The following is a 576,716-nucleotide window of genomic DNA, read 5'->3' as shown; positions in this document are numbered from 1 at the left end:
CTTGAAATCAGTGCAGAAAGTGCATAGGCACTAATGATGTTCTCTGGATGGCAGTATGTTGCTCCAAATCCTGTATGTAACATTTAGCATTAATGGTGCCTTCAGAGAAGTGCAATTAATCCATGTCATGTTCACTAATGCACCCACATACCTTCACGGAAACTGTCGTTAGTAACAAGCTGATTGTATTTGTGGATGCAGGAGTAATTATGTTCACAGAGAATGGTTTTCAGAAGTATTACTAAGCCCATGAAGCGATTTCCACTAGAGAGCCATGTCTGTTTTTTAATGTAGTGAAATTTTTTAAATTAAATTCATTTGAAAAATATTTTACTTGAAGAATTTAATTGTTGTGCTATTTGCTCAAAAAGACTTTCACAAATTTTTGAACCTCCTCCTCATTTTTACTTCTAAAAGACTCAGCCTCTCTAAAATGCTCTGAAATGTTGCTACCTCTTACCAATTATCATAATTTAAATTTTTGTCATATTAAGCAAATTCTCCAGTCTTTTGTTGCCTCATGCCAACTTTTTTCTGGAATGTGTTAATGGGCTCAAATTTAAAATGGGCATATGTCTTTTAAGAAACATTTCACCACTTGCAATATTGCATGTTTTGTTGTACTAAGTCCTAACTAGGAAATGCGGTTTGTGCATCAACTTCACTGCATTAAATTCAGAAAGTGTACGTCATTAATTCCATCACTTACCTTTATGACACAACCTGCCATGAGGCATCTGCATTCAAGAGCATGTGAGCTCTTAAAAATGAATACTCTCACTTCCGCTATCCATTTGATGATTACTGGGTGGCAACATGAGCTGAAGTAGTGAAAGTGGCTGAAAGTGGTGAATAAATCACAGGGCTCTGTGAGGAAGTAGAGTGGCACTGGTGCCCGAAGTGTGTCCCCCTCAGTAGGCGGTTAGCTGCTCAGTGGAAGGGCGTCCCCCCTATCCAAACTGTCCCATCTGTCTCCCCCTGCTCATGTCTCCATCACCATTTCAATGCAGTATAAATAGCCCAAGTTTACCCCCTCCACTTCTTGTGCAAGTTCAGGACGGATGGCTTATTGATAACATCTGTCATGAATTTTAATGGCGGCCGCAGCGCTAGAGCTTGTTTCATTCCCTGCTCTTTCTCATCCTCCCCAGCCTCCGTCTCTTACACCAGATTGATAGTGGGGTGGGTATGATGCCATCTCATGTTGCACAGTTGGGATCAGAAAGGGGGAACTTTGAGACGGCTGAGGATATGGAACATGGATTGATTAAGTACAAGCATACTGCTAATTTCTGCTTCCACTTCTCACTCTCTCTCTCTCTCTCTGTGTCTTTCTTTCTCTTTCTCTCTCTCTCTCTCTCTCTCTCTCTCTCTCTCTATCTCTGTCTTTCTCTCTCTCTCTCTCTCTCTCTTTCTCTCTCTCTCTCTTCCTCCATCTGCTTCCGAAACAGACAGACGTTTGCCTCTCCCATTTTGCCTCCTCTCCACTCCACAAGGCTCTCCATCCATCACTTTCAGCATACATTGCATATGGGCTTTCATTTTTTTAAGTGTGTTTAGTGACAAATATTCATGACAAGGTGTTTTTTGTGTGTGTGTGTGTGTCTCTCTCTCTGGGTGTATATTTGTGTTTTATTTTATTTATTTATTTATTTAATTCCATGGGAAGCAAATCATCACAGACATATCAAAACCTTAAATTCTTGACACTACATTGAATAGAAAAAGTATTATATTTAGAACAAAATGGTTCATCTATGATACAGCACTTATTATTGTCTGCATTCTCTTATTTCTTGCTTTTATTCTCCACATAGATGGATAATGGGTGAGTGGGTGGACAGATGGATGAATGCATGGATTGGCTTGATTTTACCCTGAGGGGAAGTTTGGGTGCTGTACTAGCAGATAATATATTATGTGGACCAATAATTTTATGAACACATAAGTAGACACTTAATAAAATACAAAGACATCAGTGCAGCAGCATGACATGGTACAGACGACAGAATTAATTAGACACACTTGCAATTAGAAATGTCTTTTAAGAAAACAACCAGAGCTAAGCATAAGTCAAGTAATGCACAACGTGGAGTTAAATTGGTAAATTGGTCTTACAACATGGGCTCGAGTGATTGTGGGGCAATGTGAGTTATTGTGTGTAAACCCAAGTATGCTATTTCTCCTCTTCAGTTGTGAACTGCACAGAGCCAGGTCATGTGGAAAACAGTGTGAGACAGGTCCTGGCCATTGGACCACACCGCTACAGCTTCCAGACCACAGTCTCTTACACCTGTAACACAGGCTTCTACTTGCTGGGCACCAGCATTCTCACATGCCAAGGGGACGGCACCTGGGACCGCGCCCTCCCCAAATGTCTCTGTAAGATTTTCCAGAAATGCCTTACTACTTTCTGTAAAAAATGCCTTACTACTTTCTGTAAAAAATTGTAATAGTCTGCTTGTCAAAAGCTCTTATTTTTCATTCTTTAAACATTTTCAGTTACTTTTTAGAGTTTTTATTTTTATTTATTTTATAAATACCACTTACAATTCTAATCATGTTACATAAGAGTCTTGCTCAAGGACTCTTATTGCTGATCACACTACAGCACTGGGCTTCATTTTCATTAGTGTATTGAATGCTTGGAAGGATTAAGTGTGAATACATTTATTTGAAAGTTTTCCATTCCAAACAAAAAAAAAATAAACCTAAAAATGTCCTTTCTGACTTTTCCGTTTGGTCTAAACCAAAATAATGGTGCCTCAGACCATGGTCTGGACCAAAGGACTAAATCTGTCCTGATCAAAAGACTTGGTCTTCATACAGATCAGTCTAAACCAAGGTTCAGTTTATGTGCAGTGTATATGTACTTAATTGGATGATTTGGACTTCCAGACTGATTCTAAGAAACTGAGCCAATATAAAAAGACAGAAATGGACATGACCATTACCCCCTGCCTTCACTCCAAATATTAAAGTAAAGAAAAAAAAAGTAAAAAAGAAAGTGCAATGCTGCAATTTAGCTATAAGTTCACATTACCATAATCAGACCATGCTGCCTCAGATGAAAACAGTGCATCATAGTCAGTAGTACATTGTAGAAATGGACCTGTTAATTTATATATATGCCCTCCCATGAACATAAAAATAAATGTCAAGAATGGGGGAAACCAAAACTTACCAGATCAAATGTAAAAGAAAAAAAAAACCCTTGAAAAATTGAAACCTTATAAAAATGAAGATACGTAGGTTCATCATTCTTCAGGTTTTAAAATGATTAATTAAGAATTAAGAGATAATATTAATTATCTATCTCTCTCTCTCTCTCTCTCTCTCTCTCTCTGTGCCTCTCCCTTTTTTTCTTTGCAGTGGTGCTGTGTGATCATCCCAGCATGCCTCCGTATGCTCAGATCTCAGGGGAGAAGCGCACTGTGGGCTCAGTGATCCGCTACAGCTGCATGGGCCAGCGCACCATCGTGGGCAACACCACCCGCATGTGCCAGCTGGATGGCCAGTGGAGCGGCTCCCCACCACACTGCACTGGTACCGGACCCACTAACCCCGTTGACACAACTTGTACCCACACACACACAGTGAATTTAACAGATAAGAGACACAGATAAGTACACTTAACGCTTCACATACATTAGCAACCTTTATTTGTGTTACATCAAAAATGGCTGTAATATTCAAGTCAAAGGTTTAATCTTGCTTAAGGAGAGGTTTGGTATAGTAGAAGGCCTCTTCAAGGCTAGTGATGAAACAGCAGATGTGGGCCTTCAGCAGAGATCAGTGACTAGTGATATAGCTGTGTGAGCTTGGGCCTGAAGGGCGAGCGCTCTGTCCCTCTATAAACTGCTTTAATCTCCCCATATCAGCCCCTGCTACATGAACTCCCACACGCCTGCTAGGTTATGAGCTGCCCTACTTCACTATAAAGCCATCAGCCCTTACAGCCCTCAGATATGCCAGAACACAGCCTCATCCCTGGCAGTAAAACCACACTGACAGTTTAATGTCACAATTCATGACATTCATATTTCTCAAAAATTGCAGCTTTCTCCCAAGGACCACATTGGACGCTTTACTACAGAGTGTACTGATCTCACTGGGGTAAATATCAGCTCCTAACTATGAGCTCTGGACCAAGGAAGTGGAAATTACTGCCATCCCTAAATATTTACCTCGTTTTAAAAAGGCATCAAGGATTTGTGTCTGTTTGCATCGTGGTGCCTGGTGGCCAGATGAAGCATTGAAGAGATCATTTGTAAATTCATCAGCAGAGAGCAGCAGATGAGTTAATATTATGAACAGATGAAAGGAAGGAAATGTGCTGTCCCCATCACATTCTTTTCCAGAGTCTATTATCACCTGACTCTAGTCTCCCAGATCTGTCTTAATTCTCACCTCATCAGCATATGAGGATATCCACCTCAGAGAGATGCAGTGTAATGTGAATCTAATGATTCTCTTGTTTCATTGTTGTTTACGTAGCTTTAGATGAACTGATTCCTAGCTTTTTTGCTTTAGTTAATAGCATGCTATTAGTATGTGTGTGTGATAATAATAATAATAAAAAGTTGGTTTAAAATATAATAGAAAAACTTCTGATCCTATCAGAAGCAATCTGTAAAGGTCAGTTTATTTTTGAAGAGAAATTAATGTTTGTACATTTTGAACTCCATAGCAACTTCATTGGGTGATGACAGTTGTTCTTTAGTATTAGTCTCTACTCTATTATTCTCTACTTATTATTCAGTTATTACTCTCCATGGCTCTCATTTTTATGTGAAAACAGAGACTTCCTCTGCAGTAGAATAAAAAAATAAATGATTCATGTAGCATTGCATATAACCTCATGTTTAGATGCAAAGCACCTCATGAATCTGAATTATACGTCTTTTTTCATTCACTTACTCACTAACTCATTCATCCACTCAGATTTATCTAAATGTTCCACAACAGGCCCTGGTCATCATTTTACATCCCTAACACAGCATGTCCTGATGTACTACAAAATAGACTTCAAAATATTCTTTAAACTCTAACCAGTTGGAGCAGCTTTCCTAAATCTTGTTTTTCTAACATAGTGGGATTGTGCACTGGGATGATCATAAAAAGAGCGGGAAAAAAATAAAAACATCCATCTTTTCAGTTAAAAGATTTTGGTGTCGGGAATCATATGCTTTCTACGAGCCGTTCCTCACAATAAGGAAATTTGCATAGAACCATCCTGACACCACTCCTCACCTGTGTAAACATGGGATGTGTGGGGCGTGGCCAGCAACAGCCTATTTGTATAAAAGTGACAGAGCTCTTAAATGGCTCATTCTGAAAGGGACTGAAACTGGCAACAATAGAGCTGATGAGATCTCTTTATGTGAGAGATTTTGTGCAAAGAAACTCATGAACATGTTTTGTCGAAGCCCATAGACCTATTCTAACTTGTTTAAAAAGAATTATAATATGTCCCCTTTAATTTTAATGGATTTACAATGTAAAATACATCACTGTACATAATTTATCTATTAAACACTTATGAGTGTATGTATGTGTGTGTGTGTGTGTGTTTGGTTTATATGTTTCAGGTGATTCTGCTGGGAGGTGTGGAGACCCTGGTATTCCGGTGCATGGAATCCGTCTGGGAGAGGAGTTCTCCTCTGGCAGTGTGGTGCGGTTTAGCTGTGAGCCAGGCTACATGCTGCGGGGCTCCTCAGAGCGCTCCTGCCTAACCAATGGCACCTGGCTGGGCACACAGCCCGAATGCCAGGGTAAGTGTAGACCCGAGCAGCAGCAGCGCTGCAGGGAAGAGGCCATAGTGACCACGTGATTCATCACAGCTTCACCGGAAACACCTGGCCTCCACCGAGATTAAATACACACTATGCTAATGTCTCGGCGAGGGACTTATTCACTCTCCAAATTTCACACAGACAGAAAGAGAGAGGACTTTTTTCCTCTCTTCCCTCCTGTGTTATCCACTCAGCCACAGAAGCCTTGCAGTAGTTTTTATAGTGATTTGGTATTACCTGGGGTTGTACACATGTTTCACTCTCCCTCTGCTTGTTTTCCATTCCTTACTGCTCACAAACTTAACCCATTGCAGCATGAATGAATCCCAAAAGCACCAGACCCCCCGAATCTCTCCTTTTACCTCTCATGCACTCTCAAATACTGTCTCACTCTTTCTCCTTTCTCTTTCCTATTTTTTTATTCTCTGACACTCTGCATTCCTCTTTTTCTTTTATTTCTTTCATTCTTCTCTTGTGTCATCTTTTTCTGTCTCTTCTTTGCTCTCTATTTTCTGTCTATCCTCTCTGTCTGTCTTTCTCTCTTATTCATTTTCTATCCTACTCTCGCTTTCTGTTTCTTCTCTCTTACTGTTCTTTCTTTCTTTCTGTCTCTTATCTTCCATTCCTGATTTCCTTTCTACCATCTCTCTCTCTTTCTCTCTCTCTCTCTCTCTCTCTCTCTGTCTCTCTCTGCTTTGAGATTCCACTCATGTCACTTTGGGTAAAGCATCTGCAGAGAAAAGGTTGTCAGAGGAGCAGAAATACCCAGGTTAATTACCCATGGGGACATGGCTGCCATTTCTCTCTTCTCTCCTACTCTTTCCTTTATTTAAAGGAATGGCCAAGAGCTTCTCTCTTGAAAATTCATATTTGTTGAATATGTAACAAACAGTGTTCCTTTACTCTGTGCTCACACATTTACAGTATGCTGTATAATGTACACAGCAAGTACCTCAACATGGGCATTGCTATATATATTGCTATATTCATGTTTATGTTCCTTGATAAACATTTAAGGTCATTGTAATCTGCGTCTGTGCACCCAATTCAAACAACTGTGGCATTTTAGTAGTGGACTCTTGTGTAATGTTTAAAAAGAACAACTTAATAACAACCTAAGCTTCCATCCATACATTTATTAACAAGTATTACAAGCAAGTATGTTTTCTCAAGGACCTCACTGAGATCAAGGAGGGACCAATGCTTTTTTCATGACTTTGGAAATGTGCATATGTAGAAGAAAAGTGTCAGGGGTCTAAAGCTAGTTTTTGATATAATGCCTTTATTTACAGCTGGAAAAAATTGAGAAATGGCAGATACTCAAAGGTTCTTTAGCTTTGAAAATACATTTCACATGTAATTAAAATGGAGAGCTCTCAATGAGACCTCCAATCATTCCTTTATCTTTAGAGATACACTTATTTGGAAAGAAATAATGCTAATCTAAACCTGCTACACTTATAAATGGGAGAAATAAGAAAACTGAGAGGTTGTTTTGCTCTGAAAATGCATTTCAGGCCTTGTTTAAATGTGAACCTGTCATGCTGTGTGTCCATGGTAACTGTAGTAAAACTGTGGCCACATGCTCTGCATTGAAGTAGATCCCAGTGTAATCCTGCACTGCTCTTCAGTTGGGCAAGAGGGAGCCTTGTTATCCCATTAGCCAGTATCCATAATTCGAGTCCATTTTATCTTTGCGTACCCTTGTTTGTGGAAGGGCTTGAGCTGTTTTATCTTCATTGCTTACTGGCAGTTCAGAACTATCTCACAGAATCTCTGTCTAAAATGTCTGTTAGCCTGAGAAGAGAGTTTAGAAAAAAATACAATTATATCAGTTTAAACTGCATAGCATTCTGTGTAGTAACTCTCCTATGTAGTAGCTCTTATGTTCAGCATGACAACAGTATGGATTAAACAGTGGATTAAAAGTCATATTCTGCATTGGCATGAAAGAGTTAATAACACAAAAGGTTATAATAACACAATTAAAAGAACAGCCATTGGAGCTGGTTAAATTGCTGTTATATGATTCATGGGTTAAGGGCCCACGGTGGAGTTATTGGCTTTAATCACACTTGGAGCACCAGGGACGTTGACTGGATATCAGAGGATTGGTGAAGTCCCTGCCCTTTTTCTGACTGCACTCTTTGTGCCCCTGAGCTGGGCTCTCAACCCTCAGCTGCTCTAGGAGCATGCTCCATCGCTCCATGGCCGTCTTTCTGCCCTTCCTCTACCTCCAGCACCGTAGCCTTGGGAAAAGAGCAGGCTTTGCTCAGTGGCACTGCTGTGATTAAATAAAGGTTAAAGTGAGGTTCCTATCCCATTAGTCATTTACATTCCTGCTACATTTGTGCCCCTGATCTTCCAAAGACCTCTGAGGCTCAGTGTGTTATTCTGTGTGGTTTTAAAGTAGGATCTCTGTCACACACAAATGCACAGATGCACCTGCTGAAGTGCATGTAAGATCAACTAGCACCTTTACTCTGGGGATTTGCACTGTAAACATTCTGTCTCCTTACTCAAATATACTCAAATATAGCTCTCTCGCTCTCTCTCTCTCTCGCTCTCTCTCTCTCTCTCTCTGAGTCATGGTTTTAATATACGTTTGGCAGCTTGCTGTCTCAGAAAGACCTTAATGTTTTTTTAAAATAAGTTCATTCCTGCTAAAATCTTTCATTGTTTAACAGGTGTTTCTCATACGTGGTTCAGTTAACTTGCAGAAATTGTTTTAGAAGGAATCCACTTGAAAGCAGGGAGCTGATTATGGCTTTGATATTAATAGATCATTTATACTGGCATTACAAATACTATACATACTATATAGTTGTGTTTGTGCGTGTAATGGACAGGTGCCTTGTCTTGGACGTGTTCCTGTCTTGCATTTAATGATTCTTCGTAGGCTCAGAACCCACTCTGACCCTGTACAGGACGATGCAGTTTAGCAAATGAATGAAGAATAATTGTGTTGGTCGCTGTTTATGTAATCATTAACTGATCATCGATTGTAGTCAAAGGGGCGATTTGCCCAAAATAAATAACTCAGAGAGCAACATATTTGTTAAGAGTTATCTGTAGTTATCTGTTACAGTAGAGTCAGCTTCTCCAGTTTAAAGACAAGAAAAATAGTGAATTTTTAAAAGTTGCTTTGGCAAATATTTTAAAGCAGGCTGTTTTGGTTTTTCAGTTTGTCCATGCAGAAAGAAGACAGACTGGTAATAATGTTGTTGGGAGTTTGAACCTCTTATTGCAGTTATGCCACTGTAATAAATTCTACTTGTCATCAGTATGATGGAATAGTTTACTCAGACATGCTTATTGACGCATGGGTTGTAGAATGGAAGGCTTTAGGAAGAGTTGAATCTTTAAAGTCCTTTTCTCAAGCTGAAAGGTAATAAAAAAATAAAAAAATAATCAGATTTATTAATATTTTGCTTTATGATTGAAACCAGAGATACATTAATGCAAGCTTGTTTATGTTTAAAAGCATATCAATCAGGGGGTTATAATGGCAGTGCTGTCATTCCCAGTGATAGTGTGATATTTCTACACAATGCAACAGAGAACACCAGTGATTGTAAATATGTCAGCAGTATAATTCTCTCAGAACCCTGGCTGAAGGATATAATGCTTAAGTGGAGAATATAGCATAAAATGGCATATCACATATTAAAGGGAACTGTCTTTTTCTCTCTTTCAGTGGTGTCCTGTGGCAATCCTGGAACTCCTCGTAATGCTCAGATCCAATTCCATGATGGCCTGGTGTTCTCCCGCTCCATTACATACGCCTGCAGAGAGGGCTACTATTCCACAGGCCTGCTGACTCGCCACTGCACTGTCAATGGAACATGGACTGGAGACATGCCTGAGTGCACAGGTAACATATAACCATCTCCAAGCTCTGTGCAGGGCTGAGTAGGTCCTTAACTTCTTTATAAAGGCACATTTTCATAGCTCGTTCTCTTCATACATTATGCATTCACAAGGCTCCCAGTGGCCATGCTTTCAAAGAATGTATAGGCCAAGGATGTTTCAGGCTTTGTCCAGATGAAGCCTTGGATGATCTTGTGAGACTAAGCTGGGACATTGTTCTGCATTTTTACTAGCCCTGAGCACAGGCTGATCAGAGACACCTACATTGCCTGTGTTGAAGTGATAGAGATTAGCCCTGTGCTTCCTCTTAGCACCAACTGCGCCTAACCTCACTCACAAAACACAATGGAAAAGCTCACGCTTTGAGCTAATGGAGGTCATAGCCAGATATTATGGCTCCAGGCTCTCGAGTTGGTTTCTCTTGTTCAGAGCAGGATCCCGTGGCACTGACTGGGAAAAGTGACTAGTGTCTAAATCGCTGACACTTAATGAATGATGAAATTTGCCTTTGTTGGAGTTCAATTGGGATGAAATGTGCAATGAGTGGAAAAGAGGCCACTAAAAAGGATTCCTAAAACAGTTCATTAATTTAGTATCAATGGTGCAATTCAGTGAGGTTTAGAGTCATAAAATATCTTTTTCCCATTTTTCAGACTGACTCATACTGTTTGAAATGCTTTCTCTATTGATTTTTTTCAGCGTCTGGACAGAAAATGTCACATAAACTTGAAAACAGTACTAACATTTGATTTTATGGTGGTCTGGCAATTTCCACACCTAGATTAATATCTGATATTTGAGTGATCTGAGGTGGACAGCACAGCCTATAACCTGGATGCTTTAACATTCATATGTCTGAAGTCAAATGGTCATATACACTGTATGGCCAAGTTTGAAATTCTCCTGAACTTAAGTGTATTTTTCTCCTGTTGATGCAGTAACCACTTCAATGCTTTACTCTAGACTTTGGACGTTTACTTTAAGGAATTGTTGCCATTTACCCACAAGAATATTACTGCTGATATTGCAGAAATATTTCTGGATCACAATTTTTGACTGGGTTCCTTTACTGTCTTTCAGTTCTCTCAGTTCCACTGTCCAATGGTAGGAAGGGTTCATTTCCCTCTAGACGTAAATCTTGGCATTGGGCCACATTTTATTGTGTGATGTTCTCAGAGGTTAACGATGATAACCACTACAAATCTGTGTTGACATTAGGTGCAAACATCAAAGTGAATTAAATCATTATGATAAGGTCTGTCTAAAAAGTTTTGGGCATTGCATACATCTTTGACCTTCTGAAATGAGTCTGAGTGACAGGATAACAATACGCCTGGACCTTGTTTACACCTATGCTTACCGATGTCCATTTGTGATTGGATAAAGCACAACATATTTTATTGCCAGGAATGAATATATCTTCTAGGGCTGTGCCATTTGCGATAATATCATCATAATTTTTTAAATGATATAAAAACTCTATTTTGTGATAATACTGATATTCTGACTTAATTATGTAATGACACTTTTCAGTTACCCATAATATGGCATACGTTCTTTACATAAATTCTTTAAGCTCAGTGAAGTACAGGCGATAAGGGGCTCTGAGGCTGAGGAATTTGCTCCAAAATAAAGGGGAGTGACTTCAGTCATATAGAGGTGGTTTGATTACAAAATATCATGTACAATGAACTATGGTATTGTGTAAAAATATATTTTATTTAATATAATTAATAGTAATGTAAGGTTTATTTTATTGGAGTAGTGTGTTTTTGAAATACTTAAGTTTTTTCAGTGTTTTGTTCATATCGCCAATCCCTCTCACATCGCTTACCCCTAATTCCTTCTATATTTCTTATTTCCTTGTCTAGTTATTAACTGTGGAGACCCAGGAGTGCCTGGTAATGGTCTCAGACTAGGCAATGACTTCACTTATGGCCGAACAGTCAGCTTCCAGTGTTCTCCAGGCTTCACCATGGATGCTGACCGTGCCTCCACACTAATCTGCACAAAGGACCGCACCTGGAATGGCACCAAGCCTGTGTGCAAAGGTACTCTTTAGCTCCAAGGCAAAAGAGCCCCTCTAAGCCCCTGTTGTATCAATGATTAGCTGATTTTGGTTTGTCATCAATGGTGGATTATGGTGGGACCATATATAGATGAGCCAGCAGATACAGATCAGTCTCTACATATATACTTAAGTGGCCTCTGATTGATTGCAGACTGAATGATCACCTGATTAATGTTGATCGACTTACGCTAAAGTATTTACCATGCTCATTTAATTTTTAACTGATGCTCAAACCTTTCAGATTAAATTAATATACTGTTAGTCAACATATTGTAGGCACAGTATTGCTCATATTTAAAATTGCTAATCATAATAATTCCATAAAGTCACAGAATATATATTTTGCTGATTTTTTTATATAGATAAAAGTGCAATAATCTGAATAATCCAGTGTTTACCTATTGGCTAATTTTAACTGTAGTTAATAAAAAGTCCCTGAGGTTTGAGATTTTATTCACAAAAGATTTAATTGAACAAAATAAGAAGCTGTTAAAATACAGACAAATTAATATTGTATCACAGTATGAATTACAAGCAGCATAATGCATACATGCAAGAAGGTCAGCAATACAGAAATTGGGAAAAGGAAAAATAGGTTAAAAGTGTTCAAATGGTCAGGGTTTTTTGTTTGCATCTTTGTTTGTTTGTTTATGAAAGTGAAAGTTTTCTTGCAGCTATTGTGTGTGGAGCTCCACCCAGTATCCCTAATGGCCAGGTGGTGGGGACAGACTATCAGTGGGGCTCCAGTATTAGCTACACCTGTAATCAGGGCTATCAGCTGTCTCTGCCCACCATCCTCACCTGCCAGGGCTCTGGCAACTGGAGTGGAGAAAAGCCTCAATGCTTCCGTAAGTCCCAGCAAAACATTCAGAACATTGCCTCTGCATTTATTCCTTATGATCTGTTTACATTGCACAAAGCTTGTCCCGTGAAACTGGTCCGTCCTTCTTTCGCAGCTGTGTTCTGTGGAGATCCAGGGATTCCAGCCCAGGGCAGAAGAGAGGACAGAGGCTTCACTTACCTCTCCTCTGTCTCTTTCTCCTGCTTTCCACCACTCATTCTGGTTGGCTCCACACGAAGATACTGCCAGTATGATGGAACCTGGAGTGGGACCCAGCCTTCCTGTATAGGTGAGGGCTTGGTTTCTAAGCATACAGAAGTGGATCATGACACAACAGGTAGTGTGGCTGGTACACAGCTCCAGGTTGTGTTTGAGGTTGTGGCTTAGAATACCGCCCTGGGTCAATGACTGAGGAAGGTGTTCTCCCTGTGTCTGAGTGACTGCAATTCCAGTTTGCCCAACACTCCAACAATGCATGTTGGTAGGTGGATTGGCTATTAAAACATGTCCTTGGGTGTGAGTGAATGTGTGAGTGTTTGTCACCCTGCAAAGGACTGGCACCCCTCCAGGGTGTGTTACCGCCTCACTCCCAGTGATTCCGGGTAGGCTCCGGACCCACCACGACCCTAAACTGGATAAATTGGTTACTGATAATAAATGATTGAATATTGTAATTGGTTACTACTGTGTGATTAGGTCCTCTTGTCACACATCTGAATACCAAAGTAATCAAATCAGTATCTGTAATGATGAACCTCACAGTTAAATAACACCTTTTGCTGTCAAATCTGAAACTAGTAGTGAAGTTGCTCTCTAAACCTACTGTAATGGCTTTCTAAACTTACTGTAAATTAAGCCTAGTCTTCAGTTAACATATATAGTCAGTAGAGATTGTTTTTACAAGTTTATATTAGTCCTGGACGTAATTAATGAAATGTTTTTGAGTCTTTACAAACTAGAAACAGTTTCTTGTATGTGGTTATAAATTTGAGTAATGCAGACTCTTTGGACAGCTGCAGGTTTAAATGTGGCAGGGTACAAGTGAGTGTGATTAAGTACTTGGGGGAATTTTGTTCTAGATCCCAGTCACACCAGCTGTGTGGACCCTGGCACGCCTCTGTTTGGATATCAGAATAACACACAAGGCTACCAGGTATACTTACAAAAACACATTTGATATCTATTCAGAATTAGACACTAACTGTTCTTTGTAATGTTTTAAAGTTGCAATTTTGTTTCTGAATAGATTGGTTCTACGGTGTTCTATAGCTGTAGAAAAGGCTACCTGCTCCTTGGCTCAATCTCTCGGACCTGCCTGCCCAACCTCACCTGGAGTGGCATGCAGCCAGAGTGCATTGGTAAGTGATCTCTTCTCTGACATAAAGCCACCTTAATTTAATGTGGCCTACTTTGCTTTGTTTTGTGATTTCTCTGGCTCTCTTGGCTTCATGCAAGTATTTCCCACATGGTTGATGAATAATGCAGAACAACTATTTTTGTATTCAAGATATGTCACTCTAATAGAACTTTGCCTGAACTCTGCAGAGTGTTATTTTTCTTTTCTCCTCTCCACTTCTCCCCTATTTCCTCTACTGTCCTCTCTACTTCTCTCCCCTCTACTCCTCTGTTCTTCTCTCCTCTTCTCCCTCTTTATTTCTTCTGCTCTTTTTTCCTCTCCCTCAGCTCATCACTGTAATCAGCCAGAGCTCCCAGCGCAGGCAGATGCCAGAGCCATAGAGCTGCCGTCTCTGGGCTACACACTCATCTACACCTGTCAGCCTGGCTTCTATCTGGCAGGAGGCTCTGAACACCGCACCTGCAGAGCGGATGGCAGCTGGACTGGCAAGCCTCCACTATGTGCAGGTACAGTTGTTTGCAAAAGTTTGGACAAATCGGTCAAATATGGTCACATTTTGTTTTTAGATTTTATAAGTGAAAAAAAAACCTATAATTCGATCATTTATGACTGTAAATATGTTCAGGATTGTTTTCTTGAGATGAAGTGTACTTTTTTTGCAAAATATCTACTTATACACTTATTGATTCATTTGTAAACCCTTCTTCCCATTGTTTCCATCTTTCATTTTTTAATAATATTTTTCCATGCCTATAATTTGCATAAGCACAGCAGTTGTACATCTGCCTTAATATCAAACATTTTCTGCTTCTATCGCCATGCTAATGTTGATGAATTGCTGCATGCACCTGCTTCATCTCAAAAGGCTGGCGCAATTGGGGGGCTCAATTCATCATGCTATCATTGGAATTTCATACCAGTACAGCTCTGATTAGACCAGCCATTTGGTTAGGAGCAAATGGGCTTTTGGAACGCACAGATCCCACTAAATGTCCTCAGACATATGAATGGATCCCATTCAACAGACGTGGCAGTTAGCATGAAGAAAAGAGTCAAAATATCGCACTAACAACTGTCGTTCTTGCTATACCTAGAGGAAAGTGGCACTTGCAAATTATGACTTTGATGGATCTTGAGCTGGAAGTGGGTGAAATATGTCACTGATAGTTTTTAAAGCTGAAGCTATAAAGATGGAGGTGCGGACTGTGCTGCTGGCCTTTCGCATTGAAGGGATATTAACAGCACCTGTGGGAAAGCTGAGTGAGAGTGAGTTCAGGCTTCTGACAGCTAATAAAAGCTCTGTCTTCACTCACAGTGTACAGTACCTTACACTGCAGTGAGAGAAAAGCTGTGCTACAGAAGAGCTGCGCTACTTTCTGACAAATGCAGTTTACAAACGTCCACACTTCTCCTTACGCTGAAGCTCATTCGTGAAGTGTCATGAGCAGCAACTAAGCACATTCTAGGGAGAAATGTTATTATGACTCTGTTGTCAGTTTAGTGATAATTAGCAACTTGGGGAGGGGAGGACACATTTTCTAATGTAAATTGATTGCAGACCTTTAGCATCTTACACCCAGAACAAGTGATAAACTAGTTCTTAGAAAGTTTCTCCTGTGACCACCTATACACCTACACATGCTTGTTGCAGAATGGAACTGCTTAAATGCAGTGTTTTGACTGTGGTCATCAACCTAATGATTTTTGTTAATAGCACATTCTTAATGAATAAGGAAGCTAATGGAAGTGTTCTGAAACTCCATAGATACAACATTACATCCTGATTCCACAGAAAAATACTTGTTATATACTCTCTCTATCTCTCTCTCTCTGCTCATGGCAGTATTTTTAGACAACAGAGAGAACTCCAATCACGAACTGAAATGAGGATTGTTCATTCATATCATATCATTCACAATAATATTGTCATTAATTTTGAAAGCATTTGTTTGTCTGGTAGATATTTTATGCTACATTTTTTAACAAATAAAAATTTTGTTTTTAACAAATTTACTGTCTTTGTAAGTTACTGTTGTTTACAATAAGCAAATGTTTACTTTTTATTGCTTATTATGAGTGTTTGAAACATTTGTACATTTGCATTTTATTTGTAATAAAATGAAACTTTTTAATAATTAATTAATTAATTAATAACAGTTAATATTATGAATGTATATTAAAATATTTAATTTAGTATAATTAATATTAATAAAAATGTTGTGTTCTTGAAATTAAAATTAAATGCTATTGAAAATAGTCTCTTTCTAATACTCTCACACGATTTTTCTCTTTCACAGCTGATAACAGACCAAGTGGAAAAACAGTTGGAACCGTGCAAGAGCCTCCCAACACCAAACTCCAGGGTTAGTACAGGCCTTCCGAAATAAAGTGGAAAATAATCAAACAAAATCAAACAAAATAATAAGATTTATCCCCTTCCTTCTATGTCTTTTTTTGCTAGTGCCTAGTGGAGTGTTTGCTAAGAACTCTCTGTGGAGGGGGTCTTACGAGTACCTGGGGAAGAAGCAGCCAGCCATGCTGAGCATAACTGCTTTTGAACCGTTCAGCAACCGGGTCAATGGCACCCTCATGGACCACAGTGGAGTGCAGCTCAATCTGGCTGGTGAGTGTTTTCTCCTCTCAAACATTAACCTTCCAACACATACACTATTACCTGGCCCTTGCATGTGATGCCACAGCAGGAAGCTAATGTGTACAGGCCTCGCTCACAATTCAGGCTTGTGTCACACCAACCACTCTGCTCTCTGTTCTCTTAACATCCTTCAAAATGGTGCTAAAGCTAGACTTAGTGCACTCACTGATGTTATTTGTCTCCATGCAGGTACCTACAAGAGAGAAGAGGCCCATCTGTTGCTGCAGGTTCATCAGATTCGAGGACCAGTCGAGATCTTTGTGAACAAGTTTAAAATCGACAACTGGGCCCTAGACGGACACGTATGTATACACACATATGGAAATTAAGAACATTGAAAAAGCAGAAATCAGTTCAAGACATACACTGATTAACCATCATTATGACCATACAGGAGCACTTCTGGTTATAGTAATATGGTTATATAATTATAGACAATGGTCCATATATGCTCTGTATACTTTATTTTCCCCCTTTCAACCTGTTCTTCAACGGTTAGGACCCACATAGGACCATCGCAAAGCTGGCATGATTTGGGTGGTGGATCATTCTCAGCGCTGCTGTGACACATGTTGTGTTGGTGTTGTGTTAGTGTGTGTTGTGCTGGCATGAGGGGATCAGACACAGTAGTGCTGCTGGAGTTTTTAAACACTGTGTCCATTCACTGTCCACTCTGTTGGACACACCCACCTCATTGGTCCACCCTGTAGATGTAAAGTCAGAGTGTCACTGCAGTGCTGAGAATGATCCACCACCCAAATCATGCCAGCTCTGTGGGGGTCTGGACCATTGAAGAACAGGGTGAAAAGGGCAAATAGTATGTACAGAGCAACAAATAGACTCCATTCTGTAACTAGAAACAAGCAGGTGGTCATAATGTTATGATTGGTTAGTGCATATATGTAATGTCTTGAATTGAATTCTGTATTTCCAAACTTTTACTTTTATTTATTTAAATATTTCGTACTCCAGTACTACAATACCCTATTGTACACGGTTTGGCAGAGGCTGTGAAGTGAGACAGCTTTTATAATGAGACTAAAAATACTGTAACACTTTACATTTAAAGAATGTTTATGTGTGACATTTTATGGGAAAGGAAAAAATGTTCTCATCTTGTAAAGGGGATGTATTATACTCCTTTTACACAAGTTAACACAGTTCCCTGGGGTCTTAATGAAACATTTGTGACATGCTTAGACTACAACACCAGAAGGCTCAAACAACACTGTATCATTCTTATCCTGTTCAAACAGCCCTGTTCAGAATGACCGGTTTCATTGCCTCTTCCTTTAAATGACAGTGATCCACAGCTCCATTCAACACGAGAGCTATGATTTCTTAGCTATTTTTCCTTCGTTCAGCCTTTTCTCTGATTCTGATTTTTGCCATAATTATTCAGTACTACTTTTTCTCTGTGCTCATTGGGTTTACTCTATTATTCCATTTAACCAAGTATTTGCACACTCACTAAATGCAGCACTGTGATAAGAGAGACTGTGGCAAGTAAGCACAACAATTTTAGTCTCTGCATTCTATGTAAGGTGCAAAATTAGAACAGCTTGTTCTATACCATGTTTACTGACTTAGGCAAACCACACAGAGCTCCAATATAATGTAATACGCACCCAATTGTGCCCCCACGTATAATGTCCCACTTCATTCATTAATGTTTAAATTAAAAAAATTATATTTTAAGATTTTTTGTAGCATTTATAAAAGAAGTTTCACAAAATGTAAAGGGCACTGGAATTTTCGGTTACTGTCATTAAAATGTAAAAAAGGGGAAAAAAGTTACATGAGAAGGATTGTTTGTTTCATCACATTGACCGTTGTATGTATAGATATTTCACTGTACAAACAATGCTACTAGCTTGCGTCTAAGCTTTTTGACTCTGCAAAACAGTAGCAGTGAGATGTCCCACTTGAGGGTGGGAAAATCAACAGAAGGAACAATGAACAAATGATTCTGCTTGTTATATCACTATAGTAAGGAATATGGCATACACAGCATTTTATAAAATGCTTTAAAATGAACTCCTTGACCTTCTAAATCATCTCAGTCTTGACCTTATGTTGATTAAGGCACTCAACTCTTCCTAATTACTCTCTGATTAGATTGAAAAAAAGAATCTAAATGACAAGTCAATTTCAGATCTCCAACATACCATCAAAAACAGTGTGAACTGAGATTCTTCAAAATACATGATTAATGTACTCTAGATGTATGAACTGTTTGGGTTAGAAAGTTTTCACTTGTCTTTGACTTAATTCATTCCATTGTGACTATAATAACTTTTATACTTAAGGAGATTTTTAACCAAAAAGCCACAAAGCCATATGCTCAGTCATTCATTCATATTGTCCAGCACCATGTGAACAGCAGCTGAACTCTATGAAAGGGAAGAAGGCTGCTTTTTAAGTTCAGCCTTGATTATGCTTACGCATCCTGACTGCAAATTGACTCTACTCTTCTGAACTTGAAGATTAAAACCTTAACAGAAGCAGAATAGTGGGGGTTGTGGAGGCAAAGAAACTGAAGCATTGGTAGTAAGTAGTAGTCTTTTTATAGATGAACACTATGAGCCATCACAGTATACAGCTTAATTTTTCATACTAGATTCAACTAATTATTTATCAGTACAAAAAAATAATTAAAGAACTTAGGAATAATACAAGAGAAGGATTTCTATAATGTGTATATATGATCAGTACACCAGTGCCACTATCTAATGTTTTAGATCAAACATCAAAAGTATCGTTATTTTGTAACTCTTTAGTCTCTGTGCACTTTTTTGAGCTTTAGCTTGACACGCCCACAAACATGATCAAGGTTCATGCTGAAGTTCTACTTGAAGAGTTTCAGTCTAAGTGCCATTTTTGTTGAATGTTTATAGTGCAATATTCACACTATTGTCTCTCAGCCAATCAGGGAGGGGGGTCAGAATTAACTCTGGTATAATTAATAATGATGTGGAAAAAAGTGTTTGCCCTGTTTATGACTTATTTTTTTGCATGTTTGTCACTCAGATTTTTCAATTCATCAAACAAATTTAAATATTAGTCAATGACAACACAATTAGTTATTAAATGTAGGCTTTTATTAAGGAAGAAAAAAAAAATCCAAATCTACATGGCCCTGTATGAAAAAGCGTTTGCCCCTAAACCTAATAACTGGTTGGGCCACGCATAGTAGCAACAACTGCAATCAAGTGTTTGTGGTAACTTGCAATGAGTCTTTCACAGTGCTGTGGAGGAATTTTGGGTCACTCATCTTTGCAGAATTGTTCTAATTCAGCCACATCGGAGGGTTTTTGAGCATGAACCGACTTTTTAAGGTCATGCCACAGCATCTCAATAGGACTCAGGTCAGGACTTTGACTTTGCAGAACCCAAGTTCATTTCTGCTTGAGGTCACGAACAGATGGCCGGACATTCTCCTTCAGGAATTCATGGATCCATTTATTACAGCAAGTCTTCCAGGTCCTAAAGCAGCAAAGCAGCCCCAGACCATCACACTACCACCACCATATTTTACTATAAGTATAATGTTCTTTTTTTCTGAAATGCAGTGTCACTTTTACACCAGATGTAATGGGACACACTCCTTCCAGGAAAGTTCAACTTTTGTCTCGTCAGTCCACAGAGTATTTTCTCAAAAGTCTTGGGGATCAGGATCATGAAGATATTTTCTGGCAAAATTGAGATGAGCCTTAATGTTCTTTGCTCAGCAGTGGTTTTTTTTATTATGGAGTCATGAATGCTGACCTTAACTGAGGCAGGTGAGGTCTGCAGTTCTTTGGATGTTGCTGTGGGGTCTTTTGTGACCCCTTGGATGAGTCGTTGCTGTGCTCTTGGGGTAATTTTGGTTGGCCGGACACTCCTGGGAAGGTTCATCACTGTTCCACATTTTCGCCATTTGTGGATAATGGCTCTCACTGTGGTTCGCTGAAGTCCCAAACTTTAGAAATGGCTTTATAACCTTTTCCAGACTGATAGATCTCAATTACTTTCTTTCTCAATTGTTCCTGCATTTCTTTGGATCTTGACATGAAGTCTAGCTGAGGATCTTTTTGTCAGGCAGGTCCTATTTAAGTGATTTCTTGATTGAGAACAGGGGTGGCAGTAATCAGGCCTGGGTGTGGCTAGAGAAATTGAACTCTGGTGTGATAAACCACAGTTAAGTTATGTTTTAACTTGGGGAGCAAACACTTTTTTACACAGGGCCATGTAGATTTGGATTTTTTTTTCTCTCTTAATGAAAAAAATCTTAATTTAAAAACTGCATTTTGTGTTTACTTGTGTTATGTTTGACTAATATTTAAATTTGTTTGATGATCTGAGACATTTAAGAGTGACAAACATGCAAAAAAAAAAAGAACTCATGAAGGGGGCAATCACTTTTTCACACCCCTATGTATTCATATTCATTCATTCATCCATCCATCCATCCATTATCTGTAACCGCTTATCCAATTTTAGGGTCGCGGGGGGTCCAGAGTCTACTTGGAATCATTGGGACGCAAGGCGGGAATACACCCTGGAGGGGACGCCAGTCCTTCACAGGGCAACACAGACACACACACATTCACTCACACACACACACACAGCTACGGACACTTTTGAGTCGCCAATCCACCTTATTCATATACATATATTCACAAACTTAACCATCCATGCATTGAGCCTACAACTGTTTATCCCTGATCATTTCACATTAAAGATATGTGTTTTTTTTTCAGCCTGGATTTCTGTTTGAATGAGTTAATGAAGCCTGTCAGAAAGTCTTAACGGTATAATAATTTAAAAAGCTTTGAAAAAGATGCTCATAAAATTGCACTGAAAAATAAAATATGGCTAAAACCACATAAATGGACTCCATTGCCCAAGAAGGGCAAAAAAATTTAAAAAGCAAATAAAAATGCAATGATGTGGAAATCATTTAAAACTTTATCAAAATACCTTTTTTTTAATAGTACAACATTTAAACTTTCAACTGCTCAACAGCTCTGGGTCTCTTTTACAGTGTTGTTTGATTCATGAGGGCCCGATTGTTTTCAGTGGGTGAGAAGTCTGGACTAGTTTAGCACCCAGATCTTTTACTAAGCCATGCTGTTTTAATCAATGTAGAGTGTGGGCTGAGCTTGTCTTGCTGAAATAAGCAAGGCTTTGCCAGATAAAGACATCTGGATGGCAGCATGTTGTTGAGCTGTGTGTTTGTAACAATCCTGGTGGCCCCATTCCTCATTAGCCTGGAGGATGCAGCATCCATGATTTCCAGAATAGAATTTCAAACTTTGATACATCAGACCACAGGACACTTTTTCTTCAGTCCATCTTAAATGAGCTTGGGCCCAGAGAAGGTGGTGGCAGTACTGGATCATATTAATATATATGTTGTTGTTTTTTTGTTTGTCTGTTTGTTTGTTTGTTGTGTTTACTTCAATATCACAGACAGAAAATATAAAAGTTCTCTGAAACCTTTAATAATTATTTATTGATGATAACTCTATATGAAATGCTTTACTATTTGAATTGTTGCATTATTTACCCATGCAGTCCTTCACAGAGGGGTGAACCCCTCCCCATCTTCTAAAAGACAGCCTCTGTCAGATGATTTTTATATCCAGACATGTCACTGACATTTTACCCATGAATCATTTATCATGTATATATATATATATATCACAACATGCATACACAGTGCAGCAGGAGCTTTTGTCTATCTAAGGCCAGACCTTGGACTTCATGCACAAACACATACACACACTCTCTCTCTCTCCCTCACTCTTACTCACACACACACACACACACACACACACACACACACACACGCTATCACTCCTGGGAATTGGAGAGCTCAGAAAGTTTCTCTTTTAATTAAAACGTCAGTTAAATCATTGCCGAGTAATCGGGGCCAGACGTCCCCCCCTCCACCAATGCACCGGAGACAAGCAGCTGGGAAAATGTAATTAAAAGTGTGGGTCATGAGGACTGCGTGTGTGTGTGTGTGTGTGTGTGTTGTACCTGTGTGTGTATATATAGTTAGACTGTGAGCATGTGTTTTTGCATATGAGCAGGTTTTGGATGAGGAATGAGTTAGTTTTTAAATTAAATGTCAGCAGTAAGAGGTACACTGCATTGCTGACACGTTTTACCTTTCACCAGCTCATTCTTGACATTTTGAAAATGTGTTGACTTTATAATATGAGGTCTTTAATCGTTTGTTCTCTTTTCTTTATAGGTGTCATATATGCCTTCATCAAACTCTTTTGTGTATCAAGGATTTGTTCGAGGAAAAGGATTTGGCCAGTTTGGGCTACAGAGGCTAGGTATGTGTTCACCTTACATGAATTAAAGTCTTGTTTTCCCATGTGCTGTGTTATTTCTACAGCATCATTTCAGCATGACTGGAGTGAGCCTGAGCAGATATATGTGTTTTTCAGTCTTCACTGCAGTGCAGTTTTGGGTATAACCTGCATGGGGTTAACACCACTCTGCTGTAAATGAGTCATGTCTCAGTTTAAGGGAATTATCTTGTTGGGAATGATTGGAAATAATCCTCAGTAAATCAGAACGAAGTGCTGAGCTTGGTATATCTCCAGCTTGCACTCCAGGTAGTAAGATTTAATTAAATATTTCTAGCACATATACACTTATACACATATCTGTGTTATAAATGACTGAAAGTGATTTCAATCTAGGTGTGTGTTTAGGGTGTAGGGAAGTCAAAATGACTGTGTCTACTGTATGACCTATTTGTCAGTGAGAAAGAGAATGTGGTACATGGCTTGTGGGGACAAATAAGAGAGTGTTGTGTGAAATCCTATCATAATGAAACAGCTATGCTTCATCTTTAATCGACAGCTGTACGCACTGCTATTCCAAACATCGAAGCTTGAGCAAACACTAGATTTATTAATGAATAGGGGCTGTGGAATGCTGAGCATGGCTACATATGTGAAGGGGTGTATGATTTTGAATTTGTGTGTGTGTGTTAAAGCATTGCCTCATTTGTTGTGGTTTGATAGGCTGGCTTTATTGAGTAAGTTAATTGAATCCCCCACTCTTTCTTGGAGGATGTTTTTGGCATTGTCTGGTGAACAGGTGCATTGTCACGCTCTTGTTGTTTAGGGAGTCATTGTGGTCTAAATTGAAAAATGAATGGCAAATGACTTCATCTTTGTAGTGTCTTCACAGCAATAATTAAAAAGCCCTGTTTGGATAATGGAGTTTGACATCTCAAAAAAAAAATAAATAAATAAAATAAAAAGCATGCCTGTATACTGAGTTTATTACAAAACGAGACTAAATATCTAGATCTCACTTTTCTTCTTTTTTTTGTTTGTTTTTTTCCATTTGTCATTTGATTAGAATGCATTTGAATATAAGCTTTGTCACAGAGTTTTCCACTAGTCTGCGAAGTGTGAAATATTATCTTCTAGAAATAATGGATTCTCAAATGAGCTGTTGAGTAAAATTGGACATGCCTCAGTGTGGCTGACGACTTGCCAGAAAAGAAAGAAAGGGTTTTGTTCGGAGTCTTTTCATTCTTCTTCATGCTTTATAACAAGTTACCCATTTTGTGTGTCTTCTACAGAGGGCCTGGACCCAAATGGGGAAAATCCAGGCTACAACTTTGCCTCTAACAGCAGTTCTGTGGCAGCAGCCATTTTAGTGCCTTTTATAGCCATGATTATAGCAGGATTTGCTCTGTATCTCTACAAACACAGGTAAAAACACTGCTATAGTGCACAATTACCAGTCTGTCATTGACTAGTGCTTGTAAGATAAACTAAAGCTGGATATTGTGACCTAGACTCACACAGTATGTTTCACTTCACTATCAATAATGTTTCAGTAGCACTTCAATATCTGTAATGGCTCAGTAGAAAATCAATTTGACTGATGAGTATATGTCTTGCCTCACTATTAGGAAAAGACCCAAAGTACCCTTCAATGGCTACGCAGGTCATGAGAACACCAATGGAAGAGCTACTTTTGAAAACCCTATGTATGACCGTAATATCCAGCCCACAGACATCATGGCCAACGAATCAGAATTCACCGTCAGCACAGTCTGCACAGCCGTATAGCCACCGCTTTCTCCACAGGTAAAACCAACAGCACTCAACACATCTTAATACATCCAAGATCAATTCAAGTGCAAACGGGTCTTTTACATTTACCATGGAGAAATAATGATTTCTTTGTTCTCTTTAAAAGTTTTAATAGACATTTTGTTGACTGGCTATTCCATACAAACTAAGTGTATTGTTTTGTTTCCTGTTTAGTTGTGATGTCATAAACATGAACTATTTACTTGACTTGATCAGAGTAGTTTTTTTAAATGGATAAATAGAAATAATTTACAGTTGTTTTTGAGCCTTATAAACCACACCCGAATGTGTAAATTAGCAAAGATTAAAGAAATGCTATATACTGTCACTTTAAAAAAAAAATTAATTAATAAAAAAAATAAAGTAAACCAACCTAATGTACCCCAAACTGAAGTGCTGATTATACACATAATCCTAGTATTCAACACTGGACACGTGACCACTGTAAGAGTCAGTTTAGCACTGTGGATTATCCTTTGTGCTAAGGCCCCAGTGCACACATGCAGTCACATTTTAATACATTAATTTATGTCATTCAGCAAAGGCACAAAGTTGCATAGCACCAAAGACAAAAAAGGTCACAGACAAATAGATGAAACTCTGCTCTGCAGTGAGCTGGATGAGGATAGAGGCCTCAGGGCAAGACGCACAGCCATTTCTTTTCGCATTTGGCATGATTCAGGGGTATCGGGATTTCAGCCATCATTGCCCAAACTGCCTTTTCAGCATGCAGTTTGTTGGAGTGGAGGCTCAGAGGAAAAAAATGAAAACCAGTTGAAAATGTGATGTAAGGCTGACTTTGTCCATCTTGCTTTGATTTCAGCGAAAATAGGGAACTAACTATGAGGCAAGTGGATGGGGACAGTCAAAATATTAATTTGTTAGTAGCGAGACTAAACCACAAGTATGTGGATTGCAAAGCTGGACATGAATTTGTTCATTATCAGATTCATACATTTTGTCATGAATCTAGACTGTGACAAAAGTGCGCAATGGATTTTAGCAGGATGTGTTTATTGGTTCCACATAAATACAATTAGCAGTGCCGTTAAGTGACAGAGGTATTTAGAGGTAAGTATGTAGAGGTAAGAGGTGTGCAGCTAAGTGACAAAGCAAGTAAAATGCAATACACTGTTACTGTAGTGAGCCACTGTTATTACACTTATGTTATTTATGCGGAACCAATGTACATAATGTGCAAAGTGAGTTTACATAATTATTTCTTATTATTATTACTGTTACATAGTTGATGTGTGGACTAGCTGCTAAACCTGAATATGCCCTAATGATATTGTGGCTCCTTCACAAATGGAGTCCTTTTATTCTAAGAGTATTTTGAAACATAATTGATATGATACATCTTGGAATCTGTTCTTCAGTTGGGTTATATCTAGCTTGTCTCTTTATTTCCTTACTAACCATGTATCTTTTCTTCTGCCTTCTCTCCCCGTCTGATCTGTCATGCACATTCATCTTTTCTCTCTTACTTTTGTCCTCCTCTGTTTCCTCTCTTCTTTTCTCATGCGTTCATCACTGTTTTCACAGGTTGAGGACAAGTTTGTTCCCCTGCCCACTCGAGTGGCCCCCCAGGCGGGAGCGGGCAGCGTGGGTGGGCTGGAAGAGAATGGAAGCTTATTTTCATTTTTAACCAATTCTAACTATAGCGAAAAAAGATCGCTTCCTGATGATGGGGCAGGAAACAAATGAAAAAAAAAAATCAAGACAGAAGAACACACAAACTTGTTCTTCTGAGTTGACCACAGCAGCGTGTTATCCCAAATACTACCTGGTCTTGTATGCGTCTGCTGTTTCTTTGTTTTTTTTTTTTTGTTTTTTTTTTTTCCCCCTGGCGGGAGCTTCCTGTAGGGCATTGCCATGGCAGAGGGGAAGATTCTGACACTCGATTCTGTCACATGCCAGGAAGAAAAAAAGGAAACGTGAAAAAGAAGAGGAAATGGGGAGTGGGCTGTTTTCATATTGAGCTTTCAGTAGCAAAGGCCTGCTGGTGCTGTATTTTTTTTTTTTTTCTTCTCTGGAAGAACAGGGATTTGTGGAGGGTCTTGCTATGAGTGCAACACCCTGGACAGTTGGAGCTCTGTTTCACTTTTCTGCCTATTTTGTCTTTCCATGAAGTGTATTTTTCTTTATTTTTTCTCCCCCTTCCACATCGAAGTTGCAAGATTACAGATAAATGCAGACTTTGTTCATATTACTGGGCCTCTTTGGTTGGCAGTTTCTCTGTCAATCCCTCAAAATTTTCACCTGAAGCCACAAAGCGTGAATTGAAGTAGAATGAGATTCTGAGGCTTATTAGAAGACAAGGGTTCTGTCATTAGCACCTCTCTCGTTCTCTCTCTGCGGTTCCAGCCTGGAGCGCGGAGTGTTCTCTCTGCAGCATTTAGCCACCCCAGCTGCCTGAGATTGGAGAGCCAGTACATGCCCCTGAGGAGAACGCTGGAAAAGAATATGAAAGGAAACGGGGAAGGTTATTTGTGTGAGAGGGAAGAGTTGGCAAGGCTGACTTCAGGCGATTTATCTTCTTTGAATTCTGTTAGTTTTCCATTTCTCTGTTTTTCCTGCTGGTCCCGCATTTACAGGAAGAAATGTAATGCACATTCAGGACTTGGATGGCATCTGCATTTCTCTGAGTGTGCCATGTGAGTGGTGCCATCTCCCCCCACCCTTCGTTGGTCTGCAGTGGATGTCCTGAGTGCCGTTCACTGATATTTAAAAAAGCAGCCAGCAGTAATTTAGTGTTCTGAGTGCTGTGGCCTGCGGGCCTGCAGAGATGGAGCGCAGAAGTCCTTAGCTGTGAATCCTCCAGGGGCCGTGGGGGAGCTGCTGATGTCTCTTGTTTTAATCAGTTTACCTTTCATTATGCAAAGGTCATCAAAAGATCTTTTTTCACTAATCAAACAAAATAACGGCAACCAAACAACCAAACACACACACACGCAAAAATACAAAGCACGTAGCCTGTTGCCCCCTGGTCATATCACTGAGACTTGCATTTTAGCTGGAGCGCAAGATCAAGGCCAAGCCTAATCAACAAGGTGAAAATCCAGTCTGCCTTTGAGTTACTTCTAGTTTTATTTAAGATCAAAGTAAGGGAATATAAACCTGCTATGAAAAGTTGTTAGTCCTGACATATCCCCCCTTATTTAAATGACATTTTGTATTTTCACTGATATTGTTTGGGTTCCCAAATAAACCTGTCAGTTTGTCTATAGAAAGTTTACATTTAATTTGTTACGACTTAAAGGAATCTTTGCAGATGGCACAAGGCACATTGTTGACACATCAGTCACTCAAGAATTGTAGATATAATGTTGGCTCTGTTTTTTCATTTACTTACCCTCACTCTCATTTTGAATTTTAAGGGCCGTGACTAAGTGATAAAAAGAGTGATCAGGTATGACACCTTTAAATATAGAACATGCAAAGGAATTACAAAATACTAGTGAAGTTTTGATGATTTTAGAAGATTTTTTATCAATTAAATGAATTGCTAGGGGACTACTGTATGTAGTGGTATTAACTGTGTGCTTGGTCTTACTTGGTCATGTCCATGATTGTGTGCATGTAAGGCAGATTATACTTGAGGTCCATGTGAGCAACATATGTCCCACGGACAGTGTGCCTCCATTTTATTGTGATGCTTTCATTAAGCTCATCTAGTGTTCATATCAGGAGCACTCAGTCTTTGTTGCCTACAGAAGATGAGCGGACTCTGTTTGTACGTTCTTTTTCCTTTTCATATTGTCTGGTGGTAAAGCTTGGAAAATCAATCCTACATGGTGTAGTCATTCAGTATACTCATGTGGTATTTCCCCTTCTGTCACTTGGATTTGCCTGTTTATGTCTTTGTGTAGCATTCTTACTTCCAAGCCCTCTATTATCTAGTGCCTACTATCATTGGCGTGCATTTCCAATGAGTGTTTAAAATCCCTGACATTATTTATACTAAGAGGAAAAAAATGGGTTCTAAGCAGAATTGCCATGTTGTTTCTTCAGTCGGTTTCACCTCTTGTCTGGTAATTGCTTTTACAATTTTATTACTTTTTAAATCTGTAGCTTATCGCAGCTATGTGAATATAATATTGCCCAGTGCTTGTTTCAATCGTGAGCTGATGGGGAAAAGCAAAGATTGGATTTCCCCAGTGATTTCACAGGCAAAATGGTTGGTGGGCACATTATCTTAAACCTATTGGCATTCACTTCACATAGCAGCATTTTTTTTTTCTTCTTATTTTCCCCTCACATAATTTCATTTCAAATTGCTTTATCACAGTGGATGGCATCTGCACTCATTTTATACACTGTTTCCCACACATCATATGTCAGTTATAACTCTGTATGCCCAACATTTTTTTCTAGTGCTGAAAAGCATTATCCTTTCTAAAAATAGTTAACAATTCAGACAGCCTCTGGATTTTCTTGAGGTCTTGCCCAACCATTGCACCAGTGTTTTGGTACCTCTCTCTCTCTCTATCATAAGGTATCTGGCTCACAGAAGGTTTGGTCTTTCCCCAGCTCCCTATTTATCATTGTGATACTGTACATTGGTGCATTTCAAAAAAAAAAAAAAACTGTCAACTGCCAGGGGAGAATTTCAAAGCCACTGGTTCTTGCTCTGCTGTGTTTGGCTGAGAGTTAAGCCTTTGTGTTATTCTTAGCCCAGGAGAAAAACACAAGACTGTGGCAAGGAGGCAGAGAAAGAGGGAGAGAGACATAGAGAGAGAAAAAGAGTAAGTAAACAGAGCCTAGCTTTTTCAAAACCTCTAAATTCACTTACAGTAGATCTGTGTCCTGGCGAGGATCCAGGCAATCTGTTGCTTATTAGATTTCTTCCAAAAGTAAACATCTGCTTTACTTCTCTGGACTTCATCTATGATGGGGCTGAAATCAGTATTTGGTTCCTTATTACTAATATCAGCCTCTGGTTTACACTGTCCAGCCTTTTTCATAGAATATCTGTGGTATCCCTTTGCCAAAGCAGAAGATATGTGCTGCCTTCATTGTATAGCTTTGACTTATTAATAATGAAATATAAGATGCTTAGTCATTTTGCTGAGAGAAAGGTTTGAAAGCTTCACTGTTACTAGCAACCAACTTTCCCTAGATGATCTTCTAGTGTGTATGATGTCATATAGCTCTTCCTCACTGTGCAGACAGAGGTGATGTAAGAGATTCAGGGGCAGGCCAGAGAGTCTCATATTTTTCAGCAGCAATGAAAGCTGACTCTTTGAGCCCATATTTATCACCCCCATCCTAGCTTCTTTGTCTCTCCTGGGGAGCTGTGAACAGTCTGATTACCCTCTATAATCCAACCATTGAGTTAAGGTGTCAGACTCCCACTGCTTCTGTTGGTGACATCTCTCCATTAATCTTGCTTTTGTATTAATGGGAAGGAAATAAGATTGCGTTTACTCCCACCCCACCTTTGCTAATCCTATGTCTACATTTCAGCCCCAAGTGTCTAGACTGGCAATGCACTCATTTGTTGGAAAAACACCTCTCTCGTGAAGGTCATAGAAAGCTCAAGCCTTATGTGGATGAAGTCAGACAAGGTATAGCACTCAGATGGAAATGCCCACATTACATTGAATGTATCTCAGCTCTCTGAATTGCCTGTACAGAAGCTAAATATATTTACCTTCATATTTCCCACACAAATAATGAGCATCAGTGGCTTGTAAAAGGAAACCAAACCAATAGTCATCTTGAGGGTGAGGAAATCACAGAATGTCCCCAGAGAAAATAGGTTTATCCATATTATGAAATCTATTTTTAATTGTACATAATCTATATTGATATAGTTTTTATCCCCAGAGTATGTATTCTAATAATTCCATTCAAACACCTTGGACTAAAAAAAAATCTATGTTGAAATGTTCAGTATGCACTTTTCAGAATCCTGCTTTTCCTTCTTTTCCTTTTGAGAAAAAAAGCCCAAAAAATCCCTGCATTCCTCTCCGCTCAGCAAGAGAGAAGTGCCCAACCTTGAGTGACTTTTCCAGGACTGCTCTGCTGAGCCAAAGCCTCAAGGAACACAGTCAGACTGCAGTTATATGCTCTTTGACCAAAAGGGTTTTTCTTTTATGTTATTGTTGAAAAGCAAGTGTAAAAATGTGAGAGGACCTGAATGGACTGGCCTGGTGTGAATTATACAAGGAGAAAAGAGAACCAACAAAATTAAAATAATGAAAAAAAATACATTTTGTACAGAGATATATTTTTATGGAAATACATTTGTAATATAAAAAAGAGAAAACTGATTGACAGATCTGTAAATGTTTTTCATTATTGTAGTACAAATGCTAGTGGGAAATATAAAAAACTATGTCTCTCTCTAAACATATATATATATATATATCTATATATATCTATATATATATATATATATATATACAAAGAGAAATAGAAAAGGTTTTTTTGTTGTTTTTCTTTTGTTTGTTTTTTTTTTGTTTGTTTGTTTTTTTGTTTGTTTTTTTGAAAATGTAAAAATGATTGTATATACAAGTTTACATATTGTAAATATGTAATACCCGACATGGCTTGTCTGCAGTATATAAAATGTATTTTATCCGTCTGTATATGATGCTTTGCATTGTGTTTAAGCTTATTCTACTTTCTTGAACTTGAAACCTATTTTGAAAGTTTTGGAATAAAAAATAAAAACATAAATAAGGCTGTTTTTTTTCTGTACTTTACCACAATTCTTAAATGTATTAAGTTATTTGAATGTTCTGCAGGCAGAAATGTACCTGTTCAAGTAGAAAAGAGTAAAATAGTTATCTTTTATTTGCTTATTTTAAACCTAATTTAGTTGTCATTGTTTATGTTGCTTCTCCCTGTGTCTGTGTGGGTTTCCTCCGGGTGCTCTGGTTTCCTCCCATGCTCCAAAAACACACGTTGGTAGGTGGATTAGTGACGCAAAAGTGTCCGTAGGTGTGAGTGTGCGAGTGAGTGTGTTTCACCCTGTGAAGGGTGTGTTCCTGCCTTGCGCCCAGTGATTCCAGGTAGGCTCTGGACCCACTGCGACCCTGAACTGGATAAGGGTTACAGATAATGAATGAATGAATGAATGCATGTTTATGTTGCACTATAGTTCTCATTGGAAATGTAGGTCATTGCTTATAAAACTGCATGAGACCTACAAAATCTACTCATAAACTTTGGCAGAAACCAACATATATATGTATAAAGGCTTGATGGGCAACGTCTTTATACATTTTTTAATAACTGCATCAATGTTTGCCGTTTTCATATATTTGGCATAGTTTGGAAATTTCATGACAAATAGATAAAAACAGACCTGAATTGCTTAAAGATAAAACCTTGTTACATTGATTTTTGTTGAAATGAAGATGTTTTCTTTCTCCTGTGAAGTGGTTAGGAGATGGAATGCTGTTGTCTGACGGTGACAGTGATATTCTCCCGGTAGCAAAATAAAATCTCATAGTGGGTAGAACTGTTGCCATTCACTGCCAATAAGTTTTTAAATCTCTGTCATTAGCCTCTGATTCCACTCGGCTCTATCAGCTGGACAGATAATATCAGTGTCGTGGAGTCAGATATGGATCAGCGGGGAGAAAATATAGAGATTTGACTGGACTGAATTTACTACTTTGTACTTGTCATGCGTTTCATGCCACAAAATCCATCTGCTTTGTCCTGCTCAGTTCCACAAGGAAGTCTACTACACCTAATACAAACAGCCTTATGATACCTACATTCATCAAAACTAATATTTGTTTTAAAATCCAAAGCTCTGTCTGCACTATCCAAAATTAGACAGCTTCTTGTCTGAGTTTAAGGGTTTTAAGATTTTGTGTCCAGTTTCTGTACTAACAGCCTCTGCGTTTCAAAGAAGGCTTTACACTATATATGAACCAACCCCACTTAAAAAAAAACCTGGGGTACTGTGCAAAAATGTAAATTAAAATCCATGCTCTGATGACAAATCCATCCATTATCTGTAACCGCTTATCCAATTTAGGGTCGCGGGGGGTCCAGAGCCTACATGGAATCATTGGGCGCAAGGCGGGAATATACCCTGGAGGGGACGCCAGTCCTTCACAGGGCAACACACACACACATTCACTCACACACTCACACCTACGGACACTTTCGAGTCGCCAATCCACCTGCAACGTGTGTTTTTGGACTGTGGGAGGAAACCAGAGCACCCGGAGGAAACCCACACAGACACGGGGAGAACACACCAACTCCTCACAGACAGTCACCCGGAGCGGGAATCGAACCCACAACCTCCAGGTCCCTGGAGCTGTGTGACTGCGACACTACCTGCTGCGCCACCGTGCCGCCCTTGATGACAAATCATTTAAACCGTATGTTAAGTGAAAACAGTAGACATTTTATATATTGAAAATAAAAGTTCATTTTACCTCCAGGTCCCTGGAGCTGTGTGACTGACACTACCTGCTGCCGCCCACATCTGAAATACTTTGGAGTATTTTCAATTAAATATACAGTTGAAGAGAGTTGAAAGGATTTTCACATCATTGCATTTGTTTTTTTTATGTTTTTTCTTTACATCTCGCCCAGTGTCCCAACGTTTCTGAAAATGGGATTTGTGTTGTTGTGAGGATTTGACATTAGTGATGTCAGACAATGATGTTAGATCATGAGATTTGGATCTAACTTGCCACTCCAGCCTATCTCAGATGCTCCATAGTCCTGTAGTCAACACCAGACATTGAGCATTTTGATATTAGGCCAATGTATGGCAGCTCATGAGCATCCCATTTGTCTGTTAAAGTATTTAACATCATAGGGATAATACGTTCTTCCATAAAGAAGAGGCATTCTAAATTCACACATTAATAGTGTCTAGACACATTTAGACATGTAAATAAACACAGATACGGTGGAGGATTTCATGATTAGAATAAATATAGCTTTTTAAACAGTCTTTTCAGGACCAGGTGAAACTAAATTGTTCCCCAACTTTCTCACAATCAGTTCTGTGCTTCTGTCCATGTGCACAGTGTACTTTTAACTGAGCTTTGAAAACAGCACATGCCAGCGAGTTTAAAGCTTTGTGCAACATATGCTTGGATAGTCTGGATGCATAATTAGAGGTTAAAAAATTGTTTGGAGTTCCATTCACTTCCCACACAGAAGATACATTGACATCAACACAAAGGTTTCTAAAGTCAGCACTGTGTGTGTGTGTGTGTGTGTGAGAGAGAGAGAGAGGTTTGTGAGTGAGGTTTTTAACCCCTTCAGCACATCACCAAGCAGTCATTGTTTCAGGTGTCTATAATCAGTGGCCAGTGTAACAGCTGTACAGCATGTTCACAAAGAACGTCTTTGTGTCTGGTGATATCACAGTAGGTCAGGTTCACGCTAGAATGATTATTGAAATCCACAAGAGCTAATTAGAAGTGAATAGCTGCAGTGATGCTCTCGAGGAAGTGTCCTTGCTTGGTCAGAGTTCCATGAACAACTTGACCTCAAGTACATCCATTATTTCCCCAGAATCCTCATTGGGACTGATGTAGGATCCAGCAGCTCTGAAAGAGACACTGCACTAATGGGCTGCATTTTATCCCTCCAGGTCAGAGTTAAGCTCTTCCATTATGGAACCAACCCTAAAGATACCGAACTAAGCATGAGCTGTGAGGGAGAATGAGGCGGGTTATATTACACTACAGGGGTCGCGTCACCATGTGTGAAACAAAGGGAGGGATAAAGCTCCAATCTGCTGCGGAATAACCTTCATAATATTCGTAAGTGTTATAGTACTTTATAAATATGTATCTGTAATAGACCACAGTAGGTTATTTTCACTCCACGTTTAAGTGACGAGTGGCTGGTTATGAAAGGCTGAGAGGTGTTTAACCTGTACTTCTCCAATTTATGCCCAATTAAAGTTAAGCCTGTCATCAGTTTCTCCAGTTATATTTGAACGTCACTGTTGGTGGAGGACAGTTAAAGTAGTCCTGTGTAAACTATAGAAATATGTAAACGGATGCACGTTGGCCAGTGAAGCTGGTGTTGTGGAGTCATCATTAATAGGGAGTCTGTCCCTAACCAACAGGCTCCACTCTTTTGGGAATGTTTTAGAATACATGTTGGAATATTTCTGTGAGCATTTTAATGGCAGTCAGCAACAAGATCATTAGGGAGGTGAAGTACCAACGTTTGCTGACTAAAATACCACTTTAGCTCCCCACAGCCCGTATAAATTTGGCATGTTAAATAAAACATAAAAGACAAGGTTCCTGTGTGACAGAGAAAACACACAAATGTTTTCATTTGTGAAATGATTAAATGTCAGTGCATTGTGGCAATCGAGAATAGGCTTCCTGCAAACATACATCACATCTTCCAGTGAATTAACCTATGGTAAAGATAAACAGAAATTACATGGGTATAAGAGCTTAATTCTACATTGAAATATGAGTATAATGTAATATTTCAAAGACATAAAGCCATTGACATCCCTTGTGCATTGTTGTCATGAACAAAATAAAACAGACTCTAAACTGATTATACATTTATCTTTTTTTTTTTTTTTTAAATACAGCTCTTCTTTGGTCATGCTTGGCTTTGTGTTTCACTGGGGTAAATATATAAAGTGACACACAGGAATACATCCTTAGTCTTCCATCAGCACAGAGCAGGGCATAGAATCTACAAATGCAAGGAGACAAAATGCCTTCTACCTTCATAAATCAGACACTGAATCTTATAATAGCTTCATGCTTTAAGCTGAATCTCCACTGCTGGGGCAGTCATTAAAGAACTTCCAAACAACTGAAACTGAGAGGTCTGAAATTGTTTTTCTTCCCATGCACAGTTTGGAGGATGGTATACGCAGGTTAAAAGATTCCATTTATTTTTTGACAGTGTGTGGGATACCAAGTCTAAAATACACTTTATGACCAAATCTTTCTCCATCCTACTCATCCGTCAGTCTGTACCCTTCAGGGAAAGCATTACACTTTACCTTTCTGTGAGGATTTGATGGCATTCTAAATGTTTAGCCATGAGTACATTTAAAAAATCAGTTACAAGCGTTGGATATTAATTCTGGATCACAAACACCACTTCAGTAAATCCTAAGGCAGTGGTTCTCAATCCTTTTATCCAGTGACCCCCCAGACCCTCCCTTTCTGTGGATGCGAATATCTTTGAGCCCCCCACAACCGACACACATGTACACGTCTTTTGTTTCCAAACTCCACAAGATCGATTATAAATCAGTAAATTACTTCTAGAGTGGAATTATTACAAATGACAAACATATTGTGTTTTTCTTTTGCTTTGCTGAGCCCCCTACTTTGGGTACAACTGCTCCACAGCCCCACTTTTTATAGCCCTTAACTGACGCATGGCATTTAGGAAATTGAACTTGCTCATGTGCATCTGCTTCAGTGAATCCTGTTCCTATTCTTAGTGTATTTTCTCCTGTATAATTTTACCTCAGTCTAAGAATCAACTTCATTCATCTTTCCATTATAAAATGTATTAGTGTGATATGCTGATAAACCACAAAGACATGTAGGACGTCAATAATTCCGCAGGGCAGTGTATATAGAGCATCTATTCTGATTGCCAGTTTTTTGTTTTTTATTTATATATTTTAACATTTGTATGAAACCAACTCGTCATTTTGTGATTGATTTCATTTGCCTTCAAAATGAAGGCTATTAATTTGTTCTGGGTGATGCCTCAGTGGTGTGTCCTCTGTGTGTAGCTGTGAGTAGCCTGGGCTTCAATTTGCAAATCTCTTAGTTTGGCTGCACAGACTCAAGGCGACTTGGGGAAGGATTGATGGCTGAAAGTCTATTTTCATTCCCCGTCTGTGAGGTCAGCAGGACCTCTGCTTACTCTTCCATGAGCCTCTGTCCAGCTGTAGCAGAGGAAACAAACCAGTCCTGTATTATCTGTCATTACCACTAGATCTCACAGGATGACCCCAACCATCCGGCACGCAGAACTTAATCTCAGCAGTCCAGTAGGAGTCAAGCACTCATATTTACTTCTGAGGTATTGAACAGCGCCACACAATATTTGATTTTACTACAGCAACAGAGACTGAATAAGAACTTGTGTTTTTTTTTCCCCAGGACTAAGAAAAGCCTAGTGGATTCCAGCATTCACTCACAGTTTATTTAAACTGTGTTGAATGTTCAGGCTCGAAACATCCAGCTAATAGCTTTGTGTGAGTAAGAACAAGAGAGTTTAGTGCTATAACAAAGCTCTCATCTGAGTTTGTAAGTTTATAAGGCAAACTGTGGACATATTATATGTTTTTTCTTAAATGAAGGAGATTGAAAAGCAGTCCCCAGCCCCTGCTCTTCAGGGATGGCTTTATACTCGGTGTTGGAACGTCCCTGTGAGCATCTGAAGGCATTCATCCATTAGTGAGGTCAGGTATTGATGTTGGATTATTAGTTCTGGATCAGAAACTCCACTCCAACTTATCTCAAACATAACATATGAGCTCCGTCATCCCACAGAACACAGTTCTATTGCTCTGTTGCGTCTGGGAGGTCTTTTCCCCCTCTAGTCCAGAATCAACTCTGTGTAAACTAAATTGAATGTGATTGTAATTAATTTAGCATTTCACTGTTTGATTAAAGGTGTAATTACATTTTAATTTTATAACAAAATCATCATAACTCTTGACCTCCAAAAGTTAGAGCCAAGCCACATTAAACGTGAATGGTTTCTTTTCAAGAAGCAGACGTTCAGTTTTTCTGCTCTGAGCCACAACGAGTGTAAAACAGAGGTGTCTAATTAGTTGTAGGATTATGTATGCATTAGAAGGACCAACTCAAATTCAAAATCTCTCAGTAACATTGTCTGAACGGCAGTGATATGGCAATTAGTGGTGCGTCAGATAAACAATCTCTTGTAAGGAAGGAGAAAGAATGGCTTCCCTTTGTACAGAATCACCACTGAATCTTTAATTACAAGTCTGCAGCTTCATAGGGAGACAGTAACGCGGAGCTTTCAGTGAGATATCAATGTAGAGGATTCATTCTCTGAGAAGTGATGCTAAAAAACTTTCCCCCTCTCTCCCTCCTTCATATTCTAAATTTAGTCAGGCCTGACTACAAATATACACCATTTAATCCACCATTCCTAATCATTTGCTGATTAAAGCACAGTGATGACTACAGCATTCGGAACCAAATTTCTTCATTTGTGTCACATTTGTACTTGTTTTTTAATCCGAACATTAAAATAATCAATCAATCAATCATTCTCTCAAACAAGAGTATCTTCAGTATCTTGTAATATTATCTTGCAATGCAATTTAAGCACGTTTCCTCTATAATGTTTAACGATAATAATCTCATCATTTAATAATAAAATCAACTATTGTTAGGTGCAGGTCACTGTGGATACAGGTGCTATACTGGGCCAGCACATTGAATAATCAGAAAAGCATTTAATTAAACAGGATGCTCTGCAGCAACTGTCCATGCACTTAATTTCACCATTCCCACTGCCAAAGGCAGGTTAGCATATGTTTCTGTGGAACAATGGAACAGTGTTCTCTGGTGTGATATTCAAATATCCAATACTTTTGGGATGAGATTAAAGGCGAGATATGTAGAGCACTGTTTCCAGAACTGTTTGAGTATAATATGCTTAATAATACACTCCAAATGGAAGTGAAGAAAAGTCACAAACAAAAACTAAAGATCCAAGCTGTTCCACATCATCCTTCAAACACGAAAGAGGTGTCGTGCTTTGGATAGAACAGATGTTTTTTTATTAATAGTTGTGTTAATTCTGTTGAAGGGAGCTGTGTGCAAATTATTGTCCAAATTATTCAGCAGCCTTCACATTTCTTTAAACTCGTATCCTGAAAACATGCATGGTTAGGAACATGTGTTCAATTCCACTCTTTTTCCCCCTCTGTTCCTGTTCATTTCCTTCAATCTGAATGTTTCTCATTAAGGCTGAGGGCTGAATAGTGCTGGGCTGAACTGGCACACTCTTTGGCCCTTTCTAATCATAGAGGTCTATTCAGTCCAAAAGGAATCTGATAGACTGGCAGGGCACTGATCTGCTTCACTTGCTTGTCAAATTGAATATTTCTACAGAACATGCAGCTAGAACCTAATGCCATGGCAACCAGTCCAGCACCGCCTGGCGCCACTAAAACCAGACACTGCCTACTTCAACATTACTCTTTTATTTATTACTTACTGCTTTTTAATGTGGTTTATTTTTGCACTGTCAGTGCTGTCAGAATACTGACCATGTCTAGAATCATCAAAGAAACACAAATAAGCTACTGAAAATATCTATAAAGCGGCATATAATAAAAGCACCTTAGTGTTCCTGGGTCATCTACTTCACAAGGGCGCAGAATGAGCGATTGATTATTGATCTCTGGTTTCTCTCAGTCGGTTTAATGCATCAGCAGAGGGGTGAATGTGATAAATTATGATCAAAGAAAAACTAAAATATACTTATTTATCAGGGTCAAAGACATTAAAGATTTACATGCAGCATCTCAACCAGTGTTAATGTAGAAAGAGTCATGTAATGTGTGACTGAGAGTTCTTGCCGTGAACTGCATTTTCCTTTGAGTGGAGAATCTCCATTCAGTACGGGTTGTGGTCCTGTATGAGGCTTTATATACATAGCTGTGTGTTTGTGTGTTCTACTGAACAACTACTGTTTCTCCATTAGCTTAATGCTTGACGTGCTGACCCTGAAAGAACATTGTACTTTGTGGTAGTACACAGTTAATGTTTCCTCACTGATTATGGTGTTTCTCCTGTGGGCCCTGGATGTTTGTATTAGCCGTTTTTATCCGTTTTATTATAAGTTTTTTTAAATACATTCTTGTTTCTATGTTACCTTATAAATGTATGACTTTTTGACTTAATTTAGTCTTTCTACTGAAATGACATCACTTGTATGTATGTATAAGTGGGAATGTAGTTTTATGACTTATGTAATATACTATATAGGGAGTGAAGGGCTGTCTGAATTTCAGCCAGTGACAGGCGTGCCGTGTGACGTCCACATGGTAACAATGACAATGTTGTGTCAAAAATCTCCACCTCGGAGAGTGTTTTTTCAAAAACCTCCATTTTCAGTATCTTAAAGGCAGTTTTCCTGAGGCACAAGAGGCCGAAAAGCAGACAAAAATCTATATTTTTAAAGATATCCATATCTGAGTATCAAGACATTTGTAATACACAACAGCATGTTAAAGGAATGTGCTAATAAGAGTGATATCAATGCAGAGGTATAATGCCTTCTGAACTCAAGAGTTAGAGATTTTCGTAATTATATGAATTACTGTGACATTTCTGTCAAACAGCAGACAGGAGACCATGTGGCTGTGGGAAGAGAAACTTTATGAAATGCAGGCTTAGCTGTCAGCTTTCACTGGGTTTCCACTTAAAAAAAAAAAAAAGGAAAAACAAGAATCCCCCATGAGGCTTAGCTCACTGCTGAGGGAGCATGGTGCTTTGTTTCATTTTCAGTGGCTTTTGCTAAATCAATCTTTCAATCAAACTTACTTCAATCAAACCAAAGTCCATTCACCCTCCAGCTGGAGACCTTTCTGCCTTTATTGCCCCTTCACAACCTGAGGTCCAGCCCCATCATCATTACTGTTTGCCACTGTTGCTGAGGATTGGTGACAATTGCATCAACATCTTCACACACACACACACACACACACACACCTACCTACAGACGTACACACTGAGGCAGCAATCTCTCCCAGGCTCTGAGAGTAAGATCCTGACACATCTCACAGTGCTGTCCTCATAAGCTCCCACACTCTGTCGTCCCGTCGAGGAGACAGACACAATTTAAACTGCAAGCTGCTGTGGAACTTTCCAATAATGGCCGTATTACAGAAGTGATAGACTGGTGAGAGCTACAGCCGTGCTATTTTTTCCTCAAAGAGGACAGGAGAGGCTGAAGAGAGTCAGCAGAAGCCAGGGATGCACCCTCAGACTCATCCATCCAGCGCAGACATATATATGAATATTTCTCTATTAAAATCTGATCGGCTGACTCAGATGATTTGTGCTGTGACCTCCAGCTGCTCTGTCTTCATGGGGACGGCAAGCTTAGGCTGAGGCATCGAATCTCACATCTGCACTTCCCTCCCTGTCTCCCTCGCATCCTCTCAGGGATTTCATTTAAAATTGAAAAAGAGGATGAGTGCTTAAAGGAGCCAAATGACAGGAATCATTGGCTCTGAGGCTGGAGCAAACTATGAGCAGGGCACCAGGGTATATCACACACACCTGTGGGCATTTTCGCATTGGTAATCCACCTACCACCATCAGTTCCTTACATGGGTATGTTCAGTCAGCCTACATCAGATTAACTTCCGTTTTGCACTAAAAAGAATTGTTATTAATGCAGACAGTCTGACACAGAAGAATGAAATGGTGCAGAACATAGTTAAATGAAATACTGTTTCAGGAAGCACTCTTTTGTTCTATTTATCACAATATCATAATGTAAATTATCACAAAGTTTTGATCTGACAGTGATAAAGTGTACTTGGTTGTATAAGAAAACTGTAGCATATGGCCTCCTTAATGCAGACAGGCAGCAAGGTAAACCTTATTCCTTTCTTGCTGATTCCTTCCAAACTCTGTGTGAACTGTGCTCTCGATCTGCTAATCTATAGACCAGAAAAAAGAAAAACGTTGGCCACACAGTGGAGTCGAAGCCGTAAGTCTTTCGGTGAGGTTCATGTCATCTATCTGAGCCTACTTTAGCACTCTGCTTTGAGTTTTTTTTTATTTCAGCGTGTCAGATGATCTTTGAACTAGCTGCTACACTGGCAGTCATGAAGCGTCTATGAAGGCGAGCACTGCTCTCCTGTGACGGCTCAGAAATCAAACTTTTTAATCATTGACACAGTGATTGTTGCCTAGCAACAGGCCTGACTAGAGCGAGGCGCATGGAGGTGCGACTTTCTCTGGAGCAGATAGAGAGTTTTCTCCTCAAGACGTGTGAAATGAAATGGCCATGCTTTTTATCTCTTACTTAATGAGTTTGCTGTCTGATTCATTTTGGTGTTGACATCTGCACCCCAGGCCTTTTTCTCAGCATGATTTGGACTAGAATTGCCCTCTGTGGGCTCCCCTTCACTGGGAGGGCTTGAGACATCAGTTGTATGAGGAGTTCTTTATCTGACCTATTGACTGGATGGGGTGGAAGAGGCAGTGGTTACTGCTGACACAGGGAGAACACAACTGTTTCAATCCAAATCATCCCTCTGTACTTTCCACAGAAGCTTTCATGAAGAACGGCATGAATCTCCTTTGTGTATTCTGAGACATTCTGGGTCATGTTACCTTGGCCACACCGATATTCAGAATACTCTTGAAACCTTGACCGTCCATGGCCAAGCAGCTGTATCCAAGGCTTACATTACACAGCAAAATGTAAAATGTCAGCTGCAGTGGTGTATAGCACACCGCCACTGGACTCTACAGCAGTGGAGATGTGTTTTCTACAATGACGAATCACGCATCTCTGTCTGGCGATCCAATGGATGAGTCTGGGTTCGGCAGTTGCCAGGAGAACATTACTTGTCTGACTACACTGTGCCAAGTGTAAGTTTGATGGAGTGGGGAATATGGCGTGGGGTTGTTTTCCAGGGGTTGGCTTGGCTCCTTAGTTCCGGGGAAGGGAACACTTTGGACAATTTCATGCTCCCAACACTGGGGGTACAGTTTGGCGGTGGCCACTTACTGTTCCAACATGTCTGTGCACCAGTGCACAAAGCAAGGTCCATAAAGATATGCATGACTGGGTTTGATGTGGAAGAACTTGACTGGCCTGTACAGAGGGCAGAGATCAGGAATAACCTCTACCTGACAGAACACATTTGGGATGAATTATAGTGGAGTCTGTGAGCCAGGCCTTCTCATCCACACAAGTGTCTGACCTCACAAATGCGGTTCTGGAAGAATATTTAAAATTCCCATGAACACTCTTCTAAACCTTGTGTAAAGCCTTCCCAGAAGATTTGAAGCTGTTATAGCTGCAGTGGTTGGGCTGATATTACAGCCTATGGATTAAGAATGGGAAATCACCCAAGTTCATATGCGTTCAAAGGCAGCAGAGTAATTACTTTTGGCAATAAAGTGTATGTATGTATATACAGATATATATGAATACTATATTTTGTCCAGTGATTCTGGGTGTGGCCTGGATCCACCATGGTGTGGCTACAGAACATAAAAGAATGGATCTACATTTACTCAACTTTAAAGGGGGACATGTTGGACCCTCTTTTCCACAGTTCCTTTGGGTTCTAGTGGACTGTCTGTGAACTGGACTGTTCATAATTTGAGTATCTACTGAGAATGAGCCTATGTTTACTTCAACAGGGAGAGCCCAGGTGTGCAGATGAGGATCAGAAATGTGCTAATGCATTTAATAATATATCTCCTTTATTTTTACCATATTAAATCTCCTGTTTAAGTCACATGAAGCTACTGATTTTTATCAAAACAATGGAAATGTCAGTGTAAACTTTGTCTTGGCACTGTCCTGCCTGTCTCTCTTTAAACCAAATCTTTAACAGACCTCTGAAATATAATCTACCTATAATCAGACAGCATCAATAATTTTGAGTTGTTTGACTTCTTCAGACAGGTTACAAAATAACTCCTACATTTTTACAAATATAATCTGCCATATTCTGATTTTGACAAAGGTTACAACAAATGAATTGTGAAGCATTTTAGGGATATTATCCTCATTCAAATACTGTTGTTTGTCTCCTCTGTATCTCTTCATAAATAACTCCATCCCTTCATCAGTGGATCAGTTTTTTCACAGTAAAATGATTTTGTTTATTGAAAGGGCATGGTGATTAGAGCTGCTCCACTCATCAGGAATATTCGTCCACAGAGTGTATGAACACCTGCTCCTCTAATGCCTCCCACTGCTCTAGAACTGTGACTGGGGGGAGCAGCGTCCAAAAAGTGGAACTGAGAGCCTTGTTTGGTTTATTTTCCTCCCAGCCTGCAGTCTGAGTGATTACATGTACGTACATCTTCATTCCATGTTCACAATTTCCATTCAAAAGAGTTTGGACTCTTGGAGAGAGAGAGAGAGAGAGAGAGAGAAAGGGGGAGTTCAGGGTGAAGTGCCTCATACCGCTCCAAGACTGCTGTACACTATGTAAAGAGGTGGAGTAAAAAACTGACCATAGCTGAACATCCCGTCTGGACCACAGTGCCTCTGTAACCGCTCGCAGCAGTCTGTGAAAAATGAATTCAGACAGGTACAGCTTGTGCCTGTGTGCAGAGATGTCCATTAACTGCTCTAAATGCTGACAAAGACAGAGCTGATCTGGCTGTCTGTTAAACACAAAGACACGAGCCAAACGCATAAATACCCTCACTGAAGGTTTAAATGGTTTAAAACCTATTTACAGATCAATAAAAATTGGAGATATATAAACACAGTCATATCAGAAAATGATGTCCACTTCTTTGTTTGTATATTCACAGTCCATACCGGAGCACTTTATAGTTCTATGGTAACAGGCTGTAGTCCATCTGTAGCTCTGCATACTTTGTTTCCCTTTATTCATTCTGTTCTTCAGTTGTCAGGACCCCCACAGAGCAGGTATGAGGTGGCGGATCCTTCTCAGAGCTGTAGTGGTGGTGTGTGTGCAGCAACAAACGAGCAACTGTCTCTGACTTTACATCTCCAAGGTGGATGAACAATGTTGCTGTGTCTAATAGAGCGCACAGTGTGGACACTGCTGGGTCTGACTTGAGCTAAAAGGCTAAGGTAACTGCTTAAAGGTGTAGTTCACAATTGCCATCAATTATGGTGATATTTCCTCACCATTTGCTAGTTCTCCAGTCTGTTTGCATGCTCAAAAACGGTCTGATGTGTTTACGAAGCCTTACGAAGTGTCTGTAGATGAGTGAAATAACAAACTGTCTTGGCCCGGTATGCTAGGCTTTCTCTCTCTGCTCATGGCTGATGCATTTAGAGTATTTTTAGACAACGGTAAAAACTCCAAACCTTCAAAAGCACGAACCAAAATGAGGGTATTGCTGTATCCCTGCTCCATAGGTGGGTAATGTTGACTTCTTTTGCTGTTTGGGTCATTTAAGTTTGAAATGTGTCCAAACTAGACAGCTTGCTGCATTAGCTAAAGTGCTGCCAAACTAAACAACTTTGAGTTACAAATGAGTTTCTGTGGTAATTCAAACAGTGAAGGCTTACAGACAAGTTAAACATCAACCACTTACAAACGACAGTCTGTTTTGTCTCCTCAAACTAGGGTGACCAGTTAAATACTGAGAGCATTTACCAGACTGAATTCAAAGTAAATAACACTGTGATTTTACAGTCGTGAGCTCAAATGCAGGTGGATTCTTGAATTTCAGATTTTTGAAAATATTTCACGTGTAATGATGAGATGAAGACAGAACCACACGACCCGACTACTAAATCAATCAAATGGAGTTTATTTTTTTTCGTTGGCAACACTTTACTGCAGAAATGGTGCCAAATTGAAATCTGTATGTGAGTTTTGGGACACTCTGTACAAGCATGTACAACAATGAAAAATTGTGTACATCTTTTTTTGCTCTTCATGTCCTGGTACGTCAGGTCGCTCCCATCATAAATTGGCAGCAGAGCAGAGGGAAGGGGAGATGGCATTTGTCAGTGTAATTAGAGTGCTGTACACACGGCATGTTTAATGGCTGCAGCATGGAGATGGATCTACTTTGTGACAGCTGATGTTGGTCCAGCCCTCTCATGAGGATCTGGGCCAGGGTGTGTGTGTGTGTGTGTGTTTGTTTGTGCGCACTGTATGTCAGTGACTTGCCTGGCGGCAGATTGCTTTGCTGAACTGAAGAGTTTCAGAGGTTCTGTATGGCACATTATCGAATCATACATTGATCCTTTCAAGAGGAGTACTCTAGTAATTATGAGGCATGCCGCTTATTGCCATGAGGATGCAAAATAAGTACTTTAGTGTGAGCCACTAATCAGTGAGGAAGAAAAGGAGAGGTCAGAAGGGTCTAAACTGCAGCGGCTTGTAGAGATGAGGGCCTTGCGAAAGAGGGGAATGCAGAGCATCGCACATGTCACCGCGGCTAGTTAATTTTAATGACTGCGACAGGTTTGGAGGATGACTCAAGATATGACTCAAGACTATAAATACACACAGTGGAGGTTAGCCTTCCTCTTGTCACCTGTACCTACACTTTATCTCTCATCTATCTGTTCCACCATTAAAAGACGAACGGTTAATGAAGCTAGCATTTCCCCACTCTAAAGTTAGTCTTGTTTTCTAGGAAAACACAAAATGCCAGAGAATGTTACCGAAGCTGCGGGAGCTATTTAGTCATTAATTCTGGAGAAATTGCCCACAAAAAAGCAGTAGTCTATAAGAGGAAAATTAAAAAGAGGGTAGAGTGCTCCAGTGCTGACAGAATCTTCCCTATAATGAGAATAATGTCTCCAGTCATGCCTGGATAACTGATGCTGACCTTCATTCCCTGAAGCACCGCATCCTGCTTTCCCCCTCTCGAGCTGACATGGTGATTATGTTCAATCTGAGCCTTGTGCATAATTACACCTGTTAACTGTGAAGAAAAGGCTTGTTCCCAGCCTCTGATTGGTTAAACTGGCTTGTTGACTCAGTGTCACGCCTGGCAGGGAGTGAACTACAGCAAAGGCATTCATTTGTCATCTCTCCATCATCTCCTTAATGATCCCCTTAGCTGATGTGACTGACCTTTCCTCTTCAACACATACTGTATGGTCACTGTCCACAAGGACACTCCTACTGCCCTCTGCACTCAGACCATATGTTATAATGCCTGCTTCTATCATACAACATTCTGGCCAATACTGGCATATAAACAACATCCATCATAGTACCTTCCCATATGTGCACATCAATAAATGGATAATCATAGATAATACAATAAAATATATGTTTCTAATCCCAGATAAACTAATGTTGTTTCTTGTTACAAAAATCCACATAAATAGGGAGCTCATAGACAAAACGTTAAATAGACATTCACTCAGAATAAGCTGTTAAAATGATGTTCTCTGGATCAATGCCATAGACAAATCATTTTTGGTTCTTTAAGAATCTGTGTAATGAATTTTTGTTTACAGATATGTATCTTATGAGATGTACGAATGTGCAGAACATTTCTGAAGTTTAAACACAGCATACAATGGTTCTATGTCTCTTTGGTCAGGCTATGACATTAAAAGGGGAATCACATAATGTTCCAGTTTTTTTAGTACTATTTTCCATTGTTTTCTAAGAGTGTATCTTACATAAGCAAAGTCTTCTTTTTAATTTTTAAAGTTCCCCTCAGGTGAAAATCAAATTCCCATCTTGTTAACAGGTCCGTGTTGTTTATTTGCTAGAAGATGTATTATGGGTGAAACAAGCAGTCAATGCAACGCAATGCAGCAGCCTTTCTCATTTAAATTTGCAGGGTTTCACATGGGCAAATTCAGGCAGCCAGGGTTTCTTACATCATAAACCTAAGAAATCAATCAAGTCAATTTGTGTCACGGGGCTTTCAAGCTGTAGGAAAGTGGCAGAAATGTGGGTAGAGATATAAGCAGGGATTAATTGCATATTCCACGTGTACTGAATGAAGGTGATCGTGTTAAGCTACGTCTAAACCACTGATGAGTTGTAGGATGTTTTTCTTGGAATAACTTCTAAGCATGTAATCTTGATTAAGAGACATGGGTTTTAAGGGATTTAATCAGTGACGGGAGGGGGATGGTGATCAATTACTTGTTTAAACTTATATTTGCCTCTTATTTATTTTCTTTAAGCCATTTAAAGTCATGTAATTTCTTCTGTAGAAAATTATTAGAGCGCTTTAGGTGTGCAAAACTCATACCGCTAGATAAACGGGAAACACATTTTTAAGCACCAGCTTTTCAGTTTTGATTTAGTTAATACTTTTTTCCACTGACTGCCAGAGCAGATTTCTTTGGCTCTCTCAGTGCGTTTCGATGTCTAGCCCTATTAGCCAGTAGCCATGCCACAGGTGTTTTCGCAGTATGGTAGACAGCTAACAGGGTATTAAGTGTTTTTTTTTTTCCCTGCAGTTATCATCCACTGGCTACAGACTGCCAAAGCCCTATTTATCAGACAGACTAATACTGCAAGGTGTCTGCTGTGTCATGCTACAGGACTATGCTGCAACATGACATAAGAAGACAACAGCACTCAGGCTCTGATTGTTGGCAAAAACCTGAATATGATGTGTAGCTTAACACTTTAAATAGCGAAGGGAGAAGCAGGGCTCCCTGACACTGTCTTCCACACATTATGTTAACCTTTATGATGATTGTGTTGAATCCCAAATGTCAGACTAATAAATGTGTCTTTCATGCTGATCCCTGATGTAACAGAGCTGCAAAATCAAGGTCAACTTCATCTCAGAACAGAGATACGATGAAGTGAGGATAATAAGTAGAACAACAGGAGAAAAATAAGGCACAGTACTGAATTATTCTGACTGACTGCTTACACTGAGTAACTATACTATAGTACTGATGGGATATGCATATATTCAGATTCAGTATAATTTGTGGTTGAGATTCAAAACTGTCTTGAATCTGCAAAACTTATTTGGTTTAGATCAAACAATACAGACTTTTAAGCTTCAGATTCTGAGGAAAGAGAGAATGTGCTCCTGAATGACATGGGGTAAGTTCAACAGTACATTAGTTGCAATCACACCATGGAAGAGAGGGATGTGTTGAGTTTGAAAGATCACAGTAGATATTGCCCCTTTCTTGTTAAGTTTGCCTGAGGTGTGTTAGAACTTTCTGCAGTAGCAGCAGTAGCGTTGTGACAGTTGATCAAAAGAGGGGGGGTTTAATTTGCAAATCCGCAAACGTGTAAAATACCCATCATATCCCAGCATGACATTTTCTTTTGTTCAACTCAAGCACATCGTTCCAAAGCAGAGCTCTATAAACCTATGAGCCAACTCTGTGTATGTGAGAAATTTCTGCGTTGGTTTATGTTTCAAATCTAGCAGCTGCAGTATTTGGGTAGACCTTCAAATCTAGAAATATTTTTAAAAATCCCTTATTTGCAGTTCATTGAATTAACATACCTTCCTTAACATACCTTCCTAAGCGTACACAACTTGAGAATTGCTCAGGCCTATAAGAAAATAAACTTTGCTGTGTATGCAAAATATTTCCTATGCAATATAGTGTCATGTGCCAAATCCTATCCCTTGTAAGACATTGGAAACAGAGTTTGGGATTAAAAGGGCAAGTTGAGTTGTTGAGGATTAATGAAGATTTCCTGGGATTAAGTCTGTACACGGCTGTTCCGCAGACATTTGATTAGTGATTATCCCAATGTTACCGGGCATTGTAATGTTATTAGAGGCAGACAGACTGTTGAGAAATGGTACTTGTGCAAATGCGTTGCTCTGCTGATAGAAAGTTATTAAACATGTAATTGAGTGTTTGTCTTCATGGACGTGCTCTTGATAATGCACTTTATTATTTGTTTATTTTGTTGCTTTGTTGTTTCATATTCATGCCGCCTAAGTGGCTCTGTTGTGTGGGTGAGTTCTGTATAATCTCGCACTGTATTGCTGTTTTGTACACGCCCAAGATGTCAGTGCAAATTAGTATTTCAATGAATGAATGTTTAACAATACATTGCTCGTCTGAATTCAACATGTTAGAGTAAAACCTTCTCTAGACGTCTCAGAAAGGCGACCTGTCGGATTTCCTTTTTTATTTAAAAATGTTATTCTTCAGTTTGAAAGGATAATTCAACACATAAAAAAATAATGAGTCGGATTATAGACATTACACATTAAAACCTGAAATAACATATTTACAACTTCGTTCCAGAACTTAATTATTTCTCCAGTATTAAATCTGTAAATATTTTAAACCACTGATAGTTATTGTTAGAAATAAATACATTGGCTTGATTGTTTTTTCTCTCTCTCTGTTTCCTGTAAAAAAAAAATGTAAAAAGCCTCTAAAAGTACAAGTAACTTATATCCTTAAAAATGATAACAGACAAAGTAAGTAAATGTTACTTTTATAGCACATTCAAAACCAAAGGAGCTTACAAGAACAAACAATTCCGACGTACATTAACACATCAATCCATCAGTCCACCTCTCAACAGAAAGCTAGGCTATAGATATAAGTTTTGATCTTGGATTTAAAACCAGTTACAGATGAGGCAAGTCTAATGTCACTTGGATGTCCGTTCTGGAACTTTGAAGCGGTTTCATCTTTTCTTTGTACAGTTAATAATCTGGCAGCCCTGGTTTGAACTAGTTGCAGGATGATTTTTTACATATAGATCTGATGCTTGGCTACAGCAGTTAGAGTGAATACTACCACCATAAAATGACCTGTCGGACTCCTTGGCCAGTGTTTGTTTTGTCAAATGTGATTCATATATTTTATGTATATCTTTACACTTTACTTGTGTTTTAGTTTGGTCCCTGAGGTCCACTTCTAATATTTATTGGGCTTTTAGCCAAAAATCTTTCATTTCCCATAACTATTTTCCAAAATCTACTTGCCGCTTAGAATGAATTATACTATTGCTTTCAGAATGTTTTATATTTATGTATGTATATTCTTATTGGCTGCTTTTGAAGCCAAGGTACCATATATAAACCCTTCAAAGTGGGGAAACTGGAACAATGTTGACCTACATCATACTCTCATTTTGGGCTTTTGATAATAGTACCCATGCCAATGTAAAACCCTTATGTTCTTCATTAAGCAGTATCTATCTATCTATCTATCTATCTATCTATCTATCTATCTATCTATCTATCTATGTATGTATGCAATTGTTTATCGTATAGGATCCTGACCAAATGAACGCATTGTTGAATCACTTCTCATTTCAAATCAAAGTTTTGAACTGTTGCACATTCTCCTCAAGACTAGATGTAAAATGGTGGAGGGTCAGCTCTGTCTAGCACAGACAGGCACACATGCTCTGGACAGCCTTGTCTCAGTGACCAGTCCAGCTTCTGAGCATTGTTCACAGCCTCGGGTCACTCAGCAACAGCCGCTAATAACTCTGAGTGTCTCAGCTCATCTCTCACGGAGGAAGAGCAGGCTGACAGAATGACTGAGATGCTCAGGAGAGGATACACACAGCAGAGAGAATAGATGAGGCAGCCAAGGGGAACCTTAGGGCACTGAGTGTACACATACATTGTAGAACAAAGATGAAAAGCAGCTATAAAGCCCCCTTTTCTTAAATCTATGACAATCTTTCAAAGCAAGAAAAAAAAATATTTGTATTTTATTTCAGTTGCATCTCAGAAAGCTTTGCCAGAGCAAGTACTGAACATAAATAATGAAATCATTAAACTAATTGCTTTGAATGCTTCAAAATATCATTCAGAGGTTGTTTTTCTTACTCCCTGTAGGCCTCTGATGTGAAATTGAAATGAAATCAACATCACATTTTGCTCTCTAGAAATGTTCCCAAATGTAACAGAATATCAAACCTAAAATATGTTTTTAATGTAACTCAAGATCAGACAAAAGCCTAGAAACAGCTCAGTCACTTAGCTTAACTTGTAACTTGACTCACACTGACAGGGACACAAGAATTTACCACAGGATATTAGGCTGGCAGGATATTACACTACTTGAGAGAAAATTTCAGGCCTCAGCAACCTTGTCATCAGAGAGGAATGAAAATGGAAGCTGAAATACAGAGGGCCAATAAAGCTTGCAAAGGCTAAACAGTGAAGCAGTGTGCAGCAAAGAGTTTTCTGTCCAGTAAAGGATTCTGCTTTCACTTCAATTATAAAAGTTAGGAGCATTCATACCGGGCATGCTCATTTAGCATTTAGCTAAATATATTCCAATATTCATTCATTCATTCATTCATCCTCTATTAGCACTGTTCAGGCTCATGGTGGGTTTAGGGCCTACCCCCGAATTATTGGGTGCAAGGCTGGAACACAACTCAGAGAGAGAGCCAGTCCATCACTGGGCATTACACTCTCACCCAGCCACTCACAAATTCACACCTGTGAACAGTTTCACACAGCCAATACACCTATCAAAATGTGCTTTTGGAACGTGTGAGAAAGCCGAGCGTCTGGAGGAAACCCACACAGACACACAGAGAATTTCTCTCAGACTATAAACATATGATCAAACCCATAGACCCTAGAGATGTGTGGCAGCAACATTACCTGCAGCACCACCGTGGTGCCCCCATGTTCAACTATGAAACTGACAACTGATTGTGGATTTATATTGTGTTGAAAATAGACCAACAGCACCAGCAACATCATGAAAGAAAATCTAAGCAACTCATACTGAGCTGTTGGTAATAGTATATATAGCTTTTCTGAATAATCTTTTTCCAGTATCATACAGTAAATTCTAGGAGAACGCTCAAGAGCCTTTTAATTATTGCTTTCAACGGGAGGCAACGATTTCCAGACAGGTTTTATTCATCACGAACTGTGATTAATAAATGTAAATGATGTTAAACCAACAACAATCTCTCTCCATCAAACACTAGACTCCTCTAAAGCAACTGTCATTTCATTTCTGTGGTCTACAATAGTGTGTTTAGTGTATTATCGTAATATATGAATTTTCTATGAAAGTAGGCTGGTTTGAATGGAGCTCTTGGCTGTGGTGCCAGCTGAGAAAGTGAGATGTGCATATTAATCTTGCAGAGAGTTGCTTGTGAACAGTTGGCTGGCTCTCTGGCCTCAAGCTGCACTGCACTGTTGCTCTATGAATAATGTGTCTTCGGCTATCCTGCCAACTTCTGTCCTAGCCTGGAATAACACACATATATACAGCACATACTTTACACAGAGACAAACATCTTGGAGTTAGTTTGAGAACTTCACAGCTTTCAAAGGTTTGTTTTAAGCTCTGCTCATGTTGGATTAGTGTTACCAGGGGAGGTGACACCTGAGGGATTACAGACAAGATCCTTGATTTTAATTAATTAATGGAGCAAAATTTGCAGCACCTTTAGTTATTATGTTTATACAAGACTGTGAGTCAAAGAGAGCACAATTTACATAACTGTTGCCACACCCCTCCACCTCACACGCAAACAGAATACAGATTTATGTTTTTTCGTGGTAGTCATTTTTTTTAATAATCTTTTTCATCCTGAAAAAAAGAACAACCTCACTGTATTGTAATATCAAATCCTGATAATGGACCTATTTTTGGTGATGAGGAGGCATCAGTGAAGCTTAGCTTGTCAGTGGTTAAGTTATACTAAATTTGAACATAGGACTGCTGGAATTTAGCAAAAATATTTTAAAAAGAAGGACTTTCTATTGTGAGGGGGCCATCTCCTGGGATGTAAGAGTTTGTTTGACTGTATAATTGAATTTTTTCTTCACTTTGAAGTCGTGTCTGCTGGCTTATCGACACTGAAATCACCACAATATACACAGTGATGTGCAATTTCTGTTTAGCTGGACCGTAGTCCGTTGGGAAGTTGAATGAGCCCACTTTTCTAGACAGTTCTAGCTCTGCTGGTTCAATGCCAGAACAAAACCCTGAACCTCCATCTCTCATTGTTGATGTTTTCACATAACTCAAATTTACCAGCTGCACTTGTGTCAGAATATGGCAAAACGTCCTGCTGAATAGACCAACACAACTATTCCAAAATTGCTTGGCATTAAATGTGTTATTTTCACTTGCATTCAAAGCTAAGTTTTTATATATCTCCTAAAATTGACTGTTTTAGAGGTCTCTGATCTTTTATTCCTGTAGTGATGATTTACAATATAATTGTTTAGCCTTTAACCTTAACACATTAAAGCAACGTGTTTCAGTTGAATGGTTCATTGGTAGCACTTTAAAATAAAACTACAAATATAAAGGTTTATAAATGATTTAAAAAACATGTTTATTACATGGTTATTAACTAGGTTGTAAACACACTAAATGTCATTATTATTCATTTGTAAAACAGAGATAAAAAGGAATGCAGTGACTAATATTTTGTCTAATACTGAAAGTGTCAGGTAACTTACTGAAAATGTCTCTGTAATTTCACATGTTAAGATACACAACATTGTCATTGGTGGTTGGTGTTGCTGGTTAATTCATTAAACATTTGAACTTATTAACAAATATGCGATAAGGCCAACATGCTTAATGCAGACTAATGGAGAAGATAAAATGAGGTCAGTATCGGGCAAGATCTGAGGTTTAACAGTGTAGATGAATGTGGGTTCACTATTTGGCAAACAACAGGTCACTGTTGCCTGTTCAATCTATGTTATAACTGATTATTAGTGACTATTAATTTTGCAACAATACAACAACACAAATAACTATTAATAAAGAGGTTTTAAACCATTTTTAAACATCAATAAGTGTAGTCTAAGTCTAAAGTGGTACCAGTGCATTTACACTGCTCCGGTGCGGCAACAGATGTGAACACATACCTCAACTTCAGCTGTATGTGGGCATCATGAAATTGTTTCCTGTGTCATCCAATAGAATCATATCCTGCTAAATCCATTTTGCATATGGAAAGTCTGTTTTACATATTGAGTTGTGGACACGACACTCAAACATAAGCTTTCTATCTATCTTCTGATTGGATAGAAGCATTGGGCTTCATGGACTCATTGCATTAAGGTTATCCTTTTGCTCAACATTTTACATCACAGCACCCCTTGCCCATTTAAACGTACTGGACCCATTATGCACAGTGCAAGCAAAGTTGATGGAGCCTTTGGCTCCCATTGAAAATGAATGGGTTCTGTTGCGGTGTGATGCCAGGATAAAACATAAAAGTAACAAAGCTCAAATAGTTTTACCAACAGAGATTTGTTTTTTTCTTTATAATAAACATCAACTAAAACTCCATCAGAAGGTGTTCTTCCCCGAAACTTTGGGAAGTCTGTTTACCTAAGACGTCCCGGGCTGCCCTGTATTGGCTCTGCAGTTAATGATGTGTGTTGCCATGTACCACGCCTCATGGAAGTGGCCCAAACAACAGCTGGAGAGTGTCCCTCCAGTGGCCTGCTATCTGATGGCGTGCTACATTAGTTTCTTAAAATGGCTTTGAGCCATGGCACATCATCAGACCACCTTGCCCAATAAGACCCTGGCTTGAAAGACTAAACGATTATAACCTGACAGATCCATTCAGTTCTACCCCTCTCTAAGGAGGCCTGGGCTCAGTGTGAGCTAAATAGATGCAGGAGATCCCTGGATTAAGACATCAGAGAAAGCACAGCATTCTGTGGCTCAGCCTGTTGACCATATGGACACAGTGCTCTGGACTGAAGTGCCTCTAGAGTCCTCTGGCTCTAACTAGGCTCTGTCTGTGTTATGAGACACAGCAAATATTTCTGGAAGTCTGTATGTTGCAAAATATGAAAATGAGAAATTATTTATGCCCAAAGATTTGTAGACAACTTAAAAATGAGTGAATTCGGCTACTTTAGTGCACTCGTGGATACATATATTTAGATGCTCGAGTTGTATATGGCCCCCAGCATTGGGCTGTGGAGCAGTGGAACTACGTTCTGTTGAGTAGTGCAGTGCAATTCAATACTTTAGGAATGAGCTGGAGTGGCATTTGTGAGCGAGATGTAATCATCCAACATCATTACCTGAACTCACTAAAGTTCTTGTTTTTTTAAAGGTATCATATCTGAAATGTTACATAGTAACTGCTACTGCAAAGACGAGTGAAAGCTGTGAATGAAGGCAATACATGTTAAAATCTTACCATTTACATCTAAATACATAATACCTTGACCACATGATGGAGCCCACAGCCTTATATATAATGTGGCTAAACGCATTGTAGATTTCATGACTAGATTTGCTTTAAATTGGAGCCAGAGAGTGCCTCTATTTAAAAATTAAGTCAGTGGTGTGCCACTGCTGCTGTTGTATTACATGGATAGCTAAATTACTATAAAACCGCAATAGTGTCCCAAAGCGTTGTACTGAATCATTTTCCGCTTTCACATTCTGTGATTAGCTTCATTTAGATATAGGGAATGGTAAATATGTAAATGGGTGAGCGATTTTGAACACAGCATGTGCTGTGCAGTTAAGCTTTAAAGCTGGGAAATGTCTGGGTTTTGTGTTGAATGATGATAATTATGTAATATGGGCATAAAGAAAGGAAATGGAGGAATACTATTGCAGAAAAGTATATGTTGGATAACTTGCCAGGAATCTAACTTCACTGACAAGTTGTTTAATGTTTTAGACTGCAATTACAGCCCAGAGGCAGTCTGAGTGATTGACTCAATCTCTCCAAATAGCTGGAGCAGAATTCTCATGACACTTTATTGAATTCAACATATGCCCTTTTCCTGTTGTGATCAGATAGTTTCCTGGAATTCTGTTCTCTCTCCTGGACAGGTTTAAGGGTAGCCATTCAAGTAAGCATGTCTCGGGGGAAAGGGGCTTAGGGGATCATTTCAGAAACTAGACACTAGGGTTGTCACACTTTTTTTCAGAGTGATTGACAGTTATTGTGCCCTATGCTCCTACAGTTACAAGAAGAAAAGCCAGAGTGTGTTGTAAAGAATGACTCAGATAAAATGTGTGTAGAACCTGTGTAGTCATGTACTCCTGAGAATCTTTGTCTCTTGGTGTGGAATTCATTTTCCTCCAGAATGGTGTAAGTTAAGCCTTTAGAGTAAAGTGGAATTCTCTAACATTTCATAATATTTTACTGAAGGGCAGGGTTCATAACACTATATGACACTTACATAAGTTCACAGTGACAACTACATAAACATTTTTAAAGGGTTAATTCAATATTCATATTCAGATCTACCATACTCTTTAACTGGGTCCCATTCAGTCAAATGAAAAACCCCAAGCTGGGAATGTAAACAAGAGAACATACTTCCTCATTTCTTTACAGACTCCCAGCAATGCAGCCTGAATTTGCAATGTTGGTGAGGAACCTCGCATGCCCAGTAGTGTTACAGGACTTATGCCCATATTGACTGCCATAACACAGAATAATGGGGGAGTACAAGGGCCATTTATCCACAAGCCACTGATGATGGTGGCTTCACCAAAAATCAGTATCCCAGAGACAACAGAGGAAAAATAATGCTAGTAGGCATCATCTGTGATTAAGGCTGCTTTTGTCAACTTTAATTGTCAACACGTCTGTCAGGTGACTCAGTTTATTTATTTATTTAGTCTTTTCTTCCTGACACTGCTCATGACAATTTTATGTAAAATGATATAGTATGTTTTAACCCCTGAGTTGTAGATAAGTGTATATCTCAGTGACATAAAGTTTATAAAGTATAAATGGTAAAATGATGTTTCCTTTTACATAAATGATGTGAATGAGAAAACTGTGACATTTGTTCTGCCAGTATGTCTCATCAAGCTCACATTATCAGACTTATGTCACTGTGAAATAGGCTGAATATGAAGGCTGTCATTGCATCCCAGAAAGTGTCATGACCAGCTAATGTCAGAAACAAACAAACAAAATAAATAAATAAATAATAACTGTGATAAAGATGATACGTTGGCTAGACCCCAAGGTTAGCAAATGTCTCCTTAATGAACAGCTGTGTTTTTATAAATGTGAAGTAAGTCTGTGTCAGTGAAATGCATATATAGACGTAATGTTACTCTAAGGTCTTTTCATTCACTTTTTAAAATCCAATACGTTAATGAACTAACCAAAGAATGTTGTGTACCCAGCTGTAAATAAAGCAGGTATGGACAGTATTATCTCTCTGAGAAGTGATGAAAGTCGCCACTAAAACATGAATATATGCACAGCTCATTTAGATATTTAAACTGGCTGATTAGGAGAGTTTTGTTATAGCTGTGCTACAGAAGACATTGTGGTAAACTGCTTCACTCTCAGGTCTCGGCTAACTTTCCCTTTGAGAAAAATACAGCCTAATGGTTCTGCCACGGGCAAAATAAAACAAAGTAGCATTTGTATTAGCATTGTATTAAATATTCATCTATTGAGCTTTATGGTCTTGCCTCTCCTCTGAGAATGGGTCAGCACTAAATGTGTGGGATTGGCTGCCTGGGGCTCGTAAAAAAATCCTAGTATAAAATGCATTTGCATGCACATATAACACATAATGGTCTTTTACTTTACAAGGCCGAAATTGATCTCAGCATTAACATTTAAACATGGTTTGCACTGGAGTTCAATTGAACGTGTCCATTTCCCAACAATATCAATCTGTTTCCCAAGACTGTTTTATAACTAAACCAGATACAAAATTATACTGTATAACTGTGCTTTTTTCAGTGAGTTAAGTGAGTATTTCTCCTATTCTGCTTCTTTCTTTTATATTTCTGGATTTTACAGAGTCATACTGATACTGGCACTAATGTTTATACATATACAACAGCGTATTTTGCCTTTTTTCTTCAGCAGGAAAGCAGAAATATTAATTGTTATAATGTATAATCATAGATGGTGCTTGGTAAAGGATTAAATTGTCTGTTCTAGTGACTCCTGACTCAGAGTGACTGGGATTTATAACAGTGTGTTTTGATTGCCCTTAAAGGAATAATACACATGTGAATAATAACATTGTTTAACCACATCATATAAATATAGCAATCAGCCTTAACATTAAAAACATGTCCTCGTTTCTACTCTCACTGTCCATTCTCCCATCTTCTCTGACCCTAGAGAAACCCTTTGTAGTTTTACAATTACAGTTGGTAGTCCACCTGTTTCTCTGCATACTTAGTTTTCCCCCTTTCATCCTGTTCTTCAGTGGTCAGAACCACAATAGTGCAGACACTCTTTTTTTGGTAGCTAATTCTCAGCACGGCACTGATGCTGATATCCATGGGTAAGACACAGCAGTGCTGCATGAGTTTGTAAACCCAGCAGGTCACTGTTGCCCTGAGAATAAACCACCACCCAAAAACATCCACTACCCAAGTAGTATCTGCTCTGTGGGGATCTTGAGCATTTGAAAAACTGGAGGAGAGCAAGAGAGAGACTACAGTCTGTCATTTTAGAACTAAGTGCATATATAAAAAGGCTAAATTGAAAAATGTATTATTACATGAAAATTCTCTGATCACATGTGAAAAGCATGATTATATAATCCACCTGATATTCCATGTGTTTATATTTTACAGTGTAGTGTTAAGAAACTTCAGATTTGAATATATTTTGAGCTCGCAAAGCAAACTGTCTAGGGAAATGTAAAGGTTGGCTAGTGAGGGTACGCAGTTTAATAACTATGTGCTGCAATTATTCAGCATGTAAGTGTGTGAGAGCAGAGGAGGCTCCATCTATGTCCAATGATGATCACTTGAGAATCCAAGCTCTGGTTCAGTAGCCAGACAGCCCAAACATATATAAAAACCTAGCAATGGCACACGACATTTCATATGATATCTCAGGTAACACAGAGAGCCCAGGCCCTATAGTGGATGGTGTGTGGGTAATAAGCAATTTAGTGTCTATCTGTCCACCAGACCTGGCCCTAACATTAATGTATCAGATTTTTGTAGCCTACGTCTAATCTAAATGTGTAGTATACAGCAATATTGGTGGTATGAGCAGATACTTCACCAGCCCAAAAACATAAATAAATGCTATGCCACTGAATTTGATGAATTCTGACATGAAAATGCATCACGTCTAAAAAGAAAATTGTATAAGTTTCAGTAGATTGACACTAAGCCTGTTGTTGCATTGCCAAGAATATGTTTGTTCTGTTACTCTGTCTTCCAGTGTATGCGCTCAGCAATTTGGTCCTTTGGTGTATGACCACAGGATTGTCAAATCCCAGTTGTTATTAACAGTTCAGTTACTGTGCTGTGGCAGTCCAAATGACAAAGTCAAGATAAACAAAGAACAAGATGTGAGCTAAGAAAGAGAGAACCTGAGGGCTTCCCATTTCCAGAAAGAAAATGGCTTTTGAAAATGATCTGCTGCCTCTTGAAAGAACAAAACTAACATGTGTCAGGCAAGAGTGCTTTTCAAAAAACACTGTCAAACAGTACTTGGTCAATATTGTTTCCTTTACTAACATCATTATAATTCTGTGCATTACCTTAGACATTTTTTAATGCTGACACAAACTGCTGGTGTCACTACGTCCTTTTTAATCCATTTCACATTTAGGCACTGAGTGTGATTAAAACAAAATGAAAACAGAGACCTACATTTCAATTATCATAATCTGTGTAATATACGCTTAGGAGCTGAACGACAAAGCAGTGCAATAGTCAGCAAAGCTGTTAAATAAAATGGCTTGCATCCATGATTTTAGTTTTAAATTGTGCCACTGCAGATATTTTAGTTTGGAAATAGAAATGACTAAGTATCACAAGAGCCTTTACAGTCCAGGAGTTTCCAACTTTAATATTCCATTTGGTTTTTTTTTTTCACCTCAGTGCATTAGAGTGGCTAAAGTTTGGTCATCCGTCTTGTTTTGTTGCAATATTCTATTTACTCTCCCCCCTCTCTTACTTATTATTTTAATGATGACAGACTTATGCATTGGTCAGGCTCATGTACTGCAATTAAGGGAAATGAACCTGCGGGATCCATGGGCCATTGACTAGCATATTGACTTTGACTGCCACCACAAGCAATTAAACTTAAGCAGCTCAGCATTTATTGCCCAAACCTTTCTCCCTCACTTCCATTTCAACCACAAAATCCTGAAATGAACAGTGTTTGTAGAAGAGCTGTACACAACAGAGGCTTCTACACATCATGGTTCACCACAGAACAATGGAAAGAATTAATATAATGCAGTCTAAACATTTTTAGTAATAACACCCACTAGTAATGCATACTACAACATTTCCGTGCATTTTGTCAAGTTCTTTAGCAAAATATAAAGTACCAAAGCAGGTTTTCATGTGGCGCATGTGGGTTTGATTTCTGACCCGAGTATATTACATAACACTGCAACAGGGAGTCCTTGGGCAATACCCTTAATGAATTTGCCATTGCGAGTAACATGTATCTGAAGACATTATGGATAAAAATATCTGCAAAATGCTGTAAACGTAAAGATGGATGGATAGATTTACTGATGGATTTATATATTTCACCTCAGTCTTGAGGTTTGGATAGGCTTTTTTCTTATATTCTATTCTAATCCTTGTCCTCTATATCCTCTATATTTATTTTCTGCCCTCTGCATAAAAGCAAACAAGCAAATGAACAAAGAATTTTTAGTTATTTTGATAATTGACCATTAAATTGTGCACTTATTTAGAAAAAACATATTTAACCGTGTCGATACAAAATCAGTTCTGTTACAAAATGAGGTCTTGAGGAAAATCTTGATGGGTTTTTACACATAGGACTGATACTTTATTATTCTCAAAATGAGAAATGTTGCATATCAGCATAAAAGCTGCATGTCAGATATGCTTTCACAACTCTCAGTTTGACAGTGAGTGAATTTAATACTCTTTGATGTAGTAAATCAGACCATCACCTGTGGCCAAACTGTATATTGCAATGAAAGTCAACTTACTGCTCTAATGCTCAGCTGTGTATGTTTGATTATTGATTTCTGAATTTAATATGCATATATTATGCATACATGTATACATACATCATATTTGACACAGGCTCATATGGCACATATTTATTTACCTGGCAGGTCATGGTACTGCACCTGGTAGGTCTACAGTTTTACACTTATACACTTAAGTTCTACATTTATAGAATGAAGTCCACACCAGTGTAATTGTAGTGCTGGGAATGATCCACCAACCAAATTATGCCTGGTGGTCTTTTAGGGGATCCTGACCACTTAAGAATAGGGTGAAATGCCAAGCAAATTATGCAAACAACTGATGAACTACAATATGTAATAGAGATGCAAAGTGCACCACTATGCTAAGGCTAATTAAAAAATGGACAGTGAGTATAAAAAAAGGAGGTGTCTTTAATGTTATTGGGTAGGTTTTTGAGCAAAATGAGTTGGCTGTAATGTCAGTAATGCTGGCTGTAAATAGCATTACAGTCCATCAGTACTGGACTCATTGTGAAATATTCCAGTGTGTCTGTTTTTAAATTCTGACATTTATCTTTTAACTTTGTGTGACTTGGCCTTTGGACAGAGAGTTGGAATCTTTCCAGTTCATCTTAGATCCTTGCAGGCTTTTGTCAGTTCCTCTTAGATTCTTGGTCTGATTTGAGAGCAGTAGACAGGAGAGTGTAGAGGTTAGTGGTCAAGCTGCTGTAAGACAGAGGACACATAGAGAAAAGAGATGCTAAAAAAGGGTTTAGAGATTTTAGTGGAAGCGTCAGTATCACATTGTTGGTTGGAGCAGGTATTGATTGGTGGGAAATAGAACACGGCCAAAATAGGGGTGAAGTTTCCCATCAAGGTTGGGGTTTCACTGGTGTGAACAAATGACAGAAGGAAGTGGATGGACAGGTGTGAAGGAGATATTTCAGCAGGAATTACTGTAGATAACCCTAATGGCTTCTGTTAACGTATCAACATGCTTATTAGCAACAGCATCTCACAAGCAAATGGCTTTGGTCATAGGTTACATCTACATTTGTAAAAACAGGGTTTATTATTATGTTGTTATTGGTTTTCACTGACCATTAGTGGATTCACAGCAGAAGTGAATTCACCTGTGAATTCATGGCTATTTGCTGTTTGGGGTGCTGTTTATTTGTTAATATCAAGAAATACTAAAAATATAGTTCTACAAACTCAGGATTCCTTTTCCAGCTTGGGTTGGATCACTCCACTACATCAATAAGAGTCTTTTTGCAACACTCCTAACAGTGTATCTGCTTATATCTGTTACATGGTGAAAATTATGAGTTTCTCCAGACATGTCTATGATCGTGTCAGGCTTTTTATATTTTATGTTTATGGCATGCTGAGTCATCAGTGGAACAGACAGATATCTGTTATTGTTTAACACTCAAATGGCTAAAGCTACAAATTTTTTCACCCTCTCAACCCTCTTAAATTCTCCACTGCTGTGAAGCATTTAGTGCCTATTGTCTTGGCAGTATGTTTTAGTCCCACATCCAAAAAAAGTTTGTACAACCCTGAAAATAGCTGTTTTAAATGAAAATTGTTGATATATATATGGTTGGCTGATGGTTGGCAATAAGGAGGGGGCAGATCCTTAGGATTGAAAAGTTTGAGTCATGCCAGTGTTAACAACGTTGAAGCAGAAGTGTATTCACACGTTGTTGAAAGGTGGGTAGTGAGGTTGACTGGTCCTGATAAGAGCACTTTTTGCCCTTTAGGAGAGATTCTTGGTGTGTGTCTTAAGCAGTGGATTAGCTGTTGCCATAAGCCAAAGATCAAATCAGGGAACACTCTGACGTACATTAATCCACTTCAATACCTAGTGGCCTATTGTCAGTGCATTTTTATATAGGGGCAATTTTTATGAACTATGTTAGGTTTGAGACTAAGATGAAATATTTTGTTTGATATTGCTTGTTACTCAGCAAATAAACCCAGTGTAAGAGGCTCTCTTTTGGCAGTCTTTTTTGGTTCTAGGACTAGGGGGACTTTTATAGGTAGCACAATTACCATAATTTATTTAAAGTATGTTTTGTCTGTTGGAGTCAATGGAAGCCTTTCTAGTTCATTACCCAAAATGGTAATCTTAAGAAACTGGAATGCAGCCCAAAATAGAAGCTGATCAATTAAAGTGGGTTAAATGCTTGTCTAAAATTAGTGCCATTACTTCCCGAAACTATTTTGTGCTTGCTGTCTCATCATTGCTGGCTTTTATTATCTGAGTGAAATGGTGGTGATTTAAGGCTACATATCTCCTATGGGCTTCTTCACTCATCTCAGTCCAATTTCCTTCATTACAACTACTCTTACACAGAACTTGCATAAATAGAGCTTTTTTTTTGTTATAAAAGTTTAGATTCTGTTTGGTCAATCTCACAAAAGGCACAGTAGCTGGGCCCTCTACTTTATTTTTCCCAGATCTTCCAACAATTTTTAAAATAATATTTGTGTGAGTATTGTACTGAAAATATATGTGATTAGATTTTATTTGGTAGTTTCCCTACCACTTAACCCCTCAGAAGGTTTTGTTACACTTCCAGAAGGACTGATAGAGGCCAGTAACCCCAGTTCTGAGTGGTGATGGACTGCTGTATTGAATGGATGCTGCTGTGTTCCAAAATACCAGTCCAGACTGAAATGCTGCTTATAACTTCGGTGTTGGAGCTAATCTACTGTAGGCAACTTGTCATCCAGTATTTGTGAATATCAATGATATCAATAGGGAATAAGTCCCTCTTCAATAACTTCCACTTTTCTAGGAAGGCTACACACTAGATGTTTTACTGCATTCAGACAGAAGAGTGTCCACAAGTGTTTGAACATCCAGTGCATATGATGGATTTTGGCACATCACAAAAATAATTAATTCAAATTATACTGACCACACAGAGAAAAAACACAGAGCTTAAATGCATAAAGACAATGGAAAAAACTTGTGAGCTCTGGCACATGACAAACTAATAGGTGTGAAGTGTGGTAGATGACACACAAAGGACCCAAAGCACATAATAACATAAAAAAATGAAGCATGTGACAGAAACAGAAAAAAGGCAGGAAAACAATGAGGAACAGGGACAGATCATGACAGCACCTGAAGATAAAAAAAAACAAAACAAAACAAACAAAAAATGTGAAGTAGAATATGGTTTCTCTGAAGAGATTCCATTTCTGAGTTTAATCATAGTTAAAACACTCAATTCTAAGGACAGTTTAACAACATTGTCCTTGCTCACAGGCCACTCTTTTACCACAGGCTTTTAGATGTAGTAATAGTACTTATTAAGCATGAATAATTTTCTTAAAATTTTGTCAGGCTCACAATGGACCTTTAAATAAAGGAGTTCCTGAATCCTTGAAGTTGAAAATCTATTTTAGCGAGAGAGAGAGAGAGAGAGAGAGAGAGAGAGAGAGAGAGAGTCACTAGTCTGTGGTACATATAAAAAATGCAGTAACTATATTGAGAAAATCTTTCATAACAAACAGGCGAAGCGCCATCAATCCTTAGCTGGAAAGCATACATGGGCAAAAATGTTTAGAATTTCAGGGGGTCATGTAGGCATCAGCTTTCAATTTGCCACCGGTAGCACTTTTCCCAGTTACTGCCCTCATTGCTGAATTCCCATTCATCATAATAAACTGAGTTGACTGTCCATTTATCAAGCACTGAGGACAATTGCCATAGTGTGCTGTGTTAAGGCTGTGAGGGAGGGAGTGTGCAGTCATGTTGAACAGACACACTGAGCCTAAATTACAATCAGTAGAATGAATACAAAGATGACTGTGCTTATCTGTTTGCACTCTGTGTACTGTAATTCTGCATTCTCCTGATTGTTGTATGCACTATGAATTCAGTGGTCTTTGTATCATAAATAAAATCATTCTGTTTTTATTCACTGAAACAATTTTCTGCTGTTGCCCTATTAGATCAAAAAAGTGTTATCTTAATTGTCACATGAATGACAGTAAACTGATATAGACTGAACAGATGGATATACTCCAATGAGTCACAACATTACAACCACTGGCAGGTGAATGGAATAACATTATCTCATTACACTGCACCTGTGAAAGGTGGGATATTTCAGGCAGCAAGTGAACAAGCAGTTCATTTGTAAATTGAAAGCATGAAAAATGTACAGATACAAAGATCTGAGCCATTTTATAAAGGGACCAATTGTGACCCCTTGCTTGATCAGGTTTTTTGGCAGGTCTTGAAGGGCTAGAACTTACCAAAAGTGATCCAGAAAAGGACAACTGGTGAACTTACCATAGGGTCCAGGGCACCCAAATGTCAATGATTTTCAAGGGAGCGAAGAGGACAACATGGTTATACAAAGCCCCAAACATTACTATAACTATTATAAGCTATTATTCTGTGTTCTGACAACTTTCTCTAATACCCAGCATTCATTTCTTTAGCTATTTTTGTTACTGTAGCTCTTCTGTGGGTTCAGAACAGACATTCAGATCAAACCTTCACTCTCCTTATGTATCAGTGAGCCTTGGGTACCCTGTTGACACCGTCTGATCCACTGGGCTTTTGGTAGGCACAAAACAGTGCCTACTAGGTACACCCATCAAAACCTGCAAGATGCTTCAGGACCACCATCACAATTTGGCCCTTGTCAAAAGCATTCAGATTCTTACATTTACTCATCAATCCTTCCACCACCAAATCAACTTCAAGAACTGAATGTTCACTTGCTGCCCAATATATCCCCCACCTTGACAATGTAGTGAGATTTTGATTCCCTTCTGAGTGGTTCTAATCTTGTGGCTGATGTGTTTCAAAATATTTACATAAATGGGAAGAAATCCCATACACGCCCATATATTTAAAAACTAAATGATTAATTGATGTCTGTATATCTTCTGATTCTGGTTCATGAGTAACATACTACAATGTCAGGTTTTATTTTTACATTTTCTGCAAGTCTGTGAAGCCAATGGGAGATTAAACTGAACAAAGTTTACAAATCAGCAGCTCTCCCAATTTGTTCGGTTCAGCAATTGCTTTTGGGAAATGACTTATATTTAAGACCCACAGAAGCGATAGTTGTCTATTTGCATGTACTGCATTTACCACGGTTTCATTTTCTGCTTGTCAGTGTGTATATCTCTGAATATTGCTCACTCTTTCTCCTGACTTGGCTGGATGTGTGCATCTGTGTGATCAACTTGTACAAACTGAGCTTTACTCTCTCTGCTGGGCGGCTAATCTCTGTGTTTGAGACACAGAGTCAAACTCACAAACTTGATGTATTTTTTCTCTGTAGCCTTGCATCTAATATATTGATAAATTGTCAAATCAGGTGTGCTTGAGTCCCACTTAATCACACAGAGAGATGCGATGCCAGACCCTTGCTGGGTTATGCAGTCTTTCAGAGCAAATCCATTCAGTCTAAATTGCATCTTAGCTAATATCTTGTGTAGTCATCTCCATTTCTACTTGTATTATCTGAAAACAAAGGTTTGTCCAAAGAAAGTGCAGGTCATTGTGGCTACAATTAATGCATATCTGTGCGTCTACAAAAAATAGGCTGAACACATAGATATCATTAGTCTTATAAATACTTAAAGAGCATTGTCTTTAATATATGGCTTCTGTGTGGTGCACCTGTCTAAGTGTTGGCTTTTTTGTCCAGAGTTTGCAAGTTCAGTCCCTGGTCACAGACTTCTTCCATCACTCAGTGTAACATAACTGGCCATTAGTGTTCTCCTCCAAGCTCACTGAGCTGTCCAGCTGAAAAGATGCAGTAGTTTGTCTTAATCCTGCCAGATTGAAAACTTCTTGTAATAAGAGAAAAAGTTAGCTATACAGATACCTAATGGTCTGGATACATCAGAGAGTCTGCTGAACTAGACCTATTTTAAACAAGGCTGCTCTAATTTGAGTGACCCACCCTGTAGAGAATTAACCAGTTAATTCAGTGAATACAAAGCAATTTGATTCTTCCTGTTTTGTGAATTACACTTAATTATTCACTTTTATGAATACTGTTTGCTAAATTGTGTAGTGAAAATGATTGATTGCTCCTTTAAAATCTAAAGAGGAATGCATGGAGAATGTATGAGTTATGTCCTCTCTGTTGGTTCTGGGCTACTTGTCCTCCTCCTAAATTAATTATTCATGAGGCCCTGAATTGAGCGGTAGCCCAGCTTTCCTGATGTCTTTTTAATGTGCGCGAGGAAATGCACATAAGGTGCTGTGACTGACTTTGAAAGTTTTTGATTAAGGGATACTGAGCTTTTAGACCGGCTGCTCCTCTGTGTGGCCATTTCCCAACTTTCTGTGCCATAGCAACTGGATGAATACACACTTCATCTCATCTTATGCATTCCAATGAGCCTCCATAACTGTTTGATCTCATAGTGTATGAGATAGAGCGTATGGGCTTCAGAATGACACACCGAAGAGCCGGGGTGGAGCGGGTATGCTTATGGGATCTGGTAATGGCAGGAGTGAGACAGCAGAGGCTCTGCACTAGTCAAAGTAAATGGCATGCTTGGATATTACCATTCGGACTAATGCTGATCAAAGTGATGATGCCAGAATGAGACAAATTGAGTGGAAGCTATATAGCTGGGAAGAAGAGACACAGAGGGTTTGTTAGACAGGGGTCTGTAATTTGACTTATTGCAAAATGTCTATAAGAATTTATGAGCACTTTCCAGATAATGCATTCATCTGAAGCTTGGCTAGCAGTGAAAGAGGGTCATAATACAGCCTACAAACTCAAATCCGCCACATTTTTAGCAAAATATCACAAACAGAACAAGTGATCAAGAATGCAGATTTAAGTTTAAACTAGTCCTGAGAACAGTAACATGCTAATTCAAGATCTTCATGTTTTATACAACACAATGTCATAGCTTTCTGTTGTATGCCTATTTTTGTTGTTTTTCATTTTCTGAGTTGTGTTGATATTTAATAATGAATGACGAATTAGAAAAAGTCCAACCTGTTTACAGTGTATTATGAATGTGTTCCTTACAGACAAGATCTTCATAAAAGTGTTATGCTTCCTTAGAACTTAAGAATGCTTTTGCAAAGTTTTCTGTAGTTTTTTTTTTTTTTTAATAAACCTGGAGAGCTTAAAATGATTGTTGACCATGTAGTTGTTTGACAGTTTAAATGGAGCGAGAAAATCCCCCTGTATCCTCTTGATTTGTATACGTTGTGAAATTCATTTGGGCATTAATCAGCCTCCCCACCCCCTCCATCTATATCAAGTTTGGGTGTATCATTAACACAATTAGGATCTGATCTCCCTGCAGTGGCAGTTTGAGGCCAATCATAATAGCTTAATCACTGGGAAATGTAATTTCCAGGGCCCAGCCTGAATTATGCATTTTCTTTGAACTCATTTTCTGTTTCTCTCTCTCTCTCTCTCTCTCTCTCTCTCTCTCTCTCTCTCTCTCTCTCTCTCTCTCTCTCTCACACACACACACACACACACTCTCACTCACTTTTGCTCTTTTCTCTTTTCCTCTTTCTAAACCTGCTAAATTATACTATGGTAAAAAAGTCATTGTGGAAAATGAAGTAAAGTGGTAAACAAAGAAAAAATTATTCCATACAAATTATCCAAGATGTCTGTAGATGGCTCTGCTCCTAGATGTGGTTTATTTCAGGTCCGTTCCCCTGAAGTGTCAAGCACACCTTGCTAGATTAACCTAGAGTCAAGGTCGTTTGCATTTGGAGATAGTTTTGCTTTAACACAGATACTATGTAAAAGATGTTGGCTTTTCTGTGCTTAATATGGTCTATGACATGCCTTCAGTTTTATGTAATGTTTTATTGGCCCAATGAAATTCTGCCACTGGCAGTAAAATGGAGGTGGTGGTGGGGGGGTGTTTTGGGGTTGGTAGATAGGTGTGACATGGTTTTACGTCCCATAGCATCTATTTACTTTGTTTCTCAATTAGTCTTTGCATGAGTCTAATCACTGCTGGTTTTAATAGAAGACTGCTGGGTAATTTCAGACATCAAGTACTTGATGCAGGAAGAATTTATGTTTAATAACTCTAGCTGTAGTAATCATCATGGCAAGCAATAAATTCCTGGAAGTAATGTCCTATTTATAAAATCGTTTACCTTTTGAATGTAATCTTGATCACGAAAGGGCAGAGACCAAATTTACTACAGATCTTTTCTCAGGACGTTGCATGCAATGACACATTGGCCAATCAGTTCTATTAACTGTTCAATTAAATCCACTCTAAAGATAGAAACTAATTTGTTTCTATCTTGTTTTTGGCTTAGATGTATGGTTCTAGGAAGACCTTTAATAGATGTGAAATTGCTTTTTAAATGATGGGCCAAGTCATTCTTACATGGAAACCAAGCCCCCTAGAGATATGACTGCTCAAAGGGAAAATAAAAATAATTATGATATAGTTACAAATGTTATTAGACTATTAGACCTTTCCTCTTATAACACTGGACAAATGCAGATGTGCTTTGTTCATGCTTTTTTCACACCCAACCTAGGAACACTGTAGTATTTTTACCTTAGACAGTGTGTAACCATAATTACAGCTTAATTTGTAAATACTGGACTGACTTTACTCAGTGGAGTGAGCTGAGAGAGACATGAGGACACAAGACAGATGCTTTCTTCTTGTTGGACTGGTAATTAATAACATTTTGTTACACATTCTTCACGTGTTGCTGTGTTAGTGATAAGTTTTGTTAATGAATGTTGCTGTGTGGTTGTAATGACTAGAGTTATACTTTGTGCCTGTGGAACACTAATCTTTGTTGATGACAGTGTAATAATCAGGTTATTGAGAGTTACTGATGAACGGGGTCCAGTGGTAGCACCTGCTAACTTTTGCCAGATTAGCACACTTCATGGAATTGGACACTGATTATTGTAATAAGTGTTTGTCTAATGGCTAGAGTACCACCAACATTACACTTTATGCTTGTAATACGGTCCAGCGTATATTATGAGCAGTATATAGCTTTTACAATGAAGTCGTCATCATATTTTTGGATTACACACATTCCACAGGCTCAACACTCAAGCGCTTAGTGAACTCTAATAATCTAAATAAGTTGGAAATGCTAGCAGTATTTTAGCATATGGAAAGCATTTGTCATTATGTTATATTAATTTATTCCATCAGGTTATTGTGTGTGGGGGTGAAAGAAAGAGAGTGGGTGTGTTTTTCACTAAAAGCCCCAAGAGTCGGTTGTGACCGATGTGAATATCACTTGGCTCACAAGCTATGTGAGAGTGTGAGAGTGAGAGTGAGAGAGGGAGAGAGAGAGAGAGAGAGAGAGAGAGTGATGCACATGTGCCCTGAGAGCTTTTTGTGACTGCTGTGAATATCCTTTGGCTCAGAAGCTGTGTGTGCGTGTGGATAAGAGAGAGAGAGAGAGAGAGAGAGAGAGATATGAGTGTATCCCTTTTGTGGCCCCATCTACACAGATTTGTTTACATTTAAAAACTGTGATTTTCCTCTCTCTGTTTTTGAAAATGTCCCCATCCATATGAATCTGAAAAATGCATTATTATGCCAATCCAGTATGGGGCCATAGTACCTCTTAAAGAGAGGCATTAAAACACAACATCTTATGAGGAAAAACAGAGGTGTAAATCCCAAATCACTCCATACTCCCTATGTAGTGCATTATGTTAGCCATTAAAACACTACAACAGCATCATTTTATATTTATTCATATGTAGGAATCTGAAATCTAGTGCTTGTTGAATGTACATTTTAGTTTAATGACTTATGTACTTCACTATATAGGGAATGAGGAGGAATTTGCATTTCAGCCAGAGACTGACATGCTGTGACATCAGTTTTTCTGAAAATATTAATGTTTTTTAGTCCACACAAAAACAGTGACAATGGCATTTTACACATTTTCATCTGGAGTTTTTCAAAAACCTCCATTTTGGCAAACTAACTTGATGTTTTCTTGTGGTGGGATGCCAAAACTCTTTTTAAAAATAAATATATCCATGTGAACAGGGCCAGAGAGAGTGCTGATTTCACGACAGTAGTGTAAACATGAATTACACTCAGCAACAGGTAGGCGGAGCCTGCTTTTAATTATATCCCGAACTATGTTTTGTTTTCTTTAAAAAATGTTTAAATTCAGAGCTTGTAAACTGGCAGTATAGCACAATATCATACCATGACTCCAAGTCCCAAGACTGAAACCATAGATAGGCTGAACATCTTAAGGAAAAGCAAAAAACAACCAGAAGCTGATTTAATAGAAATAAGCCTATTTCAATTTCAGTTTCAGTTGCCCCCATTAGCTACAAGAAAGTAGGCTAGTTGGCCATTCCGCTTGGTTTATTCTGGTTTGTACTGTGTGTACTTTAGTAATGCTCTAGCCAATGAACACAATATACTATTTCCCTTATATGCCACACAACAGAGGGCATGCTCTTAATTTATTGTGTTGATTTTGGAGTATTGTTGAATATTAGTTTATTGATTTAAAATCACCTATTATGCTATCCCCATACAGATTTGAACTGTACTGATTTAAATTATTAGTGTTTAGGGTTATCTTTAGGACAACTTACAGGCTTATTTAAGGACACATATCTTCTATTGTAGAGGTTACTGTCTGTAACCTACAGCTGAATATCACAGTTGCACAGTTGAATATAGCAGTTGTTTTTCTTTGTTTCTCAGTCCCTCTCTTTTCTGCAAACTCAAAAGAGCTTCTCTACTTTAAGAAAGGATCCTGCAAGCACTTTTACTCTTTTCTTTTATATATGGCTGTTATATAAATGTACTGAAACATATATTTACTCAAATGGGCTTTTATTCACAGTTTTTGCTGTGGCTCATGAACACAGAAACAAACACCCTGCCACCACTGTGGGTGATAAACTGCCTATGTCCATGAAAAAAGGAAAGAAGTAAACCAAAAAAGAAAAAAAGGGTTTTAATACAGCAATGAAAAATATGTTTTTGTACAAGAAGCTATATCAGACCCAGTTTAGTCTTTTGGTTTGTACAAAAGCATGTTAATATTCTGGGTATATAGACAGATAATGTTATGCTTGTTTTTATCAGCTGTACATGCAATATTGGCGAGTAGCCCCACATGTCAAACTCTTAGTGAGTACCGACTTGTCACTTTACTCCCTGACCAGAAACAGCATCACATCTCTTAATTAGCTCACTGATACTCTGACTTTAAAAGCAAAATCCTGTTGCATGCCACATAATAAGTCTTCTAATACTTATAGTGCCAGGGATTTAGCCAGTGTCCAAATTCCTTTTCACAATGTCCTGATTCAGTAAAACCAGAAGCTGTGAGCAAACTGAGGCACACTCACATTGTTTTTTTTGTTTTTTTTTTTGGTTTTTTTTTAAATTGGGGTCAGTGTTCACAAGGTCAACACAAAACACACTGAAGACAAACTAGAAAAGGTGATTCCTATGAATGGGCAAAGCTACCAGTAAACATCCATGTGCAAGGCTTGAACACATGCACAAAGACATGCAGAATCACATGACATATTCACATCAGAAGGCTTCTCTCTGTCTGACATGAACAAAATTGACCAGGCACTTATTTAAGTCTGACTTTTATGAAAGCAGAAAGAGATTTTTTTTTTCATGACCAGGTCAGTAGATGTAAATTCCATCTAGAATGTTCTCATGACTAATGAAGGAACTTTCTACAGAGAAGAAACATTCATTACTTTATGCTTGGATGTATGCTCTCACATAAACTTAATGACCTGCCCCTTCCTTCAGTGATGTTTAAACTCTGACCATTCTCCAGCTTCACACCAACACAGTGAAAACTAAGTACAAGTTCACTACACAATTTTAGTCCAGTTGATATCATTCTCAATGGACCTACTGAATTAAACCACAATATCTTTCAGTAATGTTTTTCCACAGGTTCTAAATGTCTAAATTATATACACTACTGTGCAAAATTCAGTGACCATGTCAGTAAATTTAATAAGAATAATGTGTATCAGTTTTACAGATGATCTTTCAAGGAACATTATCCACAACTATATCTGTATGTTGCAGATCTGGCACCGGGCTGCTGGATGTGTTCTCTCTGTGTGTGGAAGTTGGAAGTTCACATGAACTTCATGGGAGGAGCTCTGGGCTACATAACGTGCAGTCACAATCAAGATGGAGGAGCTCACACAGGAAGTGGGGTTGGTTCTGTGGGTGCCTCTGGGGTCCCTCGCTGCTACTACCATTGCCATGTCAGTTAGTAATTCTTTTGCACATAGTCTTAAGTTAATAGATATTTCTAGATATCTAAACCTACACTAACAAGCAAGCTCAAGGCACCTTATACATGCCAACATGTAGCTATCTATGTGTATACATACACCAGGTAAGCAGGAAGGTGGCCTATTTATATTTCTGCTTCTTAGGTGAAGTAGTGAAGTGGTATTTTCATTGTTTTTGTTTAGACTGGACTGGAGCTTAGATTAATGTTTTTTTTATGTTTCTTTCTTTTTTTGGCACCATCACCGTTGGCTCCTCTTTGGACTAAATTACATCTAGGCCTTGTTTGTGTTTTGTTTGGATGTTTTCTTTGTGTTGCAACAATATTTTAAAGATATCCACTCTAGGTTGTAACACTGTACATGGATTAAAAAAAAAAAAGTAAAGCATGTAAGAAACTGTTGGTATTCTCAATCAACTGATCGCCTCAAAGCCCAGGGCTCAATATCATTAAATCTGTTTGCAATTAGTTGTAATGAAATTCACAGACTGCAACAAATTCTAACACAGGACACAATTTTTAGATTTCCAATTGAATTATATATCCAATATTAAAAACTGCATTTATTCCTTACATTTATACTTATGTGTACCTTCAGGGTATTTGTTACAGACCTAAAAGATCCTTCAAGGAGAGAACTCTTGACCTGTCTCTCTGGGTGGGCTGGATAACCCTCTAGCTTTCACATTGACCATTAGCACTTAGTTCTGCACGTTTTAAACATACCTTAACTAAATTATGTAACTAAATTTATGACATAACTTTATATGCATGAAATTATTCTGCTCGCAAGAATGCTAATTTATCGCTAATTAACGTACCTTCCAATTTATTGATTTATGTTTTATGTACTTAAGTGAAAATATTTTATTGACTTTCACTCAATTAGTCCATTTTTAACTGAGCACCAGTTTACATTGTTTATAACTTTCCTCTGTTTTTCCAAGGCATGCTCAGAAAGTAGTAAACTCTAATAGTTACAGAGCTCATGAAGTCTACGAATTGCATGCTGTAATAATCAGATAAAAGTGTCATGGTTTTGTGCCACTGCATGTCATAACATAAATAAATATTGCTAGTGGCATCAAAAAGCTAAGCTAATCTAACTATAGTGGTTGTCTACTGCTTTTCTATACATCACACATTATGTACAAAAACACACAGAAGTGTTCTATTGTGTTGTTGTCTTTGTGTGAAGCAGGAGACAGTGTTGTGTGCCTGGTGGATGTTTTGGCATTATGTTAGCATGTGAAGAGGAGAAATGGAATTAGCAACCCTCTCAGTGGACAGTTTTGGCTCAGTCCATCTAGACAGCTATTCTGCATAATAAAACATCCAGTTACTACTAAATGAGCAGAGGCGTTCTAGCTGTGGAGGAAGAAAAGCCAGCAATCCATACTGTTCTCTGCCAAGTTTAAGCCATAGTCTCTGTGCATTAATTTAAAATTTTAAGTTTAATGTATCCTGTAACTTACACTATTTCACACACACCTTATGCTGAGAACACGCTTTTCCACCTTAAATGCAAGGTCATCTTTTTACAGGGAGAATTTAGCACTGCATGTATTTTAAGCCACCGTTTAAAACCCAGAAATGCTAATTCCCACCCATCAGTTCAGGAGACAAAGTGCTTACTGGCTCTTTTAATCCCATTACAATGTATTTTTAGATAAAGCACCAAGATAAAAGTTTAGCAGTTTTTTTTCCTTGTGTTTGTACAACTTGTCAAGCACACAAGAAAATGAAATTTCTTTTTTGGCCCATTAATATCTGTCATGTTATTTCAGACTGAATTCTGATGTGACTGCCATGGCTATTAAAGGGATTTTTTTAGCCTTGTCTTGATTCTTATGTTGATAATTGTGGTATACACTTTAATGTCAGCTCGGTGACCTTGAAAATGGAACCTGTAAACTATTTAAATTCAGCCTGAATAGCTATAGCACTGACTAAATAAGCCAATAATAAGTACTTTATAATGACTTCAGCTTATTAAGCATTAATATGGTATTGATGGCTCCTTTTTACAGGCCTAAGAGATCAACAGTAATAAGTTTAAAGGTGAAAACACCAGTGTCCACATATTGTTCCAGTTGCCATCCATTTTTATGACGAATCAGTCTAAGCTGAAAGTGACTGGGTCATCCAATCTTTCAGAAGACGATCAATGATTGTTTTTCAGCAATAAGATACAATTTCTTAAGTCTCATTGAGGAAATCTTCAGGTGTCCCATAAGAGAAACTTATTCTAAAAGTATTTGTCCACAGTACTTTTCAGTGTGGTACTGAAATTCAGAAATTCTGCATTAACTGAATATCCATGCTGAATTTGCTTGCCTTTCTTGCCAATGTAAGATATTTGCTAATAATGTTTGACTGATCGAATAAAACAGACTGTCATAGAATTGTCAAAGGGTTCAGATGTCAACCCAGTATTAAATACGTACAAACACGTTTCCAATAATGTGCAAATAATTTAAAACCTGTATTTGATATAAAATAATACAATATATTAAATGTTTTAAAATTATAATTTAAAATTATTTGCCCATTTTTAATTTGATGCCAGCAAAATGTTCCAAAAAAAAACAAAAAAAAAACAAGCTTGGGACAAGTGAAGGACTATTTTAGCTTATTATCGTGCTGATCCATAGATCCTGATGGGAAATCAAACAATCTTAGGTACCAGCTTAATCAGTTCAGTTTTTCTTCATCCTAAGAAGCCATGCCAGCAAAATTTTAATTATCATAACAGTAATTGGCAGTCGTCTCCCATTGTAACATGGCTTAGATCTACTGCACGCTTAAACGGGCTGTTTCCAAGATGTTTTCTATAAAAATGATGTTTGTATTGTTGTTCATTTGTGAGTCATATAATATGGGGAAATAGGGTGACATAGACAATGGGCAAAATTAAAAGAAAAAAATGTGGCAGGGAAAAAATACCAAAACTGATGGATACCATCAGCTTTCCCAACAGGGAAGTATGAGTAGTTGGAGTAAGGGAAAGAAATTGGACAAGTTGGAGAGTGTGAAAAGAAAGACGGTTTTGTTCCTGAACTCTTTCAGCCTAGTTTTTAATAGATGGGTGAAGTCCTTTTGGTTTTTTCGATTCCTCTGAATGGCTTTGAAGCCCCAGTGAAGGTTGTTACATTCTTAAAAAGAATGGAAAATGGCTCAGACTGTATGCAACAGAGCTTAAGGGGCAATTTTTGAATGTAACATCTAAAGGCGCTAGAAATATTTGTCTTTTACCACACTAAAGAAAAGTCCTCATTTTTGTGGTGAAACTAGCACCCATAGAGACATCTTAGAGATCATACATGAGAATGCATCAGCTAGAACAGTTTCCAAACACTTCTTACACTTTGCAGCTAGTTTGTATTCTAGGAGTATCAAAGACAGGCTCATAAAACATTGGTTGAATTATACATGCATGATAAAACCAGAGGATTATACTTAACATAAACCGTGACTGGCAATACACAAGAACCAACGTAAGGCTGCTTTCTCAGCTGTGAAGTAACACACAATTGTTAAACTTACGTGAGAAATAATATATGGATGATCCTCGCTGAATCGTGTTCCTAAAGTAGTACATCTTCAGCTCTCACAGTGCTAGCATCAATCTCTAGTTTATCTTGTTCTGCACAAAGACTTTAGGATTCTCTGCTGGACACAGGGATACAGAAAGTGAGGGTGAGTTGTCCTTGGCTAAAAATGAGTCAGACAGGTCAACCACATCCTCCAACCATAGTGCATGAGTAACAACACAGGCAGAGATAACCATAGGATGGTCACCTGAAACATCCGAGGCTGCTGACAAGTGACTGGGAAGCACCAGTATCACAAAGTATACTTACTGAGTACTGGTTTTCCTCTTTCCTTGCAAATGAAACATAGCCTTGAGAATTTGGAAAATGATTTGCAATTTCAGGCTGAACTGAGGAATGGCTGTCTACTAGTGCTACACTTTGATTCTGAATAATGTTGGAAGTTTGCTTTTCATGCTTGTGTTTTAGGTTTAGGCAAGTGGCTATGAAGTGTCCAGGCTTATGACAGTAAAAGCACTCATCAGAGGTTCGAGCAGATTAGATCGTCATTGGCCATCTGTCCATCAACACTGGAAAGTCTGCCTTAGCTGACTTGTAGATGGTTGTGTGTGTCAAAACAACTCATCAGCAAATACTTCTGCTTCTGACAAAGATGAGACTTCATGCCCTTTAGGGTAAATAACTACAAGCTACAATACTGTGTAGTTCAGGACTAGACTTAATTCCTGTCTAGGAAACCACCGCTATATGTTCAGATAATTCTCAGATTCAGCAGGATTTTTTTTCTTTAGCCAATTCTACAAAAAATTAAACTTGGATTTTATGTAGGCAAAATTTTGTCTACATGCTGCAGGCATGTGTTTGTATACCTGTTGTATAGAAGCCTTAACAACATCACATTGCAGGTGAGTGCATCTATGCCCAACAGCATAGATGAACATACCTCTTGAGTCTTACCTATCAACATATAGACTGATAGATGTTATTCTTACCAAAGGATGCCACAAAACTTTGACCCACTTACAGACATAAGATTTTACAGGGATCAGTTTGATGGTTGCACTTATGTTCTGAGTTCACTGTATCTTCAAGATGACAATTAGATATCACCTTCACAGTAACTTTAAGCCTTCTTTACTAAAAAGGATCATTGTAGTTTTCACATCATGATTGTAAGTTCCTGCTATTGGTTAATCCTCACTAGAACTAGAAACCTGATTCTGGGTGATGTTATGAAGGAATTGACTACTTGGCCACAAACACTTGAGGATTGTTTGAGATAAAAAAAAATAAGAATGCAAATGAAACCTATATCCTGTAACCTATATAAACCTATATCCAATGTGAAGTATGGAGATGAATCCATGACTGTTGCCCCAGCAGCTTTGCTACTCCTACAACAACGTATGGGGCGTCACGGTGGTGCAGCAGGTAATGTCTCAGTCACACAGCTCCACACTCCAGGTGACTGTCTGTTAGGAGTTTGCAGTGTTCTCCCCGTGTCCGCATGGGTTTCCTCCGGGTGCTCCGGTTTCCTCCCACGGTCCAAAAACACACGTTGGTAGGTGGATTGGTGACTCAAAAGTGTCCATAAGTGTGAGTGCGTGAGTGAATGTGTCGCCCTGTGAAGGACTAGTACCCCCTCCAGGGTGTGATCTCACCTTGCGCTCAGTGATTCCGGGAAGACTCCAGACCCCTGAAACGGATAAGTGTTTACAGACAATGAATGAATGAATGAATGATGTATGGCATCAGGGACAAAATCTGGCAGCGTTTGTCACTTAGCTTAGACAGGCTAGATTTCCTCATGTAAGAAGAACTAAATCTACCAGGGAGGCAACAGATTCTAAAGTCTCTGGAGCGATTTTGTGTGTATTAACACTTTTAGCCCCTTTTACATTTTGTGTTCTCTCATCTAATTGAGCATCACAGGAGAAGATTCACTATTGATATCTTCTGAGAACAGGGATACCAACAATCACATTTACAATATTGTGATTTCACAATAAAGACATTCTGAGATTTCTTCACCATTTAATTACCTAGCTTTATAGGTAGCATTTGTACCACAGTCTGAAAGCCTGTATGGAGCTTGTTTTAGTATGTCGTTCTCATTTTTCATCTTTGTTTTATGTATAATATGAAAGAACAGGCTGTATTTTATATTTTATGAAAACTTCACAAAATATTATGAATGCATTCCTTGTCCTGGTAATTTTATAATTTTGAAGATTCACAGGTTTATTCTGACAGCAACAATGTCTGAACTTACTCTTCCCGCAGCACTAAAACCTGTCTGCCAGTTGCAGTTGATTCTGACTGGTTTAATCCAAATCAGTTTGCAAATCTCTTTTTTTGTGATGCTTGTGAGCCATCTAGTGTTTCAGCATCTGAGAGGAGCATAGGACACCCATGAAATGACTACCTGTACATTTGGCTAAATAATTAACACAATTAGGGATTGTTATACATGGTTTTGTAGTAATTATTCTTGAACTTGTTTAGCATGTGTCCAGTCAAGTATAATGACATGTAAAAAACGGCTGGTGAGATTTTTAAAGCCATCCAAAACTCTTGCTTTTTTTCCTTGATGTTTTAATATGCTTTTTAATAGTTTAGAATTAGACATCTATTCATATATATATATATATATATATATATATGCAATTTAAACATTCTGTGGTTTTGCAAAATCAGATTTATTTCTCTTTGGCATTAAATAAAAGAAAAACTGGGAGGACTCAACCTCATATGGTGAATAATGTGATCTTGAGTGGTTGTGACATTTTAAAAAGGGGATTAGGGCCAAGACATTGATCAACCGTTGGGCGACAGCAGTAAGAACAAAGTTAATGAGTTTTCTCTTGAGAATTTCTCTAAGATTCATTATAAAGGTTAGTTTAAAAGAAGCTTCAGTAGAAACAGAAGATTGTTTGGCTGTTTGTTTAAAGTGAAATATGGAAGATTTGCTTACATTTTTACATTGCTCCTGAAAGAAGAATATATTTTGTGTTTAGATTACAGATATTAAGAAACTGTAGATCCTAATGGTTTTTGATATATGACCAATGTAAAGTCCTCTCATAGGATTTGACTCTGCATGACATTGTGTAACACCAATCAATCAACAGCTTATACCCCTGAATTTATCATCACACTGTCCTCTGTTCTCTGGTCCTGTTTTTATATTCAATTCTATAAGCTTTATTAGCATGACCATATTCAGACATTGTATGGCCAAAGCATTAATACAACAACATTGGGAATTAAGAATAGAATTTTTTTTCTTTCACTTCCATCAAAAAGTAGTATTATTAATAATAATAACGAACAGCAATCTAGTAGAACTGTAATAATCAAGGAACCAGTTAATATATTAAATGAAATAAATTAATAAATAATAATTAACTTAAACACAGTGTGAATGTGGTAACAGACAAGGCATTTGTGTGTGTGGGTGTGTGTTGTTCACTCACTGTCCCTTGAGTGTGTGGCAGGTAGATACTCATCTCATTGGGCATTATAAAATAGTGAGATATATAGATAGATATCTATTTAAAAGAAAAAGGTTGTTTAAGGCGGTAAATGAAGAGGTATCAACAATCCTGTCACTTATGATTGTGCTATTCACCTGGATATGTGTATGTTATTATAAGTTCACTCATATTTCTGTTATAGTCAAGCTGCTGAACAATTAATACATTCTAATTAGTTCACTGTTGCAAACTTGGGCAAAAACATTGAGTGCCCAGCATTTATGGCATTTGACTGAACCTCTCATTCAAAGTGACTTAAAATTTTAAGCCAGTTGTGGATGATATATGTATTATGTAGTGTTAAGAATATTGCTCAAGTAATTTATGTACAATGCACACCTGGGCTGCTGCAACTACATTACAGCAACCATTAACTACCATAAGCATTTCAACATGATTACTATGCATGACTTATATTAAAGATTATGACTTATACATTCCATTATATTTTTATATTATTAAGTTTTTCTACATTTTCTGGTCCATTCCATGAAATGTTCACACGGTGCTACCAATGTGAAAATGCAGTATAATGCATTTGTTATTTACTCTCACAAACATTTGAGGATGTTGGGACATTCAGAGAGAGACATAAGCTTTTGTCTTACTGAGTACTTCTTCAGAACATTTTCCTGGAAGCGTTAGATCTCTGCTGGTGTTGAAGCCAATCTTATGTTTAACAGCCCACTCAAGTCACTCTCAGCATAACTTTTCAGGACCCCTTCTTTAAACCCATACTCATCGGTAATATATAGCACAGCAGTGTTTGGAACCTAGTTTCCACCAGGGACAAGGGAAGCTGCCAATAAATGCCTGAAGTGTTTGAAGGATTTGACTGTGCATCATTTTCACACAGTCTGATATACCAAAACCCAACATGTTCACCAGAGCAAACATTGTCCATTTGTTAATTGCACCTGCAGTTTGCAGTCATGATGTTTGATATATTTTAAAGAAAACTTTGGAAATAACAGCACAATCACAAAGAACAATGTGCCACTGTACTGTCTGGAAAACCACAAAATATTAAGAGTTGTTTGGTAGGTCCCCTTTGCTGTATTAACCTACCTCCAGAACATGATGAGAACTGTTGCTCTGGATAATTGCACCTGCCTTTATAAGAATATCAGGGCACCTAAAATTCTTAGGCAAATGAATGCAAAAGTTTTGGTGTCCTGCACTGCCTGGATAAATAATTAAGGAATTATTTTACATTAAATAAATAGTTAAATAATAATAATAAAAAAAAGAAAACACACAACCTGGTGTTTCTGACAAGTGTTGTGCTTCTCATGTGAAGTTGATTTGTCATATATATTTTGACAGCACTGATATCTGTATAATAAGACATCATCTCAAGCTTTCGTTTAACAAATTATAGCTGTATTCCCTGTGAATCCATCGTTTTTATTTAATTTATTTAGATAAATTTGTAAATTTATCAAACGACATGCGTTTATTTTTATTGGGTGAGATGCAATTGTGAGGTAGAGGGTTAGGGTTAGGGAAAGGTTTTAATAGAAAAAGGGCAAATCCAGAATGAGATGCAAGAACACATACAGAGTGTCCAACACTAGAAGGAAGAGAAAAGTAATTCAAATCAGAAGGGCTGCACTAGGTCAAGAGTCAGAAACAAATATCAGCACAAATTAAAGCAAAGGGAGACAAAAAAATAACCAATAAGATTCTCAGTAAACAAAGCAACATCTTGGCAATATTTGCAACAACTGAGTCCAAACAAACATCTTAAATATTCCATAAAACAGGTGAAGTTTATCAACGCTCAGGTGCGGTGGACTGGTAACCCTGTTGCCTTTATTTTGAGCAGTTGTCACTCAAGCTCTCATGATCCCAGAGGAGAGTTGCAGTCTGCATTATGCAAAGGAACGGAACAGAGGAATAGATGACAGTATTTTTCTTACATTAAAAGTAAATAATTAATAATGCAATAGTAGAAATGGAATACTAAGTAATAAATATTAAGGTAATTAATTAATTAATTATGAAGGAGGCACGGTGGCACAACAGATGGTGACTCTGCCACACAGCTGAGCCCAGCTCCGGGTGACTGACTGTGAGGAGTTTGGTGTGTTCTCCCCATGTCCACGTGGGTTTCCTCCAGGTGCGTTGGTTTCCTCCCATGGTCCAAAAACACATATTGGTAGGTGGATTGGCGACTCAAACGTGTCCATAGGTGTGAGTGAGTGTGTCGCCCTGCGAAAGACAGGCGCCCCCTCCAGGGTGTGTTCCCACATTGCGCCCAGTGATTCTGGGTAGGGTCCAGACCCACTGCGATCCTGAACTGGATAAGAGGTTACAGACAATGAATGAATTAATGTTTAACAGGACTAACACATTAGAACAAGTTTAGTCTTGTTTCTTCCTTATACAATTACACACACATTTCCCTAATATGTTTAACTCAGCAAATAAACGTTGTCTGCATAGAAATGTGCAGTAAGTATTCTCTGTTATTTTCACTTAAATCAACAAAATATGTAACTTGACCAGGAGCACCCAAACCTCTGCAAACAGCTGTAATATAGAGCTAATTATATGTTGAAATGACAAGAGTAAGAGCTGGAAGTGCACATTATCCAAAGCATTTTGGATCAGTTCCACCACCACCGACCCACAAACAACAGAAAAGTGTTCAACTCAGCTTCAGATTTCTCACCTGTGCAACTGACCTATGGGTGAAATAAACAGGTTAATTAAAGACAGGAGTGTCTGGTATGACATTTAGATTATGAAAACGTACATATCAATAGATTTCCTTTTGTCTCCATGTACAGTGCATTAATTGGACAAAAAACAGACATGATATTTTCATACAGCACTGTTTGAGTCACAGAGATCACACATCAGTTATACAGCATTTGTAAAATTATTTTATTTGAGATTAAACTCATCGGTCCATATGAAAGGACATGTAGCAGTGGAGTTTAAATACTTACATGTATGCTGGGTCTTTTAAAATGGGGCAAATACAATCCAAACATTTGAAAATGACCCTTATAATTAGTCAGCTTAGCTTCTTTGGCTGTTGCTGACAATCAACTCAAGCATTTTTGTCAATAGAATGGAACACTCAGGGGCAGCCGTACAGTTCGCCATGCCCACTGCCAACGTTGGACTACGAGTGTGGAGCAATGGAACCACATTTTCTGGAGCGATGGAGCACCATCCACTGACATTAATGAATCTCTCAGTGAGCCATCAAAAACCTCACAGATATGTTTTGGCATAATAGTATATGTATAGGAAAAATTGTGATTCATGTATGGTTCAATCAAATACAACTGTTTGTCATGAATCTGATTATTTAAAAAAACAGCACAGGGACTACTGCCATTGTAACATACACCGATCAACCATAACATTATGACCACTCCCTTGTTTCTACATTCACAGTCTATTCTCTCTGTTCCACTGATAAAGGAATAGATTACGAAATTCACCCTGCTCTTCAACGGTCAGGATCCCCACTGGACCCCCTCAGAGCAGATATGATTGGGTGATGGATAATTCTCAGCACTGCAGTGACACTAATATGGTGATGTGTGTGTTGACTGGATCAGACACAGCAATGTTGCTGGAGATTTTCAAAATTCTGTCCAAACACTGTCCACTCTGTTAGACAGACCTACCTCATTGATCCACCTTGCAGATGTCAGAGACAGTATCTCATCTTTTACTGAGGCTCAGTTTGTGTTGGTCGTCCTGTAGTCCTTCTTCAGTGGTCAAAGGACACCGCCCACTGGACCCTGTTGGCTGGATATTTTTTTTGGGTGGATTACTCTCAGTCCAGCTGTGTTTTAAAGTCAGGGAGCACTGCTGTGTCTGATCCACTCATATCAGTGCAGCACATCCTCACACACCACCAACTCATCAGTGTCACTGCAGCACTGAGAATGATCCACCACCCAAATCATACCTGTTCTCCCCTGACCATTGAAGAACCGGGTGGTAGGAGGCTGACAATTTATGAAGAGCAATAGATGGACAACAGCAGTGATATGAATTTAAATAATCTTACTTTCTGTACAGGGCTAAACACTTAATATAATAATAATAATAATAATGCATTTTTTATTCATATTTAAACCATTTAATATTGCTAATCAAACAAGTACATACTGAAATAGAATTGAATTACATTTTGTATAATCATATAATACCTGTAGCAAATAAACCCTGTTTTTCCATTCCATTTCTTTCATTCCACCTTATGTCAAAAGATTCACTGGTTTTATCTGAAGACTTTTCATGTAAATAATATGAGAGTGTGTGTGGAGGTAGATCAATGGATAGAGCACAGAGCTGCTGGAGCTACAGGCAGCTGGTGTTCAGCTGGTCATCTCTGAGTCAGGGTCTCAGAACAGATTGCTATGAATGCTCAGATCTCAGTGCTGTGTGGCTATACGCATGTGAGAACACACACACACACACACACACACACAAATTTCAGGCTGGTTGTTAGATTACTTTTGGTGATTTTGATGTATGAATTTTTCTAAAGTTTTCCAGTTAGACACATTTTAATAAAGGACTTCTAAGAACTATAAAATCAAGATTTTTCATTCTTATGTCCTTATAAATGCACACCAGTGGCTTCTGTCTATTTATAGATTAATATGAACATACGTACTGAAGCATTATACAGACCTGTGGAAGCATCCAGACTTGATGAAGCTGAGGCAGTCTCACTGAAAATTCGGAGGATCACTTACAGTATAGTTTGTGTAAGATCATTTGGTTATACAGCTCAGAAACACTGCATAAACATTCCAGAAAATATTGGTTATGCAATAAAAGTTTCAATTACATTCCTATCTAAAACAAGTCAGGATTCTGTGACTAATATTAAAACAACTAGATGTGAATAAAAATGTATTATGTTTTATTACACATGCAATAGTTAAAGCTAAACCAATATAAAAGAAGATCTTTGTGAACTGTTGACTAAGACAAACCAAGGCCGTGTTCCACTTTTATAAAATCACTTAATTTAAAATGGCCTTACACTCTTCTCCATGTCCTCCAAATCTCCACTTGTTTCAGGCCTCACAGCTGTGGTTCCCAGGCCTGGCTCTGATTGATGTTTTCCCTGATTGTATTACAATTACAGCGGTGCATATTAGGGGGAGAGACTAAATTCAGGTAGGGGTGTGTCTGAATGTCTGTGGTTAATTTTGATGGTGAGAATTATATCTGTTAGATAGTTATGGCCCTCCTCGCAATTAAATGTTTAATTACAATCTGCAGAACATCTCAAAAGGAAGGCGGACCTAAAAACTGGATCTGATGCCTCTTTTGGCAGAAGCATTTCAGATTTCTGTGTCCTGTTAATCGACTTTTCAAATGTGTATGTTTTCCTTGATAATCGCTTGAAAATACATTATAAATCATGTATGTCACAGTGGAAGTTATATGAGCTTAAAGTGCATACAGAAAATTTCATTTCAAAAGCGTTTGATGATTGGTAACTAACGACACCTCTCATAGGTGTTCAGGTGGGTTGAGCTCAGGTGACCATAAAAGCCAGAGCATACATATGACTGGCATAATTGTTATTCTCATTAAGTTTCATTGACCTCCCATATCCTGTGGACAGGGCACTGACATGAACCACTAACAGGGTCCTGACTGCCCCCATCATCACAGAAATGTTTCATCATAGTATGAAAGTAATCAAGAATGTTGATTTCCAGCTCTGTACCAAACAGGTGATGTATGATTGATCTGAACATTTCACTTTTTCTCCACATCTCAGTTGACTAGTGCCTATAAACTTTGCATCACTAAGCTTCCAAATGTGCATTTAACTTTAATAGCAATCTATCCTACTTTATTTTTAATACCATTGCTTTTGAAACAAAACATCTTAAGTTGGAGGTTAATGTATGTAAATAATTTCAATGCAATTTTAATATGTTTTTAAATTCTGCATAAAATTGTTATTTCCATTCTTTCCATGGCACGTTTGAAGAGTAGGATTGCATTAGGCAGCAAATGACCAGTCAGTTCTTGAAGTTTAAATGTAAAGAAAAATGGGCAAAGGTCTAAATTGTGATGCTTGTATTATTTGAGTCGGAGTATCTCCAAAACAGCAGGGTCTTGTAAGTTGCACCTAGTATTCAGTGATTAGTACCACTGAACAACCAATGAATCAGTGACAGGGTCATGAGTGTCCAAGACTTACTGATGCATGAGCCACGTGAAGGCTAGACTGTCTATCTTGATCCCACAGAGGAGGGACTATGGCACAAACTGCTGAAAATGTTATTGCTGGCTCTGAAAGAAAGTTGTTAGAACACAAAGTGCATCTCAGAATGCTGGAATGCTGCATATTTGCCTGTGTGCCCATGCTGTCCCCTTTGCTCCCTCACGCATCAGTGAGCCATGTGCACTCATGAACTTTGCTGGTTCAATGCTTGTGCTTCCTTGGGAACAATCCAATCACAAGACCTGCAATTTTACAAATGCTCTGACAAAAATAAATAAATAAATAAATAAATATGGCCCTTGTCAAAGTCACAGCATGGCCCCTGTCAAAGTTGACTGGATCTTTATCCTTGCCCACTGTTCCTGCTTCTAGCACATCATCTCGAACTGCAAGTTCATTTGTTGCCTAATGTATCCCACCATTTGAAAGATGTCAATCCACTGAGATAATCAATGTCTTTCCCTTCACCTGCCAGTGGTTTTATTCTTGTGGCTGATTGGTGTGGAAATGAGTATTCAAGATGGGGTTTTACAACGGGTGACCTGCTGTGAAAAAGTCTATACTTATAGTTTCCCTTTAGTTTCTCCATTGACCTGGAGCTACACATTGCCCACTCTGCTAGACAAGACTAAGGAATATAGCTAAGAACTCTTTTCTTTTCACACATTCACCCTATAGTCAGGACACAATCTAATGGTTTGACTTCATTTTTAACATTGTTCTCACACAATATTGGTGAAAGATCAGTTGAAAAATCTTGCATACCAGTAGCTCATGGTAACTTTCAGACACCATTGTTATACCACAGGAGGAGCTAGAGATAAAGGTACTACTTTTAAGACCTGGTGCTATGTGATCCCTGTAACAGTCAGCCTCCATTAAAAATAATGAGACTGCTGGGTTCAGATCCCCTTTGCCATTAAAGATCGTGGAGATGTTCAAGATATACACTCTATGCAGACATCTCTGTATTGTGCATCCATCTGCATTTGCAGCACTTTAAGAGGTCATAAATAGAATCAACCTAATGACGGCAGCATCTCTGTTAGTATGAAAGAAGCAAGGCAGACAGCTTGTTTCAGAGATCAACAGGTTTTATTTATGGAAGACAAAAATGAGGCTATTATCATTTGGTTTTAAAACTGCTTTCACAGGTTTCAGCAGCATTTTTGTAGATCAGAAAATGACAAAACTTCATACAGTTAGCGCTAAATATAGTGGCATCCAGAGAGGGAAAGAGAGTGTAAATAAATGAATCCCTGTTCCCTGTCAGGAGTTATGGAGGAAGGGATCAGAGAGGAAACTCTCAGTCTGACACCTCATAAATTTAGGCTTCATGTTTTTACATATCGGGTTCAAAAACCTTTTAACGCAGCGCGGTGGTGTTTTTTTCCAGACTAATATTGAAAAGGTTTAATGGAACTGATGGCTCTGTATCAAACACATTGGTGGTAAAGTTGAGAAAAGGTTTTATGGAAACAGGCCAATTTCCACCTTAGTCTACTGCTGCAGCTTCATTCTATACTGCAATAGGTGCAGGACAGGGAGGACTTTTTCAGATAATATTATTATATTATATTATTTATTTATTTATTTAATGAAAAAACAGTTATAATGAAGTATATAAAAGTATTAACTTTGATTATTTCAAAATCTGCCATCCTTTCCATAGTTCATAGCCTGTATGTGCACATTAAGTTGCAGTTTTTTTATGTTAATGAAATCAACACCTTTGCATGTTTCTACTATTCAGACCACAGCAGTTTATTTCATGCTGAAATTATATGGAGTGTTTAGATTGCATTTTAAAATTAGGAAGGATAAAGATACACAGTAGCTGTTTTATCAAAAATATATCCCCCAACATGGTGATGTTTCACGAGAAGGAAGAAGGAATAAAACATTATTAAAGCAACACCATGTCTTTGTATTTAACACTATGTAATTTTTTAAGGTTCAAATTCATTGTGATTCTCCACAGACCTGGAATAGGGAGAATTCAGCCCCTACTCCACCCTCAGCAATGCAATGAAAGTGAAATCCTACTATGTAACTTTTGGAGGAGTGTTGGATTTAAACATGGCACTTCCCTGATGGTGGCATATGTCTTTCTAAAAAGCCAATATATGCCTCAGTGGTACATTCACACACATGTATGTTAACCACATCATAAACAACAATGCTGCAGCACCATACTGTGACAGATGTTGGCTTTGCACTGATAAGTCTGAATGGTCCCTTACATCTTTGCACAGGACTTGATTTTTCTTTTACTTATCTAACCACAGTACTTTTCCACTATATTTTGAAGGTTAAGCACATTCAGCAGTGACTTGCCTTATACTGATTGAGATTTTTCTGGATTTACTGAATACATTATTATGTACAGTAGAAAAGAATTTAAAGACCTACATTTTTTGCATCCTGGCATTGACAAACGTTCTTTTTGAACTGTGTGACAGTTCTCAGTGTTTGTCACAATGTGGTGGACCATGACCATGACTGTGCCTTTGGTGGAAGATCTTTTTATACCTAATCATAATAACTGCCCTTGTTATCAGTTCACCTGCCTATTGTGGAATGTTTAGAAAAATAGATATTTTATAAACTCTTGCTTTGGCCTTGTCTGAAGCTTTTTGGGAGTGTTACAGGTATAACCCTCATTATTTGCTTGTATTTGTAGTCAGGTTTTTCAGTGAAAACAGTGGAAATCATTTCTTTGTACTTTGTACCTGTCAGTTACATAAAGGTTCAATAGAATGAATAATTGTAGGTTATTGTTTGATCTGTTTTTAATGCATTTTACAAACGATCCCCAGTTTTCTGAAAATGACGTTTATAATTTGTGCTACTGATTTGGAGCAGATCTATTGATCCAACAAAAGAATGTTGAAAATGAAATCCAAAAATTCCAATGACTTCCTTTAAAAAACACAAAGTGAATCAAAAAATGAAACAGAAGTAGAAGTGTATTAAAATAATAGACAAGGACAATCTCGGATATGGACCTTTTCTTTACTCATGCCCACATGAATCTGCTCAGGTACATGAAAGGCTGAGCAGGAGCTCTTCTCCAAAAAACATGTCATACAGTATGTTCATTGTCTCCCTCAGCTTTGTGGTCGAGACACTGGGCTTGTATCAACACTGCTCTGAATCCTCTCTCAGCTCTACAGCTGATCAGAATGAATGATGGTAATGATTTTGAGAGAAGTTGGATGCAGCTGGAGACCTGCTTTTTGAGGTTGAGTACACAAATGCTAGAGTCAGGCCAAGCCACATTAAACCAGACTATTTCCCACTGCTTAGAAAAAAGACAAACTTCTGAACTCTGGAAAAGACAAGAATGAGCAGAAGTTGTGGAGTTGAGAGGGTTGGCTTGGGGTCAAATTTCAGGAGGAACCTGGGGCTAAGGTTTAAAGCAAGGGCTTGCTGCTGGAAGGCAGTGTTAGGTTCGAAGTGGTCCTCATGCACTTGTTAGCCTCAATTAGTCACAGCCAGTCTAATGAGCTCCAGCAGCACATACATCTGTCCACTGCAAGTGGCCGGCACTCGCAAAGGAAGAGGATTATTTATATCGGCACACACACACTCATGTACGGACATGAAGCCATTATCTCACTTGCCTCTGTCTAATATCCTGGACATAATACTTATATTTAGCTAGTTCACTTACACTGGGGCTCTAAAGATATGCTTCAAAACAAACGTAAATTAATTTAATTATTGTAAAAAATGCTCTAATGATACTGAAATAATGCTGAAAGTAATTACTTGTCACGGGGCATAACTGTATGTAAATGCATGGGCGCTCCAGGTCAAATATTGTGTCAGTTTTTTAAGTGAAAATACATTTTGACAAACCCTGTGCAGAGAAAACACTTCTGCAAATCAGAAACTAAAACATAAAATGTAGTTTGTGCTACAGTTATGGCACATTTTTTTCTCTATATGTTAAATAAACAGTAATGGTGCAGTAAAATGTGAAAAGATGCACCGATATTAGATATGATGATACTGCTTTGTTGGATAACAATGCTCACACTTGAGGGGGAAGACATTGAAATGTAAATAAATGAAAATATAGAGTAGCCCTTTGAAACTCATCTATGTTGACTTATAACATATTATTCCAGTTTATGACATTTTTTACTATGGATACATTATAAATATAAAGAATGATCATTAGGCAAATGGTCATTTCAGATTGATTGTATTGCCTTTCCTTCACCAAACATAATTAAGAGCCAAGTACTCCAAGTTCTGTCAGGACTCTCCCAAGAAACAAGCCTGATATAATAGGTTTCTGCATATTTTGAAGTGTTTTTATTGTTAATGGCCACAATTACCCTCCAGACTAGTAGGTTTTCATAAACTTGCAGACTGGGTATCAAATACTTCTCCTATGCACTAAATGATAGAATAAATATAATTAAGGTTTTGCATCTAATTCTGTAATTTTCCCTGCTGTGACTGGCCTTTCATGTGTGAGTAATTGCTTTTGAGCATGCTCTGCTCTGTACTGCTGCCAAAAGTCCCCATATTCACAATTAATGAAAAACTTGTCTCTTTATGCTGGCATTATCTGAATGATAAAAAGTGAAGAGTGTTGCTGGCTTGCCAGATAAATCTACAAGATTGAGAAGCCATCTGGTGCTAGATTGCAATTTGTTATTAACTTGATGAGTCCAAGGCCCAGGCAACATCCAGATTCTCTCCACTATTCAACACCAAGCTGTGATTCAGCACATTACACTCATCCCCAACGCGACATAAGGATGTTTGGTTCTAATAATGTTTCTGTGGAGCAATCAAGCAACATGTGTATATGAATAATAATGTATCAGTGAAAATGTCCAAGAAAATGTACAAGATGTATATACACTGCATATGTGTGTGGTGTTGGAAAGTGATTAATTTCATATTATCAACGTTTCATGCTGATTCTGTTATACTTTGTTTTAGGTCACTGTGAACTCTTTCAGAGTTGTTTGTCTCTTCTTTGCCTGTGTATCATCAGTTTATAACATTGATACTTGGGGGGGGGGGGGGTGTTTATGGAACAATTGAGGGTGATAACATTTTCTATAATATGTGTTTGCTCCCACTGATGGTGGGAGAGAGTAACCAAGTCACGACCAAGAAACATCTCTGTAAACTTTTCCATCCCTACTTTAAAATAAAACATCCTTACTCTCTTCACACGCACGACTCTTTCTAATTCATTCTCAACAACCTCAACCAACCAGGAGCCTTTACATCAAGAATCAAGATTCATCTTCTGAAAAAGTCCAAAGTCAAGTTTGAGCCACAAGCAGTGCCGACTTCAACACCTGCTGTGCCGTGTGAGACGAAGGGCCCATAAACAGAAACATCCGTCCAAACCACGCAGTGGTGAGTTGAATGGTGCTATCCTTGCTGAAGGAAATAATCAATTAATGGTTTATTATTAAAACTTATTTGATGCTAAGTTAACTGCATTTTATGAGGTTAATGAGGTTATTGGAGTAAGATTGTAGACATGAGATAGTGATCCTAAGCTTTATCAACTTTTTGGAGGTTTGAAAAATATTAATATATATTTCATTCATTCATTCATTCATTATCTGTAAGCGCTTATACAGTTCAGGGTCCAGAGCCTACCTGGAATCATTGGGCGCAAGGCAGGAATACACCCTGGAGGGGGCGCCAGTCCTTCACAGGGCTATATTAATATTAATATATTTTAATAAATATTAATATATTCATATAAAATATATATAATGTTAGATGCATATTTCTTTTGAATGTTTGTGATCAACTCCTGTACACCACTTTGAAATGGAAATGATGCCCACCAAGAGAGCCACAATTTGTGCCATTCTTTTCTGGCATTACTGAATTCCTCACATATTCATTATGAATATGTATATATGTAAATCATCCTTAATTAAACATGTCTGACTAATCTTTTTATTGTGGAGCCAAATCTTTTTTTTTTCTTTTGTTGTTTGTTTTTTCTTTTTCGAGTGACAATGTGTCTTCTATATGGCCAAACATGTGTGGACAATTGCTTTTTCAAATACTTCTCTGAAACAGTATTAACAGATAATTTGCCTTCTTTGCTGAATCAACAGCTTCTAATCCTCGGATCCTCTGGTATGGGAGAACTGCTTTGAAGATACAATGACATTCAACCACAATGACTTTAGTGAGGTCAGTAATGTTATATGAGACATTCTGGGATGAGGCCACTACAACTCATCCCAGAGGTAGTGAAATTGTTCCATTACTCCAAAAACGTTATACCACTCTAACTGATAGAATAACCACTCTAACTGATAGAATTAAGCATGGTGAATTTAGGCCCATGTGCAGCTGCTCCACAGTGCTCATTGTTGTTTCATGCTTTTCTGTAGCGATTATACAAAGTTTATCCCAAATGGTGTTTTGGACACATAGTATATCTCATGTCAGTACATTTCTGATGTAATTTAGAAGATCAGTATGTTCTCTTGAAATTGATGCCATTTAATGGCAGGTTGTTGTAAAAACATTGAACCATCTCCAGCACAAAGCCTATGGAACTCAAATGCAATAAATAAACAGAAATTGTTTTTAGAATGGTTTAAAGCTAATACTAACCAAGCTGTGTTTGACTGTAAATCATGTAAAAACATGAATCTAATACTAGCCAACAGTTTGATGTTTGCTGTTAGTTGCATCACACGTTGGTTATGTTCTGGCAGTTGCTTTTCTGTCTGGAGCTACACTCTGCTCAGTCACGCCTCAAAAACAACACACTATGAATCTGTTAGATGCAGCTTTCTAATTCCAAATGATCACCATACATTTTTATATATTCTCTGGCAGTGACTGACAGTGCACTAGATACTGTGAATGCTACAGTGATACTATGCATTCTATCACGGTTTAGGTGCAAAGTAGTGAAACCAGCCACTGTGATAAATCTCCTTCTTTCTGGACAGAGTTTTAAATCACTCCTGAGCAGGTGACAGATGTGTGTTTACACAACTTCTGTTCTCCTTGCAGACTTTGCCTGATCTTGCCCAGGTGGGAAACTGGCTTGGGCGTTACATTTTGCTAATCTACAACCATATATCACAGCTTGCTCTAGGTGAAAACTTGCTCACTCACCAGGGATTTAGGCTCCAAAATGAAGCCACATTACACTCACGCAAATTCATAGAGTGCATATTGGAAACACAATCATCTTCATTGCTTTCTATCTTAAGGCTAAATAAAAAGGTCATCAATTAACATAAATTAGAAATGCTCCCAGGATTCCCATATGCATATTATTGGTGCCATTGCCATTCCTGTCCAGAATATCTGACCTTGCTCTCTCTGGATAGGATGGATGTGCCTCCCTCTTTCTGCAGGACTTCAATGCAAGTGTAGGTGTGTGTAAGATAAAACGAACTAAGCAGGTACAGTTCTCCCAGTCTGTGGAGTTGTTCAGTTGCCCGATAACTATGTGGAGGATGCCTTCAATTGTTCAGTGCTCTCCATTTTGTAGCACTTTGTGGCTGTGGGAAAAATTGCTAGTAGGTGGAACTGCCAATGACTGACTGTGCTTTATATTGCTGAAGAGCTTCTATTTCAGCTATTACAGCACAGTCATCACATGACTGTCACAGACTCCAGGTTCTCTAGAAAAGGATCAGCATTTATGAAGGTGCCTTAATTATTTCTTATCATTAACAGCAATTTAAAAAGTAGAAAGAATGGAAGAAAGAAGGACTTGAAAATACTGGGTATCTGTCATATGCTGGAGTGCAGATGGAATAGGGGGATACCGGTCATGTGACTGGCACCTCAATTAGGAGAGAGAGAGAGAGAGAGAGAGAGAGAGAGAGAGAGAGAGAAAGAGAGACTTCAACTTGGTTGTTTGACTGCAATGTGCTACTGGTAATGACTGTTAAAACATTACAAATTCAGTACAGCAATTTATTTGTGTGCTGTGTGCAAGTTAAGGCTTGTTAGTGAATATATGTCATTGTATTCTTTAGGTCATAAACCTAATTAACCTGAATGTTGGAGCTGTTAACTAGAAATGGGTAGAATTATCAGTAAAAGCCTGACAGAAAACATACCCCTTTTGTTTCTTGCAGACAGTGTAGCAAATAAACAGGATTATAGAGCATAACCTAAATTCATAGGCCAATTTCAAGTTAGGGCAGGAATTGCTAGTGAAGACCCTGGTGACTATGGTCCTCTCGTGGCTCAAAGGCTCACATCATCGAGGACAAATTTGACTTGGGAACTGGTCAGGTACTGATGTTGGAATTACAAATGCCACTCCAACTTAGTCCAGATTTGTTAGATGGAGTTTCATCAGTCCAGAGAAGACAGTTCCACTCATCCACAGCTCAGTGTTGGAAGGCTTTACATTCCTCGCCAAAGACAGGCATTGTACATGTTCACCTTAATCTCATGTGCAACTGTTCTATGTTGCTCATTTCATTGTATGTTTTTCTATGGGGATTATATGCAACAAGCTATTACAAACCTGTACATAGCTGATTTCACTACTTATATGAGGAATCTACAAAACGCAATCAAGTATATTTGAATATTAGGGAGTGACAAAGATGTGCCACATATATAGATTGGATCTGACATGAAAAATATGATTAATGAAAGGGTGAAAGCACTTATTTTCTGTCATACCAAATTGGCCTAGGGCATTAAGTTTTCAGTTACCTTTCAATCAAAGCATCACCTTTGAACTGTAGTGGATCTAGAGCAACACTGACATAGATTAATTTTCCATTTAAAGGTTTGCAGCAGCAGAGGCTGCATAATTTATCCCCTCCCACACCACCTCCAACCCTGTCTGTCAACATTCAACTTCTGTCTACTTCTTTCAGCCATCACCATCACCGGAGGCATAGTAGCCACAGCAGCCATTCGTACGTTTACTGCATTACACTTGTCCACTTACTTTCAGCGCTGTTTGTCTCATGCCAACTCTGGCCTATGATATTTCTTCCTAAATGCATCTCTAATCTCCATGACTTCCCTCTCTTCAGCGCTCCAGGCTGTAGGCACCGAGGATGCTGGATCTTTTGACTGTGAACCTAAAAGATTTATTATGATAATTTTCATCAGCGCAGAGTCAAGACGATCAGCATGCAAATGAGCTGTAAGATCTCTGCTTCTGCACTTATGAGAAATGCATTATAAATACATGTGTTTTTTTCACTCTTTTTCCTTCAGAGGCACAGCATTATACTAAGTGCTGGATAGCTATGAGTATGCACCCAGAGAGATATGATATCAGCATGAAAGAGGGAAAGGTTAATGTGACAAATAATAAGCAAAAAGACTGGAAAGTACATCTGCACACATGGGTTATTAAACCCAATCTGTGGCAAGCGTGGCAAATTAAGACCGCAAGAAAGCACAGTAAATTAAACACCATATGAAGGGTCATAAATCAGTTTGAAAATGACAGGCTTGGACAACAAATGTCAACAGAGGGATTAGTAATCTTCAGTAATAATATTTTTTCATCTGCTTCATTCAAATGACTTACTGTTAAATATAATTTACAAAAATGACATAAGGCAATCAGGAGAGGGGGCGATTTTTTTTCCTTTGCTTGCTTAATCGGACATTATACACTTCTGCAGACTGACTGTATCTCAAACATTCTTCTAATCTCCTATTTGTTTACACAATGATCTTTGTTTATGGGCAGCTTTTTGTTTAGTGTTTTGCACTATTGTGTCGATCAGGGAAGGACAGGTGCCCCATGAGCCCTGGTTTCATTAAAAGTTTTTCTCTCTTATTCAGAGTTTTTTTTTTCTGCCACTGTCATTTTGGTTTGCTCACTTGAGGCTAAGAACTTTAATTCTGTAAAGCTACTGGTGACCATTGGTTAAAAAGTACTCTACAAATGAGACTGAATTAAACAGATTGCCCGATGATATGAGATCTTAAACCGTTGTCTCAGACAGAATTGTTTAGTATCTAGTTGAACATTTTCATGGATTTGTGCATCCTTGAGTATGTTTAGATTTCTTCGTAAGTGCATTGGTGAGGAAACTAATGTATTTTGAGTCTGTTAGATTTTAAACATTAACATTTTACATACAGATTGCTTTTTGGGGTTATTTTAATTACATTTCACTGGTGACGGCATTTGTGCTGATACGCCAAATTTGTTAAATGAAGTTTCATCACTCCAGAGAAGTTTGAGTATGATTGGCAAGATCTTTGTAATTTGGGATTAATCATTTTACTTTAGAATGTATGAATAAAAGAGCTTAATAGAGTAGTACAAACAGTTCCTATGGTAATACGCATGGGATATACAAATGTAATTATATATATATATATATATATATAAATAAAGAATAAAGTTTCTCCGGGTTTATAAGTCACTAAGTAGTAATATATTTTCTGGAACAGCTACATTTGAACTGACAATCAGTGACTCAACAGGAGACATTTGTATCTCTGGTCTCCCAGTCTCCTTACTAGGTTTGCAAAGAGGTGATAAGTTTTCAGTAAATTACCAGTAACTTTCCATGAGATTAGCTTGGAACTTTGGAAATGTTTCAAAAAAAATATTTCAAGTAAACCTTACTTGAAAATTCTGGGAAATTGGGAATTATTTAAAATTAATAGAAAATATTAAATAATTTAAAGGAACTATATCATATATTATCATCCATGTACCAGTGAAGGCATTACAATACAAATAATTGTTAGCTGCAAGCAGAATTTTATAAATGTTTAATTCTTTCATTGAACAATCAATGTTCAATAAAAACAATCAAAAGAATGCAACTCCTGCCCCCCACACACACCTTCATAACAAACTGCCATTCAAAAAAAAAAAGATAAAATGTAACATCAAATCCAATAAAGGTATTTTCCCTCAAGCATTTCAAGCCTGGCCTCTGCATGCTCTGCATTTTTGCTTTAATAGTTTCAGGCTTCTTCCTGAACCTCTGTATCCTTCATATTCAAATAAAAAATAAGTATTAATTATTGGTTACAGACACTTATGGAGGCAAAAACCTATAGGTAGCTAGCCTAGGCTAGCCTTGGTAAGCTAACCTCTTGCTAGTCTGTAAGCCTTAGTAAACTAATTCCTCATTAAGCTTATCTGATTTAACAGATAGCAGGCAACTGTGATATTACACCTTTTTTTAATAGTTGCTTAAATGTTTCAATGCTATTACTGTCAATAAAAATATGAATCTATGTGTGTGCTTTCAGTGGTTTCAGTGGTTGTCGCTACCTGATTTGTGCAACCTACCCAATTTGGATGCTGCGCTGACCTTCGCACATATAGCTTATAGCTTTATCTTTAAGAGTGTGTAACATTGTGTATTTAAACATGAGTTAGCCTTTCCTCACTGTCCTTTTACAGTTTTAAACAGCTGGAACACCTGCAAAGTATGTTTATTATCCACTGATGATATCTGTGTTGAGGTAGTCTTCTGTTTAAACAAAACATGACAAATAATGATGTGGGACATGATGTTCAACCAAAAATAGCAGTTTCTCTTCATAATTATACCCGAAGCAGAAATTAGTAAAATATCAGCGCTATCAGTAAAGTGTACTTGGTGTTTTGCGCATGCGCCATACAAATCAGGCAGCAGTGCAAATTGGGTAGACAGTGGTGAGTGTCAGGTTTCTAGAAGTCATCTGGACATATGCTGTACATGCGATGGAGGAATGAACAGTGCAGGGGGTGTGGTCTCATTAGCCCTTCAGTGTGTAATGTGCCATGTACCTGGGATTGAGGAGGAGCTTTGATATTCAACTGTACTCATATCATATCTAAATATTTTAGCCAAGATTATACTTCAGTATATTTTTTACCAACTGCATGTAAGTTTCTCACCTTTAGCTTAGAATACTTCCATTTTATTCTCATTAATTCCTATAATCACCAATTAATTCCCATTGTACATTTCCCAACTTTGAAAATTGCAAGCCTACTACTTACAAGGGCTTTGATAAGTCAACAGGATTTGAACAGTAGTGAAATGTAGACTCCTTTACCTTAGAAAACCTGACCATGAGCCGCTTAAAAATAGGAATATGGAAAGCAGCAATGTTAAAATAAGAACAGCTATATCTGGCACAAACCAGTTTTCCAAATAGACCTTCAGCTTTTTGAGTTTATTCAAATTGAGGGATGTGGTGCACCAGTGACCTTGCTTTTTATTTTACATTGCAGCAAGCCAAAGTGTAGTCCATGAGCCACTGTAACTTATTCCTGCAAAAAGAAGTTTGGATTTAACATGGATTGCATTTTCTTTCATAATGGCATAAATCCAGCGTATGCTGCATATCCAGATGCTTCATTACAGAATTAAATCAAATTTATTGGACTATGTTCTAAACTGATAACTAAACATTTTGTAACAAGACACACACCATAAACTATCATAGCTTTACAAAAAGTACCCTTATAACGGTCTATAGTCCAAGACAGAAGTCCAGACTGTGATAAATTCCACTTAAAAGTCTTCCTCCAGAGTGTTTGGAAGGGTAATAAACCACTAGCCAGTCAGTTTACTTTCAACAAAGTGATTTAGCTGAAATTAGTATATAAAACTCTGCTTATAACTCTTATGAACAGGAAGAGGCCAAAAGGGTTGAGAAGTACAGATCCTCTTTATTAGCCATCCTATTAGACCCTTTCACCACTGACTGATGGTCTGGTGGTGATCAACTACTTTACATGACGTACAGTCTGATAAAACAGCCATCATTCTCTGGCTGGTCTATCATGTCATAAATCACAGAAAAGACATAGTGGAATATGTATCTACAGTCTCAATAAATCATACTTACACTTCATCTGAAAATCAATTATGCACCATGCCAAAAAATAGTTTTCTCAGTAACCTTGAAGACTTGTGAGAAGGGAGCACAGTGAGTTTTATGTAAAAACGTGCAATAGCTTTAAACTAAAACAACTTAGAAATGGTTAATTTTTATTCACTTGATTGATTCTGTTGTTCACCTTGTTTTATTGATTTTTTGTTTGTTTGTGTTTAAAGTAGACTACTGACAGTTATCTCACATCATGAAACTGATCAAACCGATAAGTATAGACATCTAATTAGGAAATGTAGCATGGGTGATGCATGCTAAGTTTTGGTGAGTTCTGATGAATGTTTTCCCACTTAAATTCTTGATTCACACATTAATAAAAATGAAATAAAAGAAATATTAATGAACACATCTAAAATTTTAAAAATAACAAAGATATCTTATATTTTTCACAACACAAAATACTTATCCAGGGCTTATGTACATTCATGATATTAAAAGGAGCCATATTATACCTCTTTTTAAACAAATTAGAATAGATCTATACAAAATATCTTCATGAAGTTCTTTGCACAAAATCACTCTCACATAAATAAATCTCACTAGCTTCATTGTTGCCAGTTTCAGTCCCTTTTAGAGTGAGCCATTTAAGGGCTCTGTCACTTTTATGCAAATAAGCTATTACTGGTCACGCCCCACTCATCCCATGTTTAAGCTGAGCATTTACCACATGTAAAAATGACAGAAAACAGTGGCGCTAACCAGCCCTATATGTTCCAAACTGAGTCGGACCCAGAGCAAGAAGATGAGCCACCTGTACACAGAGCTGGTCCAGAATTTCCTGGGACCCTAAGCAAAATTTTGAACTCTGAGCAAAAATGTGACCATTTTTTGATAGTTGCTGCTGTACTCTGCCTCCTTTTCTGGCTTAAGAATAAACAGCCAGCCATATATAAACAGTTTTAACATAATTATCTGTGTAATCAGCCCTCCAGCATCCAATCAGCATTTGATTCTGTAACAGCTGCATTCCTTATGGTGGAATAGAAGAAAAAGAAGCAAACGTAGCTGCTACTCCACCTTGCAGCATTCTGTCACCTTAAATGATGCAGCAGTTTGTCCAGGTGCTGTAACTGCTTCACTGTTTAAGGTGTTTAATGAAAAGTTCAAATATGCTGGAGTTAGTGTGATTGTGTGAATTTAGCTGCAGCGTTTAAGGTGGAACTGAAGTTTCGAAGAACTCAGCACTTGAAAATAAATATGTCATTTTTAAGGTGGTATGAAATAGTAAGCAACTTTTAGACTGTACTGGTGTGTTTGGGGAAGTTTAAATGAGTACTAATTATCAGTATATGTTCACTTTTCAAGGCTTTTAAGGGCATTCAGACCAGCTGAGCAGTGCACACCATCTCTAAATATATCCCCACGCCTATGCACATAAGCTATTATCTATTAACAATCCAACCTCTAGAAGAACAGTCACAGGTTTACCTCACTGCTGTTCCCACAGCTCTGAAGTCTCGAGGAGCCTTTTTTCCTCTTCATTTCCTGAAGGATAGTTTCTCTTCATCTTCTGTTTATACACAAACTCTCCCGTTGAGGGAGCTGTGGAGAACTGTGCCAAATGGAGGGCTGTGATGTTGTCCACTAAGTTATCTTTCAAATTTAGAGAGAATGAACACAGCCTTGCTGTGTTAGTTGTTTGTAAGCTGTAAAAGAGACAATCTAAGAATATGGGTAGATTTGGACAAATCAGTTTTTATAGTTTGTGGCATTGGGCCATAAGTGAACACAATTCATTTTAAAAATACAAAGGAATTCTATCCATTAAAGCTATATAAGTAATAGGACCAATGCAGCTTCTAACATTAACGCTATGTTATATGCACAAACAAATTAACTGTTTTTTGGTAGTTGATCACTGGCAAAGTACAAGGAAATCCCATTATCCCTAGCTATGGTTTATGTGTTCTGTACTGCCCCATGTGTTCCATTTTGTTTTTGGTACCTGGTTGGATTTATTATGGAATCACCAGTCTCTCAGGATGTTCCTTCAGTTGTTCAAATTTCTAGAAAAAAAAAAAAGCAGATCACAGACATGACACAATACTAAAGGCATTTCAAATGGGAACTTTCTGGCTTTAAGAAACACTAAAAGAAATCAAGAAAAATAATTGTGGTAGCCAGTAATGGTTAGATTTTTAGAACAAGCACAGGGAATAAATTATGGAATTACTCAGTTCTGAGGAAATAATTATGGAATCATGACAAACAAAATAACACATCACTTGTACTTTGTTGCACCACCTCTGGCTTTTATAAATGTTTGCAGTCAGAGGCATTGACTTAATGAGTGACAAACAGTACTCTTCATCAATCTGGCTCCAGCTTTCTTTGATTGCTGTTGCCAGATCAGCTTTGCAGGTTGGAGCCCTGTTATGGACCATTTTCTTTAACTTCCACCACAGATTTTCAATTGGATTGAGATCCGGACTGTTTGCAGGCCATGCCATTGACCTTATGTGTCTTTCTTCAAGGAATGTTTTCTTGATTTTGCTCTATGGCAAGATGCATTATCATCTTGAAAAATGATTTCATCATCCCCAAACATCCTTTCGATAGATGGGATAGGAAAAGTGTCCAAAGTGTCAATGTAAACCTGTGTATTTATTGAAGATGTAATGACAGCCATCTCCCCAGTGCCTTTACCTGACATGCAGCCCCATATCATCAATGACTGTGGAAATGTGCATGTTTTCTTCAGACAGTCGTCTGCATAAATCTCATTGGAACGGCACCAAACAAAAGTTCTAGCATCATCACCTTGCCCAATGCAGATTCGAGATTCTTCACAGAATATGACTTTAATCCAGTCATCCACAGTCCACGATTGCCTTTCCTTAGCCCATTGTAACCTTGTTTTTTTCTGTTTAGGTGTTAGAGATAGCTTTCTTTCTGTCTTGACGCTTTGGTGTCTTCCTTGGTCTACCAGTACGCTTGCTTTTAACCACCTTCCCATGTTGTTTGTACTTGGTCCAGGTTTTAGACACAGCTGACTATGAACAACCAACATCTTGTGCAACACTGCGAGATGATTTACCCTCTTTAAGGAGTTTGATAATCCTCTCCTTTGTTTCAATTGACATCTCTGGTGTTGGAGCCATGATTCATGTCAGTCCACTTGTTGCAACAGCTCTCCAGGGTGTGATCAGTCCTTTTTACGTGCATACTAATGAGCAGCTTTAATCTGATGCAGGCGTTAGTGTTTGTAATGAAAATATGCAGGGTGATTCCATATTTTTTTTCCTCAGAACTGAGTAATTCCATAATTTATTCCCTGTGCTTGTTCTAAAAATCTAACTGTTACTGGCTACCACAATTATTTTTCTTGATTTCTTTTAGTGTTTCTTAAAGCCAGAAAGTTGCCATTTGAAATGCCTTTAGTTTTTTGTCATGTCTGTGATCTGCTTTTTTTTCTACAAAATTAAACAATTGAAGGAACATCCTCAGAGACTGGTGATTCCATACTTTTTGCCAGGGGTTGTAGGCTTCTTTGTGTTTTTCTGTTTGTCTTAGATTTTTCTAAGCTCAGTCCTGTGTTTTCCTTTCCTCTATTGTCCTGTGTAACTTATGTTGTTGAGTCTGTCTGGTGTAGTTGCTTTGTATTTAGACTCTTAGTCCTTTAGTAAAATTTACCTTAGCATGTTTTCCCTTTAGTCCTCAGTTACTAATTATCTAGCTTAATACTTGGACCCCATTTATACCTGTTCACTTCATTCATCTTCACATACAAATGCAAGTGTAAATTCATCTTACACACATTTAAAACAGATAAAAATATATTCGCTTGAGCCACTTTAGGTGATCTGAGATTTGAGCAGTGTAAATTCATCTGTCTCTACAAGACATATTCAACAACCAATCACTGTGACACATTTGACGACCAGGTGTAAATAGATGTGGCTAAAACCTTATCAGCGTACAGTCCTGATGATAGTCACATGATGTAAACAGGGTATTAGTGTTTTAGTCTGTCTTCAGTCTCTTTGGTCATTAGTCTTCCCTTGTCTGGCCTTTTTCTTTTGTCTGTATCTTTTCTTTTGATTCTTCCTCATAGTATAAATATTCTTGTTCTTTCCAGCTGTTTGTCAGGTTTCTCTTTTTAGTTGTAGTCTTCAGTCTTCCTTGCCCAGTCATTATCATTTGGGATTTTCTTTGCTTGAGTCGATTCCTTTCTCCTTGGGTTCATATCTTTCTTGTTTTTGTATTTCTTTTTACTTATATTAAACACTGCATCTCTGTTTCCACCTATAATTCTACTTCTTTTTCTCCACGCACCAGACCCCCTGTCCTGCCAGGACTGAGATTGCCTTTGAGGTATTGGAATCCATTTTCTAACATGCACGAGCAGAACTCATATCTCCTTCGGCCAATCAAAATTACACACACCTGTCTGCATTACCAGAGTTCTGATTGTTTACACACATGTCTTCCAGCACATTGCTTGGTGGACTGGCCATGAGAAAGTCTTCATAGGTGTAAGTGTGTGATGCTCTATGATGGGGCTTGTGTAAGGGGTCTGGTTGGGGCAGGGTTGCCTGCTAAGCTACCCCCAGCCACTAGAGGGAGACATAAACACTACTCCTTAATTTGGGCCAATCAGCTACACCTGGGCCACTCCTGTTTAAGGGAAACCATCCCTCAGTTCAATGCTCAGTCTTGGGTTTCTCTTTTCAGAGTGCCACACAAGCCTGGCTGGTAATTTGGTATAGCTTCATGAGTTTTCTCCTGGGACTCCCTTTTTAATATCTTTTTTTTTTTTTTTAACAGACCTTTCCCTTTGAGCTTGCCTCTAAAGGTTTCTCTGGCTTCCCTCCTAGGGATTTAATATTTTCTTTTTTTCTTTTTTTTAATACAAGAGTAAAAAAAAAAAGTCTATTTTTCCCACCTTTTTGTTCAGGAATCTCTTTTTTGCCTTTGTTTTCCCCTGACATCCTATTTTTTCTTCTTTTTATTGTATCACTCTTCCTGGCCCTTTCTTTACTTTGAAGGGTTGTTTTGTGTCTTGAGTCTCTGCACTTGAGTCGTGTTCCCCAGTATCTCAGTTGGTAGTTCAGCCTGTTTACACTAGTCTGCACAACCAAGGATTTGATGTTCAAATCCACCCCTGGGTGAGCTGCTACTTTACAGATTGCTCCTCATCCAAGGTAGGTTCCTGCCTTGCACCCAGCTTTTAATCTGAGCATGAATTTCAGAATGAATCCCTTCCTATTGGATTTGACACTTTAACTGGACCATGATATGTGAGGCACAGACTTTATAGATCGAGGATTTCTGAGGCAATATTTAATACATCTTGGCTTGGTTAGGCGTACCATGCAAAAACAGTTTTCTTTGTCCCAAAGGTCACTTGGGGGAAGATTCTGAAATTGTGGCTATGCTCCATGTGTTCCCATATACTGTGTGTTGAGGCAGTTGAGAAGTAAGCAGTGTAGTAGTCCGAGCACAGGCCCTAGACGTTTACTTAGATTCGTTGCTATGGTCAATGTGTACAGCAAGGCACCACTGTACTGGAACATCTTATTGCTTGTTGGACAGTTTTATTCTCCAGATAAAATCTCCCTCTCAGGGCTGAGAAGGAGCACACTGCCTCTGTGGATGTTTATCAGCCATCAGTGAGCAACAACTCTCAATGAGGGTCATCTGCTTTAAGTCACCAACTCAGTACCACTCCATGTAGCAGAGATTGCACATACATTCCCTGAGGCAGGTCATTCACACACTAAACTGTCGGCATATAGGTTTGATCCCTTTCATTCATACATATATAAAACTTTTGGGCTTACTCTACCTGACAAACTTGTTTGCTTTTCCTTTCCTTAGATTTATACATTCACATGCCTTTATATTATGTTAAGGGTCTTCACAACTCAACCATCTTTGTACTACCAGGGAGATGGTTCTGATTTGCTTGATTCTATAAATCAGTCATTTTTACCACTATAAATTAGCACATAACATTCAGGAATGTACTTGAAATCAAGCTTTAGGCTCCTTTGCTATCACTGAATGATCCAGTATGTATATGCTACATAAGGTGACCATAATAAGGGCTGAGCACAGAACCTCCCATGTATATGGTCCACAAAGATTCAGTATGATTGTTTTTTCATAACATGAAGAAAGTTGGAGAAAATGATTTTAGTCCTTTTAACATCAGGAGATGGGCTGTAGTTTACCTAGCTAACTGAGATGTAGAATGAAGTTACATTTGTCTTTTGATCATTGCTCATGTCGAGCTGCTAACTCCTAACTGTTAGGAAACTAGCAGTGTTTTAACAGCTATGTTTTAGAATAGTTCTTGTGTTGGTTTCTGCTTAAAGAGCCATCCACTGAACGTTCTTCCATGGAATCCAGAGTGGTGGTTCTTTCTATGGCACTGCTCCAAGGACCCTTTTATTTCTGAGAGTGTACTGCATGTCTTGCAGACAGAACATGCATGTTGAATAAAATGTGAGTCTGTGCATCAGCAGAGAGGAAAAGTAGAGGGGTTAGAGGGAGTAAGGGAGAAGGGATATACGGAGCATATTAGAGGCAGACAGAAAGACGGAAGGAGAGCTAGGGATATAGCGCCTGGATGAGGGAGAGGGGGTAGAAGGGGCTGTGCATCAGTGGGGTGAAAAATTGCTGTCAGCTCATCTGAGCGCTGCAGATGGCACAGGCTCACCTTCATCAGCAGCCCGTTACCATTTGTCTGCTGTGGCCTGACGCCCCCTCCACTTACCATGTCCTTCAGCCTCCCTCTGCCTCTGACACATCACCCTACCGCCTGCCACAGCGTTCCAGCATGGCCACAATCAATGAGACTAATTAGATTTATGGCATTTTGCTACTCTGCTTCAATCATTTCTGTATTGATGTAGTTTGTAATGAATTACACCAGGAGCCTGCACTCCCTAGTCATACAAAAAAAGGGGAAAAACATGCTTCATAATCTACATCTTTTTCTTATTTATTGATATGTTAAATTCTGTTATCATTCATGGGTTCCATGTGCTGCTTTTCTTTGTGACAATAGCAAAACCTTTTTGGGGGCTATATAGAACCATAGTGAAACATAGAGAACAGGGATTCCATTATATTAAGGAACCATTGAACCAGAGCAAAGTTCATGGTCTTCATAGAACCATTGTCTTTTATTAAGATCCCTTGAATAGACGTTTTATATTTGAACGCAGTACACCATTGAGCCACTGACAGATTAAGTAGAGGCAGTGTGTTCTCTTGGTTAATGTGTGGGGTAACAGGAGAAATGGGTAACCATTAAGCCCTAAGCGACTTCACTACAGGTCAAATCATAATATCCATTTGACGATAAACAGAAATTGTTTTGGAGAGCTGTCACAATAGCCATTAATTTTGGTTTATATATATTGTCCCAGAAATAATTGCAATAAATTATGTTGTCATTTTAAAGACCATTTTAATGCCACTGATAAGATAATAGCATAAAAATGCAGTTACACCATTAAAAAAAAAAAGAAAAACCAAGAACATTTAGCAAAAACCTAATTTAGATGTTGGAAATGGAATTTGAAAATGGCTAAAGATACTAAAATAAATGTAAGAAATTAAAACACTGTTTTCAAACAAATCGTTATAATGGCCACAGAATAGAGAAGAGAGAAAAACTGCAGCATGACTGGCTTAAAAATTGGTGACGTTACTTGTATGTTTGTTTGCATAAGAATTAAACACATGGGGCAATACTGTAGTCAGCAAATGTCTTGAGAAAATGTCCATGTGTTGCACGATATTGATAATGTATTTATTGTTACTGGCCTGGTCAGCATTAGTGTGAAGGGGGACTTCACAAACTGGTGAAAATCAATTGTGCACCCAAGACTCACTGATAGTATTTTGGAGACTCCTGTGTGTTCTGAACCACGGTTGAATTAGATCATGTCACCTACCTACACAAAGTGGGCAGATGCCCATAATTTTGGTTCATCTGTGTAGAATACCATGGATATATTGTGTATAGCTTTAGGTGTACAGTTTTATCACATGGCTACCTACTTGAATGTCCTGCTGCAAATGCAGCCCTATGGGACCATTATAATACCTATCCAGTGGCATTAAAAGGCAATAAGTGAAATATTATACAATTGTCATGTGAGGCATGGTGGCCCGTCGCCAAGCTAACTCCAGGAACAGATGTGTGGGCTGTAATAAAGCCGCCTGTGATTGTGTTTGTGATTTTTATCGTCCCCCCATCTGCTGGAGATTTACAGTAAATATCTCTTTTACGAGACACAGGGCGGCCGACATTTCCAGCATCTCAACCCCCACCCCCCAACACCTCCCACCCTGCTCTGTCTGGCCCACCTAGAGGACAATAATGAGATGCCGTTTCCAGATCCATATGTGACAAGACATTTAACTAGGCAACGGTGAATATGTGACACTCCAGCAAGACTAGATAAGTAACAACAGAACAAAAGCTGTCATGCAAAATTTGTTTTGTGGCAAACGGTAGTGGAGCGCATGGTTTAATTTCCAGTAAGTGCAAGAGTTTTCCGACGTAACCTAAAGGAAAAGGCCCCTCACTCCCCTTTTCTGTAGTATAAACACTGATGGTGGGATAATCTCGGCTCATCCATTTCCCACCCAAGAATCTCAAGCTTTCCCTAACAGGTGTTTTTACCGGTACCTCATGTTTTTGCTGTCCAATGAAAAACATGTTTCTCCCAAAATGGTATCTTTTACAGGAGAAGCAAAAAACCTTTACTTTAAATAGAAGTTAATGTAAAACCATTTTACTCTGAGTAACTTTGGAGCACTTCTACAGGTCCGTCTAGCGTGAAATTTTCACATTATGATGGACAGCTTTTCAATGTTGTAAACTAAAATCATAAAAAATGGAGATGCATGTTTTTAATTGGACTGCGATGATACATGAATGCACATTAAAAGTGTAGTATGGTGCATTTACAGCAGAGTTCATGGATTCATGAATCTGCTGCTAAAGTAAATTTTTCTCATAGATGAAAATTTGCTATTTTAAGTCATTATGACTAAGATCTAAAGATGCCACAGCGTGTGACAATGTCGGCTGATAATGAGCATGTTATCACCATCATACAGATTCTGCTTAATGAAAAGGTCTAAGTATAAACCATATGAAAAAGAGAATTGGGGCATGGCACTAACCTGCAATCAACACATAGTGAATGGTGCTTTAGAGAGCCATTTGCAGCTATATAAATCACTCCAAACAAAGTGTGCATTTGCATAATGTATTGCCTTCAGGGCAAAGCAGATGGATTAAGTCATCAGTAACTCCGGTGTGGTATTTTCAGGTCTTCTAGGGAAATCAGGTTAATATGATAAGCTCAGCTTCTTTGGCATTGTTTTCAGAGTTTAAAGCCAAGACTGAAGAAGGAAGATTTATGGTATTTAATTTCAGTTTGTGATCTTTTTATCACAGAATTGATTCTATACTGGGAATACGCTTGTTGCTGTTCATCATTTATTCATATACTCATAATGTCTTGAGCTATATTGCTACTTCTGAGCCTGAAGTCAAAGGCAACCATGCTTGTACAGGTAACTTCACTGACCAGTGTGTCAATCAGGGAAACATGTCAGTAGCAACACCTGTATTCTGAGACGTCTTTAAGAAAAAGCTTTTGAGGGACTGAAGTTCACGAGTAGATCACAAGGGATAAGAAATGATCAGTTCTGACTGGACCACATTAATGATTCCTGGTTAGCCTCATGATTTGAATAGCCAAAGAGAGTTTCCACCAGGGGAGAGTTCTGGTGTACTGAAAGTCATATTAATGTAGGTAGCAGCTCTGCAGTTTGAAGAAAGTCTAAGTCAAGTAAGAAAGAGGGTGCCGGAGCATCTGCAGCAAACGAAAGTATATCTTCCCCCTGTCTCTGACTCAGTGTTTGCTTAAGGCTGTGACAAATGTCTTTCCTGCTGATCCCAAACCCATCTGATTTGAAGACACACTGAACTTTAAACTAAACTTCTAGGTTACAAACTACTGCTAGTTGTTAAGCTCAAAGGAAATGTAAATAAAAGCCATTCGAAACATTTTGTTTTGATGGAAATTTTGGAAATGTGAGGGAGGCCTGATGGCGATAACGTCACTGTCACATGGCTCCAGGTTTCAAACCCTAATTTGTGTCACTGTCTATGAGGAGGTGTGTCCTCGCTGTGTGTGTGGGTTTCCTCTGGGTGCTCTGATTTCATCCAACAGTCCATAAACACACACTGGTATATGTATTGACCATGCACATGGGCGTGAATGTGTGGTACCTTGTAACGGCTGACACCCTTCCCAGGTTGTGGTTCTGCCTTGTGCCCAGTGATTCTGTATAAGTTCCAGACCTACCACAAACCTGAACTGGATGAGTGGTTACAGACAATGAATGAAATGTATTAATAAATATTGCTTAGATAATGCTTAACCATTTCAAGCTTGGTTTATCACTAAAAGGAATAAGAAGAATGACAAAGGAAACCTCACTGTGTTAAATAAATGATGAATAATGATAGTGTTAAAGAAATGCACATTATTTGTCTGCTTCTGATGAATATATTATAACAAATGTCAAATTAGTATGAGCCACTCTCTTTAATATTTTGAATATATTTATCAATCACTATTTTTTGTACTGATGTCGAACATTCAGACTGAATTAGCCATGGCTAATGGCTGCCTTGTGTCTTACAGTTTAGACCAGGGGTCGCCAATCTTACCCACAAAGGGCTGGTGTGGCTGCAGGTTTTCATTCTAACCAAACAGAGACAAGCTGTTTAGAGAGGAGACTAGTTGATTAAACTAGTAGAATCAGGTGTGCGCTGCTTAACTGGAATGAAAACCTGCAGCCACACCGGCCCTTTGTGGATAAGATTGGTGACCCAGGGTTTAGATGGTTATCAGAACTACCAAATCAAGACTTAATAAATGTTTGAGTACTTTCGATGCAGGAATTAGCAGATTTCATAATTTAATTACTAATTCAGGAATAAGTTCTGAGCTTGCACATGTTTTTTTTATTACTATGATGACCAGTCTATTTTGACATCTGGCAAACAAAAATCACAAGCATCCTTTTGTGTAGTGTGAATGGGTGCCCAAGAATTAGGAAAGCCCTGAAAGCACTTCACCTGCAGTCTAGAACAGCATGAGTAGGGCTCAGTACGGGTGGTTAATATGTGGGTGAGAGGGGATTTAGGAATGGAGTGGTGGAAGAGGAATGGGGAGCAGGTGATGAAGATGGGGTCTCACAGAGTCCAGGTCAGAGCTTGGACTCGAGAATGGACCCAGTCGATCACAGGACGTCAGAAATGGGGATGAGAGGGAGGTGGACAGGCTTGGAGAGGGTGAAAGAGGTCCGTCCTTCATGAGAGGCCATCTCAGAGTAGATTGAGCGATCCATGTAAAGTAGTTATATTGAGGGGTGTATGTTGTTGGTGAGTACTCTCCAAGCCCTGTCCCATTCTGGCTCCCAACTCTTTGGAGATATTGCTTACCTCGCTGGTTTGATGGACGGCACATTGGGGAGCCGTATTGATCCGAGCGATGTCACAGCCAACGAGATGGAGGATGGTATCAGGCATGCAATCTCACAGCCAAGCCTGGTGTGCCCAGAACGTCAGGCACATCCATCTCACAGCATTACGCTCAACTGCAGGGACATTAAGCCTGGGGATAAAGCCTGTCTGGGGTGCTTAAACCGACGCCTGGTTATCAAACCATGTGGCTAGATTCAATACAAATTTACACCCCAGCAAATGCGCTCCTCTGTGAGTAAATCCTTGGCATACAGACACAAAACTGGGACTCTCACAGCACACAAGGAAACCTAAAGGAACTACACCATTGCACTCAACAACAGAATAAAATGAGTGCGCACACACACCCCACAGCATCACTCCACAAGGACTCAAATAAAAGTCTCATGCATAGTCAGAAGAGCCTCTCAATGTAAGAGTCTGATTAAGTGCTTTCTTCCTCAGCAGAAACCTTCCTCATAAAGAATCTCCATTTTCATGCACACTCTTAAAATTAAAAACTGTTAAATGGTCCTTGGCTTAGACCTCTGGCTCAAGGAGAACTTGTTAACTCGGTGCAGGAGTTTTATCGGTCCTTCATCAATATTATTAACCCTGTGTTTTTTGTGTGTCTATTTTATTGACAGATACACTTCTTTTCAGACCCATAAAGTGGAAGCATGGACAAACACTTGAAAATTTGTAGAAATCTGAAGCGATTGTGGCACTTTTTCCAGAGATGGAATCTTAAATCAAGTTCCTGACAGTGTACGTTTTGATGGTCATAGAAAGGAGGTTTTGCACTGCATTGTGAAATATTTAACTTTTTTTTTCTTTCTTTAGAGTGTCTTTAATCATTTTTTAATGTTCAGTTGGAATAATAAACAAGGGCTGAGAAAAGTATTATGTACATTTGGACACCAGTTGTTGAAGTCTGCCTCTGATAAGTGTTGATGTACAATTACTGCAGTGTAACTACTTTACTCCACTCTACTCGCTGTCTCCACCAAAATTTTGCTGGTGACAATGCCATCACTAATGGGAACAGCAGGCAACACAACGATGGTGATAAAGTTAAGAGATATGTACTCATTTTGTATTTGCATGTTGTTTTTTTATCGGACTGAGCACAGATTAGCCATATATCAGTTCAGACAGATCAGTATAGTCCTTTCACTCTGAAATTATCTAGCTCTCCATGGATAATTTTCGTAGGTTACCAATCCAAGGACTTTTTTCCCCCCAAAAGACTACAGTGTAATATTGTGAGCCGATGGTGTGAGAAAAAAACAAATGTGATTGCTGTTGAAACTTGGAGATTTTACATATGATTAGTTTGTACTAGATATTTGCATTGTGTTGCTGTGCTGTGATTGACAAGTGTCTCTGTTCAGTCAGCGCTCTGCAAGGTTTACACATCACGGCTTCCTTGGAACTATGAGCAGGCATACTAAAAAAAAAAAAGTACTCTGTTACAATTGCCAAATTTTGCTCAATGGAAAGGCAGCAAAGCAGAGTACAGTAATGTAGGTAACACCCATTGTTAAAGTAGACTATTTTTTTTCACACTCAATGTCAAAAAGTATAAAGTTTGAAGTAAGAGCCTAGAGAAGAGTATCTTTTCTTCTCACTTTGGATTTGTATGCTGGCCAAGTAGGCAAGATTAATGGTCCCAGCAGTTATTGCAGTCCCATCCAAAGTGCTCATTGTAATTAGATCTACATCTATTGAATACATTTTGCCCAGTTGCACTCAGCTGGGTCCATGCATCTGTTATTTCAGCAGGCCTCTACCTTGGGGTCCCATTGAAACTTTGCATAGCCAAGAAATTTCCATTTTATTAGCAGTTTTCTCAGTGCAGGGCTTGGTTGGCCACAGATCATTGTATGTAGTTAAATCACTGGCTGATGCTAATTCCTGGCTTTAAGGACTATAGTAAAAAGTGTCTTGTAAAGCAGGGAGCAGCTGACCCTTATCTTGCATATGGTCGAAATGGATATCCTACAGTTTGACAGACAGGTAGAGGGAGGTTAAAATCTTTTAATCAGACTTAGTTAGCTGAAATGACCTTTCCACACTCACTGTGGTCATTTCTGAACTTCTTGTAAAACCATCACAATCTGCCTTCTTTTTTAGGGCACAGAATTGAATATAGGTGATTAATATTTTACTTCTCTATCTGCCCATCTGCCTGTCTCTGTGTCTCTCTGACTTTCTCTATTAGTTCTTTGCTGTTTCTATAGGAATAGACAAGCACAATGTAAACATGGTAGATATATGCAATTAAATGGAATGAAAACAACTTTGCACTTAAGGGTTAATGCCAATTATTGGCAAACCACAAACACCTTTTAAAATGTGTAGGAATGCCCCACCTAATGCATAACTGGAACCCTAAAGAATGCTGTACCCGTTGTTTTGTGTGTTAGACACATGTTGACAAGGGGAACACTCACAACAGACAACCAGTGTCCCTTTACACAAAACAACACAGCAAACATTACTTTCATAGAACTGAATCTACAGAAGAAACAACCACAACTGTAAAACAGAGTCTCTTCCTGGGGAACTAAAGGGGTATTCTGGGAGTGGTATATTGTCAATGTTGGAACAAAAACTGGTAACACTTTAAGTCATCTGTATTCTGCTTATAGCTCCATCCTGTCATCTTCTCAAGTGTTATCTGTTGAATTACACATTTTTACAAGTACACCATAAAGGTAACAATATATCCATCTGTCCTCTTTGGTAATTAAATTATTGTAATGTGTACCATGTGTCCTGCTATAACACTCCTCTGTGGTAATATCAGTGTAACACCGCCTCAAATGGCACATTGTTATCATGAAATGGCAGATGAATACAAGATGATAAACTATACAGATGTTAAATTATTATTTTATATTATTACGTTAAGACAATTTCCAGTTCTAATGTTGGGCACTATAGTTTGTTACATGACCACAGTGGCCAGGCAACGTGACAGGAATTACAGCCTCAATATAAAATTTAATTTTGTGAGGTAGTCATATACATGTACGCTGTGTATTCTACAACATATCAGTGTTAAACTCTAATTTATTAAAATTATTAATCTTTGCAAAAGAAGATGACAGGCTGGAGCAGAATTGAGCTGACTGGGATAATAGGGCTGAATATTCCAGAATGCTGTGAGCAGTGGGTATATTGTGAAAACAACGTATGTTCTTTCTTGATTATATTCATTCATTCATTCATTATCTGTTACTGCTTTTCCAGTTCAGGGTCATGGTGGGTCCAAAGCCTACCTGGAATCATTGGGCACAAGGCAGGAATACACCCTGGAATACACGCCAGTCCTTCACAGGGCGGCAGTCACACCTACAGACACTTTTGAGTCACCAACCTACCTACCAATGTGTGATTTGGACCATGGGAGGAAACCCACGCAGACACGGGGAGAACACACCAAACTCCTCACAGACAGTCACCCAGAGCGGGACTCGAACCCACAACCTACAAGTCCCTGGAGCTGTGTGACTGCGACACTACCTGCTGCGCCACTGTGCCACCCCTGATTATCTTCATACATTGAAATATCCTTATTTATATTCGTACATTAGTAAATGCATTAGTTAATACTGAGTAAATTAAACATACAGTCATTAATGTGACTTATTTTTTAAACTTTGTCCTGTTTAATGCTTAATTATTTCCTGATGAGTTAATGCTTTATCTACTGTCAGTTCACATACCCTTAATATAAAATGGTACTCAAAAACATCTCTCCAAAAAAACAGTAGTAGGAGGAAATCATAGGTTTAATGTAATGTAAATATAATATTTAGTCTAGGTGATTCTGGCTTTCTGCCTGATTACATTTTTTATCTTTTTTATGATGATGAATTGTTGCTGTGCAAAGATTTTTTTTTCTCTCTCCACTTTTTAGTATGGCCACACTATATAGAAAAAAATAATGAATCTGACTCAAAACACAAACTAATGGACAACCTGGAGTAATTTTCCATGTGTGTCTCCTGGAAGAAAAATGAGGCTTGTTACAGAAGCTTGACACATTGCAGTGAGGCTTTTCCACTGTGTAAATAAAAACTGCACCAGCCTCTGAGAGATGTTTGATGGATGCCAGCGATGTGGATGGTCTGCACATCACACGGCTGGATTCAAACTGTGCCAAAAGTGGAACTGTGCCGCCTCCTTGCCATTTGCCCATTTCATGCTAAATTGTGCTGCTGGTGTATGTGTGTGCTGATTCTCTGAGCACCACAGCCTTCAGAAGTGAACTGTCGATATCCCGCTGCTGTGTCAGTCATCAAACACAAAGAAAAGCACAAATATTCTCTAACTTCTGGGCTTTGTCATTTTACAATGGCATAAGGGACTTACTTTGTACATGGGACATCAACTTTTCAGACATTATTCTCAACTGAATCTGAAAGATTATATTTTTAATTCCTAAGATGTCGGGACAAACCCTTTTTATCAGCAAAATTGTAACTAAGCAAAAAGGAAGGAAAATATTTAATGTGAATATCTATTGAATATATAAAGATAAAATTTCCTATTTGTGGAAGCCAAAACTCTTGTGTGTGATAAATCTATATCCAACTGTCATTGTTTATATAACATATAATGTTGAGTAATAGCATTATCGTCAACAGTTAACAGACTTGGTCAAACCATGTCTTTTATGGTCCCACAACATGAAAATGAACTGTAAACCCTATGTTATTTATAAACTCTGGGTTGAAATAACTGTGCTTTTAGCAATGTATATATGTCACTTTTTAGGCCATTGTATTGCACACAAGTTCTGGCAGATTTGTGGTGTTACCTGTGAGCAGAGATGTCAAAATTGACAAAATATTAAGATTAAGATCTCTGTATCTATCCTCTGTATCTATCACCCATGACAAAGGGTGATACAGAAAGCGGTGGTCATTCTATATAATGTTTTTGATTCTCCTCTTGGACTTCTTTCCCTGGATTCAGAGATTGATATCAGTGTTTGCTTTTTTCACACTTTTCCTTTAACCCTGATTTCATTCTGTTGATTGCTTTGCAAAGTAACATGGTCCCGAAGGTTGCTACAGCCTGCTGCTGAAGCTGTTCACTGGAAGAGAAAAGACCTCTTTGTGGCAGATAACAAGCAGCAAGAGCCCAGAGAGAAGTGAGGCGAGAGGGGAAAAGATGAGAGTCTTGATACAAGACGGAGAAAGGTATAACAGTGCTTCAGCACTCTGACTCCTTCACACTCTGTGTGACTAGAGGCTAATAATGTTGTCGCTCAAATGACAGACTGGGCTCATTTCCTTCTTTTTTTATTTTTCTTCTTTTGGCCTTACATGAGTACAGCTGATACAGGATATAAGAAATGAGTGTTAAAGTGTGATTTTGTTAATTTCCTCATCATTGGGAGGTGCTGTGGGAATTTAGCCAATAAGCATGAAACTTCCATCTCATACCTGTTTAATATGGTACATGCACGATGAGTACTAAGTAGCCTACAGGGATTAATTTGGACTATTAATGAACTTCAGCTGCAAGCTTCTTTTGATATTTTCTTGGTACCGTGTTTTTATATTATTTTATTTATTTATTTATTTATTTATTTATTTTTGGCTGGCCATATCATCTATCAGTTGTGGCATTGATCCCTGCTGATGCCTCAGCCCTCCAGGTTCAGGGGTCTTGGAGAGCACAATTAACCCCATGTCACTAGATGAGTTGATGGCTTTCCACTCTTCCACATCACACAGCAGTTCTTTTCAATATGGATGTCTGTTAGCTAGCACAACATAATGGGCAATTAGTGTGCTCCTCCAAGCGTGTTGAGCTCTTAATGATGTTGCATAAGCATAATTTTCTGGAATAAAAGCAATGGCCAGTTCACATCTTGGAAGAAGCATGAGCTTGCCTATCTATTCTAAACTTGGTAATACTGAAGGCATCCTATATGAACTTTAGTGCTACAGCATTGAAGAAAAAGATTCTGAGAAAAAATCAGAAAAATTCAAATATTTAAAGACACCTACTGACAGTGATGTGTGCAGCTTTAGTTTGTTGCACCTGTCCATAAGCCATAACATTATCATTCTAATTGTATACTGTAAAACTACATGCTGAATAAACAGGTTCTTACACAACCGATTCAGCATTCAAATTCTAATAACAATCTGGTCCTGATGTGCTTGAGGACTGAGTATTTATTCCTGTAATCCATACGATAGTATGACTTCAGCAATACACAAATGATGTGTTCAAAGAAAATGTTCAGACTTCGTGTTCCTTGGTGGTTTGTTAAACTAGCAACAAAGAAAAAGAAGAAATAATTGTGCATAAATCCTAAGTTTTGTTCCTCTATTTATTATGCGGTTGGTTACACCCACATTTGCAAAGCCTTTTGAATATGTCTTTTCTTGTTTTGTGGTTATATTGCCTAGACTGAATTGACTTTTTAACACACTAATATTCAGGTCATAACATACAGTATAATATTTTACAAATACTTTCTCTCTCTAACACATACACAGGTATTTTTTTATATAGGTAGATGCAGTATGTTGCTGCTATTTTATAGTCTGGAGTCCTTTCTTCCATGCATCGTTCCTCTCATTCTATTTGTTGTGGTCAGACAGAGGCCAGCAGGGTGAGGAAATAATTGGGGATGTTTATCTTGTCACTGCGGCTATTAGTGGCAGTGAGAATGCTAACTGAGACCCCCCACTCACCCTTCCTCTTTGCCATCTTGCCAGAGTGCACACACCCTCCACCTCTGCTGCAACATAATGGAGCTGTGGCCTTTCAGCCTCGCACCAGGACGCTATCAGTGAACGCTACCACGGCTGAGGAGCAAAGAGCCTTCAGCCCTATGGATCATTTGTTCCTGTTTGTGGTGGAAAACTTTTTTTTTTCAGGTAGCTGATGCCAAACTTAGGTAAAGAAAAATTAATATAAACACATCATCTGCAGGTTTGTATTTGGATGTTGAGTTGGCAATCAGACGTAGGTGTTGAAGGACTCATCAATAAATCTCCCCAGAGCCCTCCCCCTTAAAACACACATGCACACAGGAACAGAAAAACGCAAAGAGGATGTGCTGGATTTGGTTCAGTGCAAGTAGTTCAGCATATGCAGATCATTGGACTTAACACTCCTTATAAATATGTAGATTTAGCCAGATATGCAACATTTACAATCACAAAAAATCCAAAACACAACCATGCTTTTAGTAAACTTTCAAACCTACATACAACTAGTACAGCTAGCAACTTCTATATCCAACATAACGAAACATCTAGCTAGCTAATTGACATTTAACATTACTTAAATAAGCTACACTACCCTAAGGATATCATGTGCATCGTAATGTGACAGCATGGGGAAAAAATAATAAGGGATAACAAATGACAAGATAACTTACCAAGAAAAAAACTGTCAACAGAAGCAGGGCGAGCCTGGCAACAATTTTCAGACATTAAAGATCACTTAGTGGGCACATAAACACGCACACAAACCCATATAATCAGTCACTTTTATGTTGGTCAGCCCCCTGATTCTTCTTTAACGCATTATTGGAAGTCTCAACTTGAACAGTTGTTTCTAAACTAATATAGTATTCAGCTACTTTTCTCCACTGAATTGAGTTCACACACCATTTACATTCACTTACAGCAATTTATACCTGAGTGAGAAGGAGAATCACTTCCATGAATGTTCCCAGCTGATGAATACACTCATATGTTTTTAGCTGCTGATTAGAGTATGTATTAGAGTAGTCTTTTTCTTGAAGCTTTTTTATTTATACAACTATCAATTTATAAATATATAGTTCAGCTGAAGAATTCTTATGACAATCAATATTCTAAGAATAATATTAGGTTTTACATGACAATCAGCTTTCACTGCTGTCTGTGGAAACATTCTAGGTAGGAATAGTTGTGACTGCCATGGGTGCCTTCATGAACACTGCAGAGACAAAAGAAATGATGTGTGGTATAATGGTTTTCGGTGTGTTTGCTTACCATTTGCCTAATGCTTCTCTAGTGGGTGTGCGCATGTGGAGCGTGTGTGTGTGTGTGTGTGTGTGAGAAATCAATCTCATCCCTTTGTGGGTGGTGAGTTTACCTCTCTGCCGGTAAGTGCTAGTCCTACAGAAAATATACACCTTTTTGTTCTACATCCTTTTCTCTTCTGTGTTCTGTTTTTTTTTTGGCTAGTCTTGATTGATAACAACTGTGAAAATCTGCCCTATGTGTAGTCTTTTGGTTTATGTTTATTAGATTTATGTTCAATAAAAAATTTAATTTTATTGGAGACATGTCCCTGTCTGCTGATTGTGTAACAAACCTGCGGTGGCGTAGTTGACTTTACTTTGTTAATTTCAATTACTGAGCAACCACCATTTCGCCACATAAAGAACAAAATGCCTTGTGTGTCAGGATGGCAGCTGATGCAGTATACTGGCTGGAAATTAGTGGGTGGATGTTCATTTTGGAGAACATCAAACTGCCAAAGCAAAATAAATGGGATCTCTGTGATTTTTTTTGTTTGTTTGTTTTGCTTTTTCTTTATTTGATACATACTATGTAATATTTTTAAAAAGGTAATAGAAGTGATGTTGTTAGAAAGTCAAACATTCACCAGAGCTTTGAAGACCTTTGTGAATGTTTCTGAATATTTACAATTCAAAAATAGTAAAAACTTAAAACCTTAAACATAATGATCATCTGTGTTTCATTTTCTGAACCCACTTCCTCTGTACAGAAAAAGTGGTGCTTTGATTCTGAATTATTTAAAAACATCAGTCTATTGGAGATCAGTAAAATTTCTCACAAATGAGATGGGTATCAAAGGTAAACTGGAAGATGGTGGTTATGTAACAGTTTTATTCATACGGTCACTGTCAAGTGAAAATCATTTTCCCCCTAGATTCTCATTTTTCAACATATCAGATGCTCATAAATTGTGTGAACATTTCATGAATAATGGCCCCTTAGAAATAGTCCCAAACTATTTGAAATATCTTTTTTGTTAACAAGTATTGCAGGTTAAGCACCATTTTCCTTTTTCTTTTAAAGTTAGAAACCCATTTTTTTCTTAAATCAGAGACAGTAGCTCCTCTAGAGAACATAATTAAAAATAAAGCAAGTCACATTAAAACACGCACATTGCACATGTATATAGGTGTTTGACATAGTGTCTGTTGTTGTGTTTATTCTAGTGCACTTGGGCTGTGTAGTACACACTGAAATATGAATGTCAGGCCAGCAAGGCTTCAAAGTAACTCCATGTCAGAACAAGTAAGTAGAGACATGCAGGTTTATCTCCAAAGCTCCGTAAAATGTGTAATCCTGTTAATTCAGAGTATATGACATGATCCTTCTCTCTCTCTCTTCCTCTATCTCTCACTCTCTCTTTCGCTAGCTAGCCCAAGTTCTTCAGCATAACTTCTGGACAGCAACTTTTTATGACAGCAGTTAAACTGCACCTGACAGTCATATCCAAAAGAAAAAGGCTTTATTTTATTGTTAGCCTGTTCAATTCAGGCCTACATTTTTAGATATTTAGACCTCCTTCCTTAAATGCATCTAAACACTGGCCCATTGCATTTGTATAAAAACTGTTTCCCTGAAGAGATTCTGAATTATTGGGATAAATGAGTTCATGATGAGGCTTTCAGAGCAAGGGCAAAGCTCTCCACTCTGAAATTAGAACTCTTATTTGTCAACAGGGAAGGGGTATTTCTCATTCAAGGAAAAAGAGGAAATAATCTAGCAATTCATTATAGAACCAAATAACACACTCCAAAATAATTCTGTTTTGTTTTATCTGTGCGGCCGTCCATCCTGACCACAGAAGACACTAATTTATCATTAAGTTCTACTTTGTGTGTGTGTGTGTGTGTGTGTGTGTGTATATATTCAGGGCCTTACATGAAGCACACCCTCATTTATACAGATGTTTCAGTAGTCGCCAACGAAAAATGGAAAAGGCTTGTGAGCCAGTGACTTTTTGAGGTCAGGCAGAGAGTGCACTGCTGCCCATATTTTATAGTGTGACAATTATATAAGCTGAAAAATGTGAAATAAAAAATATTCTTAAAATATTTATTTAAGGCTATAAAAATTGTTATATGATTGTTTACAGTGATTGCTTTTTTGTCCATATAATACAGTGTAGTAGATGCTTTTATTGCATTAGCTGGATTAAATTTGTCTTTGAGTGGTATCTGTGTTAAAAAAAATTAAAACACAGTGTGTTAATGGGGCAGTTTTTACACATCAGTTTACCAGAACATAAATAACATCCATTCTTTTACTGGATTTTTATGTGAACAAATTAGAATGTTTTAAATCAGTAATTCTTTTTTCATTTTATTACATTTTTATGATTATATTTACACACATTCATTGCAAATATGAGTTATGATCATACAGATTGATAAATTTCAAAATGATCAATGATATTTTTGTGCATTTTACAATTAGATTTCAGCATCCAAAACCTTGAGGAATAAGAACAACTTTCTATATAGCTTCTGTACTAGTAACTATGAACAAGGATTATTTAGTAAAAGGCATAAGGGGTATTTGCTTAAGGTAATCAGACAGGGTTTAACGTCTTATTGCAATCTACAGTCTTAATATAGAACATATTTTTACGAGATTCGTAAAGGTGCATGTTTTTTTACGTGCATGTTTTGGGGCATTGTCTTGTTTCATCCAAACATTGAGACGATGATTTCATAAATCCTGGCTCTTCATTTTTGTTGCCTCTGGTGCAAATAACCCCTCTAGTACGATTTGCAAAGAAACCCTACCTCTGTACACTGTGGAAATTGTGTTCTTGTGATTATACATGCAACTCTCTCTCTCCAGACACAATCTATATTAGTTCTAAAAGTTGTTTTAAAAATGTGGAAATTTAAACATGTATTTCTAAGATTTTTTTTTACCAGAGAAGTGTTGTGTGGGGTTTAGGATTAGCATTAATTAAGGAGCATGTTCACAGATGTTTTGTATTTATTCATTTAATTGTAGTTATTATTATTATTGTCTTTATTTTGATTGTTATCTTCTAACATCTGAGTGTATGTTTTGAAATCTTTCATGGGGACACCCATGCAATTTTATATAAATTGCACTTTATACACCACTTTAATATTATATAAATTATATAAAATTGAATAATATTGAACCATTTGTATTGGCCTAAAGTGTATGCAGATATGCATTTGAAGTGTACTAAATTAAATAAATTTCCACAGAAGACAAAATTTCCACAGAAGATAAAGGGAATTACGAGAAAAACAGAATAAATCTCAATTCAGTCTTTTTTTTCTTCTTCCCAACTTTAGGGCACCACATATCTCTGACACAGTGTGTGTGGCTGATGTAATTCATCCTAAAACATGTCCAGCCCAAATGGCCCTGTTCTCTGTGTGCTTTTAGAACAGTAGGAGTGACAGAGGTTGGGGGCAGGCTAAAACATTGAGCCACACTCTGATGTTATTTCAGGTGAAACAACAGCACTATGCGTAATTGAATGACCATGCTAGTGGACAGCTCAATCATTTTACTAACACCTCAGGTGACAGGTGAGAGAAAGCCCACCTGCTCATGTGGGCAGCTCACTGACTGATGGTGTATCTGAGAGATGTTATATACAAGACAGATTGTTAAATTGTATTTCTCCCATTGGTTATGAGGCATTACACTAGAGAAGACTGCTCATCTTCACCAACAATAATTATTGATATTTTTAATTTTGCCTTTTTTATTTTATAAATGAATAGCTACTCTGTTTACTTCCTGTAAACATTTCATGATGAATAGACTGTAGCAGCCATAACTCGTGTGGAGGGATGGCAGGGGAGGCAGGTGTGGTTCCGAAGAGAGCTGTTTTAATAAGTTTATGACACAAGATTTTCCTGTCTAACACAATAAATTACGTTAGGGCCAGACTCGTCTGTCTTATTTCTCTTGATTTTATTCTGGGCTCTGTATCTGAGGGAACTCTGGCAGATAAGCCTGCTGGTATAACTACAGGTGGTGCTGGATTCTTTTTATTTTTTATGTATTTTTTCGTTACATATGGGTTGTCCTAGTTCCCCTAGCTTTTTTATATGACATACTTTACCAAGTTGAGTCACGAGTCATTGGGATGTGAACTCGATCAAAGTCATGAGTCAGAATCAGTCAGTCAGAAGTTTTGGGTCCACAACTACAGTCATAAATCTAGAAATTAGTTCTGTAGTCTAATGTCTCAGTCTGAAAACTGCAATTAGATATTTAGACTACATTTAATGAATTTTATTTTTACTGTTTTCAGGTAAGATGAATTCTAACCACTTAAAACCTTCGTGTAGGTCACCTCTGCATCTCTCTGTCTCCATTTGTCACATGTGGATTGACGATGTGGGTCCATTAGTCCAGTCTCTTTTGGTGAAATGTTCCCTGTGCTTTCACATTTTTCCAGGTAGTGTTTGAATGAAATCATGAATGAAATCCCATGATGCAGCTGCACTCTCTCACTTTGTTATTTTACTGTTGTTGCATATTGCTGCTTTGATATAATGTGATGTTTGTTTCTTCTATTTACTGTGTGTGTTTATTTACCTCATATTGTTATTTACAGTTATAGTTTTATTTTTTAATTAAATTTCCCGTGGTTTCCCTTAAGCGTGGACTGCAACTGAGTGCTGACTTATTTAAAAATCATCTCCACATCCGACTTCTTTTTTTGCGTATACATAAGTGTTACAGACAATCTGGAGCCATTAGCCCAGTCTTTGTGGTGAAATGTGCCTACACTTTCACACTTCTCCATCACCATCAGTAGCTCCAGTTCACAGGCCATGGGTGTCTGTCACTACAGTGCACCTCTGAAGTGTACAGCTGCTGACTTAATGTCCAGTGTCCTTCCTCAGGGGTTTTAAACATAATGAAATAGACACGAGGCACATGCTGTGGTGAAGAACGCTGCCATTTCATATTGTACTTGTCACTATGACGGAGGGTCTATTTGAGGCCTTAGCTTACAGCCTGGCCATCATGCTTGTCCTCTGAGAGTGTGTTATGAGGCTGAATTCAGAGCAGTTTGCAGAGCTGCAGGCAAAATGTCCGGCATTGTGAAGCACTGGCCTCGGGTCCTAACACAGCATCTGAGCCTTCAATCAAATCATGTATTTAAACAGGACAACGTGTCTGCTAATGTAATGGAATGTCATGTTGCACACATCAAAAGACTGTGTTGCCCAGGGCAAGCATTTAGTGACGATCCTTCTCTCAGTCTGCGGGCTCCCATGAAATTGAGTTTGAATAAAAACACAATCCGAGTCAGGCATTTCCATATAATCCCTATGTGCCAGTCACACAATGTAAGTTTAAACCAAGCTTATATCACTTTTCTTTCCTTTTATCTCTGTGGTAATTGCCGTCTACTTAATTCCTGCTCTGATTCTCCATTTGCAGGCTGCCTCTCAATAAGCCCATTTCATTCCTCTTTTAATTAAGCTTCAGTGTCCGTTTTCACTGTCTACGTTCTCTACTCATTCATGACTATTTACAGAACAACATAGCACTGAACTGTCCTATTTCAGCATAATCACATCTTGAAAATGTAAACAAAGTATTGCAGATGGGGGCTGATGTGAAAGTGAGAGTGGATCCATCTGCAGGAACAAGCCAAGAATTGATCACAACAATGGGGACCAATGGAGAGGCATTCAATAGCTGGTTTTGATGTCTGTTGTACACACACACACACAAACATTCAGCCATAACATTATCACCATTAGGCCACCAAACAAAAATATGAAATATTCAGCCAAACTTTTCTTGTGGGCAGTGTCTGATAACATGTGCAACAACGCTACTGTCTCTGATTTTACATCTACAAGGTGAACCAACAAGATAGATATGTCTAACAGAGTGGTCAGTGAAAGAGCAATGTTTTAAAAACTCCAACACTCACTGCTGTCTAATCGACACTTACCAATGCAGCATAAAAATAACATGCCTCTACTACGTCAGTGTCACTGCTGTGCCATGAAGGATCCAAAAAATAATTTGTTTACATATGTGATATAGTCTGTATTTCCAGTATATGGGATTTAATGTATAAAAATATGTGCAATCTGTATTCTGAATTAACATACCGTATTCCATTGCTCTGCATATGTATGCCCCATTTGAACCTGTTCTTTTATATATAAGACAGTGCCACCATGCTATCAAAAATTAATTAAGAATTAATTGACAGTGGTATATGGGAAAAGAATTTGAACTGCTTTAAATAACTTTTACATGCCTTTGTCTTCAGTTGAACAAGCACCCTAGAAGGACATTTAGTCACCAACAAAGTGACTGAAAGGGAATAAAATGTGTTGCACTCGTATGAGGACCATCATATTTTATCCTGGCTAACCCTTTCAGCTTGTGCTATTGTGTATAATGGCACGTCGTGATGATCACAGAAAGGGAATGAAACAGATTTCTTGGTTCCAGTTTGAGATTAGTTTGACTCCCCGCCTTCATCACTTATCACTGTAGCAAGTGCTCAGATCAATAATGCATCAGCCTGCTGAATGGCCAGTGTCCCTGCAATCATTTGCTACCTTTTTCCATCTTCCCCTCTTATTGTGCACATAACCATGGGGACAAGTATGAAGATGGATTTAAACAGAAAAAGAAAAGAAAAGAAAAACTGGGAACTGAGACAATGATTGAATTCAGACCCAATATTGGTTTCCAGTGTTTGCGGAAAGCAGGTGCAGTTTAGAAATGGATTCCTTTCCAGTTGATAAGCTGAATGTATTAATTGGTATTAAAGTAAAATAATTGTATATTATTTATGTCACTAAAGGCTGTGTTTAGTGAAACTGTGGAAGAAATACACATTCTTTCTTTTATGAGAACAGAGGGAGGAAAAAAACATTAAAAATCAATATTGCTGCAGGCTGAGGTCTCTGCATGCAACGTTATCTTTTTGGATGCAGGAAAGGTGCCTTTATAATCATTCCAAAAACCATTTAACTGGAAAAAAATACTACAAAACCTTTTTGTAAAAAGCCCACTTTTCATGTTCTATCAGCTTCACTGATCAGTCCTAAACTCCACAGTAGAGTGTATTGGCCTTTTGATCTGATCTCCATGCACTTTTAATCTCTCTCTCTATCTCTCTCTCTCTCTCTCTCTCTCCCCTCTCCCCCCCCCCCCCCCTCTCTCTCTCTCTCTCTCTCTCATTCCTGAACTTAATGACTGGCTTTCTGAAGAAGCAAGTGACTGATGACATCTGAATATGATTAATTAATTGTGTTTGGCGTGTATTTTCTGGTAGAGGGATGACCATAACTCAGAACTGGGGGGAGGGGGCCCAGGGGCGTGTTGAAAGGTGTGTTGTTGTTTACAGTTATGTGCATTAATAATATAGATTTGACCCTCTCTGGAGTGGCAAGAAGTGACAAACTGTCACAGAGCGGTATTGATATTTTCTTCATTCATATTCTGTAGCAGCTGTCCTCGAGTGGGCGCGGTTGCTCCCTGCTGTTTTCTCAGCACCCACATCTCCTCACAACTCCTCCTCCAAAATGTAGCACCAGACAGTCAGGTGTGCTTTAGGCTCAGAAGTAACAAAATATTTATGTTAAAAGGAAAGGCTGAGTGTACATACCATCCAGCTTCTGTTGTTTTGTCTTTGCTGAGAATAAAACATCTTCATATCGTAACTATACTATATGTTCAAAAGTTTGATGGCACCCATTCTAATTCAGCCAGTTCAGCCACACCTGTAGACAGAGATATTACACATATGCTTATACCATGAAAGCTGTCATATGTTTTTTATACAAATTACTTTTTCTTTCTCCTGTAGAAATAAATTATGTAATGAAATCTGTTTTTGATAATTTTATTCTGTTTCATTTACTTTTAGGGCAGAACGGTGGCGCAGCAGGTAGTGTCTCAATCACAGAGCTCCATGGTTCTGGAGGTTATGGGTTCAAGTCCCACTCTGGGTGACTGTCTGTCGCGTGGGTTTCCCCCTGGTGCTCTTGGTTCCTCCCATGTTGGTAGGTGTATTGGCTAATCTAAGGGCGTGTTGCTGCCTTGCGCCCAATGATTCCGTGTAGGCTCCAGACCCACCGCGACCCTTAATTGGAAAAGCTGTTAGAGGCAACATATGAATGAATTTATGTTTAATTGTACTCTGTTAAAAACTATACTTTAAAGTATTGACCAGAAAAGCATAGCTTTGAACAACCTTAATTTTATTTCTTGGTTTAATATACTTTCTGTGAATATCTGTGGTCATTGCCATTCATTATGGCATTCCTGGTGGACTCCTGCCCTGCACGTTTTAGAGATTCATCTGTCCTCAACACACCTAATGCAACTAATGAGCTCATTAACAATTCCTTCTGAAGTTGAAGGTGTGATGGAGTGAGGAGAAAACTACAGCATGCAGGGCAGGTGCCCACCAAGATTGAGAATCACTAATGTACTATTTTGGAAACTGTCAAATTTCTGCTTGTAAATTAGGGTGACCAGATCTGAGATGGTGGAAAAGAGGACATGGGGGGTGATGAGCTCTCGCCTCTCGCTGCCGTTGTATGCTTAGCGGAACCTATGTGTGCTTTTAGGTCCTTTACACTTTTATTTGCTACACAAAACATGGGAATTTCTTTTTTTAATTCATCTTTAATTCTTACATTTACGTTTCGGCATAGCTGCTCGAGATGAGGGTAGGTACTTGAGCTTTGCCTGACGTAAACAAGGACTACTGACGTGCAGACTGACCAATTAAATGTTTACAGGAAGCTTATCGACCAATAACGGTAGCACTACGGTCAGACCGTCCAATCAGAAGATTTTAGGCTACTTCACCACGCCCCCTTCTCACTCAAGCGAACCAATCGGAGTAGGGGAGGGCGGGACTAGTTTGTGAACGAAACGCTTCTCGAAATTCTAAGCTCTAAGAAAAGCTCTAGAAAAACAAAATCCCGGACGTTTGTGAAATTCCGCCCGGACATTTTTTTTAAGTCTAAAAAAGAGGACAAAAAAGAGGTAAAAGAGGACGTCTGGTCACCCTAAGTAACTTAAAGGGTTAGGTCAGGTAAATAGCAATGTATGCTAACACTTCTGTTTTATATATTGTTTAAATCCAAGCTTTTTCAGATTAATTGTTGAAATAATCTGTTTAATTTTTTAGGAGTTCAAATTTTATCTATATAACGGATTGCACTTTCCTCATATATTCCTCAGCTATAATTTCTAAAACAAAGTGCACTATAAGGCATTCACAATGCTTCTACTATTGCAACAAATAAAAAGGTTAATAAAAAATGAATGTGATGTTAGTAAATGTATGTATTTAGCATAAACTGTATTTGATATGTGATTTAGTAGTTATGCGCTAGCTGGTCATGGCTAGGAATTGGTCAACTAGCCCTAAGTTGTGTTCACTAGCAGTGCACTCACTCCTAGTTCAGACCAAGCTACAGATCAGTGCTGAACCGAGAATAAATAGGTCTTTATTTACAAGTTTCATCTAATATGGAAGACAACTCTCCATTTAATGTTAATAGTTTTCACATTTACTTAGCCATTATTTTATTTTAATCCTAGCATAAAAGAGGCAGCAAAAACTGAGCCACAGACTGCACTGTAAGCGTACTGAGCTAGACCAAAAGACAAGGCTGCACTTAATAATCTTTTTTTTTTTTTTTTTTTTAAACAGCTAAGCTCTTGTTTAAGAGCACCTCATTTGGGATGTTATGATAGATTTAAGTCCTCTTTTTGCTATTATTGGAATGTTGCAGTGTGGATTACAGCAGGGATGGCCATAAGCAGCATGATGACTGAACAGCTCAGCAGCCGACAAATCGCTTTTTGCAGCACATTGAATCAGAGTTAGCACACTGTTAGCTCCAAAATGAGTGCTGCACGGCCAAGAGTGCTGGCTATATTACCCCAATGAAGCTATAGCCATCATAAAACAACAGAAGGGCAAGGATTCATAACCCACCACAGAAAACTTGCATAAAAACCCTATTATGTGAGATAGGAGGGGGCACTCATTAGAGATTAAAGAATATTAGTCATTTTTCTGTAAGAGAATATAGGTGTAATGAGTATCCCGGCATTACTTAAGCATAAATTCTTTATTACACATTAAAATGGCAAATGTTGTACCATATATGCAGCAATAAAGTATAAAAACAGTGCAGTATATAAATGTGGTTGTGTAGAAGTTAATCTAATAAGTGCATGAGTTGAGGAAAATTCTATATCTCAAAAATTATTATTTTTTGAAAAACAAAAAAACCCCAAAAAATGAAGGGTAGCATTCTTAAATTCATCAGGAATAACAGCATCAACAAAAATGGTTGAAAAAAAAAATTATTTTTGTGAATTTGTAGGGTGGCACGGTGGCGCGGCAGGTCACACACAACTCCGGGGATCTGGGGTTGGGGGTTCAAGTCCAGCTCCGAGTGACTGTCTGTGAGGGGCTTGGTGTGTTCACGTCGTGTCCGCGTGGGTTTCCTCCGGGTGCTCCGGTTTTCTCTTACTGTCCGAAAAAAACACAAGGTAGGTGGATTGGCGCCTTGAGTCCATAGGTGTGTGCGCATATTTTTAGTCCAGTTGCACATAAACATTCCTTCATTCATTGTCTGTAACCACTTATCCAGTTCAGGCTTGTGGTTCAGGTTAGAGCCTAACCGGAATCACTGGGCACAAGGTGGGAAAATTGGACAATTTTTGAGTAGCCAATCCAAATACCAGCATGTGCTTTTGGAAACATGGACACAGGGAGAACACTCCAAACCCTTCATGGTCAGTCTTTCTGTCTTTCTTCATTAGGCCATTTTTTTTAAACATGTATTTAAACTAGGCCAGTGTTTTTAAACATGTATTTAAATTATAGATTAATTTTGAATTCAATTATTATAAAATGTTGTGGCGGTGCAAATTATAGAAGGAGGAGCTTCCATCATGCCCATCAGCTGCCCTTTTGTTAGTTCAAGATTGTTTATGGGGTTTTATGCTGTAGGATTGTGTTGGCAGTTTTCACAGGTGTGGCGTTATTCACTGTCTAGGGTTTTGGATGGATGATGAATAAGATGCTCCATGGGTTCCCACATACATCAAGCCAAAAGTTATCATCACACCTTACTCAAATATGATTTTAAAACTGTACATGCAATATGGATAATGTTTGTCTCAGGAGACTACAAGAGAAGTACAACAGAGTTTTAGTGAAATTAAAGAGATCACATTCTTACGTTTTGGTGTCCATGATTTTCTCATCTCTTTCTCCCTCATTTTCTTCTGCACTGCTACTAAAAGTGCATTTCTGTTACCTCACTGAGTTCTGAATGTAAAGTGTAATAATTAAGTGGAGGTTGCTCTGTGTGTGAGTGTGCGTATGTGTTGGCAGGGCTGCAGGGTAAGGGGCTCTCCTGCCAGCAGTTCATTAGAGCTCAGGGCACGTCGCTCTCCTGCCAGCCTTAAAGCCTGTAATTTGATCACAGTTTGATGCAGCAAAGGTAGCAATAAAACTGCTTTGCTGTCACACAGTGATTGGCAGAAAATGCCAGCATGGTGAGGTGTATAAGAAACAGAAAACCGAAAGGGAGAGGGCAAGAAAATTACACCCCATCTGGAACTCGTTCCTCTGAGACGTGTGTGTGTGTGTGTGAGAGAGAGAAAGAATGTGCGTAAGTTACATGTGTGTGAAGTAAATTCTCAACATCACATTTAAACCTTCCTGTGATTGTGCTATTGATGAAATAGCACTAGGCTAAACTGCAGATTTAAGCATGGCCAGAAAGCATGCAGCCAAGCTCTGTTTAAGTGTTGCAAGTCATCAGTTAAGTGACTAGGAAATAAAACTGTTTGATCAGGATGTGTTCTTCTGCAGAACTGGCACTCACACTGTGTGAACATGTTAGGCTTTCAGTAAAATAGTGTGGCATTTGCTTTGAAGAAGCTGGGGACAACATAGCGCTTGGGTAGCAAATGCTGTCTTGTTGGCAGCAATTACTGAACCGTTTTTATAAACGTTAGCAATCACCCAACCGTGTACCAAACATGCACACTAAAATCAGGGCGGGTACGTAGTGGAGTATGAGGACATTAGATCATCAAATAACATCAGGCAAAATGAGTACACAATCAGACTACACATTTAAATTACTACTAAATCTACTACAATAAACAATAGTAAATACAACATGAGTGTCTTTCTACCAAGCTCCCCACTGCACATAGAGCCTGTGGCAAACCACATAATTGCTTTCTCAGGGCAAAACAAAAACCTCACCCCACAGCAGCAAAAGATTACTACCTGTGTTAGGAAAAATAGTTAACTTTTAATGCAGGGGTACAGTGGTACGTCCACAAACAGGGTCTTAGATTTAAAATATTTGTGAACTGCTGCTTTAAAGAACCATTCATTAAATGTTCAGGGAAGTGATTTTTCTCCAAAAAAAAAAGGTTCTATTAGTCCTCTTATTTTAATTAGACATCTTTAGAGATTGGCACAAATTCATCAAGGCGGCATAGAAATTAGACAAGAGCTGATTTGAGCGCAATGGATAAATCATCTTCCAGGCCTTGAAAGAAGTATCCACTTAATTGTACCTTATTTACACGGTCCACAGTATACTCGTGTCCTCATTTACTTACTTCACATGAAGCATGCTCAACTCCATGTAGGTTCAACAGCTCCTGAGCCAATGGTTGATGTATTTAATGACTATATTTTTATGATTTTTTTTTAAAGATGTTGATTTGCATTGCTGTTTATTTGTAGTGTTTTCCAGTAACATCAGTCTTATTGTCTGATGCTAAACTAAATAAGCAAAATTTGGGAATAAACATGTCCTGACTGATGAACTACATCGAGGGTAAATGAAAAATGTGTAAATTAGATTTTCCACAGAAATGTTCTTTGAAAGGATCTGGCAGTAAATCATCTTAAAGAACTGTTCAGATATCTTTGTACATCCTTATGTTTTTCTGAGCATATGGCATACCTCCAAAAAACCTGCATAAGTGTGTAGCATCCGAATGTTGGGATATTGCTATATATAATGTTCTCTACAATATGGAGCAAAAACTCTACATCAGAAAACTCAACATAACATTTACTGTTTATTTCTTTTTTTATTACATTTTTTAGATAGTAATGCCATTGTGTTGTGACCATACCTACAAGCACACATACGCATTGTTTTCACATGGCCAGGCACATGGGCGCTTTCAGACTCTGGCATGTTTACAGAGAGTGATGGGGTTTGTGGGGTGAAAGAGTGATGAGCAATCATAGCCAAGGTCACTGTCTGCTTCCTCTGAGTTGAGGAGTCATCTGCAGAAGCCATTACAGGGCACAGCAGTCATTTAAATCTGCTCTTATTGGATCTGATTTCTCCCATCCTTACACACTTCACTCTGTTAGAGACAGAGCATCAATCCAACTAAAGGCCTTTATTGATAACAGGGTCAGTATTTATCAAGGATGTACACACTTGAGTGGAAGCCCTTCATTCCCACTGCATGCAACTTCAGTAGCCAGTAAACCGCATTAGATTCAATGCATTAATAATAATAATAATAATAATTACCACAATAGCACAGGTTGTCTGTAACATTCATTAAGCCAAAATAATGAAACGAACTAGGCAGAGATTGAGGTTTACATTTTCACTGGATGAGATATTAACTCTGTAAACCAGCAGAACACATTTGAATTGTTCTGCAGGTGTCTGAAGAGATTAGATATAAGATAACCCCCTTCAATAATGAAAAGAACAGTCTAATGAAAAGTCAAGTTAAAAAAAATAGAAAAGATAGGGAAAAGATTAACAGTTATGCAAGACCTGACAGACCACCAAGTCTTAGAGATCCCACACTGGTTTTAGCTGTGTAAAAATCTTCAGAGCTCAACTCTATGGCTCTGTAAGGATATGGAGCTATCAAAAAATGGTACTGAGAATAGAAAATAGTCTAAAAAGAAAGACATTTTCAAATCAAACAAAGATGCTGCTTACATTTTCAAAATAATGCACTGTCCATCTGAGACCAAAACGCCATTGACATTTGAGGTGTGGAAAAACATCCCTGAATATTTATTTAAAAACTGACTCGTTTTTCCATTGAAAAGAATTGAAGCTGAGACAAAGTCAAAAAATGTACTCAATAAATACTGATAAAACTATATTATAATTAAGTGAACTATGTAATTATTTTTTTCTATCCAAAAGATGAGAAAAATATAATCTTGTACTTAATAGCCACTCATGGATGTCCCTGACTTTGCCAGTACGGTATGTCCTGATTGTATCATGCTTCTAATGTGGATTTGAACAGTGTGTACTTTACTCCATGAGTGGCTAAAAATCAGTGCTGTCATTTAATAGCAATGCTATGTTTCATTATTAGGGTCTCAACATGAATTCTGTCAGTGATTTTTGAAACACCACCACATTCCCTGCCCCCAAACACTTGATCCATTAATTTATAAAGGGTTTCATTTTCAGGAGCATTTAGGTGCCCAGTGATTGTTTAGAATCTAATAGTGAATTCTGGAGAATTAATAGTTTATTTCTGTTATTTCTTTATCCATATGTAAGCACGCTGTAAAACTTTCCAACTTCTACATTCCATATAAAATAACAATGGGCATAAAACTTTTTTGCGCTTTAAGTAAACCCTTCACTTATACTTTACAAAAACTCTAGTAATGTGGATGAAAAATGGCAAGGTCTCATTAAAATATAAGCCCATATAAGATGCTGGAATGTTCCTTTTATGTGGTAGGGCATGATAACTATATGTATGTCTCCTTTAACAATGACTCATGCATGAACTTCATATTGGGTAAAAAAGCAGCTAATGGTTCAGCACCAGGTCAGTGGGGGATTAAATAATACAGTGCATAATACAGTATTAAAAACTGATGATCCACTTTTCCATGAGCAACGTTAAGAGAAATGAGCTCTAACGCAAGGGACAGGAAGAGGTTTTTTGATTGGCTTCTTCATTCTCATCTATAATTTAAAAAATAAAAGCTAAAATTATGAGTTATTCGTTTTAATTAGTACCTTTTAATTTGTGTATTAATTTCAAGTCATGAAGGATTAATATCCAGCAGTAGGCCATGTCTCAGGCAAAAGATTGTATCAGATCTGGGACTCCAGGGAGCGAACAGTCTGAGTGCTGGCCGTCACAAGGTTAGTCCCAGAGCTAAATTGGCTTCTCTCTTTTCCCATCACTCAGTGCACTGCTAGCCAATAAGGATGTTTATAAACTGATATAATAGAAGTGGGGAGTTAATGTTCTCTTCCAAGTGTGTTGAGCTAGCTATTAATTTTGTGTGAACTGCAGTTCAAAAACATGCAATGTCTAGCTTCACATGTCCCACAGGAAACCCGCATTAACCTTGCACTCCCCTCTCAGTTTGATAGCACTGGGGTGACCCAGTTAGGAGGAGAAATGACTAAATTACATATACATTTGATAAACCAGAAAATGATTGTTGAATATTTTATTATGCAGCATAAGATTGAAAATCATTCAAGATTTCAGTGTTTTTCTTTAAATTTCACTTAGTGTACCAATTAAATTCACTGTCATGCACAGTATCACATTACTGCCGCATTAGTTCCTAGTCATTGGTTTTGTGCAAAGCTCATTGCAGCTGGAAACGTGATGTTTCTGTGGGGAACTAAAGCTGTGATGTCATTTCTCCGGCCTGTAAAAACACACAGCATGAGTAGCTTTTAGACCAGAATGAAGTGTATGGTGGGAAGTAAGAATGTAGCTGCACTAAAACACTTTGTCCCGCACTGATCATAGACGAAGCTGCTGTGATGAAGCCATGAATCACTGAACAGTCGCTGGGCTGCCATTGTTGGGCTTTTAGCCATCCAACAAAGCTGCAGAATCGCTCCATTTCCCTGGGCCCAGTGGCTGCTGGGCTGAGCTCACTGTGCCTCTGGATCACAGGCTGGGCACACGTTTACACGGGCATTATGAGAGGTGCCCATGCTGTGATGTTCTCTGAGTTGGAGAAGGCTCCTGCATCTGCTCAGAGCCATTTTACTGCCGAGAGAGAGGGCAAAAAACCCCACGAGGAGATGGAGAAGAATGCCGGTGTGACTTCACAAGCTGTTCTCCACATCGACCTGTCAGAACACATTCTCCTCTACATTTTACCGTTGGAACTGAAAGTGAGATGGCTCAGAGGAGCCCTGCTGCATGACTGCTTGCTTTTCCTAAAGGGAAACACAAGAAAGACTCTGGGTCATTCTTAGGGAGAGACAAAAGTATGCCTCTTTACATTTCATGAATGATTCAGCGTGTGATACCTGCAGTAGAAATGATCCTTCTGCCCAGCAGTGTTAAGGGCCAAAAACCTAAGCCTGAATTCTATCTCCAACTCGCTCCATCTTGCTCCTCTCCAGGCTGCATGAAGAAAAAGCAGAAGATATTAAATTATGAATTATTTTTTTTATCTCCCAGCTGACGGATCAGAGAAGAGCCTAGGATTAACATAAAGTGAAAGTCTTGTGAGTGAGGGACAAGGGGGTTGGGGGTGGGGTGGGGGTGTTGGCGTGCTAGAGTTAGAGTGCTCTCCACAGCTTTAATGCACTGGATTACATCAGACCTACAGCCATAACACAGTAAGCACATCTTTAGAATAATAATAGTATGAAACACATCGCTGTCTGTATTTGCTATTTTATTAATAATAAAAGAATAAAAATACACCGATCAGCCATCACAGTAACACCACCTCCTTGTTTCTACACTCACACGGCAGAAGTAATTAATTAAAATTCATTAAGGTCCAGTTAGAGAAAAATGTCTCAGGCCAAGTTCCGGAATATAAAGTATATCTTGCATTATGATCAGTGCCAATACCTGCATATTCAAATAGCCTTGTAGTTATAGCATCATTTTATGTAGTTAAAAACCTAATGTCAAGTCAAATGACACATTCAATTATATTTCAACAAGATTTATAAATAATTATAAATAGTAAATACTCTAATTTAAATTAAATTTTCTTGTTTCAAGTAAAATGTTCAAATGAAAAAATGATTTTGACAAATAAATGCATATTTAAATTAAGTCCCTAATGACTGGTCTTGTAGTTGAAGTTAATGTTACTGTTTTCCCATTACCAGCAATCTGACTGGCTCTTATAGCTCGAGGGTGGGACTTTATCTGTTAACAGCTTGCTGATTGGCTCTTTATGCTGGAGGATGGAACTTTATCCATAAATAGAATCTATGCTCATCGTTATGAAAATTTTAAATGGTAATTGTTCCCTTGCAATTAAAGTATCTGGTTTTACCTCACACAACACTGTCGTCCTGAAAAGTGTCCCAAAAGAGGTTTATCATGTCCCTTGAGCTATTTTCACTGGCACTGGACAGCGGTTTCCTGGAGCACTAAACCTGAACTGTAATGACTAGAAGAGTCAGACCACGTAAAACAAACACTCTGTTCAAAATTAAACAGCTCTTTACAGTTTATCAGTTACAGTTATTCGTGACCTATTCAAGGTTTGAGAAATCTTTCTACAACTAGAGACTGAAGTCCACCTGTTGCTCTGCATACTTTATTAGCCGTCTTTCAATGCTCATGAGTCCCATAAGACCATCACAGTAAAGGAATGATTTGGATTGTTTATTGTTCTCTGTGATACTGATGTGGTGGTGGTGTGATAGTGTGTGTTGAGCTGGTACAAGTGGATCACACAGCAGTGCTGCTGGTATTTTTAAAGTCTTCAGTGTCACTGATGGACTGAGAATGGTCCACCAACCAAAAACATCCAGGCAAAGCATCCTGCGGGCAGTGTCCCATGACCAGTGATGAAGGACTAGAGGGTGATAATAAAGGTGTGTCTAATATAGTGGGCATGGTGTGGACACTGTGTCTGATCCATTCATAGCAAAGCACTCTAACACATTACCATGTGCACCATCACCATGCCAGTGTCACTCCAGCACTGAAAATGATCTTTCACCCGGTTCTTTAATGTTCAGGACCCACACAGAGCAGGTACGATTTAGGTGGTGGATCATTCTTAAACAAACTATGCAGAGCAAAATGTGGACTCCGGTCAGTAATTGTAGAACTAAAAATGTGCTTATGTATGGTCAGTGGAGCTGAGAGAATGGACACTATGTAAAAACAATGAGGTGTTGTTATTGTTATGGTTGACAGGTGTACAGTACTACGCAATAGAGACCTCCCCTGTTCATTTATTAATGTAAAAGTAATTTATTTTTGGCCTCAGAAATACAAGAAGAATAGATATTTAACAGAGATTTACACAGAAGCATCTACAGAATATCCAAAAAACATTATTCTTAGATACCCCACTCTGAGCAGGCAGAGAACAAGGGAAAATAATTATGCAGAAGCCTCAACAACTAAATATATCATCAGATATTTGATTATATAATGAGTCCACCATCTGCTTTTATTACAGCTTCTTGTCTTCTCAAAGTAATCTGCAAGATATTTCCTTGCTTGGATATAATGGCATGTCATTTCCAATCACTCTAAAGTGTACTAATGTATGGTGGCCCTGAAGGGCAAATGCACAAAAAAGCGATGCACAAAAATTAAAAATTGATGCACACTACAAAGAAAAAAAATCATAAAAAAAACAAATGCACACAAAAAAACCCTGATGCACAAAAAAACTGATAAAACAAACAAACAAAAAAAACCCTGATGCACAGAAATAAAAAAATTCATTCATTCATTCATTCACTCATTCATTGATTCATTAATTATTTCATTCATTGTTTCACCTTCTGTAACCCTTTCATTGTGAAATGGCAGAAACACACTCTGGACAGGGTGTCACTACATTGGCGGACAACTTCACTCAGTTATTCTTACACACACACACCTTTCACACAGCTCGCCCACCTACCAATATATGCTTTTGCACTGTGGGTGGAAACACACACACACAGGGAAACCTCTAAACAAACAGTGAGCAAAGGCAACCATTTAACCTAGGACCCTGTAGCACTATTTTCTGCCTGAGGATACATTCATGTGAATCATATTTTGCAATAATCTATATGAAAAATATAGAGTATGTTACAGAATAAACAGTAGAATGGATTTTGTTTGTTTAATTAAGACTTGGAAATAATTTCTGTTAATGTGTGAGGACAGAATTAAAAATCTTTGTGCAAATCATATACATTTTGGGGAAAAATAACACAACTGGTTTATAAGGCATAAGTCAGCATACTGCATTGTCAGGCAGTATGACATTCACACACAGGCACTACATACAAATCCACCAGAGATTAACTACAAAGTTAAACTAACATTACATTTAACTAATTGTATCACAGTGGTTGTAACTCTGACTCACCTATAGCTTCCAGCGACTTCTGGCCATGTTTTTATTATTTTTTTTTAATTCAGTATGGAAGCCTCTCCAGGAAAAGAGTCATTTTTTTCACGGACCATTGATTTGATCTAATTTAGGCCAGAGATGTGCGATCAGTCTAAATTTGTCACAAAGCCATCAAAGGTGATAGAGGAATGCAGGGATGAGTGACTATAGAGGTCTGTTCAGTTTCACATTCTTAAAATACTCAACACAATCAGTAGGAGAGAGGTGTGACCGATGTTTTAGGGCACTTGAGGTAGTGAGGTCTTCTCAGCCATGTTGGGGTCTGTGGTGTCTTTTTATAAGAAGTCTGTATACCACTTGGAATTCTGTGAGCACAGATGTAGAAAAGAATGCAATAAATGGATGCCTTGGTGCAGCTGCACATGAGCCTATGATGTGGGCTGTGGCGCAGTGGAACAGTATTCTCCGAACAGATGGAGGACCATTCTAGACAGAGGTGGAGTGGTGTTTGTGATAGAACTAATCCAAAATCAGTGCCTGATGTCATAAATCCTCTCATAGGTAAATACCATCAAACCCTCACAGCAACATTCTAATATCTATTCAAAACCTTCCTGCTACTGCAGCAGAGGGCCAACCAATGGTGCATGAGCAGGTGCAACATATATTGCATGTCTGGATGCTTGTTTGACTGTCTACATTACTATGTCTTTTGCTCTAGACATTCAGATCTAAAACAAAACATCTTGGCTCAGGTTAGAACGTTTAAGCTGTTTTTTTCCCATGTTAATTATTCCCTACTAGCAAACAAGGCCATTAGCAAAAATGAGTTTCCATTGTGCCTGTCAGTGAAGTACAGTGTGTAATTTGCACATGCTTGCCTAATGAATGCATTTGGACCTAAAATGCTTTCTTCATTTTGAAAAAAAAGAAAAAAAAAGTTCCTCTGTGATGTGGGAGTGTGGGAGCTGTGTATCTAGATGACACCAGGTCTAAACTGGGTATTGTGGGTACGTGTTAGCAGGCCTAAAGGGTCAGTCAATACACCTACTTCATCATGGCAGTTACTATTAAGATGGAAAAATATAGGTTACCTCTGTCAAGGTCTTTGAAGCTGTTCTTTGTGTGGCCCATAGATGAAGTCCAGGCCCCAACATTATGTTCATGAGGAGTCAGCTGTGATGAATGTAGAAAAGGTGAATTAGATGGCCAAATAGTAGCTTAAGCTGCTTTAATATACAGGGAGCGCTATTCATAACGACAGCATTCTAACGCTTCTTCTGGCAGCTGACATGAATTCTGAGCTGTCAAACTGTGCCACTAATAAGCTTATACCACCAACAATTGGTAATTAGGCGTCCCAGAGTAAGCAATTAATTATCACTTTACAATGTGGCTTCCCTGGTTAATAGTTGTTAAAAGACAGCTCACTCCATGTTTTGTTTAGCAGACATAAACTTTATTGCTTCGGAAACATGAAAAGTCAATTACATGGGACTGAAGATGTCAGACTTGGAGCGAGAGGAAAGGTTGATTGAGGGCATTAAATTCCTCCAAACATTAAACGGAAACTGGCCGGGTAAATAAAGGGATGATAATTAAGGATCACTCAAAGACAAAAGAGTTGCCCTTTCTCAATTTCCCTCTCCTGAAGTCAGGGGATTACCAAACACCTGATACAGGTGACATTTGCACTGCATCCATCATCCTCCGCACTTCTCTTTTCCTCCGCAGACAAAAACATGCGGTTTCTCTTCAAAAGTCAAGTCACAGAGCTTTATATAATACAAGTTTGTCTGTGCACTAAGCACACTACTATTTTTTTATCATCCCAGGGGATAAATTTAACATTCTTATATTAAACTGCTACATGGAGACCCACTGAGATCCCAGTGGGAATTTTTGTTATGTTTCTCTAAAGCCAGGTTCCTCTGACTAAAAAATTGACGTTTTATGTTATAAATGGATAAAGCCATACCTCCTCACAATTAATATCATATCAGACGAGACGGTGACTCATTCAATCTGATTCTCTGTAACCTGCAGCAGGTTGAGCTTTCTCAGGCGTGGTGAAGATTGTTATGAGGATTATGGCATGTTTTAATAAGGGAATTTGGGCAAAGTTGATCTGATATTTTAAATGATTTTGGATCTAGAAAAGATGTCAGCTTCTGTGGCTTTGAGTCAAGGGCTGTGATCCTAACAAAGGCTAAGCAAACACAGTGATGGCCAAATTCAATCCCTTTTCATTCAAACTAAAGCAGACTGAACTCCAGCAGAGAAACATAGTAAGATGCATAAAGAATGAGGTGGAGAGAGGGACATACAGACAGAGAAGGTAAAAGAGAGGATGATACATGTCAGGCTCAGCGGTTGAGCTTTCCATATGCAAATCACAGCTCTTCAGAGGCAGGCTCCTTCCCCGTGGCTTGTCTTGTGTTTGTTTGCTTGTTTTGACATGTTAAACGGGACAGCTGATGGACTTGTTGGTTGATTTGGTCTGGCCGCTTGCCTTTTGGGCTGATGGTGCTGGAGAAGGTCACCAGTCAGACGTCTCTCTCTCTCTCTCTCTCTCTCGCTTCTCACCTCCGTCGCTCAGGCGAGGCTCAGGGCTTCCCAAGACTGGACAGATGTCATGGCAACCGCTGCAACATGCCACCTGTCAACGGCCCTGGAGGACGGAGGAGCTTCTCGAGCCGCAGTGCAGCGAGGGCACAGTCGAGGGCGAGAGCCAGCCTCTAGAAAAGAGACATCGCTGTCACACTCACATCACCCCGCAGTATCTGTTCATTTCTGACAGCACACTGATTCAGTGACAGGTGATATTTCACGTGAACCTGTAGGCCATCACACATTTTAGACTTGGATACTTTTAACAAGCATTTCACAGGCAGCTCCGATGGTCAACCTGTCAAGATTTAGATATGAGTGACATTATTTTGAATGCATTTTTTAAAAAGGTCATTCAAAATTCAAAAGTCCTTACTTTGTCTTAAGTAAGTCATAGCATTTTGTTAAAGTCTCAGAATATACTGTTCGGTCTGTGTACTGTAACTTTTTTGGGGGTTTTGAACATATCATTTTGGTGATATCACAAAAAAACAAACCACTACATCTCCAACCATATACCAACACGACATGTTACAGTTTACAAAACTGCCCATTCACAGTGAGGTCAAAAGGAATTTTATATTCCAGAAATTGAGGAGGGGAGTTCCTCCAAATGTTACATAGTGCCATTTCTGCAGTGCTGAGCCCAGAGATAGACAGAGGCTCTATTCTCCCTTTTACATGTCAGTGAACTTCCACAATGATTTTGAAGCTGTAATTTAAAGGTATAAATGCAGCTTAATGTGCTTTAAGTTCAGGCTTAGCCATGTACGGATAAAGCCAGTCCGGAAAGAAATTACTTACAAATTCTCTGTTTCAACAGGTCATGTAAAAGTACAACAGTAATGGTACCTGGTTCAATTCCAAAGAATAAAGAGAGGGTGGAATGCTTCATATAAAAATGCATTGTTAAATAAAGCCAATGTTCTTGGAACATAAAAAGTGAACATCAAGGAAAAAATAATATGCAAGAAAAATAAGTCATGGGCCTTTTACGATACACCATTTCTTGTATCCCCCCATGGGCCTCCTGTGATCAAAGTGCAAAAGCTAATGGCATACATTTGGCTTAAGAATCAGATGTCATTCTCCTGCAACCTTCACATTTATGTGCTCTAAAAAAGCTTTTACATCTGGTTTTTGAGTGGAGACTATGTACAGAACCTGAAGAAATACTAAACCAATAGTGGCAGCACCAGCTAGACCTCGAGATTAACATAATGCTCTCAGAAGAAAAACTAAGAATACCCTTCCTCAGTTCCAGTGATTATTCCTAAACATCTCCTGTGTGGTGGGCATATTTTCTGATGGCTCACCCAGTTCGGCTGATGTGTTCCTCCCAGGCTTTGCCTCGTCCCCCTCCATCGCCTCCAACGTTGGGAAGATGCATGCTGCTGATCAAACACAATAAAATGTAGATTGTTTATTTGTGTGGAGTTTTAATCTTGTCAAGAAGGTTATAGTGAACAGCTGCTGGTTTTAGTGTGACTGATTTCTCTGGAACAATGTAGGCTCAGTGTGTATATGTGGGTCTACAGTGTCCCCTAGTGCTCAGAGAGCAAAACCCCAACACGAACAGCTTCTTACAGCTGGAATCCTTGACCTACTTACATCCCAACTGTGTTTCTCCCCTAATCTTTGAGAGTCAATGGAGCTGTGTGCAGAACTAATGCAAATAGATCTTCCTGAAACAGAGCAACATTACACAGGAAGAGGGGAACATTCAACAATCTGCTCATAACATTCTTCTTCGCCAGAGAAGGTTACGGCAATGAGGTGATAAATGAGCGTGCTACAGACCTTTGTAAACTCCATTTCTAAATGCTGCCATTAAAATAAATGAATTGCCGCACTTGATTTGGGGCTGTTGTTTCAGGGCAGTTGCTCATTTTCCATGAGAGGAATTAATACAGTGCCTTTTTGTCGACAGTGGCACCTTTTTCTTGAAATGCTTGAAATAAATTAATAAGAATAAAATTAAAGTGCAGACTGTCAGCTTTAATTGACCTGTGTTTACCTCAGTACTGTGAAAAAATAGAAGCACATATTATCATGTTTATTAACACGGCACGGCTGCAACCCTTGATTACTGTCAGTGGTCTGCAACCTACTGGCCTCGGCCAACACTGATATGTTACCACTGCTGGACTACAGTGATTTCACTGTTTTGTTTATTGGAGAAGGTGGGATATTTCATTAAATATTGCCTTAAAAAGAAGTTAAATTCATGCTCTAAATATATTTGGTTTGCTGAATAGCACTGTTGTTGCTTTAGCATTATGTACTGGGTTACTATCTTGCTGCAGAATGTGATCTGCTGAGTTTTGTGGCATTTGGTTGGAACTGAGCAGTTGTTTACTGTTCACAAATCATCCCTCAGCTGCCATTGGTATCAAAATCACTAACAAAGACGCTTGCAAGGTTATGTGAGGGGCTTCCTTAAGCTTTGCATCATGAGCAGTTTTTTCTTCATCATCCACACTTCCATCACTCGATCGGTGTGATACTGGTCAATGTTTCTGTCCATAAGACTTCCTCTCTGGATTCCACAGGTTTCCACATGTTCCAAACTATAACCTGGTGATTCCCTTTCTTGGCTTACCAGATGACTTGCATTCCAGTCGACATTCTTGATAATTGGTCATTCTTGTTAAAAAAATGTTTCTTCATAACTGAAAGCATTTTTTGTTGTTTATTTCTTTGACCTTCCGTTGTATTACAGGTTATTTGTTATGATGCTCTCAACTAGTGTGTTCTTGTTTGTTGTATTAGATGTGTTATTTTAACACATCTAAGGTCTGTTTTTCAGACACATATTAAGCTCGTCATGGAACTCATTAGCTTTTCAGTGGAGCATCTACTTTCAAAAGAGTGTATAGTCCAGGTCTAGGCTAAATGTCTGTTCTGAAAACACCTAATGTTTTAACTTTCTCTGATTGATACATTCCGATTTTGTCAGTGCTCTGATTTACTGGCACACTGCTATGGTTCTCAAGCCGAAAATCAACATCAATTACCCATGGATGAAAATGCCACATGTGCTGTACAGCCATTTCCTCGTCTTTCAGAAAATCTTCCATAAAAGAAAATATACTTCTGTGCTCCTGATGTACAGCAGCTGTTTAATGGATTAAGATCTTTGCATTTCCGAATACTGCATATGATAAACATTACAAAGACCTGGGATAATGATTATTCCTCCAATCACCCAGTGGCCCTCTGCCTATAGGAGTTTTCCATGTTATGAATACAGCCAAGCTATTTCCAAATACTGTATTGATAATTTCACTTGAGAGGAAGAGACCACTGTGTAGACACATATTCATCCTGTGCTGATATTATAAGGACGTTTGTTTCCAGAGTTTGCTGTGTTGATGTTGTGAGGATGTCTGCAAGGTAATAGAGTACTGAGGCCAGGTACTGATATTGGATGATTAATTTGGGATCAGTAACTTCAAACCAACTCATCCCAAAGACTTTGAATGATGGTCAAAATAACTCCAAAAACACAGCCCAGTGTTTTGGGGGCTTTGTATCCCTCTAGTCTTGGCATTGGGCATGGTGACCTTAATGTGTCATGTGTTGCATGTCCAGAGATACCATTGAATTTTAGTACTTTTCCATGAAGATGATATTGTCTGCCAATGCATCATTAAATGTTTACAATAAATACAGTACACAAAAGTAAAAAAAAAAACATTAACTGTAAGTGTGACACCAGTCTTTGTGCATAAACTGTATTTGGGATTTAGTCTCTCTGCTCTAGGGGAAGTACAGATGCATGCCCATGTATTTTTGCCACTGCTGTTTACTTTGGCTAGACAAGTCAAGACAGGATATAGGAGATACAGCACCATCCAGTGTAGACAACTCTGATCTGACACTTGTTTGGACAATAACGAGGTACAGCCTCACTTCAGCTTGGAATTTAAAGCCTTCTATAATACATACAGGAGGATTTCCTATGCTACTGCCTGCAGATAATTTTTGCATTTGAATTTACAATGAAATTAGGCCAACTTTTTGCTCTTATTTTATGTCATTGTACAACGAACCCATGGAATAATAACACAGTGTAGAAAACAGCACAATTTCACAGAGAGACTGCTGTACAAGAAAGCCTATATATAAATTATAAAACAGATTTTACATGTCGTTGCTGTCCAAAGAAAGACACTTATCTACCTTTTTTGTCATTTTTTTGTTCACTACATCATTTGAACACATTGTCTATCTGAGTTTACAATACACTGAATATTTAATGATGAATGGACCAATAGCAATACTCTCTTTTTACATTGAATCCTATTGAAAGTAAATAAGTGTACACATTTTTTTCTTTCCACAGCGACAATATGAAATGTCTTAGATGTGATAACAATAAACACATGACACAGCATGAACATAGTTTATGTGATCAAATGAGATCCATTTGTACACTAGCCATCCTTTAAAGATAACAATTCTTTCCCTGAAAAATATCAGCACAAGATTTATATCATAAATGTGACTTTCAGTGAGTTCCCACACCACACACAGTGTCCAATAAGAAAACTATTATTCACAAATCAGTACAAAGCACTAAACACTAAAGTTTGCAAAAGAATATGAAAAGAAGCCAAATGAAAACTGGCAGCATGTTCTCTTTGCAGATAAAATTGAAATGAACTTGGGGTGGACATGGCTGAGATTTCCACCTGCCAGCATTCTGCCTAATTAGAGCTTATTTTTCATGTATGTCCTTGTTTGTTTCCTCCCCTCTTAAATCAAGCACAAGTCTCTTCTCGTGTATTTCACACATAGAATGGAACTGCCCAAGGTACTGGATTTAGAGTAGCTCTGTTCCATTATCTGTATTAGATTCTGTGGTTTGATTCTCAATCCACAGAGCAACTCTACCGTGTCCTCACCGAAGCACCGTGGCTCCCTCCGACCCCCCCCCCCCCTCCTTCTAAATTCTCAGCCTCTCGCTCTTATTTCTTCAAGGACACAGTACCTCAGCCCCGAGTTTTACCACTCCTGGTCTACATTCTTACTCCTTTTGACTTCTGTGCACTTCTGACTTTACAGTCCTTTGACCTAGATTTTCTTTAGAAAGGAAATGTCTTGGCCAGTCTCCATTACAACTTAAATAACCTCTAAGAAATTTTAGCCCACACATTGCTTTTGAGATTTAGACCAAGGAGTTGTTTTGTTTTTTAATTTGTTTGTTTCTTCTTTTGCCAGTAAATGCACTGAATTGTCTGTGCTTTCATACAGCACCTCTGTCCACATTCTACTGAAGTTTAGCCAGCAGCATCTGAGGATTAGCACCACCTTGGTTTGACTTGCCTTAAGCTTAATTACATTGAATGCAGAGGTAATCATTTTTGTTTTGTTGTTTGTTTGTTTGACAAGCATTCCTTCCAGAATGTTGTTTGTATCCTACAATGCATTTCATTTTGCCACATATTATGTTGGGAGAACATGGGAGGGATGTTCCTGCATCCATCTGGTTGACCTTCACAAACGAGCCCACCCAATTCTTTATGTCAAAGAACTTGAGGTGCAATTTCAGCCTGCAGATGATAAACCTTCTCTCAAACTTTGGGAGGGTCATGGCAGCTTCAAATATGGCAGCCTTGTTGATGAAAGGCTGCGCACTCTTTGACAACTTATTTTCCTTGGTATATCCGTCACCCATGTTGATTCCATTAGCTGTTGCTGACAGTGAGGCGCCGTGGATTGGGAATATATCAGTCTGGTGTCAGGCAATGCAGAGCAATTGAACCTTTAAACCATCACTTTGTGCTTTAAAAGGCCCCTGGAGGTCTGGTCTGCTCTGGAAAATACACAACTGACTGATGATGGTATCAGTGGCAATGCACAGAAGAGTAGCCTATCCCTTGTCTGCAGCTAACAAGCTAACCTGCATACATTTACTGTAAGGGGACTATTTCTGGCACTGGCAATATGTCGGTAAATGTAAATCAAACCCAGCAACTGTGTAAATGATGAAATATACTGCACTGGCCTTTAGGGGATTCTAGAATGCTTCCTGCTAAATGAAGGTCTCCATCCTCAGCTTACTGTTTGGCTGATTTTTGACATGACATGTTTGGTTAATGCTGTTTCAATCCGCTTGTTCAGTCTGGCATGTGCTGCATGTTATCAGTGCCTGGCGTTTGGCTGGACTGCCACCATCTTCCTGCCTCCTGTGCGAAATGAGTGGAAGTGCTAATGCCTCCATTGTGCAGGTGACATTGTTTAAAATGGCTGATTCTGCTGTGCAGTTATTTAAGACCTTCTCCTCTGGCACTGTCACATAAATCTTTTTCCCATTCTTTCTCCTCCCTCCATCCTATTGAAATTCAATTCTGCGGAAGTACATTTTAAAAGACACTTCAGGTTCAGAGAGTAGTCTTCTCTGGTAATATTCCGGCCCGTTTACGAAATGCTAAAATTAAATTCTGAGGAAAAAGAATGAGGTCAGACAGTTATATTTTATCTTATGAAGCAAAGCTCATATGCAGCCGTATGCAGTCACTTTTCCACTCTCTTTCTCTGAGATGACTCTGGTGCTCAAACTCACTGTGATTCCACGATCATTCTATGTTAAAGCAGCTTCTGGAGCTCAGCAAGATCTTAATACAGTCTCAGCTCAGCCAAGACAGGCCGGATACAGTCCTCTTTGGAGTCCAGATTAGGGAATCAATATTCACATCCCTCTTGACATTTTTATTAGCTCCTCATATGCCATGTATCTTCCCACATCTGAGTTCCCTCTATTAGCATGACTCATGCAGGTAATTACAGAATAAAATCATATGACATGCCTTAAATTTAGTTAAAGGACTGGGGAAGTGATTTTGCTTGTTATGTGGTCTTTTTGGGACTTTATTTCTGCCCTGTGTGTCAGAGGGGAGTGCTGGGAGGTTGTGGAGGATGCAGGTGTTCAGGTGTTGTCAGGTTCAGATTTTGATACACTCAGTTTGATATTTGAATGGAACTGAATGTTTTGACTGTTAAGTGCTGTCTTTGCTGTTCAAAATTCTGACAGCTCCTACATCTGAATGTATGCCCTTTGGTGGTGGATAAATATAACCATGCATCTCTTAAATATGCACATCCATGCACATCTCTTAAACATGTATAAAATAATATTAAATATTGAAAAATCAAGATTTATTTGTTTACATGTTGGGGTTTCCCTGTAAATAAATATGCATAATCTTATATTCTGTTTATATATATATATATGGTGGCACAGCAGGTAGTGTCTCAGTCACACAGCTCCAGGGACCTGGAGGTTGTGGGTTTGAGTCTCGCTCCGGGTGACTGTCTGTGAGGAGTGTCCTCCCTGTGTCTCAGTGTGTTTCCTCCCACGGTCCAAAAACACACATTGGTAGGTGGCAACTCAAAAGTGTCTGTAGGTGTGTGAGTGAATGTGTGTGTTGCCCAGTTAAGGACTGGTGGCCACTCCAGGGTGTGTTCCTACCTTGCGCCCAGTGTGACCATGAATTGGATGAGCGGTTTCAGACAATGAATGAATAAATATATATATATTTCTGTTTGTAAAATTAAAAAATGTAAAGTATATTTTGGGTCATTTTGATTGAAAACAATACGTTACTATATGCACATCAACACACATACAGTGCTGTACATACATAAATAAATGCATAATGAGCATGCATGTGTTTTGTGTACTTATATTCATGAGCTTGCTTACAAACATGTTTCTCTGAATTCTATTCTGTATTTCATATACACCATGACACAGTTGGAACATGTGGATTAAGGAAGCCCAGGAGAGTGGCCGATGGTTGCTTCTCTAAGCTGCCCTTTTCTTTCTTCAGCTTGCATTTTTTTTCTTTATTTGGCATCATGTGTGTGCTGTGGTTTTGGCAGGGTGTATGTCTGTGAAAAAAGAAAATGAAAAATTCATCCAGCATGGCTTCCCGAAAGACCCTGCATGGATCATGTGCTTTGAGTGAAGGAAATGCTGGGCTCCAGCTGCTGAACTACAAACCCCATTTGAAAAAAAAAAAAAATGAAAAAAGAAAAATAAATTTGGGACACTGTGCAAAATGTAAAAATAAAATGCAAAATGTAAAATAAAAAGTCTAATAATAATAAAAAATTTAGTTATATATAATACTAGGCCATTTTAAATTTGATTCCAGGTTCCAAACACTCTGTAAGTGTTTGGGAAATTAAAAAACCAGTAGCTTTGGAAGTGAAATGTTTTCTCATTTTTGCATGTTATAGACTTTCAGATGGCATGTAAGTTATAGTACTTTTCGTTCTATAATATACTAATCGGATTGTCGTATTACAACAAACAATGCCTTCCCATTGTTGGCTTGGCATTGTTTTTGGATGGCAGCATGTTGCAGCAAAATCTGTATATATCATTCAGCCTTAACGGTGCCTTCACAGATGTGTAATTCACCCAAGCAGTGATTTCCACAATAGAAATGTGTCTGTTTTTAATGCAGTGCCACCTGAGACAGCTAGTAATGGTTTAAGGCCATGTCCCCTGTATAAAAATATTTTTCTGGATTCTCTGAATCTTTTAATGACATACTGTAAGGCAAAGAAAGTTTTTTATACATCATCATCATCATACATTTTTATACAAATATCATCATTATCTCCTTCTTTGCCGCTTAATCCATTTCAGGGTTGTGGTATTGTATACACAATGACAATTCAAAATGTTTTACAGAAACAGTAAAAGAACAATTAAAAGCAAGTATAAATACCAATTCAAACATGAAAGATATTGAGGAAAAAAATGAAAGTAGCACAATAAAGGAAAAGGCAATGAATATTAAAGATAATAAAATCCACAGGTTCTTTACTATTTTAAGTTTTAAGTTAAGAAATATTCTTGGATTCTTGCACTATTAGCCAGCACAGTCTTTGACAGAGCAGTTACGTCTGAAAGACACTCTCCTCTCTGAGATGCTGTTTTTAAAACCAGCCATGTCACTGACCTGTTACCATTTAAATTTGTTGTTGTTGTTGTTGTTGTTGTTTATAAACATTTTGTGCCACATCCCAATGTTTCTGGAAGTAGGGGGTTTGTACATTTTATACAGCTTTTCTGGAAATGGAGCACTAAACACTCATGTATTGAGATGCTGCAAAGTGCTACATAGACTGCAGTTCTCTCAAATCATAAAAATATTGGTTCCTGTATAATGACATTAACATTTTTACTGCTTTTACTTTTTGTAGGTAAACCTATTTTCTTAAATATTGGTAATAATCTGTGTACTTGCTTTTTCCTTATATAGGTGAGCACTCAACAACAAAAAAATTCTTTGTACATGTAACATAAAAATAAGTGATTCTGATTCTGACTTTGACTGTGAGAATTCTGGGCATTTATAAAGTTCATGACAGTGAACACATTAAATCCTCTTGGTTTAAAAGAACAGAAATGCATGAGTGTTGCCAGAGCAGGCGGAAATCCCCTCTCATCACACACAGCATCTTCCTCTCTTGACGGCGCAGAGAGGATAGCTTTCAGAACAAAGCAGAAATGGGCATGAGGAGGCACATGGGCACTGTACAGAGCTCTGTCTGAGAGAGAGAGAGAGAGAGAGAGAGAGAGAGAGAGAGAGAGAGAGGGAGAGAAAGAAAGAAAGAAAGAAAGTGGGTCAGCAAACACAGAGGCCCTGTCAGATCTCCTCCGCCACATGTGCAAACTGGGGCTGTCTCTGAACCTGGATCAAGTGCCTACTGAGGTGTAGAGGAGGGGCTCTACCACCTTTCAAAACAGTAGCATCCTCTCTCTCTCTCTCTCTCTCTCTCTCTCTCTCTCTCTCTCTCTCTCTCTCTCTCTCTCTATCGCTATGGGAGGGCTTCCATCAGCTCTGGAATATATAACGGTACTCCTTGGTTTCTCCATGTACTGGCTCAGACTATTGCTGCCTGTTTAGTCTCATGTACATTATACCGCCAAATATTTGTGGATACCTGTTCAACCACCAGAACTTTAGTGAAGCTGATAAGATTTGCCACTACAGCTCATCACAGTGAGTACTGAATGGAGCTTGACCAAACAAGAGAACACAGTTCCAATGCACCACAACCAAAATGCTTGGGGCTTTATATCCCTTCAGCCCATGTTATACAATATACACAGTTGAAATACCAAGCGAAAATAATTATTTAGAAAGTGAATACTGTAGCACAAATGTGCTCACTGGTCTGTGTGACTCCATGGGGAGAGGCAAAGAGACTCTGTGTTGTTTATAGTGGGATGGTTTTTGGTTTAATTAAGTGTTGTGTTTTACTTTAGTACTTTGTGTTTGTGTGAGGACAGTGACATTAGTGTTTTTAAAGTGAACTCAGTGCCCTTGCCTTTTTTTTGTTTCTAACCTTAATATCAAAATAAAAGTCCTAGAATGTAGTGAATTGGGAGTCCATTTTGTCCTTGCAGGCCACTTGCCTGTGTACAAGGGAAGCAATTTCTCTTTCAGTATTAACATCCAACTCATTACTGGGCTCCCAACGATCTGTATTTATTATTGGTAATTTGCAATAATTCTGCAATCGTAACACTGTTGCCTCTGATGGCTGACACATCACTGGGAATTGAATAAGTGATCTGATTTTAGGGCCAGTGCTTAAACAGCACATCACAGAAAACTTAATGTAACAAGAGACCCAAGACAGAAGAATATAGACTCTATTTGTCCTGGGTCTGGACAAGCATGGTTGTGAATCATTTTCATAGAACTGGAAATTACGTTTGGACAGAAGGGCCTTAGACTACAAAGTTCAAATTTGCAATTCTGTCATTTTCTTTTTAACTTAATTACAAACAACATTGATCTATAACTATGAATGTTTACTGAAATATGCTTTCATTATGATCTCTTGATTGATAAAGATGAATCTTCTGTCAAAATGACACATGAAGAAAGTTGGTTTTATTATTATTATTATTATTATTATTATCCCCAAACAGATATAAAACACCCTACATAAGTTTACTCACTAGTTTATTGCATTCAAGTGAGCTTTTCTGATTAGTCAGTCTGATTTTCTGGTTAGTGAGACAAAATTGTTCTATTACCAGCACAGACAGAGCTGCACCTCACTATGGTGCCTCACTATGACTTTGTGTATCATATGTAATAGTGGGGAATGAAAAGTGGTTTGGTCAAAAGCAGAGCATTGGGCCTTTCCAAAACAATTCTCTCCCATTTCCATTGCACTTGTCACCCTGACAGTATAAATCCCACGCTTAGACCTCAGGGGATTCCTCCTTAAAATCTTTCAAGGTTCACACAAGTTCCAATGTCTGACAGGCTTTATTACCCCTCAGAAAAGAAACCACTTTCGCCTCTGTGAGCCCATACACACCAGGGTTATATGGAGGTCAAATGTAAATAAGAGCCTTCAGACACATGACACAGCGAAAGGCAACCAGTTTGTGGTGCATTCCATTGGTGCCGTTTCAGTGAGGCTGGTCAATATACTGCCAGGATTTTGAAAATGAGACACACACATTTCAATGCTCAGATGCTGCTCACTGAAGAGTCTAAAGAAAATTTAACTTAAAATATTCATGATTTAAATCTTTTTTTTTTTTTTTTTTTTTTTTTTTCTGCTTTGAGTCCCTAATTTCTTATTAGGAGATAAAACATTAGGCACAAAGGGGATATGAGCTACGTTTGGACCTAGATAAAAATGAGTATCATTACTTACAGCTTTATTTTCAGCAAATCTGATCACAGTGTGAGACTTTCCTGCGATATCCACACAACTCTAGAGAAGACAAATGAGATTCCTGGGCTCCTTTTCTCAAGAGAAGTATCTGAGAATTTTACAGAATTCTTTACATCTGATCCCCTTGTTGTTTGAGAGAAACAGGAACACAATTGTCAATTCGTTTTCTGTGGAATCTCAGTTTAAATTTTGATTCACACACAAACAATGAAGTCCTGGCTGGAAACAAAAGACATTGGACATGGGTGGGCAGTGTTTATTACCGTCTCTTACTTCACATCTGCTGTTGAGGTCAAACAGGGTTCTAAACACCTCAGGCATGTTTTATCTAGCTGCCCTCCTCCTAAAAGCAGCAGGGGAAATGCACATGGTAGTATTTAGATTTGCTTGAGTGTTTAGTTCTTCTCCTCCCCTGCCCCCCCTCCCTCTTTCTCTCTCCCCTCTCTCTCATCCACTTAGACCTGGACGGACCTGAAGCATGACCACAGGCCGGCGCAGAGCAGATGTGTTGCCCACCTGCTGCAGAAAACACCTAACTCTGCTTCATTTATTCCTGCATGTCTTCATCTTCCTCCTTCTAGACCTTTCTTCCATGCATCAGGAACCATCCCCCTCCCATTTTCCCTTTACATCAGGTGACCCAAGCCTCAGGCTCTTAACCTTACCACTCCCCCCTCCACACATAGATTCATACACAGATGTACACAGTCATGTAGCGGAAATGAGGGGCAGACAAGCTGGGAAAAGACAGAAGAACAGGGTCACGGGTCACTGAGAAAGACCAGTGTAGGTCCAGTCCAATGTTTATAGTCCTAAATGTTATATGTACTATTTTCTCTTAAAGGAATACGTAAGAATTGGCTTTTTTTGTCTCCTGGGCTCCCCCTACCTGTTGTGAGTGTAATTCATATTTACAGTACAGTGGTGAATTCAAGTTACACACACACACTTGTACAAACGGGGGTGGTTTCTGAACCTGGATCAAGTGCCTACTGAGGTGTAGAGGAGGGGGCTCTAACACATTTCTCTCTCTCGCTTTCCTCCTTGCTCCAGCCTCCGCCATAATACCCATACCAGGAAAACTGAGCGAGGTTCTTCTTGTAGCCAACCTGTGAGGTTACACCTGTTACATAGTTGTTGAGAGATGTCTCTGCCCCTGAATCTGAAGTTGCATAGCCAAGTTTTTAGGGAGGCAGCCCAGTGAGAGAGCAACCCTATTACAGGTTGGAGGAGCACCACAATCATTTTGAAGCTGTCTTTCTAAGGTAAAATTTTATACTTTTGTTATACTCCTTTAGAATATAACAAAAGTATCATCAGATAAAACTTAAATTATTTATTATTATTACATTTGCTTGCTTTTATAATTTGTAATTTTATAATTTTATATTTTATGAACAGTTATTATTTTTTATAAAGATATATTTATTATATGGTGTGTTCTCCCCATGTCCACGTGGGTTTCCTCCGGGTGACTGTCTGTGAGGAGTTTGGTGTGTTCTCCCCATGTCCACGTGGGTTTCCTCCGGGTGCTCCGATTTCCTCCCACTGTCCAAAAACACACGTTGGTAGGTGGATTGGCGACTCAAAAGTGTCCATAGGTGTGAGTGAATGTGTGTGTGTGTGTGTGTGTGGCTTGCCCTGTGAAGGACTGGCGCCCCCTCCATGGTGTATTCCCGCCTTGCACCCAATGATTCCATGTAGGCTCTGGACACCGCGACCCTGAACTGGATAAGGAGTTACAGATAATGAGATGAATGAGATATTTATTTTAGGCTTATTTTTCTTGAACAACATAGTTAAGCAGCAAACTGCTGGTAGATTCACTGCCACACAACTCCAGGGTCCAGTGGTCCGGGGCTCAATCCTCACCTCTGGTCACTGCCTGTGAGAAGTTTGCAGTGTTCTCCCTGTGTCTATGTGGGTTTCCAGGTTTCTACCTCAGATTTGGGTGTGAAACTTGAATAAACCCTAATAATCCTCATTAACACACGAATCCTGCCAGTGCTGTTCATTACAAACAACACATTATTACAACAACAGGCAAGGGTCAGGAAACACAGGACTCAAGAATTATCCTGGAAAAAAAAACAACAACTCTGTATTGCATTAAATAGTATCCACACTTGAGGGAAGAAGGCCAAACTGAAAGGTACATACTAAAGGTATATACAAAAGGTAAATGAGTCTAGGAACTAGCTGCATGTGTTTGTAGTGCTTGTAGTGAAATCTCTCACAGGAGAGACACTTTGTCACAATTTGCAGATATAATATAGTGGTAGTCTTTGTTTTTTTTTTTAAGTCTTCTCGGTTTTTGTGAAACTAATAACCACTCTGTGCCCTGTCATAATTGTCTTTGAGACATTTAATAAGAAGTTGTGTCAGAACACGCTGCATCACACTTTCTGTCCTTTCTTATTGATATTATGAATCAGATATCAACTTCCCTGATGAATGTCTTTCCCCACACATTAATAATTAAATTCTAGTTATGTCTTTTCTGAAATTGAAGTTTTACTTAATAAATAACGCTGACTGCTTAAATGTAATCACACATTTCTGTTTCTGTTTCAAAATTGAAAAAAAAAATACATATATATTTTGAAGATTTAGCAGTGCAGTCAGATCCAGATTCGGTATAAGTCCTATTTTCTCAGAAATCTGTGTTCATACATACAACATCAATGTGATCAGATCTCTTCTGTTGCCTCTTCCATGCTGCAAAGGCACTAGACTGCGTCAGAGATTCTGGTAAAGAAAGCCATGTTGATTTTTGTGCAGTTGGTTGGTAAATACAAACCCAGGCTGAAAACACCAGTCATCAACTCAGCAAACATCCATCCTTGGATCCGCCTGAATGCTGGCCCATGTGTTGTGTCCATGAGCACAACATTCCTTTGGGGTGTCGTTAAGTTCCAACTTAGTGGCAAATCAGCCCATCTGTGGGATATAAAACATCTAGGACCTCCACACAGAGGCTTTCTACGTCCTCATTCCTTTTATACTGCACAGTGGATTCTCTCTTATGTTCATTGAGTCCTCCACTGAAAAACAATGTCATATTAAGCGCGCACATTTAGTAAAAAAGGCTTGGTCTGGGCACTATAAGAAAACTCAAAGCTCTGAAGCTGGCGATACTACAGAGGATTGGGTTTGTGTTTGTATTATTAGACTAGCTTTTAGGGCAGACTTCTCACAGCCCCTCAACACTGGGAACATGCCCTTAGATAATTCACTTGCACAAGTCAGACACTGTAACGGGATAACAATTATATTACTTTGTTAGATGATAATTTATTGTATAACATTCTTTTTCATGTTGTTGAAACAAGAATTAATGCAACTACACTAGCATAGGTAACCAACAACCAAGAGATCCTCACAGTGGAATCCTGTCTATTTTTATTTTGCATGGCTAAGCTTTCAATGGATTCTTTTTAAATTGCTGCAAACTCAAGAATTTTCTGTTATTTTTACATTAATAGAAAGTAGTTTGGATATTTCGTGTATTTATATGAATACATACAGTATATTTAACAGATTTTAAAATTCCACATAACAGTGTACACAGCAAAGTAGCACACGAGGTTCTGTGTGACATGTTTTGATATTGTTGAGCTGTTAGTGAGCAGTGAGGACCAAATTTTTCACCTCCCAATTATTTAATTATAATCATACACAAGATACAAGATAAGATGTAAAATATCATATGCCAATCAATTAGAGCTTCACATAGGGCCCAACCCACTCTCTACCCGCAGCCACCAAAATTCCTGTTGAATCCTACACCTCAACACTAAGGTTGCTGTGGCCATTTATGATCCGATCAGCAACCAGCTATCATTAACAACTATTGTTACTCATTAAGCCCAGCCCACGAGTACCCAAACCACCCACTGTATCACTAGCTCTTCACAGTGGTCATCAGGCAGACACCTCCTCTCTTTGTTTCAAAGAATTAAGACCACAACACCAAAGAGATAACACAGATAGTGAAAATGCAGTTTTCTTTATATTAAGTTATAATGTATAGTTGCCACAGCAAAAAGATATACCACAATTGTATACATTGACTCTTGCTTAAAAATGGGGGCCAAAAAAATATACATTTGAAATGAAACAAAATTTCAAAAAAAATTTGAGATGTTAAACTGAAAAAGATGTTAAACTGAAAATTTATATTTCTACTGAGAGGCCTGAGAAAAAAAAGGAAATTGCATTTTCTAGCTACTGTAAAAGGGGTTAATTAAAAATGATGCCCCCTGTATCATGCTTCTAAGTTGAATGTTTAGTTCTGAAATGTAGTGAGTAACACAGGTCTAAATGGAGTTTGTCCAGCTTTCAGCTCACTCTCTGTTCTCCTCTCTTCCTTTCTCTGATTCTCCCTTTGAGCAGCTGTGTAGTGGGGGGTGGGGGATTCAGGGTTTGGGGAAATCAATTCCAGGGTCATGTTTACCACAGGAGCAGCAGTGGCAAAGTACAGCAATGGCAATGATCTGCAGGCGCAGACTGTGGGAGCAGAAAATATCATCAGAAAGGCAAAAAATCAATAGGGCTGGTTTAATTTTGCCAGGCATTAGATGTACCAGGACACCACAGCTTATTTGCTCCAATATAGAATTACTGGAAGCATTGAGGGGACACAGAGAAGGAAAAAAGCTGCGGACATGGTGAAGAGTAACCGAGGGAGGGTGGGTTGGTGCGTGTGTGTGTGTGTGTGTGTGTAGCGTCCTGACTCTTATCCCATGCTCTCTTGTTGTTTTGTCTCTGGCTTTCTCAAGCCTGTACCAGAGGGCTGTCAGGGAATGGAGCTTGTGATGGGACCAAAGCCTTGAGGGAGCTGCTCTAAAACTCATTTGGGAGAGAGCGCAGGACCACATTCAGCACCAATGCTTGGCTACATTACAGATCATCTCCATCCTTGAGGGTGAGAGTGCCTTGAGAGAAAAGATTGAGAGAGATGGGTGGGGGCAGAGAGAGGTAGAGACAGAGATGGAATAAATACAGGCTTGTGCTGAATGTGCAGTTTCATTCAGTTGCCCTTTATTCCAGGCTTTTGCAGCATTTTGAGTGGGAACTCAGTACAGCCCAGTCAATAACACCTGCACAATTTTAAGCTCCAGTGTTTGCCTCACCTGAACTTGGAAAGTGATGTCCCATTTTGTTAAAGTCCTATTCCATACATTAAGAATCAGCCTGTATATTGTAATGCACATACTATGTAAGCAGCATAGTAAAATCAATGGCGTGACTGGTTACTCTCAAACATACACTATATGTCCAACTGCTGTTTGTAACTTTTTTCTAATGAGTGAATTCAGTTACATTAATGTGCACCAATTACTGTTCAATTGCCAGCTTGTATTATTTCCATATAACAGCCCTGAGAAATAAAATGGGATGCTCTAGAATAGGGTTGGTCGGTGTTACTATAATTTTATATATTGTGGTATTTAAAAATGTGGACGTGTCTAAAAATTAGGGCAGTAATCATGACACATTTGTGGTGTGTCATGTGTTGTATGTCATGGTGTGTTCTATGTCTTTAAGTAAAAGGCCATGAAGGTCACTTATGTACATTTAAGGAGGGGGCGCTGTTGGAGCACACTGGCTGATGATGTCATGCTCTAAAAATTGGAAAAAATAAAGCCCAGTATCACACACAGTTTTGAGTGAAGCTTTATCCTCTAAAAATGTGTTTTAAGCCTCAGTTAACTGAAAAAACATCTGTTGTGGCGTGCTAAAACACCAAGTGCCTCTTTCACACTTTTCTGTTCCTCCAGCACGAGTGGCTGAAATTTGCTCTCTCAGAAACATATGTCAACACATGTTGGTGTGCACATTTGGGCTGTGCTGAGCTAAATTGCACAGCGCAAACACTCAGAAAACCCTTCACTCAACTTTGTGCGTACAGATATAAGGCTCAGCACATCCTGACAGCCCCACCCCCAACACACACCCACACCCTCTCCATAATAATACCGTATACTGTGATAATATTTTGAGGTGACATGAAAAATATGGCTACCACCCATCCCTACTCGAGAGCATATTCACATGAGCCTAAGGTAATTATACTCAATGCCAAGCTTGGGCCAGAGGCAGTGGGCTGAGAAGCTGTGAGGTGTTTTTAATTGATGGAACACCATCCAATACATGATGATGAGCAGCAGTTGTGTTTGTGATCCACAAATAACTTTTATAATCAACTACTTTAACTGGGCACTCAACCACTTTAACTGGACACTCAACCTCTTTAACCTTAAACCATATCCCTATATTTGCACTACTGTTTACACCGGTCCTGTTTATATTGATACTGTCACTTAAGCTCCTCATCAGACCTAACTGTGACTTTTTCAATGGAACCGGTATGCACTTGTTCACTTTATTTAGTTGTAATATGTTTATCTTGCACTATTGTTTACACTGCCTTGTACATCCAGTATCCTACCTCCAAATCAGGTTATTGTCTTCAGTTAGTGTCCCATTGTCTCATGCATGTCTATCAGTGAGCTGCTTGTATCGTATGTCTTGCACTTGTCTTCTGTTTGTTCACTTTCATATATTTATATACTTAGCTTAGTTGACTTTAGTCTATTTTTTGTTAAATGTTACTGCATCTTGGAGAGGAGAGTAACGTAATTTCAATCCTTTGTATGTCCTGTACATATGCAGAATTGACAATAAAACTCTCTTGACTTGAACTTTTACAAAAATTAATTCTGTGACTTCCCTTATGCATTTTTGGTTGAATGCCACCAAAGTTAAACAAAAATCAACCATGTGTCCCCTCTGAGCACAGAAAGGACAAACTCTCTATTAAAGCCATTTGTGTCGAAAGAAATTTGGGATAAGTAGTTGTCTGCACTTGATTATAGCTAAATCCACTGCTTCACCAAAAAAGCTCTTCCCACTGGAGCATGGGCTTTGTTCAAGTACAAATAATTGAGAACCAAACTAATTAAAGGTGTTCATTCTGTCCTCATGAACAATAAAAAGCTTAGATTGGGTTTCTATCAAAAGAGCAATAGGTGTTCTCAAGAGCCTGAGGGAGAGAGCTGGAACAATGCACATGTTCCCAACACCTAAACACGACCCACTCCCCCCAACAAACACACACACACACACACACACAAAATAAATAAATAAATAAAAACCCTATTTTATATAAGTCCCAACATGTGGCTTTCAAAGAAAGTGTGATAACATTTTTCTTTATTATTAAAGGTTTTTATTGCCCGCCAAAGTCCTTTGCGCCTCAATTGCCATCATTTGCCCTGAGAACCCCTTATCAGACCAAAACATTTTAGCTAAATAAAATTGCTCTCATTCTTCAATCCTACACTCACTAGGGTCAAAAAAGCAAGGCCATCACCTCAGCCTCTTCTCTCTGTTCCAGGCAGATTAATAATGCAATAAAAGAGTTTATTTTATGTAGCTTGGTCCTCCCAGGCTGTTTTAAATGCCATTGCTTTAAGAGTACCAGTAGCAGACAAATGCTAATCTCAGTTTCAACTTCAGTTACTAGTGAAAAAGCAGGTGTCTTTTTTTTGGTACCTGCTGATAGTACTAATAATGTGACTGTCTGTGAAAAAAATAGTGCTTACTCATTAAGGTTGCATATAGTCAGCTGTAATCATAAAATGAGGATTCAAATTTCACATTTAGTTATATTATTCAGTTTTATAGGGGGAGGATACTCACCTCCAAACAACCCCAAACTCAACCCCAAAGAATACAATCACTGGCTCATGAAAGCTTTGCTATAGTTGGTTCACTACTCAAACATAAATAACAACATGTTTAAGTGGTACGCATATGAAGCAAACTGGGGCATGTTCTATGTAAATAAGATTGTTCTTCACATATGGTTGTTTCCATGCACTGGAGCTGGTACACAAGTCTTCTAAATTATTTAGAACAGTCAAAACTGTGCTGTTTTCTTCCATCTCTGATGAGTAATGCAATTGTATTTAATTTTGTTTCATGTTGCTATGAGCTGAAAATGTAAATGCATTTAGCAGTCTGCTAAGTATAGACATATCTCTGCAGCAAATGCATTGATTCTAAATAAAAATCAAATGTAGAGCAGTCTGTTAGACTAAAGTCTCTCTGTCTATTTAAAAGGCCACTTTCAGATGCCACTGCAAAGGTTTTCAGGAGTACCCAGAAATAAAATGTATTCTCTCTGCTTCCTTTAGTAAGTGCTGCAGGTCATGATGACCTGTGCTTGAAACTCCCGAGGTTTCCCATGTCACAGAAGTGAGCCGAGTCAAAGCAGAGGCATGCCATGAGGGAAGAAAAGGGGAAGAGGAAGCAGTCTGTGGTCATATCACAGTGCGACTTTGCATTGATGCCTCAAAACGTCTGGTACCTGCTCTGCTTTTTAAATGCCAGGCCTGAAGGTGCTTGAATAAAACATTGATCAGACCACTCAGGCTCATCTTCTCCTTGCCTCCTGTACCTGGAGGCCACCTCGCTCCTGTGACCTCCAACTATATTAAGAGTGAGATATACACCCCCACCCCCTTCCTTTGCATTACTTTTAACATTCATCCTTGACTGCCAGTTCACCTATGCACAGGAGAAGAAGGAGATAATATCAAGCAATCCTGCATATAAGCCACCGTTACAGGCCAATAGAATTGCTGCTGTTAACATCAAGCCATCTTATTAATAAAGGAATAGTGTACAGAACATGTTGTTTCATAATAAATCACATATTTTGGATTTTATCCATTTCCCATGGCCTCCCTTGGTTTCCTACTATAGAGTAGAGGCATTGTGCAATTACTGTGGGCGATAAAAATTGCTGGGCCTAAGCCCACTGGTCCCAATCATAACCCTGGCATTGTTCCATTATATGATGGAGGTGGTGAAGGCTAAGATGTGCTTTGTCTAAGACATTTTATCCCAGCAACTGCCTCTTTTTTAAGCTATAATGCATGCAACTTCACATTCAAGCACACTTGGAAGAGAAAAATAACTGCCTTGACATGAATTTGTATACAATTAAATGCCCATGCTGTGTTGAACAATAGAAAGAGATGAAAACCGGTCCATTCTATCCACCCAGAGAAACCCGAGTCCAATTACATTGCATTGGAACCCTAGCCACATACACCCAGCAGTGAAAAGCCAGAAAACAATTTCACAATCTCATGCTGACAAGGCACAACTATATATGTTATCACCACTCACGAACAAAGCACACATTTTAACATTTCTGCCTGTTAGGTTTTGGTTTAAAAAATCATCTGTATACGTTCATAGGTTTCCTGTTTATGAAACACAAGTGTTCCATATTTTCATCTCACACAGTGTAGTTGTCACTTTTTTTGTAGTTATCAACAAGGAACCTGCAGTTTGTTTGCTATGTCTGGAAAGTACAGATGAGTAATTTGCCAAGTACGACAATTCACTCAAATTTCTGTTTAGATTTATTGGTAGGTGCATATTTACAGCCAGCTGTAATTAACAGGATACAACTAGGTGTTAGCTTGTTAGCTAGCAAAGAAGCTATGACATATGACAACCTGGCTAAATTAATAGTGTAGCAGGGTGTGTGGTATGGTATGTTGCTTTTCTCTACATGTGTCAGCCATGTGTAGTAGTAGTCTGGAAGTAATAGTGAGCAAAACCTCATTAGTCCTTTACAGTCTGTGATCACAGTTTCAGCAGAATGGGCTTTCCGATAAGCACTGAGGTGCTGAGAACAGCTACTCAAATAACAGTATACGGACTGCTGCTGTGTGGAGCTGTACAGGCTACAGAATTACAGGCTGAAAATGGAATGGAGCCAATTTCTATGAGCTAATCAGTTCTGTACATTTCTTTTAAATGATCCTTAAATCCAAAAATTATGCAAATCTCATTTTTATAGTGATTTTTAAGCTCTGTACTAAGAAAGTAATCAGATGTGTGTAATTTAACATCTTACTCAAGAATGCATTATGTTATACTTCTGTGGTATAATAATACACAAAAAAATGAAAATGCTTTCTAAACAAATCAGTTGGGTTGATGTAACACTGTAAAATGAGTATTAGCAGCAGGATATATCAGCACAGGAATTTGAATGCATTTTTGACTAAATTAAAACAATAAATCCCAATTTGACCAAAATTAAATTAAATGCTGTCAGCAATGTAACATAATAAATTTTAGAAAAGGAATTAATATCTACATGTTGAGAACTAAACATTATCTGAGTGAGAAAATATACACCTCACTTCACAAATATATTGAACAGAAGTAAACATAATGAACCATTTATTTAAAATTAATGAAGGAAATAAAATACCATCCACATTTCTAAACATGATGACAATATATGACTTGTTGCTACACACCACAGGTCATAACTTATTAATAAACGTCTAGTACAGTTTGTGTAAAACCAGCAATCCTGAGCAATGTATACCACTGATCAAATCGAACATATCTGAGAAGTAACAGTTAATAGTTAATTCATTTTTTCCATTACTGTAGAATTTCCACCACTTTAGAATGACTGTATTTTTTTAGGACTGACAAGAACTGCTATATGTAGCAATCCAAATTCCAACATTTGAACATATGCTGATGATTTTATTTATTTTTTTTTTTTTTGAGCCAGGATTTTTCAGTTCTTTTCTCTAGAACCTCATGCACTGAAAATTTTGCTGTTTTCTCTGCCCTGACCTGAGGATTAATCATTACCTGGTGACTTGAATCAGATGTGTTCGAGCACAGAATTAGATTCAGTTCATGGCTTCAAGAACAGCTGCCTTAGCAGGAACTAGTTCAGAAATGGCTGAAATTGAATGGGATTTTTAACAGTAGACCACAGCAGTTTTGCCAGATGCGAACAAGTACAGGGCACATAAGAATATAAGAATGTGCTTTTATTACTCATTTGTTGGAATTATTATTATTATTATTATTATTATTACTATTATTATTATTATAGATAAATGTGATATTTCCACAAATTCAGTTTCAGTGAACAGGGCGGCACGGTGGTGCAGCAGGTAGTGTCGCAGTCACACAGCTCCAGGGACCTAGAGGGTGTGGGTTCTAGTCCCGCTCCGGGTGACTGTGAGTTGGTGTGTTGTCCGCGTGGGTTTCCTCCGGGTGCTCCGGTTTCCTCACACTGTCCAAAAACACACGTTGGTAGGTGGATTGGCAACTCAAAGTGTCCATAGGTGTGTGTGTGTGTGTGTTTGTGTGTGAGTGCGTTTGTTGCCCTGTGAAGGACTGGGGCCCCCTCCAGGGTGTATTCCTGCCTTGTGCCCAATGATTTCCAGGTAGGCTCTGGACCCACCGCGACCCTGAACTGGATAAGCGCTTACAGATAATGAATGAATAATGTGATCAGGAAACTGGAGAAGCTTGATTTTCTTGATATAAAATACTTTCATTGTTGTGTTTCACTGTGGCAGTGAAACCAACAAAACTAGAAGCTTCAGAAAAGATATTTAAGAAGCACATTTGAAGGCAGATGTTTAGTCAGTGGGCTAGTTTTCAAACTTTCTATCAACAAAAGAATGAGCTTGTCACATTTGACTGAATCAACTGAAGTGTCGGTTTGCAGACAGTCGGTGTAGAGTATTCAGAGAAGAGTACACATCGCACTACTTTATATATATATGAAACATACTAAATTGCCTATTTTGTATGAAACATGCTTTATAAATAAACATGCCTTGTCTTGACTGGCCTATATTGACCTTAAAGATGCATTTAAATTTATGGTGCCAACAGAATTTTCCCTCTCCTTATGGAGCATCAGAGATATGGAATTTTTATGCTCCATATAGAAAACTTTTCTGTCTAGTTCCCGTACCTCCCTGATCCCCAGAGGCACAGAGAAAATAATACCTGTAAATGTCAGAGCAGTAATTAGTCCTAATTGAGGCTTCATGATGAAATCCTGATGCAGTTGGAGTGGGGAGAGGATATGGGGCGGCTTGTTTGCAGTGCTTAATGAAATAATGGTAATTAAAATTCATTTCTTAATAAATTGTGATTATTGGTGTTCTGTGTTTGAATTATAAATAGCAGCATTGATGCTAAACAGCAGTCTTTGTTGTGGGGTGTGCGACTGTATGCATTTTAATCAGCATAGTGTGCATGATCCTCTACATGCTGATGGGCTCTTACTGTTGGCAGCAATTCTGTTCATTTTTGGGCTCATGTACAGCCTGAGTTTAAGGTTCACTTTATCCCCAGTCTGTTTGACTGACAGGTTGGTGGTGTAGTGGATAGGATTTTGACAAGCCCTGAGCTATGAGTTTTGTCATCTTGCTGTAAGCTGTGAGCAGCAGAGATGACTAAGCAAGACACTCTGAAAAAAAAAAACTTCGTTCATCCATATTGGTCATCCTGTGTTCCTTTCCTCACTCCAAACAAGTCCTTGAGGTCACACCAGTAACTTTATTTACTCTTATCGAGCTCTCAGAGGTTGTGGTAAATATTCAACCTGATATATTCATGTTAAGAAAGAAATAGTGTTGATCAGTATCTATCTAACTTAAACACGGACTGCAATATTTTATCTGATAATGCTTTTAAAGCTTTAAATATAAAAATGTCCTGGTGCTGTTTGTTCGTACCCCACCCCAGGTGACTTTCTTGGAGGAGTTTGAGTTCTCCCTGTGTCTCCAAGTGCTCCGGTTTCTGTAGTGTGTGTTGTCCTGTGATGCACTGGTGCTCCATCCAAGGTTCGTTCCCACATTATGCCCTGTGATTCTGAGTAGGCAAACCTGAACTGGATAAGTGATTACAGAGCTATAATGAATGAATGAATATTGCTCTTGATGGTGTCCAATGAGAATACTAATACACTAACGCACACTATTGTCCAAAGAACATTTTACCACACTTTTACTTTTATTATATAAAACCTTGCATGATTCGTTGTTGCTTTGTTTTTTGTTTTTTTAAGTGAATAAAATGCTACATTTTTCAAAGTGGACATCACAACCACTTGTTCCGATCAACACAACTAATAAATAAATAAATAAATAAAATAACTTGTCCATGAATTTCACATGAATCGAGTATTATTGTGTGTTAACTCAATTATTTCAACATGTATTGAAAGTAAAATTAATATAACAAATTCTGAGCTAGCATGATCCAACACATCCACTACATCATGTCTCATCAAAACACTTTGAATTGACGTTCTACATCTCAGCAATTGAATTATGCAAATATTTGGAAGCATCTGTGGAATTCTCCTTTAATAGATTCTGAAATCCTTTAATAGATTTCCATAAATTTCCCCTTTTTCTAGTTTGGGTTCTACAATACGAATAAAATAACAGCATGAAGGAAAAGAAACTCTTTCACTGGCAGGACAGCATAAAAAGCATCAGTGTTGTGTTGCCTCCTCTGTGGGAAGCTGCTGTCATTGGTATGACAGCATGCTCCTGTCTAACTGTTCTGTAATGAGAATAGTTATGGGCATGGCTATGCTCCTCTTTCTCTCTCTGTACTCTGTCACAAATGAGCTGTTAATGAATATGCATTGTGCACTGCGCTATGGAGGGAACTTACGCATGCGACTGCTGCCATTCTGTGCAGGTATGCCACTGAGATGAAAGGAAATGTGTTACTGTGAAAATAAGAAACCTCCACATACAGAACTGTGCACAAATCAGGCACCACTTTTCATTTATTTCATTCCCAGACACAACAGGCATTAAGCAGCAGCACGTTATTCATTTTGAGGAGAGCTCTCTGAAGGGGAGGGCGGTCAGAGGAAAAGAAGTGAATAACAGTTCCCCAAATTCAAAAACATCTTTAAGGGTATAGAGAAAACTGAACGGATAACCATGTGGCTGACCACTAAATCTCTCATCATCAGATCCTTTTGTCTTGGAGAGAGAGGAGTCAACTCAGATCCAGTCAGGTCTGAAAACTGTCACTGGTGTTTCTGAGCACCTTTCCAATGTGAGGAGCCTACCGGGATTCACTGGGCGCACGGTGGAAACACACACTTACACACACACCTTTGAGTCACTAATCCACATAGCCATGTGTGCTTTTGGACCATGGGAGAAAACCAGGGCATCCAGAGGAAACCCACACAGGGAGAACACACCAAACTCCTCACAAACAGTCACCCGGAGCGGGACTTGAACCCACAACCTCCAGGTCCCTGGAGCTGTGTGACTGTGACACTACCTGCTGCTCCACCGTGCCTTTGATTTGCATGCCATTGTTTGTTAATATATGCAATACAATTGATTCATTATGAAAAAGAAAGCAGATTAATGCATCAAACATGGCATTTGATGAGACGATGAGGACATATGAAATTCTAATCATCTGCAGAGTAAATATAAAAATATGAGGTGATATTTTCTCTGCCAGCTGAAGATCAGACAGCCTCCAGTGGCAGTGTGTGGGAAAGACCCTCTGTTTTGAAGTGCTAATGGGTTAGATCATTACTCAGCCAGCTCGGCAGTCTTGACAGATGACTGGCTTTACTGATGTAGCTGTGTATTTGCAACAATATGCTCTGTGTGTTTCAGTGGCATTAATGAGCTCTGTTTGTGCCTCTCCGTCTCGGTGCCTCTCGCTTATAAGCACACATATCATTAACGGATTGAAGAAACTTCATGAGCATGTAACATGTCCTCCCCCTCCCCCAACACCAACCCACCCCCCTTCAAATCCAACACATGTTGAGTCTGCTGTAGCCTTGGGTTACCCAGGTTTTACGGAGTTGTACACAAGACTTATCTCTGGATTATGGTAATGATTTGCCATTATTGCACACTGAGGATCTGCAGAGGGAGAGCAGAAGTGAGAAAGACAGAGGAGTGTGTGCAGGACCTGGACAAAATTACCATCAATGGTGAATTTCAAATTTGCAGCTCCTTTCTGGTTTCTGAAAAAAAACTGAGAAAAAAACAGCCTCAAACCCTTGATGATATGATGTTACTTCATTGTGGCTAGAGTGCCCCCTGCTGTTAACAGAAATGTAGTAAGGATCACAGCAACCTGTCCTTCATAGTCGTGAACGAAAAGGAAAATACAAAGAGAAATCAAGGGTCACAGAGCATCGGTGGCTTTCTCTACATCCCTTTGTCCTTTATTCAACCCCACCAAGTCTTCAATGGGTTCCACTCTGCTGAATCACCAGGAACATGCCGTCTTCTGGATTCATTATGGGCCATCCCTGACTTCACCTGTCCTCCCTGCCCCCATGAAGCCCACCATGTGGAACAGAGGTAGGACAGAGATTTATGTGCGCTGCTTGCATACCCCTCCCTAAACCCCTCTCAATTTCTTCTTCCGCTTGCTCAAAGAGATGATGCATTCTAAAGCTCTAGTAGAGCTGAGCTGCCCTACTGGCACAGCTGCATTAACTGTACGGCCTGTATAGCAGGGTACACTAATATAACCTTAGAGGTACACTTACCATATTTCCACAGAGCGAAAGGTCCAAAGTGGGCAAATGAGAGAGACAAACATTCTTCAGTGCTTTCAGCTTTAAAGGTATGATTTTCAGTGTCGACTTTTGTCTGAACAGTACGATTTTTATGGCATCACTGTTGTCATGGAGATTGTTTTACAAGCACCATGTCTGAACAGCATCAAATAAAAAAAATATCACAAATAATTTAGATATATTGTGAAAAAAGATCCTTCTCTGATGTTTTGTTTGTGGTCCATAACTGACATGAACTTTTAATGCATGACACAATGGCGCAACAGATATTGTCTGTCACACAGCTGCAGGGGCCTGGATTTGTGTGTTCAAACCCTGCCTGTTTACTCAGAAAGAATCCCAGTCTAGTTTGTATAGGCTGGATCCAAAATACCTCAAGTTTAGATGCTGCCAAATACTAAAGTCTGTAGAGACTAGATACATAATGCTCATACATACTACACTTTGCCTGAATGTCAAATCAAGTAAGACATGAGTACAATCATAAGACTTTAATAAGTGCAGGACAGGGGCTGATTAAAGAACTCTTAAAAGAGATGGGTCTTCAGTCTGTGATTGGATCCCCAGAGGAAGTTATGTCCACCACAGGTGCAAGAACAGAAAAAAAGCCTGGATTATTGTCTTCCATTGTGGATCAAGCTGAGCTGTACTCAAAGCTCAAAGTGCTCTTGGTTTTCTCCTTTGCCATCAAGTACAGAGGGGCTGGTCCATTTTTGGCTTTGTAGGCCAACATCAGGGTTGTAAACCTGATTCAGGCAGCTACGGGAAGCCAGTGAAGTGAACACAGAAGAAGGGTTACATGGCTGAACTTAGGAACACTGAAGACTGCTGAAGTCATGCTGCTGGTTTCTTGATCATTTGCAAAGGCCTGCAGACAAAAGGGAGTTGCAGTAGTCAGCACAGCACCTAATAAATTCCATTTAGGTCCGGACATGGTTTGGAGCCTGCCTACTGAGTATTGCAACTCTAAAGGATTTAGTCTACAGTCCTGCAAACAGAGGGCCCACGCATCAACGAGTAAAAATAAAGCCAGTTTGAATCTCTGTCCTCCACTTCTAGGACTATAAAGGGTAGGGCACTGTTTAATTAGCCTTAACCTCATGCATTGATACACAAGACTGAAGTTGGCCTTTTAAATTTTCAATTACAACATAAATTGTGTAAAAGCGAACTTAACTTACAGTGCCATTTAAGATAAAACCAAATATGGCAGAAAATGCTGGTGAGCAAGAAGCTAACTTCACTGATTACATATGCTATCACAGTAACTATAATTCACCAGTAACATACGAGGTAAATGTGAATACAAAATTATTCCAGTCACATTCCAGACAATTGTAAATCAAACTAAATTCATCTATACACAGTTGGCAACCCTTTAACCAGTCATAATTTAAATAATAATAAAACTACATATAGAACTGGCATCATATTTAGAGGCCTAAGGCCACAAAATGGCTGAATCTAAAACTGCCAGTTGGTGTAGGATAGGGGTTCGAATCCCAATCTTAGCAACCCCAGGCTCTTCACATTTCTGTGTTACTGTAAAAACCCATATCAACCAGGTGTCCACTCGTGATCATAACCAGGTAAGGCTAAATAAAACAAATGGTCATTTATGTAATCCTGCCCCTCACCCATTGCTCCTCTTATTTATCGTTTTGGATCCTGTAAGTATGATGCAATGTGGGTTTGAACATTTCTAGTCAGAAAAGAGATAACTTATATTTACCTTCACATTCCCTCATTTTCTCTGTCAGATAATTGTACTGCTTTTTTCTTATTTGTTCTGTTCTCCAGTGCCAACCAGAGGAGGATGAGTTCCCATTTATGACTCATGGTTCCTCTCAAGCTTTCTTCCTCATGTGCTGAGGGAGTTTTTTCCTTGCCACTGTTACCCTTGGCTTGCTCGTAGGAGGCCTCTACCCAGCTTACCCTCTGTAAAACTGCTTTGTGAAAACTCTCTGTTGTGAAAAGCGCTATATAAATAAAATTTGATTGATTTATTTGATTGAGACAGATGTGTTGAGGATTATTTTCACTTTTCCATTCTGTCATTTAAGACAAATTGTGTATGTTTTCTGCTTCGGTTAAAAACTTTATTAATATTCTCTCCATATTTATATTGAGTCAGAAGCATCACAGAAGTATCAAACTCATACCAGATGTTTTGTTTACAGGAGCTATTATTACAGATTGTGGGATGCAATACAAGGGCTTTTTTGTTTCTTACACTTGTTGTTCCACACTTGTAAATGCAATATTGTAGTATCGTACATCTCATAAATACAATATTTCCAGCAGAAAGAGAAAACAGCAAAAGCACAAAATGTGCACAGCACGGGGTCACCAGGACTGGCATTGAGAACCCCTGGTGTAGAGCACCTCATTTGCAGATGGAAAAAGGTTGTGGTAGCAAAAACCTCTACAAAATTCAGAGCCAATTGATGGAACGGTCAGAGGTTCAGGCTGGCTACCTGGTACAAGGCCGGTCAGCAGGAGGGCCAGTCAGCACTCTTCATAAAACCCAACTTGATGGATCCCTCCTCCTGAGCAGTGATCTATCACAGGCAGCTGCTGGACTCATAATAAAGTTGTTTGTGCTGCTTGGTATGGCGTGAATATAAATGCGCTCATGAGCTGTGGAATGCACTACATCTTCATTTCTGCTCATCTGCACTGGCAGCAGTATATTACGGCCAAATGATTGTGATGACCTGAGCATTTTCACGCCTAAGCACATTGCTGCCTGGGTAATGTGCATGTGGAGGCGTTGGTGGCATATGAAGCTTGTGTTGGGAATCTTACATAGTGGTGCATTGAGAGTATTTCTCCTCTCACTTGTGAGCCCAGTCTCCCTGGATGAATGGCATTATTGAGCAGAGTGTTAAATCATGAGCACAGATGCATGGCTAAGTGCTATGTGTGAACACAGGTCAGCAGTGCGAGAGGGCCAGCCTCTATGATATATTTAATGGGAGCAGCGGGACGAGCCTTTATTGGATGATTCATCAAGGGATTGGCATGGTAGCTGGGCTAATATTGACCCTCTTAACACCCTGCATGGATGGTCAGTCAACCACAGCCCTCCATTAGAGCAAGCCGGCCGCCCGCTCCAACAACACCAATGAACAAAGGCCACATTCATAGCCACAGGCAGAGTCAGCTTTTTCATTTCCTACAAGCACTGACATCCACAGCCCATTTTACATTTCCTTTTATTACAAATATATATTTTGATAGTAAATAATACGCTTGTAAAACATACACCTGTTTTAGTATCTCATGCACTTTTATGAGAATATTCTCTCTTAAATTCTTTACGAGCAGTTGAGAAGGGGAGGGTGGTGTCTGAAGGGAGCAGGGATGTGCACTGGACAGATGGTAGGGGGGTTCTGTAGATTGAGGGAGGGGTCAAAAAGAATAGTTCACATTATAGATAGGGCTAAGAGCACAATTCACCAGCAAAACACACAAGCAAACCTACACAGCATACATGTTTAGTCCTTTGCATTCTGCAATGCATGAGACTTCTATACAAAGACATAACACACTGATGGCAAATCTGTGTTGTATTTGTCAATCCCGAATCAGCAAAATTAAAACACTAGAGGAGAAAAAAAGGAAATATGTCCATAGATCTCAACAGTGCAGTAAAAGTCTGAGTTTCCTCCATGTCAACAGCTCACTCGTTGACACTCTAGAATTGAATGATAGTTCCACGAAATTCCCATCTCTCTTTTAGAAATCAGCAGGACGCACCATCATAGTCGTCATAGTCACCATCAAGCTTGGCCCTTTCCAGTAATACCACTTGATGCCATTGTAACGCAATACACTGGAGATTCCAGCGTAGTAGATCCCATTCAAATTAGATGGTCCACATGCTTCAAACCACCATCCTGCACCAAAAACAAAGGTCAGTAATTAAAAGCAATTCCTAAGCAGCACCCTGCCAACTAGCCCCTGAATAATGGATTCCTCAAAAAAATCATATAAGTCTAAGAAAAATATTTCTAGGTCATTTTAATTCAGGTCAGCACTATTACTGTACATCAAAACAAATGGCTCCTTCAGTATTCACTCAGTCTCCCCAGTTACCATGGAAACAGAAGATTATGTTGCAATACAGTAATTTTATGGTAATGTGATGATTTTTTTTTTGGGTAATTAAGGGACCCAGAGAAATTTGTTTGCATGATTTAAGTAATTATTATTACAAGCAGAGGAGACTGAAATGGCAGACAGAGACAGAGGGTCAGATATTTACCCCCTGAGGCCATCTGGGCACACTTGCAGCTGCAGTGATCATTGTCCTGGTCCTTAGTGCTGAACATGGTGCCTGAGTGGGTCAGGCTACTGATGCGTCCAGCAGTGCCAGTGAAACCTTGAGAATGGACACTGGAAGAATGACAGAAAGCATCTTGCTGAAGTCTGTAGTAAGCGTTAAGAGTGAGGTTTACAAAAATTTCAGTTTTAAATTTAAAATCTGATGCAGTTAAATAAGTTGTTTTTAAAAAAAGTGAAACAGGAATGCTGTGATTTAGTTTAATGAATGAATGAGAACAAACATGAAGTCAGTCTGTTTGCAAAAACATTATAGTTTTTCATTAATTTACATTATTATTATAATACCGTTTTCATAATTTATCCAGGTTTTGCTTTGATTACACCTTCCCTTATTTTCAGAAAAAAGATTTTTCATTGAAACCTGTGGCAATTTTCCCACACTTCCAAAGGTCAGTCTTAGAATTGGGTTGTAGTTTTGTTTCTCACAGTCCTAGTTAACCTAAATACACTTAGTGAGGTTGAGTTCTGGGCTCTGGGGTCATGTTCTGATGACACCAGCAACTTATTTGTACTCTGTCTCTTTTCCTCAGGAATGTCTTCTTGACAGCTACACATCCTTTAAACCAAGAGTGTTTCTTGTACACTCAGTGAAAACATGGACAGAAAAACCTGTAGAATGTTTAAGATCTGAAACAAGACTGGAGCATGATTTCTCACACTGATTGTATCTTTAAGTTGTTGTTTTTTTCTGATGATCTGGTGATCATTTTGATGGTCTACCAGGTCTTACAGGAATGTTACGGATCCAGTTTCCTCAGTATATTTTTAATCAGTACTGTTTACATTGAAAGGGTGTCGCAGCAGGTAGTATCGCAGTCACACAGCTCCAGGGATCTGGAAGTTGTGGGTTCAAGTCTGGCTCCAGGTGACTGTCTGTGAGGAGTTTGGTGTGTTCTCACTGTGTCCACATGGGTTTCCTCCAGGCACTCCGGTTTCCTCCCATGGTCCAAAAACACACAGTAGGTGGATTGGCAACTCGAAAAGCATCCATAGGTGTGAGTGTGTGTCACCCTGTGAAGGACTGGTGCCCCCTCCAGGGTGTGTTCCTGCTTACATTATGCAGAGGGTATTTTAAATTCAGAAAAGTTCTTTGCACTCACTCATCCTTAGGATCTTCAGGGAATATAAGGTTCATTTAGAGCATCTCTCTAAAGAATCGTTTTGAATGTATTTTACCAGTTTTAGGAAAGCAGATATATCACATGCAGTTTTTGGCTGGTCTAATTTAAATGCATTATGCAGTATGTGGCCTCTATTATCCACAATCTACTGTTTGCAGTAAGTCAGAAATCATGATTGTACACATTCTGCATGGAAAGTGCCCAGGACCACACAGCAAAGGTCTGCAAGAGATGGTTTTGGCTAAGAGACTTCCTTACACAACTGGTCATTTGGCACGCAGTTCCTATGTGAACACAACACACGAGACAGTGCCAGCACTCTCAGCATGCAAATAAAACTCACGCATACGGTACGAAGTGAACTGGAAGCCCAGCTTGGTGGGATCTGGCAAGAGGCATTGCAGCTCCCTTCCAGGTAATTTAGGTGCTGAGCTACACGAACCCAAGTTTAATACAATCATACCACTCAGGGAGCCTCATTCAATTGTACACACACCACAATCAGATTTCAGTTCATCTACTCTGAGTCAAATTTCATCTTTCTGGTTGAGGTTCAGCAGTGCTATAATCATGCCCACACAGAATGCCTGGTGCTTTTGCTCTAACACTTAGTGAGAGGGAGAGATTTGTTTGACTTGGCAGATTTCTGGCAAGCCAGGTGCTTGAAAGCATTTGTTTGGGTTCCCTCCAGTAGGAAAGTCTACCCTTGGGATCAGTAGACCAGCGGCAGCTGTGATGGGGAGAGAAATGGAAGGCAAATAGTGGCAGTTTGCCCCGCAATGAGCTCATCCTTCTGACTGATCTACTTATGGATGTAAAGACACTATATATTTATTTATTTATCTACTTGGATGAAGGTAAAGAGGAAACAATATGAAGGGTGAAACTATCTTAAATATTAATAAAATGTCCATGCCACACACAAAACAGTATTATAAAACTTAAGTCCTCTGAGTAATATGCTCCACATTGCAAATTAATTAACTGCATATGAAATAGTTTCTTACTGCTGATGGTCCTCATTGTTCTCGCTTTTGAAATAAGAACATGAAGCATTGATTGTCAGTGTTGAAAATTCCTACTACTACTATGAGCTTTATTAACAATGAAAAATGAATGAAGCCACAGACAACTAATCACTAAAATATCATATTCTACCTTTATAGATAGCATTATTATCCTTTTTTTCTCTTTCTATTCTATATAGTTGTTTAGGGAGGGAACATTTTTTGTTGCAGGTTGTGAAATGTGAAAGTTGTTAATTCTATACATTTAAAATGTTGAATAATCCCTTTTTTGTCTGTAACTAATAGCATCATAATTATAATGCCTCCTTACAAAAACAAATAAAGAGATTGGAGTTTGTTTAGTAAAGAAGGATGATAGGGGAACATTTTCTCAGACAGCAAAAACTGACCTTATGTCAGGGTTTAGGTAAGAAATATGAGTGTGCTTAATGTTAACCCAGACCACCATGTTGTTTTAACCCTTTCATGTCCATATCTAAAACTGTACATTTCCTTCCTGTTCATTTGTTCGCTAAGAGAACCACTCCACTTCATTTCTCTCCACACCCTCTTCTCCACATCTGTTAAACCATGTAGCTAAAAATAAGTCTATATATATAATTAAATGTTTTCTTTTGGCCACAAGTTCTAGCAATATTATTTCAGTGATGCAGAATAAAAGCTTAATATGATTATGTTTATATGTTTATGAAATGTGTTTTACCTATAAACAGTCACAATAAATATAATCAAAGTAAAAAATGTTGTCAGATATCCATCCAATGTATAAACAAGACCAATTAAGCAAAATATCAGGTCTGTGTTATGTTTTCTTATCATGCCATATCAATGGGTTTAACTAGGATTTTCCATGTCAATAGTATCATATCTGGGCAGTGGTTTCCAGTTAATCAAAAATAAAATCTCCCCAAATTTTTCAGCACCTGTATTTCTTGTCCTCTCCGTTGATGTAGAAGAGCTCATATTGGGAGTAGGCCTGATTTCCCTCCACATCTTTAATCTGGACCTGCAGAGTGTAGTCTCGGGATGTAGTCAGCAGGTGGATGACATCATTTCCTAACCAGTGTTCTCCTGAGGGCTCTCCAAACCCCTGCATAAGAGATGAACATCCAAGACTGTTCTCTGCCATCTGCAGACATCTGCTTCTGCTGTAAGAGTTCACTTCTGCACTTAACCTCAAGAAAATGTGCCTCCATAAAGTGCTTTAACATACATGCTTTCTGTCTGACTGGGCCAGTAAATGAACAACATTTGTCCAGAGTAATTTAAATATTGCAGCAGGGCAATCAAACACCTCAGCACTGATATTATCAGCCACATAGGGGGCCATCCCTAATCCCATGCTCCAGCTGGGGCCAAATATTTATCATCCACTTGTAAAAACATTTTCTTGGAAAATAAATAAAGAGAGAAAAAAAAGAAGAAAACTGTTTTGCACTTTGCAGTCTGTTGTGAGTTGTATATTCCCAGAGTAGCCATAGTAATTTATCTACAGAAATGGGTGAGACAAATTACCACGGCTGCCTCATTTAAAAGCCTAATAAGAGCCCATATCTAAGGCAGAGCTTAAGGACAGAACATCATTATATTACAGGCGCAAGTCATTGGTTTTAAAATGAGCTTTACACTCACCTAGGTTTCATTAAATCAGAGCTTTATTTCCAGCGTGTTGCATTATGCTTTATCCAGCAGTGAATCACACTCCATAAAAGGATAATGGATTTCACTCTGTTCTCAATACCTGTTTGCCTTATTGACCACACTGGAGGTGATTTCTGGATGATAACTAAGCCAAAAAGTTAGTTACAAATTAGTGTTTGGATCAATGTGCAGGAGGTATCCAACCAGTAAATAGTCAATGCAGGTGAAAAAACAGCAAGTGATGCTAGAGATCAGTCAAAGTACCTCCCTTCCAGAAGAGACCATCAAAGGTCAACAGCATATCATTCTTCCATGGGAGATGTCTCGTTCAGTATAAGAAGTTACGTTCTCTCTAATCTTTCATGAAAATGTGTTTTCAAAGCAACCTAGATCAAGGCACTTTTCTTATCAAGTAAAATATGGGAAATGAAGTGCATTAATCAGACCAGATAAGTTACATATGACTAGTTAGATGGGAACACGTCCCACAAAAGTACTCACAACTTTATACTCTTTCCAGCTCCGGTGGAAGTCCACTGAACCATCAAAGCGATGTTGAAAGACAGTCCATCCACCTCCTCTGGTCCTCATATCACAGAACACCTAGCAAACACACAGAGTCACTTTTCTTGTCCATTTCTTTTTTCCACAAATCTTTACCTTTAGAAATATAATGTGGAGTGTTATTAGATGGTTCTGTCAAAGTGTGAACTGTTTGCATTCTTGGATTCCTTGTTTGGAGATAACAGTGTGGAGTCTGTTTTGTCTCCCGAATGTTAGAGTATCCTGAGATTCTGAGGTCGTGGTGACATTTTGGAAGAGATTTATGAATCCATCTATGAGTTGTTTGAAGTTAAACATTGAACAATAAGCTTAAACCATTATACTAGTAGTACTAATACTTCTAATAATTGAGTTGTATAGAAATTCTGTTACCACAGTCATTATTAGACAACACAATTATTAGAAATTACTATTAATATCACTATTTCATAGTATTGTCATACAGCAATTACTACTACTAATATACTTATTGATTTCATTTTTTAATGTATTTTATATTTTACTATTAACATGTCTTATATAGTCACTCAACTTTCTTTTTATTATTGTTAAGTAATAATTGTCACGCGTCCTGCTGAGGGAGATCAGCCTGCTTCAGTATCACATGACCACCCCCTCCTATCAGAGATCGTTTCACTGTTCTAAATCACCTGAATATTGATCACACCTGTCTCTACTTTATGCTCATTAGAGTATTTAACCACAGTTTTGGTTAAAGTTGCAGCCGAGTATTTCTTATTTGTACATCCAACATGTTTCCATTGTTTTTTGCTTGCCTGTGTACTGATCTTTTTGCCTGTTCTCATTTTTGTTTTGGATTCACCCTTTGGATCTGTTTGCTTGTTTGGTTGTATTTTTGGCTTGACTTCAGACTGTTCTCTGGTTTCCAGATTTGGTTTGCCCTCTGGAGTATATTAAATTGTTTTCTATACCTTATCCACAAGCGTCGCTCGAGTTGTCTACTGACATCATGACAATAATATGAATAATTGAACTACATACCTGTATTGCTTTAGATTTAGGAAGAGTGCACAAAAATGTAATTTATTACTAATTGTATTTATTATTTTTATAATATTATTACCAAGATTGCAATCTGCTGTTCTATACTCACAGCACATATATTGTATTAATCTAAAAATAAAGCTGTTTGTAAAATGAAACACTTTGGCAGTGCCAGCTGTATTAAACTTTAGAAAACAAGGCTGGTATCTACTCACAGGACCCAATTTAAATAAAAGAATAATAAGAAGCAGACTATATCAGGACAGAGATGGAGGGGAGGGGGTTAATATAGCTGTGGTGACTCTTGCCATTGTGATCGTTTTTTTCTTTGAATTTGGTTATGCCCTACATGAGTTTTGCTGTTGAAGTATTGTGTTGCATGAAGCTGAGTCACTCTCATGGAATTTTTTTCAGTCTGTTCACAGCCCACAGAGAAAATCAAATTCATTACGAATTTTGTACTGGAGGCTGTGGATACATACAGACATGCAAAGAAGAAGTCTATTGAGCACTCTCGCTAATATTCTTACACCTTGGTGAAACAAAACCTATTAATCTGATGTTGCACAAATAAAAGTTTTACTTTAGAAAATAAAAGTGAAAAAACAATGTTTTAATAAAGACCAAGTGTTTATGGGGCCCTTTGGTGAAACTCAAAACTGCAAGCACGAAAGTATATAAAATTGTGTTTCTTCCCTTTCTTCTATTTATTGTTTTATAGTGAAGCCTTTTTAACTTTAAGACATAATTGCTGGTGTTTCTTGTAGTAAATCAGTGTACATGATGTTGTTTGGATGAAGACATGATACAAGAAAAAAATGTGTGTTGATGCAGTAATAGAACTGAAATCATTGACAAAATCTTTTAGTAACTTGATCATGATTAAGCCATTCATCAGAGGACCCTGGTTTTAGGTCACAACATACAACACAACACCCATATTAGCTTTACCTCCTCGGAGAAATGGTTATTTGTAGGCCACAAGTGGACGTGACATGAAAAACATCCAGCATAAATAATGGGTCATAACAACGGCTATTAAACTAAAGTTTAATGCACCCCGCACCCCCACAATAAAAATGAAATCTGCTGCATTATCATTCACTGGCACGGTCAGTGCATTAAAGCATGACCCTGGTCTCTGAGCATGCATTTTGAAACCTGAAAACGCTAACCATGTTTTAATGTGTTAAAATATACCGCCTTTAATGTTCGAGTCGTGCTGGAATTTTCCATTCCACTGATGCTTAACAGATTGATTCTCAATGTGCCATATTCAAATTACCTTCAGGATCACAGGATGAATTTATTCCACCTCAGCTATGGCTTAACCCTCTCCTTTGCATAATCCCTTGGGAGGAACTCTAGCAATGTGTCTGCTCCTGTTCTATCCACCTCCACAGGTTTCAAAACCTTAGACACAACCTTGTGCCAAATCATTCAGCAGTAGCCTACCTTTACCACTCTGGGGACCAACATGCTTTTTGACATAAATACACACACAGAAAGTGTGCTACGACAACAGGTAAAGAGGTGTTACATTTTATACAAAGGAACCTATGTGGTCAAGTACAAAACAGGGCCAGTGTTTTATTCTGGGCCATTACCAAGGCTGAAACAAAATGCATTTAGTGCTAAAGTTTATAGATGCCATACTGCTTCAGGAAATCAGTTTGGGAATACATCCCGAATGTATGCTAGAGGAAGTTGCCTGTATCGTCAGACTGTCAGATCAGTTTATTTATTTTTTATCAGTCTTTCATTAATTAATCAGCCTTTTTCAGTGTTTCACATAAATGCTGCAAATTCATAGCAATACGATTGAAAGTAGAGCAATATAAAACAAGCCACCCAGTTTACTGCCACAGGTAAAGATGGTGCAGATTGAAAAGGTGGTAATGTTGTGTTGATTAGCTTGCTCATTGCAAAACTGCCTTAGACTTAAATTTGGAATGAATCTACAAAGTCTGTGCCAAACACCTGGCTCCTATGCCCACAGGAAGCACAGGGGAGAGAGCATACAAGAAAAGACAATGAATAACAAAAACAATTCCATGTGTTTTTTTTTCTAAAGGCTTGAGCCACAAAAAAATCTTTCAGAAATTAGATTTGATTGTGAGAGCTGATAGCGTGCTCGAACCGTGAGTGAAATAGTTTGGGACCCTGTGCTTTTTTACATCACGCATCAGACTCGCCTACATTAGAGCCTGCGGGGAACGCTTCTACGCTTTCTTATTTTAGCATTCTCATCTCCAGCATGACATTTTCATTCCACCTTTTGCAGAACAGGGCTCTAAACTGCATTATATTAAAACAGTTTGTCCTTCCAGGTTTTAATATTGTCATCGAAAACAATAAAATAATCTAAATGTCAACACTGCTAGTAGATCGCTTTGTTCCTCAGATAATCAAGATTCATGCCAAGTGTTCTACAGTCTGGCCAAAAATTCACATTCACTTTCTTGGAGTTTCAATGGCTAGAGATTTCATTTGAAGTCTGTATTGAGGCATTTACATTATATGTCCAAAGATTTGTAAAGCTCCTTTAAAATCAATGAAAATCAGCTACTTTAAGGTGTGACAATCAAAGTCTTAGGGATGAGCTGGATGAGTGTGATCCAGAACTAATCATCCAACATCAATACCTGATCTAAATGCAGCCAAATCCAATGTTTAAAAATATAGTGACAGACTTCTAAGAACAGTAGAGGCTGCTACTATAAGACAAGGAGGCAAAAACATTTTGAAAATCTTAAATGTCCATCAGCATTTGGCTACATATATTATTCCCAGTACAACATGCAGATTTACAATATAGATACTTGCTCATTGTTACCTTCACCAATTGTGAGCTGTTGGCAAGATGAATGTTGTATATTCCATTCTCTGTAATCCCAGACCTGTATATATCAGCACAATCTCTGAAGATTTCTACCTTTTCTTTAGAGGGAGTGTTAATATCTGCAGGAGGAAGAAGAGAGGCATTAGCTTCTTTAACACAATATAGGGCTTTTACCACCATTTCCTAAAATGACACGTTGAGCAATGTAACAATTCCCTATAATCCCATGTTGAGTGAAGCAACATCCCATAATCCTCAGACAAAGCTATAGTCGCTCAGGCAGGTTTTGCCTAAACACACTGGTGCTGTCCAGACAGCCTCATAAATGCTGATGAGAGTTTGGCACTAACCATTGGAATGAGTGACCATGGCCAGTAGCCGCTGCACAGTGTCTGAGAGAGCCGCTTGCTGCTGCTGGAGCAAGGTGCTGTTGCGAGTCGAGCTGTCCAGCTGCCCCTCCAGCAGAGCGACCAGTCGGTTCTGAGAGTCCAGCAGTTTCTGCAGTTGCTGTTTCTCCTGCTGGATGACCTGAAGCTCCTGTCTGTGTCTGGACTCCATCATTGCGAAACGCTGCTCCAGGTAACTGGGATGTGAAAAACAGCGATAATTGTTTACCTTGCAGTATTTATACCATTGTATGCAAATGTGTGGTCAAAGGACATGTTTTGTTACTTTTCAAGGTGTAAATAAGTACATATCATCAGCACATTTTAATACAACTTCTGGTTGTTTGCTAAAATTTACAAAATTGCACAAAATTTTGTGATGCATCTGGAGTTGTTAGGCAAGAGAACCTCAAATGCTGAAAAGCATAAACTAAGATGAGGATATTGCTCTATTCCTGTTCCATAGGTGGGTAATATTGACTTATTTTTGCTGTTTTGGATCACTTAAGGTGGAATGTCTCCAGAATCGGAAGACAGCTAACTGCATTACCAAAAGTGCTCCAGTTACAAATTAGTTTTTGTGGTAGTTCAAACTGTGAGTAAAAGTTTACAGACAAGTTCAACTTCAGCAAAAAAAAAAATAAAATACCTGTCTTTTTCTTACCCTCAAACATACAGTTTCACCTGAAAAAGGCACAGAGCGTTTGAATGTAAACAAACCAGAGAGCACAGCAGTTCTCCACAATCACAGATGTCCCCTTTAATACTACATTGATTACTTTTTCAAATGACCATACAAATATAATAACATTTACAGAAATATACAATTTGTAAATTCATTCCTTGAGACTGTTAATTTATTTTACCTAGAAAATCAACAAAATTTTCAGCATCTGTAGGTTACTTTACCTCAATAGAATCACATTTAAAGAAATGCAGTCTGCAAAAGTTAATACTTAAAACGTCTTCCATTATTACTATGCTGTAATTGTAAGATTTTTTTCAGAATTGTTGGACTACTTTCAGATTCTTATTTACATCACTGTGTCACATATTTTCAAAGGTTTATTCACCAAATTCAGCTACGGTTCTCATTTCTTCTCTAATGCAGCATTAAATCTGGCTAAGCAGTAGTAAGCTGCAGCATAGAATTACATCATTTTCAACCTTCACATGCTCCACCTACCAAGTAGAGAAAAAACAGACACCTTCTTGTAACGAGTACAGATATCAGAATTTAGAAAGCTAATGGCAGCGAAGTTAGTGATTTTTTAAAAAGTGTGTATTTAATTTCATTTTGACAATAGTTTCACTTTCTTGTTTACTCAGCTGAAGCAAGTCTAACTTTAATACAGTGCTGCTTTCTGACTATTGACTGTGGGAATGGCCTTGTTCAGTTCACACCGTACACTGAGCTCAGAGTTCAGAGCATCTTCTTGTTTCCAGTTAAGGGGATGTTTTCCGTGGTTTTCTATGGTGGATTTTGGAAAGTTGGTGCAAAGAGCATCGGTCAAACACAGCACAAAGTACTTGCTGAAATTACTGTCAGCAGTCATTGACAGTAAATCACAAAAACCCCAGACACAAATTTGATTGGAAAATGCCAGCTCGTTCCTTTTATATTGTGTGGAGGGGCACAGTAAAAGTGATTATTTGCTCGTTCCCTTCTCAATGCCATGAATAAAGCTCTCAGATGGAGTTAGAGCAATGAGTAGCTGCTGGAGCTAAACTTCTCTGAAACACCTGGACTATCCCAGTGCCCACAGATGGAGCCTGGGGCTGAGCCTCTCCATCAAAAACCAAAGGCAACACTCAGGCAGTCTGTGTGGGATCACAACACATTGTGCTGAAAATGAAGACCATAAATCCTCCAAGCCTGATCTTTATGACTCTTACTAATGAGTCTGTGCCAGTTATTTATTGAAACAATCCAGCCACACGGATTGAACAAGACATTTTGGCACTTGCAAAAACATCATTTCCCAATTCCCTCTCCTTGCTCTCAGCACTGATTCTAACAGCAGGCTTCATGCTGAGGGACATTCAGGAACATAAGGTGATAACGCATCAGTCAAGAGCTGCCTGAAATCAAAGAGCTTTGAGGTTTAAAAGCTTGACTTTGATATAAGATTAGAGCTTACACATTTCTAAAAGTGCGGGTCATCTAGATAAGATTCAAGCATATCACAGTTGTGTAAAGAATATTTAATTTTTCACTAAGAAAATACTAGCACATGTACAGTCCAAGCCCTGTCACAATTTCACACACTCTCACTCTCTCTCTTTTTTTCTCCCTCTGTGGCTTCACCTGTCTCAGTGCAAAGGGTATAGATAATACAAAGAATCAGACCTTTTTCTGTTTTTGTATGAAAGATGCTGCATGCTTCTGTATGTTTATATGAACATCACTGATATATTTAGATTCATATTTAGAGGCAGAGGAAAATCACAGGCAGATGTGGAGCAGGTGGTGTGGGGTTTGTTTTGCCAGGCACGTTTTGTTCAGGAGCTGGAATGCTGAACCACTGGAGAAAGGAGTAAAAACAAGCACTCCTCTTACACCAGTAGTGACCTGTCCCCCATCCATTGACCTCTCCACAGGGGCCCTTCACTGACCTTCAGATCCCTCAGAGCCCCACCCGGTTCACATTCTGCTCTGAGGAGGAGTTTATTACTCAGCATGGTGCAGGAGTGTTGAACACTACTGAACTCACTGTAGCTTGAAATAAACTTGACATCCCCCTGCACAACGTCCACTGTGAATTTCTCATGAGGAACATTAGTTGTGGTAGTGGCTGAGCTGCTGAAAATTAAATTAATCAGACACATACGCTGAAAGATGAAGGATGAAGTAAATCATCCTAAACCTAACTGAATATGTTCATCTTCAGCCTAAAACCAGCATCCAACTAGTCTCATTAGATCTGTGTGAGGTGGGCTTCACCTGTTTTTGTGACTGAGGCGAGAGACCTCCTGGGTCTGCTGCTGGAGCTGCTTCTCCAGGCGGTTTGTGGAGAGAGAGTACTCCAACAGCTGGATCTCCAGACGACTCGTTTGGTTCAGTACCTGCAAGCAGGGGCCCATTATGAGCAATTGGAAGTCATACCGTGTTCTCCAGAGGACGTGAATAAATTTGGGTTGTTCAAACCCTTCTGGAAAAGTACATCTGTCTGCTATTGTTTTTGGAGAAACAATTTGGGAAAGTTTACTAAATATCATCAGATTGTTGTCATTTCCTCACTTCAAACTTGCTTGGTTTATTACAATGTCATAAACATGCCAACTGCAGCAGCACAGGATTAAACTGATCTCCGTTTACTTTCATTTCTCTGGAGTGAATGTTTTTGCCAGTAATCATCTCACCGTGCCCAACTTGCTCTATTTTTACAGCTACACTAAGATAACAAACATGTGCCCTTGACAAAATCAGATAAATATTTTTTCAGGTTGCAGTGTATGTGCAGTGAACTGCTGACAAAGAGACAGCAAAAACAAGAAAGGAGTAGAAAACACAACAATATGAAATAATCCAATTTGGAGAGGATGAATGGTAACTGTTTTAGCTGGGCTGTTTTTATAGCTTTTTGTCCGTCATCCAAAACCACTCAGCACATTTACTCAGTCTTACCTACTGCTGCAGGAGAGAGTGAACCAGTAATAAATGGCCATTGTGTATCTGATGCTCATTTTTCAGAATTAGCAGAAATCATATTGAACACAACAGAAAAACAGAAAAACATCAATAAACCTATATGATATAAAATTTTGGAAATGCATCCACTCTTTCCCTTTATTGCAGATGGGATATGTAGGAAAGACTAAACTCCAAAGCTTAGCTTTACAATTTGATAGCACTTTCCCATTCTTTTTGCAAGTGGATTATCTTACACCTCCACAGGAATATCTTCTTAAGAATGTTCATACCTAACAGCCATTTTGCTTGGGAATACAACAAGTGAATTGTGACATTTGTGTATTTTTTGTATATCTGACGTTGCCTAAACATTTCTCAGCAGATGTTCACTGAAGAACCAATTTTGATCAAGCTGGGAACGTTCAGATTAAAGCTGTTTGTTTATTGACTGAAAGACAAACAGAGATTTACACGATGTGGTCAGTGGAGCTGCTTGGACTCATACTGAGACACCAGCAGTTGTTTTAGGAATCACAGGGAAAAGGCTGGTAATGTGTAACTGTGCTGTGTGTGTGTGTGTAGACATATGTTGTCAGTCTGGTGTGATGTGACACACCTGAGTCTCCACATCTGTCAGTTTGCGAGTGTGCTCTACTGACTGGCTGAGGAGATTGCTTCCTATCTCCAACATGGTGGCCGCCTGCGTGTGAATAGCGTTCCTCTGCAGCTCCGCCATCTCTGAGCGCACGCTGGTGTGGACATAACTCTCCAGCTGTGAAGAAGACAGGGGACACATGACTGAGCTCTGACTAAATACACATCTGCTTCCAGCCACAGCTGATATTGTCACAGTGGACGTTTCCGTTAGTGCACTCATGTAAAAATCTCCTCTATTGGACAGAGAGTTACAAATATTCTGTGAAAAGTAATGGTGCTTACTCTAATCCTGATGCATTTTGGATTTCAGTAATAGCCTTATCACCAGATAAAAAGGATGCATTCAACTCACTTGAATTAGATGCCTACATCATTTCCACATGAATAAAATGTGTTACATCAACACAATTATTTGCCAAATGCAAGTTTTCAAAGACAAAATTACACTGCTGTAATATTTCTGATTCATGTGGAAATGAAATACACGTTTGCACTTAGCCAATTCAACCTCTGAGAGAATTTTAAGAATGATCTTTTCAGAGAAAAGGCTCTGGAATGCTCATTCACATCCTGAAAAAGGAAATATGGGGGAAATTAAGTATTGGGATAGGGCAACTACTGAAATATCCATCTCCCTGTCAGAACTTGGCTCCATTTTGGACAAATGGACAGGCTAATACAGTACACACTCAAAATAAAGGCTAGAGGGACCACTAACATTTCATCATCCATCTCCACAGCATCCATGTAACCAAACAACAGCTGCACATTAAGGCAACAAGTCACATTTCTGCTCTTTGTAGGAACTGCAGGGGCTAATCTGAGATTTCCAAAGTGCTGAAAAGTGCACATGTGGGTCCTGGATCACAGCATTCATCTGATTTTATGCATTATTTGTCGTCACATGTGGAAAACGAAAGTAATAAATTTTATACAAGTTGTAAAACAGGGGTGCCATACATCTGCAAGTCATAAGCAATCTTGGGTTTAATAAAGCCCTCTTCAAGCTATGGCATATAAATGACAGGTTTGGCTTGATTTCCAACATACCATGTAATTCTAAGCATGTTTCGATGTTTCTTTCAGCATTTCCACTCTGTGACATTGTCTTCCTGCTTTTTTTAAGCAAAGCAGGCTTTGCAGTAAGAAATGCTGATGAGAACATAATAATTTTCACTTTTTTGTATTTAAATGAATAGAGAATGCTTAGTCATTCTGCTCCACTGCATTCCTGAGGGGATAATCAAGTGTTTTGCAATGCCTTAATTAGGTAAAATGGTCATTCACAAGAATGAAGCAATATTTGCAAGTGTCCATTGGCTTCTTATAATATCCCTTTCCCTGGAATAGGTTTACGGAACCAAGCAAACCATGACAAAAGCAGCCTAATGAAGCCATGGCAGAGGAGAAGAAAACAAACCTTAAACCATGTCCAACATGAACAGAGTGAGCCAAAATTACTCCTCTCTGTCTCTCTCTTTCTCTCTCAGACTGTCTTTGTATCTCTCTCTCTCTTTCTCTCTCTCTCTCTCTCTCTCTCTCTCTCTCTCTCTCTCTGCTGGCAGTAAAACTGAGGAAGATGGAAGCTGACACAGTCTGAGGAGTTATGTCAGTGAAGATTACAGTGGATTAGAGAGCAGCATTAAACAGAGACATCAGACAGCTAAGATGTTTTATCACAATTACTGCTGCCTTTCATTGTAGAAACACCCTCCTAAACATCTCAATTCCACCCAAAACCCACAGCTCCTGAGTGCAGTAAGATATTTACATGTCCTGTTGCCACCTGACAAATATGAATATCTTAAATTGACATTATTTTGTCATTAGATTCTGTCATTTGAGTCCGCAGAGTTTAGGAAACATGGGACTTAATGAAGAAAGAAAGAAATGTAATATACAGCATGTCATACCTACTAGTCAGGCAAGTGTGGGTGGGTCAGCATCTTGAAATTATTCACTCAGTCACCTCCTATGAATAGCGTATTAAAATGCTGAATTTTAGCAGTAAGAACTCCTGTTAGGAATCTTAGATATCTATAGCCTGTAGGAAATGTATATTATGATTAAGTTAACATACTTAAAATCTAGCTTGCTAGTTTGCTTTAAAGCAAGTGCATACAAGTAAGAAAAGCAAAAGAAATCAGTTGCTTGCTAACCTAATTCGAACTCTGTGAATAAGTAGCAGTGGTTACCTGCTAAATTAGCTAAGTGATTTCCACTCTATGAGTTGGGGGGGTGGGGGGACTGGCAGAGTTTACAGACTATAGTCTTTTGTTTGTTTGTTTTAGAATCAATACGTGTAATGCATCATGTAAGACCGCTGTCTGAAAATCAGTGCTGCGTTGGACCTGCCATCAGTTCATGAAAACCGGTACCAACAAAGGGAAGAAAACTGGAAAGAAGCCGCATAAGACCTGGATATAAATCTGTGGATTAGGGAAAGGCTATTTGTTTGTAAATCTCCAAATCAACTGCTTTCTTCTGTTATCAACAAACTTGGACCGTGAAGCAACACTCTTATCTTCCTGCCCACTCTGCAGAGAATGAACTGATTCAACGAGGTTTAAACAACAGAACACATACAAACCTCAGCTTCTCAGAACACTCCTCAAGGGATCTTCAGTAACAACGCTGTTCTTTGACTTGTTCTTCACTGTGATTCCTCTTGAAACCTTGTTGATGGCGCATGTATATGTTTTCTTCTCACTGGCCTTAGAGGGTTATATAAACCAGAGAGTCTAGGCACTAATATTTATCAGTTCCAGTGTGGATTTTAAGTATGTATTGACTCAAATCATTGCAAAGCTGACTCAATACAACATCAGAGACGTCATACAGCATATGGGTTTCAAATATATAAAATGTTTTCATTAGCCCAAATAGCTGAATACCAAAAGCAGCGATACATCAGAACATGTAATACATTGTTATCATAAAATGTGCTAAATAATAACACTTATTGGTAGTTTATAGATATGGGTCATAAAAAAAACAATTGGTTTCAGTCATATGTTTTAGGACAAACTTCCATCCATTTTTAGTTGGCCACAAAGCCACAGTGCAAAACTGATCACGTGAACATCAAACACCTTATCTGAAATCACCATCTATATGAAGAGGAATGTTTTGCTGTGATAGAAAGAATGAAATGCACTCCATAAAAAATGTCTTCAAATAGTGTAGATGGCAACAATAAGTTGAATTGTATTTAAAAACCAATCTGTAAAATATATATATATATGTGGAGTCTGGTGTAGTGGGTCTATCTACAATTTTCAATAAATTTCCAGTGGTTTTAAGCTAATTTTATATTTGGTCAATATTATGTTTATATTAAAAAAATAATAATAAAGTCAAAACTATAGCAGACAGAGCGGATGTGAGCATAGTTCTACCCCTTTGTCATGCTCTGGCATGGCTGAGTTTGCTGCCTCTATGTACACAGCACTACCCCCCTTGCCCCTACTGTGTGTTTTCAGAGAAATCCCGAGGGAGGCCACAACAGAGCCAAAGTTTCCACAGTCTGGGTGTTGGACAGACGGCAAGACTATCCCCAGCTGGGATGCCTCAAACACTCAGACTTATTTCGGGGCATGTGTCCCCACAGAAAGAGAAGAACCATGTAATTACAGTGGACAAGGAGTGAGGGATAGATATGAGAAACAGGGTCAAAAACAAAGAACCACTTGAAATTGACTTCAGAAACAATGCATTTATAAAAGTGAAACAGTTAGAAGTGACCTTCTCACTGAAAACACAATGGGGAAAAAACCCAGGTATAAACAGAACAAAATATATGGTCCCACTGAATAGGGAGCTGGGTGGAGGGCCATTGAATGGCCAAAGCTTTGATGAGATTGCAAGTGACCTTCATAGAAAAAAAACACTCCTGTAACTCACAGACTAATCTCAGCCATCCACACTATCGTAAGTGAGGGGTTTGAATGTTGGTATGTTTACAGAGAACAAGCAAAATACCCCTTTAAATAGCAAGGCCAAAAATGTGTATTTCAAAGATAACTGTGGACCATGTAGGTCAGAGCAAGGGTTATTGTTGCTGTGTTTATGAGAAAGGCAGTGAGAGAGAGAGAGAGAGAGAGAGAGAGAGAGAGAGTATGGTGGCTTTGCTCTGATCACGAGAAATGCATTTGGCTTAAAATTCTCGTCTTTTCTTTCAGGCCATGCAATAGGGAATCAGGACCTCCCAGTGGTCTTAAACCAGCATTTCAGACACTGACAACACTGTCAGCACAACGCAAGATTCATACATTTAGGGAAAACTTCTGTAAACACTGACAATATTTCTGCGCATGGTTATCAGACATTCCCAGAATCATATGACCATAATTCTAGAATATGAAGCGGCAACATCATTTGGAGTAAACTGATTCAACTATAGTTTCCTGAATTATATTCACTGCTAGCAAGCATGTAATATTAACATTAATAGCAACTGATATTGTATCAGTTGCTATTAATTCAACTATAGTTGAATTAATATAACTATAACTGACTCAACTATAGTTCCCAGAATTATATTATATATCCTAACTCAATAATTATATATATATATATATTGCTAACAAGCCAAACTTAGCTCCCAGAGAATATGGTGTATATATAGATAGCAAAATAATACTTGTTTTTGTGCAAAATAATGCCATTGTTAACAAATTGAATGTAGCTTGAATTAATTGTATTATTGAGTTAGGGATATATTGCCTACAATATCATGTTGAGGTTTCAGAATTTCATGAATGAATGAATGAATGAATTAATTAATTAATTAATTAATGTGAAGTGCTGAAAGCATGAGCACAGTAAGAGAGGAAGATTCAGAGAGATGATCAGTGTGTGAGTAGTACCTTGTGCAGCCACTGTGTGTTGTTCTCCATGGCACTCTCCAAGCTCTCCAGCTTCCTCTGCTGCCAGGTGGGCTCAGTGTGCGCAGTCTCTGGGGGCAAAGGCGAGTCCCTCTGCAGAGAGTTGGTCACCTGGAAGTCCCCAGGCTGGCAGTGCTCCACCTCTGGCAAGAGGAAGGTGTAGCTGCAGGGGCCATGCTGCACCTGGTGCTTCTTCTTCTCAGAGCCAGTCGCCACCATCACTGCTACTGCCAGTGAGCTCAGAGCCAGCAGCCAGCCCATGCCAGGAAAGAGGGATAAAGGTGAGGAGCAGAAGGTCTAAGAAAATACAATGGAGTTGTCCACTGTAAACAGGTCAGATGAGAAGCAAAAACTTTCTCCAGGACTATTTCCCTTTTCCAGCAAGTTTTCTTGTTCTCAGAACGTAATGCTGGTTTTTCCTTCTTCCGTCCCTGTTTTTTCTTTCGCTTCTTTCGTGGCTGATGTGTGGCTCCAGGGAGAAGGTTTTTATGACATTACACTCGCAATGCAGCTTGCCAAAAAAGCCACTGTTTTTTTTTCGTTTTTTTTTTTTTTTCTTTTTGAGGTGCAGCACAACCCGGACAGATGGGACAGGGCGATTGCTTCCTATTCTTTACCCACTCTGTTCTCTGGATGCCTCAGTACAGGAAACATGCTGCAAACACCCTCTGTGTTTATTTACCCTCCGAATTGTTTTCAGTTTCCCCCCTCGCTTTTTTTTCCCCGAAGCTGCTCTTCAGCGACTTGCCTGAGGAGTGGAGTCCTGAAACACAGTGGGCTTTTTTGGACTCAGTGCCAGACCTCTTTAAGTAGGGCTCTACCTTAACATCCCCTCTTTTTGACACATAATCACTCAACTCCCTCCATCACATGCTCTCCTCTCTCCTTCTCCTTTCCTCCCCTCCCTTCCTCAGGAGCTGGCAGTGGAGGCAAAAAAAATTGCCCGGAGCCCACTTCAATAGCCAGAGCAAAGAACATTCTCTTCTCATTAGACCCCCCTCCTACACCTCCCTCTATTTCTTTCACTTTCTCACTGACTCACAAACTCACGCTCTTATTTTCTCCTCCCCCCATTTCCCTTGCTGTCACTTCCTCACAGCAGAGTTTCCCTATGTTCCAGGCTATATAAGCTCTCAGTTAAAGCATTTAAACATATGGATGTAAAGAATATTTCATATCACCTGCTGTGAAGAGTAAATTCCATTATAGTCATAATTCCCTTGCTATTCCCCAGTGACAGAGTTTGAACTTCATCTCCTTCAGCACACAGACTGATGAATAAGTCATACTGTTTAACTAAAATCAGGACGGCTTGGTAGACCAAACAGTCTGGTGATTCACTCCAAAGAGGTTTGAAGTGTATATAATGAAATTGCCACACTTTTGGTAATGACGTGTATTGAGGCCAGACGAGAAAATGAAAGCTTTCAATGTTAATATTTTCATTCATTTTAACTGGTTAATTTTTTCCATGTTTCACTGGTTTCCTTTGGTAAGTCTTACAAAAAAAAAAAAGAAACAATGTCATTTGATATGATCTTGCAAATGTCTAAATCTCCCCTTCTATGGAAAGGAAAGGGTTTAATATACAAGATGGACCTGGACAGTGGATTGTGGAACTAGAAATGGCATCACTGACACCACGCTATCAGTCGTGAGGCTTCCGTTTTTAAGTTCCCTTAATGCGAATGGAGAGTTGACCTCAGCAGAGAAGGGCTACATATCTGAAGTAGCCAAAGTACAAGAGAGAGAGCTACATGACCAGTGAAGTAGGCAGAAGAGGGCCACAGCCACGGTTGACGGTGAGACCCCGTGGTCTTTTGGAGCAGCGGAACCAACAACAAAAGCATAGAGCAGAGGCCAAACTTTGGGAGAAGGTTTTTTATTGAAAATAAAGTTGGACACAGTTTGAACACTTTTTAAGGTGTTTTATTTCATGTTCATAAAATTTTTTTCCAGGTTATTGGATGTCTTACTATTAAGCTGGGAGTTATCATTTGAACATGTGCTATTGTGTACATAGAATGCAGCTGCTAGTTAAACAGAAAATAACATTTTATTGTGTTTGATGAACAGATCCCTGCATACTGAATATAGACAAAGAAAAGAGTGACATCTAAGACAACTTTTGTTTTTCTTCTTTGAAACAACTTCTAAATATGTAATAATGATGAACAAAGAGTAATTTTTACAGAGTTAATCAATGATCAATGATTTTATCCATTAGGCATACAATGTAATTTCCACCTGTTTCTTCCAACTTTTTTTCCCTTTAAACATTCGAGGCTGCCAAAGAGGCGACTTTAAACATTACTTCTCTTTTACAAGTTAAAATGTCATATATTTTGTAAATGGTTTACACAGCCCAAATGTTGCCTTCTACAATAATCATCTGAGCAAACATAGGAATTAACTTGTCAGCCGAAGCAGACATTAATTATGAAGCAGTCTTTGTCCCCTCACAACTAGAACAACTCCCGTTTATGCTTTTCTCCATTCTCATGTTTGTTTATGTGCCCTTATCCTACATATGTCCACATGACCATGGATGCGCATATGTCTTGGTTCATCCTTTCCCTCCCCAGTTAAATGAAAACAGTATGCTAGGTTAATGATCCAGTGACTGGTGTGTGAGAGCACTGCAGCTCATGTGTTGCAAGTGTTTCGCAACTTTTTTGGAATGATTCTATCATCATAATATCCATCACTGAAAGTGATCAAAGCACGCATGCTCTCTGGCACACACAAGTGGGAGAATGTTATGACTAAAAGATTAATACCGCTAAAAGCTATGATAAATATAGCAGGATGTGTGTGTGGTAAGCCTTGAGAATGTATCATGGTTTGTTTCAGTTTAACAGTTGACAGTAACAGAGAGATACCACAATACATACACAAAACCATATTGTCAATGGCTGAAAGATTTCGGTGGACAAACTTAATTCCTTATTTGGCTTATTTGTTTTTTTAAAAAAACTACCTCAGATTAAAACAGTCCAAACTGATTTAAACATAATAAATGGGTTTGAAATAAACCAGTTTTGCTCACCTTTCCATTGAAGGTACAATAATATTATTGTTTTATAATATGATAGTATTCTCATAAAACACAGGCTGCTTCAGCTTTATGACTTCAGGATTCTACTGTACAAAGATTTTTTTTGTTTGTTTCTTATTAGGCATCACACACATTTTATAATAATAAAGGGATATCATTATCACACTCTAATACAAGTGCAAGGACTGATTGTACTAATATTACTATGACCATTGATATATTCTATTTTTAATCTGTCTGCTCAATGCATTAAATATATTCATAACCATTTTGATATCAAGCATTTTCTTGCTGTTAAAATATAGATTAATATAATAAAATATAATGTAAAAATAATAACTTTACACATTTCTGCCAGATGAGTTTGGTTCTACCGCTGTGCAAATGGTTAAACTGATTAATAACACAAATAAAATTTGTTGTGCTTTTTCATGATTAGCTGTGACTGTATTCAGTTCTGACAAATAAGAGCCAATAAAACAAGCTGTTCTAAGAGCACCTGAGTCCTACATATAGACCATTTTCTTTGAGGGTAAGACTGAAATAATTATAGCAACTTAAATACATGAAGCCTTAGGCTGAACCTTGTGATTCCTTAATGACCTCCTGCTGCAAAGTATGTAACTAGTAATATTTTATGAGTATAAACTGTGTGTCTTAACATGTAAACCATAGCAATAAATTGCAGCATGATGCAATGTTTGGAGCACTGAGTTCATTCATCTAATTCCACATGGCTGAGGCTGTATGCCAGTAAGAAATTCTGCATCTTTTTTTTGCCAATAGGATTTATCAAGAGGTTCAGTGTAATTATTAATGATAGAAAAAAAGCACACAGTAATGTGCTGTATGTGCAGAACGTGTTGGAGGCATCTCTCTCACATGCCTCAGTGTCTTATGTGCTTGTAGTGTGATATCTCTATCCTGTGAAGTGTGTTCCAGGCAAGAAGGCTGCTGAAACAAGCCAAACCACATTTGAACAGGAAAACACTAGAATATTTAACAGATGTCCTCGCTCTTTGAGACCCTGAGACTGAACTGTCAAATCCCAAGCCCCTATTTCCTTTCAGCTGCATGAAAACTAACAGTGAGAACATTTTTAGGGTTTCTTCATTTTCAGAGTTTACATCTCTCATAACGACTGTCTCCTGTTCCATATTACACAATCAGAACTTCGTCACAGAGTATGTTTACTGGAATTTACTGTACTATGAGAGATGTGATGTAAAAGTACTTGTAATTCAATGAAAAATGGCTTTATGAAATGATTAATTAGAAGTAAACAAACTGAAATACCAGACAAACTGAAACAAACTGAAATACTCAGATATGCATTCATTCATTCATTTTCTGTAGCCACTTATCCAGGTCAGGGTCGAGGTGGGTCCTGGGCCTACCCTGAATCACTGGGCACAGGGCGGGAACACAACCTGGAGGTGGTGCCAGTCCTCTGCAAGGTCACACACACTCACACCTATGGACACTTTTGAGTAGCCACCTACCAATGTGTGTTTTTGAACCATGGGATGAAACCAGAGCACCTGGAGGACACCCACACAGACACAGAGGGAACTCACCAAACTCTTCATAAACAGTCACCCAGAACAGGACTCAAACCAACAACCCCCAGGACCCAGGAGCTGTGTGACAACGCATGTAATTGAACATGATACATGTTATTTGCTACCTCTGATTATGACTTACTGTATTATTTCTCACAACAAAAATCCCAGCATTGGAATACACTAGGTTCAAATTAAAAATCCTTTCTTTTTTAAAGTTAATCTTTGACATTGAAGCTGTGAAATTTGTTGACTCTCCATCTACTTTAATGAGATGGTCTGAAGCCCAGTGCTTTAAATTTAGAAAACCAAGCCCAACTGTGATGGATTCTCTGAAGACCTTTATTTAGTTTAGCCAGATTTAGATGGGTTTGTATTTCTCCAAATCCCTACAGACCCTAAATATGTCCAGCTGGTCTTTTCACTAAGTGACACAAGCTTTACTGGGCAGGACAAGACTTGGCTTCCCTCCTGGCCCTGTCAAACCAGCTCAGTCATGCTGGAGAGCAGGAACACCTTTGTTGTCTCAACATTTGGAAATGAGTCTTCAATTGCCTGATAATGTCTTTCTCAGTGGACTTATCACTCCACACTGCAACTAAAAACCTGCAAACTCTTAGAGTGTGGAAAGAGAAGGAAGTATAAAAAATTCCAGAAAACAATCTTCTCTTCCACTAATCTCTGATTCCAGTCACTGTTGGCTGATTCATGCCATCTCTGGGTTAAGTCCATTAGCTAGCCACTTTATCAGTGCACTGCTACGACTCATTAATGTCCAATGATGAGATAAATCAAATGCATACCAAGCTTGGCCATTTCTGCAGCCGTTAAGACTGTGAATATTATGTGAGTCATGTGTTTCTGAGTGCATCAAAACAGTCTGAATTTCTGGTGTTTACTATACTGCTGCTATAAGTGATGCTGTGCTGAGCTCCTCTGCTCTGAAGAAATGAACCCAAATGAACTGCACTGAAATAAAATAGGTCTGATGTACATACCTATAAAATCATCACAGAGTGCATTTCCATCCAGCTTCATAGTGAAAAAGCCACGAAAACCTTGATTGGTCATAGTTTCAAAGAACAGGGTTGTTTTTTTTTACTCTCTTTCTTTCTTTCTGTATTGCTGAAAACAAGTGATGTCATTTAGTTTCCCGTAAGGTTTTTCATATGGATGTGAACAGAGCTGGTTATTGTTCAAATGTTTGTTCCAGTACTGATACTCTGACATGAACATCAGGGCATTTTTCAATAAAATTTAAATTACAAACCACAAATGGATGTGGCTTAGCCTAGCCAGAAATGGCTGAGAGATTCTGCAAGTAGGAATATATAGAGACCAAAATTGTTTGCAGAAGAACTGCCATTAATAATGTGCAAAAGCAGTGTTATTTAATGGATGTTTGGTACAGGATGTTCATACCAAGATATGGTCTTGAATAGAAGGATTCACAGCAAATTCTCAGCAAATTTATTGTTTTAATTTTATAAGGCAGGCGTCATTGAATGAATGACTGATTAACTGATGGTTTGATTGAATGACTGGATGTAAGTTTCTTCCTCCATCCTCTCTGACTAAAACGTCTATGGAAACTATAGGTTCACTAACAGAAGTAAACTCATTAATACAATGAGACAAAGATGTGACTAGTCCAATAAAGAGAGGGTATTTCTATAAAGTGCAGCAAGGTGGCGTTAAAAACATTTGCACCACACTGAATCTCCACACGGACTGAAGATTGTGATCGTAACTCTGTGGGTGTTTAGATCAGCCATAAATAGACGGTTTTATTGCACTCATAAAAACAAAGCATTAAGAAAAAGAGGTCCAGATTTTCCAGACACTTGAAACCAATCCCACTCTCACTCTCTCTCTCTCTCTCTCTCTCTCTTTCTCAAAAGGTTGAATACTGTCCACATTTACTTTTTTCTCTTATTTTATGGCCAGCAACTATTCAAACAGTTGCAGTGTCCAGATAACCCAGTTTACTCTGTTATTAAACCTCTAATGACCCCCATTAGTCACAGAAAGCTGCTCATATTAAACTTGACGCTAAACACATATCAAAGAGATTTGTAAATGACCAAAGTAATAAGCAAAAAATGATTGTAAGACTACAGTGTTGACATGGAGGTATTAAATGATCTCCAAGCTGTTTGGGACTATGTACTAAAGGTTGCCATGCATCATTTAATGCTGCTGAATTACACGAAGACAGGCTGACATATTCTTCTATAATGCCACTAAACCCCCTGTAAATAATTAGGCTCACTACATAACTAGACTATTGTGAAGGCAGGCAGTTAAGCGCATGCCAACTTTGTGTGATATTATGTCTTTTAGAATGTTAGTAGTTTTATTTCCTGTTAAAGATATATGGTAATCCTGAACATGTTTCCTGTGACATAAGGCAGATTTAATGGCCTTATGATGAAATATGATGAAAGGATAGGGGCCATGTAACCAATTCTGTACAGTTAAGTTATACTCATATTACATGGGTAAACAATATATTAGATCCATATATATCAGTGCCTTTCTTGCTAAAGATCTAATAGTATCACTGTTACTTACTGCCAACACTATATATATATATATATATATATATATAAATATATATATATGTGTGTGTGTGTGTGTGTGTGTGTGTGAATAGGAGTTGGTTGAAAAGATCTTTTTTGACATGCATATAGAATGTTTAGCCCTGTGAAGGACTGGCGTCCCCTCCAGGGTGTATTCCCGCCTTGCGCCCGATGATTCCAGGTAGGCTCTGGACCCCCCGCGACCCTAAATTGGATAAGCGGTTACAGATAATGGATGGATGGATGGATGGATGGATATAGAATGTTTAAGGGGATGTGCTGTCCTTAAATTAAAGTGAATAATACTGTTTTTGACCAATTTTGGTCCAATACAATGTTAGAATTGATATATGAAAATATCTTTCAATTGAGATTGTTTTTAATATCAGCAAGAATTTTGCAGTGTTGAGATGGTTTGCCAAATGATGATTATTGGGTAATGGTAATGTATAGATAAGGAGAAAACCTTCTTAATTTTCAAAGGAAGTCAATGTAAAAAGTTTTTATTCCAAGAAGGATTTTGAAGGATTTCTTTAGTCCATACGTCGTGAAATTTGATGAGTGAATGATGTAAAGGACAGCTGTGTTCAAATGATGTAGTAAACTAAAAATCAACACAAATGGAGATACGTTTTTAATTGGACAGTGACAATATTCACAGTCATGCAAACATTAGCTTTCTTATGTGCCTGTGCATATTGGTGTCTCATGTGCTCTGTTCAGCAGCTTTGACCTCAAATCAGTAGAGCTCTTCCTGTCCAGGAGCAAAACGGCTGGTTGTAGTTTGTAACACCTGCCCTGCAGTGGAATAAAGAAAGGGGCCAAGCCAGCAGGGGGTGGATCCCACTGAGACCCTCATGTCCGGCTCCAGAGGTGTTGACATGTTGTTTGATTGGAGCTCATTAGAAGCTTCCTGTCAGATCTTGTTAGATCCTCAGAATACTCTGTCTCCAGAGCCCTTAACACCAACTGACATTTACTGTGCTTTGTTCTAGAGAGAATTACAGTAAGTGGATGGCACTCATTTAGGTCGAGGATCATCGTCAAGGGTGTCTTCAGAAGAACCATCAGTAATGAATATTTATTCCTTGCAGAGATAAAATTATTATTAATAAAGGGTGTAAGGTGTTTATATTCTCCTACAATTTTAAGCATCCAAGAAATGGGGTTTGGAACAATGGCACAGAATAAATAAATAAATAAATATTTTCAGTTCCATACTTAACTTTTAACTGGCTTGTTCTTTAAAGAGCAATATTTGTGAGATTTGAAACATGTTTAAACAGCCTCCACATCATTAAAGGTCTAATTTAAGGCTTCATTTAAATAAGAACATTTAGGCCTACTTCCACTTAGGAATCTTATTTTGCTATTTTATTTATGTATGCATTTATTTATTTATTTAAAGTGGCAATTTCTTCAGTCAGATGCCCAGTGAAGCATGACATATTTAACCCAAGATGTCTAAAACATTTGCAGGAAATTATTTATTTTGGGCAGCTTTTTTTCATTTGTAAATTTTAATCTATTCCTGCCATTCAAACCCGCAACCAATTTCAGTAATAAAGTATAGTGGCGGGTATAAGTGCAGTAAAATAATTCACTGATGTGATATGAAACAGATGCTGTCCAGAGGGGACTGCCGAAAGATTTGGTTCAAAAGCAACATCAAGAAACAATCTTGTCAATAGAAGCACAATGGGCTGAACATACCCACATTGTAATAAATACATGAGGAGATTATTGAAATTATAAAACACAGTCTTCCTCAAAGTAAGAAATTTAGATATTCATCATCCATGTTACATAAAGATTCAAGAGCAAAGGCGCTAGCTAAAGCTGACTAAACAGGATCTTATGTCTCACAGATGTCACTGCATCAAGAACTTTTATTAATTTATAGCCAATGTAACAACATGGGCTTAGGATTACTTTGGCAAACCTTTGTCCAGCACTACAATACACATCCACATTTACATTCACAAATGTCCACAAACAAATTTACTGTGTCAAAAGGTGTATATTAAGTGTCCAAAAACACCACCAACTTCTCTGGGCATTTGAGATTAACCATTGCACAGTAGACATGTGTAATACGGTGAGACAAATCAAAAGTTCAAATAATGCTAAAGTATTAAAAACAACAGCAAATGTTCCCTTAAAGCTGACATTTGGATGTCAAAGCATATTTCAACCAGACAATGCAAAACCACATTCTGCACACAACACAAAAACATGGCTGTGGAAAAAGTGTGTATGTGTGGGTGCTGACCTGGCATTCCTGTAGACATAGCTTTTATTGAATTTGAAAAAAACATAACATACCATTGATGGTAGTAAGCCATCAAAAAGTGCTATTTTATTACTTTCAAAGTAACGCAGGCCAAAGATCATTTACAACCCACTGGTTTCTTTTTTATTTGAATTCTCCATAAAGAGAATTCACTGTCACTGATTTTGTTTGTAAGATGGAACCTGCAAATCCTTTAGCAATATAAACAAATATATGTATACTTATATTCAATACAGGTTATAATAAAGGTGTATACAGAATGATCAAATGATATAGAAAGCATATAGAATGATCAAAGTTAAATTTACTAGTTGAAAGATAATAAAAGGCCAAACTTGACAAATGCTTGAAAAATCTAATCAGGATTAGTGGTAATGTTTAGAGAATCAGTGTTTTCTCAGAATTACTGTGGTAATATGTGAGAAATTCCTCAAGAAGACTATGACTTTTCAGCAGCAGATTCCACTAGGCACAGAACGAGGAGGAGAGGAAGAATGAGAAAGCTTTCAGACAGATTGATGATGATAAATAAGGTGCAGACTGCCCTAATTGTAATAAGTGGGGGTTATTCCATCCCAGGAAAGGTGCCCTGCTGTTTAGGGGTTTGGATCAGAGTCCAAGAAACTAAAGAAATCAAATTTAACTGGCGCACAATAGAAGCCAATAATACAGATTCTTATTTATATGTGGAAAATCATAATCAATAATGTCAGCCTCATAAATCACACTCACTCCAAACAATTCATCTTGGCATTTTAACCAGAACCAATACCTTGCTTCATGAAAAGGGACTAGCAGTTGCGGTGTTCAATAAAAGAACATTCAGAGCTGTTATAATCTTCTGAGAAACCTTTCCGCATCTAAAATCAGGCTGGATTTGCAAGTGTTTGAAAATCTAGTGCCACATTTTTTTGAGGTAAACAGGGATAAAAGGGAGCCAAACCTGCAGTCAGGAGTTAAAGCCCTTGGGAACCTGTTTTTAAATTTTTTGGGGGTTTTTTTGTATAATTTTAAACTTGGAGGTTGTGTGAAATGTTCAACAAAATTTAAATAAAAAACACAAAAGAGAAATATGATAAATCTTTCCTCAAATATATGACCAAAATATGCTTCTTAGAGCTCTCTGAGAACGGTGTGGGCATGGCCAATATACTAATGCACCACATGAGTGACTGACAGCTCTCTATCACTGGAGAACAGAATGCTGTTTACGTTACCATGGCAACACACAAGACAGAGCAGTCACTGGGTTTTTACTCTGAACTGCAGTTGTCATTTTACACAAGACACACAATAAAATGGCACAGACGGATAGAATGGGCAATGCACAGGCATTCATGTACGAAGCTACGGATGTATTTTGTATTTATTTGTCTTTGGTGTGGTTTCATGTGATTATTTTGTTAACATAATTGTACAAACTGGATGCCTTCTAGAGCAGTGGTCGCCAACCAGTCGATCGCGATTGAAAGCTCGATCTCCAAGACCATGCAAGTCAATCACAATAAATCATGACTGCTTTAGTTATGGCATTTAGGTTACTACGGGTGTGTCATTCTGTATGCGCCATGGTTCGTAAGCTACCTAAGCAGGGATGTATAAAGCCGCGAAGTTGTGTCTTTGACCAATAGTGCTGTTGCTTTCTCTCTGCTAGTATGCCATTAAACACGCTGACCGAGTGTTGATGCTATCTCTGCTGTACTTAGACTTAATCCATTTTTGGATCAACAATCCGTTTTGTATTTGCTCTGTTCATGTCTTTCACTCCCTCCCCATAGCTTGGTAAATAGCTGGATAGCTAGCTTGCTCACTAATGGCTGCTAAGTGTTTAGCTCGCTTTAGTCTCTTCAACTCAGAGAGGAGGCGTGGCTATAGTATCCTTGTGATTGGTCTGGGTCGTAATGACATAAGCATTACCCACTTTTAGGTCTGCCCATTCTATATCGACAGGAGAGCAGTACTGATAATTTTGTAGAAGACATTTATCATATTTCTTTTATGTGTTTTTTTATTGAAACTTTGCTGAACATTGGGCGGCGCAGCAGGTAGTGTCGCAGTCACACAGCTCCAGGGGCCTGGAGGTTGTGGGTTCGATTCCCACTCCGGGTGACTGTCTGTGAGGAGTTGGTGTGTACTCCCCGTGTCCGCGTGGGTTTCCTCCGGGTGCTCCGGTTTCCTCCCACAGTCCAAAAACACACGTTGAAGGTGGATTGGCGACTCAAAAGTGTCCGTAGGTGTGTGTGAGTGTGTGTGTGTGTCTGTGTTGCCCTGTGAAGGACTGGCGCCCCCTCCAGGGTGTATTCCCGCCTTGCGCCCAATGATTCCAGGTAGGTTCTGGACCCCCCGCGACCCTGAACTGGATAAGCGGTTTCAGATAATGAATGAATAAATAAAATATACAAAATCTCAAAATGGGTTCCCAGGGGGTGTAAGAGCCTCATGTTTGGCTATATTAGACAAGAATTTACAATTGTTTATATTTTGGGATTTTAAAAATACAAACCGGATACCAAAAAATTTGGGACAATAAACAAATTGTGAATAAAAACTGAATGCAATGATGTGGAGATGCCAAATGTCAATATTTTATTCGTAATAGAACATATATGACAGATCAAAAGTGTAATCTGAGTAAATGTAACATTTTAAAGGAAAAATATGTTGATTCAAAATTTCACAGTGTCAACAAATCCCAAAAAAGTTGGGACAAGTAGCAATAAGTGGCTGGAAAAAGGAAATTGAGCATATAACGAACAGCTGGAAGACCAATTAACACTAATTAGGTCAATTGACAACATGATTGGGTATAAAAAGAGCTTCTCAGAGTGTCAGTGTCTCTACGAAGCCAAGATGGTAAGAGGATCACCAACTCCACCATTGTTGCACAGAAAGATAGTGCAGCAATACCAGAATGGTGTTACCCAGCATAAAATAGCAACTTTTAATCATCATCAACCGTTATCATCCTCAACCGTGCATAACATCATCAAAAGATTCAGAGAACCTGGAACAATTGCTGTGTGTAAGGGTCAAGGCCGTAAAAACTTTACTGGATGCTCGTGATCTCCGGGCCCTTAAACGTCACTGCACCTCAAACAGGAATGCCATTATCAAGGAAATAACAGAATGGGCTCTGGAATACTTCCAGAAAGCATTGTCAGTGAACACAATCCACCGTGCTATCCGCTGTTGCCAGCTGAAACTCTATAGTGCAAAGAGGAAGCCATTTCTAAGCAAGCTCCACAAGCTCAGACGTTTGCACTGGGCCAGGGGTCTTTTAAAATGGAGTGTGGCAAAATGGAAGACTGTTCTGTGGTCAGATGAGTCACGTTTTGAAGTTCTTTGTGGAACACTCGGAAGCCATGTCATCCGGACCAGAGAGGACAAGGATAACCCAAGTTGTTATCAATGCTCCGTTCAAAAGCCTGCATCACTGATGGTATGGAGTTGCATGAGTGCTTGTGGCACGGGTACTGAAATGGCCAGCCTGCAGTCCAGATCTTTCACCTATAGAGAACATTTGGCGCATCATAAAGAGGAAGGTGCGACAAAGAAGGCCCAAGACGATTAAACAGTTAGAGGCCTGTATTAGACATGAATGGGGGAGCATTCCTATTTCTAAACTTGAGAAACTGGTCTACTCTGTCCCCAGACGTCTGTTGAGTGTTGTAAGAAGGGGGGATGCCACACAGTGGTAAAAAGTGGCCTTGTCCCAACTTTTTTGGGATTTGTTGACAACATGAAATTTTGAAACAACTTATTTTTCCCTTAAAATTATTCTCTCAGTTTAAACTTTTGATCTGTGATTTGTGTTCTATTTTGAATAAAATATTAGATGTTGGCACCTCCACATCATTGCATTCAGTTTTTATTTTACAATTTGTTTAGTGTCCCAACTTTATTGGAATCCGGTTTGTAGATGTTTCATGTTCACAATACAAAATATTTTATACTCAAAGCATGGGTAGATGCATACTTTATCATGTTTATATGAATACTATTGAGCAGGGCAACAGACTTATGTGATTATACTGTGACTTTTTATGGATAATTTACCAGCACTTTGACCAGAAGAGGTTGTGTCCTCCTCGTGAGTCTTGGTTCCTTCCAAGGTTTCTTCCTCCAGCTTTGAGGGAGTTTTGCTTGCCATTCTTGCATTTGGCTTCCTCACAAAACCTAGGTGAGGTGTCTTTTTATGTCATTGATCTTTTGTCCTACAAGTTTTCTGTAAAGCTGCTTTGTGACAATGTCAGTTATAAAAAAGAGCTATACAAATAAATTGGAATGGACTGGATTTGACCTTGTGGTCTGAGCTCTCTTTTAGTCAGAAATCCCTGGACAGTAATTAGTTTCAGGCCCTGATTTTGTTTTAACAAAAATTTTAAATCATGTACCACAAGGTCCTGAAATGGGAAAACAGGTCTATGAACACATAGAATCCAAGGAACACACCATTTTGGACATGCAATTACTCTAAACCTTTGCCTGAGATTTGTTGTGCTTAGGGTGCTTTGTCTGTTTTCATTCTCTCTTCTGCTTTCATTTTTTTATTCTCTCATGTTGGCCCAAGAGGCTGAAAGTAGGCCCCAGAAAACTACAAAGAAAGAACTACAAAGGGAGCTCCAGTGAAACCCCGATATGATGTTCATGGCAGCGTGTGTTGAAGCTGGGGCATTGTAGCAGAAACTAGGTGACAAAAAGAGGATGATTTGGCCCATCCCAATAGTGCACTGCTGCTTTCTCCTGCACCTGTGGCAACTCTCAGAATTGGACCCCTGCCATGCCTGCCCCCCTGGCTACATCTTTGACTCCAAATGCAACCAAATGGCAGCCGAACAGAGAAAGTTTCCATTCAGAGCTAAGCCAGGATTCGAAAGACCAGAGAGGAGTACTTTTCACCAAGATCTGTGGCTAATTCCCAGGTCATTCTCAAGCAGCTGAAAGCAGGGAATATGTCAGAAGTTTGTATTATTATCTGACAGAGACATAAAACAAGAATTTAAAAGACAGTCTAGTGATAGTTGTTTTGGATAAGGAACTGTCACTAAAGATACAAATGATGCTGGGTTTGACCCGAGAGAGAGCAGGCAAACAAACACAACATAAACAAGCATGAGACACATTGACTACTAACCAAATGTGTACACAATGTGTATGACCAAATACACACAAATTAAGCAGAGGAGAATGATTCTGCACTAGTGACATTCTTCCAAAATCTTCAACGTTAACATCTGTAATCTAGAAGAAGCCACAAGAACAGCATGTGCCAGGTATGGCTTCCAAATGGGTGAGGTTATAGCAAACACAAAGTGCAAGCTTGAATATGCAAAGAGTGAAATACATCTTTAAAAAGGAAATTTTTTCCTACGAGCTACTTGGCCACATTTAATTCAAGCGGCATGCTATAGTTCCATTCAATGAATGCATGAATTCTGTTATTTTAAATACACTGTCAATCAAAGATTTAGGGACAAAGTTTTTCAGAATTTAGCATATTATTTTGATATTTATTAGCCACCTGGAATTTCTTACATACAAATTATCACTGCTTTAGAGCATGGAATAATTTAAACACTACATAGCACTCATCACACTACGGAAGCCCATTTCTGCCACCATAAAACACATACGATTACAACATAAAATACAAAATACAACATAAAATAATGATTAAAAAAAAGCATAGATTTTTTTTATTAATATGCAAGTTGCTATCTCAATATTTCCAGATACTACCTCATTATTTTGAGATACTAATTCAATGTATTAAGTTTATTATATTAAGTTACTAATTCAGTGTATTAAGTCAGTATATTGAGCTAGTTCTATGAAAACATTTTCAAAACCTGGATGAGGCCAAATTAGTAGTGTTGATGGGTGGTGTTGGGAGGTATTAACATAAATATGCACTCAACAAAATGCAGAAAAGTGGACTTCAGTGGTCAATAGTGAGCTACATTATTTACTGAAGTAAATTTTTTATGTGTATCTCTTCTCCAGGCTTCCAAACCAACCACCGCACTATTCTCCAAAATCCTACTGGAATATCTGTTTATACAGTGATTTCTCACACTAAATTTTCAAACCAGTCTCTTCTGGGCCCTGTTCTGACAATACTATTGAATTACGCTGATGTGCTATTGGCTACATTGGGGTTGTACAGAGGTTCTTGATTTATTGCTATGTTCAGGGTCTATCTCTGAGGCAGTGGTATGGAATCATTTACATACGAGTTGATGGATTTACTTCTGTGAAAATACAGCTACTAAAACTATAATGTGCATAACATCCCATGGTACTCTGCATCTGACGCCTATAAAATTGTCTTTATGAGAATATACTGGGGTGCATTTTTCATTATTTCATTCATGTGCATCTGTGCCCTTTGTGTCCTTTCAAATGAAAATATTTAAACTGCTGCTACTAACTTTTAGGAGAATTATGGCGCAGACTTTAAAGCATTTTTGGAGAAATATATTAAAGGTTATTTAAAACAAGAACATTAAACACATTTTTCAACACCTCACTCAGAATTCATTTCATTTTTATAGCTCCATTATTCAGATACCAACATTTCCCTTCAGCACATAACAGGAAATTTAAGGAGAATGGTGGCTATTGTGTGAGTTCTTATAATGTAAAAAAAAAAAAAAAAAATGCTGTATTTTTTTTTTCAGTTCTATGGCATAGATACATTGGTTATGTTTTCTCCCATTTATAACTGGTTACCTCCTCCTTTACTTTGATCTGCATCTGCCACAAGGTGACACTGTACAATAATTTGTACTTGCATGAAGTGACAGTAAAGTTTGGCATTCAGAAAGGGTCAGAGCTGTTAAATGTTATTTCCTGCATTACTATCAGTTTTATCACTTCCAAGTACCATTTAGAACCATAATATAAGTTAATGGCAGTACTCTCCTTATTAACAATGGCATGTTAGTTTTGAGAAAAATGTGGCTCATAACTGGCTCAAGTGAAATTCTATTCTTGATCTCATGAAAGCATCAGTTCAACCTCTGAGGCATTGGAGGATTACACAATATACATCTGATATGACAGGCTTCCAATCTCATGCTGAGCGTGAAAGCCTGTTGGATCTTATAATGCAGTTTGGAGCCTGTAGGCAGGGTTTATTACACTGTCAGAGGGATGTCATAGCAACATATGAGTGAAAGATATGACTGTAGTTAATATTTTATGTAACAAGTGTTGGGGACAAAAACACAAACCAGAAATAAAGAATATTTAGATTCTGTCAGGAACTTGTAATCTGCCTTACACTACCCTGAATTCATCTTTACAAAACATTCAGATATTTATCCTGATTATAAGGTGAGCAAATATAACACATTGATTTTTCAGATTATCTTTCCTAGAGTCTTGGGCACCTCTGTTTTATCTGAATGCTTCAGTTTGATCTCCTTTATTTACGTATTATAGGAATGTAATATTCATTCATTGTCTGTAACCGCTTATCCAGTTCAGGGTCACGGTGGGTCTGGAGCCTACCTGAATTCACTGAGCGCAAGGAAGGAACACGCCATGGAGGGGGCACCAGTCCTTCATAGGGTGACATTCACTCACACACTCCACCTACCAACATGTGTTTTTGGACCGTGGGAGGAGACTGGAGCACCCAGAGGAATCCCACGTGGACACAGGGAGAACACACCAAACTCCTCACAGACAGTCACCCAGAGCAGGACTTGAACCCACAACCTCCAGGTTTCTAGTGTTGTGTGACTGGGGCACTACCATACAATGCCATACAAGTAGAAGTGTAATACACACCAAGGACATCATGTAAATATGTTTATTTACTTTGCTTTATTAAATTAAGTTCAGTTCAAGATCATTTGTAGAAGGTTTATGGCATGTGTTAAAATGTTATCACGAAGCTTGTTGTCCAATCCTAAACAAACTGCTACTGTTGCTTTCACTGACCACTCCAGAACCCTTAAATTTTGGGTCCTCCCAAAGTTTCATTCTTTTGGTTTGTGGAGTTTATTCACACAAATGCCCCTCCAAAACTTGTTCATAATACAAATCATTGTATTATACAAAACTGAACTCAACAGAAATTAATCAAATAATATAAATAAATTGAGAATATAGTTAAAACATATTTTGTATAAAGTAGAACTTTTCTCTGATTCCTTATAAAACATATTCTCATTAAAAATCAGCTCAATATACCACATGAGGAACATGTGGAAATATTGTGTGGCATAATAGAAAGGCATGAGAAACAGAGGGTTACTGAAGTCCTGCATTATCAAGTTGTGCTGTGAAAATTGCATCACTGTATGTTGCAGAAGGAAACAGTGGTTCCCCTTACATCAACAACTCCTGGTCTTAGCCTTAGAGCTTGTTTTTCACTTACTCCAATAGGATGATGGATAGGGACACTATTAAAAACATACATGATTTAAAATAGACATTGACAAGCTCAGCATGGATCATTACATCACCTGTGACTGCCCTGCACCAAAGCTAGATGGGAATATAGCTTGTGGCTTCATATTAAGATCTTATTTAGCCAAATCAGTGAAATATGTCTCCCTGTGGGTTTTGTGAGAAACTCTGGGTCAGATTTTGAGACTTTCTGTTTGCTAAGCAACTCTGCTAAACACCCACTCAGAGATCACTGCTGTTTTCATGGTGTTTGCTGAATTTTCCCACTTAAATAAAGTGTGACTGAGCATCATTCAGGAAGATAGTATACAGGCCAGTATTGACAATGAATAACCCAGTGCATGCTAATAACTAAGACCTTTAGATCATGACTCTGTCAGTAGATCCATACTCTCCAGTGTTAAATTATTACATACATGCACAATCCCACAAGTCTCACCCTGCAGAAACGAGAACTGCTGAGCTAGGGGTCATTTTTATTAAGTAATAGCTACTGCTCTGCTTGATGTCTGAATTAATAACAGCACTACCTGTAATTTATGGGCAGAAAAAAAATGCTTACTTTCCAATCCTCCCATTTAGAGTGTGCATCAATGGTGTTCATGTAGGATTTATAAGCAAAGATTGCAGCCAACCTCATTACATTTCAAAGACAACCATGAAGGGAATTCTGGTGAGTGTGTGTTACAGCACTGTATTTGAGCCTTTAAAGCTCTGCACCATTCCCAAAACATTCTGTTCTCATTTTCTGTCTATGCACAGTATGTATTCTTAACCTGATGTTGTGATACACACCGCATCTTAAAGATTTTACCAACAGACTCTTCAGGTATAAGAACCGTTTCTACCTGAAGCCTGGAGTTATTGTGTAAAAAAGGTGGACTATTTAGGAGTACCACTGTGGATCAGAGAGTCTAAAAGATGTACTTTTGTTTCTTTCGAAATATAACATCACCAACCATGTTCCTTTCTTTTTGATTAGTGTAGAATAGTGGGTGATCTTGCTGATGCAGAAGAATAAACTTTGGATACTTCTGTAACATAATTCAAGTTGTATATTGTTCAGGAAAAGTACATCTACTCAATGGGATAATTGTACATATAAATCAAAAGTGCATGGGAGTGTACAAACTAAATAAACAAAATATGTAAAGCATGATGTAATGAGGTTTACATGCCAGGGCCAAATAGTTATGATACACTATACAGCTGTGGATTGAAACTATTATTATATATTATAGTAATAAATTTTATAAAATTATATTATGTTTTAAGTTCAATATATGAGATGTGTTATAAGAACTACATGTCTGTACATATCTTCTATTTACGTAGTCACAACAGACATGTTTTAATGTAATGTTGCATTTAAACCTTCCAAAACTGGAGTTAGAGGAGAATGAAGCTTCAGATCCAAGAAAAAGAAACCATGAAGCTGCTGATTTTTTCAGAAAAATCATAACCCCAGACATCAACATGACTGAATGTTTTTGGTATTACTTAGATCACTGGAGGTGTGGAAAATTACCCATTTTCTTTTCCTCTGATTTCTTTTGAAAGTAAGTTGAAAGTAAACTGCAAACATGTGAAGCAATAACTACAAGTTTTCTGCCTTTTTGAAAGTTGAAAAATTCACTTAGGCTTTAAAAATATTATGACGGGAAATTACTTTTCCACAATACCATGCATGTGCATCATAATATACCTAATATCAAAACCAGTAGGACATATTTCCTAGGTTCTGGTCTTAAAGGGCAACAGAGTATGGTAATTTCCCTGTACTAAACACAGCAACTAATGTCTGCAGGCCCAGATGAGTGAAACTGGGTATGTTCAAACATGGAAATAATGAAATATTACTGGAATGGAACTGGGGAACCCTACTATATTCTATAGAGAATGACTGGCATCACAGTGTTTGTTGCTGAAAGTCCTGATTGGCTGTGGGTACAAGCTGTTCTTGATGTGGGTGGTTTTTGCTGTGATACTTTAGCGTTTGCCAGAGGGGGTTTGAGATATGAGGGCACAGTCTGGGTGAAAGGCAACTGCAATGATGGACTTGCATATGTTTTGAAAACCATTTCAAATGAAACTTTCTCCAGGGCTACACTTCTATTTAATGCACGTGGATCACAATTTGAAGGATGCTGCAAGGGGATACTATCACCCAATTGAAAATGTAATATACCCTGATATAACCATGATACATATTTTTGTTGTGTGTATTGCATTCATATCTGAGATTGACCCCCTAGGTTGCTTTGAATACAAGCAAGAAGTATAATCAAAGCTAAACCTGTATATAGCGGTGACCCAGTGGCACAGCAGATAGTGTCACACAGCTCCAGGGACCTGGAGGTTGTGAGTTCAAATCCCGTGTGTTCTCCATGTGTCCACGTGTGTTTCCTCCGGGTGCCCCTTTGTCCTCCCATGGTCCAAAACCACATGTTGGTAGGTGGATTGGTGCCCACGGTGTGTGTGTGTGTGTGTGTGTGTGTGTGTTTGCACATAATGAATGAATGACTAAGCCTGTATATACTAAAAAGTCTAACTGGAAATAATATATGGAATGATTGTGTATGATGGAGTATTGATAATTAAGCATTGGTAAAAGAATTCAAGTAAAGAGATCTTGGAAAAGCATTTTTTGTGGATTAAAATATACACCCACAGTTTTTGACCGCTCCCCATCAGACCCAACCTGCCTCCAATTATTTAAATCCACAAACATTAATTTTTTTTTTTATAATTCAACCACTAATATGTAAATAGTGCAAATGTTCATATGACTGTCTAATGTACTGAAGAACACATGCTAAACTCTATAGTAAGACCCATTCAAATATTTTCTAAGGACTCTATAGGGTACAATGTTGCTATGGGTTTCTGTCTTGCTCAAAGGTTTCGCAGTTTTTAAAGTGTCTATAGATCATCTCTGACCTGTGTCTAAATCTGTTCCAGGAGTGAGTTCAATTGTTGCATTGAAACAAATGCATATTAGCCTTATGGTCATTAAGTAAATGCAAATGTTTAAATCTTAACTCAGGTCATTTTAGATTGCCCTCTGCTCCCAACACACCTGATGCAAATTATGAGCTAATTAACAAAAGTGGGTGTGAGAGAAAAAGGGTATACTTACACTGGGCACAGCTAAATCAAACCGGGCCAGAGTACAGTTGCCCTACTCCCCACTCCCCAGTTGGCCTGCTCTTACATTCATTCATTCATTATTTGTAAGTGCTTATCCAGTTCAGTGTCACACTGGGTCCAGAGCCTACATGGAATCATTGGGCGCAAGGTGGGAAAACACCCTGGAGGGGGCACCAGTCCTTCACAGGGCAACACACACACATTCACTCACACGGACACTTTTGAGTCGCCAATCCACCTACCAACGTGTGTTTTTGGACCGTGGGAGGAAACCCACGCGGACACGGGGAGAACACACCACACTTCTCACAGACAGTCACCTGGAGCGGGAAATTAACCCACAACCTCCAGGTCCCTGGAGCTGTGTGACTGCAACACTAGCTGCTGCACCACCATGCCGCCCCCTGCGCTTACACTGAATTTTAATGTTCCTTGCCTGAGCACGCTTTTGTGATCAGACTGGCTTTTATTTTGAATTGATTGCTTACACCCTTAAAAATAAAAGGTACTACAAAGGGTATGTGATGCCATAGAAGAGCCACTTTTGCTTCCCCAAAGAATCATATTTGTCTAAGAGATGTGTGAGTGTGAAGAACCTTTTAAAGGTTTAAAAATCCATCTCTGGTTCTTTATGGAACCAAAAAGTTGTTCTTCTATGGCATCACTCAAAGAACCTTTTGTAGCACCTTTATTTTTAAGAGTGCAGTGCAAACAGTTCCAGAACTTGGAAGAATATTTTATAATGTGAGTGAAACAAGATCTTGGCTAACTCAGACTATATATGCAAAAGTGCAAATATATGCACTAGGTGAAATACACAGATCACATGTATTTTACAAGCAATTACAAAAGCATTCATCTTATAACTAATTATTTTTCAGGAAAGAATAGTGTTTGTTATAATACTGTGGAATATTCCGCATGACAAAGGACAGAGGGTGGGCAAAGCCAGGCAAAGTGAGTCCCAGTACTGTCTCTTGCTGTCTCTCCAGGGAGTGCATTTTGGTTTTTATTGTTGTGCTGCTGTTTATTATGGATGTGGTTTGATGGTGTTAATGTTTATTATGTTGCTTTTTTGTATGCAGATGGTGGCAATATGTTTTGAAGGGACTTACTATACCCATGTGTCTTCACCTAAAAAGCCCTCTCCCTGCATTTTGTGTGACTGTTATGCATGGAGTTGAGCATTCGTGAGTCTTTCTAAAGACCAAATTTAAAAAAGGAGCATTTAGGCCATTAAGCACAATATAGATGTTGATTTCCTTTTGACAGCAAGAATGTTACAATTGGTAGCAGAAATCAGATTCTACTAAAGAGATGGGAAAGTGCAAGCAACTCTTCAGTTAATTTGGTGGCAAAAAGTGGTATACATGGAGCCATCACTAAACCCAGTGCCTGCCCAATAAGCTGGACATTGCCTGCAGCGAGGGCCTGCAGACAGTGTGAGAAAGGGTAGTGGCAGTACACTGTGCAATGGATGGTCCACAGCCTCACTTCTTGGAGGGGGAATAGAGTCAGTCAGTAGTTAAAGTAAGGGACAGCAGATTGGGACTTGACAGAAGCTTGATCACAACTGTGACCCGTTTCAATGAGCTCAGCAGATGGTCAGAGTGGACTGTGATGTGCAGCAATATGGCGGACCCTGAAATCTCAGCATAGCTCCCGTCAAACTGCTGTTAGTGGATGGAAAGTTAGCGGTAGTGAAGTGGGCCATGGGTGTCTAGCAACCCCATTTCAGTGATGGCAGAACTTGGAAACCCTACCATGCTTCAGCTCAAGAATCAGGAACAAACCCACAGAATAATGGGAAATCAGACACCAATCAGTTAGGCTTGCATACAGTTTCTGGCTCTAGGTCAGGGGTGGGCAATCTTATCCGCAAAGGGCCGGTGTGGCTGCTGGATTTAAGTCCATTCAGGCTCAAGCACACCTGATTTCACTCCTTTAATTAGTTGGCTTGAGTAAAACAAATGATCATGTGACCTCCTGGTTGGTTGGAACAAAAACCAGGAGCCACACCGGCCCTTTGCGGATAAGATTGCCCACCCCTGCTTTAGGTGGTAGCAGAGAGGAAGTGAGTATCCTAAAGCATTAGTGTTAACGGCTAAACTGATTGTCTTGGCCACTTGTCTAGGATCATTATCTAAGTTAACCACAATTTTGAGGCTAGCAGGCCTTTCCCAGGATGAGCTCATTCCAAAGTCACACCAGGACAATGTCACTTGGAAGTCTCATATGCATGAAGGTTGAGCAAGCAAAGAAAAACAAATCCACAGGAACACCTCAATGGATAGTGTAAAGTAGCACAGCAGCATTATGTGGAGGTATAGTGGAGAGAGCTACATAGGCTGAGATCAATGCCTTGGGGGCATATACCAGGGCATCTATGCAGAACAGTGGCTATGGGTGAGCCAGGTTGCATGCTGGGGCAGTGGAGAAGATCGGCATGAGCTAAATATGGGCACTGGCAATGGATTCCAGACCCCTTAAATCAGCTGTGTAAGTTTCCTCATTGGTAACTTTCTATGCATGTACTGACAGAACCTAGGTCACCAGAATGGCTGGCCAGTTTCCACATGGACAAAGAATAGACGAGGGGGCAGAGGCATGCAAAGTAACTCCCAGTGTGCCCCCATAGATCCCATGAGTACAGACTGTTTCTATATTTGATTATTTCTCTGGTGCTCCCTTGCTCTTCGCCCAGCACTACTTAAGCTGTGGCTGAGGCTTGTGCTGCCACTATCTCACACTGTTGGAGTATAGTGTGACCTTTGGCCTGGCACTGCTGTGGAGCGATGCACTGTCCACGTTTGCTCTGCTATGTAGCATTGCACCGATCACCCTCATGCTGCTAGGGAGTGTTGTGCTGATTGTCCTGAGATAGTCAAGCTCTAGGATGCATCTTGAATCGGTTGCAACTGAAACTCAGGCTCAAAGCACCATTCCTGACTCACATTTTCAAATGTTTGTTTTCCAGCATTGCCACTTTTCCTGCAGTGACCATTTGCACATCTGTCAAGCTCCACCCCTCTGGCATGCCTTAAGCTGTGTTAGGCAGCATCCCTGGCTGCATCAGAGACTCTGTCAAGCCAGTGTCCATTACTGAAGTGAATAGGACATCCATAAAGAAACAGGCAAACCTTAAACACACCCAGGCCCATAATCCTCTGCGTGCTTGTGGGTGTGGATTTCCAATTGCTGTTCCAGGCTGTCTATAGGGTGCAGAACACAGTTCACAGCTCATGCCTACCTTCCTCTTCCTCTGGTGGAAGCAGAGCCATGCTTGCTGCTCATGGCTGCCTTCTTCTACTTAAGCACACTGGTGAGTGCACAGTTCTGCACACAGTACCCAGATATCTTCCTTCACCTCAATGTGCTGATGGGTGAAGATCTCACTTCTCTGCTTACCACTCCTGGCTGTCAACATCTAAACTTCACTGCTGAGTTCTGTGATACCATGGCTGCCCTTATGTCAGTTTTTGAATATGGGGCTGTAGCCAAACAGCTCCTGGTATGTAATGATCACCATAGCAGTTTTCTCACCTAGTAGCTGGCAAGTCAAGGACACACTCCTTCTAGTGACTCACTGACCTGCCTAAGAGTGTCGACACTGACCAACCTTGGAGCTTACCTTGACTAGTTCCCCAGCTGTGTAACTGTCATACTGTAGGTGTTGTTTCTGTCTTTGCTGCTGTCAACCACTACTGTCAGTTCCTGTGTGTTGTGCTTGCAGCTGCAACCTTCACTTTTTACTCACCACACAACGTCCTGCACATGCCACCCTGGGCCACTCTCATTTCCTTTTGGACCTCTTGTATGCTGACTTCTGCTTAGTGCCTCATTTATTCTCCAGCATCTGCTAATGTGCTCAGCTATGTGTTGCTGGGTCCTCTAAAACTCTGTGACTGAATTTCACTCTGACAGCATCACTGCTGCATTGCACGCCACAGGTGAGTCAGTACATTGTGTGTTTTTATTTATATCCAAAGGAACAAAGCCATTCTAGCATTTCAGTGCAAACTCAGACGAAAACCTAAACTAACCCTTTCCAAGAGGTGAGGGGGCAGGGTCTTTAAGACTTAGAGCCCACACAGAGCCTTTGTGTTGGGGCCATGGCAAATGTTTATATGTCCACTAACAGGGTAGAGCTAGTCTGTCATGAGTATACATACTCTGTGTGAAGTTATTTAAAGGTGATGTTTGTGATTTTAATCCAACACACTATTTATAAAACCCAGAGAATATTTCCTCACCATTTCCTTGTGTTTGTTTGTGCTGTAGATAAAAATCCCTTTGTTTGTACACAAATCCAACTCTGTAAATGTGGAAAGAAACTTAAGGGTCTCCATCCAAAACGACTCTCTCTGCTCTGCTGACTGAATCACGATAAATGGCACCTGATGGTGGTTGGATTGTGGAGAGACCTCAGAACATTGAAAAGCATGAAAAGGGATAAGGATGTCTCTCTATTTATGCTCCATAGGTGGGTAGTTGGGCGGCACGGTGGTTCAGCAGGTAGTATTGCAGTCACACAGCTCCAGGGATCTGGAGGTTCAAGTTCAAGAAGTTTATTGTCATTTCAGCAGTATACAGTGTTTACAGTACACAGTGAAACGAAATAGCGTTCCTCCAGGACCAAGGTGCTACATAAAACAATACACAACATTAAAGTGCAACTAGTGCAAAGCTAGTGCAAACATAAAACAGTGCACACACATTAAAGTGCAAAAGACATAGCTAATAAAACACAAACCAATATACATACAATACAATAATACAAGACAATACAAAAACCAAAAGGTGGGGGGGGAGTCTGGATGTGAGGGCTCGATACCTGCTTCGATACCTTTTTCCAGACGGCAGTAGGTTGAAAAGTGTGTGTGAAGGGTGTGTGTGATCTCCCACAATGCTGAGTGGTGTACATGTCAGTGATGGAGGGAAGAGACACACCGATAATCTTCTTGGCTGTCCTCACAATCTGCTGGAGAGACTTGCGATCTGCCACAGTGCAGTTCCTAAACCAGACAGTGATGCAGCTGGTCATGATGCTCTCTTTGACTCCTCTGTAAAAAGTGGTGAGGATTGGAGGTGGGAGATGAACCTTCTTCAGCCTTTGCAGAAAGTAGAGGCACTGCTTGGCTTTCTTTCTGACGTTACTGGTGTTAGTGGACCAGATGAGATCATCCGCTAGGTGAACATCAAGGAATTTGGTGTTCTTGACAATCTCCACAGCAGAGTTGTTGATGTTCAGTGGTGAGTGCTCACCCCTTGTTTTTCTGAAGTCTACAACCATCTCTTTGGTTTTGTCCACGTTCAGAGACAGGTTGTTGACTTCACACCAGTCAGTTAGCCGCTGCACCTCCTCTCTGTACGCTGACTCGTCGTTCTTACTGATGAGACCCACCACAGTCGTGTCATCAGCGAACTTGATGATATGATTTGAGCTGTGCATCGCTGCACAGTCATGGGTCAGCAGTATGAACAGCAGTGGACTGAGCACACCGCCCTGGGGGCTCCAGTGTTCAGTATGATGGTGCTGAGGTCTCCCAGTCAGGAAGTCCAGGATCCAGTTGCAGGTTGTAGGTGTAAGTCCTGCTCCGGGTGACTGTCTGTGAGGAGTTTGGTGTGTTCTCCCTGTGTCCATGTGGGTTTCCTCCGGGTGCTCTGGTTTCCTTCCACAGTCCAAAAACATACATTGGTAGGTGGATTGGCGACTCAAAAGTGTCCTTAGGTGTGAGTGAATGTGTTAGTGTGTGTGTGTTGCCCTGTGAAGGACTGGCGCCCCCTCCAGGTTGTATTCCCTTGTGCCCAATGATTCCAGGTAGGCTCTAGACCCAGCGCGATCCTGAACTGGATATGCGGTTACAAATAATGAATGAATGAATGAATGAAAGGTGGGTAGTTGGGGTATACTGACTAATTTTCGCTGTTAGTTAAGGTGGAACTGATTCCAAATTCAGGAGACCACTAACTGCACGAAAGTGCTACAAAACTAAACAGCTCGAGTTACAAATTAGGTTTTAATATTTAAACATAATGATGGTAATTAAACTGTGAATTAAAAACTTATAGACAAGTAAAAGTTCAAGCACAAACAAGCTTAGGCCATTTCTTTTTCAAACATACCTTTCCACATTAAAAGACGCAGAGATTCTGAACAACAACAGGAGGCTGGACATAGCTCTGCTGTAAAAACATTTCTCCAGAATCGTCAACGTTGCCTTTAATGAGAATTTCTGACTTGTGCTGGTTATACATCGTGTACCACTGATGTAATCTGCCCAGAAACATTAAGTGCAGCGTATTTCTGCTTGTATACACAGCCATCTTGTGGGGAGAGATGAAAATTGTGGAGTTTTGACCAAGGCAAGCTAAACACAGTCTAAAATCTATTAATTGTATTTCACAAAAATGATGCAAACGAACACACGTGGTTTATATACAGATTACAATGAGATAGATCTACAGGGTTAAGTAGATGCAACACGGAACTCTAGGGAGAAAAAAAAAAAAAAACAACTCCCAAGATTCAGAGCGAAAAACAACCTCCGGCGAACGAGCAGTGCTTCAGGAAGTAGCTTTGACATCGATACAGGAATACGACTAGCGTTTTACGAAGATATATTAATAAATCATCATTTGAACGCTACCTGTAGTCGGCTGTAATACAATACACCATGTCCCGACAGTCCAACAGAGGCACCGACAGCAAGAAAATGGTGAGAGTATCTCGTGTGTCTGTGCTAAGAGCGTTTAGTGCTAATGTTGTGACTGCGGGGCTCCATACACATCCACTGGCGGAGCGACGCCAGAGTTGGCTAACGTTAGTGACAGTTTATGAACCTACTTCATTCATTTCAGATGCTGTTTATTTCAATCTATTAATCAAAGTGGAAAATAATCCGTCTATTTGCGACTAACGTAGTCAACAACACTGATGCTTAGCTCCCTGTTTGCCAGCCTTTTCCGAATTTTTCATTCCACCTTAAATGTTGAATCCGCTGCTCTGTTAAAGGTGGTATAGCAATAAACGTTAAGCAGAGAGAGAGAGAGAGCATTGTCTGACAGAGTACCTTTTATTGTTTCTCTCTCTCTTCAACTTGTTTTCTGACACTAGAACTGTGTAATGCTGTGCTAAAGGTGGTATGGCGATACGGTTAAGCGTGTGGCTCAGGATGTTTAGATGTATATCATGGTTGTAATTCTCTTTCGGCTTATGACAGACAGGTTATCATAGTCTAAATTAGTTAATGTCTGGTCATTCTTATAGACGGCCCTTTTGCTAGTTGTCAAGTGATTCCAAACGTCTTTTGTGAAATAAAAACTTCTGTGGCACTATTCCACAAGAGTTTAAACAAATACAGCTAAGCTGTGTAACTAGTAAATATGAAATTGCAATTAGTAAACGCACGTTTCCTGGCAACAGTATGAACTAAAACCCGTTAGCTACATTCTCCTGTGTAATGGACATAAACAAACTGAAATGAGACTGGCCTCCAACAATTAGTACCCACCTACGGAATGCTGGTACAATCTTTATAGATATGTTCCAGTATGTAGTAAAAAGTGTTGTCCAAAATAGTTAAAAGAGACGCACACACACCCTTTACTACAACAAAGTGGAAATAAATCCCTGTTAATATGCTTAATTTCAGAATAAATGTTGGATAAGCAGAATGTCTACAAACATTTGGTCCTATAGTCTGTATGGACATAGAGCAGATCAGCCAGCATGGTCAAACAATTTTTACTTATATTTGTTTATATCTTTATTTGCACAGTAGGAGAGCTGGAGGTTTCAGTGTTTAATTTTTCCTAAATGTGTCACTGTAACAGTATTTAAAATACTGCCCACCTCAATAAAACTAATTATCTTTGTTCACGAAGGAAAGTGGCTTTTTATAATGAAGAATGGAAAGCAGTTCAAAGTTTGGTTCTCAGTAATGTGCGTTCCCTCTACATCAGCTCTCAACAGTACAGAGTTATTTTGGGCCACAAGGAGGTGCCCAAGACTTGTAGAATGAGAGACTTGTCACATGATGAGTAAACATATTAAGGAATGAGTGTAAGTCCTGAACTGACATAGCATTGTTGTAGTTTACTATCTTTCCTGTTCTAGCAAACAGTTTGCTCATAAGAAGCATGGGAGCAGGAAAAAAAACACTGAAAGATATTGAGATGGGTTGATCTAAAATAATGTTCATTTTTTTACATGTACGTGTTACATCAGTACTAAAGCAGTGCTGTTGTTCAGCCGTAGGTGATAGTTTAACATCTGAAAATATAAAGATGTAATGTACATCAACATGTAGTCATTCCAACAGTCACATGATTTACATTTTCAGCATTTTATAATGACATAAATTGAGTTAGCCAAATAACTAAGTAAAAATGTTGATTCCTTTCATAAATAATCAATGCGGTGAAAGAATGTTAGCCTTTTATTTAGTTTTCTGACTTTCTTGTGTCCACTTTCTTCAACAGAATTCTGAACTGTTTACTCTCACATATGGAGCCTTGGTCACTCAGCTATGTAAGGATTATGAGAATGATGAGGAAGTGAACAAGCAGCTTGATAAAATGTGAGTTGTTCTCTCTCTCTCCCTCTCTCTCTCGCTCTGTCTCTGTCTCTCACTATAATTAAAAAAAAGATTAATGACCAGAGAGAATTGCAGTTCCCCAGAGTTATAGATGTCCCCTTTAAAGGTAATATCTACTATTGTGGGGAACTACATTTCTCTCTGGGTTATTTTCACAAGCTCAGCGTCTTTTAAGTTGGAACAGGGTGTTTGAGAAGAAAACCGATGTCTGTACGTGCCTTAACTTGAACTTGTCTAGAATGTTTTTTATTCACTGTTTAAATTACCACAGGAACTCATTTGTAACTTGAGCTCTTTAGTTTTCTAGCGCTTTCGGTCTGTTTTTACTTTCATGCCATTAGCAGTCTCCTGAATTTAGGGTCAGCTTCAACCTAAAAAATCTGAAACAGCAAAAATAAGTAAATTTTCCCACTTATGTAGCAGGAATAAAGCTATGTCCTCATAATATGTCATGATTTTCAACATTTGGAGGTCTATTTGTTGTTTCTCTGCCTTGAGCAGAGAGAGAGAGAGAGAGCATGTCTGACAGAGTACTTTATATATTTTTCTCTTTCTCTTCAACTTGTTTTCTGACACTAGCATTTTGTAAACTCATTAGATTGGTTTCCAGCACAAAATCAGACAGGACAGCTAGCAAATGGTGAGGAAGCAACTTGTGAATTTTATGGAAAGTATTTTTGATTAAAATTGTAAACATCACTTTAAATAAAAAAAAAGGACAACATGCAGAACACTGCAGTATTTAAATTGAATGTCAGAAGAGATTAGAAGGAATGTTATTGAAATATATTCACACAAAAAAAATGGAACTACATAATAGAACCACAGTCAGAGCCATCACATTCACAGTCAAATGGCGTAAATTGGGAACAGTTTCCAGCCTGTTACAAAAACACAGCAGCAACTTTTTCAGTAGATAATGAAAAATATTAACACCACTGGTAGTAAAAAACACTTGAGGAACATAAATGCTCATTACACATCTTCCAAAAAAGAATTTGGACCCTAAGCCGATTACACTATAATAACATTCTGTGGACAGATGACTCAGAAGTTCATGTTTTGGAAGACATTGGTCCCATTTCATTTGGCATAAAGCTAGCTCAGTATCCCACAATAAGAACATAATACCAGCAGTCAAACTTTGTGGTGGAAGTGTTTTTGAGTGGGGGAGTTTTGCTGCTTCATGGTCTGTGTGATTTGCCATTATAGTAGGAGGATGTCCATACCTTTTTAATATTATTACATTGAAATCACTCTCTGGTCTTCAGTAAGGTCACATAGACCATTCTTTTAACTTAAGACCATGTTTCAGCTGAATGGATTAACACAAAACGTTCAGTACTCAAAATGGTGTGTGGCTTGTTTTTCATTGCACAGTTTGCAACAGTACTGTTGGGTCCCGTCTGTTTTCAGTGTAACTGTAAAGAGGATATAGCTTTGTCTCCTTTCTGTCTTATGGTTCTGCTAGTTGAACCAAGTGGATGATGTGGAACATGTACCACACTGGGTTGTGGTAGGAAAACGTACCAGTTTACCACATTTGAGACCTCCAACTGCCCACAGCATGATGTAAAATGAATAGAGCAACTGTGTGGCTGAAGTACAGCCTATTTAAATGGATCTGTTTCACTTGCAGTACACTCACAAATTCCACCCTTTGGAATAGAACCAATGCTAATATTCATAATGATATATGCTTGTTTCTATGTATTTGTTTTTACATCACTGAAACCTTTAGAAGTTTGTGTATAGGATTAGTACAGCATAAGCTGTGTGGACCTTCAGAATTTCCTTTAGTGCAGAATTTCCTTTTTCAAATTACCTGACATTTTTGCCTTGAACTGTACCCAATGTTAAAGATTAAAATGAACCATAATGACAGTAGTTTTACTAATGAAGAGGCATTATAAAAGAATGTGAGAATACTATTTGTTCTAAAACGCTCTGATGAATTACCTCACGTTTTGTCTACTTTTCAAAGGGGTTACAATATTGGAGTGCGTCTCATTGAGGACTTCTTGGCTCGCTCCAGCGTAGGCAGGTGTCATGATTTCCGAGAAACTGCTGATGTCATTGCAAAGGTAACGGAGCACTTCTGATACCTTGTAAATATGCAGGAAAACAAGTGGCTGCAATTTGAACTCCAGACTCCAGTAAGCTTCATAGTTTAAAAGCTTTCATCACTTCGACATTTGTTATGATTATTCTGTTCCTTGCAGATAGAGAAATGTCCCAGCAATGCCACCATAAATTAAACTGGCTAGCCAGTTGCAGCATCAGAGTCTCAGGTTGCCTGTTCCCTTGTGTTTATTGTCTTGGGTCCATAATGGCCAGATGTACTGTTACTTAGACCAGTTACGAAACATTGCACTGCAGAAAGTGTTAGTTCACACTAAAAGAATGACAGTATTTTGCTCTCTTCCCCACCCTGTTCTCTCTCTTTGCTTTCCACTGTGGGCCACGTTGTCAGATGTTAATCTACAGTGTGTCTGTTTGCTCAGAGCACTGGGCTCCTCATCAGAATACTGAGTCTTTGAGCCCTTTAGCACTTCCATTGCATCCATGAGGAGAGTTCAAAAAGTCGCTCTGAGGTCAAGATTTCCAAACTCTCCTTTCTCTGTGATTTAAAAATATAACCAAAGATATTTTTGCAGCTGTGGTTGCTTTCATGTATATACAGCACCTACAAATGATATTTTCAGAAGGGTTTTGGAAAATACAATAAAAACAATTGAAGCTTTATTTAACTGACACAAATGAAAAAGAAACACATATTTTAAGATTATTTAGGCAATATATATTTCATAATGTCAAAGGATGTGTTTAATACTTTTAATTGTAAAAGAAGCACATTTCATGGACAGGTAGCTTTCAAGATGTACCTGGGCATCACCCCGAGTGTGACAAACTGGAGCCCTGCTGGAGATGAGTTCTCTCTCATCCTGGAGAGTAATCCACTGGTGGATTTTGTAGAGCTTCCGGACAACCACAACACCTTAATCTACTCCAATTTACTCTGTGGAGTACTGAGAGGAGCTTTGGAGATGGTAAAGATATTTTATTTGGGGTGTTTATATGATTAATATACATGTAGGACTATGGGATTATATTCAAGAATTTTGATGTTGCTTTTCAATTTATACTGAATGGTTTTCCCCAGGTTCAGATGGCAGTGGATGTGCGATTTGCTCAAGATACACTCAGAGGAGACAACGTGACAGAGATCCGTATGAAGTTCATCAAGAGGATTGAGGAAAACTTGCCTGCTGGTGATGAATGAGTCTGTTGTGCAGTTGTGATGTGTTAGTGCTCAAGAAGCATTGGCCTTTTGGACCTGAGAGAGTTAGAAGTTTTGGTGGGAACAAACCAACAGTTTAGTAAAAAAAAAAAAAAGCGGATCCTGTTTCTGGCTCTTCAGGCATTGCAGTCCAGTACACACTCAGTCATCTTTTCTACCCATTCTCTGCCTTTATTGTTAAGGCACATGAAACCAACTGAGATGTTTTGGCTCTCACTGTTGTCGCATTTTCTGTGTTTGTTTTTTTGTCATTGTCTTTTAGTTTTTGTTTATATATGTATTTTCAGGAAACAAAATTATTGTACTGGCTTTCACCCAGAAATGTGACTAACTGATGATGTTTTACACTAAATTACCCTCTCCCATTCACACAAAAAATGTTTTGCCGCATTGTAAATTGTCTTTGATAGCAAACACAGCACAGGGGGACAAAATGGAATTTGGTTTCACAATAAAAGTTTCTTTGTTCCTGTGTTATAGATTTTCTAAGTGAAGGAAACAGCAGAAGTGAGAGGCTCATTTTAATTTGGATTGTAATTGAGCACAGATGTACAGTGTATCCCCTCTTACTGGGGATCTCTTTATCTCTTGTCTTGGCCCCAGATCGGAAAAGTTTTCAGACATGTGGAACTTGTGGAAAAAAAATTGCATCTCATAATTTGGCATAACTTGGAAATATTATCTTGATTTAGTTTGTTTGTTTTTTAAATTTTTTTTGTTAACCTTTTCTCTTCTGTAATTGATTTAAGGCACATGTGAGTATATTTATTTACAGATAGCAAAATCAATTGAAATAAATGTATTTAATGAATGGGAATAGTGTCCGATCCGTCTGTGCTCTCAGACTCTTATGTATTTTTAGGTCAATAGCATGCAATGTCTTCCTAAACATTTTAATAATTTTGATGCATTGCATGGCACTGAAATGTTTCCTTATCAGCTGAGAACACGCAGGTTTTATCATCCATCTAAATACAACATGTTACGAAAGGGGCCCATGTCTAAGTCAGAACAGAGCTGCAGTCTTATGCGGTCTGGTAGAAGACAGGCTATATGGAAAGTGCGATGTTGTTGCGGTTAGTCTGGGAGAGGTCATGGAGCTGTGTGGAGAATAGGACCTGTGTGCCTGGTACAACCGCCGAGCCTGTGGCAGGTCCTTCCACACATATGTAATGAAGTGTTGTGGCACCACCCCTATGCCTCCCCTGAGGTTATCAAGAAGAGGCCTTTACACTGCTGGGGACTGTTATACCTGCTGTGCTGCTCCACAGTGCCGCTGAAGTCAAACAACAATAACAAGGGCCTAATTTGTCTCAGATGTTTACTCAGGCAACATGGAAGCAATCAAGGGCTGCAAGTTCACCGGTGCGTGTGCGGGACGGGTGGGTTTTTTTTGGAGCCACTGTGTTTTAACAGGGTGGCTCGGGGTGTGCAGGCTGGTTTGGGGCATAGGGCAGTGAGCATTGGCCATTTACTGAAAGGCACTCATTTCTCTAACAGATTTTTGGGCCTAACACCTGTTAATGGCCATACGTCATTCAGGAGTCACAAGCAGAGTCTCATTTTCCAGCATTCCTCACCTCGTCAATCTCCAGTGGAAAGAAAATAATTGTTAATGTACCTGCTTCCTAGGTTTTGGAGCTAGGATTTCAATCTGGAAAACTTTACTCATGCAATTTTTCAGTCAACTCCTAGCTTGGTTAAAGGTTTTCTTTTTTTTGGGAGGTGTGGGGGGTGGGTTCCCCTTTTTTTGAAACTGTTTCACCACTAGATGTTGCTGCATCCTTCAGCTTCTTCTGTAAGCCCTGTTCTGTTTTGCCTTTTCAGGTTTCAGAATTGCATAGAATAAATTCTGGGCACATGTGAATGCTGGAGGCAGCGGCATTATTTACTGGATAAATCTGCTTTCTCTTAATTCATTGACGTTTACAGGAAAATTAGGGAGAACTTATGCAGAGCTCAATCAGAATGAAATAAAACCCCTGTTTTCCTCTAAAGAGCAATCCTTCCAGATTATGCTACAATAAATATGTTCTGTTTAAGGTATATATTGGAAAGAGTGGGAAGGAAATGGCTTTGTGCAGACATTAGTGTAAATGATTTGGCAGAATTAGCCCTATGTATCATGGGGATATACAGCTGGGATTGTGTACTGTGTGAAAACCTGTATCGATCTTCCATATGCTCTCAGGAATTCCTCACTAGCTTTCTCTCACTCTTTTCACTTGCTTTTTTTTCCCTTTTTGCTGTTCATTCTTCATTCTTTCTTCTGTTTTGGCCTTTCTTCTGTTTTCTTTTCCCTCCCTTCCCATTCTGCCCTAACCAAAAACAACTCGGCCGTCATCAGGCATCACCAACACTTTTTAATGAACACTTAAGTTTAAATTATAGGGCCTACAGCAATATCAGCATAAGGAGAAGGATGAAGTCCATGTGATAAGTTGACTTTATTGGGCCTTGGTTCTGTTTGCTTTGTAGCCCCGTTGTTCACTCCTGCGCATTCTCTCCATGAGTGATTATAATGCAAGGCTAATATTGTGCATATTTCAGAGGGAAAAATGTAGGAACTTGTAGGTTTGCCCAGGTTGATTTACTTTCTCCTCCACAGTGTGGAACTGGTTTCACTAGTTATTATTCTCTCTATGCTTCTGTCTCACACTCACTTCTTTCTCAGTAGGTGCACAAACACACAGCAAATATAATAAAGATTAACAATATTTCAATTCCGACAAACAATTTGTCCCATGACTTCCACTGTCCCACATCAGTTTCCTCTATACTTTTAAAGGAGTTCTTATTAAGACAGTTCTTGCAAGCAAGTAGCAAATGTTACAGACCTGAGATGATGCACACCAATCTAGTTTAAGCTCCCAAAATGCTACCATGTGTCTTTTATAGAAAACAAATGGGGAATGGCACGCTGAAACAATAAAGTTCTGTGGATGGCCTGGTGCTGGCCTACAGTTACTGAATCCCCCTCATCCATCCTCCCTTCTCCCTTTCCCCACTCACTTTCTCCCTCTGGATCCACACTTTCAAGCTTTGCCAGGACAAGGGATTGGCAGGGTGAGAGATGGAAGGTGGAGAGGAGAGAGAGAGAGAGCAGAGGAAGGCACTGAGATTTTCAGAAACATATCTTGTGGGAATATCAAACATGACCTTCACTGCTGAGCACTAGAGTTGGATTGAGATTTGTCTTAAATGAAAAAGCAACTCTGGCCCTTGTGTTATGTGAAATGAGCAGAAAATGGGCCCTGATGTCTGAGGAAACTTCCAGAAACTAAAACTAAATATTCTAGTGAACATTTATAAATAGATCTAGACTTGGATGATCAGTTTGTATGTGAATTAGTACAGTTAGGTAAGCAGCTGTTCTTTATGTGACTTAGTGTGTTAGTGCAGTCTGTCTGCAATAATGTCCATAATCCATAATCATTATACTAGCACTCTGATGCTAGTCCTCAAAGTCCTCATTTGATATTTAGTGCAAAATATAGGCAGTGGTCTACAGAGGCGTGAAAACCGTTGATAATGGTCAGATAAGTTAAGGTTATCCTTCAATCTCTCTAAGTTCATATGTCGCACATATCAGTTGCCTGGCCTTTACAGTGAGGGCTGCCTGTCGCTCTGAGTGTGTGTGTGTGTGTTCACTGACATGGATGGGATAATTGTGAGAGACAATTTCATAATATTGATGTGCAGTGACAAGAAAAGCATGTTTTTATTTACATTTTTTAACATCAGCATCAAGCTAGAGTCCCTATCAATGGCTCCCACCAAGGTTGTGTAGTGGATATGATGAATGTGTATTAATTTCTAATAAGAAGTTTTGACTTTCTGAAGATGTGATTTTAAATACCCAAGCTTTCGCTAGTTTTCAGAGACATCTCTAACCAAGATCGTAAGGTGAGATAAACCTCCAGAGCAGGCCCGTAAAACCCCCTCCAAAGACCCTTTTTTATGACTTAAGGACCCCCAGGGTCAAGAAAAGAATCCAGAGAGACACAGAGACTCAGTCTTGATTAAAACTCACAATGCCCTCTTTAAAGGACACCTTTTTAAAGACTGTTAATTCTAAAAGACTCAAACATCCCATTGCTTTTAAATGGAATGGTCACTGCAAATAATATAAACATTCCTGTCATTCAGAATAGTGCCATCATTCATAGAACACAAAGGGTCAGTGAATAGTTTTATAAGTATGATGTAAATCAAATGTTGTGGGTTTCAGAGTCACCACATCTTAACCCCGTGTGGACACCAATGAGACATCTCAGACCAGTGTGTCTGATAGATTTCTCCATTTCCATTAACAGTCCGAAAGAGTGAATATCTTTTGGAAGAATCGTGTTCTTTTCCTCTGGTGTAGTTCCAGTACAATTTATGCCAATGCTTACTGAAGCTGTTTTGGTGGTTTGTGAGGCCCAAATTTTTTCTAAGAAACTCGATGTTGTTTTTTCTATAATTTGTCATCCACCTGCATCTTTAATAACACATTTCAGATGTTAATATTTCTCATCTTTATTCAGTTTATCTGACTCATTATTTAGGAAAGGACAGGACTAACAGGTCAAATACAAGGAATATGTAAGGGTTCTTGTTTATGGGGATTATAGTCTGGTGTCAGAAGTTGCAGATGTGACAGTTAATCCTAGTCCTAAGGGCTTTCACTTTTGGATTCTGCTGAAAAAGGAAACAGATAGAGTGACCAGGATGTGAAGGGTCAGCCATGGTTTTCCACACCCTCTTCCTCATTCTAGGCAAGTACAAGTTGAATGGGTGCATATGGCACAATGCACTCCCGTTTTCTTTTTTTTTTTTCCTCATTGCAGTGGTTCAGAGACAGCCAGACAGAAACAGAGGATGAAGGAAGTGATAACACAACCTGTTATGGCTTTACAGAACTGGATCAGCAGAGCCTTTATACAGTAGCCAAGACTTAAATGTGAAGTTCAAGATTGTAATCAAAAAATATTTCGTATAAACTCAGATGATGTTTCCTCACTATTTGCTAGCTCTCCGGTCTGGTTATTAAGCTCCAGTGTCTGTAAAGGAGTTAACAAACCAGACTGTCTTGGTCCGGTATGCTAGGATCTCAAACAGTGCATAAAAATGGTTCCTTTAATGGCAACAGTTCCCTACTGTAAATTGAAGACTTCGATACATTGCAGTCAAAGGTTTGTGGTCCTCATCCAACATTTCTTCTCAAATTTTAGGTATTAAAAAGGAGTTTGTCCCCTTTGCTGTAGTAACAGCTTCTACTGTTCTTATAAGGCATTACACTAGATGCTGAAACATTACTGTGTGGACTTTATTACTTAATTATATACAGCCCTAAGAACTTTAGTGAGGTCAGGCACAGATGTAATTAAGATTAGTTCTCTATCACAAAAACACCACTCCAACCTATTCCAAAGGTAATGGATGAAGCTCAGTTAATCCCAATAACTTATTCTCACTGCTCCCCAACTGAATGCTGGGGCCTACATACACTTTAAGCCCATGTTTTTTATGCACTGTGATCTTTGGCTCAGGTGCAGGAGATCATCTACAAATTTTGGAATATAAAATTTACGTTGATATTACCAGGGTCATTTTCCTTTAATTGACCCTACGTTCACTAAATATAATAGGAAACTGATCTTGTATCTGGTTTATTTCTCAGAACTTTCTGTAGAAGTGCATGGAATGTACTTCAGCGTTTTGGATCTGGTTTTATGACTCCGTCTTTGCTATAGATGTAATCTGTGTACCAAATGCCACTTTCCAATGTGTAATTTTGATATAACATTGAGAGAATAAAATGTCACCTTTAATTCTACAACTAACCTGCAAGACCCGTTTCACCTAAGGCTCCTTCTGTCTTGGGTTTTACTTATGAATGAGCAGACATAAGCATATATTTATTTCAATCTCCTGGACAATATAATATTATAATTTATCCTGAAAGGCAGGTATGTTGGAGTCTCTAACCCAAACCAAAATCAAACCAGGCTCACTCTAAGTTTGCAAAGCTCAGGCTGCTGTGCCCCCATATGCCCACAATGGCCCCTAGTGTTTATGTGTCTCTGTGTGTGTGTTCACTGCTAAAAATGGGTTAAATGTGAATGACACATCTTACTGATGACAATTTTTTTAAACTTTTTTTCATGGCTAAATGAGTCCAGACACACACTCATTTTCCACTTCTTCTTAAATGGAGGGTTTCAACAAGGTGTATGTTCCCTTTGCTGCAGTAATAGCCTCTGCAATAAATATTGGAACATTGCTGAGTGGATTTGATTGATCCACCCATGAAAACTGCAGTAAAGTGTTGCCTCTCAGTGAGTCATATAATTCCAGGTTAAACAAGGAAGGTCCCTGCAAATGAAGTTTGATTCACACACTATTTCAACTGAAGACTTGAAGCCCAAAGAGCACTGAGATTATTTATTATAATTAATGTATGCCGGAACCATATGTGGTTGTGCTCTTGCTGTGTAGGTCTTAGGAGACATATTCATATAAGTGATTAGCTCTGTGTAAGTTGGATGATGAGTTCTGGATCTCAAACAGAGCTCCAAACAGAGCTGATCTAAATGGTATTGGATGGTGTCTCACCCAAAAAAAATTTAGTTTCACTGTTTCAAAACCCAGTGCTTATGGGCTTTTTTTTAACACTTTAGGCTCATTTACCACTGCTCTGGAGCATCCAATGCTTGAGTGAGCTATACATACACCTTAAAGTAGTTGAATTCACACTTTAGAAGAAGTGTCCAGAACCTGCTCTTTACTCCACACCAGGTAAGTCTAAAAATAGATACTCATATTCGTTGCTGCATCTTAGGTGGGTCTATATGACATTTAAATGGGACGTTCTATGAACAGCAAATGGACACATAAATGGGATGACTATGCTCTTGAATTGAATCCCCTGTGCCCTGAGATTTGCCAGTGAAATTATAAATGCTCCAAAAGCAATTACCTTATTACCGAGCGTTAAGCCTGAACCATTTTCTCTTAAATAGAGAACTGTCTCTGTGAAATGTTTTCTCAAAGTCTATGTACTCATTAATATGACCACACTTGGAAAACTAAACACACTAGGACACAGTACTCCATCACTGTGAAGTGGCTGGCTAGTGATGTCATTACACATGTCAGAGCTCCCAGTTATATATGAGGTGGGTCACTATATTTAAGCTTTAGGTTCATGTCTAATAAACCCAGTCAAGACACACCCATTTAGCCTTTTCAAACCTCTGTAATATACTTCAGCTTCCATCCTTTCACAGCAGTATAAACACATTCCATCTCAGGGCTTGGATATACATCTTACTGTGGAACACAATTAAGTTTGGCTAGATCTTATTTACCCCAAAACAGAGTGAAAGGGAGAGAGGGATGTTTTTTTTCTTTTCCCCATCTCTCATAGCTTATTTGTGATTTTGTGTGAGCTGGGCTGTTCTGCAAAGAATGTTCTGGAAAGAAGGATGGAGCTGTGGAGACTAGAGTGGTTTCTGTCATGAAGAGCTGGAATGCTGAAACAGGTCCAGATGAATAAGTTGCCATGGAAACGGAGTAACATTGCTGGAGTAACTTGTGTACACATTGTACCGTGTATGCCTTTACCCACTGAAAAGAAACATGCTCTTAAATGAGTTGCCATGGGCAAAGGCTTAGTCCCCGTAAGTGCATATTGAAGAATGAAATATTGTTACCATTCCATGTAATGACTTGTTTGGAGTAAAGGTAGTTTGATGCAGTTTTTTCCCTGTGTTTTCCTATGAACACCGCTTACACATTTATTGTGCCCTGTTAACATTAATGACATATGCCATGCATGGGAGGGACTCTTCTAGGCAGCACTAATTATATGGATTTATTAGTCAATACATCAAATTACAGACCACTAAGCAAAGGACTGGGTTGATTTACCATATGAAACGTATCTTAAAAACCTTCAGGGACCTCTTTGGCCTCAACTTTTATATATAAAGTTAAATTCCCCCAGTTCAGAAGTTGCCAAAAGAAAGTCCTAGGGACCCTGTGCTGTACCTAGTTTAACAATGCTCTATAAGGGCTGCTATTCAGGGCTTTGCGTCAATGTTACTATGTGTCCTTGTGTGTACTGTGGTACAGTCCAAACACATTGTACATTTTTAATTACCTGAATCAAGTGTAATAGACTTTACCCTAAAGGTTTATCACTTGTAAACAAGCTTTACCGATATTTGTTGTGCCACTCTCAAATTATGAAGAAATCAAATTGTAGGACAGCCATGTTTTGTTCTTTTGGGGGTTTTTTTGTGCTGTGTTTTGTCTGGCTTACAACAGACTGCTGCCAGGCATTAAGGAGTGTTTCATCTTGGAATGCTTTTTGAGCTAGGCAAACTACAGGGCATCCAATCAAAGTAATTTACTACCATGTTTCCCCGAAAGTAAGACAGTGTCTTACATTCTTTTTACCCCCGAAAGTCCCACTATGTCTTACTTTCGGGGTGTGTCTTATATTGGTAAAAAATGTCGATTTTTGTTTTAACCATAAAATTAACATTTATTAACAACCTGAACAGTATGGTATTCACCATAAAACAGTTTTATAAAAGCAAGTGCCAAGAATGTCTTGTTACAACCGTATCATGACGGTGTTTCCATGTATAACATGTAAAACAATGAAAAACGGTAAGAACGAACAGTTTGAATATGTTATACTGGAAGATAAAACAGATTTATTCCATGACAACCATGGCCATGCCAATCAGAGCGGCCACCAGCGGCTGCACATGAGGGCACTGAGGCTGCGTGTTGGACCACGGACAACATTACTGCTGCTCCCGCGGCCTCCACATCCCTCCGCTCATTCCGCTCCAGATCCGTCCGCATCCCGCAGTTAATGCAGCAAAAGGTACCGGTACTATGGCTTATATTTTTCCAACGTACAGTTTACTATGTCTTACTTTCGGGGTATGTCTTACATTAGCCGACCCCCCTAAAACCCACACTGCGTCTTACTATCGGGGGTGTCTTACTATCGGGAAAACACGGTAGTTCATTTGAAACCTTATTTTAGTATTCTCAGTTTTCTTTTCAATCCTAAACTTAATTTTGTTACTTAAATATGAACATATAGAAATTGATGCCTGACACATGCTCAAAAAAAGTAGGGACTGAGGCATATTGTCGCTGTCCAATTAAAAAATGTATCTTCCAAAAATAGTAACGTTACACGAGAAGGAAATAATATATCTTAACTTTCAGTGGAAGTGAATGTAAAATATTCTACTCCCGGTAATATTGGAGCACTTCTATTGGGAAAATTTCACACGATGTGAAGGACAGCTGCTTTGTTCAAATGATGTAGTAAACTTAAAATCGACAAAAATGGAGCTACATGTTTTTAATTACAAACGGTTCACATAACCTTTTCTTGTATTTGTACTGTGTAAGTGTTTTGGGAAATAAGATACTAATAATTGCAGTATTGCAAGTAGAATTTTTGCCCCTTCTAACTGTATACAAGACTTGAGCTGTTCAACAGTCTGTGTTCTCCATTGTCTGATTGTCCTCTTCGTGATGCAGCATATATTTTCAATAGGAGGCAGAAGTTGACTACAGACAGGCTACTCAAGCACATGAACTCAATAGTTGTCTTCACATTTGAACTCTGGAATATATCCAAAGATTCAGGTTCAGACATTTTCTGGAATTGCCCTTTCACACATGTAGTGTACAGCTGAAAATGTTCCTTGCCGAACGTGTTCTCACAGCTGGAAGTGTTCCGCGTGGTCCAGGCACGGGGCGGCGCCTGCGGATGTAGGAGGCACGCCTTGAATTCACTGTGAATTCTCTGAAAGATTAATGGCCTATTCACACATGAACTCCCTCTGACATTTCCCAGACTTAGATCTGGGGGGCCAGCAGGAAAATATCTGGGTAATGTCCAGTTCAACTGTTACAGACATTTGGGTTCACACTTACAGCTCCTTCAGGTAATGCTCTGGTTTAAGGTGCATGTATAAATGGGGCTTATGTCTACAAAGCTACAGAATGAGGCCTGGGATTGTCCTACTGAAACAGACAGCTCCTGAGAAAGACATCTTAATAGCTGCATATGTCTCTCCAGTATACCTATATAAGCCTCCACATCAGTGGTATAGCAAACCATGCCATCACAGCCATCATAAAATGCTGGGGTTTTTTTTGTTTTTGTTTTTTTTTTTGGTAGTGGCCTGTTTAGAATCTAATGTTTTTCCAAAAACAAGCTGAAACCTGGACTCATCTGAACACAGAACATTTCTACTGTATTTTGGCCCATCTCAGATGACTTTGGGTCCAGAGAACTGATTAGCGTTTCTGCACAGAATTCACAGATGGTGTTCTCTTTGCATAATATAATTTCTTGGTGCAGCAGGCTGTGTTTAGTGACAGTTATTTTCCAGATTACTCCTAACCATTACTTCCTAACAATATCACCTGAGGGCTTATGAAGTTTGGTAGAAAGTGTTGAACCATGACACATTCTTGGAAAGACTAAACCACACTAAACCAAATGGATGCTCCTTTTATACTTATCTTTATACTAATCTACATGATTTCACCTGTTCCCAGTTAAAATTCTAATTGTGGAATCTTCCAGAGCAGTGTTACATGTAAGGCATTTTCATAACACATTTATGACAAGTCTTATATTGCCTCTGTTCCTACATTTTTGAGTGTGTTGCACGCATTACATTATATAGTTTGTTATATATTCACAAAATAGAATTAGGTTTGTCAGTGAAAACAATGAAAATATTTCCTTGAATATTTATCTGTTAAATTAAATTTGGAACAATTTAATAAATGTTTTTAATTCCATTTTCAGAATGTGTCCCTGCTTTTCTGGAAACTGTCAGTCCTGTAGTCATAAACAAGTATGAATGAATACAAATAACATAACTGGAAATATGTACAAGAACAATGTAGAATTTGAGGCCTTTAAGAATGCCTCTCAGTGACCCATACAATTCCAGGTTAAACAAACTGATTATCCCAGCATGAAATATAAAGAAGGTCCCGCCAAATGAAGTTCACACTGTATGCTTTCAACTAGAAACTTGAATCCCAAAGAGCACTGAGGATTATTAATGCATGCCAGAAACATATGTGGTTGTGCTATTGCTGTGTAGTTGTGAGGAGACATATTTGTGTAAGTGATGACAGCAAGAAGAGGAGACAGGCTGACCCTCAGCACAGAGCCCCGGCGAGCATCCAACAATACGACACATTGCCCGCATCAGCAACACACACTCTGCACAAGCCTCTGTTACAGCTCCACAGTGGGTGTTATGTCTGGGTCATATTTGGATCTTGCAAATCTTAAGCCTAGTCTACTTATAATCGAAAAAAGGTACCTGTATGGGGTCTCACAGGCTTTCTTTCAGCACCTCCCTTAGACAAAGTGAAGGAAACACATGCATAGAGCCCACTCCTTCTCTCTCACTCACATGTGCATACACACATACTTGCATAGGCATGAACACATCTACATAGCCACCACAAAACTCCCCAAATGCAAATACCAGAACAGTGCTCATGTTATAGAGGTATAGCACAAAACATCACATTGCAAAGACACATATACGTACATGTGTATACACTGATCAGCCAAATCATTACAACCACTGCCTGTTTTTTAAACGTATTGTCCACTCTTTCATATATATATATATATATACACCATTTGTGCCTCATTCTCCTCTCTATATATGCTGAGTATGTACATACATTAACACATATGCTTATATGTGTGTATACCACAGGGACTCTAACACCTGGAACAGAAATTAAGTGTGGTATGCTGGGAAACCTGACAGCCTTTTACAGGCCTCCATATCTGTATACAATTGCTGCAAATGGAGTGATGAAAGTGTTTTGTTTTTTTGTCCTCCCTCCCCCCACCCCAACAACTTCAGCAGAAAAGGCCATGTGTTTGACAACAGACATTCACAGAAAAAAGTGCTAGGATTTTGGCTTATGCAAGTTTTTCAAAAGTCACTACCTTCTGAAAGTTTAATAATGCTTCTCAGCTAGTAACTCTAGCTACATTGTCTCTAATAAACAAGTAGGGACTTTTTTGAGGAATAATTTAAGAATGTCAGTTTATGTTATTAAGGTACCACTGGCATATTTTTTGCTGCATTTTAGGCATGCTTCATCCATGAAAATGACTATAGGCCAAATCACATTCCACTATAGGCATAGTATGTGGATGTACAGCTTGCACTGAGGGAATCTATAAAATCATGTACAAGGTTATTAACTTTAGAAGCTAAGTAGAGTTAGCAAATAGTTATTTATTTAAGCCCTAGTCCTCCTAGAGACTCTCCCTAAGTCCAAAATATTTTTAGATAGCAGTAAACATGGTGGCCCTTTGCACATAAAATGGACATTAAACATGTACCTTGGTATTGACATTGTCGGAAAACATTATGGTAGGTGGGTTGGCTTTACAGAATTGTCTGCAGGAATGAGGGACAGTGTGAGTGTGTGTTGCCCTGCAAGGGGCTTATTCCATGTCCAGGGTGTGATCACGCCTTGCGACCAATGATTCTGGGTGATTTCTGGACACACAACAAGGCAATTATGGCAGATTAAGATTCATGCCCCATAAGGTTGGAGCGATGGTATAGATAAGTATATTGACTCTGTAACCTTTCCATCTTCTGATAAGAGGTCTCCCTGGTTTTAAAATTGATAGTAAAGTATAATGATGACAGACTGTGGTTTCCAAAGGAATGGAGAACTTTATACATGCCTAAAACCAAAGATACGTGTCAATAAACACCAAGCAGAGCAACAGTTCAACAAGGCAGTTAAAGCTACAAAGACCAAATAAATTTTTCCAAAAACAACCTCAAGTCTTACTTCAGAGTCTCACTAACTTCAGATGGAAAAGTCCCCTGGCTCCCTCATCCCCCACTCTGGTCAACCAGCTAAGTCAGTTTTACTGCTGTTTTGATCAATGCTTCTGTCCCACCCATTCCTATAACTCTACCTCAGGCAGTTTCAATGGTTTCTCCTCCTCTTCACTCCTGCTACAGTCTGCATTTAGCTCCATTCCTGCCCTAAACCTCCTTCACCCTCTTTCCCTGTTGTCAAAACTGAAGAGTTCACAAGCTCTTTAAAAAACAGAACATTAGGAAAGCAGCTGGACCCAGCATGTTTCTCCTGGCATTTAGAGGCACTATGCAGCCTGGTTAGCTCCCATATACACAAACAATGTCAGCCACTCGATACGAACATATAAAGTACCTGCTTGCTTTAAAGTTTCGACCATAGTATTGTTCCCCTTCAATAAATGCACCATATAAAAATATAAACATATGACTTCAGGCCAGTAGTCCTGACACCAGTGATTAGGAAAACCTTCAAACGGCTGGCCGACCTCAAATGTTTCATGAAGCCCCTCCTGGATCCTTTACAGTTTGCCTATAGGGCAAATCACTCTGTCAAGGATGTGGTCAATATGTGCTTCCACCATGTCCTGAAACATCTGGACTTTGCCGTACATATGCCAGGACCCTGTTCATGAACTTCAGCTCTGCTTTTAATGCCATCATTCCAGAGCTGCTCCACATTAAGGAGTCTTAGCCTGCCATAGCCCTCACTCCCCAAACTCCCAAACTTGTCAATGAATCTCTGATTTCTTGACAAATAAGAGGCAGAATGCATGGCTGTGCTCCCATCTGTGTAAACCCCAGTCCAGAAACCCAGGCACTCTTCAAGGCTGTACATATACACCACATATACACACACACTAATGGCCCCTGCTTCAAAGATCCAGCTATTAAGCTGTTGGAGTTGGTGGATGACTCAGCTATGTTGGGCTTTATATTCAAAAAGGTGAATGTATCTACAGAAGGGGTACAGGCTAACTTTTGTCATAGTGTGCATGGAAAAGAAATTGGACCTCCACAAAGGGGCAACTCCTTTTACCTTACCATTGATATTGTAATTTATGTGTAGGTTTTGGTGCTGCTCCTGCAGAACATTATATATTTGAACTGAAATGCTTATACACATGGATCAGACACAGCAGTGCTGATGTAATTTTTAAACACCGTGTCTACTCACTGACCACTGTGTTAGACAAACCTACCATGTTGGTCAATCATGTACAAGTATAGTAAAAGATTCTTCCTTTAGTATTTTATTTAATGATCACCAAACATTACTTAAGACATTACATAGGATGCTGTTGGCTGGATATTTTGGACTAAAAAATAAAATCGAAAGTGATATGTTTGTGATAATAAACCCAGACTGTAAATAATGTACAATATACAATATATTCAATCATCCAATCTTGAATGGGGCATTTGGTTTGTGCATGTGTGTAGGTTGATAACTTGCAATTACCTGAACTTTCCAGGATATAGAGATGTTTCAGGTGTTTCCCGTACAGATGTGGAGTTCAGGGGTGAACTCTTAACGACAGCTGTGCTGACAGCTGATGTCACACAGGAAGAGGTTAAGCAAAATGCTGTGTTTCCTGAGTTATGGAAATAGTCTTTTTTCTTGTGTCTATCTGTTACTTTTTTTGTGAATTAACGTATTTCTTCAAAAACTCTTCCACTGACTGTGTGATTCCATGTTCAGTTTTACATATAATCCCCTGGAAACACTGTAGATGCAGGAGGGATTCATTTCCTTTGCAGCAGTAGTTTCATGACCTTGTCTACGGAGTGAATATCATCCTGTGGTAACTGATGCGTAATTGTTGTTGGAACAAAGAGAATCATATAAAGGCCACTGGTCCACGGTAATTGGCTTCTATTATCCTTATTTGGATGAGTGAGAACAAACAAAGCTGTGAAAGAAAAGTGCTGAACATTGTCCATAGATTTCACAACGGTCTGGGACCGAAACATGAGCCCTACCTACACGCTCCCTGTTTGGTTTCCATGAGGATTTTACATGGAAAATAGACAGCTATTTTGGACATGGCTGTCTGTATTTTCATAGCCAAGAGACTTTCTGTTTGAGTTCAAGTGCAGAAAACAGCTCATGTTTAAAGGTTTTCACTGCAGTGTGATGCTGACATGCATTATAGCTTTGATGTTGATGTGTCTACCTTCTCCCAATATAAATGTTCAAATTTTATATTTGCAGCATTTGGGCAGATGCTACTATACAGAATAATTTACAGTCTGTGGTAGAGGTAGTGTCTGGAGTGTTTTTTTTTGTTTTTTGTTTTTTTGTGTGTGTGTTGTGTGTGTTACATTGGGTACTTAGTCTGTACAGGGCAGCCTTTTTACACATAAACTAAATTTATGGCTGGACTGGAAATTCATTTCTCTTTTAAACACATATTTGTTTGTTTCCCTCTTAATGCGCTGTTGCAATATGATCAATAATCATATGCAAAAGTTTGCACCGCACTGATGAAATGACATTTACTGTTATTATTACTGAAAATATGAATTCATTCATTCTTTTTCTGTATCCGCTTATCCAATGGAGTGGGTCCGGAGCCTACCTGGAATCACTGGGCACAAGGCGGGAACACACCCTGGAGGGGGCACCAGTCCTTCGCAGGGTGAGACACACTCACACCTACGGACACTTTTGAGTAGCCAATCCACCTACCAACGTGTGTTTTTGGACTGTGGGAGGAACACACCAAACTCCTCACAGACAGTCACCCGGAGCGGGACTTGAATCACTTTGAGACTGCGACACTACCTGCTGCGCCATCGTGCCGCCCTTAATGAAAATAATGTAGCAAATTTTCTACACTTTTTAATGCACAGCAGAAAATGTAATCAACAAAGCACACCTCATTTAACCAAGCTCACATAAACATCTGCAAACAGCTGTATTCACTGCCATCGTGGTTCACCAGTTTTACATAGTTATAATGTTTGACAGCACATGGAGTAGATTAAATAATAAGTATATTTAGATGTGAAAAGAAAAATAGGGAGGGCATGTATTCTTCACATATTCTCGTCAGTGGAAAAAGAGAAGGCAAGAAGCCAAGTCTCTATTGAGGCCTAATTATGGATCCCAGATGAGGAGAAACCACAGGAAAACCCTGGATGCATTCTCTCATTACATGGCCACATTTGGCAGAGGCCTCTACCACTATAGTACCAACCCCTCCACTCCTTCAACTCCTTTCTCTCAGATGTTTGATGTGCATATATTATAGCAAGGCTGAGGCAGTGTAGGTAAACATTAGAGGGAGGGAAAGCCCATTGATCTATTGGGTATTCCCATCAAGAACAGGCAACAAAGAAAAGAAATCAGCCAACTGGTGGGAAACATGGCAATGCACCAGTGGAAAGATTTCTGTTTGGAAAGAGCAAATCTGATGAATTCTAGAAAAGCCTTTTATCTGTGTCTGAGTAACCTAAATGTTCGCTGAGGAGCCTACCTAGTTTATATTATTACATCCCCATTGCTGCAGGAGATGTGACAGGACGCTGTGTTACCTATATCACAAGATTGAAAATGACAGTTTTCATCATCTTCTGTTTTCACAGCATCTTATCTCAGTCACACTGGTTATTCCCTCCATGTCCTGTTGTACCTAGTTTAAGGCCATGGGGTGCGCCATGGGAAAGGAAGTGAGCAGGAAAACCTATTTGGAACACAGTAAATATTATCAGCTAATCCAGGGGCAGAGGTGTGTGGTGATTCCTACACCACGAGCTCAGATCTTCAGCTGATCATTTGAAATTGCAGATATTTATAGAACGACCTGGGCACATTTTCCATGTCTCAATTTTGGCACTTTGGCAGACATGGGATGAACCAAAATTTGTTCCACATCACACCTGAGAGTTGGCCCAATAAGGTGAACCTTATTATTTTTATTATTTAAGGTCCAATGTTGGCCTTTAGAGAACTGCAGATGTGCCACATTTAGGCCAAACATTGTCATCTGGGGAAAAAATATCAGCTAAGAAATGGCTGAATGCTTTTCATTCATAGTGCTTTTTTCATAGTGAACAAGCTATGTTTAGTGTAGCTGGTGGGGGGGTGGTCTAATGGTTAGAGAAGAGGGCTTCAAACTCAAAGGTCATTGGTTCAATTCCCAAGACCAGCAGGAAAAAAAATGGGGGGCATTGGGAGTGAAGGAACAACACTGCCCTCCCCTCTAAATCCATGGCTGTAATGCCCTTGAGCAAAGCACCCACAACTGCTCCCTGGGCATCGGGAATGGCTGCCGACTGCTCTGGGTTTGTGTTCACTGTCCCTAGTGCACTATTGTGTGTGTGTGTGTGTTCACTTCCACTGACGGGTTAAATATGGAAGACACATTTCGTTGTATGTTGTACAATGACAAATAATTGCACATTACATAGCTGACACACTGCAGATATGGAAGCACTCACAGGAGAATGATTCTGCATTTCTGAGTTGTGTTTTGTGAGTGTAATGTTATGTAAAACATTTGATTGGGTTAACAGAAATTAAGATTTGTACATGTTAAAACAGCCTTGGTGTCCTGCAGAACTGCAGTGAAAAATATCATACATACAAAACTAGCATATATATACATATATATGCTAGCATATATATGTATAGCATGTATGTATATATGTATGTATATATATATGTATGTATGTATGTATATATGTATATAGCATATATATACATATATATGCTTATATATATATATATATATATATACAAACCGAATTTCAAAATTTAGGACACTAAACAAATTGTGAATAAAAACTGAATGCAATGATGTTGACGTGCCAACATCTAATATTTTATTTAGAATAGAACACAAACAGATCAAAAGTTTAAACTGAGAGAACAAATCGCGTCGCGATGTCAACAAATCCCAAAAAAGTTGAGACAAGGCCATTTTTTACCACTGTGTGGCATCCCCCATTCTTCTTACAACACTTAGACGTCTGGGGACAGAAGAGACCAGTTTCTCAAGTTTAGAAATAGGAATGCTCTCCCATTCATGTCTAATACAGGCCTCTAACTGTTCAATCATCTTGGGCTTTTGTCGCACCTTCCTCTTTATGATGTGCCAAATGTTCTCTGTAGGTGAAAGATTTGGACTGCAGACTGGCCATTTCAGTTAAAATTCAGTGTACCCTGCCCGGGAGAGGGTTACCGGGACCTACCCCTGGAGCCAGGCCTGGGGGTAGTGTCCGACGGCGAGCACCTGGTGGCCGGGCAGCCCACGTAACTCGGCCGGGCTCAGCCTGAAATGGCAACGTGGGAGGATCATGTGGGCTCACCACCCGCAAGATCCAGAGTAGGGGTGCGGTGCAATGCCCATTGGGCACAGAGCGGGGGCGAAGGGGCCCCTGGCGTCGTGGAACTTGTCAGCGGAAACAGGTTCTTGGTTCGTGGAACATAACCTCACTGGGGGGAAAGAGCCAGAGCTGGTGCGTGAGGTTGAGAGATACCAGCTAGATATAGTTGGGCTCACCTCTACACACAGTGTAGGCTCTGGAACCAAACTCCTCGATAGGGATTGGTCTCTCTCCTACTCAGGAGTTGCACAGGGTGAGAGGCGCCGGGCGGGTGTGGGGATACTCACAAGTCCCCGGCTGGTGCCTGTACAGCTGGAGTTTGTCCCAGTAAACGAGAGGGTCGCCTCAATGTGGCTCCGGCTTGCAGAGAGGAAAACTTTGACTGTTGTGTGTGCGTATGCACTGAACAGCAGCTCAGAGTATTCGGCCTTCTTGGAGGCAGTGAGTGGAGTTCTAGAGGGGATTCCATGCACTGACTCTATTGTTTTGCTGGGGGACTTCAATGCTCACGTTGGCAATGACTGGGAAACCTGGAGAGGAGTGATTGGGAGGAACGGACTGCCTGATCTAAACCTGAGTGGTGTGATGTTGTTGGACTTCTGTGCTAGCCATGGTTTGTCAATAACGAACACCATGTTCGAACATAAGATTGCTCATAAGTGTACTTGGTACCAGAGCACTCTGGGCCAAAGGTCAATGATCGACTTTGTGGTTGTGTCTTCTGACCTGAGGCCGTATGTTTTGGACACTCGGGTAAAGAGAGGGGCTGAGCTGTCAACCGATCACCATCTGGTGGTGAGTTGGATCCAATGGCGGGGAAAGCTGCCGGACAGACCTGGTAATCCCAAACGTATAGTGAGGGTGTGCTGGGAAAAGCTGGCAGATGACTCTGTCTGGATGGATTTCAACTCTCACCTCCGAGAAAACTTCTCACATGTTCCGGAGGAGGTAGGGAGAATGGAGTCTGAATGGACACTCTTCCGGACCTCCATCATGGAAGCAGCTGCATGTAGCTGTGGTCAAAAGCTTGTCGGTGCCTGTTATGGTGGCAACCCAAGAACCTGTTGGTGGACACCGGGGGTGAGGGAAGCTGTCAAGCAGAAGAAGGAGGCTTTTCGAGATTGGCTAGCTCGGGGAACTTCCGATTCTGCGGATGGGTACCGGCAGGCGAAAAAGGCTGCAGCTGTGGCAGTTGCTGAAGCAAAATCCAGAGCATGGGAGGAGTTTGGAGAGGCCATGGAGAATGACTTCCGGGCGGCCTCAAAGAGGTTCTGGAAAACACTCCGACAGCTCAGGAGGGGGAGGGGGGAAACTGTCCAAGCTGTGCTCAGCAAGGATGGTGAAACTCTGAACTCGACTGAGCGTATTGTTGGGCGCACTTTGAGGAACTCCTTAACCCGAGAGACATGCCTCCTGTGCAAGAGGTAGGGCCAGAAGTGTCTGGGGGGTCAGATTCCATTTCCTTGGCTGAAGTCACTGAGGTGGTGAAAAAGCTTTGCAGTGGCAAAGCTCCAGGAGTGGATGAGATTCGCCCAGAGTTACTGAAGGCACTCGATACTGTGAGGCTGTCTTGGATGACACGCCTGTACAATATTGCATGGACCTCGGGAACGGTGACTTTGGATTGGCAAACCGGGGTGGTGGTTCCTATTTTCAAAAAAGGGGACCGGAGAAAGTGTGCCAATTATCATGGAATTACACTTCTCAGCCTCCCGGGGAAAGTCTGGAAAGGAGAATCTGTCCGATAGTCGAAGCTAGGATTTTGGAGGAACAATGCGGATTTCGTCCTGGCCGTGGAACTATGGACCAACTTACTTTTTCACAGATGATTGAGGTGGCGTGGGAATTTGTTACTCCACTCTACACATGCTTTGTGGATTTGGAGAAGGTATATGACCGTGTTCCCCAAAAGATTCTGTGGGAGGTGCTCTGGGAGTATGGGGTGCCAGGGTCGCTCCAGCGAGCCGTACGGTCCTTGTACTTTCAGAGTTTAAGTTGTGTTCCCATCCTTGGTAATAAGTCAAGCTTGTTCAGTGTGAGCATTGGACTCCGTCAGGGCTGTGCCTTATCTCCACTCCTGTTCCTGATATTCATGGACAGGGTGGCACGGCGTAGCCTGGGGCAGGAGGGCTTCCGTCGAGGAGCTCAGGAGGTGGCATCACTGCTTTTTGCGGACGATGTTGTTCTTCTGGCTTCTTCGCACGGAGGCCTCCAGGTCACTGTACCACACCGTTGTGGTGAAGAAAGAGCTGAACCATAAAGCAAAGCTCTCAATTTACCAGTCAGTTTACTCCCCCACTCTCACCTATGGTCATGAGCTCTGGGTAATGACCGAAAGAACAAGATCGTGGATACAAGTGGCCAAAATGAGCTTTCTCCGACGGGTCACTGGGCGTACTCTCCGTGATCGGGTGAGGAGCTCAGTGACTATGGAGGAGCTCGGAGTAGAGTCGCTGCTCCTTCGCATTGAGACAAGTCAGTTGAGGTGGTTTGGGCATCTGATCAGGATGCCTCCTGGACGCCTCCCACTGGAGGTATACCAGGCACGTCCAACTGGAAGGAGGCCCCGGGGTAGACCCAGGACACGCTGGAGAGATTATATCTCCCGGCTGTCCTGGGAACGCCTTGGGATCCCCCAGGAGGAATTGGTGGATGTTGCAAGGGACAGAGACATCTGGGCTTCTTTGCTCGCCCTGTTGCCACCGCGACCCTGAAATGGAAAAGCGGAAAAGAAAATGTATGTATGTACTTGTCCCAACTTTTTGGGGATTTGTTGACACTGTGAAATTTTGAATCAACATATTTTTCCTTTAAAATGTTACATTTACTCAGATTAAACTTTTGATCTGTCATCTATGTTCTATTATGAATAAAATATTGACATTTGTCATCTCCACATCATTGTATTCAGCTTTATTCACAATTTGTTTAGTGTCCCAACTTTTTTGGAATCCGGTTTGTGTATATATATATATACACATATATATATATGGAGAGAGAGAGAGAGAGAGAGAGAGAGAGAGAGAGAGAGAGAGGGTTTTTATTGGCCTGGTTACTTTAGCTTTCATGTCTTATTACTTGTTCTTATAAATAAGAGGAATGTTCTTGTTTTTTTAATTGTGGTATGACAAAGTAACTGTGTACCAGAAAGTTGCAAAAAAAAAATAAAAAATATTGAATTATATTTGATTAGCTATAGGGCTGTGTTTACTACTTATTTCCTCTTATTTAAAAATAACAAATAATGATACATGAACCATTCCAAAAGCTTCAGTTAGTGTCTTTTCAGGGTAGATTTTAGGTATGGCATTCAGATATGTGGTGAATTTTAAGTATGGCATTCAGAATGCTGTGACCTAAACACCATTAAATAACTGTGGACCATAAACTATCTGTGCATGCAAGATGAGCCAAGAAAATTTCAGAAGTACAAGCCATCTTTAAAGCAAAATCCAAGTTTATGAATTCTCCACCAAAAAGTGTGGCATTAAACTTAGGAACCATCCATCCATCTATTTTCCACCGTTTATCCAGGTCCGGGTTGTGGGGGAAGCAATCTGAGTAAAGAAACCCAGACCTCCCTCTACCCAGCCACTGCTTCCAGCTCCTCCAGGGGTATACCGAGGCATTCCCAGGCCAGTCAAGACATGTAGTCTCTCCAGCGTGTCCATGGTCTACCCCAGGGCCTCCTCCCTGTTGGACATGCCCGGAACACCTCACCAGGAAGGTGTCCAGGAGGCATCCGGACCAGATAACCGAATCATCTCAACTGGCTCCTCTCGATGTGGAGGAGCAGCAGCTCCACTCTGAGTCTCTCCTGCATGTCCAAGCTCCTAACCCTGTCTCTAAGGGAGACTCCAGACACCCTGCGGAGAAAACTCATTTCAGCCATTTGTACCCTCAAACTCGTTCTTTCTGTCACTACCCAAAGCTCGTGACCATAGGCATTACTGCTGATGCTGCACCAATCCGCCTGTCAATCTCCTGCTCCATCTTTCCCTCACTCGTGAACAAGACCCCGAGGTATTTGAACTCCTCCACTTGAGGCAGGATCTCACTTCCAACCTGGAGAGAGCACTCCACCCTTTTCCGACTGAGTACCATGGACTTCGACTTGGAGACGCTGATCCTCATACCTACCGCTTCACACTCGGCTGCAAATTGGTAAAGCAAGAGCCGGAGGTCCCAGCTCGATGAAGCCAACAAGCCCACATCGTCCGCAAAAAGCAGACATGGAATCCTGAGACCACCAAACCTGACACCTTCCGCCACTTGGCTATGCAGAGAAATTCTGTCCTTAAAAATTATGATTGTGACAACATCATCAAAAATGATGACGGTGACAACAGGCAGCCCTGACGGAGTCCAACTCCGACTGGAAACCAGTCAGACTTACTGCCATCCATACGAACCAGACTCCTGTTCTGTTTATACAGGGTCTCGATGGCTCGTAGCAAAGACCCCAGTACTCCATACTCCCAGAGCACCTCCCACAGAATATCCTGAGGGACACAGTCGAATGGCTTCTCCAGATCCACAAAACACATGTAGACTGGTTGAGCAAACTCCCACACACCCTCCAGGATCCTAGCGAGAGTAAAGAGCTGGTCCTGTGTTCCATGACTAGGGCAGAATATGCATTGTTCCTCCTGGATCTGAGGTTCAACTATCAGTCGGACTTTCTTCTCCAGTGTCCCCGCATATACTTTACCGAGGAGGTTGAGGAGTGTGATCGCCTTATAGTTGGAACACACCCTCCGATCCCCCTTCTTGAAAAGGGGAACCACCAACCCAGTCTGTAAGTCCAGAGGCACTGCCCCAGATATCTATGCGATGTTGCAAAGACGTGTCAGCAAGGACAGACCCACAACGTCCAGAGCCTTGAGGAACCCAGGACGAACATCATCCACCCCCGGGGCCCTACAACCAAGGAGTTTTCCTACCACCTTGGCCACCTCAGCCCCAGTGATAGACAAGCCCTCCCTGGGGTCCCCAAACTTTACTTCCTCTGTGAAAGAGGTGTTGGTGGGATTGAGAAGATCCTCAAAGTATTCCTTCCACCGCCTAATGATGTCCCCGTTCGAGGTCAAAAAACTCCCCATCCCCACCATATACAGTGTTGGTGGAAAACTGTTTTCCCCTCCTGAGTCACCTGATGGTTTGCCAGAACCTTCTCGGAGCCAACCGAAGTTGTTTTCAATGTCCTCACCAAACTCCTCCCACACCAGAGTTTTTGCCTCTGCGACAGCCTAAGCCGCAAGCCACTTGGCTTTTCTGTACTTGTCAGGTGCCTCCGGAGTCCCCCAAGCCAACCAGGCTCGATAGGACTCTTTCTTCAGCTTGACAGCCTCCCTCACAACCCCACCACCGAGTGTGGGGATTGCCACCACGACATGCACCGACAACCTTGCAGCCACAGCTCTGTTCAGCTGCCTCAATGGAGGTCTGGAACATGGCCCATTTGGACTCAATGTCACCGGCCTCACCCAGGATGCAGTCGAAGCTCTGCAAAATGTTCCCAGCAAACCCTCATACGTTTAGGCCTGCCAGGTCTGTCCGGCATCCTCCCCCACCATCTGATCCAACTCATCACCAGGTGGTGATCAGTTGACAGCTCAGCACCTCTCTTCACCCAGTATCCAGAACATTTGGCCGCATGTCCGATGATACGACTATAAAGTCGATCATCGAAATGCAGCGTAGGGTATACTGATGCCAGGTGTACTTGTGGACACCTTTATGCTGGAACATGGTGTTCGTAATGGACAAACTGTGACTGGAACAGAAATCCAATAACTGAACACCACTCAGGTTCAGATCAGCGCAGGGAAATTACCCTCTTGTCCACTGGAGTAAACCACAACGTACAGGCACTAAGCCGGGTGGCTATGAGTAAGTCCACTTCTGCCTTATGCCTCTCACCCTGGGGAACTCCAGAGTGAAAGAGCATCAAGCCCCTCTCAAGGAGATTTGTTCCAGAGGCCATATGGTGTGTCGAGATGAGCCCAACTATATTTAGCTGGTATCTCTCAACCTCGTGCACCAGCTCAGGCTCTTTTCCCACCAGAGAGGTAACGTTCCATGTTCCAAAAGCAAGTTTCAGTAACTGAGGATCAGAAGGCTGTTTTAACATGCCAGGGACCCGGACCTCGGCTGCCACCCGATCCATAATGCACCAGACCCGGATTACTACCTCTCCCACAGGTGGTGGGCCGATGGGAGAGTGGACCCATGTTGCTCCTTCGGGCTGAGCCCGGCCGGACCCCATGAGTGAAAGTTCGGCCACCAGGCGCTCGCCAAGGAGCCCCTCCCCCAGGCCGGGAGGCCCCGGTAACCCTACTCTGGGCGAGGGAAGCTGTGTCCCTGTTTTTAAGCTCTTCATCTTGGTCTTTATGGATCACCCTTTGTCTGGCCCATCACCTAGGACCAATTTGCCTTGGGAGACGCTACCAGGGGCTATTGCCCCGGACAACATAGCTCCTAGGCTCACGCAGGCACGCAAACCCCTCTACCACGTTAAGGTGGTAATCTGCGGAGGGGAACTTAGGAGCCAACATTAATTATTTATATATTGTACCAACACTTTGAGAGTCAGCTGTTTTATTGTTGTCTTCATGGTAGTCACTGTTGTTAAAAAAATTATTTGTAAAATATTATGTATGTAATATTATGTTACAAATATAAAATTATATATTCTGACAAATCCCTGAAGAAGTAGAATCAGGGCTGTAATCTTACACTGTATCATGGATGCCCCATTTATATCTCTATAGCTATTTTCTGATTGGTCAGTAGTTGATTTACTTTATTACACGCAGACTTGATTCTTGCAAGTTAAACAAACTGAGATGTGACACAGATCTCTGCATGTTGCTTCAGTTTTATCAGTGATGTGAATTCATACAAAATCTAAAACAAAGAAAGGAATAACAGTTTGGGTATATGGGACGTTCATCTTCAGCCAGACTCTTATTGTTATAGAAAGTTTCATGTCCATGAACCTGGGACACCGCCCTTAATATATTGGAGATTCAGACAGAATTATACTTTTAAAATGTTAAAATCTTTTTGACTTTTCATTTCTACACTGTTACCACTAAATTGTGAAGTATATATATTATCTGGCATGAAACCTGAAGTTTTGCTGCTAGTGTGGCTTAAGAAAAATTCCTTCAATTACATGGCTCCCTATTATTAAATTTCAAGAAAAGGAGGAGTCGATTGGACTGCAGATAGGGTTGAGACACATTCTCTCTCTCCCTCTTTCTCATTCCCTTTCTCTTTCTCCCTCCTCACAGTAACCTGATGTGTGGCACCATTATATTTGCTTATCTTGGCTCTGTGGAGAGGAGTTTCTTCCTTGCACTCCCACAACAGCAAGTGGGTGTGGATGTGGAAGAGGGGGGACCATACCCTGGCCTCTGACTTCTATCAGGCCACCTCAGCGGCTAGGGTTACCTCTTTTCATTCTGCCCTGGATTTTTTTTCTCCCTTTTTTCCCACATGGCACACAAAGACTCCAGCTTCCCTCTGTGAGGTGGCCTACCAGGTCTTACTTTGTCCTTGAAAGAAAACGCATACTTGCCGCATGCCTTCAACCAGCAAAAGATTCTACAGTGTCCTCTAGTGACCTGTAGTAACATTTTTCCGCATACTGTTCTTTCCCTCACACATACCTACTCATGCCCATGCAAACATATGCAAACATGTCATGGGTAATTCGTAGTGATAGCAGCCTTTTGTGCAAATATTTCCACTGTAATTCCAGACCATAATTCCATTGAAAATCCTTTTAATCACAGTGCTTGCTGAGGTAGCCACAAAATTTTGCTATACTGGGTAACTTGGCATAAAATTATTCAGAGATACCATTGTTGAAGTGGTCAGACTGGGAGGCTGAAAAGTAATATGAGCTATGTCTAGCAGATGAAATTTTTCAACATTATATGACAAAATGGGCCTAAATTTAGCATGTGATTTCCTAAGACCATAGTGTCGTTGATGTGAGGCAGTAAGAGCCACTTCAGTACTACTTCAGCACCCCCACGTGGTGAATCTTCAGACTAATAAACATGATTGAGTGAGCAACTCGATGAGTGAATTTATAGTTAAAAGCCAGGTTTATGAAGTGCTTTGAAATTAATAAAAGATATTTCAATGTATTTAGAATTATCAAAATGAAAATCACAGCAGGAAAAAATTTTCCAATGAGTATGCACTTTTAGACATGGAACATGGAGGCGAAAAAAACTGGTTTCGGGCCACAAAATGTCTTTTCATAACTCACATATGAATGCAATTATGCACATGTCAGCATGACCAGTAAGGTAGTTATATAATGAGGCTGATGCGGAAACTGCTCTGATACACCCTATGGAACATGTGTTCTCAGACACCATCCACAGGTCCCGCAGGCTGATCTGTCAGATTTCTTTAGAGCTGGAAATTCTTGCAGTAGAAAATTTTAATGCAGCTCCTGAGAATGGCCTCTGTCTTACCAGTGGAGATGAATAATGAACTCTGTAATTTTTTAGACAATACTTTTCATTTAAAAATGCAGCCTTTGATCTCTGCAGCATAACTGTGTTGTGGATTTAACAACTGCCTCTGCATTGTAAGTTATCTAAAGGTAGGATTCACAAACCAACAGTAGACAAATGGAATATATGATGAACATTGACGGTTATATACAAACTTCCTATGTAATCTTAATCTATAGTGAGAGGCTGTCTTTATAATAAGTATTAATCTAATATTCTGTACAAATAACACAGTGTTTTTCTTCAAATCTTTCTCTTATCACCTTTAAAATAAAAAATTTGTGCCGCTGACCGTGGTTCTGAATTGATTGTATTTTGACATATATAGACATACATAGCTGCGGTATCATTGGTCTTTCATAAATCAACACCTTATCTTGGTTATACTGATTTACACATTTCTGTAAGTATTTTCTAAATAGTTATGGGCTTTTAAGCTGAAAAGTGCAAGCTGCATGCTCTCCATTGAAACTTATATTTCAGCCAACTGTGACATATTCTCTATTTCAGCTTATTTTTTTAAATAACAGTTACGTCTTACAGTGTCTCAGCCATATTCATAAATAAATTCAGTAGCTTGCAGACAGTCATGTGTCAGCATATTAGTATGATTTTTTTTTCATCAGTTGTGGATTCATAACGGTTCATTATATATTTTTTAATATATATATTATATATATTATTGATATAATTTCAAAGTGATGAGATTGTAATTCTGTCTGTAACATTGGCAGTATACTAGCACCATTGATACAATTTAGGCACCAAGCTTAAACCGCTGATGGCTAAAGCTTAAATCCTGAAAGCAATACACACACACACACACACACACACACACACACACACACACTAGACCACGCAAATCTCAAAGTATAATGTTCAGTCTAATTTGAGCAGACATATGTATTTATATTTCCACTAATTTATTTGTCTATTTCACAGCTTCTCTGTTTGAGAGACTTGCACATGTTTTTTTCCAAGAAATCTGCAGGGATATATTTCCACACTTCCAATTTTCAGTTGTAGGCTTTTTTTGGATTTTCTTTCTTCTCATAATTCTACTAATCCTAATTACTTATAATAATATTTAGCTCTGGAGACCAGTCCATTGTTCTAACATTAGCATCTATATTGTTGTATTGTTTTGTTTTGTTTTGCCCATTTCCTTTTATCAGTAAAAGCTTCTTAAGAAGTCCATATCCTTTCAAACATATAGCATTAAGTCCTAATGATTAACAGAGCTGAAGAAAGAGTCAAGCTTTAAGTACTGTTTATCTGATGGTGAGGGGTTTTAGTGGTGTATTAGCTTGCAAATTAAAGAGTCTTATTTTGTCTAATTTTCTTCATATATTCATTTAACTTTCTCCTTCATTATCTTATATCGCCACAAATATCTCAATAATACTTAGTGGATTGGATTGGAATTTGTATAAATGAAGGGTGGCCTGTAACTTTAGCCCAGTCTGTATCTCAGTTATTCTGTGGTAGTAGCAGGTAATAAGAAATGCATTATTTGCCACAGGAATTCAGACAAAGTGCACGATGTTGCTGTGACTAGCGTTAATACACAGAGAAAGAAGGATCATTACTGTCTTTTCTGTTCATTCAACACGCATTAGAACTTTGGCAAAATAAAATTTTAAACTGCCCACAGATGATATAGCCAAAACCTGGCAGCTCTTTAAAAGCAGCTACTTCCACTGTAATTAAAATCAAACCGTGCAGTCACCAAACCACTGGTGAATGTTTTAACATGCGTCAGGGTCAGAATGATACTAAATGTGTCTTATTTTCTTATGTCTTTCATTCATTATGCTTTGTGTGAGCTATCACGAAAAAATGGCTGTGGAACAGTTACATACAAGCCTTCCAATGTTTATTAGTAAAGGCTATTCAAGCAAGGCAGACATTTCGTGTAAATTTCAAAATGTATATGTGGATAGGCATAAAGAATCAGGCCATAACCCTGTGAATGTAGACATTTCAGAGGCCTCTTTGTCTGAAAAGCCATTCAGCTGCTCCATAAAAGTATAGTATAGTATAGTATAGTAAAGTATAGTTGAGACTTTAATAATTTAGAATTAAGTAAATCAGACTGTCAATATTTTTGGAATTTGGCTGAGGGCTCACTGCTTCTGTGGACCAGGAATGTGGGTGTAGGCAAATATTATAAATTTTATTCCATCATACACTGTGTAGGTATTGGCAGGTATTACAGCTGCAATCTATTCTGATGACTGACTGATTGTTTGCATTTTTTTTTCACACATAATGAATACAAACAACTGTAGCTTAATCCTCCTGCAGGATTTATAGCTATATTTGGTGGATTTCCATTGATGCTCGCATTTGTAACGTCTGGCTGCTAGAGTTTCTTCCTCACCTGAATTCATTCATTGGATTTCTGTCGCTCCTGTCACTAGAATGGACCCTGGAGACAACATCTGCTGTTATTTCATGACAGAGGCTGGAATTATGTGTCTGCTTCTCTTTCAACTGGAATCTATGAAACTCAATAAGACCGGAAATCAGCCAGAGCTAAGGAGTTTCTTCTGCACAACTCAGTCATAAGCTTTTGGAAATCATTTTATTTGTCATTGTGAATCAAAGGAGAGAATGGAATTGGCTTTATCTTCAGAAAGCATCATACACACTTAAATTGTATTCTCCTTAAAGGATTTTTTGTTGAGTGGGCGACACTTCATATTCATATATTTGGAAAGACAAAGAGCAAAAGAGAGAACAGGACATAAACACAACCTTTTGATGGCAGAGGACAAATTAAACAGGTCCATAAGCAAGGAGACAGAAGAGGTGTGCATATACACTATAGTCAAAAATTTTGAAGACATTTGCCCTTCCAGTATTTTTTCTGAAATTTAAGGCATTAAAGATTAGTTCTGCAATTTGCCGCTATCATTGACTTCAGTCATCTGGTTTTAGACTAAACATTGGGACATTTCTGTGAAGATTTAATGGCATTTAAACATGAGCATGAGCTCATTTGTCAAAGAAGAAACAGAACTGTGGGTGTGAGTAGGTGTGGTGAGTAATGGAAAGAAATGTCCAATCAGACCAAGCCTCTGGGATAATGCCTAGAAACACCTATGCATTTTATCACCCCTGATCATCAATGTCATTACATGGCACCTCATGGTTGTGGAAAATTTAGACCACTTGTGAAAGCCTGCATATTTGTAAAATATTAGACCACCCGAACAAGCTAAGATTTTCGAGTCATATTTAGTTATGACTAAGCAGCATGTTTCTACTATGTCTTTAGGCTTTGTAGCAAAACACATATTTGGTGTAGCTGGTTGGCTGGGTGGGGAGGTGCATTTTCAGGATTGTGTGAACTAATGATTGTTTTAAAGTGAAATGGAGCATTGGTTATGCTGTGGATTTATTTGTTAGTAAAGCAAGCATAGAAATGTTTTTATTTGGTGGCATACCTTATGCCTTACCATCCATAGAGTATGTGCCAGTTAAGCCTTCTGCCCTTTCTGTTCCCATCCTACATCTGGACAACAGCTGAATATCCTCCACCTCATCTGGAACTCTCTGCATTGTTCAGCAGTAGTGGTGTGTGTGAGTGTGTGTGTGTGTGTGTGTGTGTGTGTGTGTGTGTGTGTGTAGAGGATAAGATGGCAGACGATGTGTCTATACATCCTATCAGGAGTTAATATTTCATCAGAAAGTCTCACAAAGCCAAAGCGGCTGGGCCAGACTACAATGCAGACGGCTGCTTGTTATTTTTAGCTTAGTGGTGATTTGGTCCAGGAGACAGAGATGGTCAAACAGTGAAATACAGGAATCCCTGCTCTTCATAGATGACTCTATGTAGAGCCCACAGGAGATGGATGAGAACCAGCAGACACACCATAATGACTTCTCCACGGTACCACTTACTTCCAAAAAACGCTGCAAACGATGAGGTCTTTTTTCCTTCCTAGTGCCAGGTTTTTGATAGTGATCATATGTTTTATAAAAAAGAGAACTATGTGACCTATTATGTTCCCAAAGTGACATATAAATGACTGTTGTTGCTGCAACATGAGCAAACAAACACACAAACACACACACACACATACATATATCAAAATATTCAAATCTTGGATGAGCCCTACGTTTCCAACTTGCATTTGCTAATTAATGAGGATGACATCTGGTTTCAATTTGGGCAACACTGTGTCACAACAGGTAGTGTTTCTATCACAGGTTGTGAGCCCCACTCCTGTTGACTCTCTATGTGGGGCTTGGTGTTTCCTCCCTGTGTCCATGCGGGTTTCCTCCAGATGTTCCAGTCTCCTCCCACAGTCCAAAAACACATATTGGCAGGTGAATTGGTGACTCAAAAGTGTCCATAGGTGTGAGTGTGTGAGAGAATTTGTGAGTGTGTGTCACCCTGTGAAGGACTGGCACCTCTTCCAGCGTGTGTTCCCCGCCAAGTGATTTCAGGTAGGCTCCGGACTCACTGCGACCCTGAACTGGATAAGCGGTTACAGACAATGAATGAATGAATTCAATTGTTGGATATTGTTTTCTGATTAGTTATCATTTATAAATTATGAAAAGTTATTTAAAATATTTTTAAATATTTTATTTTGTTTCAACATTTCTTATCCATTCCTGTCTAACTGTATTATCAACAGGTCACTAAATTATGCAGTTCTGAGGTCCTTTGTTAACTGTTCTGAAAATCAGTTTTCACTACATTCAGAACCAATGTTTTCTAGGAAATTTGTGTAATTTACAATTATACATTGAGAGGACATTACTGATGGAGTTCCTAAGGCATCGGTCACTGCTGAAAACATTTTCCAATGTGATATTGTTTTTGGAGTGAACATTAAAGTAGGTGTCCTAAACCAGAAACATTTACAGGGTTAGTTTTACTTTTCCTTAAACCACTAGAGATTTAGGTAGTTTCAAAGACTACAGATAGGGATTTCTATTCCACAATGCTGTGCATCCATGAACATGATGAGAACATAATGTAAAAATTAAAGTGATAGGGAGAATAGTGCCTCTCTCACTACTCTCTGGGGCTGCTTCTTTAAAAACTACACTATGCCACTTCAGAATCATGGGGTGAGGAACTATTGCGAGAAGAGAGGAATTCTTTATGGCACATATTTCATGAGTGTTTAGCTACAAGAAAAATCTAGCTTGGCTTTCCCGTTTCCTAGGGCACCTCAGCCATGGCTTGTGTGGTCCTTCACTCGCACCACCCCAAATTTTCCTGCCAGTCGTGGGATTCGAAACAATGACCTTTCAGTCTTAGCCCTCTTCTCTAACCATTATGCCACTGTTTCAGAGAGAGAGATGGAGAGAGAGAGAGAGATGCATCTAAGAGAGTGTTTTTATCACTAGAAGTGCCTAGAGCTGGTTGTGACCAATGTGAATATTGCTTGGCTCAGAAGTGGTGGGTGTGTGTGTGTGTGTGTGTGTGTGTGTGTGTGTGTGTGTGAGAGAGAGAGAGAGAGAGAGAGAGAGAGAGAGAGAGAGAGAGAGAGAGAGAGAGAGAGTTGCATCTAAGAGAGTGTTTTTATCACTAGAAGTGCCTAGAGCTGGTTGTGACCAATGTGAATATTGCTTGGCTCAGAAGTGGTGTGTGTGTGTGTGTGTGTGTGTGTGAGAGAGAGAGAGAGAGAGAGAGAGAGAGAGAAAGAGAGAGAGAGAGAGAGATGTGGTGTGTGCGTGACTTGATTTTACAACAGTACTGCAAATGTGCATTAAATCCAGCAACAGGTAAGAGGATCCCAGGACACACAAAAACCCCACTCTTACTAAGTATTCCTTTAGAGTTATACTATAAGAATGTTTTCTTTGAAATAAATGTGAATTACAGATGGGTTGCAACCAGTCCTCATTTTTTTTTTTATTTGCTTATTGTATTATATTTAATTCCTTCATTCATTCATTATATGTTACTTCTGATAATGTTGACCATCCTGACCAGGGTCACAGTGTGTATGGAGCCTTAAGGCAGGAACACACCGGGAATAAGGCTGTGTGGCACACATTAAGTAATTCACTCACTCACAGAAGCGAGTAATTTAACACAGCCCGTCCACATACCAACATGTGTTATGGGATTTCTTTGATCCAGTCATTTACATGTTTTGTATTTGCAAGGTGTTCTTATCTAGTACAGTTGTAATCAAGTTACTGATGATGGCTAATGCATTGTTAAGACTTTTGAACAAAGACCATACCTGGTAGTGTGTGGTTTTCCACTCACGCTGAGAACTAAACACTAGATTGTCGTATTGATGCAGTGGTGTTACCCACTGTGATGGAATGCAGTTGAAAATAAACAACTGCACTTGAACAATGTGCAACATTTTCTACATTAAGTGCAATATTTTTATATAAAGTGCATATGTGTTTATATTTTTTCCCTCATCATCATCCATCTCATCTGTACAAATATGTGATGTTTTTGTCTTATGTTTACATTTGCACACACACACACACACACACACAATCAAAAACACACACACAACGGCATATTTATTTCTGTAGACAAATACAATAGAAATTTCATTTGTAAGGACATTTTAAAGATGCTTACACAGAAGTTTTTTTATTCATTTTTAAGGAACAATTACTATGTTTATTATGAAGATCTGGATATTCACATAGGCTTGTATAAACGGCTGTGACGATAAGTGGCCGAAATAATACATTTCTAAAATACTTCTGAACAAATACTGTCATGAGCAATCATGTGGTCACAGAAGCAGATGTTATACTACCATGCTGAAATAGTCCTTGCTGGGTCTGTCATCATCAAGTTCAGGCCTTTGCTTTGATTCCCTTTATTACCACTAGCTTTATGTTGTGTGCATCTGCAACAGTTTATTTAAAGAGCAGGAGGGCAGCCATGAAAGATGAGTGACACCCTAGAGCATTGTTAGTCAGTGACATATATTTCAGCTCAGCCCGAGTTTGTGGTGCTAAGAAATGGGTTTTTTTAATAGCTGTAAATTAGGCAGTCTGTAGCATTCATAAAAAATATGAATATGGCCAAGGAACAGGGGGAGCAAATAGATTAATAATTAAACATGAAATACAAGCAAAAATATGAGATCAGGCTTTAATTCATTTACCCACTTGGATAAGAAAATGGAAAACTAGAAATCAAGAAATCAAGAAATCTGCAGTTAAAAAGCATAATACAGAACATGAGATTTTTAGCTACCGATTTTCAGAACAATGGAATATTTTTAGAGACTAGAACTTAACATAACTGTGTATATTTAGTATATAGGAATATCAAGAAGAACATAATTACTGTATATACCCAAAAGCAACCTCACAAGCGGCCCTGAACAAGCCCATAAAATAAAAACATGGGAAAGCATGAGCGTTAAACATAGGTTAATAACTAAATTTGTTTAATAAATAAAATAAATTATATTTCAATTATTATATTATAAATTGTAATATTATATATAATTATATTATTAACTATTATCATTCATTCATTATCTGTGCCTACCTGGTCCAGAGCCAACCTGGAATCATTGGGCGCAAGGCGGGAATACACCCTGGAGGGGGCGCCAGTCCTTCACAGGGCAATACACATACTCACACACTCACACTTTTGGGTTGCCAATCCACCTACCAACGTGTGTTTTTGGACTGTGGGAGGAAACCAGAGCACCCGGAGGAAACCCACGCGGACACAGGGAGAACACACCAACTCCTCACAGACAGTCACCCGGAGCAGGAATCGATCCCACAACCTCCAGGTCCCTGGAGCTCTGTGACTACGACACCTACCTGCTGCGCCACTGTGCCACCCTATTAACTATTATATATATATTATTATATTATATATTATAATTAGGGGCGGCACGGTGGCACAGCAGGTATTGTCGCAGTCACACAGCTCCAGGGACCTGGAGGTTGTGGGATCGATTCCCGCTCCGGGTGGCTGTCTGTGAGGAGTTGGTGTGTTCTCCCCGTGTCCGCGTGGGTTTCCTCCGGGTGCTCTGGTTTCCTCCCACAGTCCAAAAAACATACGTTGCAGGTGGATTGGTGACTCAAAAGTGTCCGTGGGTGTGAGTGTGTGAGTGAATGTGTGTGTGTGTCTGTGTTGCCCTGTGAAGGACTGGCGCCCCCTCCAGGGTGTATTCCCGCCTTGCGCCCAATGATTCCAGGTAGCCTCTGGACCCACTGCGACCCTGAATTGGATAAGCGCTTACAGATAATGAATGAATGAATGAATAAATTTAATTAATAAATCTAAATTCTTCAGAATAAAAGAAGAATGTTAGCTGAATATTAGCAGGAGAGTTAGCAAAGATGTTAGCAAAGTGTGAATGTATTGAAGAACCAACATAGACACAGGGAGAAAAAAACAAACTCCTCACAGACATTGACCTGCAGTGGGGTTTGACTCATAAACCCAGGACTTTGGAGCTGGGACAGTGACACTACCTGTTGCGCCATATTATCATAATTATTTGGTTATATGCATTGTTCCATAGCCTCTTTTTGATCCTTCTGAGAAGGAGGAAAGCAGATCTTAAATGGATAGCTGACAGTGGATTTTTAATAAAGTGAATAATCTGGTTTTAAGTAAAAGAAAACACTTGGCTGTGTAGCAGGCTGTATATCTTATATGTTATCAGAGGGAAGATTTCCAGTGCAATAACTTAGTGAAATAACAGCCAGAGCTGAGGCCCATACTGAGGTTTCTAGAGTATCCGATCTACTAAAGTTTCTGATAGAACGAGAAATGCCTTGCAAAGTTTTGTGTTTGGAATAGTTAAAAACAAGTCTGTTTACTTGACATTTTTCACACCCTGTCCACTAGCTCTTTCTCAATCCACAAGTATATGTTGGCCTCCCACTTTTAGTGAACACCTTTTTTTGTGCCAGTGCAGTATGATTTCCGTAGATTGTCTCACTGTTCTCTAGGGGCAGAAAACAGGAAATGAGGTGGGCAGGGCAGTGTTAAAGTGCGGCTATGACTGTAATGCTCAGTGACACTTGGCAGGGCTCTGAGTTACAGCTGTTAATGTGTCTCTTCCTCTTTGTGCTTGTCTTCTCAGAGATATATCTTGTCTTTGCAAAAGATTTAGAGCTGGAGAGTTGTGAGGCTGAGATGTGCACTGATAAAAGCTGGACAGAATAAGCTCATAAAGCAGTCTTCAAACACAGACACGCCAAAACTTTTGCTCTAACTCTCTGTACCCTGAAACGTGTTGGACTGAGAGAAGATCTTACTATTTCATTTTGCATAAGACAAATTAAGGCAGCACAGTAGCGCAGCGGGTAGTGTCACAGTCACACAGGGACCTGGAGGTCCCACTCCGGGTGACTGTCTGTGAGGAGTTTGGTGTGTTCTCCCTGTGTCCGCGTGGGTTTCCTCCGGGTGCTCCGGTTTCCTCCCACAGTCCAAAAACATATGTTGGTAGGTGGACTGGCGACTCAAAAGTGTCCATAGGGGTGAATGTGTGAGTGTGTGTGTTGCCCTGTGAAGGACTGGCACCTCCTTCCAGGGTGTGTTCCCGCCTTGCGCCCAGTGATTTCAGGTAGGCTCCAGACCCTGAATTTGAGAAGCAGTTACAGACAACGAATGAATGAATAAGACAAAATAATATGTAAATTTTTTGTTTCATTTTTGCTTATTTTATTTATAACTGACAAATACATTTAGTTTATTGAAGAAATATACTGCATGTAACACTTTAACACACAGATTAATGGAAATAACTAGGTTGTATTCAGTGACGTGAAAAATCCAGATGGCAGGAAGTGAAAAAATAGAATGAAGGAAATGGTGCGAGGAGCCTGTACATTGTTTAGATGATATTTTGAGAGAAATGTACAAACAATTACTTCACAACATCACCCTTTAACTCAAGAACAATAATGAAAACTCAAAAAAGTATTGACACGTACAAAGACACTCCACGCGCAACTTCTGTGGACTAACCGACAGCAACATTCAGCGCCATGACGCCAGTTGTGCCTGTTTACTTGAGATAAAGTTTGGTTTTAAGTCCATCACCAGTGGACATTCACTGCCCCCTCCGACCTGAGCAAAATAAAATAATCACTTCTCATATACCGCACAAATGAATTAGCTAGCTTTCCATTCCACGTAGATGGTGCCTGCTATCCCATTTAATCCGCAATGGGACACTGACGAAAAGTTGATGTCAAACTCATGAGGCTAAAACAGTGAGTATTGTGTTGTGCACAGTTCTGTAGGTGCTGTGTCCGAGCTGGTGATAAATTTAAAACATCTACAAGAAACACAACTAAATTTGAACAAAAAGTGTAGGTCTCTCCAGGAAGCGCAGGCGGCGGCTCTTTTCAGTTAAATTCATGCACTTTTCCCCCTCATGAACAAAATCTTTTGGTACTTGATAAATGTTCCTTATGATTCATCGGTTGAAATAATTTTTAAATGATCGTAAACTATGCAAAACATTTATTTTATTAGGGTATGTTATAGAGATTGGTGTATAAAATCACTGCCTGCCCTTCATGTGTAGTTCGCAGTCATCTGCAAACATATTAAGTGAAATGTTGGATTGAGGAAATTATATTCTTAGAGACAGTTCCACACAATGGTTTTCTTAATTCACTATTCCAAAAGTTAAGACATAAGGAAGGACGTGTGGTGAAACTGAATTAGTAAGGACATAAACAGTCCACGAACCTTCACCAGCTGTTTTGGTAGCATGCTAAAGAGCAACACCATAGTATTTGGGTGGTCATGTTTTGGCTTATTGCTGTACTGTTTTCACCGTGTGTGCTGGTATTTAATCTTTTTTTCAACTTAACTTTTGTTTAAAATGGATATTGATGTATGTCCTTGTGTATGTAAACATGTTTGATATCAGCAATTACACTGAGTTGTACAATAACTACTGTGGCACAATATAATGACTATTTCAGTGCTCCATCCTGTGCACTGGTCAGTTAGCTCACTGTTTATCGTTGGTTGCTACAGTGCTGTAATGTAAAGTCTTTGCATGCCAGTGAAGCACTTAACCTAATGTGTAAATCTTTAAAGGCTCCTATAGGGTACATTGTTGAAAGTAATTTATAAAATGAATTGGGCCCACACCAACCACGCAGTCCATAAAACACAGAAAAAATGTAATACCCAGACACACTGTTTGTAGCGAAATGAGATAGAAAGTGCTTGCGTGTTTATATGAGAGATTCTTCAGTCTATCCTCAACATTAGTATGCTGTTTATTATCTCTCCACCCATGGTTATTATCCGAGGCATTCCTCTGCATTTTTCTCACATGCTGATATTGGATATTGGAGTTAGAGAAGCAGGGACAGAACAGACACCCATCTGCTAATTTCATTGTTGATGGGTGCATCTTGTTTTTGTTGTTCATCTTCTTCTAATCTCAGGCTCTTTGGCTTTCTCACGGCTGTCTTCTTCTCCATTATAAAAGCATGGCTTGGAGAAAGTTGGAAGGAGTTGGGCTTTCAGAGGAGGGGAGGGGGGGGACATGCAAAAATGCTGAAACCCTACAATTGATGGTGTTTGATTTCCACTGTAATTAGCATTCCTTTGGTTATTTGGATTTCCAATCTGGGCCTATCTAATATCCGTGCTGCATTCCAAAAATGGCTGGCTGGCTTACAGCTTCTTTAAACTGCCCATGGATTGGATTCTGAGTCTTGGCATATTTACTGAACAGTTGCACACTTTTTTTTTAAACACATGCTTTATCTTTATCTTATATATATATATATATATATATATATATATATATTTATATATATATATTCACTTTTTGAGTTTTAATGGATGTTGATAATGTAATTTCATTGAAAAATTAACGTCTCTTCAGTGAATCAGATTCAATTGTGATGCAAGTAGGTTTCTTGAGTAGATCTCAGTACTGCCAATGTTTGTTAACAGGATAGAAGGATCATTTTGTTTTTCCCTAAAGCACTTTAGTCTTTATGTATTGTGAATGAATAAAAGGAAGACTTACAAGCATGTACACATTTAAAGCAATGTTTTTTCATAAGATTGAAGTGATTTATTGCCCTGTCCTTCATATGTGTCCCAAATATCTAAAAAAATATGACATTAAGACTAGTAAAATGACATGAATACTGTCAGAGTTTAACCAGCATTAGAGAATTATGCTGTTTGTATGTAAGTCCATAACTTGGCAAAGGTTTTGGATTTGGAGGTGGATTGACAGGGTAGAAAGCAGAATGAAATGGAGCCAAATAAAATGACCATTAAATGGTAAGGAATATGGACCCCAGATTAGAAAAATAAAAGAAAGTTTTTTTGATCAAGGAAATGATAAAGTATTAATCTAGTCACGGATCTCATGTTACTTTTCTCTGTTGGTTTAATCTGTCATGGGAAAATTATAGCACAAATTATGCTAGTGAGGGAATTCAAATTTTCCCATGGCCTTTCATTTCATAAGGGCGTTTTTCAATATGATTATAAATCACAAAAATGCAGCAGTGCAGACTGTGGGTTATCACAGTACTGTTAATAGTGAAGGCTCAGAAATACAGAAAGATATATACAGTGATACCTCAGCTGTTTGATGACTCTAGCATTTTAACTGAGATAAGCACATTTCTCTGAGGTCATCCTCATGGCATATGGTGCAGAGGAAGTATAGCCTGCAATATTACAAGAAATGTTGTAAATGTCTGTCCTTGGGACTTTGCTCAACTGACTGAGGCAAGTAATAAAACGCAGTTTAGCTCATCTGTGTCTTTGGACAGCTTTTTTGGCCTATACAGCAGGAATAGCTTCCTCTGACCCTTTCTGGTTTTCCCTGTGCCTCTTAAAAACGTGACTATATTTTCAAGACATGTCCACCCCCACCCCACATTTACACCCCCACCCCCCTCTCTTTCTCTCTCCTTCTAAAGAAGTAGCAGCCACTAGAGCAGGACACATGTCTAGACTCCTGTACAGGCGTAAAAGTCAAATACTATAAATCACTGTGAGTTACACTATGTTAAACAGACTGGAGAGGGTTCCTGTGAGAGGCTTTGAATAGTTGTCATTGTTGAGAGCTGGGAACTGGGAGTCTCAATGTGTTTGTTCTGAAACATTATGTCCAAATGTTTGCAGACACCTGTTCATGTAATGGTTTTTTGAATCCAGGATATTAAAGGGGTGTTTAATATCCTTTCAAAGACTTTAGGAGTGACATGTGTGGCATAATTTAAAATAATGTAATAAAATAAATACTGTCAGGGGATTAATTCAGTATTGTGGGCTTTGGGCTGCTTACAGACCCATGGATTAGGTGAGAAAGTCACTCAGAGCAGGAACGTGTCCTGTTCATAAAGAAGAGAAGCATGTATTGCCATGTGTTGTGTTAATAGCTAATAGTTAATAGTAGCCAATGAATGTCCTGAAAAATGAGATGATTTGACCAGATTTTTATACATATACTGCTGTAGTTTGCATTTGGCAACTTTGTTTTATTTAAGGGCGATAGGGTGGAAGGGGGATGGGTCAAGTTCTCGAAAACTGGCAATATGTCTTCTTGAGGAAACGTTTAGCATGAAATACAGTGTGCTTTCAGGACTCAAATTTTGCTCATTAATAGTAATACACACAGATACAGATGCTTGTATTTTGTTTACTCTATGCAAAAGTGTAATTGAATTAAAGTATAGAAATATAGTTTCACTGATGTGATGCACCACTATTTGAACCTTCAGGCTGAGTGGCATGAGTGAGAGAGAGAGTTACAAAGCAGGTTTATGAGTTGCATTTACACAATGCATTATTACACACATTAAAAAAAATCGAATTAAATAAGATTATAAATAAAACACACCTGGTTACATACTTTTCCTGATCATCATCTTTCATCATCTTTCAGAGTCCTGTATTTTTTATTATTATTATTTTTAATGCCCTGCTTTTTCTATGGCTTGTCTAATAATCCCCACTTACTTAAAGAGAATTTTCAATCAGATAAAATGAATCTATTAAACTGGTGTTTTGCCAATTAAAATCAGTGGCATGTTTGTTGTTTTTAAGCCTCATTGTCATGGGGAAAGACTTACAAACAATAAATGAATCTTCTCTCCAGCTCCTTTTAAAACAAACCAGAGGTATTCCTCCAAGAAGTCATTCAGGGTTCAGACAAATAAAGAGTCAAAGACCTGTAATGCACATTCAGTTGACCTTGATTCATATTCAGTAGTCTCTGCTTTTGTTTCCAGAAATCTTTATTTGATCTTCTTGTCTGTTATTAATAAAATCCAAATATGTCCTAAGAGTGCAGTGTTTTTGCATATAATCAACTCTGACTCTATCTGATTCACACAAGCATGAAAATGTGGCATGACTGAATTCTCGTTGTGCTTTTTAATCAGCACATTCTTCTTTCCCATGTCTATATTTGTTTCGCACAGTATTAATGTGTAATATTTAGGATTTAATATTAATATTATGACTACAGAAGTTTGTCTATTGGATCCTTTTAAGATGTGGATTTCTTAATTGCTTAATTGGAAAGATATATTTATAAGATTCTATTAGAAATTAGAAAACGTTATGTTTTAGAAGCCTATGATGTGATATCTCTTTGGCAGTCGCAGCTCTGTAAGTTTTTATCCAGGGTTTGAATTACCACAGAAACCAGTTTGTTCATAGTCAAATTGTTTACATCTGTAGCACTTTCATTCTGTGTTTACCTTCATGCAGTTAGCCATCTACAGCAAAATAAGTCAATATTACCCACATATGTAGCAGCAATAGAGCAAAATCTTCATCTTGGTTCTTACATTTCAAAGTTTGGGATTTAATGCAAATGACGAAAAGGTGTTTTTTTTTTGTTTGTTTTTTTTGCTGCAATAATTCAATGTACAGTGGGACATCTGTGCACAAATGGCCCAAAGATCCCAAAATATCCTGAAAATTGACTAAATTTGTCAACTTTAAACGGGCACTTTGGAAAGGACCCTCCGCTCGCTCCGTTATCTGTAGCTCATTTCACTGGCGCTTTTCCAACAATATGGGCATGTAAGGACACCAACGAAAGGTGTTCAAGAGCCTCTGTAACATGGAGGTAAACAGGGTAAGGACACTCACTTCGCCTGTTTTAGTTGGTGTTCGTTAACGTTAGCTTGACTCGCTAAACTCGGTGTCTCAGATTATACTCGGCTACGTAGCTGCATTACGGAGGTTTATAGTGTCGGATGAATTCGAGTTCGACTTCGATCACATTTACAAGAATAACGGTACCTCTAAATTTGAGTTTAGCTTATTGCTAGGCTATTGTCATGAATAATGTTGGTTATTTAGCTAGATACTGTCATAGCAGTCTGTCATAACGGTGTTTTACCACGGCGTTGTTCAGCTGTTGTCCACCAGTGACGTCACGGTTGTGTTCAAGAATTTCCGTAGCGAGCTCGGGTTTTTTTTCCGTCAATTTATTTCCATTAAGTGGTGCTTAGCCTTTAAGAGGCAATTTTAGCTTGTTTCCTTAAACTCATGACACACCATGGTCATTTTAAGATTTAGTACAGTGAATATATTAGAAATTGCTCCTTAGAGTCCACCCAGACCAATCTCTGTGCCCTGTGGTCACCCAGTCAGCTTCCTGCGTCCAACGAACATTTCGGTGCTCACTGCCTCCTGGCCCATGTTGCTTGGGGAAACTTTGATCCAGTAATACCACTCCAGCCTGTTCTGCACTGCTACTCATCATAAGTGTAGTTTGATTTCGTAAAACCAGAGATGCCATCCGTGTTCAGTGTGTGTATGAGTGTGTGGCCCACCTAAACATATGGCCACAATTATTTTCAATTGTTTGAATGATCAAAAAATGTTTCCGAATCAACTCCCATCCACCCGTCCACTCCAAAAAACTGTGGATTTTAATGTCATTCCCTGGATTCTTGGGGAGGGGAGCTAATGTTTCTGTATTTCACGGATCTCAATTGTGTGACAGACACAATCTTTGCTGGAATTCCTGGCAGGAAGATCAGAGGGGGTGATTTATTGGTATGTACTTTCTGTTTTTAACTGGGAAGGAAGAAACCACAGAGATAGCCCTTTTGATGAAGCATCTTGGAATTATAGACTTGGTGTGGACATGTTTGCAAACGTGAATTCTTAGAAAGCTAAGGTGTACGGAACTGTATATTTTGGCCAATTGTTGTATGCTGTTTACCATTGGGAGGATAAAGCCCAGCCTCCTCTTCATGTGGAGCATAGGAGACCTGCTACTGGAATTTTAATAAATAAATAAATAACTCGCCATGATGCTTCAGTACTATTGGAGGAAAACTTTAAGGGCATGATTCGACCACAGAGCGATCATGACACAAATTTGACTTATATGTCATGTTGTGGTTTTGGTGCAATATAGAGCAGTCATTCTTCTGTCGTAACAAAAAATTGGACTGAACACCTGACTGAAATGTAAAATTCAGCCATAGTTTATACTAGCCAAAAAAACAGACGTCTAATTGTTTTGCTATAACGAAAATCGAAAGCAAAATATCTTGCAGCTCTAGTACTTAAAAAGTGCATACTATTAACAGTATTTAAGGTCAGATCTTAAGAAATATGTTTTTAATGTAGGCCTAACACTTAAACCATCTGCATTTAAACTTGACAAATCTAAGGCTATTATTTCTAATTAATGCTTCTGAGGCCAGTATATTTCTCAGAATACCTTCTAGTTAAGATTAAGAGTCTTAATCACAAATCCATTTGAAATGTTATTTCCAGGAATGCCTAAAGCATCCCACTTTATGTTGAAGAATGTCAGCTATGTGAAAGTATGCAAGTTAGAAAAATTTCCAATGGCTGTGAAACCTATAACAAACCATAAAACAACTGTCAGTGAAACAGCTACAGCCACCAGAGAGGAGGGAGAGTCTACAGACAAATGATACCACAAGGTCCAATGTCTAATTAGAATTAAAAACAGAAAGAAAATATGTCAGTATGATTAAACATACAGACTTCTTTTCTAGAAGAGGGACTGAGTCAGAATTTACTGGGACAAGACACAAGTTGTTGCATTAGCATGTAGTTAATAGATACTCTATTTCCCTATCACAGGCTACACAAAAGGTATTAAACTGTCACTGGGGTTGTACCCTTCATGTTGCTGTGAGTTACTGTCAACATAAATGTAGGTAACATAAATATAGTGTGTTCTATTCAAGTTAAATTTTCACTCCAGTCTTCACTCCAGAGGACTTTTAAAAAAAATTTTCTATCCTAAAGGCTTATAGAGCAGGGTGAATGCACATCTCTCCAATGTGAATATTTCTTCACAGAACACAAACTGTAATATGACCATTGATCATTATCACATTTTGAGGGTACCTTTACACTGTTTATAAATGATTTCCATTCCACAATTCATTCATTCATCAAATCTTTCAGTACATCTCAGTAATGATTCATATCTTATTTCAAACTGTGACTTTGTGGAAACAACAAAACACCTTTTAAACTCTAGATGTTGTCCAATGGACAGGATGTAGGGTGTAGAAAGGTTGTGTTTTTCCTTCATAAATTGCAAAAGAAAACAGCCATGTACTAATTGCGTAGTCAGTGAAAACACTGTAGTATAGCCTACAGTTTGTGCAGAATACTAACTATTCAAAAACAAGAGTAAATAAATGATAAATAATGATGTTGGGCACTGACCAAGGCTTGTTAAAGAAACAGATGAAAAGATATGATGCACTTGAGAAAACATGATGATTATAAGAAACGTTTCTTGTTCTTAAATGTAGTGTCAAAACATAAATTATTTTGTGTACTTGTTGATATTAGATTGAGTGAAAAGATTTCATGGTTAAGTAGCTTTTGAATTAGTTCTCTTCAATTGCAGCAGTGTGTAGCATGATCCATGAACTCACAGAGCAAACTTCAGTTCATGATCATGCCAGACTTTTTATCTGCCTGCAACATAGACGCCATGAAAATATTGTTAATGAGGCAAAAATTAGCAAATATTCAGTTTAATTTTACAGTAACATGAGTGCTGGAAAATGTTCTTTTCCTATGAGCAATTGGCCTACCAACAGGGTGGATTTCAGTTTATTACACATGCACACGCACGTTCACATACATTTATATTTATGACCTTTGGCATACCTTTGTACCCTACTCAACAAACAAAACAACATTTTTAATTGTAAGCAAAAATAGCATTAGGAGTCTTGCCCAAGAATTCTTATTGCTATTGAACGGTGAAGACTGCTTTGTCTCTGGTTGGGTTCTGTTCTCATTTCTTTCAAACAGAGACATCAGAGTGAGAATTCAATTTTGTTTTGTGGCGATTCAATTCTGCAATATTGCTTTTACAACATTAGTTCTGGTGCTCCTGTTCAGAACATGCTAATGAGCAAGCCTTTAAAACCACCCATTTTGGGCTCTGGATTTCATTCTAAGCCATGCCATTCTTACCACAAATGTCTGAGCCAAGCAACTCTGTGAGTCATTTCTGGTTGATACAACAACAGATTTTTTTTCTTTCTCTCTGTCCCTCAATGCTTTTCATTTCACTTCTTTTTTTTACAGTAGAGGTGTGTGGACAGATTCAGTTAGAGATATTTTCTCAGCAATATTTCAAAAACAAAAAAAAGGTTTTTGATAGTGAGGAAATGTTATCAGAAATACACTTTGGAGGACTGTACTGGCCTCCCTTAGGTCAGTCATTCTTGGCTTGTGGATATAGGGAATGCTCACATGGAGCAAAACTAGAGGCACTCCTCCATTCAGGGGTCTGTCTGTGTTTTGACAGGATGTGATAGCTAGCAATGGGGAGAGGAAATAGCAATGCGAAAGGGTGGCCAGTTTAAAAGGAGGGGGTCCATCTGTATAAACAGCACCTCGTTAGGGAGACTTATTAATTGCCCTTGCCCATTTATCAAGCGTTTGGCTTGTCCCCCTTGTCCAACTCCAGCTAACTGGAGGCATTTAGTGTGGTGAAAACCACATGGACACATCCCCCTTCTATAGAAAGCCTTCATCTAAGCTTGCCATAAATTTCTCCTCCACCCTCTTACAGTGCTGCCTCCTTGCCACAATCACTAGTCACCTCCCTAACTCTGCCTGAGACTGGAAAGAGGGCCAATGTGGTTGCAATTTATTATTTCATCAACATACCGTCAGACAAGAACGTTTGCCTTTTTATCCCCTGCCTCTAAAGTTTGGGAAAGAAAGGTCCTTTTTTTCCTTTCAGGAATGTCTGCAATGCTTCCCAAGAATCTCATCTTGTTGACTTTGGTGTAGGATGAAAGGTCCAGCTTCTCTGTTCTCCCTGTAGATCTTAAATGCGATTAGATTGCCTCAAGATGATCAGATGGACAGAGGCTAATGTAGATTGTGCCCCTATGCTTTTTTAATTTGGACTTAATAAGCAAACCATAAAACAGCACAAGTTAGAGGAAAAAAGGAGTGTACCAGGCAAGAAAGAGTTGGTTCAAACCCAGGTTGTGCAGCAATATTATCTTAACAGTGACCAAATTTTGACACATGCTCAGAACATCTGTTGTGTCTCAAGTCATTTAATAACAATAGGGAAAGAGGCTTGATGAGCATAGCATGTTTTCTTCTCTATATTTATCTGCAATAATCATTTGATACAGGTAAGGTTTTTTGCCCAGCTTTATAAATTGTAATACTTTCCTGTTCAATTTAAGAAGTGTCTTCTTCAATCGGACTAGATGGATCTCAGATATTTTTCCACAATACTATTTCTCCAATACAGTGACAAAAATCAGATTCCTCTTGCCAGTAACAATATTATGTTTAATCTAGATATGATTACATCCAAAATGAGAGGGAGAAATTTAAGAGCATTATTTTTTCTTTCCTTTATTTTTCATCTTCTATTCCTTAGAGTAATAACCTTTTTCCTTTGGAGATACAAATCAGCAGTCAGACGTGAAGGTGCCACGCTTGCCTTCAAGTTTGAGGCCTAGCTTAAATACATCCATGTTAGAGAGCATTCTTGAGGTGAACAAGTTGCGTTCTCTTGTATTTAGTCATTTCTCTGAACAAGTTATTCATATTCAGATAGTTTTTTCATATTTGGACAATAAAAGCCCATACTGAACATATACAGGACACAATTTGTTTCATATTTTTGAAGTTGGATTATTAAAATTAATGATTTGTTTGAGACAGAAACAGTGCTCCAGGTGTAGTGAGCGGTATGTGTCGATATATATATTTAAATATATTTTTAAAAAATACACAATTAGATGATACCAGGATTCATAGTTGGTATCAATTATTCTGCCTGTTAGTCCCGGATACATAAATCTCTAGCGATGTCCCTGAACATTGTAGATCAGCAGTGTTTTTTAAAAGTTGGTCTGCAACTTCAATTTCCACATTAAAAAATACATGTGTAGGTTAAGAGCTCACAGTAGCCTTGATGACTAACAGTACTCTGGACTAACAAGCTATGAGTAAATGTACTTGCTATTGCATGCCAATGTTGTGAATGACCCATGTATTCACCTGTAATGATACAAACAATACCAACTGTGGCAGTTATTTTAATCACCGCCAATATCAGGTCATGTTGTGTTTTGGCCACTCTCAATCCAGCAGGCCAAGAGAGAATGACCAGTTATATCCACAGCAGACCAACCTTAAAAAACACTGCTGGTCTACAATGTTCAGAGACATTGCTAGATATATATGTATCAGGGACTAAGGGGCAGAATAATTGATAACATCTATGAATCCTGCTATAACAACCATCGAATTGTGTATTTTATTTAAATATATATTCGACACATACCGCTCACTACATCTGGAGCACTGTTTCTATCTCAAACAGATCATCGTTTTTAATAGTCCAACTATGGTTTATTTAGTGTCCAAATACAGGATGAATTTTGTCTGTATTTTACAGAACAGCTTTTTCAGGGAGCACAAGCTATATTGTAAGAGGTCTAACAACAATTTAACAAAATCAAGATTTAATGAAAGAGCTATATTAAACACAGTGATTGTGGCCAAGGAGATCAGGATGCATAGCTGGGGTCCATCAAATGATTTCTGAGTTCAAGACGATAATGGCAGATTTTAATCGGTAGCAAGAGTGGTGAGGAAAATCAAATGTATCCAGTCATTTAATTCTCTAAAAAGGTAAGGACATTTGTGGTGACTATTTAGTGTCCTCATCTGATATTAGACCTGGCTGTGCTGCTGTGCTGGGACAGCTTTGATGCTTATTTTCTGTAACAAAAAGTTTTCTTTTTTTTACAGTTGTGGGCATTTCAGAAGGTGTACGGAAGGGATGTAGCTCTGAGTATCTTCTGTAGTAATGCTCTGGGATTCAGCCACTAAATTGAAAGTCAGTAAAATAATAAAAGATAAACAATATTAATCTGCATTTTGGTGAGGGAAATATTAATAGTGGCTTTTCAGACTTTTAAAAGTGTTGAGGAGGAGGCTGTCCATTGAGATTTTAAATGCTTTGTTGGATCTGCGCAGTTTCTTTTCCTTTTCTGCGCACACTTCTAATTTTCATGATTCTGTTATGAATTAATCTTTTATATCGTCTGCTTATACGATTCTGTCTCCGCTCTATCTGCGATTGAGAAGTGTGCAACCTGGGCTTTCTGCCCTTTGTTTGTGACCAGTGTCATGGTCATTGAGTGCTCCTTGAGTGCTGTGGTGTAGTCTTTTCTACAACAGCCCATGACACACTTCTGCAAATGCTTCTTGAGCTTTCCACGTTTGAAGGTATTCTTCAGCAATTACTGTGGTCTTCTTTGGTGCTCTGCAAGGTTTACTAATGCTAACCTCAACAGTGTGCTCAAGCTGCTTAATAATTTAACAAAAAATGGATTGTTACAGTCCTGCTATTTTGGTTCCCATGTTGGTTTATGCTGATACTGTTGGCTTTATTAGACTTCTTTGGTCCTCAGATCCATTCTAGGCTTTTTGTTTAAGCACTCTGGTACATCATCTAATTTTTCCTGCTGTTGCTTATTAGTGGTGGAAAAATCATGTTGGGAGGTTTACTACAACACCATTAAACCAGAAATGTCAAAGGGCTCAGTTATCAAAGGCTTGGTAGATTTCCTGGTATAGAAAAGTTTTCTGACAGGCCACAGAAGCTAACTGGCTTTGCCTAAAAAGGAAAGCCCTGAGTCGTCTCTCTCACACACATGCTGTTACTCATATTAAATGTGATCATGAAATAGTATAGCAGATGGTGTAGTCATGTGTGGATCGGTGTTATTGTTAGCATCATTATTCCCCCCTGATATGCCCACTCCTAATCACAGCTTGGGATGAAATGAATTCGGTCTGTTGTAGAGAAAGCTGAGCCCGGTCTTTCTTTATTGTTTTAATTGTGGTGAGTGTGGATATAGTCAATGGAGGGGGTTCAAATTGAGCCACGAGTGCTGGATGGGGCTGTTTCATAAAGGGTCTGAAGAGATGGGCCAAACCAAGTTGGGCACAAGCTGGGAGTGGGTGTATCAATATAGCCATTGTTGCAGAAAGCATAGCGTCAATGGGTAGAGTCTGTGACCTCTGTACTGGATTTCACACCCCCTCTAGTGTGCTCTCAAAGCCTGCCATCTTAGCAACTGCAAAATCAGGTCGAAAGTTGGTTTTTAATAGTTAGAGATTTAGAGTTATCAGAAAATGTAATTGAGGCTGCTCACTGATGTTCTTTTAACATTCAATATGTGTAGGATTCACTTCAAAGGGGTTCAGCTTTTTTTTTTCATTTTTGACAGTTTTCCCAAAAATATCACATATTTGCAGCATGCATAAATTCCTTAATTTACAGCTTAACATTATCACTGAAAAAATTCTAACCTTCTGCTCTATATAAGACTACATTAAGAAAAGAAAGTCAACTCCTTAATATCATATAATATCTCTCCGTTTTTAGAGTACCTAAATGAAAACTGGAATTCCCAATATTTCCTCATAAGTTTTACTTGCTGTGTATGATTTTTGCAAAAGAGGGTCGGTGACCACCGTTCTTTGATTAAAAAAATATATATATATATTAAAATAATAGAAACTTTACCTTACACATTGTACACATTAGGAAGTCTCTACATACTAACACATTTCATTTACAGATGTGCTTTATTACAGCAGTGCTTCAGTTTCAAGTTCTTTGGTCCATTGCCCCAAACAGTTTCAACTATTCTCTGCTCCAAGACACATGATCCAACTTATCAGTTAATTACCAAACCTTACATGAGCTGTTTCAGTGGTGCTGGAGTGGAAACTGCTGAAACTATTATTTAAGAAATCATCCATTGAAAGTAGGGCTGTGTAAATTGGCAAACATATTATATCATAATACCTCAGGACAATATTAGGCTTTTCTGAAATTTAACCGTTGGTAAGAGCCAACACAAAACACTATAAATAATGGAAACATTGTACTTTGTAATTACAAAACTGCTTCCAAGAGCCATTTTGTAAATGAAATATATCTTAAAATGTATGTATAATGTAATAGATCTATTCCTATTTAACTGTATGTAAATAATTGGGACGGCACGATGGTGCAGCAGGTAGTGTCACAGTCACACAGCTCCAGGGACCTGGAGGTTGTGAGTTCAAGTCCTGCTCTGGGTGACTGTCTGTGAGGAGTTTGGTGTGTTCTCCCCATATCTGCATTGTTTTCCTCCTACGATCCAAAAACACACATTGGTAACTGGGTTGGTGACTCAAAAATGTCAGTGTGTGTGAGTGAATGTGTGAGTGTGTGTTGCCCTGTGAAGGACTGGCGCCCCCTCCAGGGTATATTCCTGCCTTGCACCCAGTGATTCCAGGTAGGCTGTGGACCCACCGTGACCCTGAATTAGATCAGTGGTTACAGACAATGAATGAATAAATAATTGTTGGTTGATTCATGAGACTACAATGAGGATTGCATCCTGGGAAAAATATTAACCATATTCATTTACACTTGGTAGGCAAACTTGATTGTGACTTAAAAGTCTGACTGCAGTGTAGTCATCTGAGCACCAGTGGTGTCCTCCATGATTGGTTACCATGTGTTGAATGCATCTTGGGTGAGTATACACCTGTATTTAGATATGGCCATGTACAAACCGGATTCCAATAAAGTTGGGACACTAAACAAATTGTGAATAAAAACTGGATGAAATGATGTGGACGTGCCAACATCTAATATTTTATTCAGAATAGAACACAAATCACAGATCAAAAGTTTAAACTGAGAGAATCATTTTAAGGGAAAAATATGTTGTTTCAAAATTTCATGGCATCAGCAAATCCCAAAAAGTTGAGACAAGGCCATTTTTTTTCCAACTGTTCAATCGTCTTGGGCCTTCTTTGTCACACCTTCCTCTTTATAATGCCCCAAATGTTCTCTATAGGTGAAAGATCTGGACTGCAGGCTGGCCATTTCAGTACCCGGATCCTTCTCCTACGTAGCCGTGATGTTGTGATTGCTGCAGAATGTGGTCTGTCATTATCTTGTTGAAAAATGCAGGGTCTTCCCTGAAAGAGATGACGTCTAGATGGGAGCATATGTTGTTCTAGAACCTGAACATAATTCTCTGCATTAATGGTGTCTTTCCAGACATGCAAGCTGCCCATGCCACAAGCACTCATGCAACCCCATACTATCAGTGATGCAGGCTTCTGAACGGAGCGTTGATAACAACTTGGGTTATCCTTGTCCTCTCTGGTCCGGATGACATGGCCTCCCAGTGTTCCATAAAGAATTTCAAATCGTGACTCATCTGACCACAGAACAGTCTTCTATTTTGCCACACTCCATTTTAAAAGACCCCTGGCCCAGTGCAAACGTCTGAGCTTGTGGAGCTTGCTTAGAAATGGTTTCCTCTTTGCACTGTAGAGTTTCAGCTGGCAACGGCGGATGGCACGGTGGATTGTGTTCACTGACAATGCTTTCTGGAAGTATTCCAGAGCCCATTCTGTTATTTCCTTGACAATGGCATTCCTGTTTGAGGTGCAGTGACGTTTAAGGGCCCGGAGATCACGAGCATCCAGTAGAGTTTTACGGCCTTGACCCATACCCACAGCAATTGTTCCAGATTCTCTGAATCTTTTGATTATGTTATGCACGGTTGATGATGATAACTTAAAAGTCTTTGCTATTTTACGCTGGGTAACACCATTCTGGTATCTTTGCGCAACAATGGTGGAGTTGGTGATCCTCTTACCATCTTGGCTTCAGAGAGACACTGACACTATGAGAAGCTCTTTTTATACCCAGTCATGTTGTCAATTGACCTAATTAGTGTTAATTGGTCTTCCAGCTGTTCGTTATATGCTCAATTTCCTTTTTCCAGCCACTTATTGCTACTTGTCCCAATTTTTTGGGGGATTTGTTGACGCTGTAAAATTTTAAATCAACATATTTTTACTTTAAAATGTTACATTTACTCAGATTACACTTTTGATCTGTCATATATGTTCTATTACGAATAAAATATTGGCATTTGCCATCTCCACATCATTGCATTCAGTTTTTATTCACAATTTCTTTAGTGTCCCAACTTTTTTGGAATCCGGTTTGTATAAACAGACCAGTCTAACAGATAACCAATTTGCTTTGGAAATCAGATTTGGGCCACTTTAACCTGCTGTGGGAACTTTGCCTAAGTTTATTCTGCTGCTCCATTATATGCAGGTGTTTATAATCAGTGTCTTATGTGCAGGCTACATCTACATCTTATTTTCTGATTTATTCCAGCATAAAATAAAAGTCAAAGTGTGTTTTGAATGCTATATTTAGCAGTCAAGTCCATTTTCAAATTTATATTTTAATTTACTGCATGTACATACATATGTAAAACACATTTCTAGTCCTATATGTCGACAAAAAAAAGCATTTTTCAGGCTCTAGTAGGCCAAAGTGTACAAGACAAATACCTTCCTCCCAGTCCTTCCCTTTGGATTCTACAAAAGAAAGAGGAATAGTGTGAATGCTTTCCACCCCTTAATGCATCCCCATCCTTTCTGTGTCAACTGAAAAACAAAATCATCTGTCTTCTGGTAGACAAATGACCTGCCTAAGAGAACTCTTCCTACAGAAGGCAAAACACAAGGAAGAGGAGGCTTAAAGAGGGTGAAAATGACACAGGATGTGATTAGACCTCCCATTTATGATTTTGTATTAAATTTGTGCCAGATATTTTCTCAATGGAAGGAATTTTGTTCTAACCAGTTCCATGTGAATGTTTTGGAGGAGAATGCAGGCCAGTGATTGGGCTATGGCTCGAGGTTTAAACTGACTGAGAAAGAAATGTCGTGCACAGAGGAATGGAAAATTACTAAGGCTTTTTTTGAATTTTCAGTGTTAAGATGTTTAGGAGTTTTGCAAGCCGAATATACAGGGAAAAAAAACTTTCATCAGAATGGCACTATAAAAACTAGGAGCCTTTTGGTAGTTTTGTGTTGTCAGGGTCAAGACTGTAGTTTTACTCATTTACCCTTAATTCAGTATATAACTGAATTATTGTTAAGTGAAAATTATGGTTACAGGACACTTTGAGTACAAGAAATTGTGAGTTACTACTGTCTTGAAGAATGGCCCCATGACTAAATGAACCTGACAGAGTAGTGTGATTAGGGCTGCATGTATGTATAAATGCTTTATAGCACAATGTCTGCACAGGCATGAAATAAAAAAATAATTCTTATCAATGATTTCAGTACCAACTGAAATTTTACTACTAAAAATAATACACAAACCCCAAACTGTCCACCTGCATGCACTTATGCTTGCAAAGTACTTTATGCTTGCATATACTGGTATTTTATTCATCTGTAATTAACAGTATTCATTATCACTGTATGTTTTATGCATTGCAGATAGTATCTGGCAAAGGACATCATCTACTCTCCTCCCATCACCTCTACACTAAAGTTCCACTCATTATGGTACTGCTATAAAAAAAAGTCATCCATACACTTTGGGTGGATTATCTACTGTTGTGTAGAAGAAAAATGCATGATAGTGTAAAAAAATAGTCTTGTTTTTTTTCTTTTTTTCAAATAAAAATAAAATTTCATTAGAAAACAAACCTTAGCCCAACCCATGATACGCATAATGTATGTGATGCAGTCCTGAAACTAGATATTAGTTTGAGTAACAAACCTGTGCCCATAAAACTGCCTGGCCAATTCTACTCATGTCCTAACTATTCAGGTGTGCTACATGCAAAAGTCATTTGTGGTATTGCATGCATCTAACCTTAATGAATGGAGTACACTAGGATCTGTTTGTTGGTCTAGTACTTGGCTCTAAGGAATAATCACATCTTTAACTCTAATAACATAATAATGCAAATGTAATTTAGAACCAAAGTGTGGAAATATTTGTAGAACATAGTTGCTTTTGTTTGTCACATACATCACTGTTTCTAAGACTAACAGCAGTGTCTGTCTACACTGTAATGGTTCTCCCTAAGTGCCTTAATGATCACCATGTTTTCTTTGAACAAAAGAGTAGAATGCGATAAAATCTAGCATACGTGAACAGCGACAGATCAGCACCATTTGAAAAACGTCATAATACAATCCCATGTGTGCACTAATGGATATGGCTCCAACAATAATGTTTACCTCTGTCTTTGGGAAAGGCTCTGCCATTTACTAGACATAGCAGGAAATCTGAAAGGGCAAGTGTACATGACAGGATGTCTAATGTTCACTCTCCCCATTTCTGTTCTACCATGTATGCAGCTAATGTTCATGTCCTACAGACATGTTGTCTTTGTTAATTTCTGGAACAGAACTACACAAACACACTGTCTCAACAGAATTAGCCCCATGAAGCCTGGCTTCTAATGTGCTAAATGCCCTGAAGCGTCCAATCTCGAGCTCAAAACTCTCCAACTGAATAACACTGCTCGGAACAGCAGATTCTGCTTTCCTTAGGAAACCACAGACTGGTGGAGGTTTCAGTCCCTTAACATGTCACTAAACAGAAATCGTTAAAACTGTGCTGCAGTTATTTCGTCTTGGTCTCATTTGCACCTTTGCCACCTTCATGGGTGGTCCACGGTATTTTTTTTCTTCCTTGTGTTTGCTCAATTTTAGAGAGCTTTGTTTTTCTGGCATCTCTCTCTCTCTCTCTCCCTCTCTCTCTTTCTTTCTCTTGCTCTCTCTCTCTCTCTCTCTCTTGCTCTCTTTCTCTCTCTGAGTCTAACTGGCAGTGATGTTTTATTTTGTATGGCTTACATCTGCAGGCTTTCTACTGGATGACTCGCTGTTTTCAAAAATGTACTTCTATACCACTGTCAGTCCAGCTCTCCCCACATAAATTACAGTCTAGGTCTGTGTCCTTCACATGGACACAGGACCATTGTATATTACAATTTTCATGTAATATATACCTATGTATGCTGACAACTTGCAGTTTTGACAAGTTTTACTGAACCTGGTTTAATAAGCTATATTTTATACCAAACAAAATATTTTCTCCTTTAATGAATATATTGCATACTGAACATGTAAATGAGCAATATGCCAAAGAGCAGGAGAGTATGCAGTTAGTGTGGCCAGCAGATTAGGAAGGGTTTTTCAACTGGTGACCAAGGCCAGAACAGATACATTTTCAGAGCCATATATTATGCATTATGTTCATCTTCTGTAACTGCTTACTCCTGAACAGGGTTGCTGTGGATCTGGAGTCTGCCAGGAATCATTAGGCACTAGGCAGGACCACACACTGTAGAGGACGCCAGTCCATCAAACACTCGCACAGCCACTCACACATTCACACCTGTGGACAATTTCGCACAGCCAATCTACCAACCAATATGTGTTTTCAAACTGTGGTGGGGAACCAGAGCACCTGGCGGAAGCATCTTTGGGCCCTGAACTGTGTTTTCTGTGAGTAGCCTGCTATTAGCTTACAGGACAGAACAGGACAAACACAATACACACAATAAAAGACACAATTTCTGTTTAATGCCTAGAATAAGGGCACTCAGTATGCCACAAAACTCATGTGGATCACTGAAGTGATACATAATATAGTTCATGTTCACACTGTTTTATTCATTTATATATTCATTCATTCATTCATTATCTGTAACCGCTTATCCAGTTTAGGGTGGCGGTGGGTCCAGAGCCTACCTGGAATCATTGGGCGCAAGGCAGCAACACACACTGGAGGGGGCGACAGTCCTTCACAGGGCAACACACACACACTCACACATGCACTCACACCTATGGACACTTTGAGTCGCCAATCTACCTACCAACATGTGTTTTTGGACTGTGGGAGGAAACCGGAGCACCTGGAGGAAACCCACGCGGACACGGGGAGAACACACCAAACTCCTCACAGACAGTCACCGTGAGCAGGAATCGAACCCACAACCTCCAGGTCCCTGGAGCTGTGTGACTGCCACACTACCTGCTGCGCCACCGTACTGCCCTTCATTTATGTATTATTATAATTATTTAATATGAATATATATTCATAATAATAGGGAGAGGTGAAATATTACTAGGCTTATTTAAATCTGTGAATATGATTTTTTTCAAAAGAATGGTAAATGAATATGGTGTATTCAGATTATCTGGTCATTTATGTATTTGTAAACATGCTGATAACCATCAAGCAACTCACATTTGGGTTAGATTTTGAACTTTGATTGTTGAAAGTTGTATACAATTAGCTCCTAAACATCCAAACCCTTCCTTTTCCTGAACGTTTCCTGTGTTGAATTTCCTTAAGGTACCTTACAATCACTACCAGCTCATACAGATTAGTGTGTTAACCATGTACTAGAAGGCTTTAACAAAGACCAAAACCTGAGACCTTTGCACATCTAAAGGCAATGAGTGTTTAGTCAAAGAGTATGATTTGATCAAGACTGGGGATTTTGCCAGGTCATTATTTGCATAAGACATGACAAAACTTAAAAATAATATACACTGTAAATTATATTCAGACATTGGAAATTTGTCTGCGACAGTGAAACCTCTTGAAAAATAGTTTGGAGTTTAAGCCAGCATTAGTCTACAACCAAAGATGCTGCCCAGTTCTACTGCATTTTACTGCAGCTGTACTGTGCTGGAAAAGTGGACCCAGGAGAAAGCCGAGAACATGGTGTGAAAACATAAACATGGTAAATGGGGTGTCTACAAACTAGCACAAACAGACCAAACAAACAGACCTCCATTGCACAGTTTACTTCTCATAAAGGTTTTGGCTGTAGGAAATAAGATGGAAAATGACTCAGATTCCTATTACAGCAGGGAATTAAAGAATTTTGTATATTTGTATTATAGACACTTGGCTTAACAACAGTATTCATTCAAAAAGACCAGCTCTCTGTCTTTCATTTGAGCAGAGCTGCTGCATCTGGCAGGAACAAATATGTGGATTGAGGATTTTTGTCAATAATGTGTGGTGTTTAGTCTTTTTTGGTGTGTAAACCTTTTAGTTAAAATGCTGGTCCTTCAGCTGGTCAAGGGAACACTGAAATACACAGTGGTCCTTTCAAATATTTGTTCAGATGTGAATTATTACAATTGTGGGTTCCTTATTTGTTTAGGATTTAGAGTCAGTACTGTAAGCTACAGTCTGAAATCATGGACACAACCACAACCAACAACATATTTGGAAAACTAAACCAAAAAATTTTAGAAAGATTTATTATGTGTTGACTTGTAGACAACTATATAAACACATTGTATACCTTCAGTGATAAACTTGGACTTAGAGGGTACAATGTAATTCTGGTTTGAACAGAACATTTTTAAAAGACATGGTTCTGGTCCTGGTTCAGAGATGTATAAGAATCTCAATACATGAGTTTACCTTGTACAAGTAATTGTGTAGTACCTACTTTACACTTCACTGAATGTCCCTTTGTAGAGCTAAGTTGCTACAATGTACACAGCTAGCCATGTCAGTCAAACATGAGTATGTTTACTGTTTGTTGCCACAGCAACAAAGTAATACTACAAGCCAACATGCAGTTTGATACTCTAAAGAAAGCTTTGGTCATGGAAAAATCTTATGGAAAATATTTTGATAATAAAGAATGTTAGCCTTGTAGTTCCAGCATTAAGATAAAGCAGCTAAATGCATACCAATCATGTCTGATTGACGTGGCTGTAAATCTAGTATAGAAGAAAAATTATATGAATGTTATTTTCTCTGAGCTAATTCACTAGGCCAGTTGGTGGTAAAGCAGTATTTCAAATCACATTCTATGTAGATATTTTATTTAGTAGATCTGCAGTGAGCTGCAACTCTGGATTACAACAGAGAGACAATCAGTGGAGAGTAACATCATTGTTCTAATGGCTGAAAAGCAGTATGCTAATACGGAATGCACCCATGAATGCTGAAACTGGGAGGTGAACTCAGTTATAATGTTTGGACAAGAGTTCAGGATGGCTATAGAATGTGCATGACGCTGAGCCCCACCCTACCGAGCCCCTTCCTTTGGATAAATGAACAAAAGAGAAAAGGGTGTAGACAGTTTATGCGGCATGCAGTGTGAAGTCACAGACATAGACCCAGTGGGCAGCCAGTTTCAACCAAGATGGCGGATGGTCTGGGGCTCACTGCTTTTTGTGAATTTCACGTGGACAGGTACATGTGTTTATTTCAGTAGGGAGAGGCAGTGGTGCAACAGGTAACAAAAAAGGGGGTAGGGGGACTGGCTATGCAAAAGTGTTCACTGGTGTAGTTGTGTGGTGCCCCATGAAGGACTGGCACCCAGTTTACAGACAATGAATTAATTTATGGTTCGGTTAAAAGAACTAAACGATAAGCTTAGGCAACATTTAATATTTACTTAAAATACCTTAAAACAATTAGTTTATAGTACTTAATTGTACTGAGTACTAGAAATTACTATTTATCAATTGTATCAAGCATTAAATGAAGTAGTAGACATGTAAAGTAAATGTGTATACATACTTCTGACATTTGAGTTTATGAACTTAAAAATATGAAGGCAACTGACTATGCAAAGGCTTTAATTCTTTCAGTTTTCAAACAAGAATAAACCAATGTAGACATAATCAGGGACTATGTAGGCATAGGCATAGTCAGGGACTATGTAACTTAATGTTGGCTAAAGATGGAGGGACTTCCTCTAAATTTGTGCTGTCTGAATTCTAAAATCATTTAAAAAAATGTTTTAACCAAAGTAACATGAAGTATGACTACATGTAGTGTCACTGTCACTCAGCTCCATGGCTCTGGTGTTGTGGGTTCAGTTCCAATCTTGGGTCATTGTGAGGAGTTTGAGTATTGTGCATGGGCTTCCTCCAAGTGCTCTGGTTTCCTCCCACAGCCCAAACACATTTTCGTAGGTGGATAGATTGTTCCAAAGTGTCCATAGGTGTGTGAATGGCTTAATGTGATTGAGATTGTGGTGCCCTGTGATGTACTGGCACTCCATAGAGGGTTTGTTCCTGCCTTGTGCCCAGTGTGTCCATGCGGGCTCTTAAGCCACCCTGAACAGGATGGGCTGTTGCAGAAAATGAATGAATAAATGAATATAACATGAGCCCAGTATGTACATAATCTCAGTTTAGTTCATTCATTTTAGACATTTATTCATAAAATATGAATTGTTGGCAATGTACACAAGTTATTGTGTATACACATGGCCTTTTATCATGAATCTTGAGCAGGTTGCAGTAGCTGCTGAGGTAATGCTATTATAACAAAGAACAACAAAGTCCTGAGAGCACTATTATTCTTACAGCAGATTTGGACAAAACGTGGGCCAATACAGTCTGCCAAAAATGTTCTGCCCATGAAGAGTGGCAAATACTGGATCACGTTTAGACTAACATTCAAAATATTTACAGTACATTCTCCAATCTTCAAGGCTAGCTATGAAGACTTGCTGAGAGATACAAGGAGCAACTTAGCTGCTCACAGAATGAATGCAAGTAATTTTGTAGAGCAACTATATGAAGTTCATCACAGTTCATCACAAACTCCAAGAGCAATGTAAACTGTGTAGCAGTCACTGAATCTGGTCTGTGAATTTAATACCTTTTTGATTGCTTCAAAACCACACTAGAGAATAAACCTCATCTTCCCTTAAAAAACAGAGGTTTTCACTGCCCACAGAAGACGTGAGAGGCACTAATGAGAGTGAACACCCAAATAGATTTCTTGGTAATATGTGTGGGCATGAGCCCATCAGCTTTAAGGGACCTTCTGACATCTTCAGTATGTCAGTATGTCCCTGACCCCCACCACAAGCTTCACCTATTTTAACCTGTACATGCAGGCCCCCTAGTGGTAGAAATGTCAGCATCTACAACGTGAAGAGACACATCTAATATTTCACATACTAATAACATCAGTAGGAGATGCATATACATATTCTTGTAGTAAATATATAAAACTGGAGTTTTCTGTGTGTCAGAACGTTGTTTAATGTTGTGAATGGCACAGGATACTGCTGTATCAGATGCTGGAAGTCTTGCTGGATGAGGAATGTTGTATAAATGTCATATAAAATGTCGAATGAGGAATGTTGTATAAATGTCATCTAAAAGTTTTAGACATACCTTATTTTTAACATTGGAAATATGTATTTGATGATTATAAATAAGAGGAGATTGTTGTTGCCATCCAAATAATATGTCACTGATAATGCCTTCATGTATATAATTTAACTTTTGTGTTTGGATTATGAAACTAAATCTTACAGACTGTTGTAGAAACAGAAGTGTTATTAATATTGTTGATTATGATGTCACAACAAAAAACATTACTGTAAATGTGAATAAGTTATCAGAACTCAAAAACATTAAGGCAATCAGTTGTCATTGATATTTTTAAGTTCACAAACACAAATGTCAGAAGTATGCATACACATTTACTTTAAGTTTCTAATGTTTGATACAACTCAAAATTATGCATTTGGTACTCAGTATATTTATGTACTATTAACTTATTGATTTAAATTATTTTAAGAAATAAAGAATAAAGAATGTTGTGCCCCTTCCAGGGTGTGTTCCTGAATTGCACCCAGTGATTCTGGGTAGGCTCCAGACCCAACGTGACCCTGAACTCGATAAGCGGTTACAGATAATGAATGAATTAATGTTGTCTAACCTTATTGTGTAAGAGGTTTTATAACATAACCATAAATTCATTCATTCATTCATTCATTCATTCATTCAGTCTGTAACCACTTATCAGTTAAGAGTCACAGTTGGTCCAGGGCCCACCTGGAATCTCTGTGCACAAGGCAGGGGCACACATTGGGCACGGCACCGGTCAATCACAGGGCACCACAAACTTGTCCATGTGAAATTCACTAAAAACAGTGAACCCCAGATCATCCTCCATCTTGGCTGAAAATTGCCATGTACAGGTTTTATGTCTGTGAATTCAGACTTGATGCCGCATAAACTCCAATATGTAAGTTCAGTTAAATCCATCATATACAGCTATTCTGATTTAAAACCACAAAGAGGACTCTGCTAAATCAAAACTTTACAGTTTCGCAAACTCAAAAAATAGTTAAAGACAAATAAATTGTTAAATTAAGTGCAACGTTTCAATGTATCTTAAGTTAGAATCACTCAATCCAGTTAATGACTTTGAAAAATAGGTTTTACAGTCATGAACAGACTTGTACATTTTCTTTATTAGATCCTCTGTATCTGTACATGCCCATAGAGTCTCACAATTAAAAATACATATGGAATAATAGTACAAGTTATTCCTATCCAGAGTTCAGAGGAGCATCAGGAATTAATTATTATATTCTGAGTATTTGGTGTGCTTGCCCTTTGCCATTATTGTGATTTCTAGTCTTGTTTTTAGTTTTTCTTCAGAAGGACATTTTCCAACCTTTCAAAGTCTTTACATGGCGTTTCATGTTCAGAGTACCTCCAGATTCAGTGATGTTGAGGTCTGGGTTCTGGACCAAGTCTGTTGCTAAGAGAACATCAGCAGCTTTTTTGTCTGAGTTGCATTTTTAATTATTATTTATTATTAATTCCCTTCCCCTGGTATTGATGTCTTGACTGCTACACATTCTTTCAGATACAAATTGTCTCGTCATTGTGGAAGGACAGAAACATCAGGTGAGGTGTTTTTAGAGTAGGGATTGATATTCTCCTGTACGTCCTTTTAAATGTCCAGTTTAAGAAGAGCAGATGTGGTCCACTTATATTCTTAACTTTCCCTTTCCCAATTCAAGTGGGTTTATCTTACATGGAATGTACCCAGAAACATCTACTGAACAATGAATTACTTTCAATTAATGAATGGTCTCTGACTTTTGTACAGCAGTGTAGCTGTTTAGGAAAATACCAGTGTTCTATTCAATGTAACATGGAGTAATATTAGAAACTATGTGAACATGTGGTTTCCAAACATTTCTAGAGGGGAATTGTTTCCAGTACCTGTCTTCTGGCCATTGGGCATGTTTCCTCTTTCTCAGTCAGCCAGAAGTGAAGTTTGCCATCCATGCCCTTTATCTCTATTGAGCATGTCTCTTCCTAGGAAGAAAAAAAGTCCCTGCTTTCTGTCTTCTGCCTCTCAGCTGCTCCTTTTATCAATGTAATATAATTACCTCAAGGGAAAGAGGACTACAGTATGGGGTCGTGTAGGCCAGATGCTGCTGCCAGAACGTCAGTCTTCTCCCCATTTGGCCATGCCAGGTTAGGCCTTGGCAGCTCTTGTGGTCGCATACAAAGGAATTTCTATGTGAAATTTATATCAAGTTCAGCAGCTGCCCTGAGTTTACCACCCCCTCCACTACCACCACCACCGGGCAGCAGATACCAGACATTCCAGTGTAAGGTTATAGGAGACAAAAGTTGGGCTGGATCACCTGAATAAAATACTTCATTGAAAGGGGAAGAGCCCCAGAGCCTGCAGTAGAGTGATAACAATGAAGAAGAGAAAGGATCCATAATTTAGAGAGGAAAGACCAAAGGGCAGATTCAAATAACATATCACCTCCAATTTTTTTTTGTTTTTATTTTTTTTTTTTTTTGTCTCAGCTCATGGGGTGAAAGGGATTTCAGAAAGCAGGGAACATTTTCAGAACCTACATAATTAAAGCCAAAATGTGTTTTGGCAGTAATGCTTATGCATAAGAAAGGCATAAATATACAATTAATATGAAGTGTAATGATGAGTTATGTGCAGAAATATTTTACAATTACCAGTAAGTAAGCCATTGTTTGATAACATGACAACTGTAATGTGACCTGTCAATAAAATTAACGTTAATAGTAATATGACATTAATATATCACTCAACAATCTCTGACAAGACAAATTTTGGCAGCATGTGACATTTGTCATGATATGTTTATGCCATACTTGTCTCAGTGTTACGTAGCAAAGTTGAAGTTGCTGGTTTGTTCAGAAGACTATCCCTTTGCTCACGCCCATGGACAGAACTTGACCTTTGGTTTAAACGATCCTGCTAAATGAGAAGTCCTTCTCTGTGAAATAGCCCCCTGTTTCTTCAGGATTTAGCGTTAATTTCCTATAACTCATAATTGGGAGGTATTCAGTTGTTGCTTGTTTCCTCAGTTGGTGGAGTGCCATTACCTCCCAATTCTTTAATTATGCCCATGAACTCCAATAATCCTTTATTGACCGTATAAGGGTCCCGCCTTGAACATATTAACAAACACACAGTGGAACCTTTTTTCATTCACACATGTAGCCTCTGAGTCACCTAACTGGGGCTCTGGGTGGGGTGTCACCTTTTGCAGGTGTTACAACTTATTTTCGGCTCCCAGCAAGCGTCTAAAGGAAAAATAGGCTCTGTGATGCAATGGCGTGGCATTCAGATTTGTGATTGCTGTTTATTTTTTTTGTATTTTGCTCATGGAATGTTAATAAGCAGTGGTTTAGGTGGGGAATGTTATTACCAGGTGTTTTTTTTTTTTTTTAAGGGAGGGTTTCACCTTGTAAAGCTGCGGTGGAAGAGCTGAGGCAGTCAGCAGTCTCCAGAGCTTTCTGAAAAGGTTGTAGTTGCAGGCTGCCCCTGCTCCTCCACCCCATGTCACTTCACTGAGATGTGTAAAGAAACACCCTGGCACCTGGGCGTGAATGGCAACTCACACTAATGGCCACACACAGGACCTCCATTGATGATGTCACCATAGCACACCTACTCACCCCATCCACTTCTTGGTAAAGTTTCTCTAAAATAATGTTAGGGGCTTTATTTTAAGGGCTTCCAATTTTTAGGAACTGTTTAGGCCAATTAATATCAAGGTTTAGTTTAGTGAACCATCCTCGCCTACGAAAATCCTAATTGGTATGTGCAGAATTCTAAACTACACTCAGGCTTGCTTTCTTTAAAAGGAAAACTATTCACCCATGTTTTGCTTTGCTTTGTCTTATTTTATGTCTGCTTTCTCTTGCCTGGCTCTACACATTCTCATTTATTTAACTACACATAATCGTCGTCGCAGTCTTATTGAGAAAATTGCCAGTGTAGATCACCCAAACCAGCAAAGCACATGAAGAGTGAGTACCATTAAAGACTGTGATTAATGATGCTCTTCAAAGACCCTGTCCCATTTAGAGAAGGGGCCATTACACAAAAATGCTTACTCATAGAAAATCATTCACTTGAGCAGGGAAGCATAGAAAGTTTGTTTGCTCCTTCTAATCACACAGTGATAGGCTTGACATGGTCATCTTTATTCTGGCATTAATGAGTTTGGTTTTCACAATCCAAAGTGCAAAGAAAAAGGCGTGTGCTACTCCATCATCAGCATTTGATTTTGGCCTCTCTCTTCCATCCTTTTTTCATCCAGGCCACCCAGCGCAATACAAGTAGTTCACATTCACCCCTAATATGTGGACTCAAGTGGCTGTTTATATAATGGCTGTCTCTCTGTCTTCTTTGGCAGTGGCCCTCTTGCTATCAGACTCATTGCTCTGCCAGGGTTCAACCCCTGTGGACCAAGTGAGTATAAGCTGGTCTTTTCCTCAACTTTGGAACTGATGAATTTGTGCTTTCAAGGTCTACTACTAGAACACAGTGCATGTAAACAGGCCAGCGATTAGCCGCGTGCCTGTTTATCGCCTGTTCCAGTGCTTACGGGAAACATAAACTCTGATTAGCATCTGATAACACATCTGATATCCAGTCATGTTAGAGGTTGCATGGATGGAAGGCATCCAGTGGCAGGTCCCAGCAGTAGCTCCTGCGGAGCACAATACCCCATTTGTTGTTGAAGTCTGCTCTGGCATTGACCAAAACTATATCAAGTCTTTTTCTGAGGCTTGAAATAGCCCAATATTTCAGCGTGAGCTTAATCTAATCTCAACATTTATGATTGGATATGATGATAAAGTTGATGTTGCTAATTATCCTCAGTGCATGAATAACCACCTACATGTTGCCCATGGCACATGGACTAACTGGGTCTGAATGAGTTCATTGTTTTCTTAGCTCTAGAAAAGAGAAGTGTTTTTTGAGATCGCATGTTGGTTGTAAAGTAGTAAGTCATGATTCATTTGCTACTGGACATTGATGGATCTTAGTTGATGTGGAACTTGGTGACATCCAGATAATCTAATGCCTTCAGAGGCAGGACTATAGAGTAAAAATATAATATCATGATACTTGAAGACATTTTTTCTTGCCATATAAATACTAGTATTAAAACCTATAAGTACAATGATCTTCAATCATGTTTGCTCTGAATTAAAACCAACAGATGTTAACACATTACAATAAGGGTACATTCATTCATGATGGCTAAATATTAGGTGATGCCACAATTATTCATTCATTCATTGTCTGTAACCGCTTGTCCAATTCAGGGTCGCGGTGGGCCCGGAGCCTCCCCGGAATCACTGGGCACAAGGTGGGAACACACCGTAGAGGGGGCGCCAGTCCTTCTCAGTCCTTCACATTCACTCACACTTATGGACAGTTTTGTGCTGCCAATCCACCTACAAATGTGTGTTTTTGGACTGTGGGAGGAAACCAGAGCACCCGGAGTAAACCCAGCCGGAGTAAACCCAAGATCTAGTGTTAACTAGTATTCGTAATAAGCAATTAATAATGCTAGTTCTTATTTCTATCATTACTTACACTTGAATAATTGTGATTTTAATAAATTGTCTATTAACTAATAGTGTCTTAAGTACCGTTAATTAAGGTACCCTTATTGTAAGAGTTACCAAGAACTCTTTCTGGTCATGAAACAGGTGGTCAGTGCTCTTTATATACTGATCCACCGCATGCTCAAAAAAACCTGTTCACTTTATCACAGTATTAATGAATGATAATGAAAACAGGGAGGTTCTGCAAATCAATTTATGTAATTCACAGTTATCTGAATTTATTATATATAGTCTATTCATCCTTATTTGGGTTTTCAGTCTTGCCCTGGAGCTGCTTGTTTAATGCTGTTAAATTTTGTTTTCATGGTCAAGAGTTTGTTTACTTGTGTTTGGTTTTGAGGTGGGAAAACAAGAGGCATGGTGTGTGGGGACAAAATAAAGTTTCAAATTCAACCTTCTCTTCTAGCTAACGATATCACATCCTCCAGTCTCCCCTCCTACCTCCTACTCTGCCTGGCCACAGACACTTGGCTTTTGTATGGTCTGAACTAGAGAAACAACTGCGTCTCTCTGCATGGAAAAAACACTGAGAGAGTGAGGGGGGATCAAACATAAAAAAGAGTCAAGGAGAGAGGAGCTTCCAGGTGTTTCGCCCCTAGTTAAAAGCCCTGTACTAACTAGGTTCTTGTCACAGCCCAGCAAAGCCGAGCACCCTGCCTCACACTTACTCTCTCTCCTGCACTTTCCTCTCTCTCTCTCTCTCTCTCTCTCTCTCTCTCTCTCTCTGTGTCTTACCCTCCTACTTTCCACCCGTGAGTGAGAGCACACAGTCATTCAGAAGGTACGTCTGAAATCTGCTTGTAGCAACCCAGAGACAGCATTGCAAGGACTTTTTTTCTTCTCCTCACTGCAGAGGCACGTGGACTAAATTTTCTACAGAGACGAAAATTACAAGCAAAATACCAGCCCTAAAAACAGCTTTTTCTTTTTTTTTTCCTTTTTATTTTTCTTTTTTTTCTTTTTTTTTCTTTTTGATGTGAATATGTAAAGAATATATCCCTTCATCCAAGTTCTATTTGTTTCTCATCACATCTGCTGGAGACAAGACCGTGAGAGGGGCATGAGCAGAACAGAACCAACCTGCAAAGAATTACCTGCCTGAGAAATTTGCCTGAGATTCCACCTTGAACAGAAGAGCAAGGTAAGCACACATCTGAATCTTTTCTGTCCCTGCCTCAGCTGGCATGTCAACTTTGAAATAGTTTCTCTTCTCAAGTTGCTGGATGCCAGTGCAGGGGATGCCAAGGGCAATAGAAAGAGAGAGCGGTGGGGAACAGAAGGATTTATATCTCAGTCATGAGACCAACATAATTCTCATTGGACTGTTACCACTAGGCAATGCTCAGCAGATTACAAACTGCCCCACATTTTACAGAATTTTATGATTATCCTGTTTTTCCTCAGCTTAGGCATGTGGCCAATTTTATTGTGTATTAGCCACATGTGAAATGCCATGAGTGCAAAGTTCTAGAGAAGTAAACTCTGGTCCGGAGGCATGCAAATCTCAACTTGTTTACAAATTCTTCGATTGATTGCATCGAGTTGTTATGTTGTTTTATGTTGCTTTGTTACATAACTCTGGTTGTTAATCAGTTAATAGTGTAGGCTGTGTGTGTTTGTGTGTTCTATTGGCTCTGTTTTGGTGTGTGGTTCAGGTAGTGTGGCTGGGAAGTCACACAGCTGTTTCAGAGAGGCAGTCACTCGTGCACAGTGAGAGAGAGTGAGTTATATAACTGCCCTGCAACCTCGCTCTGACTGACACCTGGAATTGTTTGGTGTACACTCTGTTGCGCATCACCTCCGCTCGACCATATTTGGCCTCTCTCATGGGCACTTGCTTGCCCTCCAGACCCTGAAAGTGGTGCGCTTTGACCAGCCATCAGGTGCAATATGTCTCATTAGCTGGCACAGCATCTGGGCATTATATCACACTTGTCTGTGCACTTTATACGCTTCAGAACTTCAGGCATAAAAATGCTTTCTGTTCTTTTTACTGTCAAAAATGTATTGTCTTACAAATTGGAAATGCAATAAAAATAAATAAAAGTAATAAAAAATAAAGCTTTATAGGAGCCAATGTGTTTTAGATGAAGAAGGACAGAGAGAGAGAGAGAGAGAGAGAGAGAGAGAGAGAGAATATGCTTTCATAATACATTCTCTACCACTAGGGCTGGGGAATAGTATTTTATCATGCATTTTTTTCTGGTCGGAGCAGTCCCAACAGCGCTGAACAGACTGTGCATGATGGAAAAGATGGCATGCTCTCTTAAAACAAAACAAAAATGTGAATCCAGAGCAAACATGTGTATGAGTGCATCTTATTATGACATTGTATGCATGTCCTTGAGCAGATACAGCTGAACGTCTGATTGTAATAAGCTCTGAAGTAGAGTGTGTGAATCGGTTTCATCCTCACACACTTCTTTGCATTTACAGGCTCATGAACATTCCAGAACTTCCAGAAACCAAGAGTGAAAGCCAGTTTGTTTGCTGCTGTCTGTTAAGGCTTGAGAACAGAGAAGTAGGAGAAGAAGTGCAGTGCAATTTTGTCATCTACAGTATGTGTCTCATATGGCTTGTGCTGTAGTTGGCGTTCCTCCCAATTCAGTAGTCAGTCAGTTTCCAAAGTAGCAAGACTCACTGTTTCATAACAGAATGAAATGTAAAAGATCCCTCCAAATCACAATGGCCTGGAAGTGGTTCTTTGGAGAGATGGCATTAGAGTGACTACTCTTGGTTCTTTGGTGAAAAATCCAATTTACAACTATGGACAATCAGTAAAGCAAATGTGATGTTTAATTTCAGCTTTAATTTAGTGTCCGAGTTTACTGCTGCTGAAAGTCAGAAGTCACTCAAATTAGGTTTACTCTCCTACTGTATGTGCTACCTTTATGTAGACATTGAAAACGTAGATGGCAGGTTTTGGACCTGCCTTATTAAAGAGTTTTTGACTACTGATTTATAGTAATAGCTATGGTAGTCTGATAACTCCAGTACAAAATAAAGAAAAACGAAACATATACTGGTTGACTGACTCTATCTAGTGTTATTGTGTATGTTTAATTTTATATTTTGCACTACATTAGTTTTAGTAGTTTCAGCATACATCAAAAAATATCCATTTAAAAGTCATTTAGGGAACCAAAGCCGTGGTTCCTCTCTTCATCATTTTTCTGTGTAGATACTTTGGTAACACATACAGCCATCAAAGTATTTTCACAGCAGTGACTCTTTTTTTTTAGCCTTTTTTCTTCCCACACAAATGTAGTAAAAAGAATCATACAAAGCTAGCTACATTTGGCCCTTAGGGACAGTAATGGCAGGAACATGCCGTAACCATGGATGCTCAGGTCTGTGATGGCCTATTAGTGTGTTGGCTTTGCCAGGCAGGGGCTTTTGAAATGTATTTCATCTCAAGCCTTGAAATACGGACCAACCATAATCGGTGCTCACTCACTGACTGTACTGACGTTGGAGCCACTGCATGCTTCTACCCAAACCGCCTGCCTGGTTGATTTTGGGGTGTACGCTCACTGGGGCTGGTTTATAAGCTATTAAGTGCAGAAACCATGTCCATCTCAGGGAGGTTTTTAAAACAGTCTGTGTTTTCTTCTCCTCTGGCTTTTCCTTTCCCTTAAATAGAAGATTGAGGAGGATGGGAGAATTCTTTGGAGTGGTCGTCTGCTCTGGAGAAGCTGGATACAAGAGAAAGAAAAGCACACAGCTTGTATCCAATCCATTATGGGATGTCTATTTTCATTCAAGCTGCAATGTCTTACTGTATTCTCAGTTCTCCAAAAGCTGTTGTTTTTATTATTTACCATCCAACAGAGGAGAAAGAAGGCAAATGCATTACACATGCTCAATCAAAAGGTGAGACTAGACAAAAACGGACTTCAGAGACTGTGAATCATATGGTACAATTGGACACACCAGTGGATCAAAATTTTTACTCTGGACAATCAGTGTCTTGAATTCTTGGCTACTAAACACACTCATTCAATATTAATGTTGAAATATGTCAGTGTTTAAATTACTGTTTGAAGTCAGAGAGGCAGACCGGTTTTCCATGTCAAAAAAGACATAGAAACATTTACCATATATTGCTGAAATAAGAAACACTAAGGAATCTGGTCCCATTAAGCACTGAGTAGTTTTGACCTTGCGGTTATATAGCGTCAGCTATAGATCTCTTAAAGTGGTCCCCACACGTGTATGTTGTTCTGTATTACCACTAGAGGGCAGTGTTTGAGACAAGCTCTCCCTGCAAGGAAACCTGGGTTTAGGAGGAATGTGACGACCGCTCTCCCACCCCATACACACAGGACCTCAGCCTCAGCTTCTGCCAGAGCTGCTGCAGGGCTGCACGCTGAAGATAAATATTTTCAGAATACAAAACAAAGCCTAGCTTTTGTGCATAAATTGTCTTTTATAACAATTATGTGAAAGCAGGAATATCATGAGCATCACCTTATCATTTGTTGTGACTTGTTACTTGTGAAGATTTTGGGGCTTTAAATAAGAGGTTGATGAGGCCACACATTTAAATGGTATCTACACTCCTTAACTTCTGCAGCTCTACCCCTGTTTGAAGTTGAAAAGGCACTGAGAGGGGAGGCGTTGTTGTATAGTTTACTGTAGACATGGGCAGGGCTCTGCTGCATTGGATGTTCCATTTCAAAATACTGATAAATGCCCAGGTGGCAAGGAGATCAAGGTTGAATACAGCAAGACAAATTGCTAGTCCTCCAGTATGTGTGCGGCACAAGGATATCGTCATCAGGTGTCGGGGACGGGGCGGCAGGACTAACTCTTTCAATACAGAGCTACATCATCAGCTTCTATAGCACAGCGCAACCTGAGAGGAACTGCAGAGGCAGAGTTAACCACAATGAAATGCTCTTTTGAGAGCATTATGTGTATTTTATGATAGAAACCAGTACAAAAGAGAGGGTATTAGCATGTTCTAAACGTTCTATCCACGTGTAAATACATTGCAGACCTATGGCAGTTCCACAATGTAGGAATGTAAATTTGAATCTCATCAAATCAAGTCAAATCAAGGGGAAAATTGAAAGAGATTCTGCATATTGGCATATAAGGATTGTGTCATCAGCTGTGCTTCATACCTGCTATATTTGGTCTTCACTTTATACAGGAAATGAAGGTGAATACCACTCGTTCTCCAGGAAAAGCAAATGCCTGCATGTCTTACCTTCCAGGAACCCACACCCCCATCTCTCACCATTACCATTTGTTCCTCGCTTCTTTTTCACTCACTGAAAGAGAGGAAAAACAGCCCAGGCACTCAATGCTTTAAAGCAAGCGGTACATTCCTTCTTTCAGGCACTGGGCTTTTTCCTCAGCGTCTGCGTGCTGTGCTCCTGCTGCACACGGCTGTAATTCCACCCGTTCTCCACTTAAGGCACAACAGGCTGAGGCAAAACAGCAGATGAGAAATCACCCTCAAATCTGTCGGAAACAGCACTTTGGCACAAGCCTGGTCTGCAATCAGCACTGTACTTAGCCCACACTGGCGATTAGATAGTGTGTGCGTGTACACTATTTTGTGTCTTTGTGTGTGTCTGGACATCTCATAAGTCAAGCTGAAATGTCAGCTCAGTGTGGCTTGCTGCCGACAGTTCTATTTAACATTGCTTTGCACCAGGACGCATTCCCATGTGTTGTGCATAAATTGATCTGGACAGGAAAAGAGGCAGAGCATAGGGGAAACTTGGGTTACGTGAGGGTTAATCCAAAGAGACTTAGAGGTTTTAGGTCCATGAATAATTGCCTTGTTGGGACTTCTATCTGTCATATTCCTTTCAAGAAAGAATTATTTTCAGTTAGGAGTGCCTCTATAAAATCTTATTTTTAATCCAATTTAAGATTCTGTCCCTGTGGTCAACACTCCCACAGAATCCGAGACACTGGGCCAGTGTTGTTGCTGGTTTGCTTAAACACAGTAGTCCTGTGTATGATATCAATACAAAGTCAAGATTATTACACCCAACCAAGAATAAACAGTTTTTACAAATCAGCCTGAATAGACAAAAAGAGCTCCAACAGATGAAACAGCTGAACCTCAGACTTGTAGGGCATGATGTGTACTAAAGCTAAAAGATTTAGGGAGTGTAGTTTATATTATCATTTTGATCAATGCTGTGATCTTTTTTCATTCATTTGTTCATTGTCTCTAACTAGTTCAGGATCACAGTGGGGCCGAAGCCTACCTAGAATAACTGGACATAAGTCAATCACAGGGTGACACACACTCACACATTTACTCACACTTTTGGACAGTTTCAAATAGCCAATCCACCTACAAACAAGTGGAAACCGAAGCGCCCGGAGGAAACCCAAGCAGACACAGGGAGAACACACCTCACAGACAGTCACCTGGAGCGGGAACTGAACCCGCAACCCCAGGACCCTGGAGTTGTGTGACTGTGACACTACTTGTTGCACCACCGTACCGCCCCGTGTTGTGCTTTTATTGTGAATTATTTTTCCTGAATTAAGTTCCAGAGTTTTTTGCCTAGAAAATGATCACATTAATTTTTCAGGTTTCAATGCTGTGCTCTGTGCTATGAGGCAAATTCTCCCCAGTTATAACTTGTATAAGATAAACATCGGGCATCATGAAAATTGCCGCTCTTGCCATTTTTTTCATTATAAAAATAATACAGTGCTTCAGCTGCAGAAAGGTGTTCACTACAGAAAAGAGTCGTCCAGACAAGAGTTAATCAAAGCTTTGTTTTTTTCTGATCATGTGTGTATGGTTTTGCCAGTGGCCAAAACACATAGAAATGCAGAAAGAATGGGCAGCTGCAGCTAAGAGAGTTAAAGTCTGATGAATGCAACACGTTGTCCAGATTTGAACCTGCAATGTGCATATGGCCCCCATCAGGGCTGCCTCTTAGTATCATAAAGCGCTTCCAACTTTCAGAACATGTGTTGGCTTTTCACTGGGCTCTTTCTATCTTCAGCACAAGATGCTGAACATTGACAATAACAAACAAAACTTTCTGTCAGCCTGGGGTCCTCATTCAGCACTCCCCATTTTTCTCTAATTTTGCATTTAGCCTCTGAGCTCTGCCAGATCTCATTCTCACATTCTCCTCTCCCCTGCATTCTCCTCACTTTCTCCCCTCCGCTCTTGAAAATGCTCTGGACGGCGGTGGGTTTTTCCGTTCCATTGGCAGTGGAGAGAAATGGGGAAGCTTGGCAAGCGGCTGTTATTATTTTTCCTTTCGCTCACCATCGGCTCTGTCAGCAGCCTCTCTGTCATCGCTAGGCCTTTGTAAACGTCCCCACCATCAGAATCAAAGCATGCTTATCAGCGCCATGCTTCCTAGGGGAGGTTGGTCAGGCTTATGGAAGGAGTGGAGGCCTGTGCTCTCAGTGCTGGAGGGGATACGGGATGCATAGTTCCTTTGGGTTTTCTCTCTCCAGATGTTTATCCGTCACCGATGTGAGTTACTTCTCTGAAAGAGACCTATCCATCACCTTGACTATGGTTTTGTGCGTGGACTGTGAGTCCGGAATATGCTGGTATTTAGAGGCCTTATTTCTCACTCCCCACATGCCTCACCTCCCTCTGGGAATAACTACTCCATAACTACTGTGTATTCAATCTTGTTAGAGTGTTGAACACAGAGCTGTGATACATGTTTTGGCACCATGAAACATTGTGGATGTGTTGGGCTGACATCAGCTGCTCCTGATGTTTTTCACGTGAAAGTTAGCTTAAAGAAACACTGCAAACAAAGGAAAGGGATACAGCAGGAATATATTAATCTAATGCCTAGTGAGATGTTGCAGCGAACTAAGGGACAAAATTGTGAGGATTTTAGCACCACAACTAATGCTGTGATTTAATCATGATGTGTTCCTTTGGAGAATGTGACTTATTTGAATTAGTTTTTTCTACCCCCCCCCCTTTTTGCACACTTTATAAGTCTGTCTTCTATGACTTGTATCTTCTTCTATCATGCTGGGATGGTGAAGGTTGGGAGATGTTTGCTCCAGATAATGTGAACTTACCATAGTAATGTCACTTACCATTACCTTCATTTGCCAGTGATGCCACTAGACAACTAAGCAAGACTATACAAACACAGGAGCTTATCCATTCTTTTAAAGTAGTTAACAGACACCTGTGATGGTTAGCATTAAACTGAGGAAGGGAAATCCTACCATCCCAGAAAGAACAGGCCCAGTTACACATTTTATCAAGAGTCTAGTGAGCCTTTTTTTTTTTTTTTGTCATACAGGTATCATAAAATAAAGCCATTGTTTGAACACAGGATGCTGTTGAATGTTCTCCCACTTGCAGAAGATTACAAAAGTTGGTGAAGCCAGGGACAGACCCACGTAATAAAAACAGAGTTCCAGCTGGAGGTGTTTAGACCATGTTTAGTTTTGTCCTACCTGCGTAAAACTGAAACTGAAACAAAGGATTTGATGTATGAAAGGTTAAATGATGGACTAATGTGAGGCATTTGGGGTTTTTTTTATTTGCTGGACTGCTTTAATCAATAAAGTCCTCTTGCTCTTTTGTCCCTTGTTCAATGGCTGGAAGCCATCCGTAACACGGGATTCCCAGACTGGAGCATAAAACAGAACAGCGCCAGTTCCTCCCCGGTTCAAGTCCTTCAAATAAAATGTAAATTATAACTTTTTCATTGTGTTGTAAGGCCAAGGTTGTAATATAGGGGTAGAAGTAGTAACTGATCTTTTATTAGGACTGGGATAAATAATAGGGCTTTTGAGGCTATTTAAACTCCACCTTAAAACATGAATGAGCTGTGTTGTATGTGTGCTTACCAAGTGCATTTAGGCTTCTTTTGAGAATGAATGATTGCTAACAGTAGTCCAGTTGTTCTCATCTTCACTGAGACAGTACAGGAAATGCTCTACCCTTTCCATGGAGGTGTCTGTTTATAATGCATACATAAGCCACTTTTATTATGAAATAAATCGTTATGCCATGGGAGGTACTGTGTTGTGCTTCACATACTTATTGCCCAAAATATCCCACCAGTACAGAAATTGTTGTTTAGAAAGCTAAGAGCTACTGTTTATAGACTAAAATTCAATAAATATTTTAAGAATTGGAGTTTTTTTACCAAACTGTTATGTAATTGCATAGTTTGTTTACTGTGCTGTGCTCAGAAAGCAAATACTTATTTTGACAAATGGGAAGCTGTATTTATGTTTATCACCTGTGTTTTTTAAGTGACTAAATTAACGGGTTTCTTTTCCCTTTTTTTTAGCAGACAAGAAAATCAGATCTGGGTTTTCTTTTGTTTTAAGCTTTTCATATGCATTCACATTTCTGACTATGATTCTTCAGCTCCCTTTTACTACACTTTTTCAAAGTTGCCTTGCACTCCTCCACAGCCCCAGGTAGTGTGGTGTGACAGCATGAGAGAGCTCGTCAATTTGGCTAAAGATGAGAGCACACAAATGGGCCATGTCCCATCCAGCTCCCAAGCACAACAGGCCATTTGTGTTCTTCTGTAACCGCAGCAGGAATAAGGTCCATAGCATGGAGAACTGGCTCTGCTTGCAGGAGGTTTGCCCTTTTGCTCATACTGGAAATGGTGGAAATGGCAAAAGAGATGGAATATGTTGACAGTAGAGAAGCTAGCTGCCACAGATTCTCGAATATTCTCCTTGTGAGTGCTTGTTAAACTTTAATTTCTGTAGAAGAATTTGAAGGCTGGGCACCTGTGGGTGTAGATCCTTATTTTTGGATTACATATTTTTTGCCATGTCCACTTTAAATTCCTCAAAACCTTCAGAAATTCTTTAGCCATCATTTCTGGGAAGATATTCTTTGGCCAATAAACACAGTATTTAATTAGTCTTTGCTTCAAGTCTATTATCAATGCATTTCATGTGGCTTACAGCTGGTTACATGCACTTTCTCTCTCCCTTTTCCTTTCTCAAATGCAGCCAGTAAAAGCTCTGTTTTGTTGCTGCTGCTGTAATGCAAACCAGAGCATTGGTGATCTCCCTGTGCCAATATCCCGACAGAGTCTTTGCTGGTCTAAGCACAGAGCACTCCTCCCTCCCCTGTAGATGCCTTGGTTTTATGAGTAGAAAGAGAAATGCTCACGTGTGTAATGCAAAGCCGTAGTATTGATCTTCAAGTGGGTTTCTGCCTATGCATTAATTTTGCAGCAGCATGTGGGTGCTTTGATCTGTGAGATGTCTGGAAATGGGCTCAAGTGTGGAGCCTTGCAGAGTTTGCTTGTAGCTGAAGGTTGTTATTTGATTATGGAACCATGCTGATAATTCCTGCAACTAGAGTTGGAACGATTCTGCTTCTTTTATTCCAATACTGATAGTGTTACTGAGCGTTTGAGCTACACAGTGTTATTAACCAACACAGAGACAGATGAATGTTTGGCTGATTTTGAGCAACATGACTTCACATCTAAAACATGGATAACCTAATTAGACATTACACATACCTATGTATGATTTGTGCATTGAGGACACCTGATTTGTCACAATTCCTAATTAACATATGGCCACTGTCCATTGCAAGTGAGCCCCAATCCCCTGGTGGCGCTGTTTCACTGCATATACATTTAAAGTCTCTGTTATTTGCCCAAAGAAGAGCTATGAAAGCTGCTATATTTTTAGTCAATGATAGCATTATACAAACACAAAACACTGCTTTTCTGACTATCTGGACTCTTCAGTCTATTCAGGTTGAGTTTAGGGTTAAGGATTAGGTTTATGGTTAGGTTTAATGGAAGTTTTAAGGCTGCTTTCAGCTTTCTTTCATATACAGTTTGGGAACAGTGGGAATGGCCTTTTAGTAAAATATATGCACATTTTCACCTTGATACCGGGTCTGGCTTGAACGTATTGTAACAGGCTCAGTTCATATTATAATTTATTACAATTATATGTGGGATATAAGTACTGTATGTAATAAAGTACACATATGTAGTAGTTAGTTGCTGTACAAAATAAGACTTGGAATACACCAGGTGTGCTATTCCATGCCACCATCTATGTCCTGATTTCTGTTTATCCTGACTTTCCTCTTGCTTATGCAGGTTAATTTTTTTTTCTCTAGTCTCCTCAGAAATGTCTCTAAAGAAAAGAATTACTAGTAATAAATGCCAGTTTTTTACTGAAATTTAAATAATGAAATGAGGGTCTCAAAATGTTCATGGTATATTAAGTACATATGTTGGTGAGATTAATTTATGCCTCCTATAGATTCTCTGCTAATAATCTTTTCATAAAACATTCAGCCAGTGTAAACCAAGCATTTTTCATACTGCATGCTGAAGCTAGTATCTGCTTTACATCATATTCTTGATTGTTACATGAAAATGGCCTTTAAAATGTTTCCGCAAATCATTTGGATTGACCTCTTAGAGGTAATGTTTCTCATTATTGATATAATGTGGTCCAAATAGCTTAGGAAATATCTATCAAGCATTTTTGTTCCTTTTTTTGAAATGTAGCAGGAAATGAGGCCAGTCTGTTTTGTCTGCTTGTCTTTTTGAGTTCACAGGGAAGATAGCCCCAGCATTGGTTGTCCTGCTGCCTGTCTCACTGTGGGCCTTGACCAAACCTGATATCCACATGTCATCATGGTAATATTGTTCAATTGATGCTATGTCAACTCTGGGGCATCTTGAGTTCAAAGTGACCTGTAACCTGAACCCATGAGAGGACAAAGACTGAATTGTAGCTGTGAACCCAAACTGAAACAAGGCTTAATCCAAGTCAGAAGGCTAGAGTGCCATCTTCCAGCTGAAGACTGGCTCGTTTGAAGATGAGCCCACTTTACACAGAAGGCTTGATCTCCCTCAATTCAAACATTATCCCTGTCAGATTTTTTGGCAGACGTTTTTTGCTGAATCGAAAACAAACTTTGTAAAACGAGCACGCTGAGAACATGATCCTTACACACAGAGCCTCTCCGTGGTGCTGTAAAGGCTGTCTGCAGGAACCTCTGTGTGGATGGCCCAGTCAAAACAATGCAAGGTGAGACTTTAGCAGCAGCAGCAGCTCACCCGCTGTCTTCACAATGACAAATCCAGATGCCTCAAGATTTTGCCAGTATTTACCCTGAATATATCTGTGCCATCCACACCAGAAAATGGCCCTAATTAACTTAATCACATCCCCTGTAGACACATATTTCATCAGAACACCAGGCGGTCCTCAGTCATAGCCCTGGAGAAGGCTCAGACATTTAGATAGGGTGCCTTTCAAATTTCTTTTCAGGAGTCTTGCCTACATACCTGTTGAGTGTCTTGCTAGGAAGGGATGTGATGAGTGTTTGATTGCAGTGACAATGTTAATTCCCACAAATGCATAAGGCCTGGAGGTTGGTGTAGCCTTGAGGAAGGACAAACACAGAGTCATGCTCAGGCTGCACAGAGGGGAGCATGGCTCTTTGGGAGGAAGCTGAGATATGGAAAGGTATTTAAGTGCTACAACATGTGTTTTGTGGTTCCCTGGTGTAATAATGCATTTCAAGTATTGTACACCAACTCACTAAGTTGTTACAAATGAATGACAACCATGCAGATATTCCAATAAAATTATTTATGCCACATATGAGAATATAGATTATGAGGAATCATAAAACGTATTGTTTTCTGGTGAATTATGAGACTCTTTGTCCAGTATGTAGAAAACAATACAGCCTTCATAAAAACATTTGATGTACTAGTAGCCAAATTTGTTATTTTTCAGCTATTACTCAGTAAGATGGTATTACATCCCTGGGACAATGTGCCTCAGTTAGACATTGCACATACAGACTTTCTGCATGTCTGCATTGAATATTAGAGATATATTTGGTTAAATTTTCCATTCACTAGCAGTTCCTCTCAACCTGCAGCAAATTTAGGGGTGGAAGGGTGAATGAACAGCACTGTCTCCTCCCTCAACATTCACGGCTGATGTGTCCTTCACCTGCTCCATGGGCTCCCATAGACATTCAGTTCTGGAGTGGCCAGTCCATAGTTCTAGATACATTAGCACTTAAAGCTCCACAATCTTTCAGACCCATGGTGTTGAGTTGTTGCCTGTGGAATATCTTGGCTCCAAAGTAAAAGTGGAGATTGATTTTCTCCGGTCTTTATCTTGGAGATGAAATATTCATGTGCTGTTTATCTGATGGTGATAAAATTTGTGCTTTAGCAGGTCCCACTTATTCATTTTATTTCATTAATTCATTTTAATACATTTTTAACTCAATGTTTGGAGCTTAATTTCTTTTGTTTTTAAATACTTAATTTACATGTTTGTACTCTTTTCATAAATATCATGTGCAAATGAATAACTTGAAACTTGACAAGAAATTAAACGAATGGTGGATTTTGGACAATAGTATGTGTGTGCATGTTTTTCTGTGGAGATATTTGATTCTGAACATGAGATGGAACTGTTTTTGAGTTTTTTACTATTTGGGTTCTCAACAAAACAACCTTAAAGCTGTTATATAGAAACGTCCTCATGTGACTCTTACAACTGACATGTTTTATAGAATATTAATGATTGGAAATAAGTGTGATAGATGCTTTAACATTATATTTTATACCATATATTTGAATATAAGGTGTGAAGTTATACGCTGTTTTTGTTGTTGTTGTTGAGGCTAGTGGTGTCGCTCAGCTTGCATTCGCTAACACAAGGAAAGCTTACATAAGAAGAAGTCAAAGGACTAGCTGTATTGTGCAATGTGATTACCCTGTGTCCATAAAATAACCATCAAATGATTAACCTTAATTTCCAAGGCTTCCAGGCTGCAAATGACATAAATGCATAAATATAAATGGGTAATGCCACGGAATGTGCCCCACAGTCATTAATCTAGTAATCTGCTCCTTGTGACGCTCACCCCCCACCTTTCTTTTCTCAATAAGATTATTTAAAAAAAAATAAAGGATAGTTGTAAACCAGGCCACCAAACTCCAACAAGCACAGTTGTTTTCTTTCCCCTCGTACATAACAGATACCTTCACTGCCCATCCTCTTGTGGAAATATTTATGTAAGCTTGTGCTTATTAAGTGTAAAGTGGACCCAAGATGACATTGCATTAATGACCTGCTCTTTATTTGTCATTCATTTGTCATTAGTATAATTTTTGCTGCAGATTTCAAATGCTTCCAGGGTACAGAACAGCTGCGTTGTTATTGAAAAAAATCTCAGGACTGAAAAGTCATCCACCCACAAATAACCCACTCATACTCTTCTGTTATTCATTCTTAGTCATATGCAAGAATTTGAGAGTGGCTGGTTTGAATGGGTTTGCCTAAACCCAGACACTAAGCAGATATCTGATTTGTGTCACAGGATGTTGCAGCTGGAGCCAGTACAATCTCCCAGTGGGAAATATGGGCCTGTCCCATTAGGGCAGGGCAGTTGGAGACTAGGTAGGCATTTGCCATGTGCACTGCCATTCACCTCAGATACACCCTAATCATCATCCATTCTACCCATTTCTCCCCCTTCTCTCTCTCTCTCTCTGTCTCTCTCTCTGTCTCTCTCTCTACTCCTTTTCCACTCTTCTGTGGATGGCTGGAATGTTTCTGTAATTGCTTTCAGTCTGTTTGTCTGTGAGAGTTTAATCGAAGACTAGTACTCCTCATTTGCGAGCTGTTTTCCCTACATGACTCCACAGAAGGTTGGACATAGATGTATCTATTGTTCATTCACAGTGTTGAGATACCTCTAAATCAGGCTTTGACCAGCTGGTTGAATTACTGATCATTACAGATCATTTTGCCTGATTATTGTTGTATTACAGTTGTTAATGTAATATCAGCCACAGTGCCAACTGGTTGCTATCACAGGCAATATGCTAAATAACATGAGGGTGTGGATTCCACAGCATCCATAAGAGCTGGGGTGAAAGACTAAAGTCCAGAAGCACAAAGAATTGCATATTTTCAAAACGGTTTTGCACAATTTTCATTGCAGAGATACCTTTTAGAATCGAGAAAAGAAAATAATTTATGTAAATATGTCAGAAATTGAATTGTGGAAACCACGTGAAACCAGTGAAAGACTGTGGAAACCAAAGAAATAAAACAGCAGGGTTATTTTCATATCATTTAATACACAGCTTTGGATTGAGCTAAAACTAAAGCTAACACTAGAGCTAACCAGACTTATGTTTTTCTGTAAAATAACTATTTAATTTTACCTTGCAATAATAGCAAGTGACTAAGAAATTACTGTAAAATAGATCAACATTAACTTACTTTAGACTTGTTTACTTGTTTGTTCTTAACATGTTTAACTGTCCGTGTGATTACAAAGATACATTTAAATTATGTTCATTTTAATAATTTTAAATAAAACATCAGGAATTAAATAAAGCCAGCACCACACTTCAGTCACCAAGATGTGCTTGAAATGAATGTTCCTCTGTAAATCCTTTTTGGCGCAGCAGGTAGTGTCACAGTCACACAGCTCCAGGGACCTGCAGGTTGTGGGTTCAAGTCCCTCTCTGGGTGACTGTCTGTGAGGAGTTTGGTGTTCTCCCTGTGTCTGCATGGGTTTCCTCTGGGGGCTCCGGTTTCCTCCCACGGTCCAAAAACACACGTTGGTAGGTGGATTGGTGACACAAAAGTGGCCCTAGGTGTGAGTGTGTGAGTGAATGTGTGAGTGTGTGAAGGACTGGTGCCCTCTCCAGGGTGTGTTCCTGCTTTGTGTCCAATGTTTCTGGGTAGGCTCCGGACCCACTGCGACCCTTAGCTGGACAAGCGCTTACAGATAATGAATGAATGTAAACCCTTTTCATGTATAGTCTAATAACTGTGACTAATTTACGGACCTTGCTATTCTCACTACAGGTGTGTTCTGTTTTTCTCTCAGTTTGTATGTGGTGGCAGGTTGTGTTTAATGGAAATATTGTTTGAAACCCTAGGGTGCACTATTTTGAGAAAGTCACACATGTTCAAGAAACACTCACTGGCAAATAATTTAGGCTTTTTAAACACAGACTAAACCAGAAATTATGTTTAACTTATTTGTATGCGTTATGTATGTTTTATGTACATTTAGAGGTTTACATGAGGGTTTTTTTGTGGGGGCATGGGAGGGGGAGGCTGAGACTGGAAGGAAATATGGAGCCATGGTGCCCACAGACCCACACTCCTCTCTGTCTGTCCCCTTCTTATTCTGATTCACTTACCCTGACACACGCAGACACACACCACACTGCCCCACATAGGCTCGCTCACATTGAAATATCATTTTAAGGACTATATAAGTCATTCCAATAAAAACCACAGACTCCTTATTAGGCGGCTTATGACTCAGCAGAAGAGACAGCGTGAGAGAGACTGCGAGATTTTGGAAAAGCAAAGAAAACGCCAGAGTCAGACAATGTTTGTTTTCTTGTCTGTTCTTCTAGTCTAGTTCTTGACTGTGTTCTTTTTCTTCTGTGGGTGCTGACTGTCATGGCTGGATTTAGTGTGTTTAGGTGTGAAAGGTTCATGCTCCTACCCTTCTGAAAATGTATAGAACTATGGGTCCAATAATTTCTGCTCTTTTTTCCTGCAGGGAACATTAATGTAAGTCATGGTGAGCCTTGTGGGACATATAGGTTTTTTGTCGAAGGTATCACTTCTGCAGAGACAATAAGTCTGCGTCCAGAAGTCTTGTGTAGACCAAGCCAGTGTTTCCAAATGGGGATTCATCTATTTGATTCATGGCTTTAGACCCTCATCCAAACCCAATAACAGCAGTGCACAGCTGAACATTCCATGACCATTATTTCTGCATTATATGAAGACCATCCTATATTATGTTAGTGTTTCATGTCACACACAGATCGGACTACAGTGTACATCGTGATGGTTTTCTTTCTTTAAGTATACAGTATGGTACTTTACAGTACAGCTTTTAACCCTAGACTCATCATGGTCAACAGTTATTTATATTTATGACAGGCATTAGGCAGATGATTTTGATCAGAGCAATTTACAGGAGAAATTTGAGTAGAGTCCAAATACCAAACTAAGACACTGCTAGATGCAGAATTCAAAGAGAGAAATGCAAAATAACAACATAGGTGCAACACTGTACCACAATAAATGCTGATGCTTTATTCTCACTACCCATTGGAAAATATTACAAATTAAGCATTCATTGCTTTTTTTTTTCTTGTTTAAGACAACTAACCACCTTTATGCAACAAGTGATGATCCAGAATGCTGCAGCACGCCTGGTTTTCAACCAGCCTAAAAGAGCACATGTCACACCTCTATTAGTTGAGCTGCATTGGCTACCCTTAGCTGCTCGCATCAAATTTAAATCACTAATGATGGCCTTCAGAGTATTCACTGGCTCTGCTCCCATCTACCTCCAAAAACCATATGTTAGCGCCCGCCCTCTCCGTTCCTCAAAGGAGCGCCAGCTAACACGGGCAACCCCCCGTACAGGTCAGTCGAGGTTATTCTCATCTCTGGTACCACGCTGGTGGAACGAGCTTCCAAGCACTATCAGAGCAACAGAAACCCTCTCCGCATTCAAGAAATCCTTGAAAACCCAACTCTTCTGAGAGTATCTCTTGCACTGAATGTCTTTCTTTAATGCACTTATAACTTCCTGGCATATTGCACTCAATGTAAGGTATTTTGTATAAATTGTTCTGTAGTTTGAATGTTAGATCCTCTTTTTTAAGTCGCTTTGGATAAAAGTGTCTGCCAAATGCATAAATGTAAATGTAAGTGAAATGTAGTATTTTGTCTGATTTATAAGATTTGTACTAGATTAACAGATTGAACAATACACGCATACCTAAGAGTTAATATTTCTCAAGACTCCTTTTGAGTTAATTTATAATGGAGACAATCAGTTTAATATATCCTCAACAAGTTCAGCAGAAAAACGGTTCCAAATCCTTGCTTCATATACAAATAATACTTTTGATTGCAAAGACTGCAGAGACATAATAATAATATAAAAAGTAGAATTATGATAGTTTAGGAACATAAAATACACAGACATCCACTATCCACTATGATTTCTTCTTATTTTCATGGATTCATAGTTGACAACATTTATCAATACGGTAGTGGAATTAAATTTAAGGAACTTTTAGATTTATACTTTTAATCACAGGTAGACTAATGAATGCCACTTTAAACACATTGTGGGAAAGGTACAGCCTGGGATAGTTATATTAGGATTTCATGGTACCATTTTAATGTAAAAGTCACACACATTACTGGGGGTGTTTGAGAATGAATACATGCAGGCGGCAAAGCCTATAGCATTTAGTGAGATTTTACAAAGCAGTTCCTGGTTATGTCAGATATGATAACATTTTTCCAACCTTCCTGCTTTTCTTTTTTTGCTAATAGTGTGAATCAAGCCATTTCTCCTGGTAAGGTGTCATTCAGACATCTCCATGCCCCCCTGCGATACAGGCGTAGAGACAGCTGCTTGGATTTCTTTGATATATTATGTCTCCATGGTCTGAGTCGCCGTGGTATGTTGAGCTCCAGGGTGTCTATGGATACATGCCCAGTGTGCAAAAACTAACAGAGCTAGACTGGAGTGCCAAAGAAAGTTTGTCTTGTCCAGTAAAAACGGCAGTAGTCCAGCAAGGATTAAAACGGCACTCTGAGACTACCGCCCCCTAGAGTAGCAACAAAAGTGGGGGGCCAGGGAAAAGTGGGAACTCCTAGTATGTGAAAAATCTGTTGGCTTTTCCTAAATCTCTTAACATGAGGGCTACTGAAGGTTGTTTGTAATCATGATTTCTGCTGTAGAAACCAGTTAGTCAGAACACTTGTTTTGGCTTTCTTTACACTGAACTGAATCATTTTAAGTGTTGTTATTCAGAACCCAATAATACCTAGAATGTGTGAGTAGATGTGTGTAGTAATGAAAATGCACTGGATTTCTAACGAATGCCTTAAATATACAATTGAAGTACTGATTTTATGCTTATGATATCTAGACATTGAAAAGGGCTCTTACCTATTGAAATATGTCTCTCTGTCATGATGCCTGCTGTAAATTGGCAATTATGTATGAAGCTGCACATTTGTCAGATATAGCTTGATTTGATTTATTCTTTTTCCTTTCTCCATGTATAAATGAGCTGCACAATATTCAATGTCAAGGAGTGGTTTTCCCATAGCTATTTTTCCTCTGTGGCTGGAATGAGGGAAGTTCTTTGTCAAAATACTGAAGTCCATTGATTTTAGTCCCCTTTCCCCTAACCTAAGTAAACACTTTCTCTTCCAAACCATACAGAAGAGAAGCTTTAGACAAAAACACAGTGCTTGGTCAGCATCTGATGAATAGTTGGGGTAAGAAGAAGGCTGTTTGGGTAATTTGCATCTACTTTACTTGGTGTCATTAGGAGCTCATTTGCAGGCCATGGCATTATCTTGAACTCAAGGCAATTATCTTTTGACGCAATGGCGCTTCAAATTAGTCTTCTTTCCACTCGAAGCCCATCCTTTTCACCAAAGGATTTTGTTTTGTATTATATGTGTTGATTGCCAAATATGTGTCTGTCTTTTCAAGTTTTTGCTTTTCTGTGGGTTTTCTTGTGTGTTTTAAACAATTGGCCAACAGTCTTCACAGCCTTTCTCATGGGAGTGTTATTTATGCAAGACATGGCATGTGATTGTGTGTGGCATATTTTTCCTTTATTTTTCACTCCATATCAGTAGTTCTTCCTGAAGTTATGCTGCTAAATTGGAGAACAATCCATCGTCTGTTTAATGTGGCTGAAGCTCAAAGTCAGTGTGTTTCTCTTTCATTCCTGTTCTGACTTGAAGTATAGCCAGAGACCTCCAGTGTTCTGTCTGCTGGAGAAACATGGCTGTCAAATAACAAATAACCCATCAGAGACCTCAGAGCACGGTAGACAAGTACTGGGCTATATCACAGGTCCGTAAAGCTTCCTGTGCAGACTGTAATATTATACACTATTAGTGGTGCATTCAAATAGATTCTAGCAGAAAAGGTGCTTGATCAAATATTACAGTGGGACAGGAAATACAGTGCCAGTTAACAGTACAGCATTTATAGTTCAACACAAAAATTCTCAGTGAGGAAAACTCTCATGAAGCCAGACAAAATCTACTCTACTGGTCCTGATTCTAAATGTGGACATGACAGTGACCCTGAAACTGGACTATGGAAGAATGGTTGGAGAGAGACAGGGGCTGTCATTGGAAAGAGAAGGAGAAAGGGAAAAATGTGGAGGGAATTTTAATGGAGTTCCCTTTTTGTTGCAACTGTGGAGCTAATGGCCAGCACTTACAAGGCTAGCTTGTGAGACAAAGTCTGCAATGAAAAATGAAAAAAAAAAAAAAGAATTCCACAGGAGAGCTCATACCAAGAGACAGGCGCGTAGTTTGGCATGGGACAAGCATTTCCATTAAATGGCAGGTTTAGGGAACAAGATAATTGCTCTAGCAGAACTGAGCCCCTCATCCCCCATCCCCCACAGACCATGAGGATTTACTTATTACTGCATAGAGAGATATTCACCAGTGGATATCCTTTTCTACAGTGCATTAGAAATATCCACGTTAATCTCTGAAAACCTGTTTACCAGAACTGGTATTGGGTCGGCTTTATGCTGATTTCTCACATCACGTCAAATGGTATTCAGGTCAGGAGAGTGTTTGTCCAGCCGTTCCATGTGTTTGGGCCTGATTGTGCTGGCTCTCTCTCTCTCTCTCTCTCTGGCTGTCTGGGTCTGCAGTCTGCGGTGAGCTGGTGTGTGTGATCCTGGATTAATGATGGAGAAACATTGGGCCACTTGGTTCCAGTCGTGCAGTTCTCCAGCTCATGTTTGGATGGGTCTTCAAACATGATGATGGTGAAGGGGAGTGTGGGGGGGTGGCGGTCAAACAGGGTCATGCCGTTCAGGGAGAAAACAAACCATGGCACGGAAATCATTAAGCCAGCATTAGAGCTGCTAGCTTGTGTTTTGCACTGATACACAGTCCTCCCAGTCTGTTTGAAGTGAGTAATAGTGATCATAATCTCATTAATAGTGATTGGCCCACTCTTTTTAGGGCAGTCAGTCTGTACTCAGCCCTGAAAAACAACCTTCCCTCTTCTCTTCTGTGAGACATTCCTTTTGGCTGAAGCTGTTGTTTGGGTGGAAATGTGTTTTTGGCATTTTATCTGCAGGCTTATCAACTGTTGTTCTATGAGAACATAAGTTTAAATATTTATTTGGCCTGACTTTGTATGAAATTCCAAATTAGCCAGAGAATAGAATAGAATAGAATAGATTAGAAACACAATGGAATAGAGCACCACTTTATTATCCGTGCTGCCTTCAGCCCATCTGGCAGTTGGGAAAGACAATGTTATTGACAAAAACAGGATATCCAATCAATCAAGATAATTCATCATAAAACCAGTCTTGTGAGATCGTAAAATCAACAAAATCAACAACAGACATCATAACAAGACATCATACAACCGGACATGATTAAACAGGACATCAATTACAGGTCTCTGTAGGAAAAATACATTGTAAAAAAGGCATGTCTGAAGCCAGTTAATATTGAAAGCTCTTAAAAATATTTTGCCTCCAAGCAAAGAACACTGACCACACATGGTATATATTATATATACCCTAAATGGCCATAAGTTTAAAGACACACAGTTGCCCATTATTTCTTCTAAAGTAAAGGGTATAACTGTCTCTTGGTCTCTAGACCTTGCTGTCTCTAGACATTGCTGTGAGAACTGGATTACATTCAAACACATAAGCATTCGTGAGGTCAGTTACAGGTGATGGATGATAAGTTCAGGATTACAACAGCCATTCCAGCTAATCCCAGTGGAACTGGATGGTGCTTCATCACTCCAGATATTTCAGTTCCACTGCTCCACTGTGCTGGGAGTCTTCATATCCCTCTAGGCAAAGTTGCATTGAGCATGGTGACTTTAGGCTTAGATGCGACTACTCAAGAGCACCCCATTTTATTGTTAATGATTTGTTATTTGGAGATATTTCAAACTATGAATGCGTGACTGAATACTAATGTTAGCAGTGGAAATAACTAATTAGAAGAGCATAAATATTTCATAAGTTGGTGGACTGTTTTCAGTCCAGCGGTGACACTGGGGGGTTTCAAAACTCTAGCAACAGTGCTGTGTCTGATCCATTTTTACCAACACAACACACAGCATTGAAATAAGAAGGTCACTTTAATATTATTGCTGAATAATGTATATTCTGCTAAAAATATTAATCAAGTAATTAATTCATTTATTCATTCTGTACCCGCTTATGCTGTTGGGGTGGGTCCAGGGTTGGGGTCGGTCCAGAACCTACCTGGAATCACTGGGTTCAAGGCAGTAATACACCCTGGATTGGGCACTCTCACATACAGACAATCCACCCACAAATTTGAGTTTTTGGATTGTGAAAGTAATCCAGAGCACCCAGAGGAAACCCACACAGTCACGGGAAGAACATGAATCTGATTTTTTGTGTGATATTAAAACAAACATTTGACTCACTCTTAATGACACTTTATGCTGGAAAAAAGAAAGGTGGTCCCAGATATTGGCTCTTCAGGTTCTAACTGGCTGTTTAGGTTCACCTTCCATTATGGAATTAAAAAAGTCTTAATCTGTGATGAGACATAGGGCATGATTAGATTTAATTGGGTGTTTGGTGTCAGTGTTGACCATAAGTGGTCCATTTATGGGCTCAGCTTATTAACATTCCTGCATGCAATAAAGTGAAAATGAAGCTGTGCTAAGAGAAAGTGTAGGAAACCAAACCACTTTATGGGGTATAAAACTGTGGTTGAGACCACAGCTGCTGAGGATGGGTGTCCGTAATTTAAGCAATTAAAAGAAAAACAGCAAAGTAATGACTGGGGGAACTTACAACAAATGTCAAATTGTCTGGCCTTACGTCTAGAAACAATGGGCAGACCATTCAATTTTTTATGTGCCTTCTATGAAAAACAAAAAGTTAATTTAAAGCATCCTTAGGTTTGTGGAAGTTGCTGTATACATTTAATTGATTTATATATATATATATATATATATATATATATATATATATATATATATTTATGATTTAATTAACAAAGACTTTTATTTTGTTAATTAAGTCCTGATTCTTGGGAATCCTAAAAAAGAACATCATGGTCCTATAGAGTGAGCTACAAGCTGCTCCACTGACCCCTGAAAGATGCTGTCATTTTTCACATATCCCAGGTTAGTGCGTTTGTACATTGTGAGGTATAGAGGTTTGATGATCTGATGGTCCTGACTGAGAGGGTGATGGATTTGCTGATAGCAGTAGAGTGATACATTTGCTGTAGGTGTTGAGGCCAGACTTCACATTGCGAGAAAGATGAACTTCTATTCGGCTTTCAAGACGTTACAGGTCACATTCTTCTGACCGGCATAAGCTCATAAAACTTGCAGGGGCCCTCAAGAATGTTTCCAAAGAAGGAAAGCGCAATTTGTAAAGTGGACAGAAATAAGCTTTTTGCAAGTCGTGCTGCCATGTTTCTTGAGCAAAACAGTTTATTGTCAACTTGACTTGATTTTAAAAAACTGAATTTGTATAAAATTTTCAAGGGCATATATTAGTGCAGTTTTTCAGAATTGTTGAAACAAACTCTTATTATTTGATGAGAAATACTCCATTATAGAATGGTGTACACATTTAAACGTTTTGTCAGTGGTGATGATAGGAACAAGTTATTAATTATGCTGAATGCCTCTAAAAGCCTCAAAAAAAGTTATTACATTTAACAGGTCTATATATGTTGCCTGTTATCGAGATACTGTTTTTGATCAATATTCAGTTGTACTTTCACAAACTTTTGCAACAATTCATTGCAGACATTACCCAGACTTTTACCTGGATGCACCCTAGCAAAACTCCTGGTAAAATCCGAGACAGCGCATGCAAGAACTGTGTTTCTCCTGCACAGGCTGCGCAGGCGCTGTTCTACGCCTAAAGCTCATGTTTTATTTCCCTCTGCAAGAGCACGCCTGATGCAGAAAATCTCCCGCTGTGAGCTGCATGTGTGAAAGACCACACCGGGACATCTCCGTATTGATCCTCAGAAGTTTCTCTAGACATTTTTTCATGTGTAAAAGAGGCACTAGTGTCAAAACATTCGTAATGATTCTCAACAACTGCATTGTGCTTACAATACCTTACAATAATTGTGCTTCCCCTTTAAGAGACACCCTAGGCCTAGAATTGTACACACCATGTTGGGCCAAGGTGCTCAGTTTTCACCATAACCCATGCACCTGGTCTGCCATCCCACAGAGCTATTGTCTAAGCCCAGCAGGAATGTACTGGGAGGGGGGGGACTTCTATATCAAAGAGTGAACTTTAAAGAAATCCAAGGGGGTGGGAGATCGCAGTCCTCCAAGCTTTTTTCCCTAAATTGTGAGAGGTATTCAAGTCCAAGATCAAACAAAATGGCTTTCATGTCTCTGCCCACAGTCTGTTTGACATGCTTGGGAGGGGGGGTGCCCTGCTCTGGTCCTAGAGGGCTGGACTCAAGCACAGTTTGGTGATTTCCCTACTCCAACATCTACTAAACTAGCTAATTAACCTGTGAATTGAACTGAGCATGTTTGAGGAGGGAAATAACCAATATGTACTGTCGTCCAACTCTTCAGAATCAGACCTGGGCTCCTTCGAGTGAGCCTAGGATCAGTTTTAGTGCTCATTTTCCAGCATGCAGTTTTATTTACTCACTTGCCCTGTTAAAAGACATGTTTTCAAAATGCTCAAGGCTAGCAGTGCACAGTGAAAATTACAGTTTGAACCATATCTGGTTTCTGTCCCCACTGTTTTTGGGGGTTCTCACTGTCTCCTAACTTTCTGCTTTTTCCAACCAGCTTTCTCCCCCTTCTTCACTTTGGTCACAGTTGGCTGCCACAGCTCTGTCAGGACACAAGAGTGAGTAAATCTTCACAGAAGAGCAGCAGCCAAGCGGAGCCCGCTGCTTAAAACAGACCACAGGGAATGTGATGGGCAGCGCTACCATTCCCACTCACTCCCCTGAGGACACTCCAGTGTGCAGTCCTCTGGATTCCTGACTAAAGTGCTCCCTTTTCTCCTCCTCTCTTTTACAGAGGTGCTATCAGGCCATCGGCACAAATGGAGCTCAGCACAATGTGGTACTTTAAGCACTTAAACAAGGGGCCTTTTTAGGCCGCCACCGTTTTATACAGGTTGTTGACATTGATGAGTCACTTTATGGGAAAAGAGCGAGTGTCAGGCACACAAATAGTCACACATTTCTCTACCGCACCCCACAATCCCCCGGCTTCAGTCCATGACATAATATCTCAGGGGTGGGTCGTTAGCTCACGGATCACCTCCTCACATCACTCTTCCCAGTGCCTGCCCAGAGCTTTACGCCCGTTTTCTTAACAACACCCTTTTAAACAAATCTGAGAAACAGCAGCACAAACATTCTCTACCCAGACAACAGAGCCTCTCTCTGCTCAGCCTGGAGGCTCTCCCTCACTACTGCTTGTTTTCACTCATAACAGCATGGAGCTGCCCACCCTGCCGAGGCTCAGGTTTTTAGAGCCAGCCATTCTCACTCCACACAATGGTGGCTTTTTTTTTTAGAGGTCAGGTCCGGACTGAATGTTCTTGTGCAGAGCCTACACTAACATTAAACACTGAGTGGCCTTTTGATACAAGTTCCCTTCTCGACATTCCAGGTAGTTTCACATTCTGCTCTGGATGTACCAGACTTCAGATTGATCAGCCCTGACTTGAATTTACTGTTTCAGTTTTTACTAGCTGTCTTTATGATCCTAATTATTATTATTTTTAAACCAGCTGGACATTTTAGTGGGTTTGGTTAATTTCTCTTTTTCCCACAAGTTAACCATGGCTGTTAGAGCTGGGTTTCCTGTTTTGACCATAAATGTAAGAAAAAGGGAAAGGCATGTCTATGACAATTATTTATGCTTGTGACCCATTGTATTGTAGTATATTTTAACCTATTTATAGCAGTTCCACAATCGTTTCCTACATTTATTAGGTACTATATGAATTCTGTCTGACTCATGAAGTCCTAACCAATGAAAGATCTTAATTGGATACCAAAGAGAAAAGAGTTTATCCACTGGGCGGTTCAAGAAATTAAAACTTATATTTCCAACCAACACTTAATAATAAAAAAGATTATTACTTCAGTAAACACTGAATTTAAATACAAGTATGATCATTCTATTCCAACACTCATGAGGTTTTATATCTGTTTAATTTCACAGAACTCATTAGACATGTTCTTGTACAGAGCATAGTCTAGTATTAATGTTTTTTCCACATATGGGTGGCACAGTGGTGCAGCAGGTACTGTCACAGTCACACAGCTTCAGGAACCTGGAGGTTGTGAATTCAAGTCCCACTCTGGGTGACTGTCTGTGAGGAGTTTGGTGTGTTCTCCCCGTGTCCATGTGGGTTTCCTCCGGGTGCTCCGGTTTCCTCCCACTGTCCAAAAACACACATTGGTAGGTGGATTGGCGACTCCAAATTGTCCGTAGGTGTGAGTGTGTCGCCCTTTGAAGGACTGGCGCCCCCTCCAGTGTGTGTTCCTGCCTTGTGCCCAATGATTCCGGGTAGGCTCTGAACCCACCGCGACCCTGAACTGGAAAAGCAGATACTGACCAAGAATGAATGTTTCCCACATTCCAGACAAGACATGTTTCTTAGCAGTTAAGATTCATAGTAGCCTTGAATTATGTTTAGGTTTGAATATACTTTTGCTGTTAGTTCTTTTAAAGATGTTGATGTGTGTGTGTGTTTTTTTAAAACATTTGTCCATTCACTGAAGCCAGTGAGTGAAGGTCCCAACACAACTGCAAACATTTGGTTGGGTTAAGTGCATGTTGTGGCCATGAAAGAAAGGATAGGAAAAGGATATACTCATTTATTTGTGATGAAAAAAAGATAAGTATGCAGTTTCTACAGAAACCCCATTACAGTTATTTAGCTCCCCTGAATTAAAAGGGCTGTGTTTTGCCTCTAATTTAGCATTCTCCACTCATGAATAATCAGGACAGGCATTATTGTGTCTAGCCTGGCCATGACTGAATACACTCAGGCTTTTTCTGGGGCTTGGCCTGGATACAGGAATGTGACCTGAACAGGTGGAAATGGGGTTCTGGTAGAAGTAATTGTCTGTGCATATTCAGTCTCGTTAAACCCAATAATTTTTTTTCTTCTTCTCTCATTTTGTATGTTTTTTCAGCCCAGACAGTTTGGGTGAGCCCCAGACTCTTTAACAGCCCATTAACCATAAATTTCCTTTAATTCTGCTGTGTTTACGACTGGAACAGTTGCGAAAATGATTCTTAGTCTGCCTCCTCAGAATCAAACTGCATGCAGAGTTTTGAGGCCTGCCTGACTCGTTATTTATTCTTCTGAGGTCTGCCTGACTCGTTATTTATTCTTATAACAGCAGCCCTGTGCTCAAACATGACAACCATCATTACATCTGCTCCAGCCTTACTCCTTTTTCTCTGTTACATACAGAGATTTAGTGATGAAGTGGAAGTGCCTCTAAGCTCAATCAGTCAGGAACTAACATGGGCCAAGATCAGTTCTTGTGTTAAAAATAAATAAATAAATAAACCCAAAATACTGGTGAGGACAGCAAGACAACAGGAAGGGGGTGGGTGGCTGATAAAAGACAGCAGCAGGTTTTGACCAAGCCATTACTCTGAGGGAGGAAGTATTAGGTTAACCCCCTATTCAAGGAGGCACGCTTCTCCTGTCCAGCTCCAAGATTTACAGCAGCACCTCCTCCTCATATCTCTCTCTCTCTCTCTCTCTCTCTCTCTCTCTCTCTCTCTCTCTCTCTCTCTCTCTCTCTCTCTCTCCCTGTGCATCTTCATGGCAGAGGCACATCTGGAGATGGGCATGGGACAGTGAGGGAAACCTGCTGCTTCTGTCTCTCTCAGTCTCACAGACCCAAAATGTTACTCTTACTGATATAAGCTCTGATTGTTAGTAATGTGGCCCCATTCAAGGTTCAGTGGCAATGTATACCTTTTTATTTGATGATGTTTGTTGGCAGTGTGTAAGGTCTGATTGCTCATGTGAGCTAAAGCTTAGTTGGCTAGAGTCTCATAGTTTTCTTTTCTTTTTGCATTTTGTGAGAGAGACATGCACAGCAATACAAAGTAAAGCTTTTTAGACTTGACCAGATGTGCCAAGGAAACGATACTGTAGGATGAGTGTTGTCATTCCAGCTGCATATTGTTAACCTTTCATTAGTGCTTACAGCTTGTTTGGTTTAGTCTGCATTGTTCTATGCAGGCTTTATCCTAATGACCGTGTATGTTATTGTCAGGAGTGACATCTGAGTTGTTTTATGTTCGTATCTACAGGGCACATTCTGTCTATCGTGCACAAATATAAAGTACATGATGATTAGTACTGACAGACCTTTTGGTGGCAGAGGTGATTAATTAATAGTTTAGACCTCCTTACACATTAGCTATGAATGCATGTATTTTGATGCTGTTATATATTGAGTGCAGTATATTTAACACAAAATTCCAGGCTTTGGAGGAACAGCATAAGCAAGTCATAAGCAACACCATCACAGTTCCAGGGCCTTTCTTGTACTCCACAAAGTCTAGACAGAGCATATTCAAATCATGAAATTAATAACAGCTTATCATCATACACAGCATGCTCCAGAGAATCTGCATGTAACTGAAACCCCTACCCAAACTTCAGTAAATGTGCTGACATAAATACAGTATTGTGCAAAACTCAGAGACCAACCATTTTGACTGGAAACACATTGGGTGGTCTCTGATTCTCAGTTTCCAGTCTGACTTATCAGTTCCAATTCAGTGATCTTGTGGTCTGGGCTGTAGAGTGACTAACACAGTTTTTAAAAAGCACCAGTAGCATCATTTTCAGAGGTTCTTCTGTTTTTTTTTTTTTTTTTCCTCTTTTCACTAACAGTTTCTTGAAAGTTCCATAACCTTTCAGACCCTTAGTATTTAAATGTCTTCTCAGTGTAAGAATGGACCAAAACACCTGTGTTACATTTCAGACACAATGTCTCTGTTCTGTAGGTCCAATGGAAAAACATGTATCTTCATTTTTGTCAGTTTTTAGTTTACTGCCTCATTTGACCACAGCTGTCCACACTCTCTAAAAATTTCATGATGATTGGAGCAATAGAAATGTTTGAAGAGTGACTTGAAATAAAATGTTTTTACACGGACTTTCACTGAAAGTTAAGAAGGTTTTTTCCTTCTGTAAATTTACTGTTTTTAATATTCATTCATTCATTCATTCACTGTAGCCTCTTATCCAGTTCAGGGTCATGGTGGGTCCAGAGCCTACCTGGAATCACTGGGCGCAAGGCAGGAACACACCCTGGAGGGGGCCCCAGTCCTTTACAGGGCGACACATACTCACACATTCACTCACAAACTCACACCTATGGACACTTTGGAGTCGCCAATGCACCTACCAACGTGTGTTTTTGGACTGTGGGAGGAAACCCACATGGACATGGGGAGAACACACCAAACTCCTCGCTGTCACCCAGAGTAGTGACTGGAACCTATAACCGGTCCCTGGAGCTGCGCCACTACCTGGTGCTGCCTCTATTTATTATTATTACATATACTTTTATATTATTTTTAATTGGACAGTGACAATATATTTACAAGCTGAAGTTTTTCTATCAACTTTTGTAACGTCGTTGTCAAATCCGAATCAGCAAATTTAGGAGATTAACACACTCACAGAAACCAATAATTTCTCTCTCTCTCTCTCTCTCTCTCTCTCTCTCTCTCTCTCTCTCTCTCTCTCTCTCTGTATCTCTTTCTTCAAAAAAAGTGATTTTGTAACTTTGATTCATACAGTAATTAAATTTCATAAATTACCTAATACACCCCTCTCTTACTACAGGACAATGCTGTTGTAATCCATGCAGAATGTGGATTGGCATTGTCGTGTGAAAATAAGAGACCTTCCCTGAAACAAACATGCTGGATGGCAGCATGTTGCTCCAAAACCTATATATTTTGTTCAGTATTTACGGTGCCTTCACAGATGTGCAAGTCACCCATGTGCCCTTATACACCACCATACATACCATCATCGATGTTGGCTTTTGAACTGTGCATTTATAACAAGCAGGATGGTCATTCCCCCTTTAGCCCAGAAGACCCAGCATCCATGATTTCCAAAAAGTAGTTCAATTTTTGATTTGTCAGACCACAGGACACTTTTCTACGACACATTCCTCTACAGAATCATGTCTGTTTTTAATGCAGTGACACCTGAAAGCCCGAAGATCACAGCCAGACAATATTGTCAGTTGTATATATACATTTCTCTGTATTCACTGAATCTTTTAGTGATATTAGTATACTGTATATAAAATGTCCCCAGATTCTTTGCATTTTTTACCTTAAAAAGCATGATTCTTGAACTGATTTAATATTTGCCCATGCAGTCTTAAACAAAATGGTGAACACTCATCCATTTTTTCTTCTGAAAGACTCAACCTCTCTGAGGTTCTCTTCTGAAACCCTGTGACTGACATGTTGTCAATTAACTTTTATTTGTTGTATTACACAATTCTACCAGTCTTTTGTTCCCACGTCCCTACGTTTTTGAAATATGTAACTGCCATCAAATTTAAAATGGTCATATGTTTTTCAAAAAACTATAAATGTTTCTCAGCTTCAACATTTGAAATGCAGTCTTTGTACTGTTTTCAATTATACAAAACTGTACATATGTGGGCATATGTGGGCATATGACTGTTGTGCACAGTGGCACAACAGTCACACAGTTCCATGGACCTGGAAGTTGTGGGTTCAAGTCCTGCTCCAGGTGACTGTCTGTGAGGACTTTGGTGTGGTCTCCCCATGTCCGCATGGGTTTCTTCTGGGTGTTCTGGTTTCCTCCCACGGTACAAAAACACACGCTGGTAGGTGGATTGTCCATAGGTGTGTGTGTGTGTGTTGCCCTGTGAAAGACTGGCGCCCCCTCCAGGGTGCGGCCTTCTCCCCATGCGGCCAATGACTTACAGCGACTCTGAACTGGATAAGCACCACTCCTTAAGTTTAATTGGACTTCATTGCATTCTGGTTTTATTTACATATTGCACAGTGTCTTTACTTTTTTGGAAATGGTGTTTGTACCGTTCTTAGTCTTATTTTTGCTCAGTCCTCTGTGAGAGCTCAGATGAACAAATTTCCTTCATTCTGCTGTTAACTCTTAAAAAGCTTTAAAACCTAGGGTGAAACTGGGGCTAGCCATATCACCTTATACAACGTGCATTCTAGATAATGCTGAGCAGTGTTGGTGGGTTTTGTAGTGAAGCCATAGTCGAGGAAGATCCTCTCTGTACCTCTACTAGACAAACCCCAACACTTGGTCAGAGTCATGCACAACTCCAGGAGAGAGAGAAGCCCTTGCAGATTGATTAGGGATATGCTGAGGCTTTCTGAAAGACAATATATATTACCTTATATGAATTAATATAGATTAGTAGATTAGATTCTTTACGTGATGGATAGGTTAGCGCTTAAAGAAGGTTATTATTATTTGAAAGGCATTTTAGGCCTTTGGAGAAGGCCTAGATAAAAAAAATTGTCATTATTATGGTTACTGTACTTGAAAAGTATTGTAGTAATCATCCTATTTCATTTGTCAGGAGCAAAAGAATTAAGTTGTTGAAACCCAGCCTGAGCACTCTCTCTCATCTGTTAGGACTTCAGGAGACGGACTGAAGGCCTTACATATCTCAGTAAACAGTAACAGGGTTTTTGGGGAAGTCCCAGATGCATCGCAGTATTTGGAAGTAAGTAGATAGCCTGGACAATTTGCTTTCCTTACTTTTAAGTCAAGGAAAACTGGACCTTAGGGTGGGCCTGGGCAAAAGTGGGTGGGCACCGTTATTCGAAAATAGAATAATAAACAAATGCAAAGGGGTGCGGAGGAATTGATTTAGGCACTTGTTTCAGTTTTAGCAGAATCAAACCAACGTTGTTAATGGGGTGGAGCTTTATAACAGATACGCTGAGGTAGAATGAAATGTAGATTCTCTGAGACGGTGCTAAGTTCTATCTAAACACAGAAGTTCCCAGTGTTTTAGCACTGACTCCAAACTCCATTGGCTGCAGCACTGAATGATGGACAGCTAACTATGACGACTAATGAGAAGTGCATTATCTATCTAGCAGTCTTGAAGTATCTGCCGCTCCCTCCAGCTGATGGAACCTCAAGATCCGGAATAAAATGCGTCCCATATCGGTTCAAAACGGAACATGGCTTTTAGTGTCCAAATAAGGCACGACTGGCAACCTACATCACGTCCCCTCCCGCTCCATCTTGAGGGAATGTGCGGAACATTCAGAGAAGAGTGTGTTCTCGAACATGCACATACAAGCGAGGAATTAGCTGAGGCTGGCTGGGTAGCTACACTCCTTAGCTCTGTACCCAGTTCATTAATCCAAACACAATGTAAATATGTCTAAACTTCAAATGGCTGTGCTTATAGAAAGACCAAAAATGTGTACACTGCATTTATATAGTTATATAGTATATACTGCTGCTATCTCATACTAGCACTAGCAGAAATAAAAAGTATCATAGAGACAGGGGTTTTACTTGGTTTGGAGTTTTGACATTGATATTTTCAAACTAAATGCCAAGCTGTAACAGTCTGGCGACTGATTCTGACTATGTGTGAGTATGAAAAATGAATGTTTTTTACTTTAGAATAAGACCCACCCTAAATTAACACAGAAGTCTTTTTTTTTCAGGCAGCTAATATGTGCTTTCAGGGAAGACCACTCAAAGTCTGTTTTTATACACTCCCACACAGCTACAGATATATCTAAGTACACCTGCTACTTCCACTTTCACTCATACACACACACACACATTGAGAAATGAACCTCACAGTCTGGTGCTATAACTCTGGGCGCATTCATTTCTGTCCAATGGATGTGAAGCAGCTGGACTTCTGTATCTCTATGCTCTTCATTGGTGGTGTAATGGGGCCCTGTAGGAGCCTGCTTCTCTGTAAATATCAGGGAGAATGGCCCCTGTTATACCAGAGCATTCCAGGAGCTAGAATGGAATTCATAATGGTTAGGGACTGTGTTTTATCCAAGCTGTACTGCACTATAGGGGACAGGTAGGTAGGTCACAAATCTGCATTATGTTAAGCCCCTAACATATAACTTTATTATTCTACTATGCTTCTACTTCTACTTCTACTACATTATCATTTATCCATTAACCAGGAAAGTAAACATTTAATACTGTGAGATATGAGAAGTGAAGGTGTGGTGCCTCCAAAGGGTCTTTGTAGTTTTTCATTCTCTGTCTCACTGGAAGACAAAAGACAATATTTTGCCCTAGTGATGCTGTATTTTTAACTCACGTATATGTCTCTTCATCCTTATGGGTTAGCTAACCACTCCTCACCACAAAGCCTGCAGTTTGCATCAGAACACTGAGGTATTTCATTCCCTTTAGGGGGATTTGACAAAGATTTCCTGGTCCTTATTAAATTATAATCCCCTCCTCACTCACCCCCTATTCTCATGGAGGAGCTTGGGCACTTTTTTCCTGTCAACCAGGCTATGAGAATACATACGAGGATTACCTTGTCTCTTGGCCTATTCAGCAGATGTAGAAAGACAATGCTCATTGCCATGGCACACCTCTGAATACAAGTCAGGTTAGACACGCAATTGCTAGGCACTTCTATATTTGCCATGGTCTTTAAGCAGGTGCACAGTAAATCCAGCTCCCATCAACAACAGCTCTTAGCGGTGTCACTGTTCTAATGGGTGTTAGAAATGGATCACTGGGAGCACTATGATAGACGTTGAACTCAAACTCTCCTCCTGGAAACAATTGCAGGCTAAGACTGGTTCAGAACTTTTCCAGACTAGGAGAGAGGAATGAAATTCAGGATTATATGAGATTTCCCCTGGGTAAACCAATTATGTGATACCTAAAATTTCACACCCCGCAATGGAAAAACGCAGAGATCCTTTTAGGCTTTGGCATGAGTTGCAGAAAACTCCAGACTCTAATTGTGCCTTCAGTTTCAGCTTATGACACCAGAAACAAGCATGGCCTTGGTAATTGGATTAACTTGTAAGGCAAATATTTGGATGGGTTTTTGCAGAAGCCCAGGATGTAAGTACAGTGCTCATTTATCATCCCTGATGCACACTGATGACTATGCCTTTCGCTATGTGGATCCCTGAGTAATTTTAGCTGTGCAGATTCCTGGGGCCCCAAAGCCACATTAGACACAGGCATGTGCACAACCCCCTCCCTTGGAAATGTCCAGGGAGTTCACCTACGCATGTAAAGTCTCGCTCCACTGACGAGTACCACCCACATGGAGGAGCAATGTTAGCCATTCGTCATTTGGTCTGAATGTATGGCATGGGCTGCGAGAGAAGTACACACCCAGCTAATGAAGGCCCTTTGATGGGCCCACCTAACTACTGCTACTGCTCGCCTCTCTCCATCCATCCATCTCTCCTTCTGCAAGACTTCACTCCTCCATCCTCCATCTCCTACTCCCTCTGTTCTCCCTCCATTACCACCCAGGGAAAATGTGAGTGGGGAACAGCCAGCACGTGTCAGTGTTTAAAGGCAGAGACGTGAGGAGAAAAAAGGGCCTTTGCTTTGTCAGGCTCTGGCAGCCCACAATAAGAGCATTCACACAGGCAGTATGCTGCGGAAAGACAGTGTGGATGGTGGGGTGGGGTGGAGGGTATTGGGGGGAGGTTGGAAGAAGGAGAACAGAGGGAAGGCGAGGGTTAGAGAAAAGAGCTAACCTTGCCAGTTCTACCTCGAATAAGTCATGGAATGAGAGAGAGAGAGAGAGAGACGTAAGAGGAAAAACAGAGCTTGTTGATGGAGCAGGCAGGGAAGGACAGAGGGATCAGATTGTGTCTGTGTCTGAGGAAAGGCGGGTCAGAGAGAAAAGCAGAGCAGACAGACAGTGCACTTCAGAGATGGCTTGACAGGGGCACTTCCAAAACTGAGATCATGCAAGAAAAGCCAATTGAGCTTCTGTTTTTCAGTCAGAATGTTAGAGCAGCAAAATGGTCGTTTTAAAGCCTATTTAAGCTTGTATATCTTTGTTGTATTATTTATGTGTTTACCAGCATAATACATGTAGTCTGACATTAGTCATTATCTCTAATAAATCAGAACTGAAGTGCCCTCTGTAAAAGCAGTATTATTCGAATAACCCTAATGTAATAACAAAACCTGCTTACTGACATGGCCATGTGGAATGCAGTTACTGTTACTCAGTATGGCGCCTGCCACGTAACACTTATTCACATCCTGGCTTTGAAGTTTCAGTCGATTGGGAATTTGGGAGAATATCTCAGATACTTGGTATGAATCAACCATGACATTACAGAACTCATACAGTGTTTTATTTGCTCTTACTTGCATTTCAGGGTTTGGTTAAGCCATTAAAGTCATTTTCAGCCTTAATAAGATTTTAAGGGCTTGCCATAGTTTAAATCAATGGTTCCCAGAGTCCCTCCAGGACTATGGTTGGGAGCAGGGCTTTCCAAACTATTTCGTGCACCCACATGTGGAGGAACATTTTATGATGTGAGACAAGACATAACCTCATCAAAATATCCTTACATCCCAAAGTCACTTGGGTTCTACACTGTGTTCTTTCATTAAGCAATTGCTATAGTATACCATTATACAAGAATGAAACATGCACAGTATATGCCTTATGCATGTTTGGACCTTAGTTGCCATATTTCGGGTAGCACTGTGGATAATTGGATTACTGGAATTGGCTACACTAGGAACAAGCAGTGGTTTCTATGTTCAAATATCTCATGTCAAGCAGCAATAAATAAATAAATAAAATTGCTTGCCAATTTGCATAGTTTACCTGCAACATTTCATGCTTGGAGTATGAATATAAAAGCCCACAGTGATACCACAGGAGCTCTGGACGTGATTTCGAAACGGACTGGTCCCACTTCTGATCTAAGTTACACTTCATTGAGCTCTGCTCTCATGGACAAGCCATAAAAAAATTCATTAATGTGGCTTCCGTACTAACCACTCATTCCTATGCTGCAACCCACCAGCGAGTCAAAAGCCACAAAAAAAGAAAAGAAAAACCACTCTAACCCTAGACTGTGGAAGAAGGATGATTTGCATTTGGATATGGCAGAGTTTAGGAATTCTTGATTATCTCGTCAGAAGTGGGCTTGAATATGGGGTGCACAGCCAGGTCAGGGGGAAAGGTATAGCTCTGTCGCTTGGCTGTCCTCCACGATACTGATCCCTGCTATGTGTGCATGTGTATGTGTATGGGATGTGTATTTAGCAGTTTGGTATTTAAAAAGAGAGACCCTGAACTGTGATTGTCATTCTAGACGTCAAATTTCTTTCCCTTGTTATCTTATAAAACACATGTGCATGCTCATACATACAAGCGGTATCGCTCATTCTCTCCAATGCCTCTGTCTCCCCTGTGCTCTTAAATACGATCTCTACAGGTTTATTCAAATAGGGTTCAAACATCAATCATAGAGATGTAATTAAAATCACTCAGAGTGGTATGGTGTTAAATGGTGCACTGGTGGAAGAAAAAAACACTTCCAAAAACCCACCTCGTCCCCATTAAAAGAAAATACATTATACCTCCAAAACAATGTCTTATGCATCAGGAAGGGTAATTCATGTATAATTCTATGAGACATTAAATGCTCCAGACATCTGGTTCCTATCGCTTCCATTGTAAACAATTCTGTAAGTTTCTCTAGAATCAAGCATTTCACATCATACCACTGAATGATTATTTACATCTTTTAGAGAAATTCTTAAACATTGGTGGATTTCCCCTCTTTTGTCCTAACTCTAGGTGATGGTTTCTTACCGTAAACACTCTTTTAAAGTAATTTCTTTCTCCATTCCTGTGGAGGAGGAAAGAATGGCAATGCTTTCCTATGAGCTTAACTGATTTGTCTTAATCATGTTGCTTCCCAAATAGAGTCCCTCTCAGCAGGAGCTTCTAATTCAACCTCCCACAGTTATTTATCTGTCTCCGAAAATGGTTACTGGCCCAAGTGGAGTGCTCATATTGTTTCTGTCTTGTCATGATGAGTGGAAATGTGGAATAGTTTGGTTATGAAGTCATTACGATAGCATGGAGAAAGATTTCTCTATATTCAGCGTTGCCGGCTGCCTGAAGACACAACATTTCTGACCAAAGTGTGCGCACATGTGTGTGACCAGACATTGTTGTGTGTGTGTCTGATTCCTTTCTGAAACCGAGAGGCTTAAAATATTACCATTCATGGCTTTGGGGGCACACACACGCAGTGCTATTAGACTGGAAGTATGCACTTCCCGGTGTGTCGACTATTACAGCATGGTGAACTCAAATAATTAGGTCTTTCTCCAGACACCCTAGTGGCCAATATGTTGTTTAGTCCAAGAGAATGTTCTCTGCAATGATCTGAGCTGCTGAATCCCCTTTGGCTAATGCCCATGCTGATGGAACACATCCTGTTAATGTGAGTACTGGTCCACAGAGCATGTGCATGTGGGAGCTGTGTGTGTGTGGGTGTAAAGGTATGTACATGCTCATAACTCCTCATGCTGAATTCCCACCTCTGCTGAAGACATGTGCATCCTTCCCAAAGCCAAAAGAGAGTGCGAGATGAGAAAGATGGATGATGTCTATTGCATGCTGTGTTTCAGAGAACATTTGTAGAGGGGGGTTGGGGGGGTGGGTTGTCATATCTTCACATCTGAGTTACCAGAGAAACATTTTCCACATCCCACTACACCATGGACCAAAGCTCTGTTTGGGTAAAGTGAAACAGCAAAGGAGGAGTGATTAAATTAGCATGGCTGTCACTTCATCTGACAAGGGCCATGGCTAAGGACCATTGCATAATCCCCTGGTGGGCCCAGGAGAAGGCCGCAGCGATAGAGGGAGGGATGGAAAAGTGGAGGCAATGGATGGAGCTGGCGCCTGAAGTGTAAACAGCTTACGTCACACCTCAGCAGGTTCCCCCACAGCATTAAATGGATAATTTATTGGTAATGATTCCGTTAAAATGTCTGCCAAGCGGGGGGACGGCTGCATTGGGTGGTACAGAGTTGCTTTTGTGGCCTGTGTGCCATCATATGAGACCCAATTTAGCAATACTTCCATTTCAGTTTAAACACATGGGGGCTGAAGTAAGGGCCCACTGTTAATGTGGCATGCCATCTGTAAAGTGAATGCATACTGTGTTCAAAAAGGAGTGCTGCGGTCCTAATTGCTTGCGCATGTTTGCTCGGAGCTGAACGGTAAGCTCAGGGTGAGTCATAAGTTGTATGTGCACAAACAGTAGTCTGTAAAATAAGCACCTGAATGAGGACAGTGTACAGCCGACATGTGCTAAGTAAAGTAAAGTGCCACTTGGACCCTCATGGGGCTTACCTCATGCTGAAAAAAATGGATTCTCTGAATAAAACCCTCATGCCCAATTTCCTCTGCTCCCACCATCTCAATAAGCACCACGTCTGTCAACGAGCCACGTGCCCTCACTGTGCAAAAACACACAGCAACACACACATATGCTCTCACTTAACCTCTTATGCTCTGTGGTCATTAGGTAGATCAGGTGTGTTATGTGTGCAGGGAAGACGAAGTGTGAGGGTGCATGGGCTTGTGTGTTTAGGGATGGATTCATGTTTTCAGCATGGCCTCAACAAACCTCTCCTTGTTCTAGGACACCTGAAGCACGGTTTATGTGGTTTGTAAAACAGGAGCCAGAGGAACACAGTCCACTCCTGAGGATAGCTGCGGTGCTCCTGGTGTTTACTCTGTCTCCACCTGAGAGGGTTACTCTCCCTCAGGGCTCTTGTGGGATGTTAGTGGGTTTAGTGTAATAGCATAGTGCACACTGCCCAAACACTGGTGAGACCCACTTATCACTTGATGAAGGTGATGAAAATGAGGCCAGCCTTTTTGTGGAGAATGTTTACTTGTGGCTCTTGGGGTTTTTCGGTGTTCTGTGTGCCACCTGAGCTGCCGGGCTTTACGATTACTCTGTAGGTCTTGGCCTCAGTTTTGAGCCGCCTGTTTTGTCAAACTGGCAGTCGGTACAAGAGAAAGTGCTGCACGTTGTGGCGTTACTGTTCCATGCCCGTCTGTCAAGGAACTGTATATGCTTTCAGACAAGGGCCTGTTTGAGAACATTTCACTTTATTATTGCATTTCGCAGCTCTGGTGAAAGGGGAATTACGGAGATTTTTCTCAGTGTACAGTTGTTTTGAAAGCTTACTCAGTGTAAGAAAACCATGAAGTTTGCGGTGTCTCAAGGCCTGGGAGCATGCTTCCTCATTTCCCTCTCTTTACTAAAAACAATTTTCTGTTCTGTATTAAATGTTGGTAGCTGTTACCGTAAATTCTTTTCTGCAAACCTTTTTCGTGTGTATAAATCTGTTTTAAATAAACTCTCTGCTGTTTGCCAGATTGGTCCATTTTGGCTTCGTTTGCATGGTCCTATATTCAATTGTTGTGAATGGCTTTGGTTCCTCAGAAGCCCTTTGCTTCTTTTCCTGTGTTTAAGGCCAGTCATTTGGCAGCTGTCCATTATTGTGTGCATAAGTATGTTTTAGACCTCAGCTGAACACTGTAAACAGTGGTCGCGTGAGTGCGTGCACATGCACGGGTGAGCACTTGGCCAGACGGTTTGCGTGAGACTATTTAACTGTGTCTGCAGCTCTTTTCAAGAAAAACATTTGATAAACAGATTGTGCTGGCCTGTGGAACAGAAGTAACGTCTGATTTTGATCGCTCTGAGTGTTAAGACGCCTGCTCGCCGTTGGGTAGACTGTTAAAGATGTCTAAATTACCCTTTCCACAAAACCACAACCCCCAGGAACAGTTAACCCAAGAGCGAACTGCAGCCAAGCATCCAGCGACCAAACACTGAGCTGCCACCATCTCTCTCTCTCTCTCTCTCATTCTTGCTCTTTCTCCCTTCACTCTTACTTTCTGGCCTCCAATGCTTTTCCTCCTAGTCTGTCTTGTGATTGTGTTTTTCCTGGAGTGGGAAACGACTGCATATGAGAACTAAGAGGAAGCGTATGTTTTTTAGCAAGCACTAACACAGATGCTAGCAGAGACATGACTAATTACAAAGGCTTGCTCTAAGTTTTTGTGCTTCACGTCTTTACACAGCAGTTAAAAAAAAAAAAAAAGAATGCTAAACCACAGAAATGTGCCCACCATGGCAGAAAAGTCACACCTTTATTCAGGCTCAGCATGAGAGCAAAGTTGAAAAGCATCCTCTTGGGGCCAAACAGGCCCTTCACATAATAATAATAATTAAAAATAAATAAATAATAATAATAATAATAATAGGGCGGCAGAGTGGCGCAGCAGGGGAGTGTCGCAGTCACACAGCTCCTGGGACCTGGAGGTTGTGGGTTCGATTCCCACTCTGTGGGTGACTGTCTGTGAGGAGTTGGTGTGTTCTCCCCGTGTCCGCGTGGGTATCCTCCGGGTGTTCCGGTGTCCTCCCACAGTCCAAAAACACACGTTGGTAGGTGGATTGGCGACTCAAAAGTGTCTGTAGGTGTGAGTGTGTGAGTGAATGTGTGTGTGTGACTGTGTTGCCCTGTGAAGGACTGGCACCCCCTCCAGGGTGTATTCCCGCCTTGCGCCCAATGACTCCAGGTAGGCTCTGGACCCACCACGACCCTGAACTGGATAAGTGGATACAGATAATGAACGAATGAATGAACGAATTAATTAATTAATTAATAATAAATGTAAATGATAAATCAGCAAATCACAGTGAATCAGAGAAAACAAACAGGTGCAGAGTGTCCTGTTTGGAGCCATGCTGAGTGGAAAAATAAGGCAGGACTCAGTCTTCTTCCGTCTGGCCTTTCTCTAATCTCCCCACCCAGATCATGCTGTAGGGGGCTGCAGTTTGAGCAGCTCCTTTGCTGGGAGGCATCCAGCCAGAGAAGTGTACTTTTACATGAATATACTCTCGCCATGTTTTGCCTCGTCTGGTTGCCCACACGCTTCTTAGTTTCCTGCAGAGTCGACACAGTTGCATCTAACAAAGGATATTTTTTCGAAGTGATGACTTTGGTAGCTTGATCACTTGGCAATGTGCCGTTTTCCTCCAGCAACCTTTAACATGTTTTTGGTATCCATTTAAACCTTGAATCATTTGTATACAGGCAGTGATTATATCCTACAGAAAGCAGAAACCACTAGACAGAAGTCCAAATTTCAGTGCCAAGAATTGTTCATAATAAAATGAATCCTTTCCTGCATTGTGTCTACATCAGTGAGGCCATTTTATTCGTAGGTTAGATGTTCTCATCCTCCAAAACAATCGGTCTCTGAATCATGAGACTCATTTTTTCAGAGTAGGATTAGTCTTTATAACCAACCCAGCTTTTCCTCTTAATCTAAGACTGGCCTACAGGAATGTAAAACTGCCTCCGGTACACAGTTCCACACTTGACCACTCAACTTGGCCTGATCAAAATCTTAGGGATACAAAAGTGATTATTGAAATCAAGTTGTTCTCTCTTCTGACCAATAAAGGCCTCCTCACAATCCAATTTTTTTTACTCATTTTATAAATATATTTTATAAAAGTCATGTGTGAAACAGGTGGTGCAGCAGGTAGTGTCACAGTCACACAGCTCCAGGGACCTGGACGTTGTGGGTTCGAGTCCCACTCCAGGTGACTGTCTGTGAGGAGTGTGGTGTGTTCTCCCTGTGTCAGCGTGGGTTTCCTCCGGGTGCTCCAGTTTCCTCCCATGGTCCAAAAACACATGTTTGTAGGTGGATTGGTGACTCAAAAGTGTTCACAGGCACCCACCACGATCCTGAACTGGATAAGCAGTTACAGATAATGAATGAATGAATGTGTAAAACAGGATAATGTAAACACTAATTATAAACCAAGACTGAGACTAAATCATTGTGCTATCACCATAAGTGAGGGAGGTTTATGACTCCAGCTTTTTTAGTTTACACTGCGAGATCTAAGTGTATTCCAGAATATGTTGGAAATGAACACTCGCAACATAACTAGTTTTACACGGGTAAAATATACCTTTGGTTAGTTTGCACATAGGGCATACACCTGCACTTGCAGTCACACTAATGTGTGAGTTTTCCCATCTTGGATTGGGAGTTGTGGTTATGAGTGGGAGTGTGAAGCTGTCACTACAGGGGGAAAAGGGAAGTGAAGCAGATTAGGAATGTGTCTAGGCCAGGCAACCCAGGCTCCAACAACAACACTGAGAACGGCAAACTGAATCCTGTGAACTGTGGAGACCGTGGATAGGATGTCCATGTGCTTTTAGACACGCTTTCCAAACTGCTTCCCTCAGTGGAGCCTCGGTTCAGTCCAAGCAGGCCATCCTCAGGTGGAGCTCTTCGGGTCGTATTGTGCACTAAAGTGGAGATTAAGGAGAGTATTTGATCTCCGAGCCACTCGTCACATTCAATCAAAGCAGAGGTCTACTTGTCCTGGAGGGAAGCAGTCTGGAAGCCATCAGGGCAAGAGGAAAAGGGGAGTGCAAGTAGATTGAAAATGCTACACTGTGTATGGGTGTAAGGAAAATACAAAGTTGGAGTTTGGTTCAGGCCGTCCATAGAGAGAATGAGAAGAAGAAGAAAGGCAAGGCAGGAACATCCCAAACCAAAACAACCTCATATCTTTTTCCATATCCTGGATCCTGGATATCTCTCACAGTTAAGGGCCAAGTGATTTTTAGCCCAGTCTCCACTGTTCCCACACAGTGGCCTCTCCTACACACCTGATCAGATCTGTGTAAATATCTGGCACGATGAGTAACATGAGGATGAAATTATCATTCCTTTCTGGAGCAAATTAAAGCAAACAAGCTCAGCTGTCACAGGGAATGACAGGTTAAACAAACATGCAGAAGCAAGAACACCAAGTCCAGCCCATGCTCTGGCATCCATGCTTCTTCTGGCAGGTTTGGACCTTAGAGGGTCCTGTCCCTCCTCCAACCTGAACTCTTAAGCAGCCAACCATGGAGGTCCTGCTAGTGCAGTGGTCCAGCTGCTCCCTCACCTGTTAGCTATCACCCACCAAGACCCTGTAGTGTGAACTATTTATGCTTGGCAATGTCACATAGTATCACCACTTCTGGAGGCTGTACTGCCAACTGGTGTGGCACTTTAAATTCACCCAAACATGGTAGTGGCTCCAATAAAAAAAATATAAGTATATAACAAGTAGATTAGAGGAGATTAACATAAAAAAATCTGGAATTAATACACCTTTGTTGATAGCTAGAATAGAATAGTTTGATTGTGTTGTCAGAGGAAAACCCCAGATAGCATTAATCTGCAATGAGTTCTTTGCTCCAGCTTCCAGAAGCCCTTGGCACACCTTTCTCAGTGACGTTAATGTGTTAATTAGATTTTATAAACAGAATACCTTGTGTGAGCATTTCTCCTTAAAAGGAGTCAATGGAATGTTACAGAATCATATCCTGGAATTGCAAGCTCTGGAACATTGGTCTCTTTTATCTCTTTCATCCTTTCTCAAGGATTTATTCTGTTTTCTTTCCTCAGCTTGGAGACTCTGAACCCAGGAGATAGATGACCATGCTGCTGGTGCCTGTGTGTGTGCTGTTGATGCTGGGGGGTCATGCTCTGGGTGGGGGCTATGCCCCAATGCCTCAGATGAAGTACATGCAGCCAATGATGAAGGGGCCAGTTGGACCCCCCTTCAGAGAGGGGAAGGGCCAGTATCTTGGTAAGTGCTGTTGATGGTGATTAGGAAAAGATTAATACATTAAAACATATTCAACCTCTAAATGCCTAAGGGGTGTATGTGGGTCCACACTTTAATCCCTCAGCCTAATAACGTTGTAGCCTGCAAATTAATTTTATAATAATCATGTTGACATCATTGGAAGGGACGGGATAATCTCTTATGATCACATCCAGAAGGAAATCAAAACTTATCTTTAATTTTGTAAAGTTATTGTAGTAAGTTTAATACCAGGATATTTAAAATGTTCTTTTTTCCCGTCATCTCTGGCCAAAGTGTTACATCATTATGCACCAATAGGCAGGGAAATATAATATTAAACAACAATATAATGTTCCTCCCTGTTCCGCTCTCACTGACTTAATCATGTATTCGCTACTTAAGAGATGCTAATTTCCATTGGAAAGACATCATAATACAGGATGAAATGTGTGGAGATCTGTGATTTACATTGATTTTAAAGACTGAATAAGAAGCCTAGGTTTCAATGAGTTAAAGACTTACATCACATAAAATATCGAATCATCACAACACACAAATGAAGGATTCACAGTTGTTTTCATGTCATTTTCTATTATCATTGACTTTGCAGAGATCTATTAGCATTCTGTACACTATTCATCATCACAACGACAGCTGAAGGTTATAATTAGGAGCTGATATTTGGGTGGGGGGCTCAACGTTTCTCCAAATATTCTCTCACCATCAGAATGCCACATAGGCATTTCAGAATTTCAATGATTATATCAGACTGGGGCACAGAACCAGATCTCTGCGTCTTCTGTCTGAGGAATAGTTTCTTCAGTGAGGGTTCAGGGAGAAGAGCCAAAAGTGTGTCAAGTGTGAGAGAGTAGCAAGGATGAACAATGAGAGGACAGGAGCGGTTTGTCGTTTACTGTCTCCTCTCCCCTCGCTGATTTATGAGGAGCATTGTGAACGTGTCAAAGGAGAGAGAAAAAGAGAGAGGGCTGGAGAGGGATGGGCTGGGCTGAAATTTACTCCCTCTGGAGTAGTATATCACAAGCACATATAGTCCAGTCCCAGGCCTGCCAGGGAGGAAATCAAAGGGGGACGTTAAACTGTGTCAGAAACACTTGAGTGAGGTGGAGGCAACTGAGAGGTGATGAGAAAGCCAGGGCCAGGCATGAGGATGAGAATACTTTTATTTCACCTGCTGAATCTAGATCTCTGTTTCACAGGTAGCAAGTGAGAGGAAAGGTCAGCTGTAGGAGAGAGTGGAGCACAACCATTTGTAATCCTCCTTTCTTGACTGCCATGCTGGTTTTATGTGGGCTGTGATTGATTTACCTGCTATTTTAAAATCCTATGGGAGATGTCTGAGCCACTCAGTGTAATAACCAGCTAATCAATGAGCCTTACTTCTGCTTGTGTAGACGTATATATTAAAAAGAGGTTTATATACAACAATTACAAAAACATTTAACACAAATGCTGCTTATGCACTCAGTACTTACATCTATACATATTTGCATTTTATCGCATTTGGCAGATGCCCTTATCCAAAACAACTTACAGTATTAATAAACATGTATGTATAACCTGATACTAGAAAAGGGCACTTAGTATAGAATAGGACACACTTGTAGGCATCAGCAAACAGTTTTATTTTTTAGACAGATGTGTCAATAGACAACAGGTGGAGTTAATAATGTTAATATGGCAATAGCTTAATTCAACTGAGCCAATCAAATTGATTGTTTACCCTCTGGCCAGTTCGCTAGAACTAGTGAGGGTGATGTGAAAGTGAAGAAGAATCACGTTTATTGATCCCCTTGAACACACAAAAACACTAGGGGCAGCGAACACACACGCCCACAACCAGAGAAGTGGGCTGCCAGCCACCTCAGTACCAGAGGAGCAGTTTGGGGGTTAGGTGCCTTGTTCAAGGAGTTAAAGAGTTAAAACTTGCTCAGACAGGATTAAACCTATTAAGCTTCCACTCTTTTTTCCAGTAGAAACATTTACAAAACACATTCACACAATATTCTTGGCACAGAGGTCTAAGAGTTGGGCCAATCATCGGATCACAAATCAGCGAAAGCAAAGCAGACCTAACTGTCTTTGTGTGGGTACAATGGCCTGCTCTCCAGCATGCTCTGTAACAAGGTGCTAGGAAGTCCAGGCATCTGTTAACTGACTTGATAAAAACTGTTTAGTGATCTCCTCCAAGAATGTTGAGCTGTCTGAATGCATCTCTAATACATTTTGAAAAAGGTACATATTACCTTTGACAATGGTTAGCATTGTGTAATGTAACCTAAACTTAATTTTTTTCCAACGTTGTGCCACTAGATGTCGCACCAGGCATCAGCATCTCAAACCTAAACAAATGCTTCATATTCTTCAAATGAATTCATAACCATGCATCTGTGTTACTTAAATTCATTATATTAAATGCCATTATGACCAGAAAATCTTACTCCATTTTATTCAAATTAGCTGGTTGGATATGCTCATGAATAAAAGGTTTTAAAAATAAAAATCGACACCTCTCATTTTAAAATTTTTCAAAAACATTAAAACAAAGTAAAAACACATTGTTTTGATACAAGTTTTTATAGTACTTTTAAACTTTAGATCATTGTGAGGGTAATGCTGCCTGTAGCTGTTTGTGCTGATGGCAGTCCAGGTTCTGGCATCTGCTGATAAAGCCTTGATTGGCCTAGTTTTGGAACGCTACACAAAACATAGTCGGCTCCGCATCTGTTAGCTGTTACCTGTATAGTAGTTGATCTGCTTGCTTGTCTGTGTGAGTGTGCGCACAAGTGAATTGTTATTTAAGTAACAACTCTGTATTTCCCCCCCCTTGTGTGCAATTTCATCATGTGATTTATAGATACAGATCAACTTTAATGTGGGTTTCAGCTGAGTGTCTGTAATGACAGTCAGGTTAATGCATGGAAAATGAAAGACCTTGCTGACTGTTTACATGTGACAATGCTTTGTATTCTCTTAACCAAACTGAAGACTTTATTGTTCTGAAGGATACTGTAGCATCTAAAGGACTGCTACATTCTGACATTAATCACTACAAATAAATATTACACGTCATCAATACCCATTTAAATAATGCCCACTTAAAACCCACCTAAAAATTCACTGACCAGTGTAGTAGCTCATAAAGCATTTTTCAGTTCAGCCAGATAACATAAGCCTCAAGTCAAAATGTGTTCAATAGGAAAATAGAAGAGGGACATTGTTATTGGCCCATCCTCAACTCTGGGCTTTAGTCTTCTAGCTAACTCAAAATTCCACCTGGAAGAACCTCCTGATATTCTCTGTGGCTGGACTGTTAACAACTGTAGACCAATGCAGCTACTACCATCTAGTGGATGTTAGAAAGAAATGATCATGTTAGCAAAACACTATTCAAGACTCTGTTGTTGAGAGTGAAATATTAATTCAAAGAGAATTAACACATTGGTGAATTATGTATATATATATTGGTGAGTTATTTATGTGTATGTGACACTACAGATTTATATTGTCGCAGAGCTTGTGTATGTATGGACTGAGGTTTAAAACAAGGACCAGACTAAGTAGTGCAATGCAGTCAAGTGCAGAAAATATAAATTATTTTAATGAATACATTTATCACATTTGTATAAAATACGTTATGTTAAATGTGAGACCTCTGGAAATGTGCACCATGATTTCCATACGTCCAGAGAGGGTAAGAGGAAGGAACAATTCAGTGGCAGTGGCTCCTGGCATAGCCAAGGCAGAGATTTTATAGCTGTTTATTTTTTGTGTCATAGTTAGTGTAGATGAAAAATAGTTGATAATCATTATGTTGTTTAGTGTACAGGGACAGTAGTTTTGTATGGTAGGGTAAGCCACCAACCCTGTGTGTCCTTGCAGAATTAATGACCTAAAGACCTACCCCTGGTGCTGTGATGTTCGGTTTACACTAGATAGACATTCCTTAGCATTTGTAAAGGCTGTCACCAGCTCAGTAAAGAGTATAAACCCATACAGCACAAAGAGGCACTTGTCTAATTTGACACCTTTGTTACAGTGGTGTCAGAAGTAGGAGGCTGCTAAAAAGACAATGATTTTAAGACAAAGACTATCAAACAGTGAGTCATCAGAATGAGTTTATCAAGCACAATACTTCTGACAGAGCAGGCCAGCCATGGGCCCAGCAGCAGATGGCCAAAGGAGACAATGGTGTTCTAAGGGCCTATGACAGGGGCCATAAAACTGTTTGTGTGGAGGCCAAGAGAAGTGCTGAATGTGTGCTATGAGATGCGCACCACAAACCCACTGTCCTGCTCCAGCAGTAGTGCAAAGAGCATCAGATCTGCTGGGCCCAAAATCCCTGGTGGTGCCCCAGGCAGTGGCCCAAGGAAACTTAACTTATAAAGGACGGACAGGCAACAGCCTGGCGATGGTTCTGGTCTTCCAGGGAGCAGTGACATCACAGATCCAAGGTGGGCCACCACAGAAGATGGTGTGCCAGCCAGGGAATATTGGCACTTTTCAACTGCATGGAACCTACACAACACTGCTTGACTCTTTTGCTTTTCCACTGGCCAAATCTGGTTCGTGGTCCCTGGAACCGGGTAAGTTTTCAGTTCCTGCTCACTTCGGGTTCCAACCTTGCAGAGTAGGTGCCTAATGGTGACGTATATGTAAACCTGGCAGAGCGCTGATTGGCCAAAGTCATGTCAATCGCCACGAAATGCAGAGCTCATTCAAATAAAGCACAAAGCCGCAGCTGGTAAAATCTCTTAAGTTGCAGCAGCTTTCATATTTTTTTTTATCGGACTCAAAATGGCAGCTCATAACTTTACCATGAGGTGTTTTGAAGAGGTTTATAATGTCCTTGGTCAGATGAAAATTTCCAGTGAAAGCCGAACGTGCAACAAGTAAAACTTCTCTGAGAACTGGGGCGCGGAGCCAGGTTCAGTCCAAAAAACAACCCGATGAGTACACTGTACCTAACTTTACTGCCACTGAGGTTTTCAAATCCAGCAATTCCTGTTAGAAATGGGGTTTTGAGACATCACCGGCTCTATTTTTTGGGGGAGCCGTGCCAGTGGAAAAGCGACAAGCTTAAAGCAACCCGAGCCGTGTCGAGTTGAGTCAAGTCATGTAGACGGAAGCACCTTCAAGTGGAAGGACGAAAGCTTGGGCGGATTGCTGAAGGTGCGGTGCACGGTTGGAATCCTGTTCCAGCAGGATCAAGAGGCACAACAAGTTATGTGCCCTTGTCGCCGAGGAGGCTGAGAGGTGAGGATGGAGTGTACTTAAGGAACCCAGGATCGGGGGTCCTTCGGGCGAACTGAGACTGCCGGACCTGGTATTCTCCAAAGGAACCACTGCCTTGGACATTGACGTTACGGTGCGATTTGAGTACTCTGCCCAGTCCCTTGAACTTGCGGCGGAGGAAAAAGTCGCACACTATGCTCCCTACAAATCTTTGATTGCCATGTTGGTTGGAGCAGAAAGGATGCAGGTATACGGTTTCCCCGTGGGTGCCAGGGGGAAGTGGCCCTCATGCAATAACTACGTATTGTCAGTCTTAGGCCTGAGTCCAGCCAGGGTCAAGACATTTGGTAAGTTGTTCAGTCGTCGTGCTCTATTGTATTCGCTGGATGTACTTAGAGATTTTGGCCAACTGGTAGAACCTACCTGGCAACCGGGTACTCTCCATGCAGGTGAGGAGGGTGGACCGAATATGGTGCATCTACATTATCGGACCGGTTCTCCCCGGCGGGTTGGGACGGGGGGGACAGGTAGATCCCAGGTTTGGAGAGGAGGGTGCACCCCCTATAATCTTACAACTGGTTGCCAGGAATCTCGTAATGATAGGCAGGTCGAGTGATGCCATTGCGCGGGGAAACTTTATACTGGGAAGTGCGCCTTGAGTTCACTTGATGACTCAGGTCCTGTATATGCTGGAGGGGCGTCCCAAAGGTAGCAGGATCTGAACAGTCCAGATTCTGGACAGTGGAAGCAGCCCGTATAATCCGCGAACGTTGAGCACGCATGTGTTCTCCCGAACTGAAGTGGGAGGTACAACTCTAAGTGGGAGGGACAACCCTAACCCTAAACCTATCCATAACCATAACCTCTCACTTGCTGGTATCCGCCTACTTCCTGTGTATGTCACTGCTCTCTGGCCTGTATGTCCCACCCACTTGCTGATCACCAGCCTGCAGGTATATGTAGTTGTGTGGGGGGGAGGCAAAAAAAAACTGTACTATTTCTACTCTATTACTGTACTGACTGTATTTACTAGAGATACAGAAGAAATCTACACTTTAATGTCTAATAATTGTCCTGGTTTATTACATTGCGCTTATTATTATTATTTGTTGCATATTTTGTAATCATTTAAAGATATTTGTCACATGAATGTAAAAAAGCCACTTATTTGTTTGCACTTTTGTATGCCAACAATTTATTTTAAAGGTAGATGTAAATAAAATATTTTCTTTTCTTTTTGACACTGTTTTTGAAATAAGGACACTGCAGGTTAAGATTCATAAATATAATTATCTCCAACCTCAAACATTTTTTCGTCGACGCAACAGATTTGCTGCAATGGCAGTGTTACACCACAAGAGGGCACTTGACATACATTGCAGAATCATACCCCTAGCTGGACCCTGGCATATGTACTGGGTAAACGTCTCGAACATAAAGCTTGCATATGGCAAATATCTACTTTGAAAAGCTGAAAGCACTATGCACATTCTACGGTATTATCCATTTAATTACACCAGTTTAATGACAGTGAATCTGATCCGTAGTTCATGTCACATTAGAATTTACACAGTGAAACTACAGTCAGCACTACAGTTAATGAATAGGCAGAATCTGGAGATAAATCAACAATATGATCCCACCAAAATTTGTTGTGGCATAATGAGTACACATACAGTACTGTGCAAAAGTTTTAGTAAGTAAAACTCGCTTTTTAGTAAGCAGTGCTAAAAACAAACAAACAAGCAACAAATAATGCCCAACATTATAATAAAACCAAATAACATTACTCCAGTGAGTGTGATATTCTGTGTTGGTTTAACTTTTTCCAAATCTCTCCTCATGGCAGTCTGTATTATTTAACATTATCATCCAATACTCACTCACACCTACTACATTATAGAAAAAAATATTTCTTATTTGTTTTTTATTATTACGTTTTTGTAATTACTGTGATTATATATAACTTTATACAAACACCATGCTTACTAAGAAGGTATTAGTTTAAATATATATAATTATCTTAGGTGCCTAAGACTTCTTCACAGTACTGTAAATACAGAGGCTCTAATTAGGGATATCTCACACAGTTAAAACATGAAATGTAATAAAGCCAATTTTCTGAAATCTGAGAAGATTCTGGAAATATTGTTTATAAATAAGATTTGGGGTAACACCATATTATGCATTTTTACAATTTCTTATTTTATTTTTTTATATATTTTTATATTCAGTAAAAGCTGATGCATTTAGTGAACTCAGCTCATTATACGCTGAAGTTATCCGGTGTAGTTTAGAGGCCCTCGATCACTTTCAGACACTTAGTAAATGTCAAGACCATCTCTGCTGGCATTCCACAGAGGTCGAGTGTTGCTGGGAGCATTCAACTTTTCTTTGTCTTTTTTATGCCTTATTCTTTATCCCATTAAGATTTCTAAGGATTTTGTAAAACATTATTAACACTGATTATTATCATTATTTACACTATTTTTTTGAGAATTTACAACTTATCCCTAGTAATTACGCATGATGTATGTCTTCTTCTTTATTTGACTCACAAATTTTGATCAATTATTTGGTGTTTAGGTTGGCAATATGTGTAGTCACATTTATATGTTAAACTTAATAAAATAACTAAAGTTTTATACACATCTGAGGTTAATTTCAAGAAGTTAAATCTGAAAGATGTTTTGAGTGTTCTAGATACCAACAAATATATAAGAAACAAAGTCAGACATTGCACCATTACACACAGAAAAACAAGCCACACCATACAGCTCACACCAAGCAGACAGATCATTATGGAGGTCAGACAGACCTCCAAAAAAAAAAAAAAAAAAAAAAAAAAGAAAGTTTGGTTAAGATTCTTTCAGCTCAGACATTTTTCCTGAAAAATGAGCCCAGGAATCTTGTTTTTTGTCTCCTAAGGGACATCTAAGTTAAGATCTTGTGCAGCTGAACCCAAGACAGTAGTTAAAATGTTTTTGTCCAAGTAGTTAAAATGTTTGTTTCATTTCAGTTCCAAAACTGTAAACAACAAGTGTCTGTTTATCTGGACCAGTAACATCACATGTCTGCTGTTTGTCTAATGTAATTGCCCTTAACTCATTTCCGGAGCATCACAATTAAATCTCCTACATAAGTGTATAACTTCTGATCAATAAAATCTTCTAGGCAGAGCCAATAGTAGGTCGGCAGTACTTGCTTTGCAATGAAACCGGTGCATAGATTTACTTCAAGAATAATTAAAGGATTTATTACATCAGAGGCCATTTTCCCAGACGGGATTAAAACTAGTTATGAACTCATTTGCAGTACCAATGGTAAATCACCAAGATTTATTTATGTCTGTGCTTAAACTTAGGTAGTAGTTAAACGTAGGTGTAGTTCAGGATTGTGATCAAAAACACTTTTTATAAAATTAAGAATATTTTTCCTCACCATTTGCTAGTTCTCAATTATGTTTGTGTGCACAATATCAGCCTGATGTGTTTACAAAGCTCCAGTGTCTGTAAATTAATTAAAAACAAACTGGCTCAATCCAGTATGCTAGTTTTTCTCACCCTCTCTCTGCTCATGTCTGAGACATCTGGAGTTCTTTTAGACAACGGACAGAACTCCAAACATTTAAAAGTATGAACCAAGATGAGGATATTGCTCTATTCCTGCTTCATATGTGGGGAATATTGACTTATATTTGCTGTTTCGGATCACTTAAGGTGGAAATGTCTCCAAACTCAGGAGATGGCTAACTGCATTGAGAGTGTTGTAAAACAAAACAGCTCAAATCTCTGTGGTATTTCAAATTGTAAATAAACCTTTCAGACAAGTTAAACATCAGCCACATCTAAACAAGTGATTCATTTTCAGTTCCAGTTGCCCTGTGTCTTCCCTTTAAGACATAATTTGAATCAGTTTTATCACATACTGTATACGCAGCAATCTACTGAATGTGTTTCTTATTAATAATAGAACTTGTCATTTATACATATATTCATTTATAAGATTATTAAAATGTGACCGTGCATCTAGGTGTGTTTCAGGATTACTGTACTGTATTTATTCATGTAACCTTACTTCCATTTTCTTTTTCAGAGTATCCACCTGTGATGAAGGTGAAAGGAGAGCCAGGCCCTCAAGGGAAGCCAGGACCTAGGGGTCCAGCTGGGCCCCCAGGTTTACCAGGCAAACCAGGTATAGGGAAACCTGGTCTTAATGGACAACCAGGACCCCAGGGGCCTCCAGGTTTGTTAGGAATTGGAAAACCAGGACAACCAGGTCTGCCAGGAAAAGTTGGGCCCAAAGGGCCACCAGGGATCAATGGTGAGATGGGACCCCAAGGAGAGCCTGGGCTACGGGGATTACCAGGGCAGCCAGGGTCACCTGGACCTGCAGGTCTCTCTTTGAATGGACAACCTGGGACACCTGGAATTCGAGGTCCACCAGGATCTAGGGGTGACCCAGGGCCAAAAGGTGGTCAAGGTATGCCTGGAGAGAAGGGGGTCAAGGGGGAAAATGGCCAAGGTAAGACAGGTCCACCAGGCCTCAGGGGCCTCCCTGGACTTCAAGGACAACCCGGAGCTCCTGGTAACCCAGGTGTTGGCAAGCCTGGACTTAATGGGTTACCTGGGCCTTCTGGACAAAAAGGAGACCAAGGACTTCCAGGTGTTCAGGGTGCTCCTGGAAATGCTGGGCCTCAGGGGCAGCAAGGGCCACCAGGACCAACTGGAGTGGGAAAGCCTGGAGTAGATGGTGTACCTGGAAGACCTGGCCCAATTGGACCAAAAGGTGAACCTGGCCTTAGAGGTATCCCTGGGTTTCCCGGGGCTCCTGGCTATGGCAAACCTGGTCTTTTAGGACAGAAAGGAGACAGAGGTCCCTCTGGATTACCAGGATCTCCAGGTGATAAAGGAGAACCTGGGATGGAAGGTATACCAGGCGATATGGGCCCAAATGGACAGCCAGGGCCTCCAGGTCTACAAGGTCCAATGGGCCTCCCAGGAAAGCATGGCATGCCAGGCTTGAAGGGAGATCTGGGTCCTCAAGGTCCTCCAGGCTTGCCAGGGCTCAGAGGGGATCAGGGTCCTAGTGGGTTGCCTGGTAAGCCTGGCCTCCCAGGAGATAAAGGACTTCCTGGGCCAAATGGAGCCATTGGAAAACCAGGCCCTAAAGGTGAGGGAGGTCATATTGGTTTACCAGGTAATCCAGGCCTGACAGGGCCACCAGGATCCAAAGGAGAAAATGGTATTCCAGGACCTCCTGGACCACGTGGCATATCTGGAATTCCCGGCCTACCTGGACCCACAGGCCATATGGGACCACAGGGCATTCCAGGGTTGAAGGGGGAGCAAGGTCCACCAGGAGCCCCTGGAAATGGCAAGAATGGGGAACAGGGAATAGCAGGACCACAGGGACCACCAGGAAAACCAGGCCCTCCTGGCCTAAATGGGATCCAAGGCCTTCCTGGTCCTCCTGGTCCACCTGGCCCTCCTGGTCCTTCAAATGGAGATACCACCGTGGCGGGCCTTCAAGGACCTGATATTGGTGGAGAAACAGTAACAAGTCCAGGTGTTGGAAAGCCACAGTTTGGAGTGGGTGAACTATCTGCTACAATGGCACCTGCTTTCACTGCCATCCTCACTACGCCTTTCCCTCCATCTGGAATGCCCATAAAATTCGATAGGACTCTGTACAATGGGCAGAATGCCTACAATCCTGCTACTGGCATCTTTACTAGCCCACTGCCTGGAATCTATTACTTTGCTTATCATGTTCATGTAAAGGGAACCAGCCTGTGGGTGGCACTGTATAAAAACAATGTGCCTGCCACATACACCTATGATGAATACAAGAAGGGTTATATGGACCAGGCATCAGGGAGTGCTGTGCTAGAGCTGAAGGAGAATGACCAGGTTTGGGTGCAGATGCCGTCCGACCAAGCAAATGGGCTTTACTCCACTGAGTACATCCATTCATCCTTCTCAGGGTTCCTACTGTGCCCTACATAACAGTCCATATTATCCATCAGTTATTATTCCAGTGCTCTGCAGTCACTCAAGTAACACCTGAAACAGCAATAACAGGAAAGACTGAGCAACAGGCAAGCCTAGATCAAGGCAGGAGGCAGGAGAAACGTTGTGCTGTGTCTCTGTTTTAGCCTTTTGAAATGTCTGATTTTGTCTTACTCTAAGTGTTTTTTTTTATATCTTCATCCTATATTGTAATGTTATAATAATTGTTACATTAATATTGTCCCTGTCATTGTTGTGCTATTTTAATTGATGTTGTTGTTTATTGGAATCAGACAATGTGTAAGTAACAGTTTTACCCATGTGACTGCACACCTTGCCAAATGTTCTGACTACCATTGAACTCCATCTTTTCGACCCTGGGGTTGTGTGTGCCCCTGGCTGCAGTCACATTCATTTCAAAATCATACGTCTTCTTATTTGTTTCTCATTTTGTTATCAAACCTCTAATCTTTTTCTTCTTTACTTCCCTGGTGATTTTACGTTTACTCTAAGGAGTGAAGTCATAACTATAGACCCAATTTAATGTGTTTCTTGTTTACTTACAATTTCTTGCTCATTTGCTTGTCTTAGTGGCATCTATGCAAAGAGTATCATCCTTATCCTTGAAATGAAAGGATTTTTTCAAAGGTTTTTGAATGCAAGGTGAGTTTCAATCTTTAAGAGTACTAAAGACTATGCGTGTATTATCTTCCCATATTGCTAGCATATATTTTATAAGAACAATTTAGCAAATGATGGACAGAGATTTTATTAAGAATGTAAAGGCATGGTGGTTATTTCTGTACGTCTAAAAACATAAACCAGCCTTTGCCCCAGTTTTAGTGCCTTTGACATCTTGTCATTATATGGATAACCTGACATCTGAGCAATAACCCAGTTACGAATTCTGAAATTCATACGTTTTAATCACTGTAAATCATAAAGCATCTATGGATGACTAGTTCTGATACATCCTTCATAACTTTTTTCAGTCATTCAGATTAAAATGAGTGGTATAGCCATAGCTTTTTTTCAGTACTTTAATGAATGTTGCTTGAAAACATGGCCTTGATTCATCTGTGAACTGTGTTATTTGACTTACTGAACATTTGGTTCTTTAATTACAGGGGATGGTGCTCAACATCCATAAAAGCTATTCAAATGTCCATTGCTTTGAATGATACATGTGTGGCACAAAGATGACTTGATCAGACATTTGCAGGCGGATATTGAATGATTAGTTCATAATAAAAAAGATTTACAAATGCACTGGATCTGCCTTTCAAAATATCAACTTATCCCTATTTGCCACTATTCATAGAATTAGGAACAGTGTCCACAAACAGTAATTACTGACAGCCATTTGTATCATCCATGTTTAGACATGGAGATTGTTGTTTCTGTTCACTGGGTCTCTGGAACTGACTATGATATATTAGATATAAATTAGATACAAACATATGATCAACTTAATGTTTTGTAATAGGATGCCCGTTAGCAAAATTACATGAAGACCGGCGCACTGGTAATTGTTACAATAGAAAGAACAAGTGCAAATGCATGTACAGACTAGATAAACTATCATACTTCACAAGATGTTGAACATAGAAACCATAGTATATGAACCTCAAAATTTCAAAAATACATGTTATGATCTCTGAGAATGGCCTGCTGTTAATCCTTTTTGAATTTCAGAAAGTACCTTTTACAAAAGTGCCATTACATATAGCCTCTAAACTGTTTCTTTCAACTGCTGTGGCCATCTTTAAAAATGTTCAGTACTTTTAGCAAAGTTACTGCATCTGTGTTTTAGTAGCGTAAGTCTGCTCAACCCTATATTTTCCTTGTTCTCAAACTACTAGAAAAAAATAAGGCAAGCTAGAGCTTGCATGGCTTTCAGGTAGAATAACTGGTTACTAATGCATTATAGTCATTAGAGACATGCTGGCAAAGTTGGGACCATGAAAGAGCAGTTACAGGTCCTCATCACTTATCCACGTATTCACCATTTATCTCCTCTTCACTTCGCCAGCATCCTCTCAGAGGCCTTTCCCCATTGTCCATTTATTTACTCCCAGTGTTTTGCTACACTTGTGACATACTGTTTCCTTGATTCCCTTTGAGGGCTTTGGTTTTTAAATTTGAACAGCTCCTTCCTTAATGTATTTTTCAGTGAAATGGATATGAAATTGTCAGGTAGATTTGTTGTACGTTTTCCTCTCAGAAATCTACTACACTTTTGTTTTCCTTTCATTTTAAATTTGACACTTGCTTTGGTTTGTAAGGGATATTTGTTTGTTATGGACAATACAATTACAAACAACTATTCCCATTTGCACATGAACTTGATGAAGGAGTATTTATACATATGTGATAAATCAGCAAGAATGTCTGCCTTCAAAAGTACCCATTGAAACATGTAAAAATATTTAACAGCATTGACAAGTATTGTAGTTAATATACTACCATTGTTAAAGAAATATGTTGTCAACCTTTAGTTATTTTATTTTTTTAATATACTACGTATCCTATTACAGATTTTTTTTGTTGTTGTTGTTTTTTTTTTTTGTATACATGGCTATTGCATTCATCCTGTGCAATAGACTTTGGGTATTGAATGCACTCTTGACTGAAAATGTTTTGTCAGCTTATTACAATCTGCAGTACTTGATAGTATTGATACAACATCAATAAAAAAAATTATTGTTAAAAAAGAAAAACAAAAAGTCTGTTGGTATTTTTCTCACTAGCTTGTTGACTTATTTTATTAGTCTGAAATATAACACTGGGGAGTAGGAGCACGTTTTTTGTCAAATGCATTGCACAATGTCTAAAGTCACAGTCTTTTATCTTTTACTTTTTAACCACTTATATTTCATCATATAAATGTATCCATTCAGTACCAAATTTCACAGTGAAATTTGTGCCTTTATGTGCCTTTATCCACAAAATATGGACATTATTTTAAAAAATGCCCTGTCATTAGGATTGGGATATAACAACAAATACTGGACATGTTTGTGATATAAGATATGTATCATCTTTCCGGTCTGATAAGTTGAAACCAAAATTAACATTTATTTCAGTCAATCCAGTCAAATAACTGATGATGCTCTTTTTTAAGGAAACGGGCAGTTGGTCAAAGTTCTTTAGGAACTGATATTGTCAACATTTAGCTCAGAAAAGCGTATTACACTTTTAAAAACAAAACTGTCACTGTGGTTGTACCTTCACGGGTACATTCACAGTACCTTTAATAGGAAACATAATTGTACCTTATTCTTTTATAATTATAGATTATAAAATTGTGTTGGTTTCATATGCCCAGGTTCGTCTCCAGGATTTATATTGTGTTCTTGTCTTGTGCACATTAATATTATATGTATATATAATTATAATATAATAATAAATGTTAATATATTATATTTATTTAACCTTTTTTTCTGAGAGTGTATGATGTAAACCGTCATTTATAATTAGTCTAAATGTTGTGACATTGTCCAGCCCTGCCCACTATGTAAGAATGGCAAAGAAGGAAGTATTTAGGGGGTATGTGTTAATAACTGATTAAGTAAACCTCAGTGTTTCCACACAAGAAATATCTATCAAAAAACTATGGAAAAATTCCCATATGTGTATTTATCAGATAAGTTTGAAGATATAAAGTATAAAGATGGACACGATTCATGTACTTTAGTTTTTGGAATAAAAAGTATATATATATATATATATGTGTGTGTGTGTGTGTGTGTGTGTGTGTGTGTGTGTGTGTGTGTGTGTGTGTGTGTGTGTGTGTCATAAAAACCATATGGACACAGCCCAGATAAAACCAAGGGTGAACTTGAGATTGAAAGGGACTTTTTCCTACTTTGTGTCACGGGACAGCAGTCTGGTGTGTGAGTGGGAGTTAAGTGAGTGAACAAAAGCATGTGAGAGTTTCCTCCATTCAGCATTTTGTCTTGTAAATGCGTGTTTCATGTTTCCGGACACTTGAATGACTCACTCTTGGCGTGGAGGGAGGTCCTATTGCCTATTTTCCTCTCATATTATATTCCAGACACGTGTTTAACCAGGCAGCCATTGCACAAACCATTATCAAGCGATCAAACATCTGAACAGGACGAGAGGTTCTGGAAAACAACTTCCGTCAAGACCATTTTGGATATAATAATAACTGATTCGTGGACACTGTAACACCCCCGATGAGGCACCAGCAGACTGTCAAAGGGCGGCGTGCGTAAACGCGACGTCATGTCGCCTCCGGCTAGCCCCTCCCATTCACTTTTATTCAAGAATCTGGTGTCGGTTCATTTATTCACTCTATTCAACCGACTCTTCAGAACCGTCCGTTCCGTTTAATCAAACATTCCATCCAGTTATTCACAATAATAACACTCAAATCTAAAAACTCCTCATAATGACAGTGGTGTCCACTGTCTCTGCTCAGTAAAGGGGCCTGACTCTTTATTCCAAACCAAGTCTGAGGAAAATTCAGACAGGAATATGAAGGACTGTGTGAAGGTTTGGATTAATTTATCAGAGCACAATGCATTAATGTCCTCAAAAACACACTCATATTAGAGTTGATAAAGAGATAAATAATAAAAAAAGTAGTAATTTATGTATAATAATATCTCTGCAAAACAAATTCCAAATCTTTCCAGAGTGAATGAGTGTTATACTTGCAGTTCTCATCTAAAACCTAGCTGAGCAAAACAGTCCCTCATATAATGTAATAAAATATGCTACTAATGGAGTTTGTCTAATGGTTAAAAGGCTTTTTTAGACAAAATCAAACTCTCATTGCTGTTAGTCTACAACTTCAATTCAAAGAGTACTTTACATGGAACAGTACAATCTTCAGTGTGTTTAAATATATCTGCTTTATTTACAGCCAACCTTATATGTACATAATATACTATTTACTATTTACCCTCTAGAGAATGTATTTGCATATTTTGTCTTAGAATATGAACAAAATTTACAACTGACCCGAGGTGCCATAGTTCAGCTTTTAATTAAGGACACCAGAGAACCGTACGATTCATTTGGAATACGAATCGGTTCGCTTTGATAAAAAAGAACCGATTCAAACAAAGACTCGTTGACGGGTCCGGAGGTCGTTGCAAGAAACTCTGCCTTTTTTCACTAAGTGTGAAGAGGAAGGAGAAGCTCTCTCTGCGGTCACCGCTTCGCTCCACTTTCTCCGGGGATTGTCACGGGATTTCAATGTTCAGCCTGTTCTTTGTAAGTGACGGTACTTTCATGACTTACAGACTTATGTCTCGGGCGGTTAGCTGGCTTTATTACTCTTTATCAGGCAGGGGATTGGCGTGCTTATGGCCAGAGCAGAGCTGCTGTTTAGCCGGCCACTGAAGTGTTGAGCAGAGAAGTTAGCTTTAGCTCAACAGCTAACGATGAAATGTGGCAGCCATTTGCGAGCACGACACGTTTCGTGAGAAGCAGATTTAATGTTTATACCCTGATTTACTCTGTAAAATTTACACGGAAAATCCAAAATGTGTTACAACTGGAGTGGTAGTTTTGTACCGTTCGTGCTGAAGTTCCTCAGGAGACATCAGTGTATCGGCAGGGTCTCTGTCCGTTAGTGTGCTGAAGTCAAAGAATTAGTCGAAGCTAACCGCTAACCCACCGTGCTACAAACACTCACCATGCGCCACAATGGCAACTTACAGCTCCTGCACTGTGAACAAACACGGTGTTTCCCAGCAGTAACATTGGTTTCTGAACTTTTAACGTAGACGTTAATTGGCTTGTATTAACTTGGGAACCACGACCAAGTTTTTCGATGTTGCGCTGCTTATGCTGAGACTGTTAGTGACATTAAATTCGCAGCAGCAGGTTGAATTTCGATAACATTCATATGCTAAAGCAACAGTCTAACAGTGTCTAACCCGCCGGGCCTTCAGCTCCTTTTCACTAATGTACTAGTGCTACCAGTGGCTGAGTAAGGAAGGTCGCCTTTGGCAGGCATTTGAATGTTATGTCAGGAGTTGAGGCTGAAATCCTTAAGTTTTAAATAATTCAGTTCATGGGATGTCAACAAAGCCAGTTGATTTTGTGTAAAATGATGCATCCAGTCTTCAGTTTACTTTAAGGTATAGCTGATAGTAACCAGAGTGAATCTAAGTTACCTGTTACGTGTGAATATAAACTCCCTATCTCTGTTGTTTTATGATATTAATATGTATAAAAAGAAAACATGCATACCTATAAATAAGATGTCTTTTGGAAATACTTTGTCTCACAACAGCTTACATGTAACCACCATGAATGCAGTTTTAAAAATTTTGAAGGCCAGCAGCTTATTTTCAGAATTGCTGTGAATAAATTTTGAAAATTTATGACATGGTTAGATTGTCTAGAATGGAGTAAGTGGTTTCACATTAAACTGGTCATTTTGGAAATAATTGAAAGATTTATGTGAGCAGAAAAATGTTGCTGCATTTTATATTTGCTAAGTTTTAAAAGCAGCCGGTGCCTGTCCAGATAAGAAGCGAATGTTTATGGTCCAACATTGTCTTCTATCTCCAGTTGTAATTCGCTATGTATAACACTCTGGTGTCCTGCAATCTGATTGTTATTTTATCTTAGATATGGCTTGTGAAAGAAATACCGAACCTAATATCTAATACTTAACAAGTCACTCGTTTCTATTGTGGAAAACAAATATCAGGATTTTATATTCGCTGGCATATATATATTGGTTTTGACAGATTGACTAATGTTTCAAACTGATAGTTAATGTGTGGCGGTTGTTCTTCAGAAAAACAGAATGCTTAAGTGATACTAGGCTATCTTTGGAGGGCCTTATAGCCCTATAAAATGTAAATTATATTTCTGTTACGCTAATCTGGGTTAATGTTACCCCAGTTTTTTCATGTTGTAAATGAATACGTATAGACACTGAAAAACATGTCGATTAAATATTTTGTATTTCTGCATCACTTCTAAATTCTCATGTCAGTACTCCCCTCTTAATGAAGAGGTACAGTTTCATTTTGAACATTGGTTTTATTGGATATTACTCCCTCCAGAATTGTGCTGGCTGTAAAGGGCTGATATGTGAAATAATACTTTGATAGTTGACTTTCTCTGGCACAGTTTAGCTTGTGGTTATGTGGTAGTTTAATGGGTTGATAAGACGTCATATTGATAATACTACTTTGTTGACTAGAATGCTCAAAATATCAAAATATTGACCCACTTTTATTACCTTAACAATTATTCTTTGTTCATTTATTATTAAAACGAATTAAAATATATTTAATCTCTTACAGGTTATGTAGTTTTAAAAAAATCCAGATACTTATGATTGCCTTTCTTTTCCTCTTGGGATACAGTTTTGTATTTGCCCGAGAGAGTTGCAGTCTCTCTCTCTCTCTCTCTCTCTCTCTCTCTCTGGTTTTTTTTTTTTTTTTGGCGTTAGGATTGTCAGTGTTAATAACGTTATATAAGATACAGTAAAATTAAGGTGTGATTTTAAAAGAAATAAAAATAATTTTTACTTTAGCTTATCTTCTGGTTATATTTAGCTGAAAATAGTGAGAGGTTAATTTGACAACTTGCTCATTACTGGCCTGTGCAAACGTTTACTATTCAGTTAGTGTCAAACTGAATCTGTCTAACAGCATATAGTCAATTGTTACAGAATTGCAATCAGTGTGTTAACTCCAAATATCATGACAGTAGTTAAACCTAGATATGCTGTATTCCTGTTGCAGCTGTTTAAAATTAAGAATAAAACTCATAAATCATAAACTCAGACTGATTATAATTTAACAGGGACATAAAGTTATGGGAAACTTGTAGAGGTCGACACTGACAGTAGAACAGATGAGCTGTGTAAAAAGCTTCTTCTCTAGCTCTTTCATTGTTCAGTATATGCTGACACAACACAGCGGTAATTGAATTGTACTAACATTTTGTACTGCTTTCTTCCAGGAGCTAAAGTTCTCTTTATATTGCATGTCCCTGTTAAAGTTTGTCACAGCAGTGGCAACAGAAGTGCATCTTTTACAGGAAGTGGCCAACTTTGTGGCAGCACTTGCAAACTTTTTTTTTTTTTGAAACAGTACCATCTGGTTATCTCCTGAATCTTTTAGACATTTAGGTACTGAAATGTGCTAATTATTATTGTATTTTTAACTGGTTATCCAAGTGTGTTTATATATATATATTTTTTTTCCTTCTTCCAATTTGAAATCCCATACATTAAGTTTTTACTGTGATAATCCCCTACTATATATCCTTTTTTTTTTTTTTTTTTTTTTTTTTTTTTTTTATTCTGTGCTGTTTGTTGTCTTTAAGCAATGTTAGTTTAGTTTAATCTATGATATAGTTTTAAGATATATATATATAGTCCGTTCTATGTCATGCCAGTGGAAATACACCCTGTGCAGTTTCTTTTTTGATCATGTGTATCTAGTTGATGTGAGCTACTATTTGTGGTAATGCTTTCGTTTGTCTCATTAGCTAGAAGAAAGTTTTGAAGATTAAAAAAAATTTCGTTTTCAAGTAATATTTGTGTTTAAATTCCAGCTTGTGTGTGTGTGAAATTATCTGCCACATAGGAGTCATGCTTATTGATAAGTCTATTGGTCTACCACAGTTATTAGTAATGTGGAGGAATAGGCTTACCTTTTGTAGTTCAATTGTGATGACAGTGTTTAAAATCATTTTGTTATTCCAGTAATAATGATGCTGATGTTATTCACTTATGCAGGATTTTTTATGTCATTCATTAATCAAGCAATTTTGTATCAAATGTAAAATCTTACCATGAAGTGAGCTATCTATCAGGTAATTTGTTGGTGTGGAAGAAGTAATCATCAGCATGAAGTTAGATTTGTTACAAACTGATAAACCAAAAGTTTGAGGGAATGTTTATTTGCGTATATTTTCACAAGGTACCTGGCTCGGATTTACTGCATTTCCATTAGGCAAATCTGGTACCTGAAACTGGTCTTTTTTTTTTTTTTTTTTTTTTTTTTTTTTTTTTTAAGTACTTGCTCACATGCTGTTCTACACAAGTGGAGTAGTGACTAGGGTCACACAGTTTTAGATATTTTTAAAAATGGAGACCTCTATTTTCGGTGGATTATAGGCCAAAATACAGACAAACTGTCGTATTGGTAAAAATATCAGTATCCATGTAGATGGGGTCTAAATGTGATGTGTAAACTTTGCAAAGTGCTGATTGGCCAGATTAAAAAAACTTTAGAGACAAAAGAAATATTTTAGGAGTTTTGATAATTTATTTACATCTAGTTATGGATTTTGACATTTGGGCTTCTACCCCCCCCCCCCCCCCCTCCAACAAACAGATGTAGACCATGCCATTTGTGCTTCTGATGTCAGCATGGCTTATCACGGTGTTCAGTAGCTGTCCTTGGACTTGATAAGTAAGCTCTGCTGGGTAAAGCAGGTGTTTTTTTTTTTTTTTTTTTGTCATGATTGAGTTGTCAAACTGCAAACATTTTCATTATTGCCTAGCTCTCGAAAGAGTTCTGAGTTGATTTTCATCAGTTTTAAGCTACTGAAAAAGGAGAAACTTGAGAACATGAATTAATGAGCCCTTTAGGATGAATTGGAGGCATTTGGGGAATGTAGACAGACAGGCCACTGGAATGTGTGTAGTGTAAGGGCAAATGTCTTCAGGTGTATTTATAGACTATTTCTGGCCTTAATTATACACTGCATGCTGTGGTCTAAATTAGTTAGTACTGTTTAACTGTCAGGATGCCTAGCCTCAGTCTGTTGGTCTTCTGTTGTATTTCCTATGATGTCGGCTCATGCAAACTATATTAAGTAATGGTAATTACTGAGATTATTACATAGTGAATATGATCAGTACAACAGGTTTATCCCATTTTGAACCAGTAGCCTATCTGTCCTCATGCTCAAAAATTAATCTTTTTATGAGTGTGGCAGCTATTGTTGTCTGGGTGTTTATGAATACCTGAAATACAAACTGTCAAGTGCTTTTGATGTTGGAAAACAAAGCAAAGGTCCTCTGCCTACAGTCAGCTTCTTTTTAACCTCCTGTGTTGACTAAACATGTATAAACATGACCTGAAAGTAGTTAGCGGGCCTAGGAGTCAACACTGAATGGATTGATGTAAAAGTAAGCTTATGTTGGCATCTGAGTCATATTGATGCTTGCAGGAATATATCTGTTTCTATGGGAAAAGTTGGGTCTGCAAAGGGGATGCAAGCTTGCTCTGTGGTCATCTGCAAGCTCTATTCTAACAGGTGGGGGGAAAACAGTAGAAACCACAGATAACTGTGGTATCAGCTTCAGGTGGAGACTCCTTTTGGGAAAGTTACTACTTGTCTGATTAGATTAAGTTCAGTGTTTTACGAATGTCTGTGCTTACTTCTCTTGGTCCAACTAGTCATTTCTTTCATACTCAACACCTGACCCAGAATGTTAAAGGATCTTGGGTGAATTGCTCATTAGATGCCCTTTGGATACTTCTGTGCATGTGTAAGACTGCACTTTGGTAGAAGTAAAACTTCCTGTCCATGTTTGGTCACTGGCTCCTGCTGTCTTTCATCGTGCTGGCATTGGACCTTAACCTCTTCTGTCTGAATATAAAATTGAGGCATTTGTAACTTGGTAGTGTAGAGTAATGCTTCACAGTCCTAATTACTGAACAAGTATGGTTCTACAAATTTTCTTTATTATTATTATTATTATTTTCTTAAACAGCTAATGTCTATAAATTTTAAACTAAAGGAACAATGGACATTTCAGTCAAACTTAAGCACGTGTGTCTGGGTGGATCTGTCTTGAGAATTTTTGGGTTTGTCCTGATAGGAAAGTTTTTGGATGACTTCTAGTGTTAGTCAGCCCCATTTAATTTATTTATCTCTCTATCTAACTAGTACTTTTTGACAAGCTGAGGGAAATGGAAACTCGATAGTGATAAATATTTGTGCAGTCGGACATTGTCTTTCATTTCTTTTCAGACAGTGGTGAAGACGAAGGTGGTAAATCCCTGGCGTCTAAAATACTCCTGCTGATGACCTGCCAGATGCTTGTGAAAGATGACCCCCTGAACAACTTGTTTTGGGCAGTTTCATATTTCCCCAATTTAACCCCCACCCTCTCTTTGTGCAGTAACAGCCTCCACTCTTCTGGGAAGGTTTGGAACATTGCTATGAGCGTTTCATTGCAATCAGCCAGACAAACCTTAGTGAGGTCATGTAAATGATGTTGGACGATTAATTCTGGATCACTTTAGATGACCTCTTTGTCGACACTGGTGTCCCATGATTTCTGTGAAAGGGTAGGAAGGAAAGGTTGTTAACACTTTTGTTTATGTTTTGCTGAAGTTCCATTGTCACCCCAAGTGTGTTTACACTTTAAACCATACACAAACAAGAATGGAAATTCACCACTGTCTGCTTTTGCCTAAAGTGCTTTTGCCCTTCTGTGATTTTGACCTTCTCTTGAGCTTGATGACGACTTCAGTGACATCTAGAGTGGGGCAGTGTCACCTTGTTAAAAGAACAGATCACACACTAAACACTTTGTGTACTCTGGATCATAGTATCATTTGTCATATTTGTCACAGAGGGTTTCTCTGAATCTTTAATCCGCAAGTTGGTGAATGTTTATCCTCTCTTTGGGGTATATTTTCTGTATACCAAGCATAGCCTAAAGGTGTCCTGTCCTGAGACATAGTATTACTCAGCAGGACATGTTAAAGTTTTTTTTTTTTCTATGACATCTTTGACAAGTAAATCTGGATTTTTACTTGTTTATAGCACTAAGTCACATGTCTATTGGGACAGAGGGTCAGAAAGTAAAAATTGCTGTTATAACTTTCTTGATATTATATTTACAGGTGCTGGTCATAAAATCAGAATATCATGAAAAAGTTGATTTATTTCAGTAAATCCGTTCAAAAAGTGAAGCCTGTATATTATACTCATTCATTACACACAGGTTGATAAATTTCAAGTGTCTATTTCTTTTAATTTGCTGATTATAACTGACAACTAATGAAAATCCCTTATCTTTATCCTCCCACTGGTTCACATGATTTTCTTATGTCAACATTGTTTTTTTTTTTATTACAGCGCATGCAGTTCAAATTCAGCCTTCCAAGTGAGAATCAGACCTTGTTCTCCCTTAGAGTTTTGCACATAAACATTTGCACTTAGACCAGCTCCTTTTTAAAAACTTTAAACACATTCCAACTGATTAGCTTAACTGATGCTGTTGAAGCAAACCCCTCAGGGCTGATTAAAAAATTAACATATTCAGTGCTACCAGTGTGCAGCATCTTGGTTATTCTGATGGGGAAACAATTGCATATAAAGTATACACTGAAATAGTCATTCTTTGGGTTCACACCTCTCAGAGCTCATTCCGTTTTTTTTAACATTGTGTGTTTGTCTGATGGCACATGTGGCTTGTGCTCAGCGGTTCCTGGTGGTCTCTGGAACTGCTTTGACCCTAAACAGGACAAAGTGACCACAGAACAATGAAAGAACGAGTACATTTATCAATAACTTTTGTGGCGCAGCCAGCTACTGCTCCATCAGAATTTAAATAAATACATGAAATTGCAATTACAAAAACAGAAGGCTTTTATTTTGGAGTGAGGGACACAGGAAGTGGAAAAATTATGCATACCCTGCTTCTAACCTAAACACCTAAAAAGAAAGTGAGAGAGGGGGAACTAGAGGAGAGGAAAGAAAGTTGGGTTAAACTAGCTAACGTTAAGTTGGATTTGAGTTTAGAATGTTACTTTCGTTTTGACACATACTGCCTAATGAATGGAGCCTGTTTCGACACATAAGCTTTAAAACAGGGCTGTCAAGGCTAATTCATTTTTAACATTGTTTAATCATATGACCAAGTTTGACCCCAACATTTATTTAGTAAATTAAGAGATTTTAATACAGAAATCAGCAAACTACAGTGAGATAATTATAATAAAGATAAAAGATTCCTCCGTAGAGTTTGTCATGTATACTACACTAAAATGCACTAAAAGTGTACTAAGCCAGGCTGCAGTCTATGCAACTCAATTTATGAAAATAGTGTGTAAAATTTACTGTGCATTTTATTTATTTATTTATTTTCACTTTTAATTAATTTTGCACTGCACCGATTGAGGGAAATAATTCTAGAGGAAACACTGTTAACATTACGCACTTCTCACTATTCATATTGGAGAGAACTGTAAATTAATCATCTCTATGGCTGTTTTCTATGTCCACCATCGTCTCAGCAGGAGTGTGGCTATGTGAGCTCACAAGAATCTTATCTCTCTTTCGCATTGTGTTCTCCTTGTCCCCCAGCCCAAGGCCACTAATCTCATTCACCCTATCATTAGCCAGCAAGAGATAGAAACTTTTGCCTCAAAGGTTTCCCTTCTACAGCTGTAGCCTCGTCATGGGAAGGGGGGAGACTTGCTGACTTGAGTCTATATTACTTCTGGGCGAATGACCCAGAGCTTGCATACTATCACAAGTACCATGTCAGTTTGCCATTTCAGCTCCATGTCTGTTTTTATAATACAAACAGCTATTTTGATATGAAAAGTCTTTGTTAAGAAGAAAACTACAATTCTCAATTTTATTCTATCAAAGTGTTCTCCTAATCAGTTGCTCACATGCAGATCTTTCGTCCTGTGTCCTTAAGTGCTTCAAGTCCTCAGGCTCACTCCTAGCCCATATCTGCAGTATGTCTCTCTGTTGGATGCATTTTATTACATGAAGACACGGTGTAGCATAGCTTCAGTGCCTTGGGAGGATTTGTAGCTTAAATCGAAGGGATCAGAGGGGGATTAGCACTTCACAGTGGGCATATTAGCCATTCAAAAGCTTCATAATCCTTCATGTTTTGTTGTAGCCAAGAAGCGTCTGGGAGAAACAGGACGAAGCATTGGGGGGAAAGTGGCCTCTGGTTTCTTATGTCTTTTTTTTTTTTTTTTTTTTTTTAATATATATACATCAATTTTGAACTGTACATTTTTGATAGATGACACTGATTTAGGTGGATTATTTTCTTCATTCAACATGCAGTCCTGTATTCTTCCCTTTTAGCATGCAAATAAATGAACAAAGTCAAGGCAAAATGAGAATTTCAGCATTGTATGTGTGCTGGAAATGGAGAAACTCCTTACTGTTCACTTGAAAAGTTAAGATATTCTTTATGGAATCTTGGATCTATGCTCTGTCATCTGTTTTGCGCATGCCATGTTACATGTATTACAAGCTGGACTTGCTCAAACTTATTTTGTATTTTATTAATTAATAATTACTTTTTTAAATGTATTTATGTTTTTAATTTACGTTTAAGAAGAGTCGCACAATGTCAACAGGTAATGTCACTGTCACACAGCTCTGTGGAGAGTGGTGTGTTCTACAAATGACCGCGCATGTTTCCTCCAGGTTCTCTGGTTTCCTCCTATGGTTGGCTGCTCGAAACTACACAGATGTGAACGCATGTGTTTGTCAACCTGCAAAGGACTGTGTGTCTCTCTCTCTCTCTCTGTGTGTGTGTGTGTGTGTGTGTGTACTAAGGCTGTGCCATATCATATTATTCTCAATAAAAGTCACTTTTGTGATATAACAACGTCTTACAATTAGCCAAAATATGGCATACATTCTTTACATGAGTTGATTAGGCACAGTGAAGTACGGTGCAAAGCAGTTTTGAATGATTCAAATTACATTTGTAGTAAAATAAAACATTTTAATAAGTAAAACATTTAATATTTTTAATATATGTTACATATATTTACTATAATATTAATTGTTTCGTCATATCGTCAAGGATATTGGAATCGTGAAAATACCTTAAAATATCATGCTATATTTTTAGGGCCATATCGCCCACCCCTTGTATGTATATATGCATACATTTCAGAAAAAATGTTTCCTTACTAGTTTTCTCATTTTCTGTTTTTTCATCTTGTGAAAGTGGAAAGTCCGAACTTTTAGGGTAGGGGAGAACCCCATACCACAGAATAGTATTAGCAGTATTTCTCCAGCTACACTAGATAGTTAACAATTATTTATAGTATTTCGCAGAACAGGGAGATACACGAAACTGTCATTTCTGAGAAAAGTTCCTTTTTTGTTGACAGTGTTCATGTGCTGTGCAGCTGGTGTGTGGCTGGTGAAGGAACTGTGTAAATTATAAGTGTGTGACAGAGCAACAGCCTCTTGCTTGTTTGTTTTTGAGATGTACAGAAAGAACCCTATACCATGCTGTTGTTACTTGCAATGGTTCACTTGCATGTGTAGTCATTTTTATGATTTATATTTAAGATTGATGTTTTCTTTTGAGGAGGGCACAGTTAGTAATTCCAGTTTTCAGACTTTGTATGTATAGCCTGCTTAGGAGACGTACAGTAAAATGTGAAAGCAGAATTTACATGTGAATGATGTTCAGCCAGCGTGACTGAATTGTTTAAAAGTAGTAGGCCCCCCCCCCACAATGCCCCTTAATTTAGTTTAGAGGTGACAGTATCCCTGGCTTTAAACCCCTGAGTTGCACGGTCAACATGTGATGTCATGAAACTTGTTAAAGCTCATATGGCTTTGAAGGCTTAAGACATAAACTGGTATGAAACTGCCCCAAGGCTAGAATGTTTACAGTATTAAATGTTGTTGAGAAATGACATCACTGCCCCACCCTCAGTGACTCCAACAATTGTTGAAGTGAGTGTCCTTTTGTAAGGCAGACATTTTTATTGTTATGTGATAGATATGTTCACACACTGTAGTGGTGGCAGGTTGGCCACCCAGAAAGCATTTCTCACTTAAACTGCAAATTTTACAGCCCCAACGCCAGCTCGCTACCAAATGAAACTAAAGGGAGATATGGAAATCACCAAGTTAACCTGTAAAACCGCAAACTTCAGCAGCTTCAGTGTAGTGATGACTAAGTGAAAGAAGTGACTGCCTTTATACATATCCACAAATTCTCTACCTAAGTGTTTTGTTGACCCTGAGTTAAAAGGGGGTTTATAGGTTTATTGCTTTTACCGTTAATATGAAATTCATTTTCAATATTTTATATGGTTCAATTTACAGAAACATAATTATCTTTTTACTTATATTTAAGAAATTGAAACGTAAATCATGCATATAGCTATAGTCAGTGCAGAAATAAATGGGATGGACTAAGACATTTCTTAATAAACTAAATGAAATGAACAAAGAACAAAAGCTCATTCGTGGTTATTGATATGTTTTGAACCTTAGTGTAGTTTTCTATTTGTGAGTTTGTGTGTGTGTGTGTGTTTTTTTTTTTTTTTTTTTTTTTTTTTTAACATGTATATTTATTTACTTTTTAAGGTTGGGATATTAGATTGCATATTATTTTATATACAAGAATATAAAAACATGTAGCTGGCAATTACAGGTCTTGCAAATACGCACATCACACTGCCATAAGTCCCCAGCAGAATCAAGGGAAGCCAGCTGTTGAAAGCAGCTGCAGTGCTGTTTGCTACATGGTTGGCCAAGTAATACAATTTAAATATTTTGCTGATAGTCCCATTTATTTGCTTAAAGACAGTTGCGCTTTGTGTCATAAAGGTATTTTTCTCTAATGGCTTTGATCTCCTGTGGGAATCAGTCTGTCAGATGTCCTGTTTGAACCACTCTTTTAACTGTGCCTTTTGTAAGATTGGGAGCAAAGCTTTGGTCACAATCTACTTTTAAAGAAGAAGAATCACCCATGAGTTTGTGGTCAGCATTTGAAATATATTTTGAGACTGCCTTTTCTATTTAATGTTCAATCAAGCTTAATAAACATTAGGGCTGTCCCGAATACCATTTTTAGGGCTTTGGCTGGGATATTCGGTGAATATTTGGAGTGTAGGATTTTGTATATAGTTGTCATATAGTTTGTATATAGTTCGATCGCTACCAATGCTCGCTAACCTGCTAACTAGCTTGATAACTAAGTGCTCAGATAAAGTATACACAATTTAACCAGTTTCAGCACATTTATCTATTTATTGCACTTGTTTAAAAATAAATCTTGCTTTCTTTTAATCCATATCTAAAATGGCTGTTTTGCATTCTAATTCCTTCCTTGCTTTTTTATTTTTCATTAACTCTAAAGTGATGTCAGTTCTAATATATATATATATATATATATATTTTTTTTTTCATTTTTCAGTGTTTCTGCGTAGATTTGGGCCGCACATTTATGGCGTTTGTGAGTGGAGACTTCTGCCAGGCTCAGCACCTTGCCTTTGAGAACAAGTGAATCATCAGCCCCCTGCGGGACTACGCTACCCAGAAACCCCCCTGACAACTAGCACAGTGGGCCTAGTGTGTCTCTCTCACTCTTCCCCCTGGGATAACGCGTAGTCCTCAGCCTGAGAGCAAAAGAGAACTCCCTTCTTCCCCTGCAGCTTTCTGTCTCTACAGTCTGTCAGAAACACCTCTCCTGAATGGGGTAATCTACAATTGTCTCATTGGATGACTAAAGGGTAGTCTCCTGGGTTTTTTTTTTTTTTTTTTTTTTTTTTTTTTAAATAACCTTTATCTTCCTGTTTTTATACATCCCACAAGCACTGTGGATTAGATCGTCCTCCTTTGTGTTTGTTTTTTTTGTTTTTGTTTTTTTTTAAATAACATTTTTTTTTTTACAAATACCTATAGTCCAGTGCCCTCCATCTCATCCAAACTCATTTTGTATTTATTTTACTAGAAGTCCTTGCTGAATCTGAGCCAAAGCATTTTTAAAAGAAAAGGACTCATTCTTTTTTTTTTTTATTGTAACTGTTTTAAAGCCGTCTCGCCAACATGAACCGCCCTGCCGCTGTTGAAATTACCTATGAGTGCATGAGGTTCCTCATCACGCATAACCCAACCAATTCTACACTCAACAAGTTCACAGAGGTACGTGTGTACTGAAATGTGATTCCTTGAATTTTGTGAGACATTGTGAAGTTGTAATATGTTACACTTTGATTTCCTTTTAAGGAGCTGAAAAAATTTGAAGTAAACACACTTGTACGTGTGTGTGAGGCCACATATGACAAAGCACCTGTAGAGAGGGAGGGCATCCAAGTCCTGGTAAGTTCTGTTGTTGAGCTGTTTTTTTTTTTTTTTTTTTTTTTACACCATCATTCACATGCTTGCTAGCCCAGTCTTATATTGTCTTTTGTTTAAATATAAATATCTTTAACTCTCCGTAAAACAGCAATGTTAGTATTCTACAGTGAAGAAATGGTCAGGGTGTTCACACAGCTGTCAGTATTTCCTATTCCAGTGTACAAGTCTGTACAAGAACTGCAGTAAACAAAGCAAGGAATGCAAACAGTGTAATGACATACAGAAGTCCCACAGTGTGCCTTAAGGGAGTTTCAGTTATCACTGAGTGATCAAGAAGAACCAAAAAGACTGCTGTAAATACAGTACAGTAACAGAGCCTTATGAATTTTAAACAAAGCTGTGTGCTTTCTGTGAAGTGTTTAAGCTCATATAAAGGTGAGAAGATACCATTGATATGACAAAGGACACTTATGTCATCCATTAGTGGCTTTATTTTACAGGTTAATGTTCCCTTTGCTCACTTTCTGTCCCTCCATGGTACCAATTTAGAATAAGACTACATGTATAAAGATATTGTAAATAATTTATAAAGTTTGTTAATGGTTATTAATTAGACTGTAAACACACAACAATGTATTAAAAACCATTTATACATGGATATAAATTTTAACAGTGACCCCCAAATAGAGAACCCAAATCCAGTTACAAAGTTAAACCTCAGATCTTGCCAGATACTCATGTTGCCTTGTCTTCTCCATCAGGGAACATTAAGCCTGACAGCTTCAGTATATATTTGTTAGTAAGTTTAGTAGGGCTGGCCCCAAATATTTGAATAATCGTTAGTTAGGTAGGTATTCAGTTTATAATTTTGAAATTCGTATTTTTTAATACATATGGCAAAAAAAACCTCTGCTCTACATGTATTCAGCCTTGTCAACATAAGTCTTGAACATTCTACAGCAACCTACATACAAGGCAGTGTGACAAAGCTACAGTTCATTTTGTCAGCTTTACACCTCAAAGAAGTTCTGGTTTATTTGTGTACACTCTGTGCCCTTAGTGGCACCATGTAACTCACAAGTTAGCACACGACTCACTGTGTATTCGTACAATACACACACAAAACAGACTTATGTGTACAAATTAAATATTTATGTACGATACCGTATGAGCATGCACACGTTTATTTTTGACAGTAATTGCAATAAAAATGTACTGTACTCCATACAGTTCATTTTGTCAGCTTCGTGCCTGAAATTGGAGCACCTCCACTCTAATTGGTTAAATTGTGTAAACTCTGGGCCCTTAGTTAGTGAGCTAGTTAGCAGGTTAGAGAGCGTAGTGAGCAAAGCCACATTTGAGTCACTGCGCAGCGTGGAAAGAAGGATGTTAAAGCAGGGGTTGGAAATGGATTTTGTTAATGATTATGAAATACACCACCCCACTCTTGGAGTATTTTGAATGTTCGTCAAATATCCCGGCCGAAGCTCAGAAGCCCCAAAAATGGTATTCTTGACAGTTTAGCAATTTAACCATGAAGTTTAATCAATTATTCACTGGCATAACAAAATGTCATGACAGAAGGTGGTACCCACTTCACTAACTGCATATCTTAAGAGAAGCTCAGATCAACATAATTGATGTAATGTTTGTGGTATTATGTATATTGCTCACACAATATTCAGTGTAAAATATTGACTTTAGTGACAAGGTCCTTTTATAGTGAGCTCTTTTAGACAACATTCAACACCAGTCGTAGTAAAAGAAGTATAAACTGTCAGAGTGCGTAGTTCCACAGTCACACTAGTTTCCCAGCACTTTCCTGGCAATGGCGCCCGCTCCTTCAGGACAAGCCGCAGTGAGCTGGTAAAGAATCTGAAAAAGCTGGTTCTGTTGCTGTGCCGGCAGCTTGAACTGATGGAGCCGCCATCACCAGCAAAGTGCTGGGAAACTACACAATCTGACAGAGTTTATAGCCCTTTTACTGCGATGCACTTTGCTGGCAATGGCGTCCACTCCATCAGGACAAGCTGCTGGCTCCAGCGTGCAGATAAGTAATGTTAACAATGTGAAATTAACTTCTTTCACCCACAGCTCCTTAATTACACTTCACATTCCACCTTAAATGTTACTGCAGCTGCTTTCTGTGTTAGAAAAGCGCATGTAAATAAAACAGTGTAAATGTATGGAATATAAAGGAAAATGCACAGCAACAGAACCAGTTTAATTTAAAGTATAATTTAAGGTGGAACAGAACATCAGACCAAGAACCTGGGGAATAAGAAGCCTATTTAGATTTGTTACTGGCTCAGTGCAGCTTGTCCTGATGGAGTGGACACCATCACCAGCAAAGTGATGGTAAACTACGCACTCTGACAGAGTTTATAGCTCTCTTGCTGCGATTGGTGCCAAATATTGTCTAAAAGAGCTCACGTTTTACACTGAATAGTGCATATAACATGAGTTTTCAGTGATATTTCTCATAGTCAACCGTGAGGGAGGTCCTCTGACTTCATTGCTAGGCTGTCAGTCATTATACCACTCCCCTCTCCGCTGATGTCCTGCCTCCAACGCTAGATCAGGGCCAAAAATCTGAAACTTAAAAACAAGGATCCAAAAGTGAAAACAAAGGATCTGAAAGTGAAAATTAAGATGTGACCAACAAAAAATAAGATCTGAATCTGAAAACATAAAATCTGCAATTGAAAAATATAAGACTTCAAATATCAAAATTTATTGGAATATGAAAATAAAGTATGTATTCAACCAAATTAAATAACTGAATCAAAATTCTGTTAAAATGAAAAAAAAATTATCCTAGGCTTATTTTAATTTTGAATACATTGTTGAATTTTTCAAAGTTCAAACTCGAGACTTTTAACCTCCTACTAAGTATCAACAGCAAAGATGCAAGATAACAAATCAGGTATTAGCTTTTAGGATTGCACATTAGCTTTAATGGAAGAAAGAAATGCAAGTGCTATGTTTTAAATAGCAGTTAATCATCAACTAAAAGTTAAATATTGCTACAGGCATATAAAAATTGTTACACTTTATTACAAAAGGCAGTATGGTTTTCCTCTCCTCACATCCATGACACCTCATCTCAAACCTTTTGTGACAACTCACAAAAACCTACATACTTTTGTCAAGGCTTTTTTTTTTTTTTTTTAATTTTGTTTCACCTCAGCAAGTTTTGACTACTGCTACTTATTGGAATAATCTTTTATAAGTTTTATTTATGTAGGATGGAGCCCTTTAGGTGTCCTGTAGCTGTATGAGCACAACCTTTCAGTCAGATGTTATCACTTTAAAATGTAAAATCACCATTCACAGAATTTTGAGAATCTTATTGTTTTTTAATTAGTGTTCAGTAGCTTTGGGAATTTTTATATTTACTTCTAACTTAGTAGGCTTCATGAAAATATGAAATAAAATAAAAACCTTTTATTTTTGACTGTAAATTTCAGAGAAGTATGGAAGAAATTTCAGACTGCCCCTTATATTAATCAAAGTATCATTGGTCCCAGCTCACCACTACTCCTTTTCCTGGAAATTCTGTTTTGGTGTGATCCAGCTAGAATTATTAAGGAATTAAAAAGAAAGTATGTCCTAGAAGAAGGAATACAAGGATCGCTTTCTGGAAGCAATCGCAAAGAGTACAGAGACTCAGTTGAGGAACTTTAAACAGGATAGGAAAATCCCCATATAGCAGGTGACAAGAGGCTTGTGTCATTTGCGTATTTGAACACTGGAAAGACATTTTGCATCTCTTTAATGCTGCATATTTGCTTATCATGGGTTTAAACTGTTTTTAAGAGCTTAATACAAGGCTTGGGGATGGTTTTTAGATGTGGGTTGTATAGTCAGACCCACTTATGGGGGGAAAAAAGAAAATGACAGTGAAAGAGCAGTGGTTGAAAACACTGAAAATGGGAGCTGGAACAAATGAAAAGGCAAGTACATGTCTGAAGTAGAATGAACCTGTTTTAGCCGGCAGAGAGGTCAGCAGGAGCACAGCAGTTCAGATACCTACAATGACACTGGGCTGCAAGCCAGTCTGTCTGTCTCTCTCTCTCTTTCTCTCTCTCCCTCTCCCTCTCTCTCCCTCTCCCCCTCTCTCTCTCTCTGTGTCTGTCTCTCTCTCATTTATTTTTTTTCCATTAGCTGTCATCTGTCTCCATGTAGCTAAAAGTGTTTTCTCTCATGAGCTCTGTTTAATGGAGTTCTTCTACACTGGACTTACCAGAAAACTGTGCTACTCTTTCCAGATGACATTAGACTTGTGCGTCATTTTTGTAAACTTGATACCTCCTGCCTCAAAGTAATTCCCTAGTCACCATTATTTCTTCCTTTTCTGTGTTTCTCTGTTATCTCTTTATCTCTTTCTCCTCCTGCTCTCTGTCTCTCCTTACTGATCTCATCTTTTTAGACGCACATTATCTCTTGATCTTTGGGCTCTTCTCCTTTGTGTCAAACCATCCCCTTGCATTCCCTAGTCTGTTTCTCTTATTTTCTTCGTACAGCTTGGCTGGGAGAAGTCCAGATCTCTGTGGCCAGAAGCCCAAGAACAGTTTGTGAGAACTCTGTGCTTCTCTACAATGCTTTTCAGTTCATAGCTGGCCTGTGTGGCTCTGCAGATTAGTCTAATAGGAACCTTTTTGCAGCACAGACTTTCACAACATGCACTGGCATATTTAATATTTCAGCAATATATTATTGAAAAGGTAAACACACAGTATTTACTTTGTCCTTGTTCTTTCTTTATGTGAACAGGACTGGCCCTTTGATGATGGAGCTCCACCCCCCACTCAGATTGTTGATGATTGGCTTAACCTGCTGAAGACCAAGTTTCGAGATGAACCAGGATGCTGTATTGCAGTCCACTGTGTGGCAGGTTTGGGCCGGTAAGTAAAACTGTTGGGGTATTTAATTTATGCCGCTTTTCCACTACTTGGAACCTACTTAGCTTGGCTCTTTTGCTTTTCCACTGACCAAATCTGGTACCTGGGCCTTGGAACAGGGTACTTTTTTAAGTCCTTGCTTGCGCCTGGTACAAAGTGTGCTGATTAGGTATTAAATGTGACGTGTAAACCTTGCAGAGTGCTGATTGGTCAGAAAGAGAACACACCAAACTCTTCACAGACAGTCACCTGGAGCGGGACTCAAACCCACAACCTCCAGGTCCCTAGAGCTGTGTGACTACGACACTACCTGCTGTGCCACTCCAGCATCAATATATCTAAACAAAACTGTATTAGTAAATCAATTACATCCTGGTACCTTCATTGCCATGATTGTGGTCCTATGGCAGAAATGGGTTGTGTCCCAAAACCTAGTGAGTCTAGGTAGGCACTTCAGTTTCAGCGCGGTGGATCCTGATCTTCTCATTTTTATTCCAATTTTTTGTTATTTTTTCTCCTGGGAATGCCTTGGCGGCAAGGATTTGATGCTGCCTTAAAATTCAGCCAAATTAAGGTACTTCATTATGCTGTCTACTAATATATCTAAGAATTGGGACAGCCTACGAGTCAGGAGTGTGCAAATTGTGACATTTAAATGCACTCTAGTTAGACAGCTCACTCGGTTTTGGGAAACACCTATGGGGTTAAATACAATCTAACTAACTAACATTAGTAATAGAAAAGTGACCAAGGAAAATTGCGATGAGCTTGCAGAGCTGCGTGGAGTCAAGCCCATGCCATACAGTGGAAAAGCACCAATAGTACCTTTCCTATTTCTACAGATTTAATTTTCTCTGTTTATACATTATTTGATATTATTTGTACTTTTTCCAAAACATATGCATAGAAAACTGACTTTTCTGTATATTTATACATTCTGTTTGAAAATGAATGCTGGAACACTCAAGCCTTCCTTTTTCAACTCATGTCCATTATTTTTTAAATGCTGAAACTACGCTAAATGCATTCCAGGAATATGGATAAACACGTTCCATGAACATTGATTAAATTATGGATTGTAATGTCTACTATTTGAGACGGTCAGCACTCATCTTTTCATCTTTGATTTTTTTTATTTAACAGTGCACCTGTATTGGTGGCCTTGGCCTTGATTGAGAGTGGGATGAAATATGAGGATGCGGTGCAGTTTATACGACAGTACGTAGTCCACTTGCACAAACAGAATTTTTATTTGTATTACTTTTCCTCATGTTCATCTCTCACTCTGTGTCTGTTTTGTTTTCAGGAAGAGACGTGGAGCCTTCAACTCCAAACAGCTTCTTTACCTCGAAAAATACAGACCTAAAATGCGTCTGCGGTTCAAGGATGCCAACGGTCACAACTGCTGCATCCAGTAACATGTCAAGTTGTACACAACTAGTGGGAAATTCAACTAGGGGAGAAAGTACAAGCTGTGGGAAATTATTGTGATGATTTATACTCTGAGTTATGGCTAATCAATCACAGATGTAATGAATGAAAGCTAATATGTGGATTCACCAGCTGTATGAATGATAGAGGTCAAAGCACACATGCATATCTGCATTCTGGTTATCAGTGTGCCAGTCACAGGCTACAATAAACAGAAGCCCCCCTGATTTCCCAAATTTCCAATCTTGGGACAGCTTATTCTTATTCTATTTTTTTTTTTTATTTTTTTTTTTTTTTTTTTTTTTTTTTTTTTTTATGAATTATTTCAACCATGGTGAAAAGATTTACTGTTGTGTAACGCTGATGTTTTTGATTACTATAAACAAAACTGTTATAATTGGAAAAGAATATACATGACTTTTTAAAAAAAAAAAAAAAAATCACAAAGTACCTTGTTTTATTAAAATATTTTTTCACAGGAACCACAGTGTTCCGTTGAAATGCAGTGCTGTTCTCCCCCTTCCTTGAAGTCACTTTTAATTTAGGGTCAGACTGGGTTGTAAATGTCAACTGTATTTATTCACTATAATTAGTGTGTCTTGTCAGGAGTACGGCTGGGGCCAAGGCACTTTTTAGTTTCTTGTGGAGCCATGTTATCTTCACTTTTATTTTCTGAATCTCTGGGGAGTGCAATATTCAGTCCAGCTTAGAAAGCAGTCATCTTTAGGACCGTCCTGCATACACACATGTGCACACATACTGAAAGGAGAATGCGTGGCTAGCTGAGGTACTTTTCACTCGTCATGTCTGCTCACTTCTTGCTAGTGGGTCATTAAAAGCTTTGTCATTCAACATATTGTCAGTACATAGACATACAAACAAACTTGCTGTGACCCGCTGTTCAGCTCATAGGCACACTTAAGGAAGACAGGTGGGAGATTTTTTTTTTTTTTTTTTCCTTCTTTTTTTTAAATGTTTGCCCACATTTTTAAAATAGCCCATCTTGGTTTTAAAATGAATAAATACATTTAAATTAACTGCTTCACCTGCTTTCTTTTTTTTTTGTTTGCTGATCAGTTACAAAATAATAAAACGTGCAAATAGCAATGGGAAGAATGTTCCATTGTTTACTGTAATATTGCATTTCTAGTTCTAGTTTGATCAACTGTTGTGAGAATCTTACGTAATGCTTAATAAGGGAGAGTTGTTGAGGTTTCAAGTAATATACTGTTCAACAAGTACTTATGTCTTTTATCGCAGTTCATAGCACCATCTGCTGGATTTATTGTACAAATGCAGTATTGACAGGGATCCAAATGCACCACCACCTTAAAACCAGGATTTTCAGATTCTTGTTTCCAATGGTAAAAACCTCAGATTTTCTTTGATAACTACGTTTACATAAGTAGGTTATTTCTGTAGTAGGTAAAGTCCTGTTCATCCAAAGCATGTGATCTGGATTACTGGTGAGTTAAAGAACAAAAGAATTTAAAAGTCTAAACAAGGTCAGGCAGGCCACTGATCTAACAAACTGAGTAGTAGTGTTAGGCTACAAACGTATAGCACAGCTACCTGTTGAAGTTGCAGAATTAGTTCAGAGATTGTTGCCTGAGTGCAGTACAGTGCAGATCAGGAGGAGTTTTACAATTTCAAACCAGTACAAAATATCAAACCACAATACAATAAAACAAGACATTTCCAGAGATGCAGAATACTACATAAACTTAAATTCCGCAGCACACCAAAACTACAATTATAAGAGTCCATGGATGTTTGTCATTTGTTCAAATGTCCATTTTTCTCGATCTCCTGTTTGCGTAAGACTTACATTTTTAGGGTGATTTGATTTGGCTTCATTATTTTACATCGGGTTTTCATATTTTATTAACAGTACATAAATCAATAAAAATATCTTCCCTTGTTTGGAAGTGTCTCGTCAAAAATGCCATACATTAGACATTTAAAATTCACGTCCACATTCTAGTCATTTGACTCCCGTTGCCCTCTGCTGACCTGTAGTTTCCATGATAAAATTTACAATCATTATCAGATTTCAGGTGTGATTTACAAACTTTTGAACAAGTCGATTTGCCTTGCAGTGTAACTTATGGGTTTGCTACAGCAATGTTTTGTCAAGAATGGTACCCAAGCTTTCCAAAGTGGCCTGTATTTACCGTAATTCACTGGGGGGAGAGCGGGGTTTTTTTCACAAAGCAGAATATGTCAGTTAAGGCATATGAAGTAATAGGTTTATTTAAGGTGACCAGATCTGAGATGGTGAAAAAGAGGACACGTCTCCGGGGGGTGGATGACTACTGACGTGCAGACTGACCAATTAAATGTTAACAGAGAAGGTTATCGACCAATAACGGTAGCTCTACAGTCAGACCGTCCAATCAGAAGATTCTAGGCTACTTCACCACGCCCCCTTCTCAAGCGAACCAAACGGAGTAGGGGAGGGCGGGACTAGTTTGTGAACGAAACGCTTCTCTAAATGTCCCTTAAGCTCTAGAAAAACAAAATCCCGGACGTTTGTGAAATTTCGCCCGGACATTTTTTAAGTCTAAAAAAGAGGACATGTCCGGGTAAAAGAGGACGTCTGGTCACCCTATGTTTAGTATATAAGACGTCCTGAATGTCTGAATGCATGTTTTTGTGACTCTGTAGGTTTAAAGCATAAATGCTCAGTCAGTGCATTAACGGCTTATTTCGCTCATGTCTTCAACAATACGAAGCATATGGACAAGTTATCAAGGTTAAATAAAACACAACTTGATTTTCCCTGGAGGGCATATTTAAATGATATACACATTTACCCCTGATTTTTACTTCATACATCCAAAAACCGGATTTAGTTTCTATACAGTTCACCGTTTCACATCAAATCACTTTATTTCACCCCATAAATTAACATTGTATGCGCTTTAAAATATAATAGGAATTCCGCTTTGGCAGGGATCATGTGGTCCCTGAAAGTCTTGACACTTTGAATGCAGCACGTCCCACATTTAAAACGATTTATGCCAAGCAGTGAATGCAATTTCGGGTCTTGTTCGAATACGTCTTTGTTCACCTCCCCTATTCCCTTCAGCCAGGGAAAAACAGAACATGCGCTATGTTGCCACGTTTATGTATCCATACTTGCCAGTACGGCTATGACTAAATGTATAACGCAGTTTCTGTGTCCTTCTGACATTTCAACACCATCTGCGTCGCTGACATCCTAACTGAAGTAAACAGAGGGAGGTAGCAAGAGTTCCCGGATTGTAACCGAGCCTAGTTCGGGGCTGATGACGTGGGTGACCGTTACAGAGAGGGAGCAGCGCTGAAATTCAAATTTGAACGAAGAGCTGAAGTGTAACCGAAGCAGAGCACGGTTCATCTGCAGTCTGACTGTACGAAGACGACGACGGTAGGGGCTGGAAGCGGTCAGTCAAGTCGACTTAATCGGTATATGACTTCAGAATGGACCCTTTTACCGAGGTAAACGGCGCACGGCGATGATTTCGGCGCCTTTTTTTCTTGTTCTGAACTTAGTTGGGATTTAGCCTCGTGGTAGACTCTAACGACCAGGCAAATAGCTAACGACAGTCTAGCTTACTGAAATTCAGGAGCTGTGAATGTGTGGCTAAATTATTCCAGAGTAAATAATATTAAGCATGTATCATAACGTATATGTTACGCTAATTAGCAAGGGTTTTAGGCGAATACCACAGCTGGAAAAAAGGCATCGTTTTTCTCTTTGCCTTGATTTGCCTATTCGTTTAAAACAGTTAATTTTTAACATAGTTCATTCCTTTCTTTTTAAGGTTAGCGCTTTTGTGAATATAATTGCCTTTACCACGAGTCTGTGTTCGTTTTTAAGAACAACGACAGGGTAGGGCGGGGTGGGCCGTTTGTTTACCATGCAAACACAGGCTCGCTATGCTAAAGATGAATGGTTTCACTGAGAATAGGATCTAAAGTAGAACGTACAGAGAAGTACTTCATGGACAGAGTGAATTATGAGTGTGTTTTGTTCTGGTAGTGCAGTGTGTGAAAGTGGTGATTCAACGACTCAGAAGGAACTGCAGGTTTTTTCATGTCCCTGCCACATTACGTGGGAGCCTTTTTCAGTTCTAGGCACTGAGACGCTAACGGTGTCACATGACAAGAATTCCTCGGGAATGACAACCTGTAACTGAAATTTCCACCCGTTTCTGGGAGCCCGCCAGCGAAGTGTGTAAACTTCTGTTAGAGTCGTTTATACAATCAGAGAGGTGCTCTGCATGAACTGACTGCAGTGAGTGGGGGCTGATTGCAAAGTACTTAGTGGAAAAAATTCCCCATGCATGATATATAGGTTTGATGTGTTTTGGTATTATATAAAAAAAGCTACATTTCAAAAGAAATCATACACACTCTACAAAAATAAGTAACTCAAATGAGATATATTGTTATTAATTAAAAAATATTTAAATATGTTTGAGTTCTGTAATTGGAGACTTGTATTATGTATTATAGGCCCATATACACACAAGTTTATGTTTATGGATATATCCTCACATTCAAAAGAAAAACAATTTGTCACTGTTTAAAGTTTAAGTTTAAAACATATCTTGAATACAGCAGCTGTTGTTTCACATTTGGTGAAAACTTCATGATGAATGGTCCAAAAGGAATTATCCAAAGCTCCTTGGGATATAAACTTTTTAAAGCATTCACTTTCGTTGAAAGATATACACACACACAATGGAACCTCTACCTACGAACTTGATCCGTTCCGTGACCCGGTTCGTAGTAGTCTACCTTGAAGACGTGACGACTGGCTGGAGGAGTAACACAGGCCCTGGCTGTATGACGGGAGGTGGGGGGTGGGTGGAATAACGGAGAGTAGGTGGGTGAATGTGGGGAGACGAAGCGTAGCTACGGCTTAAATTAGCACGAATTTCGATACCTGTTATTTACACTACTGCTAAATTGCAAAAACTACAATTTGCTAATCTTAAAAGCTCACTCAAGTCTGGGCGCGCTGGGAGACTCGCCTACTGGGGCCAGTGGTCATTTCCAGACGCCGGCTCGGCGAAGGCTCGGATTCGTTTCTAGAGTCATGGTTCGTTGGTGGAGGCAAAAAATATTCAAATCCCCGGTTCGTATCTTGGAAAGTTCGTTAGTAGAGGTTCCACTGTATATATATATTATTTTTTCCTTCCCCTCATCTCCTAAGAAGTTACTATTTTAGCGATACATATCTTTCATTCGACAGCGACAACATGTAGATTGTGCATGATGACATTATTAATAAATTACCCATGACATCATTAAAAAAAAAAAAAGCTCATCTTTTATAAATAATAACATATTGAGATATTATACATATTTAAATTTTTTATTAGATGTGTCAGCCTTGGATAAAGCACACTGTCCAGTGTGTGTTCCCACCTCGTGCCCACTGATTCCTGTTAGGCTTCAGACACACTGGAACCGTGAATTGGATAGGGTTTTTTTTTTTTTTTTTTTTTTTTTTTTTTTTTTTTTTTTTTTTTTTTTCTTCCTCCTCCCCCCTTCCCCATCCAAAAATATGTAAGCCTGGAATTATACATTTAATGACTACTATTTTTTGTTTACTTAGAAACTCTTGGAGCGCACACGTGCACGCAGAGAAAACCTTCATAAAAAGATGGCAGAGAGACCTACATCAGCCAACAGACAAATGGTCAAACGGGGAAGAGAGCCACTAACAGATACAAACAGTGTAATTGCAGAACCTCAGATTGAAAAAGGTAACAAAACCCAGGTTTATTGTAATTGTATTGTTAAATAGTTAAACCACAGTAAACAGTTTGTGAACCATCCTTTAGAAATAATTAAAGACCTGTATTGACTAGGGTGATGTAGAGGTCAGATAAGCCTGAACTCCCTGGAGTCTAAGGCCTTTCGGCCACGTCTAAGGTGATCTGACATGCCTTGGTATTTTAGCAAATTTCACCTACCTAAAAAAGTTTGTTCCCAAAAAGCTACTCATGCTAATATTCAGTACAAACTCAGCAACAATAATGAGAGAAGTCTGTGTATCCGTCATCTGTTTTTTTGTTTAAATTAACTCTAAACATGGACTTCCCAAAAACCTATTTTCAAAGGTGCTGATATATATTGAAAAAAAAAAAAACCACATTGTGAACGTTTATGAAGTTTTATTTAGAGTTCTGAACTGTGTAGACATTGGTGTTGCCTACACACTGGTGTTTAGTTTTCTGATATTTTAAATAGTTTTGCTCTGAATCTAATGTGAAAGTGTATTTTTCTATACCTGTGGCTCTCACATTAACTATTCATGAGATAGGTGTGAAACACTGGTAAGAAATCCCCTCGCCGCTGTCAAAGATAATGGCCCGTTAGCCCCCACCACATCAGAGAGGCCAACTGAATCGTTTGTAAACTGTGCTATTTATTTAGCAAAGACAGACTACTTTGGAAAACAAAGCCTTACACATTTACAAAACATTTACCGCCATCTTAATTTTTCCTTTGCTAGATTATACTGCTGAACTAGTGTCAACCAGCACCAAACATGCTACAGAAAAATGAGTCGAATATATTACACTTACTCATCACAAAATGAAGATATTCCTCCTCAGGCAGCTGGAATGCATGGCTGCGCCATCTTGGAGCTCAGTGTGAAAGCAAAGCCATGTGCAAGTTCTGATTTATCCTGCTGGCAGAAGCGCCAAATATAGAGGGTTATAGCCCTGCTCTTGTTTTCTCCATCGGTCCAAAACACACGTTGGTAGGTGGATTGCTGACTCAAGTGTCCATAGGTATGACTTTGTCCCCCTCTAAAGGAGTGACACCCCCTCCAGGTTGTGGTCCTGCCTTGTGCCCAGTCGTTCTAGAAGAGGCATATGAGCTTACTGATTGACTGACTGACAGCGAATGTTGAAATGCGCGAGTAGGAACTGTTAATTCAGCCGTATATTGATTCTCGAGCAGTTCTCATCATAAAAGGCTTGTTTTCATTTTATTTAAGCTACTAAACCTGAATCTTTATTTTAGAAACAACTGAATTTGTGTTTGTAATATGTCATCCAGTTACAATGACTCTTAATGAAGTTATTTTAAATTTGGATATAACTTGGTCTTATTTTAATCAATGATCGATTTACAGGAAATCTTATTTTAAACTTCTTTAAACGTTTTAACAAATTGTCTTTTTCTGTACTTCATTGCAGTATGTCCCTCCTCAAAACCTTCTCCTTCAAAGCGCCGCTGCTCAGAGGAGAACACCCTCTTTACTGGGGAAGAGAACAAGGAGCCAGTTGCTCTTCATTGTACAGCCTCAGAGGCTATAACAGAAAAGAAGCCTCCAATGGTACCAAACAATATTCGCTGTGCATCAGTGGAAAATACAGTTGTCACTCCAAGCTCAGAGTCAACTGCACAGTATAATTGCCCTCCTTCAGGCACAGAGAAGATTGTGGCTGGTCCTTCACAGGCCATAACTATAGGCAGAGATAATGCTATGGAGCCTTCTGTCTTGGAGAAAGACAGCAAAGCTATTAAAGATGCTCCTGCTCCCATGCCACATCCCACTAGCATGAAGTCTCGTCTGAAAAAGCTGGCTGATCAGAGACAATACTGGGACTCAGAGGGTAGGATGAAATTTTTGTTAGTTAATATATTATTTATGATTGTAAACAAACAATATCCCTCTTAATTCCCAGAGTTAGCCATGTGAATTATTTTCTATTTTGTGTCATTTTAACCAAATGTAAACGCTGAACTCATGTTGAAGCACACTTTCACTCATTTTATCTTTAGTTTGGTCTTTTAGTTTTTGATCTATTTATTTTTTAAGTATTTCTAATTTTCACAACGTCATGTGATTCAAGATTACTTTGTTTCTGCAGTATTAATATTGGGAATGTTAATAACTTTTCAACTCTATATTTTAGGCAATTTGGAACCTGGACCCAACAGCATAGACCTATCTCCTCTTGTGCCCCAGAGAACAGAGGTTGCTTCAATTCCAGCTCCAACATTCACATCATCAGAGACACCGCTGGGCAGAAAGGGCAGACTGGCCAACCTTGCTGCCACAATTAATTCCTGGGAAGATGATCTTGGGCTTCAGCCTACATCCCAGGACAAGGCACAAGTTCTGCCTGCCACCGCTCATGCAGAAAAGAGTAGTAGTGGCAAGACCTGGGCTGCCACAAAGCCACCTCAGCCTGTCCTGTCAGCTAGCAAGTCTATCCACAACACTCAGCAGGTCAGTTGTAAAAACAAATGAGTACATTTTGGATAAACTGAGTCAGCTTTGCGAAATGATAATTGTACTACTTTAAAAATTATTTGTTTACAGATATTTCATATTTGATTTTTTTTTTAATAGCTGAAAGTTAATTCTCCAGTAAAATCATCCAGAGTGACTCCTCCCAGCCCTCAGAAGACTGAGTTGACCAAACACGTTAAAGGATTAGCCAGCCCTGTGTCCAGCCCACAGAAGATTTACTCTAGTCAGCCTTCCAATGCTCCCAAATCTCCAAGGGTACCTTCTAGTCCACGGACAATCCCATTGTCCAATAGTCCACAGAAGGCACAGGTACAATGCAAAAATCTGGGAGCTAACAGTATCTTTAATTCTAGTCCAATAAAGCCAAACTTCCTACCCAAGCCATCTCCAGTTGTGGGTCCTGCTTTGCCCAGTGAAAAACTGGCAAAGGAACCAGCACCTTTGCAGCAGAGAGGTCCGGCTGGAACTGCTTGTGAGTAAAACTGGAATATCCTTGCTTTTTTGTGTGATGAACACTGCAGAATGGGAGTAGTATGACCCACACAGTGAACAACATGCTGTGTAGTGAAACATATGATTCAGCCTCAGTTTAGCTGTGGTGTGGAAACATATCTAAACATCTCATGTTTTCAGACAAGGAGAACTATTTAAATGACCTTTAAGCCAAAACAGAGAACTTTCATAAACTGAACTACATTAATGTATATATTTTTTTTACTTGCATTTTTAGGTGGCGTTAAGTCATTTTTGGAACGTTTTGGGGAACGGTGCCAGGAACATAATGGTTCTCAGACAACATCCTCTACTGCTATACTGGCTCAAAAGCAGAAAATGGTGTGTTGTGTTATATTTTCCCTAATGTGAATTATTTTAACTTGAGGCAGAAGTTTTAACTAATGTCTTTTCATTTCAGGAACGTGAAGCAGAGCTTGCACAGATTCGCAGTCGGTTTCAGAATGGCAACACAGGGAAAGATAAAGAGAATCTTGAAGATATCAAGAATGAATCTGAATATAAGGTTAAAATGTTTTTTTGTTTAATTGTTGATGGTGATATCAGTTTGACAACAAATGTTTTAAAATGTGATTTTACCACCTCCTTGTTTCTACACTCCCTGTCCATTCTCTCAACTCTAATGTCCACTATATTAGAAATCACTTCCTTGATATTTTTGGTTTGGTTGACTATTCTAATTCCAGCAGTTACACTGAGGGATTTAAAAATTCCAGTAGCAGTGTGGTGTATGATCCACTCTTACCACACTAACCACCACATTAGTATCACTCCATTGCTCAGAATGATCCTCTACTCCAAACATACCAAACTTGCTTACTTGTTCTGAAGGAAATTGGCCAACTCCAGATCTGTTGTGTTGCCTCAAACTTTCAAGCACATGGCCAGTATTTCTTTTCATTTTACACCTGATGGTGTGTCCACTGTCAGTTCCTGTGGTCTAATGAGTTGCTATCGGCGATTCTCTTCTATATAAAGTTTGTACAGAAAAATCAGTAAAACTAGCCGCAAAGTCATTAAAGGAGGGAGAGTTGGCAAAATGTTGCAGGTGTACACTGCACCCCTGCCTAGATCTCAGTTGAAATAAAGTTCAATTTCTAAGTCTGAATATTTCACCATCTCAGTTTTAAAATGAACAAAGCAATCTTAATGAATTTATGAACCACCCCATTAAAGGTTTATTAATGCCTAATTTTAACTATAATACAAAGTGCAAGGACAGCGTGACTTTATTGGAACTGGGGAACACTACAATTTGTAATTTTAGATATTCTGTTACGTTCAGAATGTGGAAGAGACTCCTGAAAATTCAGACCCTGTGCTTTCCGATGAGTCTTCAGCAGTAGGCTTGGGTATTTTGGAGACTTCATCCAAGCTCAATGAAAAAGGTAATATTTCTATCCTGAAAATATTAAGATCTTTTGTTGTAGATTGGCAACATTTCAGAGTTTGTTAGGAGTAACTCTGTTTATACGTGCATGTGTGTAAATGCAGTTATATTGCTTTGGTGCATTACTCCCCTGCTTTTGGTCACTATCTTTGACAGTGAATTTTCTTCGATGAATCGTTTTGGTCTCTACTCGTATGAGCATGTTAATTTACTTCATGCCCTCTGTCTGTTTTGATCATATTTACATTTAAAATGTGTTTGCTTAACTAAATCGTTTCTTTTAGCAGAATGTGCAGTCCTGAAGCCTTCCCAGTCAAGTCCTTTGAAAGAAGTTCAGGTTTCTGTAGAAAAACCAGAAATCGCTGAGCAGAAAATAATAGAAGGTAAGAAAATAATAGCTTTCGATGTTGCTTGTATTCTTATGTGTTTGACAAAAAAAAAATCTTTTTAAACAAATGTTTTTTTTTTTTCCCTTCTTTCCAGAAGAGGAGATTCGTGAGATTGAAATGAATGTGGATGGCTCCATTAATTCTGAGGTCATTAACGATCTTTTCGGAGAGGTATTGGAGGAAAACGAAGGGCACAGTGCTGAGGAGGAGGATGCTCTGAACATCTCTTCTATGTCTTTGCTTGCCCCACTAGTAGAGACTGTGGCTGCTGTTGTTAAAAGCCCTGAGAAGAAACTCATGGTGAGTATATCACATTAAATTTTTTGCTTAGAGTACTTTAATCCATTCAATCATGGAGAATGCTTATCTTTGGACTTTGTGGGGGAGGGAAAAAAAAAAGGTTCTGTTTCTAAACTTTTTTTTTTTTTTTTTTTTGGGCTAACTTTTAGACCTCTACCCCAGCCAACTCATTTAATCAGAAGTCTGGGACACCTGATGGTGTGTCTAGGCCCACAAGGTTCCAGAGAGCACGAATGCAACAAGCTGGTTCTTCTGACAGTATTGAGACCTTAGAAGAACAGAAACTGCTATATAGGTATAGTCAAACAGTTGAATAGATATTAAAAAGAAAGTTGGGGAGATGGGGTGATGTTTTTATATATATATATATATATGTGTGTGTGTGTGTGTATTTTTCTATTTATTATTTCTTCTTTTTTTATATCAATTTCAGCATTGATGCATACAGATCAACTAGGGTAAAAGAGACAGAGAGACCACAAGTGAAACAGGTGATAGTGAGAAAAGAAGATGTCGCCAAAAGAGTGGAAGAATCCGGAAGCCCCAGTCACATTAACATTAAACAAAAAATGCAGGTAAAAAGAATAAGTTTAATATTTTTGTTTTTCGAAACTTTTTCATGTATAATTATTAGTTTCATCTAAAGAGAATGAATATATTTTGCATTGTGCGTTCAGATTCTGACCAATGAGATGAACCTGCAGCAAACAGTGATTCATCAGGCCAGTCAAGCATTAAATTGCTGCACAGATGAGGAGCATGGTAAAGGCTCTCAGGTGGAAGCAGAGGCTGAGAGACTTCTGCTTATTGCCAGTGAGTAGTGTCCAATTTGACAGCACAGTCATTTAAAAAGAGGGTTAGCAACACCATATAATGTGCAACAGAATGTGTTTTAGTGTCTAATAACTTCATATTCTTCGGTAGCTGAAAAAAGGGTGGCCCTAAAAGCTGAGCTGGAACGACTAAAGGCAGAAGGTCCCATTGCTCAAAAGAAATGCTCATTCATGGCTCAAGAGGATATGGGTGTGCCTGCTTCTAGGGGTTCCATCACACTGCAGGAGCTTCGATTACCTCTTAAGGCTGAGTTTGTCTGCTCTTCAGCCAACAAACCAGGTACCCATTTGTTCAGTAGCTACCAAGTAATATCTGCATTGTGAGAAACCTGGCCTGTCATTTTGTTATTATTGATTTGAAGATAAGTGTTAGTTGGCTTCACATGTGCTTGCCTTTACCTGCCCAGGCTGCTCATATATAAAAATCTATTTATATTCAGAATGACTCCAAGAAACCTCATCAATCACAAGATTAATGGCTTACAATTACACAATTTTTAATAAATAAATCTGATTTTAAAAAAAGCAGTGTGTGGAGTTTTTAAACTTGTAGTAATCTTGTAATTGTTTATTTTCATGATCTTGTTTTATTGAAGAATCTGGAAATCATTACTTTTTTGTAATGATCCGTGCTGGACCTGAGAACACAGTTGCAACTCCTCTAGCCAATACCCGCAGTGTACTCAGTGGGGATGCCTTGACCTTCTCTACCAGGTTTACTCTGTGAGTGTAGGTTTTATCTATTTGAACATCAGTATCTCCTATTATATTACCTCTGTTCTGATCTGCCTTTTATCACATTACAGTCCTAATGTGTCCAGTGATTTTGAGATTGACATTGAGGTCTACTATCTTGTAAGTATGTTTCACTTGGTGTGTGTGTGTTCGTGTTCTCATCCCTGTCTAAATCCATACAATTATATCTTATAAAGTTGATGACGCTGGTGTATGGAGAGGTTTCATAATTTGTTGTGCATACCCGAATAAAATAAATGTATTTTTATAAATGTTTTGTTTTTTACAGGTTCAAAAGCGAGAGCTGCCCAGTGATAAAAGAAAGAAGACAAACAAGTCCAAGGTACTGTTCTTTGGCCTGAGTGTATAATTATAGTTGGTCCATTTTCTTTTTCTTCCATTTTTAATATATATTAAGTTGATTGTTGTATTTTTTTAGGCTATCACTCCAAAGAGATTCCTTGCCATCTCTGTAAGTACACTTTCAATTTTTGTATTTTGTGCTTTTAATAATGTGGTCTTATGTTTAGGGATGCACCGTTTTTATTTTTTTATTTTTTTTAGGCCCAAAACAAAAACAGTTAATTAGCACCTTTGACATCCTATATGATTTAGTACAGCACTGAGTTTGTTTTGGAGAGTGAGGGAGAGAGTGGCATAAAGTATGATGCGAGAATGTGTTTGAGTGTTTGTAATTGTTTATCCTCGTATATCAGTAGCAAATTCAGATGCTGAATAAATCTTTATTTATTTCTATGTGCTTTCTATAAGAAGCCCTTCCTGCACTGTGTTGGTTGAGAGTGTCTTTCTGTCATTTAACCTGCTGTGTGTGTATTAAGCGTCACTGATATTTTACATTGGTTTTCACCACTGAGAAATTTAATCACAGAAACTGTTAAAAAAAAAAAAAAATCCACATGGAAGACGAAGTTGTATATTTAGTTTTGTCAACCATTTATGATTACAAAATTCTTAATTTTAATATTTTAAACTTTCTTCTTTCAGAAAACCAATCTACAAACACCTGGTGGGTATTGTGCTGAAAAATCTGATTATTATATATTTCACACTTGTCAATAAAGTTGCTTTTGACTTCATTTGCATTTATGAGTAAAACTATTTCCTTTCGTAGTAATGGCAAGCCCCGGGGGTCCCAATGCAGTGCGCACCAGTAACTTCATACTTGTTGGATCACACAAGTTAACATTGGCCTCTATTGGAAAGAATAAGTTTCTACTGGAAAAGGTAACCCTCTTGACTAATCTTTCTATTAATCATATCAGTGTTCACTAGTGATCTGTCAATAAAAGTTTAGCATAGAGTTTAAATATTTTTATTAAAGGTTAAGGAAGTGGTGTGTTTTAGTTGGGAAAAGGTAAAGGAGTAAAAGAATATGGTCTTTTGATTGTCCGCTTTACAGATTTGGCAAGCATGGTTTTAAGGTTGTACTCACAATAGGCAAGCCATACTAAGCCCAAGCATGTTTGACTGGTGTGATCACTCAGTATTGTGCCTGGGTATGGTACGCTAATTTGTGTCTAGACCCGGTTGAAGGGGTGGGCTAGGGCAGAGTTTCAGCTGAACACTAACCGGATCTCAGTCATGTGACACTCAATATAAACCAATATGGATCATGCTGGTCTACTGCTGAGGTGCAGTATTTGCTAGAAATGTGGCAATTGTGTTTGGGCTCAGTACAAGGCAACTGGGCCAAGTGTGAGTACAAACCAACACTTCTTGACTTTTGCATGCTATGCTATTACACATATCAGCTCACTTACTTACACTCATTTCTCTCTTTATCAGCTCACTTATATGCACTCATTTCTCTCTTTATAGATCAAATGTCAAGGGAGTGAAAGCAAGCTTCTCTGTGACATGTTTCAGAACAAGGTTTTCACATTTGTTCTACATTCCATAAATTGAGAGTTGTCTGCTTGCTTTTGTCCTACTAAGGTTCATTTATATACTTTGTAGGACAACACATTGTTACTAACTCAACATCCACTGTTTGGGCAGCTCTGTGTTTTGTTTGGTGTTCCCTCTGTTTTGAGCAAATGGTGTATATTGAGGCTGAGTAGCTTCTGTTGTCAAAAAATCTTACTAATTCTCTCTTGTCACCTGGGACATCTCAAACAATTTCAACATTGTGCAGTTACAACAATAACTCTCATTTCCAAATATATTTAGGTGCCATTCCTTTGCCCCATGGAAGGTCATATCTACCTTAAAATGCAGTGTGAGGTTGGTTCTCGTGTGGAAGAAAGGGGCTTCCTGGTGAGTGTTCTGTAAACTTGGTGCATCTTTCATTAAAAAAAAAAAAAGTAGCTTTGGTCATAATTTTCCTGTTACATTTTATAGACTATGTTTGAAGATGTCAGTGGTTTTGGAGCCTGGCATAGAAGATGGTGTGTCCTCTCAGGTTATTGCATCTCCTATTGGACTTACCCTGATGATGAAAAGCGCAAGGTAAAGTATGCAAGCTGAAGCCCATGTTATTATTTAATCGTGTGCCAATTTAATTAACGAATGACATGTCTTAAATAGAATCCAATTGGTCGCATCAATTTGGCCAGCTGTACGAGTCGTAAAGTGGAACCTGCTAACCGTGAATTCTGTGCCCGTCCCAATACCTTTGAGTTGATTACTGTGAGGCCACAAAGGGAGGATGACAAAGAAACGCTGGTTAGCCAGTGCAAGAACACCATGTGTGTCACAAAGTAAGACTACTCTCTTTTTCTTGTTACTTATTTATTTTATTTTCCTTGTGTGACTCTGTATAAAGGAAGTAAGGGTGTTTTTAATATATTGTGTCACTTTTGAGTGTATCAGACACAGCAGTGCTGTAAGAGTTTTAAAAAAATTTTCCCACTCTATATGACACATGAATTTGTTATATGCATAGTCAGAGAATCATCTGTTGCTGCTTTTTTGTTAGTTATCCTATAGTCTTCACTGATCACTGGAAGGACTTTTTTTTTTTTTTTTTTTTTTTTTTTTTTTTTTTTTTTTTTTTTTTTTTTTTTGGTAGTCTGTTAAATCCAGCAGCAACATAGGGGTGTTTAAAATCTCCAGCAGCACTGCTGTTCAGTGGTAATTCTCTGTTGGGACTGACATTCAGAGGTACAGTATGAAATGGGGCTAACAAATTAGGCAGAGCAACAAATGGAAAACAGTCTGTAGTTGTAGACCAACAAAACACATATGGCTAGTTGAGCTGGTTAAATGGACAAAAAGAGTAGAAACAAATGGGGGGTTGGCTTTAAAAGTTATCGCTTAAATATATATGTGAAATGTACAGTTCTATTGCATTTTCTTTTAATGTATAGGAACTGGCTGAGTGCAGACACTAAGGAAGAAAGAAATCTTTGGATGCAGAAACTCAATCAAATTCTAGTGGATCTGCGCATGTGGCAGCCCGACTCATGTTACAGGCCAGTGTGACCACCATCTGGTCTTTATGGACAAGATAATTAGTGGGTCATACTTTCACATAAAATTTCAACATGTTTGGCAGAGAAGTGCAATACAATATCATTTATGAAACGTTTACAGAATTATAATTAATTCTACATTTGGCATAGAGCATGGGCATTTGAAATGTTATAAAGCCATATTATAGACATTCAGTATTGACAAGAGCATAAAATTCTCATAGTGATCCACAGATTTTAGAGCAGCATTATGGTGGTCATATTGCTTAATGTCATGAACCTGGAAAGTATTACCTTAACCTTTAATGTCGTAAAAGGTAGGTGTTATTACCGGAACATGGACAAATAAACTTTCAAGGCTCTGAAAACTTTTATGTACTTTTTTTAAATAGTTGTAGAAAAGTAGAAACAAAAAATCCTTATGTACTGTTTCAAAATTTAAGAAAATGTCAGGTATGTAATTTATTCCCAGCAAAGCATACTAAGTTTAGTTACTGCTGTTTAAGACAAGGCTATATATAATTTTTTTTTTTTTTTTTTTTAAATGATTCACATTTTATTTAAAACGGCTGTTGTATGTGCTGTTATGAAATGGGGAATCAGCAATTCTGGACTTATAAGGATAATAGAACATGACGTTCTCACTTGTTATAATGCGGAAATGTCACCCTTCATATAATATTGCAATATATGATACAACATGGGGGGGTGAGGTATACATTCTAGCTAACCAAAATATGTGATGTTTACATTTTGATAAAATTAATACAACTGCGCATACTTTCAAATGTTTTAGCCTTCTGGAGTGACTAGTTATAGCTATAAAATCAAGGGTGCCTCCTCTTAATCACTGGCTGGTTTGTTCTCTTTTTTTGTTCAAGGTAAAGGGAATTGATTTTTATTTTTATTGTTTTTTTTTTTTAAATAAACATCTTCATGATGCCTTTTATATATTTATATTTATGTATTTTTAAGAGACAGCAAGTGGGTTAATCTATTTGTGTTATAACAAGGTGATATTTTGGTTTTCTTGAAGACAGTAGAGGGTAGATCCTTATGATAAATGAATTAGGTGTTCTCTCACTTAATTCTCATTTTGCAACAGCATCAACATTTACTTTTGAGAGGCATTTTATTATGCAGTGCTCCACAGCTCTATTCTTAGCATTTCCTTAATCTTGTAGTGGTAAGTCTAGTCCATTACCACCGCCTGTAAGGAAACTGTATAAGTGGTAGCTCTGTGATACTAAACTCTTTACTGTAGATTTTCTGCTGTAGGTGTCTACACAAGTTTTGATGATTGATCAATTTCACACGTTTAGTTGCAGAGATTTATTGACACAATCAGAAGGTTATTGCTTGCTTTCTGCTTTAAAAAAAAAAAGTTTATAGACGGTGTGTATTTATCCATTACAGTTCCATATTTCACTTGTTTGTACTATGTGACTAATACTCAAAAGGCACTTTTTTTTTTGTTTTTTTTGTTGAGTCTGTACCTCTTGTTTGTGCATGTTGTTTGAAACACTCCAAATACAGCTTAGGGTTTTCTGCAGTGCTGAAACTATAATGAAAGCCGAGCTCTAGCTAAACTATAGATATTTGTTTATATATATATATTTAGCACAATTATTTTGTTACCATACAGTCTGTTTAACTTTACCTTCTCCAGAGAACGAAAGCAGAATGCTACTAAGCATGTGCCTCACTGATATACACTGCCAGTGTTTGTAATAACATGTAACCATTTGCAATAAAGGTCTTCAGTGTGTCTGTTCTTTAGTGTTACATGTTGTGTATGATGTAATCAGATTACCAATAGTTTGAAAAAGGAAGCTTTCAGTGTACAGTCAACTACAACATAATATTTTATATGCTGCCTGATGTCAAACATTAGTGTGATTAACTATAATACAGATGGTAAAGACAAAAAATCTACAACATGAAATTGACAAGTCTGAAGAAATGTCCATCCTCAGTATTTACAATTCTTTCAGCTTTAAATAGAAATCTATTGCTCATGTTCCTTAAAGAATAAGATTTTCTATGTTTTACTAGAAACTTAAGAATATTGTGTATCATATTTTAACTGTTTGGAAAATACTAATAAAACAATGAATACAGACCATTCTTGTCTATAACGTTTATAAAGTATGGACAATGCTAGAACATTTACATAATTACTTCTCAATAAGAAAAAATATATTTAAAATGTTGAAGCTACGAAGAAACATTTATTTATTATTTTGTATCAAGCTGGTAGCCACCCTTGTTTATATCTGTTTGTACCCAACCTATGGTTTAGTGTGACTGATTTGAAGGTTTTTGTGTGTGTGTGTGTATTTCCTGGTATGTCTCCTCTTTCATGTACTGCATATGTATTCTGGTGGAGGCTTTTTTCACTTAATTAAACTTATTTTAATATGCTCGTTCTACAACGCGTTCAAGTAAACTACATGTTCCCCAACCGTGATGGCATCCGTAATAGGATGTTACACGTACTCCATGATTCTCTTCCCTCCAGTGTGTGCGACTGGTTTCCGAGTGACTGCCCAACGTCCAATGAAAGAGCGCGTTTTATGAAAGTGGGCCGGAGTTAATACCATTGAAGGGGAAAGGAGGGTGTCGCGGCTTCCTTTTTCCTTTGAGCTGGTGGATAGAAAGTTGTCCTGAGAGTCGCCCTTCTGCACCTGTGTTCACACTCGCCATGGCCCCCAGCACACAGTCAGACGAACTGCTCTCAGGTGTTCGGCGAGGGATCCGAGCCATTCTCCTGGGTCCCCCCGGAGCTGGAAAAGGAACCCAGGTTAGTTTCTGCTTGTGTCCTAATTCGCTCCACGTTCACTGTATGGAGCACCATGAAAGCTCCAAGGACGTGTGTTATTCACTCAAATGGGACCCCGTATGTGCACGAAGAATTGCATACACCTCCACTGTCGCTAACTGTTTTATGTTTTTCAATGTTTGTTTATAAAGGCCGTAATATTAAGATCTATGTAGTGCACTACATAGTGAGTAGGGAGCCATTCGAGATGCAGCCTCCGTGTGCTGGATTGCTAAGCTAGCATGAGGCTGAATTTAGCCTCTTATTAGGATTTTAATTCTCATTAAATTATACAGCACTTGGATCCGAAAGAAGCAACTGTTCCGTTCGTTTAATGTGGATTAGAAACGTTGAAAGAGAAGCTGAGATTGATAACTCCAGCATAAGCCCATTCAGAGAAAGGCCGCATGCTTTATTCAGACTGCAACGTTAACTGACCACACTTTCTTCTGAACAGCTCCACCACTGACACCCATGTGTCCAGCTTCGTCCCGAAGTCCTCCCCGAACGTCGAGGAGAGTGGGAGACACATCCACCAGTCTTTAAAGTTACAGGCTGCGTCCCAAATCGCGTACGATCAAAATAATCTGAATATTTAAAGTAGTGTAGTATGTGTATTATATTATTGTTTAAACACCGTTTGTGTGAATATCTCTCTATAAATCTTTCATTTTATTTTGGAAAGTCCATAGATTCAATATGCCCTAATAATCTACACACGTTTTATGACTGTAGTCGTGAAGTTTTATGACGTGGCCCCAGTCTTCAGTGAAATATTAAGAACTGATTGTCAAACCCTTAAGGTCAGTCAGTTCTCTAGGGGAACTGGGGTTGAGAAACACCTTTTCCATTTAGGTTAAAATTCAAGGCTGTGTCCCAAAACACATTACTACACATTATAGTTGAAGTATAGGCATGCAAGCATCTACAGCTCTCTCTTCCAGCATCAGATCTGACAGGATGGGCAGTTGGTCAGCGCAAGAGATACTTACATGTAGTTCATTTTAACGCACTAACTTGCATAGATCTAATTACCAAACGCTTGAATGAGATTGTTAACCTCATGTGTATGTTCATGTTCATGGGTATGTGTGATACAAGCTTAATTAAGACACAGTTTTGTCCAAACTCCTGGAATTAAAATGAAGATTTGAAATATATCTTTAGTTTGATAGCTCACAGGGATCAAGACTTGGTTTCTTGATATACGGCCTCACCATTGTTCATTTAAATGTTTTACGTACATAGCCGGTGCTGAGAGAATAATTTACTATTGTTAAAATAGACACATTTCTTTCTGTTAACATGTCCTTGCATAAACGTGTAGGAACAGGGCCTAACATGCCACATCATTTTGAAGATAAAATAAACGTATCTAGCTCAGTTGACTGAAGTAGACTGTGTCCAGCCTTGGTGCTGTAGTGGAACTCCATAGAGGTTAACTGTGTGGTCACTTTTTATTTATTTATTTATTTTTGCATGTCTAAAAATGTCTATTTAATGATTGAATAAATAATTACTGCTAAGTGCAATAGGTTTTTGATGTTCATTCATTGTCTGTAACCGCTTACCCAGTTCAGGGTCGGAGTGGAATCATTGGGCGCAAGGCAGAAATACACCCTGGAGGGGGCACCAGTCCTTCACAGGGCAACACACACACATTCACACCTACGGACACGGTGTCGCCAATCAACATGTGTTTTTTTTTTTTTTGTACTGTGGGAGGAAACCAGAGCACCCGGAGGAACACAGGGAGAACACACCACACTCACAGATAGTCACCCTGAGTGGGACTCGAACCCAGGTCCCTGGTGCTGTGTGACTGTGACACTACCTGCTGCGCCTCTGTGCTGCCAGGTTTTTTGAGGTTGAGTCACAGTAAATGTATTACTTGTGCTATATATCAACAAGGGTTATTCATGTTTGAGATGAATGAGCCAATGCAAGTGCCCTTCTGTACTCTGAGGCTATTCTTCCAGTCAGATTGGAATACTGTTGGCTTATTGGTGGAATATTTTATGACTGCCGTGATATGTTAGATGGCTATACACTTTTCTATCATTCATATGCTAAAGTTGGACAAAGTCAATCTAATCATTATGACCCTGATTTAACAACACATCGTTATCAGTGCACTGTGTCAGTTTCAGCTCAAGTCTCGTGACAAATATCCTAATGTCATATTTCATACTGTATATTGCTAAAATATTCTACAACTTTTTTTAAAAGAAATATTAAGTGTCAGAAACATACTCAGCTCCCTGCTTGCTAGCTTGGGTTTCACACTTTTTTTTGACTTGCATATTATAATTTACAAGAAAATATCTTTCTCCTCTTCTGGTTGTTACAGGCTCCTAGGCTGGCAGATAAGTTCTGTGTTTGTCATTTGGCCACTGGGGACATGCTGAGAGCAATGGTGGCCTCTGGGTCTGAACTTGGAAAGAGACTAAAACAGACCATGGACGCTGGCAAACTGGTAATGCTGATTAATTACTTTTCAGAAGAAATCAACCCCCTGTAGACCACAGCATGGTGTTTAATCTCTTGAATGTTTGTTTCCTCCCCTGTTGTCAATCTTTAGGTGAGCGATGAGATGGTGGTAGAGCTCATAGAGAAGAACCTGGACACCCCTCCCTGTAAAAATGGATTTTTATTGGATGGGTTTCCTCGCACTGTCAAGCAGGCAGAAATGGTGCATATGACCTGTAAAATTAATTAAAATTCCTTTTTAACATAAAGGAGGTATCTCACTGTCAATATCCAATCTATATCTGTTCTTCATTAGCTAGACGATCTGCTGGAGAAACGCTCAGAGAAGCTGGACTCTGTTATTGAGTTCTCTGTGGATGATTCTCTCTTGGTGCGCAGGATCTGTGGGAGGCAAGATTGTCTTTTTCATAAGCAACATTTCAAACCCCTTTATGAGCAAAAAGTATTTAATTTTGTATGTTACTTTCCTACATTTTTAATTGAGAACTTTTGTGTAGCTTCAAAATGGTGGCTTTTGTCCCTGTAAGTGTTTTCCAGACAGCGTTTGTTGATCAGCAAAGTAACATGTTAAAATGATAAAATGTTAAAGTTTCTTTAGCAGGTTTGATGTTGCATCTTTGCTGTAATTTGTGTGTATCTCAAAGCTGTGTTAGGGAACTGCATAGTTGGTGATTCTAGGGCTTGAAATAACCTAATTCCATGTAGGTTTTTATTAATCATTCACCAGCTGAATCAAACAACAGGACAATAATTATATTAATATTAACCTGCAGTTTCTGAAGTATTGCACTCAATACTTGCATCTCAATCCATCTTTAATTTTTCAGGCTCATTCATCAACCCAGTGGCCGTTCCTACCATGAGGAGTTTAACCCACCCAAAGAACCTATGAAGGATGATGTAGGTGGCTTGAAATATTACTTAATCTGTAAATTGAAATTAGAGTATCAATTCTAGGCCTTACTTAATATAATCTATAAGAAAATGTTCAAGTATTTCTAGAAACTCAGACTACAATTGAATTTGGCCATTTCACATACCATCTCTGTACTTTTTCAATGAACAACATTTAATACCTGCAGATTTACACCAGCAGTGTAATGGTGTTATGCATAATTCCTCTACAGAACATCTGTATCCCTGTATCCTTCTTCAAGGTACCTAGGGCTTAGACTGAAGAGGGAATTAATACTCCTCACAAGGGTTCAGTTTACTCTGTCACACTTCTCTCTGAAATATCATTACATGACCAGCAAAACATTACTTGGAAAGGCAAACCGTGCAAGTTCAATTTGAGTGGTTACAAAACATGTTTTATTAACAGTTCTTGAATCCACTTCATGCATTGCTTGGGAATATTGACACCGTCCCCCTTGTGGCAATAGGTGACTGGTGAACCTCTGTCCCGCCGTAGTGACGACAACGAGAATACCCTGCGCTCAAGACTGGAGGCCTATCATAAACAGACCTCCCCACTGGTGCAGTACTACAGGGCCCAAGGCTTGCACCATGCCATTGATGCTTCTCAGTCACCGGACCTCGTCTTTGCCTCTATCCTCGCTGCCTTCTCAACTGTCACCTGTAAAGACCTTGTGTTTTTCATCTAAACATTTCCTTCATCCCTCTGTTTTTTCCTTGCCTTTAGAGGTTCTACTCTATTCCACGGTCTGTTTTTTTTTTTTTTTTTTTTTGCAAGGTTTGGGCTATAACTTTAAAACAAATGTAGTGTGGGTGGTTGTCAGCGTACGCTTGATTGAAACCATGGTTCTGAGTTAGCCCCAGTGCCTCTGTTAATGTGACATCAGTCAGTCAACGCTTGAAGTGTCATGATTCACTCCTCACTGTTGGCTAAAAATGTTGTATCTTCATAATTATTGTATAACGTAGTGTATATCTGTACATACATGAACATGTATTTCAAGCAATAGTATTCAGTTATTCATGAAAAATATAGTAAAGAGTAGCATTTCCAAATTGCATTTGAAAATGAACGGAACAAAGAAACAAGCTTTTGTTCTGACAGTAACTATATTTATTTTACCTCTAGATTACTGGGTATCTAATGTACCTACAAGCAATCAAGGGCCCTTTATGTTTCAGGTGTTCACCTACAGGTACTACCAGGTCCAGACAAACCAGCCTGGAGAGAACTAAAACTGAGTAGTCTCATACACTGGGCCAGCTTAGCCAACAGCAGTCTCTGTTAGGTTCATGCACTTTTCCTGGCAACAGGTTCCTTTTCCTTTACTTTCCTTTGGATTTATCCTTTTATCTTTTTTCTTACTGCATGACAAATTATTATTGAATCTATGATTTAATATTTTAGCTAATCTATGAAGCTTTTGTCTGCATTTAATCCTCTTAACCATACTATTCAAATGTGGCTATAATTGTTTTTTTTTTGACTGTTTACATGAATATAAGCTTTGAATTAATTGCACTGTATTCTGGTGAAATGTAAACCTAATTGCACTTTCATTTGGGCTGGATCTTGTAGTTCTGCTCTTATCCACCAGAGGGCATGAGATTTCAGTTCATTTTTATTAAGTTTTTGTAATTGCTGCACTTAGAGCCAAAACTGAGGTCATAAAGGTGTGTTTCAGTGCATGTGTCCTGAACTAAATGCTTAATTACTTAAGGCTTCTTTTTCCTTCTACAGCTATTTGAAACTCCTCATCCACCATCTCGTCTGATCCAGATGATACAAAAATGGGAGGGTGTCTAATAGTGTGTAATTTAAATTTGCAACTATTTGGATAGTTGGTTTGCTTTATCTCAGGCACTCTACCAGGAATGAAACACAACAAAGTGGCCCTGATAATGTTTCCAGTGAAATAAAAGAACCTATTTTCTACTACCTTCAACTGCTTTGTAATTTGGGTTTTTGTTGGTTTCTGTGAAATGGTGAGTAAGACATCTGCTGAAATGGGTGAGGGAAAGACACCTTGTATAGCCCTCTTTTAATGAGTGCTTATTACGAGTGACTATTGGAATTTTCTAAATGTTTAACATGTATTTCAAGGATATATATAATGTGTGTATGTGTGTGTGTGTATATATATATATATATATATATATATATATATACACACACACATGTAATGTGTGTGTTTTAAAAACAAAAACACTACCTAAAACATTCTTTCCAAACTTGACTAAATAATGATTTCTTGATATGAAACCTGCTTTTATTTATTATAAATATATATTTATTTTGTGTGTGTGTGTGTGTATATATATATATATGGGAAATTAGAGGATGAGGCAAATTTAGAGTAACTCGTAAGGCTCCTGTGGAAAACCAGTGATAATTTAAAAAAACAAAAACATTTAAATTATTCGCAAATCATTTGTTTTTTTTTCCCCATTTGCTAAGTATATATCTGATAAAATGGGGTTTAAGGGACATGCTTTATTCGTGTCCTTTATAACGCTGTTAATGTGGTATGTTGAGAGGACTGTTCTGAGTAAAAGTAAAACTTGATGGTTTTCGGTTTCGGATTGTGTCGGTTTATTCCCATTCACACCGTTTTCGGGATCCGCGCGCGGCCGGGTCTTTTGGAGATGACATCAGACTGGGCGGGGTTCAGAGTAACGTCACTGGACGGGGCTTTCCTATATGACGTCAGTGGAAAGAAAAGCGAGCGGTCGTCGTAATCCGGAGCCTCCGTAGAAACACTAACGCCGACAGAGTTTCTAAATCAGCATCGTAAAGGGTCTTTAACGTATTGGCGTCCTGTTTGGTCCCGAGGGAAGGACGTTCGGGTTGGAGTCGCCTGAGAGCACAGCGTCCAGGGGCTCGGTTTTCCCCCAGTCACTTTTACTCTGCCAGGGTAGGTAAGGTACAAGATGTTCAAATTTTACTCTTGTCATCGTGGCCACACCAAGAAAACAGTCGCGGAGATAGATTTAGGCTTATTTTATGTATGGCTGGTCCAACGTATGAAGTGACAAAATGGAAGAAGGCAGTTTCTAAAATAGCCCAAACTCTGTGGGTCTTGTTTTCAGTGCCGGGCTTCGCCATGTTGAGTTAACGGTTGTGGCCATGTATTTTAAATATGATTATTACGCTCCGCATTGAGGTCCCGTAGCTTTTAGCGTATTGTAACGGCAAGTAGTTTGTGGTATGGGCTGCTGTAGTACGTACGTAGGCCTTAGGCGGGGTCTGCTTAGCCCCCGCACAGTTCATCTTCACTAGGGGAAGGGGGATTCGGGGAGATGGGGTTTAGTAATGTTGGAGTTAATATTTTGAGGGTGCCCTGAATGTGCTTATGGGCCCGGATTGGGTAGAAGGTATTCTCTACAAATTGTAGGTAACAAATTGTCACGTTTGTGTCCAACCGATGTTACATTTACATATGTTTATATGTATATAGATAAATAAAAATACATTTACAAATAGGCAAATCATATAATTCACAACCACTTAGGTATCAGTATCATTATGGCACCTATTTGAACTGGCTTTTCCTTTTAATCACTCACTGTAAGCATTAAGACATTGTATTCTTACATTAAAGTATGAATCCATGTGCTGTAGGTTCTATATTATAATCTTTCTTATGAAGCATCTAATAGGTTAAGAAAATTGTTCATTTTGTTTTCCACGACAATCAATCATCAACGTTGCCTTAAATAAACTTAACTGACATTCCTGGAATATTCTACCAGTCACACGTTCAACAGGAACTGGCACAAACTGTTATTTTGTTTGTTTTAGACTAAAAGAAAAATATGAATTAAAAATATATAATGAATTAAACATTTATATCCTTGTATTTAGACATTCCCTCACCTTGGATGCTAGTTAACCACATGTTGATTATAAACCCAGCATGGCGTCTCAGAATATATCATTAAAATATATTTTACTTAGATGAGTTACCACTTTTTTTTAAAATGGAGAAAGAAAATTCATGCTGCAAGATTTTAAACAATATTGCCATATATTTTCAAAGGCATAAATTGCACCTCAATGATGGAATCACCCTTATAGTTATGACACTGTATCAGGTGACCTTAACCATAGAGTAGGCTGTCGGTAAATTAAATATTCAACAGCTCAATAATGTATTCTCACTATTACATCACCACAGACTTTCCAGCATCTAATTGTTTCTCTACTGGACCTTATTTTAGTATTTGGTTTGAAGGCCACCGCTTGAGAACTTATTCCACTGAAACTCAAGTAAACACATGATTCTACTCTCTGTTCTATCACTTTCACTTCTGCTGTAGCTTCAGGGTAAATTCTGTGGAAAATTTCTTGTTCTGCTTTGTTGCAGTTTTTTGTAATTCAACTCAGGACTCCCGGAATATGTTGGAAAGTTGCTGTTCCCATGTAAGCTAATTTTTTTGGAATTATTGGGGGGGTATTTTATTTTAATATTCTATGCTCATATTTTCTGGCTTGCACCATTTACTGCATATAACTTGAAATTCAAACTGTGGAATCTTTGCCCCTGGTCTTAATTTAAAATCTGAATTTACTGAGAGGAATTCTCAGTCTCAGTCTGTGTCCTAAGTCTCTCCCTTCATAGTGAACTACACAGCACGGCATGGAACCTGAGCCTGAGAAACTAGCTATATTCTGTAAATGGTTTAAGTTTATGAAATACAGGAGCCAACTGTAAAAGATCCAATGACTCATTCAGAAATATTCTGTAACAAAATCAAAACAAAATCTGCAGCAAAATCAAGGCCCCTTACATAAGTAACACATTTGGCACTGTCCTTCAATATGTAGGACAATATTCCCTCAGTATGATACCCACTGCTCCAGGTGTGTTCACTACCCCAGCGTGTGTGTTCACTGCCAACAGTGGGTTAAATATGGAAGACACATTTTTGTTTGTCATTGTACAATGACAAATAATTGCACATTAGAACATTGTCCCTTTATTTTTTTCTCAGTTTATGCTCTGTCTGCTGTTGCTGGTTGTTGTTTTAGGCAACGTTCAAGATGAATTCATGAATATGCAATACAATAATGCATGCAAATTAAAAAGTCATATGTCATTTCATTCACTGTGTATAGCCCAATATATATATATATAATTTTTTTGAGCAAAAAGAACAATGGAGAATATTACACAAATCTTCTTAATATAACATTTTGAGTAAGATAGAAAACTACAGGACAGGGACTTATCTTAATTTTCAGTGTATTGTTAACCTACAATTGTACCCCAGAGGGAATAATGAAAAAATAATGAAAACAAATTGAGTTTTTATACAATTACATAAACACAACATCTAGCCTAAGTGCCTTAGAATTAGATAATTAAATGAGTCATTAAGATTGGTTGTTGTTCTTTTGTTTTTTGTTTTTTTTTAACAAATTAGTTTTGTGTAACTGTTACAGCTACTCTTTTTATTCAGAATTAGTTAGGATCCATGTTGCTTCTCAGCAACTTTGTTTCAGTGAAACTGGAGACATCTTCATTGTTTGTCTTCCAGCTGAATGAATTAGTGGCTTAAGAATGTGTCAGTGTTAGTCATGCTACACCTTAATGCTCTGTAAGCTATCCCTTCATTCACTGTGCGAGACTTTACAGGAATGTGACTGAATTAATATCAGTGATTTGCAATTACAATCAAATGGTAGTCTGGAGCTTCTTAAGAATTTTACAAGGAAGTGGATCTACAACAGGAATGAGTTACGGGTACATTAATCATGCTGGTTTTGCGAGAATGGCATCGTGATCAACAGAGCCAACTGTTCCACACAGTCACCCAGCTTCGCAGCTTAAAGGGATTTCAATAAGCACAAACAGCCTGGCAAAAGGGTTCGTTAGTCTGTCTGGTCTTGACAGATCTTGTGCGTAAAATATTTTGTGAAAGAAATGACCATATCAATGTACATCATAAATTTGACTTCTGAAATCAACGTGACATATATATAGTAATTCAAATTATATTTTATGAAGCCATCAGATAAATCACTGCTACACAAGAGTGTGCTTATGTAAGCAAGACTCTAGTCAGGTTGTAATATGCTTGATCCTTTCGGGTAATCATATATATGGTCCCTGAGAACAAGTCTGAACACGAGTGTGACGTTTATTGAACATATGGAGCTTACTCAGCTTTAAATTTGAATAAGATTATTGTGTAATAGCAGGCAGATCCAGTGACCCACCTGTGCACCAGTCTTGCCAAGTAATCAGTGTGTATGTGTGTGTTTGTTTGTTAAGAGGAGTTAGCGGAACTGAGGCTGAGCCATGTTATCAAGTTGCTGATGCATGGTTTAGAACTGCGGTTGTTCCTGGGGATGATGCTGAAGTGCTGAGATACTTTTTCTGGGCATGCCGGCTGGAAGTGCTGAGACTAAGAACTAGCCAGCCATGTTCCCTCTTATCTGTCCAAGGAGCAATGAGTATATCAGGACAGGCTGTATTGACTTGAAAGGTATTTGGAAGGCCAAGGAATTTTTGGATGTGTTTTCACTACAGCTTCTGTTCTGGCAGTGCTTTGTTGCTTGGCTCTTTTGTTTGTTTGATGTTAAGTCCAGTCAGAATTTATTACAGATTTATTCAGGGAAAACTCTGTAATCAAGAGCAGTCTCGGGAACAAATAATGTTTAGTGGAATCTAAACAACAAAAGGTGAAATATATTTTGATCACCTAATTACAATATGCAGACCTACCTTAAAATAGCATTTTATTTAGTGAAGTATAAATTCATTTTGACGAGTAGTAGCCAGACATCAGTAGGAAATGCAGATATGAATGAATGACTAAATAAATAAATAAGCAGTCTAATCTTGTAACAGATGTAGACTACTATACTTCCTCCTGTGGGATGGTACAGGTTTTAGAGTTTATAGGTAGAAGCTCATCTTAGCTCTGTAAGTGAATATATTAGGGCTGTCAAATGATAAAAAAAAAAAAACACTTCAATTGTGCTTGATGGATTCAGTCACAGCCTATAGGACTTCACAATACTTCGCAAACGAAAATAAATTGCACAAAGTTGGCCTTCATTAAAGACACATAGTGTCTAACCACAGTGATGCAGCATATTAAAATCTTACTTAATGGAAAGTGCATATCAAAACCAACTCCATCAAACTTAATAGCTAAACTCAGTGTGACAATAACTGCAAACAGTTTGTTTTGTCAAGTGAGCCATCTGGCAAACATATGAAATGAAACAGAGCTTTCTTCATCACTCACTCACTCCTCTATTAGATATAATTTATTGAGAGATGCCGTGCACGGTCATGTCACAACATCAACTAAGGAGGACTCGCAAGGCCAAATAGAATTTGCATTAATGGCACTTTCTTTTAATTGCATTAAATAGAGATTGTGTTGGCGGCACGGTGGTGCAGCAGGTAGTGTCGCAGTCACACAGCTCCAGGTGGATTGGAGGTTGTGGGTTTGATTCCCGCTCCGGGTGACTGTCTGTGAGGAGTTGGTGTGTTCTCCCTGTGTCTGCGTGGGTTTCCTCCGGGTGCTCCGGTTTCCTCCCACAGTCCAAAAAAACACGTTGGTAGGTGGATTGGCGACTCCAAAGTGTCCGTAGGTGTGAGGGAATGTGTGAGTGTCTGTGTTGCCCTGTGAAGGACTGGCGCCCCCTCCAGGGTGTATTCCCGCCTTGCGCCCAATGACTCCAGGTAGGCTCTGGACCCACTGCGACCCTGAACTGGATAAGTGGTTACAGATAATGAATGAATGAATGAATGAATGAATGAGATTGTGTTAATGCGTTATTATATATATTTAATACACACACACACACACACACACACTCACTCAATATATCTGTATCTGGAACAACATTACATTATATCATTACATCTGGAAACAAACAACATTATACCACTTCTGTCCCCAGTCCAGTCTTTTGATAATATAAAAAATGCGAGACAAGTACAAAACTCATGTCAAAAATACATAACTTGTAGAGTAGCATGTCTGAATATCTCTATACCATTATTCTTAAATCTTATCAGGCACGTAGCCATTCCTTCAGTTCATTCCTTTATTCAAATTTAGAAAGCTGGCAACCGTAGATTGGGTGGGAATGCAAGGCATACAAGAAGGAGATGCTGCGTAAAGCACACAGAGAAAGATGTGGATTTGTAAGAGATCTTGTGGCTTTCGCTATAGGATCAAGGTTCAAAATGAAAATCACAATTTATAGCAGCCTGTGATATTGAGGCATTGAAGAAATAATTAGAGAAATTCTGTTAAATATTGTGTGGGAATTCAGACTCCTCTCCTAGTTGCGACTGTAAAATAAAATACTAACTGCTGTAAAATAGGAATATGCAAAATTTTTAAAGACCGTAGTCCTCGCTGAGTTCATAATTTTAACAGCTTTAATCAGAGACTTTTGTAACTGATCACCAAATAACGACTAGATTGGCTGTGCCCTGGTTAAAGAGGTCATGGAATATGTCTCAGTAATAATATATCATTTTTAACTGGCACGCTTCTACTCTTCTCAGCTTGCAAGTTAAATGTTTCCTCTTATATCTCCTTCATGTAGACTGAAACAATTGTTTGTTGCTGAGCGGTGAGGTAGACTTTGTTTTATAACATGCACACATGGGCACATTCAAGTTGCACTCTGTGTTGAGATGTGACACATTTTTTTCTTTCTTTCTTTCTTTCTTTCTTTTTTCTTTCTTTCTAGAGAAGACTTGTTGTCCGCCCACATGCGCCTCACATACCAAACCTCAGAGAACACAGATGGTAATTATGTGTCATCAGTTGCATTAGCAAAGACTCCTACCTCTTCTGAAGATAGGCTAAAGTGGAATGGGAGGGTTATTACAATCCCTGTTGGTCCAGTAGTTATATATAGATAGAGGATTCTTCCCCCCCCCCCTCCCCCCCAACACATATGATTCAACACTATCACTTTAACTAGTTCCAGTTATGGAAGTGCCATGGTAACCTTAGTTATATACAATGAGAGAGAAACAGTGATATTCCTCTCTAGGTGATTATACAAACCTAATTTCTAGAAAAGCTGGGACACTCCCTAAATAGGTAGTTAAACCTGAAATCTGTAATTTTTTAATTCACTTCCTTTATTTTATAGACAAAGGATGACAAAGATATATATGTTTTCAGTAACTAAATTAATTGTTGCAATTTTGTAAGTGGAAATTTAGCCTATTAGTGTTTAAAAAAGGAGGGGGGTGGGGTGGGGATCTGCTCAACTGCCCAGTGTTTCGTCTAGGTTTTTGTTTTTTCAGCAGCTGCAGGAATGGGCCGCTGCTGCAAATTGAATGTAGCAAAATCACTGCACTCTGTGGTCTTCATTGCCTTATTCTCTTCCTTATTATGTGCCATGCATTTTCAGTAGGAGGCAGATGTGGATTTCAGGCACAGAAGACAATTAAATGCACTCTGTCTATGAAGCCATGCTATTGTAACTCATGTGGAATGAGGTCTGGCGTTGTCTATATGAGATAGACATAAAGTTCTTGGCAAAAGACAACCTTGTCATTATGTCTCTACAAAATATCAATAAATATTTCTGCATCAATTGTACCTTCACATATCTGCAGATCACACATGCTGTGGGCACTGATGCACTCCCATGCCATCACACATGCTGGTTTTTATACTTTTCACTGGTAACAGTCTGGATCATCTTTTTTCATCTGTGGCACATAGACACTTACGTTAGTTTTTCTTTCCCCAAAAACAAGCTGAATTGTGGACTTGTCTGTTAACAGAACATTTTCCACTTTCTTTCAGTTCATCTTCTTATATGATTTTGGGCCCAGAGAACTCGCTGGCATTTCTGTGCACAATGAATATATGGCTTCCTCTTTGCATAGAATGGTTTCAGGTTGCGTTTCTTGATGCAGCAGCGGACTGTCTTAAAGGAGTGATTTTCCAGAGTAGTCCCAAGCCCATGTGACTATGGTAGCATAACAATTTCTCATACAATAACATCTTAGGGCTCAATGGTCACACACATTCACCACCCACCCTTGCCTTTTACACACAGAGATTTCTCTTGACTCCATGAATCTTATTAGTTCTAGATGATGAAAGACTTTAATTCTTTGCAATCTTGCACTGATTAACAGTGACTTGGGGCTGACCGATAACTATCTCACAGAGTAGTGAACCATGACCCATCCTTGGCAACGAAGCTAAATATTTAGTGGACACTTATTTTATACTCAGTGTTATACCTGTTCCCAGTTAAACTGCTAATAGTGGACCCTTCCAGCATTATATGTATAACATTCAGTCTTATTAGTCCTCTGTTCAACTTTGTGCCTTTTTAATATTTATAAAATTCAATTAGGTTTGTCAGTTAAATAAAGTTTGAAGAAATCCAACAGATGAGAGTCTTGGTTGATTTAAAGCAGCAGTGTGTGTTGGACTGTATTATGCCGTAGTATGTGGACATGCCTTGCAGTATTTGTTGCATATGATGATGAGTGGGCAAAGGTTTCAGGTCACAGTAATGACTGTTAGCTATTCCAACAGGTCTGTGGAAAAGTGGGTCACTCTGACTCCTATCACAGCTTGCCTTACCAAGCCATTAAAAAAGAAAAGAAAAAGAAAAACAGGGCTGCTGAACTGGAAAGAGATCAGTAGTGCTTTCTGTCATGGCCTACTCTACCTTCTTACTGTTTTGAATGGCACTGGACCAGACGTGTATGGAAGTTTGAAAAGCAGCTTTTCCAGATTCTAAAGAAAACAGAAAAGTCTGATTACAAAACAGTTTCCTTTACTTAGTAAAATCAATAAAACAGTAGGCAAAAGTGAACATGAGAGCCATGCCTCTTTAGAGCACAAGGTACATACATGTCCTCACATGACTGTGTTGGCATGGCACTCAATGTAATATAAGAGTTGGTTAGTTGTGTTGCCACTGTGGCAATTGCTCATCTCCCCACCAACACCCCACCCCCAGTTTTCTCCATTTTGTTTTTGCCCTTAACAAATTTGCACAGTGAGTTCAGTTGTCCAAGGGTCAACGGAAGAGTAAAGCAAGCGACATCTGGATTAAGTGTGTGTGTGTGTGTGTGTGTGTGTGTGTGTGTGTGTGTGTGTGTGTGTGTGTGTGTGTGTGTGTGTGTGTGTGTGTGTGTGTGTGTGTACATATGCTTGTATCTTTACATGGTGGGTTTATGTGCACCAGTGAGGTTCTTTGGCCTCAATATCACACTTCTATATTGCTCTCCTTTCTCCTCCCCAGCATATGTTCTCAGATTCTTAAAGTTTTCTCTCTATATTGTGAGAATTATTCTTTATTTCTCAATCCCATGCCACCAGGCTGTCTTTATTACATTAGGTAATGTTAATATCATCGTGTGTGGGTGGCGCTTATGAATGCACACAGACTCAGACACACACAGAGTCAATGTCAGGGTCATTTTATTGTTATATGATGTACTGGTATTGGGGATCACCATGGCAACCACACTAGCAGCACAGTGCGGATTGGAGAGGGAGGGCTCTAGAGTGTGTGCGCTTGTGTGTTTGAGAGAGAGAGAGGCAGAAGCTGTCAGCAAACGTGAGATAGAAAAGGACAGATAGAGGAATTAATTTATTAAAAATATATGGGAAATGGATGGAATAAACATGGATGCTGTATTTCTGGCTGGGGGATGTAGGCACAGAGCTGTCAGGATTACTCAGTTAAAATCAGTCAGAGCTTGAGGTGCAACTTGAATAATGGACAGGGTGTGCACATGTCATAAAGCCATGTTTAGCAGTGTGTAGAAGTAGGGAGCTATTATCATTCAAGTACTTTTTTCTGTGTTAAACAACAATATGAAACAACATCAGATGTGTCTCTCTCAGTGATGTTTGTATGTTACAACGGGTTTATACATGTAGTAATAGTGTATTAAATGTTTAATGTTTTACTCAGGTGGGCAATGCCTGAACAGCACAGCAGATGTCTAACATGATCCTCCAATAATAGTTAGACTTTTTACATTTAAACAAACCAAACAAAGCATTTTACAATTTGAATTTGTTGCAAACTTTAAGTGTCTCAGGTTTTTGAAAAGTTTTTAAACCCTGCAGGGTGGATGAAGACCACCATTGGATGAAAGAGGTAGCTAGTTCTCAGGCCAATTGTAAAGCAAACATATTTGCAAGTAAACCCTTCTTTATAATGAGTTTCATCACCATCCTGTATTTACAGAAAATGCCGTCGAAATGAAAATTAAGAACTACATTTTTCAGTGGTCCTAAATGATTTCTCTATTAGTAAAAGCACCTTAATGATCACACATTTTTTTACATGGGGTTTTGGTTTGTGTGAAGTATGTTTGAAAGCTGGAGGTTTTGAAAGGCTGTGTGTTGTATTTTATTATTCAATTAAAGTAACTGTCTACTCATCAATATACCCCTAAAAACCTCATCTGGTATTCTGAATTACATATTTAAAACCAACTTGCAAGGAGAAAAATAACTTAATGCCTCACAAATAGCTTAGATATAACTCTACACTCTACTCTACTGCCCTTTTTCAGTTCATGTAGATCTATAAATATGCAAATAATCCCCACCTCTATCTCAACTCTCCCCTCTAAGACCCCGTTCACACCTGACATTAACATGCCTCTGTGGTGTTCCAATCATCATATAGTCAGTCTAAAGTACAGGCGTGAACTGGGTGATCACCAAAACCACATTCGGAGGTGGTCAGAGACACATAGGAACACATTATTCACGTGGTGTGGACATCATAGCATTTTGATAGTATGCTCTGTCCACAGAAACCACACTGCTGCCAGAGCTACGTTTTTTTTTTTTTTCAATAAAAAATGCAAGTTTCAAGCCATAGCCTAAATAGTGAGAGGATGTGTGTGTGTGTTAATTGTTGGACCATCACGGCTAGAACTCTGAATCTTAGACTGAAACCTTTTGCTATTTGAGCTTCTCTCACAGTGATTTAAAAATACATTCAATTTTAATAAAAATTTAATTTCTGTATATATTTGAAAAATAGATTGTTTAAGGTTTGTAGAGGTATGTTCATTATGTTTCTAGAACAAAAACTTGCAGAGTTATATAAGTGTTTTAGAGAAATCTCTGTTTAATCCAAACTGTCAGCACCACACCCTTCCTCCAGTGGAAATGATGTGATAAGTCTGATCACAGTAGACACATTTAAATGTCAGCTATATTAATGTAACGACTTTGGCAGTCACTTGTGATCTGAACCTTTGAGATGCATGTTAATGTCAGGTGTGAAGTTTACCATTACCAAATTAAAATTTGTATTTATTAATACATTCATTTATTATTCAACTGTGTGTGTTTAGTGTGTGTGCGTGCTTGTCTGTTTTTCTTTCCTCACTGACAAACACTGTTGAGCATGAAGAGTTAAAAGTGAAATCGAAAGAGCAAGAGTGAGAGGAGTGTTGTGTGTGTGTGTGTGTGTGTGTGTGTGTGTGTGGGTGTGTGTGTGTGGGTGTGTACTGGGCATGCTCCTTTCACAGACTCGCTGCTCTCTGAGCTAACTTCCTGTTCTGTGTCTCTTTCTTGTAGACTGGCCGATTCAGAAAGGAGAGAAGAACAAACTGGAGCAGCTCGGCTCAGCTCTGTAAACAACAATTCAACTGCAGGAGTAGAGGACATTAAGCAGAGGAGGAGCGCTAGGATCACCTGAGACTGTTCCAAACCAGAGGACAAATTTTCTAGCTTTTTGATTTATTTATTTTATTTTAATTCGTTACATAAGGTGACGTTTTAAGATCACTTTCTGCTATTGCAAGTACTTTGGTTTCCATTAATTATGAGTATACTTAAGAATCCTTAGGAGTGTGGCTAATTTATATGTTTATGTAATTGGTAATCAGCCTGTTTGACTGTTACAAAACAAACTTGTAGCCCGGTAAGGGGATTTTCACTTTCTCTTCACTTGTTCTGTGAAGGATATTTTTCCATCAGTTGTTCTGTTGCCTGTTCCTGGTTAAGTGCGGAAGGAAGGTATGACTGTATGACTGGAATCTTTCATCAGTGTTAGTAACTGGAATCTGCTTAATTTGGGACATATTGTGTGGGTTTTATATATTTTTTTGCATTTGGAGTGCATATATGCTCTTGAAGATCAGGGCTTTGTTGCACTCAGAAAATTAGAAACCCAACACAAGTTTTTGTAGACATTTCTGCTTTAAACTCAATAAGCCTTACAAGGATACAAGGTAAAAGACTCTTATCAGGTCATCTCTGGGCAATGGGATCAGAAAAAGACTCTGAATCACCTCATTCTTCTGTCAGTGGCATTCCCAATCCCAAATGTCGTGGACCGGGCAAAAAGCAGGGCAGGATCTCCTTCTCCAGCCTCTTCCACAGCAAACGGAGTTCCAGGGGAAGTAAAGCGAATGTGGCTACACCTTTAGCCCAGCAGCTTCACCAACAACAACAACAACAACAACTCCAACAGCAGCAACAGCAGCTTCTTCAGCCTCCTACACCTACTGCTGCATCCCCAGACCCCCCGGCCACCAGCGACTCGGCCGAGCCCTTGTCCTCCAGCCAGGCTTCTCTGGGTGGACAGGATCTTCTGGAATGCCCGCTGTGCCTGGTTCGGCAGCCCAGAGATCAGCTGGCTGAGCTGCAGGGCTGCAGTCACCGATCTTGCCTCTGCTGCCTACGTCAGTACCTGCGCATTGAGATCACTGAGAGCCGTGTGCAGCTCAGCTGCCCTGAGTGTGCTGAGAGGCTGGCCCCTAGGCAGGTGGCCCTCATTCTGGACGATGCGGCCCTGCTGGAGAAGTATGAAGAATTTCTGCTAAGGCGATGCCTCGCTTCGGACCCTGATTGCCGCTGGTGCCCTGCCCCGGACTGCGGGTAGGTTTGGAAGTGACACTGAGCAATTTTCAACCATGGGAATATTGTTTAAAACTGTTATATTCATTGTTTTATATATTTGATTTGCATTATATTAATTAGTGTAAAAACTCATAAAAACAAATAATAATATATAGAATAGGTAATATCCATATAAATATTCAAAAGGTCATTTGGGTTCATTATTTTAATTGTAACCATGACCTTCACATTATCTTTGAGGAATTCTTAAATGGTGTATATTGTCCTGCAAAAATGACCTTAATCACCTCAAAGTGCATTCATTAATAAAACAAAAATTACTTAAAATTACAATATTGCATAGGAGTTCTAAGGGTTAATTATATCTGTCACCCAAAGTATATGTTTTGGCTTCTGTAATGAATACATAAGTAGTTGTCTTGTCATGGAACTCGTATGTAGGTTGAAAATGTTTATGAAATCGGCCCTGCTTTCAGACCTAATTTATCATGTGTAGGGGGCACTTGAAAGGTCAGAGAGATATTGCAAGTTGCTGTGCTCTTTGTGGGATGCTTAATTCAGCAGATGTGTCATTTGTAGAATATGTGTTTACTGTGCAAGACTGTGGCCTGTTAGAGGTTTGTCAATCACAGTAGTGGGTTGTTGACCTACATGCTGAGGACATGTCTGTGTCTTTTGAGTCAGTCCCACTCCTTTTCAAACCCACAGTTGTCATCGCAGACGGGAGTTTTCTGGAAGGGGCATTTTTAAGAGGGAAAATAACAGCCAGTAGTGTTTGTAATTCTTAATTTGTTTGCAGTTACTCAGGGTCAAAGTGAAGTTAGTATATAATTTTTTATCTAGTTTTCATCTAGATATATACTGTATACTGAATGCACTGTATTTTCTGTGTCACACTTAAGTGTGTGAACATGGATTAGGCTGAGAATTGTCTAGCTGTTGCATCTAATTTGTCAGAGTATTACAGCATCCCACACTTGTCCCATTTATGTTCTCTCTGTCACACACCCATGCACTCACACATACAAGAATACTTTCTTCCTGTCAGGTTCCATCCACAGAGTAGCCATTTAGAGTAGTTTAGCTTGACTGAAAGATCCAGAAGACCAATCAGATGAGGCAATGGTTTCTCCCCCCCCCCCCCCTCCCCCCTTCTCTGTCAGTTGCTATGGTGACTGGGATAAAGCATAGAGCCAGCGTTGCTAGGGGTAACAGAGGTTTAGATATAATTAAATTGGTCGTTACTTCATTTCTGGACGGTGTGTGTACAGAATTGTTTGTTTCTGTGTTTCCATTAAGTATGAATTGCAGCGTTTTATTTCATACATAGAAACGTTTGAGCAAGTAAGAGCATGTTGAATATTGAAAGAGAGAACACAGCAACTGTCAGGGATTGTTGGGTATTGCTTTTTGACGATGTGCTGTAACCATAGGCACTCTGCATTAGACTTTATGTCCCTCTGGTACTATTATGGCAGCTGTATGAAAGCTTTGCCTTCTGTGTATATCAGCTGTAATAACTTCTGTTTTGGGGCAGTTTGGGAGGGCAGTTTCTGAGCTTTGTTAAAATTATATACAGAGATGCCATTCATAATTAGTGACTTGGTATATTGAGAATTCACCTACTGCAGACACAGAGTAATGGATGAAGAATGTATGTGGACTTAAGGTAGTTCTTGGACAATCCATCCTTTTTAGGTCTCACTTTGTAAACTGCTGTAGATGGACATCATGCATCTGCTGACACTTCACTGACCTCTATGGCTTATCCTGTTCCAGGTTTGCAGTCATTGCCTCAGGTTGTGCCAGCTGTCCCAGGCTGGTGTGCCGCAGGGAAGGGTGCGGCGCTGAGTTCTGCTATCACTGCAAGCAGGCCTGGCACCCCAACCAGACATGTGATTCAGCCCGGCAGCAGAGGGCGCTCTCCCTGAGAACCCATAGTAATCACTCACCCAGTTACACTGCTGAGCAGGGCCCGGGTGAGTATATTTTGACTTTTATTCTGTCACCATGGCATGAATCTTTTCATCTGTACCAACAATGTCAGACTGTGTCCTGCAGTGCAGCACTTTCAAGAATTTCAATACCTATATATTACAGTCTTAAACACTGAGATAACTGAGACGTGTCATTTCAAAGGGATGCGACTGGTTGCTTTGCATAGAACGGATAACGTATATGACATATATAGAATACCTGGATATGTAATGTGTCTTGAATTAAAACACTTCGAGAAATGTGATGTAGCACAACAGTTACAATAACAACTCTAAGTAACATAAACACTGCACAGGGTAATGCCTTTTTCTTATTATTAAATTAACCATGAGGTCAGTTTGAACAGGACTGTGATCACTGAGGGAATGTTCAGCACAGTATTTCCCATCAGACTTTAAAATGCTGTGGACATAATACATTAAGATAAAAAGTCTTTAATACTCTATACCACAATATTGGAAAAAAATCCTCACTCAGTCTTATCTGCAAGCTACCCTGCTGCTATTACATTTCAGTTGGTGCACAAACTTATCACACAGTGCTGAGAGTTTCACTCAGCTACATATTTAACAATGGTGTATTGCTTCGGGTAAAATACATTAAAAAAATTAAGATTGTGAAATTGAGTTTAGTAATCTTATTAGCTAAAGGGCATGTACTCGTTTTAATGCACTTCATAAATATGATTTGACAGTGACAAACGTGCGGGATGTTTCCGAGTTAGAAACTTAGTTTATTTAGTTTATTTAACAGACAGCTGCAAAATGATGTGCTGCCTGACATTCAGAAAGAGCTTCCTCAGCACTGACAGGAGTCTGTGTATGCCACTCCTTATACTAAACCCGAACCCATTAATCCCCACTCAGCTGATGACATCAAGCCCTGTCCTCGATGTGGAGCCTACATCATCAAGATGAACGACGGCAGCTGTAATCACATGACCTGCGCTGTGTGTGGCTGCGAGTTCTGCTGGCTCTGTATGAAGGAAATCTCTGACCTGCACTACCTCAGGTATGCTCTGCTTCCAGGCCCGTTGCCATAAAGCTAAGAGTATCACCATCTGTTCCACAGTTTCCCTTAATGTTCCAGACATAGTGAGTCAGAGGATAATGACCTCTGATTACTTGATGTACTTTCCCTCCTTACTTTCATACATTCCGTCTCATTCTGTGCTCTTTGTTTCCCACAGCCCATCAGGTTGTACCTTCTGGGGAAAAAAGCCATGGAGTCGTAAGAAGAAAATTCTGTGGCAGCTGGGCACTTTGATTGGTGCCCCAGTGGGTATCACATTAATAGCTGGCATTGCAGTGCCTGCCATGGTTATTGGCATTCCAGTTTACGTAGGAAGAAAGGTGAGACTTTGTATTATCTGTGCCTTTATGTTGTAGTCATGACTAACTTCACTGTAGAGTTCAGGGAAGTTAGAAATCGTTAACAGTCAAATAAGGACAGGAGGAAGACTTCTTTCATAGAAATATCTGGGAACTTCCCAGCAATTCGTCCTCTATAAAGAGAGGCTCGGTTGCTTTTGATCCTATCACTTTAACTTTACCATCTTTTTCTGTTTAATGCGTGACACTAGGCAGACTAGTTTCTCAAAACTGTTGTTTTTCAATGCAGTACTTCAGAAGACTGGTTCCGATATAATCACTCTGTATAATCCTTAATCAGTAAGATGCTCTTTAATGGAAAACTTCAAATCAAACGGTTCCTGAAATTACATTGAAATCAGCATCACGTTGATACTAAAAAGTCTTGCTTGTTTTGAATACTCCATTATCTTCAACCCTTTTATAGCACTCATAAAACCACAGAATGCAAAACTGAATAAATAAGATCTCTCTGAACATTTCCAGCAAAATGCAAATTGCTTAGAATAACACCTGAGCTTCCAGTAAGGAAAACGTGTTAAAACAAATTTGAACAAATTCATGACTCACTGCACGTCTTGCAAGTATTTCCTTGTGTGTTCATGAAAATGCATTTTAAAACCTTTTTTAGAGAGTACCTGTGTGGCAAGAAACATGACGTGGCATGTCTGAAGAAAGGGAAAAACAATCCTTTTTTTGACATTATTGCTTTCCTACTCTCTGGTGCAGATATATGCCCACTATGAAGGGAAGAAGACATCTCAGCACAGGAGAAACCTGGCCATCACAGGGGGAGTTGCACTGTCTATCATCACTGCTCCTGTTATTGCAGCTGTCAGTGTGGGTAAGTTGGCCTGAAAACAGATTGTTTTAAAAAATAGTTAAATAGCTAGTATTTTTAAGTTTACAAAGCAGAATATAATTTTTTACCCATCCTACCAGGTATTGGTGTACCTATTATGCTGGCATATGTATATGGAGTAGTTCCAATATCTCTGTGCCGTGGAGGGGGCTGTGGTGTCAGCAGAGGGAAGGGCCGTGGTGTCAGGATTGATTTTGATGAAGATGATGGACCTATTACAGGTGAATTTTTATCTGGTTCTTATGTGGAACAGAATTGTTAGTGTTTTCATTTGTATAATTAAGCATTTTAGTTCCTAGAAAAGCACTCTATAAAGCAATAAATTGTTTTAATATTGCATTATCTCTGCTGTGCCATTTATCTTTTTTTTTTATTTTATTTTTTTTTTAAATCTAGTTGCTGACGCATGGCGAGCACTGAAGTCCCCTAGCCTTGGTGAAAGCAGTCTGGAAGGAGCAGCCAGTGGTCTCAGCACCACCTCTCCAAGTGAAGGACTCTCCGTAGCCCCTGGGGTCCTGGGAGACACGCCCCATTTTAACACGTTGGCTGGAGGGGCTCTTGGAGCTAGAACAGGAAAATACAGCAGGTATGACAAATAATCTAGATAGTAAATATATATATTAGATATATAAATGGTTTATTTGTTATGCATGCAGATGTGAGCTAAGTGGAACCTCTGTCAGTTCATGTCAGTGTCTGGAGCTGTGCTATAACTTGTCTGTTTTATGGTTTCAGGCTGGAGGTCCAAGGAGCTGAAGTAGGAAAGGAAGGTGTCTGCAGAGAAACAGGGAGCTTGGGTGCAGCTAGTGACTGCGCAAGCACACGAGGCATGGCAGGCTCCATTACCTCCTCATACACCTTACCTGACAGGTATGTATATGTATTATATAAATATTACTGCTGACCTTCCATCTGCCACTTTAGTATCTCGTATAAGTGTATTGTGGTAGTTCTGAGGCATGGGGTAACTGGAGTTTAACTGGACAGTGAATTTATTCAGAATTTTTTATGAAAGCTGTCAAAGTCTTTCTCTATCAACTCATGTTTTGATACAAAATCTGTGATTGAAGCATTACATTTGTAAGGAAGAGCTAATCATTTAAAACCTAAGTAGGAGTCAAGCAGCTTTTACCCCAGAAAGAAAAAATACTGCATAAAATATATAGAAAGAAAGCATATACAATGGAAGAAATAATGCCAATAATGACAACATGTTAGTGCTTAATAGTGAAATGACTGGGATATGTAGTTTATCTTTTATAACACTTCCTTTGTTTCCTCTGCTGAATATTTACATTTTTCCACAACATTGATTGTACAAAACAAAGTGGCCAAAGCTTACCCTGATTGGTTGAAGAGCTGATTATGATTTTAAATTCCAAATATAACTTGCCATGGAGCAGGTTAGGTTTGCAGCATGAAATTTTCAAAAATTTACAATAAAATTGAAACTTAAAGTGAGCTGGCAAGAAATCATTCTTAGTGAAATGTAATGCAAAGTTTAGGACTCGCTCCTCTGTTCATTTTCATTTGTTTTCCATATGCTCCTCTTTGCATATCACATAATGTTTTTGGAACGTTGCATTTCAGGGAAGGCACAAACCTAGAGATTCAGGTGGACATTGAAACCAAACCTAGCCATCTGTGTCTAACCAGTGAAGAGGATCTGGCTCCACCCACTGCTGCCATGGCACCTGGCTCAGGGGAGGAGCCTCAGGACTGCAGCTCCCGTAGAGGCGGGGTTTTATCTGGTTCATCTTTGGGCCTGTCACCCAGGGGGTCACTCAGGGAGGGTCTTCGCGACGTTACACTGGCTCAGCCGGAGAGTATCCGCAGCGATCTGGAAATGTCTGACACGCAATCGGACGACATCGCAGAACTCACGTCAGATGACTGTGACTCCCCCCACCCCAAGACCTCCCGTCCTCCTCCCCCACTGCAGCCCACCTGCCGAGCCTTGACTTCCACCGACGGCCTGCACTGTCCCGATAACGTTATCCTTTATGTGTGAGAAGCCGAGAGCTCCTGCTATTGCACAGAACTAGCTGTTTCTGAGCGTTCCATTTATTATTGCTTTCATGTTATTTTGCTGCTTTTTTGTAATAATTAAACACATTATATTTCGGGCAGTTGTTTCGGCCTGGCGCTCTGTGTTCTGTTTGTACGTAAAGAACTGACAGGGCTCTACCTCTACAACAATTCATACTGTTAGTGATTCATAAAGTTGTTTACTTATTGGTGCAAAAATGCCTTGGCTGTTTCAGCAAAAAAAAAAAAGAAAAAAAAGTTCAACCATAGGTACTACCATAGCCACAAGAATTCCTGTGAGGGGGGAAAAAGAGAAAATGCTACAAAGTGGAATACCAATCAAGCACACATCTACAGTATGCGAGGAACTGTGGGACAGGTTTAGATATGAGAGTGTATGTTTTCTTTCTATTCTTTTTCCTTATTTATAACTAATATGACCTGGAAAATGTATGATTTGCTGTATGCATGTGTATGCATGACCTGTGCTTGTACATAAGGATACAAGCCTAGTATGTAGTGGTTGCACTGACCAAGTTTGCACAGTGATCAGTTGTTAATGGACCTGCACTTGAGTCTCACCTGCACAGAAAATGGAATTGATGGAGAGTCATTGTTAAAGGAGACTGATCACATTCACATGCAGACAGTTTTACCACAATCACTGTCTGCCTGCCTTAGAGACAGCACTCAGCTCTCAGTCCCCTTCTCCCCACTATCTGACTCACTGACAACACTGTCTGTGCCCACATGTGTCTGCTGTGAATGTTTGAGGGTGAGCGTTTGTCTTTTTATTTGTTTGTATTAAAACATTACAAGCATCAGCAGTGGGGCGGACCACCAGATGCACTTTTTCCCCTCTTTTCTGGAACATGTATTATTACAGACTCACTGCAGCGTGTTTGGATTTATGCATTTCTGAGTAATAAATTGAATTGAATGGATGAGCTTTCTGCACTTTATCCCAGTATTTTGCTAGCTAGTCTGTCTATTTGTTTATCTCTCTCTCTCTCTCTCTCTCTCTCACCATTCATATCTTAATGGATGATGACTCAATTTATTTTATTATATCCCTTTCGGATGACAAAGCATTGGAGTGCATATCATACATTTGTTATGTTTTGTATATGTGATGGACTATTTGATCATCTCTTTATGCTTGTTGGATTTCTGAGGCTATATTTTGCATTTTGATTTCCTTTCAGTTGTATGGGAGACAGTTCTTTGTAATATTCATGGTTGATAGCCTTGTTTGATGATCATAATAACAGGGAATCTCTGTAAGAAACAGCCCTGGAAACATGATCCAATCAAGCAGTTATGCTGTTGTGTGGCAATGTGCTTTCCATAAGAAAGAAAATAAATATGGTTAAATGAATACTAAAAAGAGTATATGAGAATGTCTGCTCTCTTGTGTTTTTATTTATTTTATATAGAATTGTTTAGTCTAAATTATCCAGGACTGACATTTAAGTAGTTAAATAATATAATAATATGCTACAAAGATATGTTGTTTTGTATGCAGAAATACTATTAACATAAAAATTGTATCAATATTCATTCATATAATAGTCTGTAACCGCTTATCCAGTTCAGTGTCGTGGTGGGTCTGGAGCCTACCCGGAATATATACTTTGCATATTTAATTTCTGTATGGATAAATCTAGCCGTCGATAAACGTAGGGTGACCAAGCGTCCTCATTTTCCCGGACATGTCCTCTTTTTTAGACTTAAAAAAATGTCCGGGCGGAATTTCACAAACGTCCGGGATTTTGTTTTTCTAGAGCTTACAAAGAACTTCGAGAAGCGTTTCGTTCACAAACTAGTCCCGCCCTCCCCTACTCCGATTGGTTCGCTTGAGTGAGAAGGGGGCGTGGTGAAGTAGCCTAAAATCTTCTGATTGGACGATCTGACCGTAGAGCTACCGTTATTGGTCAAAACCTTCTCTGTAAACATTTAATTGGTCAGTCTGCACGTCGGTAGTCGTGCAAACTGCCCCCCCACTCCCGGAGACGTGTCCTCTTTTTCACCATCTAAGATCTGGTCACCATATAAACGAAACTCTACATTCAAAGGATGAAAAAAAAGGAAAGCAAAAGGAATCATTGCACCTCTTATCAGCTCCTTAGCTGAATATACCCCCTGGAACTAAAGTCATGTTTAAAGGTTATGGCGCTGCTGAAGCATTGTGCTGAGCCACACTGCCCTCTACAGTCAACATTAAGTTGCACTGGCTGTGTCCCAATATGCTGACTTAAGTAGTGCGCTCATCCAGGAGTGGAATCCTGGACCACAGTTTGTGTCCTAAATCCCTACTCCAGTTTAAGAATCACTAGGTGGAGGACCCTAAGTGTCCGCGACACTGCCCTCTAGCAAAATGTATGACCAAAAATTATTTCTGTCTACTTGTTTTTTTTGGGCTTATTTTACCCAAATAGTTACATATTTTTCTCTAAAGGCTGTTTACAGACGTATTTGACCCAAAATATTAATTCATCTAAATAGTTAGTTTTAAATATATTTTTTCTTTTTTATAAACCCTTAAACGTTGCTGGCTCATTCCACTGAAATATTACTAATGTGTCTAATTACTTGTAGTGAATTAAATGTTTATTCCACCCAAATATTATCAATACAACTAAATACTTAGCTTGAAATATTTTTATTTTAAAAAAAAATAAAATAAAATTACTTTGTATAAACCCTTAATGGTTTGCAGGCTTATTCTACTCAAATATTATTCATTTATCTAAATACGTGTAGCTTATTCCACCCAAATACTAGTGGAACTAGTACTACTAATACTTGACTCAACTAGGCCTCAACCACACATTTGAGAGTCAAGGGGACTTTAGAGGGCGAGGAGTCGGATCAGTAAAATCAACCGTCCGTTCTGGGCGGATATAGGGACACCGCCAGTGACGTCGGGTTCCGTTTTACGGCAGTGTCGCTGAATCCCGTCAGAGTGCTCCGGGAAGGTTAAAGAGAGCGCGGTGAGAGCCCGGACTTTGTTATTAATCCACATCTGTTTGATTAGTTCTGTGCTGTAGTAGTGTATCACATCCACGGCGGAGTGTGTGTTGATTGGTAAACCCGTTTGTCGAGCAGGAGGGTCTCCGTTCACTGAGTTAGCGTTAGCTCTGTGGCTAACTGTAGCAGACGAAGCTGGATTCGTCATTCCACTATTTAAAAACAACACTGTTAACATGTAACTAATATTACACTATTGACTATATAACATTACATTATTATAATTATCCACAGTGTCTGGCTATAATAACGATTGCATTAAAATATGAAAACGTCTTAATTTGATTTGATTGGTCTGATCTGATATTTTTGTCAACACTGCTGCTCCGTTTAAGGTGGAACCGAAAATTCAACTAAAAAGCTACATTTCCAGGATTAGACCAAAGTAATTTCTAAAGGATAATTCCACGAATGTCCAAAACACCCATAGGAAATTAGTTGAGACCCTCCCCTGTGAAAGGGTTTTTACCATGTGTCGGTGTGTTGTTGTTTATAATGCAGCGAGAGTCTCAGACCAGCGGATTCAGACAGACTGCTTTTTTATGTCACACACCTGAAGAACCAATCTGTAAATCGCGGGGCGAGGACTATTTGCATATTCCTATATCTGCACATACTGAGGCAAACGTTTACATTTATGTGTAGAACAGTTTTAATGCATTAGGGAGTTAGTTTTTTGTAATAATACCTAAACATTTAACTTTGACGAAGAGAGAAACCGTTTTTAGAGCTTTTAAACAATGATCAACACAACGGCAAATTAAAAGAAATGTAAACATTATTGTTCACAGAGAGGATGATATGAGACATAATCTGGTCATGGGTCTGATGCCTGAGGCACTGTTTTATAGCTTAGTGATAAACTTGTCTTTGAACAATTATTAACATTAAATATTAAAACCATTATGGTATAAATAAATTATGAATATAAAACAAATTCTCTATAATTTTTAAGCAAAGACTTTATGAATGAAGTGTTTTTGTATTTCAGTATCTGAGCTATGCAGCAGTTTTTGAAAATTCCATTTAAATTTGAGTGTTATGGTAGTGTTGAAGTCTTCTGATTATTCACTAAACAGCTCACCACAAACTAATCTAGTAAATGCTGAGAAATATTAATAACATTGTGTTTATTTTTATTTTATTTTTTAGGGTCAACCAATATTATGGTGTTAATACTTACTTCTGCTTATCTTAACATTTCAACAAAAATAACTTCGTGTTGTCAGTTAACCAGACACAAATCACAGCCCCCAAAAAGGAAATTTAATGTTAAAATATTCAGAAAGTTAGTGGTCCTGGATATAAGGACCTGCCCAGCACTGTTACTAGACTACAAGAGGTCTACTAGAGGTCTACTAGAGGACTGCTCGGCTGAATACAGTCAGAGCTGGAGATGTTGAATACCCTTGTTTATTTAAAAAATAATAACATTGATATTGAATCCTTTGTAATTGTTCATGCGTGTGTATGTTTTGTAGAACTATGCCGTTCATTGACCTTCAGTCAAAGTTTGGTATCAGCTTGGACAGGTGGATCCTGGCCCAGAGTGCGGAGCAGCCCTATAGACGAGCCTCACGCTGCCATGCCTTTGAGAAGGACTGGATAGAATGCTCACACAGAATTGGCCAAACCCGAGCTAAAAAGGAATGCAAGCTGGAGTTTGAAGATTTTTATGAATGCATGCATCGTGAAAAGACGGTAAATAAATGAATGGTTTTGTGTGTTGTGGCGACCAGTTGCTTTCACTGTTATTTCATGCAAATTGTTTGTTGAGTTTTAGAAATGACTAAACCACTTGTTTAATACTACAATATCTTTATGTAGTTCCAGCGTTTGCATGAGATTCGGAAGCAGAAGGATAAGCTGATTAAAGAGAAGTCCTACACACCTCCTGCACATCACACAGGCAGCGAAGAAGCACGGCCATGAACCCAGTCATTGGAGCACAGCCCACTCTCTCTTCTACAACAGCATCACTGTTAGATCGTCAGGGGGCTTACTCACATGTGTATTATAATTATTGTTGTTTATCTGCTCTATTTAGAGTTAAATAAATATTATTGATCATTAAATGTATTTTTATTAATTGTCTTCTTTCACAATCAACAAATTTATTTATACCCTTTTGGAAAATGATCAAAAATTAAGAAACATCAAATCAAATTTTATTTATATAGCGCTTTTCACAACAAAAAGTCGTCACAAAGCAGCTTCACAGAGATCCGGGTCCAAGCCTCCTATGAGCAAGCCATAGGAGCCAAGACTCATACGGGGAACCCATCCTCCTCGGGTCGACACCGGAGACACAACAGAGAACAGAACAGAAGTAAAAGTGAACTGATGACAGATGAAGGGGTTATAGTAATGTGAATGTAGAATGTGATCAGGGATTCTGTGTGAATTAAAAGTAGGTGCAGAGTTAATTTGAGATAAAACAGCATAGACACGCATGATAGTGTAGATGAGACAAGGCCAGGATCTTGTACAGGACACGGGCTGGATCAGGGCGACACCTGGAGAGCAGCAGAACATCTCAAAGCATGAGAGAGACAGGAGAAAGAAAACCAGACCAAGGGAACAAATAAAAATACAGAGATTAGTAGGTTCATGGTAAAACATCTAAAGAAACTCAGGCAAAGTGTATGAAAAAGAAAATGTAAACATTTGAATATCTGATAAATATAAGCACTGCTCAATATTTTGACATTTAACTAGAAGAAATTAACAATGAATATTCAGAACTGCTAAGTTGTGTTAATTAACCTAAAGTGGAAAACAATCTCACTGCGTGAACTGATGAAGTCTCAATAGCTGGCTAATCGAATCAACCTCAAGCGTAACTGGATTAGGCAGCCATTGACGTTGCAATTGACTCCTTAGACTTTGCACTTTCGTTCACTAGGTGGCGCTACAAATCCACTAATCACAGTAAATGTAACTGCACCGATTGAAATTCTATGTATGAACCTATGAAATTCTCAATTCATTATAAATTCTAAATTATCATATTTTATGCTATGACTTTGAAAACTGTATTGTTTACACGTAGAGTAGTTGTTGCTACGATGGACTGGCTCCTCTTCCAGAGTGAGTTCTTACCTTGCTCCTCCCGACCCATCACAACCTCAACTTTATAAGCAGTTACAAATAGTGTATGAATGATTGAAAGAATTAATGCACTGCTGCTTTTAAAATGTTTATAACTAATACGTTTACTTCTGCCTATGTACATAAGCAGGGCATAGCTTTTATTTAGGTCATGATCTAGAAATGCCAGCTGAACAGATGGACCATCCCGAGTGCCCAGTATGGTTGGGATGAAGCCCTGTATGCGTTTGCTCTGTTTTTATATGTTCACATGGCTATCATGAAGTCGGTCTGGGGCAGCTGAGTGCTGTTCAAGGTTTCGCACAGTACAGCCAGCACTGATCTAAAATATATAAACATGTTTTATTGTCCTTTGAGTCTGGAAACCTTGCTTTTAGGTCGGGTGCATGGCATAGTGAAATGTGTTGGATTAGACCACAATCATTGGATTTAGTTAATCTTTGGCTGTCGTTTACTTTATAGTCCATTGGGAGTATGGAATACACAATGTATTTTATATTTAATTTTTTGTTAAAACTGTTGGTCAGTGCAATATCAGTATCACAAAAGAGTGCATTATGCTAATAACCAACCTATATTATGTTATTTACTGTTCTCCCCTGAAAAACAACTGCTTTCTTAATTCAGTGTCGCTCCAAGGCCCTGGGGTTGTCATCATCTTGTCTCTAACAAACACACATTTAGACATTTTACTGATGTTCTGCATGTTTTATTTTGTTTCACAGCACAAACAAGTGAAATCTTCCTACTTACTAAAGCCAGAACACTAGAGAGCTAGATGTTACTCAAGATATCAAATGAATCTGTGATTGAAGAGACCTACATTACACACAGCACAATTTCATATATCTATATAAATTAGTGTTTTTTTTTTATTATTTTATTTTGCAGTAATTGAGATTTGCCATTCACGGGTCAGTCACAACGTAATGACCACTGACTTGGTTCTATCTACATGATCATTTGATAGGTTCACTAACAGGAAAATCCACCATGCTCTTAACTACATATATAATTTTTGCCAGCTCTCAGACAAAACTAAATAAGTTAAAAAATAAAGAATACAATTAAGGTAATTTTGTACTGACAGAGAGAGAATTTTCAACAATAACGGTCACTCGCTGAAGAACGGGACTCAACTTTCATATTTTTAAAAACATTTGTGGAAGCAGACCTATAATATAACAAGTAAAATTAAGAGTATCTGCTAGCAGGACCTTCACTAGAGATGAATGATGGGGGGGTCTGGGGTAATTGCCTCACAGCAGCAAATTTCTTTGACGAGGTACAGATTAAGCAAAGCCACAAGTAGCTGCTGCTTTTACAAAATAAAAGAAAATGAATATCCATCGACAGGTAGAAAACCAAAACTGAGTTGTGAACAGCTATTAACTGATTATAAACAGGTATCTGTAAAATACACGGTCATAACGTCAAGAAAAAAAACATAAACATCAGTTCAGTCTGCCCCTAAATACTGCAGTGTTTAATGAACATTTTAACTGGCTTTTTCCAGCAGGTTTACTTTACCTTCATCAATAATCAGGTTTCCTCTGATGCATGATGTTATTTCATCATACACCGTGTACGTAGGGTTGCCAACTTTCTGAAATTAAAATAAGGAACACAGACCAGTATGCACTTGTAAATCCTTTTCGACTGTAGTAAAACAAATAAAACATATTTGTTGTCAGACATTTATTAAGCCAACTTCCATCAGCAGTGTCAGTACTGAACAATGGCAAAGAAGAATCTGTCCATTTATTTGTTGTAACAATGCTTCTTAGCAATAAATCTTATACCGTTGGAAAGCCTGCTAATCTCCCTTTTAAATGGTGCCACATTTGTAAAGAACATGCATTTGTGGGATGAACAGTAGAGCTGAGTATGTGGGTTGCGCCCATGAAAAATTTGCAAAATCTTCTCTGCCAATGACAAAAGCTTATTTTGTTAATGTTACTGACACTTGTTTTGAGCTTCTGGTCCCCACCATGATTGGCAGCACCTGTGAGCATGAGCCCTGCTACAGTGGTCAGTAGGTGTCTGCTCCAAGAATCGGCATGCCACGTTTGACTGATCTGGACAGGGCCTGTGATATAGGGCAACTTCAAGCTGGTGTTAGGCAAAACCAAGCTGCTGCATTATTTGGAGTGAGCCAAAGTGCCGTCTCCAAATTGCCCTTCACTGTCAGGCTCGTTTGTGCTGGTGCCGCCAACACGTGCACTGGAACCTGAACATGTGGATGATTGTTATATTTAGCGATGAGTCCAGATTCTGCCTACGGCAGTTGGATAGTAGAGTAAGTAAGTGTAAGTGTGTAGAAGACACGGAGAACGCTATACTGACTGCTGCACCGATAGAGTAACATCTTTTGGTGGAGGCAGTGTGATGGTGGGACCGAACCAAAAATGACAACGCCTCTCCACCACAGGTTTATCAGGGACTACCTCCAGAATTTGGGAGTGGAGTGGATGGAATGGCCTCCCAGCGTCCAGACCTCAACCCCATTGAACATTTGTGGGATCACCTTGGGCGTGCTGTTCGTGCCAGTGACCAGCTTAATTATTCAATTAAAATAAGATCTGAAGTGAAGAAATGTGAATTGTCATTACATATGTCAAAAAGTCATAGAATTACTTTCTTTTTCTGAATCCAAATGTTAATTATTATTTTTTTTATTTATGGATGGTGCTGCCCGCAGCAGGTAGTGTCGCAGTCACACAGCTCCAGGGACCCGGAGGTTGTGGGTTCGATTCCCGCTCCAGGTGACTGTCTGTGAGGAGTTGGTGTGTTCTCCCTGTGTCTGCGTGGGTTTCCTCCGGGCGCTCCGGTTTCCTCCCACAGTCCTAAAACACACGTTGAGGTGGATTGGCGACTCAAAAGTGTCCGTAGGTGTGAGTGTGTGAGTGAATGTGTGTGTGTTTGTGTTGCCCTGTGAAGGACTGGCGCCCCCTCCAGGGTGTATTCCTGCCCTGCGCCCAATGATTCCAGGTAGGCTCTGGACCCACTGCGACCCTGAACTGGATAAGCAGTTACAGATAATGAATGAATGAATGAATGAACTACCTGCTGCGCCACAATGCCGCCCTCAAAGCAAGGTATTAATTATAACTTGTTATTTGTTCACCAATGTATTATATATATATATTGTTGCACTATAAGAGGGTAAATTAACATGTGCGTAATAATTATAGATACTGTAGACCTTTTCTGTTCTAATCTGTTATACTAGCAACTGTACATTACACAAGTGGTAATATTAGAACAATTCAGCAATGTGTCTTTGAATAAGAAACCCTCCGCAAACCATCCACGACCACCACAAAAGACATTAACACATTGACACCTACAGACACTTTTGAGTCGCCAATCCACCTACCAACGTGTTTTTGGACTGTGGGAGGAACCACAAAAGGCAGTTGAGCAAACATTTCCATTAAAGTCACAAAAACATAGCTACAAAAAATCCCAGAAAACTTCCTACAAAGTTCAAACAAAAAAGTCTAAACTAATATTTAGCAAAGTCACCTCTCCCATGCTTTGGCATGTGCTCTATCGCTTCTCTGCCAGCTTCACTCTTCTGAAAGACTGCAATGGCCCATTCTGTACCATCGCAGTGTCCATGAAACTCCTCTCTTGCACCTGCCTTGCCACAGGTGCAGTTCTCTCCTGCGCCTGAGCCTTTTATGTTAGACAGCTCTGCTGAGGTCAGACGTCCACTCACACAAAGGAAATGTCATTGATGAAACGTCACATCTGACGGCAGGTTGGTGACGTGTTGTCAGCTTCCAGTGGAACTCTGTAAAATCCTCTCTGCCTCACTGCTTCTCCTCTGGCAACTTTGCAACCAAAACAATACACATTTTAAAAATCATTTGAAAAATGGGTGACTTAGTATTGTATCCTTTGGTTCTTCACCATAGCACTATGCTAATGATAATGAAATCAGGCCACCCAGCTCAAGACGACATGATTTATTCCGTAGTTTCGTGACATCAGGAACATGTGCTGTGTTAATTCACCTGTTTGAGAGGGTTTGTGGGATGCTGGTGTTTTAAAGCACACATTCTCAACCGGCATAAACACTATACAGATGTTAACAATTAAAAAAACTCATTAATGAGAGAGAGAGAGAGAGAGAGAGAGAGAGAGAGAGAGAGAGAGACTAATTAAGATAGTGTATCACATGTAGTCGTCCAAATCATGAACCCTAAAGCAATTCATAAAATGAGCTGGAAGGCATTCCTGGGCTTTTAGGCTCCACCTAAAACTGAGTACGAAGCATTTAAATCACGCTTTTTTTTGCAGCTGTGCCAGACATGTGCCATGACCCAAATGATGTGAAATAACAAGCCTTCAGATTGGGACCTTGTTTCCTATTCTGCCGTCCGCTGGCTTTCACGGCTCGTTAAGGTGTCTCTTTGAGTGTGTGTGTGTGTGTGTGTGTGTGTGTGTGTGTGAGAGAGAGAGAGAGAGAGAGAGAGAGAGAGAGAGAGAGAGAGTTTGAATGGGGGAGAAGGAAGAGGAGGAGTAGGACTGAGAGAAAACGAACGTGAGGAAGGTAGAGGAGGGGGCAGAGAGAGAGAGAGAGAGAGAGAGAGAGAGAGAGAGAGAGAGAAAAGAGAGAAGGAGGGATATGAAAGGAGGGGAGTAGCCAGCCATTAGCAGGCCCTCGGTGCCCCGCTCTTCTCTCTCACGGCTCGGTAGCGCTTTCAGGCCGTAGCTGTTGCTGATCGCCGCCGGACCAGCCGTCCGTCTCCGCCGTTTTCCGGTAAGAATCTACGAAGGCGGCTCTTACCCGCTGTCCGTTTGCAGCTGTGTGCATCTGCTCCATCTTCTACTCGGCTCGAGGTGGTGGTAGTGTAGCCCAGCGTAACGTTCATGTTCTCGTGTGAGAGGAGACTGAGATAGCGGTAAATCAGGCTGCTGTTCGTCAATGGAGGCGGCAGGAAATTAAATTCGTGCGCCGTTCCACAGTCGAAACCCACGCTCTCTCGCAGGAGCAGGTCTCGTGCACTCTTTAAATTCCATTCAGCGGAAGTGATTTTTAGTGAGCATCAGCATCTTGGGCTTCTTATGGAACACGTTTAGGGTGTTTGGACAAAGGCTCTCTCTCTCTCTTTCTGCATGCTCACACTCGCATACTCTCTCACCCGCGTTTACGGCACACGGAGGGAGAGCTGCTTCACTGGTGCCAGGGTCAGATCACTCTAGCAAAGAGAGCCTTTTTATTGATTTTTCCATCATCTGTTTCAGATGCCAGTGCACTCCTGTCTTACAGAAAGCACACGGTTAATGTGTAAAATAGGGGTTTACACTGTGCTTCCTCATCTCTTATAATCCTGACAGTAAGAGTCAAATCATAAAGGGGTTTTACAGAGGGAATGAGGCCATGTGGGCAGCACAGCTGAGGAGTTTTGAGAATTTTCAGCGGGTTATGTAAAGAAAACCCTGATCCATGTAGAGCCTACCACACCTTGGATGACAGCTGCTGACAGGTGGGAAACTCCACCGTGTTTTCAGAATTTCTTCATACATCAGTGGCATGAGAAGTATGTATCCGTTCAGAGTGGTAGGATGTGAAATGGTTATTTGTGGAGACACTTTCTGACCCTTTTTTCTGAGTACCGACACTGCAGTTTGTATCTACTTTTTTTCAGTGTATGTGTATGTGGTTTTGATAAAGGCAAAACAAATATATTTTAATTTGATTCTAGAGCATTTGCTCCAGAAATACACTGCAAACTCACATCTCTGCAGGTTCCTCTAGACTTCAGCTTTTCAAACCACTCAGAATCACTGTCTACATTTGAATCATTAATGCAGAAATATTGAAAAAAATCTGGAATTCCCAATTTAGATGCCATTCAATTTCCCTAAAACTGGACATTGGCTTTTTAAAGGAAGTCTCTAAGCAGTTCAGGACTAAGCTATATTCCTGTCTGAGACTCAGTGTGATGATTTGGTCTTCATGGTTCCTTCTGCTGAGTGTGAAAGGTATAAAATGAATCAGAGAGGTCTTGTAGTTCACTTATACTCCGACCACTTTTTTTGCTAGTCTTGTCCATCAACTATAAACACAGTCTCTAAAATGTTAGATTAAATACATCAGTGTATGAGGTCCAGTGTTGGTGGAACAACTTGTAATGCCAGTTTTGTCTGAGTGAAGTATACCAGATTTATATCTCTGTTATACTGAGATTAAATGCTATTAACTTAATGAGAAATAATCCTTCAGTGAGCCCAGTGCTTTAATTGATGCAAGTCCAATTCTCAGTGTATTCATGAGGTCCCCTCCCTACTTGTTTCCTCTCCAGTGAGTGCTAGCATTGAGGGAATGTGTTGTTTATTCAGAGTGCTTGTGTTACTCATAGCTGAGGCCTCTCTACATATGACCCCAGTGAGAGATGAATGGCCATAAGTGCGTCTGCCCTGTGAAAGAATCATTTGAGACTGTAAATACCGTCAGCTTCGGTTCTATATTTTCTCTCCCCTCGCTAGTGGCAGAGGATCTTTGGGACAGTGGTGTTGAGGTTTGTTGTTTTGCACCATGGTTTTGGCAATGCCTGCGGGAAGCCCACTGCTTTGTGGAAATGCTGAGCCAATTGCATTGAGACTTTAAATCAACAAAACGACACTCTGTCAGCACACTGTGCTTGCAACTTCCATGAGCTGTCAGAGTGTGTGGTGAGACTGAAATGATTGACTCATGATTTTTTGACCAGCATATTATAAAAAGCTGTTTTTTCCTTTCACACAGTGCCACACTAGCATAATGAGACAGTATGGCTTTGAACGGTGCCTATTTATAAACGCTGGCTGCCGCAAAATAAAACACAGGCAGCAAACAAGCAGGGTGACACACTGATCGAGCAGCAGTCACACAGAGCTTTCCTTAAATCGTACTCTTCAGAATACCCAAATAAACAGAGATTGCATAACAGGATGTAGATATTGGTCACAGATCCTGGAAAAATGTCCTTTCTCTCTACATCAAGCTAATAATCAGACTACTTTCCATAAGGGACGGAACCTCAGATGCACTTCAAATCACATTAGTATTTAAGTATTTCAGTAGATGCAATAAAACCTTGTACAGGCGTGGAGGAACGTATTCTGCATCGAGGTTAGTGGTATTGATCTTTAAGCTTACATGGACATTGGAGATGGACAGGTCTCTAGTGTGACTCCCGTGGGCCTTATTCCTTCCAGCTGATCACAGAAGAAGGCATCTCACTGCTAGCCAGCCAGATTGCCCAATATTGATCTGGACCTGAGCATAAATAATAGCATTTCGATGAGGCTCTTCAATCACTCGAGCTTATTTCTTCTCCATCATCATTCCGTGTGTCTTCGCTGATTACCTGGTCTCCTCCCGCTCAATGTCTTCTTTTGGCAAATTTGTAGCCTGTTGATTTATTATAAGATTTTCTAAGATGCGAGAGCACTATATTGTATCTGCATAATTTATAGGCCCTATTTACTAGGGGCTTTAGCAGTGTATTTTCCCATGCCTTAAGTCTTTTGGTGAAGCATTGGTGACAGTCTGTGATTTTGTTCCAAAACTGTGCTTCAAAAAGATTTAAGTTATCTTTGATTAGAAAAGCACTAAATCAGCCACTGGTGAGTGTGAGAAAATAAGTGTTTTAAGACGGCCCATAATAACTAGTCACAAATATATATTTTTTAATTGATATGATAGGAAATGTGTTGGTGATTATTGGTATCTGCATGATGTGTTACAGTTTTTAAGCAAAGATAAATTATTATAGTTATTCATGTATAATTAATATGTGCAGGATTACCCCATGGATTATGAATTATAGATTGGTGAAGTTCTGTTTTTATCCTGACCTTATTTCTATTCCCTTCTCCTTGTTCCACAAAAACTCTTACCCTGTGATCTTTTTCAGGCCTCTGGTGACATGTCTTCCTCTGATGAGGAGAGTCTGAGTGAGCGTTCATGTGTGAGCGAGCGTTCGTTTCGTAGTGAGCGATCGGGGGGCTCCCTGTCCCCATGTCCTCATGCCACCACCGGTCCTAAAGGGGACACCCTGCCTTGGAATCTGTCCAAACACGAGAGACGCAAGAGGAAGAGCCAAGACTCGGTGCTGGACCCTGCTGAGAGAGCTGTGGTTCGAGTGGCAGGTAGGAGCAGGCTGGGCATCTGTCATTTAGGACAAAGCACGGGAAAGATTTGGTGCAGTGACTTTATACGCTTTTTCTGAAGGAAATGGAAAGGCATCATAGTACAGGGATCACAGAGTGGTTACTAAAGGAATTCATAACCAATTATCCAGTTAATAACATCATGTGATTAGTTGGAAGCAGAGGACAGGGAAAGGGCATTCTACAGTACATATGATATGATGAAGTGAAATGTGTTTTGATTTTTCCGAATACACATGTGATACAGCTTTACTTTGAGTGCATATCTGAGAGGTTTTGGCTCCGCAGAGAAAGACTGAGCATAAGTGGCCTTATAGAAAACAGTGAGGAGCTGAACTGTCTTCAGAATTTTTTGTCTTTGACAGTAGGCTATTTACTATAAAATGACATACTGTTCCTCCTATTCTGTGTTCTGCACTTATCAGGAAATAGACAAAGACATTGATTGTAATATCCATCCAGCAAAAAATATAGAAGGCTAAGGACTGAGGAAGAATAATTTATTGTACCCCTGGGTCTGGTGAGGCAGTTGGAGAAGAGTGTGAGAAAAGGGGCCAAGCATTAGTCACAGTTCACAAGTAAAAACAGATTTCCAGACATTTGCTTCACGTTCAAGTGCTGCTGAGTTTGTATTCCACAGTTACATTTCCATATGTTCACTCTGTTTCAGAGCATGTTTGCTAACGCTTAGTAGCATCAGTCGAAGCCATTGGGATATTTAGTAATTTCATTATGAAATATTCCAAGTTCATTGGTCATTGTTTGAGTAACTATGTTCTTGCATTTTAAGGTTAATTCATGTTTTATTTATTTCCTACTGTGGGAAATACATGAACACCACCATAAATGTAATTGAATGGAAAAACGATGAACAAGCAGAATAGGCTACAAATGGTTTCATACTCATTAGCATCCCAGACAAGACGGTCTGTAAGCAAGTGATGTGTCCACAGGCTTGCCTACATCCAGTATAATTTATTACATTTTTTTCAGGCGACTCAAAGGGCGACTCAGCTTGGCCGCTCCATTCCTGTGTTGCCATGGGGACACACACATTCGTTTCCATGGCTATGAAGGAGCGGGAAAGACACTGGGAAGTAGAAAGAGCAAAAAGGCCCAAAACAAATAGTGAAATACAGAGAGGGAGAGCATTTGAATTTTAATTTGAGTTTGAGAAAAGAGGGAGAGGTTGTGAGTGTTAGAGATGACGTACTGAAATGGAATTGGGTAAAAAGGGAGAGGAGAAAATAATTAGGATCAGATAAAGCATAAGCAATCAGAGGGGCTCAGATAAAGCCAAGGTTCAAAGTGGGGATGCTGGAGACAAGAATAATGATGACATGGATTGGATAGACAAGCAGCATGAAAATAGAGATACGTATTGAGGACGAGAGTTGTGGATATGTGTTCGTTTATGTCCATTCCATATTAATCACCCACATCCTCTATACACTGAAAACATTGTGCTTCTGTGTTAGTGCATAGTGGAAAAGCTTCAGGTCTCAGGTAATGGGAGCTTTAATTGTAAACCTTGGGCCGTCAAAAAAGGTTGAAAGTTTAGAATATCACTAAAGTCAGAATACGAAGAACAGCAATGGAAAAGTGCATTTTGAATAAATGATGACTTTTGGCTGGTTGGTACCTACTGCGCGCATAGCACAGCACACGCGCCTGATCCCAGCACTGCACAACCACAGGGTTTAAACGGGCTCCCCGCGTGTGCTTCCTTTTCCGTCCATGCTTTAGGACCAATCTGTTTTTATTCCTCCACCCCGAGCTTCTTATTTTATGGCATGTGTAGATAACTGTACACATGTACTGCACAATGCATGTCAGAGAACACTAGTTTGGTAGTTTGTTATGGTAGTTATGATGATAATTCACAGCAATGATTAAATTGGTGATGTGCGTCAGGATGCAGAGCTAACAGCAAAGCCAGAGAGATGCATGACTGTGGTCTGAAAGCTGAAGTACCTTTATCTACTTTGGAACATAAACAGAAATCTATGGACATGGTGCATTATATGGCCAGACATTAAACTGTGCCAGACATGTGGTGGATTTGTCTAGATCAGCATATTCCTTGTCAGAGAAATTGAGGTGCTGTCCAGTGCTGCAAATCTTGGTTTATTTGCTGTATTTTTAACCATTTTACCATATGATTAAATATGTGGTGTTCATAAGTTTATTCCCCTATCATTGTGGTTGGCATTGTGTCCAAAGTATGGAGTCATGGTTAATTTCAAAGCAAACTTGATGGGCAATAGTACTAATAAAATGGAGGGGTGCTGCATCTGAGTCACCACTCCTTGTTGTGTTTAATTATCATCAGCTCAAGGCCTCCTTCACCCTGCTGTGTATAATGAGTCTGTGGCTGATGTGTACATAGAGACAGTGGGCTAGAAGCAATATTAACTTTCAAACTGTGCTATCCTTATTTGACATTGTCCAAAGTTGTAACTGCAAGGCTGTTTCACATAATTCATAAATTCATAATGCTCTGGATACAACCGAAAGACAAATGTGAGGCAAAGGCAGTAGATATGGGTATTTATAATAGGTAAGTTTCCTCTGTAACTTTCCTTTGTATATAGTTTTGAATGTGTTTTAACACCATATAATTTAAAGAAAGAGTATGTATTTTTAACATTTTAAACCAGGCACATCAAATTTAATGTATCAAACTTAGCATTTTTTAGACTTGGACCAAGTATTATATTTATATTGAGTCTGATGACTTTTGACAACACTAGTACTTTTTCCACATGTTTTGTTCAGCTAAACTTGTTAGGTATTGTAATATTGCACTAATTAGAGCCCTATAAGGGACGGTCAATGGATGTAACTACACAACTCTGCAATCGTTTTGCTGTGTCATAAACATCTGCCCGCTCATCTTTGGTTTTCATCAGATATTATCCCATTTTTTTCCTGTCTGGAGAACTGATGACTGAGGATAGATTTTTCAGTATTAACTACATCCCTTGCAATGTGTTTAGTTTTTCTTTTCGAATACGTCTGCTTTTATCAGTAACAGACATAAGTAGTAGTAATCTTCAAGGTCTGCATCCACATTCCTTCTTCATAAGTAAAACAATTAAAGGCCATTCACAAAGACAAATAGCCCATCAGAAATGATCTAATGTTTTTGCACAATCAGATGTTTGTGGCTCTGCTTTCAACTGAACGAGATCTTAGTCCAAAGAATCATTCACTTTTCTTGATAACAAATGTAAAAAATAAGTTCTTGCTCATTTCAGATATCTCTAAAGATATCTGCTTACCTTGTCTTAGTTATGACCCGGTATGTTGCAGGCCAGTGCCAATGTGTATTTTTCTTGTACTATACCAATACAGATACATTAAAATCTAGGAAATGTTGAGGAGAAGCAAATCTATTAAAACATTACTGAACACAATATACTTTGTAATTTTACAGTTACAGACTGTAGTCCATCTGTTTCTCATCCCCATTTTACCCTGCTCTTCAATGGTCAGGAGCCCCACTGAGCAGGTGTGATTTGAGCAGTGGATAATTCTCAGCGCTGCACTGACCTTGATGTAGTGGTGGTGTGTTAGTGTGTGTTGCGCTGGTACAAGTGGATCAGACACAGCAGTGATATTCAAGGTTTTAAACACGGTGTCCACTCTCTGTCTAATCTTTTATACACACCCATCTCGTTGGTCCACCTTGTAGATGAAGTCAGAGACAGTAGCTCATCTGCTGCTGCACAGGGGACTACAGTCTGTGACTGTAGAACTAAAAAGTCAGAGTAATCTAGCATCGCCTAAATATATATATATATATATATGTATGTATGTATGTATCTGCTTATTATGTCTTTGAAGGACAATAAGAGCATGAAAAATGTAAGTGTATCCACAGATTAACTAGCCACACGTTAAACAGCTTACCATAAAATGAAGAGCCAAATTGTGGAGAACAAGCTCAAACAAGAGCTGTTTGTGGCCATTAGGTGGCAGAGACTTCATGGATCCTCCAGAACAAAAGCTTTCTGTTAAGCCATGTTGAAATGGACTGTGCACTGTCCGTTTGCGTCGCTTGACTTTAACCGGCAGGGGGCGACACAGGCCACGAGTCAGTGCTTGTTAGCCATGTCATCGAAGGCCCGGCAATGCAATTTCCAGCGTTGGATGTGCCTGGCGTGGCTCTGAGGGAAGAAAAGAGGAGGGAAGGGAGGGATGTGTTAGAGGCACTGCGGGAAGAACAGAGAAACCCGAGCCCCACTGGAACGGGGGGGCGGACGGAGGGAGGAGTGAAGAAGGACAGGCTGGGAGTCGCTTTACAATTCGAGCAGCCATTATACCACTATATTAAAGCACAAGGAAAAGGGCGCCGATGATCCAACAGGAACTGGCGACGAAGGAGCGCAGGGACAGGGGAGCCGGGAGCCGGCAGCAGGATACGATTACACCGCGGCGTCGCCTCTGATTTCGGAAGCCAACCCCCATCGACCGCCCTCTCCAACACACACACACACACACACACACACACATATATAACCACACTTGGGCTTCAGGATCACTAGCGGATAAAAGCACACACACACGGAATCTATTCGCCGGCTCGAAGAACGACTTTAAACACATGACAAGCGATGCACTGTAAGTAGTCGCACTAAGGATGGCTTTATATAACAACACCTCAGTAATAATAATATTTTATAGATAGCGCCTGACCACAATTAAACCATCTGAACTAATGATAGGAACCTATTAAATATTTTGTAACTGAATATTGGGAAGGAACTTGAATTCATATCCCCGGCCCGGCCGTTCAGAAGTCTGTTATGGAGGCATGAACGCACTTGTCTGAAGCAAACACACCGCCTTCGCTAAGGGTGTCCAAGCCTGGAGCCCGAACCGTGGATAAAAGTCGGAGCCGGATCCCCGCGCTGCGCTGGATTACTGCGGCCACCATGGCAGGCTACATGCCGGGTTTACTTCCCACAAACCAGTCACAGGAGAAGGAGTTCGCCAAAGCCTACGAGGACGTACTGGAGAGATACAAAGGTAAAACTGTTTTAGGAGAGATAAACCTGGACCCTGTATCTAATGTGGGAGACCAGGCAGTGTCAGTCCTTTTTGTTTACAGTTAACCTTAAGCTAACAGGCTGCGTTTATTATTCTGCTCATTCTGAAGGAGCATACCCGCTACTGTGTTGTTCATTTGAACTGAGTTGAATAATGAACGTATTTAACGGTCAGTTTCTTCCCAAAGCTGACTCTTCGTACAGTAAAGGGCAACATTTTTGAACATTAAAATTACGAAGTGCGGCTTATAAAATGAGGTTTTCTTATTGGAACTGTGTATTTTCATATTTATACGTGAGGTCCCATGTAGAAGTTGGAAATATGGTGCTATTATATCGCAGTGAACAGAATTTATAAATACTGCTGTTTTTTTAACACTGACGTTGTAGAGAGAACACCATTATGTCTAGATTTTAACAGATTTTAAACGCAGCTACTACTCCTGAATTTTCATGTCAATATATCTTTGTCATGACACCCTTCTCTACTTTTTTTTGTGAGACAGGCCGGTTTATTACTGAAAGAGTTTGTCTTTTGTGCTGAACTGATTCAGCTGGGCTGCCTGGTGCTTCAGTTTAACGGCTGGGGTCGAATTGGTGCACTTCAGCTCTGTGTAGAGTGATTGGCTGAGGCACCGCGCCTGTAATGCAGCCCTAGTTTAGGATTTGAGCCTGATTCTAAGCACTAGCTTATATTTATAGTGATTGTACATGCTCACAAACTGTAATAAAACTCAAATCTGTTTGTCCAATGGAATAAATAGTTGTTTCTGATATGAATATCTCTATATAAAGGCCTGTGAAACGGTGAGGGAACTCAGTTTAGTCATTGAGTGCATGTTATGCATGCATGATGAAAAAGGGGCACATTTAATTATTGATTAGTGTAATGAAATGCAGCCCGTTGGGGGGGTTAAACAGGGTTTGAGGGTGTTTTTGGGAAGAGCTGTGGTGCTGTGTTCACTTCTGTTTGCCAGCGGACAGAGACTCAAAGTAAATGTCTGTGCTCTGGATCCAGAAGGCATATGGTCTACTGATGTTACAATAATAATAATATATTTGTACATTCCTGTCAAAGTATGGTAGCTGTACAACAGGCCATAAAACTCTAATAATCCTGGCCTGCTTCTAACTTCTTGGCCAGTTCTAAATCAAGTGAAGGTGGAATTTACACTCTTAGTCAGCTTAGGTACTGTGTCCATGACCCAACAGCAGTGCAGTGGTGAATGAAGGCAATATGTGAACAACCGGTCTCTCTTACCCTTCCCTTACACAGAAGTGCTTCATCATCCTTCAAGGAATACAGCAGTTAATTGTTCAGCGTTTATGTGCACATTACTAAAAGTACTTTCAGTGGGCTTGCCAAGAGCGTTTTTATTTTGATGGCTGGCCTACTGAGCATTTGTAAAATTGTCACTGATTTTAATCACTCTGCAGCATTTGTATAGTTTAATTATTCTCTTTGCTTTTCTCAGAGTTTTTTTTATCCTGCTTTCTTGGGCCCATGTTTACAATGAAGCAATGCTTGACTGTTCCTTTCTAAGTCATTCAATCCTTTCACAATCCTTTCCTGTGGCCTACCTGAGTTAGGTAACTGCCCTTCTTATGACTAACAACTTGGCACTGAAGCTACCAGTCTGAGCCATGCTGATGGAGTGGTGTGGTTTACCTGTCTTTCCACTTCTGTTTATGACCCTTTATGTATTAATAAGGATTTACAGATTCAACGTTAAATGTCTTCGATTGCGCCATCGTCGCTGTCCAATTTAAATCTTGTATCTCCCAAAACGTCTTAAATTTTGTAAAGATATTTTATTCCAAGTAACTGAGGAGCATTTCTATTGGTCCATTCATCATGACATTTTCACACGTTGTGAAGGACAGCCACAGAGTTCAAATGATGGAGTAAACTAAAAATTCACAATTTTTTTTAAAATTAGACAGCGACTATGTGACAGTTTTGTGAAGACTGGTATAAGGTTTAACGGGGAGTGCTTTGTTGAAATCAGAGAAGCCATGTGATATGGGGTTCAATAATTCAAGGGCTTGATTCTGTGTTCATGAAAGAGAGGGGTAGAGTCTGCACGGAAACTTTATTTAAACTATGATGTGTGCTTCTATGCGCATTGTTTTTTTTTTTTGTTTTTTTGCCTGAACAGTCCAATGCACAGGAAGTTGACGGAATTCAGAACAATAGAAGGATATCTAAAAGAGTTTGTGTGCTTGAGAAAGGGAAAAAGAATATGATTCAGAATGCGACACACACAGGAAACAGTAAAACATAAACCAAGATGGCTTTCAAACAGTAAACAGATGGACACTAGCCTAATGTTTGTCCCCTGCAGTGGGAGATGTAACTGCAGGACAGTGCAGAGGAGTTGGGTTTTTATAGAGCTGTGATAAACTTTAAAAACTATCATAATAGAAGGTCGTGGTTTGAGTTTGTGTAAAAGACTGGTCATATAAGGCTCACATATACGATGTTAATCCTTCAAACTGTAGTTTTCAGCTGCTTTTTAGCTGGACTTCTGCACACACACTTTTTAATGCAAATGTCCATGAGATAATATGAGCATCCTTGATGTTTCCTACTAGCGGAGTCCTGCTGGTATCCTGTGGGCCAAAGGAAGTGACACTGGGATTAGAGAACTGTGCTGTCTGTGCATTATTGTATTCACATGCAGGAAACACTTGTTAGGATGTTTCCACTTCCTCCTGTACTGTTAGAATACATTTTGCTTTACTTACTGTACACAGTTCATGCCTGGTTTTGAAAAAGCTCTGACCGTGTTGCATAGTTTTGGCTGTTGGGGTGGAAAGTCCTGAATCATTCCAAACGTTTTTGTGTTATTCAGTGAGGCGCTGGTTTGGAGTGGAAAGGGAGTCGAGGCAGAGAAGCCATTGCGAGACGGGTCATTACAGCTGCATTTTTCCACGTGGCCTAGTTTCCCCCAATCCTAGCCAGTTCCCTCCTATTGCTGACTGCACCTACCACAAGTGCATGCTCTTTCTCCCTTGACCTTTTCTCTAGCCCTTGCCCTCTCGTGCACTTCCTGTCTCTTCATGTCTGTCTCTGTTTCCCTCTGCCTCTCACTCTCACTCCTTTGCTGCAGGATTCAACACCCAGTGCTTCCTGTTTGGTCACATTCTGCTGTAGCACCTGACTGTGCCAGCAGGAAGAACAAACGCGGCCCCAGCAGAGCAGACTTTCCTTCTTTTTTCTTTATAGCTCCCTCTGTGCCTGCATATGAGAATGAGCTGCTGTAGCACACATTTAGCCAAGAGGCCTCTCCGTGAGGTATCCAAGAGACAATTTAGAAGTATCAGAAGTATTTCATAGATATTTTCATAGCATTGTTTCAATCAAATGTGCATTATTTCCTTTTGCCTCAAACGTTGATCTAAGTACCTAAGGGAAAATATCTTATTCCTCTCAAAACTAAATTTGCATTTATAAAAATAAACAGGACGGTGTGACTTCGCTACACTTCCAGCTTTATATAGTCCAGTTCTTAGTAGCTAACAGTAGTCCATTCATTGGTAGAAATCTCACCCACTCTTCTGTTTGGGATCAGTTTATAAACTGACTATGGGCGTAGGGCTTAGACATACTGTTGAGTGTAAACATTCATCACATGTTAGATGTGTTAGCATCTTTATTCAGAGCTAGGGAAGCAAACGGCTTGTAACAAACATGGCTTAGCAAAGAAACTACATTTAGGGCAAGGAGAAAGTTACATACATTAGATTTTGTATTGAGATATTACTTTGATATTATTAAGATTAAACAGTGTCTGTGGAGTGCATGGACATTTCATAAGACATCATGAGAGAAAGTATGTACAAGTGTACAAGCTTGCCTGGTCCAGTGTATTTCTAATGGTCTCTTCCAGTGTGATTAGTAGCCAAGGGGAGAAGACTGACACTGCTGAACTGTGTAAATTCAAATGTTTGTTTGGTCAAAATGAACTTGTCTGTTTTGGCTGTTGATACCTCCCCTGCTTTTATGAGTGCCAAGTGTTCGTTAATCCTGGTCATGCTCTGCTGGGGCCCTGTGCCATACAGGGGGCAGAGCAATGATCAAAAAGTTAAAGAAGAACTAGAGGAAGCTTCGGTGAAGGGTTTAGATGTTGTTGTTGTTGTTCTGACACCTTGAAAGGAGTAATTGGTAGTTCAGAGTAATGGTAAACTCAGCCATACTTTAGGAGAATCAACAATGAGGCTCCAATTAACTAAAACACCTTGCCAGATACACACATTGCTCAGTGTACTGTCTCAGGCATTGTGTTGTACTGGAAGGATAGGTGAGATGAGGTTTAGAGATGTCATATTAAATCAAGAGGTGAAGCAGGATGGAGAAGGCTCGACGGACAAGTGGAAAAGAGCTGTGTTAATTAATAAATCATGGTGTGTGTGTTAAAAGCTCCAGGACACTGCATCTTAAAGGGGCATTGATTTCAGATGGGTGCACATGAGACCCCTCCTCCCTCTGCTAATCTATAAATGCACACCCTCATGCTTTAGCTTGCACATTTTCACCAGCAACCAAACATTCCCACTTCATTTCCCACAGCACGGACACACGGAATATACTCGCCTGCTACCTACCCTATTTCAGGGTACATGTTCTCCTCTTGTGCTAGAGAGAGAGAGTCTGCAATCCATATGTGATAATGGGACCAGAGGCCATAAAATCATATAATAATCTTTATATTTTTTAACACTTGTGGGAAACACATGTTCCACAACTGATGTCAGTCCAAACTGAAATTAGATTTTTGTGGGTGCGTGTGTGTGTGGCAGTTGCACATGCTTGTGTTTGTAAAGGTGCAGGAGGCCTAATCCATATCTCTTTCCAGACCTCAAGCTAGCTGTCATTCTGACACATCACCCCTCTATCTTCAGCTTCTAAACAATTGACTGGTTGAGCGATTTGCTGTGTGGGGTGGAGGAAGGGAGCTACTACTGCCCATCTCTCACATTCATTTGAGCAGATTACACTGATGTACTCAGTTATAGAGATACTGACCTTTTACTGTTGTTTATGGTGTGGATGTAATGAATTTCCACGATGTATGGCCCTAAAATAATATCATGATATTTCAGGGTTTTTTGGCGATATGGAAAAAAAACAGTGAAAGATGCTTTTATTAATTTCAAGAACACTGTTGAAACAAAATCAATGTTAATTATAGTAAGTTAAATATATTTAATATATATCAATAGTATTACATGGTTATATTTTTAAAACAAGTTTAATTTTGCTACATATTTAACAGACATTTGAAAAAAATATAAAAAATTTGTTTGCTTCTTTTGTAACCTGTAATTTACAAAGATTCTGATTTTGTAAAATCTACCTCACAACCAAAATGCAGGAATATAGTGTGGATATAAACAGTGAACGTAAGTATTCAATCTATCATAGCATCAAATGTTAGTAGCAGAGAAAACACTGTGTGGGGTAATGTGTTGGTAAATTAATTGTCAGTTATTTTTTTGTTTGTCGTAATGTAGTTGCAAAGAAGTGCATGTGCTGTCTGTCTGTCTGTCCAGGCTGCTTCTTCAGTTTCACAGTGCAGTCTTATTTCAGTCTAGGTTAGTTGGATTGCCTTATTACCCACATTTAAATGACAAAACTGGTGAATAGAACTGAGTATTTAGTTCTGCATGACATGTTTTGGTTGTTCAGATTTTTGTTGTGACTATGTGGATGGAGATACTGAGGGCTGTTGTCAGACATACTGACTCTTCTCCCATGGGCTGGGTGCATCTTTTAGCATTAAGCAGCGCGTGATTCTCAGCTGAGAACAGAAGAATGTTGGTCACTCTACTAGGTGCCATCTGCTCTCACTTATCTCATAAGTGCAATCAAACATAACAGGGTCTGCTCTTTAGAAACCTTTGTATTCATCGGTACCATTAGATTTCACACCAGATACTATTTATGTTTGGAACTGGACCATTTAGAATGGACTTGTTTATGTGAATGGTAACATGGCTCATGTATATTTTATGATAGTTTTGCATTTTGATATCTTCAGTGATTTATGAATTTGTGGTTTTTGTGGTAGATAAGAGGAATACATATTCATTCTCAATTTTCTGACTCTTTGTTAGTACCACAGACTATGTGAACTGTTCAGTCAAGCAGAGAGAACATAAACATAAAGAGTATGTTTTAAGGTATGCATGAGGGTGGTACCATTCACATGAGTTTGTATTATACTTTCTAGTAGACCTTCCATTGAGATAATATCTAATTGCATTTGTCCACCAACAATGCATTTTAATTATTACTATATTACATATCAGAGGAGACCCTTATCTCTTAGTAATTCTGTTGCTGTTTAAACCTTTTGATTGTAATCATGGTTTTATTTTCTCTGTTTTCGGCAAGAAGCCAAGTGACTCATTAACTATATGGTAGTATCTGCTGGCATTGATCCAGTCCTTCAGCTTTGGCCTGTAAATGACATTTCCACCTTCAGAATGGATGTAAACATACATGGATGCATTGTGGTCTTTTTGTGACCTTCAGTTGCTCCTCCAATCACATTTGTTTATTAAGTTACTTTTAAAAAACTATTGATATCAAATAAAATATGGAGAACTCGTTATGTGTGTGTGTGTGTGCATCAAATTGTTTTCTAAGGAATTAAATTAATTGCAGCTTTCTTACATGCCCCTGCATGCTCCTTTCTCCTCGTCTGCGTGTGAAAGTTCCATAGACAGTGTTGGCAGATAATAAAATATGTTAACTCCTGAATTTGCCATCTCCACCATTTTCATCTTGCACTGATTTATCTATTTTTCTGGTCTTTCTCTGTCTTGCCAGACATTTCTCTGCTTCTCCTCTCTGTAAATTAATAGGTCAGTAGATACTGTCCTTGGTAATCTCTTTTGGGCTGCAGCGTCGCTAACAATCTTCATGCCTAATTGTGTTGGCTAAAATTGTCGGTTGAGTAGATGGCCATGTCTGCCGAAAGCATTGATACCCTTTCGTCTTTGGGTTTGTTTTTTGTGACAAAAAGGGGAGGGATCTAAGGGGAAAGAGGTAATTTACTCTAAACAAAGTAAATCGTTAATTTAAAAAATGCATTTAAACTCATTAGCATTTTGTTTATTCTGAACATTGGTATTTTAAAAACAGAAAGATAAAATAATCCTAGAGGTGAAGTGAAGTCTGTGTGTGTCTGTGTGTGTACTGCTGCAGTGGTGAAGGTTTAGGCTGTTATTGTTAGGTTTATGGGTGATGTGGGAGAACACTGGGGACCTCTTTAATGAACAAAACCATTATGCTCTTTATGATAACTGACTCAAACACACATATATCTAAACATTTCTGGTGAGGTTAGTCTGTGTGATGAGCTTTTCTGGTATGAATATCGTTATGAAAAACACATGGAGCTGAGGCAAGAGAGGCATTCGTGGAGCAGCACCGTCACAAACCCAGCAGCATCTTCACCTGCAGAGCTATAGGGAAAATACATATAGAGCAGGAAACCCATGGAAACATCACAGTAATATATAAGTTTAAAAGGTACATAGTGCAGTTTCTGCAGTGCTGAACCCCTGGAAGCAGCAGCTTCCTTAGCTCTATTCTCCCTTTTACCGTTCAGTAAAGCAAGCACAGTGATTTTGAAGCTGTGATTTTAAGGTAAAAGCACTACCTAGTGTTGCTTTATAGTGGAACATATAAACTCTTGTTTGTATGTGGCTAAAGCTTAAATTATCTGTTTTTATTTACTGTTTAAATAACTACAGAAACGAGTTTGGTCAGTCTGTGTTTACTTTCATGTAGCTAGCAGCCTCCCAAATTTAGAGTGGGTTCCCACCTAAGTGATCTGAGACAGCAAAAATAATTCAATGTTACTCACTTATGGAGCATAAATAAAACATATCTCTTTTCATGATTTTCAATATCTGGAGCATGCTTTGATGTTTCTAATCTGTGAGCAGAGAGAGAGGAAGCCTAGCATGTCTGATAAGCCACTTTGTTTGCTTGTTTACTGTCACTAGGGGTTTGTAAACACATTGGACTAGTTTCCGGCACACAAACAGACTGGAGAGCTTGCAAATATATATTTATATTTATTTATATATAATTTTTTTAAATTTATTTTTTTATTATTACGTTCATGAACATTGTATTTAAGTGTCTTAGTATTTTTCTTTGAACTGACCAAATTATTACTAGTTGTATTGTCAGCACTCACAAGCAGTGTAAAACACCTTAGGCCTTTATTACTAAGGAAAAATTTGTTTTTAACACAAGTAAGTAGCTAGTTAAATGAAATATTTTTAGTTTTAACAAAACATAACAGACAATATTGTTCACTTAATTAACAGAAAGTGACTGTGAAAATTGCAATTATAAGTTGCAACAGACTCTAAATTATTTAATAAAATTTTATGAACACATGCTAATTGTACCTTTAAATGAACTACATTGTTTTGTAATGAGTTTTTAGTGCTGGGATGAGGATTTTAAGTCAGAATACCTTCAAACACATTAGTTTATTCTTTCTGGTGTTTGGCAGGTATAGCATTTTAATTTCTAGGCCAATCAAAATGATGATGACATTGCAAAATGTGAGAAAAGAAAGATGTTTTTTAAATAAATATATATATATATATATATATAGTTTCATTGACTTTCACTTTGTATGTTGCCACATCTTCTCTGTGTTGTGATTTCTGAAATTAGGTATCTCCAATGTCCTAATGGAAGCAACTCTAAACATTTGTAATGCTTTAAATGTAAAACACTGTGAAATAGTTCTATAGACAACAATAAACAAGCAAGTACATGGTCTCAGCCACATTCATTTAAGCTTAACACTTTTTATTTATTTATTTATTTATTAATGATTTAACTATGTAAAATCAAATGTTGTAATGCTAAACAAACTGAGGTGCCTACAGATATTCAAGCTTGGTTGCCCAAAACATTTGTGTGAAGCAAACGTTTGATTGAAAGTTTAATGACACATGTGTGAACAGATAATACTTAATTTTGTAAAAAGGTGGGGCATTATAGTATATATGTGTGTGTGTGTGTGTACACGTTGAGCATGTCTGGGCCTGCAATTAGCAGGGCTGCTTTGCCTGATTGAGGCAGCGATCTGGTCCATCTGCCTCAGGGTCTTTACACTAATCAGCCAAATTTACCCACACACCCTGAGGTGTCAGGAGCTGTGCCGCACCAAGTGGTTGTGACATGCACAAAGAAAGCAATCTGGTTCAGTACCACTTCAGTCATATTGCCATACTATTTAATGTTGCTGACTATGTTATGATATGTATGTTAACAAGCTCTACAACAGATTAATTCGCATAAACTTAAACTAGATTCTGCTTGTTTAGTTCACGAGGGGGGAAAAGTAAATATTTGATTTCCTTTTTACACTGCAGTCTGAAGAACTTTAACATTTTCTTATGTATTTATATTTATCTATGCTTTCCGGAGTCTTAAACAAATTGGCAATGTTTATTTTCACTGTAAAGAGAATTTATCTCATTTTGAACTAGGGCTGGGCATTTAATAGAACATTTGGTTTAGACGTGCTGTGTTTTGACTTTAATTAAGACGACACTGTAGAAAAAGAAGTCAAATATATACACTGAGAAAAAACAGTTTCCGCGACCAAAGCACAATCACTCACCAAATATAAACAATGCTCAAAAAAAAAAAAAAGAGAGGCTTTAACACTGGATCATATTTACAATACAAGCCTCGTCACTGAAGTATGTGGGTCAAAAACCCAAAACAAAATATAGGTTCATTAATCATAATAGTGGTAAAATGTACAATAAATTTTGATATTGTTTTGCGCTCATATTGCCCAGCATTATTTTGACCAGTTTGACCAATTATTGTTACAGTTCTGCATATTTAAAGACCACAACAAGCTGATGTATTGATATATTAACATGAATTACATAAGCAGCTGTCAAAGAACCTGTTTAGTTTATGTATCAGCATTCGGCTTAATGGCCCACTATATTAATTATGGTGCTTCCCTACTTCAGAGTTCATTTAAAAAAATCACTGTACCTGATATTTAAGAATTAGCCAAAGCACTACTCATTAGAAACTTGTTTCTTCTGGAAGAGTTACACTGTGTTATGGCGTCACATAAGTGTCAAAAGTAGGGAGCACAAAAACACCAAGTGAAAAATATAAACCTGCAAGCCATGACATTGTGTGTCGAAATATCCTTTTCACAAAACGTGAAACTTGTGAGCACAGAGAGAGGAATTGCCTGCGCACTCATCATACTGTCTCTCAAACTGTCTCTTTTTTTTCCTCTGTTCTCTAATGGTTTTCATCCTCTCGATTTTAAAGATTCCTTGCACAGCCAAGTTTTTTTTTTTTATAACCTCTGGCTCATTCTGTGCTCAAGAGGATTTTCTGCGCTCTGCTTTGAAATGGGTGGAGCTTGAGAGTTTGGGCACAGGGTCAGGGCTGTTTCTCTCCTTGTTCTATGACTGCCCACCTCATACACTGTATGGCCCTCAAACATACGGTTCCACCTTAAAAGACGTGGAGCTTCTTTATCTTAATATAAACAAGTCCTTCATTGCCTTCAAGTCCTTACACAGTATATTGACACCTAGTAATGTTAGAGTTATTATTGATTGATATTGTATGTTTAAATCATGGAAACAGATGATTGTGTCGTTAATTTGTGTTTCACAAGTCAGATATTATTAGTTCATCCAGATTACAGCTAATATAACATTTTACCCTAAAAGTGTAAAGTTGTGTTATTCTCACTACTCACACAGTTAATGGGGGCTGATCGTTCCAATAGTGTTTCAGTGTTCCAGCTAAATGTGGTGTGTGTGTGTTTCTATGTGTAAATTAATAATTATATTATATGACAGCATATGAATCGAGTTTAAGTCTAAATATGGCTCGGGGTAAACTGCAGTGGGTGTCTGAATATGGAAAAGGGTTTTGTTTATTTGTGTGTGTGTGAGAGAGAGAGAGGGAGAGACGCGTCAGCCTTACATTCCTGAAATAACATGGACAGCTCTGGGAGGAATCGGGAAGGAGGAAGTGGTCACCATGTTACTGGTGCGTTAAAGAAACATGTGGATTTTTATTCAGACCCCAGGAATTCAGGATCTGTGTTGCTGGAATAGTTCCGATTAAATGTTATATTTACGTTATAATTTTCCGTTTATGATACTCAATTGCTATTTATATTTTGGTGCCCTAGTTTAGTTAGTTTTGTTTAGTTCTAGAAGTGCAAAGCTAACATTGTTAAGACTAGATGTTCAGCCAAATCTTTTCTGTTTACTCATTCCCAAAACTTGTCTCAAAACTCACATACCACATTCATTCATTGTCTTTAACCACTTATCCAGTGTAGGGTCGAGGTGGGTCTGTAGGCTCCCTGAATTCACTGGGAGCAAGGCAGGAACACACCCTGGAAGGGGGCATCAAACTTTCATAGGGCAGCACATATTCACTCACGCACTCACACCTATGAACACTTTTGAGTGGCCAATCCACCTACAAACATGTGTTCTTTGGACCAGGGGAGAACACACCAAACTCTTCAGACAGTGACCCGGAGCGGGACTTGAACACACAATCTGCAGATCCCTGGAGCTGTGTGACTGCGATACTACCTGCTGCGCCACCATGCCGCCTCAATAAATCTGTACAAAGTAACTGTTTAGACTTTTGATCTTAAAATTTCAAATGAATAAAATAGTTTTTAATTAATGATAACAGAATGTGGGAAGGTATTCTGGTGTCCACATGTACACACTGTGATGTATGAGTTGGTATCTGTGGGAAATCAGTTGCTCCAGCATAATCTGTTCAACATGCTCCAGGTGACCCTTGCTGCATGTGTTGCCTGTATTTTATTACTTTGTGATGGAATACTACTGCTGTTTTGCCTTCATTATTCCGCATTCATTTGTTTTCTGTGCTGTTAATTTTTGTTTTTTTCTTCTTTACGGAGGTCATTAACAAAAACATCATAGCCTCACAGGTCCACCTCAACTGATGTTTCCACTACATGTCTTACTGCTGATAGCTCCTACTGGCACTTGTGTGTCCTGCTTTGATAGAGTTGTCTAATGGAGGCTGTCCAAGTCTGCTGTTCCACCCATCACTCTGGCCCACTTTCAGTTTTGACCTTTCTCTGCTGATGCTTTAGCACCATTTCACATCTCCACTGAGTCTGACAGTGCAAAGCCAGCTACGGAAGTAGTGACCTGTAAAAGCACCCCCCCTCCCAAAAAATATGCAAAGATATTTTAACATGGCTATTTACAAAAAGGCTACTGACTATGCAGTTTGCCAAAGTTCTTACCACTTCGTTTATAGTCTAAATTTAACTGAATTATTGTTATGATGCCCCAGTTTCATGTTTTAAATGCTGAAAGTTTGCTTTAGTGTGCATTCCTATTTGCCTTACAGGGTCTGTTCAATCATTGATGCTGACAGATGCACACTGGGTCTGTCTGGTCTAAAGGTCTATTTTTATGAAAATATTTTAAATATTAAGAAGCTTTATGCTGTTGGTACTGCCTGTCCTTACTGCTATGCTGTTCTTGCCTCAGCAAGTACTAGTCTTCATGAGCCTGACAATGGCACCTGGATTCTGTACAATTTCACTGTGGAATATGTAGTCAAACCCCCTCCAGGGTGTATTCCTGCCTTCCTGCCTTGCGCCCAATGATTCCAGCTAGGCTCTGGACCCACAGTGACCCTGAACTGGATAAGCGCTTACAGATAATGGATGGATGTCATGGATGGGTGGGGTCTATCTACGTATAGGGTTTGTATGGTATACAGATGTGTACAGAAAGACCTTGGAACAGTTCCCTGGGTGTTTCTCTTATGTGAGTGCAAGTCCTGTGACTCTAAGGCTAGGGGACTGCAGTGAGTGAAATAAAGAATGTCTATACTCCTTTTAAACTGCAGAGTTGAATACAGCTCATGCTAACAAATGAGAATTTAGAACGGTAGTTTTCAGATTATTATGATGTTGTGTTCACTGTGTTAACCTCCTTTCTGACTTCTGACCCATACCATTTCTGTTGGTGACCTGCACGCATCTGTTTCTCAGTGAGCAGGGCACATGTGCATGAGGCTCAGATCACAGTGCGTTAATAATCTTCCATCAGCAAAGAGAATTTTCTTCTCTTAATTTTTCTCTTCTGCTTTCACTGTGTCCTAATACAGTGAACTAATACATCTGAGGACACCCCTCCTAACTGTTGAGTTCAGGTGTTTTAGCCATTTCTATCATGCACCTAATCATCTCCCCAGATGCATTGGCAGTAGAATGAGTTGTGCTGAGGAGCTCATGGACGTCAGAAATACAATATTCTCCATAATGCAGCAATTGTACAGACCTGGGGTGTACAGACTAACAGATGAAGATGGGTAGGTTTCAAATTGAGTATTTTTTTTATTGTATTTTAAGACATTTGCTATCAAATAATTGAATACAACTTTAAAAGGATGTCAAGTATTTATTACATGCCCTAAAAATTATACCACATATGTTTATTCACTCATTGAGTGAGAGGGTGGTGTTAAATTATCTTCCGTAGGGATCAGATTTCCTCACGCAACTGTAAATTTTGTAGGCCCTCTGCTTAAAATATACACAAACCACATTAAAAAAAAACCAAATAAAGACAAACCCAAAACTGCAGCCTTTGCCAAAATCCTCACTTTGCTGTGCGGCTGTGTTCTTGTTCACTAACTCTGCTTAGGCCTGCACCAAATAAGGTCATCTGGCAAGCTGCTGTACAACAAGATAAATGAAATTCAGCTGTGTAAATAGCTATTTACATGCAAAATGTTGTTGTGGGACATCCCCATCTGTACTCTGAAATTCAGACTTTGACGTGATGTATGCTGTCTGATCCTCCGAGCCCACAGACACACACCGTCCGTGAATTGAGATCTTCCTCCTCATTTATTTCCGCTGGACTGCTTTAATGCTCAGAGCTGTCCCGAAACAGCCCTAAATTCTCATCCTCTGCAAGTTTATAAAATATGTTTTAAATATGTAACCTTGAATGATGTGATATTGTACATTAATGCAACCTAGATAACAACATTAGCTTAAGAACCCAAAATAGAATTGTAAATTTGATTTTGTATTAAATTAATGAAGTGGTATCCTGGCATTACTCAGGGTAACATTTTGGATGCCTCTCACTCCTCTTGGAGTTCTCACACTACACTGTTCTGTATGTCTTTTTCCAAGCTTAAAGCCTTGCTCCAGTGAACCACAAGAACGTGGAGTGGGCAGACCAAGCCCACTCACATCACAGCACTCCCACCGCCTTTTACTGTGTACATGTCAATAGAGCGAGAGGGGGAGCAGAGGGAGGGGTAGCAACAAAAGCTGAGAGGGGGGGGGGGGAAGACCCAAAGGAAAGGGGGAGGAGAGGAAGAGATGCAGAGATGTGCCGACGCCTTTGGTGAATGAATGAAATCTTTCTCCTCTCTGTCTCTCGTTGTCTGTGCACACACATTCAGCCACCTTTTAAGTACCCTGTCTGACGATGTCAAGTGTGCATGTGTGTGCACCAGTGTGGGAATTGCTATTGAGATAGAGGTCTTAAATAATTGATGTTGTTTTGGCTGCATTGCATGACTGTACTAAGGTACTGTGGACTAAATATCAAACAATTTAATTTCATGTTGGATGCAATTGGCAGCTTGGGTCCAGTTTGTATATTGCACCTTTAACACTGTTCAGTTACTCTGTCATTTTACAGTCCCTAAGATATTGATATCAGTCTTTAATACAGGGTTGACCTACACTCCCACTAAGCAAAAGACTCTAGAGTCCAGTAAGTGGCAGTGCTGTATCTTTTGAATTAGTTTGATTTTTTCTGTAACCTTAAATGAAATCGCTAGTGTGTGTTCCAGACGATGGGTGATGGTTCATTATTGGCCCCAGAGGCCACCACATCTTCATAACAAGCTTTATGCAAGATCCACTTTTTGCACATAATTGCTTTAACCCTGCCTTTATTTGCCCAATGAGAATGGAGCACAAAAGGAAGAGTGGATAGAGGGGGGAGCAAGTGGGAAGAAAGAGTGTGTGAGACAGGTGTCTTTTAAACAGAATGGGGTTTCAAGAGACAGGAAGGGGACAAGCCTCTATGGAGTACAAATGTTGAAAGAATGGAGTGGGGAGTGTGTGAGATGGAAATGGAGATGTTGATTGATGTAAAGTTGAGTGTTTGGATGTGTATTGACATTGGAAGGGGGTTAAGTACATAACCTAACTGTATTAAGAGACGTCTTTCTCTTTTTGAGGTTGAAATTAAGGGCATGCCTGTGGTTTAAGCAACAGCTTGGTGGGGCATGCAATCTGTGAGGCTAGTGCATACAATATTTGGAAATTACACCCCATACTCATCATCATGTGAACTACAAACACGGATTATTGTCCATGTTGCTAGGCCACGTGATCGTAAATTAACTTGGATGTAGGATTTCTACCAAAATTGCACACTACGGACAGACAAAATTCAGGCTTTTAATCAGGGCTTCAGTTAACAGTTTGTCCCGTTTGAACTTGCTCAGCTTCACACGGTTTAAGCCAAGTTCATGGTAATCTGTCGAGTGTTGTCTGCTTATGTTAGTATCGATCTCCAGTGCAAATTTAAAAATCAATTTTAAATGTTAAACAAGTAATCTCGTGACTGGTTTTTGCAAATTAAATTTGTAGCCTGTACAGTATTCTGAAGTGGACTGCACAGTTGTCAGTCATGGGGTGCACACCCACGAGTTTAAGACAACAGCTGCAGGAGAGGGGGAAATAAGACACAGTGGGATGGACAGGGCAGGGTTGCTAGTAAAATGTTGCTGAGATTTGCTTCTTTATAAGCTCCAGTGGAACCTCAGAGAGTGTTAGGTCATGAAGATGCCTCCACTCCATCCAGAATTGATCTGGGAAAGTGGGGGGTGGTGGCCGGGGCTGGTCGATGTGTTCCGCTGTCCACTCTCATTTATCAGACCTGTGTTTGTATTGATTATAAAAACATAAATGAGGTGATGAGTGGAAGGGATATATTTGAAATGTTTCAAGAAGCCTGGTCAGCGCAGTTATTGGTACATTTTATTTTTACTTGTCGAATGAGGAAAGAAACCTTACCCTTGCTATAATATTTTGTTTATTATTTAATGGCAAACACACTCAGAGAAGACAGCAATGTATCATTCACCCACTGATTCAGTCAGCATTACATAATAAACCTGCTGGTGTTCTTTTCAGCTACAATATCTCTGTTTAAATGAGGATTTTGTCATAAATGAGTGATGGACTCCACAGGGTATTTTACTTACACACACACACACACATGCACAGTTGTGCAGTCAAATGGGTGATACCTATGATACAGCAAATGTTTGTGTGACTGGCCTGTGTATTTATATAGATGACTTATGTGCGTTCTTTTAAACAGCTGGTGCTTCAGACTCTGCTCCTGAAATGTGCCGTGTCATTTCACTGAAATGGAGAAATTTCCTCTCCCGCATTGCTCCCTGTGCGGAGGGGGTTTGCGATCTTGTCTGGTCCTGTTTTGGGTGCATGGTATGCCCTGACCTGCCAATGCTCTGCCCACTGCTCATGGAAATGGGTCAGCGTTCCTTCAGAGTCTTGCTGGCATCTCAGGCATGTGTTTGAGACCTTCGCTTGGGACAGGTGTTTCCCTTGTTTGTAAAAATGCCTCAGGGCAGAGTTTCATACACAGTTGAGATAGATATCTGATAGGAATTGCGAGTACATGTGCTGCATTGGGTGTGTAGAGCAGGTGCTGAGTAACAAACTCATCGGCCTACATTTGTTCGGTTAGTGTCAAGAAACTATGGCTCTAAAGTTCCATTTTATGAATTGCTTCCCATTTCCAGTGCACTCATGTTTCAACATTTAATAAATGAGAGTGAGAGCACTTTTGCTTACAACAGTAGAGGTAGGCAGAATTAAGGTTGAGTCTTAGGATAGAGATATACTTGCTGTTACTCACTACCCTTAGTCAGTCAAAATGTTAGTGCTGGTGCATCCCATTGTAGTATTTAAGTGTTTAAATACACGGGTTTACCAAATGTATTTGGCTGTCTGCCTTTGCATGGATATGAACTGGATTGACATCCCATTCGTAATCCAGAGGGTTTAATATGATGTCAGCTCATCCTTTGCAGCTGTAAAAGCTTCAACTCTTCTGGGAAGGCTTTACACAAGGTTCAGGAGTGTGTTTATGGGAATTCTTGACCATTCTTCCAGACGCCAGACACTGATGTTGGATGAGGATCTCTAGATATATATACATACATACAATGTTACTGCTTAGAAAAGCTTTTTTTTATGCATTTACATGAAATTTCAAATAATCTGGATTTTAAAACTACAAGACAATTTGAGCACACATGCACTTAAGCCAACTTGTCTTTCAGTCTTTCTAAATTTTCTGTGTGGCATCATATCAATGTCAAAATTAGAGAACACAAGAACCTGCTAGTTTTAACATGTCTAAATATCCCTCTTACGATTGCAAAGGTGAAATTTGCGAGCACAGAGAGAAATTCCATTTGCACTGATCTTTAGTTTTCTTTAATTCTTGATTTACTCTCTTGATTTTAAAGTTTTCCTCACAAGCCAAGATTTCTTAGCTTGAGGGGCTTTTCCACACTTGGGTGTTTGAGGATGGGGTTGAGGGCTGTTTCTCTCTGAATGCTATTGGCGGATGTCTCCTGATTATGTCCTGCCTCATACAGTTTGTATGGCCTGCCTACTAGGAGAAGCCTTCACGGCTCATGGAGCTGCTGTTATCCCCAGGACAGCACTAGAGCCATAGATAAACAGAGTCAGTTTAGGGTCATAATACACTGTTTATAGCAGGTTCAGATCATAGTAATATGTGATATATACATGTATGTGATAAAATGATGTTTGCTGCAAAGTGTTAGAAAACTGAGACTGAGTCGACTGAAGTTTGACTCTCTGAATCATTTGTCAATCCCTACTTGCAGATACTCATAGAACTGATTAGTTCAGGAGTCGACTACTGTTCGCTAGCTACGTGTACTTTGTATTTCGCCCGCTCTCACTGTACAGAGATGCTGTGGGAAGGATTGAAACCATACTCTGAAAATAATGTTATACACAGAGTAGTCTCCTGAATGACCATGAATCAAAAATGACCATGGTACATGACCTCCATATTTGTTTTTCTGTAGAAGGCTTCTCCTAGTAGGTGGGCCATATATAGTCTATATACAGAGGTGGGCAATCACAGAACCAAGAGTCATCAGCCAATAGCATTCACTGAGAGAAATGCCTCTGAAACCACCCTCAAACTGTCAAAACCCCTCCCATTTGAAAATCTGAGTGCAGAAAGAGTCAGAGGGAAAATAATTTGGCCTGTGAGGAAAACTTCAAAACTGTGAGGGCTAAAATAAAAAAAAGACTGAAATTATGATCAGTGTGCTCGCAATTCTTCTCGCATGTTTCATATTTGCGCTCGTGAGAGGGATGTTTACACACGTGAAAACATCCTGCAGATTTATATTTTCCACCTGGTGTTTTTGCGCCCTCTACTTTTGACATTGATGTGACACCATAGTTCTGCACTGGGACCCAAATCCTCAGCAATCTGCTGTAAGGGATTTGGGAATGGACCTGGTGGTTGGCTCAAAACAGATTTTCCAAAATGCTTCTGCATAGAAGCCAGTACTGTTGGCTCTTTGTCTGGAGTATGTTAAGAGATCTTCCTTGGTTCAATCTGTTAAACCCAACTTTTTCTCTCAATGGAAAATAAATCCACATGAACTTCAGCATTTCTCAGTTAATAGTGTCTTTCTAATTGTATACTTTTGCTTATATTCATGAACATATACTTGGCTTCTGTGTGTGTGTGTGTAAGATTATAACCTAAGAATATGTATTAAATTTCACAGAATCCATCAACTCCCTTCAACAATGGTTATGGAATATGGCCAAAATACAATGTCACAATACTTAATAAAGTTTATTGATAAATGATAAATATTATGGTATTTAGTTCTGAGGCATGAACATTTGGAAGAGACATTCTTTCATTTTCATTCTTGGGATTTAAAGTGTGAATATACTAGTTTGCCTTTTCTCTCACCTCTTAGTCTCCTGCTCTTACTGGCCTCTCTTTTATATCCTGCCATTCCTAATCAGTATATCTCATCTTCTCCTATCCCTACATCTCATTGCGGTGTGACCTACATTTTGGTGTGTCTGCAGATCTCTGTGTCTCCCTTGTTTAGCTACTGGGGAGGCTTCAGCATTGTCTTTGCATTCCTAATCTCCTCACTATGATGTCTGAACAGCAGCAGTACCACTTTCTCTCCTTCTGTCCATCTGCTCTGTTATGATGTTTTCATTTGGCTTTTTTTTTGGCTTTTTATTTGACTGCACTCCGCTTCCTACTACTGAATTGCCCTCTGGCGTTTTTTAGCTGAAAGTCTTATTGTTGTGTGTTAATGTGTGTGTGTTAATGATTGTGCATGTGTCTTTAACCCCAGTGACCCTGGCACACTCCTTTTCACTGCCGTCCATGTGTCTCTTTATGTATCATTGTCATGTGGTAGTGCAGTTTACTTGGCACACCCCAACCATCTCATGAAATCAGTTGATTAACATAGAGCATAGTTGAAATTGTGCTGGGTTTTGAGTCCCTAAGAGCAGAAGTAAGGAGCAATACAGTTACTAATGGATTTCTGAGAGCATCATGATGTAAGGACCATGTCTTTGATTATCCATGTAATATGCTGCCTCCTACAACATCAATCTCACTCCTTATGTTCTTGATTTGGCTTTGTGCCAGCCTGCTTATAATTCATGTGTGTGTGAGCACATGCGTATTCTCTAAGTGGAAAGAGGACAGATTGTGTTTGTGGTCTTAACCCACTGATTACATGCTAGTGGTTCTGGCCCAGCTGATGCACCTTTGTTGCAGTGGAATGCGCTTGTCCGCAGCAACAACAGAGGCTGCTGTGTGTGTGTGTGGGGGGGGGAATGTTTCCCAGCATCAGCACTGTAACACTCTGCAAGGAAGCTCTGAATTGTCTTATCACAGGCTATGGTACCTGAGTGCAGTATTCATAACTTAAGCATTTAATCACATCCCATTCATGAAGTGACAGATTAGCAGTCTTACTTCCTAGCTCTTGACACTGATGACACTCTGGTCTGTCTGATATTTAATATTGCCCACCTGCTTTCTTTCTTTACATGCATTGTTCTGAAACCTACGCAAAAGCCAGTCCCCACACTGTACATACTGCTGTAAACATAATAGAAATGTGAGAGTTATGATTCTGTATGCCATATCCTCATGTCTAAGTTGCTGCGTAATATTCACAATAATGTTGAACAACAGATGAGCATTTTGGTGTTTAGAAGGACTTAATTTTGGTTTTAAAGGCAAACCCATGTAAAATTTCAGGTTGGTTATATTTAAGTACACATTCTTTTCAAAAACAGAATGTCTCAAACTTTATAGCCCTTTAGTGGTGGGCGGTTTTATTTCCTTATATACAGTCAGACATTTTTGGGGTGTGTGTGTGTCTGTCCCTGTATGACCTTTTCTCAGTATTTTACTCATGTATTATAAATGAGAAACTAACCCCCCCCCCCCCATCTTTCTTTTCCATGTTTGTGAAACACCTATTGCTGCTCTGGTACATTTTACAGGTAATGCTAACCAAGTTCCAATTTACTTTTACATTTTTTGCTTTATATATATATATATATATATATATATATATATATATATATATATATATATATATATATATATATATATATATATATATATATATATATAATATATATAAATTATTATTTATTTATTTTTTTTTTTTTTTGTCATTTTATATCTTTTTTCCACCATGTAAACATTGTACGTTAGTATCACAGTGTCTTAGTTTTGATCTGGATTAAATCTTTAATGGGTTCTAATATCCTGGAAGGATGAGCCATGACAAAAGAAGTACCAACGTCTGTCTCACAGGACCCTCTGGCTTCCATAACACAGTCCCTCAGCAAGCCTTTTCACCTTTAGACATTTATTTGTGCAATGTTTTATATTTTTTAATTTTTTTTTTTTACCTCAACTCAGTTCTATTTACAACCTGTACTTTAAACACATCAAATAGTTTATTCTCAACGAAATGTTCCAGTGCTGTCTGTATTTTATTGTGCTTTGGTATGTGTTTTGACTGGGAGTTAACAGGTTCTGTGTTGCACCGCGACTTGTTGTGTCTGGGGAAACTGACTTTTTATGAGAGTTGGTTAAATGGATTATGAGTGGCTTACACACACAGTACATTATCCACATAGGTGCTCATTTGTGGCTGCTCTCTGAGGTGCAAGGGACTGTCACTTTTGTGAATTATTATGGGTTGTCTTTTGATATATGACTGTGTACAGAAAGTGAGATTAGAGGGTACAGGTAGTGTTAATGATTCTCCAGTGTTTACTGTCATCACTAAGGAAAGTAAGGGTTTCCCCTCTGAGTAATCGGTTGCACCAGCCTGGTTTGTTTGTTTATTTGTTTGTTTGTTAATTTATTATATTTATTTATAAATCAGCATGCTCACATGCTGCCCTGTGTACTGTAGCTATTTTATCTATTTTGCGTAACTGTGCTCTTTCATATACAGAGAGAGAAAAGGGGGAGACTTTGTTTGCTCAAAGTTTACTAACCGAGTGAATGTTCAGTATGAAATAACATGGATAAGCACTCCCTTACATTTTTATTTACCCACAGAAATCACATTTTCTCCAACAATAGCTAACTTAATTGTGCATTCTTTCTCAAACACACACCCACACACACAAAGCCTGAATCATGTAAGGAGTAAAGCACATGGTCTGGCTGTAGCAGTGACATCACCTGTCTTGTGGTCAAAGTACAGTTCCTCTATCCGGCTCAGAGCTCGCAGCTCTTTCAGAATTGCCAGGCTGCTGACTGGTACACACGCGCACACACTAGCGCATACACCGCCGTTTGCAAGATATTCGCTCGTACTCCAAAGAGACAGAAAAGAATCAAGCAGGAGACAGATTTGGATTTCCATGACCCTGGACCTCTGACCTCACGGATTACACAGAGCCTAAAGACCGTTTAAGGCCTTGTCCTTTTTTCCTGCTTTGACTGACGCTAGTGTATTCATTCTTTTTTTTCAGCTTTCTCGTTTTGCATCTTTCATGGTTTCTGTTTACTTCTCACCCTCCATATTCGCGTTTTCTTAATGAAGTTCAGTTGAAATGAGTGCTGCCGCATCATACAGACAGTTTCTTCAGGGCCTTGAAGAAAAAAAAGGTTGGTTTCATTCAGCTTTTCCTGTTACCAGCTTTTCCTGCTGAGACAAACGAGACTCTTTTTGGCGTCTTTTTTGTGCTTATTCATGGTGCTAGTTGAAATGGACTTGCTTAAATCCAATATTTGTGTTTAACCATAGGAGTCTGATAAGGGCTGGCTTTAGTGGTCAGCTGACGTCAGGATCAGTACAAAGAAGTCATGTCTTTTTGCAGACATAGTAAAATAGTTTATTTGCACTGTAAATGTGGATATTAAGATATGAATTCTTAACCAGACTAAGAGGGGATGCCCTGCTTGGGCAGCTGTCGGCTGTTGGCGCTACAGACCAAGGCCATGGTCAGCTGTGTCCCTTTTATACTCCTCCCCCCGGCACTTGAATAGCCTTACTCAAGATCACAAAGCCTTGTGTTCATGGAACCCCCCACCCCAAAGTCTAAAAGAAAGTTTCCCTTGCGTACTTACAACTTTATTGTTTGTTAATAGTAGATAGAACCTCAACAGAAATATTTATGTGAGGTTATTTTTCATGTGAAAAACTGTGCGTTTGTGTGTTCAGTGTGTCTTGTCATATAACCTTATAATCCTGCATAAAGCTGAGGGAGGAATCGTGTTGAAAGTATAGGGTGTATTCCTGGTGTGGCTGAGGTGAATAGTTTGAACATGATTTGCTTAAAGGGAGTAGCTTACCTTATCTTCTCTTTCCCTTTCTGATGTATCCATCTGACAGCCTTGAATAGGATAACCATTTTGCTCTACCTTGTGTCTGAAACGCCTTTCCAGTCGTGTCAAATTGTAACGTCTCACTTTCCACCCACATTCTATTTTTTATCATGTTAATTGAAAATGGTGTGGCTTTTATTTCTGTGTGGTAATTCAATCCTGGATCATGGGACAGGCATTTGTTCAGTCCTAGAATGGATGCATCAAGCATGTGTGATGACCATATGGATCAGAAGTGGTGAGGAGGAGGCTTGGGGAGGGGTGGGGTATCTGCACACTGGTCCCATTGTCCAAGCCCCACCAGGTTTGTAATGGGCCAAGTACAAATTAAATGGCATTAAAAAGCTCAAATGGAGATTTTCAATTATTAAATTATCAAACCTTACATTAGCTGGATTTTACAGGTTTAATCACACAAGTGTGACACTTTAAGTTTGAATGGTGTTTGTGGGGCAGAGCTGTAGGGAGGGTGTGAAACAGTGTTTGGGTGGGTGAGTTAGTATAGTTGCTAAGATGAAGTTACAGGTAGGTCCTCCTGGGTGGCATTTGGGGCAGATGGTAGGTGAAGGAGTAAGTGCTGGAGCATAAGCTTGGCTTAAGAACAGCAGGTGTATGTATTATAAGTCCTCTATTGCTTTTGTGTGTGTGTTTTGGTTCCAGGAAGTCTTCACTTGGGCTTGACTCTTTGTACGGTCTCCCCCCGACACTGTAATCCACTAACCCTGATTAGTTTCAATCCCCCTCAACACTGGCTCAGACATTTTTACGCAAGCTTACCAACCCGAAGGCAAATCTCTCTATTGCCACTAACCAAACACACATTTTACACACCCACTCACACTTCTATAAAAGTACTAATTGCCATCTTGGCCTCTAGCTTTTCAGGGCCAGTTTCAGGGTTCCAACTGCATACCTTTCACCAAGATGCAGACACACATTTCTTCTTAAATTACACGTGGAATTTGATTGCCTGAATGATTTAATATTGTGCCATATGTTTCCATTTTGACTATCAAATGCGAGCTTCTGCTCACACCCACAACCAGACAGCAGCTGGAGAGTATCACGCTGCCTACCACCATTCTTCACGACTAGAAGGCACATGAATTATGCGTTAATTTTTGACAATCTTCCATAAGCTTGTCATATTTTTTTCCCTTGGGGCATATAACAATGTGAAGTCCGTATGTGTGTACCCCAAATCTAAAGCTGTGGCGTTTGTCTGCAGCAAAGGAATCCATGGGGCAGCTGCCCCTTTGTAATTCAAAGCATCACATTTTCAAGGGTGTTTCTTCATAAAATCCCCAAAACATAAGATGAGCAATGGTTTTATACTCTAAAGTAGAATCTAAATCAAAACAATTTTAGAAATAGTGCAGAATATTATTCACTTAAACTGTGTTCATTAATTACTGCATTACTCAAATTGCAATAAAAAATGTACTTTTACAGATTGAGACCAGCACCAAAGACCATCACTCTGTGCAGATCAATAAGTCTGAAAATCAACCCAAAGTCTGACACCTACTAATCCAGTTAACATGTGGTCTCTCCACTTTTACAGCAAATTCACAGTTCAATAGTTATAAAGTGTTGCTGATCCCTGGGTGTGTTGAATGACTATCTAACAGAGAGCTGCGATTCCACTGAGTGATGGCCAGTGAAATTATTCATCTTATTATATCATTCTGTAAATAACTTTTGATATGTGTCTGGAACACATGGCCAACATCTCACAGCCATTCAAATTCAGGAAAATGACCATTCACCACATCCTTGATGTCTGGTCTTTGCCATGCCGTTCAGGTTATTTCTACTATGATCTGTGTATATGTTTATTATTGAGTATTGAGTGAATAAGAAAGAAAAAGGGTAAAGCTCAGGTATGTTAGCAGCTCTCATCAGCATTTTGGAAGCTTTTCATGTTTATACATGTGTACTTGAAACTTGCCCCTGTGTGGGCCAGATATTTGACCCTTTCACTGGTCTTAGGTTTGCCTTTTATAATCTAAAGCAAATGGACTACTGTAAGCGCGGGTGAGAGTAGGAGCAAGCCTTAGACAGTAAAAGTTCAGTGCGGGCAGGCAGATGCAGCGGCAGAGATAAGACCAGAGGCACGGGTATCTCCTCAGCGCCAGCAGGGTGTGGCTGGCTCCGTACAAGGACACAAACAAGGCAAAATGCCCAATATTCTATGGCTTTATTGCGCCTCCTGTGGTCTCAATAAGCAGTGGCCTAAAATCTGTGCAGTTTATCTCCATTTACACAATTTTCCTATTTGCACTGTATGTCATGCAGCTGGGAGATACATTTTTTTAAGTTTCTTCTTTAGTTGCACTAAAGCTATAAGACTAATGCACTAATAGGTAATAGAAGCTAAAAGAATTCACTTAGCAGTAGCATTTTACAAACTGCATATCTAAATCAAAATACGTTTGGTTTGAGCACTATTGATCTGGTGAGATATCTCGTCTAGACTCATGTGGTTCATTACATTTTATGACTTGGCCACACCATGAGGTTTTTATAGATATCAACAGGCTTTAAGATGTCTGCTAATGCTGTCCTCTTACTGTAGAGCGCATTTATTTATTTATTTATCAGACTCTCCTTCCAAACAAAGGCTAATAGCCTAATTTCATGGCATTTTCTAAAAGTTGTACTACAGAAGGCTATATCTGAATAATCAAGGACATCTGAAAGTTAAGTGTTAACCAATGGTTAGACGTTAGCTAATGCTTGGAGTTAAAACCTCTGGAGCTGGGGACAGGGTTGGACATGTGTCAACTAGAGAGAGTAGGTTTTATTTAGCTAAACCTTTCATCTTTCCATTCAGTGCTGGTTTGCCCCACCATATTGAGGCTTTTATAAGGCTGGGTAAAAGCTGTGTGGCTAAAGTAGTTGCAGTGTGCTATCTTTATAATGACAGAGAGCCTTTACCATGTAATTATGCACTGTAGAGTGTGGCAGGAAGATGTATTGTTTCAGATGTGTGTGTGTGTGTGTATTTTCATTTGTGTGGGTGCTTGTGAGAGCCATTCCTTGGTTACTGAGCCCAACCCAGCGTTACGCTGTAAGCCTGTTCTCTCCCTGCTGACTCAAAAGAGACAGCAGTGATGTAAAATGTCATATGCAACTATGACTCTCTTACATTTTGTCACGCTATCACCCAAACCATGTCTTTGACACTTTTCCCTAGCAACGTGTCATTTTCCTTTATGTGGGCCATGTCTTTTAAGGCCATTACCCTCAGTCCCTTCCAACAGGTTAAAGCAAACCTATGCATTATATTTTTCATGAGTTTAACGCAGTTCATACTTTTTCTTGCTTCTTAGTTCATCAGACTCTTACAGGGTTCATCAGCATTCAGTTTCACTTCAGTTTGATCAACTTCCTTAGGTCTGAAATGAAATGTGCTGATCTGAGAGTATTTTTAGGTATGAAAGTAATCTGAAATTATGTCTATTGTTTTGCCTATGTTTAATGGCCTGGGAGAAGCAATCACGTAATTTATTTAAGATACAAAACAAATGGTTTCAGTAACCCGAATTAACGAAAAAATGAAAGCATGTTGGGGACTCTTCTGTGTGTGAAACACCCCTCTTTGTAGGTGAGTGATTATTTGTAGCTGTCTCCTCTCTCTCTGGATAATTTCTTTATCATGGGATAGATTTAGCAAATTTGCAGTGTTGCAGTGGGGGGAGTGGTGACCTGCTGGCTTCCTGTTTGTTTTCAGGCCTCAGTGGAGCAATGGCCTCTAGGCTCCCTGCTCTGAGTGCCCTTCATACATTAGTGTGGGAAAGCCAGATTTACACAGTATGAAGGCTGTCCTCTGCTGCTACACAGTATATGGAGCACAGCACTGACAATGTACTGGTCTTGAGTGAGTGTAAGTGTTCAATGAAGATAGGAAATCATTACAATTTAATAAAAATTAAATCTTTAACTGAGCAGGTACTGTAGATATTAGCAATAGGTCTGTTCCATTATGGTGATAATCATAATACCAATTATGTCGGCCTGTTTTAAAACAATTACTAATTTTATTAAGGCTTTGAAGACTTAAACTTTAAAACTTTAAATATAATTGGACTGGAATTTAAAAGATTACATACAAAATCAGTAACAATTTTATATATATATATATATATATATATATATATATATATATATATATATATATATATATATATATATATATATATATGTGTTTGATGTAAATTGGACACATCATCAGTGATGACCCTGGGGTCAAAGGTTGTTTCAAGTCTTAAATCATCAGACACTATCACCTGATTACTCCCAGCTTGTGTCCAAGTAGCCCCATACCCCATGGTCAGCCCCTCTTGATTAGAGCTGTGACAACAATACCCTCAATACAGAGCTTACATGATGCATACCACCAAGTTGAGATTATTAAACATTGTGACACCTCGCTGTCCACTCTATTAGGCATATTTTCTTTGTTGATCCACCTTGTAGATATAGTCAGAAACAGGTATAGGACATTCTCTAGTCCTGTTGGTATATCATAATGAAAAGTCTTATAATGTAAAATAATGTTGCATTGTGAGTATTTTTTTAAGACAAAGATATACAAAAAAGCTAATTCACCCAGACAGTCTCCTCAAATGTTAAGTTACCAGTGTAGGCTTGTGTGCATATAACAGTGTGTCTGATATATTGATCAGATACTTAATTGTGAGGCACGGTTTCTCTCTACCATCTCCATTTCTATGCCTTATATCTTCTTGTCTACATCGTGTCCCATTCCCACAGTGTTTTTGTACACATCATGGGTGGTTGATTTAATTTTGATACTGACAGTGTGTGGCAGTAAAACTTTGTTGGCACTCTTCATTGTCTGCTCCCTTCCACAATCTCCCCTTGTCTGGTTTGAGATCTTACTCTCTCTTGTCCACCACAGTTAGCTCTTTCAACTTTCTGTAACGAACTTCAAACAAGCCGAAAACATCCAGGACCTACTCTTGCCCGGCTGCTCCTGGCTTGGACTCTCGAGTGGCTCATTAAAAACGGATTACTGCTCCTTAACCAACCTGACTCTAGAGCACTCATTAGCACAGTGATTGATCATTTAATAAATGTAATACTCTCTCTCTCTATGTGTGTGTGTGTGTGATATTTCTGGCCCAGAGGACCACCTTAGAATGTTTGTCCCGTTCTGTCACTTATTTTAGAGAGCTGGTAGGAAAGTTGAGTGAGTGGTTTTGTCTCTCTTACTTTAAATCAAGTGTCTAGTATTATTTGTTAAATGGGATTACTTGGCACTGCAGGTAATGGCCATTCAACTCTGAGACTCCCATCTTAATGCTTCGAGCTCAGAATGGCAGTGCGTTACTATTATTGGAGCCTGAAGAAGCCCTATCTTCATAGCTGTCTTTCCCTTGATTTGATGTATTCAATAATGTAAAAAGCAGTATTGACATTTTGACCATTATTTTTGCAAACAAAGTGATTAAGCTTAGTTGTTTATTAGGAGGGGCCTGTCATAGAGGCCTTGTGTATTCAGGAGCCTTTAGGAGGTCGAGGTCAAGTGGCTGGGTCTGATGCCTAATTGCTGTGTTGCTATAGTGAGGAAAAACAGCTGGAAGAAAATGGTGGTTCCGATTATGAGGAGGTGCACCCTTTCTGTCTGCCCTGTGTTTGTGTAGCCTCTTTCTCTACTGTCTGTGTCCTTTCCCATCCCCAGACCTCTTCTTTAATTTGTCTCTCTCACGACCCCTTTCCTCCCTCTCTGTCATTAACCTGTGATTGAGGAAGCCTTTCGTCAGTTTGGCCCTGCAGCTGAAAAGAGAGGAATGAGAGCCTGGCACTCCTCCTCTGTGGCGGTATGAGAATAAATCTTGCTTTGTCTCTAGTTCTTGTTGTACGCAGTGGCTTCTCTCTGCCATCTCAGTGAAAGCCTCCCTCACCTCATTGCAGAGTTACTGCACCAGTGAAGTACCACAATAAATTGCCCTTTTAAATCTCCTAGAATCTGGAACCAGTTCCAGAGGCTCCAGTCATTATTGCCTGTGACGCAACTGCGGTGTCAATATCTGCACCTGTGCGCACACATCGGCCCACACACACACACACTCTCTCAAACAGCTAATGCCAAATGGATCTTTAAGATTATCCTTGTGCTGACAGTTGTGAATGAGCTCTGATAATGGGCCAGGTGATTTTTATTTGTCTTTAGCAATTCACACTGGTAGGGAAGGCTTGGTCTTGGCATCAGCTCTTACCCCTTTCCTCCCCCTGTTCCCTCTTTATAACACTATCGCCCAAACACATAACAGAATATAAAGCTTAGAGTTGTTTTTGTGTATTTATGGTCCTCTGACATGTTTGGTTTTCAGGTTTTTTTTTTTTTCTTTGACCTTTTAGCAGCTTAATCCCAGCATTGAGAGAGCCTGGAGTGAAAGTGCAAACAAAAGCCATATTTACTGTAAAGAAAGTCCTTGAATGTCTGTGTTAATCAGTATATGCTCAAGGTACTAGTTTTCAGATGTATATTACTCAAGACGTTTCCATGACTTTGTTTGGCCTATAAACATCCTACCTTTTACACAGTTTTAAGATCGCTGACAGGTGTAGGCCTTTAATGCAAGGACTAGCTCACACTTTTTCATCATGTCTTTTTCATGTGTGTTTTGGACGGGTTAAGTCAGGATGCTGTGTGACCTGTGTGAGGTCAATGTTCAGCTCAGTCTGCTGTAATCTCTTAATGGCACCTATGGGCATGTTCGCAAAGATGTCCATTCACCCGGTCAAAACACAATCACACCCTGTCTGTTAGCAGTGGCACTCCAGCCTCCTCCTTTACTCTTTGATATACCCAGACTCTTTCCCATTTTTCGTTTATGCATTTCTGCATTGCTCTACTAAAGATGAGGAAAATAACCGATGTCCCAAAATAAAATAGATTTTTTGTAGAAGCCAATACAATATATAAACACTGTTAAAGTCATAACTGTTCTCATTCCTTAGTAGAGTATATTTTTAGTCAAATTCCAATTCACTGTTGTCTTTGTAGACAGAGAGTGCGTGTGCTATACTGACCTGCCCACAGTCCTGATCTGTTTCATATAATGCAATGAAGAGGAGAATGAGGCTAAGGCAACCACAGACTATTGAGCAGCTGAAGTCTTCAAGAGAATTGACAAATCACAAATTCTTGTTTTTATTGTTTACAAAATGCAATATAAAAACCTATTTCAGCCAGCCACACTTCAGGTCAGATCCTCTATACTAACATGTTATATTCAATGGGAATTGTTCTTAAACGGTCATGTTAAAACCAATATTTCAGTTTTGGAACATAAACAAATATTTTAGCAGGACTTCAGGCAAAAAAAAAAAAGCTCAAACTTATGCTATGGGCCTTCAAATTCGAGATTGCATTGCTATCTACTGTATGTATTTTTAGCAATAGTTTTGTTGTTCTTGGGTCTGTACACATGCCAGAGGCCTAAATGAGGTAATATATGGGCAGATAGTAAGCGTCATGATGTCAGCAGTCCAAAAACTGATGTCAGCACTTTAACAGGTATGTTTGCTTGCGCTGATATCACTTCCTGTGAGATGTACTCATAGACTTGTGCTGCCACTTCTCCAAATGATGGGAATAGAGTCACGTGTTACAGTTAGGTTACTTCTGCTGTGTTTTCTTGACTGTGAGACCAGACTGCCCCCTATCTGATTGCAGAGGTATTACTGTGAAATGTCTGACCATTTTTTTGGGAACCAGTCAAGGAAATAGTTGATTTTGAATGGTTATTAATTGAAAAAGATGTGTTGGCAGGGCTTATGTCCTGTTTTGGTTCACCCCACAATGAGACATGTCTGAGACATGTAGCTTAATTTTACTTTAGCAGACTGCGGGACAACAGTTTTCTCTTTCCTGTTTGTGGATAGGCTCAGTAGAGCAATGGGAGTAGCTTTGGGCTGTGATGAAGGAGCTTCAGCATTGCACAGTTTATTGTGGGTTGAGTGTGTGTGTTTATTTTGCGTTATCAGACACATGGGATTGATTATGGATTTATGAAATCAGCGTTTGGAATTTAGCCTTAGTTTCTGCTATACACAACACTGCTAGAACAGCTGCACCTTGCAAACAGACAAGGCAAAGGAAGTCTGGTAAATTGAATGTATTGAGTCAGTATTTCTGATGAAGAGAGAGAGGAAGACGGACATGAATAGGTTTCCTCTGTCTTGTGCAATGTTGTCAAATCCTATTGATTTGTCACTCTGATTTTGTTCCTGTCATTATTTCCATTGCACTCTCTCTTCTCCCACTTTTTTCCATCAGCTTGTTTCCTCTAGCCTTCCCCTTAGTGAACAAAGAGGGAATGGAGCACCACTCTTTACCTCTTGCATTCTTAGAGTTTACAATATAGCACTGTTATAAACTATGTACAAAAATGTAGTGTGTGTTGTTTTGTGAGCTATAATATCAAAGTTGGGGTAAAACCATCTTGCAAGTTATAACAGAAATATTGAATATACACTGAAGTGTGTGCGTGCGTGCGTGTGTGTGTGTGAATATCAGTGTGACCTTGCCTTCGGCCTCGGTTCATTTAATATTGGTGCTGACTCATGAGACTGAGGTTAGTAAATAGAGCTGACAGTAAAAACATGCACATACACTTTGAAACGTTTATATTTACAAGACAAATTTATTGTGCTAATTAGATTTACACAGGTGTAGTTTGCTTCTATGATAATGTATCATTTTAAAGAGCCTAACATTTTGTTGACATAGTGTTTCTGAAATATAGCACCAAAGATGTTTTGTATGGTGATTATCATTATACATTTTTTGTCTGTTCAGAAAAAATAAAGGCATATTTTATATTGAGTCAAGTCTAGTTGAATGTATATTATTTTTACAGTTTTACACTCACACGATTTATTTGACCTTTTCTTTGCTTTGTTTGTTTGTAACTCTCTGTGAGGAGTTTGGTGTGTTCTCCCAGTGTCTGCGTGGGTTTCTTCCGGGTGCACCGGTTTCCACCCACAGTCCAAAAACACGTTGGTAGGTGGATTGATGACTCAAGTGTCCGTAGGTGTGAGTGAGTATGTGTTACCCTGTGAAGGACTGGTGCCCGCTCCCACCTTGCGCCCAGTGATTCCGGATAGGCTCCAGACCCACCGCCTGTTGGTGTTTACAGCAAACAGGAAAATGTATTTGAATACAAAAAGGTAAATCCTTTGCTGCTCTCAGGGGGCAAACGGTGACATTGGTTGGGACGATAGTCCTGTGTTTCCTGTTTATGGAGAGTTTTTGAATATACAGGATATTTGAAGTATGAAATTTAGGATTATAATATTGTAGTCAAGGCTTTTAGTCACCTGTCAATAGTTTGGGCAGTGCCCCCCCCCCCCCTTTTTTTTGTTAAAATTTAATTGAATGTTATTTGGTTACCATGTAACTAGTGGGTTTCTGGTAACATGCAAACCAAGCATGTAGATCTTGGCCCACAGTGACATCACACATTCAGCCACAGATTTGTGTTTTTTACGCTTTAACCACTTGCAATTTTCACCTTCCCTTGTCACGCTACTCCTTCCTGTATGACTGATTCTCTGCACTACACGCTCTCTTTGACTCTCGCTGCTAATTATCAAAGATGGGGTTCTGTGGCAGAAGTTTAGAGATGAGTAGGTATGACTAAATGTGGTCGGACAGAGAATGTTCTGTAATTAAACACTGGAAGTTCCCTAATGTATTTGCTGGGGATCTTTTTTTAGTGAGTAAAAGGACTGTTATGGTTCCTCCTATCATGGCACAGTTGCTTAGATTTTACCAGTGCATACTGTATTTATTCAGCACTCTCATGGACAAATGGCAGAGTTCTGGTCAGGTCATTAGATGTCTTGGATATTCCACCTCTCTCGCTGTTCTCACACTGCATGGACGTAGTGTGAGTAAGACCCCCTAGGCCCTCCAGTCTGTACAAGCTGACTCACTGTTAACTGCTCATGCCCTGTCTGCCCATACAGACCCCCGACGACACTAAAACAAGATTTAACAGAACACATTTAGCAGGGTCAGTGCAAACTAATGAGTCTGTCTGTCCAATCAAGTACCTTCCTAATATAACATACAAGTCTGATGCCTCATGTCAAATACTGTTCTGATTGCAGAGAGGCACTGATGGCAGGGTCATTCTCTCTGACGTCTGTTCTCATGTAGCTCACACATACAGAGACGATGAGCATGCACATACACCACACTCCCTTCAGCGCTATGTGCCACTTCAGTGTCAGTCAGATCCAAGCAGTTGTTCACACCACACACTGAGGATGTGCACCACACCGACTATGGTGGTGAGCGGCAGTGCTCGGTCATAGCAACAGATATACACAGACATAAACAGACAGACACACTGACACACACACACTTAAACACACTGACACGCACGTTGTGAGACAGGAAGGAGAAACTGTTGCAGTTGAAAATGTTGCCATGTTTATATTAAATATTTTATTTATTTGATGCACTTTTCTTCCTGATTTAGTAAAATGGCCGGAGCAAGAGCTAAAAGCCAGGCACTTGTTTCAGAGGAAAGGAATTCCATGCAAGAGTGTCAGGGAGAGAGAGAGAGTGAGTAAGAGAGAGAGGAACAGAGTCAGAGACTGAACAGACTTAGTAGGGATGATTAGTCTCATCGGTAGCTTGTTCAAAATCATACAAGGTAGAGAGAAGCTGAAAATTGTAACGGCCACAAGAGCGACGACGACTTTGCTTTACTGGAGGAGAAGGGTTAAGAGAGAACTGAGAACTTTTACTGGAAGCTGTGATTCAGTGAGAGACCTGAAGGAACAGGAAGGAGATGCTGCTAGCTCGCTGGACTTTGTAATACTACCGCCAGTAAGAGACTGAACACAGCTGTGGTGTGTTCAGGTTTGCGTGCTTTGCTTTTTGCACGCTTTTTGCTTTTTATTTTTAAATCTCTACTTGGTGTTGTTTTCAACATCTGTAAGGCCCAAGGGACCTGAGAAGTAGGTGGCAGTGAGGATGGATCTTTCAGACCCAACTGTGTTGACCCCTGTGCTGTTTGTGGCAGCACATTTCCTGACGGCGGCTGGGGTGTGGCTCTATCGTAGGCACAGGCTCAGACAGACAGCTGTTGATCTCCGTGGTAACAAATTCTCCCTCTTCTGTATTTCTGTCTTTATCTCCCTCCTTCTCTACTTTTGATGTCCCCCTTGTGGTCTGGAGTGGAAGGCACAGCTTTCAATGGATTTCTACTCCCATGCCTTCCATTTCTGTTGCTAAATAAAAGCTATTTGTTTGTTTAAGTGCTGAATTATACCTGAACATTATATATTGAAAGCAGGCAGCTTAAAGAAAAACTCACCATATTAATTTTTTATGTACACATCGTTCTATACACACTTTTTAGGTCAGTTGACTGTAAATTATTAATTTATTCATCTTCATCTATTGTATTTTAAAAGCAATATCTATTGCCTAATTGACACATGTCTCCAACATTTTCTTCTATAATCAGGAGTATCAGGAGTATTAATGCAGTAACAGCCTCAACTCCTAACACTGGAATGCTGCTGTGATGATTTTTAAACTTGAAGGATGTTTTAATTTCTGAGCAATTTTAGTATATACCTGCAGTCATCACAAGCGCATATGTGAGTGGATGATTGGTCATGGACCAAAAATGTCCTTTCAGCTAATCCTAGAAATATTGTTTGATACATTTTTACTGAAGTGTTTTCTGAGTTCTTTATTTACATCTTTTTCCTTTAGCTTTTAACTAAAACTCAGCACTAAACTTACAACTGCAGTGGGCTACTGCGCTTGTGTTTTTTCTCCACCTGTTTTCAGACTGTTGCATCACCAGTCAGTGAGCCCCCACAGCGCCCCCTCCCTGTGGCTCTCTTAAATGCACATGACCATTTCAACCATGTTCTTAAATACAAACAACTCATACATCATAGATACGGTCCACATTTTTAAATACCCTTTATACTGTCCAACCCTAATGGTGATTTTATGCTGCTTCAAAGCATTCAGTTACATTGGTATTTAAGCTGTGGGCCCAATTAAACATCTGTCAGCTCAGTTTGCAAATTAAAAGGGATGTCTACTTATTGTGGGTCATGCATAAGGTATGTACCTGCTGTTGCTGTTAATTAACAAAAGGGATTGTGTTTGTTTATTGCAGAAGCAATGGTGCTGTGTTGCTGTTGTCTTAGGTGCGCTTTGTGGAGAATGCTGGTCTGAATTTCTCTATTGATGATGAACATGAACTGACACCTGTCATATTTGGTGGGACATTATGGCCAGACGGACTGAAGTTGATAGGATCACAGAGTTGCTGTGGTAGTCTGGATCTGGACGCTTTAAGGAAATGTGACATTATCCAGCCGCCTGGCCCCCTTTATGTAACACACTGTTCATATTAGTGGAAAAGTCAGCAAGTGAATAAACCAGCTGTGTACTGCTACTTATTTGTGGGTTAGAGAAAGAGGTAGTGTATTATGTAATTTTCACTAGTTTAGAGTATTCTGTACAGTTCTTTCTGTATAATATTGTAATATGTAATATTAGCTGTGCACAGTTTGTGTTTTTGTGCCGTAAAATAGAGGAACACTTGGTTTATTATTAGCTGCAACAGGAAGCCGTGTTTCTGGCAGAACATTGGGCTGAGCTGGGTGGAGTCCAGCAGCTGCATTCTGTGTGTCTCTCTCTAACTGATATTTTAGACTGTGAGACTATTGTGATTTAAATATTTTGTCCTTATAAATTAGAACATTATTCACAATCCTAGTGCCCAAATTCTTTGCTTGAAATGTTTGTTGCGGTACACATCACACATGTCTGGACAATACACTCTCACTCACTGAAACACAAGAGCCAAGGTCTAGTAGGCTGGTATTTACTCATTGTAGTGCCAACACGGTTCAGCTTGTTCAACCTTGCAGTCCTAATAGACTTTCAGTCTTAAACGGTTTAGTACATTGGATTACTCTGTCACTGATCAACAGTCACGACAGCCACTAATCAAAATAATGAATCCTGGATTTTTTTATTGCCAATGATGGTGTTAAAGGTATGACATGAAGTCAGCCTCAAACCTTTTTTCCCCTCTGTAAATAACATTTGAGAAGAAATCAGATAAGTTCAGTACAGATTATGCATGGTGGTTTAACTTGGTCATTGTCGATTGGTGGTGTTGCATATTTCCCATTGTGGTTACAAAGAGGTGTGTACATAATTCATTCCCTCTCATTAGCCCTTATAATAAGAATTTGTAGATTTTTGAAAGATCACAGGTTTTCTAAGTAACATCAACATCTTCACATTCTGGCTCCGCAGGGCTGATGTCCAGCACACCATCCATGCTAAAATACACCTGATTCAACTCCCCTGGTATTTGCCAGGTTTATGGGGCACTAACAAACACCCTTGCTGTAACGTCTCAATGCTGGGTCAATGGCTTTGCATGTGTGCTGTATAAACAAAGTGGGGACACTGTACCCGATGTTTCCATTTGGTTTGGGACTACAGATCAGTGGTCCATGGACACAAGGAGCGCAAATTAAATATAAGTTAATCGGATGATGGCAGCTGGCTGGCCTGAGGGAGCTCTGCTAATTGCTGGGATTAATGTCATAGCCAAATTTGAGCTGTCCTTTTGCTGGTTCCATTCTGAAATATTAGGGCTATTGTTGTTTGAATCATTGCTGCTTTTGTGGGACTGTAGAAGAGGGAGAATAGGGAGAAACACAGTGCCAGCCTCTGAGTGTCACTGCGTGTGGATGGCGGGAGGGAGATAGAGAGTGATACTGAAATCTTTAAGAAAAGATGGTACTGAATGAGAGTGCTGTGAAAAGTAGAAAATCAAGAAAAGGGTGATTCTCCAATTGGACTGAGCCACACAGCAACAGAGAGATTAGACATGATAACCCTCCCTCCTGCTCTCTCTTTGGTTAAGCGTACTCTGTGGCATTAGCTCTTAGCGTAAGCTCTGGCTGATATTTATAGTTCAGAGTGCTGCCGAGGAACAGCGCGAGGGACGCTCACGAAAGAAACCTGAGGAAAAACGCTCTTCGACAACAACAGACACGGACAACACAGGCTAAGGAGGAGAGTGGAAGGCACAGACTGACGGACAACAAAATTGTGATGGTCTCTTTATCTCTTGTTTTCCACAGCCAGACGCAGAAGGACACAGTCACTGAAGGAAAGTCGCTCCCGCTCTCCCCATAAAGCTCTGAGGGAGGGAGTGTGTGAGTGTGTTTACATGCCAATAGGCATGCGCATACTCTGGTGGATAGGCAGGATTTCTCAGTTTGGCGTGTAAATCCTTACAGATTAACATTTCAACCAGGACACCAAAAAGATTGATTGCATTATGGATTTTCTAAAACAGGCTGGTTTCTGATTTGCTGATTAGAGCTGTGGTGATTGTGGTTATCTTTTAGTTCATGTTAGCTTCTGTCAGATTGACTTAGATTTCTGCTGATTTGCTGACTCATTCTGTTCCTATTTGCTTGATTGTCTTTGTGTTTTATTGATACATTTTTTGTGACTGGTTTTGACTGGTAAACGGACCTTTTAACACACACAGGCTGTCAATGCTAGAGAATTTGGATGGTGACCCAGCTCCTGAACCTCCAGGCAATCCCCTTTGCTACCGTGCACTCTGTCCTATTGCGTCCACGTCTCACCCTCCCCACTCGCAAAATATCCATTATTCATTTTGCCCTGTAGCCGCTCATGCATAAAAGCAGCGCTGTGTGATCGACTTGTTCCCAAAATTCCCCAAGTTACCTCACTCCATCTCCCTCCCTTTTCCCACAGACTTTCTTTCACTTTCATTCTCCTTCCTTGCTCTGTGCTAATCTATTAAGACTACATCACTTGTTAATGCTAGGCAACCAGAAACTAGTATTTGCTTTTGTCTCCAACACACTTAAGCAATTTATTTCTGTCAGAAGTACCTCTTCCGACACAGAGTCTGTAAATGAGCTGTAGCTGACTGATGTTGTCCTGGCCTACTTTCCTATAGCACTCTTAGTTAAGGCTGGGTCAGGCTGATGGTGGACAGGTGGTTTGGCTGAAATGTTATCTTGGCAAAAGCCTGGGATTAGTGCACCAGAAGGTGGCAGAGCACACTGAAGAACATGCCGCATGACATCAGAGGAAGACCTAATCTCCACGCTGCTCTGTCAGTTTCCTTATGCCTTGTAATAATTAAAGCAGTGTCACACCCATGCGTTCAGGAACTTCCTTTTGTCTTGGCCGTTAAACTCGTCAGACTAACAAGACCTAGAGCTTTCAGTGGTTGAGAAATTTCTATGAGTGTGCCCTGTCTGTATACTCAAACACAAGTACTGGTCTCTCTATCAGCCAGTTGTAAAAGGCGTGTGAAAAATGATACGGAAAGAACGAGTGTGACAAAGCGCTTCTACCTCTGTGTACAGCTGCATGAGTTGAAGGAACTGGATGAACTGAGAATGCTCTGAGTCGAGAGGAGAACTCTAGCCCTTTTTAGCGTTGGGGGAGGAGCATTCTGTGATTCTGACACACACACACGTGCACACCAGAGCACTTTGAGTTCAGCTTTGACATGGCTGCGGCCGTAGCACATAAACAAGTGAGTCTCACACTTAGCAGCTTTTCTTCAGGGCTGTGGATTTGGCCTGTGCTCTGATTCCTCTCTGGACCTTTATCCTGTGTGTTTTTGGATTAATCAAGCTGTCGGTACAGAACATGGTACAGAAGAGAAAGCAAGGGGAGAGGTAACTCGTCCTGGAATATACAAGAGGGGTAAAGAGAATGTGGCCGGACTTCTATAATGAGCAGAGGCTCAATGCTCACCTGCACACGCTCATGTGCTGCACAGGTCAGTTTTTATGTGTCTGTACCAATGTGCTTATATCCCTGGTCATTATTACTATTATTATATATGTGTGTTTACGTATGTGTGCAATGCTTCTGCTAATCACAGTTGTTTACCAAATGCCACAGTACAGTTTGGTTGAACATAAAGGTGCTAGATATTTGTCCAGTGCTGCTATTGGCTTGAGGGAGTGTGTAACACGTGACAGTGACACAGTATGTGAATAAAGAAGGAATGTGTACCTCACAGTGGCTCAGATGTTACTACAGTTCTTCTTGGTCATGTTTGCGTTCACATATCAATGATTGATTGGTTTTACTGTAAAGGGTAATATACTAGAATTAGTAATGGGATACAGTATTTTTGTGTCTTCTGATTATTTTTATCCAAATATCACTTCTGATGCATACAACTCATGATATCCAATTCTGAATACTTATGAAAGGTTCAATTCTTAGGTTTAAATAGGCAGGATTTCATTCTATGCTGTATCAATTGAAGTGTTCATTACATAATAAATACAATATATATTCTAGTGTGTGTGTGTCTTAAATATGAGCAGAATAAGACATTTCGGAATTGTATACTACTTTTAAAGGCTATAAAGTCTGTTTAATCAATGAAAATCTAAATGATAGTTGCTGTTGTGAAAAGCAGACAATTATTAGAACATGCCCTACCGTATAGGGCTTTTATTCTGGAGAGGAATTTCCCGCTTTGCTAAGAAGAGCATTCATTTAGAAACTCTGCTGTTTTTTGCAGTTACTTGCTGCTTAATGTTTGTGACGAATCTCATGTTTTTTAAATGAATCTTGAATGAATTTGATATGTAGCACTTTTAGGATGACTTGGTTTCAGTTTTAGAGTGGCTGTGTCTTAGAAGCTGTAGTACTTTGTCACATTGGAATGGTACCTGATCAGTAAGGTTGCTTTTGGTTTCAGTACCAATCCAGTGTAGCAATTTGAGCATGATTATTGTGAACTAGTCAAGGCTGTTGACTCTTTATGCATCTATATCATTTATTTATATATATATATATATATAATACCTTTTATATATCAATCTGTCCATCTATATTTATCATTATACATTCTTATGAACATATATCTGAACATGGAATATACATAAGAATGCCATACTCTTCAGTGTGGTTGAGAGCACTTGGAACAGGCTGTGGTGTGTGCACGCCCGTGTTTGTGTATGTGTGCTCATTCCATACTTTCTTTGAGATACTGAAGTAAGATCTCGTTAAGGTGCTTGACCTGAATTCTTTTGGGGCCAGAATCTTGTTTTCCAAAGAGATTGACTGCATTTTTGTCGCCACTTTATTGAAAAAGGGATTAAAAGTGTGTGTGCAGGGTAGTGCACAACTCGGTGAAAAAAAGAAACACTGAATGTACAAGGCCATCATTATTGTGAAATGTGTGTGTTTATTGAAGTTTCTTATTAGGATGATATGTGTGTTCACATCTCAGAAAGGAAGTGGGCCAACAGGATTCTGCACCACATGGCCTGCTGTAATCTTAGTATCACCATAGTAACCACATCAACGGAGGAACTCTTGGTACAAGAGGGAAGGGGAAAGAGAGTGTGAGAAAAAAGCCAAGGGCAGTGTCAGGGATGGATAAAAGTTGCTTGTGGGCTATGGGATCAGATTCTATTCTGAGCCAACCTGCCTCACTGCACTGGTGTCTTAAAGCACCACTCCTGCCTGATTTATATAGTCAGCTACACATGCATTTTGACAGGTGTATTAAATAATACTTATTTATTTTTAATCATACTACTTTATACCAGAACATGTTAGAGTTGTCCTTTGATTGGTCAGAGATTAGAGATAGCATATCTGTGTAAATTAATTTCTGTATAGGGCTGATATCAGCAAAAAATGTTTGCTTTAAAGTAGACTGATCCTGACAACCTACTTCTGATTTAGTTTTAGATATTTATTTTACAAGACACACTTCAATATTTAAGTTATAATTAATAGATAATGTTAACACTTAATATTTAATGCTACAAATATTAATTTGTAAATAAAGTGCTAAAAATAAAATTAATTTCAATTGGTCAATAATAATATTATGTTACACTTATATAGGGCCTTTTACAAACCCAAGGTTCTTTACAATGTTTGGAGGAAGGAATAAAAGCACAGTTTAGAGAAGGACTGGACAATAATTAAATATCAAATATATAATTTTACAATATAAAATGTTTCAATAGCACTTATTTTTTTTAAACCTATTTTCAATATTATCTACAATATCTGTCACTGACTGATGGTCATGACAGGGCACTGTCGTCAGTTCAGCAGTCAATTTAAAAGTGAGTTTAAAAAATATTAATATTGACAAAGCCAATTGGTTTATGTTTGATAGTGATGTCATGATTCTTGTTTGTTTTTGGAAGTTTTTCACTGGATTTTTTCTGTTGTTCATATCGATATCAGAATTGTATCATACCAACCAAAATTAAGATATATATTGTGATATAAAATTTTGTCATAATGTCCAGCCCTAGTTTAGAGTGTATGAAAGTATTCAGAAAATAATTACATTTTTAGCTGAGTTTTGAAGGTTTTGGAAGAGACTTAGAAGAGCGAATAGATGAGAGTAGAGAGTTCCAGAGGGTGGGGGGCAGCCACACTATTAGACCTGCCACCATTCGTGGAGAGCTTGAACCTAGGAATAGCTAGAAGAACAGAATCTAAGGACTTTAGCTTGCATGAAGGTGCGTAGGGGAGTGGTAAGTCAGAGAGGTATGCAGGTACAAGACCATGCAGGGCTTTAAAAGTTATCAACAGGATTTTGTAACGGACACACTGAGAAACTGGCAGCCAACTGATGAAAAATAGGGTAATATGATGAGACTAAGACTCTGGCTGCAGAATGTTGTATATAATGTAAAATGTGAAGACTTTTAGCAGGTAGACCATAGAAGAGAATAATGCTATTCTAGAAATGATGAAAGTGCACACCAGGATCTCAGCATCTTTAGATGTAAGTATAAGGTCTGGTAATATGTAGATGTAAGTAGGCAGTTTTGGACAGAGTTTTAATGTGAGATAAAAGCCAAACAGAACACTAGGTTATTGAAAGCAGAGAATGGGCTTACAGGTGTGTTGTCAATGACCAGGATAGAGCATTTTTTTTTTAGCTTGAGAAAGGTGGAGTTCAACCAGTGTTTAAATTCCTGGATATATGGATGTAGGGAAGCATTCAGTGGGTTTGACCCTAAAACAGATCTGTGTGTCATCTACATAGCAGTGTAAATTGAGGCCATGGCAGTGAATTGTATGACCAAAGGGTAGGATATAAATGATAAATAACAGGGCCTACAACAGAGTTTTGTGGAACTCCCTGAGTGACTGTAGCAGTGATAGATTTGTGTTTGCCTTTTGTAGCAAAATGTGTTTTATCTGTTAAGTAGGATGTGAACCAGGAAATTTAAGAATTGATATTGGAAAACAAAGTGTGGTATTATACTTGTGCATATGCTATCAACATTACTAAAACTGACAAACTGTTAAAAAGACTACAAAATGAGTCCTCTTAAGTGGGATTTAGTGTAGAGCATTATTTGTAACACCACTTAAAGTGATTGTGGTCTGTTTTCCTTTGCATTATTCCCAGATGTGACACTGCTGGTACATTCTTTTTCTTTCATGTATAAAGAATTTCTTGTTCTAGTTGAAGGCACTTTATTTATTTATTTTTCTTTTCATTCAGTCAGCCAATGCATGACTAGGGTGTGTACTAGGCTAATCATGCTAAAATGTAATAAAGTAAAATTGCTAGCTAGCTAGCAGTGTTCAATGTCTCTGCCGGTTTACGTCTTTGTGATAAAGTTACAATATAGTAACAGTCATATTTGGGGAAAACATTGCATACTTCTCCCATGCGTAAATGTACTTGTTTGAGATACTGCTTTAAATCTGTGATGTGAAGCAATGCTGGCCTACCTTCACTTGCATTTGGTTGTTAGCTGCTATCTGTTTGTTTACATAGAGCAATAGAGAACCTGAGATAAATGTATGCACTCCTCAACATGGCGTGTAAGAAGTCAACATTGAAAGGCAAATGGAACTGTTGAAAATTATGGAATATTTGGCTTATATATATCAGAACCATTGTTACTCCCTCAACACTGATCTATTTTTGACTTTCAGCCTAGTTTCCAGTTTTAGTTCAGTCACTCTCAATACAACTAATCTTGTTCAGCAGCAAGTTTGTTCTGTAATTGAATGCTAATTGCATTTGAGTTTAAGCATTACAGTCTTTAAAAGGACTGGAGAAATCTGTCTGATTTTGTCTCTCTGTATTTTTAGCACTCTGTCTGCAGAAAACATGAGGTTGGGGAGGAGCCTCTAAATAATACAAGCTAAATAATGATGCTGCAGTTCTTCTGCTGTACAAACATTAACCCTCTCTTTCTTTCTCCTGCATCTCTCTACCCCTCTCCCTCTCTTTCTCTCCATCTTGCAGATGAGCGAGACAGGGTGCAGAAGAAAACCTTCACCAAATGGGTCAACAAACACCTCATCAAGGTACAGACCAACTTGCTAGGTTATTTTAATCTTACTGCTGAATATGGAGATAAGGGATTATTGATTTAGTTTTACAGAACACGCCCAGCCAGCTCAAAGGTATTGATAAAGTTAGGCTGTTTTGCTAAGGTGAAAAGGTTGCAGAGCATGTGACAGCAGTTGGACTGTCTTAAACATGACATGTAAGGCTAATTTTATGAATTCTTACTCCACTGTGATACACGGACATTTTTTTTTCAGCTAAACCTCTAGTAAACAATCTTGTAAAGCAGGTTTGATTGTTTACTGTGTGAAATTAAAGAAAATATCACAGTGTACTCCACAGTGCATCACCTCCATGCGGCATTTTGTGGTTGCCAGTGTCTGCCTTTCCAACCTGCCTTATCACAGGGAGGTGCAGAAGTGAGGAATGTTGGGTATTACGGAGCAGGATAAGTGAGCACTCGGTGGACAAGGTAGTGGAGCCTGTGATCTCATAACTCTGGCTGTTTTACTGTAATGTAGGTCAGACTGCAGGCAATGGGAACTTGGCATAGGACTGATGTAACTTTAGACAAATGTTGGACATAGTGAGTTATATTTGCTGAAACGTTGTGTGACCTACTGGCAGGCTGTAATCTTAGAGGGGAATGACATTACTCAGTGACAAGTGCTCACAAACAGGCAGGATTTCAATTAAATGCATTTAAAATATTTATAAATTAATTTGTATTATTCTGTAAATTGTATTTGAATGGAAAGAAATGTTATTGCATGTTAATGGGAATGTTAATGATTGTGGGGTAACGCAGTTCACTCTGGTTTGTTTGTTAGTTCTGCATCGTAGGCGACATTCACAATTGTAATCAAAACAAAACTTTTTTTTTTTTTATAAAATTCAGATGTTATTTCACCATTTGTTAGCTCTCAGGTCTGTTTGCATTCTCTAAACCTGTCTAATACATTTACAAAAACTTCTTAAAAAAAGATACAATAATACTATGCAGTTAAAGGCATCTAGAATTTTTTAGACAACAGATAGAGCTCCAAAGGCATTGGTTTTTCTACACCAATTTTCAGAATAATCACATCACCAGTCAGTGAGCTCTCACGGCGCCCCCTCCCTGTGGCTTTCTGAAATGCATGTAAATTAAATTTTTGGCTGTGCTCTTAAAGACACAGAAGAGAAATTGGACACACACGTCATAAATACACCCCTCATTTTGAGATACGGTCTAAATTTTTAAAATACCATCCAACCCTATTGTGAACATCAGCTCCTTTAGGGCAGGCTCACTAAATGACACTAAAATAGAAGCTGTTGAATAACGAGATCAATTGAAAGACACAAAGGAGAATACTTATTTTTTAGGTTATTTTAGTTTAGTCCTTGTCATGTATTCATTGTTCTCTGAATCATATTTTGCTGATATTTTGCACTCATTAAATAACTAGAAGACTTTAAAAGGGAATAGGGTGAGGATTCTCTTTATTCACAGAATGTGGTATTGTGTGTATCTTACTCAAATCTGATTGCCCCTCAATCTATAAGGATTTTGGTTACAAAAGGTAATCATTTATTAAAAACATTTTGAAAGGGTACACTTTTGAAAATCAGTTTCTGATGAAGAACACAGCTTCACCTGCCTATCAAGATAGATACAGAAAAATAATCATTTGTGTGTGGGGAGAGAGCATACATTCATTACAAAAAATACTATTCATGGAAATCATTCTTTTACAGAGTTTGGAAAATGTAAAATATTTGGCACAAGTCCAGTACAGGGTCACAGTTAAAAATAAAACATTTATCATTCATTATCAACGGTGTCTCAAAATGTCTGTCCTGTTATTTTAAGTACAAGGCCAGAGTTCATTCATGGGCTCCACCCCTCCACCTCCCATCATTTTCATATGAGCTCTGATATCAGATGTAGTGCCTGCACTCCACTTTATTTAGTTAAAATGTGGTCCTATGTTGACCTTAGGTGGAGTGGTGAAGGAATGTGGCTTGCCCATCATGTGCTTTTGCGTTTATACCTCCATGCAAATATTGTTTGCACTGCAGTATTCAGTCTAGCTCTCTACAAAAATGTTCTTGCCTCAGTGTTTTTCTTCTTGTGCGCCAAGGTTGATGTGGCATTGGAGGATTCTGATAAGGACAAAAAGCTTCAAAAGCAACATTATTTTCAGTATTATTTATGCTGGGGCAGTAAGATAGAAAATACAGTAACATTCCTCAGCCCAGTCCCTTCTTAAAACTCAATAATCTGCAAAGACTAATCCACTGCAAGTCGGATGATAAGTAGGGTTTGGGTGTAGAAGTGTAGCACGGACTGCCTGAGACTGCTTGAATATCCTGTCCAGATGTTGCCCATTTATGCCTCAATTGGGCTGCCAACAGGAGGCATCTGTGCTCAACCTCCTGGATCCTGTGTTGGCCCTTCAGTTCACTCTAGAGTAGACCCACACAAACACACACAGACCAAACTCCTAATCCTGTCAACACTCTCCTGCACTCCTCATGCACAGTGAAGGCCTGTCAGCAGGCTGCCATTGTCTATTGTGTCTTAAACTCTGAATGAGTTTGGTGCCCTCTGCTGGCTAGAAGTATAATAGTAACTGTAAATCTTGACTTATTGCATTATGTTGTTTTTGAGACAATCATCTTAATTAGCCTCTGAGTTGTCTTCTTGCTGTATAATTAGTTACACACCAGCACTTTTAGACCAGTAGGCCCTACCCCTGAGGTATTCCTGTCCTGCACATTTTAGTTTATTCATGTCAACAACAGCACAAGCATTTGGAAACAGTTTATAGCTATTATTTTTTGAAATATTTTTTTAACCTAATAATTTCTATGGGCCTATGCAGCTGACAGAATCAAATGTTTTAGTTGTGTTCATTTTAGGTAAGAATGTTAAACAGTATTGCAAATTACAAATAAAAGTGGAGAAATAAATGTAAACAAATGTTTATAATTTGGGGGTTACATCTTAATTTTTTTCATTTATTTTTCCTTTAACTCTTTCTTTCTATCTGTCTTTCTTCACTGTCCTTCAATCTCCTTTATAGGTGCGGAAGCATATCACAGACCTGTACGAGGATCTGAGAGATGGTCACAACCTAATATCCCTCCTGGAGGTGCTGTCTGGAGTTACACTGGTAAGCATCCACACATGCAATTAGACAAGAATGCACACACACAAGCATATTCTCATTCTCTCTCTCTCTCTCCTTTTGCTATGCAATATCTTAAATATGAAGGCCCACTATGTTACCATGACTGTCTGCCTCTGCTTGGTATTGGATGGAGAGCAGCAAGTCAGCTGGTCAGCAGTATTGGAGCTTTTTTATGCCTTCACCTCACTGAGTGTTGACTGGCTGAAGGTGCTTATTCACACATTGCAACACAGTCTGACCGAGGTGCCTGATGACCTCAGCATCTCTGCATTTTCTTGGTGTTTGGATGCTCTGTCTGTCACAGTGAGTCGGAGAGACCACAGTGCATTGAGGGCCTTAAGATGGATAGGTGGAATAATAGAATGACTGCTGACTCAGATTTACCAGCTCTCTCTTTCTGCTTTTCTTTCTCTCCTGTCGTCTGTTTCATGCACATCTTTTCCTCACTCATATATTTACTGCCCCTCTCTTCTCTTTTTTTTCCTTATTTTCCTTTTCTTTACCTTCCATCATGACACATTTCCTTTTATTGTGTAATTTCATTTTTCTGTGTTGCATTTTTATTATTTCTCACTAAATGATCTTTTGCCATTTTTCATGTGTTTTTTTTTTTTCTCCGCCTTCATCTGCTGTTCTTTCTCGCTCTCTGTCTCATCTCTTTTCATATTTTTCTGTTGTGATTAGCACAAGAGTGGTTCTACTCTGCGGAAAGTGTGCGTGTCACGTGCCCCTCCACTCATCTTGCTGGGTGGGGAGGAGGAGGAGGATGGAGCTCAGGGAGTATGTGTGACCCCCGACCACCTTTATATATTTATATATATACACACAAACGTAACACATTCACTTCTTGTGACTGCATGTGAGTGATGTGCACTTAAACCAATAGAGTGTTGAATACAGGAATACATATTTCATGTTCAATTTACAAACCAATAATTGACCCAGTATCAAATTCACCGTTTATATCAGATTTACATGTACCATACATTAGTTGATCTGGCAAATTTGCTTCTTAAATTTTAAATCGAATCTACAGGTAATGTACCTAGCAAGTAAGGAAGGCTTATACGTCACTCACTAGCACTGTGCAAATGCATGGATAGATTATCGACAACATTCAGGATTCAGAGTGGCTGCTGCTATTCTCAGCACTGCAGTTTACTTCTATTCACACTTCATCAAGTGTGTGTGTGTGCGTGACACTACTGGTTAGCTACTTGGTAGTTCATATACAACCATTGAAATTTAATCACACAATGCATGCCCCATGTTTAAGACATGTTACCTGCTCAGTACAAGTTACTGCAGTTTAAAATTAATTTAAATTTTGTATATTTGTTTTACGTTAGCCTCTGGAAGAACTAAAATAACAAACTTCAGACTTGTCTGGTTGACGGCGTTATGGCCTTTGGAACATATTGAATACATTTTTGTTTCACTGAACTGTCACCATAGGCCTCAGGACAGACAAGTTGGTGATCACCAACTATACATTGGGAAAATTTCTACTGTAGTAGTCCGCTTCAAAGGGAATAAAGTACTCATTTTCTCCTGCATGGAGCCAATCCTGTGCTCTGTTCCAACAACCTAAGGCTGCTCTTGACTTTGCAGCAGCCCTGACTAACCAGCGCCGCATCCTACACACAGCCCACTGCACTTCTCTAAGTGTGGAATTGTTGTGTCTGCTGTGTGAATACGTTTAGACACAGATGAAATGCTTACAGTTTTCTGTTTTCCACAGATAGAGTAAAGTCAGTGATACAGTTTGATGTCAAACATTGACGTATTTAATTCGCTTTGGAGCTGGTAGGCTATTTAGAATTTGTAACTATATTAGCCTCTCAGGGAACACACCCTGGAGGAGGCAATTGCCAATTAGTATTATGCAAATGTTACCATAAAGTAACAAAAGAGCAAGAGAAGGTTTGCATTTTGAATTACAGTTATACATTAAAATAGAGCCGGAAAATAAAACATTATCAATGTATATTGCAATATAAAATGATTCAGTAAGTGAGATGATTTTTAAACAAATTTTTAGTATTATACATTATTTACAGCTTTTGTCTCTGAATGACGTTCATTAGGGCTGTGTTTCTTGTTTGTTCTTGGCAGCTTGTGGCTTTTATATTGTTCATATCAATATTGGAATTATATCTTATCGTCCAAAATAAAGAAATACATCATGATATAAATGTTGGTCGTATCGTCCAGCCCTAGTTACACAAAAACACGTTAAAACTTAATTATACAATTAAATTAGGTTTTTTGTCTTTCCAATTGTTTGCATTTAGGGTACAGATATAAATTGCGTAAAGTAATGTTTGTGAGAAAGGGAGTTTATTACATTTATTCAGGGAAATTGTATATTGTCACTGCGTGTCCTTGTGCATGGAATGATGATGATTGCAGCTTTTGTGTGAGAGAATTGGACTGTGCCATATGAATTTCATGGCACTTGTACTAGTCCAGCAGTCCAGCATGACTGCTGATGGCCCTATTGTTTTGCTCTCAATCTTTCTTTTTCCTCTGTCTCTCTGTTTGCTGTGTTTGCATCACTGCTTTTGGCTTGCAAATTACACCCCTCTGTTTTATCCCACTGACTGACTGTAAGTATTAATGAACTATTAATGCATTAATTTTTTTTCCTGTCTCACTTTTGCTCTCTTCAAGCCCAGAGAAAAGGGTCGTATGCGATTCCATCGACTCCAAAATGTGCAGATTGCCTTGGACTTCCTCAAACAGAGACAGGTAAAAAGCATATGTGTAAAAACATGTGCGCACACACACACACGTGTCTCTTTATCTCCCAAACGAATCATGTGTCTGCATACCCACTTGTAAAGCAGAATACCTCATCCTAGATTTATTTAAGAGATGTGTTTCTTTCTCTGGTGTCTTAATTAAACATCTGTGTCAAGTTTTGAACAAACACTACAAGGATCAAGCACCAAAGCAACATTCTCAAGGAAAACACAAGAACTGATTTTAAATAAATAAATAAATTACAAATAAATAAAAAAATATGACAAATGGACCATGCACACACCCCCTCTACAAATAGAGGGGTTTGGCCTGTATGGCCATATCACAGAGTTGCAATAAGTCTTAAGGAAGATGAGACAATTACAAAAACTATTATTAATAATAATATTAATAATAACATTGTTATTAAAGGTATTTTTTCTATTTTTAAATAATGTTTACTTGGTGTAAATAATTTAAATTTAACATATTCAGACGTCATACAAAAGGTTTACATTATGCCACTTATTTGAAATGTCATTATAAATACAAAAGAAAAATATGATTATCAAAATTATAATAAAATTTTTTTTTTCTTTTTTTCCAAGGTCAAGTTAGTCAATATCCGAAATGATGACATCACTGATGGAAACCCAAAGCTAACTCTAGGTCTAATCTGGACCATCATCCTTCATTTCCAGGTAAGTACAGTAATTGCTTACCCCACCAGTGAGAATGCTGTCTGCTTCTTGACTTTTGCAGGGATATGCGTAGTCGCAGAGCCTTACTGATATTTGTTGCTTTTTACCAGCCACTGATATTCTGTTTTCTCTCTCAGAGATGTTTTAATGCAAATAAAAAGGAGAAAATGGAGGTTTAGTTAAAGAAGGAATTAAAAAGAGAAAGCTTTTGAAGTAACAAAATAATCTATTCGTGAGTTTAATCCCTGTCCCTTTGGAAATGCCCTGGCTCAAATTTGTCCAGAGCAGATTAGAGGATTATCTAATGGATAGATTCCTACAGTGTGGTTAGGAGGAGTGTCTGATTATCAAAACCTAGAGGAACCGCTATAGACTATGGTCTGCATGCATGCAGGACTGTGTGCATAATGGCTTGTCTTGATTATTAGCTGTGGTGCAGGTCACTTCACCAAGTCACTTCTGTGCACTGTCAGTAAGAGCTCTTTGGTGAAGATGTTATAGTTTACTTCTGATGAAGGTAGCTATTAGAACGTTGTTGATCAAGACACTGAAAAAAAATACTTACAGTGTCACATTTGAGGAAGTGTATCACTACTCCTGATCAAGGGAGTCTGAGAAGGAAATGTAGGACATTGTTTATAAATATTGTTTCATAATCCCCTTGTGAATAGCAGAAATAAACAGTTTCTAACAGGATTTTTTTTTAACTGTTTTTCAAATGATTCCTTGTTCACAGTTTAGAATGGGACTTTGTAAAGCTATGTGCTTATTCTAATGGTTATCCTTGTTGTAGTACTGTCCAGTAGAGGGCACTGTTGAAAGTAAAAGAGGACTGACGTCACAAGGTGACAGAGAACTGGTTGCCAAGGTGATTTTGCTTTGTATGAATCTGCAGGCACTTCAATCAGCATGATTCAGCAGAAATGAAACTAGAATGAAGGGAGCTGGAGGGGTTTAAAGAAAATCATGTGCTAGGAATGGGGAAAGAGAAACAAGAAGTGTGTGTGAGATGATTAAAATTGTCATAGGTTTTGATGTAAAGACATATTCTGAAGGAATATGGATTTATAAAGTGATGTTGTCTGGAGTAAACTGGACATGTGGACATAAACCTACCATGATGAATGACAGTGGCCTGCATACATGCAATATTCATTTTGGTTTCATTTGTCTACTTGGATGGCATTTTACATGAATTATTTTCTAGCATTATGTTGTACCATGACATCTGCTGTAAAATGACCAGACTATGTACTTACGTATGCTTCACACTGACATAATGCTGATCTGGATATCAGTATAGCTGTGCAAGATTGTTTTCTGTAGCCTTTGTGTGTTTTAATTTTAGTATGACAGTGTTAACTATACTTTGAGCAAGACAGATTTTTCTTTCTTCCAAATGACAAAAATTGGAATTCATTCCAATAGGGTTTGAGCTGCATTAGGAAGTTGTTTGAAACTTGATTCAAATCGGATTTTATGTTTATTTCACAAAATATAATTTCCATCTAATACCGCTGCTCACAAGAAACCCTGCTTTTGTTCCAAAGCCATAGTAATCTGGTGGAGGTGATTGCCCCTTGGAAGCTTGATCTGCACAATTCATAGTGCAGCCAGAGCAGTCAAACCTCATTTATAATTAAAAAGACTGTTATTTTTCCTACGCCAAATAGGTGCATTAGGTTTCTGTAGCCCACTCTACTGGCAAGCCACAACTGCCATGAGCTACGCAAAAGTAATTGATTGCCTTAAGTGTGGGTTAGAGGATTCCAGAGAAGCTCAGATATTTTCTCTAAATCCTAAAGTTAGCAAGCCAAGCATTTTCATTAGAAGTCCCCAAGACGACACATTCTCTCACGGATCCAGATCCCTAACCTAACTGCATTGTTTCAGTAACTGCAGCAAGAAACATAGGATATGCCATGAACACTGCTGTCTTTGTCTGCACCTAAATAGTTCAGAAACATAACAGAAATATACTTAAATAAAATATAGTGCACATAAATATCCATGTTGGTTATTTGCTTGATATATATCCTGTACTGCCCTAATAAACACCCTAAGGCTGTCTCGTTACCAGGGCTACATAGAAAAATGTGAATTTTATCAGAAAATAAGATGCAATTCAGATCCAATAAATTCAGATTATCCTTCGGTGTGAATTCACCCTGTGTCACAAGTTGACAGAACCCTAAACCTAGCTTTATGACAGATAATACCTACTGGAAAAAAATCATAAACAAAAATATTCTCTAGGTTTGTCATGGAAAACGAGTAGGTTTTCTTTAGCCTTTTTGGTTGTTTTTTATCTCCTTATCCAGAATCAATGTATGATGCACTAAAGCCGCAAATCATAGTTAAGTAAGGTTCCATTATTAAATAGAAATCTTAGTTGCAACAATTCTGTACAAATCCTGGAACATCAATAATATGGAGTCACATCCAGCATTAAGGCATGTTTGAGTTTATACAAAACCGACAGTGACCTCAACTAAATCACAGGCAGTCCTCCCTTTAGCACTCAATGTGGGCCCTTTAAGTTAACCACATCCCCTCTGACCTGTCCTGCCGTTTTCATCTCTTCTCAAATTTGGCTCCTGAGTAGGGCCATTTGCATCTTGAGCTTAGCCTCAAGGCTTCCCTTTGTTACTCTTGCTTTGGCAGGATTACAGTACCAGTAAAATGTTTGGACACGCCTACTCAGGGAGGGTTTTCTTTGTTTTTTGGCCATTTTCCACAAACTGTGAATGTACAGGACCAGTCAAAGTTTGGACATTTTCTCATTCAATGGTTGTACTTTTTGTTTATTATTATTTTCTACGTTGGAACACACATGGAATTATGTCGTAAACAAATAAGTGTTGAACAAACCAGAATGTGTTTTATACTTTAGATTCTTCAAAGTAACCACCTTTTTCTTTGATGACAGCTTTGCACACTCTCTCCATTCTCTCCATCAGCTTCATAAGGTCGTCACCTGGAATGGTTTTCAGTGAACAGCTGTGGCCTCGTCAATTAATCTGTAGTACTGCTCGCTTTTTTAATGTGTTTGAGACTCTAACTGGGGTTGTGCAGAGGTAGGGGCTGGTACACAGTTCTATACAGTGAACAGCCCTCCACCAATGACTAATGGGATGAGGTGTCCAAACATTTTACTGGTACTGTAAATATTTTAGTGTTTGGGTAATGAAGGTTTTCAGCAGTAACATTAGATAAAATTGTTGTATTCTCTATGCTGTTGTGCATGCTACTGAATAAACCATCTAATCAGTGTCAAGTATTCAATAGATTTTCATATATTAGATATTATATTTAGACTCCGTGTCCGTAGGGGTGAATGTGTGAGTGACTGTGTGTGTGTTGCCCTGTGAAGGACTGGCGCCCCCTCCAGGGTGTATTCCTGCCTTGCGCCCAATGATTCCAGGTAGGCTCTGGACCAACCCTGACCCTAAACTAGATAAGCGGTTACAGATAATGAATTAATGAATGAATATTATATTTATAAAAACTTAAATAACAAAAATAAATCTGATCTGTTTAACTTTTAGAAGAGCACACTAAATTAAAGTATTTGTTTGAAATGTTGACGAATGCTAAATATCTGTCACTAATGTTTTTATATTATATTAATGAATATTAATTTCACTCAGCTGGATTTTCTGTTGTATAGCACAGTACAAGTATCATGAATGTTGCTAGGGGTGGAATTTAATGAATGTCTGTGCAGGTTGCTAATTTAGTTTGTGGTTGTAGCTGTTGTGCGAATGAATTACTTTGTCTACACAACCTGTGTGTGCTCTTCCGTGTGTTAGACCTGAACCGGTCACATTCCGACTTTGAAACGTTGCATTAGTGTGTTGTAGTATTGCATAAGATGCCACTTTTCTGTTAAATGTGAACGTTGAATATGTGGTCTCCCAAATGGCAAGTAGCCTAAATTACTCTTGTAGATTTCTGTTTTTCAGCTTAAAATCCCCTTCTCCTTTTCCATTCTTAATCAGGGCCTGGTCCTTGGATTCATGCTCCTAATTGGCTATTCATTTTAGTCATAGGGTTTAATCTCTCAGCTAAGTGCACCAGGCAAAAGGATTTTGGCAGAGATGCAAACTGATTTAGAATTGACTGCTTTGTTTTTCTAAGTCTGCCAAGTGGTCATAAGGTTTTAGTATTAAACAGTGTGCACGCAAAGCTTAGAGCTCAGAGGCAGCACTGAGAACAAGCGAGAGGGAGAGGGAGGGAGTGACGAAGAAGCAGATAGGAGGAGAATGAGAGAGGGGAGGGAGGAGGGAGGCATCGACAGCAGCAGTGTGCTGTGTGAGGCTGCAGCAGTCTGATGATAAAGCTTTTTGCTGCTAGTGTGTGCCAGTGAGGGAGAGGGAAACGGGTTGCCCAGCGACAGAGCAAGGAAGTGGGCCAGCTGCTGGTAACCAAGCCCCTGGCTTCTCACTGGCACAGGCCTGTGGAGCTTCACCACCTACAGGCACATATTCTTCTCAGGATCTGTGGGATCGCCCAACCCTGCAGGCGCAAACAGCCTGTCCCTCTGCTACTATAAGATTCACAGACACACACTGCCTGATACAGTGGGAGTCAAGAATCAATCGGATCAGACCCGGGATGCTTGAGCGATGGAGCTCTGCTTTCTTTTGGACCTGAATTGCCGCTCCTCTCTGCAACCACAAAGCTGCAGGCAGTGGATAAACTCTACAGTCTCCTCCACAGTGAGTTTAGCTGGAAAGCCCAGCCCTACCCTACCACTGCTCTAATTAGATTCCTCAGCAAGGGAGCACGGAAACACCAGGGAGCGGCACCCTGCTCGTCTGTGGAGGAGAACGCTTTCAATGGAGAGACAAAGAGAAGAAGAGAAACCAAAACTGCTATCTGCAGATACCTTTGGTTCAATGATGGCCACAGGGGGATAGTGGGCTGTGTACATTGTATGTGCCTATGCATGCATCCGTATTTGGACTGTCTTGACTCTGTCATGCCCTCTCTATTGACTATTGAGTGTCTGTGTGATTGACTGCCTCTTCTCAGTGCATGTGATATCAGTTGCTGGGGCACCAAAGGCGTGACACCCTCCTACTGCTCCCTCCTCCTCTTGCTGCTTTTTAATGTCTGGAGATTGATCTGATACTGCAAGCCTCACTTGAGCTTACACACAAGGGACAGTGGGATTAAGGAGATGCTGTGCTATGATTGGCTCTGATTGAATTGCTGATGAGCTGTTGGAAGCTCGGCTGACTCAGCTCTTTTTCCCACTATTAGCCGAGATCCACGCTTGTCGACCTAAACAGTCCTATGTTGGATTACTATTTCAACTACTACTACTGCCATCTATTAGAGTAAGAACTACAGTTATCAAAACCATGCACACAGTGGATCTATCAATATTCCATGGCAGCAGGGTCGGTTGAGGCAGATCACTTGATTGTTATACAAAATTAATTTAGTTCCATGTTTACTGGACAATGAAGAGGAGTCGCTGACCACGAGCCCCTTGCTTTTACCAGGCTGGCAGTGATGTGTCCGGATTTTTGGAAGATATGTATATGTAGGAGCCTGTGTTTCTGCACTGCAGCCCTGTCCCTGTTCTCACTGTGGAATATCAGCAGGAGAACCGGGAGCATGTGAGACAACGATCTTGTGCCAAAGTCTCTGTTCTTCAGGGAACAGCCTACAGAATGAACTTAAAGGATTTTATTTGGTTGGATTTCTACACATATCAGCGCTGCCACGTTTACACATTTTCAACATAAAACGAATGCCTTCTAGTAGACGTGAATATTTCATAAGGAGCGCAGCCTATATTCTGTGTGTGTGTGTGTGTGTGTGTGTGTGTGTGTGTCTGTCCTTGAGGCTCTGTAGGACCCCACATTGAAGTTGGCACGTGAGTGAAGAGTTGACCACATCACTGCCTGTGTACTGCCTGTGTGCAGAGAGAGCAACAGGAACATCAGCAGCAAGTGTGAAATGCAGACATTTGATGCTGATGCTGGCGTACTACCACTACAAGTGATATCAGGAATTTTGCTCATACTGTGGGACTTAATGACACCTCTGCGCAGTCGTGGAGATCATCACTGGCTTTAAAAAAAAAGCACCAGACGTCCAAAATAAGAATGGTGCTTTACCTCAGTGACACTATGTGTCCTTGTTAATCCATTCTTCCTATTTGCTGTAGATTATTATTATTTTTTTAAAGTCTTTTACATTACTTCAGTGGACTCATTGTCCTCTTTTGGAAATGGGGAGTTCTCTTGGCTGTGTAAAACAGCCTAGGGAAGTGGGATCTGGTGGCATTTCTCCCCTGTCGCCCAAAAGGAAACTCCGCTTCAGAAGGAAACGCAAAGCCAAAACAGCAAGAAAAGACATTGAGGCAGAAGCTGAGAAAGAAAGAGCTGGAAAGGTTGTCATTAAAGAGGAAGCTGCATTTAGTACAACAGATGATTTTTCAGCCAAACAATGTAGCCAAACAATTACTGAAACCCCTACCCAGGTGGTTCTGGTCCCAGGGGCAGCTCCTATCTTGGGCAGCACCGGAACTCTGCGTGGGAGCAGAGTGGCTATTCTGTCTCCTGATCCCAGCCCAGCTTGGTTAGGGGCATTCCACCAGGTATCGGGGAAAAGGGTTAACGAGGAGCCACAAGCTGAGGCGGCCCATTCCACACCAGGGGGAGGCAGAGTATGTCGTGTACGAGAGAGAGTACAGGGGATTGTAGAGAGGCCTTGTCTTTTGAGTGCCAAAAAAGAGGAACTTGAAGCAGAGGATGAAGATGAACATGTACAGAGTGAAATGTTGCTTGATGACCCCTTGGAGACAGAGCAGAAGGGTGTGGTTCACATCCGGGAAGCTGGTGGCCAGCTTTGCGTGGTCCGTACTGTCTACCCAAGAGATTATGGTTCACCTGTGTGGCACGATGAACGACTAGAAGTGCATTCTGTTCCTCCTGCCGCATCTCCTATTATTGGTAGTATTCAGAAAGTACAGGTACATGAAGGAGAAAGGCAGTCGTCTCTGGGGATAAGTGACATCACACCAGCAATCTCTGTTGGTCCAGCTGGAAAAGAGTTTGTGTTAGACAGTCCTGCTCAGGGAAATGAGGGTCCTGGGCATTTACATGACCCCCAGTCTTCTGGCTACGCCAGCGATGTGCCTCTCACCTCCCCAGAGATGGGGTGCACTGTTCACATGGACTGGGGAAGTACTTCTGATGTGCTGAACTCTTCAGTGTTAGAGAGTCCCATCTCTCCACCAGAGAAACCCTCACAGACTTTATCCCAGGTCAGAGATTTCTTAAATGTTGGCAATCTGAATTTTTTTCATATTGTTGTTTGCCAAATATAAAGAAGTGTCTCCAATATGGCAACTTTAAAGAAGGCAAATACATTTCTATTGGACTATTCTTCTTAAAATTTTCACACCATGCACAGGACATCGGTGTTGCAATAATAACAGCTGTATAATAATAAAAATTGGAGATACTATATTTCTTTGACAGTTAAAATAATATATAACTTTTAAACTGTTATATTTGTAAACAATGTGCTTTGTGTGGTCATAATTGTATTTATTTATTGTATATGTGTTCCCAGCCTCAGCGTCAAAACTCTGTCAGCATATCAGCTTTACACAAACCAAACATCTCAACCTCCTTCCTGAGCATGTCCCATGAGTCTAATCAGCATTGCACAGGGCAGCTCAGCTCTCTCTCTCTTTTTTTATTTATTTATTTTTTTTCTTCTTCCCCCCACCCCTTTCTCTTATTGTTCCTCTGGCCTCACACCACCCACACTCTGCCATGTCAGGCTTGACACTTGGTTACGGTGTGGCTATCTGGAGTTGCCACAAATCTGTGTGTTGATACATCCTCTGCTGTTATATATTTAGCAGCAGGCATCTATTTGCATGCACATTAATGATGGTTGGTGATGGTTATTAAATGAAACAGGAGAAGGATTTCATGGCCTTCTCAAATGAGATGTGCTTGGCAGCCTACTTTTGTAGGTTCTATTCTTAACCATGTGTCTGGTCCAGTAGAAAGGATAATATGGGTCTGTCCCAAAACCTACTGAGCTGTCTACATAGAGAGCATATTTAAGGCATGATGCCTTAAATATGCTGCCTGCTGAGTTAGCTTAATCTGGCCAAATTTTAAGGCAGCTTTTTTAAAGCTTTTTAAGGCGAAGGCGATCGTTGATGCAACACCAGTTCACCTCCTCTCTATTTCGCTCTTCTTCCGGAGCAAAAATGATTCAAATCTCTGACATGCTAAAGCAACACTAGCAGCTGAGGTAAATAAACACTGGATGTGTGCAGTGAGTGGGTACAAGCCATGATGCAATCTCACTCCAACTAGAGCATCTGAATTTATGAGGACACACGTTAGTTAGAATGTTATCTACTTAAACAGCTGCCAACATACGAGTGAGGCAGCTCAGTAAGTTTTAGGGCAGAGCTTATGTTTTATCCATTTTGTGGCAACACACCAGGTGGACTGGCTTAGTTTATGGTGTTATAGCTTTGAAAATAATGGACACGTGCTTACAGCTGCACAGTTATTTAATGCACCAAATTTTTGCAAAGCAGCCCGTCCAGGGTGTGTTCCTGCCTTGCACCCAGTGATTGCAGGTAGGCTCCGGACTCACCGTGACCGTAAACTTGATAAGTGGTTACAGATAGTGAATTAATTAATTTTTATAGCACTATTGACCTCATATTCCACTTCACTGCCCTCTGATAAGTCATAGAAGATCCTAAAATCTTGAATGGTTTAAAGCCAGACACAGTGTCGCTTGTGTTAATGGACCTGTCTGCAGAAGAGCTATGCACACTGTGTGTCAGCTCTGGCTGCCAACTTTATATATGTCTGTATTTCTCCTCATCTGAATAAAGATGGATTCAATATGCGCATTAATCAGGTCGACTGCAAGCAGGCAGTCTCTTGGGGAGGTGGGGGTGGGGAAGAGGAAACAGGTCATCTTAATTTTTGTCTCTCTTTACATCTTACTGTCATTCTTTCTTTTATAGTGTTATTGTACTTAGTTCCAGGTTTTTTATTTGTGCATCAGTTTCATTAAAAAAATAAAAAACAGAGGCAGTGAGCACACACACAGTTCAGGTACAGTGTTTGCTTATGGGCACCTCAGCTGTAGATTGTGCCATTTTCCTGCTGGTTGTGGGGATCAGACCAGTGACTTTCCAGTCCCAAACTAACTATTGTGACCATTAGGCCACCGCTGTATAGATGGTGAATTTTATTATGTTCTATGTTTTAAAGAAACTGTCATTATACCGGTATATGATTATTCATTTGTTTTTCAAATGGATATGCAAACTTTATGGGACTTTTTAAATGCAATCTAGAATCTTATTCTGCCAACAGTGCTTAGACTGCACTGTCCTCTGCCAGGCTGTTCATGAGGCATCAGCCATGAATTCTTAAGGTCTCTGCTCTAAGTCTATATCCGTTCTCAGGGAATTGTATATTAGTGCCAGATGTGTTGACAGGTCTGTTTGATTCATATGATTGAAGCATATTTAAAAGTATGTTGAAATTGTTTGTAAATTGTTTATTTATTTATTTTCAGACTACCCTGAGCACAATGTCTGAATGTAACACTAAGCTGGCGTAATGTGCTTTACCACAATGAAAGGGCCAGCTATAGTGTCTTTGGAGTCAAAACAGTTCACCTCATCTTTTAATCATCTTTACTGTAAGAGGCTCAGACCGGGGCTGCTGTTCTGTTTCGGTGTGCCTCCAAATTGGCCATGTTAATCTTTTGGCATTGCAGTTTGGAGAGTGTATTTTGTATACCCTACTCCCGTCTCTCTAATTTGCTTTGGGTCTTTCTCTTCTTCCTCCTCTGATTCTCTGCAGTCAGAGCTATCTGCTGTATATCTAGCTTCAGTCTGCTATTATATGTATATATCTAAACAAACAAGTGGAGAGGGTCAGATAGGGATGACAGAGGAATACAGATGATGAGAGCAAGGCACAGGCTGATACGGCATACTGCATCCTTTTGTCTGAATGGACAGCGTTTAGGAGAGGGGGAGGTGGAGGAGCAGACGAAGAAAAAGAAGAAACGAGTTGAATGAATTTGCATTAAAGGCGGTGATTTAAATGTTGAAAGATTGCCAACAAAATAAGTGGAGTTTGGCACTAGAGACCAGAGAGAATAATAAACTGAGGTGACCGTTAGGGATGGGAGAAGGTGCTTTAGAGAAAGAAAACAAGTGGTTCATTTTAGGAAAGCCCATTAACGGAGATGGGCCGTTTTTAGTGGGGCTAATGAGAAAATGCAGTCAGGGCTTAAAACTGGCACAAACACACTGGAGAGATAAAAGGAACTGATTAATGAAAGTAAAGAAACAAACACCCTGATGGCTGAAAGAACTGCTGACAAAACCTTACCTTGTTGAACCCTGGCAGCTTATGCACCACAGGGAGGAGGTGAAATGGGTGCCAGACCTGGAAGACCATTTCAGTGTTTGTTTTGTGGAACTCTCACATAACGTATGGCTGTTTTGTGAGTGAAATACAAAAATAAACAAAACAAAAATGCTGTTTCTTACTTGCATCTTAATCCCTTAGTGTCAAAATGTCCCCTAATAGTTGATACTCATAACTCCATAACATACACATTAGTGTACTAGCTGCATAACTCAAGATCGGTAAATAAACCTCTTGACTGAATTAGTTTCTCTGAGTCACTGATAATAAAGAATAAATGTCAAAAGAAGTGTTTTCGTGAGCAGTGTAAATTTGCATCATTCGTTTATGTTGTTCACCATCTTATTTGAGTGATGTTTTTGGTTCCTCTCTCTTCATCAGATCTCTGAGATTTATGTGAGTGGGGAGTCAGGGGACCTGACAGCTAAAGAAAAGCTGCTGTTGTGGACACAGCAGGCCACTGAGGGCTATTCTGGACTGCGATGTGTCAACTTTTCTTCCAGCTGGCGCGATGGCCACATGTTCAACGCTCTGCTGCACAGATACAGGTTAATTCAAGATAATTGATGTTGTATTGTAATTGATTGAATAGTCACAGATTTGTTGTGGGTTAGCATGTGAGAATTGGTGAATTAGTGAGGGAACCCAAGTGAAAAACATAAGAACATTCTTTCCAAATTTACATTAAAGTTCTTACTGAAGAAATGTTGACACACACAAACAATAATTTACCTCCTTTGTAACATTTCAGGCCAGACCTGATTGATATGGAAGTGGTGGCACAGCAGAGTAACAGGGAAAACCTGGAACAAGCTTTTGAGATTGCCGAATCTCTTGGGGTAACGCGTCTTCTTGACGCAGAAGGTAATATTGAGTGTTTTTCACGCTTTACATGATCCGCTCTTTAATTTTACATTGTCTGTTGTTCTTATTCAAACATGACTGGTTTTAGTGCTTATTTGTTGTCTGCCCAACATAGTCTCCTTTCACATTATTCTTGGCCTCATCAATCTCTATCACGCTTTCCTATCCCTGCCCCCACTAGATGTGGACGTACCGTCCCCGGATGAGAAATCGGTCATTACCTATGTGTCCTCGATTTATGATGCCTTCCCCAAAATCCCAGAGGGAGGAGAGGGCATCCCACCACATGTAAGTTAATATGTCCTCCACACTAGTACTTAAATGAATGATTAACATATCTTCTCCCTTTGCTGCTGCCAACATTCAGTCTCTGCATCTCTCTTGTCTGTCTCTCTCTCCTTATTCCTCTTTTTACTCATGTATGGTATCCTTTATGTTCTCAGGAGGTTGATCAGCGATGGGCAGAATACCAAGCTCGTTTCTCATCTTTTCTTCAGTGGACGAGGCAGCACACAGGCCTCGTGGCCAACAAAAGCTTCCCCCAGAACCCTGTGGAGCTTAAGGTAAGATACCACATGGAACTCACTTGAATTAGAATAAATTGAAATGAGGTTAATGTGTGTCAGATTTTATCTTAACTCTTTTCCTGCACAAGCCCAAGCCAACAACTACTTCGGTTAAAAAATGAATTGGGGGGGCCTTTAATGGAATAGAACCTAATTTCAGTGGAGGATATATAGGTGCCTGAAATGTCAAAACTGCTTTGTGTATATAGTGTGTGCGTGTGTAATAACTTCCTGATGGTTCAGTATGATGTTACTCACTCTTTCCTGTGTCTGCTTACTGTTAATCAATGTGTTTCTCTAATCTCAGGCACTTTATAACGAGTATATCCACTTCAAAGAAACAGAGATTCCAACTAAGGAGATGGAGAAAGGCCACATAGAACACCTTTACAAACTTCTAGAGGTAAAAGACAAAGAAAAGCACATGTTAAAATGAAAGGGAGATCATGAAAGTATGAAAACAAAGAAGGAAGAAATGGAGAATCTGGAGTTTGAACTTGATTCTGCTGATGAATGGAGGTCACATTGTTTGTCATAAGGCCCCTGCAGCACAGAAAGATCAGGGCTCCCAGGATAACAGATCACAGTGTTGCATAGTCTTTCCTGAAAAAGAAAGCATGCAGGAACAGAAACCACAAGCAACTAATGCTTAAAGGAAAAAACAAATATGTTTCAGCGTAGACACATTATAATTCACGTGTCATTTCTTGGCTCCATACAGCTCATTTACAAATGTTCATATTGTTAACAATCTGCCTTGTGATTCTTGGTATATTCTCACCAGTGTTAGGAGTATAATTTAGATTTATTTATAACATGTTCATGGGTTAGGTTTAAATTTTGAAATGTGTGAAGTGGTTTAAAGTGAAGCTCACTGTTAGGTTAGATTTAAGGTTTTTTTAAATGAGTGTGTTACGTTTAGCGTTGAGTTATATTGATTGTAATTGGGGCATGTTTACAGTTTTCTTTGGTCTTAATCAGAATCTGTGACATGCTTTGCTCCAAATAACACTGATCAAACAACACAGCAACATCCTCACCTTGTCTGAATAGCCCTATTCAGACTGCCAGGTTTCAGCACCTTTTCCCTTAGATGAGAATGAGCCTTAGCTTTAGTCAGTGCACTACAGTGAGAAGTGTCAAGCCAAATCTCTGATTTTTAGCCATTTTCACTTCTTTCTTTTTCTTCTCCGTTTGTGTTCTTCGTGTTAACTCAGTAATTTTATTCCCCCATGCTGTTTGTGTTTGTTTTATTCACACTCTCACATAAATGCGTGTCCAGAGCTGTGATTGAAGACGAGGAGACGGGACAATCCTTAAGCCTCTGAACTTAATGTAAAAAGCAGTGCAAAATCAGAACATCTTGATTTATGCCATGTTTTCTTACTTAGGCTAACCACAAAAAAGCTACTGAATTGTTTTAGTTCGCAGTTTGTGATTTGTGATACCTAAATTAATGTGCAAACCCATCAAAACATTATTTGTTATACAATATGTGCCCTTTACAATATATTTAGTTGAAATTTAGTTTTAGACATGAAGATAAGTTGTGGTGAACTATGGACCTTTTTTTTCAGGCATGGATTGAGTTTGGCCGCATCAAGCTACCCCAGGGTCTTCACCCTAACGACCTGGAAGATGAGTGGGGTAAGCTGATCCTGGAGATGCTGGAGAGAGAAAAGTCACTGCGGCCGGCAGTGGAGAGGTGAAGAGCAGTATTACAACACATCTAATAAAGCTTTTTATTTCTTTTCTTTAAAGTAAGTGTTGTATACAGCAGTCTTACTGTCTTCTTTGGATTTCAGGCTTGAGCTGCTTCTACAAAAGGCTAATAAATTCCAGAATATGGCTGTGGACTGTGAGGAGAAACTCACACTTGCCAAGAACACATTACAGGCAGTGAGTAAAGCATAAGTTGAATATGTAGAATCAGCAATAGATTCTTTTCGATTTACATCACGTTGCTGCATAAATTGCAGATGGACATAAACATCACCTCCAACTTATGTTGTTATTTCCTCTTTGTAAAGTTCTCGCGTAATATCATCTAACCTAGCACAATACAGGCCCCTCGCCTCCATCTCCTTCATAGTGTTTTTCACCTACTGTCCTCTGTCTGGATTTCACACGTCATCGGAATCACAGCCTATTGCTTTCTTGTGCCATACGTTTTTAATGATAACTAGCAGTAATTCAAAGAGTGTGTCTGTGTGCGTTTCTGTGTGTGATGACAGGACCTGTCAAATCTTGAGAATGGGGAACCAGCACGTTGTGAACAGGAGCTGGGTGTATACCTGCAGGACTGCGAGGCTCTGGTCCGCCAACTGAACATGGACCTGCAGGTTCTCAGAGATGAGAAATACTACCAAGTAGAGCAACTTGCTTTCAGGTATGTGAAAGGGAGGGCACAGCAAAGGTGAATCACTGCTGGGAAAAATGTAGGACAAAAACGAAATATAGAGGATGAAAGGATATTTATCAGTGTGTTAGATGAGAATAGGACGCTTCAGAATCTACTGATCAAGTGTTGATTTACAAAGATGTTTTTCTTGTCCTTTGTGGCAACATCTGTGAAAATCTAAGTTATTATAATGATTATTACTATTGATTAAATTATCAGCAAAGTTGGCCTCATGAGTGTTTAATTGTAATTTAAAGCTGTCATACTTTTTGTATGTTCGACTGCATCTTAACTGACCCCCTGCTCTGCAGAGTGACACGTCTACAGGAGGAGCTGGTCTCCCTCCGGCTGCAGTGTTCCAGTGTGTACAGGAAAGGTCACTTCTCGTCCGGAGGGCTGCTGGGAGAGCAGACAGCTCAGAGGGGCTCAGCAGGCAGTCTGGCAACACTTGGAGCACAGACACTGTTAGGGGCTGTTGGCGCTGCAGCAACACTACTCAGACGCCCCATGACCCGCTCAGACCTGGTAGCCATGTCGTCGTCTGAAGACGAAGGGAGTTTACGCTTCATCTACGAGCTTCTGGGATGGGTGGAACAGGCGCAGGTCTGTAAGAGTGGGACATAGAGAAAGCTTCAAGTGAATCCACATTCACCAGTGTTAAATCAACACTATTATTGCTAAAATAATACTGAGAGTATTACAATTTGTGTTGGTTTAACACTGGTGAAATTGCTGTGTAAACAACCAATCACATTTACAATTTTTCCACCTTTCTCCAAATAATTTTCTAATAATTCTCAAGTTTGGACTAGAGCTGTGAATGGAGCCAAGGTACATACAAAATCCTGAGTATCATGTGTCGTCTTCAGAATGGAATGTGATGTTCAGACAAGTCCCAGACAAGCTCCTAATGTTATCTGAGTGAAATTAAAATTTAGGTAAATGTACAGGGCATTGTGGCAATGTACTGTATGTGTTTATTTTTGTGTGTTAGGAACTGCTGGAGCAGGCTGAATGGGGTTCAGATCTGCCCTCTGTTGAGCAGCACCTGCAGGATCACCACACCATCCACAAAGCAGTGGAAGAGCTGCTCCACAGTCTAAAAGAGGCCCGCAGCTATGAGGTACTGCCATTGCTCAACCGTATTAGGGAAAATACTCGTATTAGCGGAAAAAAATAATGGTTTCTCTCAAATCACACTAATTACACATTACTTTTACAATATTCTTTAATTCCCACAGTAATATTTAACACCTGGAAAGTATAAGAGGAATGCACAACAGTTTAGTTTAGTTTATGTGTCCTAAATAAACTATATAAGTGAACAAAATAAATTTAAGAGTGTTTAGGTCAGGTAGAGTTTATCCTTTTTTTTTAATGATAAGAAGTTAAATGTGATTGCAATAACCAAAATACAAAACATTAAAAATGGTCACTACTTCATTAATGCCTGCTGCCTCCCTTGTTCACTCTTCTTTTTCAGCCAAGAGTATCTCCCAACTTCAGAAGCAGTTATTCCGAAACCTTGTCCAAGCTGGAGAACCAGTACTGCAAATTACTTGTGAGTTTGTCTTTGTTGGTGCCCTGTGTGCAGGAATACAGAGAACCTGCATGTAATATGAACTAGAGACTGCATGGCACCAAGAGTGGTAATATGATTTATATTATACTGAGGCCATCAAATCACTATCAAATTGCAGGAGCATTCGTCATGGCGACTGCGTTGCCTGGAGAGCCTGCGCGCATTTGTGTCACATTGCACTGAGGAGCTCATCTGGCTGAATGAGAAGGAAGAGGAAGAGCTGGCCTTTGACTGGAGTGAGAACAACACCAACATGACTGCCAAGAGAGAGCAGTATGCTGTGAGTGACATTTGGTGTACACAGGAGACAAAAAATATTCTAGACAATTGTGGCCCATTTCCGTTTGTCATAGCTTATTTTTAATTGTAGCAGCAGTGTCCTGATTTACTTCTTTGCATCTTTGTATAATAGCCTTCAATGCCGTGATATTTTTCCCTCTTTAAGATGAAAGGAATCCGTCAGGGCCACTATATCTTCATAATTTAATTTAAGGGAATTTATTTAGCTTTTTTGTGGTTTTATAAGTTATTTTGATAGCGTATGTATCTTTGGAACCATAGCATAAAGCAGACACACTTTAGCCTGAGCTTAAATGTTTGTCATTCTCTCTCAGGAAATGAGGTCAGAGTTGGAAGAAAAGCAGGACGTTATGCGCTCCCTACAGGAAACAGCTGATCAGTTGTGTCAGGACAACCACCCAGCCAAACAGACCGTAGAGGTGGGTTCTCAGTTATCATGCATGACTGACCGAAACCATAAAGGGATTTTATCCAGCAAGGAAAATTTAGGATTAAAGAAACTGGAACAAAATCACTATGCTTTTATTTAACATGACCCAGACATACTCATTTTTCATTATACTTTCTGATTGTCATTCTAAATTCGACATATTTTTAAAGAAAGTCTTTTTGTGAATTATTTTAATGGTGCCATTTGCAACACTCACAGGCCTACAGTGCTGCCCTGCAAACACAGTGGCAATGGGTCAGAGAACTGTGTGTGTGTGTGGAGCAGCACCTCAAGGACAACACTGCCTATTTTCAGGTACAGAATATTTATATATATATATATATATATATAGTTAGTGCACATGTTTACCTGGGTGAAACACTTATGCTATGTTGCTTTGCACTCTGTTTGCAGTATATGGGTGATGCACGAGAGTGTGAGCTGTACTTGCGACAGCTTCAAGACACCATTAAAAGGCAGTACACCTGTGACAAAAACAGTAGACTAGGCAAACTGGAGGACCTGCTGCAAGACTCCATGGTAAGATTGTTGTCTTTGATTAAACATATGCATGTACACTAGAGCTACAAAAAGCATTTGGTAATACAGGAATTAATGTAATCACTGGAATGTTTGAAAATAATAAACAAATTCAGATAACCAACACTTTTATCACATTGGAAAAAAACAAATAAATAAAAAACAACAACAACAAATATTTTGTGTCGTTAACAATTCACACATCAGAAGTCTGGCACTCTGTACTGACAAATATCTTAAATATTCTTGGCTGAAGAAACACAATCATATTGCACTAGGTAATGAAGCAGACAGGAAGGAGATTAATGCATGATAAGGGGAGAAATATTTTTAGTGGCTTTAAACTTTATCATTACCCAGTGGTAGGATAAGCCTTTTTTATGTTTTGCATTAGTAAGTAGAAAGGTCTTGACATTTTCATATTTAAATATTTTAAAATGTTAATGTTTAGTAAATAATTAAAAAATTAAAATGTTTCATAGTGCTTTGAACATTAAAGCCATAATGAACTTACTCACACCCACATGGACAGGTTTGCTGAGCTGGCTTTCACCTGCCTAGCACACAGCAGATGGCTCTTCGAGGGAGGGCTGCCACAGCGGGCCTGAGCAGTTGGCATTTCCTAAATGGCCAAAAGGAGATGAGAAGTACAGTTGGAAGTGCAGGGTGTTTACACTGCTTTAGCGGAATGCACAAAATAGTACTTTTAGGAGGCACTGAAGGTTCAGCTGAGGAAGTGCAGTTGTACTCTTCTAGATTTACACTCTGTAAAGTAGTGTACATGAAGAAAGTGTAAAGTAATTTTAGTCGATTAGCAGGCAGTTTCATACAGTAGCTACAAACATTGGCACCTCTGGTAAACCTGATCAAAGCAGATCGGAGATACAAAATATTGGCGTAAAGATGTTCGCATGATATGCATAGGTTTAAATGTGGTTTGCTTCATCAAGTTATTTATTCATGAGGTCGTTTAACAATCCCACAGGAGGAGAAGGAGCAACTGATTGAGTACCGTAGTTCAGTGGCCAGCCTAGTAGGACGTGCAAAGACAGTGGTACAACTCCGTCCACGCAGTGCTGACTGCATTCTGGGTACCACCACGCCAATTCGTGCCATTTGTGACTACAGACAAATAGAGGTATGAAATACATAACTCCCACCCACACCACCTTGTTTCAGCTTGGCTCACCTGTCTTGCACTGTATTGAACCCTTAAGGACTGATCTATGGTCTGTTCTCCTTGGCCAGTGCTGAGGAGAACTTGATCCTAAATCAGTTTTAAGGCCATTTCTTGTGTGTTCCCATTCTGCCCTGCTCATACCCTGCCCTCAACTCCCTTTGGCTGTCCATCTCAAGGCACCAAGGAAGTACATTTTTTTTTTTTTTGTACAGTGAAACAAATGGACTGTAATCAGGTTTTCTCATATAGTGCATTCACAAATCCAAGAGCAAAGTATTAAAGGAAACTACTCCCACATTCTTTGATGGTACATGTGATCCCTCACAAAGCCTTAAAGAATATTGGAAGCATAAGACTAGATTTTAAGGAAAGGAATCACAGGAGAAGGTTTTTTTCTTTTTAGAATAAATCTCGAAGACTGCTGCTAACTCATCACTCTTGCTTTACCTTCTTCTTTAGTGCATTAAAAATGCCACCACAGCACAAGGAAGATGTCCGTTTTCTGAATTTTCAGCAGGTTGAAAATGTGCAAATGCATTTGGTTGCTGTCAGGTTTGATGTGACATGAGCTTTGAAAGTCTCTTGAATTAAATATCACCACCTCCAAATATCTGGCACATAGGGCAGTCTGCTGCCTGACTGCTGAGCCTCTATGGAGGCAAAAGTACCTTCGATTGAGCTATTTTCACTATTGGTGTACTGATGGAGAGTGTGTGGTCACTGAGATGGAAGCAGAGCGGCATGGTCAGGTGGAGGTGCAATGCTTACTGTCTGGATTGCAGCAGTGATGAACACATGCCATGCCCCACTCCACACATGCCACGTCCAGCTCATGAGAGATCTCATTCATACTCGTTTTTGTTCTGCTCAGTCATAAATATTCAGTCATGTGCCAGCCATTTTTTAAAAATAACTATAATCACATTTGTCACAGTTAGGTCGGGTCTTAACAATGCCCAAAATAATCTCTTTCTCCCCCCCCTTCCTCCTACCACCCTTTCTCTTTATCCCGACTTCCCCCCCTCCTGTTTACCCATTCTGTCTCTTTCCTCTTCCCTCTTTCCCTTCCTCTTGTGTGTCTGCGGGGCTGGCAAGGCCAACTCTCAGGTACTGCTGCTAATCGCTCTTTTAACTCTGCCCTCTGCTTTTTGACCTGGCTCTGCACACTCAGTTCAAATTTAACACTGTAATGCTCCTGCTTTAGCTTTAAACCCACTATCTCAGAATTGCTCAGACGTCAGTATTCAAATTCCTATTTAATATACTGCAATCTGCATTCATGTAAAAAATGAATAACAAGCAAATCAATTATAAATCTTTATACTAAAATATTTCCTTTGCTCTCTTAACCTAGTCAGTGCTAGCATGTTCATAAAGTACCAGCATATTGGAATGAAGTTTATATTAAATAAAACATTGAAACACTTAAATACATTGTAATTTTTCAATAAAAGGCAAAAAAAAAAATAAACATATGGAGCGGTACAACAAAAAAGCAGTAATAGCAATAAAATTAATAATAATTAAAAAAAAAAACAACCAAATGTTAACGTTTGGTGCTTGTTACCTCACTGTAGTTTCAGTCAAGAATTTTTGTTTTGGGGCATTACTAGTGAGAGATTAGAATTGCATTCGTTTAATCTGTAGTTCTCAGTCCTGGTCCTGGTGGGCCATTGCCCTGCACATTTTAGAGATTCCTCTGCTCCCAACTAAACTGATGTAGCTTTTGAACTAATTAGTGATCCCTTCAGAAGTTGAAGTGTGATATCTAGTGAGGAGAAAACTACAACCTGCAGTGGCCCTCCAGGACATGGACTGAGAACCAATGCCTTAAATGATCAACTTCTGACCAAATCCCTGTAGAATACAGATTCTAGGACACCAGCTGCAAAGTGTGAAATTAGCTTTCAACATATTAATTTTCTATAAATGTGAATTCACAAAAGTGAATTCTGCTACCCCATATCGTACTGTAGGGCAGTATCTACTTTGTGTGCAGGGGGCAGGGTGACAGGATGGGTGAGGCACCAGACTCTTCACACACACATCTCCCTTCTGATTTATTTGCTTAAAATGTCCGTCTTATTTTTCACAAATAGTTCACAAGCAGCTTAGAGCTAAGCTAAGGTAAAATAAAGCTTCAACAAAAGATCAACACAAACCCTTTTTGGATCTCCGGATAGTGTGCTGTTGCACAACAGATTTACACCTATGAATACTTACCGTAGTTCAAAGGAGATGTAAGAGAAACTGCATTGATACATTATACCTTAGTTTGGTTACCCATATGAGGCCCATTAGCATTAACATTTTATTTCCCATTATTTGCTTGATAACCTGAAATATATACTTTATTTAATCCACATTTTTTTATTTACGTTTTTGCTTATTTTTTTTTTATCTTACCTTCCATCCCTTCCCATTCCCCTTTCTCCCATCTCTCTCTCTCTCTCTCTCTCTCTCTCTCTCTCTCTCTCTCTCTCTCTCTCTCTCACTCTTTCCCTCTCTCTCACTCTCAGATAACAGTCAGTAAAGGAGAAGAGTGTGTGTTGGAGGATAACACTCAAAGGACAAAGTGGAAGATCATCAGTCCTACAGGGAATGAGGCTATGGTGCCTTCAGTATGCTTCACCATTCCACCCCCTAATCAGGAAGCCATTGAAACTGCAAACAGGTACAGCACGTTCACTGACACGAATTCCATGTGTACAGCCAATTTCATCTCTAATCTGGGTCCTGCAGTGACGCTCAGTGTGCTCACAAGACTCTTCTGTTTGTTTAAAGTACTAAAGCACTGAGAAATTATTGGTGGCTGTGCATAAATCTACATGATACCACATATAAACAAAGGTCATACCAAGACCTCCTAAGGTTGAGTTATTTTTCATGCATGTGGATTGAGCAGGAAGCTAATGAGATGTCATTTGTGTCTCCTGTCAATAGAATGGAGCAGCTCTACCAGAATGTAATGTCTTTATGGCACCAGTTGCATATGAACATGAAGAGTGTTGTAACTTGGCACTACTTGCAAAAAGACATCGGCAACATCTCCTCCTGGACCCTGGATACGGTCAGTATTTTAAATATATATTGATTGCTTGATTGATTGTTATATCGACCTAAACTACATTCATAACAGAGTAATAAACATTCAGTTTAATAGCTAAATAATATGACTGGAATTCAGGTGATAAAGCAGCTTTCTGACCCTACCATCTCTGTTTCTGTAGGTGCGTTCACAATCACCGTCTGATAGACAGCAGGCCCTAGAGAACTTGGATACCCATCTGGCTGACTTCCTGCAGGACAGTCATGAAAGTTCCCTTTTTGCTCTGTCTGAGAGGCGAGAACTTGAAAAAGAGGCAGAGAATTGTCGCCAGCACTGTCAAGCACTGCAGATTTCATTGGAGACAGGTAAGCAGGCAGACCTAGCACTGTGTGCTTCAGATGTGTTGACAAAAGGATCCAGAAATGTATTTTCAGAAGGGTTACGGTCATAATTAATTTTTGCTTTTTGTCTCTGTTGCTTTCTTTCTTTCTCTCTTTCTCTCTTTTCTCACGGCCTCAGTGGAGAAGGATGAATCATTATCTCGTTCATACCTCTCAGAGCTACAGAGTATCAAGTCTCATCTGCAGGAAGCAGAGCAGAGGCTGATAAGAGGCATGCAGGCTTCGCCTCCCAGTGGCTTGTCAGGAGATCGTGCCGACACTGCACTTCATATAGCAGAACAAGAGGTAAGATATTACTGTTTTAACAGCTCCCTCATCTGGCCAAGAAATGTTGTCATGTTTTTTTGTTTTGTTTTGTTTTTTTTTAACACACATTTTACATGCTATTGACAATTATGTTTGTATTCAAAACAGCTTATCGTGTATGAGGAGGTGTTTCTGTTAGTGTGCTAGGTAAAAGTGAACAGTTTTAGGGAAAATATTTTGTGCAATTTCTATTATTTTGAGCTCCAGACCTTTTTTCTCTCAAGACCAATTTTCAGACATTTCATTCAGGTTTGAGACTTGAATGTAGAAGACACAGAATATAGTACCAGTATTTCAACTTTGGTGTTCTGCTTTATTAGGTTAAACTTCTACCTTTTTAGGTCTTTGAGACATCATTAAATAATTGTCAAATAAATGTCCACTCACTTTCCACTCTGTTAGACACCTCATTTGTTCAACATGTAGATGTATTGTCAGACAGTAGCTCCTCTGCTGCTGTGTTGGTCATCCTCTAGTCCTTTATCAGTGGACACAGAACTCTGTTGGCTGGGGATTTTTGATTAGCGGGCCATTCTCATTCCAGCAGTGACACTACCAGCACTAACCATAGGGTCCTAACCATAAATCAGCAGGGGAATTAGGGAGAAGAAAGTATGTAGGGAAACAGATGGACTAAAGTCTTTAATTGTTTAACCACAAAGAGCTCCTCTATGGTCAGTGGACCCGATAAAAAGGAAAAGGAGTGTAGATGTAAATATGATTAGATTTTTCATTTGTAAAATGGTTTGAAAACTTTAGAATTATTAGGAATTGCTAAAGCCAGCAGTCAGATTATGGGATGCCTTTAAGTATTTTTATTACAGCATTTTTCACTCTAAGTGTCTCCAAATAAGAGAATATTCTCAGTGTCATAAATGACTGATATTTGTTTTTCTTTTACCTGCAGAAGCTACAGCAGGATCTGAAAGGTCTTCAGTCCAGTCTTGGTGACGTGTCCCGTCGATGTGTAAGCTTCTTTGAGGACAAGCCCACTTCATCCAGTGTGCCTCTGCTTCGCTCCGAGCTCAATCTGGCTGTGGAGCAAATAGAGAGACTCAACTCACTGTCCTCAGTCTATCTGCACAAGTCAGTACAAATAGATGTGCACACATTCTCTCAGACAACAGTTTCTCATTCCATTTTCTTTAAATGAGGTACAAACCCTTTCCTCTCAGGCTAAAGACAGTGGACGTATTGACGAGAAGCTTAAAAGCAGCTGAGAGTCAGTTGAAGAAGTATGAGGGCCGGCTCAGTGAGGAAGACATTGTTCCTGCTGACACCAGTGCCATTCAGGCATTGAGAGAACAACTAAAGGTGATGCATATTAGCATAAGTACAGTTCACCATTTACATTGCAAACATGCCATTCCCTTTCTTTCACTATCAATCTTTTTTTCCAGAAGTGGCATGTGGAGCTGAATGAGCAGGATCACATCTTCCAGTCTCTAAGTTCTGAAGTGCAGTGGGCCCAGGAGGCAGGCACTCAGCTCAGCCAACTGCATCCTGACCGCAGTCCAGAGGTAGACCGCTACCAAGAGAAAGCCCACCAGCTCACAGAGAGGTGGAATGGAGTTCGTAGACAAATGGAGACACGGTAAGTCATTTTACAGGTGAATGTTTAATGGATAGAAGAAGCTGGAGAGGGAGAGTGGTGTAAGGGTGTTTTATAGAGCTGTAAGAATGGCTGATCATCATTAACTGATCAAAGAGTAAAATTGGTATGTTTGAAAATATACAGTTAAAACGTATTATAAAGATAGGAATTAATAAACAAAAGAATTGTATCTCTTTTTGTATATGATTTAAATGTTTTTTTGAGTTGTATATGATTTTGACCAGTAACAACCATTGTGTATATGTGTGTTGTAAAGGCAAGCTGATCTGGAAATGCTGGGCTCAGTGCTCCAGCAATACAGAGAGGGTCACTCTGCTCTAATTAACTGGATTGAAGAGACCACAGAGAAACAGGAGAACACACAGCCTGAGCAGAGCGACAGCAAAGCACTGTCCGAACAGCTTGCACAGCAAACGGTGCGTAAGAATCTCACAGGTGCTCCCTGATATTTTTCAAAATCAGAACAGATATTGATTAAATAAGGTACACTTATAAGGATTACTTTCTTGGCAGTAACTCACAGAAGGTTATAATGATTAATTAATAAATTAATAATAAAATAAATCTTTAAATGTAAAATACCAGCTCTGTTTATGTTAAGGAGACAAACTGTCCCAAACCCTCTCATTTAAAAGAAAATCTTTGAAAGTCACTTAAGAGCGGCCCTAAATGTGCACAGCATTCTTACACCTCACACATACTGCAATAAATGCAAATGTTGTATTGTAATGAACTGTATCTCTACAGGCTTTGGTGGCTGAGATTGAGCAGAACCAAGTCAAACTGGATGAGTGCCAGACCCACTCTAAACATTACTGTACTGCTGTCAAAGTAAGCATGCTTTCAGAATGGACTGATTCAGATACTGTTACCTGTGCTTTTTCAGGCAGCCCTCATGAAACTATTTTCTCAAACATCTATTCTCAGATATTATTTCTGTCTCCATGTTTGTTTTTTAGGACTACGAACTGCAGCTCATGACATTTAGAGCTTTTGTAGAATCAACGCAGAAGTCACCTGTGAAAAGGAGAAGGATGCATTCTTCATCAGACGCCATAACTCAAGAAGTAAGAAAGGACACAATGAATATGAGCCAGGGTGGTGGCAAGCATGTTTGTTTTCTTCATGGATTGATTCAGTTAGTGATTTAAATTGGCTTCCTGTAATGCTGAGCCTGTTTGCCTTTCTAGTTTATGGATTTGCGCACACGTTACACAGCTCTGGTGACCTTGACAACTCAGCATGTCAAGTACATAAGTGATGCATTACGGAGACTCGAAGAAGAAGAGGTATTTATTGAAGCTCTCTAATCTTGCAATTGTTTGACTTAAAAATTTATTTTTTTCTATTCTTCGTATTACATTAAAGGGGACAAAAAAAAAACATTCATGCACAATAATTTGTTTATCTGGAGGTTACCAACCATCAAACTGGAATAATACGAACCAGTGTTTGTGGGCTGCCTAAGTCCGAATACTTGGGATAAATGAGATATTCTTATTTTGCTCATATTCCTTCAAGTGCAAAGGCTTTAGAATTGCACTGCCTCCTTTATTTCAGAGCACAAAGACGAGGTTATACAAAGCGAAGCAAACACGAGCACTGCGAATTTAGAGTACTGAAATTGGGACATGTGAATGGAGAACAAAGAGAACTATTCAACAATGTGTAAAAAACAGATACTGCTCACTGTGGTGTGCTTACTTTGGGGTAAACAGTGGCTCTTTCTCTTATAAAGGAACAGGCACTCAAACTGGACATTCTGAACAGGGCTATTTAGACAAGGTGCTGTGATGTTTGATCCTTGTGATGTTTTCAACAAAGCATTTCACAGATGTTTTATAAAGACCCCGGTGCTAACATGTGGAAAGGGTGTGTAATATGTCCCCTTTGACTGTCACAATGAAAATGTACTTCTCTGAACAGAAACAAGTTGAAGAGGAGAGACAGGCCCATGTGGGCCAAGTCTCTGAGCTGCTAGGCTGGGTTAAGGGTCTCCAGGAGAGAGCTGCAGGACAACCTGAGCCATCACTTGCTGTGCAGCAGGTATGATTTGTTTTCCTACCTCTATCTTAAAATAGGGCACCTAACATCTAGCTGCTTGTGTGTATGTGTGTGTTTGCTACCACAGATGGGTTAAATGTGCAACTTTTTAAATGTGCAACTTTCTAAGATTGTACAAGCACAAAGAAAATGCACTTTTTTGTTATGTTTATTTATTTGCTTTTATATTCTTCTCTCCTTGTTCAGGCAATGAATGAACAGTTAGCTGCTAAAAAAGAAGAAATAGCAGAAGCTATCAAGAGATCGGAGGTCTTCCTTCTGTCAAAACAGGCCAGCAAGTGAGTGTGGTACTGCCTGGCACTCATTCAATACATGATTTGTGTTGTGTTTTTGTGTTTTCATTTATATTTTTTGAGAAATATGACATTGTACTGTTGTATCTTACTTTTTATTTAGGTTATCTGCTGAAGAGCGTGCCCAAGTGACATCACAGCTGAATGAGCTGACTGCTACCTATAACCAGCTATGTGACAGTTCTTCTGCAAAGCTTCAACAGCTGGAAGAACAACTTGCCAAAGAGGAGAAACAAAAGGTAGAGTGTACAGTGAATACAGGGGCAATGGCTGCCAAAATGAGTTTAAAAAACAAAATGCTTGCAAAACAGTGCTTCTGTTCTGTTGCTTTATATGGTTGCCATCTGTTAAAGTTTCAAACCTGCTAGAGTGATTGTACACAATTGCGTGTGTGCGCGTGTGTATACACGTGCGTGTGTGTGTGTGTGTGTGTGTGTGTGAATGTGTGTGTGTTTGTAGGAGAAAGACTCAGTACTGCATGTTATATGTTGCTTTTCACATCTGTTTTTGACATCCACATTACCTCCATACATAGATTTGATTTGACATAACATCATTTTTTTAACAGCATGGAGTGAATACCTCACTGTTCACAGCATGCCTGTGATCATTTCACTACAATCATAATTTGCCATCTTCATCCAACACATCTGCCTTTTGCTACTATGTAGCCTTATAGATTAAAGGAGTAGCAATTCTAAGCTCATTGTCAGAGTAGTTTAAGCATTACAAGAGGAGTGCACACATCCAGTCCTGGAGGGGTGAAATCCAGCATGGTGTAGTGATTGATTTTTCTACCCACACACACCTGATTCAGCTCAGCTTTTAATTACAAGGTTTACAGATGGGTTTTGTTTCCACTGACCCTACTGGAATGGATTTGACACTGAAATAATACATAAAACATGTCATTTAGCACAGTTTATATATATATATATATATATATATATATATATATATATATATATAAAATGAATTACCTTGCTTAAGTAAGAGAACATCCACTATGTGCCTTCTTTTAAGTTTTTATTCTTTTTTTGAAGTCACGCTTTAAGTTTTTCAATCCAATCTATTTTTCCAGGTCTGTAGCACTTAAGAACTACTTATGTTCTGGTTCTTATATCTAAGTACCTCTAATTTCATTCAATAAAATTGGAAATTGACCTTAGTTACGTCATAAATTTCCTCACTCTAATTTTTGTGTAGGTGGATTATCTTTTATATAACATCACATGTTTTGACAAATTAAAATGTGGGAATTGAATAAATGAAGGGTGGCCTCTGACTTTTGCACAGTAATTAATGTCCATGTTCATAGTGCATATGTATAATTTTACTGCTACAATCCCATATCTATTATTTTTAATTATGATTGTTTTTTGCATCACATATCACTGCATAATGTATAGGTAAACATGTACATACATAGTCTATGTCTGCGTTCTGTCAAATATATAATCTCATGCTGATGTTTGTAGTGTGTAATCATACATAATCAGTGTTACATGTATAATATATGGTATTTGTAGTATACATATGTAAAAGGAAATGTGGATATGTAAATATGAAACATTTGCACACTTTATAAATAGTACTAAGTATATTTAATTGAGATGGTTGTATTTTGAGCACCAGAGGGCAGCTATGCATACCCACACGTTTGAGCATGATGTGTCCAGGTCACTGCTGTGTACACGCATTTGCGTGTGTGTATGTCTGTGTGATTGAATGTTTCTAGTCTTTGTGTTTAAAACAGTAATACCGTGTGAAGATTAATCAGCATTTTGCTTCAAAACCACTAACAGCTGCTGGGAAAGATATCGTGATAAATTAAATCAGTAGTTAGATAGAGCAATTGAGTTTTCAGGTTAATTGACTCAAAAATTAGGAGTTTAATGGGTACAAAAATAGGTAAGTCCCAAAACTCTAACAGAACAAGATGATGATAAGGAGACATTAAATGAAAGCCTGTAGCTATAGTTGGGATTTCGAGTCAAATCATATGAGATATGGAAATAAATTAATCACGCGTAAAAGTTAAGATTACAAATTTAAAAGCAATGTCAGACAGTTAGGGTCCCATGCAGTATCTCAGGCAGATGGAGGGTGGCATGCAGACCGCTAACATCCAGCTTCTCACCTTGTTGCACCTCAATCTGCCGAGCCGTCGGCCTATCTATTTGTGTGCGTCTAAGGACCTACCACATACGGTAAGTAGTGCTCGCTTTCTCTCTTACCGTTGCTTCATTTCTGACCTGCCACTTTAAAATGAAGTGTTTGTCTTCTCTTTTTCTGGGGGGGTTTGGTTTGGTATGTTTGTTTTTTGCTATCCTTAAAAAGTATTTATACTTTTGTGTATATCAGTATTTTAGCAAGTTTGTGCATGTGAGTGCTTCATGCTTTGTTGCTTTTGAACAAGGTTTTCTTGCATGTGATATTTAATTTGTCTGTTTTTTTTTTTTAATGATCATGTTTTGTTTGGTTTGTTAAAAATAGACCAGGGTTTGTATTTTGGGGTTAAAACATTTACATGTAACTGCAAAGTACAAAATTGTGATTGATTTGCATGCTTGGGTTGGGTATATTCTGTCCTTTACTGGTTATATGTTCTACTTTACTGGCTTGATTTTAATTTAAATGTAAAAAATAATAATAATCTACCAAATATTGTACTGAAAAACATAAAGGGCCAGGTGGTGTTTTTTTTTTTTTTGTTTTTTTTTTTTTTTTAATCATGATTTTGCAAGTGTACTGAAATATTTTATTCCTTTTTTTTGTAGTGTCACAAGACCATCGCTGGAGTAATTGACCTTGGCACGATGGAGCCCTTTCCAGTTTTCCAGTCAGCACACCGTGGTCTTATAGACCAGGAGACATGCCATGTGCTGCTGGAGGCACAGCTGGTCACAGGTGGTCTATTACAACCTGATTCCCCTCAGAGGCTTTCATTAGAAGAGAGTCTTGCCTCTGGTCTAATCAACAGCTGTACATACCAGTCACTACTAGTATTAGAGACTGCACTTTGTCTTGTTCAGAAGTTAGAATTCAAAGAGAGTCAACTTATACCAGTTGCTGCTGCTATGGAGGAGGGTCATATAAAAGAACAAATTGCGCTTCGTATTTTGGAACTGCAGTTAGGCACGGGAGGATTCCGAGATGCTTCAAATAATGAAATTGTCAATCTTGAAAATGCTATGAAGAAGGGGCTGCTCTCAGCTGCTGTTTACAATAAATTAAGATCCTGTTTTGATCGTCGAGAACTCATTGATCCTAATACAGCAGAAAAACTGAACATGATGGAGCTCCATGAGCGATGTGTTTTGAATCCAGAAACAAACCTATTTCTGTTGCCAGTCAGCCAACAGTCGAGGGGAACACTCTGTTTACGTTCTGGCAGAAAGGTAGGCATTTTCCGTGCAGTTCAAGAGGGACTGATTGACCGACACGTAACGGTTAGACTTCTGGAGGCTCAGTTGTTTGCAGGAGGCATTGTTGATCCACGCTCTGGGCATCGACTGACAGTAGATGAAGCTGTGAGGTATGGCCTCATGGATCAGGATCTGGCCTGTGCTTTTCTGTCTCATCAGTTACAGGCAGGTGGAATAATAGACCCAGTCAGTGGAGAGCGCCTGGCATTAGATGAAGCAATCCAAAGAGACCTTTTATCTTCACGCATGGCCCTACGTGTGCTGGGATCTCTGTTGTCTTTTATGGGCATACTATGGCCAGAATCGGGGGAACTGCTTTCTATCTCTGAAGCTCTACAGCAAGGTGTCATCTCAGGGGAGCTTGCCAAGAATGTCCTGAGCAAACGTCATTCTGTTGGTGCAGTTTACTGTCCAGAAAGTGGTCAAGTGATTCCGCTGGCCAGAACTGTAAAGACACTGGGAATAGAAATGAAAATGCTAGAAGAGATAAAGGTTCCTGATGTTTTGTCAGACTTGATCCAGACTAGATCCCTAAATGTGAGCCGCTGGAGCACATCCTCTTCATCGCCATCATCCTCTTCACCTCTTCCCTCACCACAAAACTTTGACTATAACACTTCCTTTTTGGAAGGAGGAGGACCAGAAGAGCAGGCTAAACACCAGCTACTCTCTTACATAATGACACACAGCTATATTAATGCTTGCTCAGGTGAGCGTCTTGTCTTGCTAGAGCCTGAGCTGTTGAAGCTTATTGGTGCAAGTAAATCAACACAACACCAGATCAGACCTGAACCTAAGTTGGAAGAGCCATCTGAAAGAATGGAGTCTAGTTTCAATGTGCCATTTAGTGAACAAAGTAGTCTTGAAAATCGTTCAAATGTATATAGAACATTTGTAACTGATAATGCCATTTGTGAAAATGAAAAAGGAAAAAGTACAGATGAAAAAGTTGTTGCTTTGGATGAATCAAGCACCACTAACAAAACTGTAGTGAAGCTCTCAGATACAGACTTGCAAATAGCAGAGACTTTACATGATGAACAGAGACTACCTTCATTTCAAAACCAGATGAGCAATATACCAGCAGATTCTGTTTTGGACTCACCAGGGACAGTGGTGGAAGTAATAAATAGAGATGAATTCCTGGGCCTCTCTGAATCAGAGCCCCAGTTTAAAGTTGATCTGCCTAAATTAGAAGAGTGCTTACTTGAGGACAAAGTAGAGACTGCACCATTTAAAAAGAATGATTTAAATACAAGATCAGAGAAGATCACTGTCGATACTTCATTGGATAATGAAAGAAACACAGAAGAAAGTCAGTATGGTCAAGGTGACCTAAAGGACAAATTAGCAATGGCTAAAAATGAGGATGTTGAATTGCAAAACCAAGCCAAAATAACCGATGTCTCTCATATCTCAGAAAAAAAGAATACAGACAGGAATACTGAGAAACCAGACCTTTCAAAACTGACAAAGTATGTGGAACAGAGTGATGACAATGCAGAGCTTGAGCACATGGCCACAGAGTTATTGGAATGTGGTCTACTTACTGATGGAACCCAGAAGTTGTTGCTGGATGAGGCTGTATGCCAGGGTTTGATCCCAGGTCACACTGCTGTAAAACTAATGTCAAAGGCAGGGTTATTTGGAGGTTTTCTGGATGCAAATAGTTGTGAGTCACTGAGCATTGACGATGTAATGCAGCGAGGCTTTCAAGATGAAGACTTGGCAATCAGTGTTCTCCAGTCAGAGAAGACTCTTTCTGGTGTGATTGATGTAGAACATGGTCAGATCTGCTCACTGAAGGATGCTGCTCAGAAAGGGCTTTTGGACTCTGACACGGTAGTTGGACTTCTTGAGGCTCAGGTTGTTTCTGGAGGAATTGTTGACCTTCATAAAGGCACAAAAGTGTCAGTTAACCTTGCAGCAAATCTTGGGCTGATAGAAGAGGACCATACAGAGAATCTGCTTGCATTGGAAAAGTCATGCCTTGGAAAGACATCAGAGCCACATGCATCTAATAAAAAATTTACATTACAACTTCAGATGGATGGTGTATTGGACCCCAAAACAAAACAGCCACTGCCTCTACAGTATGCCATTGAACAAGGCATTATTGATTTTGAAGAAGCCCAGCATATCCTGATGCAACAAGTGGCTGAAGGTGGACTTGTGCATCATGGCTCTGGTGTTCGCCTCACTGTCACAGATGCAGTACAACAAGGTCTTATCGACAAGTCATTAGTGCCAAAACTGGAAAAATTGGAGAAGCCTTGTAAAAAGCACAATCAGTTTAGTTCAGATCAGGTTACTGTCCAGGAATTTGTTGGTTTCATTTATGATGGTGTTTCAAAGAGCAGGCTTACACTGACTGAAGCTGTTTCAAATGGTATTATTGATGCAGAAACTGCAGATAAAGCTATGGCTTCTCCAAGTGTAAGAATGGGATTTTTGGACCCTCACAGTGCACGTATCGTGCCTTATTTAGAGCTTATTAAACAGGGAAAAATTGATATTGAGACAGGCTGTCGATTCCTTGAAGTGAAACCCTTCAGGGGTGTTCCACACAAGCAAAATGATTACATGATGACAGTGCCAGAAGCAGTCAAGACTGGACACGTTGATTCCATTCCAGCACTGAGAGTATTACAATCTCAGGCAGATTCTGGAGGAATAATAGACATTTCAAATGGAACACGGATATCCATTCCAGAAGCTGTTGATAAAGGCCTTGTTGAAAAGGATGTTGCCAAAGTTATTGCTTCAAACCAGTTAATGCAAAGGGGACTTGTTAACCCTGCCAGTGGGCAGAGGGTTTCTGATCTTAAGAAGGCTGTTCAAGAGGGGCTCATCTCTAAAGAAATGGTTGCAGACCTTAACTTAGGCTTTCTGGATGAACCAAACTTGAAAGTGGAATCCTCTGGGTCATTAGGTTTTTCAACAAATGGACATACACATAGTCCTCTTAAGGTTCAGGACGATGGGTCAACACAAGGCATTCGTACACAAAGCCCTGATGAAAGCCCAGAAGCAAGTGCAACAAATTGTTCTGAATCAAAAATTACTCCCTATAAAGTTTCTGAGTGTCCTGAAGAGGTATTGGAGCACTGTGAACCATTTGAAATGGAAGAACAAGTGTGCAAATTTATTTGTTCAAGTGATTTGGAGAAAAACTTTAACCCAAAAACAGAAATGCAACATCAACTCAGTCAACTTGAGATTCAACCGGTGTCTGAGACAGAATGTGAAGATGGGATGAAATATGGCACTACAACCACATCTGACCATACCCCAGAGCCAAACAGCCAGATAAAGCCTGAAGATGAAATAATGACTAGCAAAACATACACACCCTCTAAAATCTGTGAAAAGAGTGGTTACAAGTTTGCCGTAGATTCTACACTTAAGTTGCATGATGGAAAATCCCTACACTCAGAGGAAACTATTATGCAGATAACCAAGGCATCAGAACAGCAGTCTTATGATGCTACAATGGCAATTTGCGAAGGCAAAGAAAACAATGAAAATAGAAGGAACACAACCTTATTTCTTCAGGAGGAGAAGCTGAAGGTGCCACGGAAAAAGAAAGGGAAAGGTAAAAATACACAGGGTAGAATGGATACAGGAACAGATGAAGAGTTGGGTGTTAATCCTCTGAATGTGGTGTCACCATTACAGAATGCTGATGGGAACAAAATTTTAGATGTTGATAAGGATTCTGTTAAAGAATGTGTGAAACTAGAGAAGGATGTAAAGGAGGAGATGGAGTTTATAAATGTTCCAAAAATGAAAGTATCACCTGAAGAGAATGTGGACAATGAAATCTTAAAAGAGGTTAAACCGGTTGACCATGTAGAGGTCCAAGGAGATTTTGAGGTTGAACAAATGTGTGAATTAACACCTGTAGAGAGAACTGCAAGCAACTTAATAACAGAAAAACTGAGCATTGATCAACAAACTGTCAAAAAATTAAGGTTTGGAGTACAGTTGGATGAGCCTAAAGAAGATGTAACCTCATCTGTGAAGATCACTGAGAATAAGACTGGAAAATACATGGACACTAATAAAACCTCAGTTCCTGAAAACGTGGTAAAGATGGAAGAAAGCATTGAAAGAAAGTCTGGAAACGAACCTGTTGGTGCTGAGCAAAAAATGGAAGAATCTGAGAAATCTGAAAGAGAGAACGAACAAATTTTGGAGGTTCGGAAGATTCCACATATGAATGTAGCCTCACTAGCAGAGAGAATGGAGGATAAGGCAAGAAAAAATGTTGCAGCTATTGATCAAAAACCTGTTGAAGATATGGAAATACACAGTGAGGCTAAAGCGGACTTGGTAGTTTTAGAGTCTCCAAGTTTGAGCAGGACTCAAGTTGAGGGCATTGAGAACAAAGGTAGGAAAGAATTTGTTGGTCAGGCATCTGTTGTGAAATTAGAGAGCGAAGACACAGTTGATTTAATGGTTCATATGGCTCCAAATATAAGTAAAGATACACTTGTAGAGGGCATGGGCGAAAACATTGTAATCACTGATGAAAAATCTGTTAAAGATGTGGTTGTAAAAACTAAGGGTGAGGTGGAAAATGAGTATGCATTTGGTGATGGTGTTGGTGTTGTAGACACTGAACATAAATCTGTTGAAAAAGAAGAGAAAGTAGCCAAACAAGTGTTGACAGGTGTACCTGAAGCAAGTAATGTTATTGTAGGTCTAACTGGGTTTGTACAGCAGACAGAAGATGTGGAGGAAGTAAATGTCAATGTCCATAAACAACCTACTGAAGGTGATGGAGATATAAATATTGGAGAAAGAATGTCAAAGGTTGAGCCTATAGGTCTGGAGGATGACTACAGCAACAGAGAAAATGAGTTAAAATACCCACTGCATCACCAAGTCATAAATGCATCAAAACCAGAGGATGCCAAAGAAGTAGATGTTTCTGAGGCGTGTATTCCAGAGCAATTGGATAAGAAGAAGAAAAAGAAAAAGAGGAATAAGAAAAACAAGCAAATATTGCAGTCTGTGGCAAATGCTGAAGTTGAAGCAGAAGAAAGCATTGGTGTTGTCCGAGATGAAAGTGAGAAATCATATGTGGTAGAAAAAGAAGCGATGAAAGAGCCTCAAAAACTTTCCAAAACACAGCTGGAAAAGGAGGCACTTCTGTTGAAAGCTAAAGAAAGCATTCTAAGGAAAGTCTTTGAGCGAGGTGTCACTGAGAAACAAGCCGCTGAAGAGTTAGAAGCGTTGCGTCAAGGGTCTGGTAAAGAACGACATATGGACACATGGGACGTATCCAAGGAAGAGCAGGAGAGCACTGCTGTACCTACAACAGCACACAAAACACAAACAACGCAAGTAAATAATGAAAAGTTAATATCCGAACATGTTTCACCACAAAAGGATTTCAGTCTAACTAATATATCCCCTGCATCTGTACATGTTACTGCATCTGACTTGGGCACAAAGCAAGATTTGACCCTTCATGAAACCACTCACGTTTCTGAAGACATCAGTGGGCAAAGACTGATACCTGTTAATAATTTAGATGAGAATGACGAATTGAGAACAACAGGAGAATGTAATGCTGTTCCACTTTGTGGGAAAAATGAGAAGCTGGCAGTAAATGCATCTTTTATCACTGAGCACACAACCACAGCTTTTGTTGAGAGCAGTGAAGATAGTAAAGCAGATTTTGATAAATCGATGCCTCCAGTCAAAACTGAGGCCGGTTCTATAGCTGTACCACAGAATAAATTTGCAGAGACTAAACCTGAGAAGCTGAAAATAAACTTGCAAGTAAGTGATCAATTGTATACCACTCCTACAGAGGGCAATGAAGATATTAAATCAGATTTCAATAAATATGTGCCTGCAGTCATATTGTCTAAGGATCAGGTTGCTTCAACACTAAGTGAAGTTGACAAACACCCCATTAAAACAAGAAGTGCAGAGCAAAAGGTGCGTCTTAATGTAAACAATGAGACTAGAGATGCATCAGCCCTAGAAGGAACAACAGACTATCTAGAGGCACAGCAGTCTCAGTCAGAGGATATACCAGAGTCTGATACAATAAAATGCTGGGAAGAGGTGGAGGAAGAAGAATATGAAGAGGATGTTGAAGAAAAACAGGTTGATGAACCAATGAAAAAACAGAGAACTACTTCACAGATAAGCAAGGTAAGCAGTTATTAACAACCTTCTATTTTGACTTCACATCAGCTATGGGGTAATCGGGTAATGTAGTCTGCTTAAAGTGGAGATTCTTATTCTAATATTTTTCTTTCTTAGTCCTCTTTGTATCGCCAAGAGTGTCTAGAACATGACCAGAACATTCTAGCACTCCTCTCCATGGTGAGGCACACTGAGGTACGTCTTAAACAGCAACAACAACTATCCATAGGTCGGAGTCTTATAGCACTTAATGACATCATCACACAGACAGAGGTAAGTTCCATCAGGTTTAGGTTACAGTGCAGAAATAGTAATATATCATTGTCAAAGATATAGTAGGGAATTAATTTGTTTAATTCATATTCTAAACCAGACACTAACTCTGGAACTCACTGATTTGGAGCCACAAGTTAACAAGGAAGTTGAAGCATCTAGGCAGCTTTTGGACTCTCACCTTGAAGATGTTCCACCTCAGTTACTTACAGCGCTGGAGAAGGATGGGCGAACATTATCCCGTGCTTTTGATGCTGCAAAAGAGCTTTCCCAGAATGTTCTGCAGGGGATGAAAGCACACCGTAATGCACAGAAGGCAAGGCAAAATCAACATTTTACAATGTGATAAAGAAGTCACTTTTTTATTATTTTCAACATAAGATAGCCCTTTATGTCATCATGTCATTTCAGTATTTAATGCAGATACCTTTTGCTATAACTACTATTGTAATTTCTAATATCGACAAGTATCTACACTTTCAGCATTGTGTTATTACACAGCCATAAATTGTTGTTCAGATTGCACATTTACATCTTACATCCCTTTAGTTTATGAATGTTTCAAATTTGTTCAGTCACTTTTAAGTAGTTTTTAAAACACTAACTGGACATTGAATTCTTAAGTAAAAATATTATTAGTTTAAATCTTTGTTTGAATATTAGAGCATACAAGATTTTACCTTATGGAAGTTTGATGGGATTAATTCGTTATCTGAGGTTATATTGAGCAGTAGGTCCATGTTTTCTATACATTTAAGTTACCTTTCACAGTAACTCAGATAGTAGATACAATGATGGCCAATCTGTGTGAACCAACATGTAAAATTTAGTGCACTGTTTATTATATCTACTTTACAGCTCACCTATTATAGATGGTGTAAATATTTGTACATTATTTTGGTTCATAGGAGGCTGTGAATAGTGAATTGGAATATTTGAGTGGGCAAGTGGATAGCCTTCTCACCTGGCTTAAACAAACTGAAGCTCAGACGGACCAAGAGAATGATGGAAAGATGACAGAGAGTGATAGCAGAGCATTAGGGCACCTTACTCAAAGACTGCAGCAAAACAAGGTACAATACACATACTGGTCTATTTGCAGCATGTCCGTATAGTTTGAATATTTATTGTATTTTTATCTCATGGTTCACTTTCAGGAGTTGCAGGAGTCTCTCGCAGCACGCTCCAGTGATGTAAGCACGGTGGCATTTGATATCCAGGTGTTCATCTCAGAGCGTGCTCAAGATCTTGAACCAGAGCAGAGCAGGCATTTGTTAAGGCAGCTGCAGCAGCTGCAGAGGGCCTTCCACCAGGCATCAGGCTGTGCTCGTGCCAGGGCCGAAGCCCTCTCAGTCCAGCTAGCCAGTGAAGAGGAGAGAGAACTGAAAGAGAAAAAAAAGCAAGAGATTGAAAGACAAAGGGAGAAAGAGAAACTGACTGCTATGAAGAGAGAGGTTTGGAAATACTGCTTCCATGCTTACGCCTTAATTAAAAAAATAGCAGGAATATGCTTTGGTCATTTATTCATGAGCCATGACTCCTCAACCAGTATTTGCTCTATAAATCCAGTCCAATTAAAAAAGAGTAACTGGTCAGTAGTTTACTACAAATTGTATAATCGTACCGTTACATGAATGATTTTAAGTATTTTTATGAATCATTATGACATGCACCAATATTGATGTTATAGAAGTTAATTTGATTCATTTTGTTGGTTTTGCAATGCTAGTATTACTCACCTCCATAGTGCTTTTACCGCTTATTTTACAGCTTACTTTGCCAGTGTCTGTTATGCTTGATGCATGTGTGTTGATATAACATGAGTATTAACTGTCTGCCTTGCTCTTACAGATTGCCACAGAGGACAAGCGCTTATGCCACCTTGGATAAGGCTAGAGAATTAATTACAGCCTATTCAATTTTTTATACTGCTTTTTCCTTTTTCTTTCCAGCAAGAAAGAAAAAGGAAAATGGGTTACTGTTAAGACATTTGTGTTAACCTAAAATATTTTTTGCTGCTTGACTGACCTTTTGAAATAATGTTGTCTGCCCTGGATACATCTTGCTCAAAAGTACATATTTGTTGTGCCAAAATTAAAGTGTGCATAGTCATTTTAAAGAGGTTAAAAAAGGTTATGATTAAGCTCATCACATTTGGTAGAGGGGAACATATTGTGTGCTTGCCAAAATGTTCCATGTATCCATCTTTATTCTCTCTATCCATTGTTCTTTTGCTTCATCTTGTTTTTGGGTTTTAGGTTGTGCAGCAGCATAAGGCAGAGTGTTCACAGAAACTTGAAGGCCTCAGCATGTGGTTGGCTGGTGCAGCTAGTCTGCTAGCCAGTCAGAAAGCAGTATCAGATTCAGGAGATGTGAGCTTACTTCAGCAGAAACAGAGTGAGATTAAGGTGAGATCATAATCTGGTGTTGCAATAATAATATGTCATAATGTAATAACACTTGTTAGTGTTTTTACCTTAAAATTAGAGCTTCAAAATCATTTGAATGCTTTATTTACTTTTAATAGAGAGAAAAGAACTTCTGGGCTCAGAACGGCTGAAACAGCACTATGCAACTTCTTAAAGCCCCTGGGAACTCATTTTGAAATTTAGTATCATTCTAAATTTGGGTGTTATGCGAAACATTCAACACAATTTTAATAGAAAACACAAAACAGAAATATGGTTAAATAAGCTCTTTCCTCAAAAATGAGCTTTCTGAGAACAGTGTGTGATTGGTCTGGGTAATACTGGCATAAGCAGCAGGTAGTGTCGTAGTCACACAGCTCCAGGGACCTGGAGGTTGTGGGTTCGATTCCCGCGCTGGGTGACTGTCTGTGAGGAGTTGGTGTGTTCTCCCTGTGTCTGCGTAAGTATCCTCCGACAGTCCAAAAACACACGTTGGTAGGTGGATTGGCGACTTAAAAGTGTCCATAGGTGTAAGTGTGTGAGTGAATGTATGAGTGTGTGTGTTGCCCTGTGAAGGACTGGCGCCCCCTCCAGGGTGTATTCCCGCCTTGCGCCCAATGATTCCAGGTAGGCTCTGGACCCACCGCAACCCTGAACTGGATAAGCGGTTACAGATAATGAATGAATGAAGATAGAGGGTCTGGAGTTGATGGGTCACTGATGTTTGTTTGAAATTCGAGTTATATATATTTTTTTTTTGTCCAAAACAGCATTTACAATGATTGTGTCTAGTTTTGCTCTTTGTTGTTTTATGGACAGACAGTATTTTTGTAATTTAATATTTATTTATTTAGTCCTAGCACACTAGAATAATTTTTAATATTTAATTACATTTGATATTGTTAAACACATTTATTTTTTATTTTTTAAACACTTGCATTTAGGAAGTACAGAAAGATCTTCAAACCAAAGGTGATGGACTGATGGAGACAATACGGTCAGTGGAAGAGTTCCTTGTTGAGCGTGGGGATGATCTGAGCCCAGAGGAGAGGTCCAAACTGCAGGGCACTCTAACAAGCATGAAGCAGCAATACAGCACACTCACGCAAAATGCTCAATCCACAGTGGTACAACTGGACACTGCCATCAGCACAACACTCCAGCAAAACACACAGAGGGTAATTTAACTTTTACTTTGCTGTTTGCATTTTGCTTCCCTCTCTTGAGTGCCACCTTATACTATGTTCTTGTGTTCTTTCCTTTTCCTGGAAGGCTAAGGCAGAGGAAGAGCTGCAGGAGACTCAGGGAAAAATTGACACACTGCTTCAAGAATTGTCATCATTGGACAGCTCCAGAGGGAGATCTCTTGGGGAAACAGTTCCAGATGCTGCAATTGTCATATCACCACAGGGCACTCTCAGTTCTCACAGTGATAAGCTGAAGGTCAGCACTGAACTCAAGTACATGTGACATGATCCAACATTTTTTTCTCAACATGAGTAGTGTTGACTTCTTCAGTCAAGAGTGAATGTGCATGTGTAAACCTGACCTTAACTACATTCTTGTTTGCAAGACAATTAATCTCGTTTCTACAGAAGTGGAACATTTAACTTCTGAAAAGAAGATTGAACATGTCACACATTTGTAATATTTACAAACTCAGTGTTAATGTGATGTCTTTTTATGTTAATGTAATGTTTGATATTTGTATTGTGCTGATCCAGGCTGAGCTGCAACATTTACAAGCCCAGCAGGCTCATCTCCTACAGGTGGCCCATTCCACACGCTCATTGCTTGAACAGCCTGACTCCAGCGTGCCCCCAGAAGAAAAGCAACATCTGCGTGCCAGGCTAGATCAGCTGCAGAACCAGCACCAGGAGCGCCTCCAGAGTTGCCAGGACAAACTGAGGCAGACAGAAGCACTTCGAGATGAACTTACCAAGTTTCTGCAAGAACACGGGAATCTTTTGGCATGGCTGGAACAGACTGAGCAGGGCCTTTGTTCTTTGGGGCAGGGAGAAGCTGATTCACAGGCTCTGAGAGACAGGCTTGAAGAGCATAAAAAGGTATTCACCATTAAAACTAGAAAATTGCTTGATGAAATATTGTCTAAACTGTCCTTAACAGTTACCCAGTGGTGAAAAGATTTGAGGATTTATGTTTCATGAAAAAATAGTCTTTTTCAATAGTGTTTTCTTTATAAGGTTTGGTGTAAGCTTTGAACATGGGAGTTATTAAAATTCTGTTGTGTCCTTGGGTCACAACCCCACAAGCAGCAGACATCCTCCTTTATTTTATGGCCAAAGTTGTCCTATAATCATATTCTGTTGTGTACATTAACCCAAATTATAAATACTATAATTAATCTTCATTTTTAGCTGGCAGAAGATGTAATCTGCCATAAGGCAGACTTGCGCTTCGTTTCCATCTCTGGTGAGAAGGTGCTGGACTCTGTTCAGGGAGCTCTAGAGAGAATGGGTGGTGCTGACCCAGCTTTAGAGTCCACAAGAGAATTGGTCAGTGACAAGCTGCTAGATTCTACACAACGCTATACTTTACTGCAAAATAAGGTAGGCACTGCAACTTGTCACTTTTAAATTCATATTTAATGTGTACTTTGTCTTTATCTTCTTTTTATATTATTGTAAATAAATTAATTATTGAACCCTCTTTGTACTTTTGTAGTCTGTAGATCTTGGTACTCATTTGTCTACTCTACTGGAGCGGTACCAGCAGTACCAGGATGAGGCTAGTACTCTGGATTCATGGCTGAGTGCTCAGGAGCAAAATGAGAGCATTTTCAAATCCAGCGGGGAGAAGACGGACACACAAACACTACAGAATACATTGAATGCAGTAAAGGTAAGAAGGAGCAGTTTTGTCTGAGCTTTTCTGTGCTATGTACAGAGAGTATAATCGATGAAAAATGTATTGTATGTGTAATTTTATTAAAAAAAGATAACTTTCTTTATTATTATTAATCTCAGCATCTTCAGGATGAGCTAGCAGAGCGCTTGGTGCAGTTGGAGAAATTGAAGAGAGCAGGGAAAGTGCTCACCAATACCCAGGAGCCTCCCACACTTAAAGCAACAGATATCAATACTGCTATAGGTACCTAAATGTATTATATATATATATATATTATATTTATAATATATCCCCTTTTGAAGATTGGATTATTATTGTTTTCATGTTGTTAAATACTCTTGATTCCCTCTTTCAGATACTCTTGAGGGTAGATTTGGAGCTCTGTCAGAGAGTGCCTCGCGGAGAGCCGAGGAGCTCCAGACTGCTGTTGCTCAGTCTGTCAGCGTTCAGGAGGGGCTCAAAGCTTTGCTGTCCTGGCTGGATGGTCTAATATTAAATCCTGGGTTAGTCCAGCCTACTGCTGAAGCAGTGCAGGAGGCCCTCACACAAAATCAGGTATCCAGTGTCTTTGGTTGTGCCCCATTTTAAGGCTAAGTTAGCAAAATAAAACACCTTAAACCATTTCTTTAAAAAAAAATTCCTGTATTTTTGAATTGGAGTTGCAAGATGTTTGTAACTGAAAGGTTAGCATTAGCACTATACACCACAGATTTGCTTCAAATTGTGAAGTAACTTAAAACAGAATTTATTATGCTTTTGACAGTGTGATACATTAAATGAAAAGGTATACATATGAAACTATTTTATAGCCATTGCTTTTTGTTTGTTTTATAACAGAAACTGCGGCAGGAACTGTTGTCACGACAGGGCAGTGTAGAGGCTACTCGTGACTCTGTGTCCAAGCTCTTAAAATCTGCAGATGCAGCAACAGTCTCTGGACTGCAGGGGGCACTGCAGGACCTTACTCAGCGCTACACATCAGCCCAGAACCAGCAGGCTGAGAAAGAAGCTGAACTGCGGGGTGTTCTACCCAAGCTGGAGAGTTTTGAGCGTCTGAGCACGGACCTCCACAACTTCACACAGACCCGAGAGAGAGCACTGAGCCTTGGGGGCCAGCCAGAGCACAGTGTGGAGGACTACAAACACACCATAGAGGTAATAGATTTCGTCTACATATGACAGCCATGACATGAAATTTAAATGGCAAAAAAGATTAATTCATTTTATTACATTTTTTCTCATTAGGAGGTGCGATCAGAACTTTCCCAGGAAGCAAGTCGGCTCCAGTCATTTATGGAGCTTGGTACAGACCTAAGCAAGTCTGGAATACTTGCCAACACACACAGCCTTCTGGACTCAACCAAAGAGGTGTCTGAGGAGTTTGCCCGACTAGAGGCCTGTGTCAATGAAAAGTGAGTTCTTGGCACTAAGGCAAAAGAAAAAAAAAAAAAGACAATCACTTGTCTTTTTGAAAATCCTTTCAAACCCAGATCCCCTATTGACTGAGCCATATTTTAATTCACCTGCTTAGTGTGGAATATTTAAAAATAAAAAAAGTGTAATGCCAATATTCCAAATATTTTTCACTCTTATTTTGCCCTTGTCCCAAAAATTTTGGAATGTGTAGCAGGCATCAGATTCCACATTTGTTTGTATTTTGTTCAGCCAATACGTTTTTTCATTCTTTGTCATTTTGTCATTTAAGCAAAGGTTCTAGGGAACAAACAAATCACAGATTTTGGAAATGGGCTTTGTAGAAGTGAGTCATGTCAGTGTCTATTCTGAGACACTAAAAATTATATGATCACTTTATTTTGAGTGCTCAGCATCATACAGAGCAACTCCCATTCAAGATGGTTTTCTGGAGGTTTGTGTGTTGAAATGCCAAGTGAGAGAAGGCTTGTAAATGTTTTCCCCATGGAAAAGAGTTTAACAGCCATTTTGTCATAAGGGATGTGGGATTAAAGTTATACAGCATGTCTAAAGACTTGATTTTTTTTATAACTTTAATGTAGGCTTTATAAGACCCTGGGTCTGTGAGGATTCCCTCAAAAAGGCATGTGTTGTTACTATCTACAAGTATGTAGCCCAATTGTGAAAGTTTATTGGGTGGTTTTGTGGCTTAAATGACAGTGGAGAACAAATAGACTTTAAGGCTCTTAAAATGAATGTTATTCTATAAACCAATCCATAATCTTCCACAGAATGTAAAGCACTTGAATCTAGATAAGTGCTATATTTCTAATATGAGCCCTTCCAATCTCATATTCCCATTAAATTAAATTAGTTTATCATAGTGACATTCTGTGATTAATCATGCAAGTTAAAAAGCTAGCATTTCCTTGTTGTTGTTTTTGTTGTTTAAAAAAAGAGATAAAGAAATGTAGCGTGGCATACTCAACAAACTAGTTAGAGGAAGAGGAAATATTTCAATATTTATAATGTTCTAATTCTATAATATTTCAATATTTTAGTTTTTATACTATTTGAATAAGAATCTCTAATCTCTAACGAGTCTCAAACACATGAATTAATTTTGAAGAGTGCTGCTTAGACAATAAAACACCTCAATATTCCACCTTCAACAACTTTGTAAGAGATAAAGGCTGAGAGGCACAAGAAAAAAAATGTGCCAAACGTCTCGCATCACTTGTTCGTGTGCAGGAGAGAAAAAGACAGTGAGAGTGAGAGTTGGTTAATTCATTGCATATTTCAGCATAAAAATGATGTAATCTAGCTTCTGAACATAGCAGGTGGGACGCTGTGACTCAATTCTTTTTTCTTTTTCTTTTTTTTTGTGATCACCACAGGCTCAGTGCAATCCAGAGATGTGAGCTGCACTTGGGGCAGTTCCGTACACTCTCTAGCTCCCTCCTTAAATGGCTGCAGACAGTGCAGGAAAAGTTGCCTGCTAAAGAACCAAGCCTCAGCACTGAGGGCCTTCAGAAGAGGGTTCATGAGCTTAAGGTGGGTCTAGAGTATAGCTTTGTCATAATAAGGTATAATAATGATCTGATTTGCAATGTGTCATTAGGAGATTCTCCAAAGGATATAGTCTAAACGTTTAGTGTTATTGTGGCCCACCAGGGAGCCAAATTGCTGTTTTTGGTGTGAAGTATGATGATATTCATCATTTTCTCTGTAATTGCTTAAAAAAAAAAAATCAAGAAAGTTGATAGATGTATTGTATTCAAACATGCGTACCAAAAGCTGCTTGTGACTATCTCTCAGGACCTGCTGAATGAATGGGTGTCCCAAGGCAGCCAGGTTGAGGAGCTGAACAAAAGCAGCTCACAACTAGAGAGTCAGATCATCAACGTCACCGCTTCACGCAACAAAACTGGTAAGATTACAGCTGTGGCAGTCATATGACACTATGGAATTCTGGGTTTTTAATCTCAGTTTAATTTCTGTTCATAGGCTTAGACAGATCTTGAATATAATTTTAAACTACAAAATATATTTTGGCCTGATTTGTTGTTATTTTTATAGAAATAAATATACATATAGCAAAACTGCTTGTTGAGTTATTAACCCTCATGGTGAAATCAATTACATGCCTTTAGTGAACACACAGTTTGTTTTTTTAGTATACACACACACACATACACACACACATGCACGCAACTGGAGAATTAGGCTGCCAGTCATAACACCCAGAGAGCAGTTGGGACGTTAGGTGCCTTGCTCAAGGGCACTTCAGCTCTGGATATTTAGGGAGGAGAAAGCATAGCCCCCCCCCCTTCAATTTTCTTGCAAGTGCTGGGGATTGAACCATCAAATTTTAGTTCCAAGCCTGCACCCACCTCGTGAGGTTTGTATATTAATTTATTACTGAAACAAAAAGAACAAAAAAAAATAAAATCTTTCCTGACATTTACAAATATCTTCAAATGAAAAAATAAAGGCCAAAAAAAATAAAGCTACTTGTAAAAAAAAAAAAAAAAAACATTGCATTAGGACCTGGAAAAGCTGCACTAGGACAAAAGGGGACTACTTGTACACATTTAATGTTTTGTTTTGTATTATTTAGTTATTTCGTTATTTTCTTAAGTATGTCTGTCCAAACCTGGCACTGATACCATTTGTATATCAGGGATGTCAAATACATAACCTAAATCCTTTCTTTACATTAGTAAAAGTATATATGTCTGCCCGAGTGTCTTGTGTGTTTTTCTTGTGTGAGCTTATGTTTGTATAGTGGTCTGTATAGTGGTCATAGCTCTATGTGCAAGTGCTTATGTGTACATAGTGTTTGTGCATGTGTGTATAGCAGCAGTGTTTGAGTGTATGCCTCTCTCCCAGGTTTTTCGCAGCTCAATGGTGCCACAAGCTCCAGCAGTGTCAATGGCATTCACACCTGCAAAGGTGAGCTCCTTCCAGCTTGCAGTCACAGAGCATCCCTGAATGCCTTTTACTGCAGGGCACTTAACATCCATCATAAAGCCATTCTTTCATTCACAAATGTTTTATGTTTGATCATACTCACAACAAGACAATCATGCAATGCCTTGCCCCTTTCCCTCGTCTGTCAGTGAGCTTTTACACTTTATTTGGCATGTTGTTTGTAGCTTTGGTCCATGTACATTTGTTTTTTCTTTCAAATAAAAAGGGGTTGTAGCCCCTGAACTCCCAAGGCAGTATTTCCATTATGCAGAACATAATCATGGAAAAATAAATTGTGAAATATTTACATACTTAAAGGTCTGTTGGCATTTTAAGACAATGTAGTAAATGTAAGTTTCTACATGAAGTTTTTTTCCTATTTAAAAGACATTATTTATTTATTTTATTTTTTTTTTATGTGGGCATAAAAAATATGACAAATACAATTTATTTCACATAAATATACTAATGTGTTCAGTATTTAGTATGTTTTGAGATGGTGAAATATTCAGATTATAAAAATTCTGATTAAAATAATAATAATAATTAAACCCATAAATTTGTGTCTTAAATATTCAGTTCACAAAAATATGAATCTAGGCCAAAGGTCAGCCTTTTAGTGAAAGTAGGAAAAGCCTTCTGTGAAGTGAACACTTTAATCTGTAAGCCTGAGCAAAAGGGGTTTAGGTTTTGAAGTGATCAAGGGATCTGAGTATCAGAACACACAATGCCTTGTCACTTTGTGGCCATCACTGTGGCTTAAACACCATTTATGCTGCATTTAGCCAAGCTCCTTAAACACTAGTGTTTTACTGGACGCTCAGACAGAAATATGTTTAAAGTTGTTGAGATATTATCATAACCTCTTATTCATATGTGGGTGGTGTTTCTGTGATACACATCTTTCACTTTCTGACTGAAAGTCAGCTCCTCTGGCCATAACTCGCACCAACACAGTGGACACAGCTGACTGTCACTGCCTTTCTGACAAGTTCACTGCAGCTTTTCTGTTTAACTTTACACAAAAACAGATGAGATCTCCAAATAATTAAAGCCACAACAACAGAGAGCATGTGGTGTGATATTTTAACAAGACTGTTATATATAGACGTTTAAACTTTCTACATAAATGTCCTTTTCTTTTATCAAGTATATAATATTCTGTTTAATAATAATCAAGATTTATTGTCATTTCAACTAATGTATAGTACACAGTGAGACGAAACAACGTTCCTCCAGGACCATGGTGTAACAGAAACACAAGTGCAACACAGTAAAAGTGCACACAGACCGACAGTACAACACAATACAGACAAAATGTGCAGTGTGAACTGCAGAAGATCTGCACAGCAGTCTAAACATCACCATTAAAATGTAAAATTAAAATTTAAAATCTTTTCAGCTCCTGCCATGGTCCTGAGTTTTCTTTTGTAAAAAAATTTAGTGTAATTTCAGCACAGTGTCTCAGTTTTGTAGTTTGTTGTGAATAGACAAGGTTTCTATGATCATAAACTGTCCTGAACTGCACGATTTTTGTGTTATATCCTACAGCAAGTTAAACAGAGCTTTCCCCCAGGCTTGGTCTGTTTTTGTGTAAATTTAAAGTTAAACAGAGGTGCTGTGTAGATGATAAATTGGTCAGAAGGAACCTCAGTCAGTATTTGTCCGATTAAACACTGCTGGACATTTACTCTGGCTGAGAAGCCTGCTGGTAGGCCTCTGTCCTATATTTTTATTGTTAAGTTTTGAATTTTTAAATCTGCATATTTCACCAACTCAAAATTTCAAAATGTTTATAAAATGTCACACAAAAATAATTCAAATATAAATCATAAAGTAAAGTAAATATAACTCAAATTCAGATAAATATATTTCAATTATTAAAAATTCAGATTCAAATATTTTGGTACCTGATTTAGCTTCATATTGATCTCTGTGCTCTCATTGTGCTGAAAACACCAGCAGCTTATTTGTTTGTTTTGTAAAATTTAATTGATTTTATTTTTTATTATTATCATTTTTTTTCCACTTTAGTAATCAAAGCAACCATAAAGTGACAGCTGCACTTTTAAACAAATAGCACTGTGGAATTGATTTTTTTTTTTGACTGACCAAAAAACCATTTATAACCATTACAATTTTTTCAGATGTGATTGGGACATCTCTAGGGAAAAGCCTTGTCATTACTATTCACCTACACTCAGTATAATTCTGTCATTTTCTTCTCTTCTGTCCTTTCTCTCATTCCCTCTCTCTTGCTTTCAGACCTGACTGAGATCCAGGTGGCCGTAGCAGAGGTTAACAATAGGTATGAACAGCTGGGTAACAATCTGCAGGAGAGACAGGGCAAGCAGCAGGCATTTTTGGAGCTGCATCAGAAGGCCAGGCAGGACACTGAGACTCTGTTGCAGTGGTTGGGTCCTCGTGAGCATTGTCTGACCCAGGGACAGACTGCCTCACCTTCACGGCCTGAGGTGGTGCGGGCTCAGGCCCAGGAGAACAAGGTAATCTCAGAGGATTAGATTTCTAATGTATCTAAATTTTCAGTTTTATGGTTGCCTAATGCTTACATGGATGTTATGTTATGCAATGGCTTCTGTAAAACATGGGACAAATGCATGGATAAGGACTTGTAATTTGACTGAGCTGAACATGGCCTTTCTAGCCTACTGGTGTCAATCCAAGTTACATAATCAATAATCTGACTGCATGATATCTTTGCCACGCAGGCCTTGCTGTCAGAATTTGTAGAGCGTTCTGGGAAAGTGGAGGATTTGAAGAACACCCTGAAACAGCTGATAAGAGAAAACCCAGATTCCCCTGAAACAGAGATCTGGAAACAGCAACTCAAAGACATAGGTCAGTAAAAAAATGACAAGTAAATACAATAAGATGGAGTTAATAAGGGGAAAGGGCTGCTTCCTGAACAGTTTTTGCCAACAATTTGCCACCACCTCAGTGCTGTGCTTACATTAAGTATTCTATAACTGATCAAAAATGTCTTTGTGTGAGAGGATTTTGCTATTCATGTGCCATTTTGTCATATTTTGCAACAGTAAATGTGTTTGTGTGGCACTGCTGAACTAAAAATATCACTGTGGGGGCTGTGGTTCTTAAAGGTTGAGGGCCCTCTGGTACACCAAACAAAAGCATGGTACGGTGTGTAGGCTGGAGGAACTGGAAAGAGGCCGGAAGATGAAGCGAGCTTCAGGAAAAGCATTCAGTTCCCACACTATATGATATTTCACGACTCAACAGATCAAACCAATTCTAGAAGCAGAACCAGTCCACAGACCTTGTATTTTATTTAAAACGCACCTGAATGCCAAGCTGGCTTTTCATATGAGACACCAAAAGACTATGGAAGCATAAATATGTTCTTTCCTGAATTGCAGGGTGAATTTATTTTTCTTTTTTTTTTAATCCTGATACCAATGCAGATGCTGACCTAAATTAGAAGCATTGGACATTTCTTTTACCATTATATCGCATTATTCCTAGGCCCACACTGCCAATTGAGGTACCCCGAGACTCTTCATGTTTGTCAGGGATGCCAGAGCATCCAGTTATTGCTGTTACGGTTTCTAGAAGCATTGTATAACCAATGTTTGTTTTAATCAGCTACATTCATATTTGTTCCTGTTTTTAGACTCTCGATGGGAGAAAGCAAATAAGACAGCAGCTCAGAGGCAGACGGAATTAGAGACATGTGCTGACAGGCTGGGCAGCTTTGCATCGGCAGCCAATCAACTAAGTCCCTGGCTGAGAGAAAAAGAGCTGATGATGAGTGTGCTTGGTCCCCTCAGTATTGACCCCAATATGCTCAACACTCAGAAACAGCAAGTACAGGTATTAAAAAAAAAAAAAATATATATATATATATATATATATATATATATATATATATATATATATATATATATAGACAGATGGGTAGATATATAGATATAATTAATTTGTTTTGTGCTTTTATATTGAACATATATTTTACAAGAGTTACCAGAGCCAGATTATAAATATCTTTACTAGTGAGCCTTGGCCAAGAAAGCAACAAGCTTTTCACAGAACAAGGTTTACAGCACACAGTGGATTATTGAAGTCACATTATTAATGTAATACATTTAACAAGACGTGCAAGCATATTGTTACTATTCTTTAACCATTAACCTTAAATCAGTCAAAGAAATAAAATCCTTCAGCTTTAAATATTTCTGCACATCTTTCCAATTTAAAGGATATTTTTACCATAATATTACAGTTTGTAAGTAAATGTGATGCTTCACTGACCTGTAATAAGGAGAATAGGACCTATATCCTTACTGCTCGAGGCTCAGCACTGCAGACACTGCACTATGTACATTTTGCAGGAGAGTTTAGTAGATTTACTCTAGTTCATTTTCACATTTTCTCTCTCCCCCCAGTTCATGCTACGTGAGTTTGAGACACGACGTCCTCAGTTTGACCAGCTGACTCAGGCAGCAGAAGGTGTCCTCTCTCCTGCAGGGGACCAGGGTTCTGGGTCTGGTCAGGATCTGATGGAAGTGCAACAGGAGCTGACCGACATCACCAGCCAGTGGGATGACCTGACTTCTCGTCTCTCTAGACGCTCTGGGCAGATAGACCAAGCACAGGAAACTAGTGAACACTTCCAGACCCTACTGAGGGAACTCTCTTTCAGTGTGGCTGATCTGGCTGAGAGGCTGGATGCTCAGGCCTCCTTAAGTGCACAGCCTGAAGCCTTGCGCCGCAGGCTGCAGGAGACAGGGGAGATCCGTGCAGAGCTGGAGCAAAGGAAAAGCCAGTTGGCCAAGGCTGAGCAGCTGTGTGTGGAGCTTAGTGCCATTGTAGCAGAGCCATACCTCAGAGAAGAGCTGAACAAGAGACTGGAGAGTGTCAGTGGCCCACTCAACAGCCTGGAGGAAAAAGCAGGTGAGTCAGGCTTAACTTAACTCCAATAATTTAATTAATCCAGGCTTCAGGTCCATCTGATTGTTACTGTATATTACTAGGGTTGTAGTCATAACCTACAGCAAAATTAGGAGCTAAACAATTTAAGAAAATAAACACGTGGAGTCAATATACACTGACCAATGACTATTTTTTTCTCTTTCTCTCTCTCTGTCTGCCTCAGCGGATGGTCTGTCCCAGCTTCAGTCAGCCCTTTCTAGCACACAACAGTTCCAGCATATGTTTGAGGAGCTTCGTGGCTGGTTGGACGGGCAGGCTGGGGAGCATACAAGCAGTGTGTCAGATCCCCTCCCCTGCCAGCCAGAAGCTTTGCAGTCGCTGCTAACCAAGCAAGAGGAACTCCTTAAAGGTGTGGCTCAACAGCGTGGGTCCTACGATCTTATCCAGGCTGAGGGTGCTTCTCTCCTGGCTTCGTTACCCACTGGAGATGAACGCTCTGCCCTACAGACCCGACTGGCCACCCTCCAACAAGACTGGGAGAGCCTGTCTCAAACCCGCAGTGAAGGGCTGGCTCGTGTTAAAGAAACACTGTCCCGTGCTGTACAGTACAAGCAGCATCGGGATGAGCTAACTCCCTGGGTGACAGATTGTGAGAGGAGAGAGTCAGAGATCCAGCCTTCTTTGGACCCTACTGCCCTGGATGATGCATTGCAGAAAGCCAGGCAGTTAGGCTTAGATGTGGATCGCCATCGTCCCCAGCTGGAGGCTCTGAACTTGGCAGCAGACCAGCTTCTGGAGCAGAGCAGAACTGGAGAGGAGGTGGTGAGGGATGAGAAAGCCCAGTTGAACCGCAGAGTAGATGGCCTGTCCGAGAAATTACATGGCCGCACGGCTCTGCTGGAGGAGCTAGGCAGTAGACTGAAAGAATTTGAAGATGGAAGGCAGGCAGTTGAAAGAAGGCTAGAGGCAGCCAAGCATCAGTTGGAGGTCCAGGAGGCGCTAGGTCCACAGGCATGCAGCAACAAGAGTCTAGAACGGCTCCGCAGCCAGCAAGAAATGTTGAACACTCTGCAACCCCAGGTGGTGTATCTGCGGGATCTAGCCCAAGGGCTAGTTCAGGACATGCCACAGGCAGCAGGGAGCAGTGGTGAGGGAGAACAGCGCTTGGTGCAGCAGGCCCGGGACACAGAGAAAGAATTAGAGGAAGTCACTGAAAAGGTGAGGATAGTGAATTGTTTGTAATCTGCTGTACTTCTGTAGTTTGTTAACTCAGAAACACAAGATAAAATGCGAATGGTTGGTGATACTAGCTTCCTGTTTGTGGCGTATTAGTATATGGGAGGGGGGGAAACTTTTCAAGAAGGGTGGTGACCATGGTGGCCATTTTGAAGTCGGCCATTATGGATCCAACTTTTGTTTTTTCAATGGGAAGAGGGTCATGTGACACATCAAACTTATTGGGAATTTCCCAAGAAACCAACCATTCCCATTTTATTAAGGTGTATCCATATAAATGGCCCACCCTGTATATTAATATTGTTAAGCAGTGTTTCTGTCTGAGCATGTGAAAGTCAGAGTCTTCTGCTATATTTGTTTTTTCACATCTCAGACTAAGTTTTAAATTAATTTTTATATTAGCATGTTTCTATACAATGATACCTTTCGTAAAATATTATTACATATTAATTATTACAATTGACATGTTCAGTCACTGTCACCTGTTAGGTTTTTAACAGCATTCAGCTTGTCAGTTGTGATACTGAAGTCACAAAACTTCAAAGCTATGGTTCCAAGTGTTTTTTTAACAGTGATTCTGAACTGTTTTTTCTAAACCCCAACTCAACAATGTATGATTAACTTTGATCCACTGATAGACTCAGACTCAGAGACTAGTAGGTCACTCCATTTACAAATGCACAGCCCAATATTCAGTTTATTGGGAAACTGTCCATCTACATGTTAAAAAAAAACGTACATCACATTGCATTTTACTGTCTATTTCACAGATTGAGCAGTGCTGCTCATCTTTGGAGTCACGCCTCCAGGGTGTTGGAGAAGTTCAGTCCAGAGTCCGTGATGTTTTCTCCCGATTAGCTGACCTGGATGATGAGCTGGACAGCCTGAGCCCTGTGGGGCGCGATTTGGACTCCCTAGCTTCGCAGGCTGAAGCAGTGAAGGGCTTCTTGTCTCGCCTGGCAGTCCTTCGAGCTGAGCTGGAGGGTCATGGGGGTGAGTGCACTGCCATGCTGCGGAGAGAGGGCAGCTCTCCAGACCTGCTGGCCCTCAGGAGGGAAACAGAGGCACTGAGCCGGCAGGCTTCAAAGCTTGCCGAGCGTGGCCAGGGCCGGTTGTCCCTTATAGAGGTGGCTGAAGAGAGGGTGAAGGAGTTCTACACCCGCCTCACAGAGATGCAAACGCTGCTGGACCAGGCAGAGGAAGGGATAAATGCACAGGGCATTGTGGGAACCGAAGTAGAGGTGATCAGACAACAGCTTCAAGAGTTCAAGGTAAGAGAAGAGGCTTTTTTTACTAAAAAGCATTTAAACGTTTGTATCAGATGACACTCTGTAATTGTGGCTCAGAACACTGCTTCATATTTGGAATTCCTCTGAGCACTGAGAAGTCTGTTGCTTATGATTCATGCGGAGGCATGGCCTGGAAACTTTTTTCAGCCACTTCTCTTTGTGAGATTTGAAGGGTATTTTTTTTCTCAGCTGCCTTGGGTGAATATGAAAGATTTTCTCTACCAGCCAGTCCAATTTAAATATAAACGTCCTCAGACGGCCTGTAATTTGATATAAATTATGCCGTTTGCTGAGACTGAACAAGGCCAGGCAAGTGTGTCAAGGCCATCAAGTGGCAATATTAACCCTCACTAAATCAACTCCAGCCACTAGCCCCCATCTGGGTTCTTGTCCCAGCATGCTTCTCTGAGGGGGGAGAAGGAGTAGATGAAGGGCAGGGAAAAAAACCAGCAATGATGCCACTAATCGTGCTTCTCTGCTGAGAAATCTCTTTCATTGTGGTGTCCTGCCTCCCTCAAACTTACCTCCACCCCCAGGCTGATCAATGGTGACCTCCACACACACACTCTCCCTTGCAGCTGTATAGTTCATCTCTCTGATTATGTGTCAGTCCCTATCCTGCTATTACTCACACACCTCCGGAGTATGAAGTGAAAGGGAGCGAGACGTGTTTAAAGTTGGTAGCGAGTGTGGGTGTACAGGAAATGAATGATGTGGGACCAGGGTTGATAGAGGTTCTTGGAGTAGGAGAGCGTGAATCAGACTTTTCTGTATCAAACCCACCTTGCTGAGTCACAGTCACTGGGACCATTTGGCAGTTACATAGCATCTATTTGCTGTGAAATGTTCTCTGAGAGCTGCTCTTGCCTCCTGCTGTTCAGTGCCAGCTATGAGAGCTCATTAGACCTGTCACTGTATTGATGGACACTGAGCTATATCTGAGAGCAAAAATGAATCACGGGAACATTCTCTGCTCCCACTGTCTTTGCATCAGAGCACCAATGACTCGTCCAGCTTGGTTCTGCATGAAATATATATTCAGGTGGTTGTGCTTATTTGAAAATTCACCTGGGATTGATCCAGTATGCACAGGCTGTTTTTAAAGTTCAGAGTTTTAAGTTTCAAAAACCGTGCTTTGGCTGTGGTATTCTGTGCTGTCTACACGTCTAACTCGTGGCTTTGTTTAAAAAGACAGACCTGAGATTTACACTCCCTAATTACATGGTCAAGAACAGCACACTTGACTATTCCTCTTCCCTAAACTTGTCTCTCCCCACAGCAGGCAGAAGAGATCTGCAGAAGAAAAAAATTAAGGAATTAACAAATGCAGCTGCAAAACGCTTTAAAGTCATGAGACACCAAAGCATAGTGGAAAACAAAATGTGGCAGAGCATTGGATCAGTACAGGAGAAATGCTACTCATTGAAGAGCCTAAGACAGTGCTTCAGAATATGGGTAGACAGTCTGTACATGGGGGTATTTTTAGGAAGCACTGAAATGGGGTCTCACACATTAAACTGAGTTAGAGGGATGAAAAGAATGCTAGCTAAGATTTGCTTGAGATCTTCTTTCATGCTACTTGGCTGTCAAGATGTATTTTTTTCCATCGTCTCTAGACCCTTGACTCACACACGAACTCTCTCTTTCTTTTGTATGAACCCCTGTAACCCCAACTCCCTACGAGCATACACACACCCCCTTTCTCAGACCCCTGTTCCACTTACTAATGAAATGTGTGAAGGTAATTTGGCAAACCCCAGTGCCTGTCTGCTGTGAAAAAAAGGCCACCCCCGACCCCCTTCCCTGCAAACCAGACTCCATTTCGTAGACATCCAATCCAAAGTAATGATGTCATTGCTGAATTTAGAGAGGGGGAGGTAGGATACACCCAAATGAGCAAGTCGTGTGTATATCTGGGTCTGTGTGCCTGATACAAAGAAAAGAGGTCTTGTTTTAATACATAACCTTTTTGATTGGGGATGGCTAGCATTCAGAATAAAAAGTTACTCATTTGTACTTTTTAACTTCACACTCAGACATCAGCCATCTACGGCCAACTCAACAAACAGTTCTCTGTTTTAGGAGCCTGTAATTTTGTAGTCATGTCCAAAAATACAGATAAAATCATGATGGTGAACAATGGCGCATGTGTATGACCCACAATAAAAGGCAATAAGTAGCATATGGTGATAAGTGACCATTTTGAACATAGCATTTCTCTGCACCCCAACCCCAACCTATCATCTAAACATATGTTAATAACAGCCTGAGTGCTTTAAATTCCACGTGAATAGCAATGTCGCTCTCTCTCCCCCTCACTCTGTGTGTATGAACCATCTTTGAGCTTCAGGGTCTAATACAGTAGGTACGAGAGGATGGGACTATACATGTACAGGTCCAAGTGGGAGGATATTTCTAATTTCAGGCTGTTTGTAGCGTTTGGAATTTCAGCTGTTTCCCCACCCTGACCACTCCACCCCCTCCCCCTTCTCTCTCCCTCTCTCACACACACACACACACACATATTCTCTCTCACAAACACACAAGCAAAAAAAGGGTGTGGGTGTGTTGGTTTCCCTAAAATTCCATGTGCCCCGTCTCCCCATGTGTTTGTGTGTGTGTGTGTGTCCCTGCTTCCCCTGCCCTGGAGCAGCTGAGCTTAGGGAAGATGGGGTGGGCTGTTGGACCCATACAGTAGCAGAGTGAGGGGACTTTCTCCAACTGGGCATTCCTGGGCAGGGCTGATTAGGTTGAGGGAATAGCTTCTAAATCAAGTTGTGCACTCCATACTGTCCTCACCCTTGCTATTTGTACAGTGCCAGTCGAGGTTGGAGTCACTTGTCGTTGTCTTCTTCTACTACTACTTTTCCTTTCCCCTTCAGCTAATTCTTATTAATGATAAATTAACATACGTTAACAAATGTTTAATACTCTGATCAGTCAGAACATTAAACCCCCTGTGTCTCTGAGCATACAGGATCACTTTGTAGTTCTACCATGACCGTCTGTAGTCCATCTGTTATGTTGCGTACTTTGTTTGCCTCCTTTAACCGTGTTCTTCAGGACCAAAATGACCACCACAGAGCAGTATTTATTTAGTTTTTGGGTGACAAATTGTGTATATTTTACTGGTAAGTTTAAATCAGACACAGCAGAGCAGTGCTACTGGAATTTATAAATACTGTGTCCAGGCACTGTCCATTCAAGAAGACACCCTTACCTTATTGGTCCAACTTGTAGATGTAAAGTTTTATTATATATATATGTAAAGTTATACTTTCCTCACTAATTCTGTCAGTTTATCTCTGCTTTCTGTTCTGTTTATGTAGCATAACAAGGCCAATGATTTTTGTCAAGGCCAGGGCCTCCCCCCACCCAAAACCCTAGGGCTTCCTTTTAACTCAGGCTTCTCGTGGGTCAGCACTTGCTAAAAATAGCTGTTTAAAGATTTTACTGAGAAATATTTCTAAAACCATGGGGATGTAACGATCTTCAAAATGTTGTTCCTCTAACAACAAGATAAAGACTATTTATCTATGGCAGACTCTTAAAACCTTTCATCTTTTGTGTCTTATGTGTCAGCTGTAGCCCTGGAATTTCTGAATGGGTTAACTGGCCCTTGATGATCTAAGACACCAGCCTCCATTCTAACACCTTTAGTCCCTCCTCAGCATTAGGTACTCTAGTAATATAGTTGTCATTTAGCATTATGCACCTAGCAATGAGGCGTTTTTGTGTTTCTGTCAATTTTCATGTTTTAATCTTGTATAGATTGAAATACCATAACCTTAGCTTAAGGAGATGACTTATGTTTTGTTACCCTCAGCTGTAGAATGGGCCTTTGTGCACATAAGTTTGTATGTTATCCCTTAGTCTCCTTTGCTTCTCCTTTTGCCTGGTATTGTTTCAGCTGCTGTGAATTACTTTTTCATTCCATTCCATAGCATAGCGTAGAACACTATTCCTTCTGAGACACCTGATTAGCTCACTAACTGAAAAAATCTGTCTTCTTTATGCGTGTAAATAACAGGCATCATTCATAATGTAAAATGTTATAAGTGTTGGTTTATCGGTTGTTTATTTTTTAATACTATGCACTGCTTAATTTAAAACAGTTGCAAGGAATGGAATATATTTCCAATAACATTTATATTTGCACGGTGATTTTATTAACAAAAGATCTAAAATAGGAAAGGAAAAAAGTTTACAGATTTGGTTTAATATGAAGAGCAGGCTTTCCTACTCTGTGTTTATACTGTTCTGCTCCCAGTTCTCTTCCATGTCTCTTTGTGTCTGCTGCCGTTGGGAACAATGAACACATTGAGTTACTCAGGTAAAGCCAGCTGGTTAATTATAAAACTGCTGCTGAGATCGAGAGAAAGCAAGAGGCAAGAGGGTGGGTGCCAGTGCTGCTTAGTTACCCCCAAGCGACAGGAGGGAGCGAAAGAAAAAAGCAATAAGCTTTTGAGAGATGAAGGGAAGGAAGTGATTAGATGTATTATTATATATTTCATTTCTTTGTTGACAGTAAGTGTAGGGTGATCTGGGAGCTTAGGAAAAAAAAGAATGGGGAGGAAGAATGGAGAAAATCAACAGGTGCTGTTCATGATCAAACAAACAGCTCTGTAAGTCAATCACATTCTCAGCCCCTCCTATTTACTCCAGCTTAACGGCTATTAGTCTTTATCGAGCAGTTCTACTAAACTGGCAACACTCTATGCCAGTTATCGTGTGTCTAGGGGATTTTGGGGCTTGAGCCCTCCCTCTTCCTGTCTGAATCAGAGCTGTGACTATTTAACTAGCTGTGACTGGCCAAATGAGCCACTGACTGATGGAGGGAAAAGTGGGGGATGGATCAGCAGAGCACAGGGTCAGAAACTAAATTTTAACAGGGCCTTGTTTCCATATACAAATGTATGTATACAATGTAATAGACTTTAGAGTAGAGAAGTTTCTTTGTAAAGGCTCTTTTCTGTAGAATCTTATTCTGTTATGAGAAAAAAAAATCCGTAAAACTGAATCTGTGTTCAGATTTCACATGGTTTCAGGAGTGCAAGTTTTATGAAAAATAATTGCTGTTGAATGTCCTGTCAATTAGAGTGGATGGTGCAGGGGGAAAAAAAAAGACTATGCGTGAGGGCAAGAGAGAGACAAACCCCTTTTGTTTCTATAGGGAGGTTTGTCTTGGAAGCAGACTTGACAGCTGCAACCTAACTGAGAGAGAGTTTAAAAAAAAAAAATAAAGTATTTAGCTTGTTTGACATGCAGGCCACGGGCAGTGTGTTGGTTCACAGAGCAACTGTGTGTGTGTTGCATATGTGTGTCTCAGACTGAGAGCAGCAGAGAGTGAGTGGGAGGGTAGGCAGGCATGCGTTAGTTCAGCAACTGTTTTCTGCCAGAGCTCCTCAGACAAACTGCAGCACCGACATTATAAGGAAAAGGGAGAATTATTGCAAGAGTGAACAGAGAAATAAAATCGTGGCGAGGTGTTCTGAAGCAGGAGAACAAAACGAACATAAAGAAATATCAGATTTTTCACTTGCTGCTGCTGCCTGTCTCCATCTATTTTAGCAGCTTCAGTGTCTATTCACTTTCATTGTAAACCATACTGAAGCCCCTTGTCAATGGCCCCAGCCCCCACACACACTCTGTTCATGGATGGATAGGGTTTCAGACTAGCGGGAGACGAGAATGCACAAGTGGGGACTGTGAATATCACAGACTTTTGTGTGTCTTCCATCATTGTTCTATGCAGTCATGAGGTGGCTGTCTGAAAAAGAGAGGGACAGAGTGGAATATGTAAAGGGTAGGCTTCCGCATACATGTGTAGAGGTTTATTTTGGGGGAAAAAAATAAGTATCACTATTGATGTCATTTTTTTCCCTGCACCCTAGCAACGTTCTAACTATTCCCTTTTTTTTTCTTTAGTACCGTGGTTTTGTTCTTTAATTCCTTTGTGTAATTTTGCGCGGGTGTGTTTCTTTTTCCTGGCATGTCTGCATTACAGTGTGAATTCAAATAGCAGTTGTTCAATATAATACTGCCCATTTCATTCATAGAGAAGAAACTACTGCATTACCATGCACAAATATATAATGCTGAATGTATATTGGAAGTGTTATTATAAAGTGCTTTGTGAAATCTTTACCTCTTATCCAGTGTTTTTGCAAAAACACATCAAATCCCTCATTTAGTCACTCCCACTGGCACAGTAGGCTCCTCCTCCCCACAGCTTTATCTCTAGCTCCCTTTCTCAGCTTGGGCTTGTTGGGGTTTTTTTTGGAAGAGGAAACCGGCATGATTGGAGCACTTCCTGTGTTTTAATACCAGAGCAGGAAACAGAACAAACGGAGCAGGATTCAAACAAAAACAGAGCGAGTGAGAGGGAGAGAGGGAGGTGAGAGTATGTGTGAGAGAGGGAGGGAGGAGTGTCTGAGAGTGAGTGAGGGAGAGGAAAAGTGGGAGATTTTTTTAGCAGCTGCAAACCATTTCAGCAGTGCCGTGGCCTGAGAACAGAGACCGAGAGCGAGTGAGCGAGCCTGCGCAAGAAGAAAAGAAAGAGGAAAGCTTGCGTGGAGCTTTTTATGCTTTGTGTGCAGAGTGGAGTAAATGGAAGACTGAAAGACGAGGGTAATTTCTGGAAATTATTAGAGAAGCAGTGTGCCCCGATTGAATTTTTTTTTTTTTTTTTGAGGGGGGGGGGGCGATTCTGTCTGGGTTTTTGCCCTCTGGATACAATTCCCAACTCTCCTGCTGGATTAAGCTGAAGCCGTTTCTTTTTCTCTTGGACCCATTCACACCTCGACACTTTTGGACAAGGCTACCATTTCGATTCACGGATTTACTCTTGGAGAATTAGATGAAAGGAAATTAATAGAAAGAGCGTAAAAGGACTAACAACCATTTTTAGCCCGTCTTTTTGTTTGATGGAAAGGACATGTCAAGAAGATTATATTGAATTTCATTCATTTAAAGTGCCTGAACTCTACCCCTACAGAAAAGTGAAGATAACCTAAGAGGAACTCTGACTTTTGGCTACACTTCCATACAAGCTCTATTAATGCTTCATAACTGGATTAAAAGGAGGAGAAGGAAATTGATAAAGAACAATGGTGGGACAGTCTGAAGCGTGATTCTTAGTGTGTATGTGTGAAAAGAGTGTAATGAAAGATGTTCAGGCTTGCAATTAACTGAACTTGCGAACTTTTTTAAACAAAATGTCTATCTTAAAGTGACTTATCTCTGGATTATTCTTCACCATAATTGAATATGTTCTGGAAGAAAACAGCAAGATGTGAGACAAAAACATTTGATGGATGTATTTTGCATTTCCCTCTCACACCATCTTTATGCAACGGAGTGTGCAGCTCTCACCTTAAAAGGAGCCTTACACTGCTTTGGCTACTTCTCTCTGAGACTGTTTAAGTGGCTCCGAACTCTCTCTGATTTTTCTGTTGTGGCAGAGATGGGAAGAGTCGAAAGGAATTTGGGGAAAGAATTGTGCAGACAGTAGATTCTGAAGAAGCGGGACCTCAGTGGATTAAAATCAGAATGAAGGGAATGTTACATGTTTAGTATGTTACCACACTGTCCTGGACTTTGGACCTGTAACAAAGACATCTGCAGCTTTCCCCATTTCCTGCATGCACCAAAACAAAGGACTGATTAATATGTTGCGAGAGATGTGCATCAGTTTAACGGAGACATTTTGTCTGATGTACTCTAGCAGGGTGAGGTCAGTAACATTTTTTAAAACCAAGAACTTTGACTCATACCAGCCAACAAATGTGTTTTTGATCAATGATGACTCCTTTACATCAAGATTTGGTGGATCAATGATCGGGGTCGAGAGCTAGGACTAAAGCTTTTTGGACACTCATTGGAGGCTTTGCGTTTGAAACAGTGTCTGCCCCGTCCCGGCACTTTGAGTACGGGATGGGGAAGCCTCTGAGCCGCCCAGACTGCTTGCGGCAGAACCCTAGGTGTCTTGGGAAGGGCGATGATGAGGAGGCCTACATAGAGGACTGCTATGTGCCACAGCGCTCCATATATGACACCATGCGAATTAATGAGCAGATTGACCAGGGCTCTAAGATAAGTCAGCCATCTCGAAGCACTTTGGGGTCTGGAGGGGGTGAAGGAAGCACTCTTTCCAGCAATGGGACGTTAGGAGCTGATATAGGAGGGGTTTTTGTGGCAAGAGGGGGTTCTTCTGATGCAGGCATAAAAAGGCTAGATGAACGAGTGATCTTTGATGCTCTGAAGTTGAGCAGTGATCCTCAGAGCATGTTGTCTGTGGGAGCTGTCGGCCCCAGTGTTGTTATTCCTGCATCCAACTCAGCTGCTGTTGGAGCAGCTGTTGTGACCAAGAGACGACATCATGGCACTGACAAAAAAGACAATCCAAACCGGCGCTCATGGAAAGCATTTATGCCTCCAACTTACCCAGAATTTGCTGAGCGACTGGAGCTTTCACCTGCAGAGGGAGCTGAGAAGCGTTTGTCAGGTGCCGGAATTCCAGTTTCTCCTCTGCATCCTATACCCTCTCTAGTGACTGTATCAACAACTTCCACATCTACCCCTCCTCCTCCTCCTCTTTACAGTCCTTCTCCTACCTCCTCCTGTGGTCCTCAGACACCTCCTGCTTCCAACTCTCCGTTTATCACTCCATCTATGAGCCCCATGTCTCCTCATCCACCTCTTCTGCTCAAGCAAAAGCAATCACCCCTAATTCACTCTCATCGCCCTAAACATATCAAGCCTATATCTGCTCTGCCTTCTCCCTCTAAAGAACAACCACATTTGCAGATGGTTCCACTTGTACAAACCAAACAGGATACTGATAGCTCTCCACAAGCAAGCATTAATATCCATGGACAGACTGAAAAAAACAGAGGGAAGGACATTAAGCCACCTGTGACTCCTGTTCTTTGTGTCAGAAGTGTTTCAGAGGAACAGCCACCAAACTGGGATGTCCCTGCAACTAAATCATCTGACTCTGAGCGAGACTCTCCACTCTTGGAGCATGATCAGGACACTGCTCCACTGATCCCTCCAAAACCTGTGTTTTGTCCTCCCACTAAAGCTCGCACCTGGCCTCGCAGTGTGAGAGCTGCCAAAAGATCACTGGTCCATGGTGGAGTACTTCAAAACTTGCCTATTTTACCACCCCTGCCACCTCTGCTTGGAGAGGACAGTGACCTTGAAGAGGAATCACTCTACTTGCTGGATCCCCCCTCACCTTTCCTGCAAGAGGGTGAGGGGCTTGAATATGGTGGCCTACCACTCTCTCCATGCCTCAGCCAAGAGGGGGATGACGAGGGCCTGTTGGGGTTGCCCCCACTATCAAGGGAACTGCGAGAACGGACTGCTTCAGAAATCCGATTTGAGGAAGATGAGCGCAGAATCTTGGAAGAGATTGAGGAAGAGGTAAAAGACCAAGAGCGAGAGAGAGAAACTCAAGAACAAGAAAGACTAAATATGGAGGAAAGGAACTGGCAAGCTGTGTTGAAGCTAGAAAGCCATGAAACAACCAGTATTTCTTGGGAGGTAGAAGAAGAGGAATCTCAGTTGCTGGACTGGGAGACAAAACAGCTGAGTTCTTCTCTTCACAGGCCTTTATTGACCCCTCCAATAGGTTTTGGAGGTTCACAAGCAGCCAGTGTTTCTCCATGTCCCAGCTCAGAGGCTGGATCCGATGACCTCTTCCTGGAGTTGGAGAGACAGTGTATGGAAGAGGATGGAGAGGTGTCACCTGGTTTTGATTCACCTATCACATCTCTTCCCACTGAACTGCTGAATGAATGTCATACACTGCCTAGAGTAGAGGAAGAAGAAGAAGATGAGAAAGAGGATCAGATTGAGGATAACTGGGAAGAAATAAAACCCACTAAGAGCCCTGATTGTATACACCACACAGACCCACATCAGACTGAATCATTTGGATTGCAATTGGATGAAGACCCGAGTAGTAAGGACACTGATCATACAGAAACCTGCAGTACTAGTGAAAAAAGGGACCAAATATTGGAAGAGTCATCAGTATGTTTCTATCAAGACAGTGAGAGTCTTGTCAGTTCTGCAACCATGCCTGGTTTGGATGCTTTAGATGGACCTTTGTTGGAATCAGACTCAAGTGGAATTCAGATGTCTCACCCAGACAGAACTGCTATATCAGACACAACACAGGCTGACTGTGAAAGACCAGAGACGGATTCAGACCTGGGCAGTGCAGAAATATCAGAACAAGAGCAAGTTGAAGAGGAGGAAGTTATAATAAAAGACGAAGAACCCGTTGACAGTACCTCAGCATGTCAAGACACATCTCCAAGCACAGATAGTCTATTTTTAGAAAACCCTGAGTGTGAATTAGATATTTGTAAATCTCATCTAAGTATTGAGGATATTGTGCAAACATCTGGTAGTTCTGATTTGGCTAGTTATACAGGGAAGGAAGTAGAGGTCAACAGCTGTCAGACTGCCTCTCATGTGCCACTGAATGTTGTTGAGGTTACCACAGGGATGACCTCTGACCAAGAGGAAATGTTGACAATTTTAGAGACAGAGAAGGACTCCTCAGTGGTATCTGAGATTGCTCTTGCTACTATAGACTTGTCTGTGCATGAATTTGAAGTAGTAAATATGGGTCAGAGAAGTACAAAATTAGATACCTCAACTCTTCCAGTAAGTGCACCCTCAGAAGACAAAGAACCATCTCACCCCTCCCCACTGCCCTTCTCACCAACAAATGAATTGGAGAGCCAAGACCATGAGAAAAACACAGATGCGTTTGTTACAACTGACAGCTTTGTTTACCTGGCCGTGGCAGTGCCACCACAGTACTCTCAGGATTGTCCCCCATCCCCTGTAGTAGAATCCTCTCCTCCCAGTCCCCTGTCAAAACCTTGCACAGAAGAGGGAGCTTTTCTGTCCACTGACAGTTTTGTGTACCTTGCTGCTCCTGAACGCCTCCCTTTGGTGTCTGATGGCGGTTCAGCTTGTGAGGATTGTCGAGATTTATACTCTGAATCTGAGACAAGTCAGTCAGGAGTGGATTTTGTTCTTGGGTCAATGACAGGGGACAGTGACTGGGAGTCGGATGAGTCAAGGCCAGATTCACCGTGCTCATACCAAGATCTGTGGGGACAGCTTGAGCCAGGTCTCTTACATGGCCTTTTTAGTGAAAATGAGTGTGAACCAGGAACTCAGGGTATCTCTGGGACATGTGAGAAAGACTGGGAGGTTGCTTGTGGTTCAAGGCACACTGAAGATGAAGCTTCAGTCCCAGAGCACTTCAGCTGTGAGGTAAAGACACAGATTTTTGCAATTTGAACCACATCTGGACTCTTTAAAAATCCAGTCTTACATCAAAATCTTAACAATTATTCTTTGCATTATTTATTAATCTGTTTTTTTTTTCTTTCCACTGTTCTCCTGTATATAGTTCAGTACTGTAAATACACACACTCACACCTCCACACCAGCCACTTTAGTAGCGCCGCTTTTATAGGAGCATGTAGTATTTGTATCATTTCGCACTGTTGTCCGTCCGTTTCTCTGTCTACTTTGTTATCCACTGTTCACCATGTTTTCAATAGCCAGGACCATCATAGAGCATAAAAGGTCTTTAACTGTACATCTACAAGGTGGACCTACAATGTACGAATGTCTCATAGAGTGGACAGTTAATGGACACACTGTTTAAAATAATAATAATAATAATCTAGCTTCACTGCTGTGTCAGACCCACTTGTACTAGCATAATACACACTAACACCACATGTCAGTGTAACTGCAGTGCTGAGAATCCACCAAACAAATAATACCTGCTCTCTAGTGGTCTTGTGGGGGTCCTCCACCTTGAAAAATTGGGAGAAAGAGGGTAAACAGTGCATGTCTGTTGTGGCTGTCAGTCCATCCATCCTTCCGTCCATCTGTAAATATGTAGTGGGTTATTATTGTGGCAGTATTTAAGTTTAAATGTAGTGCAGCAGAACAACTAATTTAAACAGATATCTTAAGTTAATACAGGTACTGTTACCTGTAATCACTGTGTGCACACCACATTAGGAAATGTTGATCAATGGCACTCTCAGTATTTTTGAATGTGATTTATACATACATACAGTTGCAGAGTTTTTGAACTAACACCTGTTGGAATTCACACCTTTTTTGGTCAGAACGCATGAAGAAGTTTATTTTTACGTTAATGTATTGTTTATATATCTTAATTTAGTTCACAGACTTGAAAATAACAAGTTCCTATGTTTACATTATTGGAAGGCCTGAAAACTATCAACATTAAAGGATGAGTATATGTTTAAAAATACTCACAAAGATCCTTCAAATAATCTGTATGTTTGTGTTTGACAGCCATTCGGGCTGTTGTGGCTGGACTGGTGTCTGCTCTTTGTCAAAGTGTCTGTGAGTTTAGCTGATGTAGTCCTTATGCACTCTTTACTGTTATTACATTACTGGTTCTATCAGCGGCAGTGGCCCAGCCTGACTGGTCATGCACATTTCATTTAGCCTGGTTATTCAGCATGGGCCATTCTGCTTTTCTGCAGAGTCACTGCACTTCTCGTCCTCCAAATGTAATCTCTTGCAAGGCCAAGGGCGAATAAGGCCATAACTACATAGAGTCCAGGGTCAGCAAGCAAATTAACTTTTGTGGAACACAAATTCTTGTTAGAGGGAGTGAGACAAAAGATAAAATAATTTTCTACAAGATTGTATGTCTGTTTTTCAGAATTAAAGCATGTATTAGTTCCTTTCTTCCATCATAACCCCCCCTCCCCAGCTGTTGTTCAATCCCTTTCCTTTTGTTTTAGAATGAAAGAACTGTTGTTGAGATAAGGAAGTGAGAAATAAACACTGGGTCCTTTAGATTATCTACTGTTGCCAGTAACACACAAACACTGTAGAAAGTTGTTGGGGATATAAATAGATGATAAGAATGTGCCTGGTCTATCAGTGCTGGACTCTGTGGCCAAGTATTTTGGGGAGATGTAGGTAATGTCCTTAGGCAAGTTCTTGGGTTAAAACATTTTTGTGAGTATTGAGATTCTGTAGAAAGGGAGGAGCAAACTGTCAGGAAGAGGGCTGGTGTTATGGGTTCAGTTAACGTGCATATTCGATTGTTTTGATAACGGTGGCACAGAAAGACAGCTTGTGGGAAGCACCTGTGTCAGGAGACTGCAGGAAACAGAGGGCAGGGCTACAGTCCAGAAGACACACACACACACACAATGTCAGAATTCCACAGATTATTATTTTAACCCTCTTGATTTAGTGCTACTATATGGATGAAACTATTCAAACACCGTGATGGGTGTTTAGATCCGAATTGAAATATATGCTGGGCAAGATTTTATGAAACAAAGTACAGAAAAAATGCAAACTATTTATATTTGTTTATATATTTTTTCTATTCTATCAATTATATATATTACTATATTGGGCTTTTGTTTATTTTATATTGTTTATTTATTTTAAAGATGCTCACATTTTTTGATTTAGCATGTCATTTGTGTAACTGAGCTCTACAAAGCTTGCCATTTTCCCAGTACTGAAACGTGGAACCAGTCAGTGCAAACTTGTGGTTTGGCGTGAAAATAGAGGGAACAAATGGAATTGGTAGAGATGCAGTGTGGGCTGCTGGTGGGTGGGAAAGTAGCCATAAAAATGAAAGAGTGGTATGTGTTGTACATAGTGAGAAACACGAGAAGTTTAGTCAGATTCTAGAGAAAGAACAGGGAGAATAATAGGAAATAAGCAAGGGGATTTTAGTGTTTCTGTGCGAGAGGGACTTCTCTGCTTGCTGGCCTGGTTCAGATAGCTGTAGAGGAATGAGAGGCATTTGAGATATTTTCCAGCACTCTGCTTCACAAGAGTCAAACGCTTAAAGCTTCCTCTGCCCGAAACAGTCCTGAGAGCAATGGACAAATTAAAAAATTAGGCTGAACAAGAGTGTCATAGTGAATTAAAGGATATGAGCCAGTATTGAAACAGAACTCAAGCTTCTTCAGATAATACTTTGATTTCAGTCTAATAGATAATGTAATGCTTAGACAACAGAATGTTGCACTCTTCTAAACACACACACACACACACACACACACACACACATGTGCACTACATATATACTCACATGCACAAATGCTTTGTTAGAGAGAGGGTGGGGTGGGTCATGGCTGTAGCTCATTGTTATTGAAGCCAACAGACATCCTGTTGAAGGCAGGAACGCCGGCCCTCACCAGAAAGCAGCTGTGTGCGTGCACACACAAACAGGATTTTCCCACTAGGGCCAAATATTGTCTTGTCATATAGTTATATTTCTCAAGATTTCATTTTGTTCTACTGTATTTCAAGCATTTCACATTTGTTTTTCTGTGATATTTTGCGTAAGACTGGGCCACTTGTATAGTCTGTTTATAATGTAACAATTATACTGTATTTGGATTTAAAATATCAAAGATTGTTTTGCAATGTTTAATTACGTCTGTGTATGGCACAGAGTATTACTACCACACTAACACTAATGTTTAATGTATGAAATGTGTTTATACTGATCAATAACATCTGTTTTGATCAACACACACTATTTCTGTCATTTACATACGGTTTAAGTGGCCCCTGCAGGAAAATATTCATGTGACTTAATCAGATGAATATGATGGTAATGCTGGTATATACACTGATAAACTGATGAAATCAGCTTAGATATCTGTGTTTTTGAGTGTGTGTAAGTTGAGGGTTTATTTTCAAATCAACTTTACCTTATTTTCTGTTTCCTTTTGAACATTGCCAGTTGTGGGCTGTCTTTCTGTTTTGCTTATCAGCATGGATAGGGCTGTGGTGTAAGGCTTTTGATGAACTGGTTAATACTTGCTTAAGGTTTGTGATAATTGTAACTGTGTTTTATTATACAGCCCACATTCACCCTATGATTTCCATTTTTACTCTCTGTCTCTCCAGGCAGTGGAGCGAGAGCAGATAGACTGCATTCAGCCAAAACTGCATCATGTGAATGCTGTGGGCCAGGGGCTGATCCAGAGTGCTGCCAAGCACACAGACACGCAGGCCCTCGAACATGATCTGGAGACAACTAACCTGCACTGGAACTCCCTCAACAAGAGGGTAGGATAGACATTCCACAGCTGACTTTAGCTTCACACTTTAAGCAGTTATGCTCAAGTTGATCATTTTATGTCTTTTAGGTTGCTGAAAGAATCACTCAGTTGCAGGAGGCCTTGTTGCACTGTGGGAAATTCCAAGATGCACTGGAGCCACTGCTGAGTTGGCTAAGTGACACAGAGGAGCTTATAGCCAATCAGAAGCCTCCATCTGCTGAGTACCGTGTGGTTAAAGCACAAATCCAAGAACAGAAGGTGAGGGTTCCCTCATTGGTAACAAAAGAGAATTTCTTCCAAGATAGGTTCCATGTTGAAGGCAAACAAGACATGACCATTAATAAAACAAAGATGACATTAATGCACACAAGGCAGTTCTGTGTGAGGAACATGTACAAACCTGAAAACATTAAATAACACTTGTATTTTAAATTAGCACATATTTTCAATGAATTGCGTTGTTATATAAATTAAGTCCTCAGAGATTTTTTTTTGTTTGTTTAAATTTGTGCAGCTGCTGCAACGGTTGTTGGATGATCGACGGGCAACAGTAGAGATGATCAGAGTGGAGGGAGAGCGCATTGCTGCCACAGCAGAGTCACAGGACAGGGAGAAGATCCAAAAGCAGTTACAGGGCCTGGGAGAGCGATGGACAAACCTGTTGGAGAAGGCTAGTGCCAGGTAAATATCCCTATGGTAATGAGAATTGCATGTAGTCTTGTATAAAAAAGAAAATCCCATTAAAACTAATTATTAATAACATACTTAATCAGCGACCACTCAAAAACAATATCTTAACAAAGCTGGCTAGTTAGCAATTGGACATGCATTTTCACGATTACACATGCACGGAAACATGCACACACTGACCAATTGCTCTTCTCTCAGGCAACGGCAGCTGGAGGAGTTGCAGGTGCTGGCTCTGCAGTTCCATGAGACACTAGAGCCTCTGGGAGAGTGGCTCAGTGCCACAGAGAGACGCTTAAGCTCCGCTGAGCCTATGGGAACTCAGACCTCTAAAATCACCCAGCAGATCAGCCGCCACAAGGTATTGCACACACACACTGACCCAGATCTCATCTACAAAAGAGCACTGCTTTTCTTCTCCAGGAATACACCTGAAGGAATGAGAGATACCTAAGGGTTTTAATGGTGAGAGATGGTTTAGATTACATTGTCTCATGTTTCCCTATGATTTAGAACATCTCCTTACCCAGGTAAAACAAGGAAGAAAATTATAGTTTAAACAACACACCTTCTCCATTTTATGTTTTTATGTTTACATTTTCTGTGTGTTTGTGTGTGAGAGAGACACTAGTAAAGTTTTGTTTGTATATGCATTTAAGTTTTTTTTTCCACATTTTCTGATGTCAGTCCTTATTTATTTATTTATTTTTACATTCTTTAAGATTTTATGATTTGTTAGTTTTTTCATCATGCATGGTCATTTTCTTCTTTGTTCTTTTCCTTATTTCTGATTTACCCATGTCATCCCTCCCATCCCTTTCATACGTAATATTGGGGAATACCTTAGGCACTCCAAGAGGAGGTGCTCTCTCGAGAAGCAGAGGTGGATCATCTGGAGGCTCTTGGTCAATCACTATCCCCACTTAGCTGTGCAGCAGATTGTGATTGGCTCAAGGAGCGTGTAGGCACAATGCGCAGTGGGCATACTGAGCTGCTCGAGTGGTGCACTCGCCGGGAGGCCATGCTGGAGCAGGCCTTGGCCAACGCACAGCTGTTTGGGGAGGAGGAGGTGGAGGTGCTGAATTGGCTGGCTGAGGTGGCCCAGCGACTGGCTGAAGTCTCAGTGCAGAGCTACCAGCCTGAGCTGCTGTCTGAGCAGCACAAACACACTCTGGTATGACACTACAGGGAGTCAGACCACTGTCTGAGAAAGCTTGCTTCCTTATGTTATTGGAAAATTCTTTTGAGTAGGTAAACATTGTCAAAATGTCATTACTTGCATTTCACCCTCCAGTCCATGGAGTGTAGCTAAACCAGCTGAAGTCAAAATGTTAAAGAGCGGTTACCAATTATCATTGTCTTTTTTAAATATGGTTACTTTCCATGGTACATTTAAAACATGTAATGTTTAATAAACATTACTTCTATGAATTTAACATTGAGACATGAGGTATTCTTACAGCAGTGACACAATATACCATGTAGTATTAACCGTGAACAGCTCTTCTAGCATTTCCTCATTTGTTCTCTCCTAGTCTCTCAACGAAGAGATTGTTAGCAGGAAGAAGACAGTGGACCAGGCTATTAAAAATGGACAGGCTTTGCTGAAACAGACAACAGGTGTGGTTACCTTTATTAGCTGCTTCCATAATTTAGCCTTAAGTTGTTTTTAAATGTTTTTTTTTTTTTACTATATTAATTTTTATATTTTTGTTAGGTGAGGAAGTACTGCTCATCCAAGAGAAGCTGGATGGCATAAAGAGTCGTTATGCAGAGATGACAGCAGGCAGCAGCAAAGCTCTTCGCACCTTGGAGCAAGCATTGCAACTTTCTACACGATTTGCCAGTGCCCATGAAGATCTTAACCAGTGGCTGGATTCTGTGGAGACAGAACTTAACAGTGTGGAGCCAGACACAATACCAGCATATCAGGATAGACAAAAAGTATGGCAAGCCTTCTGGCACTTGGTATTTTTCAGTTGCAGTGATGTTATGTTGTATAAAGTCATGTTGTTTTGAAATGAAATAAGTGTGGGTTCACATATTGTTATAAGCTCTCACAGGATAAGCAGGTTTTTCTGTTATATGTAATACACTTAATTTTCTTTGTATTTGTGTGCTGTATATTTACTGCCTTTGTACGTTGTTTTACAATGCATTTTTTCCAATCAGGAGCTAAAGTGTGTATCTGCTGAAAAGCGTCTGGTTCTGGACACTGTCAATGAAGTGGGCAGTGCTCTGCTGGACCTGGTGCCATGGCGTGCCCGTGAGGGCCTGGACCGTCTTGTTGCTGATGCCAACCAGCGTTACAGACAGGCAGATGAGACCATCACACAGAGAGTTCAACTTGTCCAAGCAGCCATCCAGAGGTCCCAGCAGGTACTGCAGTCTTCCACAGGACAATACACATTTACTGCATACTGCGTATTCACTGCATTTACAACAAATTGATTTTAATGTTTTAGTTTTGCCAACATTTATTATAATTTTTTGGTTTGGCTCCTAGTCTGTCTATAGGAAACTTATGGCATTGTCTTGTAATGTGTGTGTGTGTGTGTGTGTGTGTGTGCGTGCCTGTCTGTGTTAGTATGAAGAGGCAGTGGATGCGGAACTCACTTGGGTGGGGGAGACAGAGAGGAAACTGGCGTCTCTGGGGCCTCTCAGTCTGGAGCCTGACGTGACAGTGGCTCAGCTCCAGGTCCAGAGGGCCTTCAATATCGACATCATCCGTCACAAGGATACAGTGGATCACCTTCTCAACACACGAGAGGATATCCTGGAGAGCTGCAGTGAACAGCAGAGAGATTCGCTCAAGGTCAGAGAGATAGAATGAATTTCAGTAACTAGTGGGCTGCTTTGCATCCCACAAGACAGCTGTGTTGCTTGGCATTATTTTCAAAATATAATCATAAAAATCAGCTTACTGATTCACTCTAGTTAGACAGTTAGTAAATCAATGATTAAGCCCATCTCCTGCTAACGTTGCTCTAGTAACAATATCCAGCAACAAAATTGTGGCTAACTATTCTAAGCTAAAAGATAGTTGACTTGTTGAAACTTGTAAGCTGGTCTGACAGAGCTGATTAGCCTATTCTACAAATACCCTACAAATAAATTAGTACCAAATAATTATAAAATGGCAAAACACAGTTCAAACATAAAAATAATGCTACTCATGTAGATTGCTCACTAGGTATGAAGACAGCATGAGAGGAAATGAGTAGATCACTAAAAAAATATTTCTAACAAATTTAAAGTATTAAAGTATAATCTTTATAACACTATAAAGTATTATCTTGCTGTAATTGCCAGAATCCAGAGTCTATAATTACGACCATTGTCTCACTTTTGCCTTTTAGGTAAAGACAGACTCACTGAGTGCTCGCTATGAGGCAGTAAGTCAGAACCATGCTGAGCGATTTTCAGCACTGGAGCAGGCTCAAGTACTGGTGGCCCGTTTCTGGGAGACCTACGAGGAGCTGGAGCCCTGGCTGGGTGAGACTGAGACCCTGATCTCCCAGCTTCCCCCTCCAGCCATTGACACAGAGGCTCTCAGACAGCAGCAGGATCAAATGAGGGTGAGGTTTTGGTTAATAGTACAGTCCCTATGCTTACTTTTATCACATGCATCTTCTGTTGAGTGAGTGACCTTAATTACTATTGCAGTTTCATTTGGTCATGCTGTACAGTAAATATGCTGCATAGAGTACAGATTATAAGCCTTATATTTTCATCATTCACTACACAACATACATTACAATATTTTATTGGTCACTTATCAAACCAGATTTCATATTGGTGATTCTTCATTAGCAGAGAGAGTGACTGCTTCATTCACTTTTGTATTGAGTTCACCATGCACGGTTCACTAATAAGATAAGTGAGAAAATACTTAATGATGTTCACTTAAAATCTGTTCAAATCTCCTCTGTCCATTTGTTACAGCTTCTGAGAGAGTCTATAGCTGAGCACAAACCTCACATTGACAAGCTACTGAAGATTGGCCCACAGCTGGCTGAACTGAGTTCCCAGGAAGGGGCAACGGTGAGGCAGCGCTACAACACTGCAGAGAGACGCTACCTGGCAATAAAAGAAGAGGTCAAAAAGCGAGCTACATCACTAGATGAGGCATTTTCACAGTCCGCACAGGTACATTTTCTTACTGTTTGTATGTGTACACTGTAGGCATTTTTGTCAGTTTTGTGCATACCTAGAAGGAATGATCATTAAAGACAAATAAGTATTCTGAGCCCTAGTGTGTAGTTCATGCACCTCATCAGCTTTTTGTGTTTTTTTTGTTTTTTTTTTTGATAAAGTAGAGCTTCATTGCCTCATAATAGATTTTAATGGCAAATTAGCCATGTTTAATCACAGTATTTTACTGCATGGTGATCGTTATTGATTTTGAATGGCATTCATTTTGGCTGAGTGTTATTGATATGCTTCCTGACTTGTTTTGCACGCCATTTGATTAACACATTTTATTATGTCTTCGCCCTGTCCCTGTATTTGTATTGTATTCTTGCTTTTCTTATCTGTGCACTTGCCTCTCATGCCAACTTTGTCCCAACATATTTCATCTTAACCCACTGTCATCCTTTGCTTCACTGTCTTTCCTTTACACCATCCCTTTTTCTGGCTTGTTGCATCTCTTTTTCCCGCTTTATCATTCCTGTGTTTGTTAAACCCATCCCCCCCATCTCGTCACTCATTGTGGATGTGCTGTGTGTTCACCATCACTGCTCTCTACAACACCCTCAGCTGGTAGAGGTAAGCAATTCTGTAACTCAGTAAAGCAAATGTCTTCTCATATTAAATAATTATATATTTGGAGTATTGGGAATTTAAATGGGGAAAATTTGCAGATCTTATCATTTCACTTTATGACTTTACGTTATAACCAATGATATATTAAATATATCAGATACCTATATATTGGCATGCAATATTTGAAACATCAAATCATTTTTATTGCATTTATAGGTTTTACATACATTCACACACACTTTTACCTTTCTTTTATAAACCTATAAAATGTCTTTTTTTTCTCCTCTCTTTCAGTTCCATGATAAGATGGATCCTCTGCTAGAGACGCTCGAGGGTGCAGTGCAGCGCTTGAGGCAGCCCCCTCCTGTGGCAGCAGAGGTGGAAAAGATCCGGGAGCAACTGGCTGATCATCGGGCGGCCGGATTGGAACTGGACAAGCTACTGCCCTCCTTCAGTGCCCTATGTACCCGCGGAGAAGAGCTTATTACTCGTGCACCACATGATGACCCTGCTGCCCAGGGTGAGACTTCTGTTGTTTTGTGAAAGGAGATTTGATTTTATACTGTAAAAAGAAAATATGCAACAGTGTAAAATGCAGCATAACTATGTAACTATGTAAATGTTCAGTTTAGTGTATTTTAATATTATAATATAACTCAGATTACTCATGCAGTGTAAATATATTTATATAAATTGCTGGCTATTATAATCTTTAATACAGTGCGTAATCTTTGTTGTGTTTTCCCTCCAGCGGTACGTTCCCGACTGCTGAGGCTCCGCTCTTTGTGGGATGAGATCAGACAGAGGGCAGAGGAGAGAGAAGGAAAACTGCAGGATGTCCTAGATTTAGCTGGAAAGTTCTGGGCTGATATGGGTGCCCTGTTGAGTACATTAAGAGACTCCCAGGAAATTGTGAAAGAACTGGAGGATCCTGGAGTGGACCCATCACTCATCAAACAGCAGATAGAGGCAGCAGAGGTCAGTTTTACATGGGAGAATACTTTTTTTTTTTTTTTTTTTTAAATCATTCATTTATTGTCGGTAACTGCTTCACCTTGATCAGGGTTGTGATGGGTCTGGACACTACCCAGAATAGTTAAGCACAAGACATATCAAGTCAGTCTAAGGGCATTACACATTCACCCATTCCCTCTCTCACACACACACACACACACACACCAATGGGAAATTAAGAAAAAAAAAAACAGACGTAGCATGACTTGAACAATACACAAAGTATTAGATTAATGTGTGGTATTTCTATAATTTTTAGTTTATGTCGACATTATGCTCACAGGCTATTAAAGCAGAGACAGACGGCCTGAGGGAGGAGCTGGAGATTGTACGCACGCTGGGAGCAGACCTCATCTTTGCTTGTGGAGAAACAGAGAAACCAGAGGTGAAAAAGACGATTGATGAGGTAAGAGTAGAGAGTGATCCAGATATGGCTGAGCTTTTAATCTGTTGGAATGATTTCCAGAGGATGTTATTCTGTATAGCTAAGCTGTTGGTTTTCCCTTTCTTCTAGATGAATGCTGCTTGGGAAGGCCTCAACCGAACTTGGAGAGAGAGGATGGAGAAACTTGAGGAAGCTATGACAGCCTCTGTGCAGTACCAGGATGCCCTGCAGGTAGGTGACGCTGCATTTTTATAGCTTATGCAGCTAAGCTTCATGGGTTGCATAGAATATTGACAAGTATATTTGTTTCAGGGTATGTTTGACTACCTGGACAATGCTGTCATCAAACTGTGTGACATGACAGCAGTAGGGACTGACCTCAGCACTGTCAAACAACAAATTGAGGAGCTAAAGGTTTATATGAACTCCTTTGTTAACTTTATAATATTTCATGGAAATGAAGATTTCAGCCATTGTTTAATCAAATTCTTTCACATTTCCTTTGAGCAGCAGTACAAAGTGGAAGTGTACCAACAACAAATAGACATGGAGAAGCTTTGTCACCAGGGGGAGCTGTTGCTCAAAAAGGTTACTGACCAAACAGACAGAGACATGATCCAGGAGCCTCTCACTGAGCTCAGGCACCTGTGGGACAACCTGGGTGACAAAATCACGCTAAGACAGGTTGGAATTCAAATTCATTCAAAAACCTACTACATTTGTAGATGATTAGGTAATTCATGTAAGAATTGTGTATTTCTATTTAAAGATTGTACATAAATAAGTGGAAATCCAACAAACGATGACTGCAAGAATTGCTAATGTGTCTTTCCTCTATGCTTTCCATATCTCATTCCTGCTCTCACACTCAGCACAAATTGGAGGGAGCTCTACTAGCACTGGGTCAATTCCAGCATGCTCTTTCTGAACTGCAGTCCTGGCTCAGCCACACTCATGCTACCCTGGACACCCAACGACCCATCAGCTCAGATCCCAAAGCCATTGAAATTGAACTGGCTAAACACCATGTATGTGCACTTTTTCCTCATTTTAGCTACTTGGTCATTATTTGAACAGAGCATGTTCTATAGGAAAATATGCAGTTTTTATAGTTTATACAGGATAAAATATCTTTAAGTCAGGTCAAGTAGATTTATTGTCATCACAGTCATACCCAATGCAGTACAAAATGAGATCAAATTATCTCCAGATGCAAAGGTGCAATATGCATACATGTATCCATACATGTGGGTAAAACAGGACAGCCTGGATTGCCTACATCACAGCCCATAGACAAATCAAGGTTATATAGTAAATGTTAAATTACAGCACTACAACAGTGTTCAGTGTTCTATCACTTCAGTTTTATTAATGCGTTTGCAGCAAAGTACAGAATGCCGCTAACCTAAGACTTGTAAAAAATGTTATTTAAATTTTAAATTAATTGAAATTACAAATATTGTACCTCTAAAAATAAAACTAATGTAGCTTGCCCTGATGAATGAGACTTTTTTTCTACATTTAGAGTCCATTCCATCGTTTACTCTGTGCTGTTCTATTAGGTGTTGCGCAATGATGTGCTCTCCCATCGAGCCACAGTGGAGACAGTGAACAGTGCAGGCTCAGAGCTACTAGACTCCAGCCCCGGAGAGGAGGCTAGCCACCTGAGAGACCAGCTGGATGAATTGAACCGCAGCTGGGACAGCCTGCTTTTGAAGACAGAGGAAAGACAGAAACTACTGGAGGCTGCACTGCAGCAGGTGCTCTATTTAATGTCACATATCACAGCTCAGCAATTAGTTGTTATCAACTTTGAGACAACATAGAAGGGTTTTTTTGCGTTAATTACTTGTGATAAAATACTTTAAAATATGAGGGGATGCGTAGCAAAGGAGATGGAGGGTCTCCTTCATATTAATGTGCATCAAGTTGCAGATCTCTTGCCTTATCTTTCTTCTATTTGTATTTTTTTCCACCAGGCGGAGGGTTTCCATGGTGAACTGGAGGAGTTCCTGCAGTGGATGAGGCGCACAGAGAGTCAACTATCTGCTGCCAAACCCACAGGTGGCCTGCCTGAGACAGCCAGGGAGCAGCTGCAACAGCATATGGTAACTTTTTTATCATAGATTTTGACAGAGTGGTGAACACTTATTTTATGCTCCATACAATATCAAGTGTAGATAAATATCCAGTACAGTAGGATTTAAATAAAACGAGTATGTTTATTTTGATTTATTTAAAACCCTGTGCTGATTAGGACAATTATGAAATTTTAGGCTAAATACATAGTAAACACTTAATACCATTGTAAGTTACCACCAATCTCTATCGGCACCAAGTTAGAAATTTGCTTTACAAATTTATTCTGTTCTATTTGATAAATTAATAAATAAATAAATAAATTTATCCAAAAAAAGAAAACAATTAAATAAATAAGAATTGTGACATTGTGCAGAATGTAAATAAAACCCCAAGAAATCAACAATGCTGTCTAAAATGAGTTGTACCAAAAAATATATAAAATAAAATGCCCCTGTGACTTTATAATTTGGAGATTTGATCTGTTTTGGTGTAGAGTTAAACAGAAACCCTGTGTAGATAATTTGGTCAAGGAAATTCAGTCATTCAAAATTAAGATTCAAATACGATTTAGTGCCATAAATATCTTTTAATAGTGAAGATATGCATATCGGTAGGATGTTAATCCTGTGCTTTATGTATGCAGGAGCTGCAGGCTCAGTTGACTCAGCGTGGTGAGCAGTACCACCGGCTTTTAGATCAGGGAGAGTCCATGCTGCTGGCCAGAGGGGGAGAAGAGGCAGGTCCAGGCACCACTCAGACCCAGCAGAACCTGGCCCTGCTCCAAAACAAGTGGGCCAGTCTGAATACTAAACTGGATGATAGAAGGGTGAGATAATTATACCTTGTAGCCCAATCTCTATGCCATGAATATTTAATTAGGAACTGGATACTTGTCTGGTTTTCATTCATTCTATCATTACTGTCTTTCTAGGCTAAGTTAGAAGAGGCTGTCTCGCTGGCCACAGGGTTCCAGTCATCTCTACAGGACACTATTAACTGGCTAACACAGGCAGAGCAGACCCTAAACATGGCCCAGCCTCCAAGCCTTATCCTTGATACTGTTCTCTTCCAGATAGATGAACACAAGGTGAGGAAGAGTCTGAGCTGAGAAGATCTTGGGAGGGGGGCAGTGGTTCTTATCTATTTTATTCTTGGAATTTGTTTAATATTTGCTGTCAGCAGCATTAGGAATAGGATTTGACCAGTACCATTTATTCCTAATTGCTTTTTCATGTCTAGTCTTAGGTGATGATGTCGCTTTTTTGTGTCTTTGTGATTCTCAGGTGTTTGTAAATGAGGTAAACACTCACAGAGAACAAGTCTTGGCTCTAGAAAAGGCAGGCTCCCAGTTGCGCTTTGCAAGTCTCAAACAGGATGTGGTGCTTATCAAGAACCTGCTGCTAAGTGTGCAGGCTCGCTGGGATAAGCTGGTGCAGAGATCTCTGGATAGAGGGCGACACCTTGATGAGGCCCGCAAGAGAGCTAAACAGGTAACATTGTCTGTCTTGATGTTTTCATTTTTTGTACCTACTGTCATGTATTTGTTTCTTACATGATACTGTGATTAGTTTCATGAGGCCTGGAGGAAGCTGACTGACTGGTTGGAGGAGGCAGAAAGTAGGCTGGACTCTGAGCTGGAGATCTCAAATGAGCCTGACAAGATCAAAGTGCAGCTAGCTAAACATAAGGTATAAATGCATGCCTGTAAAATCTTTATTAGTATTCTCTCACCGTTTCATTGACTAGAAAATAGCTTTTAATAGATTAGACTAAAGGATATCTATTTAAGGTTACAAGCCAGGCAAAAAAAGATAATACCCCAAATGTCTTGATTGATTAGAAAGTTTATATTATACAATATATAAATGGTGAAAAGTCTGACACACTTTGGGCCACTTTTCTGTTTGTGATCTGTAGGAGTTTCAGAAGTCCCTTGGCTCCAAGCAGCCAGTGTATGACACTACTGTGCGATCTGGAAAGGCTATGAGAGACAAGGCCACACTACCCACTGACACTCAGAAACTAGACAATCTGCTGGGCGAGGTCCGTGACAAGTGGGACACTGTGTGTGGGAAAAGTGTAGAAAGGTAAGAAGCAACATAAAAGTATAAGAACCATATCAGTAGAGGCTTTACATTAGAACCGTATTACTACATGTTAAGACGTTGAAACAAACTGATGCTTTTTTTTGTCACAGGCAGCACAAGCTGGAGGAGGCTCTGCTCTTCTCGGGTCAGTTTGCAGAGGCTCTACAGGCACTGGTGGACTGGCTGTACCGTGTGGAGCCCCAACTGGCTGAGGACCAACCAGTCCATGGAGATCTGGACCTGGTCTCAAATCTCATGGACTCCCATAAGGTATAGTGGTGCATAGACAGAATGTTCATTCCACCCTGTTCTTCAGTTCTCAGGACTCTCACAGAGCAGGAATGGTGGTGGATAATGATGGACTGCAGTCTGTAATTGTAGAACTACAAAGTGCTCCTGTATGGTCAGTGAAGTTGAGAGAATGAACGGTGTGTGTAGGAAGGAGGAGGTGGTGCTGTTGTTATGGCTGTATTATGTATGATATAAATAATATTCAAGATAGATGCCTTTCTAGATATCCAAGGAAGCTTTTCATGCAGCGCTGTAGAATGAAATTCCAAACAACAACAACAACAACATATATATGTATTCTCTCTCTCTGGAGTCCTGGAGGACTGCATTGGGCACCTGGGGGTTCACCCAGAATAGAGTGCCAATCCATATCTGTGCATGCACACATACAGACATTTATTCACATACACTCTCCTTCAAAAACATAGGACTTTTTTTTTTAAATAAGTAGTAGCCAATTCACCAAACCTCCATGTTTCTGGATTGTGGGAGGAAACCGGAGACTCTGGAGGAATCCCACAAAGACACAGGGAGATCATAGAAACTACCCCTATCCATGTTGTAGTTGAGTGTTATTACTGTGCTGCTTTGTGAACACCTAGGCCTTCCAGAAAGAGCTTGGAAAGAGGACTAGCAGTGTGCAGGCTCTGAAGCGTTCTGCCAGGGAGCTCATGGAGACAGGCCGTGATGATACAGCCTGGGTCAAAGTTCAACTGCAAGAGCTAAGCAACCGCTGGGACACAGTGTGTGCACTGTCTGTGTCTAAACAGACCCGCCTACAGCAGGCCCTCAAACAGGTAAATCAGCATGTCAAACTATGCATTAATAATACAGCATACATTAATAATACAACAATAATAAAATGTTGAATTTATGCAGTTATTTGGTAACACTGTTGTACAATGAAAATAATTACATACATTTTATTTTGTTATTTTTTATTTATATATTTTATTATGTTACTAGTGTTGTGATAGATTTAAAAGAAATATAAATGAAACTTGATTGCCTGTTGTTTTCTTGTTTTCTTCTTTGTTTAATTATTGACTGTACCCCTTTCCTGACTTGTCTTTTTTATTTACTTTCACACAGGCTGAGGAATTCCGCACAGCAGTGCAGATGCTGCTAGAGTGGCTCTCGGAGGCAGAACAAACCCTGCGTTTTCGGGGTGTATTGCCAGAGGAAGTGGAGACTCTCCAGGAGTTACTGCACACTCATCGAGACTTCATGCAAACTGTGGAGGAAAAGAGAGTAGATGTGAACAAAGCAGCCGGCATGGGGGAGGCCATACTGGCAGTGTGCCATCCTGACTGCATTACTACCATCAAGCACTGGATCACCATTATCAGGGCACGGTTTGAAGAGGTAGTGCCGTGTGAATTGCCTGCTATTTAGACATTTTAGTTGTAAAGTTTGGATCTGCCTGTTTCATTTTTACACTAAAGTTACACCCAATGAATCCCATACTGTTGAGATTACAAATGATCTGTTTTAACTGCGCCCCAGGTTCTTACATGGGCAAAGCAGCATGAACAGCGGCTAGAAGCAGCCCTCACTGAACTTCTCAACAATGCTGCACTGTTGGAGGAACTGTTGTCTTGGTTACAGTGGGCAGAGACTACATTAGTGCAACGTGACACTGAGCCCCTCCCCCAGGACATCCCCCAACTGAAAACACTAATTTCAGAACACCAGGTGGGACTTCATTAACCTTAACTATTTATCAATAAATGAATAATGATTAACTGTTAATGAAATGTATTAATGAAGTTTAAAAATCTACAAAATACTATATTGAATTAATAATGAATATGAATGTCTGTGCCTGTATAAATCTCCCAGTTATTCATGGAGGAGATGACTCATAAGCAGCCTGATGTGGATAAAGTAACAAAGACCTATAAAAGAAAACCTGCAGAGGCTTCCGGCAGTTTGGCAGATAGGCGGGGAGCCCGTAAGTGGCCTTTCTTTCTTCTCCTGCACTGTATGTTTAAAAATGATCATGACGAGCATAGTCTGTAATTTTTTTTTTTCAGGTAAGCAACAACAACAGCAGCAGCAACAGCAACATGCTGTTCAGGTAACTGGGGGAAATCCTCGTCTCACCCAGCTCTGCTCTCGCTGGCAGCAAGTGTGGCTGCTGGCTCTGGACCGCCAACGCAAGCTCCATGATGCCCTCGACAGACTAGAAGAGGTGTAGTAACAGTCTTTGTACCTTACGTGATATTTTACTTTACTTTTTTCAGTATAACACATCACATGCTAAAAATAATTTCATTCCTTCATTCATTATCTGTAACTGCTTAAAAATAACATTAATTAATTAGAGGAAAATCAGTAGAAATAGGATAAGAAAATTACAAAGAGAGGTATATCCGTTTTTACGTAAGCTAAAGTTTGATATGGTTCTCTCCTTTTGCATTCTATGTCTTTCCTTTGCTACAGCTGAAAGAATTTGCCAACTTTGACTTTGACGTATGGAGGAAGAAGTACATGCGCTGGATGAACCATAAGAAATCCCGTGTAATGGACTTTTTCAGGCGCATCGACAAAGACCAAGATGGCAAAATCACTCGACAGGAATTTATTGATGGCATCCTGGCTTCAAGTACGCATACAGATTTGCATAAATATGTACATTTACTGTGGCATCCTTTATTAATGCTTAATTACCTCTGGAAATCCAATATATAAATAGTGGAACATTAACTCACAAGTCTTAAAATAAAAATAAATAAATACATTTCAATTGGTTTTGTGTGTTTTTCAACAGAATTTCCCACCAGCAAGCTAGAAATGACAGCAGTGGCTGACATCTTCGACCGTGATTGTGATGGTTACATTGATTATTATGAGTTTGTGGCAGCTTTGCACCCCAATAAGGATGCTTACAGACCCACTACAGATGCAGATAAAATTGAAGATGAGGTAATAGAATATTATTGTATAGAGTATAGGTATCTTTTAACAACTATGATACGTTTTATTGAATATATCTTCCTTTCTCGTGTTCAGGTTACCAGACAGGTGGCACAGTGCAAGTGTGCTAAGAGATTCCAAGTGGAGCAGATTGGGGAGAATAAATACAGGGTAAGTTAAGAGTTTTGTTTGTTTGTTTGTTTAAAAAAAATTATGCCTGAGCGCTGTGTGAGAGACAAATAATATTTTGCAGATGTTTTTAAGCTTACAAAAGAATTTCCTATAATTATAGAATACTGTCCATTATCAATCTGACATCCCTGAGTTAGTTGCATTTCTTATAGCTTAATATCCATCATGCAATTCTGCACTGTCATGCCTATAAGTTTTTAACCAACTTTTTAACAACTTTATGTTATTTATAATGCTAATTTGGGTTAAAGGTGCATCTATGTTTTTATGAGTGTGCTCCTTGACTAAACTAACTCACATAACTACCACTTTCACATCAAAACTGGAGCTGAAAGCAGTGTGTATTTCCCACCGCCCTACTAATTATTATCTCATATTTCCAGCAGTTGAAGGAGCTGCTCTGTTTTAATGCGTATTCCATTATCATTATCCATTCTTTAATGATATTTACAGCAAAGCTCACTGGATGGACAGTTCACGTCTCAGGCCCATCACGCTTATTGACTGAGCTGTCTTCTTCCACTTGTCTGTCTATCTGTGTCTGTCTTGTTTCATACTGTCACCTTTCACCTGTCTCATTTTTCCTGCCATTCATAAGCACTCTAACCCATTTACAGCCATTAGAACAAACTGTCTAAAACTCTCATCTCCATCAGTACCTAGATTCTTAAATGAAGGTTAATACACTAGTACCACTATCAAATGAGAATTGCAATGTTATAGAAGATGAATAAAGTAGAAATACATCATGCATATATAAATAGTGTCAAAAAGTCATTTTAAGCACTTGTTTTCAACATTGTGTCTATACCTGTTATTTCACCCTATCTCTTCTTCTTTCTCCTTGTTATTGTTCTCCTCCATGTCTGCTGGATTTATTGTAGTTCTTCCTTGGGAACCAGGTAAAGTGACTGGTGTGTTTGTGACATAGCCTGTGAAATCTACTTCTGGACTGACTGGAGTGGACTTTTAATGCTAGCTCAAATTACATGCTATTGAGTGTTGTAGAGATAATTGTTTGAACCTCTTTTGGCCATGGTTGGAAGGCATTTCCTGTCCGCTTGGCAAGTGTTACATAGCCATTACCCAAATATGCTGGGCATGCATTTGTATACTCAGCCAGTTCACAAGAGCAGATTTCACAGGCTCAGTCAGTGTGCTGGGTTTTTGTGATTGTTACAATGTGATTTAGAAGATCAAGATTTCTGATGTTGATATTTACAAATGGGCCTTTTCTGTCTTTGGTGGTGGAGATATCCATTTAAGGAAATAGTTTGGGTTTGAGATCTTGCAGCAAAGCGTCTTATGTATGTCTTATGTCTTAGAAGCTTGAAAGATATCTGGGTATGGGTCTGTTTCCCAGTCAAGTTTTAAGCTTAGTCCTGGAATATGCTTTACTTTCACTGAAGAATCTCCATTTACAGTGTCTTATAGTCCAGGACTGACTTAATACTTTTTGGGAACCTGACTTTGCATGTGTAATTTTTTTAGATATAAACTGTGTTAAACGCTAAAACCTATTGTAGCGATATGGGACTTTTGGGGTTGAGTTTGATCTTGAATCATCTAAAATGCAAAGTGCATGTGGTTTTTGCATTGATACCATATAATTTACTTTGATTTTCTTCATTTTAGTTTATGCTTGCCATATTTTAGTCTGAAAAATGTTTCAGCTCTCCAAATGATTTTAATACCTTTTTCCCTGTTTATCTTCATCCCAAACATACTTTTCTTCTCTTCTCCTTACCCTTCTTGCTCTCCCTCAGTTTGGGGACTCTCAGCAGCTGCGCCTAGTGCGGATCCTGCGCAGCACTGTTATGGTGCGTGTTGGAGGAGGCTGGATGGCCCTGGATGAATTCCTAGTGAAGAATGACCCTTGCAGAGGTATGTTTTATTTACATAAGCACACACTTATATTCAATGTCCACTGAGACCAAATTCTTGGGAAAATTGTTTGGTTTAGTAAAACATGTTTGAAAAAGTACAGACAGCTGTATTGGGCCTGTCACGCTGACAGGAATGCTGTCATTCCTATCATGTTCTGTCTTCATGAACCAGAAAGATGTCAGTTCCATCTCACTGTTCATATTCTCCCATGTCACTACAACATCTCTTCATTCCTTTGGATCTTTCTGACGTGATTTCAGGGGCCATTAATTCATTTAATCCCTTTTTTATTGTAATAAACATGCTGTGTATATTTGCTTCCACCTCTCTCTCTCACTCTATCTCTCTCTGACACATTTTAGTCTCTTTGGGAATCGTAGTGCATGATGCATGTTCCTTAGGTCTCTCCCTCCCTTTCTCTTTGCCCCGTCCCCTATCTCTCTTTCTCTCTCCCCAGTGCAACACCCAGGACTTAAAATCCTTCGCTCCGACTCCAGCAGCTCCATATCATCTCGTATAGGTTGGGTCTTTCTCTCTCTTTCTCATTTGGTTTACATCTTTCTCCTGACTTTTTTCCTCTGTCTCACTCACATCCTTTTTGGTTCCTCTATGCTGTGCTGTGCTTGGCTGACTGTAGCACTAAACTAACTGTGCCCTGCCCCCTCTCCCCTGGCTGTCTGCTCACATGTCCGTGTGCCTCATAAGGCATGGGGGCTAGACTGTGTGTTCTTGTGTTCCAAGGCTCCCATTGAATACACATCACACCACTGTTGTAAGTTGGTCCTAATGGTCTTTATGGATGTATATATCTGATATGTGTCAAAGGATTTGAAAAATATACATCATGGTGCATCAATATTACAATGATTTAGCTGCATTTACTTTGGAATATTAGAATTGATTATAGTAATTTTTATGTAAATTGTGGAAAAATACCACAAAAAACAAACAAAAACACGGCTAAAATAACATTATTATGTAAGTAGGCCCTTCAGTCACCTTTGTTTACAGCTGCCAAAATTCAATGGATTAAAGTACATTCAGATGTAGAAAATTGAATGTAGAAAAAGCTATTTGGTTGTTTACACACTGGAGCCAGCTGGGTTAGTATAGAGACTTTTTTTTAACCACCAGTCAATATATGCATGCTCCATGTTATGGAGAAGTCATTTGCAAAAATTCTACTTCATTTTAAGACATCTCTAAAGAATACTTGACATTTGAGTGCCCACTTATTGATTTAGGCCACATAGCACTGACATTTGGGAAAAACAGCATTTGTTGCCTGTTGCTAACATAATGTATAAACCCCACTTCAAGAAGAGTTGGAACATTTATTAAAATGCGATAAAAATTAATCTGTAACGTGTTCATTCTCTTGAACCTTCATTTAACCGACAAAGAAATTCTTTTAATGGTTTTAATCGCCCATTTGTATTTTGTAAATATAAACAAATGTTGAATTTCATGCCTGAAGCTCTCAAAAAAAAAGTTAGAGTATGAGCAAAATCAAGTTTAAATAATGTTTAAGTTAAAGCCTTTTTAATCAGTCCACAGTAAGCAGTTGAGTTGGTAACAGGAGGTGTAATGATTGGTTATGAAAGGAACATTCACCAAAGGTTCAGTCTTTGTAAACAACTTATGTTCAGTTCAGTGTTTTGTAATGACTCATGACTTTGTGTTATATCATGAGAAAATTTATTAATTTCCAAAGTGGTTTTTTTTTTTTTTTCAATGAAAGACTGCAAAAAGTTTAGGTATTTTTACCATTGTTTGTACATGATTTTGAGAAAAGAACCAGAAAAGCCAGAGAAATCATCTCAAATCATGGACTTCAAGAGCTTGGGAGTTCTTCAGAAATCTGTTGTCAACAACACTGTCCAACACTGTAGCAAGAAATGCAACCTGTAACTCTTATGCGAGGAGAGTGCCATATGTAAATTCGAAGTTGAAATGCCACAGAGTTGTCTGGACCAGAGGTCATCTCAGACTGTTACACGGTTGACACCTGTGCTGTGGTCAGATGAAAATATCCCAAATTGTAACTTCAGATTCCAGTTGGGAGCAATACACGACTGTACTGTATATGGTGTTTTTAAACATAAGGCTGAATCAAAATTGAAATATAAATTCCATGTACTAAATTATGTTAAGGTCTGATTTTAACAATGCTAATGCTTCTTACTCCACAGTACAGTAAAGCGTGGTGTGTCGTGTGTTTGTGAAGGTGTTTGTGTTTATATGTATGGGTTTACTTCATGTTGTCTCTTGTGTCTCTCAGTGACGGTCACTCCTGGCTATTTCTGCTGCAGAGGTACCTCACTCTCTCCAACTTTCCTGCTCCTTCTCCCACTATTGGTTCCTTCTGTCTGATTTCATCCTTCAGCCTTCTCATTTCTTTGATCTTAAACACATTTGTCCAGCTTTGGATCCATCACCTCTCTGCCGTGTGGGTGTGTGTATGTGTGTGTGTGTGTGCACGTGTGCGCATATGTGTGAGTGAGGGTGTATGTGTGTGTGGAGAATGTCTCAGTCTCTGTGCCAGCATCATGCTTCTCATTCACACAGGACTTGGCACTTTATACGTGTGTCCTCGATGAACATAGAAAATCAAGCAAGACCTGGGTGTGGCAAGCCTGGGTTTCTAATATTGCTTGAAGCGGTACTTTAAACAGCCCACTCATGGGAAACGAATTACAGGCTATACCTGGATTATGTGGAAGAAATTATATGGTGCAACAACAATTATCAGTTGGCCCGCTGTTGCTCAAGACCATGAAAAAGGGGTTGTGTTGTAGGCTCAGGACAGCTATTGACCCATGGCTACAGTGCACTGCTGCTACTGCCCACAGCCCTTTCCTACGTTTCTCCTTCTTACTTTCATTTGGCTCTTCCTTCTCTATCTCATTCTATGTCCTTGCCCCTGTCTGTGGCTGGCTGCTCTGGCCTTTGTATTGTTTGCTAAGGCTGTTGAGTTTGGTTTCTGTCCTTGTTGTTGGTTTTTGGTGTTGTTTTTTTTTGTTTTTTTTTAAATACCGTTGAAGTTTTGTAGGTTTTCTGGACCAAAGGTATATGTTAGTATCTAGTAGGGCTGCCACATTTGATTATTTTTATAATCTATTGAACTGTTAAATGATGGACTACACTTCATTTAATAAAAATGTGATGGTTATTTTCTGCTTTTAGTTAACTGTCCATGACATTTGAATTCGATTTATTATTTTTATTTTATTTATTTATTTATTTATTATTGCTGAATAAATCCCACATTCTAAGCCGTGCGATCTTTTAGTGCCTTCCTTGTCAATATTTGAATCAAGAAAAGAAAAAAAATTAAAACTATCTTCCCCATTTGCAGTATAACTGTATATTATTTATTTATGTAAATGATATATTGATATTTTAATCAGACATTTGTTTATAAACATCACTGTCAGTTTCATCAAACATTTGTTGCAGCCCTATTATTTAGCATTTTTGTTTGCCTGATGCATATTCAGCCATGTCTCTCAGGTGTTTGAAGCGCTATGCACTGCGTGACTGCACTACGGTTGATTAAACAAACAAACAAATAAGCCCCTTGGAGCACAGTGGTGGGAAGTGAGAGAAGAGAGGCTATGCTTTTGGAGTGGCCTCTGTTGTCTGTGTCTGGCACTGACTGAGCCCAAACCTCCAAGTTGGATGCTTGCCCTACTCCTCACCCCCCTTATTAAACTCCTGCACTGTCTGCCACAAGCACTTACATCTCTGTTTAAAATGGAATTACTGACTTCTGCAAGTACTCTGAATAAAGCAGCGGACCGGGGAAGCACTGGCTCTCTCCACTCCCACTGCTCGCTGTGGAAGTGCCTCATGGTAAACATGCTAACACTGTGTCGTTTTTACCTCCCCCCTCCCTGCCTCTCTTCATGCAGCTCGGGGACGCACCAACCTGGAACTACGGGAGAAGTTCATTCTTCCAGAAGGAACGTCACAAGGGCTGGCTGCCTTCCGCTCACGTGGCCGCCGCTCCAAGCCTTCATCCAGAACAGCCTCACCCACCCGCTCCTCCTCCTCAGCCTCTCAGAGCGCCCAGAGCTGTGCCTCCCTGCCTTCTGCCCCTGCCACACCCACTGCCTCCTCTAGGGTAAGTCTGTCATGACTGGCAAATGCTAGGTGAGGCTTGTAGTATTCTCACAACCTTTAGTAAGGGAGCGGGGTTTTCACTGTGTGTTTTACAACTTTTATTTAAAAAAGATTCAGGGCTTTGTCTCACACAGTCAGTTTATGCACACATTAGATTGTCCTTCTGCTACATATTTAGTGTGTCCTATTGTCCTTGTATTTGTTTTAGTGATTTTAAAGTTTTTGTGTAAATTAATTTAAATAATTGTCAACATTTCTAATCAAATTTGATTCATAAATACCCTGTGCCTGGAATATTTTTGCAAATTCCAGTGTTTTGTCTTCTCTACCACGCTCACTTCAACCAAGGAGGAGAATAATACTTAGCTGATCATTAGGATCCGAAGGATAAAACATGGCAGTGTAGGGGTACTACATGACCAGGACTGGGAAACACTAGGTTAAAATATTCCCAATTTCATTTTGTGTCATAAATCTTTAAGCACTAGTTTGTCTGTTTCATTTTGTCACTCCTGGGTACATTCATTACTTCTAATGTTATTGTGACTGGTTCCAACTTTCACTGATTGAGTGATTGTGCTTATTTGTCTCTGCATGTCAAAATCACTGTCATCTGTGGGGTTTTTATTTTTTTTTTCTTTGTCTTTTTGTCCTCTTGCTTTCCCATGCTTGAAATATGCTGTTCTCCAATTCCACTCTATTTGTCTTCACCACCACCCAATACGCTACACTGGCCTGTGCCACTTGCTCTCTTCCCAATTTCCCTTCTTCCTTTTTCACCTTCCTCTACACTCCTTCATTTCTTTCCACCTCCTGCTACCTGCTCATTTTCCCAGTCCTCCCAAACTCAATCGCGAGGCTATGCCAAGCCTTGGCTGGCACACAGTAAAACTCCAACTCCAACCAAGTGCCAGCCCGGCCCAGAGCACAGCCACACCCCTGGGCATGAGGTAACACACTACCTCCCCTCCCCTGAAAACCCTAAAACACTAACAGTAAATGCTTCATGAGGCTTTATAACTTTTGATCACAATAACTTCAGCTCAGTCAAACGAAGATTCTCAAAAAAGCTTTAGTCAAATAAAAAGTCTGTTTAATATATTTTAGGTTGGACAGCATGTTGTGTACAGTTTCTGTTGTAAATGTTTTGTAAATTTCTGTCTATGTAGCATGCTCTTAATCGGGTGTAAATTTGTCTACAAATTTTTGTTTTGTTTTGTTTTTAATTGAAGAACACTTTAGGGGTTAGATATTTTAAAGGCTGCATTACAGTAAGTAAGATCTGTCTTTCTGTAATTGCAGGGAGGCTCTTCTTCTAAACTTAAAAGGCCGACTTTCCATTCCAGCCGTGGTTCTCTGACAGGGGAAAACGGTGCTGCCACACCTGCTGCTAAACCTGGACGCTCTGGTGAGAATATCACTGCAATGCCTGGATCCGAGTAACCTGTTGTATAGTGATCTGAGGGGAAAATTTTTTTCAATTTGTGCATTTCATTAATTCAGTCATTCATTGCCTGTAACAGATTACCAAGTTCAGGTTTTTGATTGGTCTAGAACCTACCTGGAATCACTGGGAGTAAGGCTGGAACACACCATGGATGGGATGCCAATCCATTGCAGGGGGCACCCCACACACATATATTCACTTACATACTCACAGCCAATCCACCTAACAGTGTGTGTGTTTGGACTGTGGGAGGAAAGTGGAGCACTCTGAGTAGACAGTTAACTACAATACAACTTCAAAACAGTGGAGTAAGCTGTCTGCCTCCTCCCCCTCCTCCCCAGATATGAAGCACGAGCAGGTTGCCAGTTTGAGGAAAACTGAACATACAGGAACGAGACGAGCCCAAGACAAGTTTGATAACTTTTGGGCTGTAATAGCTACAAGAAATGTGCCATATTTAATCTATTTACACAGAAAAGTGTTCATTATTCCTCTAAAACATCTCCCTACGCCGGAGAAAGGCAAAAAAACGACCAGCTGCAATTTTCCCTGCGTTTACAAGCCTTTACTGTCCAAATCCATCTTAAATATTTTGACTAGGCAAGGCAGGTGTTATTGGTGATTTTTCCTTCAACCGTAACTGTCTATTTAGGAGACAGATCCTTGCTTTTGTTTACAAATTTCTTATTCAAACATTTAGTTCCCCCATATAAGGGTCTGTTTATGGCGTTATTCACCAGTTCTTACTTTTTACTGTTCCACCTTAAATAGACAGCTATGCGAAGCTAAAGATAGCATTGTTTTGAAAACAGTCCTTTTTCCCTTTTCATCTGTTTACAACAGATTAAATGCATTTGTTTAAATTTACATTGCATATATTTTTAAAGTCGAAGTCTCAAATTTAAAATGTACTTGTAAATTGTTGAATCTGCGTTTGTGGATCAAGTCACTCGTGTTTTCCGTGATGTGTATTTGTTAATTTCCTCTCACGGGTTTTTGGATTTTGAGACTTTCCTTTGGCATTTCACCCACTCCAAATACAAATGCAGCCTTATCCACAAATGTGGCCTGCAGGCGAACAAGCCACCGGAGAAACACAATGTAGAAACACTAATTAATCAGCAACAATTTCTTTAAAACCAACAAATTATGGTATGGTGTTAATCACCTGTTTCATATAGAACACACAAAACAATCTATACACATTTCAGCTGTTGCTGTGCCTCCCTTGCTTTATTTAAAACAAACAATCTATGGAATTTACACATTTAATCTATACATAGGTACTTTTTTTGTCTTGCTTAACGGTTCAATAGAATCTTGACCAACTCTGGTCTTATTGTCTTTCTGGTTCTAAGCTGCCTCAACTTTCAAACATATGGCCATTATTTCCTCTCATTTTACTTCGTCTCTGGCTATGGAAACACTTAGACGGCCACAGAGGCTTTTTGTATCCAGTAAAATCTAAAATTTTCTCTATTCAATTATTCACTTCATAGCTGCAGGACATCCATGTTTGTAGACCTGGCAACATGGTGGGTTTGGCCTGTGTTTAACAGAGGGTGGGACACCAGGCTGGAACAAAAATAAAGCCACGCTCTTGACTGGGCACTTCTCAAAGAGAATATACTGGCTTCAGCACAGCTATCAGAAACTCCAGTGCTTCAGCATAGCCTTAATCTATGATGACACACCCTGGAGATTTTAACACTGAGTACAGTAAATATATTACAGATTGCTTTAAGTGTTAAATTCATTCATTCATTCATCTTCTCTGACCACTTTATTTTGATCAGTCACTGTGTGCTCAGAGCATACCCAAAATCAGTGGACATTAGGCAGGAATTCACTCTAAACAGGGCGCCAAGCCATTTGTAGACTTTTGTTTAAAGCCTTATAAAATCTTTTTGCTGAAAGATGGTTCAAACATTTGAAATGTTTGTGTGCTGATGAAATCTGATCTGTGAAATGCACAATGTATGTTAGATAAGTGTAAAAGCTGTGGTAAAAGTTTGTTGTAATAATAAAGCTGACCATATCTCTCTGGTCTCTGACATGTCTCTGTCTTTCCCCTCAGACAATAAGCGCACTCCGTCCTCAGCTAGTGGGCCGGCAAGTCGAGCAGGCAGCCGTGCCGGGAGCCGTGCCAGCAGCCGGAGGGGCAGTGATGCATCGGACGCCTCAGAGCTTATGGAGACACGCTCGGCCTGCTCTGACACTTCTGACACGCCACGCCGACCTGGAGCCAAACCTTCCAAAATTCCCACAATCTCCAAGAAAACCCCCAGCCCCAAGACACCAGCGGGCAAGAAGTAGAGTCTTCATCTTCATCACACCTCATTCTTTAAAATGGTGGAGACTGGGCAGGGGAACCTGATGCTGCACCTCTCTTCTTCCATGTGCACATAAACAGACACTCGACGCATGCCAGCCAGCCTTTGTGCCCACCACCAGCACAGGCACGTGGTCACTGACCATAACAGAGGAGACCTTGAGCTTCTGTAACCAAGTCCAGTTTGCCAGCCTTCTCCTCTGGGCAGCTCGCAATACAGCTGGACACTGCTGACCCCAGATCTATTGTCCACTCCTACCAATTGACAACCATATTGATGCTGCCTTACTTGTGTTACACATTTCTGTCCTTAATTTTGTTTGACTGACTTGAGTTTCTCAGATGTGTGACTGAGCTGTGCACCAGCTATGTGAACTCTTTACACAGATTTTCAAGTGCCCAAGTGGACATCAAGTTGCATCAAGCACTGGAACTGGGGGTGTGGGGTTCATCTCAAAAATATGCAGTGGCTTACCAGCTTAATAGAGCTGAGCTTGGGAGATGGTTATAGCCTCAGTTCCAGGACACATTCTCATGGGCACGCACATTACACTAGGATTTATTTTATTTGAATAAGCCAATAGAAAGAACTCTAACCCCCTCTCTGCTATATGCAAAGCACCTGGCCTTTTGCCCAGGTGGGTGTTGTTTTACTATGGAGAAGATGTTCTTCTGAATCTTCAGAGAAAAAGCCCAAGCGTCTACTCTAGAACCTCACAACGTCTTGTACACCTAGAGCATGTGTGAAACTTGGTGTGTGTGCGTGTGTGTGTGGTTTGTGTGTCTGTGTACTCTGTGTGCTAGTTTATTTCATGATGAACTAATTCAATAACAAGGAAAGGAAGTGGTGGAAGATTCAATGCTCTGGTCTTGCCGTTGAGTCATACGCTTGGCCGTTCTGACCACACTGCCCTGTTAGGCCACAGCTTCCCTAATGTCACAACAAATGACGTCATGTAATGTCCAGGTGTTTCTTTCTCCGTAGTCAGTCGACGAATTCTGACTCCTAAGAGCGCTTAGGTGGCTCATATAGCAGATAAGATGTGTGCACTGACTGATATTTTCCTTCCATATAATTCCACTTCTTTACTCCTCATTGCCCTTAATAACTGTGCAGTCATGCATTACAAGTGTTTAAACCCTGCTCAGTACATGTTACAGATACTGTTACACATAGATGCTTCACAGTATGCAAAACTAACAAAGGTTTTTGGTTCAGACTACAGGCTTTGTGAATGTTTCATGGTTAATTTATGATCCTAATGTATTTTTTTGTTTTGTTTGTTTCTTTTTTTTGTGTAAAAAAAATGTGTATTTATTTTTCATTACAGTATCATATCAACATTTGGGAAAAAAAATAGTATTACAATAGGTCTGTTGATAATGATTTTTTTTTTGTTTTGGAGGGGGGTTGTGTTTCTGGTTCTGTGTTTTCCTGACAACAATCATTTCTGATGTACTGGACCAGGAAGCTGACAGATTCCAATGGTGGCCTTTTCGCCAGTGACTACAGCCTCTAGATCATGTCAAAAGTGGCTCCCAGTTTTGTTTAATATTGGAAGCTGCTAGAAAAATGGGTCACAGGGATATATATCCATACCCCCGTAACATGGCGCTTTGAATAGTCTTGTCTTGTGACAAGCTGAAGTATATGAATACCTAATGAAAGTGAAATTGGAAGGTGATTTTTATTTATTTATTGTGTCTAGGGGAGGGAGGGGGCAAGGGCTATGAAATGGATTCATCTTTTGAGTCTGTTCAACTCTCTCAATGTGATGAAGAGTTAACAGCCTGCGCTGCAATTGTGTGAAAGTAAAAGTTAAGATTATAAAAGCTTTTTTTGTTCTCTTTTGTATTAAAACAATGCTTGCAGTAATTTCTTTGTTCTTGTTTATTGAAGTCAGACAGCAGTGTGTGCATTCGTGTGTATGTAGGCTTCTAGATGCCACAGTTCACAGGAAATTTCATGATAATTATAAGCAGGGAGCAATTACCTTTCCCAAGAGATTAAGAGAACCTATTAAATCTTCAAAGACGATAGCTTTGTGTCTTACATCCATGCAGCCCCTGAACAGTGGGATTTTTCATAAGTTGCTGTGGAATTTCAATGGAGCTCTGCACTGCTGAACATAAGAACCTTTGTTTTTAGTGTGTGTGTGTTTGTATTGGACTGTGTATAGGTTTGGTGGTTGGATAGAACGGATGGGGTTAGGGAAGGGTGGCGTTTCATGGTCCACACTCTGCAGCTGTGTGTCTGTGTTTATGTACAAATATTTAAACCCACTCACATCCTTTCCCTCCAAACACTGTCCTAAGCACCCAGCAAAGCTCCCATGGCATGTCTGTCTCCTACCACCATTTAACCACTTCACCAGTCCAGAAATCCCCCTCTCCTGCGGTAACACCCAACATGTACACATCACTTAACTCACTACATTTCATTTTTTTTTTCTCCAGAAAAGTTTAAAACTAACCTTTTATTTATGCTTGGGCACCAGACCTGTGTGGAAGGTATGGAGGCACTGTTTCAGGTGAAAATGTTAATGATGCGTGTGTTTATGTCCGAATCCTGTAATATTTCTTTACCTTCTCTAAAAATTCACCTAATGTTGGGAAACGCGTTACTTCAGATATTAAGTACATTTGTTTCCAAACAAGACGGGACAGACCAGGCCATTTTTTTTCCTGTTAATACCTGCTGAGAAAAAGTAGTGTTGGCAGGAGACCACCCATAGCCCTCTCTCACAACTGCATTTTTCTGTTGATTAGG

At 39.4% G+C, this 576,716-nt stretch overlaps 10 protein-coding genes across 19 annotated transcripts in view; 9 read left to right on the top strand and 1 right to left on the bottom strand.

The window, feature by feature from the left end:
• The window catches only part of csmd2 (CUB and Sushi multiple domains 2), a 340,194-nt gene extending 309,014 nt beyond the window's left edge, over nt 1-31,180 (top strand). Inside the window, exons 55-71 of the mRNA XM_066674957.1 lie at nt 2,194-2,382; nt 3,373-3,546; nt 5,592-5,774; nt 9,493-9,669; nt 11,537-11,716; nt 12,411-12,584; nt 12,693-12,866; nt 13,657-13,730; nt 13,824-13,935; nt 14,261-14,440; nt 16,232-16,297; nt 16,396-16,557; nt 16,777-16,889; nt 22,832-22,919; nt 24,188-24,320; nt 24,524-24,701; nt 26,253-31,180. Of these exons, the coding sequence (XP_066531054.1) occupies nt 2,194-2,382; nt 3,373-3,546; nt 5,592-5,774; nt 9,493-9,669; nt 11,537-11,716; nt 12,411-12,584; nt 12,693-12,866; nt 13,657-13,730; nt 13,824-13,935; nt 14,261-14,440; nt 16,232-16,297; nt 16,396-16,557; nt 16,777-16,889; nt 22,832-22,919; nt 24,188-24,320; nt 24,524-24,683 (2,339 nt within the window). The 3' untranslated portion in view covers nt 24,684-24,701; nt 26,253-31,180. The remainder of the gene's footprint in view (nt 1-2,193; nt 2,383-3,372; nt 3,547-5,591; nt 5,775-9,492; nt 9,670-11,536; nt 11,717-12,410; nt 12,585-12,692; nt 12,867-13,656; nt 13,731-13,823; nt 13,936-14,260; nt 14,441-16,231; nt 16,298-16,395; nt 16,558-16,776; nt 16,890-22,831; nt 22,920-24,187; nt 24,321-24,523; nt 24,702-26,252) is intronic.
• A 140,489-nt stretch (nt 31,181-171,669) lies between these two features.
• Nucleotides 171,670-191,009, bottom strand: angpt2b (angiopoietin 2b). 2 transcript variants are annotated; one of them, XM_066675161.1, is made up of 9 exons: nt 190,508-191,009; nt 185,599-185,754; nt 184,293-184,414; nt 181,313-181,545; nt 180,957-181,081; nt 177,053-177,154; nt 175,834-176,000; nt 172,682-172,812; nt 171,670-172,313 (listed from the first exon to the last, which is right to left on the bottom strand). In XM_066675161.1, exons 1-9 carry the CDS (start codon nt 190,784-190,786, stop codon nt 172,153-172,155), a joined length of 1,476 nt encoding a protein of 491 aa, XP_066531258.1. In that variant the 5' UTR covers nt 190,787-191,009; the 3' UTR covers nt 171,670-172,152. The 2 variants fall into 2 exon arrangements, with proteins under 2 accessions (XP_066531258.1, XP_066531259.1); XM_066675162.1 differs by lacking the exon at nt 185,599-185,754.
• A 22,588-nt stretch (nt 191,010-213,597) lies between these two features.
• Nucleotides 213,598-224,303, top strand: trappc3 (trafficking protein particle complex subunit 3). 3 transcript variants are annotated; one of them, XM_066674722.1, is made up of 5 exons: nt 213,598-213,665; nt 220,076-220,173; nt 222,176-222,275; nt 223,059-223,241; nt 223,355-224,303. In XM_066674722.1, coding segments are annotated over exons 2-5 (405 nt in total). In that variant the 5' UTR covers nt 213,598-213,665; nt 220,076-220,171; the 3' UTR covers nt 223,475-224,303. The 3 variants fall into 3 exon arrangements, with proteins under 3 accessions (XP_066530819.1, XP_066530818.1, XP_066530817.1); XM_066674721.1 differs by lacking the exon at nt 213,598-213,665 and adding an exon at nt 214,791-214,913; XM_066674720.1 differs by lacking the exon at nt 213,598-213,665 and adding an exon at nt 218,112-218,310 and having other exon boundaries at nt 223,355-224,302.
• Nucleotides 224,304-290,382: 66,079 nt separating this feature from the next.
• Nucleotides 290,383-347,170, top strand: col8a2 (collagen, type VIII, alpha 2). Of its 2 annotated transcripts, none has more exons than XM_066674398.1 (3): nt 290,383-290,518; nt 333,043-333,226; nt 342,575-347,170. In XM_066674398.1, the coding sequence occupies exons 2-3, from the start codon at nt 333,070-333,072 to the stop codon at nt 344,485-344,487; spliced, it is 2,070 nt and encodes a 689-aa protein (XP_066530495.1). In that variant the 5' UTR covers nt 290,383-290,518; nt 333,043-333,069; the 3' UTR covers nt 344,488-347,170. The 2 variants fall into 2 exon arrangements, with proteins under 2 accessions (XP_066530495.1, XP_066530496.1); XM_066674399.1 differs by lacking the exon at nt 290,383-290,518 and adding an exon at nt 303,745-303,804.
• Nucleotides 347,171-349,601: 2,431 nt separating this feature from the next.
• Nucleotides 349,602-369,928, top strand: ptp4a2b (protein tyrosine phosphatase 4A2b). The gene is made up of 7 exons (XM_066674195.1): nt 349,602-349,737; nt 361,673-361,954; nt 362,292-362,400; nt 362,485-362,577; nt 367,333-367,463; nt 368,604-368,678; nt 368,767-369,928. The coding sequence occupies exons 2-7, from the start codon at nt 361,950-361,952 to the stop codon at nt 368,876-368,878; spliced, it is 525 nt and encodes a 174-aa protein (XP_066530292.1). The 5' UTR covers nt 349,602-349,737; nt 361,673-361,949; the 3' UTR covers nt 368,879-369,928.
• A 2,303-nt stretch (nt 369,929-372,231) lies between these two features.
• anln (anillin, actin binding protein) lies at nt 372,232-386,828 on the top strand. Of its 3 annotated transcripts, none has more exons than XM_066675461.1 (25): nt 372,232-372,374; nt 374,503-374,653; nt 376,100-376,519; nt 376,823-377,139; nt 377,263-377,635; nt 377,894-377,997; nt 378,077-378,181; nt 378,962-379,064; nt 379,354-379,449; nt 379,550-379,755; nt 379,905-380,050; nt 380,189-380,330; nt 380,433-380,568; nt 380,680-380,868; nt 381,185-381,311; nt 381,395-381,443; nt 381,613-381,666; nt 381,763-381,795; nt 382,329-382,350; nt 382,456-382,568; nt 383,163-383,216; nt 383,514-383,600; nt 383,685-383,792; nt 383,871-384,043; nt 384,653-386,828. In XM_066675461.1, the coding sequence occupies exons 1-25, from the start codon at nt 372,357-372,359 to the stop codon at nt 384,765-384,767; spliced, it is 3,441 nt and encodes a 1,146-aa protein (XP_066531558.1). In that variant the 5' UTR covers nt 372,232-372,356; the 3' UTR covers nt 384,768-386,828. The 3 variants fall into 3 exon arrangements, with proteins under 3 accessions (XP_066531558.1, XP_066531557.1, XP_066531560.1); XM_066675460.1 differs by having other exon boundaries at nt 379,351-379,449; XM_066675463.1 differs by lacking the exon at nt 383,163-383,216 and having other exon boundaries at nt 379,351-379,449.
• A 519-nt stretch (nt 386,829-387,347) lies between these two features.
• Nucleotides 387,348-393,014, top strand: ak2 (adenylate kinase 2). Of its 2 annotated transcripts, XM_066674627.1 has the most exons (7): nt 387,350-387,560; nt 389,929-390,054; nt 390,160-390,270; nt 390,364-390,458; nt 390,896-390,968; nt 391,454-391,649; nt 392,728-393,014. In XM_066674627.1, exons 1-7 carry the CDS (start codon nt 387,462-387,464, stop codon nt 392,733-392,735), a joined length of 708 nt encoding a protein of 235 aa, XP_066530724.1. In that variant the 5' UTR covers nt 387,350-387,461; the 3' UTR covers nt 392,736-393,014. The 2 variants fall into 2 exon arrangements, with proteins under 2 accessions (XP_066530723.1, XP_066530724.1); XM_066674626.1 differs by lacking the exon at nt 392,728-393,014 and having other exon boundaries at nt 387,348-387,560; nt 391,454-391,690.
• Nucleotides 393,015-393,728: 714 nt separating this feature from the next.
• Nucleotides 393,729-413,477, top strand: rnf19b (ring finger protein 19B). Of its 2 annotated transcripts, none has more exons than XM_066675195.1 (10): nt 393,729-393,901; nt 404,562-405,866; nt 407,628-407,827; nt 408,713-408,857; nt 409,036-409,198; nt 409,946-410,060; nt 410,159-410,299; nt 410,475-410,664; nt 410,814-410,948; nt 411,669-413,477. In XM_066675195.1, the coding sequence occupies exons 2-10, from the start codon at nt 405,250-405,252 to the stop codon at nt 412,087-412,089; spliced, it is 2,127 nt and encodes a 708-aa protein (XP_066531292.1). In that variant the 5' UTR covers nt 393,729-393,901; nt 404,562-405,249; the 3' UTR covers nt 412,090-413,477. The 2 variants fall into 2 exon arrangements, with proteins under 2 accessions (XP_066531292.1, XP_066531294.1); XM_066675197.1 differs by having other exon boundaries at nt 393,729-393,905.
• A 1,479-nt stretch (nt 413,478-414,956) lies between these two features.
• ndufs5 (NADH:ubiquinone oxidoreductase subunit S5) lies at nt 414,957-417,199 on the top strand. Its single transcript, XM_066675660.1, has 3 exons — nt 414,957-415,099; nt 416,618-416,837; nt 416,964-417,199. The coding sequence occupies exons 2-3, from the start codon at nt 416,622-416,624 to the stop codon at nt 417,066-417,068; spliced, it is 321 nt and encodes a 106-aa protein (XP_066531757.1). The 5' UTR covers nt 414,957-415,099; nt 416,618-416,621; the 3' UTR covers nt 417,069-417,199.
• A 5,687-nt stretch (nt 417,200-422,886) lies between these two features.
• macf1a (microtubule actin crosslinking factor 1a) lies at nt 422,887-575,838 on the top strand. 2 transcript variants are annotated; one of them, XM_066673522.1, is made up of 101 exons: nt 422,887-423,018; nt 426,161-426,395; nt 474,919-474,980; nt 478,035-478,124; nt 480,816-480,893; nt 481,496-481,588; nt 492,427-492,593; nt 492,797-492,909; nt 493,091-493,197; nt 493,353-493,472; nt 493,783-493,878; nt 495,053-495,180; nt 495,281-495,374; nt 495,710-495,864; nt 496,188-496,479; nt 496,871-496,999; nt 497,360-497,437; nt 497,577-497,738; nt 498,073-498,177; nt 498,408-498,503; nt 498,603-498,728; nt 499,714-499,866; nt 502,428-502,582; nt 502,852-502,978; nt 503,139-503,322; nt 503,477-503,643; nt 504,572-504,750; nt 504,840-504,978; nt 505,065-505,258; nt 505,536-505,695; nt 506,027-506,110; nt 506,239-506,346; nt 506,470-506,568; nt 507,206-507,325; nt 507,530-507,621; nt 507,740-507,875; nt 510,417-517,238; nt 517,350-517,505; nt 517,606-517,821; nt 518,414-518,578; nt 518,663-518,959; nt 519,764-519,913; nt 520,858-521,091; nt 521,186-521,356; nt 521,638-521,979; nt 522,292-522,483; nt 522,599-522,775; nt 522,901-523,024; nt 523,137-523,336; nt 523,619-523,936; nt 524,027-524,193; nt 525,592-525,748; nt 526,013-526,124; nt 527,087-527,149; nt 529,433-529,671; nt 529,897-530,026; nt 530,817-531,016; nt 531,589-532,096; nt 532,299-533,293; nt 534,082-534,582; nt 549,577-549,738; nt 549,819-549,989; nt 550,246-550,412; nt 550,620-550,779; nt 551,266-551,592; nt 551,954-552,038; nt 552,136-552,362; nt 552,591-552,797; nt 553,006-553,233; nt 553,778-553,996; nt 554,364-554,567; nt 555,480-555,705; nt 555,937-556,163; nt 556,483-556,605; nt 556,714-556,815; nt 556,897-556,998; nt 557,095-557,268; nt 557,457-557,612; nt 558,147-558,344; nt 558,564-558,692; nt 559,310-559,492; nt 559,598-559,753; nt 559,950-560,156; nt 560,235-560,354; nt 560,584-560,753; nt 560,864-561,023; nt 561,647-561,841; nt 562,137-562,409; nt 562,551-562,739; nt 562,887-562,998; nt 563,081-563,238; nt 563,490-563,652; nt 563,818-563,972; nt 564,060-564,134; nt 565,040-565,057; nt 565,922-566,039; nt 566,500-566,562; nt 569,957-570,168; nt 571,004-571,117; nt 571,470-571,575; nt 573,692-575,838. In XM_066673522.1, exons 2-101 carry the CDS (start codon nt 426,173-426,175, stop codon nt 573,928-573,930), a joined length of 24,027 nt encoding a protein of 8,008 aa, XP_066529619.1. In that variant the 5' UTR covers nt 422,887-423,018; nt 426,161-426,172; the 3' UTR covers nt 573,931-575,838. The 2 variants fall into 2 exon arrangements, with proteins under 2 accessions (XP_066529619.1, XP_066529620.1); XM_066673523.1 differs by lacking the exons at nt 422,887-423,018; nt 426,161-426,395; nt 474,919-474,980; ... (6 more) ...; nt 518,414-518,578; nt 518,663-518,959 and adding an exon at nt 486,543-488,873.
• Nucleotides 575,839-576,716: the final 878 nt, after the last annotated feature.

This window comes from Hoplias malabaricus, chromosome 6 (genome assembly GCF_029633855.1).
Source record: "Hoplias malabaricus isolate fHopMal1 chromosome 6, fHopMal1.hap1, whole genome shotgun sequence".
In the NCBI taxonomy this organism is placed as follows: domain Eukaryota; kingdom Metazoa; phylum Chordata; class Actinopteri; order Characiformes; family Erythrinidae; genus Hoplias; species Hoplias malabaricus.
This window is presented reverse-complemented; position numbering and strand designations above follow the sequence as displayed.

Bases quoted from the DNA above. Each gene is read 5' to 3' on its own strand.
- anln (XM_066675460.1), top strand. The intron at 380,569-380,679 runs GTGAGTAGTGTC...ATTCTTCGGTAG, and splicing joins GAGACTTCTGCTTATTGCCA to CTGAAAAAAGGGTGGCCCTA. The intron at 381,796-382,328 runs GTAAGTACACTT...TTCTTCTTTCAG, and splicing joins AGAGATTCCTTGCCATCTCT to AAAACCAATCTACAAACACC.
- col8a2 (XM_066674398.1), top strand. From the start codon at position 333,070: ATGACCATGCTGCTGGTGCCTGTGTGTGTGCTGTTGATGCTGGGGGGT. The intron at 333,227-342,574 runs GTAAGTGCTGTT...TTTCTTTTTCAG, and splicing joins GGGGAAGGGCCAGTATCTTG to AGTATCCACCTGTGATGAAG.
- rnf19b (XM_066675195.1), top strand. From the start codon at position 405,250: ATGGGATCAGAAAAAGACTCTGAATCACCTCATTCTTCTGTCAGTGGC. The intron at 407,828-408,712 runs GTGAGTATATTT...ATCCCCACTCAG, and splicing joins CACTGCTGAGCAGGGCCCGG to CTGATGACATCAAGCCCTGT. The intron at 409,199-409,945 runs GTGAGACTTTGT...TCTCTGGTGCAG, and splicing joins CAGTTTACGTAGGAAGAAAG to ATATATGCCCACTATGAAGG.
- ptp4a2b (XM_066674195.1), top strand. The intron at 362,578-367,332 runs GTAAGTTCTGTT...TTATGTGAACAG, and splicing joins GGGAGGGCATCCAAGTCCTG to GACTGGCCCTTTGATGATGG. The intron at 368,679-368,766 runs GTACGTAGTCCA...TTTTGTTTTCAG, and splicing joins GCGGTGCAGTTTATACGACA to GAAGAGACGTGGAGCCTTCA.
- trappc3 (XM_066674720.1), top strand. From the start codon at position 218,269: ATGTCCCGACAGTCCAACAGAGGCACCGACAGCAAGAAAATG. The intron at 218,311-220,075 runs GTGAGAGTATCT...TTTCTTCAACAG, and splicing joins GCACCGACAGCAAGAAAATG to AATTCTGAACTGTTTACTCT. The intron at 220,174-222,175 runs GTGAGTTGTTCT...TACTTTTCAAAG, and splicing joins AACAAGCAGCTTGATAAAAT to GGGTTACAATATTGGAGTGC.
- angpt2b (XM_066675161.1), bottom strand. From the start codon at position 190,786: ATGGGCTGGCTGCTGGCTCTGAGCTCACTGGCAGTAGCAGTGATGGTG. The intron at 181,546-184,292 runs GTGAAGCCCACC...TTCACATCCCAG, and splicing joins CGCCTCAGTCACAAAAACAG to TTACCTGGAGCAGCGTTTCG. The intron at 181,082-181,312 runs GTTAGTGCCAAA...TTCCTCCTGCAG, and splicing joins CATGGTCACTCATTCCAATG to ATATTAACACTCCCTCTAAA.
- macf1a (XM_066673522.1), top strand. From the start codon at position 426,173: ATGTCTTCCTCTGATGAGGAGAGTCTGAGTGAGCGTTCATGTGTGAGC. The intron at 522,776-522,900 runs GTAAGAAGGAGC...TATTAATCTCAG, and splicing joins ATACATTGAATGCAGTAAAG to CATCTTCAGGATGAGCTAGC. The intron at 557,269-557,456 runs GTTGGAATTCAA...TCTCACACTCAG, and splicing joins ACAAAATCACGCTAAGACAG to CACAAATTGGAGGGAGCTCT.
- ndufs5 (XM_066675660.1), top strand. From the start codon at position 416,622: ATGCCGTTCATTGACCTTCAGTCAAAGTTTGGTATCAGCTTGGACAGG. The intron at 416,838-416,963 runs GTAAATAAATGA...ATCTTTATGTAG, and splicing joins GCATGCATCGTGAAAAGACG to TTCCAGCGTTTGCATGAGAT.
- ak2 (XM_066674626.1), top strand. From the start codon at position 387,462: ATGGCCCCCAGCACACAGTCAGACGAACTGCTCTCAGGTGTTCGGCGA. The intron at 390,055-390,159 runs GTAATGCTGATT...GTCAATCTTTAG, and splicing joins CCATGGACGCTGGCAAACTG to GTGAGCGATGAGATGGTGGT. The intron at 390,271-390,363 runs GTGCATATGACC...GTTCTTCATTAG, and splicing joins CTGTCAAGCAGGCAGAAATG to CTAGACGATCTGCTGGAGAA.